This window comes from Canis lupus, chromosome 13 (assembly GCF_048164855.1).
Source record: "Canis lupus baileyi chromosome 13, mCanLup2.hap1, whole genome shotgun sequence".
Lineage (NCBI taxonomy): Eukaryota > Metazoa > Chordata > Mammalia > Carnivora > Canidae > Canis > Canis lupus.
Genome location: NC_132850.1, coordinates 17,433,916 through 17,969,839, shown reverse-complemented (window position 1 = coordinate 17,969,839; position 535,924 = coordinate 17,433,916). Strand labels below are relative to the sequence as shown.

At 50.1% G+C, this 535,924-nt stretch overlaps 10 protein-coding genes, 6 long non-coding RNA genes, 1 other non-coding gene and 1 pseudogene across 71 annotated transcripts; 10 read left to right on the top strand and 8 right to left on the bottom strand.

The window, feature by feature from the left end:
• The first annotated feature begins 45,054 nt into the window (after positions 1-45,054).
• On the top strand, positions 45,055-132,111 carry PTPRF (protein tyrosine phosphatase receptor type F). Of its 12 annotated transcripts, XM_072772581.1 has the most exons (36): positions 45,055-45,207; positions 53,371-53,447; positions 60,144-60,281; positions 68,516-68,661; positions 68,829-68,970; positions 82,008-82,196; positions 88,072-88,089; positions 90,821-90,931; positions 100,416-100,685; positions 102,156-102,737; positions 102,953-103,089; positions 103,491-103,635; positions 107,223-107,528; positions 108,089-108,282; positions 111,352-111,378; positions 112,714-112,831; positions 112,911-113,489; positions 114,123-114,220; positions 114,402-114,655; positions 114,745-114,838; positions 115,391-115,606; positions 115,932-116,086; positions 119,398-119,513; positions 122,691-122,723; positions 123,462-123,559; positions 126,255-126,378; positions 126,544-126,719; positions 127,448-127,567; positions 127,845-127,999; positions 128,080-128,365; positions 128,453-128,631; positions 128,837-128,963; positions 129,172-129,297; positions 129,569-129,723; positions 129,811-129,946; positions 130,358-132,111. In XM_072772581.1, the coding sequence occupies exons 3-36, from the start codon at positions 60,191-60,193 to the stop codon at positions 130,424-130,426; spliced, it is 5,772 nt and encodes a 1,923-aa protein (XP_072628682.1). In that variant the 5' UTR covers positions 45,055-45,207; positions 53,371-53,447; positions 60,144-60,190; the 3' UTR covers positions 130,427-132,111. The 12 variants fall into 12 exon arrangements, with proteins under 12 accessions (XP_072628682.1, XP_072628683.1, XP_072628688.1 ...); XM_072772582.1 differs by lacking the exon at positions 88,072-88,089; XM_072772587.1 differs by lacking the exon at positions 107,223-107,528.
• A 22,045-nt stretch (positions 132,112-154,156) lies between these two features.
• On the top strand, positions 154,157-202,856 carry KDM4A (lysine demethylase 4A). Of its 7 annotated transcripts, none has more exons than XM_072772574.1 (22): positions 154,157-154,277; positions 156,804-156,980; positions 157,653-157,828; positions 161,710-161,824; positions 163,100-163,293; positions 165,735-165,784; positions 166,744-166,847; positions 167,266-167,403; positions 168,263-168,510; positions 169,340-169,539; positions 170,653-171,029; positions 183,944-184,064; positions 189,434-189,615; positions 191,030-191,234; positions 191,705-191,781; positions 192,911-192,966; positions 194,869-194,977; positions 195,299-195,484; positions 198,501-198,671; positions 200,883-201,002; positions 201,294-201,386; positions 201,518-202,856. In XM_072772574.1, the coding sequence occupies exons 2-22, from the start codon at positions 156,843-156,845 to the stop codon at positions 201,656-201,658; spliced, it is 3,201 nt and encodes a 1,066-aa protein (XP_072628675.1). In that variant the 5' UTR covers positions 154,157-154,277; positions 156,804-156,842; the 3' UTR covers positions 201,659-202,856. The 7 variants fall into 7 exon arrangements, 6 of the variants coding, with proteins under 6 accessions (XP_072628675.1, XP_072628679.1, XP_072628680.1 ...); XM_072772576.1 differs by lacking the exon at positions 154,157-154,277 and adding an exon at positions 154,446-154,570; XM_072772575.1 differs by lacking the exon at positions 154,157-154,277 and adding an exon at positions 154,483-154,575.
• LOC140603297 (U6 spliceosomal RNA) lies at positions 185,297-185,403 on the bottom strand. The gene has a single exon (XR_012006295.1). It is a non-coding gene; the product is annotated as a U6 spliceosomal RNA (small nuclear RNA).
• A 1,833-nt stretch (positions 202,857-204,689) lies between the features above and the next one.
• ST3GAL3 (ST3 beta-galactoside alpha-2,3-sialyltransferase 3) lies at positions 204,690-403,521 on the top strand. 13 transcript variants are annotated; one of them, XM_072772558.1, is made up of 15 exons: positions 230,484-230,621; positions 235,954-236,056; positions 246,253-246,310; positions 284,377-284,424; positions 303,044-303,086; positions 326,079-326,171; positions 375,957-376,051; positions 378,930-378,993; positions 379,876-379,971; positions 380,282-380,468; positions 381,269-381,439; positions 396,892-397,038; positions 397,229-397,375; positions 398,326-398,454; positions 402,469-403,521. In XM_072772558.1, exons 3-15 carry the CDS (start codon positions 246,292-246,294, stop codon positions 402,556-402,558), a joined length of 1,329 nt encoding a protein of 442 aa, XP_072628659.1. In that variant the 5' UTR covers positions 230,484-230,621; positions 235,954-236,056; positions 246,253-246,291; the 3' UTR covers positions 402,559-403,521. The 13 variants fall into 13 exon arrangements, with proteins under 13 accessions (XP_072628656.1, XP_072628658.1, XP_072628663.1 ...); XM_072772555.1 differs by lacking the exons at positions 235,954-236,056; positions 246,253-246,310 and adding an exon at positions 204,690-204,830 and having other exon boundaries at positions 230,477-230,621; XM_072772556.1 differs by lacking the exons at positions 235,954-236,056; positions 246,253-246,310 and adding an exon at positions 217,745-217,890 and having other exon boundaries at positions 230,477-230,621.
• Positions 265,221-265,336, bottom strand: LOC140603289 (U4 spliceosomal RNA; annotated as a pseudogene).
• On the bottom strand, positions 311,705-320,146 carry LOC140602682 (uncharacterized). Its single transcript, XR_012005587.1, has 2 exons — positions 320,037-320,146; positions 311,705-311,915 (listed from the first exon to the last, which is right to left on the bottom strand). It is a non-coding gene; the product is annotated as an uncharacterized lncRNA (long non-coding RNA).
• Positions 374,320-379,009, bottom strand: LOC140602683 (uncharacterized). The gene is made up of 2 exons (XR_012005588.1): positions 376,551-379,009; positions 374,320-374,532 (listed from the first exon to the last, which is right to left on the bottom strand). It is a non-coding gene; the product is annotated as an uncharacterized lncRNA (long non-coding RNA).
• LOC140602684 (uncharacterized) lies at positions 381,436-413,141 on the bottom strand. Its single transcript, XR_012005589.1, has 4 exons — positions 412,984-413,141; positions 393,040-393,229; positions 385,207-385,331; positions 381,436-383,683 (listed from the first exon to the last, which is right to left on the bottom strand). It is a non-coding gene; the product is annotated as an uncharacterized lncRNA (long non-coding RNA).
• ARTN (artemin) lies at positions 404,005-409,141 on the top strand. 2 transcript variants are annotated; one of them, XM_072772569.1, is made up of 5 exons: positions 404,005-406,181; positions 406,381-406,532; positions 407,886-407,947; positions 408,236-408,374; positions 408,447-409,141. In XM_072772569.1, exons 3-5 carry the CDS (start codon positions 407,888-407,890, stop codon positions 408,896-408,898), a joined length of 651 nt encoding a protein of 216 aa, XP_072628670.1. In that variant the 5' UTR covers positions 404,005-406,181; positions 406,381-406,532; positions 407,886-407,887; the 3' UTR covers positions 408,899-409,141. The 2 variants fall into 2 exon arrangements, 1 of the variants encoding a protein (XP_072628670.1); XR_012005586.1 differs by lacking the exons at positions 408,236-408,374; positions 408,447-409,141 and having other exon boundaries at positions 405,738-406,181; positions 407,701-408,211.
• Positions 413,142-413,492: 351 nt separating the features above from the next.
• On the top strand, positions 413,493-434,052 carry IPO13 (importin 13). Of its 3 annotated transcripts, XM_072772550.1 has the most exons (20): positions 413,493-414,215; positions 415,938-416,674; positions 422,392-422,532; positions 422,639-422,780; positions 422,889-423,055; positions 423,264-423,384; positions 423,470-423,617; positions 424,045-424,226; positions 424,333-424,359; positions 424,540-424,674; positions 424,853-424,996; positions 426,322-426,402; positions 427,204-427,341; positions 427,534-427,630; positions 430,591-430,643; positions 432,837-432,903; positions 432,992-433,050; positions 433,204-433,293; positions 433,601-433,782; positions 433,874-434,052. In XM_072772550.1, exons 1-20 carry the CDS (start codon positions 414,132-414,134, stop codon positions 433,968-433,970), a joined length of 2,892 nt encoding a protein of 963 aa, XP_072628651.1. In that variant the 5' UTR covers positions 413,493-414,131; the 3' UTR covers positions 433,971-434,052. The 3 variants fall into 3 exon arrangements, 2 of the variants coding, with proteins under 2 accessions (XP_072628651.1, XP_072628652.1); XR_012005584.1 differs by lacking the exon at positions 430,591-430,643 and having other exon boundaries at positions 413,505-414,215; XM_072772551.1 differs by lacking the exon at positions 424,853-424,996 and having other exon boundaries at positions 413,506-414,215.
• A 2,210-nt stretch (positions 434,053-436,262) lies between these two features.
• On the top strand, positions 436,263-441,328 carry DPH2 (diphthamide biosynthesis 2). Of its 3 annotated transcripts, none has more exons than XM_072772552.1 (6): positions 436,263-436,613; positions 436,822-436,934; positions 437,196-437,419; positions 437,616-438,293; positions 438,375-438,551; positions 440,892-441,328. In XM_072772552.1, exons 1-6 carry the CDS (start codon positions 436,467-436,469, stop codon positions 441,074-441,076), a joined length of 1,524 nt encoding a protein of 507 aa, XP_072628653.1. In that variant the 5' UTR covers positions 436,263-436,466; the 3' UTR covers positions 441,077-441,328. The 3 variants fall into 3 exon arrangements, with proteins under 3 accessions (XP_072628653.1, XP_072628655.1, XP_072628654.1); XM_072772553.1 differs by lacking the exon at positions 440,892-441,328 and adding an exon at positions 438,633-440,045 and having other exon boundaries at positions 436,267-436,613; XM_072772554.1 differs by lacking the exons at positions 437,616-438,293; positions 440,892-441,328 and adding an exon at positions 438,633-440,045 and having other exon boundaries at positions 436,265-436,613.
• Positions 441,329-441,486: 158 nt separating this feature from the next.
• Positions 441,487-444,854, top strand: ATP6V0B (ATPase H+ transporting V0 subunit b). Of its 3 annotated transcripts, none has more exons than XM_072772572.1 (8): positions 441,487-441,565; positions 442,437-442,485; positions 442,716-442,799; positions 442,906-442,983; positions 443,190-443,259; positions 443,386-443,437; positions 443,650-443,840; positions 444,541-444,854. In XM_072772572.1, exons 3-8 carry the CDS (start codon positions 442,741-442,743, stop codon positions 444,565-444,567), a joined length of 477 nt encoding a protein of 158 aa, XP_072628673.1. In that variant the 5' UTR covers positions 441,487-441,565; positions 442,437-442,485; positions 442,716-442,740; the 3' UTR covers positions 444,568-444,854. The 3 variants fall into 3 exon arrangements, with proteins under 3 accessions (XP_072628673.1, XP_072628671.1, XP_072628672.1); XM_072772570.1 differs by lacking the exon at positions 441,487-441,565 and adding an exon at positions 441,566-441,745; XM_072772571.1 differs by lacking the exon at positions 441,487-441,565 and adding an exon at positions 442,238-442,314.
• Positions 444,855-445,799: 945 nt separating this feature from the next.
• B4GALT2 (beta-1,4-galactosyltransferase 2) lies at positions 445,800-455,267 on the top strand. Of its 3 annotated transcripts, none has more exons than XM_072772548.1 (7): positions 445,800-445,948; positions 447,404-447,759; positions 447,982-448,217; positions 451,114-451,304; positions 451,467-451,589; positions 451,707-451,811; positions 454,376-455,267. In XM_072772548.1, exons 2-7 carry the CDS (start codon positions 447,456-447,458, stop codon positions 454,524-454,526), a joined length of 1,110 nt encoding a protein of 369 aa, XP_072628649.1. In that variant the 5' UTR covers positions 445,800-445,948; positions 447,404-447,455; the 3' UTR covers positions 454,527-455,267. The 3 variants fall into 3 exon arrangements, with proteins under 3 accessions (XP_072628649.1, XP_072628650.1, XP_072628648.1); XM_072772547.1 differs by lacking the exon at positions 445,800-445,948 and adding an exon at positions 446,242-446,389; XM_072772549.1 differs by lacking the exons at positions 445,800-445,948; positions 451,707-451,811 and adding an exon at positions 446,237-446,389.
• A 128-nt stretch (positions 455,268-455,395) lies between these two features.
• Positions 455,396-459,197, top strand: CCDC24 (coiled-coil domain containing 24). Of its 4 annotated transcripts, none has more exons than XR_012005582.1 (9): positions 455,396-455,657; positions 455,884-456,056; positions 456,268-456,443; positions 456,577-456,687; positions 457,124-457,250; positions 457,781-457,835; positions 458,153-458,336; positions 458,449-458,527; positions 458,610-458,667. XR_012005582.1 is itself a non-coding variant. In XM_072772544.1 (9 exons), the coding sequence occupies exons 2-9, from the start codon at positions 455,931-455,933 to the stop codon at positions 458,833-458,835; spliced, it is 1,032 nt and encodes a 343-aa protein (XP_072628645.1). In that variant the 5' UTR covers positions 455,514-455,657; positions 455,884-455,930; the 3' UTR covers positions 458,836-458,968. The 4 variants fall into 4 exon arrangements, 3 of the variants coding, with proteins under 3 accessions (XP_072628645.1, XP_072628647.1, XP_072628646.1); XM_072772544.1 differs by having other exon boundaries at positions 455,514-455,657; positions 457,176-457,250; positions 458,610-458,968; XM_072772545.1 differs by having other exon boundaries at positions 455,528-455,657; positions 457,176-457,250; positions 458,270-458,336; positions 458,610-459,197.
• SLC6A9 (solute carrier family 6 member 9) lies at positions 459,152-491,485 on the bottom strand. 9 transcript variants are annotated; one of them, XM_072772536.1, is made up of 14 exons: positions 491,252-491,485; positions 485,443-485,559; positions 473,252-473,408; positions 472,531-472,662; positions 471,894-472,164; positions 465,042-465,174; positions 464,700-464,834; positions 464,511-464,614; positions 463,936-464,173; positions 463,566-463,700; positions 463,374-463,473; positions 463,182-463,282; positions 460,554-460,724; positions 459,152-460,450 (listed from the first exon to the last, which is right to left on the bottom strand). In XM_072772536.1, exons 2-14 carry the CDS (start codon positions 485,470-485,472, stop codon positions 460,259-460,261), a joined length of 1,899 nt encoding a protein of 632 aa, XP_072628637.1. In that variant the 5' UTR covers positions 485,473-485,559; positions 491,252-491,485; the 3' UTR covers positions 459,152-460,258. The 9 variants fall into 9 exon arrangements, with proteins under 9 accessions (XP_072628637.1, XP_072628643.1, XP_072628640.1 ...); XM_072772542.1 differs by having other exon boundaries at positions 473,335-473,408; XM_072772539.1 differs by lacking the exon at positions 491,252-491,485 and adding an exon at positions 491,039-491,057.
• A 953-nt stretch (positions 491,486-492,438) lies between these two features.
• On the bottom strand, positions 492,439-502,600 carry LOC140602145 (uncharacterized). Its single transcript, XR_012005139.1, has 6 exons — positions 502,524-502,600; positions 497,102-497,207; positions 495,765-495,860; positions 495,169-495,376; positions 493,986-494,172; positions 492,439-493,672 (listed from the first exon to the last, which is right to left on the bottom strand). It is a non-coding gene; the product is annotated as an uncharacterized lncRNA (long non-coding RNA).
• A 4,010-nt stretch (positions 502,601-506,610) lies between these two features.
• On the top strand, positions 506,611-521,796 carry LOC140602669 (uncharacterized). 6 transcript variants are annotated; one of them, XR_012005579.1, is made up of 5 exons: positions 506,614-506,929; positions 508,066-508,130; positions 515,565-515,968; positions 520,134-520,254; positions 521,609-521,796. It is a non-coding gene; the product is annotated as an uncharacterized lncRNA (long non-coding RNA). The 6 variants fall into 6 exon arrangements; XR_012005580.1 differs by lacking the exon at positions 520,134-520,254 and having other exon boundaries at positions 506,616-506,929; XR_012005577.1 differs by lacking the exons at positions 520,134-520,254; positions 521,609-521,796 and adding an exon at positions 517,850-518,826 and having other exon boundaries at positions 506,616-506,929.
• Positions 507,180-513,997, bottom strand: LOC140602670 (uncharacterized). The gene is made up of 3 exons (XR_012005581.1): positions 513,722-513,997; positions 513,271-513,342; positions 507,180-508,148 (listed from the first exon to the last, which is right to left on the bottom strand). It is a non-coding gene; the product is annotated as an uncharacterized lncRNA (long non-coding RNA).
• Positions 521,797-535,924: the final 14,128 nt, after the last annotated feature.

Sequence of the window (535,924 nt, the reverse complement as noted above, 5' to 3'; positions counted from 1 at the left end):
TTGGATCACATCCAGACACTCTTCTTGAGCCCTTCCTTCCCTTACAGATGCGTGCTATTAGTAACACACAAAGCCCTTGGCAGTCTTAGCTAATGGAGTGTTAATGAACTACACACCCATCCACATGCAAACTTTAAACTTGGTTAAATACAACCAGTGTATGTGTGACTCAAAGGGTACAGGTGTGAATATTCAAAACGCTGTTTTTTATGTTTGCAATTTTGAAAAATCTCGGCAACCCTGACTACAAAATCCTATCCTTCCCTTGTTTAATTTTTACACATCTGAATTCTACTCGTGGTGTTATGTATATACTTTTAGCAGCTTGTTTATTTTATAATATCTATCAGACATATGTAGGAAATATATTTTTAGGAAAATATATCAGTCTCCCTTACTGTTCTCTTCCCCTTTCTTAGGCCATTCTTTTAACTGCATTTTATTCCAAAATATGTAGTTTTTTAAGAATTTATTTATTTATTCATGAGAGACACAGAAAGAGAGAGAGAGGCAGAGACACAGGCAGAGAGAGAAGCAGGCTCCACGCAGGGAGCCCGATGTGGGACTCAATCCCGAACTCCAGGATCACGCCCTGAGCCAAAGGCAGACGCTCCACCACTGAGCCACCCAGGCATCCCCCCAAAATTTTGTTATTAAATAATCTCTACCCCCACCATGGGGCTCAAACGCACAACCCCTAGATCTAGTCGTATTTTCAGACTGAACTAGTGAGGTGACCCAAAATACAAAGATTTTTATCGTCCCCCTATTAATGGATAAGGACTGCCTCCAAATCATCACTATTACAAACAATAAGCATCTTTGTATATGTTTTGTGTGTGTACAAATACGAGTATTTCTCCAGCATCTATCCCATAAGTGGACTTGCTAGGTTGTAGGACATGCACCCTGAAAGCTCTAATCCACAGCCAAATTGCTCTTTAAAGGACGTTATCAATTTGCATTCTTTCTATCAGTCTGTCGGAGTACCTGTTTCCCTACATCTTCATCACCACTGAATCATAACATTTTTAAGATTCTTGCCAACCTGAAGGGGTTAAAAATCAAGTCCTTGAGGTACACCTGGGTGGCTCGGTTGGTTAGTTGAGCAACTACCTTGGGCTTGGGTCGTGATCCATGATCCCCATGGTCCTGGGATAGAGCCCTTGGTCTGGGCAGTCCCTGCTCATCAGGGAGCCTGCTTCTCCCCACCCCCCCTCACCCCACTATGCATGCTCTCTCAAATAAATAAATGAATAAAATCTGATAAATAAATAAATATCAAGTCCTTGATTATTACTGAGATTGGACATCATTCCAGAGGTTTATGTGCCATTACTCTTCCCGCTTCTGTGACTTGCTGAGCAGTAGCCTTTGTCTGCTTCTCCTTGGGATTCTTAGTGTTCTAACGAGTCAGTGTGTAGGTACTCTATAGAAATCGCAGACATTACGTCTTTGGCTGTTTTGCTTATCTTTCCCTTTCTTTAAAGCAACATTTGCTGTTCTGAGGGCCTTTCCGTGGAGCTTCCTGTTGCTATGTGGAAAGGAGGGCTGCCCTCAGTCGTCCAGGCGAAACCCCCAGGTCAGTGGAAAGGGGGTGCTAAAGTGCTCAGCTCAGGCCCTCCTCCCTGATCTTGGTGAGAAACCACTGCTTAGGGACGCCTGGGTGGCTCAGCCATTGAGCGCCTGCCTTCAGCCCAGGGCGTGATCTTGGAGACCCGGGATCGAGTCCCACATCGGGCTCCCTGCATGGAGCCTGCTTCTCTCTCTGCCTGTGTCTCTGCCTCTCTGTGTGTCTCTCATGAATAAATAAATAAATCTTAAAAAAAAAAAAGGTAGGCAAGCACTACTTGGTGCTCTGCGGGGGTCACCAGGGTCATAGGACCGGGACTCCTGGGCTGACCCCAGGGTGGGCTACCAGCGAACCTGCCTGCCCCGCAGACCCAAGCCATATTGCCCAGTATCACTGGTGGCTGTCATAAAAGTAATATTTGTATCTCCATCTGTCACACTCCTGTGTCTATCTCTTGATAGGTTCTTGTATCAGTCAGAGTCCAAACAGAAAACAGATGGCACATTCAAATTAGGATAATTTGGGAGATTTTTTAAAAGGCAGTCTTTATGAACGTGTGGGCAGGGCGTGGGGGGATACGGGGCTGGCACAGCAGCCTAGGCCGTGGCAGCAAGCCCACCGCCCTGCCCGGGCCCAGAAAGGTCAAGGGGATGGGCCCTTGCGGGGGAGGCTTGTGTGGAGACAGCCGCCCTCCACCCACAGCTGAAGGACCCCACAGCCTGAAGTGGCCTGCAGGGAGCACGTCCAAGCACCAGACGCCCGGACCTCACTCTCCTCCCTCCTTCCCATCTCTGGCTAAACCAGATAAGCCAAAGCAAACAGACACAGAGGACAAAGGGACCCGGATGATGAGACCAGGCTAGGTCTGCCTACTTGGGCAGAGATTGGGAAGGAATCAAGCTCTGGAGGGACAAACATGGTGCATCCGGCACAGCTCACGTCTTTCCTCCCTTGGGATACACTGTTATCCATCTGAGTGAAGAACTCGTGTCCCAATCCACAGGACGCACCAAGTCTCACTGGCTACTGTTTCACCACATGGCGATCCTAATCCAGCATAATCCCCCCTGAAGGCTCAAAGCATTACCACCACTGATATTCTTTGGATAAGGAATCAGAGGAAAGCTGGGGGAAGTGAGCCAGCAGGATCCTGAAGCAGCCTCTCAAATTCCTGCTCCCGGGCGTGTGCACGCGTTCCCTCCCAAATTCAATCAGACACTCGGTACCACTCTAAAGAGAGTTTGCAGATGTAATTATGGTCCCAAACCGTTAGGAAAGGGAGATTGCCCTGGGTGGTCCTGGCCTAATCAGGTGAGCTCTTGAAAGGGTGAGGGCTCTTCCCGGAGAAGGGATCTACGGGAGGTCTCAAGGCTACAGTCACAGGGAACTGAATTCGGCCACAACCACGTGCTCCTGAAAGAGGCCCCAGAGCTCCAGATGAGAACGCAGCTCAACACCCACAGGAGCTTTCTGAACTGAGGCCGCAGCCATGTCCACCATGCCTGGACTTCTGACCTCCAGCATGTAAGCTAACGAATGGGTGTTGTTTTCAGCTGTTATATTCGTGATAATGTGTCAAGAAGCAATGGAAACTGGGCAGGCCGGTGGCACAGCGGTTTAGCACCACCTGCAGCCCAGGGTGTGATCCTGGAGACCCTGGATCGAGTCCCACGTCAGGCTCTCTGATGCCTGCTTCTCCCTCTGCCTGTGTCTCCGCCTCTCTCTCTGCATCTCTATGAATAAATAAATAAAATCTTTAAAAAAAAAAAAAAAAAAAGAAGCAATGGAAACCAAACAGGGGATGAGCAGTAAAGTCACCTAAGTGGAGCGGTTACAGTCCTCATCACCATAGCTGGTGACAGCGCCTAGGTCATACCCCAGCAGTGTGCTTCCAACACTTGATCCAAGTTCCCTCTGCCCTCTTCTAGCACCGCAGCTGGATGAGTTTCCCGACCTGGTGGAATAATTCATACCCTCCTTTTGGAGGAGCTGAGTCATTGACCATCGTGGGTTGTCCATCTTCCACTGACCAGAGCTTTGTAGCAGGAGAAGAAGAGATGTACCCTACACAAAGTCCTCCTCGCCCCCACGGGGGCCACACAATTTTTCCCTGGTGACCAGGAACAGTTACCCCAGCCAGAGAACCCCTGTCCTGGCTACAGAGGGACATGGGGAGCCTAAAACAATCACGATAAATTTCAGCCTCAAGATCATTAGCACTGTGACTGTGGTTCCTGGTAGGAGTATTGCTACTGAACACACTAGAACCTTCGGGTGCGCTGGGCCTACGGTTCTGGGGATGGAAAGCAGAAAGGTCTGCTCTGAAGCATGCATCCTGGCTCTGGGGGAGATGGCTCGTATACTGACGTCTGGTTTACAGCATAGGCTCTTTTTTTTTTTCTTTTTTTTTTTTTTTAAGTGTATTTGCTTATTTATTCTTTAGTAATCTCTATACCCACCGTGGAGCTCAAACTCACGGCTCTGAGATTAAGAGTCGCATGCTCTTCCAACTGAGCCAGCCAGGCACCCTCAAGCCTGTGCTCCTTGGAAGCTGTTTGGTTCCTGCTGGCGCATAACTGAGGCTTTAGTAACCCACTTCATCATTCTCTCCAGCGCCTCGACCCCAGGCAGCAAGCCGCATGGTGATACCAATGATTCTCATGGGCACGCACCAGTTGCCACACTCCTTGTGCTGTGAGACGTGTCCCTCATTGGAGATGACGTGTCTGATACCCCAGTCAGGGATACGGCGTTCTGTAAGTCTGCACATGATGCTGGCAGAGGCATTTCAGGCAGAGAAGACAAAAAGAAACCAGGCTCCGTCTTAATTTTTTTTTTGCTTTTTATTATTATTTTTTATATATAAATTTATTTTTATTGGTGTTCAATTTGCCAACATATAGAATAACACCCAGTGATCATCCCGTCAAGTGCCCCCCTCAGTGCCCGTCACCCAGTCACCCCCACCCCCGCCCACCTCCCCTTCCACCTCCCCTAGTTCGTTTCCCAGAGTTAGGAGTCTCTCATGTTCTGTCTCCCGTTCTGATATTTCCCACTCATTTTTTCTCCCTTCCCCTTTATTCCCTTTCACTATTTTTTATATTCCCCAAATGAATGAGACTATATAATGTTTGTCCTTCTCTGACTGACTTATTTCACTCAGCATAATCTTTAACCCATAAGAGCAAAGCTCTGCTCCCTCTAGGATGGAGCTGTGCCAGGTGACCTCCCTCCGACCCCAGCGTGTGAAATTCAAGAGGTGGCAATTTGCCTCTCACTCTAGGAGGCCCCAGACCACGGAGGCCTCGGAAATTGCACCTACGTGGCAGGGCCCTCCGCCAAAGGCATACATATATCTTGCATGGAGAGTGCTCAGCACGTCCCACTACCCACATCACTTAGCCGAGCTGCCATCAGTGGAGTGAACCGGGGCGATATGTGTCTCTGCCTCTCTTTCTGTGGTTCTCGTAAATAAATAAATAATCTTTAAAAAAAAAAAAAAAAGGATCCCTGGGTGGCTCAGTGGTTGAGCACCTGCCTTCGGCCCAGGGTGTGATCCTGGAGTTCCTGGATCGAGTCCCACATCAGGCTCCTTGCATGGAGCCTGCTTCTCCCTCTGCCTGTGTCCCTGCCCCACCCCCCTCTCTGTGTCTCTCATGAATAAATAAAATCTTTAAAAAAAAAAAAAATAAAAATAAAAATAAAAAATAAAAAAAAAATAAAAAAAATAAAAAAAGGAAGAGAAACTCTGAGGGTTTTTTTTTTATGTGCCCCTCTCCTTTTTTTAATTTTTATTTATTTATTTATGAGAGAGAGAGAGTCAGAGGCAGAGGGAGAAGCAGGCCCCACACAGGGAGCCCGACGTGGGACTTAATCCCGGGTCTCCAGGATCACACCCCAGGCCGAAGGCAGATGCTCAGCCACTGAGCCACCCAGGGATCCCCTATGTGCCCCTCTTCAAAGGCAAACGTGTCCTCCTCCCTGAACCCAGAGGGGACCACTATCCCAAATTGGTGTTGATCATTTCATTGCATTTCTTCATAGTTTTATTACATTTATATATTCATATGTACTATTATATATATAATATACTATATGCTGTTTGGTTCGGCCTGTGTTGTTACCCTGCGACAGGTAAAAGTGTATTGTGTGTTCTCTTTTGCGATTGGCTTCCCATCCCCGACACTACTGTTTGCGGCTCATTCTGGCTACCGTGTGTCCAGTTCATTCTTGCTGCTAGGTCCTGTTGCATGCAGCGGTCTCACATCGCGTGGACATTATCGCAGTTTACTTGTTTGCCAGTTGATGGATATTTGCATTTCCAGTTTTCCATAATTATGAATAAAGCAGCTATAAACATTTGTGTATAGATTTCAGTGCAAACATAAGGTCTCATTTTTCTCAGAAAAATGCCTAGGCGTGTGATTGCTGAATGACATCTTAAGTGTATGCTTCACCCTGCCACGCCACCTCCCGGAGTGGCTGCTGCACCGTGTGACAGGCCCTGCGTGGCCTGGTCAGCTCTCACCCCCTGGCACCGACCCAATGGCCAATAACCGTGTGGGGGTGCCACACAGCCCTTCCCTAAGATCTACTGCTGTAGAGCATCTTTTCATTGGCTTATTTCCTACCCAAATATCTTTTTGAGTGAAATGTCTGTTACAAAAGTTGGCCTATTTTTAAACTGAGCTATTTTTTTATTACCGAGTTTTGAGAGAGTGGTGTGGTTTTTTTTTAAATGTATTTTAGATACATATCCTTTGTCAGATACATTTTTGGCAAATATTTCTTCCCAGTCTGCAACTTGTCTTTTTTCTTCAGTGGGGCCTTCCTTCCACAGAGCAGAAATGTTTACTTTTGACGAAGTCTAATTTATTTTCTTTTTTTTAAATTTATTTTCTTAATTAAAGCTCTTCTTTACCTTCTTTAAATGAATCATGCTTTTGGCATCACATGCTAAAAAGGACACAGTAATTTTCTTTTATGTTTTCTCCAAGAGGTTTTATAGCTGTAGGTTTTACATTTAGCCTCTGAACCATTTCGAGTTAATTTTTTTAAAAAGATTTTTATTTATTCATTCATGAGAGACACACAGAGAGAGAGGCAGAGACACAGGCAGAGGGAGAAGCAGGCTCCACGCAGGGAGCCCAACGTGGGACTCGATCCCGGGATTGCAGGATCATGCCCTGGGCCGAAGGCAGGCGCTAAACCACCCAGGGATCCCCTCGAGTTAATTTTTGTATAAAGTGTGAGGTGTGTGTCAAAGTTCTACATATGGATATTCAATTGTTCCAGCAGCTGTTTATTGAAAATACCATCCTTTCTCCATATTTGCATTTGTATCTTTATAAAAAAACAAATTGACCACGTATATGTGGTCCATTTCTGGTCTCTATTCTCTCCCACTTTACGTCCACTTTCTAGAATTTCTATTTTGTTTCTTTTCAAACCTGCCTAATCCTTCCTGATGATCTGTTGGGCCTTTGTCAAACTTTTGATGTCTTTTGTGTTTCTCGAAGCCCCTGGGTGGCTCAGTTGGTTGAGTGTCCCACTCTTGATTTCTGCTCAGGTTATGATCTCAGGGTGGTGGGATCCAGCCCGGAGTTAAGTTCCACACTCAGCACAGAGTCTGCTTGTCCTTCTCTCCCTGTCCCTCCCCACCCCACACTCCCTCGAGCTCACTTGTCTCCTCTCAATCAATAAAAATAAAAAAGGGCTGGCTCCTGGCTGACCCAACAGAGCACATGTCTCTTGATGTTGGGGTCATGCATTTGAGCCCCATTTTGGGTGTTGAGATTACGTAAATATAAAATCTGAAATAAATAAAGAAATAAAGAAATGTGTATGAACTCTAGTTCTTTGGAAATGTATCTGTGGGAAGTGAGGCCTCAGTGAGAACGTGTTCCTCCATGGAGAAATCTTCCATGTTTGCTTCTGCCAACTAGTTGGAGGTACCACAAACCTAGACTCACTTCTAAGTTTAGACTTGAGAGTTTTTTTGACACACCGTTATGAGACATCACTTCCAAGTGAGCAGCCCCTGGTTTGTAGACAGGGCATCCTCACGGTCTTTTCCTGTTGGTAACATTTTTCAGTTCAATCATATCCCTGTTGGCCTGTGGAGAATCCCAGCCTCATGTGGAGGATTCTGGTCCAAACTCCTTACCAGGCACCCCAGAAGTGGTATCCTTTAAATCAACTTTTATTTTATTTTATTTTATTTTATTTTATTTTATTTTATTTTTTTTTTTTTTATTTTATTAAGATTCCATTCATTCGTTCATGAGAGACACAGAGAGAGAGAGAGGCAGAGACACAGGCAGAGGGAGAAGCAGGCTCCATGCCGGGAGCCTGACGTGGGATTCGATCCCGGGTCTCCAGGATCACACCCTGGGCCAAAGGCAGGCACTGAACCACTGAGCCACCCAGGGATCCCCTGAAGTTTTTTCTAATAACCCAATTTTATTTCTTGATCAGGGAAGAGGGAGCTAGGTCTTCTGATATACAGACAAAGCAAACACAGGTCAACATCATTTCGTCCTAAAGAAAATTATAAATATGAAAGAAGGAAGAATTCGTAACATTGGATTCTCGAAACCAAAAGTCATACTAGAACAGAATTTAATATCAGTTTAAAGACCAAGTCAATTTTCTATCAGGCAAATTCATTCTAATGGATAGAAAACAGAATATGTCGCAAAATAATTTACAGTGTGTTTTTCATAAATTTTAACATAGTGGAGGAGTGAGTACACTGCTCAGCCCCATTCACATATAGGCAGACAGACATTAGAGGACATCAGTTCACAGCATACATTTATATTTTCAATCATGTTAAATTGTTACTTGGGAAGCACAATCTTAAGGAAACAATTTCTGAAGCCCTGTAAACACTGTTTTTTATTTCATTGCCCTCAGTCAAGCTAAAACATCAAAGAAGACCTCAAATACAAAGCTCTATGTTCCAGATATGAATCCCCACTTAGAAGAAAAGATATTGGGCGGGGGGAGTTAAACATGCTTTCTAAGGATCTATATTTGAGACTCCTGGATGGCTCAGTGGTTGAGCCTTTGGTTCAGGTTGTGATCCCAGGTCCTGGGATCAAGTCCCACATCGGGCTCCCGACAGGGAGCCTGCTTCTCACTCTGCCTGTGTCTCTGCCTCTCTCTCTAGGTCTCTCATAAATAAAATCCTAAAAAAAAAAAAAAAAATCTGTTTTTATTTTACTCAGTGACTACAATTCATGACTGAAGTGGGGGGACCCCCTCTTGGTTCTTCTATTAAGGTAAAATCTATGTACAGTAAAATGCTCAGATTTTAATGGATTTTGACAAGAATATACATTCAAGTATCATTACAATCAAAATAGTAAACATGTCCATTACACAGGAAAGTTCCCCCAGCCCTAATCCAGTCACCTCTCCCACACACCCCCATCCAGGTGAAGCCACTACTCTCACATCTGTTGTCATAGCCATTTGTGGGGATCATATATCCGAGAACTCTTCTGTAAGGAGACAAATAGTAGCGCGCCTGGCTGGCCTCAATTGGTGGAACATGTGACTCTTGATCTTGGGGTTGTGAGTTTGAGCCCCACGTTGGGTGCAGAGATTACTTAAAAATGAAAGATCTTTAAAAAGAGACAGATAGAAGACATTTCATGCTCTGCAGCCTACTGGTCATTACTACTTTTCTTCCTCCTCCTTCTCCTTTGCAATCTTCTAAACATGTAAAAACCACTCTTAGCTCAAGGTCACACAGAGAAACTGGTATGAGGCCCAATTTGATCAATGGGCTGTCTAGAGACATCTGGGTGGCTCAGTGGTTGAGCATCTGCCTTTGGTTCAGGGTGTGATCCCGGGGTCCTGGGATCGAGTCCCACATCGGGCTCCCTGCATGGAGCCTGCTTCTCCCTCTGCCTGTGTCTCTGCCTCTCTCTGTGTGTCTCATGAATACAAAAATAAAATCTTTTTTAAAAGGGGGTGGCTATCTAGAACCCTAAACAAACAAATAAATAAAATAATTAATTAAATAAAAACCTGTATGTACTCTTTTGGTCTGGCTTCTTTCACTTAACATACTTTAAAGATCCAAACATGTATTACGTGTATCAGTCATTTGTCTTTTTTACAGATTTGAAGTTTGTTGATTTTTTTCTGTTTTGTCTGCCTCTCTTTCATTTGTTGCGACTATTATTTCCTTTCTCCTTTATTATTTGAGTTTAATTTGCTCTTCTTTTTCCAGCATTTTAAAGCAGAGACTTAGATAATTGATTTTTAGATGATCTTGTTTTATAACATTAGTATTTAAAGATAAATTTACTTCTAAGTGCTGCTTTAGCTGCATTCCCCAAATTTTGATATGGTATAATTTAATCATCACCCACTTCCAGATTGTATATTAATATCCCTGTGATTTCTTATTAACATAGAGGTTAAAAGTGTGTCCTCTAATATCTAAATGGGTATTTTCTGGTTTTTAAATTTATTTTTGTTTGTTTTTAACTTCCTTCCACGGTGATCAGGGAACATACTCTGTATGGTTAAGTCCTTTGAAATTCACTGAGACTTGTCTTATTGCCTAGAAAATAGTCTACTTTGGGGGCACCTGGGTGGCTCAGTTGGTTAAGCACCTGGCCTTGGCTCGGGTCACGACCCAGGGGTCTGGGGATCAAGCCCCACATCAGGCTCCTTGCTCAGTGAGGCGACTGCTTCTGTCTCTCCATCTCTCTGTCCCTCCCCCTGCTTGTTTTCTCTCTCCGTCTCTCTCTCTCTCTCTCAAATAAATAAATAAAATCTTAAAAAAAAGAAAAAGGAAAGAAGAAAGAAAGAAAGAAAGAAAGAAAGAAAGAAAGGAAGGAAGGAAGGAAGTAAGGAAGGAAGGAAGGAAGGAAGGAAGGAAGGAAGGAAGAAAATAGTCTACTTTGGTAAATGCTCCTCCTCTTTTTTTTTTTTTTTTGGTAAATGTTCCTCCTGCACTTGAAGAGATGTATCCTGAAGTTTTTGTTGTTGTTGTTGTTGTTGTTGTTGTTGTTGTTTTATCCTGAAGTTTTGAAATCAGTGTTCTATTTATAAAAACTTATAAATGTCAATTAGGTCAAATTGGTTGAAAATGTTAGTTCAAATATTCTGTATCCTTATGATCTTTAGTGCACCTCCTTTCCCAATTGCCAAGAAGAGATAACAATTTGAAAAATGTATACATACCTGTATCAGTCGGCTCGGGCTGCCATAACAAGATACCACAACTGGGTAGCTTAAACAACAGACATTTATTTCACATAGTTTCTGAAAGCTGGGAAGTCCAGCATCAAAGTGCTAGCAGACTCAGTTCAGAGTGCAAGCCCTCCTCCAAGCTTGCAGACAACCAAGCTTGTCACCGTATTGTCACATCCCAGACAGAGGAAGAGCTCTGATCTCTTCCTCTTCTTATAAGGACACTAATTTCATCATGAGGGTCCCACTCTCATGACCTCATCTAAAACCTAGTTACCTACCAAAGGCCTTTCCTCCCAAAACCATCACTTTGTGGACTAAGGCTTCCCCATATAAATTCACAGGTGGAGGAACACAAACATTCAACCCATAACAGCAGCTAATAACAGCCTAAAATACATAAAGCAAAATTGACAACTATCAAGACAACTAGTCAAATCCATGGTCATTGACGATTTCACCCTCTTTCTTGAAAGGTTGACCCTTTTATCACTAAGAAATGATAGCTTTGGGGGTCCCTGGGCGGCTCAGCGGTTTGGCGCCTGCCTTTGGCCCAGGGCACAATCCTGGAGTCCCGGGATTCAGTCCCGCGTCGGGCTCCCTGCAGGGAGCCTGCTTCTCCCTCTGCCTGTGTCTCTGCCTCTCTCGGTCTCTCTGTCTATCATGAATAAATAAATAAAATCTTTTTAAAAAAATGAAATGACAGCTTTATCTCCAATAATATTCTTGTCTTAAAGTCTGCTTTTTCCGTTTTTTTCCCCTCGTCTAGACTTTATTTTTTTTATTATTTAAATTTTACTTAGTTAACATACAATGTAATATTAGTTTCTGGAGTAGAATTCAGTGGTTCATTACTTATGTGCCAAAAAAAAGTCTACCTTTTCTAATATTAAACAGTGATAAATTCTTTCTTTCTTTTTTTTTTTTAATAAATGATTTCTTACACTTCCAGCCAAGATAGAGTAGCAGAGACCAGATTATCCTCTCACTGGAAACAAACAAAAACAGACAAAATATATGGGACAGAAATTTTCAAGACAGTGAACATCAAGGAAAGAAGACGTGATCCCTAAGAGATGGGAAACAGATCATTTAAATTCTACGATTGTCAGGACGTCTGGGTGGTTTAGTTGGTTGAGTATCTGACTCTTGGTTTCAATCTCAGGGTCTTGGGATCAAGCCCAGCATCAGGCTCTGTGCTTGGCATGGAGTCTGCTTTGGGATTCTTCTCTCCCTCTCCTTCCCACACTGTCCCTCATCCCACTTGCACTCTCTCCCACTCTCTCTCAAATTAATAAATAATAAAATATTTTTTAAAAAAATAAAAATAAATCCTATGACTGTCCAAACCTGATGCCTTGGGAGAGTTTCTAGGTCAAGGCATAAATAGGGGGAACTTGGGCAGAATCTAGAGATGCCATGATTTGAGAAGATGGAACTGAGAATCTGGAGACGAGGTAGCTAGAGTTCATAGAATAGAATATGAGAGTGGGAAGAGCTGCACGGAGAGAAACCCTGAAGATTTACAGAGGATCCCACTCCAGTATTCAAGAGTCCTAGTCAGTGCATGTATGTGAGGACACATCCTGAGACTAGAGAAAGAATCATCCAAAAGGATTAGAGGGAATAGTGCCTGGCACCCATACAAGTCCACACTAGAAAACTCTAAATTCATCAGATATTAGGCACAGTACTCAGGCATTTTGTAGAATGGCCCCCAGGAGTGGAAAATAATTAGTCTTAGACCGAGCACTGCTACAGACTCACCTAACACCTGAAAGGATCAAACTGTTTGAAAGTAATTTAGTTGCATCCAGAGCAAAGCTCAAGAAAGATTAAGAGAAATGGGAATCAAATCCTGCTCTGAAAAAAAATTCTAGCGACACCGGGGTGGCTCAACCGTTTAACATGTGCCTTAGGCTCAGAGCATGATCCCGGAGTCCTGGGATCGAGTCCCGCATCGGGCTCCCTGTAGGGAGCCTGCTTCTCCCTCTACCTGGGTCTCTGCCTGTCTCTGTGTGTCTCTCATGAATAAATAAATAAAACCTTTAAAAAAATTCTAGTCTGTCAACCACTAATCTACTTTGTCTCCATAGAATTGTTTATTCTGGACATTTTGTATAAATGAAATATTTTATCTGTGGTCTTTCAGGTCCAGCTCCATAATGTTTTCAAGATTCATTCATGTCATGCAGCATGTATCAGTACTTCATTTCTTTTTATTGTCGAGTAATATTCCATTGTATGGATGTATCAATTTTACTTATCCATTCACCAGTGGATGGACACTGAGTTGTTTCTAGTCTTTGGCTACAATGAATGATGTCACTATGAACATCTGTGTATAAGTTTTTGTGTAAACATGTGTTTTCATTTTTCTTGAACGTCCACCTAGCAGTTTAAGTGTTGGGGGTCATATGGTAACTCTGGGTTTAAACATTTGATGAACCAACTGCTAGATTGTTTTCCAAAGTGACCCATTTTAAATTCCGCTGGCAACGTACAAGTGTTCCAATTTCCAACATCCACACAAATACTTGTTATTACATGTCTTTTTTATTATAGCCTTCCCAGTGACTGTGAAATGGTATCTCATTGTGCGTTTGATTTGCATTTCCCTGGTGGTGAATGATGCTGAGATCTTTTCATGTGCTTATTGGCCACTCGTATATCTTCTTTGGATTCTATTGGCTTTTCACCTCTACCAGCAAAAGGGAGTGGGACGAGAAAATCATAATAGCAAGTAGCAGGTGGACTGTGGCCAAGTCACCTTCCTTTAGGGGAGGGCAGGGGTCTCTCAGGCAGATTACCTCACTAATAGGTGAATCCTGATTGACTGGTTTAATATTTCATTTCCAGGAGAGACTGAAACTGTCATTAAGTCTCAGTTTGGCGATGGAGGGCTTTGCATAAGTGACTCCATTTGGGGCCTATTGTCTTGTTTTTAAGAACTGCTTCCCCTGAAGTGGGCAACTACTGAAGTCTCTGCTCAGCTCTTTTAGGCTTCCAGCTGTTTTTCTTCCTTAATCTCTTTGGAGTCCCTCCACTCTTGTAGCTTAGGGATCAGCCAAGGGTCTTAGAAAAATTTATATATAGATTTAGTGCTGCCCCTTCTGTAACTCCTTTCTTTCTGGTTTTCCCTCCTCGATGCCCTGCTGCTCTGACAGTCCCAAACCCTGTCCTGTGACTACTGAGGCCACAGCTTTCTGTTTCTTCTCTATCCTTATGTTTTGCAACAACTGGGAAGTACCCTCAGAGGAGAAACCATATAAATGTGGCTCTCACCCACACCGTTGCATTTCTCGCAAGAACTGAATCGCCTCAAGTTTTTTGCCTGCTTTTAGTCATTCTCCCAGTCATTGCCTTCCAGTCATTTCCAAAAAATATTTTGACCAGACTTTATCATTTTTATCTGCAAGAGGACTAATCTTCTCTAAACCACACTGCCAGTACCAAAAGTTAGGACCCTTGTTCCTGCACTGTTAGCCTCTTATTATTAGTTATAAAAAGTTATTATCAGGACACTTGGTTGGCTCAGGTGGTAAAACATGTGACTCTGAATCTTAGGGTTGTGACTTTGAACCCCATGTTGGGCATAGGGATTACTTTAAAAAAATAAAATCTTGGGATCCCTGGGTGGCTCAGCAGTTTAACGCCTGCTTTCAGCCCAGGGCATGATCCTGGAGTCCCAGGATCAAGTCCCACATGAGGCTCCCGGCATGGAGCCTGCTTCTCCCTCTGCCTGTGTCTCTGCCTCTCTCTCTCTTTCTCTCTCTCTGTCTCTGTCTCTCATGAATAAATAAATAAAATATTTTTAAATAAATTAATTAATAAAATCTTTAAAAGAAGTATTTTTATCTATTTTGATTTACAAGTGATAAATACTCATATGTCACACAATTGCCAAATGATACAGAAGTATACAAAGGAAAAGTTAATTTTTAAGTAATTAAAAAATGCATCACTTCAGCTATTTATTTAGTTATTCACCTCCCATCCCCCTCTCCAATAATAGTTTGGCATTTCTCCTCTATCAGCACACACACATGTTATTTTTACGTGAATGGTGTAATACTATGCACATTACTTGACAATCTGCTTTTTGTTCACTTACCACCCATTTTAGGGTTTTTCTACGGGTACCTATTTATTATCTCATCACATATTCATAGAGCATCTACTGTTGTGTCAGGCACTGTTCCAGGTCCTAGGAAGCAAATCAGTGAACCAAACATACACAACACTTGGCTTCACGAAGCTTACATTCCACCAAGGGTGGGAGGAGGTGGCTTGGAAATTGGCGATACATAAAATATATCAGGTGCTAAGTGCTGCAGAGAAAAATTAAATGTGAAAGGCCATAAAATCACTTCTCGGCCTTTTGGCTAAGATCCAGTGAGAAAGGCAATAAAGACCTAGCCCACTGGGAGGGTAAGGGGTTTGCAGTTTTTCAAAGCGTGAACAAGGAAGGCCTCACTCACAATGTGATATTCAAGCAGACGTGTAAGAAGCGAAGCTGGAGGAGAAAAGGACTTTCCAGGCAGAGATGGAGCAAGAGCAAAGACTAAGCAGGAACGTGCTAGCATGTTTGGGGAACAGTAAAGAGGCTGCTGTGAAAAAAAAAAAAAAAGGCTGCTGTGTCTGAAGCAGAGTGAGAGAGGTGGCCGTAATCGATTGAACACTGAGTCTGATGGCTACAGAGGACCAAGTGACACTGGCCTTGGAGGCCACCACACTTGTCTATCTCTCCATGACACTCCATGGAAGGGGGCATTTTGACCCCTTGAACCACTAGTATGTTTTTTCTTCAGTTGATAACCACCCAGTGTTCCTGTTGAACCCGGCCCCTACAATCCAGTGAATGCCTTTCTACTCCGTTGATGGACTAGTTGGCCTGGGTCTATCTTAATAGAGCTGTAACCCAGCTATAGTTTCTCCAAAACAATGCCATGCCGGGGTACTCTGGTGTAAAGGACAGCTTTCCCTGTCATCTCTGGGATACCCATTTGGAGCCCGGATCCCACCTTCCTTCATGGTCCCTTGGAAACCACGGTGTTCTTCCTACCAGCAGACCCTATGTCAACACCCAAGTGTTCCATCTGACCAGGTCAAGTCTCATTAGTGTCAAACATCAGAGAAGGGGGGCTGTCACTGCCATTCCTCCCTTCTCACAGGCCCTGGGCTCCCAATGCAAATCAGTCTACCTTCCCCTCTCAGACCAAGTCTCTGCATCAAGGGCATCTGTAAGAATCCTGCTTTTATGAAGCCGCAGAAGGCTTCATCCCTCCATTCCCTCAGGGCGAGGGGTGCCTATCTAACCCGCACTCCCATAAATAATGGATACCACCAAGGCTATCCCTCTCTGAATGGAGGAGACCTGTTTCAAGGTGAAATATCAAATCCACCTAAGCAGAGAAGAGGGACAGCTGTTGGCACTCTCTTACATATGGATATATTGTAATTTAATTGATTGTTCCTCTACTTTGGGGTATTTGTTTCCCTCCTTTTCTATTATTATAAATAATTCTGCAAGAGTATCTTGGCATGAGTGCAGATATTTCTGTAGAGTAGATGCTTGAAAGCAGGATTGCTGGGTCAAAAGACACATGCATTTAAATGTAAAACATTCCCAAATTGCCCTCCAAAACGGCTTTCTGGATTCTTACTCCTGCACAAGCATGCCCCCCCATCCCCATCACTAAATACTAAGAATCATTTTTCACTTTTGATATTAATATTGTTTCCATTTCCATATCTCTGATTACTAGTGAGCTTGAACATGGTTTTATGTTTATTGACCGTTTTCCCTTTTTGGTGAACTGTCTGTTCGAGACCTTTGCTTATTTTTCTATTGGATAGTTTGTCATTTGCTTATCTTGTACACTTCGTCTTAAGTGTATTCCTAGGTATTTTGAAGTTATCATTGTTAATAGATTACTACAGACAAATAGAAAAGCTATTGATTTTGGTGTGTTGGCATCCCTTCTGAACATTTTTCTTGATTTTAATGGTTTTACAGTTGATTATCACGCCTTTCCTAGGGAGAGCAGCGTATCATTTGCAAATAAGTTTACTGTAATTACTAATGTATTTGGATTTATGCCCACTGTTTTATTTTCTATTTTCTATTGATCATGCTTTCTGATTTCCTTTTTCCCCCCTCCCTGCCTTTTGAGGCTCGATAGCACATCTTTGATTATTTTGTGGTCTGGATGTTTTGCATTCTGTTTTTTTCCGACTGTTGTACTTCCTATTTTGTTAAATACTGAAACAAATTTCTCCATCGGTGTCAAGAATCAAACCAGTTAATGACTTTCCTCCAAGCAAGGTAAGACCATAACACACCTGAACTCCACTCCTGACCCCTCATATCCCCTATTTTATTGAAATCATTTGAAATCTTAGCACCAGATTATTTTTTAAAATCTTTTTTCACATTCCATCTCTTTTACGGAGGAATCCTTTACTTCCTGCTTTTTTGCTATATAGAATGTTCTGGGGGCGACTGGCTAGCTCAGCTGGTAGAACAAGCAACTGTTGATCTTGGGGTCGTGAGTTTGAGCCCCAGGTTGGGTGTGGAAGTTACTTTTTTAAAAAAAGCCTTAGAATGTTCTGTTTTCTTTTGTCACTTCCTATGGTTTAAAAGGTTGTAATCCTATTTTTAATTTTATTAGTGATTGACTTTTATATTACCAAATATATTCTTTTTTTTATAATTTTTTTTTTTTTTTTTTTTTTTTTTATTCAGAGAGAGAGAGAGAGTCACAGGCAGAGGGAGAAACAGGCTCCATGCAGGGAGCCCGATGTGGGACTCGATCCCGGGACTCCAGGATCACACCCCGGGCTGTAGGCAGGTGCTAAACCACTGCGCCACCGGGGCTGCCCACCAGATATATTCTTAATTCTTTTCTTTTCTTTTCTTTTCTTTTCTTTTCTTTTCTTTTCTTTTCTTTTTTCTTTTCTTCTTTCTTTCTTTCTTTCTTTCTTTCTTTCTTTCTTTCTTGAGAGAGAGCATGAATAAAGGGTGGGGAGGGCAGAGGGAGAGGGAGGGAGAATCTTAAGCAGACTCCCCACAGAGCACAGAGCCCAAGGCTGGGCTCCATCCCAGGATCGTGAGATCATGACCTGAACCGAAATCAAGAGTCATTTGCTTACCTGACTGAGCCCCCCAGGCGCCCCCAGATATATTCTTAAACCTCTATTTCTCTGATTAGACAAGTTGAGAACAGTCAGTGTCTCCTAACTCCCTTCCTCGACCTCCGATGACGACCTCCGCGTGCCTCTGTCTGCCTCGCCCTCTCCCCACTCAGGGCTTCTCAGTCCTTAAAAATGTCCTGGGGTTTATAAATCCAACTTACATTTCAACCATCTATATCTTTACTGTTGTTGTTCAATTCTTATGACATATTTAGTCGGTTTTAACTCTCACGACCACATCATCTATAGTATTATAATGTTCCCACTTTCAGGTTTTTTTATTTTAATTCATCTCCTGAGCAACCGAAGTGCATCTTCAACTTGTTGACTTACAGAGAACACAGGAGTGGTCCGTTCTTTTCTACACCCTTTCTGTAAGTCTGGAATATGTTTCTGTTTGGGCATGACGTGAATGACAGTTCGTTGGGCACAGAACTCTTGAGTCACGATCTTTCCTTCTCACAGCTCTAACCATTGCTCCCTGCCCTCCAGTGTTCAGAAATGCTGAGGCGAAGCCTCTCTTCCATCACCTGACTTAACGTATGGATCCGTATACCTTTCTCTCGTCTTAGAGTCATTTTTTCATTGCCAGGATATGCCCATATCTTCTCATTCATTGTTAATTTTCCTTGGAATTCATGGACTTATTTACCTCATCAATTCTCAGCACAGGAAGTCATTTCCATTGGATCTGTGACTATTACTTCCGTTCATTTGCTCCAAATGATTGTAAGTATCTGTTGGCTGAGCCCTGCTCTCCGGCAGCCCTCTCCAGGGCAAAGGCCGCATCCTTCGAACTTGTCTCTCCACTTTCTCTCCACCCCTCATGCCTTTCTCATCCTTTGCCTTCATTTATGACCCTTGAGGCGGTGGCCCCTGACTGCTCTGTTCACCCCTCTGAACACTAGCTCCCCACTGCTCTCAGAATGGGATCCAAATACCAAGTGTGGCCCCTTGCAGCCTGGGGTGAGTGTCCCCCGTGCTCATGTCAGGGCCCACTGACCTCCCTCTGCTCCCTCGGCTCCTCCTGGTTCTGCCGGCCTACTGCCTCCAGCCCCACCTTCACAGATCCTGTCCCTCTGCCCCTGCCACCTGGCCAACTCCCCTGTGTTCTCTGGACGGCCGTCAGCTTAAGTGTTGCTTCCAGAGGAAACTCTCCCTGACTCTCATGCCTCCTCTCTGCTAAGTCCAGAACTTTGTCCTTTGTTCAGTTTTTTTTTTTTTCAGTAAACATTTATGTACGGAGTGTCCACTGCGTGCCAGGCTCTGTCCTCAACCCTGATGGTGTGTCAGTGAATAAAAAAGACAAAGGTCCCGCCTTTATGGAGCTTAATTCTACAGGTATTCAGGGCACCTGGGTGGCCCAGTGGTTGAGCGTCTGCCTTCAGCTCAGGGTGTGATCCCAGGGTCCCAGGATCGAGTCCCACATCAGGCTCCCTGCATGGAGCCTGCTTCTCCCTCTGCCTATGTCTCTGCCTCTCTCTCTCTGTGTCTCTCATGAATAAATAAATAAAATCTTTAAAAAACGAAAACAAAAAAACAAAAGCCAGGCCCAGGCCGAAGCCTCCTGCATGCGTGTGCAGAGCCCTCGGCATTCGCTGCATCAGCGTGGAGGCTCCATGCGGGGCCGCATGTTCTGTGTTCAGGGGACACAGAGTGAGGATCTAGGCTCAGAGCAGTATAAACAGGCCATCCACTTACACAGAAGTCCAGGGGCTCCCAGGTTGGGCCGAGGGTAGCTGGATTCTTCACTGCGTGGGACTGTCCTGAGTTTGCAGAGCTCCAGCTTCCAGTGCACCTGACCCCCGAATCCGAGGACTCCCCTCCAGCACGAACACAAGCAAAGCCACCACCAGGCGTTTTCTATGCATCTCTTGAGGAGTCGTCTACACGCTCTTCCTCATCTTTTGAAGACCGGATGGGGGCTCCCTCTCCCCATACCCTGAAGTTCTGCCGGGATCCCGAGTGATGCCGCTGTCCTCATGGACAACCCCTCCAGGGATGGAACAAACACAGCATAGTTGGAGAGAGGGTTGGCCTTTGTTCTGCTTAGAACTTTTCCAACACCTGCTTGCCGCCTTGGAAAACCACTGAGAACAAAGCCCCTAAAGACGTGTTCATGCCACACGCTACATCCGTAGCCACGGTGTTCACGGTGATTCCATGTTCATGCATGAGCACCTGACTCCTTCATCGTGTCTTCAGGGCAGTCAGGCCTGAGCCCTCACGTACTGACCCACAACCTTATCATCCTGCATCATTCTCCCTATGTCTCTCCTTTTTATCACTCGTGGGGCCTTCTTTAGGCATTTTTGACATTTGGACAGTTTGGACATTGAAACTATAGTATCATAGGTAATGTCACCTATGCATTTATTTCAGGATAGTAAAGGAGACGTTAGGAAACATTTGTGAGAAATGCGTGCTGGGTGTGATAGCATCGAGAACGACAGGGCCAGAAGCTTGGCAGATGTCAGCAACAAGAAGGAATCTCTTTCTGCTCGGAGCTATCTTCCTTTGCGTACTCACAGCCCCATGGCAGGACGTAACCTGCCTTGGGCCAGGCTTACCACTCTTCGCTGCTGCCGGGGACCCAACAGCGGCTGAAATTCAGATTTTGCACCTTCTCCCTCTCACAAGCATCATACCTAGACTCCCCTGCTCCTCAAAGGGCCGGCCCTGGAGAGAAGAGTCCTGGCATGGACGGGCTCACACAGCCCTGGAGAGAGGGCCCCGCCTCCACCCCTCAGGGGTCTGTATCACCTGTGTCTCCTGAGGTCTCATCAAGTCCCTGGTTTTTCTCCTGCAGCCCCTATGGCTCTGAAAGTCTCATACTTCATGGGCCTAGGATCAAATTCAGTGCAAGCACACGGGCTCCCCGTGTCTCGATGCTATCACACCCAGCACGCATTTCTCACAAATGGCTCCCCCTTTCCCCAGGTCTTTGTCCTTTGAAATGTTCCCTGACCCACCGGGGCGGTCTGGTGGCAGGGCCTGGCCAGCCAGGGCTGGTCTCCAAAGCAGCAAAGCCCACCATCTCCATCCTGCTGGGGGAGAGCTGGGAGCCTTCTCTGAGTCCTAAAGCCATTCTCCCGTGCTAACCACCTCTCCTGGGCTGCACAGGGTCATGTTTTCCTGAAAATAGAGGAGCAGAAACAGGAGGTCTTCATTGGGATTCTGAGCACAGGGGCCTCTCTCACGCCTCCACTTGAACCTTCTCTGGATTTCACTGGCTTATCATGTCGCCTGCATGTGAGCGGACCAAACAGAAGCCCTTCCTCTGACAGCCTGGAGGCCAGTTCCTGTGTGTCTCTATGCATCCCAGATAAACAGAATTCCAACTCCAAAGGCAGCAGTGGAAAATTTGGATTTTCCTGAGGGTTTGTGAGGTGCCAGAGGAGTCCTAATGCTCCCCACCTGCTCCTTCAGCCGAGGTCGGCCTGCAGCACGTGCCTCCCGTCTCTGCAGCCTCTCTTCCTTGCTCTCTCTCCCTGGTGGCTCCAGCCTCCTTACCCATTCTGTCTCAAAATCAGCGTGCAAAACTCCGGCACCATTAGCCACACAGAGGCCACCGCGGTCACTCACCCAGCATCCCCCGGGAGGCCTTGGTCCAGCTCGCCAGCCTCTCCTGCTCGGCAGATGCTTGTGGTCTTTAGCAAAGTGCGGTCAGTGCACTATTTGCTTGTGTCCTAGAGTCTCTTGGGGCTCAAGCCCAGCCCGCTGCCCCCTCCTCCCTCTGCTCCCCAGCCTGGTCTTCATTCCTGAAGCTTTGCTTGGTGATGTGTTCTCCAGTGCCCGGCCTAGCTTGTCAGCTCCTCTCCAGGGCCTCTCCTTGGACCCCAGCTGGGGTCACCCTCAGGGGTGACCTGGGAGCTAAGGACCGGGAGACCTGCTTGGAAGCAAACCCACAAGTCCTGGGACTCCCCAGGCACGGGGCCAGCACGCTGCACCTGCTGCTGGGGCCCCCAGGGCCCCGTCTTCCAGGCCTACCACTCCATGTCTCTCACCCCCTCACTCCCCAAGGAGCAACCAGGGTGGTTGCTGTGCCTGCTTCAGGCCCCTTCAGGGAGAAAGGCAGTGTTTGCCACCCTGTCCTCCCCCGGACACGTTCTGCTTACCACGCCTTCATCGCCTCACTCCCTACACATTCCCAGGGCAGGAGAGAGTGGAGGCTTTTATACCACAGAGCCCCGGACTGTGGAGAGTAGTCCCTGAGACTGCCACACTTCTGCTGAGGCCTAGGGGGTCCGAGAGACCCCCAAATCCCAAAGGACCACCCCAAAGACAAAGTCGGGAGTGCTAGCTAGCCAGGTCCAGGCCTGAGGGGCCCTCAGATGAGGGGCTTACCTCCCCCTTCCCCAGGTTTCACTTACCAAGACCTTAACCTACATCACCACCAGCTCCCCCAAAGCCGACCCCTCTGAGGCCAGCCCCGATCCTAACCCCCTCTCTTGCTCCTCAGTAAGAGCTAGAATGTGGGTGGCCCCTCCAGATTCTGGAGGATCTTCAATTGTTCAGGGAAGCCTGGCTGAAACGTCCCCACACTGACTGGTTTCAGCCATTCCAGATTCTCAAAGCCCAGGTTCTGTGCGCCTTGTCAAGCAGCTCACCCCAAATGTCCCCAGAGACCATGCACATGTGAGGGATCATCCCCCTGGGTGATGTGGGGCTACTAAGTCAGCACTGGGAAGGCACCTTTGTGAGGCGCGGTCACAGCTGTCAGCTAATGGGACCACGGACACTTGGCCTGGTTCCTCAGAAGCAAACCCTAAAAGGAGGATGGGTATGCTGGTGATCTAAGTGTCCCCGGGGAAAGCCAGTGGGGCAAGAAAGGAGTCAGGGACAAGGACGAGGTGGAATGTTGAGCCAAGTCCCACAGAGGGCAACTGTGGCTTGACCCCACCGTGGGAGTCGAGGGTGGTGTGGGCACCCCCAGGATTGTCCTGACGGGGAACAGGGGATGCCCGCAGTCACTGGTAAAGGCTGCCCCTGCCCCGGGCCAATTCTCAGGCCCTTGTCTGAGCCCGGTCTCCGGCTGAGATGGAGTGCAGGCTGCTGGGTGTGAAAGCCCTCGTGGAGCTGGTGTGCACAACACCATCCCGAGGAATATGGGCAGAGCACTGACCGTGCCGCTGCGGCCTGTGTCCAGCTGCCACACTTCTCTGGCATGTTCTAGCCACTCGCTAATTCATCTCCCATCCTGGGGGCACAGTACCTGTCCTCTGGCATCTGCTCAGCCAGCAGGTGAAGCAGGACCGGACCCCAAACTAGTCCAGGTGTAGCTTGTCCCACTCCCAGAAAAAGCTGCAACCCCTTAAGGAATTGTCAGTCCCTCGAGGCTGGAGTTTCTTATTTCCTCCTAAAGAGGGGGACACAGATCCCTTCTACATGAAGGGCAGCCAGGGCAGCCTGGGGCATACCCCACGCCCCACAGAGAGACAAGTGGGGTCTGTCTTGGACCAAACCATCCTCTAATGCATCAGCCAAGTGGCCGGTGGCTTCCCCTTCGTGCCATGGGGGCTGAAACTTGCCCCTCCCTTCCTCCCACCACCTTCCCTCCACAGTGCTCTTTTCTTCCTCCTCATCCTCTGGTGTCCAGGCTGAGTGTTGTAGAGAGGGCTTGCCATGTGCCCATGGACAGTCACGAGGGTCTCGCCCTGGCCTGGGATCGGGGCATTACTGGACTCCCATTCCCAAGGGTCACCAGCACCCCCCCCCCACCATCCCCCGCCTCACCATCTGTCTCCCCACCTAGTCCTCTCAAAGGGAGGACTGGCTCGTCCTTGGCTTCTCTGGGGCATTTCCTCTTCAGCTGTGCATGGGGGTTACGGTCAGTGTCCTCACATGTGTCTGTCATCCCTCCAGGTCTCTCTTGGCTAAAAGCTCAGTTAGATGCACAATCTTAAGAGCGCGGCCTCTGGCTGCATTGTTATAACCTGGCAGGGACCCGGAGCAGTCCTCCCTCACAGGAGGGGTTTCCTTTAGTGCTAAACTATCTCTTGCCTACCTGGGGCCACCAGCTGCATCACGGAATCCAATCTCCAGTCTGCAACCGCGGCTCTGTCCAGGGTGACTTAGTAAGAAACTTCTCCGTTGTGTTGACGAGAACACCAGCTCAAATTGCTCTGCGTGGAGGAGGAACGTACTGGTTCATTACCTGGAAAGTCATAGGGCAGTTAGCATCAGGATCAGCAGGTTCCAGGTACTCAAACCAAAGGTTGGTAACTACATACACACCCTAGGCCGCGTCTAGCCTAAAATTTTTTAAATTTTTTTAATTAATTAATTAATTAATTTATTTATTTATTTATTTATTTATTCATGAGAGACACAGAGAGGGAGAGGCAGAGACACAGGCAGAGGGAGCAGCAGGCTCCATGCAGGGAGCCCGACGTGGGACTTGATCCCGGGGATCAGGTCCTGGGCCGAAGGCAGCGCTAAACCACTGAGCCCCCTGGGCTGCCCATAAATAATTTTTTTTTAATTTTATTTATTTACCTGACAGAGAGAGAGTGAGAGAGCACAAGCAGGGGGAGCAGCAGAGGGAGAGGGAGAAGCAGGGAGCCCGATGTAGGGCTCCATCCCAGGACCCCAGGACCACGACCTGAGTCAAAGGAGGATCCCTCACCGACTGAGCCACCCAGTAGCCCCATAAGTAAGCTTTTACTGGGACACAGCCAGGTTTATTGGTCTACACACCGTCTCGTCTGCTTCCAGTGTATAGCCACAGAGCTAGGTAGTTGCAACAGAGCCTGGAGAGCTTGCAAAGCTGAACATATTTGCTACTGACCCTTGGTAGAAAACTTTGCCAAGCCCTAGCTTAAATAATATCGTCGGGAATCCACCTCTCTTCTTGCTTGAAGGTGTCATCAGCTCCCCTCACCACTGGCCCCTGAGCTACAGAGACAGAGGGGCCAAGGCGTGGTTCCCCAAGTGACCGTCGGAGTGTGGTCACCAGGAGGCTAGATGGCCTCTGAGCAGGCCAAAACAACAGATGTCTGCTCTACAGGCTCTGATCGAGTTTTCCGTGCAGTGTTCTATCAACCTGCCACGGTGGCGAACCATCAGCCACCTGGAGCTTGGCGGCATACGGCGGGAGGCTGTCTCTGCGCATCCCCTTGTCGTCAGGCTCAGGGTAAGACCGATAGTGGCCGTGGCTCCAGGACAACTCTCTCCATAGAGCAGAGCCCCAGGGCCCCGTAGGGATCAAGGTGGCTGGACAACCGGCGCCACGGCCGCCTTGGATCTGAACGGAGCGTTCCACACACGTTTCGTAAAGTTCTTTGAAATCCCTTGGCTCGGGGTCCACCTTTGGGGGGGCAGTCCTAGCCTTGCCGTGACAAGTCGGCGCGCAAAACCATTCTCAGAATCTCCCAACTTCTTGGCAAGGATGCTTAAAAATGGGAAAACACCAACCGAGAGCCTCTCCTGCCACACCCCTGCCACAGAAGCTTCTTGATCCCCGGTGGGATACGCAGGCCCAGGAGAAGCCGCGCCACCCTGATGCGGACTGTCTGGTTCCAGGAGACGGCAATCGAGGCACACCATTCCTCCAAGCCTGGCGCTCTGAGTCATCTCCAGATAGGCTGCGTGGTGAGCAGTGTTGTCCCCGTAATGCTCTGGACGCAGGTGTCCCATTTTATCTGGACGTCCTCTGCCATCCTGGGCCAGAGGAACCGTGTCCTAATTAGCCCCCGCATCTGTTCTCTCCCCAAGGCCCGAAATCATCATGCGTGGACCTCGGTGCTGCAGGGCACACTTTTTGAACCAGTACCAACTGCTTCCAAGCTCATTTATGAGGCAGGCAGAATCCTGTGCAAAACCCACTAATCAGGGCGGCCCGTGTCATCCCTGGAGGAGGACGTTCAGGCCATAAGAGGGGCTCTGTGTGGTTCCTGCCAAAAGGACCCACTTCTTCCCCTCCACAACAACTGCTCACTTCCCGGGAAAGCTCCTTGCTTGCTCCGCACCTCCTCCTGGGGCTGGGAGGTGGATTTGGGTCACGTAATTCAAGGTTGCAAGTACAGCTTCCGAGGGTTGCCCCAGGCTGTCGGCCCAGCCTCTTCTCCAGACCCCTCTGCCATTCCAGCTGGCCTACACTCCCTCATTAAAGATGGTCTCAGCGACCCGAGGATGTGACCTCTGTAGCACAGCGGCTGCACTTGCAGAGTATATGATAACAACGCTGGACCTACAAGCTCCTAGAGCCTCCATCCGACCTTCCTTCTAATAATCCGATTCAGCCCTAGTGAGGGAGGTGAGTAGCAACCCGCGCTGGAAGGGGGCTCCCTATTCGTGGTCCTTAAATATAGTCTCAATAACCCGCTTCAGCATTGAAAATCCTATAGCCTGTTAACTCTATGGTCTAGGCCTCCCTGCCAGATGGGCTTGGATGAGCAAATGGCATCATTTTATCACCCCCACTGACCTAACATAACTACCTTTCATCCTCTTGCCCTAGACCACGTTGTTTGTGGAGCATCCTTCCTTCCCTTTGGAGAACCATCCCTCCTTCATTTCATGTGGTTGACATGGCACTGACCTCCACTCGGTCCCCACCTCCAGAGCCCAAAGGGGAGGTATCCAGCACGGGCCTGCAGGCCACTCCATTCCTCTAGCCTCAGTGATTACTAGTTCAGGGATGGGAGCCCCCAAAGCTGGGCCAACCTGATTCTTGCCTGGGAGTTTTCTATCAGGCCTACGAAGAAAACGTTGTCTCATTCCCAGAGAGCACCAGCTGGAGTTGCCTGTGGTCATTTCACTGTGCACATGGAAGAGAAATTGTACCACAGAAGAGAATGAGGCCAACAGGCCAATCCAACCAGAGATTAAATAGAGCTGAGAGCCAAACAGATAGAGGCAAACAAAGAAATAACTCTGATGACCATAATTTGAGCCCCTGGCCCCAGGCATTTGGGAGCATCTATCCTTTAAGGAAATAAAATATTACAAGCCCGCAATCTCTTATTTCACCTTTGTCTAGAATTGCTGTTGAAACCAGAGATTTTTGGGGCACCTGGGTGGCTCAGTGGTTGAGCATCTGCCTTTGGCTTAGGTCGTGATCCTGGGGTCGTAGGATCAAGTCCCACACTGGGCTCCCTGCAGGGAGCCTGCTTCTCCCTCTGCCTCTCTCTCAGAATAAATAAATAAATAAATAAATAAATAAATAAATAAATAAATAAATAAATAAACAAACACAAAAATAAATAAATATTATTTACATTGAATAAATAAATAAAATCTTTAAAAAGAAAAGAAAAGAAACCAGAGGTTTCAGTAATAGTAAATAAGGAATCTCAAGAGAATGAGAAGTTACTGGCATGAAGGCTTCTAAGGATGCAAAGCATTGGCTGGATATAATTTTTTGTGTGGCAAAGATCAAGAGTAAGTTGAAAGGTACAAGGAACAGAAAGAGAGAGGGGAGAGTATTAGCCATATGGAGTCGAGATCTTACTTCAAATTACATTTATTCTTATTTTGTATCTCATCGCGATGATATTGAGTGGTTTGTATGCAAGAAGCTCTCCGATAATATTCTACTCTAACTACAATGGTTTATTGTTTTATAACCCTTCACCTTGAGACTGTGATGCTGGTTTATTGTAGAAAATTGTATTTACGCATCGTAAGTTTGTTAGAGGATATTGAACTTTCCATCAGCCTTGTAATATTTAACCTGCCGAGTATGACTCCAGCGGTCTTGTTTTCCTCAAGCTGACCAGCAGTACAGGAGTGGTAGGGTTTCTAGGCATTTAGGAAAAGCAGTTGTGGGTCTTTCCCCCTCACACAAGTTGTGCAAGAAACCTAAGTACTGATTAGGGCAAAGTCCCACTAAAAGCACACTATGATGGCTAACACAGATGTCCGTAGGAAAGCTGTGAGTTCTTACCACGAGGAGCACATTTTCTTCCTTTTGGTCTTTTTTCTTTCTTTCTTTTTAAAAAACTTTCTTAAAAAAAAAACTTTCTCTGTACAAGGAGATGGAAGTCAGCTGAACCTATTGGGTTAGTCGTTTCACAATGTACGTAAACCAACCCATCGTGATGCACGCCTTAAAGTTACACAGTGGTGTACGTCAGTTATTCCTCAGCAGGCTTTTCACTTCCACAAACCAATTGTCCTTTTTCTTTTCCTTGTTAAGTGTATTTATTTATTTTAAGTAATCATCTCTCCACCCAACGCAGGGCTCGAACTCATGACCCCAAGATCAAGAGTTGCATGCTCTACTGACTCAACCAGCTGGGAGCCCAGAGGCACGGATATATTGACTCACCATTCCCCCAGCTACACTAATTGTCTTTTCTTTGCCACCTGCAGTAGAAAGAATCCTAACTAATACACCTTCCAGGAGGGAGTGGTGAGGGAGGCCTAGGCTGGATAGGTCAGCAGAGGCAGAGGAGCACAGACTAGCTGATCCCTGGGGTCCTGAATACACTACCCTCTTTTGGGGCCTGGGCCTACATGGGATAGGGTGGAGATTCTTGGGCACTGATACTAACCTAACATTGACTCCTGGGGCTCTAGGATGCCCCTCAGGCCCACTGGTTAGGGTGGGAGTGGATGGGTTTGGGGCAAGTGGAGATCTGAACCCGAGTCCATCTTACAGGAAGCCCCAGAAGGCCCCAGCCTTATCCTGCCACCGGTCCCCTAGCTCCCAAGAGTGCAGCTGGAACAACCGCACTAGCAGCCCCAACTCCCCACCCACATCCCTGACCTGTATGGATTAAGAGCTTTCCTTGTAAGAAGGATCTAATGTTGGGATCCTGGATGGCTCAGCAGTTGAGCATCTGCCTTCAGCTCAGGGCGTGATCCTGGGGTCCTGGGATCGAGTCCCTCATCAGACTCCCCGCAGGGATCCTGCTTCTCCCTCTGCCTGTGTCTCTACCTCTCTCTGTGTCTCTCTTGAATGGATAAATAAAATTTAAAAAAAAAAAAAAAAAAAGGAAGGGCCTAATGTGAGTTCCTAGGTTCTCCTTCTCTACTAAACAAAATAAAAGGCATACTACATCCCTGGGACAGTGACAGATGTTTGTGAAAGCACTAGCAACTTGAAAAATACAGAGTCAGTGATTCCCATCACAGAAGCACTCATTCTCCAATTGTTTGGGGTTTTTTGTTTTTGTTTTTTATTTTGTTTGGTTTTTTTTGGCATAGCCAAAGACGGATAGGCCTTGGAGAATGGCAGTAGGTCGTCATGTGTCTCTTTAGCGATGACTGTTTGCAGCTGTCGCTTGAGGTTTGTTCGGATCGAATGTGATCGCTCGGCTCCCTGCACCGGCGGCCTCCCCTCCACGTTGTCCGTGGCTTTGTGGTTGGACCACCTGTTCTCAGCAATGACACCCTCCAGCAGCTCTGGAGCCAGGCGTGACCGTGGCCTCCACCTGGACTCTCCTCTCTGTCCCTCTCACGCTGGATGTCCCCTGTTCCTCAGTACGTTCGTACCGCTCCTCAGATGCCACAACGGGCCACATGGCTCCCTCAGCTCAGTGGGATGGTTGGGTCTGGTCCCGGCTGACACCTGCTTTGGTCAATACTTCTGGGTGGTGTTCCCTCCAACACTACTCTCTGCACTTGGAAGGCCGGGGGAAGCACCATTTACTGTAAGTAACTGTACCGCTAGCCAGAAACCCACGTCTCCGAAGCGCAGAAAAAAAAATGTACAAAATTATTGTTGACTTCTGTCTTGAGCTTTTCTTCCAAACTGCACAAGAGCATCCAGAGAACTGTTTCTCGGGAATGGCTGACCCCTAACAGCACCTCAGTATGCAAGGGGTTTTGGGGGGAGGCTCTCTCTGCACCTACAATGCCTACCCCAATCTACACTGGGAGGAAAAAAAATTCTCGAACTCTCCTGCTCTCTTCTTCAGCTCCACCTATTTGTGTCCTATAATCCCTTTCCTTCCCTCCGGCAGGAGCCCGCCTCCTTGGACTCTGGTACAAGCTCTCGGTTGTTTGGTCCCGTCTGGTTGCACACCAGGGGAGGAGGGGCAGGGTTGGGGCTGGGGCCACTGGTTAGAGGATCTACAAGAAAAAAAGATCGACTTTCATGCTACCAGCACCCATCCCCTCTTGGCATCTGGCCTGTGTGCCATTTTGCAGAAAGAGCTGTTGACTCTTCAGTCAGGAGTCACGTGGCCCCATGTCCCTTTTGTCGCTCTGGTCTTTGCATGTCCCATGCTTCAGGAAGGCGGGCGACACAGGCCTACAGGGAACCTTGTACCACCACCGTTGTCGTTTCTGTCTTAGAGTGGTTTCCACAATTTCCCCCCGACTTTGAGATGGGATTCCAAATCTCATTACAGCTCAAGCCTGATCAATCCTCATTTCTTTGTGCTGTAAATCTGCAAGCTTGGCAGTCAGCATGAGGTTGTACTCTGGAGCAGGAAGGTTTCATCCAAGATGTAGCCTAGGACCATCACCCGGTAGGTAAAAAAAAAAAAAAAAAAATCTCAGACGAGACCCCCACCAGGGAATCTCCCTGCACCACTGCTTGAACTCACACTCCACAAAATACCCCCCAGATACAAACCTAAGTCCGGTGTGACCAGAAGCTTCTGGGAGAGCAGGCTGCATGGCCCTCTGCACAGAGAGCCCCGTCAGAGGCATGCTCCTGGAGCACCCCTCCCCAGGCCAAGCCCACTCTCCCTCTCTTCCCCAGCCCTTGGTGCTCCAGCCCCTGCCAGCCAGGCTGGCCCTGGCCCTCCCGGCTCTGTGTGTCACAATCCTGCCAGCCTGAATATTCCACTCAGTGGAAGAGAAGCCAGCCAAAGGGTGCTTTGCAAAAACAAAAGCCCAGTCATTAGCTAAGCGGCTAAACTAACCAAATGTTTACCCCAGTGTGCACCTGGTGGACCTCTGTGTACCCCACCACTCCATGAAACACAGCTGCGTCCAACTTTGTCCTATTGTTTCAAACAATGCTTCCACTCCTATCCCCAACCCATCTTTGCGCCCACCCCCTTCTCGATGTGTGAAGTTATGAAAGTAGATCGAAACGTTCCATCCTTTGTTCAACGTGCGTGTTGCCTGTAAATACTAATGGGGTGAACAGTAATTATCTGGCACTCGTAATAAGATGGTTCATTGTGTGAATAAACTGGGTAGAATGACATCAGAGAACTGACTCTTGCCTGGTTAGGTTGCGGGGCGAGAAAGAGGCAGATATACAGAGGAAGGGGCCTGCACCACCCCCGGGCCCAGGGTTCTGCTCGGGGGAGCCGGGGTGGCCCAGTTGGTTAAGCTGCTGACTTTTCTTTTTTTTTTTTTTTTTAAGATTTTATTTATTTATTCATGAGAGACACAGGCAGAGGGAGAAGCAGGCTCAATGCAGGAGCCAGACGTGGGACTCGATCTCGGGACTCCAGGATCACACCCTGGGCTGAAGGCGGCGCTAAACCACTGAGCCACCCAGGGATCCCCCAAGTTGCTAACTCTTGACTTCAGATCAGAACCTGGAATTGGAGCCCCACCTGAGCTCCGCACTAGGCAGGGAGTCTGCTTCAGGAGTCTCTCTTCCTCTGCCTTTCCCTCCCCCCAAAATAAATAAAGCTTTTTAAAAAATGGGTTCGAGGGCAGCCTGGGTGGCTCAGCGGTTTAGTGCCTCCTTCAGCCCAGGGTGTGATCCTGGAGACCCAGGATCGAATCCCATGTCGGGCTCCCTGCTGGAGCCCGCTTCTCCCTCTGCCTGTGTCTCTGCCTCTCTCTCCTCTCTCTGTGTGTCTCTCATTAATAAATAAATAAAATCTTAAAAAAAAAAAAGAAAAACGGGTTCCACTTGTTGCCATTAAATCAAAACCACATGGGGTGCCTGAGTGGCTCCTGTTGGTTAAGGGTCAGCCTTCAGCTCAGGTCATGATCCCGGGATCCTGGGATCCAAACACCCCCCACCCCACCCCACACCTCCCCACACCCCGCCCCATTATCACAGCCATCCTCCCTGCTCAGCAGGGAGTCTGCTTTTCCCTCTGCCCCCCCACCACTCCTGCTCCCACTCACTCACTCTCTCTTTCTCAAATAAATAAATAAAATCTTTAAAAAAAATAATTTGAAACCAAATGAAATACTTTTGCTGCCTCACAGTTTCATCTTCTCTACATAAGAAACATAGTTTCTTGAATATTTACATTAAATTTTAAGCTCACACCTTTAATAAAGTTTTATTAAAATGTAAGAAAAAAGTTCTGCCCTTGCCAAGGTTGGGACAGAATTACTCTTTCCCCAACATCCCAAGTTCTAAGCTTACTTTACTTTTACTAAACGACCCTCTAGCCTAGCGCTACCCAATAGAACTTTAGGCAATGATGGAAACGTTCTGTAGAGGTGAGGCACCATCCAATGTGGTAGCTACGAGCCCAGGGGCCTACTGAGCACTTGGAATGTGGCTAGGGTAACAGAAAAATTCATTTCTAATTTTATTTAATTTTAATTAAAATAGGGACACCTGGGTGGCTCAGTGATTGAGCATCTACCTTTGGCTCAGGGCGTGATCCCGGGGTCATGGGATCAAGTCCCACATCGGGCTCCCTGCGTGGAGCCTGCTTCTCCCTCTGCCTGTGTCTCTGCCTCTCTCTGTGTGTCTCTCAGGAATAAATAAATAAAATCTTAAAAAATAAATTAAAAAAATAATAATTTAATTAAAATAGCCACAGGCAACCGGTTGCTACCTTACTCGGCAACACAACTCTAGCCTAGTTCCACCAGTGACAATGAGAGACATCATAGGAAGCCATCAAAGAAAACTGAAAATTAAATTGACTGTAGGTTGGCACTCGGGGTGCTCACTGGCTCATCTGCTGTCCTCTTGCTAGGAAGTATTTTTCTCAGGTCTAAGGACCTGAAGAGGCAAAGTCGCTCTTAAACAACTAGGTAGTTTTGTTTTGTTTTTAATCCTAAAGATGCTATGAATTGCATACTCTGTCGAGTTTCCTTTCTCCCTGGGCTTTCAAGAAGTTGGGCCAAATTTGGAACCCGCCAGGGATACTGATGTGGCCCTCACTTCCACTTGTCCCTTCCCTACCCTGTTGCCTTTTTCACTTGTCTGCTTGATTTTTTAGCGTATCCTTCAATGATTTTTAGTACATTTACAGAGTTGTGCAACTATCCCACACACATTTCCATCACCCCAAAAAGAATCCTTGTGCTCATTTCTAGTCACTCCATATTCCCATAGGCAACCACTAATCTACTTTCCGTTTCTGTAGATGTGCTTTTTCTGGGCATTTTATATAAATGGAATCATATCATATGTGATTTTTTTGTGTTTGGCTTCTTTCACTGAGCATAATGTTTCTGAAGTTCATCTGTAAAATCTATCAGTACTTCATTCCTTTTTATTGGCAAATAGTATTCTACTGTACAGATACACTTCATTTTGTTTATCCATCCACCACTTGATAAACATTTAAGTTATTTCTACTTTTTGTGGCTGTTGGGAATGCCGCTACTATGGGCTTTCCGGTAGAAGTCCTTCTGCAGACGCATGTTTGCATTTCTCCTGGGTACATGGCTACCAGTGGAATTGCTGGGTCACATGGTAAATTTATGTTAAGAATCTGCCAAACTGGTGCCAAGTGCCACACTGTTTTCTCATTCCCACAAGCAACGTACGAAGGCTCCCATTTCTCCACATCCTCATCAACACCTGCTATAGCCTGTCTTTTTTATTATAGCCATTCTAGTGGGTGTGTTGTGGGTTCTCATTGTGGTCTTAATCTGCATTTCCCTAACAACTAACAGTGAGCATCTTTTCACATGCTTGTTGGCCATTCACATGCCTTCTTTGGCAAAATGTCTATTCGTTTTCTTTTGCCCCATTTTTAAATATAGTTATTTGTCTTCTTATCATTGAGCAGCATATTCTGGATATAAATGCTTTTTATCAGACATAAGGCTTACAAATATTTTCTCCTAGTCGAACCTGGCTTTCACTTTCGTAATGGTATTTTTTGAATTGAAAAGTTTTTAATTTTTGTGAAGTCCTATGTATCATTTTTTTCTTCTATTGCTTGTGCTTTTGTGTTTTTGTTTTTTTTAAAGAAATAAAATTTTTTTATTTTTTAAAAGGTTTTATTTATTTATTCATGAGAGACACACACACACAGAGAGAGGCAGAGACACAGGCAGAGGGAGAAGCAAGCTCCATGCAGGGAGCCCGGTGTGGGACTCGATCCTGGGTCCCCAGGATCACTCCCTGAACTGAAGGAGGCGCTAAACTGCTGAACCACCCAGGCTGCCCTGTTTGTACTTTCGGTGTCATACCTAAGAACTTTTCCTAACCCAAAGGCACGTGAAGATTCACTCCCATGTTTCTTCTAAGACTGGATTTAGCTCTATGGCCCATTTTGAATTAATTTTTGAATATGGCATGAGATAGGAGTGTAAATTAATATTTTTGCATGTGGATATCCAATTGTCCCAGAACTATTTGTTGCAAAGACTATCCTTTCCCCATCAAATTGCCTTGGCACCTCTGTCAAAAATCAACTGACCATAACTGTAGGGATTTATTTTGGAACTCTCATTTCTGTTCCATCTATTTGTGTATCTATCTTTATGCCAATATCGCAATGCCTTGATGAGTATTTTGGTTTTTTTTTTTTCTCAGTTTCTTCATACAGTTACTCTTAATTTCATTTAACTGGAAGAATAGGTCATCCTCTTTCTCTTTCCCCAAATTGATATTAGCTCTTGGAGAGAATGTAATTGAGGCTTCCTAAAATCAAGCCATCAAAGCCTCTCTTGTGAAAATCATTGAGAAGTCATTAAAGGGACTATGGCCATATTCTTATTCGTACAAATCCCAAAGGGGATCAAGAAAGGAGCAGACATTCTACCCTTGCCACAATAATCGGATTTACTCTTTCCCAGGGAGAAGGGAAGACACACTGCTAATTATGAGGCAGTTAAGGAATTATTTCCATTCTCAATATGGCTTTAGAATGTGCTAGACCTAAGAAGTCACGTCTGTCTTTGAGCTATGGATATGAACGTATTTGTTTAGCAAGTTCAACATTTAAGGAAACCAATATGGATATAGAATATCAAAAAGAAAGCCCTCGAAGAAAAGGAACCCACCTTGAAAGATGGGATGTAGAATGCCAATGCCCTTCCCTACAAATATGGTCTTCGGGAGGAGGTGCCAATGTACACGTTACTGACCAACTTAACGAAGCTGCAGATGTGACTCCCCAGTTATCCTGGCTTGGGGAAGTGAAGAGGGGAAGGGAAGGGAGCCAGGGAGATAGATGCCTCCCACCCCCCACTACTGGTGAAGACAGAAGGGATTTTCTGCAAATGAGTTACAAGGGGAAGCTGAGAAAGGATGAAGTCCAGAGAGAAGATGTACAACGGAGGACAGGAGAGCAAAGTTAACATTTGAATCCTGAGAAACTTTTTACTTTGGTCTCTAGGAAAGTCTTACTTGTTGTCCAGCTATAATTTTCTCTTTCTTTTTTAAAAGATTTTATATATTTGTTCATGAGACACACCGAGAGAGGCAGAGACATAGGCAGAGGGAGAAGCCCACTCCCTGGGAGGAGCCTGATGCGGTACTCGATCCCAGGAACCCAGGATCACGCCCTGAGCCAAAAGCAGACTCTCAACCACTTGAGCCACCCAGGCGTCCCTAGTTTTCTCTTTCTGCATTGTAATTACTCTTTTAAGCTGTCCTGCCCTTCATTAAAGCAAGTCACACTGGGCAGCCCAGCCTCATAATATGGTCTTGGGGAAAATGAAAAGGTGTGGTGGTGAAGGGGATGGGGTCCTGCTCTACCCTCATCTCATTGCTGAGGTTCATGAGGAAGGTGCAAAGTTTTCTTAAGGTATCTACATCCCAAGCTCCAGGTGATGACTAGCATTATGAGATGTGATCCCCACGAGAACTTAGAAGAACATTTAAATACGGCAGGCCAACTCCCAGTCAAAACAACTCAAGGGAGATCTAAGCTAAGCCTTCCACTTCTCTGCTTATGTTAGATGAAACCCACCTCTGAAGGTGGGTATTGGGGAGAGGTAAACATCTATGTAATATTTTTAAGGGCATTCATCTATTCACAAATATAGAAGTCCTACTAAGTACCAGGCACCTTATATTACATGTTTTGTTTTTTCTAAGTCACCGAAATCCTTGGTGAAAGAAGATAAGGGAGAGAAAGAGGAAAAAGCACTCAATAAATCTTGGTTGAATGAATGAATTGCAAGAGCCAGATGGCATGAGCCTTAAATGAGCAGGAATTTTTCCATGAGGCTGAAGAAATAATGATCTGGGAGTGGCTTTTGAGAGCTAGGAAGGCTCTGCCCCTGCCTCCTCACTCTGTGGTTGTGGAGAATGGCAGCTCCCCTGGAGACCGGTGGTGGGTCCTCAGTTAGGCAGGAATTAGAGAAAGGACCTCTGAAGAGGCTGAGGGCTTCTGGAGGGCTACAGGGAAGGTTGAGGAGGAAGCAGTGGGAGGTTGGATCAGGGGAGAGGAAATGCAGAAGGTTGATGGAGGATGAAGCCAGCTCTCATTCAGACAGTGGCTGAGGATTACCAGGATATGGGGCCCAGTGGGATTAGCTTTTAAATAGTCCTCCAAACTGGTGCTATTAGAGGCTTGATTATGCTAATTCCAATAATCATCAAATAGCTTCTATTTTCAAGGACCTGTGATGTGAAGCTCTGGTGAAGCGCTTTATAAACACAATCTCACGTCATTTTTACAATGCTGCAAAGTAAGTAGCATCCCCTTTTTACAGAAGAAGAAACTGAGGCTTAGAGAAGTAATTTATCCAAGGCCATGCAGCTAGTAAGTGCCGTGGCTGTCATTCAGACCAGGTGCGGAAACCCCTGGATGCTAGGCTGCCCCCAGTATCTGGTCTGTCCTGACTGGGGCCAGTACAGCCTGTGGCGTTGGTTGTATAGCTGGCGTGTGGGGGATACCTGGAGGTGTTCCTGATCTTCACCCATGCAGCTCCATGCCCCTAGCCAGAAGCTCTCACCACACCTCTGAATCCCACTGCCCGTAATGCCAGAGATGCCCATAGACTCCACCCACCTTCTGCACACAGCTGTGGTCCCAGAGAGGTATGGATGCATCATTCTTGGTGGAAGAAACAGAGCTGTGTAAGAATGTCTAACAAACAACCCTGACCTAGACCAAGGGTCCGAGACGGCTGCCCCAAGCCAGTGATGCTTGAGCCAAAAGTGAAGATGAGCTAAAGGTAAAAACAGGTGGGGTGTGGGGAAATCACCTAGAAAAAAATGTTCAGGTGGTTGGGAGTGGGGTGTTCATGTGTGTTTGAGGAAGTGAAAGGAAGCCAGCACAGCAAGGGAGGGGAGCCAAGCAAGGGGGAGAGTGATGCTGGATGAGGCTGGGCAGGAGGCAAGGGGAGGGTAAGGAGTGGGCTTTTTAATCCCGGGAGCAATAGGAGGCTATCAGAAAGTCATAAAAGGAGAGTGACGTGAGAAGACTGAAGAAGGGCTGAGCAGGTGCAGTGAGATCGTTTAGGAGCCGCCGTAGGAATCCAGATAAGACACAATGGTAGCTGGGATCAGTGAGATACCAGTAGAGATGAAGAGAAGAGAGTAGGTTAGAGAGATGCTTTGGAGGTAAAACTGGCAGGATTTGGTGATGGCTCCTAGGACTCCAGCTTGTCTGTTAGGTGGACAATGGTGCCATTCATTGAGACAGAGAACGCTGGGGAGGTGAGAGAGCGAGTTAGGTCTTGGACATGCTGCGGTTGGGTGCCTTTGAGACATCAAGTTGGAGATGTTGACTAGGCAGTTAGCCAGGCACCTGCTGGCTGCTTAGATGGGAGGCTCCCCCAGGCTGGAGACACACAGGTGTGAATCATCAGCAGATGCACGATAATCAAAGCTATGGGCATGGGTGAGATCACTGGGGAGAGTCCACAGCAAGGGGGTGGGGAGGTCTGGGAATCAACCTTGAGGAAGATGAACATTTGGTGGAGGAAGGGGACCCTGCAAAGAAGCCTGAGGAGGAGACCAAGGAGTTAAGAGAAACCAGGAGAGTACAATGTCCAGGGAGTCAAAGAAGCCAGTGGTTGTTTTGTTTTGTTTTGTTTTGTTTTTGTTTTTGTTTTTTTTAGAAGCCAGTGTTTTGAGAATTTGAGAATGTAGTAATCAGGGATCCCTGGGTGGCGCAGCGGTTTAGCGCCTGCCTTTGGCCCAGGGCGCGATCCTGGAGACCCGGGATCGAATCCCACATCGGGCTCCCGGTGCATGGAGCCTGCTTCTCCCTCTGCCTATGTCTCTGCCTCTCTCTCTCTCTCACTGTGTGCCTATCATAAATAAATTTTAAAAAAATTTAAAAAAAAGAATGTAGTAATCAAGAGATCTAATAAGATGGATACTGAAAGAGGGAAAAAAAGGCCATCTAGTTTGAGACATGGAGGTCATATCTCAAGCATCATGTTCTGGGGGAGCTGTGGGAGGTGAAAGCTACATGTGACTGAATGTTGGAGCGACTAGGAACCCATAATGGCCAGCAGTGAGGAAGCGAGCTAGGTGGAGGTTGCAGGGGCAGGTGGATAGGAAGGATCCAGCTGGGAGGGTGCTCAGAGGAAGAGGAGATGACACTGAGTGAGTGACCTAGGGAATCAAAGACAGGCAGGAGCACTGGCCTGAGACAGGAGGAGGGGCAGTTTCTCCAAGGCAGTAGGGGAGAGGGCAGATGTAGGGAGACGTGGGCTGTGCCAGGGGGAGTCTGGGGGAGCTCCAGTCTGGTGACTTTAATCCTCTCTGTAAAGGAGCAGCGAGGTCACCTCTGCCATCGAGGAGGAAATGGGCTGGTGGGAGACTTTAAGAGGACAAGGAAGGCTGAAAACAGCCATTGCTGGGAGCAGGTGGAGAAATGTGTTGAGGGCCCATATGCCGTCAGGGGCTATGATTTATGGGAACATCAAGCTGACCTGTCGAGTCACTTGGCTGCTTGAGCACAGCACAAGAAGGCAGATAGAGGAGTGCCTGCCTGGCTCAGTTGATAGAACATGTGACTCTTGATCATGGGGTTATGAGTTCGAGTAGAGATTACTTAAAAAAAAAAAAGGCAGATAGGAGGGCTCCTTGGAGCTGCGCGTGTGCCTGACACATGTGATATAAAGGCAGAGAGGCAAAGAGTTTGAGGTATTGGCAAGTGTCATTGAAGTGTGGGGCCCTGGCTTCTAAGTTGGCCAAGAAGAGAAGTGACACAAGGAGAGAGCTGGTGTGTGAGAAAAACACCAAGGGGTCAACAGGGTGGGGGTCTGATGAGACCAAACAGCCGTCTCAAAGTCCCATGAGCAAGGTGGGAGCAGTTGGAGGTGCGGTCAGGGATGGGGACAAGGCCCAGTAAGAATGGGTGGCCTGGGGAGCCTGCCTGGCTCAGTCGGTGGAGCATGAGACTCTTCATCTCAGGGTTGTGACTTTGAGCCCCACGTTGGGTATTTATTTTCAAATAAAATCCTAAGAAAGAAAAGAAGAAGAAAGAAAGAAAGAAAGAAAGAAAGAAAGAAAGAAAGAAAGAAAGAAAGAAAGAAAGAAAGAAAGAAAGAAAGAAAGAAAGAAAGAAAGAAAGAAAGAAAGAAAGAAAGAAAGAACGAACTGGATGGCCTAAGTGGCCTGTGGAAGATGGGCACTGTGATGACGTCAAGGAGCTGGCCTATCTGCACTTGTCCCCAAGTGACCCAGGCAGATGGCGGGAAGCAGCAAAAGCCACTGGGAAGTCCCCTCAGCTGCAAACAGAGGCAGGGCCACTGGGTTTGGCAAAACGGAGGTGAATAGTCATTATGTCAAGAGCCATTGCCGTGGAGTGTTGGTCGGAGAGCGAGGTCGTAGGGGGTTGAGTGTGAGCACGGGATGGAAGAGTGGAAGTTTCATGTACAGACAGGCTCTTGGGTTTGCTGTGAAGGAGAGCAGAGAAACGCTCAATCTCTCCCACTCTGAGGGGGGTGTGGGGGCAAGGCAAGGGATTTTTCTTAGGATGGGAATGACCTAACATGACTGCAAGCCTGTGGGAATGACACAGTAAAAAAAAGGGAGGGGGTGATGGAGTGGGGAGAGCAACCACGTCACAGAGAAGCCGAAGCATCCTGCACACGGGTGGGGATCAGCACCTGCTGTGTGGGGCACGTCCTCCTGGGAACCAGGATGGAGACCAACAGGAGGAGCCGGGGTGGGTCGGTGGATTTGGTAGTGGGGGGATGATGGAGTCCTCCTTTGGGGCTTCTGTTTCCTCAGAGAAGCTTTAGGCCAAGTCCCCAGCAGAGCCCTCTGTTGAGAAATTGACCCCTGGCTCATTTTCCCCCCTTAGAGTGACTCATCAGGAAGGAATGAAGGGCATCAACCCGGCTTTTGTGTTTGAGGCCTGGGCCTTTCTTCTCCCGCCCCACACCTGAGAAGGTAAACACACTGCTTTGCAGTCTCAACTCCTTCCGAGGGGGCTAAAAAGGAGAACACGTATCTCGGGGAGCTGATTGGCCAACACGGAAGATGGGGGCCAGGGGTCAGGCATGCCCCCTCCCATGCTGACAACCTCCAGAAAAATAGCTGTGTATCACCAAAAATGCCAAGAACTCAAGGCTGCAACTTGGTGCATCTAGGGGAGAGGCCCCCTTCAAGAGCCTGGATGGAGGGATCCCTGGGTGGCGCAGCGGTTTAGCGCCTGCCTTTGGCCCAGGGCGCGATCCTGGAGACCCGGGATCGAATCCCACATCGGGTTCCCAGTGCATGGAGCCTGCTTCTCCCTCTGCCTATGTCTCTGCCTCTCTCTCTCTGTGTGACTATCGTAAAAAAAAAAAAAAAAAGAGCCTGGATGGAAGGAGTTTCAGGTGGGGGGTCCCCTTACCAAAGCCCAGGCTGGACAAGTGAGGCCCCGCAGATGAGGCCAAGCGGAGGAAGCCCCAGGGCAGCAACGGCTGTGTCCGCCACAACAGCCGTGGCCTGGAACAGACCTCAGCCTTCCCCTGCAAAGCTGCGGAGCCCAGATTGTTTTGGGGGTGCTGTGCAGGCCCGGAGGTCTCGGCAATTGGAGGGGGGTGAAGGAGGGTTGTGGGATATGGAATCCTCGCTGGTCTGCTGGGCAGGGACTCAAGCTGAAGTTAATTTGATTTAGACCTACGAAGAGATTATTTACGACCTGAGTTTGAGGCGAGTGTCCGGTGGGCCCAGGGCCTGGACAAAGGGCGAACAGTGAGTGGGAGCTGACATCTGGCTCTCCCCTCACCCGGCACCCTGGGGCTGGAACACAGCAGACACAGAACGACCACGTGGTACCACTCGGCCTTCACAGATGAGCACAAGGACGTCCCTCCCCTCCAGGCCCAGGGGCAGGGAGGCAGGTCAGTCCCACACGGACCCCGTGCTCACAGAGCCTTGGCTCTTCTCCTTCCACAGCTGTCATGCACTCGCAGGCCCAGCCACCTGAGGCTCTGGTCTGAGTGGCCCTGGGGCCTGGGCCTCTGGCTTCTCTGCCTTGGCCTTGTGTCCAGTTTCATGTGAGGCCCCGGGCAGGCTGCACATAGGCACCCTCGTGCTGCCTCGGCCAACACTTGACCATGTGTGGTACCGGAAGCTGGGCGCTCAGGGGACTGGGGCCCGATGGGCTGAGTTTCCAAGACCACTGAGTCCTCGGGGTTGGGGGTTGGGGGCCCGAACAAGAGCCTGGTTAGCACAGCAGTGAGTGGGGGCTGCTGGCTCCAACCGCAGGAGTGTAAGGGCCTTGCCTACCCAACCTCCTACATTGTGGTCACAGACCAGGCTGTGCTGCACAGAGGGAGCTGGCCCGCCAGGGCTTTAGCTCTAGTGAGGTGCAGGCTAGCAGGCATGGGGGGCAGCAGACATCACCAGCCCCTCCTCGGCATCGGCTGTGCCTGTGGAGGCCCCAAGAGTGGAAGAGCTCTGAGGCTCAGTCAGGGAGCTTTTCCCTCCCTCGTCATTTACATCTGATGGGTCCCCGGGCACAGAAGAGGAACATTTACCTTTTCACTCCCTTACAAATACATAAGGAGCACCGTGTTGGCTACGGGGCTATGGCAGTGGACAACACAATGTCATCCCTCCTGCCCTCGGGGAACCCACAGTCTGCGGGGTGGTGATACCTAGTGCTTAGCACTTCAACAGGCCAGCCCTTGACCCAGCCAGGGATTAAGAATGGCTTTCTGGGCATCCCTGGGTGGGCTCAGTGGTTGAGCATCTGCCTTTGGCTCAGGGCGCGATCCCGGGGTCCTGGGATCGAGTCCCACATCGGGCTCCCTGGATAGAGCCTGCTTCTGCCTCTGGTCTCTGCCTTTGTGTGTGTGTGTGTCTCTCATGAATAAATAAATAAAACCTTAAAAAAAAGAAAGAAAGAAAATGAAAGAAAGAAAGAAAGAAAGAAAGAAAGAAAGAAAGAAAGAAAGAAGAAAGAAAGAAAGAAAAGAATGGCTTTCCATTGGAAGCAATGGCTGTAAACAGGTTCCCAGGTACCATTTCAGGAAGAGCAAATCTTAAGTGGTGTTATTTAATGACTACATGCAAGAGATTTTAGGACCAAATTGGTTTTATATGGACCAAAACCCCCAAAATTAGAAACTCTGTCTCTCCCCCTCACCTCCTCCCCTCTCCTCATTTTTCTGCACCCCTAACTCCTACCTTTTTTTTTTGTTTTTTTTTTTAAGATTTATTTATTTATTCATGATAGACATAGAGAGAGAGAGAGGCAGAGACACAGGCAGAGGGAGAAGCAGGCTGCCTGCGAGGAGCCTGATGTGGGACTCGATCCCAGGACCCCAGGATCAGGACCCAAAGGCAAAGGTTCAACCACTGAGCTATCCAGCTGCCCCTACCTCCTACCCTTTATGTCTCTCAAGGAGCCCGTGGTCTCCAGTCTCTCTCTCTCTTTCAAGGTTTGCAGGACTGGTGACTGATTGAATGGGGTGCAGGGTTTTTGTGGTGTCCGTGTTTGTGGCCCTGTGGCAGAAAGAATGAGGATGCCATGACTCCTGATGGCCAGCAGATGTGGGGCGGGAGAGAGCGGGAATTCGGTTTACCCAAGGAACCTCCAGGGAGTGGTACAGAGAAGGTTCCTGGTTAGCTGGAACAGAGCTCAGAAGGGAGCCCAGACTGGAGACGGGGCGGAGGTCATGGGCACACAGTGGGCTGGATGGTCCTGGGGCAAGGAGCAGAGGGGGGAACGGGAGGCCTAGGGTAGACCCTGGGAGGAGCAGGGGATGGCAAAAGAGCTTGAGAAGGGGTAGCCAGTGAGGACGGTACAGGCCACTGAAGCCAAGGGGAAGTCGGCCAAGAACAGACATAATTGGCTAAAAAGTATATGTTTTTTAAATCGGAAAACAGAAACAAGAAACTAAACCGGCTCCGAACTCAGAAAACCAGGCAACAGGTCTAAAGATACATAAAACTTACAACACCTCCCCCACAGTACACCAAAATGACCAATGGGTAAAAAACCACCGACTGGGAATACTCATTTTTGAGCCATTTGTCATTGAGACCTAATTGTTGCCCACATTTGCGGTCCATCCCGTCCTCGCACACCAGGGGGCGCACACGCACTGCTTCTGAATCCGCGTCCTGCGCAAAAGCAGGCAGTGAATTAGGTGATAACCAGACCTTGACCCTCAGCCCAGATCCCTAGAGCCCCCCTCCCCCCGTGCCCGGCCCAGGAACGCTGTGATCCCTGCGTCCAGGTGCCTCAACAATCTTCTATTTCTCACCTGACTTCCAGGCTCACGAGGGTATCAGGGAGACCCTAGATCAGAGACCCCACGGGGGTCAACTGCCCGAGGGTAGTAGGGGCGGGTTCTCATCTGTCCCAGGAAGGAGAGGGCTGTGTGTCTGATTCTTAAACAGTGGTGACATGGACTGGGAGGGTGGGTCTGGAGCAGAGGGGAGGGGAGTGCTTTCGTGTCCCCGTGTGTGGCGCTTGCTTTGGAGCTCACCGAGTCTCCCCTCTGAGTGAGGGCTTGGAATGAATCTTCAGGTAAGTATAGGTTTAGCCCAGAAATTTGTAAGGTCAGCATTTGGGTTTGGTATGAGAAGTCAGAAACTCAGTACTGTGGGATTTTGTTTTTGTTATTTATTTATTTATTTATTTATTTATTTATTTAATTTTAAAAATCAGGTTTGGGAGACATTTATCAAGTCTTGAGCTCGGGAACCAGTGAAAGACTTGATTCAGGCTCACAGTTGGAATTGGTATAAGTATTAGGGTGTTGGCTAGCCTCTCGTTCGTGTTGACATCAGGTCAGATAAGAGGAGGGCGAGCCCCGGGATGAAAATTTATGTGGTGTTTCCGCAAAGCTAGTCCCATTAGCCTTGCGTTCTAAGATTATTATCAGAGTTGGGGCAAGTTAGGGTCTTATATTGCCCCCAAGGATTTGTGGGGTTTCAGGTCAGTATCTGATGACCCAATCCAATTCTGGAATTGGGAATCCCAAGTCAGAAAGTAGTGGTGTTGGCCTGGGACTGGGAGTGCAGTATTGGAGTTTTACGTAAGTCTTGGGGTTCAGAAGAGAGTACTGGGGTTCATAGCAAGGTAGCTGGCTGTTGGGCTTTAGGGTTCACAGAGGGATCTGGGGCTGGGCATTAGTGCTGGGGTCCATTTGCTGACCAGAGCTGGTGCTGGTGTCACTACTAAGCTTAGGCAGGTAGAGATGACAAAGGGGTTTGGAGTCAGAGCTGGTACTTGGGGTCGATATGGGGGTGCCAAGGTGGGGGCAGACTTGGGGGTTCGGAGGCAATATTGTGTGGGAGTGGGCCTGGGCTCCCCGTCAGGCGCAGAGGTGTGGGAGGACGAAGCGGGGTCCCAGAGGAGGCCCCGGCGCACGGTCGGGGCGGGAGCCCCCGCGGGCACGCGGGCCGCGGCGGGGAGCGCGGGTCGGCCGCGCTGGGGCCGGGCTGGGGCCGGGCTGTGGCCTCGCCGGCCTGGCGGCTCGCGGCTCCGCGGGCCCGAGCGCACGAGGGGAGGGGCGGCGGCGGGCGCGCGCACGGCGGGGGCAGGGGCGCGGGCGCGGGCGCGGGCGCGAGCGGGGCGCGCGGCTGGAGCTGGCGCGGGAGCGGCGGGAGCGGCGGCGGCGGCACGGCGGCGGCAGAGGCGGCGGCTCCGGCTCCGGCTCCGGCTCCGGCTCGGGCTCGGGCTCGGGCTCGGGCTCCGGCGGCGGTGGCGGGAGAGCGACCCGGCGGCGGCGGCGGGAGCAGCGGCCCCGGCGGCTGGGGGGGGACATGCGGACCGACGGCCCCTGGATGGGCGGTGAGTGACCCCCGCCCCCCCCCCGGGCCCCTCCGCACCCCGGCTCCCGCCGCCCCCTCCCCGCGTCCTCCGAGCGCGGTCGGCGGCGCCGCTTAGGCCGGGCCGCGCCCCCACCTGCCGCGCCCGCAGCCCCGGCGGCCCCCCCTGCCTGGCGGCTCCTCCCCGCGCCGCCCCCGCGGCAGACGCGCCCCCCGCCCGGGCCGCCGCCGCCGCCGCCCGCCGCCCCCCGCCCCCGCCCCCCGCCGCACCTGAGCCGCAGCCCGCGCCCCCCGGTGCAAAGTTTCCCTTCGCGTCCGTGCTCCCGTGCGCGGGCCCGCCTCGCCTCCCCCCGCGGGTGGCCGCGCTCCGGGGGCGGCCCTCCACGGCCCTCCACGGCCCCCCGCCGCCCCCCGCCCCAGCCCCGGGCGGGGCCAGGCCGCGCCCCCGCCCCCGCCCCCGCCCCCGCCCCCGCCGCACGGCGCCCCCTCCCCGCCGGCGGGGGAGCCGCAGCCGACGCGCCCCCGTCTCGCTCGCCGCCCCGGAGCACGTGCGGGCCCGGGGTGCGCCGGCCGCGAGTTCGGGGGCCCCCGCCCGCCTCGGCCGGGGGAGGGGGGAGGGAGGGGAGGGGCCCCGGCGGGCTTGCGAGACCCGAGGGCCCCGGAGCGACCTGTCCCGTGAGGACGTGTCCGCTCGGACCCGCTCCGGAAAGTTCACTCAGTCGCCGCCCCGCGCCCCGTCCCGTCCCGTCCTGGTGCCCCGGCCCCGTCGCCCTGCCCCCGTCTCAGGCTCAGCTTTTTTGTTTTCCTCCGCGTCTCCGTCTCAGTGCCCTTCAGTGTCTCTGTGTCTCTGTCTCCCTGTGTCACTGCTTCCTGGTCTCCCCCCTGCAGCCCCGGGGTTTTTCCCGCTGTCTGTGGCTCCCTCCCCGGGTCTCTGGGCCCTCCCTCCCCGGGTCTCTGGGCCCTCCCTCCCCGGGTCTCTGGGCCCTCCCTCCCCGGGTCTCTGGGCCCTCCCTCCCCGGGTCTCTGGGCCCTCCCTCCCCGGGTCTCTGGGCCCTCCCTCCCCGGGTCTCTGGGCCCTCCCTCCCCGGGTCTCTGGGTTCTCCCTCCCCGGGTCTCTGGGCCCTCCCTCCCCGGGTCTCTGGGTTCTCCCTCCCCGGGTCTCTGGGCTCTCCCTCCCCGGGTCTCTGGGCCCTCCCTCCCCGGGTCTCTGGGCCCTCCCTCCCCGGGTCTCTGGGCCCTCCCTCCCCGGGTCTCTGGGCCCTCCCTCCCCGGGTCTCTGGGCTCTCCCTCCCCGGGTCTCTGGGCTCTCCCTCCCCGGGTCTCTGGGTTCTCCCTCCCCGGGTCTCTGGGTTCTCCCTCCCCGGGTCTCTGGGCCCTCCCTCCCCGGGTCTCTGGGCTCTCCCTCCCCGGGTCTCTGGGTTCTCCCTCCCGGGTCTCTGGGCTCTCCCTCCCCGGGTCTCTGAGCTCTCCCTCCCCGGGTCTCCCCCTCCCGGGTCTCTATGTTCCCCCTCCCAGGTCTCCGTGTTCTCCCTCCCAGGTCTCTGTGTTCCCCCTCCGGGGGTCTCTATGTTCCCTCTCTCTGCTCCTCCTCCCCCCATCTCTGAGTCTGTCTCCCCGGGTCTCTCTCACGTGTGTCCTATTGGTTTTTCCGTGTCTCTGTCTCCCACTGACCAGAATCTCTGCCAGCCCTCCTCAGGCCCCCTCCTCATTTCTCTGGAATGCCGCCTCTCTGGTTCTTCCACCCCAGGATGGGGGAGGGGCTAGCCTTTCTCCCCATTTCAACACCCCCCACCCCCCACCCCCCACCTGGCACCGTGCAGGGCCCCCACCTTGAAACAGGTTGGGGGTGGGAGCACTGTACCTGAGCTGTGAGCTGGAAGGGAGGAGATTCTCTGGATTCCCTTGAGGGCCACCCGGCAGAGCCTGGGAGACTGGACTGCTGAGTGTCCATGAAGGCTCCAGTTTGGTTCCTGAAGAGACAAGGGCAGGGATCCAGAGTGACCTGGTGCGGAATCTGGCCAGAAAATCCAGGGAAGTGCATTGGGGTGGAAGGCCTAGAGAAAGATCCAGGGGAATCCTTCTGGGGGATCCTCGGTAGTGAGAGATCCCCTGGAAAGGGAAGGGGCTCTGCCAAGGGATCCTTTGGGAGGCATCAGAGATCTGATGGGATCCAGAGGAGGGTCCTGAGAGAAAATCTCAGAAAATTCTGTGCTTGGCGCCTTATTAACTCTTGCTTCAGGGAGCAAGAAAATCCCTGTTTTTCACTGATTGTATGAATGAGCCTAGGGCTTCGAGAAGGAGCAGGTGTAACTTCCCAAGCACAGCCCCCAACATCCGCAGCCCCGGGCATAGGCCACACACTCGCATACACGCACACACCCCTCCATTCCCACACTCAGCTCACCCCACACACACTGCACACCCACTTGCCTTCTTGCCCTCACACTTGCAGACTGGGGCCTGCACAGCAGCCAGAGCTCAGGAATCTGCTTGCACGCCCATGCACCACGCTGTGTGCTTGCTTGTGCCCTCACAGCACCCCTTTGCACATCCTGGGGAGGGGTGTGTGTGCACTCACAGTCTAGCGTGCTCTCCGGCACCCGCCTTCTTGCACATCTTGGCTGGCTCAGTTTCCCCCTTATTATTGGAAATGTGTCTGTAGTTTTGTTTTCTTTTCCAGCTGCTCTTCCTCTTCCCTTTTTCTTTCCTTTAACAAGGAAATTGTTTGAATAGTATTCTTCCCACCCCCTCCCCCTTGTGCGCCCTGCGACTTCTGACCTCCTCTCTGTTCAGCCTTGTTCATCCCATCAGCATGGGGGTGATGTCCAGGGCATTGAGTTGGGGGCCAGTGAAGCAGTTGGTGGGGGGTGGCTGAAAAGCTTTTCTTGGGAATTGGGTTGATATGCAGCAAAATACTGGCCCTGGCAATTTGTGGTCTCTCCACTCTTCCCTCAGGAGTTCAGGGCCCTCTGTCAGGGGGAAGTGGGACCCAGGCCTGTTTGATAGCGACTGTGACATGTGTCACAGCTTCTCCACTCTCCAGCCTGTCCCTTCCTGCACCTCACCTTTATCCCCTGTGAAATGGGACCGCCAGTCCAACCCCGATCGGGCCCCAAGGCTGCTGTGAGAATCTCAGGGAGCCGTGTGGCAGTGCATCATCAGCAGTGGCAGGCCCTTCTCGTGTGACTTGACACTGTTATGTGCTTGGGCCAAGCTTGCAGCCAGGGCCCTGCCCTTGAGAAGCTCTTGGTCCCTGGGGGAACAGACTGCATCATGGGAACGCGGAGCAATTCACTAACCTCTTATTGATTCCCGACTGTGTACCAGACACTGGGCTAGGCACTTTCAGCCAGGCTGCCCTGCTTCCTCGGGGACTAGCAGCTGTGTGGAAGAGGCAGCCCTCCCCTCAGGAACCACTGAGGTTGAGCTCAGCATCAGCTCATCTAAAGCAGCCGCGGTCCAGAGCTGAAGTCACAAGGCCGGGGAAGCTGCCTCCACATGAGGCAAGGGAGAGTTCGAGGGTCACAGTGAGATGAGTTCCAGAAGGGACTGAGAGGGGCTCTCTGAAGTGGGTTTTGAGGAATGAACAGGAGTTTTCTGGTTGAACAAAGGGCTCTCCAGGCAGGGAAAAAAAAAAAGACTGTGAGTGAAGACTCCGAGGTTGAGGTGTTGTAAGGTAGCGCAGATCACAGAGGATCCTTAATGCTCTGTAAGTAACTGTGATTTTACTCTGAGAATATAGAAGGGAGACACCAAAGATTTAAAGCTTGGGCGGGGGTGGAATGAGCTATGATCAGATTTACATTTCCGGAAGAGGATCTGTGGCTCTGGGAAGCGGATGGACCCAGGATGCCCAGTGAGGGGAGTGCGGATGAATCAGGCAAGAGGTGGCGGTGTCTTGGATAGGGCAGTAGCGTGGAGCCACTTAGAAGGCCCATTTAATTTATCAGGACAGAGTGATTATGGGAGGCGGGGGTGGAAGAGAGGAAGAGGAAGGGGTCCAGGCTCCTGGGGTGACCGCGTGGGGCCTCAACTGAAGGCCTCACTGAGCTGGGAACAGGGAGGAGAGATAGATTTAGGGGCCAGATAAGGAGCTCGAGCTTCTGGTTGGACTTGTTGTTGAGGTGCTTAGGACACTTGAGTTCCAGGAGGGGCTGGAGTGAGGATCTGGAGTTTGGGAGAGAAACCCAGGCCAGAGGAGGGGCGGAGAGAGGTCGAGAGAGTGTGGGGCTGTGCCCTGCAGTGGTTAGTGCAGGCTCTGGTTCCTCGCTGCTCTGGTGCCATTCCACTTGCAGCAGTGTGACCTTGAGCAAGTTGCTTAAGGTCTCTGACTCCGTTTGCTCCTTTGTGGGATGGACGGGAATAAGACAATCCATGCCTCGTGGGGTTGTGACGGGGATTAAGGTGGAACATGCAGAACGTGCTTAGAACAGGGCCTGGCCTCTAGTCAGCACGATATCTCAATAGCATTAGAGATAGCGTCGTAATCCTCATCGACGGGACTGGTGCACACCCACCCCCATCAGAATCCTGGGGGGGCGACGAGGCGCCTTTGAAACTTGAGGTTAGGGCACCCACCCATCTAAGCTAATTGCAATTCCAAACTGAGGTGAGCAGGTTGGGGGAGCTCAGCAAGGAGCCTGCGTGGCCCCCAGCTGCCCACCCTCGTCTTCATCTGTGGGCCTGGGAGTGTTGCTCAGGTGTATTTGAACTTCCGGGGGGCTGGTGTGAGACTAGAGGCCTCAGCGTGCTCAGGACCCTCTTGCCCCACCCCACCGGGGTCCTGGGCGTCTAATGAGGCCCTGCACTGGTCTGAGGTCCAGATGCTCTGGTCTCTGTGTGTCCCTAACTTCCAGATCTGAGAACAGTGGCTTTTGCTCCTCAGTGGTGGTTCAGCTGCTGCCTCTGGGGACTGTACCCGGTGTAGCCAGAGGACCCGCGTGGGAGGCTTGCCGGGTCTCTCTCTGCTCTTCTAGATTTCGGGCTCACTCCCTGTCCCGCTGCTGGGCAGGGTTCCAGGTGCGGCGTGTGACCGAGAGCCCTGCTGGGGGCCAACCCTGGGCTGGTGCCAGGGCCTCTTACCTGATCCCAGTCATTGCTGCCCACCCTCACTTCTGAGGCCTTCCTGGGTGCCAGCCAGCGATTCCAGACTTGGGTTCAGAACCAGCCGGGTCCTTTCCGAGTAGTTTTCTAGTTGGTTTTCTGGGTGCGTCTGGTGCCCTGGGTTTGTCCCAGGATGAGTCTAGAGTGTTTCTGGGAGCTGCTGCTGGTGAATGTAAGGGGTGACTGCCTGTCTAGGTCGTTTCGGGGCCAGTTTGGTGCTGGGCTGCTGTGGTCCCGGGTACTGTCCTGGCCGTTCCAGAATGCTGCCCTGGTGGTGTTCTGTGTACTTCAACGCCTTTCCAAGTGCCAAGTTTTGTCTGTGCCCGTCTTGTCCGTTCTCTGACCCACCGCCAGGCCATTTTGGACAAATACCTCTTTCCAGGTGTGACTCCTGGTCATCTTAGAGCACTGCTCCTGGCGTGGCCTTGGGAGTGGCGTTAGTGCCAGCTGGCTTAGGGGACCCTCCCATTCCTGCCTCAGACTCTGTCCCCTGCCCCAGGGTCCCTGAGCAACGGGAGAGCCAACAGCCTCACAGGCGGCCCCGGGAGGCCCCAGCGGGCGTCCCCGACAAACCGGCCTTTGAGGCTGGGACATGGAAGCTGGTTTGTCTGGCCGGACCCGCCCAGCAGCCCGCGTGCGGGGAGCAGCGGCCACAGGGAACGTTGTGGAATCTCCTGGACCTGGGCGGGGAGGCGCGCGGCCGTCCTGAGGGCCAGGGCTTGGGTCGGGCAGGGGCAGGGGCCTGTGGGGCCAGAGAGAGGGTGAGCTGCGGGTCCGCCCGGGATGGCGGTGGGTTGGCGAGGCCCGCCTTGGGCCCCTGGGGGCCTTCTGTCAGTGAGGACGCCGCGTGTTGGCAAAGGCCGTCGGTCTCGAGGGGGCACGATCCCGGGTGCGGGAGGCTGGTGCGGGTGGGCGAGGGCGCTCCTGACCCCCGGCCCGGGGGTCCGTTTGGGGAGGAGCCCCCCGCGATGTGCGGCCTGCGCTGAGGGGCCCCAGGGCCCGCGTCGCTGAGCTGGGGTGTGGTGGTGACGAGACTGTGTGGGCCTGTCCCCCCCACCCCGGGACGGCGCCCACGCTGGTGGGGGGCTCCGTGATGATTCTGGAGGGAAGAGTGGGGCTGAGTGGATGTGTGCGCCGGCGGAGGAGGCATCCAGGGGCACACCTTCATTTTAAAAATTATAGAGAAGCAGAAAGTCAAAAATAAATATTGCTGCTGAAGCTTCTTTGAAGGCTGCACGTATGCCGGTGTGGTTCTTCCGAGCTGGGGTGTTTTCTCTGAACTCATTCATGTGTTCATTCACCCATTCGGCACATCCTGATGGAGCACCTACTATGCACCTGCTCTCTGCTGGGTGCTGGCGACACGCACCTGAGCCGGGCACACACCAGGCGCATGGTCATGACTCAGGGACCACTCAGCAGTTGTACGGGAAAATAATTAGCGGGGTGCCTGGGTGGCTCAGTAGGTGAAACATCTGCCTTTGGTTCAGGTCCGGGGATCAAGCCCCACATCAGGCTCCCTGCACAGCAGGGAGCTTGCTTCTCCCTCTCCCTCTGCCGCTGCCTCTGTTGTGCACTCTCTGCGTTTCTTTCTGTCAAATAAACACAATCTTTTTTAAAAATTAAAAAAAAAAACAAAAACAAAAAACAGGCAGCCTGGGTGGCTCAGCGGTTTAGCACCTGCCTTCAGCCCAGGGTGTGATCCTGGGGTCCCAGGATCGAGTCCCATGTCGGGCTCCCTGTGTGGAGCCTGCTTCTCCTGCCTGTGTCTCTCCCTCTCCCTCTCTCGCGCGCGCTCTCTCTCTCATGAATAAGATTTATTTATTTATTCATAAATAAATAAATCTTTTTTAAATATTTTATTTATTTATTCATAGACACAGAGGCAGAGACACAGGCAGAGGGAGAAGCAGGCTCCATGCAGGGAGCCCGATGTGGGACTCGATCCCGGGTCCCCAGGATCACACCCCAGGCTGCAGGCGGCGCCAAACTGCTGCACCACCGGGGCTGCCCAATAAATAAATCTTTAAATAAATTTTTTTTAAAGGGGACGCCTGGGTGGCTCAGTGGTTGAGCGTCTGCTTTTGACTCAGGTCGTGATCCTGGTCCATTGGGCTACCCGCATAGAGCCTGCTTCTCCCTCTGCCTGTGTCTCTGTGTGTCTCAAGAACTAACTAAGTAAATCTATCTATCTAATCTATCTTAAAGATAAAATAATCCGCGTAGTCTGGAATGTAATGGAAAGCCTCCCTGAGAAAGTGCCATTGGCTCTGAGATCTAAGGGTACATGGCATAAGAGCATGGGCAGCACATTTCAGGCACTGACAAGGCTGGAGACTGCACAAAATGTGGCACATTTGAGGAGCAGAAGAGGAAGTTCTTGTGGTTGGCTGGCAGGCCAGAGCTTGGGCAGGTGGGGCTGCAGAGGTGGGCGGGGCCTCAGCTCTGCTGGAGGGGTGGTGGCTGGAGGGATGTGCTGGAGGGGTGGTGGCTGAAGGGGTGACTGGAGGGATGGTGGCTGGAGGAGTGACTGGAGGGGTGACTAGAGGGATGGTAGCTGGAGGGTTGACCGGGAGGGATGGTGGCTGGAGGGGTGGTGGCTGGAGGGGTGGTGGAGGAGCGCAGACACCAGTTTGCCAACTTAAGTGGGGGGCTCAGTCCATGCATGTTGCTCACGGCTGGTACCTGGATGAAAGCCCTACACATAGATGCTCAGGAGTCCTGAGAAGAATGAGTGAGTGAGCGAGTAAAGAGATGGGCATTTTTACTGAATGGCGATTGTCCTGTACGAATAGTTTTTCCCCCCCTTAAAGAGCAGGGTTTTGTTTTTTTTTTTTAAAGATTTTATTTATTCATGAGAGAGGCAGAGACACAGGCAGAGGGAGAAGCAGGCTCCATGCAGGGAGCCTGACGCAGGACTCGATCCTGGGTCTCCAGGATCACGCCATGGGCCAAAGGCAGGTGCTTAATGCTGAGCCACCCAGGGATCCCCAAAGAGCAGGTTTTGAATGTCTTTTTGTGTCAGGTATACTCTGCTGTGATGAAATTCTTGGTGTTTTCTCATCCTTTACTCTCTCTCCAGGAAGGAGCGGAGACCCCCATGCCCTGCCCTCAGAGCTGGTTGTCCAAGAGTGACTGACGTGAGCCAGCAGAGACCTGGTGAGTGTGACCCAGGAGGTGGCAGGGGTCAGGGGCACAGAGGGATCCCGTGAGCCAGGCTGAGCACTTGGATTGGGATGCAGGCTGGTGGTGAGCCACGGAAGGGTCACCACTGGATGCATGACATGGTCCAGTGTGCATATGGCTGAGCGACGGCGAAGGAGCAGGGAGGTGGGGATAGAGGTGGAGAGAAGAGATGTGAATGCTGTTTTGGGGCGCAGAGGAGACAGGACAGGGTGAAGGGCTGAATGTGGGACATGAGGGAGGAGGGGAGGTGTCAAGGATGGTGCCGGGTGTCTGGCCAGAATGCTTGATGGAGGTGGGTGGGGAGCGAGATACAGATCGTCAGCTGCTGTAGGTGTGAAATAGGCTTCTGGGACTTCACACTGGGATTTGTCTGCTTCTCCATTCTCCATGTTTCTGAGGAAAAGTCTGTTCCCATCAACCGTACGTTGTGGTAGGAAGAGCAGGGGACTCCCGAGATCCAGGTACCTCCTACTGTGTCTCTTTCACGTCCGCTTCTCCTCCTGTCTTTCTACCAGAAGCACAGAGCAGGTGGAGTGAGGCAGGGCTGGAAAGGGTGAAGTTGGAGATAGAGCTGATGAGCTTTGGACATCTGGCTAAAGACTCTAGACTTTTTCCTGAGGGTGATATGGAGTCACTGAAGGTTCTTAGGCAGAGAAGTATCATCCGTGGATCCATCTTTCCATCTGCCCATCTGCTCAGTCCTGAAACTGTGTCTACTATGGAATCAGGCAGTCAGATTCGCTTGAGGGCCGTGATCGCCTTCACTTTTCTGTAAGGCCGTGGGGGCGTTGGTTTGTGTGCAGGGTGGACGGGGAGAAGCCTGAGGCAGGAGGCCCCCCGAAGAGGTATACAGATCCGAGGCCTCACCAACATCGGTGGTTGGTGCAGAAGACACACAGATTTGGACTTACTGACCTGTTGGGTGTGTGGGGTACAGAAAAGGGACAGTTTGTCTGGCTTGGGAGCCCAGGTCAGCGGTAGCACTCATCACTAAGATGGGGACCTGGACGAGGGGCGGGACAGGGAAGGGTAAGTTCTGGTTGGGTCATCTTCTGTAGGTCCTGGAAGGCCCAGCCCATGGCTCTCTGGTTCCTCTCCCTACCCTGTGGTTCAGGGCCCAGTCAGGCCCACTGAATACTCCTGTCTGGTCAACTGATGAGGAGGGTCATGAATGGGCCCAGCCTAGGCAGGCAAGGGGATGAGCATGCATTGGGTGTCTGCTAGGGGCCAGGTCCTGTGTGTGGCGAGGTGGACATTGGGGTAGCATAGAGGGTGTGGCAGGAAGGCTGCGTCACTGGTGGGAAGGGTCAGCTGGGGAGGGTGGATGTGGGGCTACCATGTGTCCCTTCACCTATCCATCCTCAGATGTTGGGTCCCATCACCTGGGAGCCCATTCTCAGCAAAAAACATACCTGAAAATGGAGCTGTGTCTTCTAGGGAGGCCGCTTGCCGAGGCATGTGCGAAGGGCCGTGGGAGATGTGTGTAGGGCCTGGCTCCTGGAGGCGAGGCTGACTTTGACGGGGAGGGGAAGATGCCCTGAGGTCCTGAGGCCCACGTACAGCTGATACAAGAGCCAGGCTGGGGTGCCTTCGGGTAGAGAGTCCGAGGTGCTCCTGGGGGACTGGGCTCTGGGGTCAGCCCTAGCCTGCATCAGCAAAGCATCTTGCTGTCTATGTCAGGGTTTCTCAACCTCAGTACTGTTGACTTTTTGGACCAGACAATCCTTTGTTGTGGGGGGCTGGCCTATTCCTGTAAGATATCCAGCAGCATCCCTTGTTTCTTCCCACTGGATGCCAGCAGCACCTGGCCCCCCACCCCGCCTCCTCCACTCTTGACAATGAAAAGTGTCTGCAGACATTGCCTGACTCCCATGGGGTTGGGGGGGCAGATGCAGGATCACCCTGGATTGAGAACCACTGGCCAACACCACCTCTTACTGCCTTCACTAAACTGGGGAGGGTCCCCCGGGGGATTTACAGGGATAGGTCACCTGAGCTGAGTTCTAAGGGGTGAGTAGGTGGCTGAGGGCAGAGAAGGGCATTCCCCCCAGTAGAGAGAACAGCAAGTACAGAGGCCTGGAGGTGCTGCTGAGCACTAACCCCAGGGAGGCTCCGCCGCCGGAGGAAGGAACCTGGAACGCTGGGGGCTCAGGGTCCGTAGCTGTAAGCAGGTGTCTCCCCTGGTCCCCTTGGTCTTTGCCAGCTTCACCCCTGCTGGCCCTTGTGCCACCTGGAGAGACTCTGGGATGCTCTTCCTCAGATCCCCTCCATTCCCAGGGGGGCCCAAGGAGCCGAGGGCTGTGAGAGGGTAGGGGGCCCAGCTGTAGGAGGGTGGGTGGGCCGCTGCAGGCTGTGCCCACAGACTCTGGCCACCCGGCTGAAAGAGGGAAGCTGCCTGCTGCCGGCTGCCTCCTTCCCCGGGGCCGGGGTCGTGGCTGAGACTGATTTATTCCTGTCATAATCCGGCGGTCGGTTTGGTGAGAGTTGGAAACATGTTGGTTTTCCTTCCCAAGTGTAACAAGGCCTGTTTCCGCCTCCGCGGCCGCTGCTGCAGTGCCACGCGGTGAACTGTCCAGGACATGACAAAAGGGTTCGTGGGTGAGAGCTGCCCGTGGGTGAGAGCGTGAACGGCTCCGGCACTCCCCGCACGCCTGGCTCCCAGGCCCCTGTCGCCCAGGCACTGGTCACTCCTCTAGGCCAGCCCCTCGGGGGGGCCCCGGGTACCCTCCTCTCATTGATGTCCATTTTGGGGCCCCAGCCTCCAGGGAGCCAGGGTCCCCGTCTGGTGGTGGGGGAGCTGTAGGAACAGGTGGTATTTGGAGACTAATTAATATTTGTGAATAATAACACGTGCCCAAGGGAAACAAATCAATCTGTGTTTGCATATTCATGAAGAGGACTCAGAATGATCCCAGCTGTTCTCCAGCCAGGGATCCCCCCCATCCCTGGCATAGCACGGTGTCTCGGGTGGGAGGGACCCACTGAGGCTGGCCGGGGTGCTTAGGTCGGGCTGCACGGAGGTGACGTGGCCTCCCTGTTACCTACACTTCTATGACGTTCTTATTTGCATCTTGTGGCTTCGTGTGCTTCCTTCCTTTTTCCTCAAAGCAGTGATTCCCAGACTCTTCGATTTCGCAAACCAGTACACTTTGCAAAAGTACTTGGGGTTCAGACACAGGAATGGCAATTTTTTATTTTACCAAGTAAGGACATTATAGAAAATACTGCTCTCTGCTGTCACCGTATTGCATACAAGAAAGGACATTTTAACACCAAAACACAATTTGAGAAGAAAGGACAGTTCTTCCCAAGAAAGGGCATTTGGCGGCTTCACACTGACGTAGCAAAGAAAAAGGATATATCAAAACCATTCTGAGTGTAGGAAAACCGTGCCCACTTAAGTCCCTGTAACGTCGCCCAGTATGGACGCACAGCATTGTTTTCCTGCCCAAGTACGTCAGGGAGGTAGAACCAGTGGCCCAGTGCATTTCAGAGACAAGCCTTTGTTAACGCCCGGAGCTCAGGCCTTGCTCTCATCTCAGCTGTCGGGACCCTAGGCTCACCCAGCCATGCTGGGGCAAGTGGATGCTCAGCCCTTAACACGGTCGTGCTGGATTCAGAAGGTTCTCGGCGACCCCAGTAAGGTCAGCATCAGTCCCCCAGTCCCTGCTCCTCTCCCACCTTCTCCCCACAGGTGACCCCAGGCACTCTGGGGTGGGGACACGGTGAGGCCCAGGGACCCAGGACTTGGAGGAGGGGGTTCCCGGAGCTGGGGGCAGCTCGCTCTCGCCAGGAGCTGGTGACGGAGAAGCCCTGGCTTGGACAGCAGTGTGGTTGCCGGAGGAGTTCCCTGAGAACGTGTCCATGTCTGTGTGTCCCCTGTGTCTCCGCCTCTGGGTAGCCTCGTCCCTGAGTCCATGGGCCTCTGGGAGAAGCTCTTTGCAGAGAGAGGGAACGTCTTTGTTTTCATCTTCTCCACCTTGCCGTGTCTGCACAGCTTGCTGGTATCCCAGAGTCAGATACATAGGCCCAAATTCTCCTCTGACACCCACGGCCCAGAATCTCATCCTAGACTGTACCATGTGACATCTCTTCTGGAGTTAGGCCCCATCCATGGTGGCTGTCCTGGGGACTCACACCCCTTTGATATCGGTACCAGGGACGGACACCCCATGACGTCTGTGTCCGGGGGGGGGGTACACCTCTATAATAACGTAATGGGAAGTTAGACCCCTGTAATGTCTGTTGGGCAACTGGACCCTCTGTCCCCACTCACGCCATGTCTGGCCCGGACAGCTATGCCCCACCACAATGTCTCCACCTGGGAGTTACGGTTCTGTGATTCCTGTACGTAGGCCGACGCGGGGCTATGCTTCCGTGATCATCATCCTGGGGAGTCACGTCCCATGCTGTTGTGCCGTGTGCTTGTACCTCTGTGACATCTCTTCTTTGTAGCTTTATCCCCTTTATTTCGTGCCAGGGAGACCTGCCATGATGTGTGTTACAGAAGGTTACACCCCTGCGGTGTCTACACTGGGGATGGTGTGCACACCCAGAATGCTTGTACCTGGGAGCGAAAGCTCTGCGAATATGGTGTTGTCGTACCCCACGATGCCTGGCCTCAGCCCCTGTGCCCCTGCCTGTCAGTGCAGCACGCCCCTGCGCTGTAAACCCGTGGTCTCTGTATGGGGGGCGACAGGATGGTTGTGTCAGGGGGCCGTGCCCCTGCTGGCCAGGCAGTTCGCTGCCTGATGTCTGCTAAGAGGATTCTGTTGTTGATTCCCTGGCTCCACCCCAGCGATGGCCACGCTCAGACAGGGCCTTCGTGATACGGGGGCCTCCATCGCAGGCTGGCGATACCTGGCATCATGGTGGGGACGCCCTCTGTCCTGGTCGCAGCCACCTGAACTTTGTGACTGTCGAGTGGAACCACAGGCTTGGTGTGAATGGGCCCCGATGCCCTCCATGCCCCTTCATCAGTCCCCCAGTCCCTGCTCCTCTCCCACCTTCTCCCCACAGGTGACCCCAGGCACTCTGGGGTGGGGACACGGTGAGGCCCAGGGACCCAGGACTTGGAGGAGGGGGTTCCCGGAGCTGGGGGCAGCTCGCTTCAGCTCTCTTGCTTTTGTTTCTCAGCTCCCATCTAGGACTTTAAGCAAGATCTCAGGCCAGAGGGCATCTCCCTTTGTGTGTAGCCCCTGCCCCACTTCACGGCCCTGCCTGTTTTGCCTTAGCGACTTTGCTTACCTAGCACCCTCCGATTTTAGGACCTTAGTTCAAGTTCCAGAAAGGAGCAGAGCCATCTCTGAGCCCCGTCACTTCCTTGCCATTCTCTTACTGTCATGGGTCAGCGGGTACCTGGGTCTTATCAGGGCTCTCCCACCAGAGCCCGTGGGTACCACCGCCTGGGCCCGGGGTGTGTTCATCATCACTCCCTCCCTGCTGCATCCCCTGTTGTGCTCTCAGAGCATCATTGAGGGGCTTCTCATGTACCAGCCACCTGCTCAGAGTAAGGCGTGGGCGGAGCTAGTGTGCACCGTTGTGGATCCCCTGACGCCCCCTGGGTGGGGGGCCGTAGGAGAGAGCCCCTTGGAAGCTCACCATCGGGGCTGTAGAGCGAGAGCAGTGCAACTGTGGTGCGTATTGTGGCCGTGCCAAAGGCTTCTCGCAGGTGCCAGGCAGACTGGGAAGGACGCACCTGGCAGAGGAGCCCTGTGAGCAATCTCAGCACAGCCTTCCCTGCGTACAGGTGCCCGCCTCAGTCTGGAAGGCTGTTCTGAGAGAGCTGCTCCCAGAAGCTTGATCTGCCATGGGCCACCAGGGCAAGGGCGGAGGAGGCGTGGGTGGAATCTGCGGGTCTGGCACCCCCATTCCTGGCCACTAGGGACTCCGTGTGGTTTCCTTTTGGAGTGGGAAGGAGCCATGGGAATTGGGTAGGACGAGGGTGGCCGGGCAGGGCAGCTACGACTTGTCAAGAGCACGTCCTGGCGAGCCCGGACGGGTTGTGGCTTTGGCTCCAAGCCTCAGATACCTGGATTCTGTCTGCTGCTAACAAGTCTGTGCTCTGGGGCCTGTACTCAGCATGCGGGGCCTGGCCCACTGCCTCCGGGCTCCCCGCTGAGGAGACCAGAGACCGTGGGATGCCCCGGGGACACCAGAGTCCCAGGCCTGCATGGGTCTGCTACCTTCTCAGGCTCCCTGTCTCTGGCTTGTTTAGTCTGTGTGTCTGTGTCCAGCCCTGTTTCCTATTCCTGTCCCCTTAGGGAGGCAAGTTGGGAACCCACAGTCTGGGACAGAACAGCCCTGTACAGATCTTCTGGTCCCAGTGACCCCCTGCCCTCCTACTCAGGTTTACAGAATGACCTGAAGGCCTCTTGTGCTGTCTCTCGCCCGACAGTGTCTGTCAGGTTATCCTTGGCGTTGGAGAGGAGCCTGGGTCGTCACAGGGCTCTGGGTCTGGGTGGCCATGACCCAGTCTGAAGTCGAGGAGGCGGTGGGTGGGGGGTGCGATAGGGACACTGTTAACACTGTCTGTTGAACTAGGCTCTGGATGGTCGGTAAGTATGAGCGGGCTCTGGGGGGTGAGCAGGGTCCAGGAGGCAGCATGGGGGGGTGATAGGGACACTGTTGCGCACCAACTGACTGGCTCTGCCCTTCTCTCCATCACAGGTTGACTGTGGCTGTGGTGGTGGCTGGCCGTGGTGCTAGAGCCCCGGATGGCCCCTGCGCCAGCCCCACGGAAGACGATGGTGCCCCTTGTGCCTGCGCTCGTGATGCTTGGCTTGGTGGCAGGTGCCCATGGTGACAGTAAGTCTGGCCCCTCAGGGTGCAGGACCTCTGGGGTCCAAAGGTGGTGGTCGTAGGATTCTAGGCTGGGGGACGCGACCAGCTACCATGAGGGGCGGGATAGTCCGATACCTACCCAGACCCACTGCCCTAGAGAGACACCCCTGCTTCAGTTAGAGAACCCGCCCTCCAAGAAGTGGTCCAGCCCCATGCTTCCTAGGAGCATCCTGGGGAATGCCTGCATGGCCCTTAAGGCGCTGCAGGGTGGAGTGTGTCTAACTGTAACCCGTTGTATGGAACTGGGGTGAGACCTGACCAGGATTCATGTGGTCATCGGGTGACACGCTCAGGCGTGTAGCGTGTCTGCCACTGCAGATCTGTGCCGAGGACCCAGGGTGAGCCATGTCAGGGTTGAGTGGGAATAGGGGGTGGCACACGGGGGAATGTGTACGGGTGTGTGAATGGAGTGCCAGATGTGTCCGCAGGTCCAGGGAGTGAGAGGAAGCCAGAGCCACCACAGCCCTTTCCCTGGGCCAGACCCTTGGGATTCAGATGTGGGGACACTGAGCCCCTCCTTCCCCTTCTCCACCACCTTTAAGGCAAAGGGTCATCCCCCTTCCCCCAGCCCTTCAGCCTGGGGAGTGGGAGGGGGTGGGGGGGGCTCTGTGTGTGTGTGTATGTGTGTGTGTGTGTGTGCGTGTGGGGATGTGTGTATTGGGGGAAGTGGGATTGTCCCCTGCCCAAATCCAACTCCGAACTTTCATCCCTTTCCTGCCGCCCTTCCCCCTGCCTGGCACTACGAGACTGGCCGCAGCCCGCCCCGTCACCATGGTTACCACTGCTTGGTTACTGGTGGGAGGCGGAGCACAGGGCAGATTTAGCCAATCTGCACGCTGACTGGGAGGGGTGAGGTCGGAGCCAAGGTCCCTGGGGGCAGGGGCTGTTCCCAGCCTGTCCGGAGCCCAGAGGTGGCCAAGGGCCAACCTGGAGGTCAGCCTGGGTGACAGTGGGCCATAGGGCTTCCCTCACCCCCCACTCCAAGTATCTGGGTACTCATCTGTCTCCTTGCCCCACCCAGGCCCTTTCTCCTAATGGCTCATTAATTATTCAGGACCAGATCCTGGAGAGGGGTGGGACTCGGGCACCCCGCCCTTTGTCCTCTGAGGCTGGGCCCTGGTGGGGCTAGTAGGGCCCAGGAAGGGGAGGGCGTTCCTCCTGGGGGGGGCGGTGCAGTGAGGGGTGGTGGGAGCTTTGAGGTGCAGGCCAACGGAGGGCTGGGCAAGCAGGAGCAGGGCCAGGGTGGGGGTGGGGGGGGTTGATCTCCAGGCCTGGCCGGGGCTGCTGGAGAGAGCTTGAGCCTGCAGGGGCAGGTTGGAGTAGAAGTCACTGGGTGTGACTCTGACGTTGGCAGGGAGGCAAAGGCTTGTCAACAGTCAGGTGTGGTCAGTAGCCCTTGGACGCTGAAGTACTGTCCTTGCTCCCCGACCTCACCCTGGACACTCTTACGGCCTTTGGACAGGAGCTTGAGGGCAGAGGGAGGAGCGCCCAGCTGGGCTTTCAGACAGCGCATCCTGGGAGACCGCCTCCCCCTCCTGCGCAGACTGAGACATGCCCTAACTCGTACCCTTATCCCCCCAGACCTGCTCTCCTTCCTGCCTTCTCTCTCCTAGCGAATTGGCATTACCACCCACCCCGCCACCCAAGTCAGAACCTGGGGCCTCCTCCCTGTCTCATACCCCACATCTAATCCATCACCAACTTCTTTTGCTTCTCCCTTTTAAATATCTTTGGAATGCATCCACCTTCCCCTCCGCTGCCTTCCCCCAAGCCACCCTCAGCTCTCGCTTGGGCTTTCACACGCAACTGCCTTCTGATGGCTTCCTGCCTCCGTGCCCTCGCGATCCAATCCTCCTTCCAGCGTGAGAGCCTGACTGTGTCACCCCTCAGTTTGAGATCCCTCACTCTCCTCCCCTGTTGCCTTCAGGATCAAGCCTAGGGGTCTCAGTGCTTCTCAAGGCCCTGCATTTTCCAGGCTCTGCCAACCTCTTCCTTCACTCTGCCCCCCTCCCCCACCCCGTACTCCCGCCATGCTGACTTCTCTGCCCCTCGTGTGCTCCCCAGGCCCCTGTTCCTTCGGATCCCTCTGCTTGGAATGCTCTTCTCATCCCCTCACCTGGCCAGTTCCCATACACTTCCTCCAGGAGTCTGGGTCATGTGCTACTTGGGGGGCAGAGTGGAACGATTTTTGGAGCAGAGTCCCAGAACCTCCATGCTGGTCCCTCAAGACCCAGAACCCAGAGACCAGGGTCTGGAAGGTAGGAACCAGCTGGAGATGCTGAAATAGGGTGAGTGGGGCTCTGCTCCCACGCAGAGAGCTGTGGGAAAGGGGCCTGGGCTGGGAGCTGTGGGGACCTGGCCCCAGGAGGCAGGGTCTGTCTCACAGGCCTGCCTTACACTACACACCCTTTTGGATCTGTACCCCTCCCACTGTGACCAGGCTTAGGCTGGGCTTGGGAGACTTCTAGCCAGGGTGAGTGGGCAAACGTGAACGGAGCTGCTGCAAAAGGTAGGGCAGGTGCCCCGGAGAATTGACGACCGGGGCAGTGAAGCGCGGAGCAGACAAATGTGTTTCTATAGGCCTCTTAACGAGACAAATGAATGGGAGCCCTGGCCTCTGAGGGGAGCGGAGGGAAGGGGAGTGGAGAAGCAGCTGCCAAGAGTTAGCCCAGAGGCCCCCGAGTTAATGCCGAGTCAGCTCCAGTGGAGACCCAGGCACGCGGGGCTTGGGCAGCTCCCTGAGCCCAGCCTTTGTGCTTTGAGTAGGCTAGAGATGGTTCCAAGCAGGAAGAGGTTTCTCCTGCTTTAACGTGCGAGTCAGGTGCTACATGGCCGCACAGGCCTGCCTTTGAGACCCGGAACCCACAGCGGGGCTTCTGTTGGGGGTGGCACCAGCACAGAGGTAGTGACCTAAGTCCCTAGTAGAGCCATTGGGAGGCTTCCCGGAAGAAGGGAACCCTGAAGGGTGACTGAGTATTTGCTGATGGGGAGTGTTGCTTGGTGGGGTGAGATTCAGGGTGGGGGGAGGAACAGCCCTGGGCTTCTCCGTGGAGCTCATGACAGAGCTCAGTGAAGACCTTTTGTCCCCAGACAGCCTGCAACAGAGGCAGGAATGCGGCACAGGTGATCAATTTTGAGCTGGGGCCCTGGTTTTGGCTGTTACTTGGACTCATCGGAGGCCAGAACAGGATGCATAATAGCTGCAGGGGCGGGGGTGGGGGCAAGGGCCTGTGTAGCGGATGATGTGTGTGTCATGTCACACCCCTGACCTGCCAGCCTCATGGGTAGGCAGGGCCACCCGGGGGGGTAGGACCTGGTGGCCTCCCTAGACTCTGCCCTCTGGGGCACTTCCGGCAGATTGCTTTCCCTCTCTAGGCCTGTTTTCCTCTTGCCTAAAGAGGGTAATCACTCCTACCTGGAAAGGTTAACTGAGGTCACGTGTTCAAGGCACCTGGCAACTAGTATGTGGTCCCTGCATCCGAGGCCATGACCTGGGGCACCCCGTGTATTCCCTGGGAACCCAGGGTTGTCTCCGAGCAGGCTCCCCACTGGAGGGCACCAAGAGTGGTCACCGGAGCCAGAGTTGATAAGTCCCCAGCACAGTAGGTGGTTGAGGGCCTGGAAAATCCACCTCTCCAGGAGCTCCCTTCCCTGCCTTGCTGTCCCTCACTCCCTCATGGCTGCGTGTCTGCTCTCCGCTTCTGTGTACGTGTGTGTGTACACATACACTCCCCCCATGTGCCCACCTTCTCCCCAAGCCGGCTCACTCCCACTGTGCCTAGGCTTAGTGGCCTGCTTGGGTGCAGAGTGCCCCAGGGCACACCTGGGAGCTGCTGTCCAAAGAGCTGTGAGGCCCACAGTCGCCCTGCCCTGCCGCAAGGAAGGGGGGGCAGCAGGGGTGCTGAAAGTCAGTCCCTCCCTCGACACCAGCTCTAGGTCTGCACCAGGCAGAATGGTCGGGCTGCCTGGTTCTGACGGTGCGTCGTGGTACATTGTGGTGCATCGTCGGTCAGCGTAGCTGGGATCGGCCCTGGGGTGGGACACCCAAGGGCTGCTGGAGGCAGGGCAGGTTCCCACAGGCTTTGGGGGGGCGGGGGCGGGAGGGGGCAGGGCACACGCAAAGGCAGGAGGGGCCCTCTGGCCTGGCCTGTCAGGGCAGGTCTGGGGAGGGGGTGGCAAATCCACCAGGGCCCAGCGGTGTTCTAGCACAGTGCTTGGCCCGCAGGGGTGCTCTGGGCCTGAGCAAGTGTGCGGAGGGCGTCAGAGGGACACGGGAGCCCGCACAGTTTGTAGCTGGGGAGCGACCTGGTCAGATTTGTGCTCCCCAGAAGTGGGCCTGGGGAACAAAAGGGCAAGGGCTTGGCAGGGCTTTGGGACGAGGCCGAGCGGGGTTTGGCTCCAGCGCTGGGCGAAGGGACCCTGGGTGGGAGTGGGGGTGGGTGAGGCCTGAGTGAGTGCAGGGGCGGCCCCCTGGCGGTGCACGGAGCTGGGGGGCTGCGGGACCACTGCCCGTGGGTGGTGGGTGGGTGGGCTGGGTGGGGCGCTGGCTGCGGGCCAGCCTCCACGGGGTTCCGGCTCCTCGGTGGCCCCAGGTCTTGGGCGCTGGCCAGCCTCCACACAGTACTCAGGCCTTTCCCTTCTCGCCCGCTCTCTCGTGACCCGGACCTGGCTCTCCTCCCCGGCTTCTGGTTCTTTGTTTGGCGGGAGGCCCCGCCCCCAGGCGCGCTCCCCCGGCCATTCCGGTTCAGCAGGTTTCCAGCCTCTGGTTTCTGCTGTGGACACGTTGAGGCAAGAGCCAAAGAGGGTTTCTACCCTGGGCTGCTTTCCCTGGGGCACCGGGCATCCCCCCACCCCACCCCCGGTGTGTAAGGGGCTGCATTCTCCATCCCCCCCAGGCATTCCCTTGTCAGGTCACCCCCTCATTTGTTCTACACCCCTGTGTGCCAGGAACTGGGTCGGGCACCTGGGACAGGGCAGGAAGCAAGGCAGGCATGGTGTCTGTTTTGCCCCGGGGTATTGTTCTAGGTGGGGAAGCTGCTGTGAGCCAAATATTCCCCCCAAACTAGAAAAAGCAATAACCCCACAAAGGTAGGAGGGAGGCAGAGGGCGTTTACCAGAAAGCTGAGCTAATGGAGCAGGGCACTATGACAGGGAGACCAAGGAAGGTTTCCTAAGGAAATGATGTTTAAGTTGGGATCAGGAAGGTAAATAGGAGTTAATGAGTAAAGAGGATGTCCAAGAGGTTTGTGGCAGCAGGAACAGCTTATGCAAAGGCCCTGAGGCCACAGGGAACATTGCTTATCTGGGGGAAAGGAAGCGAGGCCTGGGGGTAGGGGGTGGCTGGGGTCAGAGCTGCCAGGGCTCTGTCCACCAGGAAAGGAGTTGAAATTTTGTTTTCATAGCAATGGGAGGCCCTCGCAGGGTTTTGATCAGAGGAGAGAGGCAGTTCACTCTGGCTGCTGAATAGAAACTGGACTGGAGGGAGCCAGACTGGAGGCAGGGACACAGGTAGTGTCTAGTCAAGGGAAGGCAGTATCTGGACTAAGGGGGTGAGGAGGAGATCATGGAGCTGTTGTGTGCGGGTCCTCAGGTGTGGAGGAGGGGTGCACCCAGTAGAGCCCCATTGTGCAGAGTCCTGTCCGGGAGACCCATCTGAAAGGACCAGCCAACAGGGGCATTTCCCGCTGACAACCACGGGCTGGGAGAATCTGGAGCCTCCTTCAGAGCTCAGGTGGAGGAAATGTGAAGCAAACTGAAGCTTCTAGAAGCTTGTTATCTATCCCCAGGCCATTCTGGCCCACCTGCCCTCACCCACTCTGAGCACTCCAAGAGCAGTCAGGTGGGGGCCACATTTCCCTCCTCGCTGGAGCCTTGGGTGCTGGTGCTGGACAACGAGCCTTAGGATTTAGAACTCCAGGGATCCCTGGGTGGCGCAGCGGTTTGGCGCCTGCCTTTGGCCCAGGGCGCGATCCTGGAGACCCGGGATCGAATCCCACGCCAGGCTCCCGGTGCATGGAGCCTGCTTCTCCCTCTGCCTGTGTCTCTGCTTCTCTCTCTCTCTCTCTCTGTGTGACTATCATAAATAAATAAAAATTTAAAAAAAACAACAACAAAAAAAAGGATTTAGAACTCCAGCCAGAGCCGAGCTCCACCCCTATATCGCTGTGACTTGTCCGTTACTTAGCCTTCTGAGCCGCCATTTCCCCATCTCTCAGATGAAGATGCTAATCCTACCCACGGCATGGTTTGAAGACTAATTATATGAAGGAGAGTGATGACTGCCCTCCGGCAAAAGGCCCACCAGGTGCCAAGCCTGTGCCCACAGTTAATAGCATCACATTTCGTCTGCACAGACCCTTGAGTCACTAGCACCATTTTGCAGATGAGAAAGCAGGGGCTCAGAGATGATGGGTGGCTTGCTCAGAAATTATATAAAACCCCCAATTATATGAGTCCCCAGGGTGCTCAGTAAGGTGGTACCCTTCCCTCTCCCTGCAAAGCTGAGCCCTCCTACTCACTGTAACTGCTGACGTTGGTGGTCCCCCAGACCCTCCCCTCCTCGGGGACTGTGCCCATCTCTGCCCACTGGATCCTGGATTGACACCCTCTGCCTCTCTGCTGCCTCCTTCCCATCAGCATGTAAACATTGTCTTTCATGTCTTAGGAAACCAAAAAAGAACCCAAGATATAAACCTCCCTGGACCCCTCCAGGTGCCATCTGTTCTGTGCCTTCTTGTCACAGCCAATGTCTGTTAACAGTCACTGCACTCTTCCCTCCACTTCCTCACCCCGCACGCCCCTGACCCTATTCTACACAAGGCCCCTCCGTTCTGTACCAAGTGTCTTGGAGTCAGGCTTGAATTCAAGTCTCAGATGTGCCGTTAGATGGCTGTGTGACTTTGGGCAAGTGACTTGACCTCTCTGAGCCTGTAAACTGGGAATAACGATGATGAAAGACTAAATGAGACAAAGGTCCTGGTGCAGAGTGGGTGCATAGGGAGGGATTGTCATCATGGCATGTGCATGTTTCTGCCATGAGGATTGGGTTGGGCCTGGGCTTATCGGCCCTGACCAGGTGGTCCGAAAGGTCATTTCTCACGGTATTAGCCTCCCTAGAGCTGTTCATTGGCCTGATTAATAGGAATTGGATCCTCTGTCAGGATTAACGAGGCGTTGCTGCGTCTTAATGGAAGCAGGCTTCTCTGGTGTGACCCCGGGAGGTGGGATTCGTAGGGACAGGTGCTCCAGGTCAGCCCTGGTGTACGTACCCAGGTGATGTGGGCATAGAAGTATGGTGTCTGAGGCCTCCTTCCCCTCCCCGCCTCCCAGCGGACACCTTGGGGAGATGTACAGGCTAGCTATATCAGAAGGCAATAACCAAGTCAGTGGGGGCGAGTGGGGGTGCAGATTTACAGGAAAGCATTCACCTGGGAAACCGTCCAGAGACACTTAAGAGGTGGAATGTCTAGGCCTTTCGGGACTGCTGGTGTGTGGGGGCTGAGAGAGAGGAGGAGTCACGCTTTCTGGCTTGAGCCTTGGGGTAGATGGAGGGACCATCACCCAGATGGAGAGCTGTGGGGGAGGGACAAGTCTGGGAGAGATGCTAGGGCTCTTCCAGCCTTTGTCCTCCAGCTTGGAATTGATGGGGGGATGGGAGACAGAGCATAGCGGTTAAAGCACAGACTCCAAACTCAGAACTCTAGGTTCAAATCTCCGCTCTGCCACTAACCAGCTGTATCATGTTGGATAAACCGCTTCACTTCTCTGTGCCTCTTTATAAGCAGATGTATTGTAGTACCCACTTCATATGCTGCAGTTCTTTGAATAGTGTCTGGCACATAGTAAACACTTTAGGAGGGTTAGATGGCACTATTAATATTCTTTATTTCTTTTTTTGAAAGATTTACTTATTTATTTTAGAGAGTGAGAGGGGGAAGGGGCAGAGGGAGAGAATCTCAAACAGACTCCACGCTGAACACAGAGCCCGACACAGCGGGGCTTGATTTCACACCCCCGAGATCATGACTGGAGCGGAAACCAAGAGATGCTTGGCCGACTGAGCCACACAGGCATCCCTAATCTTTTCTTTATATATCTTCTTGCCACACCCCCCCCCCCCGCCGTGACTGCCACCTATGGAGCATTGGCCATGTCTGTAGTGACTGTGCCATGGTGACTGGGTGTCTCCATTTTTCCAGGCAAACCTGCCTTCATTAAGGTCCCCGAGGACCAGACTGGGCTGTCGGGAGGAGTGGCCTCCTTCGTGTGCCAAGCCACAGGGGAGCCCAAGCCACGCATCACATGGATGAAGAAGGGGAAGAAAGTCAGCTCCCAGCGCTTTGAGGTATAACCTTGGGTAGGAAGGGGCAGGCAGGGCTCACGGTCTGCCTATCCTGTTCCAGGGTCTGGCCCTACATCCTCTCTCCTTGGTCTCCCTCCTCAGGGCCCTTTTGGGGGTGGGAGGATGTCTGACCCCAGGCAGGCTGTGACCCTGTGTCTGTCCTCTGGCAGGTCATTGAGTTTGATGATGGGGCAGGGTCTGTGCTGCGGATCCAGCCATTGCGGGTGCAACGAGATGAAGCCATCTACGAGTGCACAGCCACCAACAGTCTGGGAGAGATTAACACGAGTGCCAAGCTCTCAGTTCTCGAAGGTATGCACTGGGGAGGAACGTGGCGGGGCGGGTGGGTAGACTGACTTGTGGGAAGAGCCAGTCAGCCAGCCCTTGTCCCTGCCGCGGGCTGCTGTATGTTTGGCAGAAAGGAGAACTGGCCATCTTGGCATCGGCAAAGGTCAGGTGTGGACGGAGATGGTCATTGGATCCGGCCTGGATTGTTTAGCTGTGTGCCTGGCGTCTGTATCCTCCTGCTGAGCCGTGGCATTGCTCGGGTAGGGTCTGAGGTCTGACTTCAGGTGTGGGGCTGCAGTTATCTATCGTTTGGGTTACGTGGCTCATGGCAGCGGATCTGATTTTCCTGTGGAGCCTGGTGGGGAGCTTCGGAGAGGTGTGTTCTCTGTAGCCCTTAGGAACAGGAGCCCTAGGCTGGGGGCTAGGGCTCTGTGTGGATTTCAGTGTCCGCTCACCTCCTGGCTCCTGTATTCATGCACAAACACTCCCTAATGCTTCTCTCAAGTCCAGAGGGCCATTGACCTGGGCCCAGCCCTTGAGACAGTCTCCAGGAAGTTTTACAGGGGCAGCCAGGGGGCTAGAGGAGCACAGAGGAGAGGAAACTATTGTCTGAGCTGAGCCAGAAGGGTAAGTAAGAGTTGGGGTGGGGACCTAGGCATAAAGAACAGCAGCAGCCACATGCCAAGGCCCACAAGCAGGAGAGAAGGATGCTCTCGGGGAACTGGAAGTTACTCAGTTGGGTTTGGGGGGGGCGGGTGGAGTTTGAGGGCACGGAGAGACGGAGAGACGCCGGGGGAGATTTGGAGAGGCTGGGGGACAGATGTCACAGGAGGAGGCTGAGAAATGAACGTTTTCCTGGGGAAGTAGGAAACCACAGGGTAGGGAGTGACACAATTGGCCCCCAGCCACAACGGATTCCTCAGCCTGAATGTGTCTGTGTATTTTCAAAATATAGTCTTGATCGTTGCCTTTTAGAAAAAATTTACAATAACAATACCTATTCACTGTTGAAAATTTGAGAAGTATAAAAGTGCATAGGAAAAAGTAAAAATCACCTGTTGTCTTGCCTCTACCAATGACAATTAGTTCTTTCCTTAAGGTGCATTTTCTGGACAGGCATTATGTATGCAATTGACCCTGGAACAGCGCAGGGGTTAGGTATGCTGACTCCGCCACCCCTCACTGCCAAGCAGTCCACAATCTGCATATAACTTTTTGACTCTCTGAAAACCTACTAATAGTCTACTGTTTACTGGAAGCCTTACCTATACCATAAAGTCAATCAGAGGCGCCTGGGTGGCTCGGCTGGTTAAGGGTCTGCTTTCGGCTCAGGTCATAAACTCAGGATCCTGAGATTGAGGGACCCTCTTTGGGCTCCCTGCTCAGTAGGGGAGCCTGCTTCTCTCTCTGCCTCCCCACCAGCTTGTGCTCTAGCATGCACACATGCGTTCTCTCCCTCTCTCTCGTAAATAAAACTTAAAAAAAAAAAAGTTGATTAACACATGTCTTGTGCATGTGCGATATACTGTATTCTTATGATAAAGTATGCTAGAGAAAAAAAAAATCTTACTAAGATAATCATGAGAGGGGGGCACCTGGCTGGCTCAGTCAGGAGAGCTTGTGACGACCTTGTGGTCGTGAGTTCAAGCTCCATGTTGACTACAGAAATTACTAAAAAAAAATAAACTTTAGAAAAATAAAATCATGAGAGAAAATACATTTGTATAGTATTGTATTTATCGAAAGAAGCCCACAGGGGATGCCTGGGTGGCTCAGCGGTTGAGTGTCTGCCTTTGGCTCAGGGCATGATCCCTAGGTCCTGGGATCGAGTCCCGCATCGGGCTCCCTACAGGGATCCTGCTTCTCCCTCTGCCTTTCTCTGTGTGTCTCTTATGAGTAAATAAATAAAATCTTAAAAAAAATAAGTCCACATTAAGTGGAACTGTGCAGTTCAAACCCATGTTGTTCAAGGGTCAGTTGTATAAGAAAAATGGGATCACATCCTCCCCAATGGTTTATAGACTGCTTTTCTTTCTTTTTTTTTTTTAGACTGCTTTTCTTTTTTCAAGATTTTATTTTTGAGTAATCTCTACACCCAATGTGGGGCTCAAACTCAAAACCCTGAGATCAAGAGTTGCATGTATGCTCCATCGACTAAGCCAGCTGGGTGCCCCTCATTTGTAGAGTGCTTTTTAAAATAGCGTATCATGAACATCTTCCTCACCATTAAATATTCTATATCATTATCTCTAATGGCTGTAGGTTCACATGAAGCACCTTAACTTATTTAGCCGTTCCTTTATTGTTGGACACGTATATTGTTCCCATTTTCTTGCTTTTATAAATAAAGCGCTCTGCACTTCCTTGCAGAGAATATGTATTCACCTTCCTGATTATTTCCTTATTCTAGATTTGTGGAAGTAGAATTGCTGGATCAAAGGACACATGAATTTTTAAGCCTTTCAGTATTTCCAGAAGATTGTGTCAGTTTACACTCCCACCAAGCAGGGCATGAGAGGGCCTCTTTTCTGCACATCCTCACCAGCAGTGGGAATTATCATTAAAAAAAAAAAAAATCTTTGCCAAGTTAATAGGCAAAAAATGGCATCTCAATTTAATTTGCATTTCTTTGATTACAAGAGCAGTTGAACATCTTTTCACATTGGCCATTTTTACGCTATGGCTTTATGTGTTCGAACACATCTATTCGGTAACTCCCTTGTGCCCCAGCATCTCCTGTGTGTGTGTGGCGGGGGGTGTCCAGTTTAGACGGACAGTGGAGGACAGTGGTGAAGAGCAGGGGCTCTGCGACCCCTTCCTGTCTTCCCCTGGGACCTGGACAAGTAACTGTGCCTCTGATCAGGCTTCATTTGCTCCATCCATAAACCTACAACCTGAGCTGGGTTGGAGAACTGAATATGATGTAGAGGACTTCACGGGATTCCAGGGGGAACGGTGGCTGCTGCCGGGCTGGAAGCTGGCCGTAGCTGGCTCCCATGGTATCGTGGAGGTGGTGCAGCCTCCTGGTCTGTTCCCACGGGGGGACTTACCTGTGGAGCAGGGACCCAGATGACAGGCCCTGCGTGAGTTTCTGTAGCCATAACCAGGGACAAATAGTTTAGCTCTGCCTGTCGCCCCGCCGTTGGTGTCCGCCCCAGAGGACATTGGATCATCCTCTTCTCTTGAGGGAAGAGGACCTCCATGTTAGTGTAGAAAGAAAAGCAACCCCCCCGCCAGTCCCTGCACCCCAGTTCCATTGTGGGCACACTCTTTTCCCGCCGCCCTGGGCAGCTTTATCTTCTAAAGGATTCAGGAAGATGAGGATGGTCTTCCAGGTCCTGAGGTGAGAGGGGTGGGGTGGGATTCAGACTTGGACGGGGTCCCTCCATCCGGGGCATTCTGGGTGTGTTTGCACTTCTGGTCTGTGGGAGGTGTCCAGTAAGGTTGGGGTGAGTGTGGGGCAGGTCCCTGCCCTGCTCGTGCTCCTGTCCCCGTGGGCCTCGGTAACCCCCCCCCCCCCCCCCCCGCCTCCTCCTCCTGAAACGCAGCAGCCGGAAGACGAAATGCTGACTTACCACGTTGGTCTGTGTAACCTTGACCAGGCTCCTGGCTTGGCAGAGAGGAGTGGAGCGGGAGGCCTCAAAGGTGCTGGGAGGCAGCAGCCCAGACTGTGCCCCTTCCCCCCCCACCCCGAAAAGGTGTTGGAGGGGAGCAAGGGAGAGGGTAGTCTGGGGCTGTGGGCTGGAGCCAGAGGAGGGCCAGGCCATTCCTGGGAGGCCTCCACAGGCTCTAAGGAGGCCCGGGGAGCGCTTGAATCTGGTTTGGGGGTTGGGAATAAGTGAGCCTTACAGGTGTCACACACTGCACGTACGCCCCAAAGCACCTGTCCGTGCACATGTTTCCTGTGCGCTGGGCTCCTCGGGAGCGGCTGAGGGCCGCCTGCGGCGACAGGGCTCAGGGAGGAGTCGGTGTCGCCGCCAGAGGGGAGCCCAGGCCTACAAGTCTGGTCCCGTGCCCCCTGCCCGTGTTTTCCCCGGCAGGCCCAGCCTCCCCAGACGGGCCCTGACACAGGCTGGGGAGCACCCCGCAGCGCCCCGCAGCCTCGAGGCCCGCCACGCCCTCGCCCCGGCCTTTGCACCGGCTCCCCTGACGCTGCAGCCGCTCCTCGCGTGTCCGGGTGTGGCCCGGTGTGGCCTCCCGTGCCCCGGCGGCCCCCAGGGCTCCACCGCGGCCCCCTGCCCCCCCCCCCCCCCGCCCCGGGCCAGGGCCGGGGGGCTGGGGACAGGGAGCGGTGCCCGGCTCCAGGGGCTGGGCGAGCCGGCCTGGCCGAGCAGGGCTCCCCGCCCGGTGTTCCTGTCTGAGAGGTAATTGAAGCCATTAGCGCGCCAGCCTCTCCCTCCCCGGTAATGGCAGGAAAAGCTCTTCTCACTCCGCACTCTTGAGGCAAAGGCTGAATCACTCCCCCTCCAACCCGCCCGCTGCTGAGACAGAGAAGCTGACATTTTCTCTCTCTCGAGGGAGGGGGAGGGGAGGCAGGCTTTGCTTCCTGGCCTTTCCCTCCCCGGGGTGGGGGAGCAAGGGTCTTGGGGCTCATTCCGGGCGCAGGACTTGCCTGAGCCACCGGGTTCCAGGCCGGGCAGGACAGTGGTCAGGAGAGCCCCAGGGAGGCCAGCAGCAGAGGTGTGGGCAGGGCCCAGGTGACCTGGGTGGGTTCTGGGAGGGCTGAGGCAGGTGAGGCGGGAGGGGGAGGCTGGGGGGAGCCCAGGAGCACCAATGAGCTGTTTCCCACCCTGCCCTAGGGGGCCTGGTTCTCAGGACTCAGGGTGCGGGTGGTATCATGGACAGGGCCGAGAGGCGCCCCGTGTGTGCTGTGTGCTGTGGCTGCCCTGTGTGCCTTGGGTAGGGTAGTGTGTGCGTGGCGTGTGTATGTGGCGGGTGTGTGCCTTTGTGCTCAGCAGGGGGTGTGCAGCAGATTGTGTGTGCGCACGTGTGTGTTTGTGTGTGTGTACCCATCAAGCACTGGGGAGGTGTGGTATATACAGCAGGTGGTGTGCATCGTGCTGTGTCTGCGTGTGCACGCACATCAGTGTGTGTGAGGTGTGTGGTGCTTGTGTGGCAAGCGGCCTGAGCTGAATGTGTGGGGGTCAGTCTGACACTGGGGGGGATGGTCAGAGAGGCTGTGTCTGGGCTCATTGTCTCGGGGACCCATGGGTTCCCTGCTCAGAGCCGTTGGTCAGCACGACAGCTGGGCAGATGAATGTGGGGCAGAGTGGTCAGGCTGACCTGTTCTCAAGTACAGTGGCACCCCCAGCGTGGTTCCTCTGCAGCCAGCCAGAGGGAGGATACACGAGACCTCGGGACCCCCCCATGTCCCTCCTCTTACCTGTTTGCACTTGGCCTCGGTGTCTGCCGACCGACATGGAGCGTACTATCCTTGGATGCCACGTGGGCCAGGAATCCAGGTGCCCACATGGAGTGCGTCCAGTCTTGCCTACTTGGTGGCAGGCTCTTGGGGTGCCAACTGTTAAGCATACAGTATACTCACTGGGGTAGCGGGGCAATCAGTACTGGGCCTGGACCCCCGACTTTTTGCAGTGGCTCTGACCCTGGCTGGCTTAGAGACCTGGAGGGTGATGAAGGACCTCTTGAGACACCCTCTACCTCCTCACCCCCATTCTCCGTCCCTTTAGAAACAGCCTCAGGGACCGGAGGACTGATGAGCCACATATGACCCTGTGCTGAGGCCCTGGGCTGGGCTAGGCCTGGAGCAGAGTCAGTAAGGGAACTTGCTTTCAGGATGGGGGGGTGTTTTCCCCAGGAGTTGGCACTCCTTACTCTACCCTCCTTTCTGCCACTGCCCCAGGCCTGACTGGTGTTGGGGGCCTTTGGATCAAGGGCTACCACAGGCAGAGGATGACTTCCCAAGGGGCAGGTCGTGCCCTCTCCCTGTTGCCTACGTATGTGTCTGGTTAACAGGTTGGTTTTGCAGAAGCTGGGCCTGTCTCCTCCCTGAGTTGCAGCTGCAGAAGGGCTACAACCCAGGCCAGCTCCTGCCCCTCCCCTCACAGCTGAGCCATGGACCTGCATGCTTCCGGTCCAGAGCCTGTGGTCTCTGCGACCTGTCCTTCCACCCCCCTTCACGGCCACTGCAGCATTTGGGACCATACAAACATGAGGCTCTTCAACCTTTTCCTGGAGAGTTCTGGCCCTGAGGCCTGGGGCTGAGAGAGGTATTATAGATGGGCATTGCCAGGAGGGTCTTCAACTCCAGACCCTGGGTTTCTTGGTACCTAGACTCCCTCATTTTCTCTAGTTTTGATCCTTTTCCAAGGGCCCAAGTGGATTCCCTTCTGAATGGTCCTCCTGGGCCGTAGGCAGTACGCTTGTGTCTTCTGTTAGCCAGACAGTAGGTACCTCCACTGTGCCTGGCCCTGCTGTGGGCTTGGCCCCCTCGCTGACTCCTCTCTCCCCCAACCTCATGACCACGGAGTGGAGCCAGCGGCTCTGGGAACAGCTAACCAAGTTGGAGGTTTTAAATGCCCCCGTGTGTGCACATTCTTCATCCTTGGTAAGATGCCTCCCTCTGGTTGCCAGGAGAGAGAGGATTTTAATCAGAGGAATGACATGATCAAATGTACGCTTCAGAACGGTCCCTGAGGGTGCAGAGTAGGGTGGCAGGAGACCAGTGAGAGGTTGGGGCAGCCCCGCAGCCCAGGCAAGTGGTGGCAATGGCCCAAACCCAGGCAGCCGGCAGGGGAGGAAGGGGGAATGGGTTACGGAGCAGTGGAGAAAGAGTGGCGAGCTGCCTGGCTACTTGAACTGGGGAAGTGAGAGACTCTAGGTTATGGCTCTGGGGCCAGGTAGATGGTGGTGCCATTTTCTGAGGTTTAGGACCTAGTCTGAAGGGGCAGATTGACAAGTTCAGCTAGAAATCTGTTGTATCAGGCATGTGCGCGCATCCAGGGAGAGGTATCCAGGAGGCCTTGTTCGGATTCGCCTGGCACTCCAAGGGACATCTGGAAATGGAGTTTTGAAGGCTGAGAAATGGCACATCTCAGAGAGCTAGAGCCAAGAAGGGAGGAAGAGGGCCCGGATGGAGCCCCAGCTGGCTAGTACTTCATGTTGGAGGGCGGCGGGGAGGGGGGTGGCGGTGTTCCATAGGAATCTGGTGAGGAGGGGCCTGAAAGGGAAGAGGGAAACCCAGAGCCAGGCTGTGGAAGTGGAGAGAAGAGAGGTATGTGAAGGAGGAGGGAGTGGTCCATGGGGCGGGGCGCTTGTCAAGAGGTCAGGCAAGATGCGCACTGGCAAGTGTCCTTTGGACTTAGCCCCGTGGAGTCATGGTTGGCCTTGGTGAACTGGCCAGCTGGGGTGACAGGTCTGAGGAGTGAGTGGGAGACTGTCAGTGGTCTGGAGTGACTGGGCCTGAACCTCGGGGTGGGGGGGTAAATGGATAAAAAGAATCTTCCTGGAGTAGGGCCAAGGTGGGGGAACCCCAGGAGGAGAGTCCAGCCTGGGGCAGGGTTCAAAAGCCAGAGTGCGAGTACGGTGTCTGTCTGGGGATAGCCCCGGGATTCACTTGGGGGGTATGTGGCGAGGAGGCCTCACCAACCAGGTGCAGTAGGGCAGTGTGAGATGCCAGGGAAGCCCTGGGGGAGGGGAGGCCACCACTGCTCTCAGCTCTCACTGCCACTCTCGGGCTCTCGCTGCCGACAGGCCCCAAACAGCTCAGATTCAAAAACAAAACAGGCTTTTAAGATGCCAAGTTTGATGAAATCTGAGTGCTGGAAGAGGTGGGAGTTTTCTCTTAGAAAAAGCTGAAAATCGAGACTGAAAGCTGTGAAGGAAGACGGGCCCCAGGCTCCCTCAGCCCCCCCTTACTGCCTGGAAGCAGGGTGGGGGTGCTCTCTGGGAGAGCAGGAGCCTACAGGGCTGGGGGGACCTCCGAATGGGTAGCTGGTGTCTTGTCCCCAGCCCTGCTCAGGATGGAGCCGCCTCAGGGCCAAGGCTTGAGGTGCCTCGGCTTCTTTAGGTGCACAGGGCCTGCGGGAACCAGCAGCCAGGCTACCTGTGAGCTTCCTTCATGTGTGTCTACCTGTTGGCACATTTGCCATGTCTCTGGGCGCACATGCCTCGGCATACGTGTATCTCTGGCTGCACATCTCCACATGTGTGTGGAGTACCCGTGTGCACCGCCTCTGGAGCTGCTTGTGTGAGTCTGCTTCCACAGGTGCTTGGCACCACAGGTGCCCCCCCACACACGCATGTAGGCTTCTATTTTTGCACCTGTCTCCTCCATGTATATCTCCGCAGGTCCCTGGCTGTGCATGTTTCTGTGTCTGTGTTCCGAGACAGGGTGAGGCCAGGCCCAACACTCAGGCACAGGGGAGGAGGTCAGGCTTACAGATGGTGCCACCCCAGGGAGCCTGTGTACGTGTGTGCCGGTGTGTGCCTGCATATGCACAGAGACGCCATGAAGCTGGGTAAACACGGGTGAGAAGGTCGTGCTGACAGACGGTGCTGCCCGCCCCAGGACCCTGCAAGGCGTCTCCATCTGTCGGCTTCCCTGGTGCAGCCTCCTCCCTCTGGCCCAGACTCAGCCTCAGGCATCCCAGGCTGAGCTGGACAAAGAAACCTGTGTGTGCTTTGTAGGGGCCTCACCAGCCTCCCTCCCCCCAGCCGTTGCAGCCAGCTTAAGCTCATCCCCTTGTCCACCCCTACCCCAGCCTCATCTACCAAGACCCCAACATTTGCCTTAGCTGCAACCAGACTTACCTTCCTACTGGCCCCCTACCCTCCTATAGCCTTCACTCAGATGTCTCCCCCCCAACCCCACCCCACCCCCACCACCAAAGTTCTCCCTGCCTCTCATGCTCAAGGGTTTAGTACTCCTGCATCTGTATCCTCCTCCAGGAAGTCACCAAGATAGCAAGTGAGTCATGGAGCAGAAGCAGCTCCACCACTGCTGTGGGGCCTCAGCCAAGTTTCTGGCCCTCTCTGAGCCTTAGTCTCCCAACACCCTCCACCCCCACACAAACACCCTGTCATCTGCCTCTGCCCAGCGGGGACAACAGGGGAGGAGTTTAGATCTGTTGCAGCATCCAAAGACCAGTGTGGTTTGCTGCAGGAACCGTTAACATCCAGGTGCACACCCACCACGGGTTCGCAGGGATCCGTGGGGGCCGCCCCTTGGGAATGTGCGTGCGCCCTACCTGTGCGTGCTGGCAGGAGCCACAGGCAGCTGTAGAGACCGGGGCTCTGCAGTCCCTTAAAGGCCCCGTGGGCTTCTCTTTCCCTCCCAGGGACCCCTGTATCAGAGAATGGAGGGGCCTCCGCCCTGCGGGCACACACACTGCGAACGCGGGGCTGAGAAGCAGGTGTGCCGGGCGGGCCCGCGGCTGAGCATGCTTGAGCAGAAAGGAGGCCGGGAGGGGAGCGGAGGGCTGGGAGTTGGGATGGGGGAGCAGGGTCCCGGCAGGTGGGGGTCGGGGCGGAGGGGTGGCAGCTGGCCGACCGACCCCGGCGCGCGCCTGCTGGGACACGGGCTGGGACATGGGCGCGCGCAGCCTTCCTCCGGAGCCCGCCTCTCCGCTGTTGCCATGGTTACCGGTGGCCGGGAGGGGGAGGGGCCTTCCTCCCCGCAGCCCGCAGGACAGGTTCTGAGGGGCCCCGCTGAGCACGCCCGGGGGTGCGGGGATGTGGGTGTGCGCCCGCGGGCGGCCCCGTGGGGGGGACAGCCGGGGTCGTGTGGCCACTCGTGCTGGGGGGCTTCCAGGAGCGGCGGGCCCTGAAGCCGGCGGAGGGCGTGGTATGGGGCAGGATGGTGGCACTGTCCCCAGGGCCGCCCCCACTGGGAGTCCTAGGCCCGGCCCTGCCAGGATGGGGCCCGCCCCCGGGTCACCCTAGCCCCACCTCATTCAGCTTGCATGACCTTGGCCAGGTCTGCAAGCACCCCATCGCTCCTCCTCCACCCTCCGTAGGGTTTTGCTAAGAATAAATCATTTTTTAAAGCACGTTATTACCTCTCTACATGGAGCACGGTAAATACTCCAAAACCGTAACCTTCTACGCTTCCTATCTGGGCCTCAGTTTCCTGATTGTTGATGGGTTTGCAGTGATCATGTGAGGTCAGAGTGAGGGATTTACCCTGAGCCTCAGTGGTTCAGGCGGTGGTGTGGGTGCAGGGCAGGGGGGCAGTGCCGGATGAGCGAATGGGTCCAGCGTGCCCTGTGCCCAGCTTGGCCAGACACACAGGGGGCATCAGTAAGCAGCTGCTGACCTTGGCTCCGTTTGAATGTGCCAGAAGCCTCCTGGGGAGCAGAGAGGGAAGAGACAGCAGCGGGTTGCCCCTGAGGGGCCGGAGTCCTCCTGCGAGACACGCTCCCCCCGCTAGAGGTGCGGGACCGCGGCCGCCTGAGTTCTGCCTAGAAGCCTAGTTGGCACAAGGGACCGGCGTTTGGGTCCCGCTGTTTTATGGACAGCTCTTCACACATGCCGGTTTTAGGCTCTGGCGGCAGCGCCTGAGGCATGATCTGAGCCAAGGACGGAGCCATTGAGGGCGCGATAATTGAGGGAAGAAAATTAATTGTCCTTAATTTGGCGTAAATCCCCCAGACCTTCCCCGTGTTAGGAATTCAGAGTGGATGCCGGGACACGGGGCCGCAGGTGTTCATACTTCTTCCTTTCTCCTTGCTCTACCTTGCCAGGGAGCTGGGGCTGGTTGGCCCCCGGGCCTGGACTTGGGCCGACTCTGTCGTCCCTGCATCCCCCATGTGCTCAGGACAGCTGAGCAGGGAGGATTGAGGACTGTCACCTTGGTGAGCTAGGGTGGCTCTAACTGTCCTGAGTGTCCCCCAGCTGCTGAGGAGGGCCCGGCGGGGGGTGGGGAGCACTGGGCCTCAGGCCCAAAGGAAGCTGCTTCCTGCGTGGTACATCCCAAGTCCTGCTTCCCTGCCACTGTTTAACATTTTCCTTGGAAAATCAGAGCTGGGAGTCAGGACACTGTGGGATCATATTTATAGTCAAGGAGATGCTGGGTTCACATCTGGAATTTATAGGGCTGCAGGTGGGGAAGTAAGCATAGCGCCAGCCACTGGGAGAGGCGGGGGAAGCAAAGCCGTGCTCCAAGTCCTGCTGCTCCCCAGCCCAAGACCCCCTGTCCTAATGGGGCCACCACAGTACCTTTGGGATGTCCCTGGCAGCCAGAGCCTTGGCAGGAACCCACCCCCCGACCCCCACCCCAGGTCTGGCAGCTGATAGAGGGATGTTTTACCCCCGCCTACTGGGGCTCCTCCAGCTTCCTCTCCCGCCTGCCTCCTCAGTCAGTCCCCCTGGGTCTCTGAGAGTCTATAGGGAGGATCAGCACTGCCAGCCTTTATTTTCTAGAATCACTTCTGAGGATGTCATGTGCCTTTTCCCTGGCACAGGAGTCCAACCTCAGCGAGTGTCCCCACACACCCGTGTTGTGCTGGGCCCGAGGAGGGGCTATGTCCTGGTTTCTGCCACCACGGAGCCTCGATCCCCCATCGGAAGACAGACACTGTTCTCTGTCCTCCATAGGGCGTGTCAGGCGTCCACACCGTGGGAGAGGCTCTCTGCTGAGTGCTCAGACGCACTCTGGGCTTTGCTCTGGGGTTTGCAAACCCCACCAGCCCCAGGCCCTAGTCTCGGTACCCGTCCACCCTGGTGGCTTAGCCACTGATGATGGTGATGTCAGCCAGTACTCCCTGGTGCAGGTTCTCTGTCAGACACTCCCTAGCACCTTGTGCATCCTTAGATGTGGTCCTCATGATGGCTTTACAAGCCGGGCACTTGAACCCTGTTTACAGATAGTGGAGGCACAGAGAAGACTAGTAAGGCACCCAGGTCACAGAGCTAGTTAATGGTAGAGGTGGGAGCCCCGCTTGGCTCGCACCAGTCCAGAGCCTGTGCTCCCAGTCCCTGGTGCTTCCAAGGGTGGGGAGAGGCCGGCCTTGCTCTGCCAGCTTCCAGGGCTGTGTGTCTGAGTCTCTGCAGCGGGAGTGAGGGTATGCTGACATCCGTGGCTGTTGCTCCCTTGGGACCAACTCCTGCATGAGCCTCCAACCCCCAGCAAGGTGGGAAAAGGCAGCCAGGGAAGAGTTGTGCCTCCCTTCATCAAATGTTGGTGTCCTCATAGAGCTTTTTTAATCTCCTTGGCCTCCACGTGCTCCAACATGGTCCCTAGGCCTGACTGTGGCCCCCCCAGGGACTACGAGAAGGTCAGGGTCAAGACTCTAGTAGAGGGGCAGCCCTGGTGGCGTAGCGGTTTAGCGCCACCTGCAGCCCAAGGTGTGATCCTGGAGACCTGGAATTGAGTCCCGCGTCAGGCTCCCTGCGTGGAGCCTGCTTCTCCCTCTGCCTGTGTCTCTGCATCTCTCTCTCTCTGTTTCTGTGGTCTCTCATGAATAAACAAATAAAATCTTAAAAAAAAAAAAAAAAAGACTCTAGTAGAGAATGGGTCAGGACCAGGGGTTGTGGGGGCTCACTGGTAGGGCAGGGGGTGCCCAATCGGGTCCTGTATCTGGGCTGTGATATGGGGTTCTCCTATGCTGTGGAGCTAAAGGCTAGATGCAAACGGTGGAGGGGACACCGCATGTTCAGAAAAAGGAGTGGGTACCAGACAGCCCCGGGAGCCTTTGGGCTGAGCTGTGGCTCTAGGGGCTGCCGTACGAGCTGTGGGCCCCTCGCAGCCCAGCATCCGTGTAGCACTTTCTGCTGTGGCCAGCAGAGCATCAATCCTTGTTTTTCCCAGAGCCCAGAGAGATAAGTGCTGACGTCTCCAGTCTGAGGCATTGTTTCTCAGATCTGGAAACTCCCTGACGGGGCAGGGTGGGCCCCACTGTGTAGGACTGGGGAGTAGGCCTGGGAAGCAGGACTTGGGATTCTGGTTCCTCACATGGAGCATCCTTAGAAGTCAGGAACTGGGAGACGAGGGTCTTAAGGGTCCCAGCCAACCCAGGAGTCAGGAGAAGCTGCCCATGCTGGAAGGTGCCAGCAGGCAGGCAGTGCCGGCCCTAACTTGCACTTCTGTTTTTTGTCTGCAGAAGAACAGCTGCCCCCTGGGTTCCCCTCCATCGACATGGGGCCTCAGCTGAAGGTGGTGGAGAAGGCACGCACAGCCACCATGCTGTGCGCAGCAGGCGGGAATCCAGACCCTGAGATCTCTTGGTTCAAGGACTTCCTCCCTGTGGACCCTGCCACAAGCAATGGCCGCATCAAGCAGCTACGTTCAGGTGAGCAGAGGGTAAGGGTCAAGGGGCCACACAGACTCCAGGAAAGGTGTCCACCTGACACCCAGCAGTGCCTTCCCTCTTGGGGCTGAGCAGAGGACATCTGGTGGGCGGGTCAGATCTTGGTACAGGCCCCCCTGGCCCAGGGAAGAGAGCTTGACAGCATGGGTTCGTTGCCGGTGATTCTTTTACCTTCCTGGAACGGTCAGAGCCTAAACTTTGGTCCAGCGCGGCTCCTTGCAGCATGAGTGATGTGCCCAGTGTGGTGTTGGGTTCTGCAGAGGTGCTCTGTGGGTGTCTATCCTCCATCTTGCCTACAGCCTGGCCCGAGAGGAGGCCTACATGATGCTTCTCTTTACTTCTCCAGACAGCAGGGCTTAGCCAGGAATAGAGGCCAGAGATGCCTGATCCATCAGGCTTCAAAAGGCTGGACCTCAGGGGCTTAGAGCCAGGAGGACTTGCTGCCATCCCTTGGTCACCAAGGCCACCTGTCTCCTCCAGATATCTGAGTCGAGCCAGCTCGGAGCCCTGGCAGCAAGGATGCCGTCATGACCAGGCAGGAGGTGTCGCCCCATTGATCGATCTGCCTCCGAGACTCCCGCCAGGATAATTGATTCAGTTTTTGTGGGAACGGTGCAGGCGGGAAAGGAGGCTCAGAATCGGCTTAGCTGCATTCTGCGTTTGCCCGCCAGCCAACCCTGGACTGATAGACCTTGGTCCAGAAACTTTCCGCTAGCTGCGGGACGGTGGGCACAGGCAAGATGGCCAGCGCCACCAGAGCCCCTGCTGCCCGGCAGCCGTGAGGTCCACATTACAAAGGAGTACTTGACTCTGCCCTTTTGGGGTCCTGCAGGCTTTAGAGGTGCCCGTGCCGCTCCCTGGGGTGCCAGCCCCTCCCCGCTCCCTCCCACCAGGGGAGGAGGGAGTGGTGAGCTGCCCAGCAGGGGCAGGATTCAGGCCCTAGCCATGGCCGCCTGAGACAGCCTACAAAGTGTTAGCTCATTTAATTTAATTAAAACTCAACAAGATGGAGGCAGCTGTAATGCAGTTAATTAAAACAGCCATAATCAAGGCAGGAAATGGTCCGGCAGCATTTGCAGCCACTGCCCAGCACTGCCCAGCGGCCCGCATGCTTCGGCTCCTCTGCATTTCCCCACAGCCCCCCAAGCAGGCTCCCCAAACAGCCAGATGGTCCTCCCCACAGGCCTGGCCTCCGCCCCAGAATGGCACTGACTGTCCGTGGCAGCAATTCTGGGAAGGCTCGCTGTCTCTCGCGCTTGTTCATCAAGTATTTATGTGGTGCTTACTGTGTGCCAGGCCCTGTGCCACCCATTCACTGCCCGATGAGTCGGCTCCTGCCCCGTTACTCCACTGGCTGCTCCCCCTCCCCTTCTCCCTGGCTTCCCTCTCCCTCCTGGCTTCCCTGAGGCCGCCTCTTCCTCGGCTCCTCCCTCCAGCCGGGGAGCCCTTGGCCCCTGCGCTGTCCCCACGGACAGGGCCTTCCCGTGGGCCAGCTCACCTGCTCCTGTAGCTTCAGGCCCCCTCTGCTCCCACACCCCTCGTTCTGTCTCCAGCACCACACAGCTTGCCCAAGCTTTAGATTAAAAAAACAAAAAGACAAAAAAAAAACCTAGCTGCCTTCAGGTGTCACCCTGACTGGCCGTGAGTGGTGACTTCTTCCCAGACAACTGTGGCCTTCTCCCACCGACCATCTCCCTGCTAGTGGCAGGGGATGCACGCCGACTCCTCCCATCAGGATGTGTCACGTCCACTGGTCACCCACACGGCTGTCATGCTGGACCCGCTTTGTCGACCCACTTTGTCCTCCCGCTGCCTCCCGGCCATGTCCCAGTCACCAAGCGCTGTGCTCCCTGCCTGCGGGCCCTCCCCGGGAATCCAGACCCCAGCAGCTGCCAGTTTTCTGCCCGTGTCCCTCTGTGCTCCAACAACCTCAGTTGCATCTCATTGCCCACGTGGCCAGGCACCTGCTCCTGAGCAAGCCGCACAGAACCGCTCCTGATCTTCCCAGCTCACACCTCCGGCTTAACCCCCTTGGGTCTTAGCTCCGCACCTGCAAGCTCTGTGGCCTCAGTGAAGTTCTTTAACTTCTTTAAGCTTCTGTTTCCCCACCTTTAAAAAGGAGTGACAGGAAGGATTAAGCAAGACAACAGCAATGGAAGTTTTAGTTCCCCGCCTGGCGCGTATGGGGAGGGCTTCAGGAATGGGGCTCTTGTTATCTCTGGCCACTTGCCACTTGCACAGAGCCACCCTGACCCATCCTTGCCATCTGCTCTAAGCCACCAAATCAGGAAGCCTCTCCTTTCTCTGCCCAACTAAGGCCTCCTCCTTCAGGACACACCCCACGCCGTGTTGTTACTGCCTGGCTCCAGCGTGGCTCACTTAAGCGAGGGCGCACCTTGCAGGGAGGGCTTGGGTCTGGCTCCCCACTGCGAGGTCCCCTTCCCCCCCCAGCTCCCAACCCAAGACCAGCTACAGGACAGGTATCTCTGAGCCATTGCTAATAAATTATTTCATGAACGAGACCTTTGGGCCCTGTCCCTGCAGACAAAGGTCCACTCCCCCTGCCTCTTAGGTCCAAGGAAGACCTTGTTTAACCTTTGCTGCCACCTGGAAGCTGTAACCTGGGGGTTATGGACCTCAGGTCCAGTTCCTGGGATGGCACCTGAAGGGACTTAATCATCCCACCTGTATAGTAGCAGGACTCCCTGCACCCCCCTTTTGCCTGGCCCTGGCACCAGGCCCTGACTCCAGGAGCTGCTGGCCCTGTCCTATTACCATGTAGAAGGGTGCTGGGGCTGATCCCCACACATTTGACAGGGACATCCCTTCATGGAGTGGAATCAGGCCCCCAAGCACTCATCTTTACAGGGACTTTCACAGTTTATGCATCACCGACGGATCACAAGGTATTTCCCTGCCTTTTGTTGCACTTGTTTTTTCTGCAACCCTGAGAAGTAGGACAGGTTGTGATTATCATGCTCACTTTACAGTTGAGTTAAAGGGACTCACCCGCGGTCCCACATGGAGATCCAGGGCCGGGAACTCCCCCAGGCAGTCACCCAGAGGCCTTCTAGTGTCACAAATGCCAAACCTGGGGCCTGGGGTACGCTTGGACCCTGCGAGCACTGCAGAGCTGCAACGGTCCCATCCTCTCCAGATCTCAGGCCCTCCCTGACAGGTCCCCAGAACTTATCAGGCACCTGCAGGCTAAGCTCCAGCACGGGCCACAGGGTGTGGCCCCTGGAACAGCAGCTGGAGAGGAGGGCGGCTGGTGTGAGCGCTATCCAGGCCTGAGCTCTGTTCTGCAGGTGTTTTCCTCACTGAAGTGCCACAAGAGCCTCTTGGGAATTTGCAGTTGAGGCCCAGTGTGGGCCCGTGAGGAATGAAGACAAACTCAGGGAGAGTGGAAGTCAAGTCAGGAGCAGACGATGTCACCAGAGCAGCAGGTGGAGGCTGACCTCCAGGTGGGGCTCAGAGCCCCTTCTGGGTCCTGAAAGGAGCTAGTGGCCCACAGGCTCTGCCCAGCCCGGACAGGGTGCCGAGGAGCCCTCCCAGGCTCTGCTCCATCCCAGGGCCCTGAATGCATCACCGTCGAGGACAACCTGATCCACCACATGCACGTGCTCACCCAGACCACAGTCTCCTTCCACACCCTCTGACACCCGGGCTGAGACTACAGGTCCTGAGCAGAGATGCCAGCAGCTGACTGTGGGTGGAGGCCCACCGGCCCTGGCAGATGGGACCCAGAGCCGGGTGCAGAGCAGACTCCAGAGTGGGCCTGAGGCCTGCAGTCCCCTACTCTGCTGGCTGGCCCGGCTCTGACTGAAAGAGCCTGTCCCCCGACTCACCCCTCCCACCAGCTGGGGCTGCCAGGAGGGCACGCTGACAGTGCGTGGTCATGATTTCCCTTTGGCCTGAGCACACTGGCACCTCTCAGGAGCGCCGCTGACTCCTGGGTCCCTCCAGTCTCCCACACCCACCTTGTGAAATGGTAAGGCAAATTTTTTGTTTGGTGGAGGAATGACTCTTCTGAGAGGTCCAGAGACTCATTACCAGCAGGTTAGGTTTTGGGGGAGCAGAGACCGGGAGCTAGGGGTGCCAGCCTTGGCCCATTTCCACTGCCGCCCTCTCCCAGGCCAGGCCTGCCCTGCAGAAGCAGATCAGCGGTTGTTGACTTTTTGGTCTTGGGACCTCTGATTGTAAATATTAGAGGACCTCAGAGAGCTTTTGTTTGTGTAGGTTTTATTCATCACTATTTACCGTATTAGATGTTGAGACCGAAAAGGTTTTAAATATTTAAATCTTAAAATAATTTTAAAACCCATTACACGTTAAATAACATTTCTAATGAAAAATAATTATGTTTTGTAAAACAAAAACATTTTGTGAAGAGAGTGGCATTGTTTTACATTTTCGCAAATCTCTTTAAATGGGGGCTGGATAGAAGACTGCCGGATTCTTAGGGCTGCTTCTACGTTTGGTCTGTTGCAGTATCACACTTCGTGGAGCTTCCGGACGACTCCACCGTTTATTCATAAGAGAGCCAGAGTGAAAAGGGCAAATAACTTCTTAGTATCAGGAAAATAGCTTTGACCTTGACCCTCTGAAAGAGTTTCAGAGACACTCAGGGTGCCTGGACCATGCCTGGGGGATCGCTGTGATAATGGTTCTTCCCAGGGTTTCTACAGCCCCTCACATGCCCAGCCCAGGTCCCAGCAGCTGCCTCTGCCTCCCGTCCAGCCCCTGTGTCTGCAGGAGGCAGTCTTAATCCAGTGGGAAGGCTGTGCACCAGACCTGGTTAGTTCCTGCCGCCTCACAGGCCACGTGACCTTGGGCTCTGGGGAAGCCACTTGGCCCTTAGCTTGTTTCATCATTCCGACGTAGACACGGATAATTCCTCCTAGGCAGGTGTCATCAAGTTCGATGAGAGAGTGATCGGTGTTTGTCTCTTGGCACACTTCCCTCCCCACTGCAATGGGCAGAGAGGGCGGGGGCAGGGGGGGCAGGGTAGATGGCACTGGGGCCAGGCCCCCTCATAGGCTCCTCACCTCCTGGATGAGGCAGTAGCAGAAGCAGGGCCCCGAGCGCAGCCTCAGAGGAGGCACGTGTGGGAAGGCAGCCTGTGCAGACCTCGTAACAGCCCTGCATTGGGCATTTGGAGAGTGCATGTCTGCCCCTCTGGGCTTGAAGCACTAAAAGGGCAAGGAGGAGGCCCTGGCCTCTGGCTCTCACCAGTCGGGTTCAGGGGAAGCTCAGTAGTCACAAACTTTTTTATGAGTGGGATGAGTGGGCTCTACAGGGCATCTGCCACTGGGTTGTAAGTTCACCCCAGGTCCCACGATGGGGCCGGGCCGGGCTGGTGTGTCTGCTTGAGGGAGACCTGGCCTGGTGGTGGCCTACAGCAAGCCCTCCCATTAGCCCATTCTGTGTGCTTAACCTCCTTGGTTTGTTTTGGTAAGTGCTTTATTTTGAATCTTGCCCACCTGTGACATTTGGGTGCCCCTAGGAGTGGGGTTGCTACCTCTTTTATTCACTTTCCCCTTATTGGCTTCAGCCAGCTTGGTCTGCAGGAGCCCTAACCCCACTTTCCTGATTCCCGTCCCCTCCAGCCCCGATGACCCCAGCCCCACTCCCCTCTCCGCCCCCTCTGAGCAGTGCCAGTGACCTGGGGGACACAGCTTCACCCACACTCAGCCTGGCTCAGCCTGGCGCCTGCGCACTTACCACCTGCGTTGGCCTAACTCAGGCCTTGATTTCTCCGTGTTTTATTTTATCTGGTTTGGCTTTTTGTGGCTTTTCCTTCCTTTTGTACTAATGCTTCTCTCTGATCTTATTTGCATTCAAATTACCTCGCCAGGTGGTTCACCAATCAGAGGTAAGAATGCTGTCCGTGCATCTCGCCACGCCACGCCACGCCACTGCCGTCACCACCACTCCATCCCGTCCAGTCCGTCACCTCCCCCATCCCCATCCTGACCTCTCCAGCCTCCTCATCTCCAGCTCCGGTCCCCCAAGCACCACCGGCCACCACACACCTCCACTCTCAGTCATTCCCTCCTGTGGACTCATCCATTGCAAGTCTGGACTGTAGATATACTCAGCTGAGCCCTGCCTGGGGGATGGCAAGCCCTGCTTCCCAGGCCTTCCAGGCCAACCCCACAGAAGGGACCCTGTCCGCCCCACACTGAAGCCAAGTGCTGAGCCCCAAGCCCGACCACAGGTGGAGAGCCTTCCCGGGAGGTGGGGCAGCATGACCAGGCCCCCCTTTCTTCCCAGGAAGCTCCTTTTTCTTGGGGTCCTCCATGATGGCTTGACTTCCCTTTAACATCCTGGCCCTAGAGCAGAGTGAGGACCATCCTGTAAATCCCCGTAGCCCAGCACAGATGCTGCTGGGACACAGGGAACAACCAGGGTCCACCGTGACTAGCTCAGATCGCCTGCCAGCCCTGGCTGCTCTCATGCCCCAGAGCCCTGCAGCCTGGAGCTCCCGAACCACACTCTGGACCGAAAGATCCGGGTGCAAGTTTGAATCACCTGTGTGACTTTCAGAAAATCGGTCTGATCTCTCAGAAGTCTGCGTCCTCCTCTTTAAATTGGGGCCAGGGCCCACCTCATGGACTCCTGAGGTTTAGAGGAGGGGATGAGGGGCTGGGCAGTGTCTGGCTCGGAGCAGGCCCACTGTAAAATGGTCGCTTCTGGACTGATTTGATTCATATCATTTCTTCACAAGTCTTTTGGCTTCCTTGGGCACATCTGGACCCTCAGTCCACGGCCAGGGTGGTCTCAGGACAGAAGATAGGGCTGAGAGGAGCAGCTGCCTCCCTGTGGGGCATCTTGTCCATGACCCTCCCAGGCCAGGACTACTTATAGTTCTTCATGCCCCTGCCACCGGGTCTTGGTGTTGGTTCCAGATTTGGGGGTTTCTGTGTGTATCCAGGCCCGGGCTCTGTGTTGGGTCCCCAGCCAGTCCTAGGTCTCCACACAGGGGAGCCTCCTCCCCGAGCAGGAGTCTCACCCAGGCACTAGTTCTTGTCCCTGCCTGTGGAGCCAGGCCCCCAGGTCTCCCCCCACTCCCCAGCTGAGCTGACCTAGTGCAGCACCCCCCACCCCCAACCAGCCAGGGGCCTGACCCTGCCTGCTTGAGGGAACATTTTCTGTAACAGTGTCCATCCATCCCATACACATGACCTGTTGGGTGCCCGTCAGAACTGTTCTTGCAGGAGATGGGTATTTGGCACGTGCCCTGGGCCCTCGTGCTCCCTGATGTCCAGTGGGGAGGGCTGAGGCCAGAACCGCAGAGCAGGCCGGCCTCGACGTTAAGCCTTGGCAGCCCCTTCCCCCACCTCCAGCCCCCGGGCCCCAGCCCCCTGAGTGTTCAGGGCCCCTCCTGCTGCCCTGGGTCTGGGCGGCAGAAGAGGGAGGGCGGGCAGTGGGGGGCTGCAGCCCTGCACCCAGGGCAGTCCTCCCCTGGGGCCTGGGCCATGAGAGTGTGGCTTGGAACTCTTCCTCCGCTCCTTATGCAGTCCACACAGGTGGGGTTCAGCAGTTCTGTCTCTGTCCTTTGTGGGTATGGTGCCATCAGCCAGCCTGAGCCCCAGGATGGGGTCTTTAGGGTCGCTCTGGCTGTTCTGTGCAGGCGGCGGTTCTCTGTCAGGCTTGTGCTGTGGGGTTATTAAGTGTCCGTTGGACTGTCCTGTGTGGGTTTGACTGTCTGTCGGCTTGTTCCCGGGAGGGGGTATTGCCTGTGCCTTGGGGTGTCACTGTCACGGACGGCTTGCCTGGTGTGCTCTCGAGAACAGTGTCTCCAAGTGTTGACTCCCGGGGCCAGGGGGTGGCCAAGCCGAGTGGTTTCACGGCCCACCTCCAGAGCCTGGGCTCCCCTACCCGGACCTGCCAGGACTGGCCCTGTGGAGGGGCCTTTACAGCTGCCCTGCCCCCCCACTCCTGGCTCCTATCTGTCCGTCTGCGGCCAGAGCAGCTCCTCAGGGCACTGGCCCGAGTGGGAGCTACAGCCTCCATTAGCCTCCTGAATTATGCAGCAGCCGTGGTGGGTCGAAGCACTTTAGCAGGACCAGGCTGAGGAGAGGAGCCGGAATGGGTGGGGCCGGCGGGGTGGGGGTGGGGTGGAGGGAGAGGATGGGTGCTCTGAGCCGAGGCTGCTGGGCACCAGGCCCCCAGAGCAAGCCCCTTCCTTCCTGTGGAGTTCTGGTGGGCGATGAGGGCCGTTGCATGCTTGCAACTCCCGGGCCAGCAGGTATTCAGGTGGCTCCCACCCACGCCTGGCTCCACGTCACCTGGCAGGGCCAGGAGGTCTGGGAGCACTAACAGGGATGCTCACTGGCACTCCATGGAGCTGGGGGATGGGATGGAGCCCCTGGCCCAGCCGACAGGCTCCACTAGACTGCAGGGCAGGGCAAGCGGGACTGTGCTTCAGAGCCCAAGGCTTGCTCCCTGCCAGGAGGCCAGTGGGCTCATCAGGGAGAGCTTCCTGGAAGCAACACTGGTGCGGCCCTGATTATCTACAGCGTCTGGTCAACACAAGCCCAAATGCCGTCAAGCCCCCTCCCCATGATCCAGACCTGACCTCTGTCACCGTGTCCCCGCAGGTGCCTTGCAGATTGAGAGCAGTGAGGAGTCGGACCAAGGCAAGTACGAGTGTGTGGCGACCAACTCCGCAGGCACACGCTACTCGGCCCCTGCCAACCTATATGTACGAGGTAAGGACGCGGGCAGTGCCCAGCCCTGTCTCCACGGAGCTGAACTGGCCCTGCTGGCCATGCTGTCTGGATCCCTTTCTGGGGACAGTGGGGGCTGCCATGGGTCCCGTTTCTCCTTTTCCCGCCTCTTTCTGCAGCAGCAGGAACAGCCACAGCAGCTCCCACTGGGCACACTCCTGATGGCCGCTGCTACTTTTCCTTCCTTCTCCGCAGGCCCTTTGGGACACAGCCACTCTTGGGAGTATTTGTATCTCTTATAGGTTCTGCCTCAAGGGCCCAGAGCCCCACGGGAGTCTAGAGCCTTCCAAGCAGATTTTTCACTGTGGTGTGTGTGTATGTGTGTGTGTGTGCACGTGCACCAGCAGGCACACATTTGCGTGTAAACATCGGGCATACTTCCCTGGCATTCCTCGAGTCCTTCCTGCCCAGCCCAGCAAGGGGGGCTCCAGGCCAAATGAGCCTGCCCTCTGGCCAGGGCTGCCCAGGGTCTTCCTGGAGGAGGAGCCAGCCGCACCCTGTCACCAGCCAGGACCCTTGTATAGAAGGTCAGTGTGAGGCAGCTGTGAGCCCCTGCAGGTGAGCACGTGCTGTGTTTCAGGTGTTCCTTGCTGAGACTTAGTGGATCCTGCATCTTCATCAGCCCAGGTTCCCAGCAGAGAGAAACCTGGAGACTGTTGGGGAGTGTCCAGTGTCTGCTGTGCTCCCAGCCCCAGGGTGACCAAAGCTGGTCACCTGCTCCTTCCAGAGAAAGTGCTGGGTCTGGTGTGCACAGTGCACCCTCGGAGCCCCTCCTGCCCCCACACCCCGTCACTTAGCCCTTCTGCACAGATGGGCGTCATTACAAGTGAAACTGTCTCCACTCGGGGGATTTGGAAAGGAAAGTGGCCATGGCTTCCTTGCAACGATGACTTCATCATGCTAAGTGCTTGGTGTAGCTTCTCGAGGGGATCCTCTGCCCCTCCACCCAGGCAGTGTTAGTGGCCTGTCCTACTCTTTGGAGCCACATGGTCAACCATATAGTTATCGAGGAGCTGCTCCGTGTCAGGTTCCCAAGAGGCCAAGGCTACCAGCCCATAGGGTGACGGGCACGTTGTGTCTCAGAGATGACAGACGACACTTCACTGGAGTTGGGGGTGTGGAGTAAGAGGTCCCCACTGGCCCCTCGGTCAGGTGTCCTGCCCCTCAAGGCTTGCCTAAGTGGCCCCAGGGGCTGTCTTAAGGAACAACATCAGGGCAGAGAGGCCAGGGGCCTGAGAGCCACCCAGATGGCTGAGATGCGTACGGTGGTGAAGCGCGCTGCCTCCCCCCACACGGCTTCAGACAGAGCGTCTGACGGGCACACAGGGCTTGGACGAGTCCCCTCCTAGGGAGGAACGCTAGAACAGCCCTGCTCAGAGACCTGCCTCCTGCCACCTGGACCATTCCAAATGCTACGCGGTCCTGACTGAACACTTTTCCCAAAAGATCATAGGGTCAAAAGAGTGGAGATGCCTCGAAAGCCTTTCGCTGTATGTGGCTGCACCAGGGAGAGGAGCGGCCCAGCAGGGCCACTGAGAAACCCAAGCAAACTGCCTGGGCATGGTCTAATGGACACATTTCCTGGGGCAGAGCTGCAGGGGGCCATACTGAGGCAGGAGGAGGCCCAGACGTAGGTGACGGAGCCTGCGTTATTATCTTGGCTGGGTAGCATTCTCTGAAGTCCCCGTCACGCTGGCCTTGGCCCTGAGGCGAGGCGGTGGGTCTCTCTGGAGGTGAGCTGAGCCCAGCCGCCACAGGTGGCAGCTCGGGTACTAACCAGGGAGCTCGTACCTCCAGCCCCACATGGTGGGATCAGGCGGGGTCCCGACACCACGCATACGCACAGGCCTTCTGGGCAGTGAGACCAGTGTGGGGGTTTCTTTGGTTCTTGACCCACTTGCCAGGGACCCTAAGGCAGGCTGTCCCAGCTCGGCTTTGCTGGTCTTTCCCTCTCACACACGTTCCTGTGGACCCGATGTCTGCGGGCCAGTCCTAAGTCTCTGTGCCCAGGACCTGCCTTACAGCCTGGTCCCACCTGCATCTGTACCTGCCCTGTTTTGTCAAGAGCAATTTGCCCTGTAGCCCCAGGACAGGCCCTGCTGAGGAGACCTGGAGACACCTGGAAGCCTCTTCCTAGGGCTTTTTGCCTCTGGTGTCCCCACCGCTTTTCATCTCAGTCCTGGCAAAAAGCCCTTGCGTTCTGCTCTCAGCAGTGCTGAGGGCCCATCAGCCCCGGTGCCCCTGAGACCGCCTCTCCCATGCCGGCCACCAGCTCTGTCCTGAACCCTGCTTGTGAGTGGGCCGCCCGTAGAGCAATCCCCCAGTGCCTGCCTGCCTGCTGCCAGCAGAGCGGCTCTGAGACCTCCTTCCAGAGCAGGCACCTGTTCCCCTCCAGACCAGTGGGCCCCAGCTGTCAGGAGCCTCAGCATCCGGGTCCGGGTGGCTTCCAGCCCAGGATTCTCAGCCTCGGCACCGTTGACACTGGGGGTCAGATGACTCTTTGTGACATGGGGCTCTCCTGGGCGTCGTATGATGTGTAGCAGCCCGTGTGGCCCCCTAAATGCCAGCAGCACCCCTAGTCCCGAGAACACACAATATCTCCAGACCTTGCCCAGTGTCACCTGGGGGGACCCCTCCCCACCCTGGATGTTGGGAACCGCTGCTCTAGATGGACAGCCTCCCGCCAATATTCAGCTCCCTTCACCTCCCTCTTCTCCCGCTGTGTCCACTGTGTCCACTGGGCTCAAGGCTACGTCTCCTCCTTGGATTTGTCTTCAGTGCTTCACATCCTATGTCACCCAGACTCTCAGGGCTCCGCTGTCTCTCTGAGCCCCTGCGGCTGCCGCTGACACTCCCGGCACGGTGGCAGGCACACAAGAAGCGCTTGGCGACCACTGACCGCTGCTGCCGTCAGGATAGCTGTCAGGGAATGCGTCATCCGGTTACATCTGCCTTTCCTCACAGTTGCCCGCAGCTCCACCCGCGGTCCAGCAGGCCCAGGCAGGCTGGGTGGACCATCCTCTCTGTGTCACTATCCATCTCCCTCCGAGTGACTCACCCTCTCCTTCTATCCACAGCGTCTCTTTTCTCCAGCTCTCAGGACGCAGAGCTGCCAGGGGCCAAGGCGTGCCGTGCCCTGCCTGCCCCCGACCTTCCCCTTCTCTGCAGGGAGCTGGCCACTGGCCGTAGCTGTCTCTAAACGGGGCAGCGTCCCCACAGCCTTTCTCCCCATAGGTACCCAGACCGGCTCCTCACCCTGCTGCCCTGCAGTGTGGGGCTCCCTCAAGGTGGTGGGAATCTAGTGGCCCCTGTGCCTTGGTGGGTTTGTGGGCTTGGGGGGCCCCGACTTGAGCCCAGCTCACTGGGTCTGTCGAGCCATGGGGTGTGCGTGAGGCATGGGGGCCCGCCTGTGCTCCCCTTCCACCCTTCCCTGTCCCGCCCTTGGCATCCTGGCACCTGCCAGCGGGACCTAGCCCTGTCCACCGTGTCCTCCATGAGTCCTGAGTCTTTCATGAGCGGCGTGGTCCGCGCGCACCTGCGTGCACGTGCGTGTGCGTGGGGCACAAGAGTCTTGTCTCGTGTCCGTGCTGTGTGGGCAGATGAAGGTTGGCCTGTTTTTACTCTCTCTGTGTTTCTCCTTGTCTTTTTTTTATTCCCTCCTCATCCTCATCGCACTCTGCCATCAACCCAAACTCTCATCTCTCAGATCAGCGAGAAGGTTGGTCCTTTTCACTTCTTATCCATCTACAGTTCGCCCGTCGATGGGATGCTCCCGTCAGTAGGGACCAGCGGGCTCGGTCAGCTCCCTCGGGCTCGCTCCAGCCAGGCCTGCCCGCCAGTCGGGCTCTGCTCTCCGTTGTTTGGGCTGGCAGGCTGGCAGGACTAGGGGTGGGTGGGCAGGCCCCCTGCCCTGCATGTTTCTGCTGCTTGAGTCCCTGATGTGCCAGTGTCTGCATGTCCCCTTAGCTGGGCTCCCCTGCAGGGGTGGTCAGGCAGGCATGGTGCATGACACAAAACTGTGCCCCCCGTTATGCCTGGGTCGGGCCAGCTGTCTGTTCCGGGTGGGGCCCAGGAGTGGTTGGGGGAGCTGTGAGAGCTGTAGTGCATTACGTGTGCCTCTGGGAACTTCCACAACCTCATCGCCTAAACTCCACCTTAGCCCGAGCTCAGCTGCAGCCACTTGTGAAGACGAAGGGAATAGACTAATAATCTAGAATGAGCTCACGCCTCAAGGTCCTGCAGCACAGGACAAAAGTCCCTCAGGTCTGCCGTGACCTTGAGGTCCCCGCGGAGCTCAGTGGGCAGCCAGCCCTGGTCTGCCTCATGAGGCTTGGTGTCCATGGCACGGGTTGGTGGCATCACGTTAGGCACGGAGGAAATCCACACTCTTGTCTTTTTCCTCCCCGACCTGAGCCAAATGAAGATCTTGCCACCTGCCCTAGGCCCCTCTGCCCAGGCCCTCCCAGCCTGCTCCGTTTCCTCAGGCCTGTGCTGGGTGCTGAGCACTCAGGTTCACGGAGCTCACAGCTGAGGAACGGTTGACGGAGAGTTAGTGAGGTCCACGTGGGACCCCCGGAGAGGCCCCAGCCCGGCCACAGATTGGGGAGGGCTCCCAGGAGCCCCTGCTCTAGCTCACCCCAGAGCATTCTCACACGGGGCTCAGTTCTCAGCCCCACCCAGGTCAGACCTCTACCCCAGCCTTGGGGCTGGCAGCAGGGGCTAGTGGTCGTTCTTGGGGCACATGGTCCAAGCGGTCAGATGAGACACTTGTCCACTGGGCTTTGGGCTGAGTCCCAGGGAGCAGGCTCGGGCCACCGGCTCCCCCTCTGGCATCATGTCTCCTTGGCTTGGGTTTCCTCCATGAGGGAGAAGGGAGCCAATGGGGAGGAGGGCTGCGGCCTGAGCTCAGATATCAGCCCTGAGCATCCATCCATAGGCACTCTTGAGCTCTGGGACATTTCAGTTTCACCATTTCGCTGACCTGGCGGATTGCTGGGGCGTTCAGAAAGCAGTCATCAGCAGAGACAGCCCAGCCCTCAGCCACCTCCCCCTACACCCCTCCCCGCCACCTTCCCGGTCCCTTGTCCCTTCTCCTCCTCCCCCTCTCTGGTCCCACCAAAAATAAAGCGCGTATACAAATATTTAACGGGAAGGCAGAAATGAGTTTCTAAATATTCCAGGGGGATTTGCCGGGCTGGTAATTTGTTTGGCGCTGATAATTACATCTTACATTTTTCCAGCTTTACTTAAAACTGTGTGCCGAGTGCGCCGGCATTTAATTACCGCTCTGCGGCAGCCACAAGGTTATTTATTAAAGAGTTATTTTATCTTGATACAGTGGATCCTGCCCCTTATCCCCTCCTTAATGTTGTGTTATTTTCATCAGAGAAATTTCTGCGAGCGAATGCAGATTGCGGGGCTGCCTCCCCCTGCGATTATGCTGTCACTCTGCTGAATGCTGATGCCTCCGGGCGCCACACCGCCCTATTATATGGGGTTGTCAGCGCAAATAATTAGACTTAAAAGTTACAGCTGAAATATAATCCAGAAATGGCAGAGCCCTGTTTTGGAAATTGTCTATAAAATGTCAGCAGTAAGGATGCACGGGGAACAGTAATAGACCGGCATTGTTGGAGGAGCCCAAGATTAGACCCTAAGTGCGTTTTTTCTCCGGCTCTGGTTTTTTTCTTCCCTGCTGTTGCTTCTGTCAATAGACTGAGTCCAGGGCGAGTCCTGCTCCCTCTTGGTGGCCTCATGTCTGGGCCAGCGGGAGGAGTGCTGGTGGGGCTGCTGCAGGGAGGCTCCAGCCGCTCCTGGCTCTTAGGATGGGGGTGGCTGTCCAGGCAGGTGCAGGACACAGGGCCCCACTGGCGCTCAGGATCCCAGGAGGGGGTGTCTTCCCTCTCTTGCCCCCACCTTCCCTCTGTGGACATACCCTAACCTCTGTCACACTGCAGGGAGGATGAGCCTGAGCTGTGGGGAATCGCATCCCAGAACTCCTTTTTTTTTTTTTTTTTTTTTTTTCAGAACTCCTTTTATATGTGCCCGGAGCCCAGTGTTCTGGTGAGAGCGTCAGTGGGGGCGCCCCCAGCAGTCTCTGGGCTGGAAGCCCTTGCCTGGTCCTAGGGATGATTCAAAGGGTCATATCTGACCTCTCAAACTCATCCTTAGCCCCTGGACTTCTCCCTTCTACCTGCATGGAGGAGGGGAAAACTAAAACTAAAAGCAAAACTATTCCCAATGTTTGTTCTGAAAGACCTCCATTACTTGGTGGTGGAACAGAAGGCTTTGCCCGCCCCCGGACCACTTGGAGTACGGTCCTATCCGCTTTCTGGACTGCTTAGGTTGGGACCCGAGGTGTATTGGCCAAGGACCTACTTCCTTTCTGTGGGGCGCTTTGTTTTTCTTCCCAGGGACTAATCAGGCCCCAAGATTTCTTTTAAGATTTTATTTATTTATTCATGAGAAACATAGAGAGGAGAGAGAGAGAGACAGAGACACAGGCAGAGGGAGAAGCAGGCTCCATGCAAGGAGCCTGACATGGGACTCCATCCCGGGTCTCCAGGATCACACCCTGGGCTGAAGGCGGCGCTAAACCGCTGAACCACCAGGGCTGCCCGGCCCCAAGATTTCTGCCAGGGTCACACCTGCGGCCATGACCTCTCCTGACGCAGGCTCCTCCAAGCCCCATCCTGCCAACTGGAGAATACCTTCCACCAGCCTTGACTACCCAGAAGCTCCAGAAGCTTCTCCCTGGAGCCTCCTCAGGATCTTTTTTCCACCCTATCAGCCAGGCTTTAAAAGGCCGTGAGCTTTTGATCCCACTGATGACCTCCTGATAATACATAAACCCAGGCACGTCACTTAAAAAGTATCAGTCTTACATCCATTCCCTTGTCCGCCATCGAGAGGTGATGGGATCTACAGCAAGGAAGCCTGCCTCATGTAGCAGGAGCTCAAGAGCGGTTTCCCTTCCCTGAGGCTGTTCTGATGCCTGTGAACCAAGAGGAGATGGGCCGCCCCTGGCTAAGAATAAAGACCTGATGACTTAAGGCTGCGCCCCTCTGCCTTTCTGCTCCAGCCAGGGCTGAGCTGGACCCCTGGCCAGCAGATAGACCCGCCTGTTCCCCAGGCCCAGCTCCAGAGCTCGGGGAGGGCACGTAGCACCAGGCTGGGTGACACGTCTGTCCATACCTCCTGGTCTCACTCTTGTGCCATTTGAGGGAGTGCTGAACGGTGCTCTGGCATGGGGCCCTCCTACCAGCCGTGCCCAGGACCCACCTATTGCCTGCCATGCGGAAGTGTCTACATGTTGTCATCGTTCCATGGGGGACTCCCAGCTTTGGGACAAATGACAGAAACACTTAATCAGCTTGAGCAAAACAAGGAGATTCTTGTCTTACCCAACTAAAATATGTAGAAGTAGATTTGGTGTCAGGCAGGGCTAGATCCAGATATTTAAGCAGTTTGATCAGGCTTTTCTGTTTGTCTCTTAACTCTGCCCTCCACAATAGACTCCTTTATTCTCTAGCATGTGCTCCCATGTGTTAGGAAAGGTGGGCCTCAGTTCCTCTCAGGTCGGCCCCTGCAGTACAGAGAGAAAGTTGTTGTTCTAATGGTCTTTGCAAAAGTCCACAGGCTACATCTCGTTAGCCAGATCTGGGTCACATGTTCCACTTAGCAAGACTAGGGTGGGGAGAGGTGGTTCCTCTAAAGAAAACAAGGCCAGTTCTAGAAGGTAGAACACAAGATGTCCATGAGACGCACCGAAGCCCCCAGTGAGCCTGTGGCACAGAGGGAACTCAGCCCACGGTGCCAGTCACACGTGGCTTGCTTGGGGGTGCTGTGTGGAGGCTTCGGAGTGAGGCTGAGTGAGGAATCCCTCAGGGAACCGAGCAGGGGTTTTTAACAGAGAAATGATGTGAGCAGACTTGCTTGTTTGTGGGGGGCCGGTTCTGGGAGAGAGCCGCCCAGTGCGTCAGTGCAGGGAGAGATGGAGGGGCTGAGGCTCTGGTGGGGCAGTAGCCTCTGGGGTTGGTTCACTCCAAGGCATTTCTTTTTCTTTAAGTAACTCTACCCCCAACCTGGGGAACCTCTGGGTTTGGAGAAAAATTACTGGGTTGGAAAGATGCCTTCGGGCCATCCGTTAACAGGTGATTCCTTGGGTGTCTAGGCTCTGGGCCACAGCTTGACCCCTGTGGCAGTGAGGTCAGGGGTTGGACAAGATGGTGTCTGTAGTTACTACTTCCAGCTCTGATTTTGTGGTTTGGGGCTACACGAGCAGCAGAGTCTGGAACCCATAGCGGAGGTGCTCCTGATGGGACAGCATGGGTCCTTTGCATGCCGGGCGCCCCAGCAAGGGTCCTGGGAGACCCACACACTCTCAGTGAGGCCGTTTGGTCACTCTGCCTCACTGCCTGCCTCCTCCAGCCCTGTCGGTAGGGGTGCCCACGAAGGACACACTTCAGCCCCTGCCCACCAGCTGCATGACCCGTCAGCACGCCAAGCATGCCTGCCCATGGCTAGGTCTTGCCTGACTTCCCTCCCTCTGCATGTTCCAAATGTTTGTACCAAGCTTGCAACTTTGGGGGTTTCCAGGCTGCACCTTGGCCTGGGAAGCTCAGAACAGTTTCTGGCCTGGGAAGCCCAAGGCCGGAGGTCGTGGCCAGGCACAGCCACCCTCTCCCTTGAGACCCTTGTTCATTGGCTCAGAAAGCCGTCTGTTCGGCGCACTCATCATGTTACTGCCATCGTCATGCCCATCCTGCCCGCGGACCACGTCCCTGGCCTGCCCTGATCCCTTGCCCCTGCCCACCCCCTTCTGAGGGGCAGCCCTTCCCCTGGAGTTCCCAGGTTGTGCCTTAAGCATGGCTGAGATCCTGGCAGGCGATTATGCCCCTGCCCTCATCTCTTCCCTCAGGTCACGGCCCAGAGGTGGAGGCCGTGACTCTAGAGAAGGTGGCCACGTCACTCCTGGACCAGCCCTGTGCCCTGCCCCAGATGCTCTGAGGTCCTCCACCCTACGGTGCCTGGACTTCACTCGTGCCCCAGTGAGCCCCTCTGGAGGCCCGTAGTGGGGGTCAGGAGCAAGTAGGGGCAGGCACCAGATGGCAACCTGGAATGTGGCCCTGAGGAGGCCCGCGGTATAGACCTGGGGCCTGGACCTTGCGCTGAATCCCTGTGTGACCCTGGGCAGACAGCACATTTCTAGGCCTCAGTTTCCTAGGCTGTAAAACGGGGGAGCTTGGTTGTGGAATCTCTTGTGTTCCATTCTCTTGAGTGTGGGGGCTACTTGTAGCCAAAAGTGGGGTGGGAGGTGGTAAGCCGGGGCCCTGGTACTGCCCCACCTGTCTCTCAGGTGGGTTTGGCTCTGACAAGAGGGGCTTCCTGGATGAGGGGCCCCTGCCCTTCAATCCTCCCGAGTATTTTGCCCGGCCTGTGAGTGCCTCTCTCCCTCCTCCTGCAGTGCGCCGTGTGGCTCCTCGTTTCTCCATCCCTCCCAGCAGCCAGGAGGTGATGCCGGGTGGCAGCGTGAACCTGACTTGTGTTGCGGTGGGGGCACCCATGCCCTACGTGAAGTGGATGATGGGGGCCGAGGAGCTCACCAAGGAGGATGAGATGCCAGTTGGCCGCAACGTGCTGGAGCTCAGCAATGTCGTGCGCTCTGCCAACTACACCTGCGTGGCCATCTCCTCTCTAGGCATGATCGAGGCCACGGCCCAGGTCACAGTGAAAGGTGAGTGCCACGTGCATGCCTGCTGTGGCCTAAGGCCTGCCTTGGTGCAGAGGGTGACGGGAGGTCCCAGCACCCGTAGCAGGTGAGCATGGCTGTTGTGGGGTTGGATGAGGTTGAGGGGTCGTTGCCCTCTCCCAGGTGCTTCCTGGGGTCCTGCCAGCCCTCGGTGGAGAGAGAGGTTTCTGTTATTCGTGATGTTAGTAATAATAGCTAACGGGTACTGAGCTCCTGGGGGCAGATGCTGTACTGGTTAGCACAGATTGTGCTGGTTAGCACAGAGACTGCTCTGTTACGCTGGGAGGTAGACGTTCTCATTCTCTTCTTACAAATGAGAGAACTGAGGTGCAAGGTCATGCAGGAGTCAGTGACAGGACGGGGACTTGAACCCGCGGGGTCTGATGCCGCAGAAAGGCCCCCGAGCCACGTCCTGGTGCCAGACCCTCAGCTTCATCAGCCTCATGTCAAGGCTGCAGTGAAAGAGTGGCCACAGAGAGTGGGCTCTCCACCAGGGCCCCAGGATGGGCACGCACACTCCTCCAGGCTCCGTGCTTCCATCCTCCTTCCTCAGACCCATCCTCCATTCTGCAACTAGAATGATCTTTTGAAGATACAAAGCAAGATCTCCCCACTGTTTTAAGAAACTGCCTTCCAGTGACTTCCCATTGCTTTCAGGGCAAAGAGCAGGATCCTCACTCCCCTTGCCTGGCCCTCCTGGCTCTGCTGGGTTCCTTCCGGCCCTCACCCAGCCCTCGCCGTGCTGGTCCTCTCACTGTCTGGGCCTCAGCTCTCTGAGGCCTTCGTGGATTTTCCCCAGCTCAGCCTCCCGCTCTCTGCTGTCCTCGCATGCGCCAGAGTCATCGTTACGGACTCGGTGCTTTCCACTCACCCTAGAATGTAAAGTCCACCAGAGCAGAGATGTGACCAACAGTGTGACCTTGTGTCCTCAGCCCAGCACCGCGCCTAGCACTTAGTAGGCACTTGATAATTGTGTAATGTTTGGCCTGGGATCTGGGACTGCTCCACCTTCAATTTGAGCCAAGCCACAGGTGTGTAGGGCCAGCAGCCCCGTCCAGGCTGTCTTAGGCACATCTCTCCCCGACACCAACCCCAGTTACACGTGAGGAAGCGCAGGCAAGCCCCAAAGGCAGACCTCTGCCTCCCAGCCGGCGCGCTTTCCATCTGCAGGGACCCGGCCAGGCCACGCCACCTCTGGGGCTGTTGTTAAGTGAGGAGCCAGTGAGTTCTGGAAGTGATGTGGGTAGACCCTAGATGACCGAAGGCCCCTGAGGGCTCTGACAGGTGTCGCCATCCCCCGCTAGGTGCCCTTTGAGGTCACCTCGAGCTCCCCAGGCCATTTTTCAAGGAGGCCCGTGAGGGCCAGCTGTACCATGGATAGTTAACACCCGGAGCAGGATTGGCCTCTGGGGTCCTGACCTCGGGCAGCTCTGAGCCTCCCGCTTTGTCTCCCAGCTCTGCCGAAACCTCCAATCGACCTCCTGGTGACTGAGACAACTGCCACCAGCGTCACCCTGACCTGGGACTCTGGGAACTCAGAGCCTGTGTCCTACTACGGCATCCAGTACCGCGCGGCGGGGACGGAGGGCCCCTTCCAGGAGGTGGACGGTGTGGCCACCACCCGCTACAGCATTGGCGGCCTCAGCCCCTTCTCCGAGTACGCCTTCCGCGTGCTGGCGGTGAACAGCATCGGCCGGGGACCACCCAGCGAGGCGGTGCGGGCACGCACGGGAGAGCAGGCGCCCTCCAGCCCCCCGCGCCGCGTGCAGGCACGCATGCTGAGCGCGAGCACCATGCTGGTGCAGTGGGAGCCGCCCGAGGAGCCCAACGGCCTGGTGCGAGGGTACCGCGTCTACTACACTCCCGACGCCCGTCGCCCCCTGAGCGCCTGGCACAAGCACAACACGGACGCGGGCCTCCTCACCACCGTGGGCAGCCTGCTGCCCGGAATCACCTACAGCCTGCGCGTGCTGGCCTTCACCGCCGTGGGCGACGGCCCTCCCAGCCCCACCATCCAGGTCAAGACACAGCAGGGAGGTGGGTGCGGGCAGCACGCCGGCCTGGCCACTGCGGCGGGGCCTTGGGGGCTGGGGGAGGCTGAGGGCCTGTACCCCGCCGTGCACGGTCACCTGGGATGCGGGACAGGGTCCCGGGGCTGTCTTCCCATGCCTCCTTTCTCCGGGTGCCACCGGCCCTCGTGGGGAACTGGCAAGGCTCACGGCGCCTGGCGTGGGGGTGTGGGGGTGTTGCAGTGCCTGCGCAACCGGCGGACTTCCAGGCTGAAGCAGAGTCGGACACCAGGATCCAGCTCTCGTGGCTGCTTCCCCCGCAGGAGCGGATCATCAAGTACGAGCTGGTGTATTGGGCAGCAGAGGATGAAGGCCAGCAGGTGGGTGCTCAGCGGGGACAAGAGCAGGGAGGAGGGCTCCCCTGGATCCCGTAGGCTCTGTGCGGGGCTCCCCCGGGCAGACTTTCTGGATCCTGTGGTTGTACGGACATGGCCCCCAGGGGTGGCCCTGGGGCTCACGTGGCCAGCGTGGTTCTATAGTCTTTGTCCCCACTGCTGGGCGACAGTCCCTCGGTCTGCCCTTGGGTCTCTCCGGCTCTGCGGCTTACCTGGCACTCACAGAGCTGTTGTCTCAGATGCTCATGGCCACGGAGTCTGTGCAGTGGCCGTGTGATGTGGAGGCGGCCCTAGGCCACAGTGGGTCCACAGGGGCCAGCCGCAGCCCAGGTTGGGGAGCAGCCTGTGAGGTCAGAGCAGTCAGTGAGTGCTCCCTGCTCTTCCAGCACAAGGTGACCTTCGACCCCACCTCCTCCTACACCCTGGAGGACCTGAAGCCTGACACACTGTACCACTTCCAGCTGGCCGCCCGTTCCGAGATGGGGGTGGGCGTGTTCACCCCCACCGTTGAGGCCCGCACAGCACAGTCCAGTAAGTGTCTTCTGAGGCTACGCCTCCTGTAGCTGGGCCGGGGCAGAGACACACACGCCCTTCTCCCTCAACCGGGGGGGTGGTCAGGTCTGCTGGGCCCCGGATGGGCTCTTGTCTGGGCTCCGGGTCTGGACTCACAGGGGCAGGTAAGTTCCCACTAGTCTGTGTCCAGGCAGTTGCTGCCCATGCCGTTCCCCACCTGACTTCTGTCCCTCCCTCCCCCAGCCCCCCACCAGGTAAGTTCTGTGTCTGTGACTCATCCCCCTCCCCCGCCCCCACCCGTCTGCGCTGGTCACACTAGCTGACTGGGCCATGCTCAGCGCTGGGACAGCCACGCTTGCCATGTCTCAGACATGTCCCCGCTCTGGCAGCTGTCCTCCTGCTCCATATCCCCACATCTCATCTCCCCTGTCACCTGCATTCCCTGCCTCATGCCCCGCACCACGGGAGGAACATGGGAGCTGTGTCATCACACTGAGCCTACGGCACGTAGGGACACGTCTGTGAGAACGAACCCGGGTGGCAGACTGTCCACGTGCCTGCCTTAGGACCACGCGGCCTTCCGCGTGTGGGGCTGCCTGCTGTGTGGTTATCGTATTCCTGTGTACGTGAGACTAGTGCTGTGGACCTGCGTGTGACCCTGTGTGGCCACCTGGCAGGGCCGCACCCGTATGAGTGTCTGGTGTGCCCCGGGATTGGGTGGCTGTGAGGCTCTGTGTGCTAACAGGGGCCATGGATATGTGGCTGGACAGGATCATGACATTGAGGCAGTTACAGCACGTGTGACAGCCTTAATCACGGCAGTGTCTGTGAGGCGGTCCATGTGCCCCCAGACTGTGTAGATGCGACCCCATGTTCACGGATCTGACTTACAGGCACCTGCTGCGCTCCCACTGTGCCCATGCACGGAGCAGGGCTGGCAGCATGACCCCGACGTGGCCCGTACCTGCAGGGAATCCTAGTCTAGTGGGGCAGATAGATGTTCAACCTGCAATTATCCAAATGAGCTTTTAATTACATTTGTCTGAAGTGCTGCGGAGGAGACAAACAGTGGAGAGGTGCTGGGATTGGAGCTTCATCTGGTCTGAGGGGGCCAGGGGGGCTTCCTTGGGTGATGTAGGCCTCACGCAGAGGGGCAGCAGGTGCAAAGACCCTGAAGCGGGAAAGCACTTAGTTGTGGTTTGGGATAAGCAGCAGGCCATGGCAGCTGGCCACGGGTTAAGAGGACAAGACAGGTAGGAGGGCTGACCCAGCTGCTGGGCAAGCATGCATGGGACAGCCCAGCGGGATGCCGGACACCAGTTGGGAGGCTGTGCAAGAGTCTAAGCAAAAGACGGCAGCTCAGATGTGGTGATGGTGGTGGATCAGATAGCCGTCTGGGGTGCCAGCTGCCTGGGACTCGGTGACGGCTTGGCTTTTGGATGCTGAGGGAAAGGAGAGCATCAGGCGAAGTCTGTGCTTCTGGTGTGCAGACCTGGGAAGAGGGGAGGAAGTAGGGCCAAAGCAGGCACCTCAGCCCGGGGCCTTGTGCCAGCCGTGCAGGTGGCGATGCTGGGCTAGGGGTGAGGGACTCTGAGGACAAAGACCAGAGGTAGTGGGAAATCCCAGAGAGGGGAGTGTCTCGGAGGCTGGAAGAAGAGAGCAGAAGGAACAGAGCCGATGCTGCTGCTGAGCAGTCAGGGCCAGAGGAACGCAGGAGGCAGGAGCGTCTGCTGGATGGAGGACCTGGGGCGAGGGTTGTGAGGCCTAGCCGGAGGGAGGGGACTGCTATAGGTAGAGGCTGAGTGCTGCAGGCCCAAGGATGGGCTTTTGTCTTTAAAGATAGGAAATTTTTGAACTTTTTTTTTTTTTTTAAGATTTTATTTATTCATTCATGAGAGACACAGAGAGAGAAGCAGAGACACAGGCAGAGGGAGAAGCAGGCTCCCTGCAGGGAGCCTGACTTGGGACTTGATCCCGAGTCTGCAGGATCAGGCCTTGGGCTGAAGGCGGCGCTAAACCGCTGGGCCACCGGGGCTGCCCTTGAGCAGTTTAAACGTGGTGAGGAATGAGTCCATTCTGAGAAGTCGGAGAAGTCGAAAATTCAGGAAAGACAAGGATTTTGGAGGCTCAGGAGGTAGGGGGAGGGGACAGCATGGATGAGAGAGATCCACCTTGGACGGGAGAGCACAGCTCCCTCCTCGTGGGAAGCAAGGGCAGCTCAGCGAGATTGCAGTTGTTCGGTGGGTTTGGTAGCAAGAGATAGAGGGAGCTGCTGGTGGGAGGCTTCAGTTTTCTCTGCAAAGTGGGAGACAGTTGTGTGCTGAGAGCTGGAGGTTAGCGGAGCGTGGAGGAGGTTGAAAACGTTCTGTGTACAGCAGCAGAGTGAGCTGGGCAGAGAAGAGAGGCTGCAGACAGCACACAGGGCCCAGGTGAGGCCACTGGGGACTTTGCACACAGGATGCCAGCCTTCCAGGGCAGGCAACGCTTTTCCACCTGCCTCAGGACCGACCGCCTTGGAGAGGGCAGAGGGTTGGACCCATCCAGGGCTTGGCACCGGCCGGGCAGGGGCGTGGAAAGAGAAATAAGTGAGGGAGTTGGGGGTAGATGGTGAGGTGCAGACCTCAAGGTCAAAGCCCAATATTGAGGGCGGTAAGGATGGTAGGCGAACGGGTGGAGGTCGCAGGGGGGCGAGGAGCCAGGGTGCTGCTGGGCACCTTGAGCAGCTGAGCTGGCACAAGGTGAGGGTCTGCGAGGGGGTGTGGGAGGCCACGTGCAGGGAGTAGGACCATCCTGAGCGTGGCGATACCCAGGGTGTGCCCACTGCGGTGCAGGGAAGGAGAAAGCCGTGGAGATGAGGGCCTCAGGGGCCGGGGAGGGAGGTGCCCAAGTCACCCTGGCACAGTGTGGGGCTGCAACTCCAGATGGTGAGGAAGCCACGTAACAGCACCAGGTTCCTTGGTGGGACTGAGGCCTGGATATGCCCCTGGGGGCGAGGGAAGGGGGCCCACATCTGCTTCCTGACCCCAGGGGACTCACTGAGGAAGAGCATCTCCATAGAGTACATTTTCTCCAGATTACCCAAGGCCATGGGCCTCCTTCCCGTACAGCCTCCAGTCTCAGGTTCCTAGTGGCTCCAGCACAGGCACCCTGTCCACGTAGGCACAGGCCATGGCTCTCTTGTGCCTGAAGAGCCACTAAGGCTGCTCGTCCTGACAGGAGCTGTGGGCACAGCAGCTAGAGGTTCTCCTTGTGTGGCTGTGTGTGTGACCAGGGGCCAGGGGCCCAGAGACCCAGGGGCCAGGGAATCATGACCCATGCTTGTGTGTAGCTGGCAGGGTTTGATGCAAGGTTTAATGCGAGATGGCATACGTGTGGGAGAGACCTTGTGTGTGTGTGTGTGTGTGTGTATGTGTGTGTAGCCTGTGGTCCAGAGGGAGCTGGGCTGTCTGGCGGCAGTGGCAGCCTGCCTAGGAGGGGCCCTGGGATAGCCACTCTGCACTCAGGGAGTAGCCTGCCTGGGTGAGTTTCCCATCCTCTGTGACTAGTCACTGTGCCCGTGACCCCCACCCTCCATCTGCCTGCTTCCCCCCATTTGTCTTCCCCAGCCCCCTCAGCCCCTCCCCAGAAGGTGACCTGTGTGAGCACGGGCTCCACCACGGTTCGGGTAAGTTGGGTCCCGCCGCCAGCTGCCAGCCGCAACGGCGTCATCACCCAGTACTCGGTGGCCTACGAGGCAGTGGACGGCGAGGACCGAGGGCGGCATGTGGTGGAGAGCATCAGTCGCGAGCACTCCAGCTGGGACCTGGTGGGCCTGGAGAAGTGGACGGAGTACCGGGTGTGGGTGCGGGCGCACACTGACGTGGGCCCCGGCCCAGAGAGCAGCCCGGTGCTCGTGCGCACAGACGAGGACGGTAGGCCTTGGCGCCAAGGGGAGGGGCGGGGGAGGGAGGCACCCCTCCCAGATACCCCCACAGCACCCCAGGGCCTTCGCCTGGTGCAGGCTTGGTAGCCCACGCCGGGGGAATGTAGCAGAGGGGGATAGCCTGTGCCCGAATCCCAGGCTTTGGGGCTAGCTCCAAGGCAGAAGCAGCGGCCCCTCCCGAAGGTCCTGGAGGTTGAGACTGGGGAGACTGGTGCAGGAGACGCTCAGAGCACAATCAACTAGACTCGGTCTTGGCCAGACATCGGCACGATGTGGGGGCCCGGGAGGAGATGGAACAGGTCGTGCTTGACTCCGGGGTGGCCGAAGGCCTGGTGCCTCACCACCACTCTCCCCACCAAGTGAGGTAGCTCAGGGCCAGGGTCGGCTGGGCTTCCCTGTGCTAGGCACCCGGGACAGACGGTCTGTAGAAGCCGTATCAGGGCCTTTCCGGGGGCAAGGAGTGCAAAGGCAAGGCCCTGGAGTGTGTGCTCCCCCGCAACTCAAGGTCCATACCACCAGGCCTGACTCTCCCCTCCTCCTGGTCCCCAGTGCCCAGTGGACCGCCACGGAAGGTGGAGGTGGAACCACTGAATTCCACTGCTGTGCGTGTCTCTTGGAAGCTGCCCGTCCCCAGCAAGCAGCACGGCCAGATTCGCGGCTACCAGGTCACCTATGTGCGGCTAGAGAATGGCGAGCCCCGTGGCCCACCCATCATCCAGGACGTCATGCTGGCTGAGGCCCAGGTGTGCCACTGGGAGGTGGTGGGTGGAAGGGTGAACAAGACCAGCCTGCTGCTCTACCTCTTTGGAGCCCGCGTCCCCTGCCTCCCCTCAGAGGACGGAGACACCCAGATACCCTGCTGCGTCAGGCTGGGGAGGTATCAGACCAGGAAGTCAGGGCTAGGTGCCAGGGACACCCCCTCTTTTGTCTTGGGTCTACCTGAGGCATGCCAGCCCAGGCCCCGCCAGCCCCATCTGCCCTGGTGACTGTCCCAGCCTGGCAGTCCCCTCTGTGACTAGCAGATACCAACACAGGCAGCAAGGAGCCCAGACCCCGGCTCCCAGTGTACACCCCACCCCGCCCCCGCCCCGCCTGGGCTTCAGCTCCCCCCGGACCCTCCTTTGTGATTTGCAGAGAGCACGTTCACTGTCGGTTAGGCTGGGATCTGTGATCCGCCTTCCTCCTCAGCGGTGCCGGGCTGGGCAGCTGTTCCCGTCCCGTCCCAGCCAGGGCAGGGAGAGTGCTCCCGCAGTCGCCGGTCCCCGCTTGGCCTTTGGCCATGGCACTTTTGTGAACGGCTGAGCCAGGGTGTTGCTCTGTGCCTGGCCCCGCACAGGAGGATGGCTCAGCCCCTGGTGTTTACGCTCAAGATCTAGGCCTGGCCGCCAGCCTCATGTGTTCCTCTGTGTGCATCTGTTCTCCAGGGGATAATGACTTTTGCCTGTGAGCTTGGGGTGAGGTCCCTGGGGTGTTCCGAGCACTGGTTTGTGAATCAGGGCAAGAATCTGGGATACTGGTAGACTACATGAATGGCCCAGAATCTCCCAGGAAGTAGGTGGCTGAGCTTGGACAAGAACCGTCTCTGAACTCCTGGAAAGGGCTGTGAGTGCTGTGGCGAGTTTCCTCCCCAAATACTCTGCTGAAGAGTCCTAACACCTGGTGTGGTCTGCCTTCAAGGTGTCCCCAGCCAAAACCAGGGCCTTGGGAGGGGACCCACAGGGCAGCACTGAGCTGGCCCTGGCGGAGGGGGAGAAGGAGCCCAGATTCCCTTCGGAGACCACACGCCTTCCCCATCCAGCTTTCCAGCCCTACGTGGGCTGGGCCCAGGGGTGCTGGGGACAGATCCCCTATTCTACGTGCTGTGCTCACCCACATAAAAAGACCCCCTTCATGCCTCCGGCTGGGCTTAGTCCTCTGAGGCAACATTCCTCTCTGGCCAGAGGGTCCTGTCTTCCTCTCCTCAGCCTGCCCAGTGCTGAGGGGGTACGGGGGTGGAGGAGGCGGACATGCGCACCCGCCTGCATTCCTGGGGCAGGTCGAGAACTCCTCCTGGAGCCTCCACGACACACCCGCCCAGAAACATCCTGGGAATGGGCTCCCTCCAGCCCCTCCCATCCTAGGGGGCTAGCGACACAGCTGTGCCAGTGGGGTTACCCTTTCAGGTGCCCCTTCTGGTTCTAAGTGGTCAGAAGGGAGCTGGGCTATGGGAGGAGGGACACCGTCCTTGTGACCTCAGACATCCCACAACAGGGGGGCAGACATGAGCTCCAGGCTCCAGAAAATCCAGCTGAAGATGGAGGGCCTGCCCTGTGACTCCCTGGGATTGGGTCATTCTGCTCCAAGCCTGGAGGAGAGCAGATGGGGCCTGGTCCCCAGCCTGGCCACAGGGCCCAGCTGTCCCCTGACCGCCTTGTCAAGGACACCACGGCCTGTCCTCCTTTACCCAGCAGCTGCCCCACCTGCTTAGGCCAGGGCTCTCCTCAGTTCTGGAAGTACCATGGGGGTCACACCCTCCTCAAGTGTGTGGCCAGACCTGTCACCTTTTATGTAATGGAGTTGTACACTCCATCTCAGGTCTGTTCTCACAGCATGTTTTCCTTCCCTCCCTCCCTCCTTCCCTCCCTCTGTGTCACCTCTCTTTGGCTGTGTCCACCTCATCTTCTCCCTTCCGCCATTCCCTTCCATCCTCTGTCCTTCCATTTTGCTTCACCCGCTTTGTCTTTCCTCCTCCTCACTCCCTTTGCCTCCAACACGGGAGAGGTGCTCTGTGAGGACCTTCATCATGCCCAGGCCTGGCTTGGACAGCGAGAGGTTCCCCCCATCCCCCCGATGGGGAACCTAGAGCAGAGGTGGGCCCAGCCACACCCTGGAAAGTGGACATGGCCCGCAGGGACCCATCGATGGCCTCCTGCCATATCCTGTCCCATGCCCCTTTCAAGGCCTTTCCAACGGCTTCCCAGAACAGGAGAAACCGGGGTCCGTGGACAAAGGCCACACCAGCATTTCAACGAGGGTGGTTGGGCCAGAGGACCCCATGGTACCTCTAGCCCGGAGGTGTCCTGAGCCACCTCCCTTTGCTGTGCTGGATGCTGGCCAGCTTCAGCTCTCTGGTGCTGCAGGACCCCAGAAGGGACACCTCACTGCCTCTGCCTAACTAGCGCATCTGCGTGCACTGTTGCCTAAAGAAGAACGTACGAAGAAATAGCAACTTTGCCGGCCCTCAAGTATGCCTTCCTACCAAAATGAGATCTCGGGCACCCCCAGGAGGAACACGGGTCTGACTGCTTCCCTTGTGCCTGTGGGGAAGGGCCCAGACTCCAAGCTTGGCACTCACCCTTTCATCATCATGCTGGCCAGCCTGCCCCTGACCTCCTGGCCCGTGCAGCTCGTCACCGTTCTGGGGATACCCTCCTGCCCGGGCCAGCTGTACTCTCCGTCTCCCAAGTGGGAGACTTGGGAAAGTGAAAGGAGATTGAATAGTCACCGTGACTACAGGCATTTAGGCCAGACTCTCCCAGAGGAGTTGGGGGTCTTCCCCTAAGTCTGGCGGCCTCTCCCTCAAAGCATCTGTAGGCAGCGCTCCCTGGTCCCTCTGTGTCCTGGCGCCCTCCCCCTTCAGCCTGTGTGCCCTCCCCGGCTCCCTCCTCTCCTCAACCCTGGCGCATCTGTGGATGGGGAGTGGTCCTGGGGTGCTACCCGCCAAGGGCAGGCCCTTCAGAGGCCCGCAGCCTCCCTCTGCCCTCCCCGGGCCAGGCCCGCTCTAGCCAGAGTCCTTCACATCCTGTCTCCCTTTCTCTCCCTCCCGCGGTCAGTGGCGGCCAGAGGAGTCCGAGGACTATGTAAGTAACAGGTGTGCGAGCGCGGGCGAGACCTGGGTCAGGCTGGGCTCGTGGGACACTCCCCTCCCCCGCCTTCTCCCCCAGCCTGAGCCGCCAAGATCCGCAGGGCACCAGCCACATCCGGAGAAAATTGGCGTTTAGACTCAGGCGGCAAGCTGAGCAGCGATTGGCATTTCCTCTAATCCTTACTTCTCGCCTGTCGAGCGGCAATTTCAGGCCAGTGTTTGTGATCGACCAGGGCCTGGCCCCTGCTCTGGCCAGACAGGGATGGAGTTAAATCCGATCCTGATCATTAGGCCTTATTGATCCCTGGAGTGAAAAATCACCTGCTCCCGGGCCCAGGCTGGGAGGGAAATCAGGGGAGCCGGTTCCGGCATTGGTGCATTCTGGAGCCCCAGCCCTGGACACCCTCCAGCTCGGGCAGGAGGGTGTCTGCGAGGGGTGGGTGGTGGCTGCAGTGGCCCCACCTGAGACTCAGAGCTGGAGGGACACCAGGGTTGGCGGTGACAGCTCTGTTGCCACTGCTCGGTGGTTCCCTCCCTTCCCACTCTGCCCTCCATGTGGCGTGGCTTGGCCTTCTGTGATGTTTGTCCGCATGTTCTGGAAATAATGCCTTGGCTGGAGATGGGCATAGGCAGGGCCTGCCAAGGCTAGGAGACAGTGCCCTGGCCGACTCCTTGGGCATCACCCGGGAAAGTGGGGAAGTGTGTTCCCCACGGTGGGGGTTTTCTGTCTTCCTCTGCTTTCTTCTTGTCTCACAAGGTATTGTGAGCACACGGTGTTCACAGAGCCCTTTCCTACGTGAGGTCGCATGGGGTCCTGACTTGGTCCTGCAGGGTGGGACCTGGGCCCACTCCACCTTGCTTGTGGCTGTGGGTGTAGATGGGTGTGTGTGTGTGTGTGCGCACACCCGTGCAATGCAGTGGCCCTCTGCCTGCTTACACAGGAGGAGCTGTAGGCTGCCTGCATGTGCGTGCCAGGAACCACACAAGGTGCTACGTGCGTGCAAAGCTCTATGCCCTGTGTGTCATGTAGGCACAGTGCAATGGAGTAGAGGAACAGTGTAGCCCTTTGTTTTTACCTGAGAGGAAGAGTGAGCTGTCTGGTGCAGGCGTGCAGCTCCCGGGATGGGCGGGGACCTCCTGGGCACACATCCCACCTGCCCGCCCTCCGCGTCCAGCAGAATCCAGCATTGCACAGCACCGCCACCCTGCCCCCCAGGACCTCTGGCCCTGTGTGCCCCAGCCACTCCCTGCCGGCTAAGGTCCTGAGGGGCTGGCACAGTCTGGCCTCCTTGCTCCTCTGTGATGGGAATGGGCCCCTCCTCCTCCTTAGGAAACCATAATCAGCGGCCTGACCCCAGAGACCACCTATTCCATTACCGTCGCCGCCTACACCACCAAAGGGGATGGTGCCCGCAGCAAGCCCAAAGTTGTCACAACGACCGGGGCAGGTGAGTGGGGGCGGTCCGGGACAGCCGAGGGCGGGGGCAGCGAGGCGGGCAGCACCAGAGCCAGTGCGTGGTTGTTCAGTCCCAGGCCGGCCCACCATGATGGTCAGCACCACGGCCATGAACACCGCACTGCTGCAGTGGCACCCCCCCAAGGAGCTGCCAGGGGAGCTGCTGGGCTACCGGCTACAGTACCACCGTGCCGATGAGGCAAAGCCCAACATCCTAGATTTTGGCAAGGACGACCAGCACTTTACAGTCACCGGCCTACACAAGGGAGCCACCTACATTTTCCGGCTTGCCGCCAAGAACCGGGCTGGCCCGGGAGAAGAGTTCGAGAAGGAGATCACGACTCCCGAGGATGCGCCCAGCGGCTTCCCCCAAAACCTGCGCGTGATAGGGCTGACCACCTCTACCACGGAGCTGACCTGGGACCCCCCGGTGCTGGCGGAGAGGAACGGGCGCATCACCAACTACTCCGTGGTGTACCGTGACATCAACAGCCAGCAGGAGCTACAGAACGTCACCGCCGACACCCACCTCATGCTCTCCGGCCTCAAGCCGGACACCACTTACGACATCAAGGTCCGCGCACGTACCAGCAAGGGCGCCGGCCCACTCAGCCCCAGCATCCAGTCCCGGACCATGCCCATGGAGCAAGGTGTGTGCTGCCGGCACATGGCCGCGCCTGGGGATCTCTGCTCTCCTTCACCCACTGACCTCTGGCGACTGTGATCCACCAGCCTCTGCTGTGTGACCCTCCAATCTCATAACCATGACCACTAACCTCTAGCAAACAGGTGCCACATTCTCGGTGTACAACCCTTGACCTCTGCTCTCCTTGACCTACTGACCTCTGCTGTGTGACTCCAATCTCTAGTGACCTTGACCCACTGATCTCTTCTGACCGCATCACCATTCTTGGGTGTGGGACGCTAATCTCTTGGGGCCATGACCCACTGACTTCCAGTGAACATGCTCCACCGTGCTCTGGTGTGGGATCACATGCCTCTCATGACCAAATCCCACTGACAACTGGTCACTGACCAGCACCTCTGGAGATCCTGACCACGGGTCCTGTGGCATCTGCCCGGCTCGGTACTCACTGTGAAGAGGAGTTTGGGCTGAGAGCTGAGCTGTGTGATTTGAAGCTGGCTAGGAGCGGGGTACCTGGCCTCTGCAGCCATTCCTGACCACCAGCCCTGACCGGCGTCTCTTCCTGGCAGGGAACCCATCACCCCAGCCTCGTTACACAGCCAGAGCTGATAACCCCCCCCCCCATTGTATTCCACAGTGTTTGCCAAGAACTTCCGTGTGGCGGCCGCTATGAAGACGTCTGTGCTGCTCAGCTGGGAGGTCCCAGACTCCTACAAGTCGGCTGTACCCTTCAAGGTGGGTGAGGGCCATGGCCAGCCAAGCCTAGCATGCACTCAGGCCTGCCATGGGCCATCCTGCGTGGGGGCGTTTGTGACGCAGTTTCCTGGTTAGGTGGCCACACATGCTCTGGCCCATAGGCCCATGACGGGGAGGCCCCCCCTAAACACACCGCCTGTCCCCGCCCCCCGCCCCACAGATCCTGTACAACGGGCAGAGTGTGGAGGTGGACGGGCACTCCATGCGGAAACTGATCGCAGACCTGCAGCCGAACACGGAGTACTCGTTCGTGCTGATGAACCGTGGCAGCAGCGCGGGGGGCCTGCAGCACCTCGTGTCCATCCGCACGGCCCCAGACCTCCTGCCACACAAGCCGATGCCCGCCTCCGCCTTCATAGAGGATGGTCGCTTCACCCTCTCCATGCCCCACGTGCAGGATGCCTCACTCATCAGGTGTGCGGATGAGGCCGTGCGGGAGAGGGCCAGGGCTGGTGACGCCAGTGTGGGCGATGACAGCCCTCATTCCTGCTCTGCCCACCCAGGTGGTTCTACATCGTGGTGGTACCCATCGACCGCGTGGGTGGGAGTGTGCTGGCCCCGAGATGGAGCACGCCTGAGGAGCTGGAGCTGGACGAGGTGCCTGCGGATGGGACAGGGCGCCATCAATGACAGCCCCATTGCGTTGGTTGGCGGTGGCCCCAGTGACACCCCCAAGTTGGAATCACTGTCTGGCTGCTCTGGCCAGTAGCCTGGGCCTCTCTGGGGGCTCTGAAGCGGTCCCCTGGGAGTTTTCAGAAAACTCTTGGAAGGCTTACAGAGACTAGAGACACCCTGGAGGGTTTTGCTGAGGATCCCCCAGGACCTGCTCTGCAGGTCTAGAGGCTCCTGAGCCCTACCGACTGGGCAGTCCCAGCAGATTGGGAACCCCTGTCCCCTCCTCCTAGAGGTGCAGAGCCAGCCCCATCTGGTTAGGGTAAGGGGCAGGTTACCCAGAGGCCCTCTGTTCACAGGGCTGGCATGTCTCTATGCTGGTATGTGGCTTTATTCTGTGAGGACAAGGGGCAGGGCTAGACTCAGGCCCCTTCCATGGCAAGTGAGCCTTGGTCTCAGGCCAGGGAGATGTCAAGCCACAGGCCCCGGGGCACCTGGTCTGAGGCTCGGTGTGATCCCTGTGCTCTGCTCCGTCAGCTTCTGGAGGCCATCGAGCAGGGCGGTGGGGAGCGGCGACGACGGCGGCAGGCGGAGCGGCTGAAGCCATATGTGGCTGCACAGGTGGACGTGCTCCCCGAGAGCTTCACCCTAGGAGACAAGAAGAGCTACCGGGGCTTCTACAACCGGCCTCTGTCTCCGGACCTGAGCTATCAGTGCTTTGTGCTCGCCTCCCTGAAGGAACCCGTGGACCAGGTCTGCCTTAGCCACCTGGGCTCCCAGCACCCCGGGAGTAGACCATGTCAAGCACCATGGGATCCCAGACCTAGGGCTGCCCCAGAGACCCCAGACCTGCACTAGGGATCTCAAAAGACATCGGCCCCTAGGACCCGGAAGACTAGAGCTGATCCGGCCCTAGGGACTCAGTCAGCTGGCCAGGCTCAGGTCTGCCCCTTAGGATCCAGACCCAGTCAGCCCAGCAGAGCCCAGCCCCAGAGCCCTTTCTCCAGGTTTGGTGGGCAGACGGTGGGGGGTCTCACACTCAGCTCACCACCCATGCCGTTCCTCCACTGGGCCACAGAAGCGCTATGCCTCCAGCCCCTACTCTGATGAGATCGTGGTCCAAGTGACACCAGCCCAGCAGCAGGAGGAGCCTGAGATGCTGTGGGTGACAGGCCCCGTCCTCGCAGTCATCCTCATCATCCTCATTGTCATCGCCATCCTCCTGTTCAAGAGGTGAGTGCTGCACTCAGGGCTCTAGGGGACAGCCACCTGCCCCTGGACTCTGAGGTCCCCCCCAGCACGGTTCACACAGGTACAGGGCAGCCACCGCAGCCTGCACCTTCGCTCCTGGGCTCACTGGGGAGCCCAGAACAGCAGAAGCAGCGTGTGTACACATGCGTGTGTGTTAATCTAGGTGCGCCAAGGAGCCACAGCTTCACAGAGGGCTGGTTCACTTGCATCCCTGGGCACGTCTGTCCATCTGTGTCTCTGTTTCGGTGGATGTGAGCATGTCTGTCTTTAAGCTTCAGGACACTGCCCTCTCCTAGTCTCCTACCTCCAGCACTTCCTCTGCCACCATCCCTAGACGACTCCCTAGCCCGGCTCTCCCACTTAGGCCTAGAGAGGTGCAGACCCAACTGCAGGCCCACACACCCACGGACATTCACTTGGCGCCCGTGTATTGCGCTCCTGGTGTAACCACAGCATCCCCAGCTGTCGCAAACTCAATGTGTCTTGAACCTTCCCCTTAACCTTCCTCCGTGCAGTCCCTGCAACAAGGGGACTGGTCCCTCCACCTGGTTAGCAACCAGAAAGCTGGATGTCAGCCTCCTCCCTCCTCTTCCCTTTCACTCGGCCCGGTCCCTGAGAGTTCTGTCCCGAAGATGGCTGCACCTGCTCCTCCTCCTCTCCTGGTGGGCTCCCCGTGAGACGGTACACGTGCAGACATAGCTGGGGACCTGGCACACGGGGCTTCTCAGTCCTCTCGGGTGCTGGTAGCCACCTACCCCTTCTATCCATCCACCTACCAGCCTGAAAGGTACTTCCAAAGATTTGTCACCCACAGTTGTTTGTTTAAGATTTTATTTATCGGATCCCTGGGTGGCGCAGCAGTTTGGCGCCTGCCTTTGGCCCAGGGCGCGATCCTGGAGACCCGGGATCGAATCCCACGTCGGGCTCCCGGTGCATGGAGCCTGCTTCTCCCTCTGCCTGTGTCTCTGCCTCTCTCTCTCTCTCTGTGACTATCATAAATAAATTTAAAAAATTAAAAAAAAAAAAGATTTTATTTATCTATTCATGAGAGACCCAGAGAGAGAGAGAGAGGCAGAGACACAGGCAGAGGGAGAAGCAGGTTCCATGCAGGGAGCCAGACGTGGGACTCGATCCTGGGACTCCAGGATCAGGCCCTGGGCTGAAGGTGGCCCTAAACCACTGAGCCACCCAGGCGTCCCTGTGACCCACAGTTTAAAACTTATCAGTGGCTCCCAAAATACAGCATGACCTCTATCACCTGACAATCAGGTGCCTGACTGGTCTGGCCCCTCCTGCCATTCCTGACCTCGTCACTGAGCTAACGCCATTCCCTGGCCGACCAGGGCTGTGCCCCCTCCACTCTGCAGTTTTCCTGCTCAGGCCCACCCAGCTACTGCCATCCTTCGAGACTCCCTTCCAGGGACCCCTGGCTGGCTCAGTCGGGAGAACATGCATCTCTGGATCTTCAAGCCCCACATTGAATAAAGTAGAACTTACTGTATTTTTATTTTTATTTTTTTAAAGATTTTTTTTTTTTTCATTCATGGGAGACACACACACAGAGAGAGAGGCAGAGACCCAGGCAGAGGGAGAAGCAGGCTCCACACAGGGAGCCTGATGTGGGACCCAGTCCCGGGTCTCCAGGATCATAACCTGAGCCAAAGGCACATGCCTTAACCACTGAGCCACCCAGGCATCCCTAGAACTTACTTTAGGGAAGGAAAAAAAAGACTCCCTTTCCTCCCTTCCAGGCTCTGGTGCCCACCAGACCCTCCTGGTCTCTGCTTCTTCCCTACATCCCTATCTGCCCCAGTGGGCACATCACTAGGACTGTGTTTCTAGCACCCAGCACACCACTCTGAGCCCTTAGGGCATGTCCGTGAACACTTGTCAGTGAGGCCGTATTGGTTTGTATGTCTGAACGAGTCTGCACAGAGGAGGTCCTGTGCTCTGTGCCCCACCTACCCCTGACCCCTGACCTGGACTGAGGGCCCTCTTGAAGAGTTCATTCCTTCCTCCCGGGGTGAATAGGGACAGGCTTTCCTGGTCCAAGGCATGGAGACTAGAGGCGGCGGCCCAAGGAGTGCCCCGCACATCCCCTCATCCTCCTCCCTATCTCATCCGGGTCCTGGGGCCTTTCAGGAGAGCCAGCACCCTGCCTAGGAGTGCCACGTAGGTGCTGTAGATAGGTTCCTCCATGCCCCCCATGTCGCAAGAGGGCCTGAGTGCTTGGCAGAAACAGTGACCATTCCTTTCTTCTGTCCTTGCCTGTCTTTCGGGACCTAGTAAACAAGAAAGGTAGGACTCATTCCTTCTCTCTTCACGTGCCTGCCCCTTCACTTCTTATCCTTCTGCACATTTCGGGCCCAGCAGGGAGGGATGGGGCTCCAAACAGAAGCCTCCTGGCCTGTGCTTGTCTGGTCAGCTCAGCAGGCTCCGGGGTGGCCTCTGTTGCTCTCCCGCCTTGTACCCTGCACAGGGGAAGCCCCGTCCCCATGGCGTGAGCACAGTGCAAGCTTCAGTGCCTCCCCTGAGTGCACAGATGGGCTCCGAGTTCACTGGAACCTTCTACCAGGCTCCTGGTTCTCTAAGATTATCTAAGTGCTGCTGGAGACATACGTGCAAAGAACACTGGGTGCGAGGCAGGGGGAGGTGTGTGTTTCTACACACTCGTGCACATTTATGCAAACACCCGTGTCCACATAGCAGGAGCAGCTCCCAGATGCTTGTCAGCAGCTGGACCCCATGGTCTGTCTCTGACCCTGTCCTTATAGACGGGGGAGCTGAGGCCAACGAGGGAGGACTCTGCCCAGCTAGGGTGACGCCTTCCCCGTCCCTCCCCTGCTGCTCTGGACATTGACCCTGATACCGAGAGACAGACAGCTGGGGCCCGGCTCTCTGTGATGTTTGCGTATCTTATGTGTCATTTGCATGTTTATTCCTGGTGGCTTCTGCTGCCCTCACTGTGACAGCCTCGGGGACAGCAGCTCCTGCCCAGCAGCGGCCTGCCCTCTGTTGGGAGGCGCCACCAGCCTTTGCAAGCCCTTGCCCCTTCGCTGCACTGGCCCTCTGTCCATCCCGGTCCCACTGTCTCCCTACCCGCCCTACCCTGTGTTCTGTGTTAAAGCTGCTCTGCCACTGGCTCCCCTGTGCTCTGAGACCCCAGGAGGGGCTGGGGCGGTGGGAGGGACCGAGCCGTAGACGCAGGGTCTCTGGCACAGCCAGCCACACCGCCCGTCTCTGTCCTCTGCGTGGACCTCAAGTCCTCACCAGCCACCCTGCTGCCTCCTCAGGAAGAGGACTCACTCCCCATCATCCAAGGACGAGCAGTCAATCGGGCTGAAGGACTCCTTGCTGGCCCATTCCTCTGACCCTGTGGAGATGCGGAGGCTCAACTACCAGACTCCAGGTAGGCAGCTCTCCAGCCTACCTGCTCCCGCCCAGGCCTGCAGGTCCTGGAGTCTCTCCCAAGAGCTCCTGGCCTTGTGCCCCCACTTCCTACTCTTGTTTCTTGCTGCCTGCTCCCTGAACCCATCCACTTTTTTGAAGTGACAGAAGCTTTTATAGGCAGCAAATGCCCAGGAGCCCTGGAGCCCCACAGCTTCTCGGGAGGCCCAGCTGCATAGGCCCTGCCTCATGTTAGGTCAAGGCCTCCGAATCTGGGCTAAGGACCCTTACAGGGCCCACGTCCCAGCCACAGGGTGGCCAGAGTCTACACCTGCCCTTTGTCCCTTCTGTACAAGAGGTGGGAAATGCCCCATCAGACACTTCTGGTGAGATAGGGTGCCCAGACTTAACTGTGTGAGCACAAGGACCCCACTCAGAGCATTACACCTGCCCTTCCTTCTGCAGCCACTCTCACGTGGTTCTCTGGCTGTCCCTTCTTCCTAAAGTGTCACTGCCTCCCCGTGCCCCAGTAGACACACCTGAGACGCCTCCCCTAGATGACGCCTTCCAACCCACCTCAGCCCCCACACAGGCCTAGGGGTCTCCTCTGGTTTCCAGAACCTCCCTGCTCCTTCCCCAATGACACCTCTCACTCTGGACTAGAATCACCTCCATGGCAATCCAAGTTCTGTGGAGCCAAGAACTGTGTCTTGTTCATCGCCATCCCTTGTACTGTGCACACAGTGGGCTCTGATTGGATACCTGTGAAATGGACACACGATTAAGTGAACTAACACACACATGGGGCTTACGTGAGGTAGTTAAATTAGCACGTATCAAATTGCTGCAAAATGTGACAGCTTAAGACAACAATAATTATGCGTTACCCTTTTCAGTTTGTGTGGATTAGAAATTCAGACAAGAGTATATAGCAGGAACAGCTTGTCTCTATTCCAGGATGTCTGGGGCCCTCACCTGGAGAACTTAGAGTCTGAGAGCTAGAATCACTTAAAGTAAACGTTAGCAAACTTCGGCTTATAGCCAAACATGACCCACCACCTGGTTCTGCAAGTAAAGTTAGAACCCAGCCACGGCAACTCATTCATATACCACGCACGGCTACTTTCACGCTACAAAGGCAAGGTGAAGTAGCATCTACTGTATGGGCACAAAACCAAGGATGTTTACTATTTGGCCTTTGTGGAACGGTTTCTTGTCCCCTGAATTCTGAAGACTCATTCATTTACCTGTCGGGTGTTGATGCTAGAGTCAGTCAGCCGTGAGCCCACCTGGGGTTGTCAGTGGGAACGACCGCACAAGGCTCTTCACGTGGCCCTGGCTCCGTCACAGCACGGTGACTGAGTCCCAAAGACATGCGTCCTGAGAGCAAGCAAGCCGGGCCACCTCGCAGGCTGTTGCAACCCAGCATGATCATATCTACCTACGCGGAATCCACTCTCTAGGCTGCTTAGGGGCCTGGAGGGTGGAGAAGCCTCCTCTGAGAGGGGATGCCAGGCGTGTGAGCATGAGTCAAGCAAATGGGGGGAGGTAGGAGGGAGCTCCATTCGGTGGAAATAGCACTGTGGAAGCACCCCACGGGCACTGGGAGTCCTGCATTCTTGGAGTTGGGGTACTGAGAGCCCACAGATGAGATTGGGGGGTAGACAGGGGCCGCCACAGGGGAAAACCTGAGTGCCAGGCTAAGGTTTGGACTTCATCATGACGGTACCAGGGAGGCATTGAAAGTCTTCACCAGGGGAGCGATAGGGTCAAATTGTGATTTGGACATCTCGCTCTGGCCACTGTGTGGAAGTCAGACTGGAGGGGACAGATTGGGAGACTTGAAAGCCACGGAGTGAGTGAGAGGCGCCAAGGACGTGGACAAAGAGGGTGGCCATGGGAGTGGGGGGCAGGCGTCGCCAGCGTGAGGAGGCAGCAGGGCTTGGGCTTAAGGCTGAGCAGTGAGTGTGGGGTTCCAGGAGCCCCCCTGGTCTGTGGGTCCACGCCTCCACCACTGCCACCCACCTGAAACTACGGATGTGGGAGGTGACGAGCAGCCTGTGGTGGTCAAAGCCGGAGGACAGAAGGCAGGGCAGCCAAGAAGGAGGGGAAGTTGAGGAAGGCTGAATGAAGAGTAGCCAGGGAGATTAAGAAGGAGCAGCCAGAAAGGACGAGTATGGGAGGAGCGGAGCGTCCCTGAGCCAAGGCCAGGGCTGGCTGTGCACTGGGAGGACTGTTGGCTTTGGCAGTTGGGACTGTGGAGAGAGCATGGTGGCCGGGTCCTGCTGGAGCTCTGGGCTGGTGGCCGTGGTTTTCTCCACGATGAGGTGAGAGTGGTTAGAGCATCAGGGAAGGTGTGGCCTGGGTGTGGGCGCTAAGCAGGCACGCCCTGGGAGGACTGCTGAGCCGCCAAGGGCCCCCCGGGGTTCAGATCCCGAGTGCCTGTGGCTGCAGGGGCTGGAGGGAAACTGCAGGGATCTGAGAGGAAAGGAGGGATGGAGAGAGAAAGGAGGGTGCAGACGTGGGAAGGGCTGAGTGCAGAGGGATGGGGTGTCCAGGAGGGGCTGGGGGCTGGGGCCAGCCATGAGTCACCACACGTGCAGAGCTCAAGGAACCGGCCCTGCCAGTGGGGAGAGGCATCCCCACGGACACAGCAGTCCCTGGACTGTTGAGAGAACCAGGGACCAGAAGGGACAAGGGAAGGGATCAGGGGCACGGCGAGTTTTCTTCGAAATTTTTTTTAGTTCATAGAGGTTTTTTTTTCCTTCTATAATTTAATCTTTATTCTGAAAATGTTTCAAAATCACAGAAAATACAGTCCTATATGCATATCCTTGTGTAGCCTGACCCTGTCGTTTCTGGCCATGCGTGCCTCCTCTCTCTAGGGGAAAGCATGCTCCCCTTTCGCCTAATCATCTGAAAATAGCCAAGGTCAAATGTTGATACCAGAGGGGCTAAGGGTTGGTTGGGATCTAGAATTTAGTCTTAAAAAGAGGCCCCCACGGCTGCCCAGGCCCCTGGGGGTTGGGAGCGCTCTGCTCCTGGTGGGAGATGGGCGAGCGTTCCTTGGGGGAAGGGTGCGGAGGGGGCCTGTGGTCGGGCCCATTCCTCCAGTCCCTTCATGCAGCACCGGTAACCCGAGAAGGTTCTGGGCTTCCTTCTTTTGCCCCGCTAGTTTTTCTGTTTTCTTTCCCTGCAGGTTCCAGTGTCCCCAGTTGCCCGAATATCTCAAGTTAGTTTTCTGAGTTCGGGGGCTACTCTGGCTTCTGTGTCTGTTTCCTCCAACTTTTTCTCACGCCATCACCTCTGTCCCTTCTTGAATCTTCTTCCCCTCCTCTCCTTGTGTCCCCCACCTTCCTCCAGTCCTGTCTTCCTTCCCACTGGCCCGGCCCTGGTGTCTGCCTCTGTGATCTCCAGTCCCCATCCGACACCCTTTGGGGGCCTCCCGTCTCCCGTGTCCACATCTCCCTCCCCATCTCTGCGCCTCTCTCGGGAATCTTCTGCGCCATTCTATGTCGCCGTACTTTGCGTCCACTCCATCCACACACTCGGTGTAGCGCCGATGTCACCGAGTCTCCCACCGTGACTGGCGCCAGTGAGGGGCAGGAGGGCTGTCCACAGGCAGGGCCCGTGGGGCGGGGTGTGCAGCTGCCACCTGGGCTTCCAGCCCCCGCCCAGGAGGAAGGAAGCCTAGTGTCCCCCTAGAGGACCCGCCAGGCGGGGCCCTGGTGCCCTCACTGAGCGCCGCAGCCCACGCCCATGCTGCTCACAGCACACACATTGCCTCACTCCACCCCTGCCCCTGGCTGCTGTGTGCTCCGCCATCCTTGTCGCCGCATGTGCTGCTGTCCTCATGCCACCAGTGCCGAGTGCTCCATGGTCACACGTGTGCACATAACATGCATCGGGCTATCTCCACTGCCGGCGTGGGCCTCGCGCTGACACCACCCGTGTGTGCCCCCCCCCCCAGGTATGCGAGACCACCCGCCCATCCCCATCACTGACCTGGCCGACAACATTGAGCGCCTCAAAGCCAACGACGGCCTCAAGTTCTCCCAGGAGTACGAGGTGAGACGTCCCTACCTCTGCATGTGCTGGGCCCACCCCCATGCCGGCTCCTGCCCTGCGTCGGGTCCCAGCCGTGGTGTGGGGGGCCTCCGGGCTTCCCTAGAGCACAGATTTGGAGGAGTCAGCAGTGGCTACTGGAGAACCCAGCTCCTTGGGTGCTAGGCCTGGCTGAGCCCTTGTAAGCAGCCCACGGCTGGACCCGCTCACGCGTGGACGGGTAGTAACAGCTCACACATCAGGAGCTTCCACAGGCCAGACCAGCCTAGGCAGTTTATGTGCGTCTTCTCGTTCTGCTCTCCTCACAATGTGAAATGGTTCTATTGTTAACCCACCTTACAGATGAGGAAACTGAGGCTCAGAGAGGGGAAGTGACTTGCCCAAGGGCAGAGAGCTGGTGCATAGTAGAGCCAGGAGTCAGACCCAGGCCTGCCTGACACCCTCATTCATGTGTGTTCTCAGAGCAACACGGGTCACAGAGCAGGGAGTCGGGGGACTCCAGGCCCGCTGCTCAGGCTGCACAAACCTTCCAGCTCACGGCCCCCCACGTATGTGCCCTCTTCACTCTGGTCTTGACTCCTACCTGCTGAGGGCTCCAACCTCGGAGCTCCTGGAGTCTGAGGGCTTCCAGGCGGCCCAGTGGGGAGGGCTCTGCTGGAGAAGGAGGTGATGAAGGAGGCCCCCACCTCCACACCTGTGCTCCAGGGAGCACACACAGGTGGTATCCTGCTTCGGCTCCTCTCCTGCCGTTGCCCCTGCTCCCGGCACAGGCCTGGCTAGGACTCACCCTCGATCAATAATGGGCAGACAGGTGATTGATGGGCTGGCACAGCCCAGCCTGTGAGTCTGCTCCCTCTCATCAGATGTCCCCCGCCCTCACCCCGGTGGTGCGTGGTACCCTGGGGTCCCAGGATTCCCCTTCTGGGGGCTGTGGGTCAGCTGGGTTCTCACGGCCGTGGGCCAGATTTCTGCAGAAGCAATTGGGCCTGGCAGGCAGATTGATAAACGTGTCTGCCATGAGGAAGGCATGCCGCCTCGACCTGTAGAGCAGCCTCTGGGGCCTGTTTTCAGTTCTTCCACTGGCCTGGAGGGCCTTCCATGATCTCTGCCCACCCCTGTCCCGTCCCATGTCCCACAGCTGCCCTTCCTTCCTCACTGTCGAGGTTAACGGCATCCCCCCTCTCACCTTCTGCCCACTTCTTTCCTCTGGCCTGAGCTTTTCCTCCTCCTCCTCCCAGAAGCCTTCTCTGCTCTCCTGGGCCTGCTGTGGGCTTTCCCTCAGCCAGGATCCCATAACTCTGTCACCTCTGACAGCCAGTCAGTGATCACACTGCCCAGCGCCTACCTGTGCTGAATGCTGGGCGTACGGAGACAAATTCGTCAGGTGGCTCAGCCGGTGGGGAGGCCAGCTCAGGCAGGTGATTGGCCCTGAATATGACATCATACCTTCGGATTACATATGCCAAATCCTGCGGAGAAAGCAGGCTGGCAGCACCAAGGCAGGCCGAGGGGCGGGGTGTGCTAGAGGGCCTCAGCTGTGCCTGCTGTCCTGTGGAGAGTAGTAGCCTGGTGCCAAAACACGAGCGCAGCGCGTGCTCTGCTGAGGACTTCGGGTAATGTCCTTCTGTAGAAGGGGGATAGTCCTGGAGCCTGCTTCAGAGGGGCATTAGGTGAGGGAATACGTGCAAAGTGCTCAGAATAGCGCCACGCACACCATGGGTTCTGAGACTCTGCTACTACCGTCATGATCTGTGGTGGTGAGCACAGAAGGCACTGAAGCAGAAAAATGATAAATCAGCATTTTCTGAGGGTTGTTCCAGCCACAGGACAGAATGGGGTGAAAGCAGAAAGGGAGATGCCCAAGTCCGAGTTGGGGTGGCCTAGCCGAGGCCAGTGACAGCAGGTTGAAGAGAGGCTGAGGAGGGTGTGGAAGCCCTAGGACATGGTGGGGCCTGAGGGGACAGGGGCATGGAGGGGTTTTTGAGGATGACGTGAGGGTAAATGCATGAAAGTGCCTTTGACCGAGACGGTGTTCCGGTGGCCGAGCTACTTAGCAAGGATTGAGATCGCAGGGCCTGTGGGCCCCCAGGTGGGGTTGCCCAGGAGGCTGCCGGCCATTCAGCTCGGGAGCTCAGGGAGACTGGGCTGCAGCTGGGGGTGCATGCAGCCCCAGCATGTGAATGCAAGACCCTACGAGCAAATGAGGGCCCCAGCAAGTGATAGAGAGTGCAAAGGCAGCCCAGGAACAGCCCCTGGAGGAGTGCTGGGCCCTGCCTGTGGCAAGGGCAGATGGGCAGAGCGGAGACAGACAAGGAAGGGCCGGGGAGGTAGGAGGAGAGCCAGACAGGGTGATGCAGCAGGTGCCCAGCGCCCTCAGCGGCGTCAGGTGCGGCACCACTGGCTACCATCGCTCCCTCTTGGTCTGTACGCATTTCGCTAGTTGGGCGCAGGGTCTGAGGGACTTTCCCCTGACCACTCTACTGGGCAAGGGGATTTGGTGCCCCATTCAGAAGGGTCTCTGGTCCATCACCTACCCGACAGGTGGTAGGGCAGCCTCAGCCCTACGGCTAGGGGAGCGTGGGGCTGGTCGTGGCCCGGAAGCGAAGGCAGCATATGAGCACCACCTGGCAGGCTGGGTCTCGCGAGCAGCAGGGAGACCTCAGCCCTTACCTTGCCTACCTGCCTCCATTTCCTATAGTCCATTGACCCTGGACAGCAGTTCACCTGGGAGAATTCAAACCTGGAAGTGAACAAGCCCAAGAACCGCTATGCAAACGTCATCGCCTACGACCACTCCCGAGTCATCCTTACCTCCGTCGATGGTGAGCCAAGGGCAGCGCCCCCTCCATCCTCTTGCTCTCCTCCTTGCTGGCTGGGGTGATGTTTCCTCCTGCAGGAGAGGCCCGCGGGCCTAAGGTGCACCGAGGTAGAGACGGCTGGACAGGGCCCCTGGAATAATGCTCTCCTGGGTCCCTTCTTGTTCACAGGTGTCCCAGGGAGTGACTATATCAACGCCAACTACATCGATGGCTACCGCAAGCAGAACGCCTACATTGCCACGCAGGGCCCACTGCCCGAGACCATGGGCGATTTCTGGCGGATGGTGTGGGAACAGCGCACAGCCACCGTGGTCATGATGACACGGCTGGAGGAGAAGTCTCGGGTAGGACTGTGCAGCAGCCTTCCTGCTGGGGAGGTGGGCTGGGGAAGACTCAGTCTCCAGTGACTTTCAGGCACCTCTTCCTGCCTCTGTCAGAAGCTCCCCAAGGGGTTCACCAAGTCCTCTTGTCTTCTTGGGGTGTTCTCACGCCCCCCAGCTACTGGGTATTCTTGGGCTGTGGCACGTTCCCTAGACGCTGGCACGTTCCTCAGATATTAATATGTTGTATCAGATGCTGTCTTTTTCCAGGAACGTTAATGTGTTCCCCAGTTGCTAGCATGTTCCCAGGATGTTCACATGTTCCCCAGATGCTGGAGTGTTCCCGGGACATTAGCCCATCTCCTAAGTTAATTAGTGGAAAGAGCTGCTGTTATCTGCTTCTGCACTGCAAAGCATCAACCGGAACGTAAAATTTACAGAGCTTGAAAATGGCGCATAAACGTTATGGGCAAATTTGGCAGAAAATGTGCCTGGTGCGATCTGGTCATGAATAAATAATTTTCAATTATGGCCCTCATTCTCCTAGCTAGGGCAGGGATGGCAGTGTAGCGTGAGAACCTGATTTGGTTTGGCAGGGGGGTGGCATGATAGATATGAGAGTTCGGGGCTGGGGGCCTGGCAGCCATGTGGGCCAGACCTCCCACTCCCCCTTTTGCCCCAGGGTCCCTGCCTGTCCAGGCCTTTGGGGACACCTAAGCACCCTCAAACCTGCCCCACTTGTCTCTATATAGGTGAAGTGTGATCAGTACTGGCCAGCCCGGGGTACCGAGACCCACGGCCTCATTCAGGTGACCCTGCTGGACACGGTGGAGCTGGCCACATACACTGTGCGCACCTTTGCACTCCACAAGGTACAGCCTGCCCCCGTGCTCGCCCCCCCGCCCCGGCCCTGTCAGGAAGCATTCTGAGCATGGTGTGCTGAGAGTCAGGGCCCAGAGGTGTGTAAGTGCCCTGTGGCAGCCCGTGCCATGGGGTGGAGGTAGGGGGTGGGAACAGCACCTCAGGCTCCTCCAGTCCCCCTCCTGTGGCCGGAGTCCTGGCCTGGCCTCAGTGCCAGGTTGTCTTGCCCTGAGTCTAGAGTGGGCATGCTTGCCCTGACACATCGGGTCTCCCCGCTTTTCTCCCCAGAGTGGCTCCAGCGAGAAGCGGGAGCTGCGTCAGTTCCAGTTCATGGCCTGGCCGGACCACGGGGTTCCCGAGTACCCCACCCCCATCCTGGCCTTCCTGCGGCGGGTCAAGGCCTGTAACCCGCTAGACGCAGGGCCCATGGTGGTGCACTGCAGGTGAGAGGGTTCGGGGCCACCCTGGGGGCGGGTGTGGGAGGCGGGCTGGACCTCTGCCCAAGCAAGCCCGTGTCCTGCAGCGCGGGCGTGGGCCGCACGGGCTGTTTCATCGTCATCGACGCCATGCTGGAGCGGATGAAGCACGAGAAGACAGTGGACATCTATGGCCACGTGACATGCATGCGATCGCAGCGGAACTACATGGTGCAGACAGAGGACCAGTACGTGTTCATCCACGAGGCGCTGCTAGAGGCCGCCACGTGCGGACACACGGAGGTGCCTGCCCGCAGCCTGTATGCCCATATCCAGAAGCTGGGCCAAGTGCCTCCCGGGGAGAGTGTGACTGCCATGGAGCTCGAGTTCAAGGTGGGCTCAGGGGCCTGGACTGGGCTGAGGGGGAGACCCCCACCCCCACCGAGAAGCCAGGCCTGACTGGCCTATCCCTCTGTCTAGCTGCTGGCCAGCTCCAAGGCCCACACATCCCGCTTCATTAGCGCCAACCTGCCCTGCAACAAGTTCAAGAACCGCCTGGTGAACATCATGCCCTATGAGTTGACCCGTGTGTGTCTGCAGCCCATCCGTGGTGTGGAGGGCTCTGACTACATCAATGCCAGCTTCTTGGACGGCTATAGGTCAGCATGCCTGTGACCGCCCCCACACTCTGCAGGCGCCTGGGCCTGCAGCAGGCCAGCTGGGGGGCACAGCAGAGTAGGGCCAGCCCGGGAGATCAGAGCAGGCTTCCTGGAGGAGGGGGAGTCCAAGGGACTGATGAGGCAGTCTTGGGGAGACTCGGGGGCAGCAGCAGCTCCAGCATGTCCGGTCCCATGCCCGCCGCAGGCAGCAGAAGGCCTACATCGCCACGCAGGGGCCCCTGGCAGAGAGCACCGAGGACTTCTGGCGCATGCTCTGGGAGCACGGCTCCACCATCGTCGTCATGCTGACCAGGCTTCGGGAGATGGGCAGGGTGAGGCCACCCCCCACACTCCAGGGCGCACCGACCACCTCTCCACACCTCTCCCCTTTCACAGCCGGCCTCCCCCCACCCACCCCGGCAGAGCCCCGGGCCCCCTCCTCACCACCTGCAGCGTCCTGCCCCAGAACCCTCTGAAACCTGCAGCTGTCCCCCCAATCCCTCTCCACTTGACCACGGGGACTGGGCCCTTTGTCCACAGGAGAAATGCCACCAGTACTGGCCAGCAGAGCGCTCCGCTCGCTACCAATACTTTGTCGTTGACCCGATGGCTGAGTACAACATGCCGCAGTACATCCTGCGTGAGTTCAAGGTCACAGATGCCCGGGTGAGTGTACAGAGCAGGGGTGTGTATGTCTGCACGATAGCATGTCTGTGATGTTGCCCAAGTACATGTGGGGTGGTGGCAGTCTTCACGGAGCCCTGGCTCAAGCTGCAGGAACCTGAGGTGAGGGTGAGGGTGTGGGGCCAGGAGCACCTCTCTCGGGGCCTCAGGCATGATAGTTTCATGGGCGCGCACCCGTGTCATGCTGCCCATATGGCCTGGTGGGGCCGTGGGGGCACAGAGGCTAACCCTGTTCCCTGCCCCCCTCTTCCAGGATGGGCAGTCGAGGACAATCCGGCAGTTCCAGTTCACAGACTGGCCCGAGCAGGGCGTGCCTAAGACGGGTGAGGGCTTCATCGACTTCATCGGGCAGGTGCACAAGACCAAGGAGCAGTTCGGGCAGGACGGGCCCATCACGGTGCACTGCAGGTAGGGCCGACCCTGTGGGGGGCTGGGGCACGGGGGCGCCCGTGGGCCTGGTGGGCAGGACCCCAATCCAATGCTGTCCTTGAGCAGTGCCGGCGTGGGCCGCACCGGGGTGTTCATCACTCTGAGCATCGTCCTGGAGCGGATGCGCTACGAGGGCGTGGTCGACATGTTCCAGACCGTGAAGACCCTGCGCACACAGCGCCCAGCCATGGTGCAGACGGAGGTACGTAGGCCCCCCACTGGCTGGCACGGGGCCTGGCTCCTCCCACGCGTGTGCCACCGACGTTTACCATTCCCTGCTCTGCCTGAGGCACTGTGGTAGGATGAGTGGAGTGTGCTCCTCCTTCCGCACCTGTGCCCTGAGCACCAGCAGTGTGCCTGGTTCCGGCGAGGGTGGGACAGCAGTCCTTATGGGCTGCGCAGTCTAGGAGCAGATAAACATGGTAGGGGTGGGGCAGTGGCAAACGGGGAGAACCAAGCCTTCCGGGGCTCCTCCAGGCTCCCTGGACACCGCCTGGGGAGACATCTGGTCTAGCACCTGCCTGTGGCCCCCAGCTGCAGCGTGAGTGCCCTTGGCAGCGCGTCGGGAATATCCACTCACGCTGCCTTGGCTGACCCGCCCCTGTCCCGGCAGGACCAGTACCAGCTGTGCTATCGTGCGGCCCTGGAGTACCTTGGCAGCTTTGACCACTATGCAACGTAACTACCGCTCCCCTCTCCTCCGCTGCCCCTGCCTGGGGCTCCGGAGGGGACCCAGCTCCTCTGAGCCATACCGACCATCGTCTAGCCCTCCTGCACGGATGCTGTTGCTGGCAGAGCACAGCCCACTGGGGTCACAGCGTTTCAGGAACATTGCCACACCAAATGGAGAGCCCAGAACACCACTGGGCAAGTGGGTGGGCCGACAGGCGGATGCCATGGCCCGTCTCTGTCCACCAGGCCCGCCCAGATCCTGCGTCGAGCTCTCTGTTCTGTGCCGCGTTTCTCATGCTTCTTCTCATGGGGTGGGGATGGGGGCAAAGTCTCCTTTTTTATACATTAAGTGGGGGTAGACTGAGGGATTTGATTCTAGCCTCTTCCCTCTTGATTTTCCTTTTGCAAATCCTTAACTGCAGAATGGGCCGCTGTGGGGGTTGGGGTTCAGTTGTTTTCTTTCTTGAGTTCACTTTGGATCCTTTTTGTGTATGACTTTTGCTGCTGAAGGACAGAACATACCTTCCTCTGTGCAGAGCTGGGGCCGCCAGCCTGAGTGGAGGCCCAGCCGCGGGCCTGGGAGGCACCGCTGACCCAGCTGCTCCTCCAGCCCTTCAGACAAGATCCTGTTTCAGCCAAATGTGGGGAAACACAATTCTTTTTTTAAGTTTTGTTTTGTTTTTCCTCCAGAGCCTTATTTTAGGCCCCACAGACAGTGGTGGGCGGGGAGGAGATAGGAAACACTCATCTCCAGTTGTCTATTCCCGTGCGTGTGTGTGTGTGTGTGTGTGTGTGTGTAACATTCACAGCCCAGAACCACAGACGTGTTTCGGGGAGCCTGGCAAGGCATTCCTCATCACCATCGTGTTTGCAAAGGTTTAAAAAAAACACAAAGACAAAAAAAAAAAAAAATCCCAAAAAAACAAAACCCACCAAGAAAAAAACAAGAGTCATCCCCCTGGCGTCTGCTTCCAGCCCCCAAGAGGGGGAGGTGGCCCCTTGTGCCTGGGCTCCCCAGGGGAGCTGCTGGGCTGACCTCGGGGGCCCTCAGAGCCGTGCTTTCGTCCCCAGCCTTGCGGTATGGCGTGGTGGTGGTCAGCTGTGGATCTGGCCGTGCAGCCACGGGGATCAACACAGGTCAGGGTGTGTGCCACGCCCCGCACACCTCAGGGCCGAGCAGGGGCACAGCTGGCCCTTCAGGTCCAGGCCAGTGGGCCTGGGAGCACACGTGTGTCCTCAGAGCAGGGGCCAGATGATTCCCCTCCCTGGTTTGCAGCTGTCGTCAGAGCCCCTGAGAATCGCTCTATTCCACTCTCTCAAGATGCCCTCATAAACCAATGTGGCAAGACTACTGGACTTCTCTCAATGGTACTATAATCAATCCTTATTATCTCGGCTTGCTGAGGGGCAGGGAGAGGGCCTCTGGGCAACACTATCTAGGTAGGTAAGCGGGGGCGGGGAAGGGTGCATAGCTGTTTTAGCCGAGGGACGTGGAGCTCGTCCTCTATCTAGGCTCAGTCAAGATCAACAATCCAGGGTTGGTAATGTTGGATGAAACATTCATTTTTACCTTGTGGATGCTAGTGCTGTAGAGTCCACTGTTGTACACAGTCTGTTTTCTATTTGTTAAGAGAACTACAGCATCATTGCATAATTCTTGATGGTAATAAATTTGAATAATCCGATTTCTTACAATTGGGCCTCTGTCTCAGCTCTTTCCGGAACCAAAGAGTGGGCTCTGTAAGGTCAGTAGCGAGGGGTAGATTCTGGAGATGCCCTGCTGCCGAAGGAGGCAGCGAGGCTGGCCTGAGTATTTGTGGCAGCTCGGGCTCCCGGCGCTGCGGCTCACTTTCCGAAAGGAGCGTTATGAAGCCTGGAAACCAGCCACCGGTGTGTATCAAGAGCACCCCACGGGGGACCCAGCTCCCCAGGCAGCCAGCAGACGCTTTGCCTCTCCTCCCCTTCCCTCTCCACCTCCGCTGCCGAGGAGAGAGATGGCCTGGGTGCCCCCGGAGGCTGGGACCCGACGGAGATTGGTTAGTGAGGACTCTTGGAATCCACGTGATCCGGCGACTGGCCCCAGGGTGGCTGTCTGGCCCCCCCGACGAGCAGCAGTATCATGGGCCTGGCTCGGCTCGTGGAGCCCTGCAGCCTCTCCAGCAGTGACCGGCCCAGCCCTGCCAGCTTGTGAGGCCACGGAACTTCCCCGGCACAGAGGCCAGACCCGGACTGAGCGGGGATGGAGCTAAGTCAGCAGGGACCGGGCTGTCGGAGAGCTCTGGCCGTGACGAGCCCAGCGCGGAGGAGCGGAGCCGCGGGCACGCCCGGGCAGCACCTGCCACCTGACTCCACTGCGGGTGGGCGCAGGCTTCCCAGAGGAGGTGACCTCAGCTGGATTCGGAGTGTTTCATGGGGCCAGCGGTGATGACTTTTACGAAGTGGGGAAAGCATTTCCAATGGAGAGAGCAACTCACAGAGGCTTGGAAGTGGGAAGCAGACCGACAGGAGGAACTGCAAGGAGTGGGGTGTGACTGGGTGGGGGGGTCGGGGGCTGAGACACCCCGAGAAAGGCCGCTGGAAGTAGCCAGATGGCACAGCGCAGGGGTTTCGGTTGATGTGGACCGGACGAGTCCCCGGCAGGCGAGGTCCCTCAGTCACGTCCTGCCGCCTCCAGTGTTGGCAGCTGCCCCCTGGGGGACCCCGAGTCCCCGAGGCCTGGGATCCGGGCTCCCCAGCACCTTGCTCAGTGCCTTGCGTGTTTCTACTTGCTTAGAAAAATGACCTCGTCATTGCGTTACTCTTGATGGTATTAAATTTGAGTGATTGTTTACTAAATAAAAGAATGAACATCCAGACATCTCCAAGTGAGGAGTAAGTGTCAGATCATCACTTGGACAGGAGCCTGAGGACCGCGGGGCAGGCTCTGCACGGACGTCCTGAGGTCCTGATCGCCAAGGCTGGGCAGACCCTCTGCACTCCGTGCCACAGACCAGACTGAGGTTTACGTGGATTCACTTGTCAAAGACCACAGGGCAGGTGAGCGCCAGAGCTGGGACCGACACCTGGCTAAGTCTGCTCCAGAGTCCCTGCCCCGCCCCCCCTCCTCTGCCGCCCCCCCATCACAGTGTGCAGCACCCCATCCACTCAGTCCCCCCCCACGCCCAGCTCATCACTGAGCCCCGCCCATCCGGCCTTCCCTCTCCCCCTTTGGCCTCTCTGCATCCCCTGCTGGTGTCCCCCACCACCTTCCCGCCTGGACTCCCACCTGCTGGGCCTGCCCCCAGCCCCACCCCAGCCAACGCATTCTCAGCACAGCAGCTGGAACGATGGATTCTTCTCTTGGGCAGACGTGACCTTGTCACTGTCTTGACCAGACCCGGCCAAGCCCCCAAACTGCGCAGGTTTCCCAGGCGGCAGGACCCGGCCTCTGCAGCCTCCCTGCCCCTTGCCCCCTGCCCTCCAGCCATGACACAGTCTACTCTGTCAGCTTGTGCCTACCTCACCACTCCACCTCTCAGCTCCATACCGTCCCATAAACTATTCTGGAACATTCCGCCCCCCCCCCACCTCTGTAGCTGGCTAAATCCTTTTTTTTTTTTTTTTTAAGATTTCATATATTCATGAGAGACACACAGAGAGAGGCAGAGACACAGGCAGAGGGAGAGGCAGGCTCCACACAGGAAGCCTGATGTGGGACTTGATCCTGGGTCTCCAGGATCACTCCCTGGTCTGAAGGCGGCGCTAAACCGCTGAGCCACCTGGGCTGCCCTAGCTGGCTAAATCCTGCTCATTAGGTCTCCACTGAAATGTTTTCTTCAGAAACTATCCTTAACTATCCTAAATGAGGTTGACTGACTCTCCTGTGCAAACAATTTGGATGTTTTTTCATGTAATCCTCAATACTGTATAGTGTGGGTCCTATTATGCCCATTTTGTAGATGAGAAAACTAGGTCTTGTCCAGTCATTCAACACATACTTAAGAAATAAAAAGGTTTTACTTATTAGAGCACAAGGAGGGGAAGTGGCGGCGGGGGGGGGCGGGGGGAGTGGGGGACTAGCAGACTAGCAGGCCCCCCGCAGAACCAGGAGCCGGATGCAGGGCTCCATCCCAGCACCCTGAGATCAGGACCTGAGCTGAAGGCAGACACTTAACCAACTGAGCCACCCAGGCGCCCTCAGCACATCTTAATGAGCATGGGCTGTGTGCTAGTCACACCGGTGACCTAAACACAGACTAATGCTCTTGGGGTATTTACATCCCTAGGAGGAAACCTGGTGCTGCACATGACAAATCATAAATGTATATGTAGTTTCTTGCTGATAAAAGCCATGGAGAAGGGGTTAGAATGGGGGGATCAGGCCTGTAGGAAAGTGTGGTCAGAGGAAACGTCACTGAAAAGATCGGATGGGAAGAAAGAGGAAGCTGGTGAGGGATTTTTGCCTGACAATGCATGCGCATCCAGGCAGAAAGAGTGGCCAGGAGCCAAGGTTCTGGGCAGGAATGTGCCTGATTGTTGAGGCTGGTGTGGCTGTGAGACCAGGAACCAGGGGCTAGAGAGTAGTGGAGGGGGAGGTCAGAAATGGGAGCCAGACCTTGCAGAAACCCAGGTGTGGCGAGAAGTGACCAGATACTCTTTCATCTTGGATGTGGGACTAAGAGGCCAGATGAAAGAGTCAAGGTTAAGGTTGACCCCACAGCCTTGGCTGGAGCAACTGGAAGGAAGGAGTTGTCATTTATTGGAATGGGGAAGGCTGAGCCTAAGTGTTGAATAACCTGCTTGAGGGTCCCCAGCTGGAATGCAGCGGAGTTGCCAGCGCTCCCTGGCCAGCCTGACTTCAGGGCTCTTCCCACACTGCCACCTGCCCAGAGCCAAGGACACAGATGCGGGAAAATGTGTGGAAGGAAATACACCACGAGTTGTGAGGTTAGGTGATTGTCTTCATAATTTTTTGAAATTTCTGGAAAGAATTAATATTGCTTTAATTTTTTTTAAAGATGTTATTTATTTATTCATCAGAGACACAGAGACACAGGCAGAGGAGAAGCAGACTCCCTATGGGGAGCCCCATGCGGGACTCGATCCTAGGACCTGAGCCAAAGGCAGACACTCAACCACAGAGCCACCCAGTTGCCTCTACTTTTAATTTTTTAATGTCTTTCAAATAGGATAGAAGCGGAAAATGTTCAAGTCCCTGTTCTTTTTCCTGCCCCCAAAATCCAGAGAGGTAGTCACAAAGATTTAGTCTATAGCCTTTTGGGCATTTTCTGTGAATATATAAACATGCATACAAACTATTTTTTATACAACTGGAATCACAGCCCTACCTTTTTTTAAAAAGATTTATTGATTTGAGAAAGAGCGAGAGAGGGAGCACAAGCAGGGGGCAGAGGGAAAAGCAGGCTCCCCACTGGGCAGGGATACTGACCTGAGGCTCCATCCCAGGACCCTGGGATCATGACCTGAGCCGAAGGCAGCCGCTTAGCCACTTGAGCCACCCATGCCCGGCATAGTCCCACCTTTCTGCAAATCACCCTTTTTCACTTACATATACTGTAGACCAGGATCCGTGGGTGGCTCAGCGATTTAGCGCCGCCTTTGGCCCAGGGTGTGATCCTGGAGACCCAGGATCGAGTCCCACATCGGGTTCCCTGCGTGGAGCCTGCTTCTCCCTCTGCCTGTGTCTCTGCCTCTCTCTGTGTGTGTCTCTCTGAATAAATAAATAAAATCTTTAAAAATAAATAAAACATTTAAATATATATATATATGCTGTAGACCTCTTTCCATGTCAGTACCTCATCCTTTAAACTGCTGCACTCTCTACTGTTAAAGACCTACCATAAGTTCTTAAAACGGTTACCAATACAGTTTTTTTACAGAAGAAAAAAAATGGGAGCAAGTTATAGATAAAAATAATTAATTCTTGGAGGACACAAAACAAAAGGTCAGCTTTCCTCCATCCTCTCCCCAGCTCCAGTTTCATTCCCTGAAGCTTCTGGCTGAGGTTTCTGGGGCGGGAAGCATCACAGCTTGGAAGGATGTCTGCTTTAGCAGACAGCGCCTGGGGACTCCAGGTTGTGGGGGTTTGATCCATTTATGTGACCTCCCACCTGTATCTCCTGATTTGGTTAGCTATATTATTACCTTTCATTCTTCTGGAACTCCCTTATGACTTTATTTTTTTTTATTTATTTATTTTTCCCCTTATGACTTTAAACAATATATTTACACATCTGTGTCTTGATTTATCACCTTCAGCAGTACCTATTGATTACCCTCTATGAAGAATGACGACATTAGCTCACTTCCCTGGACCCCCCTCCCTCTCCCACCACCATTTTTTGTTACTTCGCCTTGTCAAGGTTTACAATATTTCCTGTTCTATTAGTGCAGTTAAGCTGTCCATTCTAGAAAGTGAAAACCGATAAACAGTATTTTAATTGTATGTTTATGAAAAATCTTTCAAGCATCAATTTCAAATAAGTCTTCTGATTTTTTTCTTTATTCCCTTCACTTGTGGATCACACTCAGCTGCCACTGTTGCTCGGACAGCATTGTTAATCTTTTTCTTTGGTGAGTACTCCCTTTGTGAGATTTTGGCGCCCAGGGTTAGAAACTTTCTGATTCTTGTATGTCTGAAAATATCTTTTTTTTTTTTTTTTTTTTTAAGATTTTATTTATTCAGGATCCCGGGTCTCCAGGATCAGGCCCTGGGCTGAATGTGGTGCTAAACCACTGAGCCACCTGGGCTGCCCTCATATGTGGAATTTAACCCGATCCCGGGAATCTAGAATCATGCCCTGAACCAAAGGCAGACGCTCAACCACTGAACCACCCAGGCGTCCCTGAAAATATCTTTCTTTTACACTTGCAGTTTTAACTTTGCCTGGTGTGGGCTTCTTTATAAAAAAATTGTTTTCCCCAGAAACCTGAAGATATTTTTCCTGGTTCTGTATTAACCAGTTGTTGAAAGAGGAGGGGATGTATGGCAACCGTGGAGGCTTCGCTGATGGGTTTCCTTATCAAATTACCCCGATATTTGCCCTGTGGACCACTTTGATTTTTTATTTGTAGACTCTGAACTTGAAACCTGTCCAAGCTTCTCTTGGGAAGAACAACCTTTGACTCAAGTATTCTGGCTTTAAGAAGAATGTCGGATTTTGATGGGAAGCCAGGTGCCCCAAGGTAGAGTTTATTTAAAAGAAAAAGAAAATAATAATAAAAAATTTTTTAAATAATAAAAATTAAATAAAGAAAAAGAAAAAAAGGGATGCCTGGGTGACTCAGTGGTTGAGCCTCTGCCTTTGGCTCAGGTCATGATCCCGGGGTCCTGGGATCAAGTCCTGTACCGGGCTTCCTGCAGGGAGCCTGTTTCTCCCTCTGACTTTCTGTCTCTCATGAATAAATAGGTAAACAAAACAAAACAAAACAAACAAAAAAACTTTGGTGTTTGGTTAATGTGAATTGAGTTAACCACCCCCCAAAAATTTGCTTTTTTCCCCTCCAAATAATTGTTAGATCACCTTTTTCCCTGCACTGATTTGTAATGCCTCCTTTTTATCTCCTGTGAAATCATTATCAGTACAGTGTCTATTTCTGGATCTCAAGTCTATTTCATTCATCCGTCTAGTCAAAGCCAAAACTACTCATTTGACTGTTGTGGCTTTGTTTTATTACCTGACACAGCTAGTACCCCCCATCATTATCTTTTTTTTTTTTTCAAAAGTAGTGCTATCCCCCTGTTTTGCTTCCAACTGGATTCTAGCTTGTTTTTGGAAAATTCCCCTCCCTCCATGTAGGTTGCAGATTTGATTGTATCTCAATCAATAAAAGCAACAACAATGTATCTGAAGAACATGTGTAAACATAAAACAAAGAAAGGCTGAAGCCTCGATGCAACCTAGAATTTGGGATCAAAAGTAAGCTGTGCTCATCCAGCACTGCTTACTGACTATAGCATTTATAATACTGCTGAAAGGGAGTCATCCCAGTTTCTAGAGCAAGTGCTGTAATGTGCCTGCAACCTTTCAACATCCCCAGTGTCAACAGCCTGGCACTTTAGACCATCATGCTTTCTTCAACATGTGGCTCATCTCTCTTTAACCCAGGCTTATCTGAATATTTGTTTCTTTTTTTCTTTTTTTAAGATTTTATTTATTTATTCATGAGAGACGCACAGAGAGAGGCAGAGACACAGGCAGAGGGAGAAGCAGGCTCCCTGTGGGGAGCCCAATGCAGGACTTGATCCCAGGACCCGGGGATCATGACTTGGGCCAAAGGCAGACACTCAACCAGTGAGCCACCCAGGTGCCCCAAATACTTGTCATTTCCTAAGTACATCATTTTTTTTTTTTAAGATTTTATTTATTTATTCATGAGAGAGGCAGAGACACAGGCAGAAGGAGAAACAGGCTCCATGCAGGGAGCCCAATGTGGGACTCGATCCCGGGACTCCAGGATCACGCCCTGGGCCAAAGGCAGGCACTAAACTACTGAGCCACCCAGGGATCCCCCTAAGTACATCATTTATACTTTGATATTTGTACCAAGGAAAGTGTTAAATCCAATGCTTCTTTCAAATCAATGAAAACAAAAGCACCCTAATAGAAAGATGGGCATGGACACAAATAGGCCATTTACAAAGTGAGACACAGGAATTCCAATAAAAATGTGGAAGATACTCAGCCTCACTAATCGAAGAAATGCAAATTGGAAAAAAAAAAAAAAAAAAAAAGAGGGATCCTTGGGTGGCTCAGCGGGTTAGCGCCTGCCTTCGGGCCAGGGCGCGATCCTGGAGACCCGGGATCGAATCCCACGTCGGGCTCCCGGTGCATGGAGCCTGCTTCTCCCTCTGCCTGTGTCTCTGCCTCTCTCTCTATCTCTCATGAATAAATAAATAAAATCTTAAAAAAAAAATAAAAAAAGAAATGCAAATAGAAACAACAAAGAAGTACTATTGTTTGACTATCAGATTGGCAAAAGTTATATGTTAACATGGTGGGGGGAACTGGACACTCATATTATTAGTGGGGATATAAGCTGGTTCTACCTCTCTGGAGGAATATTTACTGTATCAAAAGCCTTAAAACATGCTTTCCCCTTGCCCCGCTGATATACATTTAGGAATTTATATAAAAGAAACAATCGGACAGATATTTTTAAAACCCATGGGCAAAGATTCACTACTGCATCATTTATAATACTAAAATGTTGGAAACTGGGCAGCCCAGGTGGCTCAGCAGTTTAGCGCCGCCTGCAGCCCAGGGTGTGATCCTGGAGACCTGGGATCGAGTCCCGCGTCAGGCTTCCAGCATGGGGCCTGCTTCTCCCTCTGCCTCTCTCTCTCTCTCTCTCTATGTGTCTCTCATGAATAAATAAATAAATAAATCTTTTTTAAAAATTAAAAAAAAATAAAAAGTTGGAAACAACCAAAAGACACACACCCGTACCCACCCCAAAACATATGTAGTCTTCAATCTTGCTCAAGTGAATTTGGAGACCGTTAGTATCCGTATCACCTGAGGACGTTTTAGAAACAGTCTCAACAGGTCCCAGGACCCCAGACCTACTGAAACAGTTTTTATTCTGACAATCCCTTGGGGTATTTGTATGAGCATTTAAATTAGAGAAGCATTGCAAGAATATACCCCAAAATGTTAGTGGTGATTTTTCAGGGAGTGATGCTCCCTGTTTTATTTATTTATTTTTTTTAATTTTATTTGTTTATTCATGGAAGACAGAGAGAGAGAGAGAGGCAGAGACACAGGCAGAGGGAGAATCAGTCTCCATGCAGGGAGCCTGACGTGGGACTCGATCCCAGGACTCCAGGATCACACCCTGAGCCGGAGGCAGATGCTCAACCATTGAGCCATCTAGGCATCCCGATGCTCCCTGTTTTAAATGCATTTGCTAGTTTTTCTACCTCTGACATGCACTGTTTTCATAAGAATGTGTCAGTTGTAGAACACATCACTCCATGGCTAAATATGCCTGGACACCTTTCCTGGCACCTCATCCAAGACCTAAGGAAATCTCTAGGAAATCCCAACTTAGGGGCACCTGGGTGGCTCAGTCAGTTGAGCATCTGCCTTTGGCTCAGGCCATGATCACGAGGTCTTGGGATCGAGACCCATGTCGGGCTCCCCGCTCAACGTGGAGCCTGCTTCTCCCTCTCCCTCTGTCACTCCCCCTCCTGTGCTCTCTCTCACTCTCTCAAATAAAATAAAATCTTAAAAAAAAAAAAAAAAAGAAAGAAATCCCAATCTTAGCCCCTTCCTCCTCCACCCCCAACCAGACAGCCTCCCATCCAGCTGTGTTGTTGGTCCAGTAACCATAGCACTGTGCTGAAATTATTATTCTTGCTTCTTCAGCTGTTCACTAAACTAAAATAGGAAAAAATACCAAAGAAATTATCCAGGCTGCAGTGCAGAAAGGAAATGCAAATTGACATTATAATTATGGTTTGATTCATCTGTCTCCTCCAGTGGACTGTGAACTTCCAAGGACCACGTCTCACTTGCCTCCCAGCTTCGTCTGGCCCAGAGTAGGGACTCAATACATGTCTGCTAAGTGGATGAAAGGGAAGGTGTTTGCCCTGGCCTGAGGCAAGAAGTAAATCTAATTTGTCAGGAGGAATTCTGGCTGGGGCTGCCCTCAGAATCTCCTCTCTCCCCTCCTCCCAGGCCTTCCTTCCGCTCCCACCCTGAGCACACACCCTCATCAGCTCCTAGCAGGACTTCTCATCCCCCAACCACCTCACCTAAGAAAGGGCCTGTATCCATCACACCAGACCGCCCTCTCCCTGATGAGCTGCTTGCTTCCCTTCCCCATGCCAACTGCACCAATGGCTCAAATGGAGATTTACCAAGCAACAGTATATATTTTTCAAGATTTATTTCTTTGAGACAGACAGTACAGGGAGAGGGGCAGAGGGAGAGAACCTCAAGCTGACTCTCTGCTGAGCATGAAGCCCAATGCCAGGGCTCTGTCTCAAGACCCTGAGATCATGACCCAAACCAAAATCAAGAGTTGGATGCTTAACCAACTGAGCCACCCTGGGGCCCCAACAGGTTTTTTAAAAATTATTACTTAAAGATTTTATTTATTAGAGAGAGAGTGCATTAAAAAAATAATAATAAATAAATAAATAGAGTGCACGAGAGTGGGGAGGAGCAGAGGGAGGAGCAGACTCCCCTGCTGAGCCGTGAGCCCAACACAGGGCTTCATCCCAGGACCTAGAGGTCAGACCTGAACCAAAAGCAGATGTTTCACCGACTGAGCCACCCCGCTGTCCCCAGTATTTTATTTTATTTTATTTTATTTTTTATTATTTTTAAAATATTTTATTTATTTATGAGAGACACACACAGAGAGAGGCAGACACATAGGCAGAGGGAGAAGCAGGCTCCATGCATGGAACCCAACATGGGACTCGATCCTGGGTCTCCAGGATCACTCCCTGGTCTGAAGGCAGAGCCAAACTGCTGAGCCACCCAGGCTGCCCCCTAGTATTTTATTTTATAAATCAATAATAAAAAAAATTAAAAAATAAATAATAAATAAATAAATAAGACTCTTTAGGATCTGGACTAGACTTTGACCCACAGGGAGGTTTTTGACCCCAGAACTGGGGGTACCCCTCAGTTTCCTTGTGGCCCAAACCCCCTCTGCAGGGAAGGCTTCTTCCAGCCTCACCCCAGGGCAGCCTCTGCAGCAGCTCCTATCTGAGCTTCTGTGTGGTCCTGAACACTTAAATCCAACAAACATGCCACATACTTACCACCTGCTGTAATGACACCTGATACCTTACTAACTCCTTAAATTGACAAGCACTCTGTGTTGTTAAAATTTATGTTTTTATTTTTTGAAGTAGGCTTCGTGCCCAACATGGGGCTTGAACTCACAGCTCCGGGATGAAGCGTTGTAGCGTGCTTCTCTGACTGAGCCAGCTACCCCATATGTTGCTAAAATTCAATTCCTGCAACAGCCCTATATAGCTGGTTGTATATTATCTCCTTTTGCAGCTGAAGGCTAAGATTCAGAGAGATGGAGCGATTCACCCTAAGTCACACAGGAAGGGAATAGAACCTAGCTATAAACCTGGAGCTGGGGTGCCCAGATGGCTCAGTCAGTTGAACGGCTGCCTTCAGCTCAGGTCATGACCCAGGGTCCTGGGGTTGAGGCCTACGTCGGGCTCCCTGCTCGATGGGCAGCCTGCTTCTCCCTCTCCACCTCTTGTGCTCTCTCACTCTCTCTCAAATAAATAGATAAAATATTTAAAAATAAATGAGTAGGGACGCCTAGGTGGCTCAGTGGTTTAGCGCCTGCCTTTGGCCCAGGGCGTGATCCTGGGGTCACAGGATCGAGTCCCACATTGGGCTCGGGCTTCCTGCATGGAGCCTGCTTCTCCCTCTACCTGTGTCTCTGCCTCTCTCTGTGTCTCTCATGAATAAATAAAAATTAAAAATCTTAAAAATAAATGAGTAAAATAAAATAAACCTGGATCTGTGTGACTCCAGAGCCAGAATGCTTACGTGCTATGCAAATTGCAGTCCATGTGGCTTCATTCATGCATCCCTTCCAGAAATAATATTCCGGGATGTTACCTGAGCCAGTCTCTGCACAAAGTGATGGGATTCAATGGTGGAAAACAAAGTCCCTCCCCTTAGAGGCTTGGTCTTGTGGGAAGCAGACACCAGTCCCAGAAATCCTATTATTACAAACTCTCCCGGATGCCTTGCTCTGTGAGCAAAGCACCAAATGCAATGAAAGCAGCACAGGACTGGTGTGGGGAGGCTTCTGTGAGGAAGTGGTCTTTAGTAAAGGCCCCGAGGTGGGAGAGAACACAGCTCCCTGAAGGAGTGCTTTAGAAAAGCGGGGCAAAGGCCAGCAGGCCTGCAGCCCAGAGAGCACCACAGTGTGCAGGGTGGAGGGGAGAGTGGGTCGGGGCCTGTGCACTCAGGGCCTGGTCAGCCAAGGCAAGGGACTTAGGAAGATTCAAGGGGTATTCAATAGAATGGTGAGGTCAGACTTGCTTTCTGGAAAGATCACTCTGCTGCCATGTGGAGAACAGATTGGAAAGGGCAACAGTTACCGTCCCATGGCTTGACATGGGACGGCAGTGACGGGCGTGGGGAGGGGAGGGGGGATGTGGGATGGAGTTTTGAAAGTAAGGCAAGTCGGATTGAGGGTGGGCCGCAAGAGAAGACTAGAGGGGCTGGACACCTAGAGGAGTACGATGCCTTTTCTGAGACGAGACCACTGAGGGAGGTGCAGGCTGAGGGGAGAACCAAGAGTTTGCTTTTGTTGAGTTTGAGATGCCTTCCCAGTGGACCATGAGAGTTGTCTCCATCTTTGGGCCCCTAGAATCAGCACAAAATTGGTACTTATTTTAAAAGCTGTGAACAAAAAACAAAAACAAAAAAAAACACAAATGGAAGTAGAATTGGAGTCACGCCTTGAAGAATGGATGGGATCTGGCCTTGAGATGAAGACATTTTGGTGCCTGAGATCAAAACAAAACAAAAACAAAATAGAACAGTTGGCGGAAGCAAAGAATAAAGGGCTGAAGGGAGGTGGAAGTGGCTCCTGGGGTGCCTGTTGTCCCGGGTGCTCACCAAGGCTCTCTGTGCCTTTGCCTCTGACACTGAGGCACCCTCTGCAGAGCAGGAAAAGAGGTCAGGGCTAGGAAGAAAAATCATGCTTTTATTAAATGGAAGAATCCAGGGTGTATTTCTGGGTATGTATGTGTCTGCCTCGAAACATTTTTATATTTGTGTTCTTATGTTTCTTTTTCTTTAAGATTATATTTATTTATTCATGAGAGAGAGAGAGAGAGAGAGAGAGAGGCAGAGACACAGGCAGAGGGAGAAGCAGCCTCCATGCAGGGAGCCCAATGTGGGACTCGATCCCAGGACCCCGGGATCACCCCCTGAGCTTAAGGCAGATGCTCAACCGCTGAACCACCCAGGTACCCCAATGTTTTTATTTTTCTTTCTTTTTATTTATTTATTTTTTTTTAATTTTTTAAAAATTTATTTATGATAGTCACACAGAGAGAGAGAGAGAGAGAGAGAGAGAGAGAGGCAGAGACACAGGCAGAGGGAGAAGCAGGCTCCATGCACCGGGAGCCTGATGTGGGATTCGATCCCGGGTCTCCGGGATCGCGCCCTGGGCCAAAGGCAGGCGCCAAACCACTGCGCCACCCAGGGATCCCTGTTTTTATTTTTCATAGGCTAGAAGGCCCTGGTCTTTCCAGCTGACCTTGTCTGCAAAGCTGAATTCTCTTTACTTACCTGGACTGACCTGGCTGCAGACCCTCAAGGCCCGCCCCCAGCCAACCGGGCTGAGCAGGTCAAGGCTGAGTCACCGCGTTCCTGTTGCTCACGGATCAAGGCTTCTTTTCCGAGCAGCTAGTGTCAGGCGCTTTGCCCAGAGCCTCCAAAGCTCCGGAGAGAAAGGTTTTTTAAGTTTAGTAACCAGTGCCCACAGGCAAAGGTTGGAAGAAGACTTGACCCAGAGGTGAAGACCAAAAGCATCATTAGCATACAAACAGTCCTTCCCGTCAGCTTGCTCCTGCAGCCCTCTCAGTCCTCTATTCAGCAAATACCCTCAGGTCCAGTGTTCCAGTGAGCAAAACTCCCAGCATCCTAAATCCATCAGCTATAAAATGGGGACAGTCCCAAAGCCTTCTTCAGAAGTTTATTATGATGATGAAATTAAGGACTATCATCCATTCACTCAAAAAATATTTAGCATGAAGGGCTGGGGCTGACCTAAGTGCTCAGGATAGTGGTGAACAAAACACAGATCCCCGCCCTCATGGAGCAGACATTTTTTTTTTTTAAGATTTATTTTTACTTATGATAGAGAGAGAGAGACAGGCAGAGGGAGAAGCCGGCTCCACGCCAGGAGCCCGACGCGGGTCTCCAGGACCACGCCCTGGGCCAAAGGCAGGCGCGAAACCGCTGAGCCACCCAGGGATTCCTGTAGCAGACATTCTAATGGGGAGAGGTGATAGAAAAATAAATAAAGCATATAGTGGTGGTCAAGGAAGGCTTCACTGGGGAGGTGACATGTCGGCAAGGCTCTGAAGCAGAAGAAGGAGCAAGCATTAACACCTGGAGGAACGTGGAACTGGAGGAATGAGCTGGATTTGGGATATATTTTATAGGCAGAGCAGAACTATATGACTGTTAATGTCAATGCACTAAAAGCACAATTCATATATTCTTTTTTCAGTAAATTAGACTTTGTCAAAATTAAAAACATTTGTGCTGGGATGCCTGGGTGGCTCAGCAGTCAAGTGCCTGCCTTTGGCTCAGAGCGTGATCCTGGATCAAGTCCCACATCAGGTTCCCTGCATGGAGTCTGCTTCTCCCTCTGCCCGTATCTCTGCCTCTCTCTCTCTTTGTGTGTGTCTCTCATGAATAAATAAATAAAATCTTTAAAAAAATAAAAATAAACCACATTTGTGCTTCAAAAGACACTATTAAAATGAAAAGACAAGTCACAGAATATGGGAAAATATTTACAAAGCCTATATCTGATAAAGGACTTGTATCCAGAATATATAAAGAACTCTTACAACTCAATGTTAAGAAAATTCAATTAAAAAATGGGCAGAATGGGATCCCTGGGTGGCGCAGCGGTTTGGCGCCTGCCTTTGGCCCAGGGCGCGATCCTGGAGTCCCGGGATCGAATCCCACATCGGGCTCCCGGTGCATGGAGCCTGCTTCTCCCTCTGCCTGTGTCTCTGCCTCTCTCTCTCTCTCTCTCTCTCTGTGTGACTATCATAAATAAATAAAAATTAAAAAAAAATTTAAAAAAATGGGCAGAAGGGGGAAAAAATGGACCAAAGATTTATTTTTTTTATTTTTTTAAAGATTTTATTTATTTATTCACGAGAGGCACAGAGGGTGCTGGGGGCAGAGACAAAGGCTGAGGGAGAAACAGGCTCCATGCAGGGAGTCTGATGTGGGACTCGATCCTGGGTTTTCAGGCTCACACCCTGGACCAAAGGCAGCACTAAACCGCTGAGCCACCTGGACTGCCCTGGACCAATGATTTAAATGGATATTTCACCAGAGAAGATATGAATGGCTAATAAGCATATGAAAAGATGTTCAAAGTCGTTAATCATTAGAGAAATGCAAATCAAATCCCTAATGAGGACACCATTTTACACTCATTAGAATGGCTATAATCAGAAAGACAGATAATAACAAATGTTGACAAGGATATGGAGAAATGGGGATCCTCGTCTATTGTTAATGGAAATGTAAAATGGTACAACCATTTTGGAAAACAATTTGGTAGTTTTTTAAAAGATAAATATAAATTTACTTTGCAACACAGAAATCCCACCCTTAATTATCTACCCAAGAGAAAGAAAAACACATGTTCAACACAAAGATTTGCACATAAATGTTTATAGAAGTTCTATTTATAATAGCCAAAAAGTGGAAACAGCCCAAATTACAGTTAATCAATACTGTAACCTAACTCGGAGAGTTTGCTCCTTGGAGTGCATCAAATTAAACACAACCCAAGTGCATCAAATTAAACACAACCCAAGAAAATGTGGAAGGCAAATAACTTTTACTTGTTACAAGTAAGGAGACGGAGAGATGGTGCTTAAAGCACTGTCTCCCCATGGGATTAGCAGAGGACATTTTTATTCAGTTTAATAGGGGACAGGGGGGATCCCTGGGTGGCGCAGCGGTTTGGCGCCTGCCTTTGGCCCAGGGCGCGATCCTGGAGACCCGGGATCGAATCCCACGTCGGGCTCCTGGTGCATGGAGCCTGCTTCTCCCTCTGCCTGTGTCTCTGCCTCTCTTCCTCTCTGTCTCTCTCATGAATAAATAAGTAAATTAAAAAATAATAATAATAATAGGGGACAGGGTCAGGGAGCTTGCGTAAGCATTTTCCATTCAATTGTGCATTCCTAATATGTCAACACACTGGTGCATACATTTTATGTCCAAAAAATGGAGGAAAACAAATAAAACACACAAGGGAGAAGATCGTAGTATTACAATGAGCTAAAGGGAACCTCAGGACAACTGTGGGGGTCGGGGAGGGGGCTTCTGTGTGTGTCTGAAGCTCCAACCCATCTCAGAACTTGCTCATGTAAGGGGCTATTGGGAGAGACGTACCTAGCAAGAGGTTATCAAGTGAAAAAACTAATTGGGTGTCTCCTTGGCTGGAACTGTTGGTTCTGCAAAACAAAACACATTCCTTCCCTGCTTCTGTCCCTTCCCCTCCTGTTTCGGCTGAGTAACTTCCCATGGCATCCTAGCTAATAATAGTACAACAAGAGGGCATTGGGCTGGCTTAGTAGGTAGAACGCAGGTCTCTTGATCACGGGGTTGTGAGTTCAAGCCACAGGTTGGGTGTAGAGATTACTTAAAAATAAAATCTTAAGGGGATCCCTGGGTGGCTCAGCGGTTTGGCACCTGCCTTTGGCCCAGGGCGCAATCCTGGAGTCCTGGGATCGATTCCCACGTCGGGCTCCCTGCATGGAGCCTGCTTCTCCTTCTGCCCGTGTCTCTGCCTCTCTCTCTCTCTCTCTCTCCCTCTCTCTCTCTGTCTCTCATGAATAAATAATAAATAAAAAAATCTTTAAAAAAATAAAAATAAATAAAAATAAAATCTTAAAAAAAAAAAGCCAAAAAAATAACGAGTCAGGAAATGACAGATGTTGGCAAGGACACAGAGAAGGGAACCCTGGTACACTGTGGTGGGAATGCAAGAAGGTGCAGCTACTCTGGAAAACAGTGTGGAGGTTCCTCAAAAAGTTGATAATAGGGCAGCCCGGATGGCTCAGCGGTTTAGCGCCAGCTTCAGCCCAGGGTGTGATCCTGGAGACCCGGGATCGAGTCCTGCATTGGGCTTCCTGTGTGGAGCCTGCTTCTCCCTCTGCCTGTGTGTGTCTCTGCCTCTCTCTCTCTCTCTCTCTCTCTCTCTCTCTGTATCAAATGAATAAATAAAATCTTAAAAAAAAAAAAGTTGATAATAGAGATACCCTGTGACACAGCAATTGCACTACCAGGTATTTACCTTAAAGATACAAATGCAGTGATCTGAAGGGGCACCTGCACCCCAAATGTTTAGAGCAGCAATGTTCACAATAGCCAAACTATGGAAAGAGCCCAGATGTCTGCTGACAGATGAATGGATAAAGATGTGGCACATTTATGTAATGGACTACTACTACTCAGCCGTCAAAAAAAAAAAAAAAAAAAAAAAGAATGAAATCTTGCCATGTACAGTAACATAGATGAAACTAGAAGGTATTAGGTGAAGTGAAATAAATCAATCAGAGAAAGATGATTATCATATGACCTCACTCGTTTGTGGAATTTAAGAAACAAAACAGAGGATCATAGGGGAAGAGAGGAAAAAATAAAATAAGATGAAATCAGAGAGGGAGACAAACCATGAGACTCAGTCATAAACTGAGGGTCACTGGAGGGAAGGGGGTGGGGAGATGGGGCAACTGGGTGATGATGGGCATTAAGGAGGCATGTGAGGTAACGAGTACTGGGTGTTGTATAAGACTGATGAATTGGGGATCCCTGGGTGGCGCAGCGGTTTAGCACCTGCCTTTGGCCCAGGGCGCGATCCTGGAGACCCAGGATTGAATCCCATATTGGGCTCCCGGTGCATGGAGCCTGCTTCTCCCTCTCTCTCTCTCTCTGTGACTATGATAAATAAATAAATGAAAATTAAAAAAAAAAAAAAAGACTGATGAATCACTGACCTCTACCTCTGAAACTAATAATACATTACATGTTAACTAATTAAATTTAAATAAAATTTTAGGGAAAAAAAGCCAGATACAAAGAGCATATATTATACGGTTCTATTTATGTGGTTCTGTTTTTTGTTTTTTGTTTTCAAGATTTTTTTTATTTACTGCCGATGCCTGGGTGGCTCAGCGGTTGGGCATCTGCCTTCGGCTCAGGGTGTGATCCCAGAATTCCAGGATCAAGTCCCACATCAGGCTTCCTGCATGGAGCCTGCTTCTTCTTCTGCCTGTGTCTCTCATGAATAAATAAATTTTTAAAAATCTTTAAAATATATATATATATATTTTTTAAAGATTTTATTTATTCATGAGAGAGACAGACAAGCAGAGACACAGGCAGAGGGAGAAGCAGGCTCCATGCAAGGAGCCCGACGTGGGACTCCATCCTGGGTCTCCAGGATCACGCCCTGGGCCTGAAGGCAGGTGCTAAACCGCTGAGCCACCCTATCTGCCCTCCCCCCAAAATTTTTAAAGTAATATTTACACCCATTGTGGGGCTCAAACTCATGACCCTCGATTAGGAGTCAGGTGCTCCGGGACACCCGGCTGCTGGTACTGTTTCCTCCTTATCCCCATGAAGGAGATGGGATATCTGGAGCTTCAGCAGTCGCCTTCCAACCATGAGGTGCACACCTCTGAGGGCCAAAGCCAGGTTGTGAAGTATAGAGAAAGGTGGAAGCAGCCTCTTTGGTGACTTTTCTGAGCATTGGGCGAATGCCAATAAATACCTCCCTTCATTTATAAACAAAACAAAACAAAACAAAACCTCCCTTCAGCCTTCTTATTACACGTGAGGGGGGAAAAAACCCTCTGTATTTATCTAAGCCACTGTTGCTAGGGTTTTCTATTTTTGGTGATGGAACACATTCCTAAATGATAATATCAATAAGACTGAAGTGATGCTCTTGAGAGATTTTGCCTAGTGGAGGAAGATGGACACGTAACAAATCCAGGCACTTGCAGAACACTTGTTTGTGGAACTCTGTGCAGGGTGAGGCAATAGACTGCATCAAGGAGTCACTGTTTACACACCAGTTCCTGGTTCAGGCGAATGGGTGATTGACTGCCCCACTAACTGAGATAGAAAACCTAAGAGGTGGAGCTCATTTGTGGGGCAAATACATTAGTTCTTAATTGAGCATGTGGGTTTTAGGTACCTGTAGGAATCCAGCAGGAGGGATCCAGAGGTAGGAGGATGCTTGGATCTGAGCACAGGGGAGAAGATCGTGCTGGAGTATGGAATGGGTTTCATCAGTGTGCACGTGAGTGAAGCCTGAGAGTTTAAGTGTTTTGAACTCTTGTTTCAGGCTTTAGGTTAAGTGCTTTGTATTACCACCACCACCACCACCACCATCCATTCCACAGCTAACATTTACGGAGCACTCAATATGTGCCAGTTTGACTTCTAAGTACTTTACCTGCATTATCTTGTTCAGCTCTCACAACCAAGAAAGAGAAGTACTGTTCCAATTTTAGTTATCATTGAGGATTAGAGAAATTAAGTAACTGGCCCCAGGTCATACTGCTAGTGACTTGTGAAATCAGAAACATCTAAGGAGAGCTTGTAGAATGAGAGAAGAGGGCAAGAGACATAGAGCCACAAGCACAGAAACATATTTTCAGTTCTTTAGTTTTTTTTTAATTAAAGATTAAGTTTGTAATTAAAAACATTAAGGTAGGGGATCCCTGGGTGGCTCAGAGGTTTAGCGCCTGCCTTTGGCCCAGGGCATGATCCTGGAGTCCTGGGATCCAGTCCCGCCTCGGGCTCCCAGCATGGAGCCTGCTTCTCCCTCTGCCTGTCTCTCTACCTCTCTCTCTCTCTCTGTGTCTATCATGAATTAAAAAGAAAAAAAAAAAAAAAAAAGGTGTCATGGGGCATCTGGGTGGCTCAGTCGGTTATGTGTCTGAATCTTGGTTTCAGCACAGGTCGTGATCTTGGGGTCGTGGAATCAAGCCGGAGTTGGGGCTCTGCGCTCAGTGAGGAGTTTGCCTGGGACTCTCACTCCCTCTCCAACTACCCCTCTCCCTTACAGGAAATAAATAAATCTTTTTTTTTTCTTCTTGGAAGGAAATATTATTTATTTATTTATTTATTTATTTATTTATTTATTTATTTATTTATATAATAATAAATTTATTTTTTATTGGTGTTCAATTTGCCAACATACAGAATAATACCCAGTGCTCATCCCGTCAAGTGCCCCCCTCAGTGCCCGTCACCCATTCGTGGAAATAAATAAATCTTTTAAAAAATTAAGGTATCAAAAAAATTAAGGTATCGTGTACATTAAATGTTATGGACAACTTATAAGTGTACAGCTCAAAGAAAATTTAAAATATGAACATACCAGTGTAATAACCACCATCCAGATCAAGAAACTGCTTTAGAATGCTACTAAAACAAAACCAAAACCAAAAAAATTATTTTTTATTTTTATTTTACTTTTTTTTTTTTTAAAGATTTTATTTATTTATTCATGATAGTCACACAGAGAGAGAGAGAGAGAGAGAGAGGCAGAGACACAGGCAGAGGGAGAAGCAGGCTCCATGCAGGGAGCCCAATGTGGGACTCGATCCCGGGTCTCCAGGATCACGCCCTGGGCCAAAGGCAGGCGCTAAACCGCGGCGCCACCCAGGGATCCCTTTATTTTACTTTTTTTTTTTTTTCTTTTTTCTTTTTCCCCTCCCTCCCTCCCTCTTTATTTTACTTTTTAAAAAAATATTTTATTTATTTATTCATGAGAGACACACAGAGAGAGAGAAAGAGGCAGAGACACAGGCAGAGGGAGAAGCAGTCTCCATACAGGGAGCCTGACACGGGACTCCATCCTGAGTCTCTAGGATCAGGCCCTGGGCTGAAGGTGGAGCTAAACAGCTGAGCCACCTGGGCTGCCCCCTCCCCCCCCAAATTTAAAACCCCCCACCTCAAACCCAAAAAATTCCCCTGATATTACTAACACCTTAACGCCCCAGAAACTTTCTTTCCTTTTGGAAGCATTCTTTATGCTACTCCCCCATCATTCCCTGTCCCCCACTCAAAGGTAACCCCACTTTTGGCTTCTTTTGCCATGATTAGTTTTGCTGTAAATATCAACATTAAGAGGTGGGACAGTAAAGATGAGCTTAAAAAGTTGACTGAGATAAACTGGTCAGGGAAATGGGAGGACTTCCAGAGAGCCAGGCTTCAACTACCATATGCACACACCAACAAGAAACTGGTGATACAAAGTAGCAGTGACTCTTGGAAACTCCTCTTTGGCAACATTGGGAAATGTAGCAAGATCACATTCACAAAGTAGTTGGCAGTGACAGCAGCACTAGCAACTGTATCCATGCCCAGGTCAGGGGAGCTGGGAAGGCCCTCTGCAGCATCTTATTTCGTGGCAGCAGCAAGGAGACCTGCCGATGAATTCTTTGGCATGATTTGGGGTTGTTTTCCTCATTAAGAACCTTCCAGGTTAGATTCTTCAGGCTCTTAACAATTTTGTGAGCTACCCAGTATAATCTAGTAGCTAATTCCTTACTAGGTCTGGAGAGAACAACTTTGTTGTGAAAGACTATTGATTGCCCACACAACTATCAATGATCATTCCTTTTTAAAAAATTTCCCCCAATATAACTCTGCTTTGTTGTTTTTTTTTGGTTTGGTTTGGGTTTTTTTGGGTGCACGTGCCCAGCCTCATGATTGTTCTACCTCCGCCACTCTAGGTAATACCATCCTTTTGGCCAACATTTATTACCCTTCCTTTTTGCAACAGTCCCGCAAGGCAGGTATTATCTTTTCCATTTTACTGATGGGAAAACCCAGGCTCAGAGGAGGGGTGGATTTTGAACGCAGATCTGACTCCATAGCTCTTTACAGGACACTGCATCATAGCTCACCTATGGGTAATTGTGGCCACTTTTTTATAATTCTGGTTGTGATTATTCTACTTTTCTATTGGGCCTATCAGAGCGTTCGGTAGGCTTCCTGGCCCACCATCCGCGATAATCTGGGGGCTCCTTAGGGCGCCTCAGTGCCCCTTAGGAAGTTCCTAATGACTTCTAGACACTCCCTCAACTTTCCAGAAGTACGTGTAATGACTCCCAGGACCTTCTCCCACGCCCCAAGAGCTGCTCCTAATGACCCCCAAATCCCCGCTCATTGAACAACTCTTCTCTTAATGACCCTAAGGACATTCCCCCTTCAGAGCTGTCTCCCCTTCAGGAAATGTCTGGTTCTGCCGGCGAGTGGGAGGTTTCCCATGACACGGGCCTTCCAGTTTTGAAAGCCAAGGCAGGGATCCCCGGGTGGTTCAGTGGTTGAGCACCTGCCTCTGGCCCAGGGCGCGTGATCCTGGGGTCCCGGGATCGAGTCCCACGTCGGGCTCCCTGCATGGAGCCTGCTTCTCCCTCTGCATGTGCCTCTGCCTCTCTCTCTGTGTCTCTCATGAATAAATAAATCTTAAAAAAAAAAAGAAAAAGAAAAAGAAAAAGAAAAAAAGAAAAGCCAAGGCAGTCTCGGGCAAAAAGGGCCAAGTTGGTCACCCTATCAGATCTCGGAAGCGGCCCCCAAGGGCTCCCAGCGCACTGCCACCTTGGGGAGGCCCCACCTTGGGGAGGCCCCTAGACTCTTCGCTAGTCACATCCCACGCGCATCCCGCGGCCCCGACCCTCGCCGAGCGTCCCACTTCCAGGCACTCGCCTCTTTCCACCCCGGGGAGCGGGGGTGGGGGGGATGGGGGGTGGGGAGGGGGGATGGCCGCCTGTGATTGGCCCGCCCCGCGGCTCAGCCAAGATGCTCAGTGGCCGCAGAGCCGGGCGGCGCGGCTTTTCCTCCTGGCAACAGCCCGACCCGGCGCTCATTGGCGGAGCAGATCATAGGCGCGCTCCCATTGGCTGCTTGCCGAGCGCCAGCGGGCTCCCATTGGTCAGGGCCGCGCGGCTGCGCAGGGGCCGACTTTCCGGGGGAGGCGGAGCTCCGTCCTCCGCCGGCTGGAGGAGCGGAGCGCGCGGCCGCCGGCGACCGCGGGAGCCAGGCCCGGGCCCTGCAGGGGCGGAGGGCTGGCGGGTAAGGACCGTACGGCTTCCGAGTGCTCTGCGTGCGTTGCAGCCGTCCCTGTGACCGTGAGCTCCGGTGGGGGAGGGGCGGGGGGCTTGCCGTCAGCGCCGAGTGATAGGCGTGCTCCTTGCCCAATGCGGACCGCGGCTCCGAAATGCATCCCGAGATTGGTCCTTTCTAATCTCCTGTGGCCAATGCGCGTCGGGAAGGGAGGCGGGTGTCCTGGGCCTTATTTTCTTCTTCCTGCGGCCGGGCCTCACTCGCCTAGGCGGCGGGGCCGGGAGGGGCTGGCCCTCGACGCGGTGAGGTGGGGGGGCCCCCGGGAGCGGGGGGCTGCCCTGGGGGGGTTCCGTGGGGTCAGCTTCGAGGGGCGGGGCGGCAGTTAGAGGCGGGTGTTAGCAGCGGCGACCTTTATTGAGTTCTTAAGTGCCGGGCCTAGTGCTCAGCGTTTCGCTTGCATCATCTGAGTTCATCGGAGCAGCCCTGCTGGGCGAGGAGGTCGGGATCCCCATTTTACAGGTGGGGAAACTGAGACTCGGGCAGCTCACACAGCCAAGGTCACACAGCCAACGAATGGCAGAGACCGGATCTGAATCCAGAGTTGTTTGGGTTCCGGAGCCGGTGCTCTTGAACCACACCAGGCTTTGTTGCTGAATGGGGGACATGAAAGAGTCGGGGCACCGGAGCTTCCCCCAGGGGAGAGGTGGGGGGAAGGGAATCCTAGGGTCGGAGAAAGGCAATGAGCGAGCGAAGTGGGGGCGAGGGGATCAGTTATTCAACAGTTACGGAGTGTCTGCGCCGAGCCGTGCATTGTTCTAGGTTCCAGGCTACAAAGATGACTAAGTCCAGAGGCAGATGAAGCCCCGTTCCAGGCCTAGCACTGTGTTCACACGATTAGGATGTTTTCATCAAATTAGGCTGAAGCAAGATTTTGTAATTCTGAAAAAGACAGCCTTTAAAATTGATCGAACTTGAGGTTCCTCCACACTTGGATCTCCCCTTGCAAAGGGCTGCTTCTAGGTGGAAATTATACAGTAGGCAGCACAGAGTAATGGAAGAAGCAGTGGGGATGAGTTGCAGGACTGTGGGGACTGTGGGGGGAAAGTCCTGCTATGTAAAATGGGGTTAACAGTCTAGCTGTTCTGTAAAGTTTTGGGGAGGCGCCTGAAAAGCTCCTGGCCAAGAACACTTTATTTTTTGGTGAAATGGAAGCTTGAGAGATGTGGGTAATGGGGCTTAGACAGTTTTGTGTCATCCTGGCTTCCCAGTGTGTTAGTAGGTTGCTGGCAGGTTGGAGGTGCTGTAGTTTCCTTCTGAGCTCTCCAGCTCTCAAGGGAACCCTGGGAGCTGAACTGCCATGGCTTTGGGGCCCAGACTGGAGGAGTCGAGGGAAATGTTTGTTCCTCAAGTGGCTTCTTTTAGATCTTGTGCCTGGTTCTTACTCATTTGAAATCATCTATCGTGTTAATCAGGCAATGGGGATGCACCCACTTAGTTCGAAGGCCTCATCTAGGAGCACAGTGTTTCACCTTTTCCGGTCAGTTTGAAGTGTACCCTGTATTGCCAGTTTATTGCCCATTTAAATTTTGTCCTTTGAATTCTGGGTACTGTGTAGTTGAACTAGTCTCCAGCTTGACCTTATGTATTGCTGAAATGATGTTTTGGTTTAGAGAACAATCTCATTTTAGGGGTTTTAAATACAAATATCAGAGTGCTTTTTTAACTCTTAAAACTTTATAATCTTATGGCCAAGTTAACTTGCCTTAGTAATCTAGAATCTTGTTTTAGGTTGTGCCCTGAAAGGGAGCCCATAGTTTGTTTTTTTTTTTTTAATCTAATACATTGTTTAATACATCCTGAAGCAGTTATCAAAGGTGGATAAGGGAGCAATTGGAAAAGATAAAAGAGGGCAGGGCAGCTTTAGTATTGTTAAGTACAACAATCTAGTAACAGATTTTAGCTGAAATAGTGTCTCCATTTAAATGAGATTTGAATACTTACAATTTTGATACATTGGATTCTCACTCTGTTTTTGTTTACTTAAGTAACCTATCTAGAGGCAGATTCAAGGTGTGAGGTCTTAAAACTTCAGGATTTCTACATCCTTTGTTGTTTCAGCATTGACATTCCAAGCGTTTTTTTTTTATCAAGTTTTTAAAAATTCCATTCAGTTAATAGACAGTGAAATATTAGTTTCAGGTGTGAATTTAGTGATTTCATCACTTGTTTATAACACCCTGTGCTCATTACAACAAGTGCCCTGCCTCCTTAATATCCATCACTCAATTACCCATCTGCCCTGATATACCCAGCATTTAATTCAAATTACAGTTTATGCTCTTAAAAAAAAATTTTTATTTATTTATTCACAAGAGACACCGAGAGAGGGAGAGGGAGAAGCAGGCTCCATGCAAGGAGCCCAATACAGGACTCAGCCCTGGGAATCCAGGATCACACTCTGAGCTGAAAGCAGACACTCAACCACTGAGCCACCCAGGTGTCCCTACAGTTTATGCTCTTCATGTATTTCTTCAGATTCCTGTCTGACCAAAGTGACCTCAAAAAAGAAGGAAGATGGCTTCTGAATCTGAAACTCTGAATCCCAGTGCTCGGATAATGACGTTTTACCCAACCATGGAGGAGTTCCGGAACTTCAGTCGATACATGGCCTACATTGAATCCCAAGGAGCTCATCGGGCTGGGCTGGCCAAGGTGAGGGTGGGTGGGGTTGTTCCTTAGGTCAGCAGGAATTTTTCCTAAAAGGTGGATGAAAGAACTGAGTTTCACAAAAAGCCAGGCTGGGTGTTGAGTGTATACTGTCCTATTTGTAAGTTAATTCCTTTCGTTAACATCTGAAGCAAGCATCTTTTAGGTAGGGTGGGAGCTGCTCGGAGTCTTTAAAGAGAAATAAAGAGCCTAAGCAAAGTAAAGAGCCAGTGTCCCAGGGCCAGCTGCTGTGCTGCTTCCATTCTCATGGCAGAGATGTGTGCTTTAGTGTTTGTACCTGTCACTGAGGCTTATACCATACACCTTGTTCCCATTTCAGTCTCATCTAGCACTCTGTTAGCAAGTTGGTTCTTTATGTGCACCTTCTGTTAGATTATGAGAATCAACCCTCAGCTCTTGTCTTGATGTCCAGATAAGATACTGAGCTTAGAATGAGTATTACTTATTTTGATCATTGTAATGAGGCAGCCAATTGGTGGCTGAATTGGATCAGGGTTAGCACAACAGCGTGACTTGCTATGTTTGGGTATACTTGGTTAAATCAGAGTCACTTTATAGTAAAATTGACCTTTCGGTTGAATAGCTGCCTATCCCCAACCTGGGCTGGGACCTGGCCTGCTAGGTTTCTGATCTCTTTGTTTCTTGTGTTCCCTACAGGTCGTTCCTCCAAAGGAGTGGAAACCTCGAGCGTCCTATGATGATATTGATGATCTGGTCATTCCTGCCCCCATCCAGCAGCTAGTGACAGGGCAGTCTGGCCTCTTCACTCAGTACAACATCCAGAAGAAAGCCATGACTGTTCGAGAGTTCCGCAAGATAGCCAATAGTGATAAGTGAGTGAAAACCCGTCCCTTCCCGCCTGTAGTAGCACCTAGGAGCTAACGTCTGATCTTTATAGCTGTCTCCTAAGGTCGCTGCCGAGCCACTGAAGGATGCTTTCCTCAGCCCTAGCTCTGTCTCCCTTTCTGCTCTTTTTATGGAAGCATCCTTACTACTCCCAGTACTGTGTCACAGTCTAAACGCATCCATAAGTCTTCCCTAAAGTAATCCCATTGTTCTTCCATCAGAGGCAGAATCATTCTCTGACCCTGGTAAATTGTAGAGTTGTAAAGGAGAAAGTTAGGAGTTGGTTCAAAAAGAGTTTTGGCCAGCTGTGTTGATAACACCAGCTTATCGAAACGTTGCCTTAGTGGTTTTTCTCTTCCTTCTGGGTCCTCCTGTCTTTTCATGCTCAAACTACTCACTACTAGCACTGTCCCCTTCTATTTTGACTTAAAATATGACTGGGCACCTGGGTGGCTTAGTCAGTGAAGCGTTTGCCTTAGACTTGGATCATGATCCCAGAGTCCTGGGATCAAGCCCCACATTGGGCTCCCTGCTCAGTGGTGAGTTTGCTTCTCCCTCTGCCCCTCACCCCACTCATGTACTCTCTCTCTCTCACTGCTCTGTCTCTCAAATAAATAAGTAAAATCTTAAAAAAGAAAAAAAAAAGTGTGATCAAACTGCCAAGCTGGTTGCTGTTTTCTTTTTCTTTTTTTTTTTTTAAAGGGTTTATTTATTTATTCCCGAGAGACACACAGAAGGAGAGGCAGAGACACAGGCAGAGGGGAGAAGCAGGCTCCATGCAGGGAACCTGATGTGGGACTCGATCCCGGGACCCCAGGATCATGACCTGGGCCAAAGGCAGGCACTAAACTACTGAGCCACCAGGATCCAGGGATCCCCTGGTTGCTGTTTCCTTTGCTTCCGTTCCTCTTCATCCATACATCCTTATCTCTGTTAGACACGTCTTTGTGTAGGTCTGTAGGTCTGCTATTTTCCATGGTTTCTTGTCTGTTCTTTTTCATATTTAGCTTTCATTTGACCTCAGATTTACAGAGTGTGATTTTGTGGTTTCTTTCATTGAGCTGTGACTGCTCCTACTTAATCCTTTCTTGGACTTTCTCCCTTCCCGTGTTACTCCTTGACTTTTTAGTGTCCATGAGGGATTCCTTTATTTTCTCTTGCTTTTTTCCCTGCGCCCTTTTGATCTACATACGTCTTGATTTCAGCCAGTCAGATGTGTTAGATTGTGGGTTTGCTGTGAATGATCCCAGAGCTGGATGTTTAGCTCACCAGTTTTCACGCTTCTGGGGGCACCACCACTTCATGTGCTTTATCATTGCTCTCTCACATCAGATCTTGTTCTATTTCTGTGTTTTGCCATCTTTTCCTTTGACTTATCACAGTTCAGAATGTTGTTTTCCAGTTTTATTGACAGCTTAATTCTTAAAACATCTGCATTGCTGACCAACCTGCTGTCTAAAGAGCAAATTTATGTAAGAGCGTGTCCAAGAAGTGTGACATGCTCTGCAGATGAAAGCCTGTGCCATCCTTTATGTCTGGTTTCTAGCTATGCGGTGGGAGGCTTGCCTGCCTTCCAGCTCACATGGGGCTCAGCCAGAGGCCTCGCTCTCCTGTGTCTGGTTTCTCTTCTCAACGTATGGTAGGCCTTTTCTTTAAAGATACCTCTTCTTTTCAATTAGCCAGTCCTGTGTCTTTCCCCTTTGTCTGAAATGCAGTAAATTCTTCCCCTTAATTTCTATGTGCATTGTTAGCCAGCTTTAAGAAAACCCAGCAGGTAAAAATCACAATTTATGAAGCAGATCAGTTGGAGGTGGAAGAGTTACTTCTATTTCAAAGGGAACTTAAGAGTCCTATACTTTATTATTCAATAGGTCGACATTAAAATGTATGGCCGTATTTATTTATTTATTTACTTATTTGTTTATTTATTTATCCCCCCCCTTTTTTTTTTGTATGGCCGTATTTATTTATTTATTTTTTTAAATTTTTATTTATTTATGGTAGTCACACACAGAGAGAGAGAGGCAGAGACATAGGCAGAGGGAGAAGCAGGCTCCATGCACCGGGAGCCCGATGTGGGATTCGATCCCGGGTCTCCAGGATCACGCCCTGGGCCAAAGGCAGGCGCTAAACCGCTGCGCCACCCAGGGATCCCTGTATGGCCGTATTTAAAGTAAGATTTTTTTTCCCCCTTCAGCCCATTGTCTCCACACAGTTTGTTTTGGGTCTTCGCTTCCTTTCTATCCATTCATAATGTTTTTTTCCCTTTTGAATTATAATGTGCATTTTCAAATATTTATTCAATTTACATATCACTTTTTTTTTTTAAGATTTTATTTATTTATTAGACAGAGAGAGGCAGAGACACAGGCAGAGGGAGAAGCAGGCTCCATGCCAGGAACAGGATGTGGGACTCCATCCCGGGTCTCCAGGATCACACCCTGGGCTGAAGGCGGAGCCACCAGTGCTGCCCTACACATAACTCTTTTAAATTGCTGTGTTAATACTTTTTGAGTGGTTGAATTTTTTTTTTTTTTTTGAGTGGTTGAATTTTTTAAAATATTTTTTTGGAGTAAATTCTTAGTAGGTGATAATTAAGCTAAAGAGTATAGGTATTTTTAGTGTATTTTTAATTTTTATTTATTTATTTTTAAAAGATTTTATTTATTTATTCATGAGAGACACACAGAGAGAGAGAGAGAGACAGAGAGAGGCAGGGGGAGATGCAGCCTCCAAGCAGGGAGCCCGACCTGGGACTTGATCCTGGGTCTCCAGGATCACACCCTGGGCTGAAGGCGGCGTTAGACCGCTGAGCCACCCGGGCTGCCCTTTAATATATTTTTTAAAGATTTTATTTATTTATGAAAGAGGGAAAGAGCACTAGTAGGGGGAGAGGGAGAAGCAGACTCCCTGCCTAGTAGGGAGCCTGGCAGAGGGCTCGATTCTAACACCCTGAGATCATAACCTGAGTTGAAGGCAGATGCTTAATCAACTGAGCCACCCAGGTGCCCCATTTTTAATGTTTTTATATAGAGACATACTGACAGCTATATGTGTATGAATGCATATATAAAATTAGATTTTTTCCTAACTAAAACATTTGATATGTAAAAATCTAATATTTTTAGGAATATATTTTACATATGATTTATTAGAGTATGCACATGAGCACAAGCAGGGGGAGGGGCAGAAAGAGTAGCAGAATCCCTGCAGAGCAGGGAGTCTGATACAGGTTCAGTCCCAGGACCCTGAGATCATGACCTGAGCCAAAGGCAAGATGCTTAACTGACTGAGCCACCCAGGCGCCTGAGAATATTTTATATTTTTATTAAAATACTTTGGTTTTAGATGTGATTATTTATTGAGTTATCCATTTACATAGGGTGCTGCGAATGTAGCAATGACTATACAGGTGAGCCCTCTTGGAGCCATTTCCAATACAGAGTGTGGGGAAGTAAATGCTGTTTTAGGGTCCCAGCTCTTCACATGCTGGCGGGGTTTGGTTGTCTGTGGATATATAGGGATTTGTATTCTTGGTTCTCACTAGTTTGTAAGCTTATTTTCACTCTGGGTGGCCAGGCCACTCCTGATCCCCTGATCCCAGCAAGATGAAATTTTAGTGGGCTCTTGAAAGCGTTGAGGGTATTATGCCTCATACAGAAGAAGGGCTTCACATCTTCATGTACATGACCTTCCTCAGGCCCAGAGCTCATGGAAGGGATGTTGAGGAAGTTACTCTGGATTGGAGCTTTGAAGGCCTTGAAATAGCTTGGTTTCCCTAGAACAAGGGATTGTGTCTTGTGCTGTTGATAATGCCTAATGAATTTAGTCCTGGTAAGTGGGTTAACACTTTGCTTACTTTTGAAAGGTACTGTACCCCACGGTACAGTGAGTTTGAAGAGCTTGAACGGAAATACTGGAAAAATCTCACGTTTAACCCCCCAATCTATGGTGCAGATGTGAATGGCACTCTCTATGAAAAGGTGAGACTTGCTGGAAACATCATCGAGTTTTGTAATTTAATACCATTTTTTATCTGCCCAGCACCTAGTAGGCATCTAAAAGCTGCTTGCTGAATGAGTGGTTGAACAAAAGAATGATCCACCACCAGCTGATGCCCTTGTGCTCACTTAATTGTAGGGATTTTTGCATGTGACTGAATTTTATTTCTCTCACTCTACATGTGAATCGGGGGATGTGGCCTTCTTTGCAAGGGCTGTTAGAATAGTCTGTGGGTGGTAGCCGATGAGTTCTTGAAAGGGTGGGATCACCATTAATGAAATGTTGGGGGAGAGGCAATGTGGTTCCTGCAGAAAAAAGATCACTGACTAATCTACTGAAAGGGGTATATACATTTAAGAAGAGAAACATTAAAAAAAAAAAAAAGAAGAGAAACAGATTTAGATTTTCAGCACCTTCAAACAAGATTCTTTAGCAGAAGCTATTATAACAATTTGCATTGGATTGGGGTGTAGCTTATGCTTTCAGCATAAAGAACAGCCTTAGATACCGTCTAAGGAAGGAATATTTGGGATGGTTTTTGGATGATTAAAAACCCTGTAGAGTATTTCAGGTCTTATCACTCTGATTGATTTAATGTTTTTATAAATTATTGAGAGGAAGGAATTGATTTAAATAGATTTCAAGTTTGTTGATGACAAGTTCTTTAAGTCAGAAAAGAGCAGAAAGTGAGACTTAGAGTAAGGCAGAAAGTGAAACTTAGAGATGTAAATGGCAGGGAGATACTGTAAGGATCTGGACTGGGGAGGCACAAAAGCAGCTGACTGTTATAATTCAGGAAAAGGAGTTGGGTGACATGGTAGGCTTTTTACTGAAGACACTGCCCAGTAGAAATTGAGATCAAATAGTCACAAATTGGGATAGTTAACTCCCATGTTATATATTCAGTAGTTTAGGAGTCCTTTCCTATTTTGACCTAAGTTTCTTTAGCTTTAAATCAAGCTCTGCCTCCAGGGGTTGAGAACAGGAGGCTGGCTGTTCCTCCTCATTCACCTGTCATATATTGGTTTTCTTTACCAAGTGGTATTTGCCCTTCAGAGGTCTAATGGCGCCCATTCCAGTGGTGGCCATGTGAAGAGTGAGTGAGGCCGGCTGCGGTCTTCAGGTCCAGGCTGTTTTGACATTATTCCACATCTTTGTTAGAGGTGACAAGTCACCTGTGACCTCTTCTGATTTGTAGGTGCAGAGCCTTAGTTGATATTTACTGTAATTGTTCTCAACTCTGATTTCCTTTGCAGCATGTTGATGAGTGGAATATTGGCCGGCTGAAAACAATCCTGGACTTGGTGGAAAAGGAGAGTGGGATCACCATTGAGGGTGTGAACACCCCGTACCTGTACTTTGGCATGTGGAAGACCTCCTTTGCCTGGCACACCGAAGACATGGACCTGTACAGCATTAACTACCTGCACTTTGGAGAGCCAAAGTCTTGGTAAAGCCGGGCTGCCCTTGGCCCTGGGGCTTCTTGGGCCACTGCAGGCCTCTTAGCTCTCAGGTGCCTACACGGCACCTTGGGATCTGGTTAAAATGCAGATTCTGCTTTGGTAGGCCTGGGCTGATGCTGGCATTTGACATTTTCACCAGGGGTTTAAGCAGGAAGATGCTGTTGGAGCTCTGGTGCTCAAACTCCTCTTTTAATAGCAAGGCTTTAGAGGGCAGGGCATTTAGCACTATTGTATGAAAAGCTAAGTTGGCTAAGTTACTGAGAGCCACTAAGGCTGTTATGGGCTCTCCTACTGCTTTTTGATTTCTTCTTCTGAACAGGCCTGAGGCATTTCTTAGAGGCAGACTTCCAAGACTAGAGTCACTCTTTCAGATGACAGAAAGCTATCTTTTCCTCATGGAAAAAATATTTGGTGAGCAGCAGTGTGTACTTGACCCAAGAGAGGATGGATGGAGGCTATTCAGTATCTGCTTCCTGCTCTCCAGGATGTTCTCCATCTAGTTGGGGAGACAAAGATCTATTCTCTCCTCTCTCCCTGGGCTGATCCACCTCAGTCTCCAAATTTTAGTGAAAGTACTGTGTTAGACTACTGTGACTAAGACAGATGAGGTTTCCTCACAGGAGACCGGTCAGGAGATAGAATGTGTGAGGAACTAATAATCCATAGTGAGAGAAGTTCTGATGGGTGCCCTAGGGCCGCATAGGAGGGGCATGTGAAGGTGGTGTGAGGATTGGAGAAGGCTTCCCTGGAAGAGGTGACAATGAAGCTGAGACCTAAGGTGAGGCCTAGCTGCTGGGCAGGTGGCCGGTTTTGGGCAGAGAAGACTGAGGAAAGTGCCCAGGTGATTGGAACAGCATGTGCAGAGAGCCTCGGCTGAGAGAGAGCATGAGATCTCCAGGAACTGGAGGAAGTCCCCTGTGGTTTGGGTGCCTCGTAGAAGGACGGAGGAGTGAGGAAGAGGCTGGTGGGGACACCTTGGGCCAGGTTCAGGAGTCGTGGAACCAAGCATCTTCATTTCCTTTGCCAGCGTCTTCAGCCACCTCCTTTCCCAGAGGTGTTCCTTTCTTTTTTCAGATGCTTTCCAGTTTCTAGTCTTTTTTTTTTTCTTTAAGATTATATATTTATTCGTGAGAGACAACAGAGAGAGAGGCAGAGATACAGGCAGAAGGAGAAGCAGGCTCCCTGTGGGGAGCCAGATATGGGACTCAATCCCGGGACCTTGGGATCACAACCCCAGCCAAAGGCAGACGTTCAGCCCCTGAGCCATCCAGGCGTCCCGCATTTCCTTTTTTAGATGGATAGACTTCTAGAATCTATAAATGTAGCTTTTGTGCCTTCCTCCCGTTTACTCCTAAGTTCCTTGAGATTGGATTTTAATTTTTCTGTAGAGAGAGAAGATTTTCTGGTTATTACACATGCTCGTTAGGTCTTTGGAAGTGGGATCTCCAGAGACTTCTGGGCAAGGTTGCCTGATGGATACCAAGGTCCTTTGGGTGACCAACATCTTCCTTTATTCCCCATGTGTTTTGTTTCATAATGAAATTATTTGGAATGAGAGATTTCTGTTGTTGTGGAATAGTTTTTAGAATCAATTATAAAGGTTAAAATCGACTTACTGGGAGCTTCAGAATATTTAGTTTTTACAGTTTTGCAAAAATTTTAAGTAGTTACGTGGCTTCTTTTTTTGATGAAGAGCAGTTTCTCTGACTACTCTGTGGGGTGGAGTAATTAATTAATGGATAATCACTGTAGCTGTTAATGGAGATGAAGAGAAAAATGGGGTCAGCAGCATATATAGGGCCTGGTTTCTAGTATCAAATCCCATTTTCACCTTGTTTTCTATTCCTCCTCTATCCTATCCTAGTTAGGCCTTTCAGGGTCTCAGGAGCTCTTTAATGCTATCTTTTTATTTATTATTTTTAAAAAAGATTTTATGTATTCATGAGAGATTGGGGGGAAGGGCAGAGACACAGGCAAGAGGGAGAAGCAAGCTCCCTCCCTGTAAGGAGCCTGATGTGGGACTCTATCCTGGGACCCTGGGACCATGCCCTGAACCAAAGGCAGGTGCTCAACCGCCGAGCCTGGAGCCTCCCAGGCGTCCCCTAATCCTATCCTTTTAAAATTTAATGCTGGAACATTATTAAGGAGAGACATGCTGAATACATACCATAAATTGTGGCTTGTGGTGAGTATTCAGCAAATGTCTTGGTAAATGAATGAACATAAAGAGAAATAAATTTACTCATACTTCGTGGGTTCCTCCCTCCCCTCTCCAGATAGTCTAACACATTTCTCCAGACTTCTTTCCAGTTTTTGTGGTTGGGCAGATGAAAAATCTGGTATTTTGAGCTGTTTAGAGAATGGGAACGAGCCCCTTGGCTCCTGTAGTGTCCTCTGCTCAGCATCCAATGCTTTTATATGATTGCAGGTACTCTGTTCCCCCTGAGCATGGAAAGCGGTTGGAGCGCCTTGCCAAAGGTACTATTTCTTCTTCCTGTGCTGGGTCAGACTTTCTGTGAGCTGTGCTAATTGGTCTGAAATGTCCATTCCCTATGTTCAGACTCTTAGGTGTCCTTTCTCAGGCCTCTGTGTAGGGGATGAGCTAAATGGCCAGATTGGTCACCCCAGTGGAGCAGTTAAAGTTGGAAGCTTTCTCTGTTTGTCCTGGGAAGGGAGAAAGTAATTCTTTTTTTTTTTTGGACTAAGTAATGCTTAGTCTTTGCCTCAGTTTTATCAGGTATGGGTTTATTCTTTTTTTTTTTTTTTTTTAAGATTTTATTTATTTATTCATGAGAGGCACAAAGAGAGAGGGAGGGGGGGGGAAGGCAGAGACACAGGCAGAGGGAGAAGCAGGCTCCATGCAGAGAGCCTGATGTGGGACTCAGTCCCGGGTCTCCAGGATCATGCCCTGGGCTGAAGGCGGCGCTAAACCACTGAGCCACCTGGGCTGCCCATCAGGTATGAGTTTATTTGACCACAGATAGTATACTAGGCATATTGGGTCTCGTTCTTCTGCCAGAAATCCAAATGTGAAAATGGAATTTTTGTGCTTCTGTTTTTTAAGTGGACTTTGATTTGTACCTCTAGAGAGCCCATTTCAGGAGAGCTTGGGTAATCTGTGCTGTAGAGGTGTTACCAGCAAAAGAGTGAGGTTTACAGGTTTAATGGAGGAAGGTCCTAAATATTTTCAAAGCTTTTTATAAGGACAGGGCAGCTCTGGTGATGTCACTCTCCTAATTTGTTTACTCACGTAACAGCTTACATGGGAGAGAGCCCAGAGGCTCATTGTAGAATCTTAGGATTGGCCTGAAGCTAGAAGGGTCTGTGGTAGTTTATCCTCCTTATCATCCAGATGATGCATGAGCATGCAGCAAGTCCAGGGTTGCAGAGCTAGTGTGGAACAGTGCATTAACTCGTGCCCGTGTTCAATGGAACAGGTTTTTTCCCTGGAAGTGCTCAAAGCTGCGAGGCTTTTCTCCGCCACAAGATGACCTTGATTTCCCCTTTGATGCTGAAGAAATACGGAATTCCCTTTGACAAGGTGAGATGATTTCACATGCAGAAGCCCTTCCGGCTTACAAGGAAGCCACCCTTTTGGGTCTGTGTCACAAGAACCTTTAATCTCGTTCATCGGTCTGTTCCAGGGATGGGCCAAGGCTAACCTGTATGGCAGTACATTGATCTGAGTATATATATATATATATATAAGGTGGAGCTACTGTAGCTTCCTGGTGCCAGAGCAGAGTCACATCCCCTTGGGCAGTGTTGATTTGGATGAATGGTCATTTACAGTGAAGGGGGTCTGATGTGACGGGGCTGGGCATTTTATAAAGGCCCCCATTAGTTTTAGGACTTCTCCTGTGTTACTCAGCTAAGCTATGGCAGACTTGGAGCTCAGAGGCCCAGTTTTGTAGACTTGAGCCATCTGCCGCAGCTGCGTCAAGTCTGCTCTCGTTCAGGTAACTCAAGAAGCTGGAGAATTCATGATCACTTTCCCTTATGGTTACCATGCCGGCTTTAACCATGGTTTCAACTGTGCGGAGTCTACCAATTTTGCTACCCGGCGGTGGATTGAGTATGGCAAACAAGCTGTGCTGGTAAGTCCGTTTGGTTTCTTTGGATAACGCCATGACTAAAAATGTCTGCTGACCAAATTCTTGCTAGATACACTGGCTGGCGATTAGAACATTCTTTGAATTCGGAAACGGGGTGGCAGGGATGTGCAAATGTGCCAGCATAGTGTGTTCATACCGAATTGTGAAAAGTTTGTTCAGGTTTGGGGTGCATAAAGTGAGATTTCATGCTTAAGTCCTTTGAGCTTGAAAACCACACACATTGATATTTCTTGCTCTGGCCACTCTGGGATTTCTCTTGAGAAATTCTTAGGATTAGGGAAGCAAGGCAAGGCTGGACATTGACATTTGCTCCTGTGGTCCTGGCTTGGCTAGATCTCAGAAGGAAGGTTGGACATTGACCATCCTGGTTCTGAGTGCAGAACTTCATTGCAGCATTTCTTTCCTTTTTTTTAAGATTTTATTTACTTTTTGGGAGAGAGAGTTTGAGCACGAGCAGTGGGGGAGGGGCAGTGGCAGCGCTAGAAGCAGACTCCCCACTGAGCAGGGAGCCTGGTGGGGCTTCATCATGACCTGAGCAGAAGGCAGACGCTTAACACACTGAGCCACACAGGCACGCCCTCATTGCATCATTCTCTGTGTAGCCTAGTTCGTGCCTGGGTGGGTGCACCCCAGCACCACACATTCCTCCCTGCTGTTTTCCCTGCTTCCTTCAATGCCTGAAGGCTCTGCAATGACAGTATGCCCTCAGCCTATCAACGCAAGCAGTTTGGCTTTAAACTGTCTTGTGTCTTTTTCACTTGGAGGGAGGAGAGGGGATACGGAGGTTGCGGGGAAGCCACTAATGAGTGCTGACTGGAGCTTTTTTGGTTCCCTGGGACAGTGCTCCTGTAGGAAGGACATGGTGAAGATCTCCATGGACGTGTTTGTGAGGAAGTTCCAGCCAGAAAGGTACAAACTTTGGAAAGCTGGGAAGGACAGCACAGTTATTGACCATACCCTGCCCACACCAGAAGCAGCCGAGTTTCTTAAGGAGAGTGAACTGGCCCCGAGAGCCAGAAACGAGGAGTGTCCAGAGGAGGATGACATGGAAGGGCTTGAGGATGGAGAGGAGGGTGACTTCAAGAGAAGGTAACGCAGTGGCACTCTGGGCCCAGCTGTGTGTGTTGGGGGGGGGGGTCTGGGCAGCTTCCATAACCTGTCAAGGGGCTCTTTCAAAGTGAGGGGTTCTAGCCACAACTGAGGGAACTTTCTTCTAAGTAAAGGCTCTGGAATGCCCAGAGCAAGGGCATTCAGGCTCTTCCTTGGGCTGTCACCCAGGAATGACCACATCCGTATCTGGAACGAAGATCACACACACGAGAGCGTGGCTCCCTCAGCCAGAGAAGTCATTTTCTCATTGCCACATAAGACATTTTTTATTTATTTTTTATTGTAAGTGGGCTTCATGCCCAACATGGGGCTCAAACTCACGACCTTGAGATCAGGGGTCACATGCTCTACTAAATGAGCCAGCCAGGCGCCCCATCATATGAGATGTTCTTTAGAAAAGAGAATGGAGGGTGGGAATGAAACTCACAGAGGCAGGGGGTGTGTGTGATTGACGTTGGCCAGCATCATTGGTGTCTGAGCTGGAGGATCTGTCCTGGTGAGTTGATCCTGGGCCATGTGGAGAAGAAAGAGTATTTATGAGGTGCCTACTGTATGCCAGGTACCTTGCATACTTTTTAAGCTTCACATCAAATCTTTTGATGTGGATGGTGAAAATTCCTATTTTCCTTTGGGTGGGACAGGCTCAGAGAGTCCCTTGTCTCTCCCACAAATAGGAGGTGGGGCCAATGTGTGGAGCCTGGGCAGGCTCTGGCCACTCGTTCATTTTGGGTTATGTGTGTGGATGTGTGTGAACATGTGTGTCCATAAATGTACTCCTGGGCCCTTAAAACATCTGCTCTCCTCGCAGCCTCGCCAAGCACCGTATAGGGACAAAACGGCACCGAGTGTGTCTTGAGATACCACAGGAGGTGAGTCAGAGTGAGCTCTTCCCCAAGGAGGAGCTGAGTACTGGACAGTACGACATGACGGAGTGCCAGGCTGCCCTTGCTCCCGTGAGGCCCACCCATAGCTCCGTGCGGCAAGTTGAGGACAATCTTCCCTTCCCAGGTTAGTTGGTTACAGTATTTTCCCCACATGCCTAACTATTCTGTTCTACATTAGATGCCGTGCTGTATTCAGGGTCATGGGTAGGAAAAAGGGGGGAGGTGGGCCTGAGCAGAGAGTGTAAGTGGAGTGTGAGAGTGGGTGTGAGGAGTCCTTCGGAGGGGGACATGCTGGGTGGAAGTGCTCCTCCACCACCTGGGGAGGGGTCAGGGCAACACTGAGGGTTGGTGGAGTGATGCTGAACCAACTCTTACAAGAGAGGTCGGAATTTCCCAGGCAGGCAGAGGGTTGGGCACCCAGAGGGGAGTACAGAGGTGATGGCATGGAGATGTGAAGTCACAGGAGCTATTTGGGGAGTTTGTAGTAGTTTCCTGTAATTTGAACATAGTGGGGTGGGAAGGGGAGAAGACAGCTGTGCTAGCAGGAAATGAGGCTAGAGAAGCAGGAATGAGATGGTTGGGGGACTGGCTGCCAGCTTAGAGTTTGCTCACTAGAGAGCTTGAGGGGCCACTTGGATTTTAGGAAGTAAGTGGTGTGGTCCAGCAGTGTGGTGGGGCAGGTGTTCCCCCCCTCCCCTTCTACTGACTCCACCCAGCTCAGGGGGTTATTGAGAGTAGATCTGTTAGGGAGGGGCTGGTGGCAGTCTTGGGTGAGGCATGGAGGATCTGTACTGAGAGTGTCATGGTACATCTGCTGACAGCTGGACGGCCCTGTGGACTGGGGCCCGGGGGCCTGGCTGCCTCTGTCTAGCAGCTTGTCTAGCTAGGGGTCACCGGGTCTGCCGAGCTCAGGCCTTCATTCCTGCAAGACACTTCTGGGGAGATGATGGTGGCTACTTACTGAGTGTCTGCTGTGTGCCAGGCTGTGCTCCATCGCAGACAAAGAACCCTGGAGATAGGGGGTAGGCTGCTTGCAGTCCATGGGATGAACGTGGAGGCCTGGAGCTGGTAAGGGGTCAGCCCCAGGTCCCACAGGCACCTGTAAGGGATAAGATTGGAATTGGAAGCCATACCTCACTCACCACCCGTGTTCTCTTGCTTTGCCACTTTGCTTTTCACTTGCTTCAGATGTGCTTGAGGAAGCTGACTCTGGCCAATGTGTGTGTGTGTGTTTCAGATTATTCTGACTCCTCTGAAGTAAAATTTGAAGAGCTTAAAAATGTCAAACTTGAAGAGGAGGATGAGGAGGAAGAGGAAGAACAAGAAGCAGCCGCCTTGGATCTTTCTGTGAATCCTGCTTCTATAGGGGGACGCCTTGTCCTCTCAGGTTCGAAAAAGAAATCCTCTTCTAGCCTGGGCTCCAGTTCTTCTCGGGATTCTATTTCTTCCGATTCAGAAACCAGTGAGCCTCTGTCCTGCCGAGCCCAAGGGCAGTCGGGAGTTCTCACTGTACACAGCTATGCCAAAGGGGACGGCAGGGTCGTCATGGGAGAACCCTGCACGAGGAAGAAAGTGGGCGCCACCGGAAGTATCAGTGAGCGGGAGCTGGCAGAGGTATGGGCCCTGGGCAGTGCTGGGGGGGTGGCTGCCTGGCTGGGATCCTGGGGGGCAGGGGGTCGTCTGGAGGGTGAGCGTTGCTTGCTGCAGTTGTGCAGGGTGGCAGGAGACCAGCAGAATGGACCTGCAGTGTCGAGCAGAAAGCTAGTGCCATTGGTTCACTTCCAGCTTGTTCTTTGTTGGGAGCTCCTTTTCTCTGGCCCCTGTGTGACTGTTCCAGAGAATTGCATTGTAGCCTTAGTGACAGTTGCAGAGCTCAGGCTGTGGGACGTACCCTTGACCCAACCTGCCCTAGAGGCATGAAGGTTAGAGTGGCAGTGGTTTTAGCCTAGATGTGGGCTGGGGATGAGATGGCTCTACTTACCTAAAAATTCAGGGTTTTTTTTTTTTCCTTAAAAATCTTGACTGCCTTGTAGACACCCATGGGAATTCTCTCTCTACTCCTCCCCATACATTTTCCACCTTCCAGTACAACATTGTTGATAGAGCATCTTTTTGGAGCCCAGAATGAATTCCCGAAGCCATAAATGTGAACATTTTTCCAGGCTTCCTTCTAGAACCTACTGACACCAAAAGCTGTTCTCTCTCTGCTTTGTGTAAAAAGGCTCCTGATGGACCCGAGGGGGCCACCAGCAGAGCTGTGTTGAATGGATCCAGACTTGTGCCTACCCAAGTGACCTGGTCTTACTTTCAGCCTCACAGCTTATGTGGGTCTAGTTGCAGCCTTGAGTGGGGCTAGGGTGGGGTCACTGATAGAAGTCAGCACAGAGACTTTAGAGTTATTTCCCATTTCCTTATCTTTACCTTTGAAAAATTGCTCTTTTAGGAGTTTTTATTATTGTTACTATTTTAAAGATTTTATTTATTTATTCATGAGAAAGAGAGAGAGAGAGAGAGAGAGGCAGAGACACGGCAGAGGGAGAAGCAGGGAGCCTGACGTGGGACTCGATCCCCGGACTCCAGAATCAGGCCCTGGGCTGAAGGTGGTGCTAAACCGCTGAGCCACCTGGGCTGCCCAAGGAGTTTTTATTATGAAATGTTTTAAAAGTACATATGAGTACCATCACCAGCCCCTCCTGTGTGCTTACTGTCTCCATATATTAACATTTAGCCTTTTGGCTTTCTGGGTTTTGGGCTAAAGTACTAAACCTGAGTCCATATTACAGTTCTGGTTTCCCTAGTAGTGCATTTTTGTGGTTGGTCTGTTCCTTGTTTTGAATACCCACATCACTTTCCTTTCTCCCGTCTCTCAGTCTCAGGGCTCAGTTTCTTTCTTTCTTTTTTTTTTTTTTTAAAGATTTTATTTATTTATTCATAGAGACACAGAGAGAGAAGGAGAGGCAGAGACACAGGCAGAGGGAGAAGCAGGCTCCATGCAGAGAGCCTGACGTGGGACTCATCCAGGGTCTCCAGGATCACGCTCCAGGCTGCAGGCGGCCTAAACCGCTGCGCCACCAAGGCTGCTCTCAGGGCTCAGTTTCTGTAGGTGTACTTTTCTACTGCATGTTCTTCCTTCCATCCGGTTGGGTGCAGGCTGATGAGCCTGAAGCTATGTCTCCTTCCCATCACTTCTGGTGGCTGCTGTCTGCTGTCCTGTGGCAGCTTCCACAAGAGGTGGCTTTCCATCTTAGACACCAGAATCCCTTTATGGTCCCTGTTGCCACATCGGAGCCATTCTTCACAGAGCCCTCGGGTCTTCATTGACCCTGCTATCATGCTACAGGGCCCACCGTCCTCTTGCAGCATCCTCCTGACTTTCTTACCTCTGGTTACAGTCCCAACCACAAAAGCAGCTAATCAAGCAAGGAGTTACTACATGCTAAATACTTTATCTGCATTCTTCAGATTATATCTTTCTGCTAAATTAATCTTACTATAGTCAAGTTGTGTGTGTTTGGTAGGAGGAGTCAACATATGACACCCATCTTTTTTCCTCCCCAAATTAAGAACCAGTTATGGAATGGATACAGGAGTCAGCATGTGGAGTTAAGAATGTTGCGTCAAAAAACAAACAAAAAAACAAACAAAAAAAAAACAATGTTGCTTTATTACCAGTTAAATTGATTGGAGAGAGTGGCTTTTAACACCTATGGCCAAATGGCTTTGCTGCTCATTTACCTTCAGTGAGACAAGTTACCTGCCTAGTCAGCAGGCAGTCGTAGAGGACACAGGCCTCTCATGGTGGCTGAACGTTGTCCACTTGCCTTTCTTGGTGGTGGACACAGATCTGAATGTACTCCCTCCGCAAAAGGCAGATCCCAGCTAAGTGAAGCTCACTGTCATCCAGAGGTTGAGGAGAAAAGCCATGTGGAATATGCTGGGAGAAGGAGGCTTCTCTCTGACATGAATCTTTACTCCTCAAAAAAAAAAAAACCCAGGAGTGCCTTCCTGGTTCATTTTTATTTCTGTATGGTCTTAGCTAGTAGTCTGATGGTAATACCATTCTCGGTGGCATTGCCTTCCTGCCCCTTGCCCTCAACCTCCTAGATGTGCTGCATCTTTGAAAAAATATCTTGGCTGCTCTGCCTCTGCTTTACTCTGTAATCACATACGGTGTGCCTACTTGGGGCCAGGACTGTGCCTTCAGGGAGCTCGGGGTCTAGATGGGAGCAAATTAATCTACTCCTCAGGGGTAAGTGTTGTAGTCCAAGTGGAAGAGTTAGTGGCTCAGCCTAGGGTTGGGGTGTAGAGTTTGAGGAGACTGCAGAGAAGCAGGCATTATAACTAGGCTGAAGATTTGCAGAAGTATGCCCAGTGCCTTGAGGGAAAATGGAAAGGGAATCGAGGAGAGGAACCTGTTCCTCTCCTGGGGATGGTAGCACATGCCAAGGTCAAAGCACATGGGGGCCTGCAGAGTTGTGTTAGTCTCAGGCCTGTGGGCCTGGAGAGAGCCTTGGGAGCTGTTGCTGGAGGGTGTGAGGAGTCAGATCATCACAGTCTGCCTGTGTGCCATGAAGCAGTTTGACTTTGGAAGGTTCACCGCCATGTGTTTTTGGAGATTGAAGATTTTCAGAATACATTTTTATTTTTTATTTTAAATTATTTATTTATTCATGAGAGACACACAGAGGCAGAGGCACAGGCAGAGGGAGAAGCAGGCTCCTCGCAGAGAGCCCGATATGAGACTCGATCCCAGATTCTGGAGTCATGTCCTGAGCCAAAGGCAGAAGCTCAACCACCGAGCCACCTAGGAGTCCCCAGAATACATTTTTAAATGCACAAAGTTGCATGTGGAATACTAACGTGAACCCACAAATGCTCCTCACCTAGGTCTGACGGTTGTCAGTACTTGGCCACATTTGCTTCACCTGGCCTTTTGTCATTTGAAGCACATTAAAGCAAATCACAGGTGTGTTGTTTCTTCCCCACTCATTGTGACCTCCAAAAACTGTGGGTATTTCTTTAATCGCTAGCCGTCATTCTGCCTAGCAAATTTAGGAGAGTTCCTTAGCATCATCTAATATCCAGCCTATAATCCAGTTTCTCCAGTTGTCTAAACAAATTTGATTTTACATTAGGTTTGTTTGAATCAGGATTTAGTCTAGTCTCACACCTTCTGTTTGTGTTGTCTCATTTTAGGGCAGTGCTCCCCCCGCCTCCTAGCTTACTCAAGAAACAATGCCAGTTTTTCAGGTTGTCTGGTGAAGGGTTTTTTAGCTCTGCACTGATGTTTTGAAAGATCATTTTGGAAAAAGTATAAAGGATTTTGGGCCTGGGGATGGGGAAGTAGGCAAAAGCAGAAATAGCAGAGGTTCTCCTGAAGGTGGATTATGGATGATTTTCACTTTCTACATTTATAAATTGGAATATTTTTATGATTACCACATATAGTCAAATACTTCTACTTCAGGAAGAAAGAAAGATTTGCAATAGGGAAATCATTTTGGAACCTGTTTAGTCTGAAAGTGACGTGGTAAGGACCTGGGCTGCGTGGTGGTGACAGGGATAAGGAGCAGGAGGTGGATCTGAGAGCCCCTGAGGGACTAGGGGGCTGGCTATGGGGGTGGGGTGGGTGGGAGTTGACTCGGATTCAGACTAGAGTTATTGGATGGATGGGGGTGCATTAATGGAAAAGCCAAGGGGTATTTGAGTGTGGCTCAGGTGGGGAGTTCAAGTTTGGGGCGTGCTGAGTGACGTGTGTGAGGTAGGGGATGGAGATGTGTGTGCGCAGATCTGAAGTTCAGGAGGGTTGGGTAGGAGGCAGTCACTGGAGGTATCGGCGGGCGTGGAGGAGCTTACCTGTGGAGCATGCAAAGTGTGGAGAATACTTTTCATAATGGGGTGGAGTAGAGGCCAGGGTAGAGCAGCCCAAGGTTATGGGGAAGTAGAGAAGGGCAGTGTGTCCAGGGCGAGGGGCGAAGGACTGAAGACCTGGGAGCAACAGGCAAGTGTGGCTGTGTTATTGGAGGTCATGAGGGTAAGGGGGTAGGACTGGATCCTGCAGGTCCAAACACCCAGGGGTGGGTGTGGGGCTCCAGCACAGCTGGATGAGGAGTAGAGTGCTATATATGGGTTGACAATTTTGAGTTTTTAAAATTTAATTTTTTAAAAGACTTTATTCATGAGAGACACACAGAGAGGCAGAGACACAGGCAGAGGGAGAAGCAGGCTCCCTGCAGGGAGCCCAATGTGGGACTTAATCCCAAGACTCCAGGATCACGCCCGGGGCTGAAGGCAGATGCTCAACCGCTGACTCACCCAGGTGTCCGTTAAGTTTGTTTGTTTGTTTGTTTGTTTGTTTGTTTGTTTTAAGTAATCTCTACATCCTATGCAGGGCTTGAACTCACAACCCCAAGATCAAGAGTCACATGCCTTTTGGACTGAGCCAGTCAGCTGCCGCCTTCCTTTTTCACTTTTAATTAACTCCTTTTATTATATTTATTTTTGAAATTTTGGGTTGATTTGTTTTTAGTTGTGGTAAAGTATACATGATGTAAAACCTGTCATTTTAAACATTTTTTAGCATACAGTTCTCTGACCTTTTATGCCTTCTCACTTGTGCAGCCATCACCAGGCTACAGAAGGTTTTGAGGTAGGAGGAGCCAGGGAGTCCTCAGCACACCTCTCTTCCTGGAACACGACTTTCTTGCTTATTGGAGCCCAGTCCTTTGCAAAAATCACCATTCCCAGCAACCGTTCACTGCTTCCAATCTACTTTCCTTCTGCCTGGAACACCTGTGGCACTCCACTCCCTTTTCACCACAGTCCATGTCACTCTGCACAGTTGTCCCAGGGAGCTGAGGGAGCCAGGCCCTGTGCCATATTCGCGTTGCTGCTTCACGCACCGACATGGTCCTGGGACTCAGCCCATGAACCTTCTGTAAACGTGGAAGGAAGGAATGGAAGTTTAGTTTTACCAGGAAGCTGACAGCAGGATTAATTGGGTGGGATGGGGGAGTGATAGTCACGGCTTGGTGCAGAAGCTGAAGCACCTTACCGATCCCTGGGGAGGTCTAATGGCATTGTAGCTGTATTTGGAAATAGCTGGGTTTTGAAGAGCACCCTGGTGTCACTCCTGCCCCCCTTTTGCATTCCCCATGCTGTAATTCAGGCCTCTTGCTGCTCAGTTTATGTGCTCCTCTATGTCAAGGGCCTTAGTAAAAGCACCCAGGTTGACGGACTGTAGAAGCACCCAAGCTTTAGGATGTTCACTTAACTGCAGACAGAGCTCCAGTGATGTGTCTGTTATAACATTTCGTGTTAGTTTAAGCTGCTTTGAAAAAGTAAGTTCCCAAAACAAGGAGGGAACAGTTGGCTCTTCTCTGTACAGTCCATTAGTAACACTGACCTTGACTTGGGGGCCTGATGTTAATTGGGGAACAGAGAACTCAGGAGCCTGAGCTCTAGCTCTCTTGCAGGCAGAGGCCTGGGAGACCCTACCTGCTATCACACCCCATCCTCACGGCGCCCTGGGCAGGGGGCAGCATTCAGTCCTCCCACTTGATGAGTGGGATGCTACTTGCCTAGGCTCACACAGCTAGTTGCTAGAACTAGGATTGGAACTCAGCCGTTTCTGCTACCTGCTGTGAGGGAATTTAGAAGTGAGCACATGAAGGCCGTGTGGAGACCAGGGAGCAGGAGTACTTAGGCCGGAAGATGAGAAAATCTGCAAAGATACTTTCTTGACTAGACTTGACTACTTTGGTCAGAGGCAACAAGACAGTAGTGGAAAGGGCAGAGACTTAAGTCGTGCACACCAAGTCCCCCCACCCCTGGCTGGGCCAGGAGCTCCTTGAGGCTCAGGACCTTGTGTCGCCTGTATCTGCATTGCCTGGGCCCCAAGCACAGTATGCTGGGTACATAGGCTGGCATCCAGGAGGCACTCGGAACACACAGGGCTGGATACAGGCATCTTCTTTACCAGAGCTGCATTCTGGGGTTCTTGGTCTTAATTATTTATGTATTTGAGAGAGAAGAGAGCGTGTGAGCATGAGTGGGGTGAGAGTCAGTGGGACAATCAGCCTCCTTGCTGAGCAGGGAGCCCGATGCCGGGCTTGATCCCTGGACTCTGGGATCATGACCTGAGCCAAAGGTAGACACTTAACCGACTGAACCATCCAGGCAGCCCTGGTGTTCTTGGTCTTGATCCCCCTACTTCCTCTAGTACTTGGACCTGCTAAATGATGTCTGTATCTCCTACCACCATGTCCATTTCCTGTTGCTGCTTTTATAAGTTCCCAAAACTGAGTCTGAGATGAGTACGGATTTATTGTCTTCCGGTTCTTCTGGAGTCTGACATGGGCCTCATTATGCTAAAATCAGGGTGTCAACAGGGCTTTGTACCTCCCTGAAAATTCCAGAGAGAGACCCCTTGCCCCTTGTCCTGCTCAGGCTGCTTATGTTCCTTGGTCCTTGCCTTTTTCTTTCATCTTCAAAAGCAGCCACATTGGCCAGGTCTTGCTTACATCACATCACTTAGACATTGAGTCTTCTGCTTCCGTCTTCACTATTAAGCACTGTTTGATTACATTGGGCCTGCCCAGAGAATCTAGGATAATCTTGTTATTTTATCTGATGAGCAAACTTAATGTTTTTCATGTCAACATAGCATTCACAGGGATTAGAAGTGCACATCTCTGGGGTCCGTCTGGGGTCTGTCTGCCACATGTGTAGTACCTCTTGTCTCACAGGTTTCTTTTCTCTCTGCTGGTAAAACCCTATGCAGCCCCTTTTTCAAATACAGTTGGAGGGAATTCCCTATGATCTCATTTCTTTTCTTAATCTTCTCAAAAAGAGTCTTGGATGCATTTATTCCTTAAGTTCTAGCAGACAAACTATCTCAGCAAAGTCCTGATGCCTCCCAGTTGCCCAGTCCTTTGGCCACTTCCTGCTCAGCCCTTGGCATCCCTTGGCACTGTGGCTTTCCCCTCCTTGCCCTCTATTCCTCCTGTACTCTCTGTGGCGGGATCTCTTTTTTCTCTTTCTCTTCCTCCTCCTATTCCCAAAGGCTTGATCTCCTTTCAGTTTATCTTCTACCAGTAATGTCATTCACTCCCACGATTTCAATTCTCAACCTGATGCTAAGTATCCTTAAATCTACAGCTCTTGCTCTGACCTGCTTTCTGAACCCTCAGGCTAATTTCTTTTTGCCCCTCTGGGTGTTTCCACAGAAACAGGGTGGGTGTTACCTGCCTATCATGTTTAACTTGGCTTGTTTCTACTCCCCCTTCATCTGCATGAATCCTCTTAGGTCCCTCTCGCCTTGGTGATCCAGACTGGAAATCCCGCCATTTCTGGTTCCTTTATTTTTTCTTACTTCCTAGTCTTTGCCACTGCCATATCCCAGATTTAGGCCTATTTACTAGGTGGTCTTCAAAGGGGCAATGCAAGAAGGTTATCTGGATGCAGAAATAATGGAACTTTATGTATTTATTTATTTTTTAAAAGATTTTATTTATTCATGAGAGACAGAGAGAGAGAGAGAGAGAGAGACCGAGACACAGGCAGAGGGAGAAGCAGGCTCCATGCAGGGAGCCCAACGTGAGACTTGATCCCGGGTCTCCAGGATCAGGCCCTGGGCTGAAGGTGGCACTAAACCGCTGAGCCACCCAGGCTGCCCCTGGAACTTAAATTAAAAAAAAAAAAAAAGGCAATTTAAAAAAACTCTGTGCCATGCCTGAGGCTCAAACTCACGACCCCAGAACAAGAGTCACATGCTCTTTTGACTGAGCCACCCAGGCTCCTCAATGGAACTTTATCTTTTTTTTTTTTTTGAAAAGATTTTATTTATTCATGGGGGGGGGGGGGGGAGAGAGAGGAGCAGAGACACAGGCAGAGGGAGAAGCAGGCCCCATGCAGGGAGCCCAATGTGGGACTCGATCCCGAGTCTCCAGGATCAGGCCCTGGGCTGAAGGCGGCGCTAAACCTCTGAGCCACCTGGGCTGCCTGGAACTTTATCTTTTTATAGTTTATTTTTGTAAATTAAGATTTTTTTTTAAGATTTTATTTATTCATGAGAATACACAGAGAGGAGGGGGGGGGGCAGAGACACAGGCAGAAAGAAAAAGAAAAGCAGGCTCCATGCAGGGAGCCTGATACAGGACTCGATCCTGGGTCTCCAGGATCATGCCCTGGGCTGAAGGCAGTGCTAAACTGGTGAGCCACCTGGGCTGCTGCCCCTCCCCCCTTTTAAGATTATTTATTTTTCATGAGAGACACCGGCAGAGGGAAAAGTAGGCTCTCGGCAGGGAGCGTGATGTGGGACTCGATCCTGGGACCCCAGGATCATACCCTGAGCCGAAGGCAGACACGTTCAACCACTGAGCTACCCAGGTGTCCCAAGATTTATCTATTTGAGGAAGAGCGTACATGTCCACCTGCATGGCAGTGGCGGGAGAGAATTAGGGGCTGAGGGAGATTGTCTTAGGCATACTCTGCGCTGAGCAGAGAGCCCAGCTCCAGGCTTGATCTCATAACCCTGAGACCATGGCCTGAGCCGAAACCAAGAGTCAAATGCTTAGTCCATTGTGCTACTCAGGCGCCTATTCTTCTTTTAAAATATGCATAAACACATTGGTGCATGTAATTTGTTAGTAAGTATTACATATGATGGTGGTGCATGTCCCTAAAGTTTTTTAGTTCCATGGTTGCACTGTGAAATACATTTGAGTATTGTTTTCCAGTTTGTTTTATCCAAAGAACCCTTTGTTTAAGTGAAATCTTTCTCATTTGAAAAGTATAAATCGAAAGCAGGGCTGTTTTGGTTGGAGGCTCTTGAGGGGCTTTCTTGTGCACTTTGGAAATTGCTGGTTTATAGCCTGTCAGTATAGTTCAGATCTGATTAAAAGTCTGTGATCATTGGGGCGCCTGGCTGGCTCTATTCTCCCTGGACGTAGCTTGCTCAGAATTTGGTTTTTCTTGGCATTCCAAGTGCAGGCCTCGAGTTCTCTGGTCTGTGTAGTTAACACGTGAAGCCTGTAGGCCTAGTGTGACTTCTGAAGTGGCCCTGCAGTACCACCACTTCTCTCTAGCACTGCTGATGAATTGTTTTTTTCATAGTTGCAAAGTAGCCCTCCTCCAGGCCTTGTTTCCTTGCTTAATGGTTTTAGCTAACTCTATTTCTCCTAAATGTAGGATGATCAAGATTTTTTTTTTTTAATGATACTATGTATTTGTTCACGAGAGATTGCAGAGAGAGGCAGAGACATAGGCAGAGGGAGAAGCAGGTTCTTTGAGGGGAGCCCAATGTGGGACTCAAACTCGGTACTCAAGGATCATGCCCTGAGCTGAAGGCAGATGCTCAACCGTTGAGCCACCCAGGCATCCCAGTTTTTTTAGGTTTTTATTTAAATTGCCTGGTACTTATTAAGTTGCACTCCTTAATCCCCATCCCTTTCACCCATTCCCCCACCCACCTCCTGTCTGGAGTTTGTTCTCTATAGTTAAGAGTCTGTTTCTTGGTTTGTTTCTATTTCCCTTTGCTCCTTTTGTTGTTAAATTCCACATATGAGGGCAGCCCAGGTGGCTCAGTGGTTTAGCACCGCCTTCATTCAGCCCAGGGCCTGATCCTGGAGACCCGGGATCGAGTCCCACATCGGGCTCTCTGCATGAAGCCTGCTTCTGTCTCTGCCTGTGTCTCTGCCTCTCTGTGTCTCCCATGAATAAATAAATAAAATCTTAAAAAAAAAATTCCACATATGAATGAAATCCTATGATATTTGTCTTTCTCTGACTTATGTCCCTTAACATCATCCTTGAGATCCATCCATGTTGTTGCAAATGGCAAGATTTCAGTCTTTTTTATGGCTGAATAATATTCTGTTATATATCTATATATACGTACACATACTGCATCTTTATCCTTTTAACAGTAAATGGACACTTGGGCTGCTTCCATAATTTGGCTATTGTAAATAATGCTGCTATAAACATTGGGGTGCATTATTCCTTTCAAGTAGTATTTTTGTGTTCTTTGGGTAAATACCCAGTAGTTAGTGTGATTACTGGGTTGTATGGCAGTTCTATTTTTAATTTTTTGAAGAACTTCCATACTCTTTTCCACAGGGGTTGTACCAGTTTGCATTCCCATCAGGAGTGCAAAAGGGTTCCTTTATTTTGATGTAGTCACAATAGTTTATTTTTGCTTTTGTTTCTTTTGCCTTGGGAGACATATCTAGAAAAAAGTTGCTATGGCCAATGTCAGAAATTACTGCCTGTGCAAATCTTTTTTAGAATTTTTATGGTTTCAGGTCTCACATTTAGGTCTTTAATCCATTTTGAAGTTATTTTTGTGTGTGGTGTAAGAAAGTGGTCCAGCTTCATTCTTTTGCATGTAGCTGTCCAGTTTTCTGTACACGGCTTGTTGAAGAGACTGTCTCTTCCCCACAGCATATTCTTTCCTGCTTTTTTAAATGCAATTGACTATATACTTGTGGGTTTATTTCTGGGTTTTCCGTTCCATTGATCTGTGTGTCTTTGTGCCATTAACATACTGTTTTGATCACTGCAGCTTTGTAACATAACTTGAAGTCTGGAATTGTGATGCTTCCAGCTTTGCTTTGCTTTTCACTATTGCTTTGGGTGTTTGGGGATCTTTTGTGGTTCCATACAAATTTTAGGATTCTTTGTTCTATTTCTGTGAAAAATGCTGTTGCTGTTTTGATAGTAATTACATTAACTGTGTACATTGCTTTGAGTACTATAGACATTTTTAAAGTATTTATTCTTCCAATTCATAAGTGTGGAATGTCTTTCCATTTTTTTGTGTCATCTTCAGTTTTTTTTCATCAGTGTTTCATAGTTTACACAGTGTAGATCTTTCCCTCTTTGTTTAGGTTTATTCTTAGGTATCTTAGTATTTTTGGTATAATTGTAAAGGGGATTCTTTTCTTTTTGTTGCTTCATTATTGGTGTATAGAAATGGAGCAGAGTTCTGGAGATTGATTTTTGTATCCTGAGACTTCACTGAATTCCTTTATCAGTTCTAGCAGTTTTTTGGTGGAGTCTTCCAGGTTTTCTATATATGGTGTCATGTCATCTGTAAATAGAGTTTTACTTCTTCATTACCGATCTAGGTACATTTTATTTCTTGTCTGATTGCTGTGGCTAGGACTTCCAGTACTATTAAATAAAGTAGTGAGACTGGACATCCTTGTCTTGTTCCTGACCTTAGAAGAAAAGCTCTCAATTTTTCTCCATTGAGGATGTTAGCTGTGGGTTTTTCATAAATGGCCTTTATTGTGTCGAGGTATGTTCCCTTTAAACCTAGTTTGTTGAGTTTTTTTGTTTTTTGTTTTTTGTTTTAAGATTTTATTTATTTATTCATGAGGGACACAGAGAGAGGCAGAGACACAGGCAGAGGGAGAAGCAGGCCCCATGCAGGGAGCCCAACATGGGACTCGATTCTGGGTCTCCAGGATCATGCCCTGGGCTGTAGGCGGTGCTAAACCCGCTGAGCCACCCAGGCTGCCTTTTGAGAGTTTTTATCATGAATGGATGTTGTACTTTGTCAGATGCTTTCTCTGAGAGGAATGACCCAAATTTTAAATACAGTGACTGGAAAGAAACTCTTGTGGTATTACTGAGTCAGTGTTGTACATCTTAAACCTAATTGTGCTTGCTCTGACATTATGTAAATGGAGCATTAGTCAAATCAACTTTGGCTTTTGTAGCTAGGTCAGAGTTTTTAAAATTTTTATTTATTTATTTTTGAAAAGATTTTATTTGTTTATCCATGAGAAACACAGAGGCAGAGACGCAGGCAGAGGGAGAAGCAGGCTCTCTGCAGGGAGCCCGATGTGGGACTCGATCCCGGGACCCCAGGATCACTCCCTGAGCCAAAGACAGACGCTCAACCGCCGAGCCACTCAGGTGTTCCATTAGGTCACAGTTTTAAATACTCTGTCCTGTCTGATGAGGAAACTAGCTGACAAATAAATAGTATCAACTAGAGCTGAGGGCTTGACAGCGCGTGAGGAGAAGCTGGCCTATTTGACTTTAGTGGGTCAACTGTTCCTCACCCCTTCGGATGTCCTCTAGCATTTCAAGTCTGATGGCCCAGCTGCCTGGCTCTTTGTAACAGGTGTTCCTGCCCTTCTGGTCCATGAAAAGGGGCACCTGGTTTCTCTGGGGCTTTCTGAGATGCAATCTCATGACCCAGACTTTAAGGGAGGGGGCATGGCTTTCCTGTAGAGTACATTTATTTTTGGTAGATTTGTTTCAGGCTGCTTTTGAGAACAGGAGCTATACTTGTTAGGCACAAATTTTGCCCTAAAATGTTTACATAATCCTAGTTTAGATTAATTTGTGTGGTACTGTCATTTTGGTTTATCCAAAGGCAGGTGTATTCTGTGTTTGGTTTTATATTTCTCTTTAGGCCTGCCCTTTCTGTTGGTTTTCACTGTAGGACCAACCTCTGCTGTGTCCCTAAGTGGAGGCAAGACCAATTTGATTTCTTCTTGTGGTTTGCCTAGGTGGCAGATGAATACATGTTTTCCCTGGAAGAGAATAAGAAGTCCAAGGGCCGTCGTCAGCCCTTAAGCAAGCTCCCCCGCCATCACCCACTCGTGTTGCAGGATTGCGTCAGTGATGATGGTAAGTGTTGCTTTCCCTCTTGACCAGGAAGAGGAAAGTGTTTCACCCCATTAGGACTTGCTCTGACAGGACATTGGGAAGCCCAGCTAAGTGCCAGGGGTGGGCCCATGCTTCACTGTTCTCCCAGATACTCCACAAAGAGAACAGGATCTCATTTGATACTTAATTTATAATCATATTTCTTTGTATGTCTATGTATCTTGGAATGTACCTAATACAGGATGATCGCATGCAGGTTCTTCTCTTTCTTTACTAGGAGGTACAGGCTGATATTTCTGGATAGCAATTCTGTCAATGATGCCAAGCCAAATGCTGAATGTGTAGCTACAGAGATTACTAAGATATGTCCGTGCCCTCAAAAAGCTCACAAGGTAGTGGGGCAAACTGACAGGTAAACAGATCTAAAGAGAGGAGATGTTAATCTACAGCAGAAGGGAGAGCGTGAAGATCGATTCAGAGGGAGCTGCTCAGTTAAAGGGCCAGGCCAGGGTGTGATGGGTGGGCCAGAGTGAGGTGGGGGAGGCTGAGAGGGAGGCCTTACTATAGTGGGCCTTCAGGAGCCTTCAATGGTTTTTTTTTTTTTTTTCCTTTGACGGGTTTTAAGTGGCCAGATGTACATAAGAAGGAATGCTCCTGGGCAGCTCGGGTGGCTTAGTGGTTTAGTGCCGCCTTCAGCCCAGGGAGTGATCCTGGGGACCCTGGGATCAAGTCCCGCGTTGGGCTCCCTGCATGGGGCCTGTTTCTCCCTCTGCCTGTGTCTCTGCCTCTCTCTGTGTCTCTCATGAGTAAATAGATAAAATCTTAAAAAAGAAAGAAAAAGAAAGAAAAAGAAAAGAAGGATTGCTCCTAGCGACTGCATCTAGAGAATGGGTTTGAGGGCAACAGATGGGCTTTTGCCTTGGTCTCTGCGAGACCCTCTGCGAGCGGAGGGTCTGAAGCAGGATGATGGTGGTAAGGATGGGGGAGGGATACAGTGACGGGTGTTGGGAGCCTAAAGTCAGCTGGATTTAGGGGTTGGGTGTAGAGCTGTGAGTGTGGGGCATGTAGAAGCCTGAGTTCAATGCCTCCCTGCATTGTAGCTTTGGTTGGGATTAGAAACCTAAGTTCAGTGTCTGTGGGGAATGTAGATTTGGGGCTCAGCAGAGGTAGTGTTTGATACCTTTTGAAAAATTTTAACCAAAATGGGGCACCTGGGTGGCTCAGTTAAGTGTCAGACTCCTTTTTTTTTTTTTTTTAATATGGAACGCTTCACGAATTTGCGTGTCATCCTTGCGCAGGGGCCATGCTAATCTTCTCTATATCGTTCCAATTTTAGTATATGTGCTGCCGAAGCGAGCACAGTGTCAGACTCTTGATTTCAGCTCAGGTCATGATTTTCAGGGTCCAGGTCGTGGTCCACCAGGTCGTGGGCTTTGGGCTCAGCGGGGAGTCTGCTTGAGAGTCTCTCCCTCTGCTCCCCCCCTCCCCCACATGCTCTCTCAAATAAATAAATAACTTTAAAAATTTTATTAAACTTTTTTTTTTTTTTTTTAAGCGGAAGTGTAGTTGACACACTATTACATTACTTCCAGGTATACAGCATAGTGATTGGACAGCTCTGGTATTCTGTGCTCACCACGAGTGTAGCTACCGTTGGTTTGATAACCTTTACTTAGAGTACATGAGGCCACTTGGGAGAGGGCAGAGGCTGGGGGTGGAAAGACAGGAAGAGGAGCCGGTGAAGGAGACAGAAGGGAAATAGGCAGAGATTGGAGCAGAAATGGGAACTGTGTCTATCGCTGGAGCTCAGAGTTGTTGGCCTCAGCGCAGCGTGGTCTCCTGTGCTGCCTGGAGCTCGAGTTCCAGTAACATGAGTGTGGCCAAGTCTCTGGCAGTGAGCAGGTCCTTTGTTACTCTTGACTGATGCCAGGTCCTTTCCTGCCCTGCCCTTCCTGGCACCAGTGACTGGGTGAGAAGGCCCAGACTCTCACCAGCCTCCCTGCTCCTGAAGCAAGCCCTATGTTCCCTTTCTCTTCTGATCCCTATCTCTGCTGTTTTCCTTGGTAGTAGGATTGTGATAAGCGAGTGGGGAAAGTCTTGAGATCCTCTAGTCAAAAGTAGGCCAGAGCCTGTGTCAGAGTCTTAAGAAGTCTCTCTGCTCTTCCTCTGGCCCAGATGGAGCTTGGGTTCTCTGGGTAGCAGCAGCCTAGCTTCAGGATCCCCTGACCCCAACCCCCTGGTGCTCTAAAGGCTCCAAATAGAGGTTGTAGGAAATTGGAACAGGAAACATTTATAGAGAGGACAACAGAATTACCCTGCAAAGGTGACCACTTGCATGTCTTAATGTGTTAATCTTCCTGATTTTCCTAGCCAGATACTAGATTATATCCATGTATGTCTTTTTATAATGATGCCATTGAGATAATAACGTAGGACCTCACAGCTATTCATGATCAATTTTAAATGTGGAAATGTTGAAGAGATGGAAGCCCCGTGCGTGCCTCCTGTTGTCAGCAGCCGCTGCCATGTTGCCGTGGGCGCTCGCTCTGCTTGTGTTATTGGGGTACATGCCGCATACACTTGCCACCACATGAGAGTGGGTTGTCCTCATCAGGTCACTTGAAGTGCACCGAGAGGCACTTCCTCAAGAGTCATATAAATGCTGTTGCCACACCTAGGAAAATAGGCAGTGTTTCATGATGTTCTCCCATCTTCAGTCCATGTTAATTTTTCCCTACTTATCCCAAAAGTGTGTTTCATAGCTTTTTCCCTTTAAACCAGTATAAACCAAACCGGGGTCACCCATTTCAAAGTCTTGTTTCTTTAGTCTCTTAGTCTAGCATGCGCCTCCCCTTACCAAATTTTTTTTTTTTTTTTTAATTTTTATTTATTTATGATAGTTACAGAGAGAGAGAGAGAGGCAGAGACACAGGCAGAGGGAGAAGCAGGCTCCATGCACCGGGAGCCCGATGTGGGATTCGATCCCGGGTCTCCAGGATCGCGCCCTGGGCCAAAGGCAGGCGCCAAACCGCTGCGCCACCCAGGGATCCCACCAAATTTTTTTTAATCGAGGAATAAAATACTCAATGAAATACATCTTTCTTGTGCATCTCAGTGATGGTTTATACATGTAAATTGTAAATTTCCTGCAATTTTCACTTAACATAGTGAACATTTTTCCTTCTCATTACAGTGGTTATAAGTGGAGTGATTTTTTTTTTTTTAAGATTTTATTTATTCATGAGTGACACAGAGAGGGAGGCAGAGACACAGGCAGAGGGAGAAGCAGGCTCCATGCGGGGAGCCTGACATGGGACTCGATCCCGGGTCGCCAGGATCATACCCTGGGCAGAAGGCGGTGCTAAACAGCTGGGCCACCAGGGCTGCCTGTTTTTTTGTTTTGTTTTCTTTTGTTTTGTTTTACCACCTATGGTTTGGTAAACAGAGCAGATATCCCTGTGTTAATTTTTCTCTTGTGATTTGAGAGGCTGTCTGTTTCTGTTTCTTCTATTCAATCTTGGTCACTCTTGTTTTGCCCAGGATAAGAAAAATACTTGTGTTGGTTTAGGCACCATAGTTCCTGGTCGGCCTGTTTGATAGGGCTTGTATAGGTTGATTTTAATTGTCTGCAATGGGGATCCCTGGGTGGCTCAGCAGTTTGGTGCCTGCCTTTGGCCCAGGGCACGATCCTGGAGTCCCGGTATCGAGTCCCGTGTCAGGCTCCTGGCATGGAGCCTGCTTCTCGAACTCTCTGCCGGTGTCTCTGCCTCTCTCTCTCTCTCTCTCTCTCTCTCTATGTCTATCATGAATAAATAAATAAATAAATAAATCTTAAAAAAAAATTGTCTGCAATTACCTCACTACGTTAACAGTACACTTGACTGAGGTCACACACATGGCAGCTGCCAGGGGTCATTTAACATGACTGAAGGCAGAGTAGGTAACTATTCGCACTGAGCTGGAGTTGCTAGAAATGAACAAATAAATAGGCACCTAGTGCAAGTACATACCAGCGCCTTCCTTGGGCTGTTCTGCTTAGATCTGTAGGGCCTTTTCATAGTGGTTCTGTCTGGGAAGTGAGATCCTAGCTGGGGATTCCTGATGCCTCTACATAGCTAGATATGGTGACTCCAATGAGGGCTTCACGTAGTGTCACTGGCATGGAGCCAATCTCCTGTAAGATGTGTCATACTTGGACCTTTTTTTGGACTCACTCGCCAAAGAAGGACATCCCAAATGTGACCTCTCATATTTCCCTCACTTGGGGGAGCATCTGGAGAAACACTATTTCATTTATTTTGATGTTTGTTGCTCCTTTTACCAAAGATTGCTTCCGTTGACCCATAATATTAGAGTTGTGGTATTTTCCTCCCTCCTTCATGGTTTATGTTGGAATCCAGTGGGCTAAGTCCATCTCACTGATTTACTGGGAACTGGAAGGGGTATACCTGTATCACATCCATCTTGTTTTTTGAGCCCAGTTTTTTTGTTTTCCATTCAGCAGTGTGTCCCTTTCTTTTGGGAAGATGGCACCTGGAGGGGATTTTCCTTCCTCAGGCAGTGCTGGGGCCCAATGAATCCTACACTCTGCTGTGTTAGAGTAATGAAGAGACACAAATTTGTCATCTAGACCAGAGGTCTGTGAAGGACCAGATAGTAAATATTTCAGACTTCATAGGCTTCACATATTCTTCTTTCTTCCCTTTAATCCTTTAAAAATGTAAAAACAGTTCTTAGCCCCCCAAGTGGATTGCATTTGTCTTGTGGGCCATGATTGTGTGTTAGGCCTTGGCCTAGACTTAAGGTGTGGGAAAGAGGGTTCGTCTTGGTCACGCTCTACCTTCCTCTGAGCAGAGCCAGGACAGTTGGGGATCCCTGTCCAGAAAAGGCAGCTGTCCCACCAACCTTTGCAGAGGGAACTAGAAAGTTCTGACTAACGCACATGACATAAAAACCTTTAAGTCTTGCCATTTCCTTGTTTTTTTTTTTTTTTCCCCCCCTTTTTTCCCTTCAGTGCAACTGTAGAGAAAACTCTTAAAAGGTAGGGACTCAACATGCTAACATACCGGAGACAACAAGTAACGTGGTTTCTGGCAAGACTGTGTCTTACTGTGCTGCCCTTGGGCACAGGCTTTGAACGCAGGCAGCTGTTAGGGGAGAGGAGCAGGCTGGACTCTGGGTAAGAAGAGAAGGGGCTACAGGCAGGACCATCTGCAGTATCATACAAGTATTGAAGAAGTCTGTTGAAAATTGCTTCTGCCCTTTGCCTTTATCACCTATAGGGTCTTAGGTTTAGGCCAGCCTGGAACCAGGCTGAGCTCATCTGCTCTCTAGGCAGAGTTACACATGTACGGGGCTGGTGCTGACTTGTGCTCTGCTCTCTGCTCCAGAGTCGTCTGAACAGCTGACCCCTGAGGAGGAGGCTGAGGAGACAGAGGCCTGGGCCAAGCCCCTGAGCCAACTATGGCAGAACCGACCCCCAAACTTTGAGGCTGAAAAGGAATTCAATGAGACCATGGCCCAGCAGGCCCCTCACTGCGCTGTCTGTATGATCTTTCAGACTTACCATCAGGTAAGCCCACTTCATCCTCTCCTTTTATCCAGAGCCAGCAGTCCGGAGGGAAGCGAGGTTTAATTGTGGGTACAGAGCTTGTCACTGGTTGTCTTGGGAAAGACATGTTCTTCTAGTATTCACTGCCCCATCCATGTACTGTAGTCAGGTTTCTCCAGGCAGATAATCCAGCAATGTGAGTTTTTACCTGAGAATGGTTTGCAGAACAACTGGGGTGTGGCTTAGCCTTGGGGGGATTCCCTGTACCCTGTGGCATTTACACCATTTGCAGAGAAATCTGTTGTTATCTTTCTAGTCAGAAACTCTTCCTTCCAGGTGTTTTTTTTTCCTGGCCAGGCTGAAGCACTGTGCATTTCTTTAGTCTGCCAGAGCCTCCAGTACAGTCTTTCCTTTCTCTTTGCTACAGTGGGTGTTGGTGAAACTAGGGTGGGGAGGTAGGAGTAGAAGGTGTGCAGGAGGGGGAGGCACTGGGGCTGAGTTCATCTGTGCCCCTTGGGTTCCTGGGGCATTGATGGCCATCCACACCAGCATGTGCCAGGTGAGGAGCTTGGTCTCAGCTGGGACCTGCACAGGGTGACCTGGCATGGCTGCACTGAGCCTGGCATGGCCCCAGATTTCACGCTTGCCAAAGAATGGAACTGTGAGACCATACATACTTTGGGTTAGTAGCTCACTGCTTCTTTCCATTGACCGAAAAAAGGCAGAACTGAAGAATTGTATGTGCCCTTGCCTGCGAGGCAAGTACAACCATGGCCTGGTTGTACTGTTAGCAGACCTATCAAGTGGGTCTCTGTTTTCATGAGGGGCATGTACTTAGGGTTGACATATTTGAGGCCCTGTCCTTGAAATGCTGGTAGTGCCAGCATATATTTGCAGTTAGGGTATTTGTCAAGGGAAGTACATGGACCTACCATTCTTTCTGAAGGGACCCCTAGCCAGGAATCACAGGTGGGTCTCCAGCCATGTGGCAGTGCTTGCAGCTTAGGTGACTCACTGCTGTTGGCCCCTGGGGGAAATCACGCTAGTCTGTTAGGAGCACCAGCTCTGGGTCCTCTCCCTGGGCGGGGGCCACCATGCAGTGCCACACATAGGGGAGCCCACGAGAGCAACCTTGCTAACATCTCAGCGCGTTTTATTACCACTTGGTTTGGAAAGATTGAAATCCCAGTTGCCTCTTACCTCGCTCCATTTCCTCAGTTGTCCCCAGGGGCCTTTGTTTGATGCCGTTGTGGGAAATTGAATTTGAGTCATTAGAGGTAACTTCAATTAGCAGCTCTGGGATAATAGCTGCCACCTAGGAACTGTAGCCAGAGTCCTACCAGTAAGAGAGGCAGCTTTCTGCTGACAGAGCAGGTGGGAAGCTGGGAATACAGGCACATGCTCACTGAGGGCTGCCCCTGCTTGCTCTCCTTAGGTTGAGTTTGGAGGCCTTAGTCAGAGCTGTGGAAACACTTCAGCTCTGGCCCCCCAGAAGCAGAGGACCAAGCCATTGATTCCAGAAATGTGTTTCACCTCCACTGGCTGCAGCACCGACATCAACCTTTCTACCCCTTACCTTGAGGAGGACGGCACTAGTCTTCTAGTTTCCTGCAAGAAGTGCAGTGTCCGCGTCCATGCCAGTGAGTGGTTCACCTTTGCTCTACGGCCTGACCCAGAGGCCTGCTCACTGTGGTCTCACCCCATGTTGGCCTCACCCCAGCTTTCCAGGGGCCTTCCTAGGCCCTCAAGTGCAAAGATTGCTCTTGTGTTGTTGGGGAGTTCGCTGCTGATAATTGAAGTTCCACCATTGATTTTGGGGTCTTTGCTTGTGTAGTCAACCTTGTACTTTTCTCTGGGCTGCACATACCGGGGGAGAAGGGAGGGATTAGTTCCCTGCGTGCTCGTACCAGGGAATCTACAGTCTTTGACTTTTGAGACCTTGGGCCATACCGTGTGGGTGAATCCTGGGGCCCCTGACTCTAGAATTCAGAGGTTTTTCTGTAAGATTTGGTTACAGCTTTCAGACTGGTGGTATATGGAAAAGAGTTGCAAGTATATATTCTTACTCTGGTCTCTGGGTTTAATTTACTCATCTTGGTGTCCTTGTTAGGTTGCTATGGGGTCCCCCCGACAAAGGCTTCTGAAGACTGGATGTGTTCTCGATGTTCAGCCAATGCCCTGGAGGAGGTGAGTGTGTCCACAGTGTTGCTGTCTTGCCTGTGAGACTTGGGGTTTGCTCAGGGCCAGGTTTTTTTTGTATGGACTTACTTTCTTCTTCTTTTTTGTATGGACTTACTTTCTTCTTCTTTCTTCTTCCTTCTTCTTTCTTCTTCTTCTTCTTCTTCTTCTTCTCCTCCTCCTCCTCCTCCTCCTCCTCCTCCTCCTCCTCCTCCTCCTCTCCTCCTCCTCCTTCTCCTCCTCCTTCTTTCTTTCTTCTTCTTTCTTCTTCTATTTCTTCTTCTTCTTCTTCTTTCTTCTTTCTTCTTTCTTCTTTCTTCTTTCTTCTTTCTTCTTATTTCTTTTTTTTAGATTTTACTTATTTTATTAGAGATCACAAAGGGAGGGAGGGCCAGAGGGACAGGAAAACAAGCAGACTCCCCACTGTGCAGGGAGTCCGACATGGGGCTTGATCCCAGAACCCCGAGATCATGACCTGAGCTGAAGGCCTACGCTTAACTAAGCCACCCAGGTGCCCCTCATGTGGGCTTTCTGTCTCCAGCAGTCTGCACAGGGCCTGGTTCACAGTGATGTCAGAGTGGGTATTGTCAGAATAAATCCCCATAGCCTGGTTGCTGCTCAGCTATGGCAGGACATGTATCAGTCTGAAAGTTGTATTTGCTACATTGTATCTGGACCAAGTAGGTCCCCCTGTGAACCAGCTATAACCCCCTTTAAAGAACTTAGCTATTGGGTTGGGCCATCAGAACGGGGCTCAGATGCTTCATTTAGTAGCTCTCTCCTCTTTATCCCCTGCCCCGGAACCTTGGCAGCACCCCACGTAGGAGGCGGGCAGAGACCTGTAATGCCTTCAGTTTGGACAGAGCGTTCTTGGTGACCACTTACAGCTGTTACTATTAACAACGAAGAGGATTATGTTAAGTCAGGCAAATACTTGGTATACTTTAGCTCTGGGTGGTCTCCTTGTCTTCCTGTGGGGGAGTCCTGCTTATGTGGACTGTGTAGGCGAGGCCCCACATGCCATTAAGCCACTTTCTTATGTGGAGGCTGCAGTTACCCAAAGGAGGCCAAGGAGAGAGCAGATTGGATGTTAATGACTTGGTGGTAACCGCCCTTCCTCCCCATCCCTTCTTGGCAGGATTGCTGTTTGTGCTCACTACGAGGGGGAGCCCTACAGAGAGCCAATGATGACAGGTGAGTTTCTGAGCAGTGGCTCCGCTGCTCAGCTCTGGAGCAGCGTTGGAGAGGCTCTGAGAGGGCAGTGGCCGTTCATCAAAATGACTGATGGAGGGTTTGGGAAGCACATTGTTGGAGCTGGAATAGCATCTCCAAGACTAATTTTGAAAATGGGTTGCCAAGGGGAGCCAAGCAGCTCTAGACCTTTCCAATCTAGCTTCTCCTCCGAGGCAGAGATATAAGTGATGTCTTCCTTTTGGAGGAGCTAAGACAGGCGCATGAGGGTGTGGGGATCCTGCACAGACCATGTAGTGGCCCCATGGGCCAGAAGTGAGACAGTTACCTTATTGTAGCTGGGGCTGGTGCAGAGGTGGCCATGGGCATGGGCTTGTGAGCCCTTGTCCACAGGCGCACTCTGCCTGGCTCAGGCCTGTTGTTGGAAGGAGGGTGAGTGTCCTTGGGGAGCAGAGTGGGACATGGAGGAGAGCTCAGCCTCGCCCACCTGCTGTGAAGTCAGACCTACAGAAGTCTGGGCATCCTAGCCAGCAGGCAGCTTTTCTTACTGAGCTGACCCTTTGTGCCTGGTCTTAGCTTACTTGGTCTGAGGTAGAAGTGTGAGGTGGATGAAGTTTTTGCTCTGGAAAAGCTGGCTGTCCGAGGGACTGTAGTGCACACAGATTGGTGGGCAGCCGGTGGTGAATATCCTGCTTCTAGCTAACGTCCTGTGGGAATTGGAGCCTGCCTGCAGTACAGGAACCTCCCCGATCCTTTGTTCTGTTCCACATAGACAGCTCTTCTGCTTGCTGCTTCCAGGCCTTTATTTTTTTTCTTTTAAATATTCTATTTATTTATTCATGAGAGACACAGACACACACACACACACACACACACACAGAGGCAGAGACATAGGCAGAGGGAGAAGCACGCTCCAAGCAGGGAACCTGACATGGGACTTGATTCCAGGTCTCCAGGTCATGCCCTGGGCTGAAGGTGGTGCTCAACCACTGAGCCACCCTGGGCTGCCGGCTTCCAGGCCTTCAAAGGCACTTGCTGCCATTATTTGAGGTTATCCTGTTCCTCATAGTTGTGGGAGAGCGCTGTTAAAAGTTCTTCCTTACTTGGAGCAGAAGTGGCTCTCCTTGAGCCTCCCACCTTAACCCTATATCCCTAGTTCTGCTCCTGTGGGGTCATGCCAAACAAGTCTGTTCCCACAGTTGCAGAGGAGCCCCACCAATACTATACAGACAGCTTCTGTGTAGGCCCCACATTGTCTGTGATAGCTTTTATCTGGTCTGATGTTAAGAGTCACATCATGTTCCTATCAAAATGCCCAGAACTGTAATTTTCTCAAAATGTCCATTGAACAGACCTGTCAGAGTAGGTGGGGCCTGTGCCAGACCTTAACGAGTGAGCTTGCTGTGGATGCAGGGATCAGAAGGAGAGGTCATTTCAGCCCAGGGGAAAGGTTTGGGTGAAGGCCTAGAGGGGAGACCTATGGCTACTGGCAGACGGGGGACAGATGGAGACATTTTGAGGAAGCACCCAGCTTCTGTGGTAAAAGAGGTCTATATAGAGCTCTCTGATTTATTCTCACTTCCTGAAACCTACCCCTTTCAATCAGCTGTGTTTCTGCTCATTTTGCAAGAGATTTTATATGAGTTTGTGGTGTAAGAAGCGCAACCCTGTGCTAATGCAGGGCCGTATAGTAGGGACCCATTTCTGTACTCAGTGTGAACACTCCTGGTTCTTACCTTGCCAAGTCCCTGGACCTTGCAGGTGGAAGGAAGAGGCCTTGTTTGGCTAGGGAGGGAGCACTGTGTGCAGGCCCCCCCCCCCCCCCCCCTGAATTGATAGATTTGGTGAAAAGGCAACAGGGCCTTACAGCCAGAGGTGACTGAGGTAGCCTTTGCCTTTTGGCAGGTGGGTCCACGTCTCATGTGCTGTGGCAATTTTGGAAGCAAGGTTTGTCAACATTGCCGAAAGAAGTCCAGTGGATGTGAGCAAAATTCCCTTGCCCCGCTTCAAACTGGTAAGGAAGAGGGAATGGGCTTGGGGACTCTCTCTGTCATTGCCCCATTTATATGTCTCTGGGTGGAGGAGAACATAACGTTTTTGAGGCCCAGTGGTCATCTTTTACCCTTGGTTTTGGTCAAGGTTTGTGAGGCACCATATGGTTAAAACTACTTACTGAGGACACATGTATTCATATAGGAGGTTGAAAGAGGTGTATGTACCCTTTTGTTTCGGGAAGAAGGTGCTGGTTTGGCTGTGTGCATTTAGACAGGGGAACAGTGGAGGAGACTGCAGTGGTAGCTGCTGGAGTCACTGGCTTGCTTCCCTTGTGTTGTAGAAATGCGTCTTCTGCAAGAAGCGGAGGAAAAGAACCGCTGGCTGCTGTGTGCAATGTTCTCACGGCCGTTGCCCAACTGCCTTCCACGTGAGCTGTGCCCAGGCTGCTGGGGTGATGATGCAGCCCGATGACTGGCCTTTTGTTGTCTTCATTACCTGCTTTCGACACAAGATCCCTAATCTGGAGGTGAGGGAGGATGCCATTCTAGAATCCTCTTGACAGTTTCTAGGGTCATTTTCTCTGCAGGCTATCCATTTATTGTGTCAGCAAGTATTCTCTCCAGAGTCCTGCTTTATGGAGAGTGCCAATGTGGAAGGGATGAAGAGGTGGCCCTCATCCATCTCTGCTCCCTGCCTTGTACCTCCTAATCAGCATCAAACTGCTTGTGGTCGATTCTTTGTGATTATCTGTTTACTTGTTTGCCACCCCTCCCTGAGGGGGCCCTAGCTTATTAACATGAGTGTCCCTCTTCCCTAACACGGTGTCTAGGATGTAGCAGGAGCTCTGCAGATAGTGTCAGCTGGTAGAGAGTGCTCGGAAGAGTTAACTGTTAACCACCGTACAGTAGACTTTTGTGCTTCTCTAAATAGTGAAGCTTGGAGAAAATTACATGTCATCTTAGGTAGACAAGTTATGAAAGAGTTTGGGTAGAAGGTGGCAATTGAATTGGGACTTAAACAATAAGTAGCAATTGTGAGAGGGAGGGCATTCAGGGCTTCAGAAGCAGAACAAGCAAGGCTCAGGAGAAGGTGCATGTGAGGCTGGTTCTGGGAATATGGCAGGTACTGAAAGACAAGCGGCGCCAGGCGGTTAAGGCCCTGGACTGCCCCATTTAGGAATTTGATCTCTCTTCCACTAGATGAGAACTTTTCAAAAATTGATTTTGAGCCATATTTCTTAACAGTTACTCTAGTGGTGGATTCAAAGGCTCGAAGCTGAAATTTAAGGCAGGGGGACTAGTTAGTTTGGGATTAAAGTGAGGTCTGAAGTGAGAACATACAGGGAGGTAGAGCTTTGGGGGTCACATCTAACCATGGGCTCCTACGATGGGTGGAATTGACAGGGATTGTTGACCGCCTTAGAGATTAACATGGGGAAGGTGTAAGGGAGTGTCTATTTAAGACGGCTCATGTTCTTTCCCTGAAAGATGGAAGGGATGCAAATTCGATGATGCTATTAACTGGCCAGAACTGATTCAGAGTAGGGCTGGTTCCCAGGTGAGGAGGGGGAGAAGTGAAGAGGATAGGACATTTGACATTGAGGTGATTGCTGGAGCACTCTGATGGAGCTTCTAAAGGAGGCTGCTTTAACTATGAGGGTGAAGATTTGGATCTTAGCAGTCTTTAACAGGGTAGTTCAATCCAGTTGCCATTAGAAACTGGAATCTGGAGATTCCTAATATAAGGAGCAGATGGCAGAGCAGAAGCCAGCCAAAGTAGCTGAAAAAGTACAGATGGAAGCCACTGGAGGGGGATCAGGAGGTTGTGTGCTCTGGGGCCGGCAGGTCTGGCATAGTGCTCATTGGTGCCCCACACTGAGGAGTTGCCATGGGGTCTTCTGGTCAGAAGCCAGACTCTAGTTGGGGGAGTTAGAGTCAAATAGGAGAGATGCTTATAAAGATGATGAATACGGTAGTGAAGAACACAATAGAGGGCTCCTCTAGAGGAGCACACCTGTCATTACCATTTGAGATTGTGGCATAGGTCTTGTTGGCTGACTGGATTCTTCTTTTTCATAAAGATCTTTGACTAAGCATGACAGGTGGGCAGGTAGGTTAGGAGCTCAGGAAGAGGAGAAAGTCTTTGTGAGAAAGAGACTGGAGGGGTGGTGCGTGAGGTGTAGGGCTGAGCCCCAAGGATCAGGGAAGCAGGAGTTTGCTTATGGAGCCAGGCCAGTACTACGGGGATTGTCCTCAGCACTCCAGATCCTTTTTTTTTCTTTAAAAGATTTTATTTATCTGTTTATTCATGAGAGATGCAGAGACACAGGCAGAGGGAGAAGCAGGCTCCTCGCAGGGAGCCCGACACGGGACCCAATCCCAGGACCTGATCCTGGGACTCTAGGATCACGCCCTGGGCCAAAGGCAGGTGTTAAACCACTGAGCCACCCAGGCATCCCTAGCACTCCAGATCCTTAAATTGGCAGCTGTAGGCTGCTGACCCTGTGAGAACATGGGGTACTGTTGAGTATTTCTTTCATAATCTTTCAAATACTTACTAAGCACCTATTACATCTTAGGCTCAGGTTTAGGCATTGGGAGTATACCAGTGACCCAGACCCAACCGTGCCTGTCCTCTTGCTCCATGCAGTTGGAAAACCCATTGAAACGTGTAAATGTACAGTATGTCAGATGGCCAGAGGGGTGGTGGATGAAAATGTAGCAGGATAAGGGGAATGGAAGAGGAATATTAAGGAAGTATCAGTAGGTTGACATTTGGATGTGAGGGGGCCAGTGTGCAGATGACTGAGGAATAGCATTTCAGGCAGAGGGAACAGCAGGGCAAAGACTGAGGTGGGGAATGTGTTTGGCACACATGTTCAGGGACAGTAAGGGGGCCAGCGTGACGGAGCACAGTGCTTGGGGGAACTTGGGGAGGAGTGGTTGGATCTAGTGCCACCAGATGCTCTGTGATCCATTTGCATCAGGGGTAAGTTCAGGATGAGAGGGTGGTGTGAGTGTCTCAGAGATTATAGGGCCCTTAGAATGGGAGCTCCTGGTCACATGCGGCTAAGGACATCCAGGGATCTTCAGTCTTTGTGCTTTAGCCCTGAGTGTAGAGCTAGTGCTGAGATTAGCATGGTGCATTGTTTGGGGGCCTGGGCTCAGAGCCCCCACTGAGTGTCTTCCTTGATGTGTATCTAAGCTGTATGCATTCGTAGGTGCTATTTGGTTAGTTCCTGGCAACAATAGGGAAGTCACAAGAGTCTATTCTGGGAGATAGTATGGTAGAAGGACCCATTGTGGACTGGGAACTAGGGAGGTGCTACATTTATGGAGGGAAACATGCTGCTGGTTTCTTGTAGCCTCCCTGCTGGGATTTGAGTACCTGGAAAGATCTGGTTCAGCTCCCACCCCCTAGTCTTTCTTGATTTTCCATTTCCATCGTCTTTCCCTGGGAAAGAAAAACCAGTTGGTCTTGGTCCACATTTTTCAGGCCTGTCAAATCATGTGGGAGTAACCCAAGCCTCTATTTTTTTCCAGCGTGCCAAGGGGGCCTTGCAGAGCATCACTGCAGGCCAGAAGGTCATTAGCAAGCACAAGAATGGGCGCTTCTACCAGTGTGAGGTGGTCAGGCTCACCACTGAGACCTTCTATGAAGTCAACTTTGATGATGGTTCTTTCAGTGACAATCTCTATCCTGAGGACATAGTGGTAATGTCTGCAAGGAGCTTCTTGGGCAGTTTGGGATGGGGGTGTTTCTGGGGCTGGCTGGCAGACTGACTGTGGGCCTGCCTGCCATTTCTAGCTGGGCCCACAGTCCCATCAGTCTTTCCCTGAACATAAGGAAGCATTTTGTACTGGTGTTTCTTTGTGAAGAAAACTGCGTGCTGCTAGGCTACTCTGCTTCCCCTAGACGCTCACAGGAATCTGTGTTTTCTTTTCTTTTTCCTTGATTTTATTTATTTATTCATGAGAGACACAGAGAGAGAGACACAAACATAGGCAGAAGGAGAAGCAGGCTTCCTGTGGGGCGCCTGATGCAGGACTCGATTCCAGGGCCCCAGGATCACGACCTGAGCCAAAGGCAGGTGCTCAACCACTGAGCCATCCAGGTGCCCGGAATCCGTGTTTTCTGCAGTATTTTGAAGCCTGCTTCTATTTCAGTCAAACTACCATGAAAGGTGTTCTAGTGCAGTGGAATCTGACCAATGTGCCAACACCAGCTCCTTTGCTTAGTAGCTGTGTGATTTTGGAAGAATTATCCACCTTCTTTTCCTGTCATGCCCTCTTAGTGGATGTATGGAATTTGCTTTTGGTTCTTTACAGGTGAAGGCTTTGGGGCTGAGTAGAAACTGCTTGGAGACATCCCTGGCCTGCTTATGTTATTGACACCTGACACACTGGAAGCTCTGCCTGGACCCACTTCTAGGTTTCCTGGCTCAGTATTCAGGACTTAGTTTGAGTTTCCCTTACTCTCACTCTGCCCTTTCCTAAGCACCAAAGCAGTGGATGAAGCCACTTCTACCTTTAAGGAATCCAGTAGTTCCCATCTTTATCCTGTATTAGCAACCTAGTTGCTAAAAGCACCTAACGTTAGTTACAAGGTAGACTTGAGTCATAGTAAAGATGATATTAGTAGTGTTTGTGGCAGCAGTAGAGGTATAATTTACTAAGCTTTTCTAGCACACCAGGCCCTGTACTAAATGCTTCATGTTAGGTGTCTCTGTCACTTCTGAGAAGCAAGCGGTGCTATCTCTAACTTAGATCCGTGATCTCAGGACTCTGTTTTCTAAAAATTACTGAGGACCTCATAGAGCTTTTTTGTGGGTAATGTCTGCCCATGTTTACTGGAAATTAAAATGGAGATTAATATAATCTGGGTTTTTAAAGATAGCTTTTAAAACAAAATATTAGTGGGAAGAATGCCATTTTCTACATTTCTGCACATCTTTTTTTTTTTTTTTTCCTAAGATTTTATTTATTTATAAATAACCTTTACACCCAACTTGGGGCTCGAACCCACAACCCTGAGATCAAGAGTCACACACTCCACCAACTGAGCCTGCCTGGTGCCCCTCAGAAATATGTTTAAATTTGGCAAAGCTTCAAGCTTATTGAAGCTTATTGTGGTGATACAACTTTTCTGACGTTCAGATTTTTCTAAAAGCTGAAGTTTTTTTATTGGCAGTACTGTCTTTTATTTTCCTTGAAGTGACAAGCTTATTTCATTCATTTCTGAGAAGATGTCTGCCAAAACCCAAGTCTGAATAACCATAGTTTGTCAGCCAGTTTTTCAAACAAAGCTAGTGTTCCATGATAAAAAGCAGCTCACAACTCGGTTCCACAGTGCTTTCCCTCAAGACAACCATCCTCCTTCAGCCTGCAGTAGAAGTGTCCGTCTCCAAGTACTCACATGCATACTCCAGGACTGAGGTTTGACAAGTTAAGTTTTTCTGCTTCATCAAGAGACACTATTATGTGAAACCAGGCATTTTTCTCTTTTCCCTCAATTATAAGCTCCCGGTGGTGAAAAAATACAGCACAAAGAAAGAGGCTAATAACGTTTTAACGTTACTCAGAATTCGTCGTTGTCTTCTGTCTCCTCGGGGCAGGGCCTGTCCCTTGACCTTTAGCAGGACAGTTAAAGCAGTGTGAGAAGGATTCTTGATCTTGGCACTATGTTTATTAAATTTACTCTATGTTTGCTCTGTCACCTCAGAGCAACAGGGGCAGAGAGATGGGGCTGACTTGGACTCAGCAGGCAGGTCTCTAACTAGGGTATCTTTCAGCCCAGGGAGAGCCTGCCTGGCCTGTATGCCTGAGCAGGAATTTGTCCCAGTTCATTCTTCCCTAAGTAGGTGGTGGTAACCCCTGCACGCAGAGGGATCTTCCTTTCACTCTTCTCCCCTACTGTTCCCTCAGAGTCAGGACTGTCTCCAGTTGGGTCCTCCTGCTGAAGGAGAAGTGGTCCAAGTGAGATGGACAGATGGCCAAGTCTACGGAGCTAAATTTGTGGCCTCCCACCCCATCCAGATGTACCAGGTAGCCAGCCAAAGGTTTTTGTGGGGGGCTGGGGAGCACTTGATTAATTCAAATGTTTCCTCTTAGGCTGGAGGGGAATCTTTGCTCTTGGGAGAGCTCAGCGGTCAGTAATAACCTTTTCAGAGCTTGGGACTGCTCTATGTCTATCTAGTCTGCCAGAGGTGGCTTCAGATTTGGCAGTCCTTCATTCAGTGTTCTGGATCCTTCCTGTGATGGCAGGAAATTGCCACTGTGCACAGTGGACCAGGGAGAAAGGGATCTCTTAGCCAAAGGTCTTTGTTTATTCGGTAGGTGGAGTTTGAGGATGGCTCACAGCTTGTGGTTAAGAGAGATGACGTGTACACGCTGGATGAAGAGCTTCCCAAGAGAGTCAAGTCTAGACTGGTGAGTGTGTTTTCTGTGTGTTCATGGTTCTGGTCTGGGAGGGAGGGAACAAGGCAAGGGTGTGTCCTTTTGTTCTTTCCCTGGGGTGGTTGGCCACAAAGTGCTCATCGGGCTTGCTTATTCCTCTACAGTCTGTAGCCTCAGACATGCGCTTCAACGAGATTTTCACAGAGAAGGAAGTTAAGCAGGAAAAGAAACGGCAACGAGTGATCAACTCAAGATACCGGGAAGATTACATTGAGCCTGCACTATACCGAGCCATCATGGAGTAGGTGCTTCCAGGGGCCAACCGGTGCCCAGCCATCAAGGCGAGAGCACTGTGGGGTTCCACAGCACAGCAGACCCTTGGAACTCTGAAGGCTCTGAAAGTGAAGTTGTACAATGAAAAGGAATGGAATAACTGACCCCATTGTCTTCTCACACCCCCATCCCCGTCGCATTCCGCTGTAGTGAAAGGACAGCCTTCCTTGGACATGTGGCAGCAGCTGATCTCCCAGCTGAAGGGCTGTGCACTGAACTGCTGGGGCTGCCCTGGCCCCGGTTTGCAGCGGGGTTGACTGTGCTGGCTGGGCTGGTTGCCCTGTTCCTGGCCTAGGACTTAGCTTCCTAACAATCACCTGCACCAACTAGGCAGAGGTGCTGGTGCTTCCTTCCTCCCCTCTTTTGTATTTATGTGTGTGTGTGCGTGCGTGCCTGCGTGTATATGTGTGTGTGTGTGTGTCCGTGTGCGCATGTGTGGATGTTTGGTCTGGACCAGCTTCTGCCAGCCCTTGGCCTTTACTGCCTTCCTTGCCTGTCCAGGGCAAACAGAATGTGAAATTTGGCCCTCAGCTGAGCTGAGCAAAGGCTCCTAGGGGTTGGCTGGAGATAAGTATGGCATCTGTGTCCCTGGAACGGGCTCAAGGAAGTGCTGGCGAAGCTGCAAGTGTTGAGATATTAGGGAGTTAATGCCACCTCTTTGTCCTATTTTGATGGAGAAGATAGGAGGTAGCATGGGGCTGTGCCCATATCACTCTAGGCACAGGACCTCTCTGGCACAGTATTAGGGTGCGGGTGGGGAGCACCTGAAGGGGGATCTTAATGATGGAAGCAGGCAGAGCCTGGTGGGTGATTCTGGCAACAGAAAATTGCAATCATGCAGGGGCTGGGAGGGTTAAGATGAACTGGGGCCACTGGAGACTGGGGGGCAGGTCTAGATATGCCCCTGGTCTGGGGGTGGGAGGGAGCTGATTTGGGGGTGGGGGTGGGACTGGAGGGCAACGCTGAAGGGGTTAAACAGGTTTTTGCTCCTCATGAATTTGTTTGCCTGGGCCCAGGATTGGAGGGCTTCACACCTATACCCTTGTGTATACAAGAATCAGATTTATAATACTTCCCTGTTTTTTGTTACGTATGAACGCTATAAACCAAATTATTTTGAAAACTGGTGCATCACCTTGTCCTTAGCAATAAAATGTGTTGAGCAGAGGATTTGCTGTGTCTGCCCCACAGAGCCTGAATGGCCCAGGGTCAGGCTGGGGGTAGATCTAGTTATAAGCTCTGGGGCAGGGCGAGCTATTTTAAGAAGACCACTCGGGCAGGATCTAGGAAGCTGTCCTAAAGCGATGGGTTCCTTGTCAAGTCCTGGTCCTGTGGGCTGTGTGTTAGACCAGGCAGGGGGAGACCTGGGGAGCAGAGGCACTGGTGGTTATGAGCTCCTTGTTTTGCTTCCTTTGTCTTCGGGGTAGAAAGGAGGGGATTGAGGACCGGGCCACTCTCACAGTCAAACTGGGTTTGAGCTCTCACTTCATTATCTTCCTATCTTCATGGAGCTGGTCTAGGTCCACGTCATCCATCATCTGTGTTTCATACAAATTGTGGAGCTAGCATAAAGATGCTTTAAAAGCAAGGGACTCGACACCCCCAGTGGGATCCAGTGGGGGCTTGAAGCTACTGTGAGCTGCCTGTAGTTAGTGATAAACTTCCCTGGAGGAAAATCTGTCCCTTTGCCTGGTGGGTTCCTGGGCTATCGGTGGTTGAGGATAGAGCAGCAGCAGGGCACGGAGGGGCCAGTGACTAGGTGCAGGACTTGGGCAGCTGCTCCAGCTGACCCTTGGATGACCGGACACTTGTTTCATGGCCCTGTCCAGGTGCTAGAGAGGCTTGGTCATTTCAGCAACTCAATGCTTCTTTGTATCCCGGGGCTTGGGAGGTGGCTGCTACCTGGTGTCTGATTGTAGAAGAGAGAAGCGGCAGGTTTCAAAGATACTTTTCTCCTCCCTGGGGCCAAGAAAAAGAAGTTGACTTTTTTTTGTCCAGCATCCAAGAGTTCATTTGGGAGATGCGACCAGGCCTTAATGGATTGTTGAGCCCTGGGAGCGCATTTCCTTGATAAGCAGGACTGCTTCTCCAGACTTGGCAGGGTCCCAGGCCCTACTCCTCTGATGGACCCCACCATCCTGATCCTTGCTGAAAGCCCTGCAGGGATGAGGTGCCTGGTCTAACTCCAGCAGAGTTCTTAACAGCCGACTTTTTCTAGAAATACCGCCCTTTGCATTTTGGCCAAAGTAATAACTGGGGAAACCGAAGTTTAAAGAGGCGATGAGACTTGCTTGCATCCCATGGAACAGGCCGTCGGTTTTCGTCCGTCCTTACCGCCTGCCTGCCCGTGCGGTCAGGCCCAGGCCTTGGAAGACCGGCTGCAGGGATGGGTTTTTGTCGGGGGCAAACTGCCGGCTGCTAAGGTGGTACCCCGGGTGGGCAACCGAGGCTCGCAGCCCCATCCCTGCTATTGGCTCAGCTGCGGGAGCGAAGGGTGGGAGGGAGCTGGGACCTCGGGAGCTGCACAGGGCGGGGGTCCTGAGTCCGCGCTAGACGTGTCCGTTGCCCTCCCCCCCCCACCCCCCGCCCGTAGCAGGGAACCCCGTGCCCTCCGCCGCCGCAGGGTCGGGCCGGGTCGCCCAGCCCGCGGAGCTCCCCCCAAGCCCTGGGCCCCGGGGGGCCGTCGCGGGCGAGGACACGTGTCCCGAGGGGCTGGGTCGCGGCCGCGGGGCGCCTGCGGGGCGAGAGGCGGGGGAGGGGGTTGCTGCCGGCGGCCGAGCCCACTCGCAGCCCCGCAGCCCCGCGGCCCGGGTCCCGCGCCGATTGGGCCTCCGCGAGCCTGCGCCCGCCCACGGCCCGCAGCGCCGCTCCCCATTGGTCAGCGCGGCGCCCCGCCCGCCTCCCGCGCCCCGATTGGCCGGCGCCGCCCGACCCCCGGCGAGGGCGCCGAGGCGGAGAGCGGGATTGGTGGTCGCGCTCCGCCCGCCGCTGCGTCCCCACCATGGCGGCGCCCGTGCAGCCCACCGCGTCGTGGGCGCCCGCCGGGCTCCCCCGCGGCTGTGGCGGCCGCCCGCGCCTCGGCCTCCGCCTCCCCGCCCGCGCCGGCCCGGGCGCCGCCTCCCCGCTGCCTCCGTCTCCGCTGCGGTAAGGCCCGCCGTGCGCGCGGCTAACGGGGGCCGCCCCGCCCGCGCCGGGGACGGGCGTGGGGGGGAGGCACGGCCCAGCTGCCCCGAGCCCTGGGGCCCGGCCCCGGCGACCTCGGCCCGGAGGGGCGGCTGCGGCCGGGCCCGGGGAGGGCGCCTGCAGCCGGCTGCGGGACCCCGCGCGCTGCGCACCTGGCGCCCAGCAGGGCCGGCCCGGCCTCCGCCGGCGGAGCGGGAGTCGCAGCGCGCGGCCGCCCTGCTCGCCGCTCAGGCAGCCGCGCGCTCGGGTCCGGTCGCTGGGGCCCGCACGCTTGGCCTCCCGGCTCCCCTCCCTCCGGCCCCCCCCTCCGGCCCCCCACCATCCCCACCGACCCCATCCCCCGCTGTTGATTCCGGGGTCCTGCTTGCAAGGGGAGGCACCTCCGTGATGAGAGCAGGTTTGGGGAGGATGCTGTCCCACGAATATTTGGGATTTCTTCTTTACCGCTGCTCATTTTTAGGATGCCTCAGTCCACTTCGTTTCTGTTTGCGTTTCCGCCCCGAGGAAAGAGTGAGACGCGTGAACTAAATCCTAGTAGTTAATTGGGAGAGAGAGACAGAGAGGCCAACCAAAGCGGCTGTTATTTGGTAAAACAAAACAAACTGGGAACTTTTCTGTGGTCATGGTTTGAGTTGTCTGTGCTGTAGCCGGTTGAAGGTAGACCAGAAGCACTTACTAGGTTCCTGAAGTTAAACGTGTCCTCGTGGAACGTGAGGTTGTTTGGGAGTCACAGTCACCTTGGAACGATGATCGTGGAGCCGTCTGGTTTACCTGCAAGTCACAAGGATTGAAAGGAAGCTGGCACACCAACACGTATGACCAAATGGGTGTTTTCAGATCATCTCTTAAGGCAATGACGCCTCCTGAGATGAAAGATTCTTTACCCAAGGACATCTTGAAGTATGAAATGATGAGTCTCGCAGTTTTGTGTGTCTGAATGTGTAGTCGTGGTTTAATAAAAGTAGATTATTAAAGAGGGAATAAGACAGGCATGTTCTTAGAGCGACTGGCTTAGGGTCATCAATAAAGCGCCTAATGAATACATACTGTGTGCAAGGCAGTGAGGAGTGTGGGCAACGGAAGACCCGTAACCTAAGAGTCCTGTTCTGATGAGCCCAGGAGATAGCTGTGGGACTAAAGGGCACACAGGAAGCTGATAACCGACGATCTTGCCTCTAGGATTCCTCGACAGTAGGCATGAGGATCTGGGGAAAGGAGAAACCCAGGTGTTAGAGGAAGGGTTCACAGGGAAGCTGAGGCTTGCCTTGAGCAGTGACTCGGTAAGCCTGGGGGATGAAGAAGGGAGGAAATGAGAAAGTGAGGATGGCCAGTGGGGCAGGGGACAACCCGAAATGCTCATGAGTGATTCCTCTGGGTTCTTGTTAGAGAAACTGAGAGGTTAAAAAAAAGGTGGGTGGGTTGCATCAAAGGGAGAAGTACTTTGTCTCGGGCAGGTGGTAGCATTTACTTCAGCTAGCCATTAGAAAAATAGACAGTAGCACTTTATTTGTTCTTGTCGTTTTTCTGATTAATCTCAGCTGCATGGACTGACCATCCTTGGCAGCTGCCCAGGGATCAGCACCTCTTGCCTTCCTTCTCGCCCTTTGTGTTCACTTGGCTGCAGGGCCTTGCTGATGGACTCCTGCATTTGCTTCTTTCCATTTCTACTGTCTTCAGGCTTATATGGGATCATCGATACCATTCTGTTGAATTGTGGGAAACCCCCAATTTTTTTTCCTTTCCTCCCATCTATTCTGTGTACCTCTATCACTTCCAGATGTCTCCCTTCCCCAGTCAAGATTTTTAACAGTTCCCCACTGTCTGTTGAATTAAGCTCAGACCAGCCTGGCACAGACACTATGGGTAAGCTCATTGCTTTTCATCCCCTTAGGTTTTTTTTTTTTATACTTTTTTTTTTTAATTTTTTTTAATTTATTTATGATAGTCACAGAGAGAGAGAGAGAGAGGCAGAGACACAGGCAGAGGGAGAAGCAGGCTCCATGCACCGGGAGCCCGACATGGGATTCGATCCCGGGTCTCCAGGATCGTGCCCTGGGCCAAAGGCAGGCGCCAAACCGCTGCGCCACCCAGGGATCCCATCCCCTTAGGTTTTATGATTTTTTTTCCAGGTCAGTAGAACTATTTGCTTTTTGTGCTTTGCTGTTTGTGTTCCATACCTTTGCTTATGTTGCTTTTTCTATCTTAAATGACCCCCTTGAATCTTTAATTGTTGGTTCTTACCCATGTTTCAGGGCCATGTGATATGGAACTTCCTTCGTGAGACTTTCCTGTACTTTTCTTCCCGTCTAGATGGGACTTGTCTTTCCTTTAGACTGTTATAACACTAGAGTCTGCCTTTTTGGCACAGTTGTCAACAGAAGACTGAGATTTTTTTGAGACATAGAGTCGGGTCGTCTTCATCATCTTGCATAGTGTTTTGTACATAGTAGGTTCTTGACAGGTTTGTTTTATACTGAACATAGCTTTGAACCAAGATGGATGCAAAAAAAAATTCTTTGTGTAAACAAAATGTTGATCATAAAATCTGTAAAGGAAGTTACTTATGTGAGAGAATTCCTTACTAAGAGATCTGATGAGGGGTGCCTGGCTGGCTGAGTCAGTGGAGCATGTGACTCTTGATCTCTGGGTTGTGAGTTTGAGCCCTATATTGGATGTAGAAATTACTTAAAAATAAAATCTTAGAGAGAGAGAGAGAGATCTGATGATCTGATGTATTGATCCAGATAGCTTGGATTAGGTTGCATTAACAAAAACCCATTAAGACTTAAGTGGCTTAACAGAACAAAATGATTTCTCATTCAGGCCACATGTGTCCCCGCGTGTGTGTGCGGGGAACTATGTGCCTCACAGTCAGTCACTCAGGGACCCAGGCTTTTGGACACTCTATCTGAATGTAGTGTTTGCACGATCATTTTGATTGTGTGAAAGATGGTGGTCAGGGGGTATGGTTCCCAAATGGCACATGTTACTTGTGTTCACATTTCATCAGCTAAGGCAAGTCACATGGCTATGCCTAACTTTAAAGAAGACCAGGGAATTGCACCTTAACATGTGCCTAGAAAGCAAAGAGCCAGACCTAATTGGTGCGCAGCAGGAAGGACTACTACATCTTTTATGAGTATCATAGTCCGTAAAAGATTGGAGGTAGCAAAATCAAAAGGCCTGCTAGAGATGAGCATGTTGACAGCAGCAAGAACTAGGAGCTCTAACTAGGCATGGGATGAGGGTGGATTGGGAAGTTGGCACTGTACATGCCCACAGGCCAGGGCTGCTGGTACAGGGGTCGTCTGGTGCACCCTAGTCCCAGCATAGTGACGCCTAAGGGCACCACTGTTACACAGTACCCTCAATAATGAACATGGGAATGGTCCTGAAGCATCCAAAAAAAGCTCAATCATATTCAAGTTATTTAGCCAGGAAGAGTGAAATAACTCAAGGTACATTTTCACTTGTATAATTAGGAAGGAATCTTAGTCTAACATTGGTTTAATTGGGTTTCCTTGAGGCCATCGAACTTTGGTATTCAGGGAAGCGATTTCACTTTTTATTTTTTTTAGATTTTATTTATATATTTGATAGAGAGAGGGAGCAAGCCGGAGGAAGGGCAAAGAATCTCAAGCAGACTCTGCAGTAAGTGTGGAGCCCGACATGGGGCTCTATCTTATTTTTTAATTTTTAAAAAATTTTAAAAGATTTTATTTATTCATGAGAAACCACACACACACACACACGCACACACACACAGAGAGAGAGAGAGGCAGAGACACACAGGCAGAGAAAGAAGCAGGCTCCGTGCAGGGACTCGATCCCAGGTCTCCAGGATCAGACCCTGGGCTGAAGGTGGCGCTAAACTGCTGAGCCACCCAGGTTGCCCCGGGGCTCCATCTTCTGATCCCAAGATCATGATCTGAGCTGAAACCAAGAGTTGGATGCCTAACCGACTGAGCCACCCAGGAGCCCTGAGATTTCACTTTCTTTTTTTTTTTTTTTTTTTTTTTTTTTTTTTTTTTTTTTAATTTTTATTTATTTACTTATGATAGTCACAGAGAGAGAGAGAGGCAGAGACACAGGCAGAGGGAGAAGCAGGCTCCATGCATCAGGAGCCTGATATGGGATTCGATCCCAGGTCTCCAGGATCGCACCCTGGGCCAAAGGCAGGCGCCAAACCGCTGCGCCACCCAGGGATCCCAGATTTCACTTTCGATAAGGCATAGAAGCCTAGACTGCTGGTTGGAGCGATGGTTTGGGAGACAAGATCTGGGTTGAAATCTTGTCTCTGCCACTAATTGTCTGCCATTGAGCAAGTGTCTTATTTTTGAGTCCAAGGTTATCAGTAAAATGCATAGGGTGTTTTCAACACATAGGGTGAATCAGAAGAGTTTGTTTACTGGTAAAGTGCTTTGCATAGTACCTGGTTCAGAGTAAGCACTCATGTTCATGAACGTGACCAGCAGCAGCAGCAGGATTTGAAAAAATGTTGAGAAACCCCAGGAATGTAAGTAGATGGGTTCCCTCAGATTTCCCTACTTTTTTTCCTTCCCAACTTTCTAATTTTCACATTTGTCATGTTTTATTTTACTTAGTCATGTGCATGTCTGTATGTCCCCCATCACATGAGCCACTCCAGTCATCCCATGAATATTTACCGAACAGGTGCTGTGTGCAAGACACTGTGCTGGGTCATGGCATTGTAAATAAGAATGAGGTGTCCTTGGCCTTAATAAAGGAGCCTATAGTCTGGTAGGACCAGAAGCCAGTAAGCCAGTAGTTAAAATACATGGTAACAAGGGCTGTGTTTGAGGGTCCCGTGGGATCTCCTAAAAGGGGACCTGGTGTGGCTCTGGGAATATAAATAATGGTTATCCAGAGAAGTTCACACCTAACCTAAGTCTGGAAGAGTCACTAATTATAAGCTGGTTGCATGTGGGTTTGAAAGGCTTTCTGACAGGAAGCGATGGGTGTAATGGCCTAGAAACAAGTGTGGCTGTGTCCTGAGGACACTTGAGTGGCAGGAGAGAAAAGGGAGCGTGTGAAGGCTGCAGAAGGCAGCTTGCAAAGGCTTGTGAGCTCAGGAGTCAGAGCTTTATCCCGCAGATCATTAGGAGCCACTGAAGGATTTGAAGGTAGGAAAGCAACTTTGGTTTTTTTTTTTTTTTTTTTTTGGAAGATCACTGTGTGTAGAGGAAGCGGAGGAGTAAATACCCCATTTCCTTGCCATGGGAGGTTCTGAGGTTTGCAGCCATAGTTCTGTGCCTGCTACACAAGAGTCATAGAATGTTTATCTGTGGGGAGAGAGGAGCGTGGGGTGAGTTGGGGGAGGCACCAGTTAGACTAGGGCAGTGATGTGAGGGGCGGAGGCCAGGTCCTTCCTGGGGGTGGATTTGAGCACCATATACAGGAGTTTGCAGACCAGGATTTCCTTCATGGTTTCCCTAGTGTCTGCAGTATGACCTTGGGCAAGCTTCAGAACCCTTTGTATCTTCTTGGTTTCCAAATTTGTAAAATGGGGTGAAAAAGTCCCTACCTTGCCGGGTTGCTGCCTCTGGGGATTCAAGCAAATAGAAAGCCTGGTGCTATTAGATAACATAAAGGACCTCTTAAAGTAAAAATAATAGTTTTAAGACTTCTGACATTTACCTAGTTCATGGTGGGTGATGGAGAGCCTTACATCCCCTGGTCTAGAGAGATAGCCACTGTCAACATTGTGGTTTTATTTCTATATCTTAAGTGATTGGCAAATTCTGGTCTGGGAGTGATAGGCATGGGGAATTCTTCTGAAATCCAGAAGGAAAGAACTGATACGGATATCATACCAGCATAAACATTCTTTCAATGCCAACAAATGATATATGGCTCTTCAGCTGTTTCCAGCCCTCACCCAGAAGCCGTGTGTGCAGAGTGCACACACTCTTGGCCCTGTAACGTGAGCACTGCGCGTGCAGCCAGAGTGTGTGTTTCTTTGGTCTTTTGTCGTTGACTGCTTCCCTCTGAAGTTTTGCTCCTCTCTTCTTTTGAGCATGGTTTTAAAGATGATAATGGGGCTCTAATCATGTTTGCTTTCTATTAGGTTCCTCCCTGGTCATCCTGGCTGATGATGGGAGTTCCTCCTCTCTGAGCTCCTGTACAATGTAATTTATGTTACTCTGATTAAATGTCATCTACTATCTTCTTGTCTTATTATTTGACTACATGTCAGTGCATTTCCCCTTTTCCTTGATGTCAGTTTTTCTTACAAAATAATGGAAAGATGGCATGTTTGTGTATTTTTGACATGACTTAAAAATCCACCGAGACCTTTTGTTTGAAATATGTTGAACAGGGGCACCTGGGCGGCTCAGCGGTTGAGCATTTCTGCCTTTGGCTCAGGTCATGATCGCGGGGTCCTGGGATCAAGTCCTGCATCAGGCTTCTTGCAGGGGAGCTTGCTTCTCTCTCTGCCTGTGTCTCTGCTTCTGTGTCTCCCATGAATAAATAAATAAAATCTAAAATCTAATAAAATGTTCAATTCTTAGAAATATGTTGAACAGGTTAAAAAATTCTATGACTGGAACACCTAGCTGGCTCAGTCAGTGGAGTGTGTGAGTCTTAATCTTTGGGTCATGAGTTTGAGCCCCATGTTGGGTGTAGAGATTACTTTAATTAATTCATTAGTTAATTAATTAAAGGAAAGAACTTAGCAATAGAATTTTTTTTCCTAAAGATTTTATTTTTTAAGTAATCTCTACACCCAGTATGGGGCTCGAATTCACGACCTGAGAACAAGAGTTACATGTTCTTCGGACTAAGCCAGCCAGGTGCCCTCCACTGAGTTTTTTTTTTTTTTTTTTTAATTGAAGCATAATTGACGCTTTATTACTAAGTTTCTAAAGTATATAAAAAATAAATTACATAGCAGTGATTCTTAGAGCTTTTAGTCTCAAGACCCCTTTAAAAGTTTTAAAATTATTGAAACCCCAAAGAACTTCCATTTTTATGGGCTTTGTCTATTGAGATTTAAGATTTTAAAACTTACTGAGAAAATTTTGCTTTATTTTATTTATTAAAAATTTTTTTTAAAGATTTTATTTATTTATTCATGAGAGACACAGAGAGAGAGAGGCAGACACACGCAGAGGGAGAAGCAGGCTCCATGCGGGCAGCCCGATGCAGGACTAGATCCCAGGACTCCAGGATCACACCCTGAGCTGAAGGCAGATGCTCAATAACTGAGCCACCCAGGTGTCCCTATTTTTAAAGTTTGACAGAGATTGAGAGAGAGAGAGAGAGAGAGAGAAAATGCGCATAAGTGGGGGTGTGGCAGGCAGAGGGAGAGGGAGAAGCAAGCTCCCTGCTTGGATCCCACGACCCTGAGATCATGACCAGAGACTGAAGGCAGACACTTATCTGTCTGAGCCACCCAGGTGCCCCACCGAGAACATTTAAATCACAGGAATACAACCATACATTCCATTAGGTGTGAGGACAGTGATGTTGTGATATGTTGTGATATGTAGCCTCTGGAAAATCTGCTGGACCCCTGTGAGAAAGTGAGAGTAAGCAAGGCAAATGATGTCTGAGAATTATTTTGAAAATAGTTTTAAATTTGTGGATCTGCTGAAAGGGCCTTGGAGACCCTCATAGGTCCCTGGATCAGTTTGAGAACTTCTGACATAGATATGAGAGTTTTTATACATGACACTTTTATATCTTTTTTTTTTTTTTTAATTTTTATTTATTTATGATAGGCACACAGTGAGAGAGAGAGAGGCAGAGACACAGGCAGAGGGAGAAGCAGGCTCCATGCACCGGGAGCCTGACGTGGGATTTGATCCTGGGTCTCCAGGATCGCGCCCTGGGCCAAAGGCAGGCGCTAAACTGCTGCGCCACCCAGGGATCCCCACTTTTTTATCTTTTTGACAACAAAATGAAATAAGGTGGGAACACTACCAAACATCAGGTTGTTTTTTTAATTTTTTAAAAGATTTTATTTATCTATTCATGAGACAGAGAGAGGCAGAGACACAGGTAGAGGAAGAAGCAGGCTCCATGCAGGGAGTGTGACGTGGGACTTGACCCCGGGGCTCTGGGATCACGCCCCGGGCCGAAGGCAGGCGCTCAACCCCTGAGCCACCCAGGCGTCCCTAAACATCAGTTTTTGGTTTTGATTTTGTTGTTGTTTTTAGAGGGAAGAGGTGAGAGGCAGAGAGAGAGCGAGCCAGCATCTTTTTTTTTAAATTTTATTATTTTTTTTAAAGATTATTTATTTATTTATTTATTTATTTATTTATTTATTTATTTATTTATTTGAGATACAGAGAGAGAGAATGGCAGGCAGAGGGAAAAGCAGGCTCCATGCAGGGAGCCCATTGCGGGACTTGATCCCGGGACTCCAGCATCACGCCCTTGGCTGATCCCGTGAGTGAGCATCTTAAGCGGACTCTACTCCCAGTGTGGAGCTGGATGTGGGTCTTGATCTCACAACACTGAGATCATTACCTGAACCAAAATCAAGAGTCTGGAGCTTAACTGACCCTTGGTGTCTCCCCAAAGATCATTTTTCAAAATACATTCAACATAGTTTCTTTTAAAAAAAAGTGATTAGTTTCAGTGCGCCTGGGTGGCTCAGAGGTTGAGCGTCTGCCCTCAGCTCAGGGCATGATCCTGGTCTTGGGATCGAGTCCTGCATCCGGCTCCTTGCCAGGAGCCTGCTTCTCCCTCTGCCTATGTCTCTGCCTGTGTCTCATGAATAAATACAATCTTAAAAAAAAAAAAAGTAACTAGTTTCTAGCTTTGGTTAAGACATGTCATTTACCTTGAAAGGACAGTTGTGTGTATTTTTGGAATATCTGCTAAGTACCATACTGCTAACAGACATTTGCTGTTGCCAGTAATGGTCAGCAAACTTGGAACACCAGTATTTTTGTAAAAGGAAAATATACAACTGCTTTTTTAGTTCTAGAATTTTTTTTTAAGATTTTGTTTTATTATTATTTATTATTATTATTTTTTATGTAGGCTCCACACCCAGGGTGGAGCCCATTGTGGGGCTTGGACTCAGAACCCTGAGATTGAGACTTGAGCTCTCAAGATCAAGAGTCAGACACTTAACCCATTGAGCCACCCAGACGTCCCTAAAGATGTCATTTTTAAGTAATCTCTATGACTCCATGTGGGGCTTGAACTCACAGGCTGGAGATCAAGGGTTGTATGCTCCACTGACCGAGCTAGCCAGGCGCCCCTAATTCTAGAAATCTTATACCCCTGTCAGCCAAACAGTACTTGGAGAACTACTTTGAGGTTTAAGAGTTTCGTGGTCACTCACCATCTCATTGTCACATTTGGTTATGGTCCTATTTAAAAGGTTCAATTCTTAGGGGATGAGCCATGTTAATGTCACTATAAAGCATACACTGCACCGCATCACAAAGCGGGGGAGCAAATGATGGGCCTTCACACTTCCTGAGGGTTCTTCCTAAACCTCATGTGCCACAAGACATTGGATATGAGGATTGTGTGAAGCAGGAATGCCTGGGTGGCTCAGCGGTTGAGCGTCTGTCTTTGGCCCAGGGCATGATCCTGGGGTCCTGGGATCAAGTCCCACGTTGGGCTCCCTGTGTGGAGCCTGCTTCTCCCTCCTCCTGTGTCTCTGCCCCTCTCTCTATCTCTGTGTGACTATCATGAATAAGTAAATAAAATCTTAAAAAAAATATCGGAAGCATTAATCAAGAAGAGTTTTGTTTCCTTACGGTGCCATGGTACCTCAGGCTGAGTACCCTCTGCGATGTCCGTCCTCTCTGAAGACACAGGGCCTGAGCTGCTGTGGTGGCCTCGTCCTGTTGGCTTAGTCTTCCCCAGGCCCTGCTCCATACCGCTTCTCCCGTGATCTTTCTAAACTACAGATCTGACCATCATTTCTCTGCTTAATCCCCTAAGTGGTTCTCCCTTACTGATGGGGTACATTCCAGACTCTTCAGCACAGCATCTAATGCCTTTCCTACCCTTTTTACTGCTTCACCTTCTTTCCTGAATCTTTTGCTAAACATTACGCACAGTAATTTCTATTATCTCATAATGTTGTTTATACTCTAACTGCTTGCATCACACGGCTCTCGAGGGCAGGTACTGCATGCACTGTGCTCCTACTGTTGGATTTGGGCACCTAATAATAGCTTGTGCCTGGATATATATTATATGTTATATACATAATCTGTTATGTTACGTGTAACATATAGTATTATATATATGTATACATATATATTTATATATGTATAAAAAGACATGGGCAGATAAATAATGCGGAACTACTACACAGACCTAAGACATTTAAAGTCTCAACAGTGATGAAAGGGAATATTTATCTCATCTATCTATATTTCTTTCTTTCTTTCTTTCTTTCTTTCTTTCTTTCTTTCTTTCTTTCTTTCTTCTCTTTCTTTCTTTCTTTCTTTCTTTCTTTCTCTCTCTCTCTCTCTCTCTCTCTTTCTTTCTTTCTTTCTTTCTTTCTTTCTTTCTTTCTTTCTTTCTTTCTTTCTTTCTTTCTTTCTTTCTTTCTTTCTTTCTTTCTGAGAGCAAGAGTGCTCATGCTAGTTCAGGGGCAGGGAAGGGCAGACAGAGAGGGAGAAAGTCTTAAGCAGACTGCACTGAGTCCAGAGCCCCATGTGGGGCTCAATCTCATGACCCTGAGATCACGACTTGAGCCAAAACCAAGAGTTGGACACTTAACTGACTGAGCCACCCAGGTGCCCCTTCTTTCTTTTTGTAAAGATTTTATTTTTTAAGATTTTATTTACTTCATGAGAGACAGAGAGAGAGGCAGAGACATAGGCAGAGGGAGAAGCAGGCTCCATGCAAGGAGCCCGATGTGGGACTCAATCCCGGATCCCAGGATCACGCCCTGAGCCAAAGGCAGACACCCAACCGCTGAGCCATCCAGGCATCCCAAAGATTTTACTCTTATTTTTATTTTTTTTAAGTTTATTTATTTACTTTTGGTAATCTCTACACCCAGCGTGTAGAGACTCAAACTCACTACCCCAAGATCAAGAGTCTCATGCTCTGCCCCCTGAGCTAGCCAGGCGCCCCCATATTTTCTAATGATGTATTTTACACTTAGAACACCAGAACTGTATAATGATGTCTGTTTCTAAGTCTTAATATGCCATATCGCTTCAGGGGTTTTATTTTGTTTCATTTTGCTTAAAAGAAATAGAATGTTACATTTCCAGTAAATGCCTCCTATGTATTTTTTCCCTAGTCTCTTTCCTTGTTCACCAGAGAAAGCAGCATCTTGAATTTAAAGTTTTTAAATTCCCATACGTGTTTTTATGCTTTTGCTACATGTTACATGCCCACACACAAGGCACCCAACAGGGGCTGGCAAATGAGCTTGTAGGTTTTACTGGGACACTGCCATCCATGCCCATGTGTGAGTATTGTTACTGACTGCTCTCAGGCTACAGTTTTCTGTTTCTAGTTTTCTGGGTACATGGCCATCTCCCAGCCCCCTTCAACACCAGCCCCCACCCTTTGATTTCAGTTGGCCCAGGCAAAGGAGGGTCACCTTTTCAAACATTCCAGTTGAATTTTCTTTAAAAATATTTTTTTAAAAAAGATTTTATTTATTTATTCATAGAGACAGAGAGAGAGAGAGAGAGAGAGAGAGAGAGACAGAGAGAGGCAGAGACACAGGCAGAGGGAGAAGCAGGCTCCATGCCGAGAGCCCGACGTGGGACTCATCCGGGAGATCACGCCCTGGGCTTCAGGCGGCGCTAAACCGCTGCGCCACTGGGGCTGCCCCCAGTTGAATTTTCTCAAGACTGATTGCATTCAGCATTTTTACTCTTACACAGAGAATTTACCTTTTCTAAATAAAACATTATGTCTATAACCTTGTCCCCCAAACACCATTAAAACACCATTAAGCAAAATCCCCTTAAAACCAAACCTTAACAGGGATCCCTGGGTGGCTCAGGGGTTGAACATCTGCCTTCATTCAGCTCAGGGTGTGATCCCAGGATCCTCCTGGGATCTAGTCTCACATCGGGCTCCCTGTATGGAGCCTGCTTCTCCCTTTGTGTGTCTCTGCCTCTCTCTGTGTGTCTTTCATGAATAAATAAAAATCTTTAAACAAACAACCCAAAAAGCAAACCATAACAGCTCCTATTCAGAAAGTGTTGTTTTACTTATTTGTTTTTTAGATAAAAGCAAAGATGAGCTGAAAGTTTTGTTCCCTTGGACCCTCCCCCCCCCCACCCCCCCAGCTTTTCCTCAGCTACTTCTGAAGGGAGCATCTGACCAGGGACAAAACATTTTTTAGCTTTCCTCTTCAGTCTTCTATTTTTATAACTTTGGTGGATGTCCGATTTCTACTTAGAAAGTCACTGACCACCTGTGTTACAGGAATCAGGGTCTCATCAGGAGAGAGAAACCACACAGTACTCTGAGCAGATAAACTTTAATATAAGAATTATTAACTAGGGATGCCTGGGTGGCTCAGTGGTTGAGTGTCTGCCTTTGACTCTGGGTGTGATCCCGGAGTCCCAGGATCGAGTCCCACATTGAGCTCCCTGGATGGAGCCTGCTTCTCCCTCTGCCTGTGTTTCTGCCTCTCTCTCTCTCTGTGTCCCTCATGAATAAATAAATAAAATCTTTAAAAAAAATTATTAACTATAACGGGGATTTGGAGCAACATGAGATCCGCTAGTAAGAAGTAAATAAGCACATTGAAGGATGCTTAACATTATTAGCCATCAGGAGAATGCAAAGCAAAACCAGAATGAGACACTTGCCCTCACCCCAGGTTTCTATGATTATCTATTTTTGCATATATATATATATATATTTATTGATCCATTTGCTTGGTTCACACCCACTAGGACGGCTGTAAGAAAGAAGATAATAACTAGTGTTGGCACAGATGTGGAGAAATCAGAACTCTCATCTCATGTGTTGCTGATGGAAATGTAAAATGGTACAGCTGGTATTTCCTCCTACAGTTAAACATAGTCACCATATGACCCAGGTATATATCCTAGGTGTATACCCAAGCCCTTCCCTAGGTGTGTGTGTGTGTGTGTGTGTGTGTATACACACAACCAAGAGAAATTAAAATATATGTCCTTATAAGAACTTGTACATCAGTGTTCCTGGCAGCATCATTCGCCAAAAAGTGGAAACAACCCAAATGTCCATCAACTGATGAATGAATAAATAAAATGTGGCATATTCATGTGATGGAATGTTATTTGGCACTAAAAAGAAATGAAATACTGATCCTGTTACATATGTGAACATATGTGAACCTTGGAAACATCAGGCTGAGTGAAAGGAACCTGTCACAAAAGACCACATATTTTATGATTCCATATGTATGAAGTGTCTGTAGACATTTGCCTATTTTGTAGAACAGAAAGTAGAGTAGTAGTTGCTTAGGGCTAAGAGAATGGGAGGTTGGGCAGAGGGGTGACAGCTCAGGGGTGCAAGATATCATTGTGGGGTAATGGAAATGCTCTAAAATTGTGGTAATGTTTGCACGACTGTGTGAAAATACTAAAAGCCATTGAAATGTGAAATGGTTGAATTGTACGGTACGTGAATGCTATGCAATAAAGCTTTTCAAAGAAATAAAGAGAACTCTAAAGAATATAGATGTAGCACCTTTTAAGATGCTCCTTTTAAGGAGTAACCACCACCCCAGGGCTGAGAGAGAGGGCTCATTGAAGAGCTCCCCGGTCCACCGCACACCTGGTGCAAGCCAAGATACAGACTTTGGGGTGTAGTGGACAGGACCATGGCCTGCTGGGTTGCAGATGAGTTCCTGTGATGCTGCGTGCTGGAATTGGCTGGAAATCAGCCTTCTGTGGTGTTGGGAGGAAGCTGTTTGCATAGAGAAGTCTCACCAGAGGCTCTCTGCTACAAAACTGCCCAAGAAGGGTGCTTGGGGCAGCTGTTGGCTGCTGCTCATTGCACATGGTTGGGCACTGGGAAAGCCAGATGTGCTAGAGGAGCCTACCCAGAGGAACACACTGGAACCCAGAAACAAAACCCTTTTTTTCCTCCCGCACCTTTTACTGACAGAACTCAATATCCTGCCTCCTGGTAAGAAAAGTACTTAGCGGGAGTAGATCCATCTTGACAGAGCAAGCAAACACGGTGAATGTGGAGCTGAGGGGCAGTAAGTCAGTAACCCACACAGGAGTCATTGGGACCTCAGCATCCCTCCAGCTTTTTCATTCCCTTTGGGGGTCCCAAGGTTATCCTTGCCCCTAGGGCATTGTGATTCAGAGAAGCCAGAATACTGTATCTTTGGGACAACTTGCCCTCAGCCCGGCTCTCTCTAGTCCAATTTTACATATGTTTTTCTGTTCTGTTTGCTTGGTTCTCTTTTTTTTTTTTAGATAGCAACTATGAGTACAGTGGATCTCCTCTAACTCCTGCTGCTGCATGTTTTTGTTTTGTTGTTTGGATTTGTTTTAGTAATCCTACGTTTTTTATTCTTTTTCTTTTTTAAAAAGATTTTATTTACTTGATAGAGAGGGAGAGAGAGTGCAAGCATGAGAAGGGGAGGGACTGGGCTCTAGAGTGAGGATCATGACCTGAGCCCAGGCTTAACTGGCCGAGCCACCCAGGTGCTCCTGTTTTTCATTTTTTTTTAAATTTTTATTTATTTATGATAGTCACGCGGAGAGAGAGAGAGAGAGAGAGAGAGAGAGGCAGAGACATAGGCAGAGGGAGAAGCAGGCTCCATGCACCGGGAGCCTGACATGGGGTTCAATCCCTGGTCTCCAGGATCGTGCCCTGGGCCAAAGGCAGGCGCTAAACCGCTGCGCCACCCAGGGATCCCCTGTTTTTCATTTTATCTTGCTTTTTATCCACCAGTGTTTCCTTCCTTCCTTCCTTCCTTCCTTCCTTCCTTCCTTCCTTCCTTCCTTCCTTCCTTCCTTCCTTCCTCCCTCCCTCCCTCCCTCCCTCCCTCCCTCCAAGATTTTACTTTTTTTTTTTTTTTTAATTTTATTTATTTATTCATCAGGGACACACAGAGAGAGAGGGGCAGAGACACAGGCAGAGGGAGGAGCAGGCTCCATGCAGGGAGCCCGATGTGGGACTCGATCCCAGGTCTCCAGGATCACACCCTGGGCTGAAGGCGGCGCTGAGCCACCCGGGCTGCCCAGATTTTACTTTTTTTAAGTAAACAAACCCAACATGGGGCTCAAACTCACCATCCTGAGATGAAGAGCCACACCCTCTCCCCACTTAGTCAGCCAGGCACCCCCACTGTTGCTTTCATGACTCTTAACTGTCTTTTCAGCAGTGACCACTTTGTTCTCTTCCACTGAGACTTTCATTTTCGTGATGGTATTTTTTTTTTCTTTGTTCACTCTACCTGAATGCTAATTTTATTTTATTAAGAAAAATGGTGTTTCTTAGTATTTTTTCCCTGAGCTCTCCCTTTAATGCCTGCTCTTAGCTCTTGTGAGCCATTTGGGAGTGGGTGGGGGCTTGGGTAATCTTTGTTAAGGATCTTTAATCTGTTCTGTGACAGCATTTTTTTCTGTCCTGGGATCTTCATCTACCATGTTTTGCCTCAACCCTCCCTACTTCTTTCTTCCACTGGGTTGCAGCATTTTTGTTTAGACCCCATGCTGATTTTTTTGTTTTGTTTTGTTTTGATATACTCTATAGCACCTCTTCAGATGAAAAAGTATTGTAACTTGAAGCCAGATCATTGGGATTTGGATCCTGGCTTTGCCACTTACTAGCTCGGTGATTATTATTATTAGTATTTTTTAAGATTTTATTTATTTATTTGACAAAGAGAGGGAGCACAAGCAGGGGGAGTGGCAGGCCAAGGGAGAAGCAGGCTCTTTGCTGTGCGGAGAGACGGATGTGGGTCATGATCCTGGGATCATGACCTGTGAAGGCAGATTTTTAACCACCTGAGCCACGCAGGCACTCCACTAGCTCTGTGATCTTAAACAAGATAATTTAACCTCTCTGTGCCTCAGTTTTTTCTGTATGTAATGGGAATGATAACCTTAGGATTGGCGAGAAGATTCAGTGAATTAAATTGTTCAAAACTTAGACCTGTGATTGGTCCACAGTAAGTGCTATATGAATATTAACAATATAAACTTACCTGCACATTGACTTGCAATTAGAAAATGCACAGTTCTTCATAGAATAATTTAACATATTGCATATTAATTAACTACTTAAATCCTCCTAGTCATGCATAATGTCTGAATAGGAGGTGTGCATTCAGCAAAAATGTTTGTTAAAAAAATTGATGAGCTTTTCAGTGACTTTTTTTGGGAAGCTGGATGATAAATAATACTGCATATAATAACTTCTAATTAGCTTGCCTCAAAAATATTCACAGGGGACATGCTCAGGAAATACTTAGCGGTTTTTGCTCTGCATACTTTCGTCATACTTGGGTTTATATCCAGTATGGTTGATATTTGAAGGTCAGCAAAATTCTGACATTTTAGACTAAAAAATGTTGCCAGGTAGAGTTGAGAAAATAACCGTATTGTAGGCTGTTTTAGAAATGACAGGAGTTTGGTGCAGTTTGTTTCAGTGAGCTCAGATTTTTATGATTTTCTTTTGATGGCTCAATTAAAATAACCTAGCATTATATACCTTTTATACCTTTCTTTGTTTCTTTTGTGAGCATATTATCATTGACTGAATGAATCTTCAGTCAGTGAGCAGATAGTTCTTGAATACCTACCAGGAATACAGTGGTGACTAAATAGACGCACTCCCTGCCTGGATTAGCCGCAGTATAAATGTTAAAACAAATTACTGTAAATACGCGGAAGATTACAAGTGCCCTGGGTACTGGGATGAGGATAAACAGCTGCTGTGGGAATTTATAACAGGGAGACCTAACTAAAGTGTGGAGCCGGGTAAGGCTTTTCTGTGGAATTAACCTTTAAGCTGAGAATTAAAGGCTGAGTGGGACCTGGTGAGCTGAAGTGGGAGGGTCCAGACAGTGTCATCCTGACCTGGGAAGGGAGCATGGGGCCTGGAACACTCCGAGAGGTGGTCGGTGTTGCAGACCCACCCGGGCGAGGTGTCAGGGATGGCAAGAGGTGTGGGGAGAGGACGGCAGGGGCCAGAGCACCTGAGCCTTACAGGCCCTGTGAAGGGAATGGGGCCTTACCCTAAGGACGGTGAGACATTTGCACAGTTAAAGCCTGGGAGTGAGATAAATTCACATCGGCTGCTGTGTGGAGAATGAGTTGGAGAGGATCGGGAGTGGGTATGGGAGGCTAACCTGGGGCTGTAGTAGGAGTCCAAGCCAAAGGTGATAGCGACTTGAAATGGGATGGAGGGAGGGAGGATGGATTCAGGAAGGGTTTCAGAGGCGAAGTTCACAGGACTCGGTGGTTGACTTTATGTGGAGGTGAGAGCAAGGAGGAGGGTAGTGTCAAGGATGACTTCCAGGTCTCTGACAGAAGCACCTGGGAGGCTGTTGCTTCTTACTTGAGATGGGGACCAGTGGAGAAAGAGGAAATTTGGGGCATCTGTGAAACATCTAGATGATGCCGTCGAGTGGGAAGTTAAATACACGGACGTGAAACTCAGAAGTAGTTATCTAGATGGAAGAGATCAAGTTTGGGATGGTCAGCATAATGATGGCAAATTAAATCACAGAAGCAGAACGAAATTGCCTTGGGGATGTCTGCAGAATGGAAATGTTAAGCTGCACACATTACCACAAGCTTCTCTCCTGATTCAAAAATTGCTGTGCATATGTACATGCACACAAATCATACCTTCAGGATGTTTTATGTTTTGGAATGTGTACAACTTACTATACCGAGTCTGGAGTTGGGGCATATCATTAGAAATACAGTAGTTTATTCTTTCAACAGTGGTGCTGTGCTGTTAAAGGCAGGTGATTCACAGGCCTAAGTTACAGATTTCTGCTTTCAAATTGTGTACTTATTCTTTGCCGAGGCAGAAAAACAGGCAGGATGTTTTATAAATGCTATGACACAGGTAAGCATGGGAGGTTATGGAAGCAGACACAGAGTATGGGGCTATGATGAAGGAAAGCTTCCCCAAGGAGGTAAGACTTGAACGGAGCCCTAAAGATGAGCTGGCATTGGTAGGCACAGAAGGCAGAGAAGGGTCTCTCCCACCTGCTGTGCTGCCTCCTCCAGTTTCAGATGCTGTAGAAAGGTCAAGGCATGGGAAGACAGTAACGTCCAGCAGGCCTGACAGTTACAAGGTCAGTGGCACACTTGGGGACCCTCTAGCGCAGGGTATGAATTTGATTGTCTTAGCGTCCCCGTGCTTTGCATAACTCCTGGCACTTAGTGTTGCATCAGCTTTGGACAGAAGAGAAACACCTCCTTCTCAAAGATGACTGCAGGGGAAAGGCAAGAGCCCAGATCGCCGCATTCCCTCTACGGCTGAAGCGAGCTTACTGCAACTGTTCACCTGCGCAGGGAGGCCATGTGAGCTCCTCCAGCCCCAACAATCTTCAGTATTAATCTAGTGTTAGTGTTCTTATGTTTTAGTCTAGTCTTTTTCTTCTTTTTTTTAATGATTGGGTATATCATTTGTCAATTTTTTTTCACCCAGTAGTATGTCATCAGCATTTCCCTATGTCATTACAGTTTTTTTTTTTTTTTTTTCACAAAATAAAACCTTTTGGGGCGCCTGGGTGGCTCAGTCGGTTAACCATCTGCCTTCAGTTCAGGTCATGATCCCGGGGTCCTGGGATCGAGCCCCGCATTGGTGGGGAGTTGGCTTGTCCCTCTGCCTCTGCCTGCCACTCCTCCTGCTTGTGCGTGCACACACTCTCTCTCTTTTTCTAAAATGAATAAAATCTTTTAAAGACATAAATTACATCTTTTTTTTTTTTTCATCAGTTACATCTCACGTGGCTGCCAAATGTCTCATTTAGATGTTCATTCAAACACTTACTTGAGCATTTGGTTTCTTTTTTCTTTTGAAATATCTGAAAATTACAAAAAAAGTTGCAAAAAATATTACAGAGAGCTCTCATATAGCCTTCAGCTATTTTATGGTGGGTCTATCAGGTCTCTCCTTTGTAAAGCAACTCTTCTCCCCTCTGTAATTAAGAAACATCTTGTGAGCAGATACTTGAAGACTGTATAATACCCCATTTCTCAAAAGTCTACCCATTAATTTTAGCATCCTTTGATATTTCTTAGCCAAATTATTACTGAAATGGTCACCAAATGGTGACTTTCTAATTAGATTATTCCTTCTGCATTCATTAGTGGGCATTCTGCTCTGAGGGAGAGCTTTCTCCTCTCATTCATTAGGTTCTTAGTTAATGGGTTATAATCTATTATTATTGGTCTGAATTGCTCCTTAGCTGGCCATTAGGAGCCCCTCAAGCTGGCTCCTTTTTCCTTCTGACATGGTTTTACTCTGAGACTTTTCTTACTTCTAGGCACCTAGAAGTTTCCAGCCTCGGCTTGTTTATACTTTCTTTGCTTCAGCCTTGCTATTGGCCATTCTTCCAGGGATCCTTGGTTCCCATTAGGGAAGAATGGTATTTAAAAACCAAGGTCTAGGGGCACCTGGGTGGCTCAGTCTGCTAAGCATCTGCCTTCAGCTCAGGTCATGATCCCAGGAACCTGATGGAGCCCCACGTCAGGCTCCCTGCTCAGTGGGGAGTCTGCTTCTCCCTCTGCCCCTCTGTCTGCTCATGCTCCCTTTCTGTCTTTCAAATAAATAAATGAAATCTTAAAAAAATAAAATAAAAACCAAGACCTAGTTGCTAGATGTACATCTCCCTGTAATCGGAGCATGACTGCTGCCAGGCCCTTTTCAGTGACCAGAGCTGGGAATTTATGCATGTATTGCACACAAAGGCACACACTATCTTTACTTCTATTTTTATATCTTTTAAATTTAATTTTATTTTAAGGATGATTTTATTTATTTATTCATGAGAGACACAGAGAGGCAGAGACACAGGCAGAGGGAGAAGCAGGCTCCATGCAGGGATCCCGACGTGGGACTCGATCCCAGGTCTCCAGGGTCAGGCCCTGGGCTGAAGGCGGTGCTAAACCACGGAGCCAGCCGGGCTGCCCTATATCTTTTTTATATATCAAAAGCCATCCATTTACACCAATCCCTTCCACTTCAGTACACCCCCCAAATTTATTCCAGTTTTCCTGTTTGCACCTCCCTTCTCCATCATTGAGAAATCTGGCTCCTCTTAGCGTCAGTATATTTACTTACTTGGTCAATCCCAGTATTGCCTGTTGCCACACCCCCGGACCAGTCACGATGGACTGATGCCCCACATGTCCCTTCATTCCAGGTATACATGCCTGCCTTGATTGGTGCCTGAAGCTTAATGGCTTTTAGATTAAATTATTCAGAAAGGAACGTGGAGAGAGCGCCTTTTTGTGGTTGTATAATCCTCTCGTTTTGTGGTTATATAGTTCATTTAATCCCAGTGAAGGACTGACTTACTCTTATATTACAAATAGTGCTGCAGTGAACAGGTATGTGCATAAGTTGTTTTGAATTTTTGTCAGTGTATCTTTGGGATAGTTTTTTTTTTTATATTTCTTTATTTATTTTAGAGAGACGCAGAAAGATCAAGAGTGAGTACAAGCGAGGGAAAGGCAGAGGGAGAGAGAGCATCTCAAGCAGACTCCGTGCTGAGTGCAGAGCCTGATGCAGGGCTGGATCTCATGACTCTGAGGTCACGACCTGAGCCAAATCAAGAGTAGTACCCTCAACGTACTGAGTGACCCAGGTGCCCTTGGGATGGTTTCTTAATTTTTTATTTTTTTATTTTTAATTTTTATTTATTTATGATAGTCTCACAGAGAGAGAGAGAGAGGCAGAGACACAGGCAGAGGGAGAAGCAGGCTCCATGCACCGGGAGCCCGACGTGGGATTCGATCCCGGGTCTCCAGGATCGCGCCCTGGGCCAAAGGCAGGCGCCAAACTGCTGCGCCACCCAGGGATCCCTGGATGGTTTCTTAAAAGTGAAGTTATTGAGGTAAAGGGTAAAAGCATGTGTAATTTCGTTAGATGTGGTCTTTTCCTTTCCACTGCCAAGCAGTATGTGAGAGGACTGGTTCCTCTCACAGCCTCAAGCTTTTGTCCTAGCAATGAGTTTGAAATTTTATCTCTTTAAGAATCTCGAGATGTTGTTCTTTTCCTTGTCTTGAAGGTCTTGACTTATTTTAAGCTCTTCTTTGTATGTCATCCACTTTTAGAAATCAGTTTTCTCTTTGGGTGTTTGTTCTAACTCTTCATTTGAAGATCCTTTTCCATAATGGAAAAGATAGAAGTAAAATAGGTAATTAGTTCAGCCTTCTCTGTAATATTTGATATTTGCTGAATGGACAGATAAGTCAGGTGGCTGACTGATGGTTGTGTGTTGGCTGGAGCCTTAGGTTGGAGTCACTGTGTGGCTGTGGCAGTTCAGGTATCACATCTGCTTTCAGGACAGACAGAAGGAGGAGGGCCTGGTACCAGCCATCTTCCGAAGGGAAAGGCTTTCCAACAGCCACCTGCTTTTGTAGGCAGGCCACTTATACTTTAAATTTGTCTTCATTGGGAGCACTGGATATATAGTCCTTTGTGTTGCTAGAATTGCAAGTCTCTGAGTTCATTTGCAATTTGAAAACTTTGTTATTTGCATAAGTATAAAAAATTAAAAATAATAAATATACTAATAAATAGATTGTATAAAACACCCCCTCTACTTTTCAGTCTATGCATATTAAGTATGTACTTAATATGTAGCCTTAATTTTCAGTATTACTGTTGCCCTTGTTTGTTACCACCAGTATGAGGCCCTACGTAGATGTATATTACTATTCTACAACTCAATTTTTGTTTTCATTTAGCAGTATATACTAGACATTTCCCCCGTGGCAGGACATACAGCAGTGCCTCACTCTATCTAACCAATACATCATGGTCTATGCTTGTTATTCTCCTCCCCTCATTGATCCATTACCCACCTGTATCCTCTGTGCTGGTGACTGACCTTTACAGACAGCATCATCCCAGCTTCCTTGCCCTCTGGCTTCCAGTTGGAATCAGCTGATAAAAGACACTGACAGAGATCAAAGTGATGAGAGAAGTCAGAGCATTTCGTATCCCCCTCTGCCCCCTGGAGTGGCTGTGTCCCCCCCCCCCCCCCGCCCCCCAGTCCGCAGCACTGCTCCCGATGGCTGGGCTCTCTTCCACTGGAACCCTTCTGTCTTTTGTTCTTTTACCTCGAAGGCAGGAGTAGCTTCCTACTGTTGATGGTCCCTGGGTGCTTCACCACCCCTGGTTGGTTCCTTTAACTCTAATCACACAGCTATAAAAAAGTCCCATCATTAACTTCCTTTGGTTAATTCCTTTGCGAGTGCCATCTGTTTCCTGCCAAGACACCCACTGATAGAGATGTCATTGTGTAGACGTACCGTAATTCATTTCTTTGTTCACTATTGATGGACATTTGAAATTTTTTTCTTGTATTTTGTTCTTATAATGAGCATTGCTAATGAATAATCATATACATATCTTGTAAAGTATTTGTTGGAATGTTCCTGTAGGAAAAAATCACAGAAGTAGAAATAGTAGGTGGAGGTGCATGAATGTTGGAAATTTTAGTAGCTATTTCCCAGTTGCTCCTTCAGGAGTTTACCAGTTTACATTTCTACAATGTGTTTTTTGATTTTTTTTAATATAAAAAATTATAGAGGTATAGGGTGGCTGGGTGACACAGTCAGTTAAGTGTCCAACTCTTTATTTCAGCTCAGGTCATGATCTCAGGGTCATGAGATTGAGTTCCATGTCGGGTTCTGTGCTGAGTGCAGAGTCTGCTTAAGATTCTCCCTCTCTCTCTGCCTCTCTGGCTCATGCTCTTTCTCTCTCTCTCTCTCTTTTTTTTTAAGATTTTATTTATTTATTCATGAGAGACACAGGGAGAGAGATGCAGAGACACAGGCAGAGGGAGAAGCAGGCTCCATGCAGGGAGCCCAATACGGGACTTCATCCCAAGACTCCAGGATCAAGCCCCGAGCTGAAGGCAGCTCTAAACCACTGAGCCACCAGACTGCCCAACTCTCTCTCTCTCTTTCACAAATAAATAAATCTTAAAAAAAATTATAGAAGTAATACTTGCGGCTTAAAACAAATAAATTGAATTTTAGACATATATAAAAGGAAAAGTACTTCCCATTGTTTCATCGTGTTTCCTGGAGATAACCACATCACAGTTAGCTATGTAGCCTATCATGTTTTTTTTCTTTGCAAAATTTATATGCTTATCATAGAATAAATTCATATATAGATAAGGTAAATTCATTTATATATATGTGTATCTGTCTCTTTTGTGAGTGCATCTGTAGACTTTACTCTGTTCTATTGATCTATTTGTCTTTTCCTGTGCCAGTACTCATCTATCTTAAGAATTACAGCTTTGAGTTAGTTTTTTTTTTTTTTTTTTTTTAAGATTTTATTATTTGTCAGAGAGAGAGAGAAAGAGACAGCACAAGCAGGGGGGAGTGGCAAGCAGAGGGAGAAGCAGGCTCCCTGCTGAGCAAGGAGCCCGATACAGGACTCGATCCCAGGACTCTGGGATCATGACCTGAGCCGAAGGCAGACGCTTAACCAGCTGAGCCACCCAGGCATCCTTTGCATCAGTTTTCATATCTGATAAGGCAAATCCTCATCTAATTTTTTTTTTTTTTTTAATTTCTGGGCTCTTCTTGGGCATGAAATCTTCGGATTAACTTTAGATTTAAGTTAAACAAACAAACATGGGTTTTGCCTGGAGTCAGATTGAATTTATAGAGTACTGATATATTATTTCCAGTGCTGAAACTTCTCACTTAGGAGCTTATTATGTGTCTTTATTTATTCAGATCTCTTATGTTCGTTGGTGAAAATCTTGCCCGTTTCCTCCTGTTCATTTTTAGATATTTTACAGATTTTGTTGCCATCATGAGTGGAATTCTTCCCCTTATGTGTTCTCATCAGTTATTGCTGGTATAGTTTTTAAGAAGCTGTTGGTTTTTGTGGGGCACCTGGCTGGCTCAGTTGGGAGAGCATGTGACTCTTAACCTCAAGGTTGTAAGTTTGAGTGCCATGTAGGGTGTAGATTGCTTAAATAAATAAAACTTTAAAAATTTTTGTAAATTAATCTTAATAATCACCTACTTATTAGTTCTAATGGTTTTTCAGTTGATTCTCTTTGCTTTTCTAGGTGGACAGTTAAATCTGCAAATGATAACTTTTTATCACTTTATTTAAAATATTGGGGTTGAGGGTGATCCTGGGAAGTCTTCTTGGCTGATGTTCCATTTCAGATGAGCATCCATCAGATAATGTGCCATAGGTGCAAGCAGTGTGGCAGAGAATGTTCCAGACAGGCCTCGGGGAGAGAGAAATAACAAGGCTACGTTCCTATGAATTGGAAGATGACAGGCACAGGACACAGACAAGGTTGGGAGTGTAAGAGGTGGCTTGGAGAGTAAAGTAGGGGCGCAGTCAGAAGCTGCTAGACTCTAAGGGGCAATTCGTTTATTTTAAAGGGATTGAGGATTTACTGAAAGGTGTGTGAGGAGGAATGGCACCCCAAAGATGTCCATACCTGAATCCCTGGAATCCAAAAATATATTCCCTTATATGCCAGAAGGGACTTTGTAGATGCAATTAAGGCTATAGACCTTAAAATAGGGACATTATCCTGGATTCTTCAAGAGGGCCCAACCTCCTCATCACATGAGCCTGAGAAGCAAAGAAATTTCTCTGGCCGGACACAGAAGCAAAATGTGGTAGAGAGACTCAGGGTGAGAGAGACCTAACCCATTGTGGCTTAAGGGGGTTCCTTGGAAAACATGAGAAGGAAATACAGGAGCAGAGACTGTGTGATAACCAGCAAGGAGATGGGGACCCGGCTCTGCAGATGCAGGGAACTGCATTTGGCCAGTAGCTGGAATGAGTGAGCTTGGAGGCGGCTTGGCCTTAGGAGTCTGTAGAGCCGAGCACAGCCCTTGGTGCCCCCTTGGTCTTGGCCCTGGGAGACCCCATGCAGAGGACCCTGCTGAACCACACCTGGACTTGAGATAATATGTTCATGTTTTCAGCCACCAAGGTTGTGGTGTTATCACAGCAGCAGTGGAGAGGGGTTAAGGAGGAGAGGAATGTCAGATTTTGTGTTGCTAACAGACCAGTCCTGCTTCTGTGTGGAAAGTGGATTTGGGAGAGTGCAGTTTGGAGATGGGGGGAGCTTGTCTTTGGGGCCCAGTGGTGGCACGGACTAGGGTAGTGATGGGCGGGCAGGGGGTGTGATTGAGGGTTTATCTGGCAGAGTTGGAATTGCCAGAATTTGGTCATTGGCTGCTGGGAACGCGGGAGAGGAGGGACACTGGGGTGATCGCTGATTTCTGGCTTTGATACTGAGTGACTGGTGAAGCTGTTTTCTTAAGACCCAGGGCTAGCAGGTTGGAGGACACCATGTCAGGAATTCAGGTGGTTCTTCATTTGCAAATTCTCCTATGCACACTTATTTTAAGGTAGAGTATATCAACGAGATGATTGCTTTATCCTTTAAGACCTAAATTGGTTTTTTGTTTGTTTTTTGATTTTAGGTCATGTAGGAAATCGTAAATCATGTGAAGATGGGACTCTTGGTATTTGTACGCAATCTGCTGCTAGCCCTCTGCCTTTTTCTGGTACTGGGATTTTTGTATTATTCTGCGTGGAAGCTGCATTTACTCCAGTGGGAGGACTCCAGTAAGTATGGTTGCTCTAGCCTGCCCCCAGGAGAAGCCCTTCATGGAGCGGGCGGTAACTGGGGGTTCAGGGGGCTGCAGTGCTTTCATATTCTTCAGAGACTGGCAGTGAGAGGAAGCCACAGGCTCCTGGCTCAGATTGCCTGCCATTTTTGTTGCTGTAGGTTGAGAACTTTGATGTTTTTCAAAAACTGCATGCCATGGCATATCCTTTTATGATCGCAGTGAAAACATGCTAATCTGCAATAAAACCTCCAAACTCTACCAGTACTTCTAGTTTTTGAATGCAGTTCTTTTTAATCACTGTAGTGTATTGCCACTGCCATTTGTATTCATTGCCTTAGGGCTTGGGATTGAAGTTGGTTTTCTTCTGCCCTTAAAACGTTCACCTTTACCTATTCTTTGAATTTTCAGTTTTTAATTTGATATTGTCTTTGCTTTGTTTTCCCTAAAGAAAGTTCACCTGTCTAATTATTTTGCCCTCTGAATAGAATAATGGCTTTCCCCACCCCTCTTCCCCAGTAACTCCTAATCCCTTTATTTGGCTTGTAGTACCTGTGGCTTCTGTGTTACACAGTATTTCCTACGCAGCTTTCTGCACCCTTCTGACTTAGTTTCGATTCATCCAGCCTGGCTTCTGTGTTGTGGTTTTAGGCTTGTGGTTGAAGGGCTCACTTTGGGCGGCACTGACCTTGGCTTGTTCCCTTCTTGGATGCAGCTCGAAGTATCACACAGCGGCCATAAGTAGTTTTCCTTTGGCTTCTTTTGTCTCGTGGCTATCTGAGCTTGGTGCAGGAGACATTGGGTAGTGGGTCCTGATTCCCAGTGAATGTGATTTCTCTAAAATAGTTTTATTTTTACAAACAACAATTGGATACCAGTGTAGAATTTAGAGAGTCAGTCTCTAGGTGTGAGGTTAAAATGAGCTAGAGTGAGTTGGAAGAGGCAGCTGGCAGTTTGCCTGGTATAGTGTATTGAGACTGTAATATGGAAACCATTCCTATGAAATAGGCTCATTTATTTCTTACCTGGCTCAAACTCCTGAAGCAGTGTCAAGCCATTTTTTAAAATGTAGTGTTATGGTGCGCCTGGATGGCTCAGTGAGTTAATCGTCTGCCTTTGGCTCAGGTCATGATCCCAGAGGTCCTGGGTTTTAATAAAGTCTTTACAATAAGTAAATAAATAAAAATAAAACAATAAATTAAAGCTATAACACTATATTTTAAGGTAGTTGCTTAACCAGCTGAGCCACCCAGGCACCTCTTTTGTTTTATATTTAATGTTTACGTGCCTCTTAAATGCTCAGCTTATAATTTTTACTAATTACTTTGTGTTTCCAGAGTTATTTAAATTTCTCTGTTCGCTTATTTTTAAAATCAAGGAGACTACCCGAAATAAAGTGTTTGTATCACTGCAGTGCAAAATTCTGTAGTGAAAGGCATTGTCTGTGTCCATAATGGATAGATTCGTCTGTATCCATAAAACAGATAAAACTACATTCGAGGAATAGCTGTCTCCTTTTCGGTCGAGAACTATTGACCTGTAGACATAACCAAGAATTAGATAATATTTTCCTAGAGAAAGTTGAGAAGGACATTAACTTTGTGGAAGACCTATTATATGTCAGACTTTAAGCTAGCCAACTTACAAATTTAATTTACTTCTCACTCTAGCCATGACGAAATGCAGTTATCCTTGTTTCCCTGTTGAGCAAACTGAAGTATTTAATTAATTTACCTAAGTTACACAGCTAATTATTAGAGCCAGAATTGAATCTTGGTTTATTTTTATTTTTACACTTTTTTTTTTGAAATTTTATTTATTTGTTTTAGAGAGATTGAGCATGTGTGTGCAAGTGAGCAGGGAGGAGAGAGGCAGAGGGAGAGGGAGAATCTCTAGCAGATTCCACTCTGAGCACAGAGCCCTATGTGGGGCTCTATCTCACGACCCTGAGATCATGACCTGAGCCAGTATCAGGAGTAGGATGCTTAATGACTCAGCTGCCCTGGTGCCTGCTCCCCCCTGCCCCCCCCCCCCCGTTGTCTTTAAAACCTGTATCATTATGTTGTTGAAAAGTTCAGTAAGTACAAAGACTAAGAATTGGATTAAATTCTGATTGGTAAAAAGAGATGAGAAGGACTCAGAAGAAATAGTGGAGAGCATCAGGAGGGCGGTGGAGAAAGAAAAAGGAAGGAAAGTAAGGGGAAGGGCAAGAAAGTGCTCCAGAAGACAGAGGGGTTTATGACCTTGGAGGTGACGTGGCTGTCTGCCCACAGGGCTGTAGGCTTGCCTCAGTAGTTCATGAATAGCTGTCTGCTTTCCTTTGAGTGAGTTATCAGCTGACTAACCACCATTTGCATCTTTCTCTTATTCCGACTCCCAAGCCTTTCAGATACTTGAGTTTGAATAGGTTGTTTTAGACTATCTTACTATAGCACATTGTTCCCTGTGCCGTCACATCAGAAAGCAGGGTAATATGACTAACTCTGATGGCTTACCCAGGCGAAGAAGGGACCTTTACTCCATTCACAGAGTCAGCCTGAGGGTGCTCCCTAAGGCAGATAGGTGCCTGTTGAGGGAGATTTAGGCTGTGGTTAATACTGGTGCTGCTGCCAATAATGGGAATAGTGACTTAGTGTCTACTCTGTGTCCGCCCTGTCATGGGAACAATACACATTCCAACTTTCACTGGATCCTCGGACTTTAGACTGACCATGACTGTCCTGTCCCACAGATGTGGAAGCTGAGGCTTCAGAGAAGCTCAGTAAGAGTGTTTATGTCTTTCACACGAGGACATTTACAAGTTTGAAAAATAAATGTCTTTAGCATTACATTTCTTTAGTTTTTATACTTTTTATGACTTACCAAATTCATGTATTAGAATTCCTTCATAGTGGTAGTGGTAGGGGGTCTAGAGATTTCTATCACTAAATTATTCATTTTCTAAGCAGTTTATTCCTGTTATGGTCCATGTGCTGTTCTGTGTAAACAGCATGTAAGATGGACGTAGACCTGTGTACTTGTAGCCCTATAACATGAGAAAGAAATAAAATAGCACTTCTGTGTTGTGTTCTAAAACAGATGTCTGTATGAAATGCCATGTTGGAGCATGGAGTCCCCTCCAGATGGAAAATTTTATTTTTTATTTATTTATTTTTTTTTATTTTTTATTTTTTTTTTTTAATTTTTATTTATTTATGATAGTCACACAGAGAGAGAGAGAGGCAGAGACATAGGCAGAGGGAGAAGCAGGCTCCATGCACCGGGAGCCTGATGTGGGATTCGATCCCGGGTCTCCAGGATCGCGCCCTGGGCCAAAGGCAGGCGCCAAACCGCTGCGCCACCCAGGGATCCCCAGATGGAAAATTTTATGATTTTGTTAATCCCGAGACATACTGTGGCAGGATGCAAACTGCTTTGTTTTGAGCAGGTTAGAGCTAGCTATGTGTGGTCAAGTCTTGGTCAGATTGCTAGGACTTGGGTCAGATGCTCAACCGAAAGGCTTTAAGTATAAGATTGATCTAGTTATTAACCTGTTTTCAAATTAAAAAAAAAAAGTTTTTTCTTTATTAAGTAGGCTCCAAGCCTAGCAGGGAGCCCAGTGCAGGGCCTAAACTTATGACCCTGGGATCGAGACCCAAGCTGAGATCAGGAGTTGAATGCTTAACCAACTGAGTCATCCAGACACCCCTCAACCTGTTTTTAAAAGTCCTGTAGCTTGGGGTGCCTGGGTGGTTCAGTGGGTAGAACATGTCACTCTTGATCTCTGGGTCATGAGTTCAGCCCCACATTGTACATTGGAGCCTGTTTCAAACAAAACAACCACAACACTGAGATACCACTATATACCTATTAGAGTAGCCAAAATCCAGAACACTGATAACACCGCATGCTGGCAAGGTTTGGAGCACCAGGAACTCTCAATCATTGCTGGTGGGAATGCAAAATGGTACAGTGACTTTGGAAAACAGTTTGGGAATTTCTTATAATACTAAAGATAACTCTTTAGTATTAACTAAGCAGTATTAACCCAGCAGTCACATTCCTTAGTGTTTACTAAAAGGAATTGAAAGCTTATATTCACAAAAAAACCCTGCATACAGATGTTTATAGCAGTTATATTCATAATTGCCAAAACTTGGAAGCAACCGAGATGTCCTTTAGTAGTTGAATGGATAAACTGTGATAGGTCCATACAATGAAATGTTATTAAGTGCTAAAACTAAATAAACTATCAAGTTATGAAAAGTTATGGAAGAGCCTTACATGCATATTTTTAAGTGAAAGTAGCCAATCTGAAAATGCTACATACTGTGTGATTCCAACTATATGACATTTCTGGAAAAGGCAAAACTATGGGGACAGTAAAAAAGATTAATGGTTGGCAGTGAAGGGAGTGATGTACAAGCAAGTCATAGAGAATTTTTAGAGTGATCAATCTGTATGGTATCATAATGATGAATATATTTTGGTACTTTTGTCCAGACACATAGAATACACAATACTAAGCATAAACCCTTACGTAAACTGTGGACTTTAGGTAATTATGATGTGTCAGTATAGGTTCATCACTTTTAAAAGTATACCACTCTGATGAGGGATATCAATAATGGGGGAGGATATACATGTGTGGGGGCTGGAGATATATGAGAAATCCCTGTACTTTCCCCTCAATTTGCTGTGAACCTAATACTGTTCTAAAAAAAAATAGTCTTGGGGCACCTGGATGGCTCAGTTGCTTAAGCATCTACCTTCAGCTCAGGTCATGATACCAGGGTCCTAGGATCGAGCCCCACGTCGGGCTCCATGCTTGATGGGGAGCGTGCTTCTCCTTCTCCCTCTCCTGCTCCTCCTGCTTGTGAGTGCTCACTCTCTCTTTCTCTCTCTCTCTCTCTCTCTCTCTCTGTGTCAGATAATTAAATAAAATCTTAAAGTCTTAATAAAAAAGTACTGTAAAATTATATTTTATGTATGTGTGTACATGTATACACACATAATATGATAAAAAATATATGTACATATCTTTAACTCAATGAACAAATCAACACAATCTTGGAAGGAATTGGGTGTACTTCAGTTTTTTCATCTTCAAAATGGAGACAAAATACTGACATTTCCCTTGGCTCTGATGCTTTATTCAGGTCAGGCATTGTAGGAGAGTTGGGCAGTTGTCTCCTATCAGTAGACTTAATACCTGTGGTCCATTTCATGGAAACTTTACATATTTTACTATTTTTATCTATTTGTATTTCATAAAGTGGATATTTTATAGGAGTAGGATTAATTTCTTATGAGACCTTTAAAAATTCATACTATCATGTTTATCATTACAGCAACTCCTCTGTGTTCTTGCCTATATTTACAAAAGATCATAATTGGAGAGATTATAAAATATGCATTATTGATCTGATTACTATGGAGAGTACCATCTGGCAAGTAAGTTGAATTTTGGATCTGATATTGGGAGAAGGGTAGATTCAGTTTGACTTAATAGACCTAGGAAATTATATTAACTATTAATTTTCCATCTTAAAAATGAAATAGAGGCTGGCATTTTTAGCTTGTAGCTGAGGGTCACCCTCTGCTTCTTATGATAAAGGCATAACTGGTATTGGGCTAGCCTCTCTATATTTCTGAAACTGGACAAAATAAATGAAGCAACTCTTGTCAAGCAGTGGACAGTAGGCAGTATAAAATTTAGTCCCTAAGGAAAGGAAACTTGTGAGGTGAGCTCCATGGTTCTCTTTGGAGAGGGGGGAACAGTTTCCCAACCTTGTTCAGAAAGCTGGAATCTAAACACTGCAGTGCTTCCACTTGGCTAACAAGGCAGAGATCAGACTTCAGGGCAGCTGAAGTGGTTGGAGTCCATGAGATGGGTCATCACCGAGTAGGAAATTGTTCAGAGACAGGGTCTTGGAAGTCTGGGGGCAGAGGCAGTTCCTGGGAGTCTGTAGCTGGGGACTGGGCTGTATAATATGCACAGGGCAAAACCATCTGAGTATAACCATCTACACAGAATGGGAGTGGAGGTCAAGCAGTGTTGTGGGCAGCTGAAGAGTCAGGGACTTTGAAGTGATAGCCCTGCAGAGTGGAGAAATCTCATTAATACTTTACTACCCTTGGCATGAAGGTGCTAGAAAGGCCAGGCCTTAAGAATAAAGAATAAGATCTACTCAAGACTCACCCTAACAAGAGTATAACCAAGCCCCTGCAATGCAGATTTTGAATGTTGGGTCCCATCAAGTTAGAGAAGTAAAAAATACCATGGATTTCCTCAGATACACAAAAACATAGCGTAGACTCATTCCTACACAAATTCAAGGTGGTCAGGCAGTAATTGAACAACCTGTTAAAATACACATCAAAAGGAGAGAGTCCAAGATGGCAGAGTAGGAGACTTTAGTTCCGTCTGGTCTCAGGAATTCAGCTAGATAGCTATTAAATTATTCTGAACACCTGTGAACTCAACCAGAGATCTAAGAAAAGAATAGCTAGGACTCTACAAATAAAAAAGCGACCTCTTTCTGCAAGGTAAGAAGTGCAGAGAAGTGACTCTGAGGCGATATATGGGAAGGTAAACCGCAGAGGGGAGGGAGCCTCTGGCAGCAGAGCACCAGTTCTAAAATCAGAACTTTTAGAAGGCTGCTCTGGTGCAGGACATCCTGGCCTGGAAGGTGCTCAGGCAGTGAAGCGGGAGTGGAATCCTAGGTGGGACAGTGTGGTCTCAAGATCCCTGAGGTCATAGGAAGATGGGGGTGGGGGTGTGCCTGAGTGCAGCGAGTTCCCAGGCATCGAATCGGGAAGCTAGCTGCAATCAAGGAGCCCAGGAGTGGGCTCTCAGCCAGTGGGGGGCGTGGGTGGTGGTGGAGCATAAACCACGAACTGCTGTCTGATTAGGGGCCCAGCTGGCAGCAGAAGCAGGGAGACACCCCCCCCTTCTTCCTTCTGGAGGAGCAGTGTGAGAGTGTGCTGCAGGAGTCTGCAGGGTTTGGGGACTCCAAATGGAGTTGTGTGCCTGAGATAGAGATGCTGGGTCACAGGTTGGGTGAGCAGAGACAGAGACCAGGGAGACAGGAGTGACTGACTGCTTTTCCCTGAGGGTGCACTGAGGAGTGGGGCCCTGAGCTGTAGGTTCTGGGGCTGGAGATTGGGAGGCTGCCCTTTTCATTCTCATCCTTTGAAGCTTTGTGGAAAGCCTTCAGGGAACAAAAGCCACATAGAGCAATCCCAAGCCGATTACTTAGCCTGGCCCCCTGGCAAGTTACAGTTCCGCCTGGGGCAAAGACACCTAAGAATCAACAACAGGCTCTTTCTCCAGAAGATCGACAAGAACATCCAGCCAAGGCCAAGTTTACCATTCAAACATTGAGAACTTTAAATTTCCAGTGCTACGGGTATATGTCATATAGAATTTATGGGTCTTTTTCCCCCCACAATTCTTTAATTTTTCAATTTTAATTCTATTTCTCGTTCCTTTTCCAACCAGTTTCTTATTTTATCAAAATAAAACTGTTTTCTTTTTTTTTTTTTTTTTTTTTTTAAATTTTTATTTATTTATGATAGTTACAGAGAGAGAGAGAGGCAGAGACACAGGCAGAGGGAGAAGCAGGCTCCATGCACCGGGAGCCCGATGTGGGATTCGATCCTGGGTCTCCAGGATCGCGCCCTGGGCCAAAGGCAGGCGCCAAACCGCTGCGCCACCCAGGGATCCCAAAACTGTTTTCTTTTTAAAAAATATTTTTAAATTCTCATTTCACAATTGCATTCTACCCTTTCATTATATTTAATTCTATTTTTGTGGGCAGCCCCGGTGGCACAGCGGTTTAGCGCCGCCTGCAGCCCGGGGTTTGATCCTGGGGACCCTGGATCGAGTCCCACATCAGGCTCCCTGCATGGAGCCTGCTTCTGCCTCTGCCTGTGCCTCTGCCTCTCTCTCTCTCTCTCACTGTGTCTCTATGAATAAATAAAATCATTTAAAAAAATAATTCTATTTTTGTATATATGTGTGTATATATAGTATATATATATGTTTTTTATATATATGTTATATACATATATATGTTTTATATATGATCCGGGTCTCAAGGATCACGCCCTGGGCTGAAGGCGGCACTAAACTGCTGAGCCACCCAGGCTGCCCTGTTGAGGGTTTTTATCATGAATGGCTGTTGTACTTTGTCAGATGCTTTCTCTGAGAGAAATGACCCAAATTTTAAATACAGTGACTGGAAAGAAACTCTTGGGGTATTACTAAGTCAATCTTGTACATCTTAAACCTAATTGTGTTTGCTCTGACATTATCTAAATGGAGCATTAGTCAAATCAACTTTGGCTTTTGTAGCTAGGTCAGAGTTTTTTAAATTTTTATTTATGTATTTTTAAAAAGATTTTATTTTATGGAGACACAGAGAGAGGCAAAGACACAGGCAGAGGTAGAAGCAGGCTCCATGCAGGGAGCCCGATGTGGGACTCGATCCCGGGACTCCAGGATCCGCCCTGGACCAAAGGCAGGCACTAAACTGCTGAGCCGTCCAGGGATCCCCTTCTACTTCTTTTTTTTTTGGCTTTTACTCTTTAGTTTTACAGTTACAGACTATCCTTTCATTGTATTTAATTTTTTTGGGGGAGGGTACATACAGGTTTTTCTTTTTTTTTTTTTTACAGGTTTTTCTTTTGTTACAATTTTGGGATCTAGTTTTCTAACAAATGAGCCAAAATACACATGGGAACCAGTGTATTGCTCTATTCTGTTCATCTGTCTGATTATATTCTCTCTTTGTTTTTATTTATTATTTATTTATTTTTCAATTTTGGGTCTTTTCTGATTTGCTTAGTGTATATTTCTCTGGGGTTGTTGCCATTTCAGTATTTTGTTCTCTCATTCATCTGTTCTTCTCTGGACAAAATGAAGGATGGAAAAACTCACCTCAGAAAAGAGAACAAGAGGGCAGCCTGGGTGGCTCAGCAGTTTAGCGCTACCTTGAGCCCAGGGCGTCATCCTGGAGTTCCCGGATCGAGTCCCACGCTGGGCTCTCTGCATGGAGCCTGCTTCTCCCTCTGCCTGTGTCCTTGCCTGCCCCCCCCCCCCCCCCCGCCGTGTCTGTCATGAAAAAATAAATTAAATCCTTAAAAAAATAAAAATTAAAAAAAAGAACAAGAAGCAGTACTGACGGCCAGGGATCTAATTAGTATGGACAAAAGTAAGATGTCAGAACTGGGGTTCAGAATATTGATTATAAAGATACTAGCTAGGCTTGAAAAAAGCATAGAGGACACTAGAGAATCCATTTCTGGAGAAATGAAAGAACTAAAATCTACTCAAGTCAAAATAAAAAAGGCTATTAGTGAGATGCAATATACAATGGAGGCTCTAACTGCTAGGATAAATGAGGCAGAAGAGAGAATTAGTTATATAGAGGACAAAATGATGGAGAATAAAGAAGCTGTCTGAGAAAAAGATAAACAATTACTGGATCTCGAGGGAGGAAATCAAGAGATAAGTGGTACCATAAAATAAAACAATATTAGAATAATTGGGATCCCAGAAGAAGAGTAGAATGGGGCAGAAGGTAGATTGGAAGAAATTATAGCAGAGAATTTCCCTACTCTGAGGAAGGAAACAGGTATCCAACCAAGTCCAGGAGGCAAAGGGAACCCCCCTCAAAATCAATAAAAATAGATAAGCACCCTAACATATAATAGTGAAGGTTGGAAATCTCAAAGACAAAGAGAAAATCCTGAAAGCAGCTTTGCCAAGAGGTCCATAACCTACAAGGATAGAAACATTAGACTGGCAGCATCTATCCACAGACCTGACAGGCCAGAAAGGACTGGCATGATAAATTCAGGGTGCTAAATGAGGGAAATATGCAGCCAGGAATACTTTATCCAGCTAGAGTGTCATTCAAAATAGATAAAAAGCTTCCAGGACAAACAGAAACTAAAAGAATTAAAAAAAAAAAAAGTGATTACCAAACCAGCCCTGCAAGAAATATTAAAGGGGATCCTTGAGGTGAAGTGAAAAGAGAGCCCCCAAATAACATAGACCAGAAAGAACAGAACAACATACAGAAACAGTGACTTTACAGGTAATACAATGACACTAAATTCATATTCTGAATGTAAATGGACTAAATGCCCCAATCAAAGCATGCAGGGTATCAGATTGAATTAAAAATTAATTAATTAAAATTAGTCTCTTGCAGACAGCATATTGATGGATCTTGCTTTTTAATTTTTAAAAGGGACTCATTTTAGACCCAAAGACACCTCCAGATTGAAAGTGAGGGGGTGGAAAACCATTTATCATGCTAATGGACATGAATCGAAAGCTGGAGTGGCAATCATATATCAGAAAAATTCAATTTTAAACCAAAGACTGTAGTAAAAGATGAGGAAGGACACTATATCATAATTAAAGGCTCTACTCAACAAGATCTAACAATTGTGAATATTTATGCCCCTAACACGGGAGCAGCCAATTATATAAGGCAATTAATAGCAAAATTAAACACATTGATAATAATACAATAATAGTAGGGGACTTTAACACTCCACTCACTGCAGTGGATTGATAACCTAAACTGAAGATCAGCAAGGAAACAAGGGCTTTGAATGACACACAGGACCAGATAGACTTCACAGATATATTCAGAGCATTCTGTCCTAAAGCAACAAAACACATTCTTCTCAAGTGCACGTGGAACATTCTTCAGAATAAATCACATACTGAGTCACAAATCAGGCCTCAATGAGTACCAAAAGATTGGGATCATTCCCTACATATTTTCAGACCACAATGCTTTGAAACTGGAACTCAATCACAAGAGGAAATTTGGAAAGGAAGCATATACATGAAGGCTAAAGAACATCTTATCAAAGAATGAATGGATCAACCAGGAAATTAAAGAAGAATTTAAAAATTCAGGAAACAAATGAAAAAGAAAATACAACTGTTGAAACCTTTGGGATGCAGCAAAGGCAGTCCTAAGAGGAAAATATTTAGCAGTCAAGCCTTTCTCAAAAAACAAGAAAGGTCTCAACTACACAACCTAACCTTACACCTAAATGTGCTGGAGAAACAGCAAATAAAGCCTAAACCCAGCAGGAGAAGAGAAATAATAAAGATTAGAGGAGAAGAGAAATAATAAAGATTAGAGGAGAATCCATGAAAGAGAAACCAAAAGAACAGAACAGATCAATGAAACTAAGACCTGGTTCTTTGAAAGAATTAATAAGATTGATAAACCCCTGGACAGATTTATCAAAAAGAAAAGAGAAAGGACCCAAATAAATAAAATCATGAATGAAAGAAGAGAGATCACAACCAACACTGAAGAAATACAAACAATTATAAGAACATATCATGGATAATTATATGCCAAAAAATTAGGCAATTTGGAAGAAATGGATGCATCCTAGAGACGTATTTACCAAAAGTGAAACAGGAAGAAATAGAAAACCTGAACAAACCCATAACCAGCAAGGAAATTGAAGCAGTATTAAAACAATCTCCCAACAAACGAGTCCAGGGACAGATGACTTCCCAGTGGAATGCTATAAACATTTAAAGAATAGTGAATACCTATTCTTTTGAAGCTATTTCAAAAAAAGAAATGGAAAACTTCCAAACTCTTTCTGTGAGGCCCACATTACCTTAATCCCAAAACCTGACAGAGACCCCACCAAAAAGGAGAATTATAGACCAATATCCCTGATGAACATGGATGCAAAAATTCTCACTAAAATACTAGCCAATAGAATTCAACAGTACATTAAAAGGATTATTCATCATGACCAAGTGGGATTTATTCCTGGGCTGCAAGGGTAGTTCAACATCTGCAAATCAATCTGTGATACACTACATTAATAAAGAAAGGACAAGAACCATAGGATCCTCTTAATAGATGCAGAAAAAGCATTTGACAAAGTACAACATCCTTCCTTGGTTAAAACTCTTCACAGTATAGGGACAGAGGGAACATACCTCAATCTCGTAAAAGCCATATACAAAAAGATCACAGCAAATATCCTCAATGACGAAAAACAGTGTTTTTCCCTTAAGGTCAGGAACACAGCAGGGATGTCCACTCTCAACACTGTTATTCAACATAGTACCAGAAGACCTAGCCTCAGCAATCAGACAACAAAAAGAAATAAAAAGGCATCTGCATTGGCAAAGAAGTCAAACTCTCACTCTTTGCAGATGACATGATACTCTATGTGGAAAATCCAAAAGACTCCACCTCAAAATTGCTAGCACTCCACAGGAATTCAGCAACGTGGCAGGGTATAAAATCGATGCACAGAAATCAGTTGCAGGGATCCCTGGGTGGCGCAGCGGTTTGGCGCCTGCCTTTGGCCCAGGGCGCGATCCTGGAGACCCGGGATCGAATCCCACGTTGGGCTCCCGGTGCATGGAGCCTGCTTCTCCCTCTGCCTGTGTCTCTGCCTCTCTCTCTCTCTCTCTCTCTGTGTGACTATCATGAAAAAAAAAAAAAAAAGAAATCAGTTGCATTTCTGTACATTAACAATAAGGCAGAAGAAGGAGAAATTAATGAGTCAGTCCCATTTATAATTGCACCCAAAACCATAAGATAACTTTAGGAATAAACCTAAACAAAGAGGCAAAGTATCTGTGCTCAGAATACTATAGAACACTCATGAAAGAAATTGAGGGAGACACAAACACCTGGAAAAACGTTCCATGCCCATGGATTGGAAGAACAAATATTGTTAAAATACCTATGCTACTTAGAGCGATCTATACATTCCATGCAATCCCTATCAAAATTCCATCAACTTATTTTCCAGAGCTGGAATAAATAATCCTAAAATTTGTATGGAACCAGAAAAGAGCCAGAATAACCAAGGAATGTTGATAAAACCAAAACTGATGGCATCACAATTCTGGACTTCAAGCTCCATTACAGAGCTGTAATCATCAAGACAGTATGGTACTGGCACAAAAACAGACACACAGATTAATGGAACAGAATAGAGAACTCAGAAATGGACCCTCAACTCTATGGTCAGCTAATCTTTGACAAAGCAGGAAAGAATATCTATTGCAATAGATAAAAGACTGTCTCTTCAACAAATAGTGTTGGGTAAATTAGGCAGCCACATGCAGAAGAATAAACTGGCCCATTTCTTCACACCATCCACAAAAATAGGCTCAAAATGGATGAAAGACCTAATTGTGAGATTAGAATCCATCAAAATCTTAGAGGAGAACACAGGCAGCAACCTTTGTGACCTTAGCTGCAGCAACTTCTTGCTAGATCTCCAGAGGCAAGGGAAACAAGCGCAAAAATGAACTGTTGGGACTTCATCAAGATAAAATGGTTTTGCACAACAAAGAAAATTGGTGACAAAACCAAAAGGCAACTGACAGAATGGGAAAAGATATTTACAAATGACACATCAGATAAAGGGTTGTTGTCCAAAATCCTTTTTTAAAAATATTTTATTTATTCATGAGAGAGAGGCGGTGGGGGTGGGGGTGCGGGCAGAGGGAGAAGCAAGCTCCATGGGAGCCTGACATGGGACTCGATCCTGGATCTCCAGGATCACACCCTGGACCAAAGGCAGCGCTAAACTGCTGAGCCACCTGAGCTGCCCTACTTATTCCAAAATCTGTGAAGAACTTATCAGACTCAACACCCAGAGAACAAATAACCCAACCAAGAAATAGGCAGAAGACATGAACAGACCTTTCTTCAAAGAAGGCATGCAAATGGCCAACAGACACATGAAAAAAATGCTCAACATTATTTGGCATCAGGGAAACACAATTCAAAACCACAATGAGGGGTCCCTGGGTGGCGCAGCGGTTTAGCGCCTGCCTTTGGCCCAGGGCGCGATCCTGGAGACCTGGGATCGAATCCCACGTCGGGCTCCCGGTGCATGGAGCCTGCTTCTCCCTCTGCCTGTGTCTCTGCCTCTCTCTCTCTCTCTCTCTCTGTGACTATCATAAATAAATAAAAATTCAAAATCACAATGAGATACCACCTTACACCACTTAGAATGGCTAAAATTAACAAGTCAGGAAACAAGATGTTGGTGAGGATGCAGAGAAAAGGAATCCCTCTTACAGTGTTGGTGGAAATGCAAGCTGGTTTAGCCACTCCGGAAAACAGTATAGAGATTCCTTAAAAAAGTTGAAAATAGAGCTACCCTATGACCCAGCAATTGCACTACTACTGGGTATTTCCCCCAAAGTTACAAATGTGATTTGAAGGGGTGCCTGCACCCTGAGTGTTTATAGCAGCAGTGTTCACAATAGCCAGACTTGGAAAGAGCCCAGATGTCCATCGACAGATGAATGGATATAGAGGTGGTATATATACAGTTGAATACTACTCAGCCATCAAAAAAAAGAAATCTTGCCATTTGCAATGATGTGGATGGAACTGGAGGATATTATGCTTAGTGAAAAAGGTATATCAAAGAAAGATGATTATCATATGATCTCACTTATATGTGGAATTTAAGAAACAAGATCATAGGGGAAAGGAGGCAAAAGTAAAACAAGATGAAATCAGAGAGGGAGACAAACCATAAAAACTCTTAGTCATAGGAAATAAACTGAGGGGAGGTGGTCAGAGGATGGGGTAACTGGGTGATAGACATTAAGGAGGGCACGTGAGATAATGAGTCCTGGGTGTTATATAAGACCGATGAATCACTGACCTCTATCTCTGAAACTAATAATAACATTATTTGGTAATTATATTGAATTTAAATAAGATTTTAAAAATTCTTATTAAAGAAAATACAAACGGACAGTGGTCAGTATTCATAGTTTCTTCATGTGATATCCACAGTGGTCAGTGTTAAAAGTTACCAAACATACAAACACACGGGAAATTGTGACCCATATTCATGAAAAAGTCTATAGATGAGATGGCTCAGATATTGGACTTAGCAATGTAGCTATTATAAGTAATTTAAATAATTAAAAATACAGTGAACAGTTAAGTAGTCTCAGGAGAGAAAACCATTAAAAAGGGAGCAAATTATAGTACTGAGAAGTATAGGAATGGAAAATGAAGATTTCATGTACCAGTAGATTGAATATAACAGAAGTCAGTGAACTGGAGTGCAATAAAAATTATCCTGTCACAGAAAGAAAAAATATTGAAGAAAAATGAATCATCTCAGGGGGCTGTGTCACAATATAAAATTATCTGATCTGTATGAGTATTGGACAGAAAAAAATTAAAGATGTAATGTCTGGAAACTTCCTAAATTTGGTGAAAACCATTGACTTAACAGATCTAAGAAGCTCAGCAAACTTTAAGGATAAATATTGGGGAAATCTAGGCTTATCATAGTCAAGCATCTGAAATCTAACATGAAAATCTTGAAAGTGGAGAAAAAGAAATGTTATATATGTGGGTAAGAAATCCCACTGACCCTTCATCATAAATAGTGGAGTTAATACAATGAAGATCTTTAAAGTGCTGAAAGAAAAATACCAAAACACCTGTTGTTCCAGAATTCTTTATCTGTTGAAAATATCCTTTAAAAACAAGGATGAAATGAAGGTATTTTTTCAAATAAAAGAGAATTGGTTGCTAGCAGACAGCATTATAAAAAATACTAATGGATGTCCTTTGGGACAATAGGACGTGAGACCAGATGGAAACTTGGATCTATAGGAAAAAATGAAGATCACTGGAAAAGGTAAATAATGGGCAAATACAAAAGGCTCTTTTCTGTTTTTTCTTAAAATTTGCTTAAAAGACAGTTGATTAAAGCAAAAATAATAACCACATAGAATGAGGTTTAGAATATATGTAGAAGTAAGCTGTGACAAAATTTGCACAAGGAATGGGGAGAGAGGAGCTAAATGGACCCTTATGTTGTAAGGTTATTACATTTGTGAAAAATAAGTCGGGGGCAGCCCCGGTGGCGCAGCGGTTTAGTGCCGCCTGCAGCCCGGGGCGTGATCCTGGAGACCCTGGATCGAGTCCCACGTCAGGCTCTCTGCATGGAGCCTGCTTCTCCCTCTGCCTGTGTCTCTGCCTCTCATTCTCTCTCTGTGTCTCTATGAATAAGTAAATAAAATCTTTAAAAAAAATAAATAAATAAAAGAAAAAAATAAGTGGGAAGTAGGAATGTTGTGTGTAAGGTGAAGAAAGAGTTAAAATAAGAGGAATGAACTGTCCGATATGAAGAGGTATTATATTGACTCTACATAGACTCTGATAAGGTAAAGATGTGTATTCCTTAATAGAACTCCTTGGTAAAACAACTACTAGAAAAAAAATTAATAAAAACAACAACAATCCCCCCCCCCAAATATATATTTAAGAAGCCAAAGAAGAAATAAAAAGCACTAAAAAAATTTTAATTAACCTCAAAGAAAGCAATAAGACAGCGATATAAAAGCACAAAACAGATGAGAGAAATGAAAAACAAATGGTAAGATAGTTGACTTACTCTTGAGTATCAACAATTGTTCCTAGGGAACCTAGGGATCCTCAATAAATAAAATCTTTAAAAAAAAAGGGTCAAAGTAGGGACACCTGGGGAGCACAGTTGGTTGGGCATCCGACTCTTGGTTTCAGCTCAGGTTGTGATCTCGGGGTTGTGAGATTGAGCCCTGCATCAGGCTCTGCACTCAGCACCCAGTCTGCTTGAGTGTCTCCCTCCCTCTCTCTGTCTCTCCTCTGCTCCCATGCCCCGCACCACATGCTCTCTCTTTTGAAAATAAATAAATAAATCTTAAAAAAAAAAACAAATACCGGGATCCCTGGGTGGCGCAGCGGTTTGGCGCCTGCCTTTGTCCCAGGGCGCGATCCTGGAGACCCGGGATCGAGTCCCACATCGGGCTCCCGGTGCATGGAGCCTGCTTCTCCCTCTGCCTGTGTCTCTGCCTCTCTCTCTCTCTCTCTCTCTCTCTCTCTGTGACTATCATAAAACAAACAAACAAACAAACAAAAAAATATCATAACAGGTTCAAATTAAAAGGAAGGAAAATAAACAATAAGCGTAGAGAAGCTGACGTAGCTATATTAGTTTCAGCACATACCTCAAGCAAGAGTATTACAAGAGATTGCAGAGTGTCATTACATAATGATCAAAAAGCAATTTACCAGAAAGACATACATAAATATGTATGTGCCTACTCAGAAAGTATCCAACTTCATTACGCAAAAACTGTTAAGCCTAGGGAGGAGAAAAGGACAAATCCACAATGATGTTTAAGTATATTAATACCCTTCTCTCAGTAATTAATAAAACAGGTAAAAAATCTGTAAGGATATAGAAGATCTAAGCAACTACCTTTACCTAATTGACATTTATAGAACACTTTACAAAATAATGCCAGACTATACATTTGTTCCAAGTGTGCACAGAATGTTCATTGAGACTTTTATGTCATTGAAGACATCATAGACAGTTAATATGCAGATAATATGCTGGGAGAAGAACATTTTAATTATTTTTTTAAAGATTTTATTTATTCATTCGAGAGAGAGGGAGCACAAGCAGGAGAGGCAGAGAGAGAAGACTCCCCACTGAGCAGGAGCCCGACGTGGGGGTCGACTCCAGGACTCTGGAATCATGACCTGAGCCAAAGGCTGATGACCAGTCAACTGAGCCACCCAGGTGCCCTGAAAACTTCAATATTTGTATGTTAACTGTACTGGAATTAAAATTTTTAAAAAATTGCTAGGGTTGATATTTAGAATACACAAGGAATTCCTGCAAATTAAGAAGAAAAAGGCAGCATTTCCAGTAGAAAATGGGCAGAGAGGAGGTGCCTGGGTGGCTTAGTCAGTTAAGCCACTGATTTGATTTTGGCTCAGGTTGTAATTTAGGGTTGTGAGATCGAGCCCCCTGCAGCTCCGTGCTCAGCATGGAGTCTTATCCTTTTCCCTCTGCTCCCACCCTCAAATAAATCTAAAACAAAAAAGAAGGAAAGAAAAAAACTCCATTGGCCATATCTCATTCTCCAACTCCCTGGACACACAAATAATGCATGTAACTGTTAAGTGCCATGGGATGGATGGATATATATATATATATCATATATACAGACTTGCTGAGCTAAATGACATGTTGATTAATTATTACAACTGTGCTCCAGAATGGCTTTGCTAGCCTACTTTACCTCCAGCAAAGAATACTGGTTACTATATTCTCACATTTCTACCAACACTTGCCATTATCCAGCTAACTATTTTTTGTCAGTCTAAGAGATATAAAGTAGTATCTTGTTAATAAATATTTTAATATTTGTTATAGCCCACGAGTTTGAATATCTATTCCTATGCCTAGCCTATGGGTTTCTTATTCTGTAAATTCTTTGTTCTAACTCTTTGCCCATTTTCTTATTTATTTATTTTAGAGAGAGAGAAATTACATGATCAGGGAGAGGGGACAGAGGGTGAGAAAAACCAAGCAGAGTCCTCACTGAGTGTGGAGCTTTACCCAGGGCTTGATCCCACAACCCTGAGACCATGACCTGAGCCAAAATCAAGAGTTGGATGCTCAACCTACAGAGCCACCCAGGTGCCCCAGGTTTGCTAAAGATTTCTTAAGGAGGATAAAAAAAAAAAAAAAAAAAACATGAAAAAAGTTAATAAATTGGGCTTCATCAACAGTAAAAAATTTTGTTCTTCTAAAAACATTAAAAGATTTTTAAAAAAGATTTTATTTGAGAAAAAGAGAGACAGGGAGAGATTGGAGGGGGTCAGAAGGAGAGGGAGAGAGAGAGAATCCTCAAGCAGATTCTGTGCTGAGTGTAGAGCCTGAGGCGGGGCATCATCTCATGACCTGAGATCATGACCTGAGCAGAAATCGAGAGTCCTACGCTTAACCGACTGAGCCACCCAGGTGCCCTGACATTGTCCAAAAATTTAAAGGCAAGCCACAGACTGAGAGAAAATTTTACAAACCATATGTACAGTAAATAACTTGTATTTTGAATTTATAGACCTTTTACAACTTAGTAATAAGACAAAGAACCAGTTAAAAATGGGCAAAGATGTGAATCCACACTTTACTAAAGTAGATGTGTGGATGGCATTCTGAGCACATGGACAGATTCTCAACATGATTAGTCATTAGGAGAAAATGGAAATTAAAACCACGATGAAGTATTACTCTAAACTTTTTTTTTTAAGATTTTATTTATTCATGAAAGACCCAGAGAGAGAGGCAGAGACACAGGCAAAGGGAGAAACAGGCTCCTTGCAGGGAGCCTAATGCGGGACTTGATCCCAGGACCCTGGGATCACCCCCTGAGCCAAAGGTAGATGCTTAACCACTGAGCCACTGAGGTGCTCCTACTCTAAACTCTTTAGAATGGCTAAAATTTAAAAGATGGACCATATCAGGTGTTCAGGATTGGAACAACCATAACACCTACTGGTGGGAATATAAAATGGTACAACTGCTTGGAAAAACAGTTTGGCAATTTTTTAAAACATTAAACCTCCAACCACTCCTATCCAAGAGGAGTGAAAGCATATGTTCATACGAAGACTTGTACATGCATGTTCATTGCAGGTTTATTTGTAAAAGCTGAAACTAGGAATAACTCAAAGATCAATCAGTAGGTAAATGGTGGTACATCCATACAAGGGAATGCAACTCAGTATTAAAAAGGAATGACCTAAAAAAATGAGCTGTTTTTTCCAGTTTTATGAGACATAATTGACATGCAGCATTGTATTGGTTTTAGGTGTAAAGCATGATGACTTGATATATGTATATATTGTGAAGTAATCACAATAAATTTACATAACATCTATCACCTCACATAGTTACAGAAAAGGAATGAACTTCTGATACACAAATAACATGGAATAATCTCACAATGATTGTGCTGAGTGAAAGAAGCCAGACACAGATGAGTACATAAAATATGACTCTATTTATAACAGGCAAACTTATTTATAGTGACAAGGAGCAGACCAAGGGTAGCATGGGAATGGGGTGGAGTGAGGAGTGGAAGTAAAGAGGCAAGGGGAAACTTTGGGGGTTGATATATTTATTGTAATTGTGGTGATGATTTCATGGGTGTATGTTAAAATTCATGATGTATACTTTCTATATGGACAGTTTATTGTATGTTAGTTTATACCTTGGTGATACTGTTTTTAAGAATAGCCAGAGAAAAAAGACTGATTACCGTCCAAGGAACAAGAATTGGACTGATAATTGTTTCCTCAAGAGTAGCAATAAAAGCCAGAGACAGTGAGCTATTTTATTGTGTGTAAAGAAAACAACTGTCAGCCTAGAACTCGTATTTGCAGCGAAACCATGTTTCAAGAATGAGACAAATGTTGAAGGAAGTTCACACTAACAGATACTCAGTAAAGGCACTTGGAGAGTATCAACCTCAGAGTAAAGAAAATGATCCTAGAAGGAAGGTGCAGGGGGGAATGGTGAGCAAAGGGAACAGTAGACATGTGGGGAAATTGAAGTTCAAGATGGCCATAGAAAAAGAAATGACTGTATTGCCCAGTGTTTGGCATTATTAAAACAAAGGGAGAGAACTCTACCACTAGCCAGCAATAGCGTATCTGAGAAATGTTAAGAGTTAAAGTATTTTTCTTGTGTTGTTTAGTAGGAGGGTTAAATATATTGATAAATTCAGAGTTTTAAGTTTTACATGCAGGTAAGATTTCTAGGTTAACCCCCATGCAAATAGAGTGTGGAAAGTGCATGACTCAAAAACCAACAGAAGGAAAATGTAATGAGAATAAACAGAAGGCAGGAAAGTCAAACAAATGATTTTGCCAGAGGAGGCCAACACTTAACATCAACCAAAATTGTTGAATGTACTGGTAGTTTGAGCGAGGAGAACTGTGCTTGTGTGGGACACGGTCTCTCTAGACAAAGCAGAGAGCTGTCTTGTAGCAGTGATTTTCAGAGTTTGATCAAGAGTATTTTCATGTTGGGGCTCCTGGGTGGTCCAGTCGGTTGGGTGTTTCAGCTCAGGTTGTGATCTCGGGGTCATGGGGTCGAGCCCCACATCGGGCTCCATGCTCATCACAGAGTCTGTTTGAGATTCTGTCTCCTTTTCCCTCTGCCCCTCTCCTCTAAAATGAATACATCTTCAAAAAAAAAAGAAGTCTTTAAAAAAAAGTATTCTCACATTGATGATAAAATATTGGTTGGCTGTTGAACCGTGTTGACATTTGCATTGATGTTGAGCCGCCCAGGTGCCCTACAAATGTGATTTTTTAAAAATATGGCATAATGAATATGAAAGCATTGGAAGTTCTATATAACTCAGTGAACTAATAATGTCCAAAAGCCGCTGTTTTGATGCTCACAGTTCATGCATGGTGAAAAGCTTTGTTCAAAGTGTGAGACCAGTGGATGTTAATGTGATAAAGTATGAAAAATGTCTACTGGTATGGTTTCAGATTCAGTATTGCCTCTAACCTTTAAGAAACTACCACTTTTTGAGTTTTGGTATAGCATCAAAGAGGAATATCCATAAACATCTGAAAAGGTTATTATAATACCTCTTCCTCCTCTTCCTCCTCCTCTTTCTTCACCTCTCCCTCTTCTAATCATGTATCTGTGAGAGGCCAGAATTTTTTTTTCATGCATTTAAAACAGTGTTTCGGGCAGCCCCGGTGGCGCAGCGGTTTGGCACCGCCTGCAGCCTGGGGTGTGGTCCTGGAGACTCGGGATCGAGTCCCACATCGGGCTCCCTGCGTGGAGCCTGCTTCTCCCTCTGCCTGTGTCTCTGCCTCTCTCTCTCTGTGTCTATGAATAAATAAAATAAAATCTTTTAAAAAATAAAAAAATAAAATAAAATAAAACAGTGTTTCAGGGCAGCCCCAGTGGAGCAGCGGTTTGGCGCCGTCTGCAGCCTGGGGTATGATCCTGGAGACCCGGGATGGAGTCCCCCGTCGGGCTCCCTGCATGGAGCCTGCTTCTCCCTCTGCCTCTTTCTTTGTGTCTATGAATAAATAAATAAAATCTTAAAAAAAAAAGAAACAATGTTAAATAAAATCTTAAAAAAAAGAAACAATGTTTCACAACAGACTGAAGGTGGAAATTGATGAGAATCCACACTTTTATAAAGTTGTAAATTAAAGACATTGTACAAATGTAAAACAGTGCCACTCTTTTCCTACTCATATTTTTAGAAAGTTCTTTTTTCATAAAATTATATTGTTTATGATAATATTTAATGGGCTTATTATAAATTTTAAATTAGTATTTAAACATTTCTTTTTATTTCTGGTATAGTAAATATTATTCACCCACACATATAGACCCTCCTTAGAGTTCTCAGTAAGTTTTAAGGATGTAAAATGGTCCTGATACCAGGAATTTAAGAACCACTGGTTTATTCTAGAGTCTTCAAAAGAATGGCGTTCAGGCCATGGTAGACTTTCAGAAGTAAGAGCGTTTAGGGATTGGTTGACCTTTCGCTGTGACCTTTACTCAGTTGTCTGAGTAAGATTGTTGTTGAATGGGATGGCTTTCAGAAGCATAGTCATTGAAGTGAAGCTGTTGTTGATTGTCTGGCTTTTCAAAAGCCTGTATTATGGTGTGAATCTGTCATTGATTTGGATAAGCTTGAAACTAGTTTTGGTGGTTACTTCTTGCTATAGAAAAAAGAACAATCAATACTCTCTTAAGTGGTTGGAAACCTTTTATTCTCAATGGAAAAGATGAGGAAAAAATAGAACGTATTACTCTTATAACTCAATAATCAAAAGACAAACCAATTTTTCAAATGGGCAAAGGATCTGAATAGCCATTTCACCAAAGATACAGGTATCTCCTGCTTTTTCAAAAGTTCGTGTTAGCCACTTCACTTTTACGAAAGACCTACATTATTAGTACCTGCTTTCTCTGAGGGAACTCTGAAGAGGATTTTTGCCTTTATGGAAAAAAAAAAAAGGCAAAAAGAGAAAAAGACATGCAGTGTTTTGCAGCAAACTATTATAAAGGCAGCGTGAACTCCAAGCAACAAGAGTGGCACCTCCAAGCTCCTTCAGTGTGTCATCATCAAGCCGCCTATAGCATTGAACTGTGTCTGTGAGCATCTGCACTTTTGCTCAATTTATTTTGTGTATCCTTTAGCAAGATGTGCCCTAAGGTGTCAGAAAGGCCTAGAGGGGTTATATTTTTGGGTTGGGGGACGCTCAAACATTTTTCTATTTAAATTAATGGTTAAGTGCTTCTTCACTGTATGCCATTTTGGCTTACGAAAGATTTCATAGGAACACTCCACTTTTGGATAATGGAGGGAACCTGTATACATGGTCAATAAGCACATGAAAAGATGTCCAACATCATTAGTGACCAGGGCAATGCAAATCAGAATCACATTGACACACCACTTAACACCTACTAGTGTTGTTCTAATCAAAACAATAGATAACAATATGTGTTGGTAAGGACATGGAGAAATTAGAACCTTCATTCACTGCTGCAAGGAATATAAAATGGTGTAGCCACTTTGGAGAACAGTCTGGCAGTTCCTTAAAGTTAGAATTTGGGTTGCCATTTGACCCAGAGTCTCAAGAGAAATGGAAACATTTGTCCAAATTAAAACTTATACACAGGGGATCCCTGGGTGGCGCAGCGGTTTGGCGCCTGCCTTTGGCCCAGGGCGCGATCCTGGAGACCCGGGATCGAATCCCACGTCGGGCTCCCGGTGCATGGAGCCTGCTTCTCCCTCTGCCTGTGTCTCTGCCTCTCTCTCTCTCTCTGTGACTATCATAAATAAATAAATAAAATTAAAAAAAAAAGACTTATTTAAAAAAAAAAAAAAAAACTTATACACAAATGATCATAGCAGTATTATTCATAACAGCCAAAAAGTGTGAACAACCCAAATGTCTATCCACTGATGAGTGGATAAATGAAATGTGGTATATCCATAGAATGGAATATTAGGAAAGGAATGAGGTACTGATATATCCTACAACATGAATGAACATTGAAAGCATGTGAACCCATCATAAAGGACCATATATTGTATGAGATGTCCAAATTAGACAAATCTATAGAGACAAAATAGTTTAGTCTTTGTATAGGACCAGGGGTCTGAGAATATGGTAGCTAAAGGGTAAAGAGTGGTTCTTCCTTAACCCAGAGCTCCCAAGGCCACGTCAGCATGGGCACTGGGAGAAATGCCGTTCCTGGGAGCTTTAGCAGTTCATTTCCTGTTGGTGAGGGTTTGGAAACCTGGAGATTCAAGATTTAATAGTCATGGGCCGTTGCAGACTGGCCTTGGAATTTCTTTGACTGTACAGTTCCTTTGAAACTTGAGAGGCCAGCTGTAGAAAGATTTTCTTGAGATAATTGTAGAAGTATGAATATGGACTGAGCATTTGATGATATCAAGAAATTATTGACTTTGTTAGATGCGATAATGATATTGTGGTCATATAAGGAAATGTCTTTGTGTTTTATAATTATGTCCAGACAAAGCATTTAGGGATGAAACAGCATGATGTCAGGGACTTATTTTTAAATAATATAGCTAAAACAGAGAGAAGGAGCAGCCCAGCCCAGGAGGGAAGGGAAGAGAGACAGAAGAAAGGAATGAAGCCACAAAACCAGTAGTGAAACGTTTTAATTGTTTAATCTGTAGGATGGGGTTCATTTCACTCTTCTGTTGACTTTTATGTAGTTAGAGAACTTTCATTAAAAATAAAATAAAAGGGGCAGCACCGGTGGCACAGCGGTTTAGCGCTGCCTGCAGCCTGGGGTGTGATCCTGGAGACCTGGGATCGAGTCCCCCGTCGGGCTCCCTGCATGGAGCCTGCTTCTCCCTCTGCCTGTGTCTCTGCCTCTCTCTCTGTGTCTCTATGAATAAATAAACAAAATCTTAAAAAAAATAAAATAAATTATTTTTCATAGGTAAATAACCATAGATGTGAAAGATCATATGTAGTCTCTGATCTTTGATTTATCAGCATCTGTGTTCTATCTTTCCCTTGAATTAATTTGTGGCTTCTTTGTGAAACCTTTTCAAACAGTAGACTAGGGTGGGATAGAGTACTTGAATCTGATCTTCCCCTATGGGTTCACTCCAGTTGTCTGCCACATAACTGTGGGTTGCAAAATGTTTGGGGTCACAGTTTCATTTCTTATGAAAGTTGCTGCTTGGCAATATCCCCTTAGAACTCCTTCAGTTTGGATATGAATATGAATGCTGACATTTTTATAGACGGGAAGAGGAAAAGTCTTGAGCGTGTACATTCATATTTGTACACACACAGAGGCATATATATATATATATATATATATATATAGTACATATAGATTTGCATGATATGCATAAGATTACTTTGGAAGCATAAACCCCCAAAATAGTAACATTGAATGCCTTCAGGGAAGAAAACTGATAGCTGGGAAAGGACATGGGATGAAAGAGGACCCAGAACCAAGTCCTGGAGGATTTTATAACTAAGGGTGGGGGAGCAGCAAGTGATTGCTGCTTATAAAGTCACCCCGAGGGCAGCCCGGGATCGAGTCCCATGTCAGGCTCCCTGCATGGAGCCTGCTTCTCCCTCTGCCTGTGTCTCTGCCTCTCTGTGTGTCTCACATGGACAAATAAATATTTTTTTTAAAAAAATCAGATTTTTGAGTCACTGAATCTGCTTCATTTGCCATCTCAGTTGCCTCCTGCTGTTTTATGTGACTGCCAGTTGCCTTTATATGGTATTTTAGCTTTTTAATGGAGCTTTGATATGTAGTCGTCTCCTTGAGCCACAAGAGGGCAGGAGAACCTTTTGAATCGCCATAGAACAGTTTTGTGCTGGGTATCTTCTTTTTATTTTTTATTTTTTTATTTTTTAAAAGATTTATTTATTTATGATACACATAGAGAGGCAGAGACACAGGAGGAGGGAGAAGCAGGCTCCATGCTGAGAGGCCGACGTGGGACTCCATCCCAGGACTCCAGGATTGCGCCCTGGGCCAAAGGCAGGTGCTAAACCGCTGAGCCACCCAGGGATCTACTTTCTTTTTTTGGGGGGGGGGGGGAGGTATCTTCTTTATGGCAAAATTGTGTGTGGAATAATTCTTTAATTCATGTCTGGCGTCTGTGTACCTAAAAGGCAGTGACTGCCTATTGTCAGTTGAGACGGGGTAAGAGAAGAGAACAGGTCTTGGAATCATATACACTTGCCTTTTGCTCTCCCTCCCCCCTTGCAAATTACTTACTGAACTCCTTACAGTAGCTTGAATATGCAAGACATACCACAGAGTTGAGGCTTGGAGTAACCCCAACCTGACTTTGAGCCCTAACTCTGGGACTTGAGGTAATTTTTTTTTTTAAATTTTATTTATTTATTCATGAGAGACAGAGAGAGAGAGAGAGAGAGGCAGAGACACAGGCAGAGGGCAGAGCAGGCCACATGCAGGGAGCCCGACACAGGACTCGATCCCAGGACTCCAGGACTCCAGGACCATGCCCCGGGCCAAAGGCAGGCGCTAAACCGCTGAGCCACCCAGGGATCCCTGACTTTAGGTAATTTATTTACTCACTGTGAACCTGAGTTTTATCACCTGCCAAATGTATGAAGAATTTATTGAGGTAATGAGTGTCCATAAAGCTCTTAGCTCAAAAAGTAACTGCTGTAAGTATAATAATAATACCAAATACCTGCACAGGTGGATAATAGATCCTCAATAATTTTTGTAATGTAGCTCTTTATTATGTATTTAATAATTTCTTTATTGGATGACAAGCCAGGTAGTGATGTTTTCTTTGGGACAATTTCAAAGCCCCTTTTCCCAACGGGGGTCTCAAAATGTTTATGGTTTCTCTCATTTCCTAGGAAAGAGTCTATCTTTTAATGGTATAATACTATAATACTCAGGGTTTTTTTTTTTTGTTTGTTTGTTTGTTTGTTTTTTAGTTTTTATTTAGATTCTGGGTGGCTCAGTTGGTTAAGTGTCTGCCTTCATCTCAGGTCACGGTCCCAGGGTCCTGGGCTCGAGTCCTGCCTGCATCAGGTTGTCTGCTCCTCCAGGAGCCTGCTTCTCCCTCTCTCTCTCTGCCTGCCACTCCCCCTGCTTGTGCTCTCTTTCTCTGTGTCAAATAAAAAATAAATAAATAATCTTAAATTCCAGCTAGTTAGCCTGCAGTATAATACTGGTTTCAGGTGCATAGTATAGATTCCACACTTCTGTACATTCCTGGGTGCTCATCACAGAAGATCCACTCTTTAATCCCCATCACCTGTTTAACCCATCTTGGAGAGTCTCAATTTTGGAGCTTCTGACCCTTTGTGACTTTGTGTATTTTCATTTTTGATTGAAAAACATGGTATTTGTGCCATATGCTTTGGCAGGCTTGGGCAACGTGACGCATCAAGAACACAGTGCCTGTCTTAGGTTGGGATCACAGGGAAGTAACTCTGAGAGAAGATTTAGTGTGTAGAAAGCTTACGGGGGAGTGGTTTTGGGGTTAAGGCAAAGAAAGGAAAGGGAGGAAAGGGAAGCGGGATTGTGCAGAGGGAGAATTTGGGCTGTACTTCAGTCCCAGGAAAGGCCTCAGCTGATGCCATGGGGACTGTGAAGTAGGGACAGCTCTTCAGAGTTGGGGTGAAGGGGCTGTGCCCTTATCGTTTCTCCTCAACTGGTCATAGACTGCCACTAGTCTTTGGAAGGCCAATCCATGACCCTGGGCAGGCAGCTCTTTTCAACTAAACCATTTCCTGAAGATGCCTGACATCTGGGGTCTTTCTGCTCACTGTGATGCCAGCAGATGGGGACTAGTCTTCCTCCTTGCCGGGTGGTGGGGGATCTGAGGGGCAGGCTACAACTCCCCCCTGCGCCTAAGTCACAGGGAGAATAGTGACAAAAGAGCTTTAGACAGAGTTGCTTGTAAGTAATTCTCAGGGATAATAATAATTTTTAACTTTAAGAATTCAGGATAATATCATTTTAGGGTGGGCTTTCTGTTATTACAAACCACCCCTGAATTGCAGTGGCTTAACACAGTGAAGGTTTATTTCTTTCTTATCACACTCTAGTGCAGGGCTGGGAGGAAGAGTTCTGTTCTACCTCGTTGGCTCAGAGGCACAGTCTCCTCCCATCTAGTGACCCCACCAGCCCCTAGGGCCTTGGAGTCCTCCTCCGGTCCTGATCCAGTCCACAGAGGAGAAACTGGTGAGAACGTTGAGATTCTATAGGTCTCCGTGGGCCAGGACTGGAGGTGACGTGCTTCTGTAGCCCACATCCCATTGACCAGACCCCGGTCACTGACTAAGGGAAGCTGGCACCTAGAGGAGTTGTGTGCCTGTGGGGGGAAAGGACAGACATGGAACCCTCATCGCTCCAGTATTATATTGCCCATACCCTGCTGTGGCTGGATTTCAGCACTATTGGTAGATGAAAGATGCTTCAAAACTGTGCTTTTAATTTCTTAGAGCTACATATTTAAATTTTCCAAACTATCATATCACAGTTTTATTTTTACCTGGGGGTATTTTTAAAAGGTTCAGGAAAGCAAAATTTTACCAGACGGTGGAAATAGAACAAAGTCACACAGAGCCGAGAATTTAAGGATTGCTTGCTCTGGAAAGGCAAAAAGAGGTAAAACAAGTGCAGTTGTGTGTGCACGTGTGTATGTGTATATATTTCTAGGGGTGCAGAAGAAAATGGAAAAGCCTCTGATTCTGCTCCATTGCTACGGAAACAGGCTTTCCTCTCTGTTATCCAGAAATATCTTCCGCAGGGTGCCAAGGAGATAGTCGGGAGGTATAGAATTACAAGGAAATATTCACACAAATAGCACTGATAGCTCCTGGGGATTCACTGGATACCACCCAGGTAGCCCTTGAATCGCAGGAGGGAAGCCAAGGTAGAGAGATCAGTGACTTTGTTGTCAACAGGTGTTACTGCCGAGTGACAGCTGGGCCTCTTCTAGCCATGTTCTAGGCACTGTGTGGGCACACAGGATGAGAGGCACCAGGGCCTGACAAGTTTGCAGCCTGAAAGCTGAGGCTCAGAGAAAGGAACCAAGGCTAAGACAAGGTGGGATTAAGTGTTCTCTGAAGCTGGGACCCTGATGGGTGGGGTAAGACATTAGGGGACCTGGGGAAAGTGCTCCCATTAAGTAGAGCATTAGCAATATTTCTGAAGCAACAGTGATTGCTGAGAGTCATTTGTGAAAAATGGTGGCAAGGGGTGGGGTGGGGCGCAGAAGTGGGACAGAAGATTGGAATGGGGGGCAGAGTCCCATTACGGAGGCCTGGGTGCCAGCTCTGCAAATTTAGATTTAATGCAGCAGGGCCATTAAAGTTTCTTACACGGAATGGAAATACCTGGTGGAAACATGGTGCTCTGGACTTCAGGAATTAACAGAGCGCAGAGCTTTCTTCTGGAATTTCTATTTGAGTACCTAGAATTTAAAATTGTCTTCCTTTAATTCCCTCAGTGAAATTCATTTAGTTGTACTTATTAAGCTAGTTACTGTGCTTGTCTCTGAAGAACAAAATTAAATAAGCTTCATTCCCTACTTTTAAGGAAATTATAGTCTGGTAGGTAAGACATACTTTAAAAAATTAGTGCCCTAGGTGAGACATGTGCTAAGACGGAGGGAGATATGGCTGGGTATACAGTGCAGGCCAACCTTTTGCAAAACCCACACTCTGCTGTGAAAGTACCAAAATCTCCCTGAAATAAAAGAAATAGCATAATTAAAATTCCCCTGCCCCCACCTCCGCCCTTGATGATGACCATTATACAGGGAATGATTACTTTGCCCTGGAAGTGCAGTGTTAGGGGATGGGGGTGTTGCAAGGACTTTGTGGAGGGAGCAAGTCCTGAGCCTTTACTTGAAAGCTGCAGGAATGAGGCAGGAAGTGCATTTTAGGTAGGAAATAGCATGAACACAGGTGTGGGGACCTGGACAAAGGCCAGGAGAGACTCCTTATTTATTTTTTTTAATTTATTTTTTATTGGTGTTCAATTTACCAACATACAGAATAACCCCCAGTGCCCATCACCCAATCACTCCCACCCCCCCCTCCTCCCCTCCTACCACCCCTAGTTCGTTTCCCAGAGTTAGCAGTCTTTACGTTCTGTCTCCCTTTCTGATATTTCCCACACATTTCTTCTCCCTTCCCTTATATTCCCTTTCACTATTATTTATATTCCCCACATGAATGAGAACATATAATGTTTGTCCTTCTCTGACTGGCTTACTTCACTCAGCGGCCAGGAGAGACTCCTGTGTGGAACACAGACTTCAGGCTCTGGGTAGAGGGGTCTGATGACGATTGTAAGCCAGAATGAGAAATGGTTGGATCTGTGCTCTAGAAAGGTAACTCTGGCAGCAGCGTGGAAGAGCAGTGACGAGAGAAAGGAGGTGAGATGTGGGTACCAGCTGCCTCTGTGAGTTCAGGGATGGGGCGGGGACTGGAAAGGCCGCATGGAGGGTGGAGGGTGATCTGAGCTGCATATAGAAGGATCCTAAGGAGGAGCAGACAGTGGTACTGGGGCATCTCTGGCAAAGTGAAGATTACGGGCGAAGTGACAGAATATGAAAGCCTGGCATCTTTGGACAACTACGGGGAAGCCAGCATGGCCAGCACGGCAGGGCTCTAATGGGGACATGTCCCTCACCAGGTGGGTGGGTCATGACTCAGGTTGCACTGAAAAATTTAGACTCTACCAGGTAAATGAAGAGGAGACCCCAGGCCGTCCACGTAGCAGGTCTCAACCAATTTCCCAGGATTGGTAGCATACAGAATAAATTCTCTGGCCAGAGTGGAATTAAGCTAGAAATAGTAACAGAAAGATAACTAGAAAATCCTCACGTGTTTAGAAGTCAAGAAGTAAACTTGTAAATAACCGTCATGTCAATGAAAACAAATCATAACGGAAACTGGAGAGTATTTTGAGCTAAACGATACTAAAAACACTAAAAACACGTTAGAACATATGTAATGCTATTAAAACCAAGCTTCCTGGGAAATCAGACCTAAGTACGTATATTAGAAAAAAACAAACAAACAAAGGCTAAAAATCAGAGATCTGAACCTGTGTTTCAAGAAGTTAGGAAATGTACAGCAAGTTAAACCCAAAGAAGGAAGCCAAAGTAATAAAGAGAGTTGGAAGAGAAAAAACAAAACAAAAAAAAAAAAAACACAACTCACCTCAGAATATAGAAAATTAACAAACAAAACAAAACAACAAAACAAAAGTTTGTCCTTTCAAAAGAGTGATAAAATGGACAGACCTCTGGTAGGGCTAAGCATAGAGGGATGGATGGGTTGGGGGGGGAGCGTGGGAACACCAGGGCCAAATGAGCAACGCCAGGAATGGAGGAGAGACCGTGCGAGAGAAGCTGAAGACCTTAAAAAGATAAAAAGAGTGTATTACGAGCAACTTTATACAAGAAGTTTTGAGAGAGAACCTCTTCCCCGGTGACTGGCCTTCAGGCCCCCACCTGTATGCATAGATTAACGAATAGGAACAGAGCAGACTTAGAGCTTTTGGTGCAAGAAGGGAGGTGCAAGCTCATCTTGATTTGTCGAGGTCGAGCTGGTGACAAAAATCATAATGAAAAGGCATGTCTTGGGCAGCCCAGGTGACTCAGCAGTTTAGCGCGGCCTTGGGCCCAGGGTGTGATCCTAGAGCCCCAGGATCGAGTCCCACTTCGGGCTCCCTGCATGGAGCCTGCTTCTCCCTCTGCCTGTGTCTCTACCTCTCTCTCTCTCTCTTTCTCTCTCTGTGTGTGTGTGTGTATCATGAATAAATAAATAAAATATCTTTTTAAAAAAAGGCACATCTTGTCCAAAGACCACCTCGATCGGAGGAAAAGCAACAAACCGTCCTGGAAGCAAGACAGGGATGAAAATTAGTTGGACCGCTCTCGACTGTCCATGAGAGAAGCAAAGCCTCTGATCAGAACTCCCCTGGCCTCTCATTGCTTAGAAGGGAGAAGACCTCATTCAGTTCAGCGAATATTGCTGAATTCCTGCTGCAGGCCAGATATTTTGCCAAATGGCTGGGATATTAAATCAAATGAAGTCCCGGCTCGGAGCTGGAGGGAAGCACTATGCCCTGGTCCCAGGCAGGATGTGTTCAAAACTCCCCAGCAGGGTGTACAGAGCCCTGCATGCCCTGATGGGCCACCGGCTTCACAGCTCGTCTGCCAGATGGCTGGCATCTCCTGTGACCCGGGGCCTCACCCCTGCACCTGCCAGAATCCGATCTTCATTCCGGTTTTGCCACATCCAGTGGGATTCCCTCTTCCCGTGTCACCTGGGGTCGACCCTGGTGTCTCTCTCTGCAATTCCCAGCACCCACCATCCCCTGGCTCCCTCCCTTTGGGCAATCAGCGTGCCTGCTTATTTACATGTACATAAAATTTTTAAACGCATTTTATATCTAAAATGAGTGCTTGAACGTGTCTGCCATAAACAAACTGGTTTGGAAAACATGAATTAGAGACCTCTTCTGCATGCACTGTGATACAGATTCTTGGAAATCCTCATTTTTATTTAAATAAGTAAGACTGGGTCTTTTTGGAAACCACTTTTCATGTAGTAAATCTCAAAATTAGACCAGAACTCAGGAATTAGAATTTTTCATAAAATTGCGTGTGTGTGTGTGTGTGTTTGAGTCACGAAAAAATAAGGCTCGTTTTAGAATGAACACCTATATATACTTCTGTCATTCAGAGGCAATCTGAAGTAATTTTTTGTTCTATTTTTTTTAATTGCTTCCTGTGTCCCATTTTTCCTTGTTGTATATAATCACATTGGTGTATAGATATAATTTTAAGTTTTCTTTTTTTTTTAAGATTTTATTTATTCATGAGAGAGACACACAGAGGCAGAGACACAAGCAGAGGGAGAAGAAGGCTCCTTGTGGGGGGACCAACGTGGGGCTCGATCCCAGGACTCCGGGATCACGCCCTGAGCCCAAGACAGATGCTCAACCACTGAGCCACCCAGGCGTCCCTAATGAATTTCTTAGTTTGGTTGTAAATGCTCTCATGAGTAGGGACATGGGAGTGAAACAGTAAGAAGTGAAGGGTTTTGAGTATTGTCACTGCAGTGACTTACTTCTCAATTACCTCCGTAGGCTCGCATCTGACCCACCTCTGGTGGCTGTGATTATGGCTTCTGGTTGACATTCAACCTGTGAGTTTTTGTTTTTTCTTTTTCCCCAAGGAGTGGAGAGATTCTAGCTCAACCTTCTTTGGCATCTTAGTGTTAGCCGATGGAGATTACTACATGCTCTTGTCTCAGGACTTCAGTTCTGACCCACTGTTAACCCTTTTTATTTGTTTCACCTCAGTTTTTTGCTTTGGAAAAATTACCAAAAAAACCCCAATGAAATGTTGAAACAGCAGTACAGTGAGCATCAGGATCCTTTCAGCTAGATTTTCTAGTTAACATTTTAATGTTTTGCTGCATCTGTTCTTTCTCTGTAGACAGACGGATGGACAGACACATTTTTCTGTACTATTTGTTTTTTTTTTTCTTTTTTTATTTATTATTTATGATAGTCACACAGAAAGAGAGAGAGAGGCAGAGACATAGGCAGAGGGAGAAGCAGGCTCCATGCACTGGGAGCCTGACGTGGGATTCGATCCTGGGTCTCCAGGATCGCGCCCTGGGCCAAAGGCAGGCGCCAAACCGCTGCGCCACCCAGGGATCCCTTTCTGTACTATTTGAAAGTAAGTTGCAGAGTTTTTATTTTTAAGACTTCATTTTTTAGAGCAGTTTTAGGTTCATAGCAAAATTGAGGGGGAAGTACAGATTTTTCCCATAAATCCTCTGTCCCCTCACATATATGGCCTCCACCACTATCAACACCCCCAACCATCCCCATTGTTGCAGTTGATGAACCACAGACACATCATTATCACCCAGAGCCCATCGTTTACAGTAGGGTTTACTCTTGGTGTTACACTGTGTGTTGCTTTGGATAAATGTGTAATGACATGTATCCACTATTATATTGTCATACAGGATAGTTTCACTGCCCTAAAAAAATCCCCTGTGCTCCACTTGTTCATCTCTCCCCTTCTTCCCAACCCCTGGTAAACACTGATCTTTTTATTGTCTCTATAGTTTTGCCTTTTCCAAAAATGTCATATTGTTGGAATCCTACAGTATGCAGCCTTTTCAGATTGGCTTCTTTCACTCAGTAATATGGATTTATGGCTCCTCCATTTCTTTTCATGACTTGATAGTTTATTTCTTGTTATCACTTAATAATATTCCATTTTCTGGATCTACCACAGTTTACTTATCTATTTAACTACTAAAGGACATCTCTCGATTGCTTCCAGGTTTTGGCAATTGTGAATAAAGCTGTTATAAACATCTGTATGCAGGTTTTTTGTGTTTGTGTGTGGACGTAAATTTTCAGTCCCTAACGATAAATACTAAAGAATACGATTGTTGGAATGTATAGCAGAGTAGGTTTAGTTCTGTAAGATACTGCCAAATTGTTTTCTAAAATGTCTGTACCACTTTGCATTCCTACTAACAATAAATGAAAAATTCTGTTTTTCACAGGATCCTTGTCCTGTGACAAAAAAATCCTCCACACCCTTGTCAGTATTTGGTGCTGTCAGTGTTCTGGATCTTGGCCATTCTAATAGATGTGTAGTAGTATGTCATTGTTTTGATTTGCATTTCTCTGTTGGCATATGATATGGGAAAAATTTTCAATTGCCAATAATCATACCTCAGATGAACCTCATTGGCTATGATACTGTCACTATGCAAAGCTTGTTGGCATATGATATGGAACATCTATTTTGGGGGGAAGTTTTTACTTTATTTATTTATTTTAATTAGGTTCCACACCCACCATGGGACTTGAACTCACAACCCCTGAGATCAAGGGTCACCTGCTCTACCAACTGAGCCAGCCAGGTGCCCTGTGGAATGTCTTTTTATAGGTTTGTCATCCATATATTCTGTTTGGTGAGGAGTCTATTAAGGTCTTTAGCCCATTTTTAAATTGGGTTATCTGTTTTTATTGTTGAGTTTTAAGAGTTCTTTGTGTATTTTGGTTAATTGTCCTTTATCAGATTTGCCTTTTACAATTATTTTCTCCCAAACTGTGCTTGTCTCTTCACTGTCTTTATGGAGCAGAAGTTTTTCATTTTAATGAGGTCTAGTATGACAGTTCTTTCTTTCCTGGATCACACCTTTGGTGTTGTATCTAAAAAGTCACCGCCAAACCCAAGGTCATCTAGATTTCTCCTCTGTCTTCTAAAGAGTTCTCTGTTTTATAAATAGGTCTGTGATCCATTTTGAGTTTTTTGAAAGGTCTCTACCTAGATTCCTTTCCTCTTTCTTTCTTTCTTTCTTTCTTTCTTTCTTTCTTTCTTTCTTTCTTTCTTTCTTTCTTTCTTTCTTTCTTTCTTTCTTTCTTTCTTTCTTTCTCTTTCTTTCTGTGGATGGCCAATTGTTCTAGCACCACTTGTTGAAAGGACTGTCTCTGCTCCCTGTGTTGCCTTTGCTCCTTTGTCAGAGATCAGTTGACTCTATGTGAGTCTGTGTCTGGACTCTCTGTGCTGTTCCATTGATCTGTTTGTCTCTTCTTTGGCCAATACACTGTCTTGATTACTATAGTTTTATAGTAGTGTTGAAGTTAGGTAATGCCAGTCTCCCACCTTTGTTCTTCTTCTACAGTGTTATGTCACCTGTTCTGGGTCATTTACCTCTCCATATAAACCTTAGAATCAGTTTGTCAGTATTCATAAAATAGCTTGCTGGGATTTTGGTTGGGATTGCCTTGAATCTATAGCTCAAGTTTGGAAGAACTAACCTCTTGGCAATATTTAGTCTTCTAGTAGAATGTGAGATGTCTCTCCATTTATTAATTCTGCTTTGATTTTGTTCATCTGAAATTACATTTTTTCCTCTTATACATCTTGTATTTTGTTAGATTTAAACCTAAGTGTTTCATTTTGGGGAGTACTAATGTAAATGGTATTGTCTTAAATTTCAAATTCCATTCTTTCAATGCTAGTTTATAGGAGTGATTGACTTTTATATATTAACATTGTATCTTGACACCCTTGCTATAATTACTTATTAGTTCTAAGAGGTTTTTTTTTTTTGTCAATTCTTTCAGTTTTTTTACATAGTCATGTCATCTGTGAACAAAGACAGTTTTATGTCTTCCTTCCCTATCAGTATACCTTATTTCCTTTTTCCCCCCTCATTGTGTTAGCTTGGACTTCCAGTACAATGTTGAAAAGGAGTGGTGAGAGGGGATATTCTTGCCTTGTTTCTTTCCTGATCATGTGGGAAAACTTCTAGTTTCTCACCATTAAGTGATAGTACTAGTAGTTTTCTTGTAGATATTCTTTATCGAGTTGAGAAAGTTCTGCTCTTTTCTTAGTTTACTGAGAGTTTTTATCATCACTGGGTATTAGATTGTGTTAAATGCTTTTTCTGTATTTGTTGATGTGATCATGTGCTGCTTCTTTATTAGCCTGCTGATATTGATGTATTATATTAATTGATTTTCAAATATCAAATCAGCCTTCCATCTGGGATAAATCCCACTTGGTTGTGGTATATGATTCTTTTAATACATTGCTGGATTCAATTTTCTGATATGTTGTTGAGGATTTTTACGTCTACGTTCATGAGAGATATCGGTCTGTAGTTTTCTTTTCCTGTAATGTCTTTGTCCTGTTTTGGTATTAGAATAATGCTAGGTTTTTTTTGTTTTTTTGTTTTTTAATTTTTATTTATTTATGATAGTCACAGAGAGAGAGAGAGAGAGAGAGAGAGGCAGAGACACAGGCAGAGGGAGAAGCAGGCTCCATGCACCGGGAGCCTGACGTGGGATTCGATCCCGGGTCTCCAGGATCGCGCCCTGGGCCAAAGGCAGGCGCCAAACCGCTGCGCCACCCAGGGATCCCTAATGCTAGGTTTTTAGAATAAGTGAGGAAGCATTCCCTCTGCTTCTGTCTTCTAGAAGATATAATAGAGAATTGGTTTAATGTCTTACCTAAATGTTTGGTAGAATTCGCCAGTGAACCCATCTGGGCTTGGTGCCTTCTGTTTTAGAAGGCTATTAATTATTGATTCAATTTCTTTGATAGATACAGGCCTATTCAGATTGTTGATTTCTTCTTGTGTGAGTTTTGGCATATTGTGTCTCCAAGGAATTAATCCATCTCATCTAGGTTATCAAACCTGTAGGCCTAGGGTTGTTCATAGTATTCCTTTATTTAAAAGTAAGCTGCAGTTTTTGATACTTTTTTTTTTAAAGATTTTATTTATTTATTCATGAGAGACACACACAGAGAGAGGCAGAGACACAGGCAGAGGGAGAAGCAGGCTCCACGCAGAGAGCCCAACGTGGGACTTGATCCCAGGTCTCCAGGATCAGGCCCTGGACCGAAGAGGGCGCTAAACCACTGAGCCAACCCAGCTGCCTCCCATCTGACTCTTGATTTTGGCTCAGGTCATGATCTCAGGGTCATGAGATCCAGCCCTGCATCAGGCTGCATGCTGGGTGTGGAGCCTGCTTGAGATTCTCTCTTTTCTTCTCCCTCTGTGCCTCTCCCCCCCTCAGAAAAACTCCAACTCCTCCTCAAAAAAGCCCCAACCCTCCCCTCCAAAAAAACCTTAAGCATTTTCTCCTACATAGCCACAGTACCATTATCACACTAAGAAAATTGACTTATTAATTCTCATTGATTTCTTAATAATTAGCTTACTAATCACAAGGGAGAAAAAGTGGTCTTAATCAGATGATCAAGTATAACATCATCAGTATGGTAGTCTGACATTATATGCCTTCTAATGTGATGCAGAGGTAAATCCCCATTATCTACAGAGTGTGCCAAAAATATTTAACCTGAATCTGGTATTGAGGACATAATCAGACAATTGAGGACATAATCAGACAAATCCAATGTGTAGGACATGCTACAAACCAATTGACCTGGACTCTTCTGAAAAAAAAGTCAGTGACATGAGTAAACAAAAATGGGAGGAAGTGGGCTGTTCCTAATTTAAGAGGTTAAGGAGACAAAATAGCCACATGTGATGGGTGAAGTTTAATTGGAACCCACATGTGAAGAGAAAGGCCATAAAAGACATTTGGGGGGCAGTTGGTTAGATCTTAATATGTACTGTATGTGATGACAGTGAATCGTTGTTATTATATAAAACAGTGTTAGAGGCTGTGGTGATTCCAGTTCTAACTTGGTTTTTTCTTTTGATATTTTATTATAGTTTCACTGAGCAAATGGGGCCATATAGCCTATTATATATTTTAATAAGAATCAGAGCTGTTAAAAAAAAAAAAAAAAAAAGAATCAGAGCTGTTTTCTGTGCCAGTCTCTGGTGGAGAGTTTTGCAGTGAATGTTTCCAGAAGACTGCACCTTGCTATAAGTGCAGGTATGTGGGCCACTGAGAGAGCTCCACTCTCTGGCAGATTCAGGACCTTTGCATTGCTGACCATGATCACGAGTTTTTAGCTTAGGGGCCAGAGACAGGACTAGAATAGTAAAGCCCTGTATGAAGTAAGGGAAAGCCCTGCATGAAGGCATACGTTATTCCTCTCTCTGAAGGAGGCGGAACCAAGCATCCTGGGGATATTCTAAAACACAGACTTCAAAAAAAATACAGTAATGCTATGTAGGTTTCAACTCTTTCTTTTATAGTGAAAAAGGACATGGTAGGCTTTTTGTTTCCTAAAGATTGACTGTTTTCAGATTCCACATCATTTGTTCATTCATTTTTTAAATTTATCATTCAATAAATAGTTACTGGGACGCCTGGGTGTCTCAGTGGTTTGGCGCCTGCCTTTGGCTCAGGTCGTGATCCCGGGATCCGGGATCGAGTCCCATGTCGGGCTCCCTGCATGGAGCCTGCTTCTCCCTCTGCCCATGTCTCTGCCTCTGTCTCAGTCTGTGCCGCTCATGAATAAATCAATCAATCTTGGGCAGCCCCGGTGGCTCAGCGGTTTGGCGCCTGCCTTTGGCCCAGGGCGTGATCCTGGAGACCCAGGATCGAATCCCACGTCGGGCTCCCGGTGCATGGAGCCTGCTTCTCCCTCTGCCTGTGTCTCTGCCTCTCTCTCTCTCTGTCTCTATGAATAAATAAAATAAAATCTTTAAAAAAATAAATAAATAAAATAAATCTTTAAAAAAAGAATAGTTACTGAATGTCTGCTGTGCATCAGGTACTGTGCTAAGTAAAGAGTATGTGGGGCAGCCCCGGTGGCTCAGCGGTTTGGCGCCGCCTTCGGCTCAGGGCTGATCCTGGAGACCCTGGATGGAGTCCCGCGTCAGGCTCTCTGCATGGAGCCTGCTTCTCCCTCTGCCTGTGTCTCTGCCTCTCTTTCTCTCTCTCTCTCTCTCTGTCTCTCTGTCTTTCATGAATAAATAAATAAAATCTTTAAAAGAAATTGCTATATAAGAGATTCAGAATATTAAGGACAGAAGCCAAAAGAGGGTTTTAAAAACTAGGTCCTTTTAATTTTCTCTTCGCTATAATAATTAAGTAATAAATAACGATTGCCTTCACTGATTTCTTAGCCCTCTGCTGAGGTTTCTTTCTTGCTTTTGTTAAAAAAAAAAAAAAAAGGGCAGCCCTGGTGGCACAGTGGTTTAGCGCCGCCTGCAGCCCTGGGTGTGATCCTGGAGACCTGGGATCAAGTCCCATGTCAGGCTTCCTGCATGGAGCTCGCTTCTCCCTCTGCCTGTGTTTCTGCCTCTCTCTCTCTGAATAAATAAATCTTAAAAAAAAAAAAAAAAATCCGAACAGTAAAGTTCCCTGTGTTCAGAGGAGTCATGTTTCCCTAGAGGAGACATGATGTGCCTTCCAGTCTCCTCCCCCCTTTCTTTAGGGAACAGCTTTCTTGAACAATATTTTATATCAGATACAGCTCACCCATTGAAAGTACACAATCAAATGGTTTTTGGTCCTTTTAGAGAGTGTACACATCACTACAATGAATTTTTTAACATTTTCATTGTTTTAGGAAGAAACCCTACCCGTTTGTAGTCATGCTCTACTTTCCCCCAACCACTCCTAGCCCTAGGCAGCTGCTAATCTACTTTCTACCACGATAGATTTGCCTATTTGGGGCATTTCGCATAAATGGAATCATACAGTATTTGGTCTTTTGTGACTGGCTTTCACTTTGTATAATGTTTCAAGATTCATCCATGCTGAAGCATGTAACAATACTTCATTCCTTTTTATGGTGAATGATAATCCATGATATAGATAGTCCACATCTAGTTTATCCACTAATCAGCTGATAGACATTTAGGTGGCTTCCACTTTTTGGCTATCGTGAGTAATACTGCTGTAAACATTGATGTTCAGGTTTTTGTGTGGACATAAAATTCTCTTGGGTATGTATAGACCTAGCAGTAGAATTGTTGAGTCCTATAGAAACTATATTTAACCTACTGAGGGGGGTGCGGAGGGCCAGCTGACTGGGGTGGAGGAACAGGTGACTCTTGATCTCAGGGTCATGAGTTTGAGCCCCATGTTGGGTATAGAGATTACTTAGATAAATATATAAACAAAAACTAAAGCAACAACAGGACAGCCCCGGTGGCGCAGCGGTTTGGCACCACCTGCAGCCTGGGGTGTGATCCTGGAGACCTGGGATCGAGTCCCACATCGGGCTCCCTGCATGAAGCCTGCTTCTCCCTCTCCCTCTCCCTCTGCCTGTGTCTCTGCCTCTTTCTCTGTGTCTATGAATAAATAAATAAAATCTTTTAAAAAAATAAAAAATAAAAAAATAAAGCAACAACAACAACAACAACAAACTGAGGAAATCCCAGACTCTTCCAGAGCTGCTTCATCATTTTACATTCTCACCCATGATGTATTCCATTTCTCCCCTACCTTCCATTCTCAGTACTTAAGATGAACAGTAGTGATGGCAACTAGGTACAGCTTTTCATTTCTCAGCTGGAGTACTGACTGGTGCATACCCTCCCTTTTTATATAGAAATATTACAGAGTCATAGATACACATAATTTCTCATGACAGAATATAAAAACTTTGTTGAGCAACCTTTTTACTCTATCCCCTCCCTTTGCCTTAACTAAGTTATCTCCGGAGAATAGAATGGCATCATACTTTTTTATTTTTATTTGTTTATTTTAAAATTTTTATTTTTTTTAAATAATCTTCACACCCAACAAGGGACTTGAACTCATGATCTCGAGATCAAGAGTCGTATACTCATTGCTTCTCGGCCTTTTGGCTAAGATCAAGTGAAGAAACACATATTCTGCCCACTGAGCTAGCCAGGTGTCCCAAATACCATACTCTCTCTTTTTTAAAGATTTATTTATTTATTATTTGAGAGAGAGAGAGAGAGAGACTGGGGGCTTGGGCAGAGGGAGAGAGAGAATTTCAAGCAGACTCCATGCTGAGCAGGGAGACTGACTCAGGGCTCAATCCCACAACCCTGAGATCATGACCTGAGCTAAAATGAAGAGTCAGATGCTCAACTCACTGAGCTACCCAGACATCCCAGTATCATCCTCTTTTAATGACAGCCTACCAAGTACATCTTTTTTCCAAATGAAGAACAGAATGTCAGAGCAAATGACTAAAGAGTCTCATCCTGTCTGAGAGTCTCTGGTACATTTGAATAATGCAGGCCCTGTTCTCACAGAGATTCATTTCTCTTTTATTATTGGATTTTTAAAAAATTATATTGGATTTTAAAGCAAATCCTAGATATTATGTCGTTTTACCCATAAATATTTCAGTATAGATCTCTAAGAGAAAGACTTTTAAAAATATAGCTATCATGTTATTACCTCACATTAATCTAATTCTTTAATTAATCTTCTAATACATAATCCATACTCAAATGTCTCTAATTTTAGAGATGCCATTTCATAGTTTGTTGTTTTTTTTTTTAATCTGGGCCCAAACAAGGTTCACGTATTTGGTTGTTTGTCTTTTGATTGCCTTTTATTCTAAACTATTTTTGATAAATCAAGTTTAGATAAATAATCATGAAATGACATAAGACAGTATCTAGTAAGGCATTAAGTAAGTAGGATGTGGTCAAATATGAGTCACCCAGATTTCTAATAGACTCTTCCTTGACCTTGTTGGTAGATATATGACAAATAGGTTAGAGAACCAGATCAACTAGATTTGAAGCCCCATTCCTACCACTGTAGGCTATGTAATCCTGTGCAAGTTAATTTAGTGTTTGTTCTTACTGAAATTATACATGTACATAGTTCAAAAAGACACCTCTGCAAGGCTTGTTACCAACAAAAATGGACAAGAAAGAAAAGCCCTCCTCTGTTACCACCACTACTTGATTTCCTACCTCTGGAGGCATCCACTTTCAATTCTTCTAAGTACTGTGCTTGGTATTTACCTCTAAATCTCTAAATAACATATTTATATTGCTAGTTCTTAATACTTCTGCTTTGGGTATTACCTATTGACTTTCTACAATGGAAGATGAAGATTTGGTACTTGATCACACTCACTGCTTCTCCACCACAGATAGGAAGTTCATCCCCCCATTCTTCTGATACAGTTAGAACAGCATTCAGTCCATATACTATGACCATGAAAATGCTATATGTAGATAACAAGGTTACTGTGTTTTCACTGCACATTTTGTTTTGCTTAGTTTTCTGTGTATTTATCACTAATTCAATTTTATTTTATTTTTTATTTTTTATTTTTTTATTTTTTTATTTATGATAGTCACAGAGAGAGAGAGAGGCAGAGACACAGGCAGAGGGAGAAGCAGGCTCCATGCACCGGGAGCCCGATGTGGGATTCGATCCTGGGTCTCCAGGATCGCGCCCTGGGCCAAAGGCAGGCGCCAAACCGCTGCGCCACCCAGGGATCCCACTAATTCAATTTTAAACTCTTCCTCAGTTGTATGAATCTATTCTCCATACCTTCAAACACGTTAGGTGGTCTATCATTTTCATTTTCTTGAATAAAATCTCTCTAGGAGCCTTCTGATGGGCACTACTCTGGACTGTTTGCTCTTTATCCCTACTGCTGGGCTGTGTCTTGGAGTCACTCTCCACTGTCATACTCTTCTGGTGTGTCTTGCTTACTGGATCCCATGGGGGTTTTTTTTGTGTGTGTGTGTTTTTCTTGTTGTTGTTCTTCATTTAGTGGAACATATCCTCTAATAGTTTCCTGAGGAAGGATGCATGAGAGGTAAATTTTTGAGACCTTGCCTGTATGAATCTGTTTTTAATCTCATACTTAATTGATAGTCTGGCTAGGTATAGAATTCTTGGTTAGAAATTATTTTCCCTTAGGGGTACCTGAGTGGCTCAGTTGGTTAAATGTCTGAATTCGGCTCAGGTCATGATCTCAGGGTCCTGGGATCAAGTGTGCGTCTGGGTGCTGCATTCATTGGGGAGTCTGCTTGACTCTCTCCCTGTCTTTCTCTCTTTGCCCCTCTCCCTGCTAATGTTCATGTGCTTTCTCTCTCTCTCTCTCATATGAATAAACTCTAAAGAAGGAAATTATTTTCCCTTAGTATTTTGAAGATATTGTCCCACTGCATTCTAGTCTTTCTCTGTTACTGTTGAGGGGTCTTAATGCCATTCTGATTTATTATTTGCATAAAACCTCTGGAAATTTGACTGTTCTGAAATCTCATGATGCTGTACCTTGATGGAGGGTGATTTTCATATTGTGCTCTACTCTCAGAAGTCCTTTCAGAGGTAAAAGAAAACCCCCAAGCCCTTTAATTATGGAGAGATTTTATTGAGTTACTTCTTTGAATATTTTCTCCCTTTCATTTTTTTCTTCCTAGAACTCCTGTATTCAGATGTCATGTCTCCTAGACTGGCCCTCTAATTTAAAAAGAATTTTTTTCTCTCCTGTTTTCCAACTATTTTTCACTGTACATTCTGAGAGATTTCCTCAACTTATTTTCCAATCTTTTTCATTTCTACTATCGTCTTTTTAATTTTTGAGAGTTATTATTTTCATTTTATTCACTAAACATGCCTTTTTGAAAAATTGACATCTTTTGTTTCATGAATAAAGTATCTTCTCTCTGAGGATTTTAATCATTTTTTTTCCCTGAGATTTCATCTCCATTTGTATCTTCTGTGTTTTCCACTATTGTAGTTGTTTTCCAATTGTTTTGGTCTCTGTTCTTTACATTGGATACTTTTTTCTAATGCCTGGTGATCTCAGTCCGTACTTAAGAGTGTGGTGTCTTGTTTTTAGTATTGTTTGCTCTCCCACTTCCAGTGGTACCTGTTGTGCTCAGCGATTGAGCCTTTGGGGGGTTCTGTGGGGTATTTCAGGTTCTATGTCAGCTTTCTCCACTACTAGCCTAGGATTTAGCTTTCAGGGGGTTTGCTGCATCAGTTCTTGTTTATCTGCTTTCCAGCTTCAAAATCCATTATTGCTGGTGTCTCCTCTCCTATTTTCTTTGTCTTTGTTTACTGCTTTCTGCTTTACAACAAATGATCTTTTATGTCACTTAGAGGGGTTTAGAAGGGAGTGGAGTTATGTGGGTACTTGAAGCCAGAGTACAGCAAACTGTAGTTCTCGCACCCAGTCCAGCTCTTTCCTATTTTGAGGGCACTAGGACTAAAGCTTTCTAGTGCCCCTGCAGTTCCAGACTTCATCTGACACCTCACTCAGTTTCAGCACATGCCTAGTTCTGGGGTCATTCCAGCTGCTTCTGTTGCCCACTCTGGGGTTTATAAGCAGTGCTACCCTCCTTCCCTTCCCCCACCCTCACAGAGGTAGTAGAATTCCAGCTCCACCCTCACAGAGGTAGTAGAATTCTAGCTCCTCCTAGACTTCCTGGTCTCCCTGTGGGTGCCGATGCCCCAGGGGGTGTCCTGCCCCTGCTCCTCAGCCAAGTGCCTTTTGTCTCCTGGATGATATAGCACTTTTTTTCTCAATTCTGTGGTGACTCACTTTTTAAAAATAGTCTTTGATGTGTCAAAGCCTTTTTTGAAAGTCTAAACAGATCGTATCGACGAGTTCCCTTTTAGTCACATGCATTTTTACCTCCTGAAAGAAACCCTAATATATTAATTAGGTATGATTTTAGCTTCCTGAAACCACACACCCCTCACTTGCAATGCTTCAGTGCTTCTCCTAAGCTGTTCCCACCCTACCAGCATAGCCTGTCCTATAAGGTCATTTCATACCAGCTCAAATACTTATCTCTTCCATGTCTTACTAGGTTCTCCCACCAAAAACTCTTCCTCTTGCCTCTGAACTCCTATAGCAACTTCTCTGTATTCTCTTCCTGATGGATGGTTCGTTCATAAACTCTTCCATGTCAGCGACCATGTCTAATCTTTTCCTCTTTCGAGCTTAGTAAGAATCCTATTATGTGTGTTTGAGAAGTTAAATTAATGAAATAGATCTAAGAAACTTCTTGAAATACGTTTACTATATCTACTCTGTTTATTCACAGCCAAGTCTGCAAGCAGATCATTGTACAGAAATGGTTCCCACTGAGGTTACAGGTGTCTTTGCAGTGAATAATTCTGCTGTATCTTTTCATCCATCAGTTTCTTCCACCTCTTGCCACATTTCAATATTCCTTCTTGTAACCAACTCTCACCTCCTATGGCTCGCTCTGTCCTGTCACTCCTGTCTCTTTGATTATTTCACTGATTTCTCTTTCATATACCACATGCCCCTAAATTAATGGGTGGGTTTTATTTTCTGTCCTCAGACCTTTTTTCTCTATCTTCTTTTTTCTTTATCTTCAGGAATCTCATTTATTCAGGTTTTGTATGTTTGGGACTGGGGGGAGAGGGAAGAAATTTAGCAGCCAAGGCTAGGAGGTTAGAACCCTCTGCCCAGGAGAAGAGCTAAGGAGAAGCTAGAATAAGAAACAGCCACATGGCCATTAAAGTATGGGTTCTGCTAATAGACCAATAAACTCTTAAAGTTGAGGCTCTTCTGTAAAGCTCAGTTGGAGAACACAGCTGAGAGCCAAGGTCCAAGAGGGGCCTTCTACTTCTGAGATTCAGACCCTATGGGGTGAGTGGTGTAGGTCCAACCTAGTGTCAGATCTGCATGTTATACGCAGTCATCAGGAAGGTGGAATGTGCTCTAGAGTATTAAAGGGTGAGGACTGGAAGGTAGAGGAAGTGAGCCCACTCAGACTATAGATGATTCCATGACAGATAGCAAGAGACACAAAAAGGAGAATCTCAACTATAGGGTAAGCCTCAAAGGAACCAAGGAAAAGCTGAACCCTAAGATCTAGTGGAAGTGTGATCCATGGTATAGTTGAATGCCACAGGCACTGGCACTGGAAGAACATTCTGGATTTAAGATAGCTCCTTTTTTTTTTTTTTTTTAAGATTTATTTATTTATTTATTTATTTATTTATTTATGAGAGAGAGAGAGAGAGAGAGAGAGAGAGGCAGAGACACAGGAGGAGGGAGAAGCAGGCTCCATGCAGGGAGCCCAACGCGGGACTCGATCCCGGGACTCCAGGATCGCGCCCTGGGCCAAAGGCAGGCACCAAACCACTGAGCCACCCAGGGATCCCCCAAGATAGCTCTTTTAAGATGTCTTGTTGCCCTCAATGGCAGGGTTGTACTCTCTGCCTCTGAGGCGGGCTGGGTAGGGCCCAACATTAACTCTGGCTCATGGCCTACTGGTCTTTGCTCTTGTTTGTCTGCTGTGTCTCCTTAACTCTCTGAACTCCCAAAGGTAGACCCTGTCTGCCTCATAGATGGATAATGATCAATCTGTGGATTGCCTGTCCCTGGGTCAGGTTCCCACTATGGTCCAGTCGTCAGTGGCCAGAGGAGAAGCAGGGTCACATGGTGTAGATGAAGACAGTCAAGCCACAGTTACCGTCTAGTTGCCCAAGCCCCACATGTAGAAATAATCCTTCTTCCTCATCTTTCCGTCTTGTCCTACCAGTCACTTTTAAACATAGTTAGCATCCATCCCTCTCTTCCTGTTGCCACTGCCTTGGTCAGGGTGCCACGTCCTCTCATCTGGAATGAGTGTTCTCCTCCTTATCTATCTCCCTGCCTTCAGGCTCTCTGCCCTAATCTGTCTTTTACTCCCTTGCCAGAATAATCCATTTCATTCCCACATAGCAGTCAAAGTTGATGTTTAAAAAATAAATCAGATCATGTTACTCCACTGGTTAAAACTATTGAAATACAATGCGGAGTCTTTCTATGGCCTCCTACATAGGGCCTCCCAAGGATCTGGTTCCTGTTTTCCTCTTTGACCTCATTTCCCACCCTCCTTGAATTTTCCGTGTTCTGTGATCCAGCAACACTGGCCTTCTCTCTGTTTTTTAAATGTACTAAGATTGCTATACTTGCTTTTCCTTTGCCCAAGTGCTCTTTTATACCCTTCGTCTTCTCCTGTCTGGCCTGTGTCTTTGGGTCTCAGCCCATATGGCACCTCCTCATAGAAGCCTTCCCGAAACACCCCATCTGCTTCACCCTTGGCCACTGTCACATCACTGAACATTCCTCATACCACAGGTTTGCTTACTTATTTTTTTCATCTCCCTGCCTAAAACATAATTCCTCGAGAATAAGAACATTCTTGTCCTTGCTTATCCATAAGACTGATGTAGAGGAGTTGCTTAATAAATACCTGCTAATTTAACAGACAGTGAAATATCTCCCTCATTACTCTTATTTCCATCCCTCTGTGTTATTGCTTAGCCTTTTATCCCCAACTTTAATCAGATAGAATTGACTGACCACCAACTTTGTGTAAGTTCAAGATGTACAATGTGATGATTTGAAATGATCACCCAACAAGGCAAGTTAGGACGTCCATCAACTCGTCCTAGTTTTGTGTGTGTCTTTGCGTGTGGTGACAACATTTAAGATCCACTCTCGTAACAAATATCACATGTATAGTACGGGATGTGTTTTTATTTCACCTGCATGCAAGATTTTTTAATCACTCTTACATCTCTAGGGCTTACACATGGGAGATAGCAGAAGATACATGTTGAGTGTGCACTGTGACAACTACCTGGTACCCGAATACATACATGTTCATGTATGTTGATCTTTGGAAGCTGCTCCAGCGACTGGAAAGACTGAGCCCCATTCTTCATAGTGCTTTTATATTCCTTTTATCTGCCTCAGAAACCAGACACAGGAAACATCTGACTATAATAAAAGATTTCCAGTAAATTCTAGGTTTCCTCATTGAACAAAGTTGTGCACAGCAAAGCTCTGTTGTACCTTGGTCTGGAATTCTCTTCGGTCACTTGTGTAGCACACCACATGGCTGCCTCTGGCCTGGGAGCCAGAAATAGCTGGAGCCTGGGCTGCTTGAAATAAAAATGACATATTTGTTAGCTTGAGAGGGAGAAGTCTGGATATTCTTGCTCTGTTTCTCGCAAAACAAACTTCTTGATGCGTTCAATACCGAGTTTTCGCTTTCGCTGTCACAGTGGTTGATGACTAAAATGATCTTACATCCTTTAGAATAAACACAGGTAACGAATGACCAAACTGATTCTCAAGTCTGTGCCTTTCATGCTGAAAGCAAAATCCATCAAAACTTACACAAAATATGAATATGTCACTAACTTCCTCCTGAAATTTCCACCCTGTCACTTGCATCTTCCACAGTACAGAGGTGTGCTGCTCTTGGGGGCAGGCCACTACCACTGGAAGTAATAGCTGCAAAAACCCTGACTTTTTCTTTCCAGTAAAACTGTCATTTGCTTACTGCTTACTTTTTGCACATCCTTATCTACTTTATTTTTATTTTAGGTGCCAATTAGCTTGTCCATCTTCCTTGGCTGCAAGACAGTCAGAGACAGTCTCTTATTTGGCTCCCTGTCTCTAGTATCTGGCACAGGACCTGGCACATAATAGGCATTTGATGATATTTGGAGGGAAGGGAGGAAGGAAGATAAAAAGAATAATAACAATAAAAAGCCCATTCTATTTAGGAATTGGAATATAAGGATGACCTCAGTAACTACAGGAAAAAGCTGAACAGCTTTTTGGCATGTACAGTGAAAAACGAAGACAATCAAGAACCTTCCATCCTTTTGCATTGGTACCAGCGAATTAGAGGTTAAAATCCTACACATGGATTAGAGTTATTTTTTTCAGTTTTTTTTATTCTGATGATATAAGCAATACATGTTCACTGCAGAAATTTTGCAAAAACACAGAGTAAAAAACATTACTCTAATTCTGTCACCAGAGACAGCCACTGTTAACATTTCATCTCACTACTTTTAGGCTCAGTTAAGTTTTAGTCTTTTACTTAACTCTTAAGCTATTTTTCTTGGTTTATATTGGAAAGTTTATTTTATTTTATTTTATTTTTTTTATATTGGAAAGTTTAAAAGAGATTATTTCAGGACTGCTTGAGAGTACAAAGAATGTGAATTACAATTGGAATGGTACTTGTTAAATGCAATAAAAATTTGAGATGCTGTTTTTATTGTTGCTCATGTGGGCAATCACCTCCTCAGGAAACTGGTCCTAATCTTCTCCAGGTGGCTGCAGCCTCTAACCTAGAAGCTGTGAGGCCTCTTTTCTTATTCTCCTTACGCTAATTCACGTACATATTTTTATCCTACTAGGAGGAGGCCACACTCGAACTCCTGAAGCCTCACTGCCAAGGGACAGTTAGGTTGACTTGAATTGAATGAAAATCTATATGCAGAATGGAGTTTTTTTTCCCCCCAGCTTGTGAAATACCATTTAGATCACATCACCTTTGAAAGCAAGCAAGGACATTTAATGATTTATTCCTTTGTTTATTTGTTCAATTAATTCATTAATATTTTTATTATTATTATTATTTTAAAAGATTTTATTTCTTCATCCATGAGAAACAGAGAGAGAGGCAGAGACATAGGCTGAGGGAGAAGCAGGCTCCCTGTGAGGATCCTGATGTGGGACTTGATCCCAAGACCCTGGCCTGGGGATCACACCCTGAGCCAAAGGCCAGACACTCAACCACTGAGCCACCCAGGCATCCTTCACTCATTTTTTTTTTAAAGATTTTATTTATTTATTCATAGACACAGAGAAAGAGAGGCAGAGACACAGACAGAAGGAGAAGCAGGCTCCATGCAGGGAGCCCAATGTGGGACTTGATCCTGGGTCTCCAGGATCACACCCCAGGCTGCAGGTGGCGCCAAACCGCTGCGCCACCGGGGATGCCCCCTTCACTCATTTTTTAAAAAAGATTTTATTTATTTGTAGAGAGCAAGAGAGCACAAGCAAAAGGAGTGGCAGAGGGAGAGGGAGAAGGAGAAGCAGGCTCTCCTCTGAACAGGGAGCCCAATGTGGTGCTTGATCCCAGTACCCTGGGATCATGACCTTAGCCGAAGGCAGATGCTTAACTGACTGAGCCACTCATATGCCCTATTCTTTTGTTTAAGAAACACATTGACCACTTTCTATGTGTCAATCACTGAACTAGGCATCACCACCTCAAAAAAATACACACTTCTTGTCCTCAGGGAACTTGAATTGCTTAATAAGAGAAAAAGAGAAGTAACCAGGGATTATAATAAATGACATAACAGTACAGTGATGTCCCAAAGGGGGTGACCAGAACTGACCAGAGAAGGCATCAAGAAGAGGGGATGATTAGGGCGCCTGGGTGGCTCAGTTGGCTAAGGCTCCCGACTCATGATCTCAGCTCAGGTCTTGACCTGAGGGTCATGAGTTAAGCCCTGTGTTGGGCTCTGCACTAGTCATGGAGCCTACTTGAAGGAGAAGGAGAAGGAGAGAAGAAGAAAGAAGAAGAGGAGATAATTGAGTTGGATCTTAATGGAAAAGTTGGAGATTTTTCGCATGCAAATGGGAAGTGAGCACAGTATGTCTGATGTGTGAAGACACGCAGATGTATACCTCTGGGGAAGTAGAGGTAGTTTGGCCCATCTGGAACGTGAGATATATTAAAAATGGCAAATGAAGGAATGTCAGAGCTTGGACTTAATCTTACAGGCTCTGGGAAGCCTCTGAGGGATTTTAATCAGGAGCAAAGCCACAGTGAGGTATATTTTTCCTTTGGAAATAATAGCAGCGGTACAAAGGCTGATGGAAGTGGGCCATTGAGGGTAGGGGTGTGGTTAGCGGCTATCAGAACAACCCAGCGAAAGTGGTAAGCAGATGTCCAGAAAGGCAAATTTATAGAAACAGTAAGTGAACCAGTCAGTGTTTGCCTGTGGCCAGAGGTGGGAACGGGGCGGGACTGTAAATGGACATGAGAGATCTTGGAGTAATGGAGATGTTGAAAAATTGCATGTGGTGATGGTTGCATAGCTCTGTAAATTCTCTAAAAGTCATCGAATTGTACATTTTATTTTTATTTTTTAAAAGACTTTTATTTATGCATGAGGGACATAGAGAGAGAGAGAGAGGCAGAGACACAGGCAGAGGGAGAAGCAGGCTCCATGCAGGGAGCCTGACATGGGACTCGATCCAGGGTCTTCAGGATCAGGCCTTGGGCTGAAGGCGGCGCTAAACCGCTGAGCCACCGGGGCTGCCTGAATTGTACATTTTAAATGAGTGAATTTTATAGTATGTAAATTATACCTCAATAAAGCGCCTTTAAAAAAAAAAGAGAGAAATACAGGGTTCTCTTCTGGAAGGGCAGTAGCATTGAGAGAAGACAGATATGTGAAACATTGATAAAGAAGTAGAATTTGGGGGCAGCCCTGGTGGGTTATATGTGTCTCCCATGAATAAATAAATAAAATCTTAAAAAAAAAAAAAAAAAAAAAAGAAGTAGAATTTGTAAGAGACATTGATTTTACCTCACAGAGATAGGATGGTCACCTGTCTGACCAGCCAAGTGACCTACCTGTGCTTTTGCAGTTTTGTAAAAAAAATAAAAAATAAAAAATAAAAAATCAACCCTACCATCTACTTGGTAGGTTTCAAAGCATGTGGATCTGCCCTTAACTGTCAGTGCAGAATATTGCCTCTGGATCCTTATCAAAAGCCATATCCTCCAGCTGTCTGCCACCCTTTTTCTTTGTAAACACTTGGCTGCAAGACAAAATATTTTATGAAGGCTTGCCCAAAGGATCTGTGGCCCATTCATTTCTCTGGGCACGGTTATTCAGTCAATGGTTATTGAGTGCCAGGGGTTCTGCTGGTAATGGAGCAGGGGACAAAGCAGGCAGAGTGTCTGCCTTTATGGGGCTGATAGTCCAGCAGTGGGCACAGATGTTACTTACAGTTAAGATAACTATTGCATTGGATTTCCTTGTACAATGAGAGAAAATGACATCAACCTAAGATCTGAAGGATAATGCTAGAGTGGGAATGTGGCTGTAGATCCTGGTCCTCTATGCATCCAGCTGGCTTTCATTGGTGGTGAATGAACCTTTGAAATATGATCCCTTTTGAGTCTGGGGTATCTGGGGTTGTCTTGGGCCTTAAATTATCTTGGTGTTCCTTATAATTGCTTATTGAACTGTTCATTGGCTTTATGCCATCATTTCGTATGAGCCCCTGTTGGAAGGAATAGCCATACAAGATTCACATTTACTTATTATAGACATGCTGTAGAAGCTACAGTCTTCAACATCATATGGCGCCCCCCCTTTTATTATTAGGACCCACAAGAGAAATTTCTTTCTGATGACTGTTTAGTATTTGCTAAATACTGTTGAGTATTTTGGTCTTTTAGTTGCTCCGCTCTGCTGTGCTTCAGGTCTCCACACATGAGACATGGCATTCTCTTTGAATGCGTCATTCCATTCTTGTTAGGTTTAATCCCTACTTCCCTTCACCTGTGAGTTCTAATTTTTATGTTTTAAGTAGGCTCCACACCCGGCATGGAGCCCAACATGGGGCTCGAACTCACGACCCTGAGATCAAGACTGTGAGCTGAGACCAAGAGTCGGATGCCTAACTGACTGAGCCCTCTAGGTGCCCCCCAGGTCTTGTTCTTTTTTTTTTTTTTTTTTTTTTTAGGTCTTGTTCTTAATGGGAATGTTCACAGCACCCTTTTTTACTTCATCAGCTTTTAATCAGATGCTTTTGTTGTTTGGCAACTTTTTTTTGTCTCTTAGACTAATCGCAGGGAGATCTGTGAGGGTAGAGAGCATGCTTGTTTGCTAGCTGCTGTATCTCAAAGTCATTAATATCACGCCCAATAAATATTTACTGAATGGCCAAATGAATGCACGGTGGTCACCAAATCTTGTAGCTGTTTATTTTCTCCTTTCCTTTGGTGGTTTGGGAGCTCCAGCCTTCCTGATCCTGCTTCTGGCGTATGTGTCCTCATGGCATGCGTGTTGTGTACTAACATTCCCCTGACCATATCTTAACTTTCTTGACTTCTTCATTTTTAAGTTCCAGTGTGTACTGTAAATTCCTGTAGGCCACTCTAAGTCCTTTTGGGAAAGAAATAATCAACACTTGGGTATAAGAGGAGGAAAAGAAAGGGAGAATCAAAGGGGAATGTTAGTGCCTTTAACCAGATGCAGGAGAGATGTTTTCTTTTGCATTGCTTTAATTTTATTTTCATTGTAAGAAGGAAAAAAAATATAAATGTCTCCCCTAATTTGGCAGGAAATACCTCTGAAGAATGTGGGGCCTGTCTCTGCCCTGAGATGTTCTTCCCAGTGGCAGGAGGCGAGGGGTGGGTCTTGGCAGGGCCTCCTGGCCCAGTGGACGGGTGGGCATGGACCCGTGGAAGCTGTCTATGCAGCTAAGTTTCCATCCAGTTGACTTTCCCTCCGGAGAGGGTTTGGGCAGAGTCGGTGGGAGTTGGTTTTTGGTTTTTGTTTTTGTTTTTCCCTCTAAGAAGGAGAAAAAATGAATTTGTCCTCTTGTGTTGCAGATTCAGTGGTTCTTTCCTTTGACTCCGCTGGACAAACACTAGGCTCAGGTACCAATCCTTCCACCTCTATCCTTTGGGCACGCAGCACTTGGCCACATTTGAAGTGGAGCCTGGTGAGGTTGGGCGAGGGAGGTATCTGGGGAGGGCAGTGGCATACCTCAGAATTGTGGGAAAGTCTTCAACTTTTCTGGGGACTCATGGCCTACAAAGTGGGATGCAACATCCAGAAGATTTTGTCAGTTCCTTTAAAGTGGACACTGAAGGGGTTTGGGTAGATACTCCCTCCTTATTCAGAGTGTCCCAGGTTCGTATAAAGGGTGTGTACTTTCTGAGCACATATCCTGGCCCAGAGAGCGGGGCAGAGAGCATGAAGAGACCCCAAACTCCGGGTATGCTAGAGTAGGTAATCATCAGAGCTCTCCAGCAAGATATAGCTTCCTGGGAACATACACCATTGCACATTTACATGGACATCCCATATGCTCAGGTACACACATCCTCCAGGATGACAACCCATGTGCAGGCCAACATGCTCCCTCTCTTCACATGCAGGACACAGATTGACCTGCCCACACCTCTGACACCACATCAGCCAGGCTGGTGGAGCTTGGCTCTCCCATGTCTGAGGCAGTCAGCCTGCTGCGTATCACTGTGCTGTGGGCAGTGAGCAGAGAGACACGTTACTTTGATTCTTCAACTTGCAGCCATTAGGTTTGCATGGGAGCCCCAGGATGACTTGACTTTGTGAGAAGGACACCTCCGGGCATCAGGCCTGCATTTTTAGTTGAAGATGGTGGTTCTTGTATGGTGGGTGCTGCCTGTGAGAGACTTTGCTGGCCTACTGAGGGCAGTTAATCCATTTAGTTGTCCTTGAATGCAGTCGACTGATGTTTCACAAAGCAGCCATGAGGTTCAGGCAGTTGTGGCAATATGGACAAGGGGAAAGGTGAGTTCGGAGAATGTAGTCATGGCTACCATCATTTACTAAGGGCTTACTATGTACCAACGCCATGGTAGGTGCTTTATACACATCTTGTAGGTAGAGAGTGTATCTTTGATAATAGGTAAAAGAAACTAATGCTCCAAAAGGTAAAGGAACCTGTCTGAGGCCACTCAGATCTCTCTACCTCTGGAGCTCATACTGTCCCCCTTGTGATCTTGCTGTCTCATACCTCATAGGCTTGAGATGTATTCCACCCAGATGTTGAGACAAGAGAGATCACTTTCTTTCTTTCTTTTTTTTTTTTTTTAAAGATTTTATTTATTTATTCATGATAGACACAGAGAGAGAGAGAGGCAGAGACACAGGCAGAGGGAGGAGCAGGCTCCATGCAGGGAGTCTGACGTGGGACTCGATCCTGGGACTCCAGGATCACACCCTGGGTGGAAGGCAGGCACTTAAACCGCTGAGCCACCCAGGCTGCCCAAGAGAGATCACTTTCAGACAGAGTAGACAGGAAGTTTTTATATAGACACAAAAGTTGTATCTATGGGAAAAGAATGATCAATTTTATTACATTAAAGTTAAGAACTTCTTATTCATCAAAAAGACACCGTTAAGCAAGTGAAAAGCAATCCAGAACAGAAAAAATATATTTATAACACAAACAGCCAACAGGGGGTGTTTTCCAGAGTGAAGAACTACAAAAAATCAATAGGGATAAGGAAACAACCCATTATTGAAACAAGCAAAAGGCCTGAGTGGACGCTTCACAAAGAAGGAAATCCAGAAGGCCAAGAAATTTGTGTAAAGGTGTTTGATGGCATTTTGCATTGCTACCTAGGGAAAGGCAAATTAGGACTACAGTGAGATACCACAGCACCTCTACCAAAATGGCAAAATTAGAAAAACTTGCTATTTCAGTGTCGGTGAGGCTAGTGTACAGTGGAAACTCTGAGTCTTTACTGGCCAGAGGTTAAGTTGGTTACAGCCCCTGTAGAAAAGACCACATAGTATCTAGCAAAATGTAAATATCTGCATCCCTCATGACCTGGTGTTTCCTCTCATCACTATATTCCCTACATAAATGGATGCTTCTGTAGGTACCAGGATATGTGTATAAGATACATGCACAAGAATCTCTCTGGGTCATTGAATGCAGCTAATGGCCTGGACCGATGCATTTAGCAGCTATCTGAAGACTCTGAAATATAAATGGTAGCAGACAGATTGGGGGAAAAGACTAGAATTAAAAGTACTGCCATACTGGCAGTGAATTTCTCATTTTTCCTCTGATGTTCCATGTCCTAGACTTAGAGCCCTACATCCAGCATTGCACATCAGGGCCCAACAAGAGGGAATTCCAGAAGACCTCTACTCAGGGCTCTGGGGTGGGGAAGGGGCTCTAAGGCTCAGGCAGAGGGGGAAATCTCAAGAATTATCTGTTCCTCTGTCCTCTGATGCCTTAGTCCCCAGAAAGTCCCACGGTAGTGGTGGTGCTGGTTTCAGTGGCAGCAGTCGGGTCTTCAGGCACCTAAAACTAAAAAAGTAAAACCTTTCTCTCTGGTCAGAGGAGGTATAATTCCAAGAAGGTGGGGTGAAGTCTTTTTTTTTTTTTTTTTAATGCTTCCCCCCGCCCCCCGACTTCCTGCTGATTGAATTTGGGTACAGTTCAGGAAATGTGTAGCAGAATGTGGTAACTAAGATCCCAGCTTTCAGGCCAGAGAACCAAGAAGGGCAGGCTCAAGGAACTGGAAGCTATAAGGAGAAAGCAGAGAGTAAAGAACTCAAGAAATCAACTCCAGAAAGTTACTTACAACCTTCTGAGCTAACCCCTGAGCTGTACCTGCATGTGTCTGATTCTAACCAACCTACCAAAGACTTTGAGGACTGATCTGAAAGGTAGACCACCACCTAAGACCCAGACTGGACATGGGGTGCGTCCACAGAGGACACACCTGAGTAGGCTTTGAAACTGGAACTGACATTGAAACCACAACCCATGGAAGGCTGGTCAGAACTTGCCACCTAAATCCAGCCTGGTTGAGAATCTGGTAAAACAAAAATGTCAACATTCTCCACTGGATCTATTTATTTATTTTTAAAGATTTATTTATTTATTTTAGGGAGAGAGAATGAGAGAGAGAGAAAGAGAGCGTGCACGCAAGCAGGGGGAGGGGCAGAGGGAGAGAGAATCCTCAAGCAGATTCCCTGCTAAGTGCAGAGCCTGACATGGGGCTTGATCCAAGGACCCTGGGATCAGGACTTGAACTGAAATCAAGAGTCCAACACATAAGCCAACAGAGTGGCTTTCCACTGAATTTAAACAGGACCTAGAGTTTCATAACTTCATATTCAAAATAGCCAAGATATAATCCAAAATTACTCATCATGTGAAGAATCAGGAAAAACTCAACAGAGATGTTGGAATAATTTGACAATGACTTTAAAGTAGCTATTACAAAAACGCTTCACACAGTAAGAACAGACAATATTGAAACAAAAAAGATTAAAAAAAAAAGATTGAAACTGTTAAGCCCTCCCCCTGCCAAAAAAATATATATATTATATATATATATATATATATATATATATATAATATATATAAAAGAACTAAGTGGAGATAAAGGAAAAAAATACAGTAACTGAAATTTTTAAAAAATATGCTTAATAAGAAAATAGAGATGAAGAGGAAAGAATCAATAAACTTGAAAGTAAAGCAATAGGAAGTATTCATTGTGAACAACAGAAGAAAAAAAGAGTTAAAAAGTTGAGCAGAGCCTCACTGACTCGTGGGGCAATACCAGAAGGTTACTGTCTGCCTTTGGAGTCCCAGAAGAAGAGGAAAAGAGGCGCTCAAAGGAATAATGGCTAAAGCTCCCCAGATAAGGATAACCCCTCCCCAGGATAAGCCGGGTTTATCCTGCAAATGGAAGGCTGGTTCATCATTCAAAAGTCAGTCAGTGTAGTCTGCCTTGTGCACTAAGGAAGGTAAACTGTATGTTCATGTTGATTGGTGAAGAAAAAACACTTGACAAAAATTCAACGTCTACTCCTGAGAAAAACTCTCAGTAAACTTAGAAGGGAACTTCTTCAATTGGATATGAGACGTCTCCAAACAACCTACAGCAAACGTCATGCTTTCATGGTGAGAGACTGCCCTCCCCCAGAGATCCGGAGCCACTCCTGCAAGTCCTAGCCAGTGCAGTAAGGCAAGAAAAAGGAACGATGAGAATATGGATTGGAAAGGAAGGAATACAACTGACCCTTCTCATAGGTGACATGATTGCCTACGTAGAAAAATCTCAAGGAATCTACACACACACACACAAAATCTCCTAGAACTAATAACTGAGTTTAGCAAGATGATGGGATATAAGATCAAAACATGAAAAATTAATTGTATTTCTGTATGCTAGCAATGAATACATAAAAATAAAAATAATTTTAAAAATTAACAGTATAGGATGCCTGGGTGCTCAGTGGTTGAGCATCTGCCTTTGGCTCAGGTCATGATCCCAGGGTCCTGGGATTGAGTCCACATCAGGGAACCAGCTTCTCCCTCTGCCTATGTCTCTGCCTCTCTCTGTGTCTCTTATGAATAAAAAAATAAAATCTTAAAAAAATAAAAAATTAACAGTAGCCCCTCTCCAAACCAAAATACTTATGTATTAACCTAATGGAACATGTATGGGAGCTGTGCACTCGAAGTTGTTCCTATTCCATTTGTTCGTCCCCCTCCTCCCCAGCGTTCAAGCCACAGCCCTGGAAACCACTTTGTTGCCTGTCTTTTCTCCCTTTCTCACTTTTTCTGTCTTTTCCGGGTGTTCCTGTCCAGCCTTTCTCTAGCAGCTCTGTCCAAGGTACCATCCTCTCTTTCCTGGGTAAGGAAACATCTATTGGTCTCCCTGCTCATTGGTTGCCTTCCCAGTAGTCCATTCTCTGCACTGTAGCCAGAATGATCTTTTAAAATGTAGATCAGACATATCTTGTTCCCACTGAAAGCTGTCTGCTGACTTCATAGTGCACTTAAAATAAAGTCCAAACTCCATGACCTGCAGAGTCCAACTTGCTGCCTCCCACTTCGGTTTCTCTTTAATTATCTCAACACTTGCGTGTAAGTCCATTTTGTCCCTCCCTGCCCTGAAGCCATGTTGACATTCCTGAGTCCGTGAATATGCCTGGCCCTTTCCTGCACCAGGGCCTTTGTGCTCAGTGTCTCCTCTACCTAGAGTGCTTTACCCCTGCTTTACGTGACTGTCCCAGGCGTATGTTCACATGTCCTCTCTGCAGGGAGGTCTTCTGGCACCTTTACTGCACCTAAAGTAGTCTGCCCTTTTGACACCCAGTCCTTCCCTAAGAAGATATGTCTTTATTTCTTCTTTGCACTCATCCTTCCTTCAAATTATCTGCTATTTACTTGCATACTGTCAATCTCCCCCAGTAGAATTTGGCCAGGGACCTTGCTGGTCTTGGTCATCACTGTGTCCCTGGTACTAAGAGAATAGTACCTGGCACATAGTAGGCACTCAGTAAATATGTGTTGAATGAAGAGTAGAAAAATAGAAATGGTAATGTCCATGATGCAATACGTACTTAAGGATTACGTTGAAAAAAAGGTACATTTATATAGTGGAATACTGGATAGCCACTAAAAATGATAATACAATTTAATTTTTATTGACACAGAAGATGTTGAGGATATTGTTGAGTGAGCAAAAACAGGAACAAAGAGCATGTATACTAAGGCCATGGCCTTCTAGTAAAATTATATATGCATAGTCACACATGTATTTATGGAAAAAGAGATTTCTGGGAAGATATTCACCAACATATTTGCAGCAATTAACTTTAGGTTATGAGAATTTCAAATGATTCTTCATTCTTTGAAAATCCAAATGTAAAAATATTATTATGTGGTTAATAAATAGCATGTGTTAAAAAAAAATAGCATGTGTTAATCCCATAACAGGGAAAAAAGAAAATGATTTTTGTTTGGAGAGAGGGACTCTGTCTTATTTTAAATAATAATTGTTTGGTGATTATTTGTCCTTATCTACCCTAGTAGGTGGTAAGCTCCATGAAGTTTGAGATATGAACTGCAGAGTGAGCCATTTTTGCTCTCTCTTGTCCCAGCTGCTCTTTTTGACATGTTGTCCACCAAAATTCTCCTGCAGCTTCACTCGAGATGCCCTGATCTGGACACAACTTGCTAGAATAGAGCTGAACTCACTGGATGCCTTGCTCTGGGCATTGCTGTTTCCCCAGGACAGAGGGGAAATAGGTGCATGACCCCTTTGCTTCCATTGGCTAGGCTGGGGCTTCTACCTCCCAGTTGAGGTTCCACTTTCCACTTGGCCACTTGGCGCCAAGTGTGACACACTGGAGAAGAGCTATGCTGTGCTCGGATGGAGGGGACACAGTCCCAGGGGACCATGACTTATCAGGAGCTTCTCACAAGGCCTCTCTCCTCCCCATACCAATGTGCACCATTTAGGATGGGATTTCAGTTTGTGAACTTCTGAGTTATTTTACTGGGTCACTTAATTTAGTCTAGGTCAGTGAATTTTTCTGTGTTTCTTTTTTATAATACTGCTTTTATAATACTGCTTTTCCTATTTTAGTTTGGCTTTGATTAATTGATCCTCCATTATGATTTATTTCCCTGACTTGAGATGATGTGTGGGAGCTGTTTGCATTTTGGCCAACCCCTCTGGGCTTTTGTTGACTCCCATGATTCAAGGGCGGGTGGGGGGAGGCATGGCTAGGGCTTTTTTGACATCACCCTGGGGCAGAGGGGTGGAGGTAATAGATAACTGCCCTCCAAGCAGCTGTTCTCTTAATATGCAGGTCTGCTGTTGTAGCCTCGAAGAGTCAGCGTGGCATAATTTAAAGAAAAGAAGCTTTATAGTCAGACCTGGGTTGGTTCAGCTGGTCCACTTACTGGTTGGGGATTTTGAACACGTGATCTCTGCTCTTTAAGCCTCTGTTCTCTCATCTGTAGAGTGGAGCCAGTGCCTGCCCCTTTGGGCCATGAGATTAAATAGAGAGTGTAGGTAAAATACGGATAGCAGCGAGAGTACACAGTGGGTGCTCGGTAAGCTATCATTCCCCTCACTTTTTCCCTTCCATGTCTGACAGTCCCTTTGCTACTCTTGCCAACCTTCTCCTTCATCCACGCCATGACATATATTACTTATATTTAATATAGTCTAGGACTTTTATCAGAGACTGTGCAATGCCATTCCTTTGGAAATGAGAGACCTATTTCAGTGAGGGTAGGTCCTCATTCCATTATCCTTTAGCCCTTGGCACATAGTAATTTATCGTAGCTCAGAGATTGGAACCAAAGACGACTCCTTTAGAGAAAATCTGGCTGCAGAGCCTCTTCTTTTTGGTGGTCGGAGTTTTCTTGCCTGTTGGCCTGCCCTGTCTGTCTGGCTTGTGTGCATTCCAATATGAAGCACTGCAGTTTTCTGATAGAATGAAGTCCATATTTTTATCCTGTAAACTAAACTTTATATATCTTAATAGTGTTCCTCAAACTGGTCTTTGTGGGAAATGTTTGCTGATATAATCAGCAGCTGTTAGTTAATAAACATCTGTGTTGTGCAGATTATAGGGACAGTTGGTGGGAATTTGTGGTGATTCTTTAGAATGAAAAAGGGATGGGGGTCTCTGGAGACCAAAGTGCCAGTCGTACAGTTGGCTCATGGTGTGTACCTGTATTCCCAGAAATTGCATTCTGGGGCTCAGTGGCCTGATGATGAGGCTAGGGTAGGATACTTGGCTTGGGGAACTTTGAGAGAGGTCTCCCTTTGTCCTAGAATAGGATCTCGCTGTTTAGTGCAATGCTCCTGGCTCTTTACACGTGAGAGCAGAAGTTGAGAATGATACTATTTGTACACTACCCTAAAATAAACAGGAGGGGACTTAGGATTATCTAAAGTGGGTGTTATGAAAGCATTTATAATTTTGTTTACAGAATCATGAACAAAATGAAATACAAAGTATTATGCACTACATTAAATACCAAATTGCTTTAAAACACAAACATTTTCCAAAAAAATTTTTTAAAGATTTTATTTATTTATTCATGAGAGACACACACAGAGAGAGAAAGAGACAGAGACACAGGCAGAGGGAGAAGCAGGCTCCATGTAGGGAGCCCAATGCGGGACCTGATCCCAGGTCTCCAGGATCATGCCTCAGGCCGAAGGCGGCGCTAAACCTCTAAGCCACCAGGGCTGCCCACATTTTCAAATTTTTAAGTGAAAAGCTTGTGTTCGTTTCAGTGTTCATCATTTCTTATATCAAGGTTTATGCCTCAGAGCTCATCAGTTTTCCTGAATATTGCATATATGCTTGAAAAGAATGTGCTTTCTCTACTCGTTGGGCTTATATCAGTTCAACTCTATTAATTGTTCTGTTCAGGTCTTTTGAATTCTCACTGACTCTGTGAACCTGGTTTTTCAGTGCTTCTTGTGTTTCCCATTATGATGGCAGGAGACATATTGTATATTTCTCCTTGTAATTTCGTTAATTTTGTCCTACCGAAAGAGAGGTTTCATCACTAGGCACGTATACGTCAGTGAATGGCCTTCTTTTGTTTCTTTCCAGCTTCTGAACCTTCTAGGAATTTGCCTGAGCTCAGAACATCAACTTGGTCCTTTGGAATGGCAGCAGAAGGGTTAATGGTTAATTTCAAAGACCGTGAGCATCTGAAAAAGCACTGTCTGTGTACATTCACAGGTCTGATGTGGTACAGGTGCAGGAGGAGAGCAGAGATTTGCATTATCCATACCACTTCCCCCCTGGAGCCTGGCAAAGGACACACGTGTGCTCCTTGGTCAGGCATTTTTATAATGCTGAGCTTTGCAGCCTGGCTAAGGCAGAAGCCCAAACCACTAGACTAAACATCTCTCCTTCACTGCATATCTGTGGGCTTGCTGCTTTGACACCTGAGGAGAGGGTACCTTCAGGCACTGGGGGTGGGGGGCTGTCTATGCACATCAGCCTACATTGTACCTGGCTGACTTGCGAGTCCTAGAGTCTTCTGTTGTTACTGCAGATTTGGCATCAGTGGACTGACAGTGAGACCCAAGCTTTACTGCCAAATTCCCCAGACATGAACTGACCCTGAAGAGTTGGTACGCTCAAAATAGCATTTCCGTTGTCTAAGCTGAATTCATATCCAACTTCAAAAACACATTTGCATACAGTGAGATGTCCTGGGATCTGCAGCCTTGCCCAAATCCGACAGTAAGAAACTCTGCTCCTGTGTCTCAGAGCTTTATGCCTCTGCCTTCCTGACTGCTTTCTATTCTGGTTTACATTTTCTGAAGATTAGACTTAAGCTTTCCTGCCGGTTGGGGAACTGGACACAGAACAGATCACCAGTAACCAGCTGATGAATATGAGAGTGTGGTGCCTGTCAGGTCAGATCCCTGGCTGTGCTGGAAATGGGGTAGTCACTCAGAGCCTCAGAAAGTCTTTGTGGATAAAGTTAAGTTTTCAGCTTTTATAAATGACAGGAGGGAATTACATTGGCAAATATGGAGCCTTCAAAAGGGAGCCCCACAGTAAAAGCCAGAAACCAAAATGGGAGAAGCGGTGTCTACGAAGAGCCAGAGCAGGCTCTCTATGGGCCGGTGACCATGAGGTAATTAGCTGGGAGCACTGGGAGCCAGAAATGGCCCGAGCTCAGTAAAAGGTGGTCAGGCTATTGATAGGTAGATGTAGCTACTGCCACCACCATTGGTGCACAATCATTGTTTCTCCTGGCATCAAGGGGTGGAAGAAGACAAGGAACCCAAGTCTTAGGGCTACTCGCTAGGCTCTCTTGGTCATTTGGTCACTCCATGCATTCTTCCATTTGTTTAGCACGTCTATGGAATACCAACCCCTTAAAGAAAAAAAAGAATACAACCCCTATGTCAGACCCTATATGAGATACAGATAGTTAGGATTGTTTAATTGCAAGCAACAGAAACTGAAGCTGACTAACTTAAAAGGAATTTACTGGAAGGGCATGGGTACCCATAGAGTCAAGTTAAATGTAAACCAGCTGGCCCTCCAAAAGGACATAAAGGGCAGTGCCAGAAATCTAGGTTACAACAAATGGTCCATTTCTTCAGCACCCTGTTTTACTGCCTGGTGCCACTTAGTTTAAGAGAGAGAGTCCAACTAACCTAGCTTTAGTCAAGAGCCTCCAGTCTGGGCAGGCAAATCCTGTTGACAGTCTCACCAATTGCCTGCAGTAGGAGAAGGATGGTTCCTTTTTATTTTTATTTATTTTGTATTTTTTATTTATGATAGTCACAGAGAGAGAGAGAGAGAGAGGCAGAGACATAGGCAGAGGGAGAAGCAGGCTCCATGCACCGGGAGCCCGATGTGGGATTCGATCCCGGGTCTCCAGGATCGCGCCCTGGGCCAAAGGCAGGCGCTAAACCGCTGCGCCACCCAGGGATCCCCAGAAGGATGGTTCCTTAAAAGAAATTCAAGGGGCTTGTTTCCAGAGGAGGACAGAAGGACCGGAGGACAACTTTGTTGATGCTCTAGCACGGAGTTAGAGGAACATGTAAGAGGGGGCGCAACCTGGGCAGGAGGTTACATTTGAAAGATGTACATTTGAAGTGAAAGAGAGTACATTTGAACTAGAGTCTAAAGGATAAGCAGGGATTAACCAAGTAGAGAGGTGAGGAGACATTTCAGACAGGAAAAAAACTGTTTTTAAGAAAAACTCTTATGTTGAGACAGCTTGTGGCTCATTCAAGGACCTGAAAGAAAGCTGGAGAGGCCTGAACAGAGAGCACAGCGGGGAAGATAGTGTAAGATGGAGATGGAAAGGTAGGTAAAGGCCAAGCCATGAAGGCCCTCATGGCACTACAGGAGTACCTGTTAGATTGTGCTTTGGTGACAACTGTATCTTGAAGGATGAGTGGGCATTTACCAAGTCAGCAGGTGAGTGAGGGCATTGCAAATAGAGGGAACATTGTCTGCAGTATCTCTCAGGTAGCAAGGCTGCCCAAAGGGAAGTGGCAGAGGGTGAGGCCAGGGGGACAGGTACAGGCAGATGAAGAGCTTGCCACATGGCCTAAGCAGCAGTGCAGATCCCGCAAAAGCAGTGACCATGATATAGGGAAGAGGATCTGTATTTAGAAATGAGAGAGGGTACACTAAATATGTCTTTCCCGAAGAACTGAATGGCAATGGCACTAGCAAACGAAACAAACCAAAAAGTAAGGTGCAGGGACACCTGGGTGGCTCAGCGGTTGAGCATCTGCCTTCGGCCCAGGGCATGATTCCAGGTTCTGGGATCGAGTACCGCATGGGGCTCCCTGCGAGGAGCCTGCTTCTCCCTCTGCCTGTGTCTCTGCCTCTCTCTGTGTGTCTCTCGTGAATAAATAAATAACATTAAAAAAAAGTAGGGTGGGGGATCACTGGGTGGCTCAGCGGTTTAGCGCCTGCCTTTGGCCCAGGGCGCGATCCTGTAGTCCTGGGATCGAGTTCCGTGTGGGGCTCTCAGCATGGAGCCTGCTTTTCCCTCCTCCTGTGTCTCTGCCTCTCTCTCTCTGTCTATCATAAATAAATAAATCTTTAAAAAAAAAAAAAACGTAGGGTGCAGATAAGTCTGATTTGTAGCATTTTGAGTTTGAGGCGACTGTGGGTTATTTAGAGGAATAATGTGTAGGAAATAACCAGTGTGGAAATGGGTTGGGAATAATGTTTTGAGTGAGGGGAAAAGCATGTACAAAGGCCTGGAGATGGTAAAGATACTTTGGAGGAAAATAAAGTAGCTCAGTCTGGCCAGAGCATAGAATTTGGCAGGGGCAGAGTGGGGGTGATGCAGGGACTCCAAAAGTAAAGTTGAAATGGTCTCTATAGGTCAGATCCTGAAGGACCTAATGAATCAAGAGACCGAGATACATTCTTAGAACAATAGTGGTCATTCAGAGGTTCTAAGCAGACATATGACATAACCACATTTATCCTATAGAAAGGTAGCTCTGGTCACATAGGAAGAGTCTTTGAGAGGGATAAGACAGGAGGCAGGTAATCCAAATGAGAGGTGAAGCTGGCTTTTTAGTCAACGATAGTAAAAATGGACAAAGGTAAATGGGTTTGAGATCTACTTAGAAGATGAAATTAAAAGAACACAGTAGTTCATGCATCCTGATGTTTATAGCAGCATTATCTACAATAGCCAAATTATGGAGACAGCCCAAGTGTCCCATTAATTGATGAATGGATAAAGAAGATGTGGTGTGTATACAATGGAATATTACTCAGCCATAAAAAAGATGAAACCTTGCCATTTGCAAGGATGTGGACGGAGCTAGAGAGTATTAGGGTAAGTGAAATAAGTCGGTCAGAGAAAGGCAAGTACCATATGATTTTATGTGTAGAATTTAAGAAACAAAAGAAATGAGCCAAGGAGGAAAAAGAGAGAGAGAGAGGCAAACCAAGAAACAGACTTTTAACTATAGAGAATAAACTGGTTACCAGAGGAGAGGTGGGTGGGGGAGGTGGGGGAAATAGAGGACAGGGATTAAGGAGTGCACTTGTCACGAGGAGCACCAGGTGAGGAATGAAGTGTTGAATCACTGTACTGTACCCTGAAACTAATATTACACTGTATGTTAACTAACTGGAATTTAAATAGAAACTTTTTTTTAAAAAAGGACATGGTAATTAAGTAAGAAGGAAACAGGAATCAAGGAATTCTCTCAGGTTTCAAGCTCAGCAGCTGGGTGAATAGTGGTACCATTCATTAAGCCAGGGACCACAAGAGGAGAACCAGGTTCTGCACATGTGAGAGTGGTGAAAGAGAACTCTGTGTGAGGCAGCCTGAGTTTCAGGTGTCTGTAAGAAGTGGAAATGTCCAGCAGACAGCTGGGTATACAAGTCTGGAGCTCAGGAAACAGTATGCGACTGAAGACTGAGACTAAAGTCCACTTCGCCTCTGATCTTAGCCCTACAGAGCTTAAAAGTAGGCCTTGAAAGGAGCAAATGTACTAAGTAATTTAACTGCACCTCAAAAATAAATAAGGAGTGCACAAATATCCTGCACCCAACAAAGTAAAATTCACATGGCTGGCATCCAATCAACCAAGCTCACCTGAAACTAATACAATACTCTGTTAACTATATTGGAATAAAAAAACGTAAGGGCGTCTGGCTGGCTCAGTCAGTAGAGCATGTGACTCTTGATCTTGGGGTTGTGAGATCTCATGATCTCAGGGTTGTGATGCCTACACCATGTTGGGTGTAGAGATTACTTAAGGAAAAATCTTTTAAAAATTTAAATTAAATCAAAACTTAAAATAAATAAAGAATGACCAGGCAATTCAGAAAAGCATGAAAATACAACCCATAATGAGGAGAAAAAACAATCAATAGAAATAGGCCTAGAGGGCGCCTAGGTTGCTCAGTCAGTTAAGCATCTGCCTTTGGCTCGGGTCACAATCCCAAGGTTCCGGGATCGAGTCTTGCATTGGGCTCCTGCTCGGCAGGGAGTCTGCTGCTCCTCTACCTGGTCCCCTCGGTCGTGTGTGCGCGCTCTCTCTCTCATGCGTGCTTTCTCTCTCTCAAATAAATAAATAAATAAATTATTTTTAAAAATTAAAAATTAAAAAAAATTTAATTTTAAATTAATTAAAAATTTTTTAATTTTAAATTAATTTTAAAATAAATAATTTTTAAAAAATTATTTAAAAAAAGAAATGGACCTAGTGATAATGCAAAGGGTGGAATTAGTATGCAAAGACATCGAAACATGTATCTTCAAGAAGGTAGAAGAAAACATGGCAATATTAAGGAAAGACATATAAGATATAAAAAAGAAATCTAGAGATTTAAAAATAGTGTTTGAGATGAAGAATATACTGAATGGGTAAACGGCCAATTAGACACTCCAGAAGATAAGAGTAGTGAGCTAGAAGATACTTCAATAGGGATTACCTAAAATAAAATACAGAGAGCAAAATTACTGGGAAAAAAAAAATTGACAGCATCAGTTACTGGTGGGATGTCAAGCAGACTAATACTGTGTCATTGGAAGAGAGTGAGAGCAGACATTTTGAAGAAGTCATGGCCAGAAAATTTTCAAATTTGATTAAAACCATAATCCCATAGATCCAAGAATCTTCAGTGAACCCCAAACATAAGAAAGGTGATGAAAACTGCACCACAGCACTTTGTAAGTACTCTCTGGTCATGTCTGAGAGAAGTTGGCATTTGAGAGGAAAAGTGGCCTCCCGGTGAGAGCTGCAGGAAAAGCAAGGTCTTGCAGGGCAGAGCAAGGCTTCGGTCTGCCGGGAAGTAGAGGGAGGTAAGCCAGAGGACATTCTAGAAAGATTTTATTTTATTTTTTTAAAGCTTTAAAAAATTTATTTATTCAGGAGAGACAGAGAGAGAGGTGGAGATGTAGGCAGAGGGAGAAGCATCTCAGGACTCTGGGATCATGACCTGAGCCAAAGGCAGATGCTCAACTACTGAGCCACCTAGGCGCCCCTATAGAAAGATTTTAAAAGGAAGGTTGGTGGGGGAAGAAAAACCGACAGCAGAATGAGGGTGAGGGGAAAACAGTCTACCGCCCATTTTAACAGTGGCCTATTTGACATAGGCATGGCCACACCTATTGTACCTGGGAGATGAAGCTAGCTCTAAGTTTTCCAAAGACTTCCTATGTCCCGAGACCCTGCCTTTGTTCAGGACCGCCCATTCCTTCTTCTGGTAAATGCTCCCAACCACATGTGTCATGTGGGAATCATAATTTTTTACAACCCTGTCTCCTGTCGCTGTGATTAGAGCAGGTGTGAGGAACGGATGCACACTAGGCCATTTGGGCCCTTCCCGGGAGTTCTGCTATCAGGAGCAGAGAGACTGAGTCCCTTTCTACGCTTTGGTTGTGTGAACCATTAAATTGCTCTTTCTGCCTTAATTAGTACAACCAGGATATTGCACATTCAAGACACATCAGGGAATAATCAAAGCCGACTTCATTTTGTTTCCCCATGTCCTCTTAAAATGTTTTCAGCGTGGGAGGTCCGGAGAATCTTTTTGATACCGCTGAGGTAATAAAAATCCCATGGTCACATTGAGTCACAAATTCCAAAATTAGAGTATCCAGCCTTATGTAATAGCCATAGCTTTCAATTCATTCAAAGCTCCAGTGACTTTTCCCCTCCCTGCACTTAGGGCTTCGTACCAGCAGGTGCCTGCCCCTGGGAAGGGGATGTGCCCTGCTTGGCGTTCTCCTGCCACTCCTCCCAGATGTGGGCTGTAGTTTCTGACCTCTCTAGAATTGGTGGGGAATGGAGAGAGAGAGTGTGAGCAGAAAAGACATAAGATCCTGTTAGCACTGTCTCAACTGTTGAGTGTTTAAAGCTAATGCTTGTGGGATGCTCTGGTAGGCATTTTGGAGACCCCCTCCAACTAGGGACCTTCTGTGCAGTTCTCCTGATGAGAGTAATGCACTCACTGAAACCTCATCACTCCTTCTGCAGCTCCTGGGGCTACCGCTGTCTTTCCACTGAGGGAACTGCTGAGGCCCTGGCTACCCCCTGGACAGGTGTTTGGAAGGGACCTAGAACAAACCCATACTAGCTCATTCACACATCCTTTTCTACAACAAATTCTGGGCGTGGAGACCGGTTCTAATGCAGCTCTCCTTCGCATCCAGCCCGTCTTGTGTCCTTTTACACTTGTCAGATGGAAGTCAGCCCCCTGGAAGTCCACCATGTTCCCTATTATTTAAGGCTCATTGTCAAACTTCCCTCACAAGGAGTGAGGGACAGACAAGTCCTACCCGTTCTGCCTCTTAAGTGAAATGGTGTCCATAGCACTACCCTCTCCAGGGAAGTTGTTCGAATCCTCTGTCCTTAATTTCTCATAGCCAGTTACTTTTATATTTGAGGTAGGGAGGGCCTTTTGAATTACATAGCAAGCTTTCAGATATTTCCCTTAAAAATTTACATCTCAGTCTAGAACCTCACCTTAGTGTCTGAGATCTCTCATCCCGGAGTCTTGCCCGAAATACCGTTTTTTGTGTAAGAGAGAGCGCAAATGAGCAAGGGGGTGGGGAGGGGCAGAGGGAGAGGGAGACAGAGAATGCTAAGCAGGCTCCACACCCAGTGCAGAGCCTGACTCGGGGCTGTATCTCACGACTTGAGCCAAAATCAAGGGTTGGACACTTATGGACTGAGCCACCCAGGTGCCCCTCAAATGCTCTCATTAAATAATCTTGGTAATAACTATCAACAGATATTTATGGATCACCTACTATTGCAGTCATGAAAGAGAGTCACTTCCAGTCCTCATGGGCTGCCAGTCTAGGACAGGGTTTATAGACTGTTAGCCCACAGGATGAATCCTGCCCGTGGACACATTTTGGGTAACTCTCATAATCTTTAAAATTTTCTTGAATCTATTGCTAATAGTTACACATTGAGAAGTTTTACCTTAAAAGATCCAGATTCTTGAATTAAAAAAAAAATTAGAAGGTGGCAGTGCTGGGCCTGCATCACTGACTGCCTTTGTTAGCTGGTGCTGGTGGAGGCTTCCCCTTTGGCAGGGCATGGAGTCTCCAGATGGGCTCCAATCCGCTCGGCTCTGTGACCCAAAGGCAATGTCAGTTGCCATTTATCATTGTTGGGCTCACACAATTACCTTTCCTTAAATTACAGAGTAAGGTGAAACATCTCTGGTACTCCTGTCTCTTAACAAAAGAGAGAAAACAACAGTCAAAGAGAGCCATGAAGAGAGTATCTTTAGAAATGCAAAGAGTTCTTATCTATTTAAAATGCAGTTAGTACATGTTTGTATAAAACCAAATTTAAGGTGCCACTGGAAAATAATCCATAGATCTCATTGTGGCTACTGTACAAAAATGAAGAGCGAAAAAAAAGACATTTCAACCGGATTTGTTTTTAATGCAACTAAAATTAGTAGTATGAGTTACTATGGGAGAGTATCATATTCCCCCCCTTCTCCCTTCATTTGGGTTATGTTCTTGCTTGGCCCTGACATCTGAATTTGCAACGAGGGGAAACATTCTTTGGTGTCCCTGGAAGGGAGCAGCCAAAGCATGGATTCACTCTATGTCCAAGGAAGTGTTAGCTCAGGTCTGAGGAGCAGTAGCAGGCTAGTTGCCCCAAGGTTATGACCACATGGGGGAGAAGCAACAGGTGTGGGCAAGTTAATGAGATTTTTTTTTATGGAATGATAAATAGGATTGTTGAAAGAGTATTAACCTTTGAAACCAAGCCTTTTTGCGAATTTTGTTTTCGATTTATTTTTAAAATTAAAGCCTTTTTTCCCCCTTTACTGACTTTTAGAAGTTCCTGATATATTAAGCAAAATCTCTCGTCCATTTGTCTGAGTTGGAGCAAAAGCAGAGTTATTTTGAGGAAAGGCATTGACTGCTCAAGTGTATTCTCCTGGGAGGCCAGCTTCTGTTGGGCTGTGTGTCCTAGCTGATAGCTTCAGTTTTAAGAAGAGGAATTACTCTACTACTACAGCTCTGCTGCTTAAGAAAGAGTACAAATCTGGGCCTTACTTGGCCTTGCAGAATGGCTCCTGTGAGGTACTTGCTAGTATGTGTAACGTCCTTCTCTTGGCCCATCATTGCTTATTAAAGACTGAGTTCCCCCAAAGCCTTGCTGCATGGTCTTTTCCATTTAGTTGTTTGGTCTTGGTGTTCTGTTTTACCTTCAGGTGAAGCCAGGCTCGCTGAGAACTGCATTCATAGACTGCCTTGTTTTGATGTAGTCACTCTACACACACACACACACACACACACACACACACATATCTTGAAATCATTGAACAAAGATATAAAAAATAATCTTAAGACATTTCTCAAGGCTTAGTTGCAGGAATAGCTGTGATTCTCCTGGTTTATTTATGAACACTGTAAACCATTTTATCAGTGCTTTGCATTTAGCTTTAGCTATGAGAACTCTTGGGGGTGCATCTATAATCATCCCCTAGCAAGCATATAGGACCTTATAGGTCATCTGATTTTGGAATTCTCATCCTGGCTGCATTTTACGATTTTTCTTGTGCTTATTTCCCCTTTGGTCCCAGATATCTTCTTTTTAAAAATCTTATACTTCATCAACTTTGTAAGACCGACTGCTTCAACTTCACTTTAGGATGAGGCAAGACATAAAGGACTTAAACTCTTAATGATTTATCATTTGCAGTAAACATACTACAACTTAATTTTAGATGTTGTTTTAATTTCCTATCCTTTATGTAATCAGATATGTCAGCTCTTTGTGGTTGTCATGTAGAAGAAGGGATCATGGCTATGGATTTGAAGACCCCTTGGCTTCCATGTCTTCATAGTGAACATAGCTGCTTCAGCAAAAAATTATGATTAGAACTTAGAGGAAGCAGAGACTGCTTCTGGCCCTATTACTTCTGGGGGTCTGGTTTTGTGGTTTAAGTAAATTTTAGTCAAGTACCACATTTAAACAGGAAGGCAGTTACATGCCAGCTAGGACTGCTGGCCTAGAGGGTCTGGGAAACACCTGGCATTGAACCTGGTCCTTTAATAAACAGGTGTTCAGCACGACTTAAATTTAATCGTGGCTTATGTATTTGGGTCTGTTCCTTGAGCAGGTGTCTGTCCCCATGGTCTATGTCTGGGGAATAATACAGTTTGCTAGTGTCAACAGTGGCTTGACTTCAATGACATTTTCTGGTTTTCTTTTTCAGAGTATGATCGGTTGGGTTTCCTCCTGAAGCTGGACTCTAAACTGTGAGTAGAATGAGAAAGTGCCTTGACTCTGTGTTAGAGACATCTGTGGGAGCTGGGGTCCAGCTTCAAAGGCTCACCTCCTCAGCCCTGTGTTTGTTGTGGGACTCCCTGGGGTCTCTGGCCTAGTCAGCCGACTCTTAGAGCATGTTGCGGTTTGCAGGGGCCCAGAGAGGATGGGATTGTAGTGCAAACATAAAACCTTCAGTTTGGCTGGTACAGGCAGCTCCGTACACAAGGAGCCACTGCCGGCTTCGAGGAAGAAGGAGGCCTTTGGAAAGGCTTTTGCAGTAGGAAGCAGTGCCTCACGAAGATTCTTGGCAGCCTGGTGTGCAAAGCCTTCCGTGATCAGACTTCCTCTCCTGCATTAGCTCCTGTCACTCTGCCACAGGCAAAGCCTCCATCCCCCTCTGCCTCTACATGTGTTCCTTACTGGTGCTTGCACTTCCCTTTCCTGGCTGGCTGGTCAACTAGGAAAACTCAAAGACCACCTCTTCCCTACACAATATTCATGACCTCTTCTCCATGCTTCCTGTGAATGTTTGCCCTCTGTCACCCATGATCTCCGTGTACTATAATTAACTGTGTAATAATTATCAATTTATTAAGAGCGTGGGCTCGGAGCCAGACCTGATTTGGTTCAAATCCCGGATTGCCATTTACTGTCTTTGTGATTGGGGGCCTGCTACTTAGCCACACTGAGCCTCACTTCCGTCTATAAGATGAGGACACCAATATACCTACCTCACAGGGTTATTGTAAGGATTTAATTGAAATAATTAATTCATAGGGGCTTTCAAGTACAGAGTATGTAATCCTTTCAGAATCCTCCCCCCGACCTGGCCTTCTTGGTCTCCCTAGCACCTACCACAGTGGCCCCATGATGGATGGAGAGGTGGGTGACCTAAGATGCCTTGAGATTGGGCTGTATCCATCCTGTGTGTTCATGCCCTGCCCGGCACCTCCCACATGGTTGATATGCAGGAAATGGTTGCAAAACTGCCTGTGGCTTCTTTGCTTTCTTGCATGAGGCCTTGGCCAGAGCTGCTTGTGATGGTGATGACTGTGCCTGCACACGATGCACCGAACCTAGGGCTGTTTGGCTTTCCCACTGAATTGTCTAGCGCCTAGGCCTGTCTCCTGATTTCTGGCTTTGCGGTTCTTGTACCTCAGGCTGTGAGTTCAGGCATCGTAATTCTCCCAGTTGCCTAACATCACAGAGGCAGCCACGAGGGAAAGATGGTCCACTTTTGATATCAGGCCCGTAGAGAGATGTCAGCCACATGTTAACATCTGGGGACTGGGGCGCAATTATGCTAGAAAGCCACAGACCTCACTCTTAGGAAAATTCTTAATTTAGTGCTCTGGACAGAAAAGAAATCCAGGATAAGTTGTAAACAAGTGAAATGCCACCAGAATGGAAGAGATATAGTAATTTACCAAGTCAAATCACATTGATGAACAAAAGGCATGTTATCTGAGACACGTTAACTACAGTATTTAAACGGTCTCCAGCGGCGTAAGGAGGGGAATTAGGAGGGCGCTCCTGTCCTGCTGTCCTGACAGTTGGGTGGTACCCAGCAGGCTGTTGTGCAGCTTTCTGTGATGTACCAGGCTTGACCCATGAGCCATTTGAGTCAACCTGATCTTTTTTTTTTTTTAAGATTTTATTTATTTATTCACAAGAGAGAGAGAGAGGCAGAGACACAGGCAGTGGGAGAAGCAGGCTCCCTGCAGGGAGCCCGACATGGGACTCTATCCTGGGACTTCAGGATCATGCCCTGGGCTGAAGGCGGCACTCAACCACTGAGCCACCCGGGCTGCCCTCAACCTGGTCTTTAGCTCAGGGAATAACTCACAAGTTAAGGTATAAGCTGGAACTCTTCCTGTTTCTTATTGCAAAGGCTTTTCCAGTCCAGTGCTTATCTTTAGAAGAAAGCACAGATTTTGTGGGAATGATTTTTACCTGCTTCCAGGAAGAAGTTTCCAAATTAAGAGTTCTGATATAATCCCTTAGCAGTTTCCAGATCTCCTCTTATGAAGTCGCCTTCTGCTGTATCGTATTCTATTTCCAGCCTACGGAAAGAACCTGAACTTGAGTTCTGACTCAAGAACTGGATTTGAATCCTGCCCCTGCTGCTTAGGATTACATGACTAGCTAATTTGTTTTAGTTCTCGGAATACCAGTTTTTCCTTATGAAAAATGTAGGTGGTAGTACAAGGTTTTTAGGAAGAATAGAAGAAAGGGTTGTATAAAATATGAATAAATTTAAATGTAAGAATTTCTTTTTATCTTGATTGGATTAATTTAGATTCTTAAAATTTTATTTATTTAATTTTTAAAGTGAATAGTTTTTTAAACAGAATTGTCTAAAATTGAAGTATAGTTGATACACAATGTTACACTAGCTTCAGGTGTACAACATAGTGATTTAAAGAGTCCACACGTTATGCTTTGCTTACCACAAGTGTAGCTGCTATGAGTTGCTGTACTTCTGGAGTATAGGAATTCATATGTTTTGGAAATTTTTCAGCCATTACTTGTTTACTTATTTTTATTTTTTAGATTATTTATTTATTTATTTATTTGACAGAGAGAGAGCATGAGTGCACAAGTAGGGGGAGCAGTTGAGGGAGAGGGAGAAGCAGGCTCTCCACTGAGCAGGGAGCCGGATGTGGGGCTCAATCCTAGGACCCCAGGATTATGACCTAAGCCAAAGGCAGACACTTAATCGACTGAGCCACCCAGGTGCCCCCATTATCTGTTTAAGTATTGCCTCTGCCCATTCTCTCTCTTCTCCCTTTTAATCAGAGTTTAAATGTTAGACCTTTCATTCTAGCCTCCAAGTCTACTAACATCTCTTCCATATTTTTCATCTTTTGATCCTTTCCACATTAAACTGGAACCCCAAAGGATTTAGCATAGGATGACCTAGAAGGAAACCTGCACCCCTAAACCAGGACTGCAGTAAAGGTTGCCAGGATCTGAGTGGATCAGAGTAGTAATAAGTTGTTTGTTTTTTAAGATTTTATTTATTTATTTATTCATGAGAGACAGAGAGAGAAAGGCAGAGACACAGGCAGAGGGAGACGCAGGTTCCATGCAAGGAGCCCAATGTGGGACTCGATCCAAGGACTCCAGGATCATGCCCAGGGCTGAAGAGAGGCACTCAACAGCTAAGCCACCCAGGTGTCCCAGGGTAATAAGTCAGTAAAACAACACTCAAAAAAAAAAAAAAAAAAAAAAGAAAAAGAAAAAAAAGCAACACTTGATATTCACAGCCTGGTGAGCTATGGAACCTCAAGCTATGAACTTCAAGTGTATGAGAGTTTAAGGTACTCAAGACTGGCAGTGCCTGTCAAGGTCTTGGCAGAGGCAAATGCAGACCTGCTCTGGAGATAGACATGAACTCCTTGCAAATAACCTTTCAAGGAAATGAACAGCTAACAGTAAAAATAACTAAGTGCAAAAGGAAATAAGGCTTCATTAGTGAGAACCACGAAAAACAACAGACAACAGAGGGGGACCCATAAAGACTTGTGAAATCGGAATTACCAGACACAATTGATAAAGCAATTAGATTTACTATTTTTAAGGAAACAAAGACAAGGTTGAATTATATATTACATACATGGAATAGGGGATTATAAAAAGCAAAATATTGGAAAAATAAAACTTCTAGAATTGGAAAACACATTTAGTAAAATTAAAAACTCAATAGGATTGATCAGGATTAGATACCTAATCCTGTGTTAGTGAACTGGAAGATAAGTCAGAAGAAATGATTTGTAATGGGTTAGCCAACATTTTCTGTAAGGGCCAGATGATCAACATTTTAGCCAACATTGGCTTTATTGTTTCTGTTGCAACTCCTTAGCTCTACTGCCATAACATGAAGGCAGCCAGGGACAGCATGTAGACAAATGAGTAAGTTTGTATTCCAATGAAATTTCATTTATGGACACTGAAATTTTAATATAGTTTTTATGTATCATGAAATAGTCCTCTGATTTTTTTTTTCTCAGCTGTTAAAAATAACTCTTAACTCATGGACCATAAGAAAAACAAGATAGTGGGTTGGATTTGGCCCACAAATCATAGTTGCCTTCATTGAGAGTTCTGCACAGATATATCTACATGAAAATTGTCTCCCCACCTCAGTTGCTTTCCATTCTTGAAATCCTAATATGCAGAAATAGGCTTTTTTTTTTAAGATTTTATGTATTTATTCATGAGAGTGTGTACACCAAGAGGAAGAGAGGCAGAGACACAGGCAGAGGGAGAAGCAGGCTCCTTGCAGGGAGCTCAATGTGAGACTCGATCCCAGGTCTCCAGGGTCACGCCCTGGACTGAAGGTGGCACTAAACTGCTGAGCCACCCAGGCTGCCCCAGAAATAGTCTTAATTATTATTTTTTTAAAAAATATTTATTTATTCATGAGAGACACAGAGAGAGAGAGACAGACAGAGACACAGGCAGAGGGAGAAGCAGGCTCCATGCAAGGAGCCCGATGTGGGACTCGATCCTGGGTCCCCAGGATCACACCCTGGGCTGCAGGCGGCGCTAAACCGCTGCGCCGCCGGGGTGCCCAAATAGTCTTAATTAAATAATGTCTCTAGATCCAGTGATTCTCCCCAAATCTGGAAATAGATGTTTTGGATTTTTTTGGTCTTTACTATATTATTTTAATTATATCCCTGTGAAGAAAAATAGTCTCCTCTTTCCTTTGAGAATTCCTTGTTGCTTGTATCTATATGACAAAATCATATGTCAACACTTTGAAAATTATTCAGAATACTTCTATGCATTGAGCTATACGACGAAACCTTGTCTTTTAACTACAAACTATGTTCAGGAGGCCAGTGTTTTTTGGCAGTTAAAAACGTGGACTGTGGTGTCAGATGTGGATTTTTTAAGGCCCAGTTCCACGTCTTACTAACTGTAATCTTGAGTGAGTTATAAAATGGGAATGATAATAATCATCCAAGGATGAGACTCAGCCTACCCTTATCAGTGTCTGCTAAATTGGGAAGGATATAGCCCAAAAATGAGACTTGAGCCTCAGCTTACCTCCTGTTCGTGCCTCAGATTTCAGTTTTTAACTCATACATTTAACAAGTATTTCTTTTTAAGATTATTTTATTTTATTTTATTTATTTATTTTTTTAAGATTTTATTTATTTATTCATGAAAGACACGAGAGAGAGGCAGAGACACAGGCAGAGGGAGAAGCAGGCTCCATGCAGGGAGCACAACATGGGACTCGATCTGGGTCTCCAGGATCACACCCTGGGCCGAAGGCAGGCACCAGACCGCTGAGCCACCCAGGGATTCCCAAGATTATTTATTTTAGAGAGAGAGAGAGTGTGTGCCTGCACTTATAAGCAGGGGGAGGGGCAGAGAGAGAGGGAGAGGAAAAGAATCCCAAGCAGACTCCCCGCTAAGTGTGAAGCCTGACTCAGGGCTTGACCTCATGACCCCGAGATCATGACCCAAACCCAAACCAAGAGTACTACACTCACCCGACTTGAGTGAACACCCCCAGGCACCCCGCAAATATTTCTTGAGTACCAACTATGCTCTTTGTAATTGGGATAAAATGAAATTCTAAGCCAAATGGATGACCTTACAAGCTTGATTGGAAAGGGTTCCTGTGAGCCAGAGGCTTAGTGAATGGGAAGGGGGTAGATGAGAGCTGCAGGGGACGGTAGGAGGTAGTATTTCTGGAGAGTATGAACAATGGGCGGGTTTTTGTTTTTTATTTTGTCTAATAAGAATGACATAAGCTTTAAAAAAAAAAAAAGAAGGACATAAGCTGTTGCTTAGAAGCATAAATGGAGTACCAAGAGGATACAAGGGATCCTTGGCTGCGTGGGGAACACAAGAAAGAGCACCCTTCCATCAAACAGGGCTGGAGAGGAAATGGGATTTTCAGAAGAGACCCAAGTTTCCATGACAGCAGCAGATGGAAGCGATGGTCACTGAAGAAGCCGAGGATATATAAGGGACAACCCAGTGGAAAGTTAGAATAGTGAGGCCAGGAGAAATGACAAATGGGGCCGAGAAAAGCAAGCAGAGAGCAGTGACTTGAGCAGGAGGAGACCAACAAGGACATAATTGAGGGACTGAACAAGAATATCCAGGATGTGAGGCTGCCCCAAGATTGCCCAAGAATTAATCTCACCTTGTCCCCAGAATGGGGAGGGGGGCCATGGAGGCTCTCCGTGCGCTCAACTCCAGCTGGGTTGATGATACCTCTGGTGGGGGAGGGGGAGCAGTCTGGTTTCTGGGGAGGCTCAGGGTTCTCCTCTGGAGGGTGCTGGGGAAAGGCTCAGGGCTACAGGCTGCTGCCCCAACAGTGGGGTAAGCGTTTCTTCACTTATTCAGCCAATTTCTTGAGCAACTTGAGTGCATCAGGCAGTGTTCTGTGCTCTGAGAGTATCCCGGTTGAACACGATGGTCATTGAACCAAACGTGTAACCAATAAGTAAAGTTTTCAATATCTTGGAAGATTAACAGATGGCCTGGAAGAAAATAGAGCAGGATAGGCAAATGCTGGAGGAAAGATTTTAAGTTTGAACTTGAGGTAGTCAGGGTAGGCCTCATTGGAAGGTGATATTTGAGTCAGGCCTCAAAGGAAGAGACGGGGTTAGGCCCACCAGTATGGGGGTGCAGAGCATTCAGCACAGGACCCTGAGGAAATCTGTTATGAGGAATGGATGGCAGTGACACCAGGAGCCAGGAATGTGCCTGTTAGTCCGGTGGAGAGAAGAGCCACCTGGAGCCTTGAAGGAGCCAGCCCCTGGTATCCAGGTGTGCGTGTTTCCTGAGCTCACGTCAGCCTTCGGGGAGCTGATTTGGTTAAATGGAGGTTCCGTCTGTTTCAGCTGAGTGTAGGCAGGTGCTCTGTGCTCTGGGAAAGCTCCTGTCTGCTGCCACAGTGTGGTGTTTTATAGTCACTATGTGGGCGAGAGCTTGGGGACTGCAGTGCTCAGCCTACTTTCATAAGGCATTCTCTGTGAAGACACAAAGATACAAAAGCCAAAACCAACCATTTTTAACCCCCAAAGGCTTGTGAAAATCAAGCCAACTCTGAAAAGCCCATAAACCTGGGGCAGCCTAAAATAGACCCCAAGACCTAGTTTTCTGTTTCCCAAGGAGCCTGCCAAGTTCCCTGTGGCTACACCGGGCAAGTGTTTATTGAACACTTACTATATGCCTCATGCTGTACTTGGTGCTTTCTGCATTACCTGTCCTCACCACGGCCACTTGGAAGATGTCACCAGTCCCGTAGCTTAGATACCGTGTCATCTGAAGCTGTTGACTCCCAAATGTATCATGCAAGCCTAGTCCTCTTTGCCTGTACTGCAGACACGTTTATCCAGGTGCCTCCTTAACATGGATGTTTAGGCATCTCACACTTCACATATCTAGAACCAAACTCCTGATTCACACCCCTTGCCCCAGTACATGGTGACTTCATCCTTCCGGTTGCTCAGGTCAAAAACCTTAGCATCACATCTTTGACACTAATCATCAGCAAAGCCTATTGGCTTTACCTTGAATATCTCCAGATCCAGCTGCTTCTCTCTCCCTCTCCCAACATCACTCTGTCCAGACAGCCACCATCCCCAACATTATTGCACTCCTGGTTGTTTGCACGCTTGTTTCCCGGTGGTCCAATTCCACACGGAAGCCAAAATGATCCTGTTAAGTGCAAGATAGACCTTGTTTCTCCCGTGATTAGAACTCTCCAATGGCTCCCCATTTCTCTTAGAATAAGGGCCAGAGTTTTTATCACACTCAACCAAGGCCCTTCCATAGTCCCGACCTGTGTTTTCTTACCCCCTCCTTGTTTATTATGCCAGACTGGGCTCCTTGCTGTGCCTCAAATACTCCAAATATTCCCACCTCGGCCTCTTGGCATTTGCCCATTTCTTTGTTTGGGATGCTCTTCCTCAGACATCTGCGGAGACTGCCTCACCTTTTCAGACCTTAGCTCAAATGTCCCTTGCCTGTGCCATTTATGGTAATAACTCTAACCTCCGTTGGCATTCCCCATCCCCCCCTACCGTGTCATTTTTCTCCAGTGTCTTTCATTGTCAGCTATCTATGTTTTGCCTAATTGTCGGTTATTCCCTCCCACTAGAGGGAGGGCAGGTGGAAGGAATTTATCTGTTTTTTTCTCACTATTATTTCTTAGCACCTAAAACGGTGCCCAGCTCTTGGTGATTGCTCAGTAAATATTTGTTGAATTAATGAGTGAATGAATTGGTGGACAGTTCTATAAAGTAGGTGATATTTAAGTGCATTTTAACAAATGACAGCATCGCCGTAGATAAAATTTACCCGCATTTACAGAACTGTGGGTGATCAAGCCAGCATTCAGACCCTCTCCTCCCTGGCTCCTGACTTCCTACCCGTCCCACTATTCTAAAGAGCTTTCCCATCCCCACTGCCCCCCCTTTTCCCCCCAAATTCTAAGTGAGCTTCATAAAGGCAGGAGGAATGAATGTCCTGCCCACAGATGTATTCCCAGGTGCCTCGTACACTGTTCCTGGTGCCCAGGAACTAATTAATCAGTAAGTGTTAACTCAGTTAAGGACAGAGGAAGAGAATATAAGGCAGACTAACACCATCTTTAATAACAAAACCCAGGCCCCAGGTCTCAATTTTGGAAGATTTTGGAGGAATGGGAAGTACAGTGATGAGAACTGCCACGTGGCCCTGTCTTCAGCCCCGAGTGTCACTGTCTCCCTCAGGGTCTCTCACTTCCAGACTGCTGCCGCCACCATCACGATGACTCTAGAGAGCACAGGTTCTCTTTAATGCTTTAAAAAGGAAGGAGAGAAAACAACAACAAAAACCTTTTTTCTTGGTTCCTTTAAGCAAAGCTAAAAATATTTCACTAAAGATGAAAAAGGGGACAATAGAAAAATAAACCCCGAGAGCATAAGAAACCCAAAAAACTCTGTAGTTTGTGGTCTGCAAACTACAGAGTTCTGTTTCTTCTCTTGATGGCTCAAGCCAGAGCCATACTTAGTTCACAGCAGGAGAGCACAGCATTGCAGAATTTGATGGTGCTCTTTGCTTCACAACTTCTAGCTTGTTCACAACCCACGGTTCAAAGACTTCCTCCTATACATCTCGATACCTATGTGATCAAGACCCAAAGAGCCACATTCCTACTTTGTAGCTCACCTGGAGATCTCAGCCCCTTAAACTGGACTGCAGATTGGAATCACCTGGGGAGCTCAAGAAATTACCCATTCCTGCATCCCACCCCGTATAGACTCTGAAGTCATGGAGTTGAGGTGTAGCTTGGGTATTGGGGTTTCTTAAGCTCTTCAGGTGAGTCTGATATGGTTCCAAGTTGAGATTCCCTGCTCTGAAAGATACTGTTCTCTGTCTGAGGAACTCTCCACTTTCCCAGGTAGTTGATACCAGAATAAACTCAGGTTTGAGGGGAGAGCCCTGCCGACACACAGGAGTCTGTCTACATACATTGTCTTTCAACCCAGGTCCTCACCACCCAGAGATTCTTCTGATTTAGCAGATCAGGAATCAGACATAGGTGCTTTAATGTTTAAAAGTTCTCTCCGGTAATTCTAACATCCCAGGATGTTGAGAACTGTGGGAGATAGCCTTCAAGCCCATCACTGTAGTCAAATCTGAATATCGTACTAACTACTGCGGAATGTAGCAGTAGTTATATTAGGATAGTGGCATTGTGGGTACCTTTTTTCCTTTGAGTTTACATTTCGTGTGTTTTCCTCATATACATTTACAATGAAAAGACATATTTGAATATATTCTTTTCTGTAACTTTTTTTCTAACTTCCGCAATGGTCTCTACATCTTTAAACACTACTTTCAAAAATCTATTTTATATTAATTTTTGGTTACCAGTCCTTTCTCTAGCTTTTTCTTTATGGCCTTTTAAAATCTGAATCAGTTGAAGGGTTTCCTATGCATTTTATTGGCCTATTTAAGTATCTCTTCCTTATCTGTAATTGAAATAAATATTTGTGTAAAGACTTAATATCTGTCTTTGCTCTGCTGTCAAATCCCCAGGAGGTCTGAGGGTGAGACATGTTAAGTCTGGAAGAATGGGCAGACCAAATCATGCAGGGCTTTTTTTTTTCTTAAGATTTTATTTATTCATGAGAGACACAGAGCGAGAGAGAGGCAGAGACATAGGCAGAGAGAGAAGCAGGCTCCACGCAGGGAGCCCGATGTGGGACTCGATCCCGGGAACCCAGGATCACGCCCTGAGCCGAAGGCAGATGCTCAACTGCTGAGCCACCCAGGCAACCCCGTGCAGGGCTTTCTATAGAACAGTAGTTTAGGCTTCATCTCGAGGGCTTCATCTCAAGGGCAGACAGTACAAGTTTAGGCTTCTATTTGATATTGAAGTTTTTTTTTTTTTTAAGATTTTATTTATTTATTCATGAGAGACTCAGAGAGAGGCAGAGATACAGGCAGAGGGAGAAGCAGGCTCCCTGTGGGGAGCCCGGTGCAGGACTCAATCCCAAGACCCCAGGATCACACCCTGAGCCAAAAGCAGACGCTCAACCACTGAGCCACCCAGGTGCCCCCCACCCTTTTTTAAAGATTATATTTATTTAGCCATTGAAGTGTTTTAAGCAGGTGAAAAACATATCAGTTTTGACCTGTAGGAAGATGACTTTGGCTGTAGGAGGGTAGGTGGATTGGAGAGGACAGAAGTATAAAGAGAGATAGTACATAGTAAAGAAGTAAAGGACAGAAATCAGTAGAGAAAAATCAACAAAACCAAAAGCTGGTTCTTTGAAAAATCTTAATAAAATTGATAAACCTCTAGCCAGGCTAACCGAGAAAAAAGAGAGAATATACAAATGAGCAATATCAGGAATAAAAGGTGCATTATTACTACTGATCCCATGGATATTAAAAGGATAATGAAGGAATATAATTAACAACTCTGTAAAGGCACATTTAATAACTTAGGTGCAATGGACCAATTCCTTGGAAGGTACAAACTACTAAAACTCACACAAGAAGAAGTAGATCATCTGAATAGGCCTGTATCTACTAAAGAAATTGAATCGAAATTTAATAACCTTCCCAAACAGAAAATACTACACTTAGTTGGTTTCACTGGTAAATTCTATCAAACATTTAAGGAAAAGATGTCACGGGTTCTCTATAATCTCTTCCAGGAAATAGAAACAGAGAGAACAACAACAACAACAAAAAAGAGAGAACACTTCCTAACTTGTTCTATGAAGCTAGCATTATCCTAACACCAAAACCAGATGAAGACATTATAAGAAAGGGGGACACCTGGCCAGCTCAGTTGATAGAGCATGAGACTTTTTTTTCTTTTTAAATGTTTTACTTATTTATTCATGAGAGACACAGAGGCAGAGACAGAAGCAGGCTCCCTGTTGGGAGCCCCATGTGGGACTTGATCCCAGGACCCCAGGATCACGCCCTGAGCCAAAGGGAGGCTCTCAACCACTGAGCCACCCAAGCATCCCAAGCATGAGACTCTTGAGCTCAGGGTCATGAGGTTCAAGGCCCACGTTAGGTGCACAGATTGCTTTTTAAAAAAAAAGATAGGGATCCCTGGGTGGCGCAGCGGTTTGGCGCCTGCCTTTGGCCCAGGGCGCGATCCTGGAGACCCGGGATCGAATCCCACATCGGGCTCCCGGTGCATGGAGCCTGCTTCTCCCTCTGCCTGTGTCTCTGCCTCTCTCTCTCTCACTGTGTGCCTATCATAAATAAAAAAAAAAAAAAAAAAAATTAAAAAAAAAAAAAAATTAAAAAAAAAGATATTATAAGAAATGAAAAAACTACAGACCATTATCTCTTGTGAACATAACAGAAATCTTCAACAAAATATTAGCGTTTTGAATCCAACAATGTGTAAGAAGAATCAACACTACGACCAAGGGGATTTATTCCAGGTATGCAAGCCTGGTTCAACATTAGAAAATTATGTATTCCATCCCATCAGCAGGCTAAAGGAGAAAAATAATATGGTCAAATTTATTAGATACAGAAAAAACATTTGATATAACCCAATATCCAATCATGATTTTAGGAAAAAAAAAAAAAAAACTATCAGCAAGCTAGTAAAAGTATAAGGACCACCTACAAAAAATTTGCAGTTAACATCATACTTCATGATGAGAAAACTAGATGTGTTGTCTCCAAATTGGGAAGAAGCAAGAATGTCCCCTTTCTCCATTCCTTGACAGTATTATACTATAAGCTCCAGCTAATTCAATTTAAAAAAAAAAAGAAAGAAAGAAAAGGAGAGGAACTAAAAGGGTTAGAGATTGGGAATGAAGACATAAAACTGTCTTTTTTTCACAGATGACATGATTGTCTATCTAGAAAAACCCAGAGACTTGCCAAAAATCTCCTGGAGCTAATTAGCAATTCTAACAAGGTTGTAGGATACGAAGTTAATAATATACAAAAGTCAGTTGTTTTCCTATATTCCAGGAATAAGCAACTGAAATTTGACATTAAAAACAGTGTCATTAAGGAAATACTGTGACAGTGGAGGCAGAGAGTGGAGTGATGTGCCCACAAGCCAAGGAACGCTGAGGATTGACAGCTGCTACCAGAAGCTACAAAGGAGCACAGAGCAAAGTCTCCCTTACAGCCTCTAGGAGGAACCACTTGAGGGAACCCCTTGATTTTAGACTTCTTGCCTCCTGAACTGTGAGAGGATAAATTTCTGTTGTTTTAGGCTCCCTGGTTTGGGATAATTTGTGGTGGCAGCCTCAGGAGCCTAATAGTGGGAGAAAAGAAGTGCCAGGCAGGGCACCAGCTGGCACAGTCCTGGGGGTGTCAAGATGTCTACTCTGCCTTAGATGAAGATTGCCCATCAGAGATGCCCAGACCTGCGTACCCATGTTTAATATGGTTATGACAAGTATGACATGTATTTGTTTCTTAATACGTCATAATACTAGACTGTGAACCTCTAGAGGACAGTCAAGTCCTGTGCTTTAATTGTTCCAGTGCAAAATTTGGATTAGCAGAAACAAATGAAACCTATGTTAATTACTAATCGTATACTGCATGCCCACTAAGCACCGAGCCTTATATACATTATCTCTTTGAGACCTCACCTCTAAGGTAGGTGCCATTATTACCCGTTTTGCAAGTAAAAACTCAAGCCTTCAAAGAATTGCTGCATCTGGGAAAATAAAAAGAATAGCTCACATGTAAAAAAAAATAAAAGTAGGGATGCCTGGGTGGCTCAGCGGTTGAGCGTCTGCCTTTGGCTCAGTGTAATTCCGGGTCTGGGAATCAAGTCCTGAATTAGGCTCCCTGCGGGGAGCCTGCTTCTCCCTCTGCCTATGTCTCTGCCTTTCATTCTGTGTCTTTCATGAATACGTGAATAATATCTTTTTTTTAAGTAAAAAAATATATAAAAATACAGGATAATTTTATATTAGCATACGCACGCAACGAAAGACTTTGGTATAAGTCTAACTACACACACACCTACTAGCCGAGGTTTGGAGACAGCCAGGGGAGTTGGAGACGATAATCCAAGTAAGAAACATAAAAGGAACAATTTTTGCCTCATTAGATTAGTAAAATGATAATTCAGATGATCCAGAAGTAGTAAAAGCAGAAATCAAGCATTAAAACAGTAGGAGTAGTTAACTGACATTTCTGTAACCTTTAAAAGAATGTTTTAACCTACATTGTTATAGGAAATCATTTGGTCTTTCCATCCATTCTAGAAAATATGTATTATTATAGCTATTGTAAGAGTTGAGGAAACCAGTTACTTCTTATTGGAGGTTATACAACTAACTAGTAAGTGGAAGAGCTAGCTTCTTAAACTCAAGTCTTTTTACCTTTATGCCCATTGTTCTTCATACCAAAGAAAGCAAGGGCTTTGGTGAGAGCAGAGGATGAGTTTTAGACTCAGTTTGTCTTGTCAAAAATGAGAATAATACTTACCTTAAAGTAGGGCTGCACCAAGGGTGTGCAGAGCCCTGGCTAAATATTTTTAAGTAGCACCTCTGGTATATAAACACATTGATGGGCCCATGTGAGATGTAATGATTTACTGATGAAGATTTAGAACAGTGGGGAAAGAAGATGAGAAAACTAGATGTGGTCTCAAAGAGATAATGTATATAAGGCTTGGTGCTTAGTAGGCATGCTTATGTATTTGTTTATTATCCGCTCAGTACACATGAAAGTTCTTCACAGTATCCAGACGCCACCTCTTTCTGTTCTGGTTCAGGCTTCTCTTTGTGGATTTTATTGTCCAGGGCATCACTCCTGGCTAATTCACACCTTCTACCACAAGAAAAAAAACTAATAATACTGTTATTATTCATAGTGCCTTAGCTCTCTGGAACTTGTGTTTTTTTGTTTTTTTTTTTTAAGATTTGTTTATTTGAGAGAGAGAGAGTGCACATGCACATACCAGCATGGGGGCGGGTGGAGAAGGTGGGGTTGCAGAAGGAGACGGAGAGAGAGTCTTGAACAGACTCCCTAAGGAGCATGGAGCCTGACATAGGGCTGGATCTCATGACCCCAAGATCATGACATGAGATCAAGAGACAGCTGCACAACTGACTAAGGTACCCAGGAACCTGCATTTGAAAAACTTCAGTGTCTGCTCATAATAAAAACCCTCAACAAAGTGGGTATAGGGGGAACTTACCTTGACATAATAAAGACCATATATGAGAAGCTCATAGCTAACATCATCCTCAACAGTAAAAAGCTGAAAGCTAAAAAAAAAAAAAAAAAAGCTGAAAGCTTTTCCTCTAAGATCAGGAACAAGACAAGGATGTCCACTCTCACCACTTTTATTCATCATAGTATTAGAAGTCTGAGCCAGAACAGGGAAGAAAAAGAAAGGCATCCAAATCAGAAAGGAAGAAGTGAAAGTATGTGTATTTGCAGATGGCGTGATATATAGAGGAGATTTTAAAGACCACCAAAGACCATTAGAACTGATAAACGGATTCAGTAAAGTTGCGGGATATAAAGTCACTACGCAAAAATGAATTGCATTTTTATACAGCAGTAACTATCAGTAACAGAAATTCCTTAAAATTCCATTTACAGGGGATCCCTGGGTGGCTCAGCGGTTTAGCGTCTGCCTTTGGTCCAGGGCGCGATCCTGGAGTCCCGGGATCGAGTCCCACGTCAGGCTCCCGGCATGGGCCTGCTTCTCCCTCCTTCTGTGTCTCTGCCTCTCTCTCTCTCTCTCTCTCTATGTGTATCATAAATAAATAAATCTTTAAAAAAAATTCCATTTACAGTTGCCTCAAAAAGAATAAAACCCCTAGAAATAAATTTAACCAAGGAGGTGAAAAACCTGTACACTGAGGACTATAAGACTTTGATGAAAGAAATCGAAGAAGACACAAATAAATGGAAAAATATTCCATGTTCTTGGATCGGAAGAATTAATATTGTTAAAATGTACATACCACTCAAAGCAATCTACAGATTCAATGCAATCCCTGTCAGAATTTATCATTTGAAATTTTACAGTGTTAAAAATAGAACACATCTTCCAACCATGTCTTCTCTTGGACTCTACACCCTGCATGCCTGGATCTCAGGGCTTTACTGCCTTAGAGAATTATTGTAAAGCTAAATGAAATAATTAGGTCAACTATTAGCATATCGTTTATGCTCAGTAAATGTTAGTTTCCCTGTTCTTCCCACTACCACCCTGAAAGAGGATGTGGTGTGTGTGTGTGTGTGTGTGTGTGTGTGTGTGTGTGTGTGTGTGTTTAAAGAAATGAAATGTAGGGCAGCCTGGTGGCTCAGTGGTTTGGTGCCGTCTTCGGCCCAGGGCCAGATCCTGGAGACCCAGGATCGAGTCCCATGTCGGGCTCCCTGCATGGAGCCTGCTTCTCCCTCTGCCTGTGCCTGTGTCTCTCTCCCTCTCTCTCTGTGGATCTCTCATGATTAAATAAATAAAATCTTAAAAAAAAAAAAAAGAAATGAAATATAGAAACACAATTGAATTGGAGCATTTGCAACAGACCCCTGATGGAGAATCACTGTGAGCATTGCCTATACAGCTCAGGCTAAAGGACTTGCAAGAGCTTACTGGAGAGGAGAGCATCCTCTTGGCCAAAATGAAATAAGTGACATGATTCTGGAGACAAAGATAAACTGCAGTAGCATCAGGTCCAGAATCACTGATGGAATAGCAGAATGGCCTGGTTTGTTGAAAAGGTTTTACAGTGCACAGTAAGTAGCAAGAGCTGAAAGGCAAGTCCTCTAGAGCTGAGAAATATCACAAATTCCAGATGTCTCAGATCAAGGAGTCTCTCTGCCTTAAAGCGATGAAAGAGACATAGGACAATGCTGCCAAGTTTATTATAGATCACCGTAAGTGGGGCAAAAACCGTATGGAAGCCCCAGCCGGCAGTGGAGTTCACAAGATGGGTTGGCAACTGCCAAATGTGGGTGAATGAAGAGACTAACGATGTGAAGAGCCAGCAGATCTGTAATTATGAAGTCAGATGGAAGAGGCAGCCAGAGGAGAGAGAAATTATCCTTAAGGAGAAGAGTTTCATCTCACAGCTTGAAAGGACCTATGGCCGTAGTTAGTAGCCTTTCTTTTGTTAGTCTACTTCAGAAAGAAATAAAAATGAAAATATTTAACAACAGAATAGGATTACGAAAGCTAACCTAACCTGCATCTGCCATTTCCCAAGTCATGTTCCAGAAACAGATCTCTAGTAATTGGAGAAATGCATCTTCATCAGGGAAGTTAGGATAGCACTGAAGAAGCAGTGGTGGGACCAGCCCTGGGCTGAGGATTCTTACTGGTGTGTTCAGGCAGTTCCCTCTGACAATAATATTGGCTATTTCTGATTAAATTACCATACTTGCTTGAAGGGACACTAATATTTATTAACACACTGCTTATCAAGCAGTGTGCCAGGTGTTACCTGCGTGGTCTTGTTTCATTGTGAAGACCAGTTCCTGAACTGGTGAACTAGGGGCTGAATGAATGAGGAGACAGCCAGGGGCTGATCTGATTTCAGTCCTCTCTAAGAAGGTTCTAGAACTTAGATTATTGCTCACAAGATGCCCACCACTGGCCTGTAGGGAGAACCCTCAGAGTCCCATCTCCATTTCCCCCCAGCCATCACCATCTCTCCCTAACACTTTGTTAATTGTACTTCCAACCAGTCAAGGTAACCAGTTGAGTTCACTCCAACAAACGTTTTGTTGGGTGCTTACGTACTCTATCCCATGCACCGTTCTGCTATGCACCATGCTTAGTTACCATGGTCTAGGATAGAAGGATCATTTAAAAGGACAGTTCCTGTTCAGTGTAACCAGTGGGAGGCCATAACCAGGTCCTGGCCATTGCTGGGTCCCTAATCCCAGGCCAGTGTCTGGCACACAACAGCAAGGCTGTTACAGTCACCATGTATTGAGAGAAAACTAAGTGCCAGGCATTATACTAAGCACTTTATTCTCTCTCTCTCTCTCTCTCTCTCTCCTTTTTAAATGAGTAATTATAGCAATTTTATTCAAAATCACCCAAAACTGGAAGGAGCCAAGATATCTGTCAAGGTGAATGGATGCACAAAGTTTGGGGCATCCATACAATTAACTAATATTCAGTGATAAAAACAAATGAACTTTAGGCTACACAAAGACCTGGATGCAATTTATTTTTGGTTGTTTTGTTGTTTTGTTTTTGTGTTTATTTGTCATGTCTTTAAAAACAATTTTAATTCTAGTTAGTTAAAAGTACTTTATTCTCAACCTAACCTTCAATATGGTTGTATGAGTATCATCCCAGTTTTTAAAGATGTGGAAACGAAGGCACAGAGCAATTCAATAACGTGCCCAAAGTCGCACAGCTAGGAAAGGGTGGAGCCAGGACACAAATCCAAGCAGAGTGACTCTTTTGCTTCTAAATGTTTTGTCGAGTGAATGCATGAATGAATGAATGAACAAATGAGAAGGAGGAAGAGAAGGAGACGGGAGAGAAAGAGAACATGGGAACAAGCAAGCTAAGGTGGAGCTGGCTGGGCGAAATGGGGTCTTCAGGCAGGTGGGTTGGTTCTGCTGGGGATGGGAATGTTGCTTAACCGAATGTTGCAAAGATGGCCAGGGTGGAGGGTGAGCAGAGGAAGGCCAGCCCTCCTACTTTGTATTGGGTCCTTTTCTCCACCCCACCCCCAACCCCTGCCACCTCCTCGAGGACATTTGTCCTACAACTGTCCCATCTCTGCCACATCAGGAGTTTCCCTCTTATTCCAACCAACTTACAAACATGCTCAACTGTCTTTTAACCTCAAAAACATCTTTCCCTGCTTCCTCCCTCCAGCTGTTGCTCCATTTCTCTGTCTCCCTTTATAGCAAAAACCATGGTCTCTATTCCATGACCCCACTTCTTCTGTTTTCTCTTAAAGCCAATGAAATCGGCATTTCACCCCCACTCTCCAGTGAACCAGCTCTTGTCAAGGTCAGGAGTGACCTCCCCATTGCCAAAGCCAGCTTTCAAGCCAGTGGCCACATGTTACCAGGCCCTCCAGTGTGTTGTTGCAGTTGGTTCCTCTGTCCTTCTTGGGACACTTCCTCACCTTTGGCAACTGACAGAGCACCTACTTACTCTCTCCAGAAGAGTGTTCTGTCCCATACACTGCCCCTTCCAGCCTCTCGCAGCCTCCTCACCTCCCAAACATTGATCCCTAAATGTTCCCTCCCACTGGCCATCATTCAGTGACCCTCTGCAAAGACAGGATCCAAACTGGAGCGAAGCATTCAGTCTCCGTGATCTGGATGCCTGCCTCTTCCACCTCATGGTTCACATAGCCTTCGTGTGGTGCTCTAGAGGACAGCCAGCCCCTCCAAGTGTGCTTTCTCACCACATCCTCCCAAGATCCCTGGGAATTAAGTGGTTCCCATTTGCAGATGAGGAAGCTTGAGAATCAGATTTTCCATTACTTGCCCAAGGTCACACGATGTGCCAGTGTCCTCTGTGAAAGTTTCTCATTCCAGATCCTATGCTCTTCCCATTTGCCACCCGTTGCCTGGCCTGATCCTTCAACCCCGTGCTCCTGGCTGCAGCAGCTGAATGGAAGTGTGGTTCCTTCTCTTGGGTTCCAGTCTGTCTATCTGGATTTCCTCTTGAGTGCAGTGGTTCACACTCTTCACCCCAGGGGCTTGGTAGTCACGTTTGCAGGACAATGGGTGCTCTTACTGGTTGAAATGCTAAATCTCCCGAAATGAAAGGCCAGCTGGAGAGTATGAGAAGAACAAGGGCTGAATGATTTGATCAGACATCTGTGGGGCCCTCCTGGCATTTGGAGTGTGAGTGCCTTAGAGAAACTAACTATTCTGGCCTGAGGGAGTTGGCAACTGTTAATCTTGGTGGTTTTGACCGCTAACTGCCCTAGAGGTCCCAGCCTGCTGGATGACTCAGACTCCCCAACACTCCCCCTATTCTTCTCTCCCTGGGGTAGTCAGAGGCCATTGCTAAGGCATTTTAATTTGGTAATAACTTGACCTGGCCCACTGTCCCCGGGGCTGTATGTTTTAGGAGTTACTGTTGCTTTCTCAATGGGGGGTTGATTTAGAGCTGCTCATCCTCCACCTCTGGCTACCTTGCGCTCTCATGGGAAGAGCCTTCCCGGCTGGGTTCTGGCTTCCCAGTGCCTCCTCTTCCCCATGAGAGATTACCTGAGTCCTCGGACCTTGGACTGCCTGTGGAGGCCGAGAAAAATTAAGGTCATTCCACCTTAAGTTCAGCGTTAGCACAAGTACAGCCATCTCAGGCCCTGTGAATAAGAGCTGAACTTTACCTTACTTCAGTTAAGCCCCATATTAGAATGAGAACAAAGCTCAGAATGCCCTTAGCAGGAAATCCCATATCAGAAAGACAACAGAGCTCAGAGAATCCCATATCAGATCTTAAGAGACTCCCCCACCCTTTGCTCCCATATTGGAATGGAAAAAAAAAAAAAATTCCTCCACTCCTTCTGAAAATCCCCTAGACCAGCCCATAAAAAACCCAGCTGTAAACCACTTTGGGGTCTAAGTCCCTGCTCCACTGTGTCGGGTACACTTGGACCCAAGCTCAAGCTTGCTAATAAACCCTCGTGCGCTTGCATCAGTGTCGGCTCCTTGGTGGTTTCTTGGATTCACAATCTTGGGCACAACACTGCCCATGGTCCTTAATCCTTGAAGCACCTTGCCACAGGTTGATGGTATAAACTGGAGAGAGGAAAGATGTGGCCACAGGCTTTTCTCTTGTTGTATATACATTTCTGTCTTCAATGCGAAACTTCTGGAATTCAGAAAGAACACAGAAACCCACAGTTAGAAGGCAGGCCCACAGATGGTGGGGGACTGGGAGACAGGGATATGAAGGACTCAGGACATCTCGGTGCTTGGGGCGTACTTTCAGAGCGCGGTGTGAGGCCTTCGTGGTCCTCTTCTCTGCCCCTCCCCACCAGCCCTCACCACTTCTGTGCTAGCCAAGGACTCCGTGCCTCCCTCTGTGATCCACACTGCACAAGTCTACCAAGGCTGCCACTTGACGAGCCTTCTGATCTTGGTTAGGTCTCTTCATTTTTCTGAGCTCATGTGTAAATTGATAACTCATGGCCACCTACTCACATCGCTGCTGAAGAAGTAACAAAATCTGTATTTCAGTCACCGTGCCCTGTCTGAGGGCTTCCCGCAAGTTCATGAATTGTCCCGAAGTTTTGTATTTTGTTTCGGAAATAACAGTTGTTTACATAAGAGAGTACTGTTACGTAAATTCTCTTGTTAAACCTTTGACTTTCTTTTTTTTTTTTTAATTTTTATTTATTTATTTATGATAGTCACAGAGAGAGAGAGGCAGAGACACAGGCAGAGGGAGAAGCAGGCTCCATGCACGGGGAGCCCGACGTGGGATTCGATCCCGGGACTCCAGGATCGCGCCCTGGGCCAAAGGCAGGCGCTAAACCGCTGCGCCATCCAGGGATCCCTACCTTTGACTTTCTTTTGCCTACCAAATAAAGTCTCTAACTCTGGCTTAGCCCTTGGCATTGGCATTTGCATTTCTGGCTTTACATTTCATTGTAAGAAAGACTTAAAAAAAAAAAAAAAAGTAGATTTCTAGAAGCAGGGGCACAGGGATGCAGAAGAGTTTGTCTACATTGAGTGAGCAGTTACTCTGCGCAGGGCCCTGGGCTAGGCCCGCAGGGGCACATGAGTGAATCACACAGACACATCGTGGTTTCTGGAGAGCCAGTGTGGGCGGCAGCCCCCTCCCCGCTGGCCCTGCCCCTGCCGCACCCAGTTCCTGCAGAAGGCAGCCCTGAGGGGAGACCTACCAGGGGGCCCCTGGTGCCGCAGAGCAGCATTGGCCGCGGGCCCAAGGGGGGGCAGGGGGATGGGCCCAGGGACTGGCACCCCGCCAGGGCTCCCTCAGGTGCCCCAGCACGCACGGCCTCCAGCCTCACAGCCCCTGCGTGTGTCCTGTCGTCCCAGCGTGCTTCTCTCCAGACTGCACTGGCAGGGGTTTGGGCCGCACGGCAATGACTCCAGCCCCTCATCAAACACATAAGGACACTGACGCCCTAGTGACGTGACTGTAGTCGCAGCCACAAAGCCAGGCTAGAACACCCACGTCTTCAGAAAAACATCCCGCAGATGGTCAGCAAACACTCTGAACTGTGGGCTCCCCAGGTGGTCTTGTTTTTCAGGACAAGCGCAGTGAGACTGTATCAGAGTCATTTTGTTCCTTCAGAAAACTTTCTCGGTGTCTTCTGTGGGCCCATCTCTGTGCAAGGTCGTGGGGATGCAGGGTCAGACCAGGCCCCGGCCATGGGAATGCACAGTGTAGGGGGGCAGACGTACTAGCGGCAATTACAGTAGCGTGTGGCAGCGCCTCTGGGCTGGGCCTGTAATGTGGGGGGCAGGGGCACGGGCCGTGGGGCATGGGGAGCCACTTAGCCCCACCTGAGGGTCAGGGCAGGACTCCAGTGAAGGTGAGATCTGAGCTCGGTTGCAAAGGACGTGTAGGCAGAGCCAGGTGGTGAGGGATAATGAAGAACGTTCCAGGCAGAGAGGATAGGAGAGCAGGAGAGCATCTTCAACTAAACATCTAGTTGTTACAGCAACAGCCCCAACATTGTCTGACTCCGCTCAGGCCCCTGAGAGTGGTTGCCACTGTGTGTGTGTGGAGAGAGCAGAGGCAGGCGTGGCCGGCGTGTCGGGTCCCCCGATGAGGCTTGGAAGGGCAGTGCCCGCGACTGTCAGAGCCTGGGTGGCTCTCTCCCTGGGTCTCCAGGCTCCATGTGCCTTGTCCGGGAGCCTGGACAGAGTTCCTCACGTCCTTGGTGTTGAGTTGAGCTTGCTGCAAGGAATCTGTGCAAAACCCAGTGAGTTCCTTTTACCAAATTCTTTTTTATTTTTTTTATTTATTTTTTTTATTTGAGGGCAGCCTGGGTGGTTCAGTAGTTTAGCGCCGCCTTCAGCCCAGGGCATGATCCTGGAGACCCGGGATCGAGTCCCACGTCGGGCTCCCTACATGGAGCCTGCTTTTCCCTCTGCCTGTGTCTCTGCCTCTCTCTTTCTGTGTCTCTCATGAATAAATACTTTAAATCTTAAAAAAAAAAAAATTATTTGAGAGAGAGAGAGATCAAGCAGGGGAAAGGGCAGAGGGAGAAGCAGGGATCCTGGGCCTCTGGGATCATGACCTGAGCCCAAGGCAGACACCCAACTGACTGAGCCACCCAGGCGCCCCCTTTGACCAAATTCTACAGAGGGGCCTTGCTCATTTATCTATCTATTATTCCTTTAGGGTTTTTTGGTTTGGGATTTTTTTTCCCCCTGAACCCTTGTTGTGGAAAAGGGGCTGAAAGGCTGATTATAGACAATGAAGCTTTATTCAAGCTCTTTACCTACAGCTCTTCAAGAATGAACACCACTGACTGCTCTGTACCCGGCAAGCTGTGACTTTCCTTCTCTCCCCATAGGCCTGCTGAGTTAGCCACCAAGTATGCAAACTTTTCAGAGGGAGCTTGCAAGCCTGGCTATGCTTCGGCCTTGATGACTGCCATCTTTCCCCGGTAAGTGCTTCTGTTTCTTTCCACCGCCCAGATGGCCTGGTCCATGGCCCAGGAATCAGAACCCCAATGCTGCATAAGTGATGTGCTCTGAGCATGCGAGATTCTGTTGTAACTCACTCACTGTGTCCTTGAGTCCAGGGGTGCCTGGAAAGGACTTGTTTTGGGTTGGTTCCTACCTCAGTCCCGCTCTATGTCCTTGCTCTACCGTACTCTGTCCTGCCTCTGGGAGCTTACACCTGCCAGCCTGTTTCTTTGGAGGGGAGGGAATGGGTTGAACCTGTGTGGTTGCTCCTTGGAAGCCAGGTACCCGGAGGCAGCCAGACAAGGCTACCCAGCACAGAAGCTCCGAGCCGAGCTGTAGTATCAGAACTACCCAGCTTCAGGGAAACATACCCAAATAAAGCAAGAAACAAAGAAGAGTTTCAGAGGCTAGCTGTTCCAGCACCTCCTCTCATTGTCCATCTTGCATTCTGGAGTTCCTGATTTCCTGATACCGGGCCTGCTGAAAGAAACTGTGCCAAACCCCGGGAGTTCCTTTTACCACTGCTGAGGGGCCTTGCTTACATATCTGCCTTTTCCTCTCGAGTTTTCTTTCCATGAAGCCATAGTGTAGAGAAGGTCCTGACATGCCAGGATGGGTTTGTCTGCAGCCTGGAGTGCAGTGAGACTGTCGGGGTCATTTTGTTCCTTCAGAAAGTTCTTGTAGTGTCTGACTTAGAGGGGCTGGAGGAAAGACTGCCCAGGAACCTCTGGGAGATGGGATGTAGGACTCAGACCGCAGAGGAGCCCTGGAAGTGGCCTCTTGGGGTGGGATCTGTTCACTGGGGGAACAGCTTGCATCCATGCCTGAGCAGGGTGAGGTTAGGGCACATAGTGTGCTTGCAGAGGAGTGTTGAGAAACAGCTTGCCTGAAATTAATCCAGAATATGTGGTTTTTATGCTTCTTTTTCTTTCTTTCTTTCTTTCTTTCTTTCTTTCTTTCTTTCTTTCTTTCTTTCTTTCTTTCTTTCTTTCTTTCTTTCTCTTTTAAAATTTTTTTATTTTTTTAAGATTTTATTTATTTGAGAGAGAAAGAGAGGGCATGAGCCAGGGGAGAGGCAGGAGAGAGACAAGCAGACTCCCCACTGAGCAGGGAGCCTGACTCGGGGCTCGATCCCAGGGCCCTGAGCCAAAGTCAGACTCTTAACCTATTGAGCCACCCAGGCAACCCACTCCTTTTCTTTTTCTAATGTGAGTGATCAAGCTTAGTTCCTTGTCAAAAACGGGGGTCTGCTGGCTGAATATCTGGTTTCCAGATAGGGATCTCTTTGTCTAAGGTCTGCCTTCCGACTTGATTCCAAATAACTTTCTTCCCCCAGCTATTTATTGAGCAGCTCTAAAGTATCTGGTGCTATGTTCCATGTCCTTATACATGTTTTCTAGGGCTTACTTGACTCAGTCCCCTGGACCAGATGCCTGTGAGTTTTCCTTGACCTGGATATAGATGTGGTTTGTTTTTTTGGCTTTTTCTAATCGAAAGTAATACAAGCATATGGTTAAATAATAACTGAAAATATGTAAAAGGGCATACACTCCTGCTCCAGATCCCTGCCCCAGAGACTGCCAGTAGTACCATAAATAGAAACATCACATACTTATTATTTTGTATCTTGTTTTTTATTCCTAACAATATATGTTGGAGATTATCCTCTTATCAGCATATATGATAATCTTATTTGTTTAATGATTGTATAACATATGATTGTATGGATATATTATAATTTTTTGAAAGTAGGATTTATTGAAGCTTAATTTGCATACAGTAAAATTTACTTTTTGGTGTAGTTGTAGGAGTTTTGCTAAATGCATACCTTTGAGCAACTACCACAGCAGTCCAATAGAACATTTCCATCATCGGCTCCTGAAAGTTCCATTGTTCTGCTTTGTAGTTAACCTCTCTCCTGACCCCGAGCCCCTGACAACCACTGATCATTTCCTGTTCCTGTAGTATTTTCAGAGTGTTATATTAATGGAATCATACAGTCGAAGCCTTTTGAGTGTACCTCTTTCATTTAGTAGAATGCATTTGAGATTCATATGTGTATCGTGTGTATCTGTTGTTCTTTTTTTTTTTTTTTTAAGGTTTTATTTATTTGAGAGAGAGACAGCAAGAGAGAGCTTGAGCTGGGGATGAGGGAAGACAGTAGTGGAAAGGGCAGAGACTTGAGTTGCGCACACCAAGCCCCCCGCCCCCTGCTGGGCCAGGAACTCCTTGAGGCTTGGGATCTTGTGTCGCCTGTATTTGCATTTCCTGGGCCCCAATCACAGTATGCTGGGTATATAAGCTGGCGTCCAGGAGGCACTTGAAACACAGAGGGCTGGATATAGGCATCTTCTTTACCAGAGCCGCGTTCTGGTATTCTTGGTCTTTTTTTTTTTTTTAAGATTTCATTCATTCATTCATTCATTCATTCATTTATTGAGAGAGAGAAGAGAATGTGTGAGCACAAGTGGGGTGAGGGTCAAAGGGAGAAGCAAGCGCCCTGCTGAACAGGGAGCCCCATGTGGAGCTCGATCCCAGGACACTGGGATCATGACCTGAGCTAAAGGCAGATGCTTTACTGACTGAACCACACAGGTGCCCCCAGTTGTTTCTTTTTATTGCTGAATAGTGTTCTGTTTTGGCATCAGGGTAATGCTGACATCATAGAACAAGTGAGAAAATACTCCTTCATCTGCAGTTTCCTGAAAGTTTTGTACAGAACTAGTACTGTTTTTTTTTTTTTTAAAGATTCTTTTTTTTTTTTTTTTTTATGATAGTCACACAGAGAGAGAGAGAGAGAGGCAGAGACAGAGGCAGAGGCAGAGGGAGAGGCAGAGGGAGAAGCAGGCTCCATGCACTGGGAGCCCGACGTGGGATTCGATCCCCGGTCTCCAGGATCGTTCCCTGGGCCAAAGGCAGGTGCTAAACCGCTGTGCCACCCAGGGATCCCCCTGGTTTTATTTTATATTTATATTTTAAATGACTGATAGAATTTACCAGCAAAGATATCTAGGGCCACCTAGGTTTTGTATTAAGAAAATCCCTTTGGGGCACCTGGGTGACTCAGGTGGTTGAGCTCCCAACTCTTGGTTTCAGCTCAGGTCATGATCTTGTGGGTCTTGAGATCGAGCCCTGGGCTCCACAGTCAGTGGGAATTCTGCTTGAGATTTTCTGTCCCTCTCCCTCTGTCTCTCCTCTCACTCACCCATGCTGTCTCTCAAATAATAAATAAATCTTAGAAAAAAAAATCCCGTCGTGGGAAGGCTTTTTAAATTAAGAATTACATTTCTAAAAAAAAAAAAGAATGAAGAATTTCATTTCTTTATTAGATCTAGAGCTTTCTTATTTGTATTCAGGTTTTCCTGTTTCTTCTTTGGTAGTTGTGCCAGACAAGGAATTTGTGGATTTCATTGAGTTATTGAATGTATTGGCTTACTATGCTTAATATTGGTAATTTATGTATTTTCTCTTTTTTTCTTAGTCTTTCTGGTTAGAGGTTTATCATTTTTATTGATCTCATAGAACTAGCTTTTGGGTTCATTGGTTTTTCTCTTTTCATTTTTTCACTATGATCATTGTTTTCTGCTCTCACCTTTATTTTTTCCTACCATACGCTTTATTGGGGTTAAATTTGTTCTTTGTTAATTGAGATAGAAGTTAGGACCACTGATTTGATTTCTTGATTCCTTGATTTCGTGCTATAAATTTCCCTCTATAAACTGTGTCAGCTACATCCCACAAATTTTGATATCATATTCTTATTTTCTTTGCGTTAAAGATATTTTCTAGCTTCACTTGTGATTTCTACTTTGACCCATGGGTTCTTTTGAAGTGTTTTGCTTAATTTCCAAATATTTGAGGTTGTTCCAAATATCTTTGTGTTATAGATACCTGGTTTACTTTTGTTGTAATCAGAATATTTTCTTGTATGATTTTAACACTTTGAAGTTGATTGAGACCTGAGTTGTGGGATAAACTATGGTCTGTTTTGATAAATATTCAGTGTGCATTTAAAAGTTTTCTGCAGGGGATCCCTGGGTGGCTCAGCGGTTTGGCGCCTGCCTTTGGCCCGGGGCGCGATCCTGGAGTCCCGGGATCGAGTCCCGCCTCGGGCTCCCGGTGCTTGGAGCCTGCTTCTCCCTCCTCCTCTGCCTCTCTCTCTCTCTCTCTCTCTCTCTCTCTATCATAAATAAATAAATAAATATTTTAAAAAATTTTTTTTCTGCAGTGATCGAGTAGTCTATAAATGGCAATTAGATTATACTGGTTGATTATTTCAAGTTTCCTACATCCTTACTGATTTTTCTGTCAGTTATTGACAAAGGGATGTTGAAGTCTTCATTTATTAGTTTTTGCTTCACATATTTTGAGGCTGTGCCACTAGTTTTTATACATTTAGGATTGTTATATTCCCTTGCTGTGAATAGATTCCTTCAATATTTTGAAATGTCCATTCTTCTCTGGTATAATAATCTCTGTTCTGAAATCTTCTTTGTTTGATACTTATGTAACTACTCCAGCCTTTTTAGAGTTAGCTTCATTGTGCTTGAGGTTTCCCCATACTTTTACTATTGTGTGTGTTTGTGGGGCAGCATATGTTTTTGTTTACCCTTGAGCCTCAGAGAAGTTGGTTCTCAGGGCTGGTTCAATTTAGAACTGGTCTTCTTATGTTTAAATATATGTGTCTTTATAATTATTATTATTTTTTAAAGATTTTATTTATTCATGAGAGACAGAGAGAGAGAGAGAGAGAGAGAGAGGCAGAGACATAGGTAGAGGGAGGAGCAGGCTTCCGCACAGGGAGCCTCATGTGGGACTTGATCCTGGGACCCCAGGATCATGCCCTGGGCCAAAGGCAGGCACTAAACCACTGAGCCACCCAGGCATCCCGTGTCTTTATAATTAAAGTGGGTTTCTTGTAGACAGCACATAGTCGAGTCTTGCTTTTTTATCCAACCTGGCAATGTCTGCCTTTTATTGCAGTGCTTACACCATTTACTTTTAATGTAGTCATCAATATGGTTGGATTTAAATCTACTATCTTGATACCCATTTTCTGTTCTTTTTTTCTTTCCTTTTCTGCCTCCTTTTGGACTAATTGAATGTGTGTTTTATGGCTTCAATTTACCCATACTGTTGGCTTGTTAGCTGTACCTCTTTGTTTTATATTTTTCATGATTGTTCTAGTGTTTACAATCTGTCTTTATTTTTATTTTTTTTAAGATTTTATTTATTTGAGAGAGAGAGCATGAGCAGGGGGAGAGGCAGAGGGAGAAGCAGACTCTGCTGTGCAGAGAGCTCGATACAGGGCTTGATCTCAGGGTTGATGATGTAATGATCCCAGATCATGACTTGAGCTGAAGGCAGACACTTAACCGACTGAGCCACCCAAGCAATCCTGTAATCTACTCTAATATAATATTCCAGGACTTCATCTAGAGTTTAAGAACCTTACAACAGTATAGTTCCATTACCCACCCCCGTCCTTTGTGCTATTTTTGTCATACATTTTACATTTATGTATTATAAATCCACGTAGCATTGTTCTTATTTATTTTTGTTTTAAATAGTCAGCTATTTAAAGTGATTTAGAAATGAACTGGAAAATGCAGCCTGCAGAGTGGGAGAAGATATTTCCAAATCATACATCTGATGTGGAGTTATATTTGGAATATATGAAGAACTACAGCTCAACACATATCAACAACAACAAAACAGCTGATTAAAAAATGGGCAAAAGATTTGAATAGGTACTTCTCCAAAGAAGATATACAAAGGACCCAACAAACACAACATCACTAATCACTAGGGAATGCAAATCAAAAACATAGTGAGCTACCATTTCACCCCCATTGAGATGGTTGCTATCCAGAGAGAGAGAGAGAAGAAAGGAAGAAAGGAAGGATAGAGAGAAAGAAAGAGAAAAACGTGTTGATGAAGACAACAAAGAAATTGGAACCCTTGTGCATTGTTGATCAGAATGTAAAATGAGGGGCACCTGCATGCTTCAGTCAGTTGAGCATCTGCCTTCAGCTAGGGTCATGGTCCCGGGGTCCCGAGGTCCCGAGGTCCCGAGGTCCCGAGGTCCTGGGATTGAGCCCTGCAATGGGCTTCCTGCTTGGCGAGAAGCCTGCTTCTCCCTCTCCCTCTGCCTGCCGCTTCCTCTGCTTGTGCTCTCTCTCTGTCAAATAAATAAATAAAATCTTAAAAAAAAAAAAAAAAAGAATGTAAAATGGTCCAGTCAGTTTGGGAACAGTATGGTAATTCCTCAGAAAAATTGAAAATGGAATGACTCTGTGACCCAGCAATTCCATTTCTGGGTATATACCCAAAAGAAATGAAAGCAGGGTCCTAAATTGATATTTGTACACCCATGTTCATAGCAGCATTATTTTACAATAGCCAAAGCAATCCAAGTGTCTATCGAGAGATGGAAGGATAAACAAAATATGGTACATTCATGCAGTGGAGCATTATTTAACCTGAAAAAGAAAGGAAATTTTAATATGCTGCAACATGTGTGAACTTTGAGGACATTATGCAAAGTGAAATAAGCCAGTCATAGAAAAATACCTTTGATTCCACTTACATGCTACATAGAGTAGTCAAATTCATAGAGACAGAAAACAGAATCATGGTTGCCAGCAACTGGAGGTAAGGGCAGTGGGAAGTAGTTGTTTATTAGATAAAGACTAAAAATAAATAAATAAATAAATAAAATTAACTTTATTTTCTAGTAAATGCAAAGTTTTTGCAAAGGGAAAAAATAGATAAAGAGTTTCAGTTTTACAAAATGAAAAGAGTTCTGGAAATTGATTGCATAATGATATGTATGTATGTACTTTAACACTATTGAATTGTACACTTAAAAATGTTTAAGATGGAGGGGACCTGGCTGGCTCAGTTGGTGGAGCATGTGATCTTGGGGTCATAAGTTTGAGCCCAACGTTGGGTATAGAGCTTACTTTAAAAAAAATGTAGGGCAGCCCGGGTGGCTCAGTGGTTTAGCGCCACCTTTGGTCCTGGAGACCTGGGATCGAGTCCCATGTCGGGCTCCATGCATGGAGCCTGCTTCTCCCTCTGCCTGTGTCTCTGCCTCTCTTTTTCTCTCTCTCTCTGTGTCTCTCGAGTAAATAAATAAAATCTTAATAAAAAAGAAAAAAGAAAAAAAGAAAAAATGTTTAGGGGATCCCTGGGTGGCTCAGCGGTTTAGCACCTGCCTTTGGCCCAGGGTGCAGTCCTGGAGTCCCGGGATCGGGTCCTGCCGTCGGGCTCCCGGGATGGAGCCTGCTTCTCCCTCTGCCTGTGTCTCTGCCTCTCTCTGTCTATCATGAATGAATGAATGAATGAATGAATAAATAAATAAATAAATAAATAAATAAATAAATCTTTTTAAAAAAATGTTTAAGATGGGGGCACCTGGGTGGCTCAGGTTAAGTGTCCAACTCTTGATTTTGGCTTGAGTCATAATCTCAAGGTCCTGGGGTTGAGCTCTGCATCAGGCTCCATGCTCAGTGGAGAGTCTGCTTAAGGATTCTCTCTCTTCCACTCCCTCTGTCCCTTCCCCTCCTTGTGTGCTCTCTCTCTTTCTCTAAAATAAATAAATCTTAAAAAAAAAAAAGTTTAAGATGGTAATATGCTATGTGTATTTTACCACAATTTAATTTTTAAAAAATTTAAGACTTTATTTTTAAGTAAATTCTATACCCAACGTGGAGTTCGAACTCACAACCCTTTGACTAAGCGTTGGATGCATACTGTACCAAATGAGCCAGGCAGGTGCCCCCAATTTCTTTTTAATTTTTTTAAAAAAGATTTTATTTATTTATTCACGAGAGACACACACAGAGAGAGAGGCAGAGACACAGGCAGAGGGAGAGGCAGGCTCCATGCAGGGAGCCCAACGTGGGACTCGATCCCGGGTCTCCAGGATCACACCGCGGGGCTGAAGGCAGTGCTAAACCGGTGAGCCACCCAGGCTGCCCTCTTTTTAATTTTTAATGAGAGAGAAGTCTATTATAGTTACCCACAAGTTAATTTTTACTGTTGGTCTTTCTTCCTTTGTAGAGATATATATTTCCATATGGTTTCTCTTTTCTTCTGCCTGAAGAACTTTTTTTTAATGGTTCTTATGAATCAGATTTGACAATAATGCAGTCTTTCAGCCTTGGTTTCTCTGATAAAATCTTTATTTTACATTAAGTTTTGAAAGGGTGTTTTGTTCTTTTTTTTGGACTGGGTATACAATTCTAGGTTGACAGTTTCACACATACCAAGTACTTCAAAGTTAGAACTTCATTTTCTTTTGGCTTACATAGTTTCCAGTGAAAGTCTCTGTCATTCTTATCTTGTTTTACCTCATACTTAATGTCTTTATCTTCCTCTGCTTGCTTTTTAAGATTTTCTCTTTGTCACTGATTTTCAGCAACCTGATTATGATGTGGCTTGTTGTGGTTTTCTTTAATTTGGTTTGGGATTTTTTTTTTTTTTTTTTTTTTTTTTTAGCTCCTTGGATCTATGGGTTCATAGTTGACTTTTTAAAAATCAGATTTGGACTTTTTTCTTATCCTTATTTTTTTTTAAATATTTTTTCTACCTTACCTTTCTTCCCTGGATTCTAAGGGATCCTATAGGCCACTGATGCTCTTCCCTTCCCTACCCCCACGATCTTATTTCTCTCTGTGCCTCATTGGGATAGTTGATGTTGCTGTGTTTTCCTGTCCACTGAATTTTCTTTTATAGTGTCCAGTCAGCCGTTTATCCCATCTGGTATGTTTTCATTTCAGATATTGAGTTTTTAATCTCTCTAGATCCATTTAGGTCTTTTTATATCTTCCATTTCATTCCTTGGTATGCTCATGTGTTCCTCTACCTTCCTGAACATGTGGAATATATTTGCAATAGCTGTTTTCACATCCTTGTCTGCTAATTCCATCATGTCTGTCATTTCTGAGGTGGTTTCTCCTGATGATTTTTCTTCTGGTTATGACCCCTATTTTTTGGCTATTTGTATTCCTTGCCTGGTAATTTTTTATTAGATTCCAGACATTGCAAAGTTTACATTTTTCTGTGCTAGATTTTGTCATATTCTTTTAAAGAGTGCTAGATTTTGCTTGGGCATGGGGTTGAGTTACTTGGAATCAGTTGTAGCCTTGTGATGCTGCCTTTTCACACCACTAGTGCAGGTTGTGAGCAGTCTTTTGTCTGGGGCTAATTTATCCTCATTTCTCATGTGGTACCATTCTGAGGATTTGACCCATTCCTTGTGCTTTATGAGATATTTCCACTCTGACGGACTTATTTCCACTTGGGTTTGTGTGAACACTAACACTTCCCAGCCCCGTATGAGCATCAGGAATTGCTTCCTGGTGGTTTTCCCTCAGCCTCAGAGTTTCCTCTCACATATACTGATGAGTGCTTGGCCAAAGATCTAAGGAACCCCTTTGCAGATCTCTAGAGCTTTCTATACAACTCTATCTTCTATCCTAGTCTCCTCCACAAATTCTAGCCTCTTTGGTCTTCTAAACTGTGACCTGTTTTCTCAACTCAGAAAGACCATTGGCCGCTTGTAGTGGTCTGAAATTGTTGTGTGTGTGTGTGTGTGTGTGTTTTCGTGTATTTTAGCTTGTTTTCTAGTTGTTAAAGGTAAGAGGTTAAACCTCATCCCTGTTATTCCATCATGGCTAGAAACAGAAGTCCCTTATTCTGTTTTACATGGCATTCAGTTGTACAGATGTATAATAGTTTAGTTAGGTGATTACCTATTGATGGGCATTTAGGTAATTTCTCATCTTTACTATTACAAATTACATCATTTACTATTACTATTATATCATTGAATAATCTTCTCTGTGCGTCACTTCCTACACATTTAAGATCATCAAGAATAAAGAATAATATTTCTGGATCACAATTATAAGCATTTGAAACTTTGAAAGTTCCTGGTGGATTGCCTTCTGCAAGCAGTTTTTGGATTTACATCTGCACATAGTAGTCTGTGAAGGTGCCTCCTTCTATGCTTTCTTCAGGTACTTTTATAACTTTATTATTTATATTTGAATTATTAATCCATCTGGGTTTTTGTTGTTGTTGTTTGGTTTTGTGTTGCTTGTGGTGTTAGGAGTGATGTTGTAATTTAGGTTTGTTTACTTTTTTTCCTTGTGGGTAGTTACCTTTTGTTTTGTTTTGTTTTGTTTTGTTTTGTTTTGAGAGAGAGAGAGAGAGAGAGACAGAGATAACAACAGAGATAGTGAGAGAGCACAAGTGGGAAGGTGAGGGAGAAGAATGCTCTCTGCTAAGCAGGGCTCCATTCCAGGATCCTGGGATCATGACTTGAGACAAAGGCTGATGCTTAACTGACTGAGCCACCCAGGCACACTGTAGCTAGCATTTCTTGATTATTTTGACCAAATGTACTAAGTAAAATCAGGATTTTGATTTTTATAGCATCAACATTTTGACACAGAAGGTCTTAATGCATTTTTGATGTGTTAGTTTTGACACAGTCTAATAAAAATAAACCATAAATCTTTATCTTTTTTTTTTCCACTGAGTGCTCTGTGAAACATACATTCTTACTCTATTTCTAAGCCTTGCTCCTTGTGGAGCCCACCCAGTCACTGACTCTCACACTGGGGTACATATGGAGGAGCAGGCGGTGGTAATGGAAGGGATGCCAATGTGCCAGCCTGTTCTGCCTACAGAGTCCTGCTTCTCAGGAAGCCAGCTTGTTCCCTTTTTCACCCTTTGTGCTGTCTGCTGGGAAGTCTGCCTTTCTTTTCCTGAGACTTGCCTGCTTGGAGACATCTTCTTCTAATGAGAGAGACAGGGAAGAGGGGAGAATAAGGCCCAAAGGAACTCAGATTTATTGAGCATCTGCTCTGCTCTGAGCAGTATTGGTCTCACGGAAGGGGAAGCATTCTCTGACTGACCTCCATCTCTCTGCACCCACTCAGTTATTCTTTCCTCAACCTATACCACCACAGTGTCACCTACATAGCTCTGTCATTGTACTTAAAATTATTTATTGATATTTCTTTCATAGTAGACTGTGAACTTCTCAGCATAGAGATGTGCTCTTGTCCATGGCTGCCAACACTTAACATAGAGCCTTTAACACTTAGTAGGCATTTAATATTTGTTCTATGAGTGGATATTAATTTCTGGCCATAGGAGATGGAGAGGCTTAAGGTGTGAGGGATGTTGGTAAAATACTCTTCTAATGGAAAGAGTGAAGAAAATAATTTTTTTGATGTAGAAAATTTATTATTTTGTCATATACTAATACATGAAAGATTGGAAAGAGATGAGATTTGGAGACAAAGTTCTCACAAATTTCTCACTTAACATACTGTGTGATTTTGGAAAAGTCTGGGGATTACTTATCTCATTAGTCAAGAGAATGAAATGAGATGATCTATTTTGGGGCTACAAATGTTGATCATTCCAGAAAATTTTAATGTTAGACACTTACTAAGTGAATTCTGTTTTCTCAATGACTTTTATTATGATCGGATAAGTTGTTTTTTTTTTTTTCAGGAAGGAAGCTCCCAGAATAGATCATGATAAATATTTAAAATGTAATTTTTAGGGGTGGAGTGAAGGAGTGTAAGCTTTTAAAGCAAGAAGTATAGCTGATGAAACCTCAATTGACACTCCGTTTTCCTGGCAATACTTTGCTACCTACTTTTGAATCACTTTTTGTGCTTTGGTGAAAGATTGATTTCTTTTTACTTATTTATTTATTTTAGAGGGGAGAGAGAGAGAATCTTAAGCAGGCTCCACACCTAGTATGGAGCCCAATGTGGGGCTCCATCTCATGACTCTGAGATCATGGCCTGAGCCAAAATCAAGTCAGATACTTAACTAACTGAGCCACCCAGGCAGACCTTGGTGAAAGATTTAATTTAATGTCTTTTAGATGGTGGCCAGTGGAGCCACTTAGCATGGGGAGCAGGCATAGCATCTACAGGCTAAGTGTGGGTCAAGCAGTTTCAGCAGAAAGCAGAATCCAAGCCCAGGCTGTGGCCATGCTGCAGAGCCAGACAGCAGCAGCAGTGATAGCTAATACTTCTCAGTGTGCCAGGTCTTCTGCTGAGACCTTTTCCTATCTTTTCTGGTTTAATCCTCCCAACAATCTTAGGAGATAGGTGTTGTCATTGAGCCAGTTTTAAGTGTGAGAAGTGGAGGTGGAGAGAATCGATCAATTTGCTTAAAGTCATAAAGATTGGAAGTGATGAAGCTGAGTTTTGAACCCAAGCACCACAGAGCCTTCCAGCTTACCTGCCATGTGCTGCTTCCTCTCCTAGAGGCTGTCTCATGGATAGGCTGGCTAGTAGCCATAGTACAGAAGTCTACCAGGTGTCTGGTGGTGGCTGATGAGGTACTGGTGTAGAAATTGCCTTCTTGTCCATTTCTACAGAGGAAAACCTCCCTTCTCTTGAGATCCACTTGGCTTTACAAAGGCCAAGGAGCACATTGTCTATCTGTGACTGTGTGTATCTGTGATTTTCATACCAATAAGGAATTAATGCCATGGTCCAAGCTGGTTGAATTCCTGAGAATGTAGGGATGGCCTTTGAAACCATGCCGAGCTCTCTGAGGTAGGAAGTCTGGAATATTGACAGAGTCCCAGCTGTGTGTTTTGGGACCCTTGTGTGAGAACGCAGAGGAGACCTATTGCACTGCCTTCAGGGGGTTTGAAAGCTTATGGGCTCCTGGCCAGGGCAATGTGGTATCCCCATATCCCAAAGATCCTCCCTCTCTGCTCTTCCAAGAAGGATCCTGGGATTCTTATCACTGCAATACCAGGGAGGGATGGTAAGATTGAAAGTCATCCTTACTAAGCTTTGTCCTAAATTATAGAGGAGAATAGAGCACCATCCACTTCTACAAAATTATTGTCCTTCCAGACTAAGAGCAAGTTGAGTACCCCCCAACCAAGAGTGTGCAGAGACTCATTACAATTGCTTTTTCCACTCCCACCACTTCCCTCCCTGAAATGTTCTTGCTCAGATCACTTGAAAGGACTAACTGACAAACCCAAGAGCTTCTCTTTTTCTGACCTCTCTGAAGTATTTGGCAGTATTGGTCTCTTCCTCCATTTTGAAACTCTCTCCTCTCAGTAATTCTTTGGCCAAACTCCCTTCTAGTTCTCCTCCTGCTTCTCTGATTGTTCCTTTTCAGTCCCTCTTCAGCCTTCTTCTTTTGTGCCCACCTTTAAATGCTGATGTGTGCCAGGGCTCAGTTATGGTCCTCTTCACTTCTTACTTGGCTGTTATTAGCTAACACCTATGTGCCAATGACTCTCAGCTCCTGATCTCTGGACCCAGATACCCAACTTCCAGCTGGACAGCTCCACTTGGATGACTCAAGGATCTCAAACTCAATGTGCCCAACTTACTGAATTTCTGTTAAATCTAATCAGCCCCTGTTGCCTATTTCAGTAAATGACACCAATATCTACCTGAGAGTGTTGCCTGAGCCAGAAATCTGAGAGTTCTTCTTTCTCCTTCTCTCAACCAAATATCCAGTTAGTCACTGAGTCCTGACACTTCTGTCCTCTATAATATCTCTTCTCTGAGGTCAATCCTTTCTTGTGCCCTGGCTCTTCAACCTCTCCTGGATCTTGGACCTAAAGACCCAGGAACCTGGATCTTCATTCTCTTTACTGTCTCCTTCATACCAGTATTTAATCATACTGAGGTCTCTGGTTTCCCTTAAAAAGTTGCCATGTTGGGTGCCTGGGTTGCTCGGTTGGTAGAACATCTGACTCTTGGTGTCAGCTCAGGTCATGATCTTGTGAGTTGTAGGCCCACCCCGGCAGCAGATTCTGTGCTCAGCTGAGGGTCTGCTTAAAGATTTTCTCCCTCTACCCCTGTCCCCATTAGCACTGTCTCTTTAAAATAAATAAATAAATAAATCTTAAAAAAAAAAAAAGAGTAGTTGCCACATTGACTCTACTGTCCTTTAAACCTAATGATAATAGCTACCATTTCATTTGTTCAGCGGATGTTTTTTGAACACCTCCTGGGTGCTAGATCCTTCTCCAGGTGCTAGAGCCTCAGCATTGTATAAGATACATGTAATCCATCCCTCAGAGGCCTTACGTTCCATTGGCAGACATACACAGCCTGTGTGTATAAAAGGTCACACAGTTTTACTACGTACCAGCCACTGTGCTCAACATTGTATATTCATTACTTGATTTATTCTGTGCAGTGACCCTTTGGAATAAGTGTTGTTTAGCTATAGCTTGGCCACAGTCACAGTAGTACAGAGCCAGGAATCAAAGGCACCCACCCTACCTTATGTCCTGAGTCTTGGCCGTGAACCATGAGCCTGTAGGGGAATGTAAATTCCATTTATTTCCTTCCTTCCTTCCTTCCTTCCTTCCTGCCTTCCTGCCTTCCTGCCTTCCTGCCTTCCTGCCTTCCTGCCTTCCTTCCTTCCTGCCTTCCTTCCTTTAATTGGAGTGTTTTATTTTTTTTTATTTTTTTTAAACTTTTTTTTTTTTTTTTTTTTTAAGATTTTATTTATTTAGTCATAGACACAGAGAGAGAGAGGCAGAGACACAGGCAGAGGGAGAAGCAGGCTCCACACAGGGAGCCCGATGTGGGACTCGATCCCGGGTCTCCAGGATCACACCCCAGGCTGCAGGCGGCGCCAAACCGCTGCGCCACCGGGGCTGCCCCTGGAGAGTGTTTTAAATATTTTCAGTGGGTACCCCTGCAAGGAAATCCCTGGGGGCTGGGCCTTTCTGGGAGGTGCAGAGCACTCAGGAACTCAGCCTTCTCTGCATAGTGCCCAAGGGTCTTTTTTTTTTTTTTTTTTAAGATTTTATTTATTTATTCATAGACACAGAGAGAGAGGCAGAGACACAGGCAGAGGAAGAGAAGCAGGCTCCATGCAGGGAGCCCGATGCGGGACTCGATCCTAGGTCTCCAGGATCACACCCCAGGCTGCAGGCAGCGCCAAACCACTGCACCACTGGGGCTGCCCAGTGCCCAAGGGTCTACAGCCCTGCAGGTTCTAGACAGGCTAAACAGCTGGCCTTGACTTGGGCTCCAGCCTGAAGCTAAAGGAGTTGCCACCTGTGTCCTCTTGGTTTCTCCGCTGGCAGTTTTTTCTTCATGTATTCGCTGTGTCGGTTGTTCTGACCTCTGGGAACCAGTCCATGATCTGCTTTTAAATTAACACTGCTCCTGTCTCAGCCTCCCCTTTCTGCCACCCCCAGCCCTGTCTTCCCCGCCCTGTGTCTTAGAGCTGGGCATTCCATCTCCTTCCTCTTTGCTCTGTACACTAACCCTTATAGGTGAGTCTGTGGTAAATGGCCAGAAGTTGTTTTCCATGGAAAAATTTCCTTCCCTACTTGATTGGGGACCCCTACCTACTTCTTTGAACTGGTGAACATTGCAGAAAACCTGTTGGTTTTTTCCTGGCTCTAAATTCATCTACTACAGATGTGGGGCTAGGCCTCAGTCTGCTGCCTGCCCCTGATGATGTCGGCATGTCCTTCTCCTGCCAGATTCAGGACCTGAGGAGCCATGTGTGTCTTGGCCTCTCTCCAACATCTCCAGAAGGCGAATGCTGGGCAAAACCCTTGGGCATCAATCAGGAAGCTTGTTGTGTGCTATGGAATCAAAAGCGATGTGACCTGGTCTGCCACCAGATTTCTGAGAAATTGGTAATAAAGTGTTAGAAATGTCTGTAGCAACTAGAGTAAGTTTATGCCAAGTGAATCTAATCATTTAAAAATGGAGCTTATGTTTTATATGTATTTTAACTTTTCTAGTAATTCATTTTATTTATTTTTTCAAAGATCTTATTTATTCATGAGAGACACAGCGAGAGAGAGAGAGAGAGAGAGAGAGAGGGAGAGAGGGAGAGAGGCAGAGACAGAAAAGCAGGCAGAGGGAGAAGCAGGCTCCATGCAGGGAGCCCGATGTGGGACTCAATCCCAGGACTCCAGGATCATGTCCTGAGCCAAAGGCAGATACTGAACCACTGAGCCACCCAGGTGTCCCTATTTCTTTATTTTAAAGAGATTTTTATTTATTTGAGAGAGTGAGAGAGAGAACATAGAGAGAGAAGCAGACTCCCTGCTGGGCAGAGAGCCCAATGTGGGGCTGGATCCCAGGACCTTGAGATCATGCTCTGAGCCTAAGGCAGATGCTTAACCAACTCAGCCACCCAGGCACCCTTATTTTTTTTTAAGGGTGAAAGAAAAATTTTTGTTTATGAGAGGGAGGGGGAGAGAGAGAGAGCATGAGCAGGGGAAAAGACAGAGTGAGAGAGAGAAGCAGACTCCCCTTTGAGCAGAGAGCCCGACTCAGGGCTTAATTCTTGGGCCCTGAGATCATGACCTGCGCCACTGACAGGCACTTAACTGACTGAGCCATCCAGGCGCCCTTATTTTTATTTTTTTAAGTAGACTCCACACCTAGCGTGGAGCCCAGTGCCCAGTGCGGGGCTTGAACTCACGCCCCTGAGATCAAGACCTGAGCCGAAATCAACAGTATCATGCTGTAACAGACTGGAGGTTTCAAAAGCAAAACAAACTGTTGCTTCTTCCCAGATGGCTTGAGAAGCACCAGTATGTAGTGGTAAGAGCCCAGGGAGGAAGGCGGGGTGGCTGAAACTCTGGACCTCCCTCCCTCGTCTGTACCTCCTAACCTCAGGATTAAGGGGGGCAGCACACACATGCAGACACGGATTAAGGGGGGCAGCACACACACGCAGACACAGACACAGACACACACACACACACAGATCCGCAGCAATATGCGCTCTGAGAGCGGTGAGGACAGAGGCCTGTGCAGGCACAGAGGAGGCCCTTAGGTGGGGAGAGCTGGCGAGAGATGAGTGAGGGGAGTTCCTCATGCAGGTGACACCTGAGCTGTGCCTGGAAGGATGCAAGGTCGAACACACCGGTGTGGAGCAGCTTCCCCCCTTGCAGACCGAGCTCCAGGCTCTGCAGGGCAGCAGGAATCCTCGAGGTACTTAGCAGCGCAGTCCCTGGTGAGAGCAGGCAGGCAGGCTGCATTCCTGCGGTAGTTGAGGATTGATCTTGTCAGATTAGCAGCTTTGCTTTTCTTGGTTGAGGTACAAGATCCCCACGTGGGGAGCTGTGCTGCTCGTGAAGAGCAAAAGCTGGTGAAAGCACAAAACGTGATCCTGGCCCTTCTCCCAAGCCGAGAGGCTCGGGCCAGGAACAGCCCTGCAGGGCTCATCTCTCTGGCTCTGCAGCGAGAGGGAGGGTTCTCGTCCCAGCTCCACTCACACACGACCCAGGGCAGAAGGTGGGCTGAGAGGCGGTGCTGGCGTGTTCAGGACTGGTCCTGCCCTTCCTACCCTGACTGGATTTCAGGGAGCAGGGATGGTCACTGTGTGACTGGCCCCCTCAGAGTAAATAGCCAGAGGTAGAGGGGAGAAGCAGTGCTGAAAACTGACCTCCCCCAGGCGGAGGCAGGACACCAGCCTGTGCCGCCTGCGTGTCATGACAGCCTTCTTTAAAAAAAAAAAAAAAAGAGATTTTATTTGTTTATTTGAGAGAGAACATGAACAGAGGGGAAGGGCAGAGGGAGACAGGGAAGCAGGCTCCCCCCTGAGCAGGGAGCCTCATGCGGGGCTCAATTCCAGGCCCTGGGTTCAGGACCTAAGCGGAAGGCAGACACTTAACTTACTGAGCCACCCAGGCACCCCTGTCACGAGATCTTTCTACTCTCTGCCCCTTTGCCATGTGGAGAGTCCAGGCCTAGGCAAATGAAGTAGCCAGAGGGAAGCCACAGCCCCGCACAGCAGGAGTTCAGTGAATTGCTCAGGGGAGAGGCCTGGTCCAGAGGAACAATTTGGAGGTGATTTATATACGAACCTTGGAAGGTGGACAAGATTGTCCGAGATGGTGTGGAGGGTATCAGGCAACATGGTCTCTGCTCTGAGGAGACCCTGATGGGGATAACACCAGCCTGGCTCCTGGCAGCATCACGAAAGCAGGTCTGTTGACAGCGGACCCCAGACATCTCTGGGCCTTTTGTGTTGGGACAGACCCATCCTCCTTCCCTGCATTCCGGGGGCCTAGCATAGGGAAGTTTCCTGCGGCAGGAGCACTTGAGAACACACAGTTTGAAAACAGATGGCTGGAAAAAACAAAAGGATGCTTTGCACTCTGCTGCTCAGCTTCTCAAGAGGGGGGTCTAGGCCAGTGGCCGGCTGCAGAGCTTGCCGGGGAAGCATACCCCCAAATGGAACAAGACCCCCATACGGGGCCTGGGACCTGGATGCAGAAACGAGCTCCGTGGAGCCTAATTAGTGATGGTTCCGTGCTTGCTGCCCATGCTGACCTTGCTTCCATGGATTAAGGGGAGGCTGTGATCAGTGCAGTTCTGGCCAGGTGAAGGGCTGTCTCCACCTGAGTCCCACTCTCCCCCCACCCTCGTCCTGCACACCCCCAGGACCTGCAAAGGGTATTAAGGGCAGCACCCTGCCCAGCTGTGTTTGCCCATAGGACCCTCTCTAAGCTGCTGTCTGCACCTGTGCCTTTCTCTTCCTGCTCACAAGCTAACACATGCTCAAGTGCCCCTGAAATCCAGGTCCTTTCCCTTCCTCAGTGGACTTGGCTCTACTCTGCCCCTACCTCTGGGGGAGGAAGCAACAAGAATGACCGCTGGTTTGATTAGGTCCTGGGAGCTAATGTGGTTCCGCTAATGATAAGAAGCCTTCAGAAGCAATGACCTTTTTAAAAAAAAATATGGCCAGTGGCTTTCTCTGGTGGAGCCAGTCCAGCTGGCAGCCTTGTCCTCCTGAGGTTGAGTGAAGAGCAGTGCAAGAGGCGGAAGGCCAGAGCACCACAAACCTTATCCCCAGTTTTCGAGGCTGTAGGGAAGGACTGCTTATCCAGGACCATGGGGCCTTTGACCCAGCCCTGTCTCCAGTGGCCTCCAGCAAAGTCCCTGACCCTCATGGAAATGCATTCCTTTGCTGCTCAGATTATCAGGAGGAAACCAAGGGTTCGGGGCCTCCCATCTGTTCTGGGGCTCACACAAAGACTCTGAAGGAGCGCTTGCTCAAGGAAAAGAGGAAGGACTATTCTTCTCAGTGCTGCCTCCGGAGCCCAGGGGCCCACCCCTGTGAAGAGCAGCTCTCGTCCTTGTCCAGCCATGAGCCCTTGCCAGCAGGGGCCTGGGAGGCTGGATGCAGCAGAGAGGAGGCCAAGAAGACGGGCTCCGTGGCTGCAGCCCCCACGCTCCCTGTAGCCAGAGGTTGCCTGTTTTCCTCCAGGCCATGACTGAACTGAACTGCTGGCTGTATTTCAGCCTTTTTCCTGAGTGTTGGCCTGGATTTCAGGAAGCAGAGGGCTTTGTAGCTGGGATGCGGTGGTCCCACCGTAGCCAGACTGTCATCGCCTGGTGCTGGAGTGAAGTTGGTTAGGGACCTTAGGAGGAGGCGTCTTTGCCATCTGACCTCACCACTGCATCAGTGATCCCTTGAGGTCCGGGCCTTGTCAGTGACTGTGCCACATTCATGACATCTTGTCTTAACAGAGACTGAACAGGACCTGGGGATCCTTGTCCTCAGGCTGCGCCAGTGAAAAGAGCTTGGTTTGGGTATCAAGCAAACCTGGGTTTGAATCCCAGCTCTGCCACTCAGCTTGCTGTGTGCCCTTGGACAAGTTCCACAGTCGTGCCAGTTTCGGCTCCCTCATCTGCCGAGGGGGCGCGCAGTCCTGTAACAGGAGGACTCCACGTCCGTGAGGCTTAGGCCTGGTGCTGGCCGTCACGGCAACGAGCAGCTGGTGTGGGCACACCCGGCCCGTGGTGGTAACTGTTGCTGCTGCACTATCCTCACACCCTGGATGCTTCAGCTCTCCCGGAGCCCTTCCAGTAACATATCTCGGCTGGGAGCCGTCAGGACTTGTCCCGACTGTGTATACAAACCCAGGTGATTGGCATTTGTTGATACAGGAATGCCTCCACGGATCGGGAAGTATGGCTTTGGGCAACTCCAGCCACACAGGATGCAACTGATAACTTGTAATTTAATCAAAAGGCTTCTCAGAGCTGTCGGAGCACCAGGCACCAGCACCAGCTGCCTCCTGGAACCATAACCCTCGGGTGGCCTTGCCCTATGGAGCCGTAGCCTTTTTCACCTTTGTGCTATGCACATCTCCTGCAACCTGGAACGCTCTCCTGCAAATTCTCTGCCTTCAGAACCACTCCTTTCACTTCAGGAAGCAGTCCGAATGTCGCCTGGGTCAGCGCAGGGTAATCTCTACTCCAAGAGCTGCTTGTGGCAGCTTCTCCCGCCAAAGGGGCCTGGACTGGGTGTGCTCTCAGCCTGGGAGGCTGGCCACATGCACCTGCTATCTGGAGGGTCCCTCCTCACGGCCTCCACCTCTCAAACTCCAACTCACATGTCACCTCCTCTGTGACAAGCTCTTCCCTGGATCTCCAGGCAGAGTTGGTTTGGGGCTCCCATGGCTTTGTATGTCTTTGCAATACTTCACACATCGTTTCGTAGTTCTCTCTTGAGTCCTCCACTAATCCTCGTCTCATTTTCACCTTTAATCCACTCTGTGTCACCACTTAGCTGGGAATGAATCGGGGACAGCTTCCCCTGCCTTTTTCCGTCCTCAGCACAGCTGTCACAGTTAGCTTTGGCTCGGAGAGGGAAATGGAAGCAAGGGAATCCTGCCGATCTTTTTGCGCTACATCCAGACCCACTGTGTCACTGGACCCAGTGCTCTGGGCTTCCGTCTCAGCAGCCACACTGCCAGCATCAGTAGTGGGAAGAGTCTAAAATGATTTTAAGAATATATTAATTTCTAGATAATTCCCCCCCTCAAAATACTGAGTATGATGGGCTCCCTCAATTAGCTCAAATACTTGAGAATTGCATATTTGTTTATTTCTTCGTTGAATGCATTTTTATTGCGTGCCTGCGTTGGGCATTGGAAAAAATGGTTTTGGCAAATGCAGGCATGGTGCCAGGTCACCATCTGGGGGATGTAAGTTGGGGTTGCACCTCGGGGTGCTAGTGACATTCAGACCGGGTTGAAAGTGAGGCACTGGTCTAAGAGCCTCCCTGCACCGGGCCAGGGTGTGGTGACAGCAAAGGCCATTGCAGAGTGAGTGTCACACAGTAGCTCTGTGAGCTCTGGCAGAGCTGAGGGGATGACAGTTTTGGAGCCGCAGAAAAACTGGCTTGTGAATGGCTTTCATGGAGCAGGGCTTTAAGGAGACAGAAATGACATCTGAAAAGCCTCTTCTGAGCCAGTCTTCTTGGCATGTTCACCCAAGTCAAGCCTAAACAAAAGGCTGTTGATGACATTTCTTCTGCACAAGTCACGAAAAGCTTCAGACCAAGGGTGAGCAATTTCTGCTTCTGCAATTCAGAGACCATAAAGAATGAAGAATGGCTTGGGGAAAGCAGGGCTCCATCATTAAGTCACCGTCACCCCCTGAAATTGGGCATGTCTGCACAGCATGTGTTCTCAATCCTCGGAGCCCCCTGCAGAGGCTCCAGCGGGACAGGGAGTGCCCTCAGCGTGCAAGAAAGCTTCCCACGTCCTCCACCTCTGTGCAGACCAGACCAGGCCTCACAGAGCTCCCTCTGGACCCTGCCCATGGAGACTGCTTCTTGCTCCACTCCTGACCCCTTTCCCAACCCCTGAGCACCCCATCTCTGCCAAGCCTGTGCAGAGCTTTAGAGGACAGTGGTAAGAAAGAGTCACTGCCACCTGGGAGCTTATGGTAAGTGGGTGACAAGCAGGAGAACGGGGCGACTGCAAGGAATGAACAAGCCAAGCAGATTAGGGACAGCTAACCAAATGGGCAGGGAGGCAGGAAGAGCTTCCTAGAAGAGATGCCACCTGCGGTGACTCTTGGAGGGCATTCACAGCTGGCCAGAGTCTGGGAAAGGCACTCACCCTGGGAGAAGGAAGCTCCCTGGCAAATCACTTGGGCCGCCTGGAGTAGAGGCCCTGGGGTGGGAACAGGCCCTGAATGCCATGCCAAGGAATTTATGATAAGGTCACTGAAGGTTCCAAGGCAAGGAGGGAAGGGTGGCATTGGATTTATGATTTAGAAAGGGCATTACCTGGGGTGCCTGGGTGGCCCATGATTGGTTAAATGTCCAACTCTTGGTTTCAGTTCAGGTCATGATCTCAGGGTCCTGAGATCGAGCCCCGCAGTGGGCTCCATGCTCTACAGGGAGACTGCTTGAGGATTCTGTCCCTCTGCCCCCTCCCCCGACTCTCACTTGCTCTCTCTCTCTCTTTCCCTCAAATAAATAAATAAATCTTAAAAAAAAAAAAAAAAAAAAAAAAAAGGAAAGAAAGATCGGGATGCCTGAGTGGCTTAGAAGGTGGAGCGTCTGCCTTTGGCTCAGGATGTGATCCTGGGGTCCTGGGATCGAGTCCTACATCGGGCTTCCTGTGGGGAGCCTGCTTCTCTCTCTCTGCCTGTGTGTCTGCCTCTCTGTCTCTAATGAATAAATAAATGAAATCTTTAAAAAGGAAAAAAAAAGATCATTACCGGAAATGGGGGTGGAGTGGAGTGGTTAGAGGAGGTGAGAATGAGGAGGGTGACACTCTGGAGGCAGTGGTAGGACAAAAGGGGTGTGGGGGGTGGTTGGTGAGATGTTAGAGGAGCAGCAATGGGGCTGTGAGGTGGCTGGTAGAGGAAGGAGTGAAAATAGCTCTCGCTTCTGCTCCAGGCAGAAGGGGAGACGCTGGCACCACTTTCTAACCTAGAGAACACAGGCTTGGGAGCAGCTATTGAGTTCATTTGGGAAAATGCTGACCTTGAACTTCAGTGGAACATCCAGTAGAGATGTGGAACTTTTTATTTTTCAAGATTTTATTTATTTTTAAAGATTTTATTTATTTGTTTGTTTGTTTATTTATTTACTTATTTATGAGACAGACCATGAGCAATGGGGAGAGGCAGAGGGAGAGGAAGAAGCAGACTCCCCACCGAGCAGGGAGCCTAATGTGGGGCTCGATCCCAGGACCCTGAGATCATGACCTGAGCCGAAGGCAGGCACTTAACCAACTGAGCCACCCAGGCACCCCAATATTTTATTTCAAAATAATCTCAACACCCAATGCGGGACTTAAACTTACAACCCCAAGGTCAAGAGTTGCATGCTCCATGGACTGAGCCAGCCAAGTGCTCCTGTTTTTCTTTTTTTTTCTAATTCCTTTCTATTATAAACAACAGTGCTGTGGACAGTATTCTTGTAACAAAATCTTTATGTGGTTCCTTGACAATTTCCTCATCCCTCTGACATAATAAAAGACATTTTTTCTTAATATTGCACTGATTCATTGTATATTTCCCTTTTTATCACCAGACTTCTCCACTTGAAATCTGTTTGCCTAAGCTTCCTTTGACTCCTTCCCCTGTTATATATCTTATAAGCATTTCCACCTGCTGGGCACCATGCTGGGTACTAAGAATGTAGAGTAATACATAATTCCCAGCCTAGAATTCAGTCTAGAGAGAGAGTCAGGCATGAACACAAAATGATTATAATATAGAGTGTTGGTGCTATGATAGATGAAAGCATAGGATGCTATGGATTCATAGAGAGGAGACACCTAATTAAATTGAGGGGGGTCAGAGGAGGCTTGGATTTCTGGGTCCACTTCTCTTCTACCACTGTTATTTACAGTACTTCTTGGCCTTAGTTCTAGTAATTTGCTTCTAGCATTTAAAAGCCAGAGATGAGGGCTCCCTGGGTGGCTCAGTGGTTTGGTGCCTACCTTTGGCCCAGGGCATGATCCTGGAGTCCTGGGATCGAGTCCTATATCGGGCTCCCTGCATGGATCCTGCGTCTCCCTCTGCCTATGTTTCTGCCCTATCTCTCTCTCTCTCTCTCTCTCTCTCTCTCTCTCTGAGTCTCTTGTGAATAAATAAATAAAATCTTTAAAAAAATAAAAATAAAAGCCAGAGATGATGCTCTCATGGGTCCATTGGTGAGTGGTATCTTACTGTCATTTAGTTGAAAACATTTCTTTCTTTTTTTTGTTTTGTGTGTTGTTTTGTATTTGGCAAGGGGGTGCCTTAAGTGTTCGTGGATGGGATAGATCATGTCTGCAGCTCCTCAAATTATGTGGTCTACAGACCTGAAACATTCAAGGGACCCTTGGGGCCATGCCCAACCAGAGCCAGAGCTGTGCCTTTTTCTGGTCTCCTGACCTCCCCTGGAATCACTCACTATCTGCCCCACATTCCTGTATTTTCTTAACACTGTCTGTTCTCAAAGACCTCCAGATAAGGACATGTGGTCCCCTTCAGCAGCCTGGGCAAAATGTCTTAGAAATTCCTTTCTTTCCCCTGCCATAAGCCTGCAGTCCTGGGAGGGTGTCTAACAGGAAACACCTGGAGAAATCATCTTTTTGGGTGAAGTGATCAGGAAAGGGTTTTTGAAGGAAATGATATTTTATGGAAGTCTTAAAGATTGTGTGGGAATTAGGCAATTGAGAAATGATAGGACAGGTGTTCTAGACAGAGGGAATGCATAAACCAAGAGCATGATATCCAAGAAGGATATTCAGAGAATTGTGAATGGTTTGGTATGGCTTGCATGTAGCGTTACATCCTAGAATGCTGGAAGACAGACTGGAGAAGTCATCTAGGTCCAGATCCTGGGAGACCTTACAAGTCATTCTGAAAGGATTTTGATTCTATCCTGAAGAACATGGGGAATTATTGACATGTTTTAGACAAGAGACGAGAGAATGACATGGTCAGATTTGCTATTTGGAAAGATCGCTCTAACCCCTTGTGGAGGATGAATTGGAGGAGGAAGCTTGGGAACGTGGAGATCAGTTAGGACACTGTTGCAGTAGCTGCTAATGGCAATCCTGTGAGGACAGAGAACAGGGACTGTTTGAGGAACACTTAGGAAACAGAATCAAAGTGTCCCATCTCTTATCCCAGAACCTCTTGTAAGTCGCTTCTCCTACTGCCGCCACCACCACATCTGATCGTGACATTGTTATCTGTCTCCCCCTCCAGGACGGGGTCTGCATATCATCCCTCTGAGTGGCCAACCCTAAGAAGAGTACCTGGCACTGATGAGGTACTCAAGTAAATGCTTATTTAAACCTATTGAATTGATTTGGTAATTTGGAAGGTTAGGGAGAGAAAAGAATCTGGAATGACTCCCAAGTTTCTGGCTTCAACGATAGGAAAAATGAGGGGTGCCATTCATCGAGCTAGGGAGCCTAAAAGAAGGACAGTTGTTTCTGGCTTTGGATTTCTTGGCCTTTGTCAGGAGGAGAGGGAAGGGTGAAGATCATGAACTTGGTTGTGGACACAATGACTTTAAGATGCCTTGAGGACACTTGGGAGATGAAGAGCCATTATTTTCATGCATGAGACTGGAGTCCAGGAGGAGAGGTTAGGGCCAGAGATGATGTAGTGGGAGCTATTAGCATATAGATGGAGTTTTGGCAGTGGATGAGGTAGTGTAAGATGAGTGTGTAGACGGGGTCACAGACTGGCTGCTTACCAGCTAAATCTACCTGCAGACACACTTTGTGTGGCTGGCACAGGGTTTTCAGGTAATGTGAATGCTTGGTGTGTATATTCCACCTCACTATAACCATGCTGCTTCTTATTGTTTCACATCTGGTCCAATTAATGTATTTACGGCACCTTCTTGGCTTTCATAGGCATTTGAGTTTGTAATTTGGAGAGGAAGAAAACAGAAGGACATTACTCTGGGGAATACCAACACATAAGGGATGAATAGAGGCAAGAGTGGCCCAAGAGACTGGAGGAAGTCGTGAGAACAGCATTTTGCTCTCTCCACAATTTTGGAGGGCAATGTAGGCAATGTGTAATAAAATATAAAATGTGGATTCCATTTGATCCAACAATTCCACTTCTAAATATTTAACATAAGGACATAATCATGTCTGTGCACGCAAGTTATTGTCATATGATGCTTGCTGCAGCATGTTTATGATAGCAAAAAATTGGAAACAACATCAGTGTCTCCTAGTTGAGAATGATTAAGTATATACAGTATGTCCACATGATGAAATATTATGTAGTCATAAAAAATGATGTCAGCTTTACTGTCACGACCCCACAATTTATTGTGAAATTTTTCAAAAGCGAGTTGTGGAACAGTACGTATGAGATAATCCTGTGTGTGTTTAAATGTCTGGTTATAGAAGGAAAAGTCTGGAAAGCTTCACATACAATCACAAGAATCTCCTAGTAGCTAAATGTAGTAGACCTTTCTCTGGCCTCTGTGGCTTTGACCTCTTTGTGGCTTTTGACATGGTTAACCTTTCTTGGCTCTTTCTCCTTGTTGTTATTCCCTGACCTTTGTCTCAGGCTGGCAATCAGGACTGAAAAATGGCAGACTCGATCCTGGGAGAGCCTTTCAAAACTGGCAGCTTGTTTATGTCCCAGGCACGCCCAAAGCAGGGCACTCACTGGGCAGTTCTCTGGAAAGGAGCACTTAGGGAGAGTATCTCCATGGCCCTTAGGCCCTTAGAGTCGATATGACTCTTCTGGAATAAAACCCTTCCCAGGGTCTCCGGGTACAAGTTTCATCTCCGCATCCACCTCCCGACCCTCTAGTAGGATTGCCTGGCTGTCCCGTCTCTCCCACGCCTTCTGTTCAATCAAGGGGTTATTTTTAACGGTGTTGTGTATACTATGCTCAAATCCTGGCAAAACACCAGCGCTTTGGAATAGACACCCGAGATGGAAATAGTCTCCCACAGCCTCCCCCCTTTCCAAAGTCTTTCCTTTTAAAGAGAGAAAACAAGTTATCCAAACTGTAGACAGCCCTACCAAGAAAGTCCCCAGAGTCTGGCACCGAGTGACTGGACTGGCAGCCCGAGCCATGGAAGTGGGACTACAGACACTAGACCTGCCATCCTTTCCCACCTAACTTCAGCCCCGGGGGGGCCTTTCCTTTCCTTTCCATGGTTCCTGTCCTTTCCCTGGGCTTGCGGTGGAGGGGAGGGGTATGTCTAGAGCCCCCGTGTCTCTGAACCCTGGAGGTTACCTGGTCCATCCCCCATTCCCAATAGCCAGAGGCTCTTCGCCTACAGAAACAGCCCATCCACTCCAAGATACTCAGTAACTAGAGAGTTTTAAACTAAGAAAAGGCAAAATCTTCCTTTCTGTAACTTCCGTCTGTGCAGGGGCCTCTTGTGACTGCCAGAGCCACAGAACAAATCTGATCCCCTCTATCAGATGGTCAGAGATTCAAAGCCACTGATCATGTGCCCTCTGTCCTCTCTAGCCCAACAGCTCCACTCTCACGAGGTACTGAAGGCCCCTCACTATCATGACGATCCTCTTCTCTCAGGCAGGTCCACTTCATTGCTGTTCCCCTGGGAGACACCCAGAGTGGGGCTCGGGCTTCCTCAGAGGTAGGCGCATAGGCAGAGAGGATATAAGGGTGAGCACCTCCCTAGTGATGCTCTTCTTGGACACTGACCTCTAAGAGACACTGCTTTATGGGCACGACTCACAGGCTGTAAGCCTGTGCTGCACGTGCTGCTGCCAAGTCCCCATCCCTGTCCTACTCGGCATGTGTGAGGGAATTTCTGGGCCCAAACCAGGCCTGCCCATGTAGCTGCCTGTCCGAAGCTTTTTGGATCCTCCTTAGACCTCCACCATCAGCTGTTTCTTTCCTTTCTTTGTCTTCCATAGATTTTTTTTTAAAAATTTTTATTTATTTACTTATTAATGAGAGAGAGAGAGAGAGAGAGGCAGAGACACAGGCAAAGGGAGAAGCAGGCTCCATGCAGGGATGTGGGACTCGATCTCGGGCCTCCAGGATCAGGCCTTGAGCTGAAGGCGGTGCTAAACCGCTGAGCCACCTGGGCTGCCCGTTTTCCATAGATTTGATGATTAAGCCGTTCTATCCCCGTGCTGAACAATATACATAAAAACAGTGACCAAGATAAGCCTACAGCAGAACCTTGCCACTGACATGGTAGGCGTGAGCAGAGCTGTTCACCAGCTACCAACCTCTTGAACCATCCTGCCACCTAGCCCACTTTGCTAGCCATCTCCTATACCTTGCTGAGTCCACGTGAGAGGACGTTGGCCACATGCTCTTTTGGGACCTTGTCACTTGTGGTGTCTGGGAGCTCCAGGCACAAGTCTCATCCTTAAAAAAAAAAAAAGAAAAAAGAAAAAACAAGACTCATCCTTTTCTTTTTTTTTTTTTTTTTAATTTTTATTTATTTGATAGTCACAGAGAGAGAAAGAGAGAGAGGCAGAGACACAGGCAGAGGGAGAAGCAGGCTCCATGCACCGGGAGCCCGATGTGGGATTCGATCCCGGGTCTTCAGGATCACGCCCTGGGCCAAAGGCAGGCGCCAAACCGCTGCGCCACCCAGGGATCCCAAGACTCATCCTTTAAATGAGCACTGCGGAGCCCTAGGAGGCACACCGACATTGAAACCAGAAATCCCAGGCTTCAGACCTGGCTCAGCATCTTCTCGCCTTGGACAAATTACCTAAACTCTTTGAACCTCATCTGTAAATGAGGGGAAATGCCTACCTCGCTTACCGCAGGTGGCTTTTGTGAGGAGAAAAGGATTATGTTACAATGCAAAACAATAGCTAAAAGTAAGGTGATGATTATTATTTCCTAAACACGTATCAGAGACCTACCAATCTGTAAGCACTGTGTGTGACACAGTAGGAACCACACGAGCCCTGCTGAAGTTTGATCCAGCGGGAGGTTTGGGCATGCCACCAGCCCGGGGCACTCACGGGCCACGTGGGAAACAAGGTTGCCGAACCTGGGATTGGGGCAGTCAGTGCCTAGGGACCCGAGACAAAGCAGAGGAAGGGCTTCCCAGGAAGGTCTGAGGTCAGGCTGAGAACGGATGGCCTTCCCTCAGCCTGGTCCAGGGTCTGAACACATGTTTGGAGAATAAGAGGCTTAAAACCTGCAGAAGTCAAGACAGGAAGGGGGGACCTTAGCGTTTGGAACCAGAGACAGAGACGTCCTTGAGACCTGTGTCTCGGGGTGGAGGACCTGGGGGGAGCCACACATTGGCAGAATTGTGACACGGGCCCTGTGGTCAGTGTGTGTGGACTCTTCCAGGCGCTGTGCTCCTGAGGGAGGGGACAGGTGCGTCAAGCTGGGGAGGGTGTGGCCACGAGAGTGAAGAGGGTGTCGAAGGTCTTGTACACAGAGAGGAGTGGTGGGAACACTGGAAGGAAGGACGGGGTGGGTGATACCACAAGGTCCCTGAGGACAGAGAGGGGAGGGACTGGCCCTTCATCTCAAGGGGGGTGGGTGCTAGAAACCTAGACGGGCTCAGAAGTGCAGTACAAGGGTGAAGGGGTTCCCTTTAATCTTCCCAAGAAAGCAGAAGAGGGGTTCCCATGTGGCACGGGAGAGTGGGGTGCTAGGATGGAGGTTCGGGGCCAGTGGAGGTGCTTACGAGGCCACTCTGCGGAATGGACAACCCAGAGACCGCCAAGCAGCAGAGCAGGCCTCATGGGGAACAGGGAATCCGTAGTGGCACCAGCTGGTGTGCTTGTGAGGGTTTTCTCCAGCGGGCTTAGTCATCCAAATACAGGGGCAGGGACTCCAAGAGAGGCAGCCCCAGACCAGGGGTTTGTCTGTAGGAAACAGCCTTTTTCCCAAAGTGAAGAGAAAGGCGCCCAGAGTTGGGGCAGGGTTGGGTCTCAGGCCACCCCAGAAGGGAGCAGCCATGGCCAGAATGGATTGTGCCAGGCGAGTAGCTGGCCGAGGATGGTTAGTTCCCAGGGCCCCATCCTGTGTAGGGGAACAGCAGCAGTCTCTGGGGGATAGAACACACCAGTCTTCCTGGAGTGAGGTGGCCGGAGTTGGGCAGGTTGTACGCTGTAATATGAAGGGGCCCGAGGAACTGTGGGAGAGCATTCTGGAGAGGGGCGGCGTTGATGTGTGTGTGAGAGGCTGGGGTATTGGGTACAACAGTCCCTGGGCCTTGGATACACAGATCTGCTTGCAGGTGGGACTTCTGAAAGCCTCACTCAATCGTTCTGGAGCCTTCAGCTTCCTGAGTTAAAGCAACGTAGCTTGCATCCAGCCAGAGGAGCCAATGTCTGGGAGCCAAGCCGGGCCTCGGGGCTGAGGGAGTCCTGGAGTCCGGTAGGGCAGCTCCTGCATCACCCCTACCCCTAAGCCGGCACTCCCCGAGGGAGAGGGAGGGCATGGCTGATACCAAAACTGGGAGGGGAGGCAGGGAGGTGAAGGAACCTGACAGTTATTGAGCAACATGGTGTGCCAGGAACTTTGCATGCTTTATCTCATCTCCTTCACTTGGTAATCCGTGGAGGTGGAGGCCTTAGCTCCGTCTTTCATTCATTCATTCAACAAATATTTATGGAGGGCCTGCTAGGCATCAAGTGCTGCTCCGGATGCTGGAGACACAGCAGTGAGCAAAATAAAGAGACAAATGTCCCTGCCTTCCCGGGGCTCATATTCTAGTGGAAGCAGGCAAAAAAACCCAAGACATAGAAGTAAAATGTATAGGACGTGAGATGGAGCGGGAGAGTCAGGGAGGGGCTGCCATTTATTTATTTATTTATTTATTTATTTATTTATTTATCTATTTATTTATTTATTTATTTTAAAGATTTCATTTATTTACTCATGACAGACACAGAGAGAGAGAGGCAGAGACACAGGCAGAGGGAGAAGCAGGCTCCATGCAGGGAGCCCAATGAGGGACTCGATCCTCGGTCTCCAGGATCACCCCCAGGACTGAAGGCGGTGCTAAACCGCTGAGCCACCTGGGCTGGGGGCTGCCACTTTAGATAGGGTGACTGGGAAAGCCCTCCCTGGGCAGGTGGCACTCAGGTAAAACCCTGAGGGCAGTTAGGGAGGGGCCGTGCTGCTGCCGAGGGAAGAGCCTTGCCCGGAGAGGAAGCAGCCGGTGTGAAGGCTGAAGGCTCTCAGGTGGGATCCCAGAACAGGAGTGGGGCCTCTGTTCCCCGAGTGAGAAGTAATGGGAGATGAAGTCAGGGAGTTAAGAGAAGTCCAGCAGTTGGGGCGCACAGGTGGCTCAGTCAGTTAAGCCTTAGGCTTGGGTTGTGGTCTTGGAGTCCTGGGATCGAGCCCCATGTCTGGCTCCCTGCTCAGCCGAGAGCCTGTTTCTCTCTGTGTCCAACCTCTCCCCCTGCTTGTTTTCTCTCTCTCTCTCTCTCTCTCTGACAAATGAATAAAATCTTAAAAAAAAAAAAAAAAAAGAGAGAGAGAGAGAGAAAGAGAAGTCTAAAGCATAGGGACATTGTAGGTCATTATAAGGATGGAGGATTTTGAGCAGAGGCGTTATTCCAGGCTTTACAGGATCTCTCTGGCTGCTTTGATGAGAATAGACTGTGGCGGGGGATCCCTGGGTGGCTCAGAGGTTTAGCGCCTGCCTTTGGCCCAGGGCTCGATCCTGGAGTCTCGGGATCGAGTCCCACGTTGGGCTCCCGGCATGGAGCCTGCTTCTCCCTCCTCCTGTGTCTCTGCCTCTCTCTCTCTCTCTCTCTATGTCTATCATAAATAAATAAATCTTAAAAAAAAAAAAAAAAGGAATAGACTGTGGCCTGGTAGGGAGTCCACCTAGGAGACCGTTGTCATCATCTACCAGAGATGACGGTGGTGACGCAGGCCATGGTGGAAGCAGCACAGGTGGTCAGACGAGACATATTATCTCAAGGCAGAGGTGACAGGCGTGCCAGCAGCTCACATGTGGGTGTGAGAGAAAGAGAGGAGGGGAGGCTGACGTTCGGTGTTTAGCCTGGGCAACGAGAAGAACCAAGAAGGCGCCCTTTACCAAGCTGGAGAAAGGTCTGCAAGAGGAGCAGGTTTTAGGGGGAGGATGGGGAACTCGAGTTTCAACAGGGAGAGTTTGAGAGGCCTCTTAGACCTTCAAATGGAGGTGTCAAGGAGTCTGGGACTCAGGGGTGAGGTCCAGGCTATGGAAACGGAAGAGACCGCCAAATAAGTGAAGGTAGGGGGAGAAGAAAAGCAAGGACTGAGCCCTCGGGCAAACGAACATTTAGTCCTGTGGGATGAGGAGACACCTTCCGCAAAGGAGAAAGAAACAGAAGAGTGACCAGTGGAATAGTAGGAAAGCCAGGAAAATATGGTGTTCTGGAAGCCAAGTTAAAGTATTTTAAGAGGGACAATTAACTGTGTAATGTGTTGCTTGTAGGTAGGGTGCTCCTGTAAGTTGTCCAAACTAGGACACTTTTTTTTTTTTTTAAGAGAGGAAGATGGGGAGGGGCAGAGGGAGCGGGAGAGAGAATCCCAAGCAGGCTCCACGCCCCATGTGGAGCCCATCTCGGCTCCATCTCACGACCCTGAGATCATGACCTGAGTGGAAATCAAGAGTCAGGAGAGGGCAAGTGTAGGTAACCCTTTCAAGGTGTGTTTCCGTAGAGAGAAAGAAAGAAATGCACAGTAGCTGAATCTAGGTGGCAGATATATAGGGGATCATTGTACTTGTCTCTCAACTTTTATGTATGTTTGAATTTTTTCCTAATACCAAGTTGGAAAAGCAAAAATGTTAAAGCTGGGATCCCTGGGTGGCGCAGCGGTTTGGCGCCTGCCTTTGGCCCAGGGCGCGATCCTGGAGACCCGGGATCGAATCCCACATCGGGCTCCCAGTGCATGGAGCCTGCTTCTCCCTCTGCCTGTGTCTCTGCGCCTCTCTATCTCTCTCTCTGTGACTATCATAAATAAATAAAAATTAAAAAAAAAAAAGTTAAAGCTTTAGAAGAAAGAGGAGGCCGGGGACAGTTCATTGTGGGGAAGATAATGTCTGTATGCTGACAGGAACAATCCAGAAATGAGACAGTGCGGGAGTGAAGACTTCCGGGAGCTGTGTCCCACAGTACATGGGAAGCGATAAGGTCGAGGGAACAAAAGTTGGCCCAGTGATGAGTATGGACAGTTCAAATAGGAAAGAAAGTAGAGACAGTAGAGACGGTGGGCACAAGGGCAGGCACGTGGTGGTTTGAAGCCTGTGGAAGCTCTGTTCTCACCGTCTCCGCTCCTTCAGTGCCATGGTCAGCGGGGCCACCTGGGGACAGTAGGGATGAGGGAGGAGGGGTAGGGGACATCAAGAGAGGAGAAGGTGTGAATAGTTACCCAGGATGGGAGAGTGGCTGAGCTACTAACGTACAGTACAGTGGCCCAGGCCGCACAAAGGCCTCACTCCCTGGCATTTCAGATGAGATGAACCGGTGTGCATCCCTCTCTGGCCTGCATCCTTTCTCTGTGCAGGCACGTACCCGGAGTAGGCAGGAAATGGAATTTAAAACACGGTTGTGTTTTAGCTGAATGAGAGAGGAGGGAAGAAGCTGAGAGTGAATTAAGGAAGTGTGGGGCGCCTGGGTGGCTCTGCCTTCAGCTCAGGTTATGATCCCGGGGTCCTGGGATTGAGCCCTGTATTGGGCTCCCCACAGAGAGCCTGCTTCTCCCTCTCCCTCTGCTTACTGCTCTGCCTACTTGTGTGCGCACTCTCCCTCTCTCTGACAAATAAATAAAATCTTTAAAAAAAAAAAAAAAGGAAGAGAGCGTTATGATGGATTTCAGATGGGTGAGGATGATAGTACAAACAGAAGGAGGTGAAGGATAGTAAAAAGACAACAGGACCTGTGGCCTGAAGATCTAGTGAGTTGAAAGATTGGAGTTTAGCTACAGGGGTAGGTGAGCTGTAGATACTTCAGTAGGTGGAGGTGGCCGGAGAACCCATCTGAGATTGGGGTAGGACGGGGCTTTCGTTGTTAGTAATGATCCGGTCCACGGTGTGATGTAGGAGCAAATAAGTGAGGAAGGGTAGAAAATAAGATCACTGAAGGAGGGGAGGGCAAGGCAGCTTCTAGAAGGAAGCTCATCTGCCCTGTTCCCTGCTTGGTGAGGAAGGAAGATGCTACAGGTGTTGAGACAGGTGATAACCGCTTTAGGGCTTCTCTTCCGTACTTTATTTTGGACTGAGACTGAAGTTGAGGGGACAGGAGCCCTCTAAGGAAGGTGGTATAGATTTTGCTGAATGTGGGGACTGGCCCCTGAGAAAGAAGCAGTGGGGCCACACTCAGGCCCTAGAGGCAGCGAGCAGCTTGATAGGTTGTCCCTTTGTCTGTGACTTGGGTGCTCTTCACTGGAAAAAAAAAAAAAAAAAAGAGGAGGCATAGATTTGGGAGGAGATCATGGATTCCTTTTTATTTATTTTTTATTTCTATTTATTTATTTATTTTTGGGGGGGTTACTTTTTAAAAATATGTTGAATCCAGATGCCAGTGAGGGATCGTGGCCAAGATGCTCCAGATGCAGTTGGATAATAAGTCTTGAGCCCAGGATTTAGGTCTGAATTTGGGATGGACAGTTGGCAGCCACCCATTGGGCATAAGCATCTGGGTGTTTGGAACTTGAACCCTGTCAAAACAGTCGTATTGTCCAGTCTTTCCTTTCTAGTCCTTCCTGAGCCTGTAAGCGGTGGTGGGATGCAGAATAGATGGGGGGCAGCAACAACTGCCCCTGTGCCCCTCCCAAGCCTGGGCTGCCTTCCCCAGCCCTCTCCGCTGAAGGCACAAGGTCTCATCTGATAAGACCGCTTCTGCTCGCTCACTGTCATGTCTCATTCCCAAGCAGAGGGGAGAGATGACTGCAGCCTTCTTTCATTTCTCTGTTGGGGCTCAGAAAACAACATACCTGTATGAGTTCCCTGTAGCTGCTGTAACAAGTGATTCTCTCACCGTTCTGGAAGCCAGAAGTCCAAAATCCACATCCTTGGGCCCAAATCAGAGAGTCATCAGGGCCACACTCCCTCGGGATGCTATGGGAGATCATCTGTTCCTTGCCTCTTCCAGCTTCTGGTGGCTGCTGGTGTTCCCCGACTTGTGGCCACATCACTTCAATCTCTGCCCCTCTGGTCACTTTGTCTTTTCTTCTGTATGTGGTAAAATCTGTCTCCCACGTCTCCTCGAAGGACACCTGTGCATGCTTTAGGGCCCACTTGGATAATCTAGGATAATTTCCTCATCTCAAAAGCCTACCTTTATGAAGCTTATATTCTAGCAGGGAAGCATAGATGGTTTTACCCTAAACAACTAGTAAGTAAAGTATTTAGTAAATCAGAACAAGATACATACTGTGGGAAAAGAGAAAGGGTAGGGCAGGGTGGGTAAGAGGAGGTTGCAGTGTAAATAGGGTGGTCAGAGTTCATCTCCTGGGAGAGGTGAAATTTGAATAAAGACGAGAGAGGTGAGGGAGTAAACCAAATGACTATTGGAGGAAGAACGTTCCAGGCTGAGGAAATAGCTCGAGTAAAGGCCCTAAGGCAGCAAGGGATATGGCTGTGGTGTATGAGCAGGGGGGGTGAAGTAGCAGGAGAGGAAGTGGGGGAGGAGGGGCGTCAGGGATCAGGGCTGACCTCTAGGCCATTGCAGGGACATCACCCTTTACCGTGACTGAGATGGGAAGATGTTGTGCAGGTGGGGCGTGGGGAGATTGATCTTTGATAGAAAAACGGACACTTCCTCAGCCTTATCACGAAGGATGGAAGAGGTGGTGGAGCAGACGCAGGTGGCTTTGTAGACTGGGAGGGAGGCAGACCGCTGATCTCACGTAGCACATGTTTATTCAGCACCTACTCTGCTAGACACGGTTCTGGGTGCCGGGGGATATGGTAGTGAACGAGATAGGCAGATCCCTCGTCCCATAGAGCTTGCATTCTCCGTGCTATGAGAAACCGGTACATGAGAGAGAGCACAAGCAAATAACAAGATAATTTTATACAGTGCTAAATGAAAGAAAGAAGAAAATCCAGCAAGTGAATGATAGTGGCAGGAGGAGAAACCCCTTAGACGGAGGAGTCCGAGAAGAACTCCCCGAGGAGGTGGCATATGAACAGAGCTGAGTGAAAACGAAGAGCCAGCCTTGGGAAGAGCCCAGAGTGTTTTTGGAAAATTCCGGACACAGAAAAAACTAGGTTGTTTTCAACGGCTCCACAGAAGGAGAGTGAGCAAGGAGAAGACCTGAAATGGAGTGAGAGGCAGGTGAGGGTTTGGCCTTGTCACCCCTGGTTTGGTTTTATCCAAAGGGCACTGGGAAGGTCTTATGCAGATAAATGGCATGATATGGCTGATAATTGAGGACTATTGTTCTGGCCTTTCTAGAGAATGGATTGAGGGGCAAGAGTGGAAGCTGGTCACCGACCATCAACAGTAGTCAAGAGGTGATGACTTAGCCCCAGATGGCAGCAGTGGGGATAGAGAGAAGTGGATGGATTTCCAGTATGTTCAGAGATGAACAGGATTTGCTCATCTGTTGGATGAGAGGCAAGAATGACTCCGAGGGATACCATCCAGTTGGCAAGATAGAGATTTGTTTGTGAAATAGGTGTTCCCCTTCGTAGAAGGTGCTGATGCTAGGTAAATGGCACCGGAATGGAAAATGGGGGAATGTTAGGTTTATCTTGGGGGGCTGCATTGGCCCCCTTCACCATCGAAGCCAAAGACCACCACCCAGCTCCGGAGTCCTAGGCATCATGGGTGCTCTCATCATTTCTCCGAGTCCCATTAGGTTCCGAATACAGCAGTGGCCGTGATTGAATTCCTGCAGCCGCTTCTCTGCCTCTGGGCCCCTGAACTGCTGATGGAGAACCCAAGACACGCACTGGCCCCCCAGCGTGCCATGGTCTGTGCCTCTGCTCAGTGCTCAGCATCAGAGCTTCTGTCTGACATTTGCTCGGGTCCCCCTCCCTCCAGCCGCACCTGTCAGGGTAGCCAGCGTCACATCTCACCCCACCCCCACCCCACCCTGTTACCAGGGAGGTGTCCTGCCTCCTGTGTCCCTCCCTCCTACTCTGGATCCTGGCCCCATCCCTGCTTGGGCCTCATTCCCCGTCCCCCCCCTTCTGCTTGCCTCCTTCCAGCCCAAGTACAGACACGCTGGTTGCCAGCTCCCCGCCTTGACCCTGCAGCTCGCCCTCCTTCCCATTCCATTTCCATCCTCTCCTCCACCACCAAGGTTCCGTAGAGACTGCCCGAGCTCTCCCGAACACTTTCACTTCTCTCCCCCCTGCAGGCCGCCCCGTTCCTCCGACAACGTGCTTCTCTCAAAGGGGCAAGTGGCCTTCGTGTGTTCCCGAAGGCAGTGTGATCAGTATGGGTGCGGGTGGTGCCCGTCCATGGGGTGCTTGTGAGGATGAAGCGAGGCCGTGTGCACACAGCACGTAGGACAGTGTCTGGAACGTTTAAGTCTCCGTCATTGCTGTAGTGATCATCGTGGCCCTTACCAGGTATTGCGCGGGGGCCTGTGTGTGCTTGGCTGCTTCACCCATCATCCTCAGAGGCAGAGGCTCAACTGTGTGTGGTCACGCTCCCAGTGACGAGTGCAGGGGCTGGGGCGGGCCAGGGCTTAGCCCCTGTCATTGAGCTGGAGGGGGGATACCGAGGACACCTGGGACTGCGCCCTCGGCTCTGGGTTAGGCAGCCCCTGTGCAGTCTGGCCAGCAGCCATGCTCTCACAGGGAGGAGAGGCTGCTCTCAGCAGCTTCTCCGCTCACAGTCCTCCCCTCTGGCTCCCTGTGCCTCCCTCCCTCCCTCCTTCGTCCACACAAGGCCCGGGCTGTCAGCACGGCCAGTGCAAGCCTGTCAGCAAGAGCCCGGGCACTGCCCCCTGGAGGACCCCTGCCTCAGCCTTTCCTCTCCTCCTTCAGCGTGGGCCTCCCTGCCTGTCAGACATGTCCTGCGTGTGGCTCCAGGCTGTCTGTGGCCACGGTCCCTAAGCAGGCCGAGGGGCAGTCGCTGGCAGTATTTCAGACTCGGGACGGGTTTGCTGTGGAACAACAGAGATGTCACAGGAAGCCTGGCCCTTTGGAGCAGGGAGATCCAAGTGTCCATGAGGAGCCCCAAGAAGGCAGGCAGCCCCCCAGACCTCCATGGAGGAGCAGAAATTTGGCCTGATTGGCCCAGCAGGATGTACACTGTGGAATCTGCCACCTGAGCTGCTCCTCCCGCTTCTAACCAGCAGGCATCTGCTGGACACCTGCTGTGTGCATGGCCGAGCACTAGAGGTGCCACATGCCCGGGCGGGGGCGGGGGGTACCGGGCAATGACACCAGCGTGCAGAGAGCACCCTGAAGACACAGTACACACAGAGCCACGGAGACCAGAGGGGCCTCCATCAGCCCCGGGTGGCTCAGGGAAGATTCTCACTGTTAAGAGGTAGAGATGCTGGGCTCTGCTTGAAGAAAGAGCAGAAATGGAGCCTGTGAATGAGAAGGGGAAGAGAGTTCCAGGCAAATGGAATAGCGAGTACAAAATCACGGAGGCATTCAGGAGCCTGGCAGGGGGGCGCCTGGGGGGCTCAGTGGTTGAGCATCTGCCTTCAGCCCAGGGCATGATCCCAGGGTCCTGGGATCGAGTCCTGCATCTGGCTCCCACAGGGAGCCTGCTCTCCCTCTGCCTGTGTCTCTGCCTCTCTCTCCGTGTCTCTCATGAATAAGTGAATAAAATCTTAAAAAAAAAAAAAAAAAGCCTGGCAGGTTGTAGAAACTCTACATAGGTGGTTAGGGCTAGTGCTCAAGGAAAAGGAGAAGGAGAGAGGGGATATCCGAGGCAGGTAGACAGGAGCCGGATCACAGTGGTTTCAGAAACCAGACCAAAGAGGTTAAAATTTATCCTCTAGTTAGCAGCTGCTGTCGGGAGAAACCCAGATCAAACTAATTGAAACACAAAGAAAATGTATTGGTCTATGTAACTATTAAGTTCAGGGACTGAACTCTCTCTGGGCCCAAGTGAATATAGGACCCAAACAGTGTCTTTCTCCCAATGTTTTGGTCCTGTGTTCATCTCAGTTGGCCTGTTCTGTAGACTATTTTTCTTTCTTCCTTTCTTTCTTTCTTTCTTTCTTTCTTTCTTTCTTTCTTTCTTTCTTTCTTTCTTTCTTTCTTTCTTTCTTCTTTCTTTCTTTCTTTCTTTCTTTCTTCTTTCTTTCTCTCTCTCTCTTTCTTTCTTTCTTCTTTCTTTCTCTCTCTCTCTCTCTCTCTCTCTCTTTCTTTCTTTCTTTTTCTTTTTTTTTTTTTAAAGATTTTATTTATTCATGAGAGACACAGAGAGAGGCAGAGACACAGGCAGAGGGAGAAGTAGGCTCCATGCGGGGAGCCCGATGTGGGACTCGATCCCCGGACCCCGGATCACGCCCTGAGCCAAAGGCAGATGCTCAACCACGGAGCCACCCAGGCATCCCTGTGCAAACCCTGTTCTTGGCTTACATGGTCATGACAACTCACTATCTCAGAGAAAAAAAGAAATTCCCTTGTCCTCCAATGTCCACGTATTAGACCTCAGAGAAGAATTTGATTCATTCCACATTATTGTGGTTCAAGGGGGTGAAGTACCCTGACTGGCCAGCCTAGGACATGCACTCGTTCGTCCCCGTAGCAGTGGTGGGGTCAGCTCAGTAGGACCATGCGGAATGAACCGTCAGATGGGCTTCCAGAAAAAGGGGGAAGGGATGCAGATACCCACTGCAAGGCGCCAACAAGAAAGAACATGAACTGAGCGCCCGAAGTTACCGGTGATGATCCGGATTGAAATTGGTCCTGACACAGCGTCAGGGCACCAGGCCAACTCTGACGCTGCTGACGCCCGCCCTGCCCTGGCCTTTTCTCTCCACTCAGAGTTTGTACCTCAGCTGCTTTATTTACACCGGTCAGTCGGAATGCACTTGCCCGGGCCTTCCTTCCTCACGCGCCACCCCACTTCCTGGGTGGGACCAGAGGGCAGATTCCCTGGGAGGGGGTTCCAGGCTGAGCTGCTCTGCCCGGGGTGGGTGCTGCTTCGCCCTGTCTGGCCTCAGCAGTACCTCACCTTGTCTTGAAGGGAAGATTCGCTTCTCTCCTATGCCTTTGCCTACACCACCCTTCTCCTGGAACAGCCTTCCCGACATTCTCTCCCAGGCTCATTTACTGGTCTTTCAAGACTCAGCTCAGTTTCGTTGTCATCTCCTTCACAAAGCTTCTCCTGTACCCTAGACCTCTCTTAGACCTAAGTCAGTCTGAGACCTTTGTACCCCTGCCTGTGTTACAAAACACACAGTGTGCAGATGTATTTTTTGATTATTTATTTACCTGTGTCTGCGATTACCTCCTGAAGGGAAAGACCAGGGTTAATTTTCCTTTAGGTCCCGAGCCAGCCCTCAACACAGGAGCTGGCACTCAGTAGGCAAGGAGGTGTTGGACAGGGTTGCGTTTTCCACTCTCGTCTAGTCCCACGCACGATATGGAGGCCAGAGCTTCGTGCTGATGCTTGGAACAGGGCTCCCTGGTTGCTGCCCGGTGTTCACCTTCTCGTCTCTGTGCTGCTTCTCCCTGGGCCTATGTCCACCTGCCGTACAGACTTACCATCTTCTCTCCTCCTCTTCTCCCTCTTTCTCAGGGGACCCATTCAAGTGGTGAGCAAGGGAGACACTCAGGAAGACTTTGGCAAGGCGTTTGAGAAGTGTGCATCTTGCCTGCATAGATGTATACCAAGGTCTCACTGTGCAAGGCCATTTGTGGTGGGGCTGCTGTAGCTAGATCTCAAATAAGACCAGGTAAATTCTAGAAAACCAGTGTCCCTCTGCTTTGTCCACCTTACCACCTCCCAGAACAGGCTCAAGGTTGATGAGTCTGTGGCGTTTTCCTTTCACCCTGCTGGATGACAGTCTCACTTTGTGGGGCCAAGGCCTGTAGCTGAATCTAACGGACTGATGTGTTCCGGTCCCTGGTCCTCAGGACCCACTACTGGGATCTGCCTTCCCTGTGTTCCCCAGACTGTTTGAGCTGCTCACAGTTCCTGGGGTGAGTAGCTAGCAGGCTAAACGGGCACAGATGGAGAGCTAAGGGTGTGCGTTACCCTAATCCAGCAAACCCACTTGTGGAGGCACTTTTTCAGTTTGGTTGATGGGACCAGGAGAGAGACGATACTCTGAGTCTGCTGGTGCCCACGTAAAACTACTCCCCCACCCTGATAGACCCAGTCGCCTTTCCTGCTGGTCTCTGAGTACAGGCTAAAGCGCTGGGCTTCCCGGAGTGGTTTAGGTTGTGTAGCCAGAGTTGGGGTCATTCACCTTCTATGCTGCACCTCAGTCACACCGCTGGCCATTGAATGAGCCAAGAGGCATCTTCAGAGGGTCCTGGGATGCCCTTCCAGCTGCTCAGAGTCTGTGGACGGGACAGCTTGTGGGTCCTGGGGTCACAGCCTTGCTATGAGAGCATTGGGGTCAGACCCACCCTTATCACGTGCCCTCCTAGAGCCACAAGTCTCCAAACTACTGTGCTCTGGGACCTAAGGAGGAAGGAGGAGCACATTCGAGCGCAGCCTCCCTCTCCTCCTTCCCCTGTTCCTTCTCACGCACTCACACACCCTCCTGAAACCAGATCCTGAGGCTGCCTCGCGTGCTGGAGCCCTGGGCTGGCAGGCTGGGGCCTGTCTGCCTGGAGCCGGCCCCACCCTCCCCTGCTACCCCCCAGGCCAGGGCAGGCAGGTCAGGCGTCCCACACACCAACCCCCGCTAGTCTGACCAGTCCTTCCGCACCTCAGAGGCCACCTCCGCCCTGGCCAGACCACCAAACTGGCACACTAGTCTCTGGACAGAAGCCCCTGGTTCTCTTCCAGGTGTAGCATGAGGCCAGGCCACCTGTAGAATTGACACAAACACACACACAGACATCACCGCTGCCATCACCCCGCCCTCATTTCCTGTTGTTTATGGCCCCTGGCTCAGCTTCCAAGGCCTCTGCGGGCACTGAGCCACCTGATGGGGGCTGAGCGATGTGCCCTGGAATCACTGCAGGAAGAGTAGAGCCTACCTGGGGGCATCGGGGAAGGCTGTCCCCGAGGGAATAGGATGTGAACCGAAAGAATAAGAAGGGATTTTCCAGGCAGAGAGAGACGGCAGGGGATCGGGGAATAGAGTGTGTGCGAATTGGGGCGGGGGGCACATTTCGGGCAGCGGCACTGCCTGTGTGAGTGCTCGCAGACCAGCATGTTCAGGGAGTCACAAATAGGGTGCCAGCAGTGGAACATAGCAGTAGTCTCAGAAGAGTAAATCCCAGTTACATTAGATTGAGGAGCAACTAGATGAGGGACCTGAGATAGCACATCCATTGGTCTTCCTGGAGGTTTTGCCAGGAAGAGAGAGAAAGAGAAAGAGAGAGAGAGAGAAAGGTGGGTAGCTAAAGGGGTATATGATCAGGGAGGTTTGTTGAGTGGGTTTGTGTGTCTCTCCCATAGGAGAGACCTGAGCTTGATTTATGCTTGGGGGAAACACAGCAAAGGGAACCATAGCCTGCTGGAGAGATCAGCCTGGGTGGGCCGAGGGATGGGGTAAGGAAGCAGGAAGCCGAGTGAGTTCCTATCTGAGTGTCCTGGTTGGGGCTGTGAAGTGAGAGAAGAGGTAATCTGTTTTGAGAAAGCTGGAAAGGATAGAGTGTGGACTTGGAGAAGAATTGGAATAGCAACTGAGCAAAGGTGAGGGTCCAAGGTTCAAGTCAATTCATGGAAGTGTGTCAGTGTGTGTGTGTTCTCGCAGCACTTAAAGTATAAAGAATACATGGCTGTAGGATTAGATTAATCTCTGGGATTTGCCTAATGAGTGGGACAGAAAGACAGTGGGACTGAGGGTATGGGGTCTTGGCAAGAAAGCAGTAAGAAATGGATGGGATTCTAGCCAGGAAAGAGATATAACCGGGGAATGAAGAGAATTTTTCTAAGACTCAGAATTCAGAAACAGTAAGGTAAAAGTTTAATAAATGTGACTAAATTTTTAAAAAATCTATTGCAAAAAATGTGGAGAGAAAAAGAAAGGAAGAAAACACCAGAAGCCAAGTAAATATTACTTTTTTAAATATTTTTTTAAATTTATTCATGATAGACACAGAGAGAGGCAGAGACACAGGCAGAAGGAGAAGCAGGCTCCATGCAGGGAGCCCGATGCGGGACTCGATCCCGGGACTCCAGGATCACGCCCTGGGCTGAAGGCAGGCGCCAAACCGCTGAGCCACCCAGGGATCCCGCCAAGTAAATATTAAATAAATAAGCAAACAAAGTAGGGGAAATATTTGTAATTGCGTCTCTGAGGTTTATATATTTGATATATGCAGACCTTCAAAAAACAAAGATTGGTAGCTAATGCTGTGGTGGTGATCATAATGCAGTATAGACGTGTATCAAGTCAACACCTTGTACATCTTACACAATGACATAAATTATATGTCAAAAAAGCTGGGAGAGGGGCACCTGGGTGGCTCAGTCGGTTAAGCATCTGCCTTCAGCTCAGGTCATGATCCCAGGGTCCTGGGATTGAGCCCTGCATCAGTCTCCCTGCTCAGCAGGGAGCCTGCCTCTTCCTCTCCCCCTGCTTGTGCACTCATGCTCTTGCTCTCTCTCTGTCAAATAAATAAATAGAAGCTTAAAAAAAAAAAAAAAGCTGGGAGAAAAGAAAGAAGAGACTGATAACCCTGTAGAAAAATGAGCAAGAGATAGAAACAAAGCTAACAGAAAAAGAGCTGTAGATGACCTCTTTCTATATATAATAATGTGCAGTTTCACTTACAATAAAACAAATACAAATTAAAACAACACAGATACTGTCTTTCTCCTATCAGCCAAGCAGAATTGAAATGTTTGGCAGTGTGCTTTCATACTGTTGCTGGTGGGCACTGCGACACAGCATGATCCCCACAGAGGGTAATCTGGCAATATGGAGCAAAATTACTTATTGCATTTTCCCTTTGACCCGACTGACCCACTTCAAGGAATCTATTCCAAAGATAAATTGGCAAAGAGAAAAGACATATACATGAAGTTTTTCATTGTAACTGCTGCTGGTAGAACCCACTTTACAAAAGACTGCCTCAACCCAGGGGACTAACTGAATAATATTATCAAGTCTGTAATTCTATATGCTGCTGCGGAGTGCTCATCACAATATATTATAGGGCAAAAAACCACAAAAAAACAACAACCCAAACTCTCAGTAGGCAAAACAGTATATATAATAGGCTATCATTTTATCGAATAAAGAAGGGAATAGTAAAATACACTTTTCACACACACCTGTGTTATGATAAATGCTTACATCAAAAAAATGACAAAGGAAGGATAAAATAAAAATGAATTCATTATAGGAATAATACTAATCTGAATAAAATAAAAATAAAGTGAGTTTAATAATAAAATATAAATACTACATGAGAATAGAAGCAACAGGAGCCAGACACAGAGATAAATGTTAGACTCCTCTGAATATATCTTGTTTTGTGAATTTAGTTTTGGCACTGTGTAAAGTTTTATATCATCATAAAACAAAATTAAATTAAAGTGAAGTATAAGCAACTCCTTAAAAGCAAAAGCAAAATTGAACAAATGAACTTAACTATGTATCATTGGTGAATTAAACTCAGCAGAATTATTTCAAGAGGCAAAAGCAAAGTCATTTGTCTGTACTTCTCTAGTAGGGCATACTTGAAGCAGAAAGAATTGTAAAGAAACTTTAAATTATTTTTAGTAATGATAGTGTTAATAATGTTATTCTGAAACTACTATATTTTCTTCATGTACCTGTATGTGTGTATTTATTAAAGCAAATAAGCAATTGTGTTAATGTCACTATAAACAAGAATGTCTACTTAATTGAAAATAGATACAAATATAAAATAAAGGAAGTTTGGATAGATGACTTTTATGGCATATGAATTCTATCTCAGTGAAGCTATTAAACAAGAGAAAGAAAGTACAAATCTTGTCATCCTGAATTTGGACTGGAATACTAGTACAAATGCATGATGTACTTTTTCTTTAAAAAATTATTTCCTGACTTTGTCCCCCTGAAAAGGTCTGGGGAAAATGACTAACCCTAGCAACTGAGTGACCTAGCCATTGAGAAGGTGGTCTCTAAATACCATTTCCAATGAAAAGGAACCAGGGTTCCTTGGAAAATGACCAACTCCAGGTAGGAGGCAAGAAATGTACAGGACATGGGAATCCCTGGGTGGCTCAGCGGTTTGGCATCTGCCTTCAGCCCAGGGCATGATCCTGGAGTCCTGGGATCAAGTCCCACTCCGGGCTTCCTGCATGGAGCCTGCTTCTCCCTCTGCCTGTGTCTCTGCCTCTCTCTCTGTGTATGTCTTTCATGAATAAATACATAAGGTCTTTAAAAAAAAAAATGTACAGGACAGCATGCGTGGGTGACTCAAGGGCTGAGTGTCTGTCTTCAGCTCAGGGTGTGATCCCGGGGTCCTGGGATCGAGTCCCACATTGGGCACCCTGCAGGGAGCCTGCTTTTCCCTCTGCCTGTGTCTCTGCCTCTCTCTCTCTCTATCATGAATAAATAAAATGTGATTCTTCTTTTGACTTTTTTAAAAGTGATTTTCTTAAAGTTACTCTTTTTTCTTCTTCTTTTTAAGGTTTTTATTTATTCATTCATGATAGACAGAAAGAGGCAGAGACACAGGCAGAGGGAGAAGCAGGCTCCATGCAGGGAGCCCAACATGGGACCGGATCCTGGGTCTCCAGGATCACACCCTGGGCTGATAGAGGCGCCAAACCACTGAGCCACCCAAGATGCCCGAATAAATAAAAATCTTAAAAAAAAAAAAAAAAGAATCACTTTTAAAAATTAGATTTTATTTATTTATTCATGATAGAGAGAGAGGCAGAGACACAGGCAGAGGGAGAAGCAGGCTCCATCCAGGGAACCCAATGTGGGACTCGATTCCAGGACCCTGGGATCACGCCCTGAGCTGAAGGCAGACACTCAGCCCTTGAGCCACCCAGGCGTCCCAAATAAAATATTGAAAGAAAGAGAGAGAGAGAGAGAGAGAGAGAAGAAGAAGAAGAAGAAGAAGAAGGAGGAGGAGGAGGAGGAGGAGGCGGAGAAGAAGGAAGGAAGGAAGGAAGGAAGGAAGGAAGGAAGGAAGGAAGGAAGGAAGGAAGGAAGGAAGGAAGGAAGGAAGGAAGGAAAAAAAAGAAAAGAAAAGAAAAGGAAAAGAAAAAAAAAAGAAAAGAAAAGAGAAATGTACAGGATGAACCTGGGACATCTTTACATACTGGGCAGCAAGGCTGTTTTCTCATATTATTGGGGTGTGTCAAAAGGATTCAAGAGCCAAGATGAAAAGGCCAAAGAGAGAAGAAGAATGAGGAGGAAACCTATCGATTTATTTATTTATTTTTAAGATTTTATTTATGTATTCATGAGAGACACAGAGAGGCAGAGACACAGGCAGAGGGAGAAGCAGGCTCCATGCAGGGAGCCCAACATGGGACTCAATCCTGGGACTCCAGGATCACGCCCTGGGCTGAAGGCAGACGCCAAACCGCTGAGCCACCAAGGGATCCCCAAATCTATCGATTTAAAAGAGACTAGAGACAAGCCCAATTCAGTGTGTGGATCATGCTTTCATTCTGATCTAAATAACCAACTATTAAAAGAAGCAACAACAGCAAACAGTAATGAGAAATCTGAAACTATTTGTTGCTATTAAGAAATTATAGTGTTTTAGGTGTGATAATGGCTTTAAGAGGAGTTGTTTAGGTGTGGTTATGGTTTTTAAGGTTGGCCTTATCTTTTAGAAACTAATACTAAAGTATTTCATGGATAAAATGGCAGGATCTCTGGGAGTTTCCAAAATAATACAAAAAGAGAGTAGAGGGAGTACAAGAGAAACAAAATTGACCATGACCACTGATTCTGGATCTGGGTAACACGTCCATCCATGAAGGTTCACTGTTTTCTCTTTTCAACTTTTGTGCATGTTTGAAATCTCCCATAATACAAAGTTTTAAAAATATATCCCCAGGAGGAAAAAAGAATACCCTTTGCACAAAGGTGCACCCAACTAGCAGAAAGAAATGTTAGAGGAGGCTGGCTCCATCTGTCAAAGAATAAAGAAGGTCTACAAAATAAGCAACTGAAACATGAAGACCCAATAAAAGAACAAGGTGAAAATGACAATGTTTAAAACCAGATAATAAAAATAAATAAATGAGTTCTACACTGGAGGCAAAGGTTTTTATTAAGAAATGCTTATCAGACTCCTGTAATGCTTTTTGCCAGGATCTCTCCCACGATTTTTTTTTTTTCTTTTTTTTCTCCTTACTTACTGACTTCATCAGCTCTAGCTGCTATAACGAACTACCATAGGCTGGGCTTCTCAACAACAGAAATGTATTTTCTCACAGTTCTGGAGGCCGAACTCTGAGATCATGGTACCAGTGTGGTGGGGTCCTGATGAGAGTGTCTTCAGGTTCAGATGACTGGCTTCTCCTTGTATCCTCCTATGGTGGAAGGAGAGCTGGTTAGCGCTCTGGCCTCTTCTTATAAGAGCACTAACCCCACTCGTGAAGACTACCGTCATGACCCAGTGACCTCCCAAAGGTCCCTACCAGCAAACACTATCATGTTAGGGATGAAATTACAGCATATGAATTTGAGGGATCACAGGCATTCAACCTGTAACACTAATATTGGAACTTACACTTTTTCTTGGTCCTATTTTCACTTGTGTGTCCTTGTACATTGGATCATTGGGAGTCAACTTGGGTCAGTTACCAGCAGCTTACTGTTTTTGTTGTTTGATCTAGTCTTTGTGTGTTAGGAGAAAGTTGCGTCTATTTGCATAGCAATGTTCTCATTATTATAAAGTGAATGAAGAGTCTACAGAGCTCAGTGCAGATATATACACAAACACAATCCTTTGTGTTTTAGGATTATGAGTATTTTTTACTTACTTGTGTTTTGTGTGCACCCCTTAGTATTCTCCCCCCAAAATGAACACTTACTACAAGCTACGCCAAAAATAAGGTTTTTTTAAAGATTTTATTTATTTATTCATGAAAGACAGAGAGAGAAAGAGAGAGGCAGAAACACAGGCAGAAGGAGAAGCAGGCTCCATGCAGGGAGCCCAATGTAGGACTCAATCCTGGGACTCCAGGATCACACCCTGGGCCGAAGGCAGGTGCCAAACCACTGGGCCACCCAGGGATCCCCAATAAGGAGTTTTTTTAAAGTAAAAATTAACGTAATGAACTTTCTCATCAACTGAAAAACACAGGGAAAGGAGAAGAAAAGGAAAAAAAAAATATGTTGAGAACGTTTGGCCAGATCTTAAGAGATTTTATTAGCATATAACATCCAGTACATATTGGGAAGCAGATAAAATCTTGTCCAGGCCTGGCTGAGAGACTTTGCAAACATTTTTCATCAGCTCAGTCCTGACACAAGAGGAAAGGTTCTTGGTGTGGGCTTATCCAGGGACTGGTTTCCTTTGCTGGTACACCTAAGCTGTGGCCAGCATCCTCAGTGCCTCTGGAAAACATCAAATATATTAATGTACTTAGATTTGTTATACCAGGTATGAGAAACATGCGTGACCCCCGTACACAGAAGGGAAGCGTGCTAACTCCTAAGTCCAAAGGAGGGCTGCTCGGCAGGGAGTGGCCTCTGTGCTATCAGGTATTGACAACTTCTTCCCAGCTGTGAGTGATGGGGGAGGGAGCAGGACTGCAAGTTTTCTGCCTCCTTCAAGTTCCCTTGAAAATCTCTAATAATATTCCTCCTGGGTAGGGTGATTATAATGGTTAGTGGGATGGAAATGAGAAGGGTTTGCTTGAGTCGGAGTACATTCAGAGGGCTCAGTTCTAGGTCCGGGGCTTGGAGGCCATTCTCTTCCCATCTTCAGGTTTTCAGTGGCTGATTCAGGTTGAGTTAGAAATGCAGAGACGGAGCCAAGGCCTAGGCCTCCGTACCTTCCTCCTTGGCCAGCAAGGCCCCAAGCAGGCTCCGCAGAAGAATCAACACACAATAGACGATCAGGTGCTGGCCGTCTTCGGGGCCTCCAGGGTTCCTGAGAAAGGCCTCAAAACCAGGATGCCAGGTTCCATGCGAGGCTCATTGTCCGAGCATCCCTGAAGACCTTTGTGTCTCCTGTTGCTCTCCCCTCCGTCCTCGCTGCCTTCTCTGTCCCTTCTTACTTCCCAAAGCCTGCACCCCGGCTTGCCCATGCCCTGGCTTTCCCCGGAAAAGCGAAACTTTCTTTTCCCTTCTCAACTCAGCATCTCCCTGCAAGATACCCCCTCCCCTTACGCACATACCCCTCCCTCAGCTCCTGAGGAGGGTAGCATTCTCTCATCCTTGTCTCTGGCAGGCTCCTATCTGTGTGAGGCCTCCTCTCAGGCCTGCCTCCCAGCCACAGGATGCTCCGGTTTTTTTCTTCTCTACCAAACATCTGCTCCTGTGGCTGTTCTCCTTCTCACTGTGGCCATGAATTCTCCTTCCTCCTCATGCTGGGTGGCCACCTCCCAGAATTCTCTCCAAAACTCTGTTCCCAGGCACCAGCTTTCTTCGGGTCTCCTTCTCACCTGGCCAGCGTGTTGTCTCCGGGTTCCCAGACTGCAGGCACAGTGTGGGCAGCGGTGGCTGGTGGGTATGTGCCTAGGTCGCCTGCCAGAGAGCTTGCAGTGTGCAACTCCATCCGGGCCAAGTGGGAGCTTGCCTCTCCACCCCTGTAGCTGGCCGCGGAGGAACCGGCCAGACCTGCCCCCTTCAACTCAGGCTCCACTGGACAAGATGGGTCAGATGCCACAGCTTCCCGCAGACCAAGGGTAGGGAGGGCGTGCTGGACTGTGAAGGTGCTCCCAGCAGATCCACTGCCCACACAGATGTACTGAGGAGCCCATCTGAACTCCATCTTGTTGTATTTGGGGATCCTCAACAGCCCTATTTTATTCCAGGTTCTCCAAGCCAGCACCCATGTTCCTGGATGACTCTTTCCGCAAGTGGGCTAGGATTCGGGAGTTTGTGCCGCCTTTTGGGATCAAAGGTCAAGGTAGGTTGGGAACCCTGGCCCACTCTGTATTAACATGTCATCCCTCAGCCTGTGTCCCTGCACTCAGGGCAAGGCTATACCCTCAGAAGTCCCCATGCTGGGGATCCACCCCTCTCCTTCCGTCTTCTGCCTTCCTTTCTTCTAAACTTCAATGGACTGTTTGTTTACTCAGAGCCCACCACTCGGCCAGAGCCAGGCACACAACAGTGGAGTGGACAACACAGTCCTGTGCCTTAAAAAAGCTCCAGTCTAAAAAAAAAGAAAAAAGAAAAAAAAAGCTCCAGTCTAGTAGAGACACAGATACTTAGAGTGCAGGACAGTAAGGGCTCTGACACGGAAAGAGCACAATGAGATCACAGGACAGGATGCCAGGGACATCCGTGCTGGAGTATCCCTGAGAAGACAGAGGCCATCCCCCACAAAGACTCCAGGCTCCTCCATCACCTCCTCCTTACCCCGGTCCCCCCTCCAGTCCTTTCCTACCCTGTCCAAGGCTCACCTGTCCCTTGTGCCCTCAGGACTGTCCCCTTCCATTGCCTTAGGGACCTTGGCCATGCAGCTCCCTCCTGACTGAAGACTTTCTAGCCCCTGACAGTTTGACAGTTCTGTTGTCAAGTTCCTGCATGGTAGGGATTGGGCTTTATGGTCAGACACTGAAGGATCAGATCTCAGTACTACTTCTTTACTAGCTGTGACCTTGGACATGTTCCTTAACCTGCCTGTGCTTTAGTGTCTTCATCAGTTACATGGGGAAAATAATCCCATTGTATTAGGTTGTGGCCAGACTTACATAAGAGCACCGTTGAAGGGGTGATATCATTTGGCCAGGGGACTCAAACATACCTGAATTTGCCACTTAGTGAGTCCACCCCTCCCTGAGAAGAAGACAGTGACCAGCAAAAGGACACTCAAGAACAGGAATTTCAACCTCAGACCCCCAAGGACAAATCTAATGGGTAGAACTCCTTTTTACTGGGCACAGGTGTCTCAGCAGCCTACTCTTTTCCTAAATCCTCACTCTGATCCTGTTAAACTACGAAGGCCTGAGAAGGCTGGTACACAGCCCATTGGCCAGCAAGAGGAGAGCACCTACTAATTCATACTCTTCTGCTAAAGTCCCCTCCTAGGAAACAAAAACCTAAGCCATATCCTCGACTTTGGCCAATTAGTAGCAATATTGCTTTTTTGTTAGAGGTGAAATGGGAGGTGGGAAAAGGAGGGGGTCTGTGGCCCCATCTTGTAAAAAAAAAACCACAGGGTTGTTACTTTTAAGTTGGGAGGCAGTGTTTCTTTATGTGGAATATTTCAGTCATATAAAAAAGAATGAAGACGAAAACCGTGAGCAACCACGTATTGTGTCCCCAGCTTAAGGAATAAAACAGGAGATATAATCAAAGCTCTGTGTGGCCTTTTCTGTTCCCTGCCCCTCCTTCTCAGGAGACCATTGGCCTGGTTGGGGGGTTACTATTCCAAAGCCTGTTTATCTATGTCTGTGACATATTTATATGTCCATTGAAAATAAGGCACTGTTTTTACATGTTTTTACATTTTACAAATAATATTATATGTATACGTATGTATATGTGTGTGTGTTTCAAATTATTATTTTTTTTTTGCTTATGCTTTTCAGGATTATCTGTATTAGTACATGTGGCCCAAGGTCACTTTTTTATTTGTTTTTACTGCTGCGTAGTACTCTGGGTTCCACATTTAATCTGTCTTCCTTTGAACATTTAGCTTGCCTCCAGCATTTTGCTATTATGAACAGCTCCACAGCGAACCTTCTTGCACAAGTTTCCTTAAACAAATGTAGGAACATTCAGATGCTATCTGCCTAGGAGGAGACTTGCAAGATCTTAGTCTGTGCACATCCACATCTCTGCTCAGCGTTACTAAGATGCTCTCCACTATGGTTGCACTGATTTACTTACTTTTACCTCCAGATCTCTATGTATATTATCTTTTTATCTTCCCAATGACTCTGCCGGAATAGGAATTACCATCTTCACTTGAAAGATGGGGAACTAAAACGCAAAGAAAGTACATGATTTATCTAAGGTCACAGAGCTCTGAGGTAGCACAGCTAGGATTTGACTCCAAAGCCAGTATCTTTACATGTTATATTACAATGTTCTCCTTATGCCTGAGTTTGAAAGAGGAGTAAGTCACCATAGGCAAAGCCTGAGGCCAAGAAGTAGGAGGTCTGGCTAGTGGTCACAGGATCTGAGAACACAGAGGTCCTGGGCCCTTGCTGAGGGCTGCCTGAGTGGAGTGCAGGTGGGCAGATCCCAGGCCTCGGGTTGGAGAGCGAAGGAGGCAGAGACAGGTGGGCAAGGCCAAGATTGAAGATGGGCAGTGCTAGAGGGGGAAGTGAGGGGAAGCCGGTATCAGAAAGTGGCAAAGGGGTCTGACTCGGGAGCTGGTGGGCCCACTTGAGCTCTTCATCATCGCTGGCCTCCTCACTCGCTCTCTGGTGTCTCCTCACTGGGGGCACGGAGGCAAGCCGAGCATGGTCTCTGTCCCTGAGCAGGTCTCAGGCCGGGGATCCGTGTCCTGGGGCCTGACCACAAGCCTCGGGAAGCCGGAGGAGGCATCCCAGAAAGGGCTGGGGAGCCCTGGGGGAGAAAGCGCACGTCCATACTGGAGACTGGTTCCAGGCAGAGCCGAGTGCACCTGCCCGTTCCCCTGCCTGCATCTCGTTCCTCAGGGAGAAAGCTGGGCCAGTGGCCCAGCCAAACCTTGTGCCAGAGCTCCCTCTCCCCACCCTCACCTCCACCTCCACCCTACATGGGAGCATGTGCCTCCTGAATGTCATCCGCAAACACTTCATGGGGATGCCCGTGACCCTCTAACAGTAACCTCCCTCCTCTGTCCACAGACAATCTGATCAAAGCCATCTTGTCAGTCACCAAAGAGTACCGCCTGACCCCTGCCTTGGACAGGTGAGCCGCTCCCTACCCACCCTCCCGCCCCTCAGCTGCCTGGCATGCTCAGAGATGCCGAGGCCCTGCCAGCTTAGCCTGGACACGAGCACATTCTCCAGCATGTCCACAGATGTGCACACACAGCACACATGCTGGGGTGGTGAGCAGATCAGTGGGGCCATCCGGTGCTGGCCTGCACCCCCTGGACCGTCAGCACTTGGCAACGTGTTTCAGTCTTCAGTCCTCAGCCAGCAGAGGTCTGAGGGTAAGAAGGGCAGGCCAGGCACTGGGCTGAGATCAGCCCAGCAGTGGGGCTGAAGGACAGGGTGGAGAAGGCAGCTGAGGGGGCAGGGCTTACACGCAGGAGACGGTGACAGCTGAGGAGCCCACCGCCCCTGGGTGCGGAAGCCCCAGGTGGGAGAAGCAAAATAAGTAGGGCTCTCTGGTGGCTAATGGGAGCCTGGGGGCTTCTGAGCTGAATATAAGCCCACCCTTGGGTCCTGGAGCCTCCAGGCCTGTCCTCTCTGCTTCCCTCTCTGGCACAGCCTTCAAATCAGCCCACTTTGCCCTCTTTCTTGAACTCCACTAATCCTTGGGGAGCCTTGAGCCTAGAATGCCATCTTACCAGAGGCCCCTTCCTCACCACCCCAGAACTAACGTCCTTGCCCCTTCCACAGCGACACTTTCCTGGAGAATCTCTGGGACTAGGGCTGTCCGAGAGTCCCAAGTGGCCCAGCTACCGACAGTATGGCTTTGGCCTCAGAATGCTGCCTGAAGCCCATTGGTCTTCCCCCATCCCAGCCTGCATCTGGCCAAAGGCATGAGGTCACGGGCCCAAGGGGTAGGGAGAAGGAGCCCTGGCGGACAGCTCTCCAGGGGTCTCTGCCTCTCTCCCCTCAGCCTCAGCTGCCGCCGCTGCATCATCGTGGGCAACGGAGGTGTCCTAGCCAACAAGTCTCTGGGGTCACGAATTGATGACTATGACATTGTGGTCAGGTGAGCTCCCCAAACAGCAGTGCCTCAGGCACCTGAGGGTCCTGGCCCGAACCCTCGTCCCTGAGTCCACTGAGAACTATCTGTCCATCTGGCTAGTCGGACTGGAGGTCAGCAGAAGCCTAGAGAAGAACCCTGGTCGGAGGGCTCTAGAAAGCTAGGTGGCTCCAGGTGACCTGGTGGCTTCAGGTGACCTGGCTCCCTATTCTCTGCACCTGGGGAATTCTGGGGTCAGAGTGGCTCCCCAGACACAAGCCCACAGACTACACACAGCGAGCCCAGGGCAGGCTCTGACTGGGCCTGCTCTCTGTAGACTGAACTCCGCACCAGTGAAAGGCTTTGAGAAGGACGTGGGCAGCAAAACTACACTGCGCATCACCTACCCTGAGGGCGCCATGCAGCGGCCTGAGCAATATGAACGCGATTCTCTATTTGTCCTCGCTGGCTTCAAGTGGCAGGACTTCAAGTGGTTGAAGTACATCGTCTACAAGGAGAGAGTGGTGAGCTCCCCCTGCACCAGCTCCTTCCCCTCTTGCCCTGTCCTTGCCTGGCTTCCAGGTCAGCCCCTTCCCCTGAACCCCACAAAGAACCAGTAGGAACCTTTCAAAAGAAGCATTAATGACACAAAGCTGAAAGACACTCAAACTCAGACCAAGGGACAGAGAGGCCAGGGGATGCCAGAGGGCACTGGTGTGGACTCCAGGAGCTGCTAAGCTTGATACCTGCCACCTGCCCGGATGCCCAGAGTGCGAGTTCTCTTTCAGCCTTCCCTAGCCAGACCATGGGTCTGCAGCAGCCCCTGCAGGCCCTTCCCTGGCCTCAGGTCCCCCTGGAAGGACCGCTTTTATCTGGCTAGCCCCAGCTTCACTCCTACTCTTCCTCCTCCCCTGCTCTGACCTTGTAGTGTCCCCCACTCTCAGCCCCTTACCCTCTGTAAAGACTCTCTGACTCTAATGTGGGTCCACCCTCATTCCCAGCCCCGGGGAGGAAGGCCTTATCTGGACCCTGGCCCATCCCACAGGGATAACAGACCTCTCTGAGCTTGAGGGGTCCCATTCCCCAGCCCATAAATCCTAGCCTCTCCCCTACTTTTATAATTTTACCGCTGACCTGCCCCGGGATCCCCAGCTGCCACCGAGAAGGGGTTCCACTCCAGGAATGATCAGATTCTGTATTCCTTGTTCTAGGCGGGCAAGGGCCTGGGCCTGTTTTCTCTAGGGACGTTGTGTGGCCAAGTGACCTATGTGACTGCTCCTTGGTAGACCACCCACTGAGTCCCCTCCTGTTCTCTTCTTCTCAGCTCTGGGCCCGCAGGGATACCTGCCAATCTGTCTGGGCCCATCCCCCTCTCCCCTCCACCAGCTGTCACCAGCCACCCCAGGGGAGGGGTCCTGCAGAGTTCAGGCCATTCTTCTTCCAATACCCGAGCCTCCTACTGGAGGAGAATGATGACAGACAGCCTCTGGCGACAGTGAGAAGCTAATTGTTCTTTCTGGAGGTTTGGAGGGGAGTTTGGGGGTGGGAGCAGCTTAACCTGCCTGTGGGGGTCTCAGTGCAATTTGGTTTAAATCCACAGCCCTTTCCCAAGAAATGCCAAGTGCAGGCAGTGTCACGTAGGTAGCAAGCGAGAGAGAAGACAGAAGGCAGGTCGAGAAGTGCAGGTAGGTGGGACAGTGGGGAAGGGGAACCCACCCAGAGCCAAGCTGAACGCGGCAGCCAGGCTCCACCAGGCCCAGCCTGGCTCCCCACAGGGGAGGAAAGGGGTTGGCTTTGGCCAGCTCCAGTTGTAAGAAGGCCCACTGCCCGTGCAAACCAGGGAGAGAATGGGGGCTGGGGGAGCACCCCTCTGTTTTTAGAACCATGGCCTGAATACTAGTGTCCTCAGGGTCCTTCTCTTTGCCTTAAAGGCCACAGAACTGGGACCACAGGTAGACACTTCTCAGGGCAAAAGGGAGGGAATTGGATCTGCCTTGGTGACCTCTGGGGAGTCTGAGGGCTGTTTCCTCCCCCTGGCCTCTTGCCCACCTGCCCGTCCTCTCCTCTGCACACAGACACCTGTCAGAGGAGCTTCTGGAAGGCAGGGCCCTGCTCCCATTGGCTTTTTTTTAAACCCCTCAATGCCCGGTCATCATAAATGATCTGGACTTGGCTCAAACACCAGATCCTGCTTCCTGCTGAGCAGACTGGGATCGAACAGGCAGGCCAAGGGGGTGGGTCAGGACAGCCAGGTGGTTGTCATCACAGGTTCCTTCCAAGAACACCAAGGTCAGTTCACTCAAGGCTCTTAGAGTTCATCCAAGGAAATCAGGAAAGAAGGCAAAAAAGGAGGACAGCCAGGTAGCGTCAGGAGACTCACTGTGCTCCAGCCATTCAGGAAGCAGACAGCAGGGCCTCACTATTCCCAGGAAGACTCCAAGGCGCTCCCACCTGGCCTGGCCTTGGCTGCAGGCTGACTGAAGGTACCAGAGCAGTTGGGATGAGGAAGTGTGGGCTGTGCTCAGGCACACGCTCACGCATGTGGATGTCTGTGTCTCGGCCTGGCCATGCCCGGGGTTGTAGGACCAGCCTTGTGTTAGGGAGAACTCATTCCCAGAGTTCGTAGGGGTGAGTGAGGAGAGAGAGGGGACAGGGAGGACTCCTTTGAAGTTCCACAAGCCTTCCCTGGCCCCCAAGTCAGAGATAGCTCAGGCCTTTAGAGTGAGCTGCCAGAGGAGAGCCAGCGATGCCTCCCCAACCGTAGCCATCTCTGGTGACCCAGGAAGCCTCTCCTTTAGAACCCTTCCCTACCCCAAGACCAGGGCTGATGCTCTGTTTCACTTCTCTGGCATCTGAGACCCAGGTAAATGTGGGGAAGGACCTTCTTCTCTGGTGCCAACCACAGGCTGGTCCTGCTCCTACAGTGATGTTTCCAACCGTGCAGCCTCTTGGCTGCTGGGGAGCTCTCTGTACCTGCCCAGAGGCTCACCTGTAGAATTCCAGCAGGCAGGAGGCAGCTCTGTGTTTGGGAGCCAAGGCCTGGCTGGGCATGGCTGGAAAGGGTACTAGGCCTCACTCACGGCTGCCACCTGCCACTGACTATGTGAACAGTTGCCCACTGGGTGTAACTTTCTGGTACCCACGAGCCTTGATGGGATCTGGAAAGGGGAAAGATGGGAAAGGAAGACCGAACAACCCAAAAGACAGCTGGTGCTAAATCCAGCCATACTTTCTTCATCCATATGGAGGCTCTTGTCACCATTTGTGGCCATTTGGTTCCCCGATCACTGGACAACTGCTCAGCTCAGATAACTCCAAACAAGTTACCCAAAGGCTCGTTGTCTCCCAGCCCCCAGGAGCCCTGTGCTAGGCAGCAAGCTTGGGGGAGTTCCCAGCAGGCCATGTGTGCTGGGGGCAGCTCAGAGGAGCACCAGTGGACTGCCAAGGTTGGGGGTGGAGGTGTATGGAAGTCCATGGTGGGCCAGGGCAGCCTCCAGTTCTCGTGGAATCCTCAGAGGCACATCCCGCTTCATATCGCCACGCACGCACTCATTTGCCGGGCATCAGTGAGGTGTCCCAGGTGCTGGCACTGTGCTGCTCTTGACTCATTCCTGTCCCCAAGTGTCTCACAGTCTAGTGGCAGTGATGGTCCCGAAACTAGAGCTATAATGCAGCGTGGTAGGTGCTGTGGCTGAGCATCCTCCTCCTGGTGTTTGCTGAAGGCTGAAGACGCTCCATCCTGGAGAGGACGGGACACGTGAGAGACAGGGCTTCCCATGCAGCCACTCAGGCCCCGTTCCTCCCACCTCTGCCAGCCTCCCCTCCCCATGCCCCAGGATGCCTGGTAACTCAGAAGGGAGCAGCCTTCCTAGACCTCTTAGCTACCTCCTCCTCTTCCTCCTCCTCCTCCCACCTCGTCCTCACTATGGAAACTGGGAGGCTGGCCTCGCTGCAGGGCCCCTGACTGGCTGTCAGTTCTATGAGGCCCTGAGATGTGGCCTGGGCTGGGGGACAGGAGAAGACGGGCTGCAGTGGGCAGCCCCTGGACAACCTTGACACAGGCCTGACCTCCCAGTGGTAGCTCAAGGCCTTTGGGAAGGAGGGAGGGGCATAAGGCCGCCGGGACTCCGCATTCAAGCGCGAGCGCACTGGGCCCCACCTTTGGGAAGACAACATGGTTTGGGGGGGGAAAGCAGATCAGGCCTTGGAATCATGTGGATTTGGGTTTATATTTTTAAAGATTTTATTTACTTATTCATGAGAAAGACAGAGGGAGAGAGATCGAGACATAGGCAGAGGGAGAAGCAGGCTCCATGCTGGAAGCCCGATGTAGGACTCGATTCCCAGACTCTGGGATCACACCCTGAGCCAAAGGCAGATGCTTAACCACTGAGCCACCTGGGCGTCCCTGGACTTGGGTTTAAATGGAGGCGGTCACTTGCTGGCTGAGTTACCTTGGGCAAATTACCCAAGCCCCTTAGATTTAGTCTCGTTCGTTTTACACATCATTCGGGGTTGTTTTAAAAATTAAAGCACGTGCTATATACAAGCACCTGGTGTGGTAAGTGCTGTCGGTGGCAATGACTAATGCTGTTTATTATTTTATGATTACTGTTGTAATTGGTGGTGGTGCTGTTAGAACAGCCCAGTTGCACTAGGCAATGAAGGATCGTCTGTCTACGCAGTAGGGTTTGACCCAGAAGGTGACCTAAAGCAGGAATCAGAGGCTAGGCCCAGAGGAAGGAGACTTGAGGCCTCCTGAGAAAAACAGCAGGGGTGGGCTAACAGCCCTGGGAGTCCCCAGGACACACAGGGCCACCAGGTCCTGTATGTGAGGCCTTATTGAAGATTTTATTTATTCATGAGAGACACACAGAGAGAGAGGCAGAGACACAGGCAGAGGGAGAAGCAGGCTTCCTGCAGGGAGCCCGATGGGGGACTCGATCCAGAACCCTAGGATCACGCCCTGAGCTGAAGGCAGACGCTCAACCCTGAGCCATCCAGATGCCCCAGCACCTTACCAGCATCTGGATGCTGCTCGCCAGCCTGTGTCCTGTCCCTGGCCATTGCTCCTCTCAGAACCTACGCACCATGGTCTGCAGTTCTGCGTGACGCCCTCTCCTCCACCCCTGTTCTAAGCAGAAGTCTCACACCCCGCTCCCCAGGGAAGATCCAGGTCGGCAGCAGTCAGCAGCCCTGGCCTTCCCAGGCTCCCGCCTCCCGACTTGGCTGCAGCCCCGTCCATCCCGCTTCCGTCCTCACCGTCCTCCATGTGCCTCCCGCCCAAGCTCGCTCTTCTCTCAGGCTGCAGACACCATCTTCTCCTGCCTCCGACCTCTTCCTGGATCCTCCTCTCATGGATGTGATTTCGGTCAGGTCTCTCTCGCCTTACAAACGGAAGCCCTCTTTATTTTGTGTTCCTCCCTCTCCTTCCCTCCTTCTCCAGGTGTCTGGAAAGAGTGATCACCTGTCCCTGACGCATCTCCCCATCTTTCCCTTCTTTTCTCTTGATTCCGAGTCCAGCGGGCCCAACCTCTTCCTCTCTCTCGGGAACACCTTGTTGGCCGACCCCAGGGAGCACTGAACCGGGCTCAGCGCTGCGTTGCGGGGACAGCCCGTGGTCTTCTGAGCTCCTGCCTAAACACCCAGGCGGCCGTGCTTGACTCCCCCTCTCCTTCACCCTCCGTATTCATCCAGTCTCCAAATCTGGGATTCTCACCTTTAAAAATGCCTCGCGTTCACTGTGTCAGCAGCTTCCTAGTCCCCCGCCCGCAGTCCATGCTCCACCTCTGTATCCAAAAGAATCCTCCCCAGGGGTGTCCATCTGGTTGGTTCCTTCTGCCTAACGCTTCCCACTGCCTACATGTCTCACGCCCACAGCGTGGGCCTCACCTGGAAACGTGTCAGAAATGCATTTGGGCTCCACCTTTGGCCTCATGAAAAAGTCTGGGGCCGGCCCAACGGCCTGTTGTAATGATCCCCCCGGGAGGTCTGGACACAGGCTCAGCTGTGGTAAAACCAGGCTCCGCGACCCAGACCCTGCTAACCCCAGCCCCTTCCTTGTCCTCGCCCCCTCTTTCTTGCACCCAACATACACCCTCCGCTCTGACTGTGGCGGAATAGGTATCCTGTTTCCCGACCCCACACCAGAACACTCCTCCCTCGGTCCTACACAAGGGTTTACGTCCCTCTCAGCTCTTACAAGGCCCTGGCGGACAGGGACAGTGGCGTTTGTCTCTCTAGGCCTATCACCTCCAGCAGCGTCTTTGACAAAAGTCAGCCACCCACAAACGAATAAATACGTGTGGAAACTGAGGCCCAGAGTAGGGCAGGAAGCTCTGGTAGAGCCAGGATTCCAACCCAGGTCTTCCAGCCCCTCAGTCAGGGCTCTTTCCTCTCAGCCGGGCTGCCTCCCTCTTTCATGGCCCTGGGAGGCCGTTCTTTTAGATCCAGACCCCAGCTCTCCTCTTGCCTCCCCTGGGCGTCTTTTCCCTCAGCCACGTTTGATCTTCCTTCTGCGGGTCAAGATCACTGTCCTCGATGAAGAGGTGAGAACCGCCCCGTCTCCCTGGCGCCCTGCCTCTTGGAGTTGTCCGTTAGCCTCACGAAGCTATTTCTGTTCGCCGCTTTTTCCAAATACAGCGTTCAAAAAGGTTTTCTGACCCTCTCCTCATAGCGCACATCAAGGTAAATCCCAAATGAGCTAAAAAGTAAAAATATTCCCAAAAAAATACGACCAAAGGGAACTTTAAAGTGAGTAGAACAGAAATCAGATCCCTGGAGGGAAAAGAACTTTCAAGGGATAGGCGTGCTAGGAGAACTCAGATTAATAATATATGAAAATTTATACTGAATTGACAACAACGAAAAGACGGGAGATAGCACAAAACCTTGAAAAGTGTGTTTGGGAAAGACGACAGACCACTGGTTATTGTTACAGAAGTTGACAAGAAAGCCAGTAGGACCCGAGCAGAGAGAAGGACAGGAGACCGAACAGATCACACAGGAAGAACTACAACTGGGAACAACACAAATATACTCAACTTTGCAGCAGAGAAAATTCGTGTGAAGGCAACAGGATGCCTTTATCAACCTGCCACATCTTTAAAGAATGTGTTTAAAATCATAATATGTGGGATCCCTGGGTGGCTCAGTGGTTGAGTGTCTGCCTTCGACTCAGGGCATGATCCCGGGGTCCTGGGATCAAGTCCCGCATCAGGCTTCCTGCGTGGAGCCTGCTTCTCCCTCTGCGTGTGTCTCTGCCTCTCTCAGTGTGTCTCATGAATAAATAAAATCTTTTTAAAAAGATTAAAATAAAATCATAATACGTGATTCTGGCAAGAGGGCAGTGACAGGTGCTCTCAGAGGCTACTGGTCACAGTGTAAATGGGGACAAGATTTTTGGCAAGGAAATGACATTTGGCACCAACACCAAAGGAAGGACAAATCTGCACACAAAGATTATTATTATGGTGTTATTTATAATGGCCAAACCCAAATATCACCTGAGGGGTTTATCGTGCAAAGTATAGTTCAGTGACACGAAGGAGTGTGAAGCAGCAGTGCGGCGACCCCACAGCCGGGGTGGGCGCTTGGGCCAGCTGCTGTCACAGCCACATACCACCCATCCCCCGGCCCGTGCTCTTCCGGCGTGAGCCACGTCCGCAAGGCAGCGCTGGATTCTGCGTTGGGCACGGATGGTTCCTCTGCCTCAGCCCACATCTCTGAGTTTCCTCCTCTGTACACTGGGGATTCGAAAAGCTTCCCTGAGTGGCTCCCTGTCACACTGCCCTCAGGAGGGAGCGAGACAGTGCACATGGCAACACTGGGCACACCGTGCTCCTCCTGCGATGACGATCACCGCAGTGAGAGTCAGCCAGGCCAGGGCCCAGGGATGAGTGTGTCAGGGAGGGCAAGAGGGCCTGGGCACAGGGCAAGTGCCACCTGGCCGGAAAAGGTCCCGCCACTCCCATTCCTTCTTGGTGTCCAGGACACTTAAATATAACTCAGGACCCTACCCAGCTGCCTGCCCCGGCCTCTTGTAGGTGCTAGATGAAGTTTGGGGCACAGAGAGGAGCACTGGTAACCAGTGTGGTATATTTGGTGAATTAAAAATAATCCAGTGTGACTGGCATGAGTGCAGTAGTGCCCTTAGACCTGGCCGAGAGGGCGCCTGGCTCTCCTCTAGCCACATTGTTTGCTCTGGTGTGAAAAAGAATATGCAGGCAAGAGGGAGATGCCCACGTGGGCCCATCCCCACTGGGTAGACTGTCACCAGCTCCTAGAGACCTCAGGATTTCTTGTGTTAGCGGTGGTGCCAAGTCCACTTCCATCCTCCTGAAGACACTGTATACCTCGCCGCGTAGACCAAGGAGGGCTGTTTGCAGAGGCTGGGAGCAAAAGGTAGATGTGCGGGCTGGGGAGTCCACTCACATGTGCACAATACTTCTCATGGTGTAGGGTGGGAGCTGGAGTGGGGAGGGAAGGGAGGCAGGCTGGGGCTGGCTCTCCTGACACCACCCCAGCCTGGCACAGATCTGCAGGAGTCCGGGTTCTAAATTCAAACCTGGGTTTCCAGGTGGTTTTTCAAGGGAGAATAGAATATATCTTATTGAACAGCTTGAGGTCTTGATCTGTAACTTTCAAATATTTAGGATCTAAAATTCAGAAGTGTGGTATGTGGGCTTCCGTTTGTAATTTTGTCTCTGGCTCACAAGCATTGGGGGTGGCTTGTGTGGATGTAGGGGCGAGGGTTGCAGGTGAGGCTGGGTAGACAGGGGACAGACGGTAAAGGGTCTGGTAAGGGGTCCCTAGTAAAGGGTCACATCAAGGAGCTTGGACTTCATCCTGTGGTAGAAATCATAGCAAAGGCCAGCGAGCTGACTTGTTGCCAAACATTCCATGCAGGACTTACATGTCATAGCACAAAACCACTATGCAGGAGGAACTATTCTTATTTTCCTTATTTTTTTAAAGGGATAAGTTCACTTTTATTTATTTACTTATTTTAAAGATTTTATTTATTCATTTGAGAGAGAGAGCACAAGCAGGAGGAGCAGAGGGAGCTGGATCTCAGGACCTCAGGATCATGACCTGAGCCAAAGGCAGATAGATGCTTAACCAACTGAGCCACCCATTTTCCTTATTTTGTAGATGAGGATAAGGTGACATACAAGGGGCAAATAACGTGGTTGGGACACAGAGTTGGTAGTTAGGGTGTCAGGGCTCAAAGACAGACCTATGGAATCATGGAGGCAACCCAGGCCGCCAGCCAGGGTAGGCGGGCAGAGAGCTTAAAGGTGGGAGGCATATGGTTGTGTGATGGATCTGCCCAGAAGCCAAAGGTTTGGTAGTTACTTAGTTCCTGGGGATGAGGGAGAGGGGAAGGGTCAAGGGAGATGGAGGACTCACGCCTGGGCTGTTGGGGAAGAATGATGGTGGTGGATCCTTCCGGAAAATAGATTGGATAAGAAAACAATCCTCCTGGGCCTTGGTTTCTTTAGCAGGAGACCGGACCAGATGCTGTTCAATGTCTCTTTTTGTGTGATTGAAATCTGTGCTTTGAGGGTTGTTGGTTGTCCGAGATATTAAAGAATATATTTATATATAACAGGCACTCAGGTATTTGGTTGATCCAGGGTACTCATTAGCTCTGAAATATTTGCAACTATAAATAGCCTTCTTTTTGAGCTCTTTTTTTTTTTTTTTTTTGTAAGAAAGGGAGGGGGAAGGGCAGAGGGAATGAGAGAGAGAGAATCTTAGGCAGATCCCACAAGCCTAGTTTGGAGCCCAATGCAGGGCTCGATCTCACGACCCTGAGTTCATGACCTGATCCAAAATCAAGAGCTGGGGATCCCTGGGTGGCGCAGCGGTTTAGCGCCTGCCTTTGGCCCAGGGCGCGATCCTGGAGACCCGGGATCGAATCCCACGTCGGGCTCCCGGTGCATGGAGCCTGCTTCTCCCTCTGCCTGTGTCTCTGCCTCTCTCTCTCTCTGTGTGTGACTATCATTAAAAAAAAAAAAAAAAAAAATTCAAAATCAAGAGCTGGACACTGGGGCACCTTGGGTGGTTCAGTCAGTTGAGAATCTGCCTTCAGCCCAGGTCATGATCCCAGGGTCCTGGGATGGAGCCCCGCATTGGGCACTCTGCTATGCAGGGAGCCTGCTTCTCCCTCTCCCTCTGCCTGCCACTCCCCCTGCTTGTGCCCACTCTGTCAAATAAATAAATTAAAAAAAAAAAAAAAAAGAGGTGAACACTTAACGGCGGACTGAGCCTCCCAGGTGCCCCTTGAGCTCTTCATTTTGCTTATATGGTTCTGTTAGTGTGTCACCGTGTCCTTCCATTTTATGTGCCATGCACATGAATGTTTTTGGATATGTCTCCTTTGTATATATCTTAAATAAGTATAGCAGATATTTTAAACCTCTCTCTGGCTCTTTCTCGCATTATAATAACCCTAACCCTACCATATATTGAGGTATTTGGATACAACCCTGTCTTTTCCACTGCATTTCAGATTCCTTTTTTTTTTTTTTTTTTTTTTTTTTTGCATTTCAGATTCCTGTTGGCTTAGGAAAACAAAAACAAAAACCAGACCTACACTCTTAATTACCCTGCCAAGCTGTCTCAGTCGGCTGTGGAAAGCCACTGAACATTTTAGTCCTGAGAGTGTGCAGATCTGATTTGCACAGGAAAGTGAAGGAATTGGAAGGGGAGTTGGGAGGCCTGGTGGCTGTTGGGGTGACCCCCAGGGAGAGGTGGTGGCCTGTCCCAAGGCTGCAGCAGCAGGGAGCAGGAGGGAGCTCGCCTGCCCTGCTCTGGTCCACAGAAAGCCAGCCCACAGTGAGCCCCTCTACTCCCAGACCTCTCACCTCCTCTGTGAGGGGAGGAGACCCTGCAAAGGCAAACAGCAGGGGCTCGGCTGGGGAGGCACTTTCTTCCCAGAAGCTTTCCCCACTGCTTTTGGCTGTTCTGAAGAGCAGGGCACACTGATGAGCTGGGTCCAGACTTGACTGAGGCAGGGACATTCCTGGAGGGGGAGGGACTAGACAAGGAATGCAGCCCACAGCTGGCCTTGGGGAAAGGTTTGACCATTCTGGGGCCAGTGTCATGGGCTGGCTCTTTGGGCCTCTGGGTTGTGTCCTGTGGGGCAAGGAAATGAGCCGTGAGAGGCCCCAGGGCCAAATTGGGGTAGGCCCTCTGGGACAGGGCTGTGTTCTGGTGGCGGGCTTGGCAGTGTCACCCAGCCGGGGACGGCTCCAGCACCCACTGCCCTCCTGCAAGGAACCACAGGGCAAAGCATCCCCCCATCCATTTGAACGCCTGTGTCTGTGCGCTGCCTGTGTGGCATCCAGCACTGCTGACCACACCCTCTACTTCACTCTCCACTTCTGTGACCCTGGTTCACAGTCCTAGGAGATCAGACTTAGGGGGCCCGTGCTGTGTGCTGACGGGCCGGGCCTCTGGGATAGCCCTCCCAGCCCTCTGCCAGTGGGTCCTGTCATCCCCGTTACGCACGAGGAAGTTGAGGCTTAAAGAGATTACTCCTCTGCCCCAGGTCACACACGTGTAGAATCAGGACGTGAACCTCAGTTTTGTGGACTCCAGGGCTCCGCTCCTCTACCGCATTCCCCATCTCTCCCCTGGTTCCTGCCAGTCCCCCCACCTCCACCCCGGGCACCGCTGCTTCCACCTGCCCCATCAGTAGAGCTGGTTACAGGGTTCTCTTCCCTTCTTACCCAATACCGAGATTCTTTTTTTTTTTCCCCTTTCCAAGGGTTTTTTTTTTTTTTCTTTTAGATTTTGTTTATTCATGAGAGACACAGAGAGAGGCAGAGACATAGGCAGAGGGAGAAGCGGGCTCCCATTGGGGAGCCCAATGTGGGACTCAATCCCAGGACCTGGGATCATGACCTGAGCCAAAGGCAGATGCTCAACCACTGAGCCGTCCTCCTTATTAAATAAGTCTTTACTTAAATTCAGTTAGTTAACATACAGTGTCTATTTAGTTTCCAGTGTAGAATTTAGTGGTGCAGCGCTTCCCTATAACACCTGGTGCTCATCACAAGTGCCCTCCTTAAGCCCCATCACCTAGTTCGCCCATCCTGATAGCAGAGATTCTTTTTTTTTTAAGATTTTATTTGTTTATTCATGAGAGGCGGGGGCGGGGGGGGGGGCGGCGGGCAGAGACACAGGCAGAGGGAGAAGCAGGCTCCATGCAGGGAGCCTGACATGGGACTCGATCCCGGATCTCCAGGATCAGGCCCTGGGCTGAAGGCGGCGCTAAACCGCTAGGCCATCGGGGCTGCCCCGATAGCAGAGATTCTTAATCAGAAGTCAGCAGAGCCCTTGGCTTCGGGGATCCTGCAACCCTCCGCAGTGGTATGCAAAATATCATGTGTAGGGTCTTCTGAGAAGAGAAGCCATAGCTTTTATTTTAGGAGCTAGGCTGGGGTTTTGTTGGTACTTGATATTTTTATGGCTGGGGAAATCCCGAAATGCCCCAAATCATATTTTGGTCTTACTCCTCCTTTCCCTGAAATTCCTGAGGAGGCTCTGCCTCAGGACAGTGACAGATGGGAAGAATAAAATAGAGCCACGGAATTGTTCAGTGTGCCAGTTCCCAGCGCTCTTGTACAGGGCTCTCTGGGACTCGAGACCCAAGCACAGGGCTCCTTTCCCCGGAGGCCGGGAGCAGAGGCTGGGCCCATGCTGCGTGGAAGCAGGGAGTTAAAAAGAGGGGTGTGTGTGTTGGGGGGCATGTGTGGGTGTGAGAGAGAACGACTTCTTGCCTTATCCCAGTAAATGTGACACACGCGGTACCCTCGTACCTAAGTGGCCAGATCAGCTGCTTCTCCTCCCCACTGAACCTTTGTCAGAATCTCACAGAGGGTTTGAGCTAATAAGCCAATTTCCAACAGTTTCGCATAGTGGTCACATACGGGACTTCAGACGTTGTTTCAGAGAGGACATCTCGTGTCATGGAGAGAACCAGATTCTGAGGTTGGACCAGCCAGATTCTCCCCTCGCCTCTCTGATCCCCAGGGCCCTCTGTGAAATGGGATATGGGGCACCTACCAGGTGACCCCAACTCACCTCAGAGCTGCTGGAGGGCAGAGGGGAGGTCCCATTCATCCTTAACCCCAGGCCCTAGAATTCCTAAGGCAGGAACAGTAGTGACGGTGGTCCATTGACCATCTTGGAATCATGGCACTCAAGTTTGATTATTGGCCCAGCCACTTGCATGACCTTGATTGAGCATGTTGCTTCATCTTAGAGTCTGTACCTATGAAGTGGTTGAAAGTGGAGGACATAGAAATCAAGTAATGTTTCTGAAAACTAGCCAGGAGCCTTGCACACCCTTAGCAGTGCCCCTCCGCCTTCTGCTCTTCAGGTGTGGGGGGCAGGCATGGGCAGGAACCCCAGGTGGGGAACTGTTGAGGCCTGCCAGGCTCCGCAGAAGGGATAGGGGCCTGGCACAGGCTGGCACCTGCATTCCTTTCAGTCCACACCTGGCCTTCTCAGGAGGGGCTCCTCCCGAGGTCTGCATAAGATCTCGGCCATCCCCGCCCTTCCCTTTCCTACTGGGTCCTATTGTCCCTGCCTTAGGGCCTGTGGAATTCTAAGAAAAGGAATCGAAAAAAGCAGATGACCAGTAAGCCAGGGTGGGCTGGAGAGACCAAAAATCCAATGTGGATTCCCGGGTTTCTGGTTTGGAAGATGGGGAGGATAGTAGAAGAGAAAGGACAAATAGTAAAAGAGAGAGAAGAGCATATAGATAGTAGAAGAGGGACAGAGCAGATCTGGGGAAACCAGAAACCATGTCCATGTCTAGCAACAGCAGATGGTTAACTAAGCTATGATATATCCTGGTGACACGGTTCTTAGAAAACATTTTTTAATTAAAATAAATAAATAAATACAAATTAAAAAAATTTTTTTTGGTTAAGATTTTCTTTATTTATTCCTGAGAGACACACAGAGAGAGGCAGAGACATAGGCAGAGGAGAAGCAGGCTCCATGCAGGGAGCCCGATGTGGGACTCGATCCCGGGACTCCAGGATCAGGCCCTGGGCAGAAGGCAGGTGCTCAACTGCTGAGCCACCCAGGTGTTCAAGAAAACATACTTTTGATATCTAACATTCAGTTATATAGATTTGTTATTTAACCAAACCTCTGCTGTATACTTCTGGGGTATTTTCTGGTTTGAATTTCACTTTTATAAAGAACACTGGGATAAACAGCTTTTTTACAAAGGTCTTCACCATTCTGGTTACTTTTAGAAGAGAAATGTTGCAGTCGTCAGGTATAAAAGAAGCCGTGATGCTGTTGATACATAACGTCAGATTGCTTTTTAGAAAGGCTCTACCAATTTTACTCCTGTAGCAGTACAGGGAACTCCACCTGGGTGTACTTCCCACCACAAGCACCAAGATCCGGTCACGGAGACACATACATACACATACACGTATTTTAGAGGATAAATAGCATCTTATTTTTATTTGCATCTCTGTCACTATTGAGTTTTTTTATGCTTATTAAAACCTTATTTTATGTTCTCCTATTTTTACGGTGTCTCATTAACTTTCATGAATTTTTAAAATATGTAGTTATTATTTGTGACAAAATGTTTCTCACTTTTTTGTTTCCCCTCTTAGTCTTACTTATTTTAGATATACCAAAGCCCTTAAAAATGTTTACCAAGTCAGAATCTTTTAAAAATTTATTTCTCACATTGTATTAACATGTAGAAAGTTCAGTGATAAAATATATACCTCAGGTTTCTTTTAGTTTTGCTTTTTCAGCATTTAGTTAGTTATTTTGTGGACGGTACGAGGAAAGGAGGTAAAAGGATCTTCTTTTCTAAAAAGCAAATTTTCAAATATCACTTGCTGAGAAAATCATCTTGTACCCACTGACAGTGAATCTTCCTTTAGCATAACCATATATATATATATATATCTCATAACTATATATATATCTATATATATAGGTATATATATATTGCTCTGCTTCTGGGCTCTCTTGTTTCATTGATCTTCTATCAATGTCTTAATTGCAAATTCATAATATACTCGAATATCTAATTTTTAAATTTGAGCGCTGTTTTACCTGTTAAATATGTTGGGTGGGTTTTTAGAATCCTTTTGGGAAATCTCAAAAGTCCTATTGGGATTTTCTTTTTTTACTTCTTTTAAGCCTACATTAATCTGAGCAGGCTTGGTTTATAGTCAGCCTTCGCATCCAAAGCCATCGTCTGTCTCTCCTGTTGTTTTTTTTTTTTTTTTTTTTTAAGATTTTGTTTGTTTATTCATGAGAGACACAGAGAGAGAGAGAGAGAGGCAGAGACATAGGCAGAGGGAGAAGCAGGCTCCATGCAGGGAGCCCGACGTGGGACTCGATCCTGGGTCTCCAGGATCACGCCCTGGGCCAAAGGCGGTGCTAAACTGCCGAGCCACCCTGGGATCCCCTCCTGTTGTTTTTGTTTTATTTTTTATTTTTTTTGTGTGTGTTTTTTTGTTTTGTTTTGTTTTTGTTTTAAAGTCATTTTTAGGGATCCCTGGGTGGCACAGCGGTTTGGTGCCTGCCTTTGGCCCAGGGCGCCATCCTGGAGACCTGGGATCAAATCCCATGTCGGGCTCCCGGTGCATGGGGCCTGCTTCTCCCTCTGCCTATGTCTCTGCCTCTCTCTCTCTCTCTCTCTCTCTCTCTGTGTGACTATCATAAATTAAAAAAATAAAAATAAAGTCATTTTTAAATATTTATCAATAAAGAATTGTAGGGTTTTTTTTTTTTAAGAGGTCACATATCTTTAAGTCTATCAGTCAGTATTTGATATTTTTGTTAGGATTGCAATTGGGATCTGTATTATTTCTAGTGACTGTTTCCTGTTGGAGTACAGATCCCACTATGAAATTATTCTATCCATTCTAAGTTTAGTTGATTTTTCTTAGCTTTCCTGGGCAAATAACAAACGCCCTGAAATACCAGGTTGGAGTCCATGGCTTGGTAATGCCACCAGTCTGCAGGGGTGGTTAGATTTTCCCTCCAGCAGTACTCAGAACCCAGTTATAAGGGTAGAAAAAGTGGCTGATTGGGTTGAGCCCAAGTCCAGGGGTTCCCTAGCCTGGGGCCATAGCAGGGCAAGGGGTAAAGAGCTCCTGAGAGGTCCCTAGAGTGACCTGCTTCAGGGACTAGACGAGGAAGGGCTCATGTGCTGAACAGACACATAGGGGTGGGAACTGGAGGGAGGGAGAGAACTGGGAGAGGATGTTGTGGCCCTGGAATGGATGCTGGGATGGCAGGTTTCAGAGCTGATGCCTTTTCCGTATGGGCCCGAGCTCCCTGAGATCTCCACTTTGCAGTTACAGAAACTGGAGCTCTGAGAGCTTGTCCGTTGTCTAAAGTCCCCCACTGCTGATCAGTGGCTTACCGTGGTCTGTTGTGCCTTACTAGCTCACGTTCTATCCTTATTTTTCAGGTTCACTTTAGAACAGTTGACTGGAAAGCAAGGAGAGACAGCAGAAGGGACAGGAGGCGAGCCCAGCAGAGCAGATAGAGAGAGGGCAGGCTCCTCGCAGGCCCCTCCGTTAGCTGCCAACGGGAGGGGACAGCTGGGCGGCCGGGTCTTCCTGCTGACCCAAGCACCCCCTCAGACCAGAGCAGCACACCTCGAGGCCCCACACGGTGTGCCCCTGACCTTTGTGGGCAGTTCACCCCGTGTCCTCCATTGCACACTGTGGCCCTGCCACGTACTCTTGTCCCTCTGTCCTGCATCCTACATCCCCAGCCCCTCCCCACCCCACCCCAACACACACCAGCTCATCCCTCTACCACGGGCCCCCTCCTTGTTTCTTATTAGCTTGCACATACCGGGGGCCCTGCCATGCACGCAGTCCCATCACGAGCTGTGTGCCCAGCTCATGCCCCTTTATGCTACGTCCGCAGAGTGCATCAGATGGCTTCTGGAAATCCGTGGCCACACGAGTGCCCAAGGAGCCCCCTGAGATTCGCATCCTCAACCCGTACTTCATCCAGGAGGCCGCCTTCACCCTCATCGGACTGCCCTTCAACAACGGCCTCATGGGCCGCGGGGTGAGGGGACGGGGCCCTGGGGAGGGCAGGGGGAGCCGGTTTAGAGATGCCCTGGGAGGGGAAACCGGGCAGCAGGGTGAGGGGCAGGGGGCCTAGTCTTCGGGCATGGAGCTCAACTCTGAGGAGTGTGGCTAAGGCTCTCAGCCCAACTCGGTGCTCCAGCTGAATTCTGCACGTCCATCCCCTCCAGAACATCCCGACCCTTGGCAGTGTGGCAGTGACCATGGCGCTACACGGCTGTGATGAGGTGGCAGTCGCAGGCTTTGGCTACGACATGAGCACACCCAACGCGCCCCTGCACTACTATGAGACCGTGCGCATGGCAGCCATCAAAGAGGTGCCGGGCTGGGCGGGGGGGCAGTCCCTGGGAGGGGCTGGGGGAGGAGTGCACGCAGCACAAACGAACAGAAAGGGGTGAGCCAGTGGCTAGTCTGGCTGCCTGGAGCTGGCAAGAAGGCTCGCCCTGCCCTTAGCTAGGTTGGGTCACTGGAGGTCCCTCCCTGCCTTTGGGTCTGATCACCAGGTATTCTGTGCCCCCTTCCCATCCCTGGTCCCCAAACTTTGCCTCCCTGGCCTTCTCCCTGCCCTGGTCCTGCACCTGCCTCATCCTCGCTATTCCCAAATGTCATACACTAATCCTGGTTCCAGCTCAGGGCCATCTTTTCTATTGCAAGTCCTGTCTTCCCTCAGAAGACTTCCATGCCCCCTCAAACCACCCAGAGACGTTGCCTGTCAGCGCAGGGACAGTCCCTGTACCTGTTCTTCCCTCCCCTGTGAAGGGGAGCACTGAAGAGCTGAAGCTCTTTATCACCCAGAATTGCTTCCCGGGTGATCCATACATCCAGCTGCCCTCATGTTCAGCAGCGTTGAGGCTCTCTGGGCTGGCATCAGCTGCTTCTGACAGCATCTCTGCCTTCACATCCAGAGCTGTGGGAGCCCCTTTTACAACTCCCTCCACTTCCACTGTCAGCCTTCCACTGACGCCAGCCTGGGACCAGCACATCGTGGGCCGGCGCTTTGAGCAGCTTCTCTGCTCCCACATGAGGGGATGGGGTGGACAGGATGTTGAGGACGCCTCCCATCTGTGCAGATTCCTAGTTCTGTAAATATAGGGGTTCCCATCTCAGCCAGCCCTCCTTCCTGCTCATCACCCTTTCACACATGCTTCTCCAACCCAGAGCCCTGTACTCCCTGAAAGCTCCCCGACCCTCCCTGCAGGAAGGACTCACCCCGTCTGCCCTCCTCCCTCCCTGGCTGCCCCGTTAACCTGCCATGTCTCCCACTAAGGTCACCAGCGACTCAGCTCAAGGCTGCCAAATCCAGTGGACACATGGAAGCCTCATCTTTCCTGACCTCCCAGAAATGCTTTTTCTGTTGACCACTCCTTCCTCTTTGAAACTTTTCCTGCTCAGACTGGTGAGCCTGTAGTCTCTGGTGTTCCTCTTACTTCACTCGCCAGTCTCTCTCCTTCTCTTTCTCGGCGTCCTTGATTTCAGTCCACCCCCCAAAGGTCTGCGTTCGCTAGGGCTCTGTCCTGGACCACCTTCTCTTCTCACTCTCCACATCCTCCAGGAGATTGGCGTCCCCACCTGTAGCTTGAGTGACCATCTGTATGGTCTCACACTTGTTGGTTCACTCAGGACATCTCAAGTGATGGGAAGTTACTGCAGGAATTTAAGAGAGCCTTGGGAAACCAGAAGCAGCCTTCCTGTTGCCTGGAGCGGGGTTCAGGAGCAGAGCGCCCATCCCGGGTCTAGGTCAGCTCCAGAACTGTCTGATGCCATCCTCCTCGGCAGTGGTTCCAGGCCCTGCCTCCTTGTTGCCAGGAGCCCAGTGGTCTTTCCATCTGTGTCTCTTCTCCTGTATCTTCTTGCTCTTTTGCCCCTTGCCGCCACCCCCTCTGAACCACTAGCACAGCTCTTACCTGTCTCCTGGCTTCTGGTTCCTTGTATCTTTGGTCTCTTACAAACTCTTTTTGTGTAAACTTTGTGTCAGAGTTTCAGGCAGAGGGTGAGAAGCTGTAGCCAGCTCACCCAGGGCTTTCTGTGCCATGGTGAAGAGTTTGGACTTGACTCTGAAGGCCAGGAGGAGCCACGGAGGGGTTTTAGGCTGTAGATCAGCATGTAGCAGGTCACTGTGGCTGCAGCATCAAATAGAGTGGCACAAGGCAGAGGTCAAACTAGCTGGAAGGGCATCACGGCAGTCTAGGCAAGAGATGAAGACTCCTGACCAGGAACTGCTCAGTGTTGATGAGAAGACAGAGAGAAACAGAATTTTAAATCAGCAGGGCCCGGGCTTGCCTCGATATAGGAACGAGGGAGGACAGCACCTTCCCTGAAGCCCTCTGGTGGAGCCCATTCCCTTCCTTATGCCAAAGAAAGATCTCAGTTTTCAGGCCAGGCTGCCCGCCCCCCCCCCCCCCCAATTATCCTCTGACACTGGCTGGCTTGAGGCTTCTGGCATCTGCTGCACCCCCTCCATGCAGGGTGCTGGGGACTTCACACCAGGAGATCAAACAGCCTGGGTTTAGAACCTGGCTCTGTACCTTTCTTTCCTTACCAGTAAAAGGGTAATGACAGCACCTACCACCTAGGTTTGGGGAAGATTAGACACAATGATGTATGAAAAAAGAAAGGCCTGGCACGTAGTAAGCACTCATAAATGTTAGCCATTATTACTAATGTTTTATCCGTGCTCATCACTGTTACCTCCCAATATCCTAGATGAGGACTCCCTGGAAATGCCTGGGTTTAGGATCCCTGCTGCATCTCTTCCTTGAGTGTCTCCAGGAAGCAACTGAACCATGCAGCACCCTGGCCCCAGCACCACTTCCCCTGCACTCGGCCCACGGGTCCATTCTCCAGACCCAGCAGAAGTGGGCGGGCTGTGGAGACAAGCAGAGCAAGGGTCACAGGCTGGGGGATGTACAAGGGATTTCAAGGGAGTTTAGAGAGGAGACAGAGCCAAAGTAGGGAAGAGTTCCGAAGGTGCAGGGTTGCAGAGACCAAGGGCGTTCATGCGCTGTCCACCATGCCAGGTGCCATCCAGGAGTCCAGTAAGAGGAGTAGTGGGAAATGGCCAGTGGCTAGGAGCTAGACTGCTAGCTGAGCAGTGGGTAGAGGCTGTGCAGAGAGGTGGGCGTGGTGCATAGGACGTGCTCCCCGGGAGGGGGAAGGAGGATGAGGAGAGGGACGGAGCAGCAGCTCCCTCAAGGCCGAAGGGGGCTCACACAGGAATGTGCCACTCAGCAGGGAAACTCAGGCTGGAAATGTCCATTAGTGCGCTGCGAGCCCAGCTGCCTGTTCAGATAGGCGGCCGGCCTGGAGGGCATCGCCCAGGGAGCCCAGAGTACAAAGTGCAGGCGGTCAGGGCAGCACCGGTGGTTAATGACTGGACCAAGGATGGGGAGCCAGAGATAAAGATGGAAAAAGAGGTGTCAGAAGGACAGCTACGTCCAGAATCAGGGGTCCTGCTGAGCCCGGGAACCCAGGACTGCCTGGAGACAGTATAGACAGCATAGTGTAGCCCGCTTGTAAGCTCCTGCGCCATCTGCACGGGAGGGGGAATGAGGAGGCATTGCCTGGCCCCCGAGAGCTACAGCCCAGGGCCGACCTTTTTGTTTACTATTTTATCATGGACACTGTCAAACCTATTCATAAATGTAGAAAATAATATAATGAACTCTCATGCACCTGTCACTCACTCCCTCAAGTATCAGCACCTGCCCGGTGTTCATCTGTTCTTCCCGTCATGCACCCCTCCCCACTGGTTATTTGGAAACAAGTCTCAGATACCATATCATTCCAGGCATAAATATTTTGGTAACTTTCTCCAAAAGATAGGAACTTCCAAAAAACCATCATGATACCATTATCACACCTAAAAAATTTTTTAAATTAATAATTCCTTAATATCATAAAAAATTCCAGTTTTGGGGTGCCTGGCTGGCCCAATCGGAAGAGCATGCAACTCTTGGTATCAGGTTCATGAGTGTGAACCTCGTGATAGGTGTAGAGATTAGTAAAAAAATAAATAAGCTTTAAAAAAAAAAAGTCCAGTCTTCCACCAAGCTTTTAGCCATCAGTGACTCCCAGTGGGTGTTCTTGAAACTAACCCATCAGGCTGACTGCTTCTTCCTGGGGGTGACAAAGGGCAAGCAGGAAAGAGCAGTACAAGTTTACACACTTGTTCAGATGCTGGCCCTGCCAGTCCTCCAAGCCTCTGTGTTCTGACCCACAAATCTAATCTCCATCGGCACATCTTTATTGAGCACCTACTGTGTGCCAACCAGGCCCCTCCTTCAAGGAGAGACAGTGTGCTGGATGATTGACTCCTCAAGGGAGGAGGGCAGATCGCGCTGGGGGTCTGCAGCAGTTCACAGACAGCAGAAGGTCATGACAGGAGCCTCAAGGGGGGGCCAGAGGTTTCGGGGAGTTTGGAGAGACAGTGGTGTGGATGCAGCAATTGAGAGAGGAAGACCCTGTAGACCTTCCAGGTGCCATGGAGCATGGAGCGGGAGAGAAGAAACAGTCACATTGGAGAGGTGTCGGGAGGACACTGTCCTTGGGGCAGCCGGGTTCGTGGCCAGCCCGAGATACTGAAGGGGATATTCAGAGGATATAGGGAATTTTGCCTGAGTTTCAGATTGAAAAGATCTCTGGCCTCAGGTTGGAGAAAGGTGACTGGATGAGAATAGGGCCAGGACAGAGCCGTCGGTCCCGAGCAGGTCAGCAGTGCCCATGAACAAGGCGGTGAGGCTCAGTGCTGACGTAGAGCGGAGCACACGGGTGCAGACAGACCTCCAAGAGGCTGTCAGCTTTCCCTGAGTCAGGCCACCAGTCTTTTTTCATTCTGAGAGACTTAGCCACCAGAGCCTCCTGGTCTGAGTACGGGGGACCAGGAGAGCCCGAGCCTGGGTGCAGTGTTCACCCAGGAAAGCCCCAGAAGGCGGCACGTTCCCTGTGATTTCCAAATTAGCAGAAAGGTGAGCCTCTTGTCCTCAGGCCCCCTGGCTCCTCTGATCTGAGAGGCAGGATTTCATCAGCCTGGAGATTGCATTGCATCAGGCCTGAGGATGACTCAGCCACCCCACACGGTTCTCCTTCCGGCAGGGCCCACCCCCCAGGCCTGGGCCACATCTCCCTGACTCACATTGCCTATCCTCAAGGTGCCTAGGACCCAGGTGCCCTGGACGTACTGCGACGAGGCCAAGTCTGTGGGAACAAGGCCAGAAGGTCTTATATCTCCTAAGACTCAGAAGGAAAGAGGCGTAGTTCTCGTAGAGGGGGTGGAAAGAGGTTCTGGGAAGGGAGGAGGAGGAGCCCTGGGACTCGGAGAGCAGATTTCCCACAGTCACAGGGCGCTGGGAGAGTGGTGGTCAGAAGAGAGTGCCAAGCTCCACTTATCACTTCCCCGTGCCTTTCCTTTCAGTCCTGGACACACAATATCCAGCGAGAGAAAGAGTTTCTGCGCAAGCTGGTGAAGGCGCGCGTCATCACCGACCTAACCAGCGGCATCTGAGGTGGGCCCAGCACATGGCCACGGAGGTCCTGGCACCGCCAAGAGGAAGCCGCAGCCACTGCCACCTGTCCACTTCATTGGCCTCGGTCTGGCTCTGCCTGAAAGGCGCAGGAGTCTTCAGACCCAGAGAAGGACAGTGCCAAGGGGCCCCAGGGCTGGCGAGGCCTTGGCAGGGCAGCCAGAGCTGTGTCCGCCCAGAGGCCAGCCTCAGAGACCAGCACTTAGGCTCATTCTCAGCCTGGGTCCTTGAAGCCAGAGGGCCAGGAGGCCACCGGCCGTGCCCAGCAGGCCCAGCATGCAGGAAGTGGACATCAGGCCGCAGGGCTGCTGCTGGAATCATTTCTCCAATCAGTGTTTGGTGTATTATCATTTTGTGAATTTGGGTAGGGGGGAGGGTAGGGATAATTTATTTTTAAATAAGGTTGGAGATGTCAAGTTTGGTCCACTTGCCGTTCAGAAAGAGGCCCGGTAGGTGGCCCACCGGGTAGTGGTACCAGCGGGCTCCCTGTAGAGTGGGGGTGCCGTGACTCGCCTGTGCCCCGCTCGGGGCTACAGGGAGGTGGGCAGGGCCTCCCGCCAGCGCCCTCCAGCTCATGATACTGGCCTTTCTTGAGGAGAAGATGGGGTATTCCCATTCACCAGCCCCTAACTACTGCACAGGGAAACCCTGGAGCCATCACTTAAGCCAACAAGACAGACCCTGGGTTAAGCAGAGAGGACTTCAAAGCTCGGGAGGTGAGGCCCGGCCTAGGCGGTGGGAACGCCCCCCCTCCCCAGCAGCTGCTGATCCATAGGACAGTGCCCCAGCCTGAACTGACCAACTTGGCAGCTGTTCTGGATTTCAGCAATGAGGCCGTCAGGTCCTTGGGCTCTGCCTTTAGCCTGGACCAGAGGGAAGCGAGGCTCAAGGACCTCACGCAGGCTGTGGCAGCCATCCTGGAAGCAATAAAGCTCTTCCCTGAATCTGGCCTCTTGCTTTCTCTGACTTTCCTGGAAGAAGCAGGAGCCTGGGGCCTCAGCTACTACCTTAAACCCAAGGGCCATCTCTCTAGCCCACAGACTCCCGGGTCCCTGTCTCTTCTGTCAACTGCAGGACCTGGGTAGCTTGGGGGCCACCTGGGGGCCTTCAGAAGCCTCTCCCATCCCACACGGGCCGCACCCTCTTTGCCTTAAGAGGCAGACCAGAAGTATGAGGGCAGGGGTAGTCATAGGGTAGTCTGTCCTACCCTAAAGGAGCCACACGGCGGGGGCTGAAGTCCACAGCCTTAGGACAGCGCCCCCAGGGTCCCTAGAGCCCCAGCTCGGCATGCAGAGATTCCTGCAAGCACAGGAAAGCTATATGCTGAGCCCCCCCCTCCCCCCAAAACAGGCTCACAGGCCAAACTTGCTCCTGGCCAGGCCGAACTCTGGAGAATGTGCCCCACCCCCACTCCCAGAGCACAAAGGCATACCCTCTCCCTCTTCCCTCAGCTCCCCTTAACCTACACAGGACAGGAAGGTACAGCCCAGCTCTAGGCACCGTCAGGTGAGCCCGAGAAAGGACATCCTGGACCCCATCCCTGGAGAGCCCTAGAATCTGATCTCTACCCTCCCGGTATGCCCGGGGCCTGAGATTGGGGCCAACACCCACGTGCACCTGAGGCCAGCGAGTGAGCTTCCTGCCAGAGCTGCCACTGGGGCAGAGTGAGGCGGCCGCCCCAATCCTAGAGTCCTTGCCATCCCAAGGACCACCAGCCTCCCAGTGCCCCTGCACTGCTGTGCTTTGTCCTCAGGCAGAAGTGTCCGCTGAAGTTTGGAAAGAAAGCAAGGCCCTGAGGGACGGGCACACCCAGGGCTCTCTTGGGATGTTGCTGGAAACAGGGCACGACTCCAACTCCCAACGCACATCCTATTCTACGGGAATGGCGTCCCCTGGAGTCACGGGGCGCAGGCTGCATGCCTGCAGGAGGCAGCGGGGCTTCGCAAGCCCCAGGTTGCAGGAGGCAGCAAAGTGAGGAGGTACTCACTGCTTGGTCCCCTGTCCCACAGGGGGCCTGTCAAGCCTGCGGACAGCCCCCCTTGCCACCCCCCGGCCCCACATTGCTCTGAGGCCTGGCTTGTACTGCATGGAAGCTGCTCTCACGAAGCTGTGGTTCCCGCCGCCGCCATCCACCAGGATAAACCGGTGCAGGCTGGAAAGACTGCACATGCCTACCCCAAGATTCTGATTCAGGTCTGGGGTGGAGCCCAGATGTGGGTGGTTTTTAAAGGTCCACGGGTGATTCCGATGCATTGGCAAGGTAAAGCTGGTCCACACACGTCCCCTGAGCACTTTGGGCCCCACCCACGGCTTCCAGTTGTCGGTCGGTCGACAGTTCCCAAATTGCCATCTTCAGCCCAGCTCTCCACTTTGCTCGGGGCCACAGCTTCAGACACTTCATGGATATTGCCCCGGGGGTGATCCGCAGGTCCCTCCAACTCCACCCGTCCAACCCTGAGCTCCCGTCTCCAGCTTGTCCTCCTGGAGGGAGCCCCAGCTGCCAGCGGGCACCCCCTCCACCTGGTCACTTCACCCCATCTAATCAGGCACCAACTGAGTTTTCCAGCAGGTGTGGTCTGAAGAGCCTTGCAGCCCCCTGCTCACCCCGCGTCTCTAACTCAGACTCCCCTCTCCCCGCAGCCTGCTTCGGTCTCCCCAGACCATCCAGCCGGCCGCAGCCAGTCACTGCAATGCGTGTCCGGTCACAACATTTTGCCTGACACCCCTCGGTGGTCCCCAGGGCCACTGATATAAAGTCCAGACCCCCTAGCATGATGCGCGGCACCTGGCCTTTCCTTACTTCTATCCGTGTTACTCACGCCACCTCCACCCCACCTGCCAAATTGCCGTCATTAGGCACCTGAAATACTAGCCTCCAGCTCCTACCTAGGAGTCTCTCCTCTGTGACCCTCCCTTCGGCCGCCGGCCCGGCGAGGCCGGAGCACGGGGTTTGCCAGGGTGTGTCCCCAAGCCCCAGGCGCGGCTGGAGCAGGGTTGGGCTCCCGGAGGCCAGCGCTGCACCCCGGCGCCCGGACACCTTCCCCACGTCTGCGGAGAAGAGCTAGCGGTGGGCCAGACCCTGCGGGTGCGGGACCCCGGACACCACGCCGATCTCGGCGCCCCCATCCCCCGGCCGAGGCAGGGACCTGCCCGTCCCCTCCCCGCCCACCCTCAGCCCAGCCTCCCAGCTCCCTACTTCGCGTGTCTACAAACTCTGAACGCCCAGTTCCCGTGTCTCTCCGCCGCGCCGGCTTCACCCTGCGTCCCAGGGTCCCTTCCCCGCGTTCCTCCCCCCACCTCCCTGCCCCGCTCGGGGCACCTAGCATAGCCCGGGGATTGGGGGTGGGGTGGGGGGGAGACCGGATCCCAGCAGGTGGAGCGGCCAGGTGAGCCCTGAAAGGTGGGGTTGGGCGGGGGCGCTGCGGGCCCCACCCCGGGATCCGGTGACGCCGGGGCTGGAATTTGACACCGGATGGCGGCGGGCAGGAGGCTGCCGAGGGATGGAGTTGGGCCCGGCCCCCAGACACGGCCCACGGGCTCCGCCAGCAGCAGGTCCCTCGGGCGCCAGCCCTACTGTGTCCCGGACCCAGAGCCCTGCACTGCGGTAAGCCAACCTGTTGGCCCACCCCGTCCCAGCCGCGGGGCGGGGGGCGCGGGCCGGATAGCCCCCCTCTGCTCCCCCTCGCATCCTCCCTCTCCTGGGCCGGAGGCACGGCTCTCCGCCCCTCCCAGCCCTCAGTCCCCCTGTCGCTGGCCGGACTGCGCTTGCCTGCTGTAATGTGAGGCTCCCGCGGCCGCTACAGGGCGCACACCGGCTGCCAAGGCCACGCTCTTGGCTAAGAGACGCGCTCCCAGGTGCACAGCCCTGGGCATGAGCCTGTTCAGCTGCGGAAGAAAGGCCAGCACTGGTCCCAGGAAAGGTGCCTAGAAGAACACGGAGGAGGACCCTCCCGCGGTGAGTATCCGGCTGGCTGGCAGGCGGGAGGACTGGAGGACCTAGTGGCCCCAGGCTCCCAGGAGGGAGACTGGGCCTGCCCTGCCCTCCAGAGACCTGCTCCTGAGCTCCCCCTAGCGCAGGGGGCCACTGAGGCTGCCCGGCCCCGCCCGCCCTCCAGCGAGGAGAACAGCCACTAGCCTGGCCTCTCAAGGCCTCATTCAATTAGCAAGGCACACCTGGCCCTGGAGGACCACACCTGGGAGGCCGGGCGAGGTCTGGTCCACAGGTATGCAGACGTCCTGTGTGCCGTGCCCTGGGGGGCAGGGGGGGAGTGGAGGGTGACACCTGGGACCTAAGGGCGGACGAGCCAGGGAGGGCTCCAGGGCCCCAGAGGGAGGAATGCCAGCCAGTGTGGGTTCACCAAAGGTTGGTGGGGCTCTGCAAGGCTGGCTGGGCTCAGGAAGGATGGCTCGTGGGGGAACCTGATGGGGGGGGGGGCGCAGACTCTCAGGTGCACAGGAAGCTGGAGGGCGGACAGACCTGGGCCAGCCCTCCAAGACCTGGCTACAGTGGAGGCCAGGCTGGCCCTCCTGGGAGTTGCTCACGGCGGAGTCTATTTGAGCCGAGTGGAAAGCCCACCCCCCACCCACCCTTTGAGTCTGCAGGCTTGGCAATGCTGCCCCCTGGTGGCCTTGGGGAGCCAGGCCCAGGCCCTCTGTGCGAGGACCCCTCAGCCCCGACGGCGGCGGGCTCCTGAGGGGCACCTGCGGTGAGACGAGAGCACCCTGGCGGCTCTGGACCCAGGCAGAGCTGGCGGGGGAGCCTGGGCCAGCAGCGCTGGGTGGGCAACACAGGCTGAGGCCGGGGCGTCGCTGATGTCAGATAGGTCAACCCCAAATCCTCCCTAGGCCCTGTCTGGGACATGGAGACGAAGCTCTCTGTAGGTGGGACCACACATGTCCAACTAGCCCCTTCTCCGGCTGCTGCTGGCAGCTCCGGCCCTGCAGCGCCGAGCAGGGAGGTCCTGGGGCAAGAGGCCTTGTGATGTCAGGCAGCCGCTGAGCTTCTCGGAGTCTTATTTGCTTGGGTGGAAAATGCGGATTATGCCGTCCACGGCCTGGAGCTGTAAGGACTGGAAGCAGGGACAGGTGCAAAGCACCAACTCATAGTTAGGTTCTCAATGCAGCTACTTCTCCTCCTGGCTTGAGTCCAGCTGTCCCCTTGGAGGCCCCTTGGACCTCGTCTGGAGACACCGAAGTGGAGCGATGACCTGCCCAAAGGATAACTCTTCTCTCAATGTTCCAAGCTGCCTCGAGAGGAGGGGCGGCGACCAGGTCAGCCGCGGCTGATGGGAGCTTCTGGTCCTGACAGAGATGGAGTCCGGATGTGGAAGCCCTTCCGTGCTGCCCCCCTGGCCGCAGCCTAGGCGGCAGGTGAGTGGCCCTCCCGGCACCGCCGCCCCAATGGAGGGAACTGGTCTGAGCGGGGAGGGAGCACAGGGCTTGGCCTGGGCAGGCCGCAGAAGGAGGGAAGTCGGCGTCCTCGGGTGTGAGCTCGCCCCTGGGCGCCCCGGGGCAGCGGGCCCGCCCTCCCCCGCCCTGCATCCTAAGGGGGCTCCCCGCACCCAGCTAGGCGCCGCAGCCTCTCTCCGATCCCTTCCCGCGCTGCCCCCACCCGAGCCGGGCGGGGGGCCCTCTTCCTCCCACCCTGTCTCCGCGCAGCCCGCCCTGTGGCCCGCCCTGGCCGCCCTGGTCCTGCTCAGCAGCGTCGCCGAGGCCTCCCTGGGCCCCGCGCCCCGCAGTCCCGCCCCGCGCCTCGGCCCCGCTCCGGCCCCGGCGCCCCCCACCGGCCACCTGCCGGGTAGGTGACGGCGAGGGGCGGGGCGGGGCGGGGCGGGGGCGGGGCCCGGCGCGTGACTCCGTCTCCTTGCAGGAGGCCGCGCGGCGCGCACGTGCGGCGGAAGAGCCCGGCGGCCGCCGCCCCCGCCCCGGGCCGCGCCCCCGCCGCCCGCGCCCTCGCCCGCGCCCTCCCGCGGGGGCCGTGCGGCGCGGGCGGGGGGCCGGGGGGGCCGCGCGGGGGCGCGGGGCTGCCGCCTGCGCTCGCAGCTGGTGCCGGTGCGCGCGCTCGGCCTGGGCCACAGCTCCGACGAGCTGGTGCGCTTCCGCTTCTGCAGCGGCTCGTGCCGCCGGGCGCGCTCCGCGCACGACCTGAGCCTGGCCAGCCTGCTGGGCGCCGGGGCCCTGCGGCCGCCCCCGGGCTCGCGGCCCGCCAGCCAGCCGTGCTGCCGCCCCACGCGCTACGAGGCCGTCTCCTTCATGGACGTCAACAGCACCTGGAGGACCGTGGACCGCCTGTCGGCCACCGCCTGCGGCTGCCTGGGCTGAGGCCTCGCCCCGGGGCCGGGCGGACTGCACCCTCGGCCGCGGGGCCCCCTCTGAGCCGGCGGGTGAGTGATGCCAGCAGCCCCGAGAGGCGGAGGGCCCACGGACCCGCGCCCCCAGGGTGCCCGCCCCGCAGACACGGACACGTCGGCTCTGGAGCCCGTAGGACCCGCTGCGCACGGACTGGCACGGACCAGGCTCCACGGACCAGGCCCCGGAGCCAGCCCCCCGCCCCCCCGCCCCCCCGCCCCCAACCCTGCAGTGGCTGGGCCGCCAAGCCTCGCCCAGGCCCCACGGACCAGGCCCCGGAGCCAGCCGCCCCCCCCAACCCTGCAGTGGCCGGGCCGCCAAGCCTTGCCCAGGCCTGGGGGGGGGCGCGGACCGGAGGAGGCGGCGCGGTTGCGTTGCGCGCGCGGGCCTGTACCCACTGGCAGGAGCTGGACCCCTATTTATTACTCCTAAGTTATTTATTTACTTTCATGCTGTGTTGGATCTTTTCCCGGGCAGTGGGGCTGGCTGCGAGCCCCTGATGGCCGTCGAGCCTGGCCTCAGGCTGAGTCAGCAATCGGGCCTGGCCCGGATTTTCCATTGCTCACCTCCATCCTGCAGCTCTGGGACATGGGGCACGGAACACAGGCAGAGTGGGTGGCACAGGTGTGTTCTCCGGCCCAACAGGCCAGCTCTCACCCGCACGCACAGTCCCCAGTGCTCGGGACCTGGAGTTACAAGAAAACCCTACCCTTGGGACAGACCCCAGGCTTTCTGGGGGCCTCAGTGTGTAATGACACAGTGAACCACACCTTGCCCCATCCCACTGTCACTAATCTGTGTCCTACCCTCCAGGGCACCCTGACACGCGCATACACTTCCTCTGCTTGTAGACAATCCAGCATGGGGGGCGCTCACTACCCACATTCCATGAAGCAGCCCAGGGTAAAAGAGCTGCAGAAAAGGCTGGGGCTGGGGAAGAAGGTGCAATGGGAGGCTGGTTTCTGGAGGAACGAAGCAGAGAGCGTCAAGGCAATAGAAAGGCAGGAAAGGACCAAGAGACCCCAAGAGGGATCTGCAATTTTGAGTGATGAACAAGGATATTTATTCATTCAACAAACACTGATTAGTTACCTATATGTCAGACACTAGGGAGACCCCAGAGATACAGAAGTGAAAGGGATATGATCCCTGCCCTGAAGCTTAAGTCAGGAGAGACAAATTCAATTTGACAAACCGTATGAAAAAGGACAAGAAGCTAAGAGGTATACACATTCATCTGGAAGGAAGGAGGGGTTAGTGCTGACCCTGGCCTTCACAGTGTCCCCAAGTCATCTCTCAAAAGTCCATGCAACCCCTCTGAGCTTTCCTGCATGTCCTGTGAAATCCTGATTCCTGGGTCCTATGAATTTGTCCAATATGATGATGTTCTTTGGAAAGAAGATGAGGGCATGCGTTTGGAAAGGATGCCGACTCAGAGGGAACCACCAGGCATCTAGAGGGGCTGTCGCTGGCCTGTCGCTGGCCTGAAGCTGAGGAGGGAGGTCTGGGCTGGAGACTGTGCTAGCGGCTGTGAGCACAAGGGCAATAGCTGCGGCCGAGGTGCGTGGGAGCACCATAGGAGTGAGCCGGCTGAGGCTGGGACCCCTCAGCCATCTGCCACTGCTAAGCAAAATTCCTTGCAAACTGTCTAAGCGCCTGCCTGCTTTGGCACAGGTGCCCCTGTCACCCAGGACAGGGCAAGGAGCAGGCAAAAGTGAGGGCTGTGTGCATTCTGGGTCAAGGAGAAACCAGTCTGGGCTTCCAGTCTTCTGTGCTCACTGCCCCAGTTCTAGATGCTCCCAAAACTCTGGTGCTCACACCACCTTCAAACCCTCCTTTGGTCCCTCTCTCTGCCCCCAAACTGATTCAGGATCCTCAGTCTCCTGCCCTCCCACTCCCACCCGAAGATAATGGCACCAGTGCCATACAGTTTGCAGATGCCTCATGGAGGCCTGGGCTCTGGCCCTGGTTGAGGATGGAGGGGGCATCCTGTTGAGCAGGGTCATTGGGCCCAGAGAGCCCCTGCTGGAAAGACTTGAAAGCCTAGCCTAGCCCCCAAGCCCTCCAAGGAGGCCGACTGAGGCCACCTCTGACAATGCTCACAGCAAGAGAGCCAGGTCAGACCCCAAGCCAATGGTGCTGGTTCTCAACTGTCCCCAGACTGCCAGTCCTTAAGCCAGAAGGGTCCCTCCTACTGCATTCTGGGCCCCAGAGAGATTGTGCCCAACATCTCACAAAGTCCTAGATGAAACAGAACCTTTTCCAAGAACACATTCCCAAATCCCTCTTTAAAAAAAAAAAAATAAAGCCACTTTCCCCCCAAAAGGAACAAGCCCCAGAGCTATAGTTCTCTGCCTACGACCTGACCAGGAGAGCACTTTCCACTCCTGAGAGTCACAGGTGGTTCTGGTAGCTCTATTTTTGACTGCAGTCTTCGTTTCACATTTGCAAAGCTACATTGCCCCTTTGAGTGGTCTTCCCAGAACCGAGGTACAGTCTCCTCCAAAGGGCCATCAAGTCACCACCTCTTTCTTGTAAGACGAAAAACTACAGGCAGCTTTGAAATGGCAGCTTTTCCAGCTTCAGGGAGCACCCAACTGCCCTCTAGATTTGGTTCATCCAGGAATCGAGGTTTGGGGTTCCATGTGCTTTCCTGAACTTGCCAACGGCTTTCCTCCTCTCTTGTCCAAGGATTGCCCTATTTCCCCTGGCTCGAGACCCCTGCGGCAGAGTGTCGGTGCGCTGGCCGACTCCCTGCGGTCTCCTCCAGAAAAGGAGAGGCTGGGTAGAAAACTGAGGGATCAGAGAAAAGATGTTGGAGAGTCTGTGCCACATGAGATCCCCTTTATTGTTCACAGCAGTGGTTCTTAACCTGTTTTGGGGCTGTAGAGTCCTTAGAGAATCTGATAACAGCCAGGGATTCTCTCCCTGCGCCCCACCCCCATGATGAAAAGACCATTCCTGCAATTTATCCTACGTCCTACAGATAGGTATTTGTTGAACTAGATTCCCACAGGATTTTGCTTCCGCACTTAATCAAGCTCCCCACCTCACCAGCGTCTCTATTCTTCAAGCTCAGACTAGGTTTCTCCTCCTCAGGGGAGCCTACACTCATCGTCTTTGGCCTTAGCAGCTATTGCCAATGTCAGCTTCTTCCACCTGAATCCAGGTACAGAGGTCCTCCTTTCCCTTTTATTATTTTTTTCCCCTGCTGGGATAGCTGGCAAAAGTTAATAAAAGGACAGGGAGGACAGGGCACCTGGTGGCTCAGTCAGGAGCGAGCATGTGGCTCTTGGACTCAGGGTTGTGAGTTTGAGCCCCACGTGAGATTACTTAAATAAATAAACTTTAGGGGCCCCTGAGTGGCTCAGCGGTTGAGCGCCTGTCTTTGTTTGGCTCAGGTAGTGATCCTGGGGTCCTGGGATCGAGTCCCGCATCGGGCTCTCTGCAGGGAGTCTGCTTCTCCCTCTGCCTATCTCTGCCTCTCCGTGTCTCTCATGAGTAAATAAATACAATCTTTTAAAAATAATAAACAAACAAACCTTAAAAATAAGAGCTAATAAAAGGACAAGTGGAAGTTTAAGGGGTAGGGGCTGCTGGGGTCTGCTGGAGCCAGGTCTGTGGCTGGTCTCTGCTACACTAGCTGTGTCTCTGGACAAGGCAAGCTGAACGAACCTTCCCCAACCTCGGTTTCCTCCTCTGAAAACGGGGACTAAAAATCCCACCCGAGTTGTCCAGAGAATCGGACCTAAGGTGTGCAAAGCACTGTTCCTAGCACTTAAATGTGAGCTCTTCTTACTCTGATCACTCATAAAAGACAAGTTGCTTCCCAGCGCCTCCCCAAGTCTCCGAGTACTGTCCATGGTAAGGGGTTTGCCGGTGGCTCCCCGGGCAGTCCCGAGAGCCGTCCCTTCCCGTTCCAGCGGCGCGCCGAGCCCCCCCGCTTCTCTGGGCGGGGCGCTGCCTCCTCCCCAGAACCCTCCTTCCTGCGCCCCAGGTGGCGGCGGCCGCGCGGCACCGCAGTGACCTGTTTCTCTCCGCCAGCCCCCAACACGCACCTTCATCCACTGGCCCGGCTTCGCAGCTCCGTCCACCAGCCCCTCCGGTCACGCCCTCCTCGGGAGCTGCTCAGCGGCGCCGCCCGCGGGTCCGACCCCGCGGCCGGCAGCAGGTCCGCGCAGGCGGGGCTCCCCGCGGGTCCCCAGCCCACGTGCTCCCGACCTCTGCCGCAAGGCGCCGCCCTCCCGCTGGGCGCAGCGCGGACTACATTTCCCAGAGCACTCAGCGGCGGGGCCTTGGCCCAGCGGGGGCCTCGAGCGGCGCGCCGGTCCGCCGCCTGCGCGGGGGCGCGCGGGCTGGCGCGGGGACGGGACCAGGGACCCGGAATGAGTTTCCGCGCAGTTCCGCTGTGCCGGGCCGGGCTGGGCTGTGCCGGGCCGGGCCGGGCCAGGGCAGGCGCGGGGGGAGGGCGGCGCCTGAGGCGGCGGTGCGGGGGACAGGCGCCGGGGGCAGCCCGCGCCTCGCTGAGGTCCCCGCCCCGTCCCGGCCGGGCCGGCTCGCCTGTCAGTCACTGGGGCGGCGGCGGCGGCGGCGGCGGTAGCGGGGCCGGAGCCGGGCGGAGGGGAGAGCGCGGGCCGGGCCGGGCGGAGGGGACCTGCCACCGCCCCTCAACTCTACGGACTCTTCGCCGCAGACTCGCGGGGCTGCAGCCCTGCGCCCCGTCGGACGCCTCCGTAACCCGCGGAGGGCTCGCTCCGCCGTCACCCCCGCCCCGTGACCTCCTCGCAGGACCCGGCAGCGCGCTCACACGAGGGTGTTGTGGGTACAGGCCGTCGACCCTGTGACCGGCCCGGGGCCCGGGGCTCGCCCCCCACCCCGGCCTGCCTTCCCAGGGACTCCTGCCTCGTAGATTGTGGGCACAGACCCGTGACCTGCCGCCGACACCCCGCCTGCGGACTCTTCACTGCCGGCCCCTCCCCCAGGCCCCCTCGGTTGGCCTCCCCCTGCGAACACCCCTTTGGGCGTCTGGCAAGCCCCCCATCCCCGCCCGAGGTGGGGCGGCCTCGGCAGCCATGCCCGCCCTGGGCCCCCTGGCACCCCGCCGCTTCCTGGGCACCCAAGCCGGGGTCTAGCAGGGGGCCAGCAGCCAAGGGGCTGGGGCCGGAGGCAGGTCGGGATCCAGCTCCCTGCCGGGGAGGGAGCAAAGATGGAGCGGCGGGAGGAGCAGCCGGGGGCTGCAGGGGCTGGAGCAGCACCAGCCTTGGACTTCACTGTGGAGAACGTGGAGAAGGTACGAGGGCCCGGGGGTGGGCCGTCTGGTGACAGAGCAGAAGTCCTGGGGCCCGGCTCGGATGCCAGAGCCAGGCTTGGGCCGGCTGCCTGCTGGGCTGGTGCCCCAGGGCACCTGGCACTTGCTGCCTCTCTGGGCAGGGCGGACAGCAGTGTGGTGGCCTCCGAATGGGCTATTTTTGGCTTTCCTTAGATATGGGTTCCCTGTGGCTACTCTAGGGTCTTGGGATGGTCCCTCCAGGGTGCGGGTAGCCCAGACCTACAGCCAGCCTGGCTGTCCTCCAGCTCCATGGGAACTGCATGAGCAGCGCAGTAGGAACCCGGGAGACCTACAGCTCAGTCCCCGGGAACCATACAGATGCTGAGCCATCCTGGACCTGTGTTGTGACCCAGCGGCTCAGGAGATAACCCGAGACTGAAACAGCCTGGGCTGTTTTCCCTTTTTCTTGGGGAAGGGTCCTTCTTGTGTTGGATGGAGGCCAGACCAGTCCTGGGCAGGCAGGAAGGGCTGGCCCCCTTTGTTTTGTGCTGGGTCCAGGGGGTTCAGTCCTGCTGGCAGCTTCAGGGTCCCTTCCCTGCTCTCCTGCCCACACAGCCTCCTGTCATGGCCTCCCCAGGCTCTCCCACTGCCCAGGCCGTCTTCTTTGAACTGTTTCTCTGGCTCTTTACTGTGTTCTGCCCCAGGGGGGCCTGGGATGCAGAAATGCCTCCCTGCTGGGATGAATGGGAAGATTGGGGTACCACGCAGGAAAGCAAGGAATGGTTGCAGATACTCATTTGTTATTCTTGAGCCCTTTTTGCCATACCACATGATGGGAATGCATCCCTTCTGCCTTGCTCTGCCTGCCTCAGCATCCCCGAGGGGCCAGACAAGGGACAGTAGCTGTAACTTGCCATCAGAGGTATGGATATGGCTAAGCCTACATAGATGGATCCTGCTTAGGGAGTCAGAGTCCTGACCTGGCTGTTCCACCCCCTGGGACTGGGCGGTGTTGGCATGGTGGCGCTCTCTTCCGTGTGCTACCAGGGAGACAAACCACTGTGTTCTTGCTGTGTGAAGTCCCTGTGGAATTGGGACCCTGGAGATTTGGCTAGTTGAGAGCTCCAGACAAGACATTTGCCAGGGCTCTCGGCCAAGACTTCTTCACTAGCTTTTCGGACCCTCACGTGTGCTCTCTGAGGGGTGTCCTCACCCTCCCTTCCAGTACGTCTCTGGCCTACGGCCGCCTGGCAAAGTCTTAGTCCTGCTCAGATTTCACACTGGCTTTGGTGCCAGCATCTGGAGTGACCTAGAGATGATGGGAAGCTGAATAGGACTCTTGGAGTTGATGGGAGCAGCTGTGCCTGGGAGGGTCACAGCCCCTCAGGCTGTTCCATGCTCTTTTCAGGCTTAGCTTCATCCCTTTGGAGCCATTCCTTCAACCTGGGCCTTATCCTTTACCTCAGGTGCCTCCCCTTTGGAGAGCTCAGCCTCCGCTTTTTCTGCTTTTTTATGGAGGTTCACTCTCTGGCCCATAGTGTTTTGCTATAAGAAGAAGAGAATATGGCAGAGCGTGGGCAGAGTTCAGGCTCTCAAGATGTCAGTAGGACCCTGGGCCCTTCCTGCTGAGCCCCTCGGTCAGAAACAAAGAGCAGACTTGCAGGACCAAGTCATGCCCTCTGTTCTGGGCTCTGGCAGGACCCAGAGTGGTCAGCACTTGCTCAGTCCTGTGCTGTCCTGCAGGCGCTGCACCAGCTCTACTATGATCCCAACATTGAGAACAAGAACCTGGCTCAGAAGTGGCTGATGCAGGCCCAGGTCTCCCCACAGGCCTGGCACTTCAGCTGGCAGCTACTGCAGCCCGACAAGGTGCCTGAGATCCAGTACTTTGGGGCCAGTGCCCTACACATCAAGATCTCTCGCTACTGGAGTGACATTCCCACTGACCAGTATGAAAGTCTAAAGGCACAGCTCTTCACCCAGATCACCCACTTTGCTAGTGGCTCCAAGATTGTGCTGACTCGGCTGTGTGTGGCGCTGGCCTCCCTGGCTCTCAGTATGATGCCTGACGCTTGGCCATGTGCTGTCGCAGATATGGTACGGCTCTTCCAGGCTGAGGACTCACCGGTGGATGGCCAGGGCCGCTGCCTGGCCCTACTGGAGCTGCTGACAGTGCTGCCAGAGGAGTTCCAGACAAGCCGTCTGCCCCAGTACCGCAAAGGCCTGGTGCGGGCCAGCCTGGCAGTGGAGTGTGGGGCTGTCTTCCCATTGCTAGAGCAGTTGCTACAGCAGCCCAGCTCACCCAGCTGTGTGCGTCAGAAGGTGCTCAAGTGCTTTTCCAGCTGGGTGCAGCTGGAGGTACCACTGCAGGACTGTGAGGCGCTCATTCAGGCTGCCTTTGCTGCTCTGCAGGACTCGGAGCTCTTCGACAGCAGTGTGGAGGCCATTGTCAATGCCATCTCGCAACCTGATGCCCAGAGGTGAGCTGGTCCCCATCTTCCCAGAGAAGGACAGCTTGTTTGGCCATCCATCCATCCATCCATCCATTCAATAAACACTAATTGAGTGCCTACTGCATATGCGGTCCTATGCTGGAGATACACAAGGAGGCAAACAAGACACGGTCCTTATGGTTCAAATAGGGAGACAGACAACTAACCATCCAACGAATTATTCATTACAGTATTTGACTCTTTCTTCTTTTTCTCTCAACCAATCAGTCGCCAAGTCCTGGCTGTTCTGCTCTTGACCATATTGCAAATCTATTTTTTCCATCTCCACTGCCACCACCCTAGTCCAAGCTGTCATCATCTCTCTCCCCAAATTACTGCAGAGCTTTTTCACTAGTCCCCTGGTTTTTACTCTTGTACCCTTTATTGTACACCCAGCAGCTGGAGTGATCTTTTGGAAATGAGCGAGTTTGTCCTTTCTGTTCAGAACTCTTCAGTGGCTTTTCACAGTTCTTAGGATGAAGTTCAGAATCCTTAATGTGATTCACAAAGCAGCTGCACAGTATGGCTAACCTCTAGCCTCTTCTCATGCTATGCTCCTTTCTTCACTCTCAACAATCTTTTCAGTTCCTCGAATGTCCCATGTTCCTCCTAGCCATCACATGTACTTGACATATCATCTCTACCTCAGCTGAAACTTCTCTTTCTTGGGAAAGCCATCAATGATTTTTAAGACCAACTTTGGTCTTTTTTATTATTTTATCTCAGAGCTCTTAGTGTTTTTTCTTCTTAGCCTATAACACAGTTTCATTGTAAATTAGTGTATGTCTCTCCATTGGTTTCTCAGCTCTGTGAGGACAGGCACTGTGTCATTTTATTTTGTCACATTATGCCTGGCAGCATTTGGTAGCATTCAGTATTTTTCAAACAGATGAAAAGTAGGAGTTGCCTGAGTGGCGAGAGGTGGGAGTGGGGTGGGAGAGACCAGGGGAGGAGTGAGTGTTCCAGGCTTCAGGAACTAAAGCAGGGGCATGGCCTTGGTGGGCAGCACCATAGTTACCTACAAGGACCTGAAAGAAGGTGAATACGGTGAGGTGTTTGTGCAGCAAACGCTTGTTGAGCATCTGTGTTGAGTGCCAGGTGCACAAAGTTGAATTGGTTGACTTCAGCAGGCCAGAAGGTCACAGTCTAATAGACACATAAAGGGCAAGTATGGTCAATGAGATGAGTGCTATAATGGAGAAAGTGGGGAGATGTAAGAGCCCAGAGGAGGCATTTAACCCCGTCTTAGGGTCGTGAAAGGCTTCCCAGAGGAGCCTGAGCAAGGAAAGGGCATTGAGAGAGCCTGGTGAGTGGTGATGCTTAAACAGCATGGTTTAAGGGCCAGTTGTGGGAGGTTTGGGTCCAGATCATGCAAGACCTTGTCAACCAGGCTTAAGATTTTGGTCTTCATCCTGAGGAGGATGTAAAGATATTAAAGAATTTCAAGTAGAGAAAATGGCATAATGAGATTTTTAGTATAAGTCGGATTGGCCAGGGCAGGACTGGAGACAGCAACACTTCAGAAATAGGGTGCCTGAGTGGCTCAGTCATTTGAGTGCCCAACTTTTGATCTCAGCTCAGGTCTTGATCTCAGGGTCATGAGTTCAAGCTCTGAGTTAGGTTCCACACTGGGCAAGGAGCCTACTTAAAAAAAATAAAAAATAAAAAAGGAATGAGAGATGGGGCTTCAGAAACCCTTAATAGAGTTGGAGGGGAAAACTCTGAAAGAGATAGCTTCAAAGAGTGGTCAATGGCTCCAGCCTTGGCATTAGTCACCTCTGACTTTTGAATCCCAGATGGTCCACTCACTAGATCTGAGACCTTGGATAAGTTACTTTTAAACCTCAGTTTCGGGACACCTGGGTGGCTCAGTGGTTAAGCGTCTGCCTTTGGTTCAGGGCATGATCCTGGGGTCCCTGGATCGAGTCCCGCATCGGGCTCCCTGCATGGAGCCTGCTTCTCTCTCTGCCTGTGTCTCTACCTCTCTCTGTGTGTGTCTCTCATGAATAAATAAATAAAATCTTTAAAAAATAAATAAATAAACCTCAGTTTCCTCATCAGTAAAATGTGTGTGATCATATTGACCTCACAGAGCTGTAAAGGCTTAAATAGGATAGTGTGCACAGGGCCCCTGGTACTCTATAAAGAATATTTTGGTATGAGGATCAAAGAAGAGAAGGTCTGTGAAAGGTTTCGTGTGGTTCCTGTACCCCCCATAAACAGCACTTGCTAGTATTTGGTATTGTTACTGCATTGGCAGTTAGTGTATCTTTCCCGTGGTTTCCCAGATTTTCCAACTCAAGGTGGGTACCAAGTCTGAGGTCTAGCCTTCCTTGGCAGCCTGAAGCTCAAGTGCCAGCTGGGCTCAGACAGTTGGTGGCCAAGGGGGATTGCCCAGGGCCACTGCATGGGTGATATGGGGTGTCCTTGGATACACCCAGGTTTACCCGCCCAGCCAGTCTCGAGGGCTCTGGCAGGTAATTGATGCCTCTTTTCCACTGAACGAATGAGCGAACAAGGAGCCAGTGAGGGAACCCACAGCCTCCTGAGCGCCCATTGGCTGCAGCCCCCATGGTTGCTTAGCAACTCTCCCCATTTTCTCAGCTCTCCTCGCGGAGCTCTAATTGCAGGTCTGGGCTGAGCTCAGTGTGAGTGGCAGCCAGCAAGTCCCAGCAGCCCTGCCCCGGCAGCTTGAGCTGACCAATGGAACTAGGCCTCTTGAACCCAGTCTCAGCTACGGCCTTAAAAGACATCCTTGCTATCTCCCTCCCCCAAACCTAGAAACCTCTGGAAGCCTCAGACTTGCCCTCTGTCTACTCACAGTTCTTAGGAGCAGGTGCCCAGCTGGTAGGAAATCTAAACAAGGGCTTCTCCTATTGGTGGGCTGCACCCAGCCTGGTGTCAGAGTTTGGGCCTTGCTCTGTTGAGTCAAGTTTCCTAGACTTTGGCTTGAGAAAGTCACCTGTGGTTTTGAGTCTTGGGTCATCCAGCCACTCTCTTCCCCAGGTGTCCTGACATTGGCTCTCCCCTTGGCTAAGCTTGCACTCAGGGCCCCTCATTCCCGCTCTTCCACAGCTGCTGCTGCTTGCGCAGCTCCCTCTCCGTTGGCTTTCTTTTTCTTGAAACGTGTTTTTAATCTTGGAAAAGCTTTTCACTGGGGGCTGGGAGAAAAAAGAAGGTGAATTAAACAGGCTCTTGGGGGGCTCCCATCAGTTAGAATTTGAGATACGGACTGAGATTTGCATAGATCCTTTGGGGAAATTCAGGTTGGGCCCTGAAAGAGCAGTCCTGCAGCAGAAGCAGCTACCTCAGCCTGGAATTTGTCTCTAAGTTGCTATATCACCTTGAGTAATACTCTGAGCCCTTCTGGACCATATTGTCTGTAATTTAGCCTATTATGCAACTCAAACATGACAAATCAAGAACCCAGTGAAGATTGGGTACCTGCTGTGTACATCAACTTTGGGAGGTGTGAAGGAGCCATGGTAGGGATGCGTTGGGGATAGAGCACTACTTCCTGCCCCCATCTCAGCTGCTGGGGAGCTCGCAGGCCATGGCTTTGGCCCTGCCCCTGCTCTTTGTGCTGGAGTCTGGCCTGAAGGTGCCCATTGTCTGGTGGTGCGGCCTGTGTCAGGGTCATGAGACTGAAGCTATCCCAGCTGTCTCCAGGCAGCACCCTCTAGGGCTGTCTCTGGGTTGAGGGTATCCTGGTGTGGACACCTTGTCCCACCAGAATAGAGATTTGAAGAAAGCCATTATCCCTGGCTGGTTGCCTCTTGTTTTCATCCTACCCTTGAGGTTATGAGGCTATCTGCCTAGCACTCTGCTTAGGGCAAATGCAGATAGAACTCCTCTGGCCCATCAGTCCCCCTGCCTCTCCATAGATTGCTCTGGTGACATTGTGATTGGTAGCGGAGGGGTCTCAAGCATCTGATTCCGCCACCCTCTAAGGGCATCACTTCCTCTGACTAGTCTGATCTCCACAGAGCTGGCCGCTGGGGAGGGGTACAGAGAGATGGAGGTAGTATTCTCTCCGTCTCCTTTGTATACTGCACTTCCCCTGCTCCCCCTTTAAGATCATTATGCTTCAGGACTCTGACTTGGACCCTCTTTTTTTCTCATTCAGTGCTTGCTTCCTGGGCAATGCTCATCTACTCCCATAGCTTCAATTACCAGCTGTTTGCCCATGACTGTGTCTCTTGCTCTGACTTCTCCCTTGGGCTTCAGGTTTTCATATCCAACTCTCTGGACACTTCTATTTGCAGATCTCACCAGGTACCTCTGATTCAACATGCCTGACACTGAACTTAGCACCTTCTGGGCTCCCATTACATTTATTACTCTCACCTTCCACCCATTCCTCTTGACCTCAGTAAATAGCTCCATCATCTACTTAGTTGTTCAGCCAGTAACCTGAGAGGTGTCCTTAATTCTTTCCCATTGTTATATCCAGTTAGTCAGCAAGTCCTGTCCATTTTGCCCCTTAGCTGTCTCCAGGTTCATCATCTATTGCTCTCCCTTCGTACTGCCACCAGAGTATATAGGAATTAGGATTTGGTGGTAGGGAATGGAGTGGACTGTGGGGATTGCTGTCAGTGCCTCCTGATGTCTTTATTAGGGCTCCTAAGTCTGTATTAACTTCTCTGTCTCCCATCCTTGTGCAATCTCCCTTAACAGCATCTATGTTAGTCTCCTAGAGGAGCTATAATAAAGTACTGCACACTGGGTAGCTTTAAACAACAGAAATTTATTGTCTCACGGTTGCAAAGGCTAGAAGTCCAAAGTCAAGGTGTTGGCTTCCTCTAAAAACCTGTAGGAGAACCAAACCTTCCTCATTCCCTTCTAACTTCTGCTGTTTGCTGGCAGTCTTGTTCCTTGGCTTGCAGTTGTATGACTCCAATCTTTGCCTTTGTGATCACGTGTCATTCTCCCTGTAAGAGTCTGTGTTCATGGTTGTTTTCATACAAGAATACCTGTTATAGGGGGATCCCTGGGTGGCTGAGTGGTTTAGCGCCGCCTTCAGCCCAAAGCATGATCCTGATCCTGGAGTCCCAGGATCGAGTCCCACATCAGGCTCCCTGCATGGAGCCTGCTTCTCCCTCTGCCTGTGTCTCTGCCTCTCTCTCTCTCTGTCTCTCATGAATAAATAAATAAAATCTTTAAAAAAGATAAAAAGAATACCTGTTATATTGTATTAGAGTCCCCCCCCCCGCCCCGCACCCCACCATGACCTCATCTGCAATGACCCTGTTTCCAAATAAGATTGCATTCTGAGGTATTGGAGGTTAGGACTTCAACATATCTTTTTGGGGGATACAGTTCAGCCCATAACCGTCTGCCCTCTGCCCCCCCCACCGCCAAATTTATGTTCCTCCCACATGTAAGATATGTATATCTCATTCCAACTTCCCCAGAAATCTTAAGCCATGCTAACATCAACTATAAGTCTAATTAGAGGACATAATTCAACCCATTCAACACTCACCTTCTCATACTTCCTTCCTGGAGTTCTCCTGGAGGTCCCTGACTTAAGGGTTTTCCTGATATGGGCAGCATCAAAGCTGCCCTATAGGCCCTGACCTCTTTTTTGCTTTGGGTTTAATGTGGGGTGAGTGCTTTGCTGGCAGACAGAGAACGTGCCTCTCTCTCAAAGCTGGTGGGGGATAGGCAGAGGGCTCTGATGAGTCCTTACCTCATGCCTCCAGGTATGTGAATACACTCCTGAAACTCATCCCGCTGGTGCTGGGACTGCAAGATCAACTGCGACAGGCAGTGCAGAATGGGGACATGGAGACCTCCCATGGCATCTGTCGCATTGCTGTGGCCCTGGGCGAGAACCACTCCCGGTAAGGAGTGGGGCAGCTGAGGGTGGGATAGTGCCCTCTAAGAGGTAGAGTTATGGAGTCCTACTGGGGGAGGTGGAATGACCTTACTATACCTCCTCCTTCCAAGGGCCTTGCTGGACCAAGTGGAGCACTGGCAGAGCTTCCTAGCCCTTGTCAACATGATTATGTTCTGTACTGGCATCCCTGGCCACTATCCTGTCAACGAGACCACCAGTTCCCTGACCCTCACCTTCTGGTACACGCTGCAGGTGTGTCTGTGTGAGCTCTAGTAGGACTAAGCTGTAATGATAGGAGGTGGGTCATAGGCTTCTGGGCCTAGTGCCTCGGTGGCTAACTTCCTTCCCTGGCTCTCTCAGGATGACATTCTGTCTTTCGAGGCAGAGAAGCAGGCTGTGTACCAGCAGGTGTACCGGCCAGTCTACTTCCAGCTGGTGGATGTACTTCTGCACAAGGCTCAGTTCCCTTCTGATGAGGAATACGGATTCTGGTCCTCAGACGAGAAGGAGCAGTTCCGAATTTACAGGTGATGGTAGCAGGCCAGCCCTACCTCTAAATAGAATCCTGAAATAATGAAGTCAATAAGAGGAGGAGCCCAAGGCCAGGCTTCCTGAATCCTGGGGCTCCTTTCCCTACTCTCTAGGCACTTTTACAGGGTTGTGAGGGAACTGGGTGGGCTCCTGGGCTTGGGGGCAGGATCCGGGCATTATATAAGGTCTTCATCTACTTCTTAGGGTGGACATCTCAGATACGCTCATGTATGTGTATGAGATGCTGGGGGCCGAGCTGCTCAGCAACCTCTATGAAAAGCTAGGCCGTTTGCTCACCAGCTCAGAGGAGCCCTACTCCTGGCAGGTATTTCCCAAGCCTGATTCCCTTAGCCCTCCCCCAAACTGTCATGCCCTTCCTCAGCCAAGCCAGTGGCACCCTCTTTCCTCAGCACACAGAGGCCCTGCTCTATGGCTTCCAATCCATCGCAGAGACCATCGATGTCAATTATTCTGATGTGGTGCCTGGGCTCATTGGCCTCATTCCACGGATCAGTATCAGCAACGTGCAGCTGGCGGATACTGTCATGTTCACCATTGGTGAGACCTGGCACATACCCATGAGCACATTTCCAGAGCCACATGCACCCATCCCCAGCCGTAGTCAGCCTGCTGGTTCCTGTCCAAAATGGGAGAGACACACATGCCCACACACACACACACACAATCAGCATGGCAGCCAACTGACTGTCCTGGCACATCTAGGGGTCCTTCCCACAGTGTTCTGAGCTGCAATTCAGTGAGGCTGGTTTGCTGTCAATGGAACAGCAGCACTAGGTCTCTTCTGAGTAACTCCTTCCTGCTTCTCAGCTATAAGGCTCCTATTTAAGCATGTGCATGCATATCTCCCTATTCAGTATGAGGGCTATAACTTGATCCTGCCAGAAGCTCTGCCTACCTCACAGGGACATAGTACAAAGCCAGCCTGGCCTGCCTCAAATATCTCCCATCTTCCTTCTTCCTCCAGGAGCTTTGTCTGAATGGCTGGCTGACCACCCTGTCATGATCAACAGTGTTCTGCCCCTCGTACTGCATGCCCTAGGCAATCCTGAGCTCTCTGTCTCTTCTGTATCCACCCTCAAGAAGATCTGCCGAGAATGCAAGTATGACCTGCCACCCTATGCTGCTAACATCGTGGCTGTCTCCCAGGTATGCAGGGGCTGGGGTGAGGCTGGGTCTCAGGGCACATTATCATGTGGAGTTAGGGCTCCTCTCCTGACTCCACTGGTACCATATTCCTTTTGTTTACCTCCAGGATGTGCTGATGAAACAGATCCACAAGGTGAGCCCAAAAGTTTCTAGAGGATCCTTGGGGATATTATGGAAATCTGCGGAAATCCTTTTCTGCCTTTTTCTACCCCTTGTCTTTTATTCTGTTCTTGGAACCTTCCCTCAAGAGGTTCATTCTTCCTACCCATGATGAGATGTGTCCAGGATTGACTCTCCATGTTCTGCTCCACAGACAAGCCAGTGCATGTGGCTGATGCAGGCACTGGGCTTCCTGCTGTCAGCCCTGCAGGTGGAGGAGATCCTTAAGAATCTGCACTCACTTATCTCGCCCTATATCCAGCAGCTGGAGAAGCTGGCAGAGGAGATAGTGAGTGAGCTTGGGTGTGTGTGTGTGTGTGTGTGTGTGTGGCCAGAAGGCAGGGGTGGGCTCCCCTTTGTGTGGGCTGTGGCTGTCAGGGCATAGGGTTGGAGTTGGCAGTCAGGGCTGGGGTCAGGGGCCAAGCTGGGGCTGGGAGATCCAGAGCTTGGTTTGATTTTCCCCATAGCCTAATCCTTCCAACAAGCTGGCCATTGTCCACATCTTGGGGCTTCTCTCCAACCTCTTCACCACACTGGATGTCAGTCATCATGAAGATGATCATGAAGGCTCTGAGCTCCGGAAGCTGCCAGTGCCGCAGGGACCCAATCCCGTGGGTGATGTTGCCATTGTCCCACCCCCACCACACACCCTGTGGGAATGTCATTGTTTCTCCCCAATGTTATGGGTAATATTTGCCATTGTTCCCTTGGCCCCATGGGGCATGATACATTTAGTCCTCTGACCCTGTGAATGACCTTATCATTGCCACTTACTTTATAGGGAGTGATGTCATTGTCTCATCCAACCCTGTGTATGATATGGTCTTTGTCCCCAGTCCAACCAGGGTGATGTCATTGTGGTTTCTCCACCCCATGGGGGACACTGGCATTATCCTTCAGCCTCCTAAGTGATGTAATTATGGGCCCCTGTTTAACCCCCTACTTCTACTTCACTATTCACTGTCCCCAGCAGGCACAGGGAAAGCTTACTTGCTCTACATGTAATAGTTCTTGCCTTTGAGTTGCTCCCTGTCTAGAGGAAATACATATAAACAGATTGTCACAAAGCGATGTGATAAGTACTGTGGTAAGCTCAGGCACAGGGGTGTTGGGGTGGCCACTTACAAGCTGTTTGATCCGGGGCAAGCCTCAGCTTCCCTTTCAAAACTATGAATGTCAGACTGGCTGGCTTGTTCATCTCGTAGAACTACGCTAGATGGCATATGTGGTCTTGAGTGAAAGTACTTGGCATACTGTAAAGTTCTGTGGAAAAGTGAGAGACTGTTTGGATCATTGTTCCCACAGTTTCTCCCAGAGAAAAGGAAGCTACAGCATCCTGGCTCCTCTCCTCGACTCCTCACCTTAGTTTCAGGTGCCCTTTTGGCTCTAGACCAAACTTGGGCCAGCGTCCTCCAACAGAGCCCCTTCTCCTTCCATGGTAGTCATTGTCCTGCCTTCCCTCACCTCCTAGGACCTCAGTCTGCTCTCTGCTCCCTCTACCATATATATGCTACCATATATGTGCATCCCTTGGGACTCTCCACCGGTGGCCTAGGGTCTCTAGATGACACAGCATCTCTACTTCTTCAGGGGCTAACCCAAAGGCTTTTGGCACTAAAAGGATTTTTCTGAGCAGAAATGGATAGGGAGTGATTTTTTTTAAAGGTTACAGTTTTGGTAATTTTCTGAAGCCCTCATAGTATCCCTGCTTTGCACTTTGACGCTTCCTATAAAATGATCCCTAGAATTCAGAATATCCTCTTTCATTCATGAGGATTTCAACAAACCACTCCTTCCCCCAAGGTCCCATCCATTGAGTCCCCAATGTCCAGTCTAGGGTAATAGGTTTGAACTTCTGGCCTGCTTCGTATTATCAGGTCCATCATGGGTAGGTGAGAGTGATGGCGGGGGCACCTCACTTCTTCTGTGTCTTCAGGTGGTTGTGGTGTTGCAGCAGGTCTTCCAGCTTATCCAGAAGGTGCTGAGCAAATGGCTGAATGATGCCCAGGTGGTGGAGGTAAGCCTCAGTCCTTGCTCTCTGTCCTCATGGTGACTGCTTAGATATGGAGCAGGAGGAAGGTGTTGCTGCCCCAGCTTGGCTTGCAATGCTCTGGAGAAAATAAAGGAAGTGAATCCTGCCCTACAGGTACAAGGAATCTTTTGGGAAGACATTCAGAACTTCCCAATATCACAAGAAATGCTTCACTGAAGAACTGTGATGTTGGGTCTGTGACAGTCAGGGGTCCGCTTTGTAATCAGAGACCTGCCTTTGGTCCCTTTTCAATTCAGGATTTTCTTGCTATTCCCGCTTTCTGAGAGGAAATGGTGGAGATGTAAGTAGCAAGACTTGAGTTGCAAAGTTCTATCCTGTGCCCCTGTGAGAAGGGCATTTTTGCCTCCTGCCTTTCACGGTGAGGGTCAGACTTGTTTACCTTTCTTGATTTGCAGGGTCAGGCCAGGGTTATAGGTAAGAGTTCCTCCTTAGGCCTTCTCTGTGCAGGGCCTCAGTTCTATTCCAGCTGATTATGACCTGCTAACCAAGGTCCCTTTGCTTTCTTCCTTTTCTCTTTATTTTTTTTTTTCAATTGAAATGTATCTGATGTTTAACATTGTTTAAATTCAAGGTGTACAGTATGTGGATTTGATGCAATTCTACATTATAATATGATTACTGCTGTATGATAATTAACACCCCTATCAAGTCACACAATTATAATTTCTTTTTAGTGGTTGGAATAATTAAGATCTAGTCTCTTGGCAAGTTTGATGATCGTAATAGTGTTGTTTATCTCATTCGTCCCGTTGCTTCCTTCCCAAGGCGGTGTGCGCTATCTTTGAGAAGTCTGTTAAGACGCTGCTGGATGACTTTGCCCCCATGGTGCCACAGCTGTGTGAGATGCTGGGCCGGATGTACAGCACCATCCCCCAGGCCTCTGCTCTTGACCTCACTCGACAGGTAGGCCTTCTGACTGAGGCAGCAGTGTTCTAGATTTCATCCTAGTTAGAGATCTGACCCGGGGATGGGGTGGGTGGGTAGAGTGGGGTGAAGGGCTGCCCTGGCAGGGATCCTGACCTGCATTCCAGGGATGCTGGCCAGTTCTTGATGAGACAGGGCCTCAGCTGACCAGCATTCCCTGCTTTGTTGTAGCTGGTCCACATCTTTGCTCATGAACCTGCCCACTTTCCCCCAATCGAGGCCCTCTTCCTGCTCGTCACCTCCGTCACACTCACTCTCTTCCAGCAAGGTAGGTCCTGACCAGGGTCTCTGCTGCTGCCGCCACTGCCACTGCCTCTGCTTCCCTGACTGGGGAGCCAAAGCTGCCCACTCTGTTCTCCTCTGTCCCCTGAGTTGCACATGGGACTTGGTGGGAAACTTATGGGATCAAGCACAGCACAACTGTCACCCTACAAATAGCTGACACCTTAGGTTGAAGTGGATAAGAGAGTGAATGATGTCTTCTACTGGCCTCCTGGGCTCAGGGCCAGTCTTGATGTGGGGGAAGGTGGGGCCAGAGCTCTGAGGGACTTGGGGAACTAGGCTGGCTCCTTTTCTTTGGGATATAATGAAAAGTGGAAAGAGCATGGGCTTTGGAGTCAGATAGACCTAGATTTTAAGCTCATCACCACCAACTAGTTGTGTGACCTTGGGCAAGTCACTTACCTTTGCAGAGCCTTCGTTTCCATGTCTGTGAAATGGAGATTTCATGTACTTGATAGAATTGTGATAGGTATAAAAGTAGCGTTTTTTGGTCCCCTGGCTTGGGGTTTTTGCACATGAAGTGTTCAGGGAGTGCTGGTTCCTTTCCCTACATTCTAGGCTAACACTCTATGGCTAAGGCCCCAGCACTCTATTCTCTGTGGCCCTCTGCCTAAGAGAGCTGGGAGCAGGGGGCTCCAGGCTTCCCCTGCTGTCTAACCCAGGCTTCTAACTTGGAAAAGAAATGGCGCTACTTCACCAGCCTCATGAGTCTTGCCTGGATTTGTAGTCACGGGTTGGGAGCTTACCAGGGATTTCAGCTGGAGCCAGAGTGCTCTCTGCTTCTGTCCTCAAGTGTGTGGTCCCATGATGCTGGCCTCTGCTCCAGTGGGCCATGGGTAGGTGCAAAGTGGGCAGAAACTTGAGCCAGAAACCGGATGTGGCCATCCTTAACTCCACCCCTCCCACTCCTCTTACTCAGTCAGGAGCAAGTCTGGGTGGTTCTGGCTCCTGATTATCCCTCCATCTGCCTACCTCTCCCCTCCCTCCATGACCACACCTCCGTGTAGGGTGTCTGGATCACCTCAACCGTCCTCTAACTGCTTTCTCTGGCATCTGCCCTTCTCCCCAGGCCATTCTGCACCCTGCAGGTGTAATGATCTTTAGACTACACACATCTGAGTATTTTCCCTCCCTGGCTGGAAACCCTTTCATTGTTCTCCATTACCTCAGGTTCTCATCCCACTCCCACCCACATGATGCAGCTCCTGCATACTCGTCAGTGTCTTCTGCCAGCGTCCCCAAGATACCAGCAGTCCAGCCACACTGACTTCTCCTTTCCTGTGTCCCATTTGATCCTCTGACTGGAATGCCCTGTGCCCTTTAATGGGTGAGCTCTCACTCTTCCATGCCTTACCCATGCATCAGCCCTCAGAAGCTTCTCTGGGGCCAAATTGGGTGCTACCGACTTCGTGCTGAAACTGCATCACATACGCCCTGCTGATACAGCACCAGTCATACTCAGTGATTAGCTTTCATGTGTTTGTCTCTCTCCCTAGACTAAGCCCCTCAAGGGCAGGGTTGAGTCTCTTCTTTCTGCATCCTCGGTACCCAGAACAGGGGCAGCATAGAGCAGATATCAGGCGCTGTTGAAGAGAGGAGAGTGAGGCCTCTCTGCCCTCAGAACCTTTCTTCCTCACTGTCTGGGGCCCACTGCGAGCAGGGTGGCTGCTGGACATCAAACATGCTGTCCACAGGGGGACCCCAGGCATGGGGTACATTGGGCCTCACTCTCCAGGACTTGAGTAACTCAGGGCTCAGATGTGAAGGAGATGGGCTTTATCAGTGGCTCCTCATAGCCTGGAGAAGGAAGCAGGAAAGAGATCATTATCTACAGTTGGGGAAACTGGGCATTTGTGGCTTGCACAAGATCACACAGCTCCTTAGTGGTGTTTCAGACAGATATTTGTGCAGCGCCTCCTCCTGAAAGTGGAACAGCCCAAGCAGGAGCTCCAGACACATACCTTGTCCTTGCTGCAAGTGTCAACAGCACTGGAGGCAGAGTAGTGTCCAACAGTAGTCATATTTGTTGGGCTTGTTGGTTGTCTTGCAGGACAGGATGGCCCCCTTACCTGTTATGCTGTCCCAGTCTTCCCATTCCTTTCTCAGCCTCTGCCCTCCCCACTACACCATGGGGTGATATGTTGACTGGTTTCCCTCTTTCTTTGTGTGTCCAGATGGGGGGAGCTGGTCTTCAACCCTGAGCCTGGCTCTCTGCTGAGTCGGTGTTCATGTGGAGGGACTTTGCTGGGTGGGGCTCTCATTTTTGGCCTCATGATACGGTTTCTTCCCCTAGGCCCTGCCGGTAGCTTGCCCAACCATCCCCACCGCATATTGGGCTCTGCCCTAGCCAGAGAGGAGTCCTCTGGTTTAAGTGGACCCAAGTGACTCCTTTCCCTGGCCAGACCAAGAGCCCTAAGGCCATCGAAGCGAGAGGGCATGTGCTCAGGCCCTAATGACCTCACCTTTTCACCTCACCCCGAAGCGAGCGGGGCGTCCGAGGGAGTTACCAAGGACTGCCTCCCACCAGCCTGCCCTCCTCTTTGATGGCTAGTGTTGGGGAGATAAGTGCCAGGAGGCAGTATAGGGGCACCCCAGCCAGCCAGAGGCCTCAGCAAGAGTGTAGGGGTTGTCTCTTCAGCTCTGTGGAGTCCAACATTGCTCCAGCACCAAAGGATCACTTGGGGGACTGGCCTGAGGAGGAGTGGGGAGTAGGTGGAAGGCCCCTTGGGAGGGAGCTGGGGCAGGCCCGTCCTTCACTTTGCCGTCTCTTTCTGTTGGGCTTCTCCCAGTTCATGGTTTTTGTATGTTTTGTTTCTTTATCTTGCTTCCTGCTGCTCATGTGCCCCCACGCTGTCTCCCTGCAGGCTCTCAGTCCCACATAACTATATGAGGTTGAGTTGCTGTTTGTATAATTTTTTCTTAAGTTCCATCTTTATTATATTTTAGGGCCCAGGGATCATCCTGATATTGTTGATTCATTTATGCAACTCCTGGCACAGGTGTGTTTTAGTTTTATTCATTCACGTTCTGTTCTCTCTCTTTCTCTTTCTCTTATGTTGAAATTCAATTTAAGCCTATTTTTAGCTTTCTGTTGACAAATTTTTTTTCTGTTCAGTTGAATAGAGTTTCTTCATCTGTTTCCGTGGAAGTTGACAACCCAACATCCTCCTTTAGTGCCCCTTTGCCTCAACTAGCTCATTCTTCCACCAAGACCAGGGAGAGGCCATCCCGAAGGGAGGGAGCTGGGCTGGCCTGGGCGGGGGAGGGGGAGTAACTGTGCCCAGCAGCTCCTGTGCAGCTGGGGTGCCCGAGAAGTTCAGGGGTAAGATTGGAGTTGAAGGGCCTGGGGTTCATTGTCCCCGTGCTCCTGCCGGGAACTGCCTGCCTCAGTGCCCCCAGCCTGCTCTGAAGAGGTGGCCAGGAGGAGCTCTGAAGGGAGGGGCTGAAGATGAATGTGCTGGGGTGGAGCCCTGAGTCGGGCTGTCAGATGGGTTTGCTGCTGCTGGGGAACGGGGTGCTGGCTCCATTGTGAGACTGCGTTGGGATGTGTTTGTGTTTGGTGTGTGTTTAAGTGTGTTGGACCTTATTTGTGTTTTGAGTTTAGTTTGGTCTGGAAACAAATCATGTAGCTGCTCTAAGTGGTATGTGTGTTGTGTTGGGATAAATGTGTTAAGTGTGGGCACGTGCATTGATGAATGTTGTATGTTGATGTGCATTAGGCATTAATGGGGTTTGAACAGTGATATGTGTTGGAGGTGTGTGTATTGGACTGGGAGTGTGTATTTTGGTGGAGGAGTATATATTATGGTATTACTATGTCTGTATTAGAGGTTGTATGTTGTGGAAGATACATGTGTTGAGCTGTGGGGACATGGGGTTAGTGTGGGGACAATGGGGGGTTCCTGTGGGTTGGGGTAAATGATGTGTTTCTTTGCTTAATCATTCCACAAATATTTACTGGGTGTGTAATACATGTTTGGTACTCTGCTAGATGCTGAGGATATAATGGTAAGCAAAGGCAGGCACAGTTCTTACTCTCTTAGAACTTATAGTCTAGTGGGGGGATGGGGTGCAGGAGGAGGGGAGAATAGGGAGTATGTTCTGGGCCTGGATGGACACGTGTGTGGGTATCTGTGAGGGTGCATCTTTAGGGGTGAGGGCGTTGACGTGTGTGTTTGTGGATGGGTGTGTCGGGAGAGTACATGTGCTGGAGAACTGGGTAGTCTGAAGGTGTCGGCATGTGGATGTGGCTGGGGGATTGGGGAGGTTTGGGAACCTGAATATGTAGCAGAGTGTGTTGCGAATGTGGGAAAGTATGTATAAAGGATGTGATAGAGGTGTGTTAGAGGGTAAGTAGGGTGTTTCCAGAGAGGGTGTGTGTGGCAGTGTTTGCACATGAGTGAACATGGGGGAGTGGAAGGTATGTAAGGGGCTGGACGGTTAGGGGTCTACATGCTATGGCATTGGGGGGCTGCTGGGAAGCAGCAGTGTTTGATGACTGCTGGAGCTGTGCAGAGCATCTCCTGTGACCTGAGGATGTGCCATTCGTGTCCCGGTACCACTTGGGGTGGGCTCTCTGCCCCCTGTACTCCTTCCATTCCCCCCACATGGCAGCACTGACTCCTGGGCTGGATGTGGCTGAGAAGGGCCTGGACACAGGGTATCCTGGTTGAATGGTGGGGCCGTGGCTCCAAGGCTCCTACCCTACTTTTCCTCTTCCTAAGCTGGAGGGTGTCTGAGGAATGCAGGCGGGATGTGGGAGGGGGGCTTTTGGACTGGGCTCCGCATCCAGCTGCCATCTCTTCTTCCTGCTGTCCTGTTAACAAATCCAGAGGGCTGGCTACCTGGAGCCTGCAGGAGGTCTGGCCTTGATGGAGGGGAAAATAAAAGAGTTTTCTCAGGGAGTGACTTGGGACCCAAGCTTTCTGTATTGTGACACCCTCTCCAACCTCTCACACACACCTGTGCATTCATGTACACATACATGTACATAGCATCCCCTGGCTGCTCCCCTCCTGGCTGACTGAACTGTGGGGTGGTTTGGGTCTCCCAGAGATGGCTGGGTGGCTGATTTTGGCAGCCTGTACCTATGGTGCGTGAAGTTGGGGCCTGGGGTGGCAGGTGAGTGGGGGGTAGGGGGGATGGTCCTTGGAGCTGGTTGGGGCTGGGCTTACCAGCTCCACCTCCTGCAGGCTCTGAAGCGGAAGCCAGATTTGTTCCTGTGTGAACGATTGGATGTCAAAGCTGTGTTCCAGTGTGGTAAGTGGGGTCAGGTGGACAGGAGGGCCTGGGGCCCCCTCGGAAGGATCCTTAGGCCCCATCTGATCTGCCTCTGCCTCTCCCACAGCTGTGCTGGCCCTCAAGTTCCCCGAGGCACCTACTGTCAAGGCCTCCTGTGGCTTCTTTGTGAGTCCCATGCTGAGTCCTGAGCCCCCACCACCCCTATACCCAGCCCTGCCCTGCTCAGGACTCCAGAGGGTAGGGGTGTGGTGTGCAGGTCTTGTCTCCAGGGAGAATGGGGGAAGAGCTGAGGCTGACCGGCCTCTCCATCCTCTGTAGACAGAGCTGCTGCCTCGGTGTGGGGAAGTAGAACCTGTGGGGAAAGTGGTTCAGGAGGATGGCCGTATGCTGCTCGTAGCAGTGCTGGAGGTGAGATGGAGCCAGTGTTTGGTGGGGGCTTGAGGGGGGTGGGGTAGCCCTCACTGCTGAGGCAGCTGCCCTTCTGGGAAGCTTGAACCTTTGGTTCCCTAAACTCTCTCTGACTCTGTTTCTTCATCAGTTAAATGGCTGACAGTTGTTAGGGTTGCTGTGAGGAGCAGCTGGCTCTCAGAAAACAGCACTCACTTGCCATGTGCAGTTTGGCTGAGGAACTGTCCAGGAGTGGGTGGGGTGTGGCTAGGCACCTTTGATGCAAAAGGGGCAAGGCCCTGGTATGCTGAGAACCCATCTCCCTCAGGCCATTGGGGGCCAGGCCTCCCGCAGCCTCATGGACTGCTTTGCCGACATCCTATTTGCTCTGAACAAACACTGCTTCAGCCTCCTGAGCATGTGGATCAAGGAGGCACTGCAGCCACCTGGTTTTCCCTCTGCCCGCCTCAGTCCTGAACAGAAGGACACCTTCAGCCAGCAGATCCTTCGGTGAGCAGAGCTGGCGGGGCCTGGGCTTGGGTCCAGAGGAGGGGGTGGTGCTGGTGGATGGTACTAACCTGATCTCCCTTCCCTTCTTCAGTGAGCGAGTGAACAAGAGGCGGGTGAAGGAGATGGTGAAGGAATTCACACTGCTGTGCCGGGGGCTACATGGCACAGATTATACAGCTGACTACTGAGGGGCGCCCCACCCCCCGTCCCACCCACACCTCCTCCTCACCCCTCCCTATCCCCAAAGAGTAAACCTGGATCTTCACTGCATTGCTGTCTCTGCTTCCTTTCCTCTGCCACCATCACATAACTGGGGGAAGGTCTGGGGGAAGGATGGGAGGATTTTTAGATCCAGGCCTTAATAGGGAGTTACAGGTCCAACTTCTAGATCCTAGAGTGGAAGGGGTTCCCTGTAGCCAAGCCTACTAGGCTGGAGCCATTCATAATACTGCCATTGCCGTTGGGTTGGAGTGGGACTGCAGTAGTATCAGCCACCTCCTCCCCTACTGCCACCCATTAAATTAGTCCCAGCATCCATGCATGCATACATTGATTTATGTGACATTCAACAATGCTGAGTGTTAGCCCCCTAGTTTTGCCTTGCTTTGTTCTGTCTGAACAAAGGCTGATCTAGTCCATAGTCACCATGTTAAACTCGGAGGATGGGACCAGTAAGGGAAGGCTGCATGGAGGAACTTTCATTTCTGATGGAAATGGAAGGTTTCCTAGGTAGAGGACTTGGGACTTTTGGCCAGAAATGAGGTGGGGCGGGATCCAGCTAGGAGGGAAGAAATGACGAGTGGTTTTAAGTCCCAGGATGGGTTTCTTGTGTGAGGTTCTGGAGACCAAACTTGCACGTGGTTGAGGAAAGGTGTAGAAAGTGGTGCTGAACATGTGTGAGAGGAAGTGTGGCAGCCCCCAGAGGAAGAGGAACGCAGGACCTAGAACTGTCTTCATACCCAGGGCTGCCCACCTCTGTGGTACCTGACCCGCTCTTGGTTGGAGCTCAGTCAGGACCAGGGACAGCTCCTGGACGGCTGTTGCTCTCCCTCCCTGAGCAGGGTTCCCTCCTTTCTGTCTCCTTAGCCATAACTCCATCGCTGTTGCCTCTTATCCATCCCAGCTTTCTCCTCAGTAAGATCTGAAGAGCAGGACTCGGATCTCCCCATTTCCATTCCTGAACCTTGCATCTTCTTGGTGGGGACAGGAAAACTGGTTACTCCCACGTTTGTCTCCTTCCCTGTTCATTCCCCAATCTTTGCACAAAAATGGAGGAACATTCATTTTTTTCCCCATGTCAGCCAGCATCAGTCCCCCTTTTATATACCATATACCACCCTGAAGTCACTCTGTCCCTTTTCCCTGCCCCTCCTTGGTCCCATTCTCACCTTATCTTTGATTTATCACTTCTGGAGTACGTGGAAATGTTTCTTTTGAGTCCTTTACTCTTACTATATGGTATCCAAGCGTCTTCTTCCTCCCCCATTCCCTATGATCAAATGTGGCATATATAAGCTAGAAGAACGAGGGAGCTAAAGCCTAGTTTCTGAAGTCAGATCTGGGTTTGATATTGATTGTGCCACTGACTTGCTGTGTCTCACCAGGACTTCAGTGTCCTTATCGTAAAATAAGACAATTTTTTTTTTAGATTTTTTTAAAAGTAATTTCTACACCCACTGTGGGACGCAAACCCACAACCCTGAGATCAAGAGTCACACACCCTCTACCGACAGCCAGCCAGGTGTTTCTGGGACAATTCTTATTCCAAAGACTGTTAACTTTAAGAATGTAGTACCTGGTGAACAGTAAGTGCTCAATATCCGCCTGATTGACAGACTGCTGTGAGGATAACAGCAAATGCTTTCAGTATACATGATATGCGAAGACTTACTTTGTGAAGTTTTATATCTAGATTAACCCGATCCAGCAATCCTACAGCAATCCTAGGAATGTTATTGTTAACAACCCCCACCTTGCAGATGAGGAAAGAGCCACAGAGATGTTGAGTAAGTAGTAATGGCGGAGCACAATTTCCAAAGCCAGGCACTTCAGCACCTGAGTTGAAAATTATGCAGTGCACATGAAGCGCTTAACAGTGTACGGCAGATGGGAGCTCAAACGACGATACTTAGTGAGTCGGTTTTTTTTTTTTTTTCTGCTTTTTTTTTTTTTTTTAAGTTTATTAACTTAATCTCAACCCCCAACGTGGGGCTCCAACTCACAACCCTGCAGTCAAGAGTCATGCTCTTCTGACGGAGCCAGCCAGGCGCCCGGAGAGTCGCTTGGAAGGGGGGGTGGGGTTGACCCGGGACACGAGAGGCTGGAGAAGGCCCGGGGAACTACAACACCCACAAGGCTCCGCGCCTTCCTCTGCGGGAAGGACTCGGGCTCCGAGGCACGTCATTGGTTCTCTGTGGAAGGCCGGGCGGGGATTGGAGGGCGGGAGCAGTGCTGGCTTACGATTGGCGAGGCTGCGCCGACCCCGCCTCAAGAACCCGGAAGTGATCCCGGGGCACGTGGGTACCTGCGTAGCGGAGAAATGTGAGCTTGGACCCGTGCAGGCGAGGTCCGAGGGCTGCCCTCACTGGGTGACTGTGACTCAGCGAGGGCTGCTTTCGAGGACGCGGGGCCTGAAGCTGACCGAGGGACGTCCCCGCTGCTTCCCGCCACCCCGGCTGTGCCTCATGGAGTCTACGTTCAGCAGCCCCGCTGAGGCTGCGCTGCAGCGGGAGGCGGGCGCCCCGGGGCTGCTCACGCCCCCCGAGGACCTGGACCGCGTGTACGAGCTGGAGCGAGTCGCTGGATTTGTCCGCGACCTGGGGTGTCAGCAGGTGAGGGCAGGGCAGGAAAGGGTGGCTCCCCTCGGGATGGGCAGCCCGGAAGCCGGATCTTGGGGTAACTTTATGGGGCGGGGGGCGGGGGCGTTGTTCCTCTGAGAGGAGGGGCTTTGAAGGCTAGGTAGGGACTCGGGGAAGGTTTCCTTGAAGAGGCGCTCAGTAGAGGAGAGGCTATTCCTGACTCCGTGGCTTGTGCCTACAGGTGGCCTTGCAGTTCCCTGACCAGCTACTGGGAGATGCTGGGGCGGTGGCTGCACGACTGGAGGGGACCACGGGGTCGAAGATGTTCATTCTGGGCGACACGGCCTACGGCAGGTGTGGATTTGAGCTTGAGGACTGGGGGCCGGGGGCGGGAGGTGTAGGTCTAGTGACCCAAGGCTCTGGGTGTTTCCCTTCTATGACCTTGTGTGCCCCCAGTGGCTGTGTTTTACCTTGATAATGCCCCCCTCCTCTTCTGATACTTGCTCCGCCGGATGACAGTGTCTTCTTTTTCTAACGTCGTTTTCCCCACTGACGACATTTCACACTTCCATGAAGGACGGCGAACTCTTCTCACTAATGGTATCTTCCCTGCAGCTGCTGTGTGGATGTGCTGGGCGCCGAGCAAGCTGGAGCTCAGGCCCTTGTACACTTTGGCCCTGCCTGCTTAAGCCCTCCAGCCCGCCCACTGCCTGTGGCTTTTGTCCTCGGTCAGCGTCCTGTGCACTTGGAGCTCTGCGCCAAAGCCTTTGAGGCCGAGAACCCAGACCCCAAAGCTCCGGTGGTGCTGCTAAGTGAGCCTGCCTGTGCCCACGCTTTGGGTGAGGGTTTTTGCCTGTGCATGCAGGAAGGGTAGGCCAACTACTTTGTTCCTCGATAGTCCCGCTTCAGTACACTCCCAGAGAAATCTCAGGATATGGGCTTGATCCCAGTCTTTTGGGTCACATTCAGTCTCTTGGGGATGAAGGGGTTCCTGTTTAGGCAGACCCCAACTCTGACACCACCTCCTCCTTCCAGAGGCTTTGGCCACTCTCCTGCGCCCACGGTACCTGGACCTGCTTGTCTCCAGCCCAGCTCTTCCCTTGCCAGCGGGCTCCTGTAGTCCAGAGCCTGAGCCCCTAGAGCGTTTTGGCCGCCGCTTCCCCCTTGCTCCAGGGAGGTGTCTGGAAGAATATGGTGCCTTCTACGTGGGGGGCTCTGAAGCCAGTGCTGACCTAGACCCGGACCTGAGTCGGCTGCTTTTGGGCTGGGCACCAGGGCAGCCTTTCTTCACCTGCTGCCCAGATACAGGGCAGACTCAAGATGAAGGTGTCCGAGCTGGGCGGCTCAGGGCACGTAGACACTATCTGGTAGAGAGGGCCAGAGATGCCCGTGTGGTGGGGCTCTTGGCAGGCACGTTGGGTGTGGCCCGACACCGTGAGGCGCTGACACACTTGCGGAACCTGACTCGGGCTGCAGGCAAGCGTAGCTATGTGTTGGCCCTGGGGCGACCCACACCTCCCAAGCTCGCCAACTTCCCTGAGGTGGATGTCTTTGTGCTATTGGCCTGCCCTCTTGGTGCTTTAGCTCCACAGCCTCCTGGTGGCTTCTTCCGGCCTATCTTGGCACCGTGTGAGCTAGAAGCTGCCTGCAACCCCGCCTGGCCACCTTCAGGCCTGGCTCCCTACCTCACACATTATGCAGATTTATTGCCTGGTGAGTACTGGGGTACTGGCTGAGGTAGAAACACTTGGGGCATGGAATTGGGCCAGTATGGATCCTCTTTCTCCCTCCTAGGCTCTCCCTTCCATGTGCCTCTCCCACCACCTGACTCAGAACTGTGGGACACCCCAGATGTGTCACTCATTACTGGGGAACTCCGACCCCCACCTGCATGGAAGCCATCAAATGATCCTGGATGTTTAGACCTGAACTTGCGGCCCCAGCTAGAGCTGGCTGAGAGCAGCCCTGCAGGTAAGTGTGCCAAGTCTCTGTTCCCAGCTGAACTCTTTCCCCAGATTTGGCCCACTTGGCCTCAGTCCCCTCTCTCTGCAGCCTTGTTCCTTAGTTCCCGGAGCTGGCGAGGCCTGGAGCCCCGCCTGGGTCAGACAACGGTGACAGGAGCTGTGAGCGGAAGACGAGGGATTGCCATCGCCTATGAGGATGAGGGAAACAGCTGATACCATGTGAGGCCAGAGACACAGATGGACTTAAGAATTGATGCAAAGACCTTTAATGTTCCCTGCATCAACCTCACTCCTTGCCAGGAACCTTGAAAGAGCCTGGCTGCAGGGAAGGGCAGATAGCCCCTCACTGAGGAAGAGAATCCAGCTCTGTCCTGTCCTGGCACCGGCACAGGGCTTAGCATATAGTGGCTTAATAAATGCCTTTTGGACTGATGGGAGTGATTTGAGGCTTTCCTGAAGGTTTATTGGCCCATCTGTCCTCCTGGGAACAGCCCAGGAGGCTGACTGACTCTGGCCAGTCCCAGTTTCTGATGTGCAATTGACAGTTTGCCCTTGTCAAAGGTTCTAGGTGGTCTAGACCAGGGTTTCTCAACTTTGGTTCTATTGACATTTTGGGCCACGGAATTCTTTGCTGTGAGGGGTTGTCTTGTGCACTGTAGTATGTTTAGCATCGTCTGTGGTTTCTGCCCACTAGATGCCCCCAACATACCCCTTCCCAATTGTGATAACCAAAAATGCCTCCAGACATTGACAAATGTCTCCAATGGGGGCAAAACTGCCCCTAGTTGAGAACCACTAGTCTAGACTTGTGTTCTCCAAAAAGTAACCACTTGAACATACAGCTATTTAAGCATGAATTTAAATTAGTTAGAATTAAAAACTGTTTCTTTTTATTATTTTAATTTCAATTTGTTTTGTTTGTTTTTTTTTAAGGTTTTTTATTTATTCATGGGAGACACACAGAGAGAGAGGCAGAGACACAGGCAAAGAGAGAAGCAGGCTCCATGCAGGAAGCCTGATGTGGGACTCAATCCCTGGTCTCCAGGATCACACCCTGAGCCAAAGGCAGATGTTCAACCGCTGAGCCACCCAGGTGTCCCAAATTCAATTTGTTTTTGTTTGTTCATTTACATTTTTTTAATTTAAATTCAATTTGAAAAACTCAGTTTCTCAGGGTGCCTCGCCAGCTCATGCAATTCTTGATCTGATTCATGAGTTCAAGCCCCATGATGGGTATAGAGATTACTAAAAAAAAAACAAAACAAACAAACAAACAAAAAAAGACGACAAAAAACAACACAAACCGTTAAAAATAAAAACTCAGTTTCTCAGTCACACTATTCACATTTCAGTGCTTGTTTGGCCACATGAGAGGACAGTGTATCTATAGGACATTTCCATTATTGCACAAAGTTGTATTGAACAGTGCTGGTCTACACGGACTGTAACTTTGTTTCTCAGGGAGAGTATGGAAACTTGAATAAACTAGATACTTTTTTTCCTTCTGTTTCTTTTTATTCATCAAACACTACAGGTCCTGAGTGGAGATCTGAATTGTATTTAATTGTATTCCCATCCTCACAGTGTAGTTCGGAAGAGAGGCAATTATATAAGCAATTACCACACAGTGAAATGGTACTTTCCGTGAGGAGGGAAGCCCCCTGGGGGTACATCTCCACGTTTGCAGAGAATCTTGGCATACTCGCCCTGTCCAAGGAGTTGAAGAAGCAGGTGCACAGGGAGCTATGAGGTCCGGGCTTTCAGGGAGTGCCCAGTCTATTGGTAGAGGCAGATCTGTAAACTAACTCTGGCAGCAAAGTGGACACCAATCGTCTATTTTACAAATAGGTATGGAGCAGCCACTGTGTGCCAGTCACTGAACATAAAATAGTAACCTCAACAGAAATCGTTTCGTAGTGCTTACATTCCCTTGGGGGGTGGGGGAAGAGATGGACAAAGTAAAACAATTAGTATGCCCAATGGTGATAAGCAAGTACTACGGAGAGCTATAACGCTGGGAAGGAGTGTAAGGGAGGAGAGTGGATTGCCATATTGAACAAGTCGGCTAGGGACGGCCTTGTGAAGAGGGTGAGCAAAGACTGAAAGGAAGTGATGGAGTGAGCCACATGGATGAGTAGATGCAGAGGGAACGAGTGCAAGGGTGACATAATGGGAGTATGGCTGGTGTGTTCAAGGAATAGCAAGGAGGCCAGTGCAGTTGGTAGGGGTGTATTAGATGAAGTCAGGTCAGGGGCATGGGAAGCCACATCGGAAGAGGCCTCGTAGGCCATTAGTAGAACTTTATCTTTTATTCTGAATGAAATGGCCTTTTTTTTTTTTTTTTAAGATTTTGTTTGTTTATTCAGAGAGACCGAGGCAGAGACACAGGCAGAGGGAGAAGCAGGCTCCTTGCAGGGAGCCCGACGTGGGACTCTATCCGGGGTCTCCAGGATGACACCCCAGGCTGCCGGCGGCGCCAAACCACTGCACCACCGGGGCTGCCCGAAATGGCATTTTAAACCAGTGACATGATCTTAAGTTTCATAAGAATCACCAGGGCAGCAGGGTTAGCCCAGAGCAGGCCCATCATCTGCCTCTGCTTTCTGGGGACCAATGGGCGTTAGCTGGGCAACGGGGTGAGCACGAAGAAGATGCTTCAGGGAGAGGAAACAGCACGAGCAAAGTGAGGGAGAGTCCCCTGGCTGGACTGGGAAGGACGGCAACGGAGGAAGCCCACGGAATAGCACGGGGCTGGAGGCTAAGCTAGGGAGGCCGGCGGGCGGGCTCTGTGTGAAGCAGGGCTGGTGGGCCCAAGGGGGGCTGGCTGCGGGGCGGAGGAGGGGGGCGGGTGACCAGCCAGAGGTCGGCGGCCGAAGGACGCCGGAGCCTGTCGGGAAGCGCGAGACTACAACAACCACAATCCTCCGGGCTCCGGTTCCGGCGTCGCCGAGTTCTGGCCGGGCGGCAGCCGCGCGACGCCAGGCCCGGCGTGGGGTCACGTGGTGCCGGCGCGTCACGTGGGTGAGTCAGGTGACGCTGCGGGGCGGGCGGACAGACTGCGGGGCGGACGGTGGACGCAGGGACGCGGGTTTAGCTGTGGCCCCACGGACCCGAGCCCCGCCGTCGTCGCCGCCATGACGGGGCTAGCGCTGCTCTATTCCGGGGTCTTCGTGGCCTTCTGGGCTTGCATGGTCGTCGTGGGTGAGGCCGGGCCCTGGCAGGGGGGCTGCAACGCCGCGGGAGCAGCGGGGTCCCAGGAGTGCTGGGCCCCAGCGCGGGTCCTGTGCCCGGGGCTTCGGGACGTGGCCTCCGGCCTGGCGGCGCTTGTGACCCTGCCGGGGGAGACCCGGGTCTCTGGCCCCATGACGCGGGGCGCGGATGGCGGGGAGGGGGCCGAGAGCAGCCCCTCCCCCGTCTCACTGCCGCGGTCCGTCGCTCCTTCCAGAGGGGCCCGCTTGGGTCACGAGCCGGCTGTTCCGGTTCCTCTTTGCCGGGTCCTTTTGCCCTTCCCCCCCCCTCAGCTTGTTGGGTAAACAGCAGCTCAGCCTGGGCTGGTGGGGTCCGGTGCACCCTCCCGGGCTCCAGGGGATTCAGGCCCACGAGCCTGGCCGCGGGGGCCGGGGGGGGGCCTCGGGCTGGGAGGTGGTGACCCGGGCCGGGGGGGGGGGGCGCGGGGGGGTGGTTACTGAGGCAGTGGCGGAAAATGGAGGTCTGAGCAGAGGAGCCTGAAGCACGGAGGCCGGGCGAGGAGTCTCCCTTGACTTAGCGAGGTGGGCCTTTGGGGACCGGCATGTCAGCCGAGCAGCAGTTTCTCCACGAAGTTGTGAAGTTTCTTAGTAGAGAGCCGCCTCTAACTCTTTTTTTTTTTTTTTTTTTTGCCTCACCGCTGCAGGAATCTGCTACACCATTTTTGACTTGGGGTTCCGCTTTGATGTGGCCTGGTAAGGGAGGGCGGGGAGAGGATTCCCCTAAGAACTTTGCAGTTCCTCTTCACTGATCTAAGCCCCTACTCCGCCTCATCCTCAGCTGTCTGCAGTGTAGACTTTTGGGAGATGTGATGTGTTTTATCTCAGCATCCAGGACTGGCATGGGCTTGGAGGGCCGGAGGACGGATTTTGTGCTCCCTTCTCCACCAAAGCTGAAATTGCTTTCTTCCCTATTTCCACACCAGGTTCCTGACTGAGACTTCCCCCTTCATGTGGTCAAACTTGGGCATTGGTCTGGCTATCTCCCTGTCTGTGGTTGGGGCAGCATGGTGAGTGTTGGGGGGGGGGCGTGAGTCATAGCAGGTGTCACTGGGTCCTTAGTCATCCTGGGGGCAGTGACAGGCTCTGCTCATCCGTTTCTTATCTTTCCACCAGGGGCATCTATATTACTGGCTCTTCTATCATTGGGGGAGGAGTGAAGGCCCCCAGAATCAAGACCAAGAACCTGGTCAGGTAAATGTAGGGCCTTCAGAGGGTTGTCAGAACCAGCTGCATTGGGAGCTGCCTATTTGAACTGATAATGCTGCTGCTGACCAGCCTCCTGGTGGGGTGAGATGTCAGTGGGGGAAATGGTGACTGAGGACTCTGGGGAGGAAGGTTGATTTCTTTCTCATTTTTTTCTCCTCTCCACCCCTCATGCCCACCACTACCACTACCAGCATCATCTTCTGTGAGGCTGTGGCCATCTATGGCATCATCATGGCTATTGTGATTAGCAACATGGCTGAGGTACGGAGAACCAGGGTGGTGTGGGCATCTCTTCCAATGTGTTCTATTCAGTGCTTAGTGAGGCTGGAGGAGAGGGAGTGGCATAAGGGGGAGGGGAGATTCTGAGTATTTCTCTGCCTCCTGCAGCCTTTCAGTGCTACTGACCCCCAGGCCATTGGACATCGAAACTACCACGCAGGTAGGTAGATGTGTGAAGGAAAAAGGCTGGGGCTTCACATCTGCTTCCCCACTTGCATGCCTCAGCTCAGACTCATTATTTCAACATTCACTCCCTTTGTTTGGCCTGCTTGGCCTAGTTGGAGTGCTGACTATCCCCATTAGTCCATGTTGGGCCCTTGTCCTCCTCTCCCCCTGTGCCTGGCTTGGCCTCAATACTCTTTATCCTCTCAGGCTACTCCATGTTCGGAGCTGGCCTCACAGTAGGCCTGTCTAACCTCTTCTGTGGAGTCTGCGTGGGCATCGTGGGCAGTGGAGCCGCCCTGGCTGATGCACAGAACCCAAGCCTCTTTGTAAAGATTCTTATCGTGGAGATCTTTGGCAGTGCCATTGGCCTCTTTGGGGTCATTGTTGCAATCCTTCAGGTGATGAATCCCCTGGGGAGCCTCTGTCCTTGTCCCTATCCCAGCCTCACCCTCCTTCCAGAGGAGCCACTGTGTTCCCTTCTCCATCTATAACCAGAGAATCCCTGAACAGCTCTCACCACTTCATTCCCATTTTTTTGTTTTTTCCTTTTGAAGCTTTCCAATCTGGTATTGTTGACAAGAGTAATGTGTATTTTCCTGTTGTTTTGTGCCTATAGGTCTTCTGTTGAAGCTTTTTGTTCCATTAGTTTTTGTTTCTGTTTGTAGTCTAGACGAGGTTGGGATCTTGTCTGTGTGTCAGTTTGTCTCGGTGTGATTGTGTATCTCAGGGTCTGTGTGCATGTGTGCTGTCAGTAGGACAGCATGTCTGTATTGTGTGTGTTTTGTCCAACAGTGTGTAAGGGAGGCTGAGGATCAGCCTGACGGTCTGAACGTGATTGTGTGCTAAGTGGGGTTGACATTTGGCAACTGGTCCTGTCCATATTGCCACTTCTCCGTCTCTGTGTCCCACAGCCTGACTCTGCAGTTGTCTGACTGTCCCTGTTCCTGTGTTTGTCACACCATGTCCATCTTGGTCCAGTCATCCATCTGTTGTGGTCTGCCCATCCCACCATGGGTTTGCTAGAGCTGATCTGTCATTTGTCACTGTCTTAATCTGTTCCTCTGTCTCTGCCTGATTTCTCCTGTTCTTCTTTTGCAGACCTCCAGAGTGAAGATGGGTGACTAGATGATCTGTTTGGGTGGGGCCGTGTCCCACTCTTATTTATTTGTGGTTTTCCCGGGACAGCTGGAGCTGTCATCCTTGGCCTTTCAGGGGGCTTGGTGTTCAGGGGCCCCCCTGCACTTGCTGCACGTGCTGCCTGTCAACTTGGAGGCACTGCCTGGCTGGACCCTCAGTGTGGGGAGTGGGCCACTCACTGATGGCTGCGTGCACCTGTGTACTGGTGTCCCAACTCTGCCCCCAACCCATCTTCCCAGTGTTTGTGAAATAAACGTGGTTTTCGTCTGGGTCAATGCTGCTTCTGTTGCCCTTCTTTGCTACTTTCTTTCATGGAGGGAGAGTAAACGGGCCTGTAGGCCTCAACCTTATGCCACCCTCTTGGCACGTTTCTGTCTCATACACATTGTCTCTGCTCTGGACAGAGCTGGTTCCTGGGCTGGAGAGAAGGATGCTGAACATCTTTCCTGGAGGGAACAAGAGAGTCTGGGGATACGGACCCAGGTGTTTGTGCAGGGGAGGGGGCTGTCCTCCTCCCCTGGCTTCTTCAAGGTTCTGTCTGCTAAGCCCGGAAGGGCCACATCTCCTATCTGGCTCTGGCTCTACTACTGGGCATCCATCACCCTCCAGCGCTGTGGGGCTTGGAGCCCATCACTTGCCCTGCCAGTACCTAACCTGAGCGCTTGTTCCCAGGGCCCCGTCCAGCTCCTCCCCCTTCCGTGCCATCTCTTGCCAACCTCCTATTACCCTAGAAGCCCCGGCCACATCCCTCTTTATGTCTTTAAGCTGGCGGCCCCCTCCGCGGCCGCGGGCAGACAATCCCGTGCCCATCAACGAGCTCACAGATCCCTAACCTCCCTGCTGGAGTCGCCTAACTTCCAGGCGCCCTTCTTTGGCAGAGTTGGCGCCCCAGCCCCCACCCGCGCCCTCCCCAGTCCGCACCCCGAGGCCAGCCCCCGGGTGCGCCTCCCCCCGCCGGCCCCGGCCCCCGTGCGCCGCGCTGGGCCGCCGGCAGGGGCGGGCGGCGGAGGCGCGCGGCGGGCGCGGGCGCGCTGGAGGCGGGGGCCGCGGGGGCGCGCGCGCGGGCGCGGGCGCGCCGGCCAGGCCTGCCCCTCCGAGGCGCCGTAGCGCGGGAGGGAGGCGGCGCTGTGGTCCGTCGGTCCGCGGTCCGTGGGTCTGCCGGCCGCCCGGCCCCGCCCTGCCCCCCGGGGCGGCTCGGCTCCATGGCCCGCGGCGGCGGCGGGAGGCGGCCCGGGGGCCGCGGGGGCCGCTGACCGGGCGGCGGGAGGCGGCGGGGCCGGGCCATGGGGGACGGAGCCGGCCGCAGCCACGGGAGCCGGGAACGCAGCCCGAGCCGGAGCGGCGCCCCCTGCTGAGCCCCGAGCGCCGGGTGAGCCCCCCGCCCAGCGCCCCGACATTCCAGACCGGGCCCGCGATCCCCGCCCCGGAGCCGGCGAGAGGCGCGGGCGGCCGGACCCCGGCCCGGGGCTGCCCCCCCCCGCCCGCGCCCCCCCGCCGGCCGCCCTTATTGTCCTCGCGCGCGGCCGGCGCCCCACTCACGCTCCCCGCGGCCCGGCCCCCGCCCCCCGCCCCCGGCCCACGGACGCTCCCCGGCTCCACACCCACCGGGTCCTCGGGCCGCCCCGGTCCCGGGAGCCACGTGCCCCGGCCGGCCTGCGTGTCGGCCCCGCCCTAACGCACCTCGGCCTGACCCAGAAGCCCGGCTGGGAGGGCGGCGGGAGGGATGCTTGCACGTGGGGCCCGGCGTCTGCGCGCCCGCCCGGGAGCCTGCATGCATGGCTGTGCACCTCGAGGAGCCGCCGCTTTGTTTGTGAGTGTGTGACTCTGCGCTACTGTTACTGTCACTGGGGCGTGTCTGCGACTCTGTACGTAGTTCCTGGGGTGTCTGAGTGCAGGTGACTTCAGCTGGGACCCGGGGTGTCTGTGGTGGCCGTGCGGTGCCCTGTATCTGAGTGAGACCCAGCCTGCTCCCTGGAGCGCTGCTGGAACCGCAGCTGGAGCCGTGGCCCAGGGAGGACCCGCGCCTGCCTTGCCGATGTGGGAGCAGTGTCCAGGGCCCGGACCTTCCTTCTTCCCGGGAACCAGAACCAGGAGTGCTGGGCAGGCTCCAGAAAGTTCATGCCAATCCTTGAGGTCTTAGAGGAGGGGCATCCTATGCCCCACCCTATATTTTGACCTCTTGTTCCAGCCATAAACATCTTGATCGTATTTGGGCCTCCTGGGTGCTGAGGGCCACTTCCCAGCCTGGTCCTAGTTGGCCTGGCCTACTTGTCCCTGGTACCTACCTGTCCAACCAAACCAGTGCCCACCATGCTCCTGGCAGGACTAACTGAAGTCATGAGTACCAAGCGCTCCTGCATGGTAGGTGCTCAGTCAGTGGTCTCCCCTCCCCAGCCCTGGGTTGAGGATGCTGCCCTGCGGGGTGTCTGTTCTCTGGGGCACAGGTACACGTGTGGGTCTGCAGGTAAACGTGCTTCCATTTGGAGTTATGAACCACTGTGATCAGAGGTCTGTGTTGGTGTTTCTGAGAACACACAGGCGTGCACCTTGAGTGCGGGTGCATGAGGTTGCACTTGTGTGTGTGTGTGAGCAAGGAGGAGGAATGTCTGCATACGTGGTTAGTCCTCGGGTGCGTGAAGATGTGTGAGTAGTGAATGGCCAAGGACTGTGTCTGCGTGTCTATTAGCAGGTAGATTGGGAGTCTGCGAGCATCACAGGGGATGAGCAGATAATAAGTGTGAGCAGTGGCAGGAGAGGGGTGGGCGGGTAGCCTCACCCTGCCAGCCCTGACCTGCTGGGTCTTTCTCTCTCTTCCCCTGCCCAGGCCGGCAGCCGGATGCCCGGGCCCGTTGGGCGGGCCAGCGGCCGCCTGCGGGATGAGCAGACTGCTGGGGGGGACGCTGGAGCGCGTGTGCAAGGCCGTGCTCCTTCTCTGCCTGCTGCACTTTCTCGTGGCCGTCATCCTCTACTTTGACGTCTACGCCCAGCACCTGGCCTTCTTCAGCCGCTTCAGCGCCCGTGGCCCTGCCCGCGCCCTCCACCCAGCTGCCAGCAGCAGCACCAACTTCTCCCGGCCCAACGCCACGGCCCCCAGCTCGGGGCTCCCCGAGGCTCCCAGCGCCCGTCCTGGCCCCACGGCTCCCGTCCTGCCTCCCTGTCCCGACTCGCCGCCTGGTCTTGGTGAGCCTGGGGGGAGGGCCTGCCCCTAGGGGTGAGCAGAAGACCCCACCGCTGTTTTGACTTGGGGAAGGAGCCCTGGGGGTGCAGGGGTCCGGGCCTGTTGCGAGAGGGCGGCTCCTGGGGCTCTGTCGGCCCACCCCGGGCCCGTCCGGGGCTGAGGGAGAGGGCTGGTGCCCCTGGATGGTGGCGAGGGCCTGATGCCTGCTACCGCCCTGCCTGCAGTGGGCCGGCTGCTGATCGAGTTCACCACGCCCATGCCACTGGAGCGGGTGCAAAGGGAGAACCCGGGCGTGCTCCTGGGCGGCCGCTATGCACCCCCCGACTGCACGCCCGCCCAGACGGTGGCGGTCATCATCCCCTTTCGACACCGGGAGCACCACCTCCGCTATTGGCTCCACTATCTGCACCCCATTCTGCGGCGACAGAGGCTGCGCTACGGCGTCTACGTCATCAACCAGGTGCGCTGCCGGTGGCCCCGGGCTGGCTCTAGCTGCCGGGGGACCCCTGAGCACCTGTGGGTACGAGCACCCACGTGGGGTTGGGAACATTCGCAGGATCTTGTCTGCCGCCGGTTGTGTGGATACACAGCCCCAGGCGGGCCTGCGTGATGTCCATGCGCACCCAGGAGGGCTTGCATGCCCATATAGGGGAGTATGTGCACGCGGATGTTGGCCGCACTGATGGGTGTGTGCATGGCCTCGGGATGGGCCCCATTGTTGCTCCCCAGAGACCCCTCCCCATGGAGGTGGAGACCTGGGTGAGGAGAGAGAGGTAGAGCCTGAGAGAGGGATGAAGCTTGCTTGAGGGCCACAGCCACCGCAGAGGCCCGGGAACTGAGCTCCGTGTCTAAGCCTTGCCATGAGCCTGGCGAGGCCCGGCTGTTGGGCCCCGGGGAGGATCTGCTGTGGGACTTGGGCCTCCTCTAAGTATGGGACCTGGATCCCCCTTCCGGGCTGATGGTGCAGGCTGACTTGGGGCTGGGGACTAGGAGGGCACAGAGGGCCTTGCCAGCCCGGGAGTTGAGAAGTGACAGTAGAGATGGGTCTTGAGGGGTGAACAGGCATCAGCCGGCTGACTGGCTGGAGGCCCCAGGGGTCGAGAGAACCATCTCGTGTATTCGGGAACTGGTGGCCAAGGTGTGGGATCCAGCATGCAGGGTGGGTGGCAAAGATGAATCTGGAGCTGCTGGCAGAGCCCAAATCCAGAAGGGTCTCTGGAGGCATGTCAGGCAGTTGAATTCCAGCCTGGAGGTGGTGGGGCACCACTGGAAGGTTCTAAGTGAGGAGTAGCATATACGTTTGCTTATTGGGAAGATGGCTCTGGTTGCATGTGGGGGAGGAGCTGGAGGGGGAGACTTGTGGGGGTGACCAGTTGGGAAGAGGCTACAACGTTCAGGAAAAGAGTGAACCTGCATGTGAGTCAGTAGCAGTTGTGGCCATGAAGGGAGATGTGACACAGTAGGGAGTAGGGAGAGGGAGACACGGGGACACCTCGAGGGTTTCTCCTTGGCCATCTGCCGTGTGGTTGGCTGTGCCTGTGAGTGAGATGGGAACACAGGAGCCGGGCCAGGGCTGGGGGAGAGCGTGACTCGGAATTCTTTTTTGCATGTGATGAGTTTGAATGTCCGGGTGAAGTATGAGAGGAGTGTTCAGCCGGCAGTTGGACCAATGAGTCCAGCGAGCAACGAGGTCTGAGGTGCGGAGAGGCATCTGGGAGCCACCGGCATGCAGGTGAACCCTAAGCCCGACAGTGTCCAGGCTGCCCCGGGAGCACAGGACCTGAGAGGAGAAAGCCAGCGCGTAAGGGACAGGTGGAGAGAGGGACAGCAGCACACACTGCGCAGGTTGGCCAGAAAGGCTCGAGGAATCCCGGGAGAAGGTGGTGTCCAGAAGCCCAGGAAAAAGTGTCCAGAAGGAAGCACGGCAGCTACGTGAGCACTGCCGGGGGAGTAGGGATATGGACCAAGAAGCGTCCAGTGGATTTAGTAACAAGGTGGGCCCAGCGAGAACCATTTCAGGGGCATGGTGGGGGCGGAAGCAGATTGCAGTGGGTTGAAGAAGGAATCAGATTTGACAAAATGGAAATAGCCAATTGGAGGCAACTCTTAAAAAAAAAAAGAAAAATCTCTGCCGAGAAGGGGAGGCAAAGGTAGGGCGGTGGCTAGAGAGGTTTATTTTTCAGATGGAGTAAAATTGGGCATGTTCATGAGCCGTGTGGGAGAAACTCGGGGCTCCTGGCTGGGGAGAAAGGTCAGAAAGGAGAGCCGATGAGGCAGGAGAAAGTACACAACTGCTGCAAGGGCTGGTGGGAGAGAAGGTACAGGGCAGGGAGGGGAGAGAGCAAGTAGGGCTGGGCAGTTTAGGGGAGCAGCTCCCATTCGCTCGGGCTCAGGCTGCCTGGTGGGTAGGAGGGGCATGCCTCAAGACCCCTTCAGGGGCCTGGCCAGCTCTAGCCTGGAGATGGTGGGTTGGGACAGAGGGCCCAGCTCTTTCCATGAGATCCTCCTTGCCCTGGCTAGAATTTGGAGCTTGGGCATGCGTGGCCAGGAACCCAGCCTCAAGGAGGCCCGGCCCTGCAGCCCCTTTTCTAAGGGGACCTCAGGCTCACTGGCCTGCGACTGCCTGTACACCTGGGGAGACAAGTCAATCTAGCCAGATCCTGTCCTGTTCCTGTCCCCATCCTGTCCCAGTCTCAGAGGCTGCCCAGGGAGTTGGATGTGGGTCCAGATGAGCCAGAGGGCTGGGTGGATGAGGCTTGGTGGCTCATCCCCATGGTTCTTGATCTTGGACACTGGGCATTGGGGTGTGCATCGTTCATCTCATTTTGTGAGTGCCCAGCGGGGATACAGTGTCTCAGGGCTGCTCTTCCTGGCACAAGGGACACGGCTGCAAGGCACGCTGGAAAGAAGGGGTGAAAAAATGAGCGACAGGAGCACTCTGAGTCCCAGCTTAACCGGACTCTGGCATAAGTGAAGCTCACAGGACAGAGTGAATGATGACCCAGAGGCAGGGAGGTCAAGGATGCCTGTCCAGACATAAGCTTGATGATCAAATCAGAGGAGAGCATTCCAGAGCTAACACCAGGGCCTCACGGCAGGAAGGAGCCTGACATGTTCCAGAGCAGCTGAGGAACATAGCGCAGCTGGGCCCTGGAGTCTGAGGGCGATGGCGCGAGAGGAGACTGGAGCCAAGCCATGGAAGGCCTTAGTAGGCGGGACTTAGGGGAGCCACTCAGAGTGGGGTGGGGGAGGCAGGGAAGTGGCAGGCCCTTGGGGACCACTCTGGACAGTGCTAAAGTGGCAGGTGCCTGCCAGTCACAGGCCCAGAGCTGACCTGTCCCCTGCACCGACCCCAGCACGGTGAGGACACCTTCAACCGGGCCAAGCTGCTCAACGTAGGCTTCCTAGAGGCGCTGAAGGAGGATGCCACCTACGACTGCTTCATCTTCAGTGACGTGGACCTGGTCCCCATGGATGACCGCAACCTGTACCGCTGTGGTGACCAGCCCCGCCACTTTGCCATTGCCATGGACAAGTTTGGTTTCCGGTGAGGGCTCCCTTCTCAGCTGGATCCAGACTCCCCCGCCGTACCCAGCGCCCCCTTGCCGCTGGCCCCTGTAGCACACTCTCCCCCACACCCACCCATCTCTGGCCTTCCCTCTGGAGTCCTCTCAGGCCCCTCACTGACACCTGCCCTCCCCTGCCACAGGCTGCCCTATGCTGGCTACTTTGGAGGCGTGTCAGGCCTGAGTAAAGCCCAGTTTCTGAGAATCAACGGCTTCCCCAACGAGTACTGGGGCTGGGGTGGCGAGGATGACGACATCTTCAACCGGTGAGTAGGGGTGGGGTGGGGCAGGGAGTCGACCGGGTGCAGAAGGTGCAGCACAGACTGGGCGAGGCTCCTTGCCCTTCCTGGTGCCTGCTCCAGCCCATCTGTCCCCATCCCCAGGATCTCCCTGACTGGGATGAAGATCTCGCGCCCAGACATCCGCATAGGCCGCTACCGCATGATCAAGCACGACCGGGACAAGCATAACGAGCCCAACCCGCAGAGGTGACCCCAAGCGCCCCTATTCCCTTGCTCCTTAGAAGTGACTCCCCAGTGCCACTGATCCCCAGATGTGATCCCAAGGCCCTTGACCCTTGACTCCTAGAGATGGCCCCCACGCCCCTGCTCCCTGTTCCCCAGCCCCTAGCTCAGTCTCACTCCAGACTTCTGTCATCCCTGGCCTCATTCCTAGAGGTGACAACAATGTAACGGCAGGGTTCAAATCATCACAAGTTGATGACATTCCCGTCGGTGTCCTCACAGACCTCCCTCGTGCCAGAGCAGATAGGACAAGAGCTAGCAGGCACTGGGCACAGCTCCAGGGCCTGGGGACCCAACAGAGGTGGCCTTGAGTGGCATGGGGCCAGGCGCCGAAAGACAGTGCTGAGCCCTCTGAGACCAGAGTAGGCCGCTCTGTCCCTGGGGGTGTAGCAACATTTGGTGTCCGGTGCTGGCTGGGAGAAGCACCTGGGGCATGTGCAGTGTAGACCAGGGCTTCCTGGCACTGCTCTAACCTAGGTGGGAGGTGGGGGGAGCCTGGAGCCAGTCCCTGCCGGACATCACACGGTGAGGTTCACTCCAGGGAGGGATACAGGCAGTTGTAGCACAAGGTGATCAGGGCAAGGTGCTGTCCTTGCAGAAGAGGGAGTGATGGTGGGAGGCCCTCCTGGAGGAGGTGATGGTAAACTAGACTTTGGAAGATGATCCATTGGACAAGTATTTGTCACCCACCGGCCGGGGGCACAGTGCTGTATTCACCAGGCTAGTGGAGGAGGCCAGTTTGGAGAAAAGGCATAGTATTTGCAGGAGTCTGGAATGTGAACTTGCATGATATATACGCTGAGAGTCTGAAACTCTGTTTTACAGTCACTGAAGGCTGGGAGTGACCATAGAGGGGTCAGTGCTGGCTGTTTGGGGTGTCAAACCCCAGGTTGGGAGTTTTACTTTTGTGCCCAGGGCACCGGGGAGTCGTGGAAGGACTTTGAGCAGGGAAGGAGCAGGATCAGATTTGGGTTTGAAAGGACCACCCTGTGAGTGCGAAAAAGGTGAAGGGCTGGTGGGCCTGGAAGGAAGCTGACCAGGCTTGATGGAATTGGGGGCCCTGGGGTGTGCTGGGTGTGAGGCTGCCGTGTCCCCGGATGGAACAGTGTGTAAGGGTGGGGAGGTAGGCTGCAGCAGCAGCGGAGGGCCGGCATTTGGCAGGAGCACGAAGCCCTGGGCATCCAGGGAGCTGATGAAAAAGCAGTTCAGATAGAAACCGAGGCAAGCAGGGCAGGGAGAAGAGGGGCTGGAGGGCGTCTGAGGGAGCGTGCTCAGTGTTGAGATGGCTGGGGGGGGGGATCTGAGCCGAGCTCAGAAGGACTGGGAGGATCAGAACACTTGGGATGAGGGTGGGAGTGGAGCTCTAGAAGCACATGCCGAGGTGTCATCATGAGTTAGTGATGTCTGCCTTGGGTGAGGAAGTGGCCAGACGGCAAAGCATTTCTAGCTTGAAGAACTCTCTGGGCGCTGGTTCCGTCCACCTAGGCGCCTTTGCCCCAAATCTAGTTCTCCTGGATTCTTCTTTGACCCTACATGTCTATACCACCAGCAGGTGGTGTCAGTGCCACTCCCAAAACAGATCTGAGCCCATCTGCTTTTCCCTTCACCACCTCTGCCCTAGTACAGCCTCTGTCATCCTGTCGGGACTGCTGCAGTGGCCTCTCACTAGTTTTCCTGTTTTCCTCTCGTCCTTGTCCTCCTGTGGCTGGTGTCCTCTGGCCGTCCCCGCCGGCCTCCCACTGGGCAAAAAATCCCTGTCTTCTCACTCCTCGAATAAAAAACCTGCATCCTCTGACTTACAGAGCCCCACCCCGACATGCTCTAGCCTCCAAGCTGTTCTTAAGCCCTTGGCCCATGAAGCTCTAACCACTGGCTGTGCAACTTCTCATTTCCAGGTTAGGGTCAGCGTGTGCTGACCTCTGCTTGGAATGCTCTCCCCCCTGCTGTCAGCTTGGTGTCACAGGCTCACCCCTTCCAAGGCAGCCGTCTCCGTCTCCCTCCCCTGTCTCCCTTAGCACTCTGATGCGTCCCTTGTCAGTTGCCTGTCTCCCTGGTGGAACAGACTTGCCATGAAAGGAAGGACTTAGTGCCCTGTCCCTGACTGTGTCCCTAGTACTTATGAGCAGAGCCTGGCACTGGGGGGACTGCTCAGTAAGTAAGTGGTGAGGGACGGAGGAGATAGCCAAGAGAGAAGAGGGGCTTGGGGAGCACAGATGATGACCCGACGCAGGACAAGTTGCCTTTGAGGTGCCTATGGGATGCCCGTGTCTGGGTCTAAGGCTGAGAAGAGCCTGAGATCAGAGAGAGATTTGTGAGGGTGTCCAATTCTGGACTCGAGGGGAGAAGATCTCTGTTTTAAAGGCAGATGCCAGAGCAAAAGGGCTCCAAGCAGGTGACGGGCAGAGGGTTTGGTGAGGAGAACTGAGTCATCCCTGGAAGAAGCCAGGGTGGCTTGAGCCTTACCCCCAGAGACCCCATACTGGGTTTATTGGGTAGCCCTGATCTGGACCCACTTCCATCCTATCTAGGTTTACCAAGATCCAAAACACGAAGCTGACCATGAAGCGGGATGGCATCGGGTCAGTGCGGTACCAGGTCTTGGAGGTGTCTCGGCAACCACTCTTCACCAATATCACAGTGGACATTGGGCGGCCCCCGTCATGGCCCCCTCGGGGCTGAGCTAATGGGTAAAGGCTCCCAGTGCCAAGGATTGTCTGCCAGAGGACTGACCTATATACTATATAGCCTGGCTGGCGGCTACTCTGTGGAGGATCCCCCAGGACTCAGACTGTGGGCTCTGCTTTCGGAGGGTCTTCCACAGGCCCCTCCAGCTGCACCTGGAAGTTTCAGAACCTACTTTGGGGGACTTCCAACCTGGGCGAGCCCCTCCAGTGTGGCCCTCTCTGGGGTCAACTCTTCGTCCTGTCCCTCCCTGCCCAGCCCAGCCCTCCATCACTGTCAGGGTCGGCCCAGCCCCTGCACTGCCTCACCGAGTGGCCCGGGCTAGGTCACTCCACCTCTCTGTGCCTCAGTTTCTCCCCCCTCGAGTCCCCTAGGGCCTGGAAGAGTAGGAGGTACAACTAGGGGGCAGTGTGGCTTCCAGGGGGAATTCTCAGACCTGGGGATCCCCCGCGCTCCCAGGGGAGGGGAAACCTTTTTCATTCAACATTGTAGGGGCAAACTCTGGTGCGCCCCCTGCTGAGGAGAAGCCCCAGGAGGGGACCAGAGGGGGTGCTGTGTCGCTGCCTGGGATCTTGGGGCTGGGCTTTGCATGGGGGGCGGGGGAGGGGGCCTGGATCCGTCAGTCTGGTCCCCGCCTCCCTATCTCAGAGAGAAGGCAGCAGCCCCAGGGCCGGCTCGGTGTTTGTACATTGCACAGAAACTTGTGTGGGTGCTTTAGTAAAAAACGTGAATGGAGCAGCCCCTTTGTCTGCTTGGCGCTGGGGAAGCTGGGTCCCGGGTCCCAGACCCCGCGTGTGCGGCCGGAGGGCCACTGGCCTAGGCCGTCGGGCGGGCCGGGCCCGGAGAGGCAGCGAGCAGTCCCCCCGGTGGGCCCCGGCTTCTCGGTTCTTCCCACCCGCCCCGAAGCTGCCGGGAGAGGAGCCGGGAGCGCCGGGCGGCGAAGCTCCCCGCAGGCCCCGCCCCCGCTGGCTGGCCACGCCCCCGCTGGCTGGCCACGCCCACCCGGAGGGCGGGGCCCGGAGCGGCGCGGTTTCCCTGGTGACGGCCGCGCGGAGGAGGCGGGGCCCGCGAGAGTCGGCCGAAGCGGGGCAGCAGGGACAGCGCCAGAGACAGGCGGCTCCGGGCCCGGTGATTCCAGTCGCCGAGACTGGCGGCGGAGCTGGGGGACTTGGGAGACGCCGGGGAGCGCGACGGGGCGGGGGCGGGGCCTTGGGGGCCGGGGAGGGGCGCGGCCCTGGGGGCCGGGAAGGGGGGCGGGGCCCGGGAGGGGCGGGGCCCGGGAGGGGAGGGGCGGGGCCAGCCCCGGCCACCCGCCCTCTCCCGGTAACGCTGCGGGGCCCCTGCTGTCCCGCAGGTGCGAGCCTGGGGCCGCTCGCCGGGGGGCGGCGGCGCGGGCGGGCCATGCTCCGGGACTCCCCGTCGCTGTGGGAGCTGGTGGAGGAGCACGTTCCGCTCCCGGAGCGGCCCGAAGTGAAGAGGCTTCTGGGGGAGACGACGGTGGACCTGAGCCTGGAGCTGCGGGCAGAGGTGGGGCGTGGGCGGAGGGGCCACACTCCAGGCCTGTCCCAAGACTCGGGTGATTTCCCCACCTCCCCTCGGGCCCCCCGTCCTGCCCGAGAACTCCCGAGGTCCGGCCGACCAGCCCTCTAGACTGCGCTCTGCCCTCATGAGGTCCCCAGCCCCCTCCACTCCCGTCACTGCTCTCCCTCGTCGCAAGGTGTGCCAGCTCTCCTTGCAGGTGGTGACGCTACAGGCCCTGCTCCGGGAGGCTCGAGCCTCCCGAGCCTCGGGCTCCCGCCCCACCTCTGAGCCCTCCTCGCTTCTGGCACCGCCGCCCCTCCTAAGAGACCTCGTGCGCCAGGAGCTGAGGCAGCTGCTCCTGAGTCTCCGCCAGAAGGCCATCCGCGAGGGCAGGTGGGAACCTCGGACCTAGGGCGAGGCCCCGGAGCACGGCTAAGGGGGCTTGCCCTGCACCTGAAAAGGGGCCAGGATTGCCTTCGGTGGTCCCCAGGAAGGAGCCCCTGACTTTCCTGTGAACCTTCTGCAGGGACCAGACCCAGGCTTGGGTCCAGTACAGCCCCAGGGTCCTGCGCTTTGCCTTGGAGGAGCCTAGGTGTGATTTGCCAGAACAGAAAATCCAGATGAGGAGTGAACCCAGGTGAAGTGGTGGTAGGAAAGGAGGGATCTCTCCCTACTTGGCAGGGGCCCAGCCAGCTGGTGGCTTCCACCTGGCTCTGTGGAGAAGTTCCTGGCCTGGAGCTGGAACCCCCACAACCACATGTGGGGGTCAACAGGAGCTGGGCTAGAGAGCCCAGGGGACCAAATGAGACAAATGAGGGTGTTCCTAAGTGAATGGCAGCAGCCACTTAGTTCTGGTTCTCACACAACCCTTTGAGGGAGTGACAGCACCCTTTTACTGAGGAGGAAACTAAAACTCAGAAGGGGTAACCGACTTGCCCAAGGTCACACACACTGAAGGGTGAGGGAGCCCATTTGCAAACCCAGGCTCTGGGACTCCTCTCCTTTGTGCTCTATATGTTGCCTTTTCGAGAAAAGACACAGAACTGTCTAGGAGTGGCATTTGTGTCCCGAAGGCCTGGGGTGAGGCAACCTGGGGAGAGTGATGTTGACCTCCTCTGCCAGCAGTGGTCAGAGGGACCTCAGCATCATCAAGGACCAGCTGAACGTGTCCAGCATCGACCAGGTTGCTGGACACCTGCGGTGAGGCCCCCCTGAGCGTACGTGGGGGGTGGACACAGGGAGGATGGGGCTGGGGCAGGTCTTGAAGTACTGAGACTGAGCTTCGGGGAGAGGAGAAGGAGGCCACACACCTGGTGGGAGGCCAGGATGGGGAGGCTGAGAGGTGGAAAGGGCAGGTTGCTGCAGGGCCTCAGTGGCTGCTGCCAGGAAGTGGTCAAGCGGGGGGGGGGGGGGGGGGAGCAGCCTGAGGATTTTTATCCTGAGGGGAGGCACCGTGGGAGGGTTTCAAGCAGAGGAAGGGCTGTGATGTGGGGGAGGAGGGAGGCCAGAGGAGGCCCCTGCAGTAAGAAGAGAGGATGGTGGGTGCTGTGCAGTAGGTGCGGGGAGGACACATCCTGCCCTGGAAGAGGCTGGTGGGGGGTGGAAGGCTGGGGCCGAGAGCAGGGTGGGTGAGGCAGGAGGGCCCGGCGGGGGTGGGGTTGGGTGGAAGGCTCAGCTGAGACTGGGTCCTGTGGCGCTGGTCCCGGCTGCCACACTCGCATGTGTCCCAGGATCCTCCTGGAGGAGGAGTGTCACACCTTGGAGAGGATGGTCCCCATCCTGCAGGTGAGCTGCAGCCGTGGGCCGCCCTGCCCAGAGCCTTTCTGCTGAGTGTAGACGCAGCTGCCTCTCACTGGTGTGTGAGGCCCACATACATGTGTGTCTGTGTGCATATGTGCATGTAAAGGTGTGTGAGTCCTGAGGCCATTTCTCACATGTGCATGGTCCCTATTGTGTGTGTGAATCCAGAATATTCTGGTGAGCCCCTAAGTCCAAGGTCAGCACTTTAGATTAATTTGCTGAACTTGCCCTGTCTTTGCCTCCTTACCTGCCCTAAGTCTGAGTCCAAGCCAGCCACCACCTCACCCAGCGGGGCTTTTCAGGGGGGCGGGGGGACTGGTGCTCCCCCCAGAGACTGCCTGGACCAGTTTTGGGGTCCTGCCATGGGGATCTTGGCCTCTGCGTCCAAGGCTGGGGCACTGAGCCAGCTCTCCCTGCAGCGCTGCCTGGAAGAGTATACAGGGGCACCCCAGCCCTCTGAGGCAACCCTAGAGCCCACCCTGGCAGGTGAGGACCCCATGTAGGCCCCAGAGCACCCAGCCTCCTGCTGTCCACCCCACACTTGTACACACCCCGGAACTGCTACGAGTTGTGTCTCAGAGATACCTCTCTGCTGCAGAGCTAAAGGAACAGAAGGCAGCCATGCAACAGGAGCTGCAGGCACCTCTGAGGCCCCCCTGCGCCTCCTCCAGCCGCAGGTAAACCAGAGCACCTGGCTGGCTGGACAGGGTGGGCTGAGGCTCAGGCCGCTGCTGGCTCACCGCTGCTCTTTCCGTCCAGGCAGCAGCCCGTGGGGTCCTCCAGCTGGGGTCTCGGGCCCGTGCCTCGCCTCCATGGGGCTTCAGGAGCTCGGGCTGGGCCTCTCCAGTGCTGCCGGCCCACTCCTCCTCCGGGGCGCCACCCCCAACCCCGAGGCCTGGCCACCGCCTGCCGCTGGGGACGGCAGCTTCAGTGCGGCCCGCGGACAAAGCCATCTTCTGCTCCAGTGTCCAGCGCAGCACCATAGGCCCCCACCTGAGGGGCTGGTCACGAGGAAGGCTTCGGCTTCTGCTGGACCTCACGCCAGCTGCCGCCTCTCCGCCGCTATGGCCCAGCCTGCTTCAGATCTGGTCTCAGATGAGCCCTTGCCAGGACACCGACACTGTCCGTCTGTCTGGGCCTTGCCCCCCACCCCCCTCGTCAAGTCCCTAGTGCCCGGTTCTGACAATCAGAGCCTTTGGCCCTCCTTCTCCTGGCTCTCCACAAAGGCCTGGCAGGCAGAGGTCTCATCCCAGCCCCGACTCTTGTCCCCCTGGGGGACTCAGACAAAGCACAGCAGCAGCTCAGAGACAGGAATAGAAATTTCATTAAAATCTATGGACTTTAAAATCCTAGTGGTGCACACGGATGGGTAGGGGCGGGTGGTGCACCGTTATTGCTACAGAGGATTAGAGGCGGCTCTTCCGGGGCTGTCACGGCACAGAGGGGCACAGAGGACGGACAAACGGACACTGCAGGGCTTGGGGGGAATGAGCTCGGCTCCAGAGAGGGGATGGGGCACGCGGGCTGGGGCCATTTGGCACATGAACAAGGGCAGCCCAGTTTGGGAATCCTGGGCCTTTTGCCTGGTGGAGGGAGGGCAAGGGGGTTTCATGTAAGGTCCCCTTCCCCGGGGCTCTGGGCTCAAACCTCCTGCTGAGGAGCACCCCACCCCTACCCCCCAGAAACTAGTGCTTTGGGCAGGCTGCTGGGTCGTGGGCCTCTGCTGGCTGGGCCTGACAGCCAGGGCTGGAATGAGGCGCAGAGACCCCAGGGCAGCCGAGTGAGGTGCAGGCAGGCCTGGAAGACAAACGGGGCCCGTGGCTGGGGGCATGGGAATGGCAATCACAGAGAATACGATTTTTACAAAAATAATTACATAGACAAACAGGGCTGGGCGGCGCGGCCTGACAAGTAACACTGTACAGCCCCCTCAGCCCCTCACCCTGGCCCCAGATAGGAAGACCCAAATCTGCCCGGGTGGAGGCCGGGGTCTGCTCTGAGGGCAGGAACACTGGTCAGGAGGTGGAGGCCCAAGGAGGGGGACAGGTAGGGGCCCACCTAGAACCTCAGCTCAGGGCAGAGTGTGGGGGCATCAGAGGCCATGTAAAGCCCAGCAGATCTCTGGGGACCTGGCCTGAGACCACCCTCCAAAGTGCTTTGAGCGCCCCCCGCCCCCCCCGCCACCCCCCCATGGCCCACACCCATCCCCAGCTGCCGTCTTGGCATCCAAAGGACCTGTAAACACTGGGGACACGAGCACAAATGACCACGCTACCAGTGGCGACCAAGGGGACAGCAGCCGCCCTGGCCAGGGCATGGCAGGGGCAGGTGGCGACACCCGTCGCCTGCCTCCCCAGTCTCTGTGGTGGGAGCACGGGCGGGGCGGGCACTCCCCAGGCCAGCTGTGCTCATATCCGGGAGTCCTGCAGACGGCTCCCGTTGCTGCCCACCATGGGGAGCTGGGCCTTGTCCGGGTGCAGCGGCTGGACCTCAAGCCCATCTTCGGGAGACGGCGGTATGGTGGGGGCATAGCGCCCAGTCTGGTGCTCCAGGAGGGCAGGGCCCCAGTCTCTACTTGGCTTTGTGGCATTTTTCAAGCGCTGTGGGAGAGGCAGACATGGGGGTGGGGGGGGGGGCGCTTCAGGAGGGAGCTGGGGAGCCCCATCCACCCGCCCCCTCCCGCCGGGTGCACCCACCCCTCACCTGGAGGAGGGTGTCCCCATCTGTGCGGCAGAGCTGGAACAGGGCATAGAGAGGGATGCAAATGACAGACGACAGAGCCATAAGGAAGCCGATGGCCACGGCCCAGCCAGGGTACTGGTAGTGGTTGTAGGTGATTGGCCGGTACTGGATCACCGTGAAGATAAGAATGAACTGCAGGGGGCAGGGGACGAGCGTGCTTGAGGCCTGCCCAGGACCACCCCAGCCGCCCTTCCCCGGGTCCTGTCCTCCTCCCAGCACCCCGTCCCTTCCTCTCCAGTCTCCCGGCCTACAAGGCGGCATCGTGGGCAGGTCGGGGCAATGTCAAGGTTGGGGAGTGGAAGGAACAGACGGAGCCAGGGGTCCAGAGCCTGGTGGGCAGGGAGGTCTGTCTTTGCTGTAATCCTGAGCCAGCCCGGGAGCAACTGACGTCACCTCTGAGGTCAGTAGGTCCTGCTCAAAGACTCCCAAGGGCTCCCTCCTGCCCACTGACCAAGGCCGAAGTAAGTAAGGCCAAATCCCTGGCCTCAGGGCTGTTAGCATCGCACACCGCACCTCACTTAGCCCTCTGGCCACATTACCCTGGTCTCAACGTCGCGTGGTCGCGTCTGCACCCAGCATTCTCTTCCCCCTTCATCGATTCTGGAGAACCCTCTACACTTTCCTCTGTCAGACCCTATGCAAATGCCACCTCCTTCAAGAAGCCTCTCCAGATTTCTCATCCCTCTTCCCGAAAGGCCTCTCCAGGGCATTTTCTACCCGCTAAACATTGCCCACAGGCCGGGACCTCCTGGGACTGCAGCAGGGTCTCAGTCTCATGGGCTGATGTGAACGGGCCTGTGCAGAGAGGTGGGAGCGATGCGGGAGAGGAGAGGGCAAGGCCCCACCTGTCTGGCTGTGGAGCCACAGGGGAGGCTGGGGACCCGGAGCCGTTTCGGAAAGACAAGAGTGGGACGGGAAATGAAGCCTGGGGCCGCAGCGACAGCAGCAAACTCAGGAAGCAGAAAGACGGGCCGGCAGCTCACGGGCCACCCAGGGGCCTGGCGTATGCACCGCTCCCCAGGAGGGCTCCGTGTCCACCTCCTGAGCCCTCAGCTGCGTCTCCTGCGTGACCAAATTCAGGAGGGCAAGACCCACACGCACTAGGGGCACCTCCTGGCACGCTGCACGTGAAACAGTTTTCCTGAGTGGAACTAGGTGCTGACCAAGTCGTAAACAGATCCCTTTTTCCAGCAGACAGAAAGATGGTTTGTCCAAAAGAGCTTTGCAGAAATCTAAAGAGGTAAAGCCCCCCCAGAAAGACACAACGTTCCAGAAACACGGGGCCACGGGGCCTGGAGTCGTGAGCTTCGGGAGACTCTGGCCTGGCTCTCTGAGCACGGAGAGGCCGCTGCCCACGCAGCCTCCATCGCGCGGAGACTCGGGAGCCAGGCCGAGCTGCCCCTGCGAGCCCCCCTGTACCTGCCTCATTCCTGCCTCCCGCTCTGCCTGGGCTGGTACCCCAGGTCTCCACCCGGGGGGCAGCCTGTTTGGGGCTCTGGAGGGTGAGCTCCCTCCGAAGGGCCCCGGGCCTTGGCCGCACCCCCAGAGGCCCAGGCTTGGCCTGGCCTCCCTCCACCTACACGACGCTTCTGCTGCTCCTGTTCAAAGCTGGGCCAGTGGCCAGAGCTGGGGTCTATGCCAGCCTCGGGGAAGACCCCACCGCCCAGGTGGTGGCCGCCTCAGCCCTGGGGGGGCCTCCCCCGAAACAGGAGCCAACATGGAAATCCGGTGCTGAGCTTCGTGTGGCCCAGAGAAGCTGGGCGTGACGGGAACACGACAGGACGCTGCCCTTGCCACTAGGCTGGCCCCTCTGTCCCTCAGACGGCCCGGCCTCTCCTCTTCCCCTGGAGCCTCCGTTACACCGTGGAACGCTTTGTGGCCCTGCTCCCGCCCTGAGCACAGAGGAGCAAACTCGGGTGATTAGTCCACGGACCAGTCCTGCTTCCTGCGGCGTTTCTGGTGGAGCCCGGGCCGCACGCAGGCTCCACCCTGGACCCCCTTGCCGCCAGCGGGGCCTCCGTCATTTATGAGCCGCGGAAACTTGGGTCTGTGACCTCCCGTCTCCTCCTCCGTGAAGCGGGAGTGAGGACGCCCCGTGGAGAGTCCTATCACGCGAGCTGATACGTGAGCCACGTGCAGAAAGCGCCTGGTGCCGGGCGGTTGGGGGGGTCCCCCTGGGAGCTCCCGGGGGCTGAATGTCGTGGGGCGGGAGCCTTCCCTGTCGGGGAGCCTTCCCTGGGGGAAGCCGGGCCACTCCAGGGCCTGGAAGGCTTAGGAGACTGCCTCCGTCCCGGAGCTGACATAGCACTTGTACCACCCGCTTCTGGAACGTGCATTCGTGTGGCGTACCCCGCGCCCCGAGTACCTGGGCTAAGGGACTGGAGACAGGAGGCTGACGCCCATCTGGCTAACTGTCCCTGCGTCCCTCTGGGGGAGCCGGCGGGCAGCTCCCGGATGGGGCTCTAAGCCGCCTCTGAGCCCCGCCTGTGTCTGTGCAACGGCTCTGACTCCCCGCGGCAGGAGCCGTGGGTGCGGACGCCCGTGGGGAGACGAGGACGCCTGCCAGGGGGCGCCGGCCTGGGAACTTACAAAGATGATGGCTGGAGAGACAAAGCGCCAGCAAATCTGGAAGAAGAGGGGCGGCGGGAACCCCAGCATCATCTGGATGTCCTGGAAGTAGTTGCGGTGCCCTGGAGAGAGGGGGGTCAGCGAGCGCCGCTGGACCAGGGGCGGGGGACGCGGGGACATGGGGACGTGGGGACGTGGGGGACGCGCACTCACCGTAGATGTACATGATGGACACGCACATGATGCAGGAGATGATGACCAGGGAGAAGCTGGCCGCGTAGTTGTCCATCAAGAGCAGCCAGTAGATGCCTGCCTGTGGGCCATGGGCAGCTGAGTCGGGGGGACCCCCGGGGCCAGGCTCCCCCACCCCCGGCCCTCCCGCCCAGCCTCTCCTCCAGGTCTTACCTGGCTGGTGAGGGGGACGCCCAGCAGGAAGCCAGCCACAGCCACACCCAGGGTCACGTAGGTCTTTTTCTGCAGGATCCACTCATTTCCCACTTCGTCCACAATGGCCGTGACCAGTGTCTCCAGGAGACAGAACTACAGGAGTGGCCGTCAGAGCCCGGCCTCCTGCCCGCCTGCTCCCTCAGCAGGCCGCCCACACCCCCACCCCTACCTGAGGGCCCACGCCCGCACCCCTACCTGAGGGCCCACGCCTGCACCCCACCTGAGCGCCCACACCCGCACCCCTACGTGAGTGCCCAGCCCCAGCACCCCTACGTGAGTGCCCAGCCCCAGCACCCCCTACGTGAGTGCCCAGCCCCCGCACCCCTACCTGAGTGCCCAGCCCCAGCAAGATGAGCATGAAGAAGAAGAGCAGAGACCAGAGTGGGGAGATGGGCAGCAACGTGAGGGCCTCGGGGTAAGCCACGAAGGCCAGGCCTGGGCCGTGGTCAGCCACGCGGGACACGTCCACGCCCAGGTGGTTGGCCATGAAGCCCAGGATGGAGAAGATGACAAAGCCCGCATAGACGCTGGTGGCACAGTTAGTGATGCTGATGATAATGCTGTCCCTGAGGGGGAGGAAAACAGGGTTCAAGGCAGGCAGAGAGAAGACCTGAGATGGAAAGTTCTAGGAACAGAGCTTCCCCCTCACCCCCCACCTCTTTTCTAGGGCCTTTTTCAGTGGGCTGAGCCTCAGACCCCTGGGCATCACTGTTCCCCACCCTCTTCTCTCTGTTCTCCAGTGACCCGATCCAGACCCAGGGCGCCCAGGACCTCAAGGCTACGAGTGGAACCCAGGGCCCTGGAGGGAGGTCCCGGAGGCCACGCTGGATCCGGGGCTCCGGGGAAGCCGGGGGGCAGCTGCAGGGTAGAGGGGCAGCCGAGGGCTGGCAGGGAGAGGCTCACCGGTAGCAGTTGTTGTGGAACTTGTTGTAGGAAGCCATGGTGATGAGGCCCCCCCACGCGCAGCCCAGCGAGTAAAATATCTGGGAGGCAGCATCGCCCCACACCTGCGGGGCAGGAGGCGCGCAGCGGGCGTCAGAGGCAGCGCCCCTTGGCCCTCCCCACCCCTCCAGGCCACTCTCCACGGCCCACCTTGGCCTCCAGGATCTTGTCCCACTGCGGGGTCAGGTAGTACATGATGCCCGTGAAGGCTCCATCCAGGGTCACACCTCGGACGAACAGGATGGTCAGCACCACGTAGGGGAAGGTGGCCGTGAAGTACACCACCTGTGCGAGACCGGCTCCGTCGGACTCCTCCGAGCTCTCCCTGGGGGGGCCCTGGCGCCCCCTCCCCGACACCCCCACGGGCCCTCCGGACCCTCCTCCCCTCTCTGCCCCCTCATCGCCACCTGTCCCAGCTCCCACTCCCACGCCCCGCAGGGAGGCCAGATCTCCCGGGGAGGGTGCAGACCCTGCCGGGGGAGGGGTACTTACTTTCCCTGAAGACTTGACCCCCCGGATGAGGCAGAGGAAGACTACCACCCAAGAGACACCGAGGCAGCCGAGGAGGGGCAGCTGCACCTCCCCAAAGTTCCCAATGTCGTCTGAGAGCTTGAGCACGTAGAGCCTGGGGAGAGGGATGCTCGTCAGTAAGGGCCGGGCCCTGACGCCCAGCACCCGATTCCCAAGGCCCGGGGCGCGGCCTGGCAGGTCCCTTCTTTCTCGTGAGGTCCCAGCATGTGTAAGAAGGGTGCCTGGTGAGGCCCCGGGCCCAGCTGGCCCCAGCACACCCCTCTGCCTGCTGCCCTGAGACTCCACTGCTTGCAGCCTCTTCCAGGACCTCAAGGGCACCTGGAGGTGACACGCGGGGCCTGGGCCAGCCTCCTCCGGCCTGTGGCTGTGCAGGTCTCCCTGTCTCTACGCGGGCCCCGGCTTGTGCATCTCTCCCTTAGTAACGCCCTCTCCTCTAGACCGGGCACATCCTATCCCGTGGCACCTCCTCCAGGATGCCCTTTGTGAACTTTTCACCCACATTAGTCTTCTCCATCTCCGACGAACCGAGGGAGGTGTCGGAGCGCCGAGGAAGGACTGGAGGCTCCGGAGCACGTGGGCCTGGGCTCCAACCTGAATTCCTCTCCTACGTGTGTGCAGCTCTATCTGGCCCCCTTTGCCGCCCCAGCGGCCTTTTCAATCAACCGGATACTTATGTGGCAGGTTCTGAGCCAGGTGCTGGGCACAGAGACCTGAATCAGGCATGCGGGCACCGCTGGAAGGGCATCTCAGTCCCGGGCAGAGGGGCACACTGGAAGGCTTCCCAGAGGAGGTGAGGCTTGAGCTCAGGTTTGAGGAAAGGGGAGCAGGAGGGTGAACAGAAGGGGAAGCGGGTGGCAGGCTGGGGCAACAGCATGCAGCAGGCCAGGGCATCATGGAATAACGCGGCCCAGCCCGGGCTGGTGGGGGGCTCGGCAAGGCTGGAAGAGAGAAGGATGAAGGGTGGGGAGAAGCCAGATTATGAGAAGCCACGAAGGCAAGGCTGCTGAGTTTGAATTTTATCCTAAGAGCAATGGGAAGCTTCTGAAGGCTTTCTCCTTCCTTCCTTCTTTCCTTCCTTTCTTTCTTTCTTTCTTCTTTCTCTTTTTTTATTTTTTTATTTTTTTTATTTTTTTCTTTCTTTCTTTCTTTCTTTCTTTCTTTCTTTCTTTCTTTCTTTCTTTTTCCTTCTCTTTCTTTCTTTCTTTTTCTTTCTTTCTTTCTCTTTCTTTCTTTCTTCTTTCTTTTTCTTTCTTTCTTTCTTTCTTTCTTTCTTTCTTTCTTTCTTCCTTTCTCTTTCTTTCTTCTTTCTTTCTTTCTTTTTTTTTGTTTTTTTTGGGTTTTTTTTCTTTCTTTCTTTCTCTTTCTTTCTTTCTTTCTTTCTTTCTTTCTTTCTTTCTTTCTTCTTTCTCTTTCTTTCTTTCTTTCTTTCTTTCTTTCTTTCTTTCTTTCTTCCTTTTCTTTCTTTTCTCTTCCTTCCTTCTTTCTTTCTTTCTTTTTCTTTCTTTCATTTCTTTTCCTTTTTTTTTTTAGAGATTTTATTTATTTATTTGAGAGAGAGAGCGAACAAGCGGGATAAGGAGCAGAGGGAGAAGCAGGCTCCCCGCAGAGCAGGGAGCCCAGGACAGCGGATCCTGGGACCTTGGGATCATGACCTGAGCTGACGGCAGAGCTTCATCCACTGAGCCACCCAGGGGCCCCTAAATGGGTTTTTCTAAGAGCACTTTCAAGGTCTTGCTTTGCTCAAAACTTTGCAGGGGGTTCCTGCTCTCAGCACGCAAAGTCTGAGTCTTCACTGTGGCTGCAAGGCCGTGAGTGACCCGTGGCCCTCTACCTGCCTCCCTCTGCTCTCCTGGCCTTCCTCTGCACCGCCCACTGCTCCAGCTGCGCAGGGGCCTCTGGTAGGTCCTTCATCACACCCAGCCATCGGGAGTGCCCTTTCCCCAAACATCCATATGTACACAGGTGGGGGAGGGGCAAGTGTGCAGTCACCCAGGGCCCCAGGCTTAGGAGGGTCCTGCGCTGGGCTTGCCGCTCTGCCAGTGACATCTTGAAATTCTTAATACACTCGAACATTTCACACTGGGCCCCACACACGAGGCAGCTGGGTTTGTCGCCATGGCATCCTCCCCCCTCTCCCTCAGGTACTTGTTCCAGGTACCCTCCTTGCAAAGGGGCCTTTTCCGGCGACCCTGCTTAAAACTGCAGCGCAGCACTCCTTACCCCCTTCTTTGCTAGATTTTCCTCCCCAGCATATGCACACGTCTCCTTTTTCCTTTAACCTATTTATTTTGCCTGCCGTCCATTTTCTAGGAAGGCAGGAGTACCCAGTGCCCCCATGTCAAGCCAAGTGCCTGGCACAGAGCAGTACTCAATAGGTATTTCTTGAACAAATGAATGAATGAATGAATGAATGAGTGATTGAGTAAGTGAACATTGTGGTAAATGGATCCGGAGGTGGAAAGGAGAGAACCTTGGGGGCCAGCCTGGCTGTTGCCGCTGTCCAGGCTGGAAGTGATGAACAAGAGACTACTAGCTCTTGAGCCTCAGCTTCCTCATCTGTAAAATGGGCACAATAACACCAACCTAGTATAATGTGTAGATGGAGTTAGGTGTCTACAGGCTTCCTTCTGTGCCCTCTTACGGCTAGGCCCTCTCGGGAGAGCTCGCAGGCCGTCCTCTATCATTCTCAGCTGCTCTATCTTTTGCAAGTCAGTTCTCAAACCTCATGGCAATATTTTTAACACCTTGTGATGCGATGTTTCTCTGTTGCGTCATGGGACAATGTTGCCAGGCCTGGGATCTGGTGCTGGCTTGGGGACTGCCTCCTCTCCGCCTCCCACCTTCCCTGGAGGCTGCCCTTTGCACAGGGACCCGCAGAGGGCACCGTCCAACACGCCCCTCTCCTGCCCAACTCCCAGCACTGACACCCTCGTTGAACAGGCCTCAGCGCCTGGCCCTGCGTTAGACCCCCTCTGGGCTCTTAGTCAGTGGGGGAGCCAAAGGCCAGGGGATAGCAGAAGTTCAGGAGCCCTGGGACCACCCAGAAGGGTCACCTGCTCCCCTTCAACGGTACCTTCCAATCTTTTTTCCTTCAGAGCACACAGAGAAAGCAGCTTGGGGCCATTGGGGTAAGCAGACCAGGTCACCGTGCTGGGGACTCCAGGCTGCCGACCAGGTACCCCGGGTACCCCCTGGCCAGTGCCGCCCCCACAGTAGCCACAGCGTCCCTCTACTGCTGCTACGCAGAGCTGCTTTACTTCAAGCAACAGTATTCAACGTAGAGACCATTTCTCGTTCAAGAGATTTGTTTTTAACTTTGTCTAATTATATATGTTAAACTGGTAGTAGTTTTGTTTGCTTGCTTAAAGATATTTATTTATTTACTTACTTATTCATTCATGAGAGACACAAAGAGGGAGGCAGAGACACAGGCAGAGGGAGAAGCAGGCTCCCTGCAGGGAGGCCGACACAGGACTCGATCCCAGGACCCTGGGGTCACTCCCTGGGCCGAAGGCAGGTGCTCAATCGCTGAGCCACCCAGGCGTCCCTAAACTGGTAGTGTTTTTTATGGGTGTTTTTTTTTTTTAAGATTTTATTTATTTTTTGGACACAGAGGAGCGAGCGTGCATAGAAGGAGGTAGAATGGCAGGGAGAGGGAGAAGTGGACTCCTCGCTGAGCAGAGAGCCCGATGTGGGGCTCGAACCCAGGACCCTGGGCTTGTGACCTAAGCCGAAGGCAGGCCTTTAACTGACTGAGCTACCCAGGTGCCCCTCTATGATTATTTTTAATCATTTCTATTATTTGCAAGGGCACAGCATCACAAAACCGGGGTGGGGGTGGTTAAAAGTTTAGAATGCTAACCTGGTCACCAAGTCCTGAATTCCACCTCTTTTTATGGCACCGTATTTAGTTTTTCATTTTGTTTTGGGACTACGTGCTTTTTGAGGTCAATTAACCTAAGAACTCTTAGAACCCAACATATTTGCAAGTTGGTTCTTGAGGCATAACATCTCTGGGATTATTCCATATTATTTTTTTAATTGCCCCAAACCAGTGATCAACTCCTCGTGAACAGAACAGCCTGATCTGTTTCTTTGCATCTCAGCAGCAGCTACATCACTGTGCTTCCTGGGCTCCCATCACTGTTCTTAGTGGCGATGCTGTGTGATCTCATGTCCTCTTCATAACAACAAGCATCTGGCTTGTTTCACCCCCCCCCCCCCACTTTAATGGATGAACGGCTATGACTTAGGTTTGGTGATCTCCCGCGGCCAGACAGCTGATAAGCCACAGAGCCATGGTGTGAGCAGGGTCTGTGCAACTCCAGAGCCGCCGTGAAGACACGGGGAGCAGGCTGGGGGGCCCCGAGTCTCACTGTGCACCACTGTGGAGGTGAGGACGCGGTCATTACTTAGGGCCTCTGGGCCAGAATCAGACCAGCACACAGATGACCATAAAACAAGGCCGCAGGGCTGCTGGGAGAAAGGAGACTGTGGGCCAGAGGGTGGGCAGGGGGCAGACTGGGGCTCCGAAATCTGTTTCCTGTGCTTCTCTTGCTTTAGAGGAGTCTCTCAATCTTTTTTCTGACTTGCTTCCCTCGTTTGTAAAAGGGGACTCTTTCATACTGCCTGCACGAGCTAGTGAGCAAGGCTGTTGTGGGGCTCAAATGCGATCACACAGCTTTCCAAAGGGGTTTGGAGAGTGTGGACCAAGAGCACCTGCAGAGCATCATCGGCCTAATTCGTACCCAGGCCAGGCACAGTGGATGCACATATCCTGCCCCGGCACAGCTGCCTAGTTCCTTAACCTCTGAACATCAGTCCCTGAATCTGAAAAATAGGGATATTATTATAGGAGATAATAGGCAATAGGCCTGGCACACAGTGGGTGCCCTGGAGATGGGGAGGCTTGCTCTCCTCACTTCCTTTGCCCAAAGCCAACCTGGGCAGGCCTCTCAAGGGTCATTTCCCCAGGTTTTCCAGGAGGGGGCAGCAGGGAGCCATCCTACAGGGAAGGAGTCCCTTGGGACTGCCCCTAGTTAGGCGGGTGGAGGAGAGTTCAGTGGGTCCCCCAGTGGGCCCCCCAACCCATGACCAGTTCTCTTTGAGGGCTATTCCCCTCTGATCACACTGGGTAAAATCTGCGGAACTTTGCCCTGACTGGTCCTAGCCAGCTGGGACTCCCTGACCCACAGCCCCTGGGGTGGGAGCTTCTAGAGCTGCCCCCAGGTTCACCCCCGTCCCTGGTGTAGATCACGTTGCCCTGCCCACACCATGCCTGAGACGTAGTTGAATACCTAACTGGGCAGGAATTCGCTTAGTCTTCTCAGTAGACGGGACCTCCACGAGGGCAGGATCCGTGAGTCTCACTCCTCACTCTGTCTCCCCTCTGAGTGCAGGGTCTGGTACCCACTAGGTGCTCAAGAAATGATCTGTCCAGCGACTGAGTAACTGAGTCGGCCTGGAGGTCACTGTGCCTGCCCCTCACTGGGAGGCAGCAGCGCTGTTGTCTACACCACCAGCCCTGTGGGTAGTGACCACATCTCAGCTGTCTTTGGATGGTTGTGGCACAGCCCAGAGGCTGGCACAGGGACACTGGGCCCTGTGGGGTCGGAGCACTGGCACCGGGCTTGGAGGCTACTGACCCGCTAGGACTCCAGACTCCCCGGGGCCTTGGCCATCTCACCCCCAGCTCTCTACCACGTGGTGGTGAAACGTCGAACCTCGGTCTGGCGTGGCTCCTGTCCCACTCGTCTCCACTTTGCCACCTCCCAGCCTTGGCTCACCTGCCCAGGTGTCTCTCCCAGCCCTGCTATGCCTCCCTCCTCCCTCCTAGGGCAGCCCTCTGGGCCACCTCCTCTTGGCCCCGTCCGCTCAGAAGTGGCCACCTCCTCTTTGTGTCCCTACCACACACCTGAGCATCCGGGCACCTGGGCACCTGCCCTAATATGGCCCCCCCTCAGGACTGTGAACTCCTCAGGCTAGGGGGCTCCAGGCTCTCCAGACCCCATGGGCACACGGGGCCTCGCAGAGCAGACCATGTGGATACGGAATGCATCCATGCGGCCTACCCTCGGGCCCCCAACACTCTCTTCCCACAGGTTGCCCAACAGGACATGAGGAGTTTTCTTTGGGAAGCCCCACTCTGCCCTCACGCCCGGCCCGTTGGGACAAGGTGTTCCAGAACACCTCCAGCGGCAGCTTGTGGGCAGCCAGCCCTGAGACTCTAGTGTCTGTCACCACAGAGCACAGTAGGGCCAGGCTTGATGATGATGGCCCTGGGCTCAGGAGGCGTCTACGGTTCCCTCTGCTCTACTGCTAAGTCGAAGCTCAATTCATGTGCCTTCTCCTTGAAGGCCGGGGGCCCCTCCTAGGCCCCCTCCCGCCGTGAGCTTCCATGAGCTTCCCACACACCGGAGAGTCTCATCAGAACAGCTTGCCCTGTGTCAGGACCGGCTCTGCTCCTCTGGGACCTAAGGCCTCCGCTCCCGCTGATCTCACCAGGAGGCCACCCCGCTCCCCACCCCCCACCCCCACCCCCACCCCGGCTCTGCTCTGCTGACTTGCCTGACTGCTGGAGGGGAGCTCCCTCGCCACCCCTTGCAAGGTCCCTCACTCAGCGTCCTGCCCTCCACGGCCCCACAGTGTCAGCCTCTTCTGAGCTCCTCTGCTAACTCCCTGTGCACCTTTGCACTCCTCTGCCCTGCTCGGTTCCCGGCACCCCACCTGGGCGGCAGAGACTTGCCTGATGGCTAGGGGGAGAGCTGCGGCTTGGCACCCGGTGTCCCCCCAGCCCGGGCGGTGGGGCCTCACCTCCAGTACTCCTCACTGGGGCTGGTCCTCTGGAGGGAGTGGTTGAGCAGGTGGGAAAGGTTGCCGGGCAGGGCGGCAGGCCGGGAGCCGTTGGTGAGGTTGGAGGCATCCAGCACCCCAGCGCAGTCGGGCGTGTTCCAGGGGTTATTGCAGTAGGCCCAGGGCAGCACGTGCGTCATGGACGAGAAGAAGTAGTAGAAGGCGATGCAGATGACCACGTTGTAGTAGATGCCGATGTACGTGGACACCACCATCATGCCGTAGCCCACACCTGGGGGGGGAGGGCGGGGGAGTGGCCTCAGACCTCTAGCTGGAGAAGACAGGGTTAACTGTGAAGGGCTCACGGGGCAGGCTTTTAGGGAGGCCCGTAGAGAGGACAGGTCAAGGCCTTAGCAGGGGTGAGCTGGAGGGCCCAGGGCCTTTGTATATACACATGGTAGGTGAGGAGGGTGGAGGCCAAGTAAATAGGGGGCTCAGCATGCATCCGTGGCCTTGGCCATTGATGGAGGGCTTGAGGGGAGCACTAGGGCTCCGCGGGGGTTGGCAGTGTTTGTACAGATGGGTGAGTAGGCCCCCAGAGGCCCGAGCACGTGCGTGCTGTGTGTGTAGGGAGGCGTGTACCCCATCCAGGCCTCACCTTTGAACATGGGGCTGATCCTCCAGACCCCCAGGCAGCCTTGACTTGCAAACTGGCCAAAGGAGAGCTCCATGAAGAAGAGAGGGATCCCACAGAATATCAGCATGATGAAGTAGGGAAACATGAAGGCGCCTGGCAGGCAGGAAAAGGGCTGGCTCAGGGCAGGCCTGGGGGGTCCCCCCCTCTTCCTGCTGAGAACCCAACAGCAAAACCTTTGCGATCGGCTGAGACCACGCACTGAGCAGGAGCCTGGGTCTGAGGTATCCTACCCACAGTGTGTCTCTGAATTTGACAGACGCTCCCCGAGCAGAACCCAGGTCCCAGACCCACCATGTTAGGGCGGGATTTGATGGCTTAACCCAGCAAATTCACAAACAGAAGTCGCTGGGATCCTCAAATTCCCTGAACCATTTAGGGGGCTGTCGACACACAGGGGGTATCAGACAGGGAACAACCTCGGGAGGCTGGAGTGCCTTTCTCTCCCTCTCTCAACCCCACGGGAGCAGGCTAGCAGGGTCGAGCCCAGACAGCAGACAGCCAGGGTCGAGGGGTGAGCTGAGCCTTAGGTAAAGGGTACCTAAGCCAGGGACTGGGGCGGGGGAGCTGAGAGCCAGAGGCCAGCCTGTCTGGGGTGGGGACCGTGCCAGGGAGGGAGTAGCCCGGGCCTTGGTGGGTAGGCTTTATCCAAGTGGGTGGTCCCTGCCCTGTGCCCGCTGGGTACCTCCCCCGTTGCGATAGCAGAGGTATGGGAAGCGCCAAACATTGCCCAGGCCCACGGCATAGCCCACGCTCGTCAGTACAAACTCGATCTGGTTGCCCCAGTTGCCCCGTTTGAGGTTCTGGTCCCTCTTGGTGGCCTCGCTGGGCACAGCACCATTCTGTGGGGACAGGAGAGAAGCTACCATCAGAAAGGCAGTTGTGCTCCCGTGCCTGGCCCTCTGGGCCTCGCCCAGCAGGGCCACCATGGACCCTGCAAGCCCCCACCCCCACCCGGGCTTCCCCTCTGCTGGCAGGAGCACTGGCCGCCCTGGCAGAGAAGGGGAGAAGGGAGGAGTGGCGGCCAGAGGGCGCCAAGCAGGGCTTCTGTCACCGGGTCCCCCGCCCTGGGCCAGGGGTACCAGCCCACCTGAGGAGCTGCTGCCAACATCTGAGAGGTGGGACGCCCAGGGGGAGCTCCGGCCCAGAGCCCCCCAGCCCCAGCCCATCCAAAGCCTCCCCTCTCCCCTCTGGATGAGGATCTGGGAGCAGCTGAGCCTCATACCAAGCAGCCAAGTCGGGCTGGGCACAAAGGGGCCTGTGTCCAGACGGCCCCCCCCACCCGCCGCTACCGCATCACCAGGCTGAGCACGCTGCACACGGGCAGGCAGTGCGGGGGGCAGGGCATGCCCGACCCCTCCTCCGCCCAAGGCCCGTTCCTGGGGGGCACAGGACGGCCAGGGCTGGAGGTGTCGGGGGAGCGACCGAGCTGGGCCAGCCTCGGGGAGGGGTCCTGGGACTCAGGATGGGAGGGCCCGGGGGAGCCTCTACATTGCCCATAGCTGGGGGTCCCGGGTCCTGGAGCTGACCTGGACAGGGTGGTGCTGGCCATGAGTGGGGGAGGAGACTAGAGTTGTAGGCACCACGCCAGACTTGAGGGACAGACTCTGCTAGGGGAAACAGAGGGAGGCGCTCGGAGAAAGGTCTCTGAGCTGGGAGGGGGGGGCTGCGGAGGAGGGGGCCAGCCAGGAGGGGATCTGCCCCAAGGGAAGGAAGCCAGGCCTGGCTGGGGGAGCTGTGGGGTTGGGCCGGGTGGCCTGAGGCCCCACTGAGGACAGCCCCGTTTGAACCCCAATCCCACAGTTGGAACTGGCTCGGCAAGTCCCTTTATAAGTGTAACTGGGGACACCTGGGTGGCTCAGCAGCTGAGCATCTGCCTTTGGCTCAGGTCGTGATCCCGGGGTCCTGAGATCGAGTCCCACATCGGGCTTCCCTCAGAGAGCCTGCTTCTCCCCCTATCTATGTCTCTGCCTCTCTCCCTGTGTCTCTCATGAATAAATAAATAAAATCTTAAAAAAAAAATAAGTGTAACTGTGCCCCTTTCCCATGCCATGGCCCTCAAGCCACCCTGAGCGAGAGCCTGAGGGGTGGGGGTGGGGGGTCCTCACTCAGACACATGGGGACCCTGAGAATCACCAAGAGAGAAGCACAGAGTCCTGGAGTGACAGGGACAGCCTCTTAGAGATGGTTCTTCCCTTGAGAGAAACGGACAGGGGTCCCTGGAGGACACCAGGATGAGGGACGGAGCAGCATGGTTTCTGAGGGACGTTGCTGAAGTGACACCGACCCTTAGCTTGAAAGAGACATACTCAAGGACAGCAGTCACACTGGCCAATGAACAAAGAGGTCTGGTGCTTCGAAATGTTGTCGGATCCTGACACTGACCCAACAAATGCAGAGGAGAGGAATGGCTTCATTGAGACCCTTCCAGAAAGGCCCATTTGGGAATGCAGACACAGGAGGCACCAGGGCCCAGTGGAGGCTCTAGCCATGTGCCGTGGCACTACGCACAGCCACCCTTGTGAAGCAACCATCCTGCACACCCAGTCAGGCATCGCCCAGAGGAGACACCGACCGTCACGCCCTCTGGGGAGGTTTCGGGGCGCAGGCCCAAGAGCAGTGTCCAGTGGTCTGGTCCGCATCAAGGAGCTCCCAGAGCAAACTGACAGGCTGAAAGAGGCTGCATACGTTCATTCATGCAAGCATGGGGATTTAGGAACACCTGCTGCGCGCCCGGCCCTGCCTCAGGCGTTGGAAATCCAGCAGTGAACTAAACAGACACCCCTGCGCACCCGCAGCTCAAAATCTAGGGGAGCAGCAGGCCACCGATGAAATAAATACAGGATTTTTATATCACAGCTGCAAAGTGACCACAAAGCAGAGGTTCTCGAGTCATAAGAATACGGAGGGAGGCCAGGTGGAGGGGCAGGGGCACGCAGGGTGAGGTCAGGAAGGCTTCCCTGACCAAGGGGCTTGAGGCCCAGTCTGGCCCTGGGAGAGGGTGGCTCACAGCCCCGGGTGCCCCCTGGGACAGGCCCATACAGAATCTTGCTGCAGGTTGTCACCACCTTCTCTGGGACAAACCTAGCAATTCTACACGGTCCAAGGGGGCATTTTTTCAGAGGGTGTGAGGCCTGCTTGGGGCAGTCTCTGCATTCCCAAACAAATCCCGGCCAAATAGGGCTCCTATATGTTGACCTTACAATAATAGTTTTATTCTGTCCAAGGCTTGTTTACTTAGGGGCACAATGGGAGACTGTGACAGCTGCAGAGAACATGGGTGGGGTCACGAAGCAGTGCTTCCAGCTGTCAAAGAGACACCCAACCATCCAGGATGGTTTCCTGGGCAGGGCAAAGGCAAGGCTCCTTGCAGGGACCGAAGTCCCCAAGGCTTGAAATCTGGGGCTTCTGTCCTGGCCCTGGGCCCCCAACCAAGTGGAGCAGCACCAGAGTCGGATTTCTGAGGTCTGCTCCTTCCCTGGCATCGAGGGGGGCACTGAGGGTGGGGACTCCCCCAGCCCCACACCGCAGGCGGCCACTTGAGTCCTCAGGGGCCCAGTTACTGAGTGGCACACCGCTGGGCTTGCGCTGACCGCTTGGGCCACTGGGCCACACCCCACAACTCAGGGAAGTGGGAGCCCTGGGACAGAGGCCTGCGGACGGAGAGGTGGCGACGGGGCTCTCGGGGAAGGGTGCAGGGTGAGCTGGACACTCAGCCAGCGGGAGAAGCGCCCAGCGGAAGCAGCACTGGCTCTGGCTCCCCAGCCTGCATCTCAGCACTGGGGGGCCGACTCCCACAGCGGCGGCTGGGTGACCTGGGAGCCACGGCTGGGCTCCGACTTCAGTCCCAGCACTTGGAAGGGAAGGGCCGGGCCCCCTGCAGAGGACAGAGTGACCCCACCTTGCTCCAGGTACTCAAGCGGAAAGGAGCCCCAAATGCTCTGCAGGGCGTCTGGGGGCTCCAGTGCCCCTCTCTGCCCTCCGCCGGGCACTTCCTGCGCCGCCTTCCTGGGCAGCCAGACCCACAGCTGGCGAGCCCTTTCCCGCCGTCCTGCCTGAGATGTTTTCCTTGCATCCTCTTCCCCAGCCTAAGCCTCTCATTTTCTTGATCTGCTGGGTAGACACACGTGTCACCCATAAGATCTGTCCCTGTGTGGACGTCGGCTCTCAGGTGCCCACGAAAGAACCCCTTTGTGCTCGCAGCTTCCCCCAGACTGGCGGCCCGTCTGGCTCACCCAGCTCTGCCCTGCCGACTGGCCGGGCTCCAGGCCTCTCCTGCCCGTCACCCATCCTCCTCCACTCTGCCCCTCGCTGCTCTCCCTTCCTCCCCTGCTCACACCTCGGTGACGAATAAAACCACGGTGGCCTGGTGCCTCCTCCCCGGGCTCCCCGGAGAGCGCCCACCCTCACCTGTGACTCCACAGCCACGGGCGGGTGCTCTCCAGGACAGGGACGGCCCTGCCCTGTGCCTGCACTCCCCAAGGGGCTAGAATGCAGGCTCTGGGGTTTTCTTTCCTTGGTTGAGGGGGGCAGCCCCCCCCCACACACACACATGCATAAGCCCCTCCCACAAGACCAGCAAGGCACAGATGCTCCTTCCCCTCAGGAGAAGTCTTTGGGGCAGGAGGCCAGGCCCACACAAGCACTGGTGACCTCCCACCCCGCCCGCCTAGCCGGGTGAGCCCTAGGGAGCAATCTCAGGAGTCCTTTACGTCGCCCTGAACTGGGCTTGCTTATTCCCTGCTCTGGATAAGCTCCTGGGGTGGGGGGATGAGGGGTGTTCAGCAACGAGGCCAGAACCCAGATCCCCCCCAAGCACACCTTGAGCTTGGCCGGGCGGGATCCTGCGCTGGGCATGAGAACCCCTGCATTCTAGAGCCCGCGCCCCCAGCGACTCCGGGCAAGTCATTTCCACTCCCTGCAACGCCGTGTCCTTGACTGTGAAATCAGTCACAGGCTGGACAACCTCAGCAGGCCTACTGATTTGATCTGTGGTTCTGCTTGCCTGGGATTTTCCTACTTCCGACTCTTTCCTGTGGCCTCCATTAGTTCCCACTAACTTTCCAAATGCCTTTTAAAAATGTTATCGTTAAAAAAAAAGTTATTGTTTTTCCTCTAATTATAAAAGCATTATAAGCTTATCACCAAAAAACGGGAGCCTGCGCTGAAGAGTACAGAGGAAACAAAGCTGCAAAGCCCCCTCCCCAGGTAACCAGCACCGCAGGAGGCACCCCCTCCTTTCCTGTGCCCAGACTCAGAGAGAGCCCGGATTTCTAGCCCCGGCTCCGGCTCCGGCGGCTCCGGCTCCGGCTCTCCTCTGGTTCCTGACTCCCGCCCTCCCAAGACCAGTGGCCACTGGATATTTTCGTGAATTGTGAGCTCCCTCCTCCTGCTCTCGGTGGACGATGAAGAATCCTGGGGCTGCCCCGGCTAGGGGGCAGGCCCCACTGGGATCCAGCAGGCCTCTTGTTCAGGACTCTGCAACCCCAGGGTTTGCTCATGGGATGAAGTCCCAGCCAAGACAAACTTTATGGAGGAGGACAGACAAGACCCCACACCCCAGACTGACCTTGAGCCAAATCCAGATCACTGGCAACTTTCTCTGAGCCCCATCGGGGAATTGAGGCAGAAGAGCCATTACAGTAAATTGTGGCTGCCTCAAAAGACCTCACGACCTCCTCGCACCCCTACATTCTTGCTCCCCCGAGTTGTCTCCCCGGGAGCCAGGCTGGCCCTTAGGTAGCCCCCTGAGCCCTCCGTCCTTCATCTGGCCTTGCTTATCCAGATATGGGAAAGAGTCAGGAGCCAGAGGTGGAGGAGCGAGACCATGGGAAAGTCCGCCCTAGGCCCGAGCAGTACCCAGGGGCTCTTAGCGCCTCTTGCCTCAAGGAAAACTTCAGAGCAGGCTCTGGGCACCTGTTAGGAGTCCAAACCTTCACGTAGCAGGTGCGAGAGGCAAGGGCGTGCCCTGTGCTGTTTCATCCAGAGCCCTAGTTGGTGCAGAGAGACCTGCCAACACCATGGAGAGGAGACCGAGGAGGCACCCCCAGGCGTGCCAGGCTCTGCTCCAGGCCCTGGGGAGCAGTGATGGGGAGCGCCGGGTGGGCCCTGCCTCTGCCCTGGAGAAGCCCGGCAGCCCTGCCTCACTCTGCAGCAGCTGTGGGCAGCCTCTACCCCAGTCAGTTGGCAGTGGGGCTGGCACTCGGGGAAGTGGCTTCGGTTTGTGACCCTGGCAGTTCTGAGGTTTGAGGGCAGCCCTGCATAATGCTTCTCCCAGACCCAACCCATGTCTCCCCAGAGGACATTCCTTCTCCTGCCTTCGGAAGGTCAAATCGGGATGCTCTACAGAGTGGGGAGGATGGCTTCCCCTGTCCCCTCACCCTTGCTTGCTGCCCTCAGCCCCGTGGTCCCCGACATCCTTCCATATCCCCAGCTTCTAGGGAAGAGGCCCCACTGGTGCCCACCCCGTCTGAGCACTTGCCGCGGACACTGCTGAACGTCGTCTGGGGTCTCTGTCCTCCCAGCTGAGACCCCCATCCCATCCTGTTCCCCCACCGTGCCTGCCCAGTCCATGTACCACGTCCCCCTGCCCCCTCACTCACTCTCCCCATAGGAGTAACTGCCGTGGCACGGACAATGGGGCTGTATTGATTAGTACAATTCCTGGGCACCTCTGGCCCGTCTCCCCGGGAGCTGGGACAATGCAGCTTTGATACACAGAGCAGATTCTCAGCAGGTCCTTGGGCTGGGGGAGCCCTCACCCCCCCCACTCTCTTCCCCCAGGCCCCCACCACACAGCTAACTCTTCCTGCGCTCCTTCGCACAGTTGCGACTTTCTGGGTCACTTCTGCTGGTGTCCGTCTCCCTGGCTGGCCGGCCCTGCCCCTCCCTGGCACAGACCACTCAGCCCCTCTCCCCACCCCCCAGCCCAGCCTCCGGGACCGCCTGGCTCCAGGGAGGGGGCTCAACGTTCTGGAAGGTGACTGACCTGCTCTGGGGAGGAGGGGGCCACAGGTCCACGAGCCGAGGCCATCCCAGGATGAGCACCCAGAGCGGAGCGCGTGTCCCCGCTGCTCATTCACACCTCTGCCAGCTCCCGGCGACACTGACGCATCCCCTGCCTCTCCCAGTGGCGGCCAGCGACAATTACTTTCACCTCGTCTCCTCCCGAAGCTCTGCCTACCCCTCCCCGGCCCTCCCCCTCCGGCCCGGCCCCATGCAGCCCAGCGCGGGTGCTCCAAGCTACAGTGAGGCGTGGGGTTTGTTGTGTTTTTCCCTTGTTCCCAGCAAGTTACTGGAACAGAACACACACACACACACACACAGACTCACAACCACAGAGTGAGGCAGAGCGAGCGCGGAAGAGAGTGAGCGGCCTCGGGGCCCAGATGCTTCTGAGCTCACGGGCCTCGCACTTGGTGGGCTCCTGGTAGGGTGGTTGGGTGCCATTGGGCACCAGACATGAGACAGGACAGGAAGAGGGTGGGGGCAGAGTCCACAGGGCAACACCAAAGCATCCTCGACTGCTCAGAGAGGTGCGGGCAGGGGGACGGTGGGCCCTGGAACTGTCCCCGGCCCCCTCACAAGAGCTGGAGAGCCTCAGCCAGCCACGATGATGGAGTGTCCTCACCGAAGAATGTGGCTGACCATGCAAGAAAGCCCTGGCCTGGTGAATGGCACTGTCACCTGGCCTAAGAAAGATGGCACAAGCTAAGAGAGCAGTCACCACGGAGTCACCACAGATGGCAGAGGCGCAGCCATGGAATAAGGACCCCTGGAGATCTGTACTGCATGGCCCAGGGCTGGGTTCGGACCAGCAGGTGTCACCATAACTGGGGCGAGATGGCGCTCAGACCCATCCAGTCCCACTTCTCCGAGGCCCTGCTCACCAGTCGGGTCTCCAGCAGGTGCTGAGATACCACAGACCAGCGGTCAGGAAGGTGGGCATGAATATTCCGGAAATTAATAGATTGGTGGAGGCCCTGGTACGTGGTAGGGTCTTAGTAAGCATCCACCAATGGGAAGCATGCATGAATTCTGATGTAAAGCTTGCTTTTCTGTGAGTTTGGTTAAGTATGATGACCTCAAAAGGAACATGGCAGGATGGCTTTTTTTTTTTTTTAGGATGACTTAAAAAAAAAAAAAAAGGCACAGGCTCTAGAGTCAGATAGGCCTGGTTTAAACCCCAGCACTGCCAGTTTCTCACCATGTAAGCTTTAGACAAATCACATAACGTGTCTGGTCTTAGTTTCTTCGTCTCTCAAATAAGGGTATCACCCGTCATCGACTTTAGTGAGAATCAGCAGTAATAGTAATACATATTAATAATACATATTAAGTGCTTACTATGAGCCAGACACTGTCCTAAACACTTTATGCATATTAATTCATTTAATCCTCCCCCCCAAATGCCTTGACGTAGATACATTATCATCCTCATTTTGGGAGGTAGACGGAGATCAGCCTTGGCCCAAGCAAGTCTCCTAGGAATGGTCTCAGACCCCACTGACTCAGCCTCTCACCGGGCCAGCCTCATGCAGCCAGGTCCCCAGACACGCTCCGCTGACTTCCTGCGAGCACAGACTGTGGGCCAAGGCCCTGGCTGGGCCACTGGCTTCAGGAAGGCCCAGTCACCCATGATGCCCAAATGCTCACTTCCACCCAGGGTGGGCTCTGGGCTCTGACTGCCCTGGCCTGGGCAGGGTGCCCAGAACAGGCAGCCCTGGCTGGACGGCTTTCTCTGGCTCTGGCCATGGGGACAGGAGGCGGCAGCAGCCCAGCTGGGCCCTGGCCGTAATGAGGCCTCATTAGTGGGATCCAGCTGCTCTAGCCCCACTCTGGGAGGCCAACTCCCCGAGCCCCCGCCTCTGACTTTTCTTAATAAGAGTGAGCATGCCTCCAGAGGGGCAAGGAATCTAGTTGCTTTGTTGTGCCCTGTGGCTCCAGAGGGGGAGGTCCTGCTGAGCTAGGACCAAGGCGGGTGGGGCCTGCAGGGAAGCTGAGTGAAGGGAGGTGAGGGCACAGAACTGAGCAGGTGCGCTCCAGGGAAGGTGAGGAGGGGATGGGGACCAAAGGGGAAGGGAGGGCACAGTCTCAGGTCCAGAGAGGAGGTCTGAGAATGCTGGGCCTTCTCTGGATCTAGATATTGTCCCTTTCACTGGGAGGGTGTAGTAGTGCATCTCCAATCACCTGGCTGGTCACCTAGGTCATTGCTCAGGCTGTCCCAGCTGAGGGAGCCCCTCTTCTGTGCTAGGCCTTATACAGCGAGAGTGCCCACTGTGTGCTGGTCCCTGAGCTAGGAGAGAATCTGCTGTGTGCCAGATTCCGTGCTAGGAAAGCACCCACTGTACTACCAGGACTGGGGTTTGGAAAGCTCCCGCAGGGTGCGGGGACCTGAGTTAGCAGAGTGCCCACTGTGCGTAAAGTCTGAGTGTGCTGGGCTCGTGTTAAGACGGCACCCACTTTGTATCAGCCCAATGCTAGTGAGCCCCTGCGGTGTGCTAGGTCCTGCACTAGATGAGCAGCTGACATGTGCCAAATTCTGTGCCAGGTGAAGACCCAGTGAATCCCCAGCCTGGAGCTGGGTGAGCACCCGCTGTTTGCCTGGCCCTGTGATAGACCAGTGCCCGATGTGTGACAGGCTCTACACTAAGGGAGTGCCCAACGTGTGCAAGTCTGCACTAGTTGAGCACTTCTCATGTGCTGGGGCTTGTGCTAGGTGAGTGCCTGATAGTCGACAGGCTCTTCACCTGCGAAGCGCCCAGTGTGTGCCAAACCCTGTGCTTGGTGAGCTCCCAGTATGGCCAAGCCCATACTAGTTGAGCACTTGCCACTTGCCAGGATGTGGGCTGGGTGAGCACCCACTGTGTGCCAGGCCCTGCAATGGATGGTGCAGATAAGAGGAGGGTACACATCCTCCTATCAGAGCGTAATACAACAGGTCAGGGTGGGGCAGCCTGGGGTGGCCTGTGGTGCTTGCAAAGCCTTCTGGGATGATTTAGATGCTCTGGCGCTCAGGGCCCTAGCCCAGGTGACTCCGCTCTTATTCATCACAAGGTTTCCCAACGGCAGAAGCAACCAGAGTCCTCAAAGATATGGGGAGAGGCCAGTGAGGCTCACCAAGGCCTCTGTTGCCCCAGACTCTGTTGCCAGTGGGGAGCGGGCATGGGAAGGGGACTGAATCAGCCAGCCTGTGACCTTGCTGTGAGGCCGTGTGGTTAAAGCTGACCCAGTGGGGCTCTCCGGCCCTGGGCTCCTCTCCTCCAGCGCCCTGGCCTCCGAGCCTCAGGCAGCCCCACCCCACACGTGTAGAGAAGTATCACCCCACCCACCCCTGGTGCCCCCCAGCATCCCAGCTGCTCCCAGGCTTGGAGGCACCCCGGCCAGCTGGGTTCTTGCATGGCCCTGTCCTAGGAGCTGCTGAGGCGTGAGGGAGGCAGCTGAGCTGGCCTGGCAGAGACCATCTGGGCCGGCATGGAGGGAGGGACACGTGCAGCGGGCATGTGGGCCTGGGCACGTGCTGCAAAGGGGCTCACTTCTCCATGGGGTGCCTGCCACATGAAGAGCAGGGCAAGAGCTCTGAGATGGATGCAGGGTGTCTGGGGATGCTCAAGAGAGCCCGGGGAGCAGGGGGCAGCCCAGGGCAGGGGCTAGCGGTCCACTACCCACAAAACAGGGCACAAATGGCCAAAGAAGCCACAGGCCCCAGACTGTCCGCATGGCTTACATGCCTGGCCCTCAGTACCCTCTCTTCTGCCCCCACCGTGGCACGGAGAGAAGAGCATGTCTTTTTTTTTTTTTTTTTTTTTGATAGTCACACAGAGAGAGAGAGGCAGAGACACAGGCAGAGGGAGAAGCAGGCTCCATGCACCGGGAGCCCGACGTGGGATTCGATCCCGGGTCTCCAGGATCGTGCCCTGGGCCAAAGGCAGGCGCTAAACCGCTGCGCCACCCAGGGATCCCGAGAAGGGCATGTCTGAAAGGAGTGTCCTCAGCGCTTTGCCTTTAGGGGGGCACAGGCACCTCACAAAGTGCTGGCTCAGCTGCCTAGGTTAGCCAGGAGGGCTAGCGCTCCTCTGAGCCCGTTTCCTAGAGACGAGCACTGAATGGAGGTGGCTCCAGTTCCAAACTGGGGCCGGAGAATAGAGTAGCCCAAGGTCATCAGCAGAACCGAGAAAGAGGCAGGAATAGAATCTCCAGCAACCACTGGGGGCGGGGGGGGGCCCAAGGGACAGATGTTATGGGCCTCAAACAAGCAGTGGCGGGCAGAAGCCAAAGGGCAGAGGGCACGGAGGAAACCAAGCCCCGGCTATCTTTAGGCACATCCTGGGGCTGGGAACGCGCGTCCCAAGGCAGCGCTGCCTTCCGCACACAGGCTGGCCCCGCAGAGCCCAAGTCCGGGAAGCGGAGCCCCGGCCGGTCACCGGACCTCGTGATTCACGCTCCCCCGGTGGCCCCCATGCTCCCCACCTCGGCCGCTTGCCTGTGCCAGTCCTTCCCGGGTCGCTCCCGAGGAAGAAGAGCAGCCAGGGAATACTCGGGGGGTTTCTTGGGTTTCATGGGGCTCAGACTCTCCACGCGTGGGCAGAGCCACACCCTGCTTCCCCCGGACGACAGGCCCGTGGCGATTCCCAGCCTCCCCTGGGAACAGGGAGCCCATTTTTGGCTGTGTTGCGGCATCACCTCTAGCAAGTGTTCAGGTCATGGGATGTCTACCTCTGCCCATTTATGAGCACTCGGAGTTCAGGTTGGCTCAGGAATACTTCCCGAAGCTTGGCTCACTCGGGCTCGTTCCAACCAGGTAGGAGCTGGGCCAGAGCAGGCCTGAGGGGCGGAATGCTACAAGTTCAGGACGGGGCGGGACAGGGGGTCCTTACCCTGGAGCAAAACCTCCCATCTCCCTCTCCCAAACCATTCCTTTGGACCAAGTACTCTGAGTTCCAGAAATCCTTGGTGAGAGACGGGGCCTATTTAGGGGGTGGGGGAGCTCAGCAGAGACCCCGGCCCAAACAATCCTTAACAGAATGAGAAATACAACAGAAGGAATTGATGTGGGCAAGAGAGTGCCCAGGCAAGGGCTGTGTGGTCACCGGCTTCCTCCCCTGACAGCTGCCCGGCCTAGCCTGTCCCTGAGGCAAGATCCCAAGAGAAGAAATACAACCACTGCTCTTGGGATAGGATCTGACATCTTTGTCCCGGTTCCTGCTTCCAGTGCCAACCCGCTCTGTCCGTCAGGGAGTCTTCCTCCTTCAAGCCCTGACCAGGCCCGGCTCTTGCCCTCTGCTCCTCACGGTGCCTCTCTACCAACTCTCCTGTGCTCCGGGGCAGCGGGCAAAGGAAGGGCCATGGCTTGGGGAAGGGGGAGAGGGAAGTTTTCCGAGGCCTCAGAGGAGGAAATGTTGTTACTTTTCAGAGTGAGAAGGAACCAGGGAAGTAGAGGAGAACCAGACAGGTTTGGAGACCCCTTGATTAGCAAGTACTGAATGCCTCCTGCTGCAAGCAGAGCATGGGGTGCAGGGGGGTGCCAGGGTGCCAACCCTACTGGCCTCCCAGCAGGACCAGTTGCAGCCTCTCCCGAGCATCTCTTGTGTTGGGGATGGGGAGTGTGCTCCTGCCCCTGTGGCGTCTGTGGGCTCTGGAGCAGACTCTGCCCCGTTCTGGGCTCCAAGCTGCAGCACCATCTAACCTGTTGGGCAAGGGGCTGCCTGCCTGGGGCCTGGGACAGCCCCAGCACTCAGGAGCCCGGGCAGAGCCAGACTCAGGGCCCCAAGAAGCCTCCTAGGCCCTCCTACCACGGCAAGTAGCTGGCAGAAGGCCTCAGAGGGGCGGTGCTCACCATCCTCCCCTTCCTCCCTGCAGTCTGGTTCCTGTACTCACCAGCATCCCTTTGGCACCTTTTCCTACCATAGCAGCAGCAGGCTGGGGGACTCTGGAGTCCTGGACCGCACTCACAGGCTCCGCTTCCAGCACCTTTCAGACCACAGATCTCAAGAGCTGTAGAGAGAGCAGAGAACGGGGTGGGAACCTGGCCGGGGAAGGTGAGGGCAGGCCAGGTGTGGCCCTCAGGGTGCTCCAGGACAGTCCCTGCCAGGCTCCTGCCCCACCCAGGCCAGCCCACCCTCTGCCAGGCGCTTTCCCATCTTTGTCCTCTTTGGATGCCCCTCAATCAGCTCCCTCATAGCCCTTCTTCCAACCCTTCCCCTGGATCCCTTGGTCTCCAGGCTTCCTGTCCCAATGGGCAAAGGTCTATTTTTGACTCTCCAGATGCCCAATTCTATAAAAGATTAAAAAATGAACACAGAACTGGGACAGAGTCCAATTCCTTCATCGTCTGTGTGGATGGCTTCAACCTTTCTCCTGAAGGGGAGTCCGTTGGGGTCAGTGCACGCTCCCCATCGTCACCCCAGCCGGGCAGCCAGGACAGTGCTTTCTCATCCTGGCGCTGCTCGGCTTGGGCTCCAGGGCATCTGGACATGTTGTTATATCACTAACCTGGACCATAAGCCCTATGAACACCAAACACACCGTGCACGGGACTGCCCCCCTTCCATTGGCTCAGGCTGTCCCCTGCCAGCAACATCTTCCCTCTGGCTCACCCTGTAAAGTTCTGCAAATCCTTTAGGACCATGCTTAAGTGTCACCTCTTCTCTGTGGCCTTTCCTGGCACTCTCCCCAGCTGGCGTGAACAAATTGCTTCCTCCTTTCTTTTTTTGGCAGATTTCTACTAGTGTCCTTATCAACTCATTCAAGACTTATTTGCTTATGTCCATCAACCATGAGTCTGCGGGTTGAGGGTTGGGTCCGTGTTTCATTTACCCTCTACGCCTGCACCTTGCCCCGTACGTGCTTTCAGGAAGTCTTGCTTGACTTGAATCGAAGGGCAATGGGTAAGACTGAGGTCCTGGAATGATGGTCCAGGTCAGCCAGAGATCTTGTGGGAAGCTTCTGAGATGCAGTGTGGGCCTGCCGAGCTGGAGAAGGCAGCAGACAAATGGAAGGAGTGGCTGCGCGGCCAAGCTGGTGTATCCAGGTTTAATGTGAGACCCAGATGGAATAGAGGGTAGTTTTTGACAGGCCTCAGGAGAGAATTCCACCTTCAGGGAGCCTCAAAGAATTCTCTCATGGGAGGGAAACCCTGCATTCGGTGGACAAGGTTGTTTAACTTCCATTGTGCCTGGTCCCTGGAGGGACTGGGCTCGGCTTCTGAGGCCTTCTCTCCCCTCCCAGGGAGCAGACTCTACTCCAAAGGCTGTTCTGTGCCACTCTGCCCCACCCATGGCCTCCTGTAAAGGGCCGCCTCTCTCCTCTAGGCCCAGGAAGGTTGTAGAAGGCCAGAAGAGACCAGGAAGGAGCACCTCGCCTATGAAAATCAGCCCTTGGCTTCCTTAGGACTTGGCCCTGGCCACTCAGGGTCCCTCTCCCCGGGGCAGAGGCAGGCGCAGATGTGACCTGTAACCATTTCCCTTTTGTCACTCATCCAGGTTGGCCTCTCTGCCTCTCAAAGGGGTCCTCCTAAAGAGGTCCCTGTGCATGGTTTTGGTCTCCTGGGGGCAGCCCAGGAGACCAAAAGGGGGGGTTTGTGTTCCCTTAGAAGATCACAGTCTTGTCTTCACTCACTACACCTCTCCCTAAGCCGTAAACTCTCCATGTGACTTCCCCAAAGCTGTCCCTCTTCAGCCAACAAACAGTAATAACAGCAGATGGCATTATTAAGAGCCACCTCGTGGGTTGGTCACTGTTATGCCCCCTGGTTAGGTAAGTAAACTGAGGGCACTCTGCCCAGGGACTTAGGCTCCACAGTGTTCTCACTCAGGTTATCCCTGAACACTTACTGCAAATACAGTCCTTGTGCTTAAAGCGTTTACTGGTTAGTGACCCAAAGACTGCCTGGTGGTGGCCTCCAGGAGAACGAATGAGTTGGGTATAAAGCTTTGCTGCCTCTCCTGCCTCTGCCATTTCTGTTAAATGGCCCCATCCAACCGTTCAAAAGTGGTCCCCATGGGATCCCTGGGTGGCGCAGCGGTTTAGCGCCTGCCTTTGACCCAGGGCGCGATCCTGGAGACCCGGGATCGAATCCCACGTCGGGCTCCCGGTGCATGGAGCCTGCTTCTCCCTCTGCCTGTGTCTCTGCCTCTCTCTCTGTGTGTCTATCATGAATAAATAAATAAAATCTTTTAAAAAAAAAACACAAAAACAAAAGTGGTCCCCATACGGACTACCACTGGCAAGCTGTGGGTTCAGCACATGACAGAGAGCTTGGGCTCTGGGCTCTGGTAGGCCTGGCCTGGAATTCTGCTTCTGCCGCTCACTCTGTATGTGACTTCAAGCAAGTTACTTAACTTCTCCGATCCTCAGTTTACTTAATCTGGAAGATGGGGCTAGTAACCCTTCCTTTGTAAATTCTGAAGTTTCTGCTTTATTTTGGACTCCCCTGCAAGTCCCCACCTCCCAGTCCATTAATTTTCCCAAAGCCCTAAGGCCCCAATTCCCCCTCATTGTTCTCCACAGACAACAGGACATGGCCTAGATTGTTTAGCAGGCATTTAAGGCTGGCCACAATTCATTTATTCCACAAATATTTATTTCAGGCTTGCTCTGGGCCAGACCGGTGCTGGGCAGCAAGAAGTCATTGGTCTCTGCCCTCCTGCATCTTACAGGCTGGGGGAAACTCATGACTCAGAGGCAGACAATCAAAGACTGAGATAAAGGGTGTGAAGGAGAAAGATCCTTCTATGAGAGTCTAGAGCAGGGGGACCTGGCCTTGTCTGATAGCCACAGAGGGCTTTCCTGAGGAAGCAATGTTATAGGGTCAGAGGGACTACTCTAGGCAAAGTGGCAATAGTGAGGAAGAGAACAGGAAGGGAGATCCAAGCAAATGAAGTAGTATGTGCAAAGACCCTGAGGCTGGATTCAGATCACCAGGGAGAAAGTGACCAAAGATGAAGGTGGACAGATAAGCAGGGTCAGGGCCTTTGGGACCTGGATTTTGGTTTTTATCCTGAGGGCAATGGCCGTGATCAAAGGCTTTAAGGCAGAATTGTACCTGGCAGGAGCAACTGGTGGAATGCACATTTTAAAAACATCACCCTAGACACAGTGTGGAGAAAGGACACAGTGTGGAGAAAGGAGAAAGGAGGGAGGGGTTAGTGGAAAAAAAGTCAGTCAGGAAGAGGCCAGGCCGGGGAGGAGAAGGTAGAGACCGGGAAGGTGGCCATAGGATGGGGAGAGGTATACAGACCTGAGAAAAATAGAGAAGGCAACACTGGCAGGACTCCATGATGAGCTGCACGAGAGGTGAGGGACAAACAGGGGTGTCTGGTTTCTGCTGGTGCAACAGGAAGAAGCCAGGGCCAGGCCCAAGGACAGGAGTGTGGGGGTGCAACAGGTTTGGAGTGAGGAGAGGGCCAGCTGGGCGTGAGCTGGCCTGTGAGCTGCTCAAGGGTGGATGGTGAGAGGGGATGCGCAGGACCCCCACTACCTCTACCCTCTCATTGCTCTGTCCTTCCTTCTCCCAAACGGGGCTGTCAGTCAATTGTAAGGGTCCATCTGAGCCAAGCCCTGGGGTCCTCTCTGGGAATGGAAAGGTGACAGGCTCTTCCCCTGTCTTCAAGGACCTCACAGTTAAAAAAAAAAAAAAAAAAAGGACCTCACAGTTAAGAAGAAAGAGAGGGGAGGAAGCATACACTCTTTTCACTGTGACCGAGGGAGTGGAGGGGCTGTGGGAGCAGGGGAGGGCTTCTAGTTTTGCCTGGAGCCCAGGTCAGCTACCTGCAGCCACCTGTGGCCATGCGGGACTCTCCAGCATTCCCAGGGCTTCTTGCCTCCGCGTTTGTGCAGGAGGCTCCCTCTTCCTTGAGCATCCTTGCCCCCATTTCCATCTGTACATATCCTACCCAGCTTCAATGCCACGTCCCAATGGCATTCTCTTCAAGAAGCCTACCTTCCTCCTCCAATTGCTGTCACCTTTCCCCCGTACCCCCAAAGCACGCTGAGTACATCTGATTAACACGCCCGTCACATACAGTGTTGCGGCATGGTCATCGGTGCCCAGATCTGGCTCCCCACGCCCTGGAGAGCTCTTCCAGGGCAAACGTGTGATTCTTCTCTGTCCCCGGGGCTGGCACTGAGCGGGCACCGCCGCAGTCGCAGTGTAGGCCGAGTAAGGGGGCGTTTTCTCTGCGGTCCTTGGAAACACTCGGGCATGCTCAGTGCCGCCCATTGGTCCCTTCCTAGAACCAGTTCCCTCACCCACTATTCTCCAACCTTCCGATGCACCCTCACTCTGGACTTCTCACGTCCTTCTTTCCTTTTCCACTCCCCGGCCCCCCCCCCCGGGTCCCCCACTTCCACCCCAGCCTTTATCTTCTAGCAACCGCAGCCTCAAGCTTGTTCCAGCATAGAAATAGAGCCGTGCTTTGTGCTTGGAGCTGTCAGAGCCGGGGACGCGGCTCCTTTAAGAGTGAGCGGCGAGGGGGCGTGGCCTGCGGGGAGCAGGCCCGAAAGGGGGCGCGGCTCCTTTAAGAAGCAGCCGGCGGACCGCGAGGAGGCCCCCCGCCGGCCGGCAGGGGCGCGGTCGCCTTTGGAGCTGCGGCGCCGCCCGTCGCACCCCGGTTCCTCGAAGCGGGGTGCGCCCGCTTTAATCGAGGTGCGAGGTGTTGGGGGCGGTGTTACATCAGCCGCCACGTGTGGGCCTCTCAGCTGGTGTGGAGGCGGCGGCCCCGCCCCCGGCCCCAGCGGTGGAAAAGTACCGGGCGCCGAGGTCCCCGCCCCCTCGCCCCGCCCCCAGGCCGGCTCCGGCCCCTCCCGGCCCGCCCCGCCAGCCCCCTCCCGGCCCGCGCGGGCCCCGCCGCCTTCCAGCGCCCGCCGCGGCTGCGGGGTGCGGGGCGCCGGCTGGGGGTGCGCGCCCGGCTGCGGGCCCCCGGCCTCACCTGTGGCCGCCCGGGCCCGCCCCGCACGCGCCCGAGTGGAGGCTGGGCAGGGAGGGCGCGGATTTTCCCCGGAGTAGCCGCCCCCAAGGAACTCCACGGCCGCAGTCCCTGCCCAACGCGGGGGCCGGGGGGGGGGCGCGGACAGAGATCCCGAGGCGCCGGGACCCCTGCGCGGCTCCCCGGCACCCGCGGGCGCGCGGGAACCCGGACCCGGCGGGCGGGTGGGCGGGCGGGAAGGGAGGCAGGCCGGCCGGAGGGGCCAGATCGGCGGCGGGGCCTGCGGGGCGCGGACGGGCGGAGCGGGAGCCCGCAGGGGGGCGCAGAGCCGGCCGCAGGCCCCCGGCGCGCAGACCCGCTGGCGCCCCAGACGGACCGGGGCGGCTCGGCTCCCGCGCTGCCCGCACAGCCCCGCGCCCGCCGCCCCCGACCGCCCCGGCGTCGGCACGCAGCGCCCCCCCGCTTCGGGAGCGCGCCCCCCCCCCCCCCCGGTCTCGCCCGCTGGAGCTCCTTGGTGACAGCGGTGACACCCAGACGCGCGCACCTACCCCGATCTCTGCGGCGAGACAGACACCCTCGTGCGTGCGCCCACACTCTCCCCCACGGATGCCCGCCTGCAAGCGCGATCGCACACACAGACACACGCACACGCACTGCTGCCCGCTGCTCCCGGGGCTTAGCCCCGCGGAGCCACCGAACCCAGGCGGACGGCAGGACGGACAGCGGCGCGGGCTCGGCGCGGCCCTCCCCGAGCCCCTTACCATGCTGCAGCCCCCGGCCGGGCGCTGGGTCCGCACCGCGGTGCGCCCAGGTGGCTTTCTTAAAGGGAAAGTTGCATCAGCCTCCCGAGGCTCAGAGCCGCCGCGAGTCCGCCCGCCCCGCCGCGCCGCTCGAGGCTCCTCCGGAGCTTGTTGTGTTTTGGTTTCGGGGAGGCGGGGGCCAAGAGTTTGGTGAAAGTTTGGAGAGTGGAGAAGGCTTGGGAGACCCAGCCAAGTCCCTCCCCTCCCTGAACGGCTCCCCTGGCTGCTCTCCCCCCCCTTCCCCGTTTCATCCCCACCCCACTGGCCGACTTCTCAGGCTCCTCCTCCCAGGGAATAAAATTACAAGGCTCTCCAGCTTTCGGATGATTGATCCCCAGGAACCCCTGGGAGTGGGCTCCGCAAAGGAACCCCCCTTCTTCGCCCTGGCCTTGCTGCCCGCCGCCTGGGGCCCTTGGAGGAAGCAGTTGTCCTTGCCCACTTCGGACTAGGCTGGAGTGAAGCCAGAAGACCTGGGGCACTTCGGGGGGCTGGGGCTGGAGCTGGCCCTCCAGGCCCCTGGGCTTCTGCGCCTGCGTTGCCCCCGGGGAGAAGCCAGAGCAAATTCCATTCCCTTTGGAGCGGTGCCTCTAGGGACTCTGGGCACAGCTGGGTAAGGCCCCGGTCCTGATCCTTGGAACTGGAGGTCTAGGGGGTAGTCCTTCCTCCAGGGACGCTCCTTGGACCGCTGGTTTGGGCAGCCCTACTCTGCTGCTGTGTTCCTGGGCTGCAGACACCAACCTGGGTCCCTTATTCCCTCCCTGAGGGGACAGACCTGGGTTCCAATACTAGATAAAGGAGACTTTGCCAAAAGCAGTGTGCTGAGCCTCAGTTTCCTCCCCTGTGAAATGGAGAGGATGAGCTAAGACACGTTGTTCCAGGCGTCTCCCTGGACAGCAATGCCTGGCAGTTGGCGCAGAGTTTGCTTACGTAGTGTAGCAAGAGCCACTAGTTGGTACTGGCTGTCAGAGAAACGGGTATTGGCCCAGCCTGAGTGAGGCATCTGCCTGGAAGGGGCCCAGCCCAGAGACATAGTACCCCCTCTGTACCTGGACTCGATTCCTCACTGTTGTCTGGTCAGGAGACTGGCTTTATTCCCTGGGGACAGTCAGCCTCCAAGAAGCTGATGCACACACGCCAAAGTCACACAAGTGAGATTCCACTTTATTAATTTACAATCAGAGGCACTGAGCAAGATAATAGGTATCAGGCACAGACATTTCCTGACCACAGGAACGCTCTCAGGCCGCACACAGCCCATTTCACAGACTTTCTCCAGGGCCCTAGGCTCGGAACTTACAACCTATTTACATTGGGAGACCTGATTAGATCTGGAAAGACTATCTCATCACAAGATTATTTGCATTTTTACTTTGTTCCCAAACCTAGCAGGTATAGCATGTTTGGGAGTTATACTCTCCCATGAACGAATCGCAGGTGGCTTGTGCGTGTGTGCGCTTGAGTGCGCCTCTACTCTTGACACTTGAGTCGTCATGCCCCTGCCCCTGTGGATTTGTGCAGGTGGATCTGTGTTTCTGGAGAAGTGTCTGTAGGCACACTGCAGCAGCTCTGTGTAGCAGTGTGGGGGTGTCCCCAACTCCGGGGACAAGCGGCACCTGGGTGGCTCAGTGGTTGAGCATCTGCCTTTAGCTCCGGTCGTGATCCTGGGGTCCTGGGATCCAGTCCTGCATCGGGCTCCCTGCTGGGAGCCTGCTTCTCCCTCTGCCTCTCTCTCATGAATAAATAAATAAATAAATAAATAAATAAATAAATAAAATCTTAAAAAACAAAAAGAAAGAAAGAAAAGGCCCCCAGGTAGGGAGTGGGGACAAGGAAGTGTGTGAGAAGGCAGGACGATGGCCTCCTTCTCTCTTGAAGCAATAGACAGAGGGTAAAGGGGCACAGGAAGAGAAGCCCAAGCCTATCAGTGAAGTTTCTGATGATTATTGTGGCCCAAGGAAACCGGGACTTCCTACCTCACACTAAGGCATCCATGTGAAGGGAGGTCGGGATACTCAGAGCCAGATGCCCAGGAGGCCCTGGGGCCCTGGGGGCTGGGGGCAGGGGAGGGTGGGGTGCTCAGGGTTTAGCTCTCTGAGGCCTTATCAGGAAGATAGTTTGGCATGAATCCAAGGCAAGGAGGCAGTCATCACCTTAGTCCATGGGTTGGGGAGAAAAGATTTTCCCTGGGGTGTTTGGGGAAGTTGGAAATTTGCTCTTGAGGGTTTTGCTGGACAGAAAACACAAAATATATTTGTACACATGTAGAGAGATTCATGGATGTGTGCATTTTACCCGCCTTGATCTAGAAAGGACTTCAGGCAGCTATACAGTGAGTTGAATCCGGAGGAGAAACTTGAGAAAGATTTTGGTTTGAAAAGCCAGCTAAAAAAAAAAAAAAAAAAAAAAAAAAACAGCTCTGTGAGACAGGGAGGAGAGCAGCTATTGTTGGTGTGTTTTTTTTTTTTTTTGGCTTTTTTTTTTTTTTCCAACTAAAATGAGGCCCCAAGGGAGGCAGGTCTGGGCTGAGCCCAGGTCAGAAACTGGGATGGCCTTGTCCCTGGCTGTGAGCTCCTGGCCCGGGGCAGCTGGCCCACAGAGTGGGAAGAGCATGGCTAAGCCTGGGCCGCTGTCAGGAGAGTGGGGAATCAGGCCTGGGACAGACAGGAGGACCGAAGGGGTCAGAGGACCTGCTGACCTGCTTCTTCTGGGGCCAGGGCGGCAAGAGGGCAGGCAGCGGAGGGCCCCACCCACTGTGGGCTAAGGTGTGTCTCCCAAGCCTCCAGTTATTGTGCCATTTCCTGGGAGGGCTGCACCCAGCGTCAGATCCCCCAGTGCTGGCTGGTTTCCTCCTTTGTTGTCGTCAGCCCGCAGGATCAAGGCCTCTGTTGGGACACACAGAGTTGGCTTAGGTGTATGTGTGCGGCAACAGGAATAAGGCCACACTTGGGCCACTTCTGAAGGGCACTGGAGGAGCTGGTGGCATTGGGGAGTTGGTGGAGGGGTGCAGAGGGGCCCTGCTGAGACGTCGGGGGAGGGTGGACACTTTTGAGCTGCAGCCTGGCACGACCATTGGCCTCCACCTCCTTGGAGTCCCAGCCTCAGAGGCAGGATTACTGGGAGTGGCCCGCATGGGCTCTGCTCTCAGATTCTTTCTCCCTTGAACTTGGAGCCCAGTGGTCGGTGCCTGGCATCTCCAAATTGGTTCCCGATCCAGGGGGAATCCATGTCTGTGGGGTTCCATGTGTCCCTCAGACTGTTCTGTTGTGCTGCCTCTGGCCCTGGTCCATGGGGGCAGTACGAGCCAATCATGGGCTCAGAGCAGGGTGCCAGGCTGGATCCTAGCAGCTCTGGGTGAAATTAGGCCTATAGATTGGAAACGTTGGCTTTGGCCCTGTCTGGGGGGTAGCCCCAACGTTCAGAGCATGAAAAGCTCCGATTCTCAAACACCATAGAGCTCCCCAAATTCAGAATCCCCAGTGCCAAGGGTGCCGGAGCTCCCAACACCATAGAAAACCCAAACTCAGAGTTCTCAATTCCCAGAGCCTCGGGGGTCCAATACCCAGGGGGTCTCATGCCCAGGGTACCCAACATCTAGACCACCCAACATTCCTAATATCCAATTTTGAGCGCCAATGTCCTAACCCACCGGAACACACCCAAAGGGGAGGAGCAGTGGGCCTACATGGCCCAGGGCCCTCCAGAGACTGGTATAACCTGGAGAGTGGCTGTCACTGAAGTTGGGACCATCAGTGGTGGTGGAAACAGCAGTACTGCTTCCCTGATGCCCCCATCTTGGGTCTGGAGAGGTCAAGAGGGTCAGCAGGAGGGATGGCTTTCCCAGTCACAGGGCCTATATAATCCAGCGTCCATTTACTCACCACATAGGAGTGTGCATCCTCTGGGAACTGGCTAATAATCTCTAGGAATAGAGTCATGAGAGAAAAGGGGTCCCTGCTCTCGATATGGGATGTATGACGATGTGCTTGTGCCAGTGTGTTGGTGTGGGTCACCATCTGTGGCCCATGTGGCCGAGGGCATAGCTGTGAGATGCGACGGCTGTCGGCATGTCATAGTGTTGGTGAGAGGCTGTGAACATAAATTGTGTCAGCAGGTGACTCTCAGAACAGGGGCTGGCTATGTCTGTCTGTCTGGCCATCCGTTACGGTCCCTCCCTGCTTCGCTGCTGCCCAAGGGAAGTGATGCAAGGCCCCTGTGCCCCACGAGCAGGCCTCCCTGTGGGGAGCAGGGTGCTGGTGGAGAGCTAGAGGTGATACCCAGAGCCACCCTGCAGTGGGCCTAGAGATTGCCACCACTGCTCCCGCCCCTGCTGGACCCAGAGCCTGTCTGGATCGAAAAGGCAGGAAGAAGGGTGGCTATAAGTGAAGCAGCCAATGCCAAAAATAGCCACCCACCCTCAGGAGGATCCCGGGACACCACCCTCTCTTCCCAGACCAGCCCAACACACCGTGCTGACCTGGAGCATGGCTAGGACTCTTGTCGGACTCTGCTTCCCCAACTTGCATCTCATTGGCCCCCTTAGACTTGAAGGAGGGACGGAGCAATGATGTCACTGCAAATGATGACATCACAGGGAGCTATGACATGGCAGGGAGGGACACAAGGCTCTGGGTGTGGGTGCTGTCTGGCTGCCTGGGTGGGTGGGGTTCCATCTGCTGGCAGCTCCCCCAACTCCCAGCAGCTGGGGATGGCAGGATCGGATAAAGCCGTGTTCGGGGCCTTGCCTTATCTGTCTCCCCCACATGCCTGATAAGCCTCTTACCAGGGCAGGCCCAGGGAGCAGGCAGGGAGAGGCTGGAAGAGGGGAAAGGGTCAGCTGAGTCTGGCTGAGCTCCAGGACAGACGGCAGGGGTCAGAGAGTCCTGGAAGAGCCCCAGGAGGAGGAGGGGAGGGGTCTCTGGGAGACCATTGAAGAGCTGTGGTTAGGAACCTAGATTCTGAAGCCAGCTCTCCAGCTTACTATATGGGGAAGCTGGGCCTTCAGTTTCTGGAATATCCTCAACAAGAATACTAGTAGTGGGCGGCCCGGGGTGCTCAGCGGTTTAGCGCCTGCCTTTGGCCCAGGGCGTGATCCTGGAGACCAGGGATTGAGTCCCACATCGGGCTCCCTGCATAGAGCCTGCTTCTCCCTCTGCCTGTGTCTCTGCCTCTCTCTCTCTCTGTGTGTCTCTCATGAATAAATAAATAAAATCTTTTTTAAAAAAAAGGATACTAGTAGTAGTGAGGATCAATCATAATATTATGAGGGTTACTTATGTGTGACGAGGGCCTGGTATACAGTGAGTGCTCATCCTCCTTCCTAGGTGACACCAGGATCCTCCCAGGAGGTGCCCGTCTTACCCGGCAGCACATTCTGGTGCTGGGGGCTGGGGGCTGGGGGCTGGGGCTTGGGGGCCGTAAGGGCCCATGAGCATCCCTGGCCGCACCCCCACACCTCCCCAGTCTGCACCTGCCTCAGGAATCGTTCCCAGGCATCCTGGCCTTTCTGGCCTGGTTTCTTCCTGCACCCCCCACGGACACCTTGGAGACCTGGTGCCCTCTGGTGACAAAAGCCATACACGGCAGTTACAGCTGGATTCCCCTGGGGCACATCTGGCCAGACCAGGTGCTGCTGTCACTTGTCTGGTTATTTTGTGTCGTCCTCACCTCAAGTTTACAAGGTGGCAATTGCCCTCATTTTCTAGAATTCAGGCTCAGGAAAGTTAAATAATTCGCCCAAGTTTACAGAATCAGTAAATGGTTGAACTTGAGCTTGAGCCCACGTTGTCCTGTCTCCCAAACCTACCCTCTCACCTTGTGAACAGTATCCACACAGAGTTGCATGGCAACCGGAGATGTTTTTTAGTTACACAGTTTGAGTGTAAGCACGATTGGGTGTAGGGCCATTGAAGTTCTCCAACTGTGAATATAAAACATGAATTGGTTTTGAGAACAATAAGGTTGGGTGATTGACTTATTGGGACATTTTGTGTGGCTTCGATGTGGCTGATTGCATTGTGTGAGCATAACCATGGTCGGGCTTGTCATTTATGTTGTGTGAAATCAGCCATGGCAAAACATGTGGCTCGTCCTCCCGTGTATGTGTGTGTGTGTGTGTGTGCATGTGTGTGTGTGTGCATGTGTGTGTGTGTGTGTGTTGTGGAGGCATGTGTGGTTAGGTTACTGAGACTGTGTGGGGGAAGGTGACAGAGGGCCCTGAGTTCCCAGCACTGTCTGCTTTTGCAGTCCCAGGACTGTGTCCTGCTCACCATGACACACATGATGGATGACTTCACATGCCTGGTGCACTCCCATGGGCCAACCCGCTTTTGATTCCTCTCCACGCCCCTTTTTGGAGGAAGTAAAGCAAATAGTACCACAAATGGAATGGACTTTCATTTTTTCCACGAGATATTTGAGAGAGCCTTTTACAAACCTTTGAATGTTATCTCAAAAAAAAAAGTCATTTAAAAAGAAAAGTGAATACAGCTACTTGAATTCTTTAATTCGAATTTAAGTGCCGATTCTCAAGGTGTTGTTCGAAGACCTCTGGGGGTCTCCAAGACCCCTATGGGGGATCCACAAGACCAAAACAATTTTCATAATAATACCGATTATTATTTGTCATTTTCACTACGTTGATATTCACGTTAGTGATGCAAGGGCAGCAGTGGGCAGGTCTAACCTGGAGCCCAAGTAGGAATCAGGGGGTGTCTTCCAACCATCTTTGTATTTTGTCTGCCACTACACATACACAGGAAAAAAAAGAGGAAAAAGGAAAGAAAGGGGGCAACTTCACTTAAAAATGTCTTGATGAGGGCACCTGGGTGGCTCAGTCAGTTAAGCATCTGCCTTTGGCTCAGGTCATGATCCCAGGGTCCTGGGATCGAGTCTAGCATCTGACTCCCTGCTTCTTGGGGAGCCTACTTCTCCTTCTCCCTCTACCCTTCCTCCTGCTTGTGCTCTCTCTCTCTCTCTCTAATAAATAAAATCTTTTAAAAATGTCTTGATGAAAAAAAATGTCTTGATGAAGCAGTAAAATTATTAATTTTTTTAAACTTTCAACCCTTACATGTCTTTTCAATACTTTTGTGACACATGGGAAGCATACATAAAGCACATCTTCTGCATTCTTTTTTTTTTTTTAAAAGATTTTATTTATGTATTCATGAGAGACATGGAGAGAGAGACAAAGACACAGGCAGAGGGAGAAGCAGGCTCCATGTGGGGAGCCCAATGTGGGACTCAATCCTGGGACCTCAGGATCACACCCTGGGCCAAAGGCAAGTGTTAAACGGCTGAGCCACCCAGGGATCCCACATCTTCTGCATTCTGATGTATGATAGTTATCTTGGGGAAAAGCACTTATGCAATTGACTTATGAGCTGAAACTCACTTTTCTCACTGGATTTACTTAAAAGAACAAATGACAAAAAATAGTTATTCAGACTTGGGTATTTGGCATACACTTTCTCCAAAGTGAACTAAACGAGCCTGTCACTTTAAGGGAAACAACTTCTTAGAGCTTGTCGCCAGTGATAAAATTAGAGCTTTCCAGTGAAAATTAGAATTTGGAAAATATCTATCTGCTACCGTGAGTTTGAAATCAATTTTGACGAGGTTGGTTATGACATCAATGAATGTGTGGAGGTTTTCTGTTTGCTTGTTTGTATTGTATGATAAAATGTGTCAATATTTGGAAGAGCTGCCTAACTCAGTGAACCAATATCTTCCAAGTGACCAGTTTGTGATGTTAAAAAATCATGCATGGATAAAAGATCCATTCAAGGTATGGGACAGACCGATGGGTTTTCATGTAACAGAAAAGCTCATTAATAGAGTTTCAGATTCCCCACTGCAAAGAACCTTTAAGAACTACACCAGTCCCTGGGCAGCCCAGGTGGCTCAGTGGTTTAGCGCTGCCTTCAGCCCAGGGTGTGATCCTGGAGACCCGGGATTGAGTCCCACATCGGGATCGAGTCCCACATTGGGCTCCCTGTCTCTGCCTCTCTCTCTTTCTGTGTCTCTCATGAATAAATAAATAAAATCTTAAAAAAAAAAAAAAAAAGAAGAAGAAGAAGAAGAAACTACACCAGTCGAGTTTGGGTGTAGTATCAAAGAAGAATATCCATAACAAAAAGGCTATTCAAATGCTTCCCTTTTCCAACTATATACATTATGAGGCTGAATTTCCTTTACATATTTCAGCCAAACCCACATATGGCAACAGGTTGAATGCAGAAACAGATATAAGAATCCAGCAGTTGGGATGCCTGGGTGGCTCAGCGGTGGGGCGTCTGCCTTTGGCTCAGGGTGTGGTCCTGGGGTTGTGGGATTAAGTCCTGCATCGGGCTCCCTGCATGGAGCCTGCTTCTCCCTCTGCCTGTGTCTCTGCTTCTCTTTCTGTGTATCTCACGAATAAATAAAAATATTTTTAAAAATCTGGATTTTAACTAAAAAACTCCTGATTAAAAAAAAAAAAAATCCAGCAGTCTTCTATCAAGTCAGACGTTAAAGACACTTACAAAAATGTAAAATTATGTCACTGTTCTCACTAAAGTTTTTGTTTTGGAAAATGCATAGCTATTTTTCATAGACATTTTTTCTGTTAACATGTTAACAGAACATTGATATTGTTATTTTGTTTTGTTTTTAAAAAGATTTATTCATGAAACACAGAGAGAGAGAGGCAGAGACACAGGCAGAGGGAAAAGCAGGCCCCACGCAGGGAGCCCGATGCGGAACTCGATGCGGGGTCTCCAGGGTCACAACCTGAGCCGAAGGCAGATGCTCAACCATCAAGCCATCCAGGAGTCCTGATATTGTTATTTTGAATTAATACGTATTTTAAATGTCTCTCAGTTTTAACTTTGAATACAGTGAATATCAATAGATAAAACCCACTTAAATAAACCTTTTTGGGGTCCTCAGTTATTTTTCAAAGTACAAAGAGGTCCTGAGATAAAAAAAAAAAAGTTTGAGAACCACTGAATTGGAGTTTTATTTATTTATTTATTTTTAAAGACCTTATTTGTTCATCAGAGACAGAGAGAGAGAGACAGGCAGAGACACAGACAGAGGGAGAAGCAGGAGAAGCAGGAGAAGCAGGCTCCATGCAGGAAGCCTGATGCGGGACTTGATCCCAGGACTCCAGGATCATGCCCTGAGCTAAAGGCAAGCGCTAAACCACTGAGCCACCCAGGGATCCCCTGGAGTTTTTTTTTTTTTTTTAAAGATTTATTTAGTTATTTGGGGGGGTGCAGAGAGCATAAGTAGGGGGAGGGGCAGAGGGAGGAAGGGAGCATCTCAAGCAGACTGCCTGCTGAGCACAGAGCCCCACTGGGCTCAGGGCCCACATCCCACAAGCCAGGAGATCATGACCCGAACCAAAGCCACAAGGCAGACGCTTAACTGACGGAGCCCCCCAGGTGCCCCTGGAGTTGTATTATGAAAACACACAAAAAAAGACTGCAAAATTATTATAGCATTAAAATTGCTCAGCGACTAGACCGTGATTGTTCCCAGCGCTAGAAGAAATGTTAATGACAGGACAGGAAGAGGTTAGCTAAAGCCCTAATGGCAATCACTTTGCAGTATAAATATAGCAAATCAATTTGTTATTTGCCTTAAACGTACACAATGTTATATGTCAATTGTATTTCGATTTTTTTTTTTTTAAACAGCCCCCTCTTTTGCCCTAGACCTTTATAATTAGTGTGCTCTTGGCGAGCCAGCTCATTTGACTGCTTACATTACAAAGCACATCAGCTACAGATTTCCAGTATGTTCCTGGTGTGGTTGGCAGCACCCCTCGCCCGCTTGCAGGGCACCCCTTCTCCCCCCCCACCTACGGCCTCCCTGAATGAGCAGAAGAATGTTCTGCATGATTCCCGGTGTTCTTGCTTCACCTGGGTTCTTCTGTCTCTAAGCGCACTTTTTTTTTTTTTTACACGATTATTTATTGAGGACACTCTGTAAGAACTTTACATTCACTTTCCATTTGGTCCCGACAATGACTCCACGAGCCAGATACTATTCTTCCTATTTTACAGATAAGAAAACTTGGCCTCAGAAAGGTTAAGGGGGAGCCTCTAGGAATGGAACTCAATTTAAGTCCCTTTTTAAAAAACCAACAAGCACAAGAATCTTTTCAAAATCATTTTCAAATCATTCATCACCAGGGCACCCCCTATTTCACCGCCCCCGTCCCTCCCCCTCTGGTACCCATCAGTTCCTTCCCTATAGAGTTAGGAATCTGTTTCTGGATTTCTCTCTCCCCGACCCCACTTCAGGCTCATTTGTTGTGTTTCCTAAATTGCACGTATGAGTGAGAGTATATGGTATTTGTCTTTATTTCACTTAGTATAATACCCTGAAGTTCTATCCCTGTTGTTGCAAAGGGCAAGATTTCATTCTTTTTTATGGAGGAATAATATTCCATTGTGTGTGTGTGTATATATATATATATATATATATATATATATATATATATATAAAATGTATGCCCTTTTTTTTTAAGATTTTATTTATTTACTCATGAGACACACACACACACACACAGAGGCAGAGACACAGGCAGAGGGAGAAGCAGGCTCCATGCAGGCAGCCCGGTGTGGGACTCGATCCCAGGACTCCAGGATCACAGCCTGGGTGGAAGGCAGGTGCTAAACCACTGAGCCCCCCAGGGATCCCAGTCCCTTTTAATTTATACATTCAAGAAGATTCATCTGAAGTTTAGTGCTTTAACAATTATTTTTAGTAACAAGCTACTACGGAAGGGAGACATCAGTACAGATCCTCCGCTGAGCCCCGTTGGAGCCCTCACATCTGGGTCCATGTCCCTGAGCCTCCACGGAAGCCCCCTGTCATATTTAGGACATGTTTGCCCCAAGCCTGAACTCTTGCACCTGGGTCTTGCCTGGATTGTTTCCAGAACCTTTATGCTGAGCCTTCACACCCTCTCTTTTCCACTAGAACCTCTCTGAGCCCCTACCCTGGGGCAACATGCTTGGGCTCCTCAGCTAAGCCTCATACCTGAGCCCACTGGTCAGCCCTCACAACTGCACTTGATGAACTACAGGTGGATTTGGCCTCTGAGAGAGCCCATTCCAGGGAGCAGCTGAGGAAGAGGGGTCGGAGGGTGGGGATGGGCCCTGAGCTGAGCGAGGAGGGATGGGGACAAACCTGGGCACGCAGCCCCCAGCCACCGTCAGAAATGTTCCCGGAGAGCACTGACCTCTCACCCCAACCCGCTACAGTTCGAAGATCCGCTGCCCCCACTGTCCCCACTTCAAGGACTGGCAGCCGCCTCTGGAGCAACTGGGGTATCACCATGGCAACCAGGCTAGGCCAGTGTGTGGGTGGGGCTGCTTTAAAGACTTTTATTAGGCCTGATTCTTTCATTCGGTTATCCTCGGGGGCCCTGTGGCTGAGGGGTCAGGAATAGGAGGAACCATCTGCCCCCCACCAGGTCTCTCAACTCAGAAAGATGTTTCTCTGCACCCCACCAGGTCCTGCCTGGGACAACCCAGTGGGAAACCCAAGCTCTGTGTGCAGCCCCCAGCCCTCCTCAAAGCTCCAGATGCTGGTGGATCTTGCCCCCTCCTGGCACTCTGGTAGCAGAGCTGGAGGGGAGGCTGGAGGCTCTGACCTCTTGTCTCTGCCTTCCTGGGCTGTGATGTTTCAGGGGTGAGATCTTGTCACTCGAGTACCTGAGGGTGGGGGGTGGGGGACAAGGGAGTGACTGTGGGGGCGGGGGCTGCTCAGGGCTTGGTGACCTAGACAGAGGTCTCATGTGGGCGATTAGCTGTCACACTGGGTCTAAGCTCCTTACCCCCAGAATCTAGCCTCCTCACCCCCAGCTCTAATCCTGAGGTGGGGGGAAGGGCTCTGGTGGGCCCCTGGTGACCCATTTAGCATGACCAGCTCTGGCCCTCCTGGAGGGCCTCGGTCTCTGGGAGCGTCTCTGCCTCTTCCTGCCTTGTGTTGTGCATGTGTGTTCCTGTCTCCTTGTCTCTGTCTCGATGCGTATTTTGTGCCTTGTCTCTGTGAAGACCTCTGGAGTGAAATTCTGCTTGAGGACAGAGGGCACTAGGTCATGGGTTCCACCGAACTCAGAGACAGGACTGGTGACAGGGAGTTTTGGGGACACAGACTGTTGGGTGACATGAGGTTTTAGACAACCAGGGGGTCTAGGTGGCCATGTGTTGTGGGTGACCCAGGGTTTGAGGGAAATCGGGTTGCTTGTGTTTGACACTTGCATTGGGGGGTGGCGCTAAGCTGTGGTTGACACAAGACCTGGGTGACGCTATGGTAGCAATTCAGAAAGAATTTGGGAGGCAGTAGGAGTGGCAGCAGTGGTTCTTATCCGGGGCAATTGTCTATGTCTAGAGACAGTTTGGGTTGCCACAACCGGAAGGAAGGTGTGCTAAGCATCTAGGGGTGCTGCTGGACATCCCCCAATGCACCCCATGGTCCTCCATAACAAAGGGTTACTGGGCTGGGGATGCCTGGGTAGCTCAGTGGTTGAGCACCTGCCTTTGGCCCAGGACGTGATCCTGGAGTTGCAGGATCGAGTCCCACGTTGGGCTCTCCGCATGAAGCCTGCTTCTCCCTCTGCCTCTCTCTCTCTCTCTCTCTCTCTCTCTGTGTGTGTCTCATGAATAAATAAATAGAATCTTAAAAAAAGAAAAAAAAAGAGTTACTGGGCTCACACGCAGAGCAACGGCTGCCCAGGCTGAAATCCCAGCTCTTGCACTCCATGACCTTGAGCAAGTTTTCTCATCTCTAACATGGAGCTTCTGAGGTTATTGGGATTACCGAACCCGAACTCGGATGGCGTTCATAATAGCGCCTGGCACTCAGTGAGTCTTGCTCATTGACTCTTTCCCAGTGAGATCTAGACTCAGGGACTCGGATATTCTCACCCTTTCTCATTATAGCTTCTACTTCAGGAAACTTCCATGGCAGGAAACCACACGGCCAAAAGCAGCTCAGGCCTTATATCACACGGCTTAGTGGTGTCAGAGGAACAGAGATAAGTTTTCCCTGCTTCACTACTCCTAAATCCCCAAGGACAGCTCTCGTTGGCCTAGCTGGGATCATGTGACCACCCGAGGAACGACATCAACTCTTGTCATCTTCACACCACCAACGTGGAGTAGGTGGGCGCTCTTACCTTCCTCTTTCAACAGGAAGAGGAAACTGATGCATGGAGGTGAAGTCACTTGCCCAAGTCCACATGGCTAGGCCATAGCAAACGTAGGACTTGACCAACTCAAGCCTTTGAGCTGGCTTAAAAACATGCCCTCGATCTGAGAGCCACCAAGCTTGAATACATTTCTGCTTAAACATGTCCATTTTTGTCAAATTGTACAAGAAGAAGTAACATCTCATTGTGGAGGCTCAGCCATAGAAATTTTTTCAACAAGGGCAGCCCGGGTGGCTCAGCAGTTTAGCGCCTGCCTTCGGCCCAGGGCGTGATCCTGGAGACCCAGAATCGAGTCCCACGTCGGGCTCCCTGCATGGAGCCTGCTTCTCCCTCTGCCTGTGTCTCTGCCTCTCTCTCTCTCTCTCTCTCCGTGTCTCTCATGAATAAATAAATAAAATCTTAAAAAAAATGTTTTCAACACAAAAGTTTGCTCATTTTCGTTTTTTCTAAGATAACGTACTTGTGCAAATACCATTAAGCCACCCATTCCCTTGGGGGGGAGCTAATGAGAGATTAGTCCTGACTTTTTTTTAAGAGATTTTATTTATTTATTTATGAGAGACACACACAGACAGAGAGAGGCAGAGACACAGGCAGAGGGAGAAGCAAGGAACCCGACATGGGACTCGATCCAGGATCTCCAGGATCAGGCCCTGGGATGAAGGTGGCGCTAAATCGCTGAGCCACTCGGGCTGCCCCCTGACTTTTGATATAACAACCTTGGGGAGAGGAAACAGCTGGTGCTGGGACAAAGAGTCAGGTAAGAAGGAGGAGGGGAAGCAGGTGGGGGTGACCAGGAGGAGAGCTAGGTCTAGATAGGAAACAGCGTGGTCATGAGGTAGGCCTGCTGACAATGTTGACTTATCTTTTATGATCAAAAAAATTTTTTGTTTAAAGATTTCATTTACTTATTCATGAGACACACACACACACAGAGAGAGAGAAAGAGAGAGGCAGAGACAGAGGCAGGAGCTCCCCTGCAGGGAGCCTGATGCAGGCCTGGATCCCAGGACTCCGGGATCAAGACCTGAGCCCGGGATCCCTGGGTGGCGCAGCGGTTTAGCGCCTGCCTTTGGCCCAGGGCACGATCCTGGAGACCCGGGATCGAATCCCATATCGGGCTCCTGGTGCATGGAGCCTGCTTCTCCCTCTGCCTGTGTCTCTGCCTCTCTCTCTCTGTGACTATCATAAAAAAATTAAAAAAAAAAAAAAAAAAAAAAAGACCTGAGCCCAAGGCAGGTGCTCAACCCCCGAGCCACCCGGGTGTCCCTTATGTTTGCATAATGACCCTAGAGCCAACTCAACCCTTTGGCTTCTCCTGGAGCATTCACAGGGGTCCAGCACTGTGAAATCACCTGCGCTGATAACACAACTGCACCTGTCAGTCACATACATTTTGAGGGGAAAGAATGACTGGCTGGTGTGAGCGTGTGCTGCCCTGGGACCAAGGGCTCGAGAACAGGGAGATGCTGCATTGCTTTCTTATTCACGCCACCTAGTTTCTTCTTAGGAGTTGAGTACAAGGAGCACGCAGGTCAGGTGTGGGGGGGGAGGCTGGAGGAGAGGAAGAGGAATCCCGGGGGCCAGGCGGCCGCACAGGGCGTCACAGGTGGAGTCGTGGTGCCCTCCAGTGGACACTTCGGGAATTTAAGCGGTTTCAGATTCCGAGGTGCGGGTTAGGCCTGCAGCTCCCCTCGCCCAAGACAAGAGGATTTACCAGGGGGTGGCTCCCGGGGGGGGGGGGGGGCGGTTTGGAAAGCAGGCCCCCAAAACCCCTGTGCGTGTGTGTTGGAAGCTGTGTGTCTTCCCCTAACCTCACCGTGCAGACGTCAGGAAACGGCTCTAGAGGCAAAATGTGGGAGTAGCTCCTGGCAAGGGCCCAAAGATTTTATTTAAAAATGTGAGAAAAACCAAAGGCTGTGGAGATAGGAACTTTTCCCCTTTCCTAAAGTAGACCAAGTACGGTGATTTAAATAAGAAAAGAAGGCCCAGCCAGTAACTTTCCAACAGAATTGGCCCCCTGCCTGGGGTGACTCTGGATGTCAGTTAAACTGAGAAATGCTCTGGTTCCACCGATTCCCTTGGTTCACCCAGAACAGATGGGGGCGGGGGGGAGGCCAGAGGTATCACAGCCACCCTGTAATAAAGGGATGTTTTTGTCAGAATGGGGGAATGGAAGGGTTTGGGGGGAAAGCAGATAAGGGCAGACGAGCTAGAGGCTTCTCCTTAATGGAGAACGCCTTGTCTTGATAACTGTGTTTGACTTCTTCTCCTTCTGAGAAGGTACCACATTCTGTTTTTTGAACCAGAAACTTTTCTTTGGTATGACTGGATTTAGCACTAGTTGGTTAAAAGTTAGTATTGGGGGATGGGGAAAAGATTCTTTTTTGCTTGAATGGCTTCTCTTAAGTATGTAAATGAAGGGCCTCAAGGTGAGCCTGAATTTCTCTTTGCTGAAATGGTCTCCGTGGGTTTGGCTGAAGTATAGTTTGTTTAATTTATGAATACAGTAAGACTTATCTATGAATTAGAGATGTTGGAAAGTTAATTTATTCTGATAATAATAAGATTTTTGGTTTTACGCGTGCAAATAATGCTTGAATGTATTAGCTTAATAACCCTTTAATTGAAACAACTCACATAGAAAAATTCATAAATCATAAATAAATAACTTAACGCATCATTTCAACTTGAACACTTCTGTGTAAACTTAATTGTTTTAGTCAGCTCAGGCTGCTGTAACAAAATACCGTAGACTAGATGGGTCAAACTTCAGACATTTATTTCTCATGGTTCTGGAGGCCGAAAAGTCCAAGATCAAGCCTGGTGATCCAAGATTGGTCCAAGATCAGTTCTTGGTGAGAGCTCTCTTCCTGGCTTCCAGAAGGTTGGCCTCTCTTTACTGTAGAGAGAGAGGGGAGGAGAGAGGAAGTGCGCACACAAGAGAGAGAACACTGTCTCTGGTTATTTCTTCTTCTTTTTCTTAAGATTGTATTTTTTTGTGCATGAGAGACACAGAGAGAGGCAGAGACAGGCAGAGGAAGAAAAGGCTCTCTGTAAGGAGCCTGATGCCGGACTTGATCCCAGGACTCCGAGGTCACAACTCAAGCCCAAGTCAGATGCTCAACCAACTGAGCCACCCAGGTGCCTGAGAGCTGTTTCTTCTGCAATATTTGGGTGTACTGGGACACCTGGGTGGCTCAGTGGTTAAGCGATTGCCTTCGGCTCAGGTTGTGATCCTGGAGACCTGGGATCGAGTCCCACATCAGGCTCCCTGCATGGAGCCTGCTTCTCCCTCTGCCTATGTCTCTCTCTGCCTCTCTCTCTCTCTCTGTGTCTCTTGTGAATAAATAAATAAAATCTTAAAAAAATATATTTGGGTGTACTTTTCATTTAGGCGGTTCCAGAGTTCATTAATCATAAGATTTGGCAGCTGCCACTTTTTTAAATGGCATTTTAAAAAATCGTCACTTGGATGTATTCTGGCTCTTTGCTTATGTGGTTTAGACACAGCTTGAGAATAATAATACTTGCTTTTAATTTGCAGTCTTCTCTCCTTCGGCCATAGGTTGTGTGCTGTGTCAAGATCCACGAGCAAAAGACCACCAGGAGCATACCAGCAGTTCATCCGAGGCAGGTTTCCTTGGTTTGCTGCAGCAGGGAGAAATGTACCCCAAAGGAACCTGGGGGCCATCCCAGGCAGGGAGGGTTCTTAATTACCCCAAATGCCACTACCCCAAAATAATTATCTTCAACGTTGGTTGATCATCATTTGAGCAACTTTCTACACAATATATAGAGAAGGTTAGATAGAAATCATTTAATGACATACAATGTAAAATAATTTTGTGTTAGAATTGTGCCAGCGATCAGCTGCAGGCTGGGTTTTTGGCTCATATGTGCTATTTGGCTGTGATTTTGGCCTGAACTCTTAGAAAGTTGACTAGCCAAACACTTCAGCATCATATCTGACGTCTTTGAACTTGTGTGGTCCACGATCATGACTTCCATCACACCTTATCAAGGTAACAATGTTTGCAAATGTAAGTAAGCCATGTTATTTGGGTTTATTATTAATATCTGAATATTTGCTTTCAAATATGGATAGCCATTCCAGATGCAACTCGGTGAAAAGAGCCTTCTTTGCTTTAGATGCTGAAATTCTTATCAGCCAGTGAAGTACAAATGTATATTTAATATTTTGTGAGTAAAATGCTGTAATAATTGATGATTTGAAAGCTGCTAATTGTACACAAGCAATGACTAAGAACTTTCAAATAATTAAATATGGAAGTAGATTAACAGTTAATGCAATTTTCAAGAAAAAGTGTGTTAACTGGATATCTTTAGGAAGAACTTTGTATTATTATTATTATATTATTTTTTAAAGATCCTATTTCTTTATTTTTAATGTTTCAAGTTTTTATTTAAAATTCTAGTTAGGGGATCCCTGGGTGGCACAGCGGTTTAGTGCCTGCCCTTGGCCCAGGGCGCTATCCTGGAGACCTGGGATCGAATCCCACATCTGGCTCCCGGTGGATGGAGCCTGCTTCTCCCTCTGCCTATGTCTCTACCTCTCTCTCTTTCTCTGTGTGACTATCATAAATAAATAAAAATTAAAAAAAATAAAATTCTAGTTAGTTAAAAAATAGCGTGGTATTAGTTTCAGGAGTAGAATTTAGTGATTCATCACTTACATACAGTGCTCATCACAACAAATGCCCTTCTTAATACCCATCACTCACCCATCTAGCCCATACCCTGCCCACCTCTTTTCCCGCGACCCTCAGTTCATTCTCTATTGTTAAGAGTCTGTTATGGAGAAAAAAGTCTGTTTATTGTAGGGTACCTGGGTGGCTCAGTCAGTTAAGCATCTGCCTTCAGCTCAGGTCATGATCCCAGGGTCCTGGGGTTAGGATCCTGCTTAGTGGGGAGTCTGTGCCTCCCTCCTCCTCTGCCCTTCCTCCCACTCATGCTCTCCTCTCTCTCAAATAAATAAAAAAATATTTTATAAGAGAAGTCTCTTATAGTTTGCCACCTTCTTTGTTTTTCTTTCCCCCATGCTCATTTGTTTCTTGAATTCCACATGTGAGTGAGATCATATGGCATTTGTCTTTCTCTGACTGACTTACTTCACTTAGCATAATACCTTCTGGCTCCATCCACATTGTTGCAAATGGCAAGATTTCATTCTTTTTATGGCCGAGTAGTATTCCACTGTGTATATATCCCCCACACCTTCTTTATCCATTCATCAAGGGACATATGGGCTCTTTCCAAAATTTGGCTATTGTTGATGATGTTGCTATAAACATTAGGGTGCATGTGCCCCTTCAAATCAGTATTTTTGTATCCTTTGTAAATACTGGGTAATACAATTGCTGGACGGTAGGGTGGTTCTATTTTCAACTTTTTGAGGAACCTTTGTACTGTTTCCAGAGTGGCTGCAGCAGTTTGCATTCCCACCAACAGTGCAAGAGAGTTCCATTTTGTCTGCATCCTCACCAACACTTGTTGTTTCCTGTGTTGTTAATCTTAGCCATTCTGACAGGTGTGAGGTGGTAACTCATTGTGGTTCTGGTTTGTATTTCCTTTTTTTTTTTTAAGATTTTATTTATTTATTCATGAGAGACACACACAGAGAGGCAGAGACACAGGCAGAGGGAGAAGCAGACTCCCTGCATGAAGCCCGAAATGGGACTCAATTCCAGGACCCCAGGATCATGACCTGAGCTGAAGGCAGACGCTCAACCACTGAGCTACCCAGGTGCCCCTTGATTTGTACTTCCTTGATGATCAGTGGTGTTGAGCATCTTTTCACATGTCTGTTGGCCAACTGTGTCTTTGGGAAAATGTCTATATTCCTGTCTTCTGCCCATTTCTTAACTGAATTATTTATTTGGGGGTTAAAATTTTTATTTCTAAATAATCTCTACACCCAACATGACCCCCAGACCAAGAGTAGCATGCTCCACTGACTGAGCCAGCCAGGTGCCCCAAGCTTTATATTATTTTAAAGTCTAGAACTGTTTATAACAATTTAAATAATACAAATCAGGAACTAGTGATCAGATTTTATCATAATCCCAATTTTAGAGAGTTCCAATAGTATTCATAACATTAATCAAAATAATCTTTACCAGCTGTACTACTTTCATTTATTAAAAAGACACCTCAGAAGAAATAAAAATATAAGCCACAGCAAAGAAGATAATTATAGCATACATAACCAACAAAAGATTAATATCTAGTGTCTGTAAATAACTATTATAAAACAATAAGAAAAAGAAAATGCACACTTGTGTACCCCCTTCCCCCTCAAATAAATAAATAGATCTTTAAAAAGGGGATCGGCAGGGAACGCCTGGGTGACTCAGTTGCTTAAGCCTCTGATTCCTGGTTTTGGCTTAAGTCCTGATAGCAGGGTTGTGAGATCAAGCCCCAAGTCAAGCTCTGTGCTCAGCAGGGAGTCTGCTCAGGACTTTCTCCCTCTGCCCCTCCCCTCACTCACTTGTGTTTGTGGGTGCTCTCTCTCTCTCTCTCTTAAATAAATAAGTAAATCTTAAAAAAAAAAAAAACAGAAGGAATTCAGTGAAAAAATGGACAAAAGACATTCTTAGGGAAGAAAACATGTATGGTCAATAAATTGATGAAAAACGTTTAACTTTATAATAATCAGGAAATCAAGACCAGAATGAGATATCATTTTATATACAGCCAGTTGACAAAAATTAAGAATAATACTTTCTTTCTTTTTTTAAAATTTTTATTCATTTATGATAGTCACACACACACACAGAGAGAGAGAGAGAGAGGCAGAGACACAGGCAGAGGGAGAAGCAGGCTCCATGCACTGGGAGCCTGACGTGGGATTCGATTCCGGGTCTCCAGGATCGTGCCCCGGGCCAAAGGCAGGCACTAAACTGCTGCGCCACCCAGGGATCCCTACTTTCTTTTTTTTACGATTTTATTTATTATTTGTTTGAGGGAGAGAGAGAGAGAGAGAGCATGAGCTGGGAGAGCAGCAAGGGGCAGAGGGAGAGGGAGAAGCAGACTCCCCACTGAGCAGGGAGCCCAACACAGGGCTCGATTGCAGGACCCTGGGATCATGACCGGAGCTGAGGGCAGACACCCAATGACTAAGCCACCCAGGTGCCCCAGAACAGTACTTTCTGAAGAAAACATTCATCAGTGAGATCTCTGACATATTGATGATGTGTATGCAAATTGAATAACTACTTGGAAAGCAATTTGGTTTCATTTTATGCTATTGAATAATCATATACCTAGAAATTCAACTCTTAGGTATATACCCAAGAGAAATTTTTGCCACGTACATCAGAAGACATGTGACAAGAACGTTGCCAGTAGCACTTTGTGTAAGAACAAAAAAATGGAACAATTGAAATGCCTAGCGGCCACAGAATGAATCAATTGTGCTGTATTCACACGTGGAATACTGTACAGCAGTAAAAATGAATGATATTCCTTTATAGGCCACAACACGGGTAAACCTGAGTAGCATTATTCTGAGTGAAAAAGCAAGTTTCAAATGACTATGCTTTTCATAAAGTTCAAAGACAAATAAAGCAAAAACAGTATCTTACTTAGCCATCCACATATTTGATAAAACCCTCAGAGAGTAGTGACACGGGTCCTGAGGAGCACATTGACAGATCTAAGTTACTGATAATATTGTAACTTGGGATGAGTGTTCAACTCATGGGTGTTCATTATATTATTTAAAAAATAATAACAATAGATAAATAATCCTCAGTATCTCATCTTCTCTTACTAATAGGATCTTCATTGCCGGGCTGCCTGGGTGGTTCAGTGATTGAGCATCTGTCTTTGGCTCAGGTCATGACCCCGGGGTCCTGAGATGAGTCCTGCATCAGGCTCCCTGTATGGAGCCTGCTTCTCCCTCTGCTTATGTCTCTGCCTCTCTCTGTGTCTCTCATGAATAATTAAATAAAACTTTTTTTTTTTTAAAGGGTCTTCATTGCCTTAAAACCCCAACCAGGTCAGATGACCAATGACCAATCCTACCCCTAGACCAGACTCCCTGCTCCCTTGAGCATAATTGTGTTAATCCCTTCTCATGTGAATCACTGTATTGGTCAAAGTTGCAGAATCTGCAATATTCAGTTTAAACAGGAAGGGACTTACTACAAGGTATTAGGTAGTAGGTGAAGCTGAATTTTGAGAGACAATGGGTTGCGGCTGAGATGGGGTCTTGGGTGATGCTGGTTATGAATGATATGGGGCTTTCTAGACTGGCTGGGGTCCCTAGAACAAAGTCTGGCATGGAGATCCCTGTTTAAGTGATTTCTTGGATGAGTTCATGTGGGACAAGGTGAGAGGAACAGAAGAGGTCAGAGGGAGAAAGTCGAACAAGGATGTGGACGTGGTCTCCTCTGGGGACTCCCCAGCCTGGTTCCCAGGGGAGCATTGGAACATGAATCGTTCCATAGAATTGGCTCCTATTTCAGGCAAGTGGGACAGGATAGCACTTTGTACCCCAGGGAGGGTGCCAAACCTCAGGGGAAGCTGATTCCCACGTAGCTGAGAGATATTATTTAGAGAAGAAGCAACCAGCTCTCACAGCGACCAGGGCTGGGTGCATGGACCAGGGTACAGCACTGCAGTGACCCAATGCCAACCCAAAGCTCACTGGGAAAGGGGAGTGATGTAGGACCAGATTAGGATGAGGTGGTGGGGAGAGGAGGGCAGTGAGCTGGGGTGGGGGGAGCAGCAGGGGGCATCTCTGTACCTTGGAAGTATCAGCCTGGGTTCCTTAAGACCCTGGGGCCTTGGCCTCATGCAGCAGGGACCTCTCTTCCATCTGGACATGGAAAGATAGGCTAAGCTCTCTCCTTAGGTTTTCATTCCAGTGAGGCCCAAGCACACCATCACCCACCCCCCACCACCCCCCACCCACCCCCCGGCCCCATTCGTCACTGTCGCCCTCCCAGTTACTCAGGCAGAGAGAGGAGGCTTCTCTCTCCTAGTGATCTGCTCCCCTACCCCCGACCCGGGCCTTCTCCTTGACCTCCGGCTCCAGCAGGACTGGATTCAATGTGATATCTGATTCATTGGGTGATGGGCAGTTTTTTCCCAAGCTGCTTGTCTCAGTCTGGAGTGGAACATTCTGGCCTCATCGAAGGGCAAACCCAAGGGCATTAACTCCTGCTCTGCCAGCATGATTCCCTGAGACCAGATACCTGGGGTTCTGAAAATTGTTTTCTCCAGGGAGGCACCAAAAGAAGCCTGGTAGAGGGCCGTAGACACTTCTCATTTCCATCCATCCGAGAAACACCTCATCTAGGGGAAAGATAGTGTATCCCCTGGCCGACCCCCCTTTTCAGCATAAATGCCACCCTCTGCCCTTCTGTTTATACTTTCTGGGGTCACTGCTGTGATGTCATGAACCGAGTGGCCTCACCTGTGCCTTCCGCACACATTTCATTCCTCCCTCCCCCAGCAGCAGGCCCTCCTCTCAGTGACCAGGACTCCGTATCTAGCAGAGATGTGTATTTTAGCAGCATTTACACAAAAAGTCAGAGCCAGCACATCCTAGTGGCAGAAATTCAGAGGCTGAGACAGGCCTGGGAGGGAGACTTTCTGTTCTCCCATCCTTCCTGCTGCTGGATAGGGGATAGGGGGCATCTTGGTAGGTGGGAGTGGGATGAGGGCCTGGGCAGGGAGGGAGAGCTTTCCCGGAGGGGTCTTGGCCAGAGGAGGCTCAGCAGGCTCTTCCCAGGCTGGTCTCTCCTTTTCTCCTTAGCCTGCTCTTATCTTGAGGGTGCCTGGGGAAAACTTGCATCTCTTTTTAGCCCCACTGCTTGGGTGGGTCAGGGTCCAATACTCCAACCCCAAAGGCACTGACTTCCCCCTTTCTCTTTCCTGGCTCTTGGCCTGTGCAGTCAATGCCTGTCCCCTCCTTCAGACCCAGTGCCCCATGGCCCCTCACAGCTGCGGCCACTGCAGTCAGGGGCTCCCCCTGCCTTGGTAGCACCTGGGTGGGGACTCTACTTCCTCAGCTGTCTTTCCTGTGCTCCAGATCCTGCCACCTTCAACCCTCTTGATTTATTGATTAGCCCTTCCTGCATTTTTAGCCTTCAAGAATATGAGTTTCTATCTGTAGCCTATCAACATGCAAAAACTTCCCTCATTAAAAAAAAAAAAAAAAGAAAGAAAAGGCCCCACTCTGTTTCCACCACACATCGTGCTTGTGTTCTCCTTTCTGTCCTGTCTGGGTCAGAGCCAAACACTGCTGGGTCACCAAGTGGACAAACCAGGCATGTGCTGGAGGCACCAACAAGGAAGAGCGACACCGCAAAGAAATAGTGTGGGGACGCCTGGGTGGCTCAGTCGGCTGAGCATCTGCCTTTGGCTCTGGTCATGATCCCAGGGTCCTGGGCTCCAGTCCTGAATCCAGCTTCCTGCTCAGCGGGGAGTCTCCCTCTGCCTCCCTCCCCATCCCTGCCCTGTCCCCACCACTGCTCATGCTCTCTGTTGCGCGCTATCTCTCAAATAAATAAGTAAAAAATTAATAAATAAATAAACAAAGCCACGAGACTCCATGAGAACACCGAAGATGTAAAGTAGATTGAAAATAGAGGGGGCACAGGGGTTCCCAACATTAAGAGAGCAGAGAGATGAGCTTCAGAAAGAAAAGATATGTAGGAGGAAAAGTAAGAGGGTGCCGCACCCTGGAAGCCTAGTGGAAAGGGATTTGATGGAGGAGGGAGCAGTCAACTGTGTCAAAGATCAAATAAGTAGAGGTCTGAGAATCAACCACTGGATTTCATAACAGGAAGGTCACTGATGTCGCTGACAAGAGCAGTTCAGGTAATGGTGTGGGTGAAAGCTTATTGCAGCGTGTCTGGGAAAGAACAGAGAAGGGTGGGAGTCAGGTGGATAGACCGTTCTTTGAAGGAATTGTGCTGTAGAAAGGTAAAGTGGGTGCTAGCTGGAGGGTGGGTTAGGGACGTGAGAGGCTTTTTTTTTTTTTTTTTTTTTTAAGATGGGAAAAATAACAGCACATTATATCATTTGGTCTAGGGGATTGATCCAGTAGATGGGAAAAGATTGATGGAAGACGAGAGAAATGTTGGAAGAATGGAATCCTGAGGGGCTGAGAGAGGAAGGGACCTATTGGCAGCAGAGAGGTTGGCCTTGGACATCAGCTCCTGCTAGCTGTTTGCATGGCTTCTTCTCTCCCCTACTCTGCTCGAATGTCTGCTCCTTGGAGAAGCCTTTCCTGACCACTCTTCTGGAAAAGTGCCACCCATCACTCTATCCTCTCATCTTGCTTTGCTTTTATCTGGAGCACTTCTCATAATCATATTATATATAACACATTGGTTTATTTTCCATCTTCCTCACTAGGATATAAGCTCCGTGTGGGAAGAGACTTGGTCTTGTTCACCCTTGTATTCTCAGCACCCAGAACAGTGGCTTGCACGGTAGGTGCCCAATAAACAGTTGAGCATGAAGGAACAAGTGAATCTTTCCCCGATGCCCACACTCAATTCTCACTCCATTCTTATTTTTATTCCATTCTTCTATAACCCACATCTCTTCCCCCATTCACCCAGGAAAACATTCAGTCCCGTGTCCATTGTCACCCCTGTCTGCCCCATGCCATCATTCCCCCAACCAATGTGTACCCCGCCTCCTCCAGGTCTGATTTCCTCCACCCCTCCCCATCTTAATTCCCTTTCAGACCCCAGTCTCAGCTCTAGCCCTACCCAGTTGGGTTCCTCATCCTGATCCCATCACTAAGGCTACCCTCATCCGGTTTCCACTGCCTATACCCTCTCTGCTCCCCCCACTCCCATTTCATTCTCTTGCCACCAACACGGGGTCTCCACCTCCATCACTGTTTCTCCCCCATTCCCTTCTGCCAACACCATCACCACCTAACCCGCCTCCTCGCCTTGGTTGGAAATCGCCAGGGCCATGGTTATTACAAGTCTGTGGGAAGAGAGTCTGATGAATTCTTTCTCAGAGTGACTTAGATATATATTAACAAGCCTGTCTTACAAACTAGCATTATTCCCCACAGCAGGCATAATACATGACTTTCTGAATGAAATTTTCTAGAACATGTTTTACAAATATTGGCATTATCACAAGCCTTGGGACTAAGGGGTTCTGAACCTGAGAGATTAAGCCAAACTCTGTGGTAAAAACAATATGACTTGTCAGAGGGCTTTTTCCCTCCCTTAATTTCTAATGTCAGGAAACACTGAGAATGTCTGTAAGTAATGATAAAAAAACAGAGCAATTCCAACTGAATCTTGCTCGACACTCTGGTCTCTGCCCCAGACTGACTAGTCAGCTAACAAGCCTTTTTGTATCACTCACTGGGTTGTAAGTACTTTGTCTTCCTTTATCTTCAAGAGAAATTATCAGCCCAGCACCTGAATAAACACAGTATTTCTGGCTTCTTTATTTTTTATTTTTATTATTATTATTTTTTATTTCTGGCTTCTTGAGGCTTTTGTTTTATAAGTCTTTCCCCTCATCCCAATTTGTGACCTAGAATTTCCTTGTCAAGGCTGGACCAAAATATGTATATATTAAAATTAATGAATGAATTAATTACAGGCGTACCTGGCTTTATTGCACTTCTCAAATACTGCATTTTTCAAAAACCAATTGAAGGTTTGTGGCAACCCCGTGTTGAGCCATTTTTCCAATAGCATTTGCTCATTTTGTGTGTCTGTGTCACATTTGGTAATTCTCGAAATATTTCAAACTTTTTCATTACTATTATATTTATAGTGATATGTGATCAGTAATATTTTTTTAGGATTTTTTTTAAAAAGATTTTATTTATTTGTTCATGAGAGACAAACAGAGAGAGAGAGGCAGAGAAACAGGCAGAGGGAGAAGGAGACTCCCCCAGGGGAGTTCCAATGTGGGACTGGATCCCTTATCCGGGGACCACGCCCTGAGCCAAAGGCAGACGCTCAACTGCTGAGCCCTTCAGGCATCCCAACATTTTTTTTTTTTTTTAATTTGAAAGAGAGCAGAGCTAGAGAGAGAATGAGCAGGAGCTGGTGGGGGAGGAGCAGAGAGAGGGGGGAAGTAGACTCCCCGCTGAGCAGGGACTCCATGCAGCTCAATCCCGGGACCCTGCGAATCATGATCTGAGCTGAAGGCAAACACTTAACTGACTGAGCCATCCATGCTCAGTGATCTTTGATGTTACTATTATAATTGCTTTGGGGAACCATGATCTGCACCCACAGAAGATGGCAAATGTAATCAATGAATATTATGTGTGTTCTCATTGTTTCACTGACGGGCCATTCCCCCATTTCTCTCCCTCTCCTCAGGCTCCTTATTCCCTAAGACACAACAGTACTGAAATAAGACCAATGAATAATCCTACAATGGCTTCTAAGTGTTCAAGTGAAAGGAAGAACCACATGTCTCTTACTTAAATCCAAAACGTGAAATGATTAAAGCTTAGTGAGGAAGGCATGTGGAAAGCCAAGATAGGCCTGAAGCTAGGTCCCTTGAGCCAAACAGCCAAGTTGTGACTGCAGAGGAAAAGTTTTTGAAAGAAATTAAAAGTGCTAAAGTTTTTGAAGGAAATTAAAAGTGCTACTCCAGTGAACATATGAATGATTTAAAAAAAAAAAAAAAAAAAAGCAAAACAACTTTATTGCTGATATGGAGAAAGTCAGAAAGTCTTAGTGGTCTGAATAGAAGATCGGAACATTCCCTAACTCAGAGGAAAGCTCTAACTCTCTTCAATTTTATGAAGGCCGAGAGAAGTGAGGAAGCTGTAGAAGGAAAGTTGGAAGCTAGCAGAGGTGGGGTCATGAGGCTGGAGGAAAGAAGTCATCCCCATAACATAAAAGTGCAAGGTGAAGCAGCAAAAGCTGATGTAGAAGCTGCAGCAAGTTATCCAGAAGGTCTGGCTATAAGATAACTCATGAAGGTGGCTACACTGAACAACAGATTTTCAACATAGACAAAACAGTCTTATACCAGAAGGAGATGCGGTTTAGGATTTTGATAGCTACAGAGAAGCCAATGCTTGGCTTCAGAGCTTCTAAGGACAGGCCTGCTCTCCTGCTAGGGGCTAGTGCAGTTGGTGGCTAAGTTGAAGTCCATGCTCCTTTACCATTCCAAACCGAGGGCTCTTAAGAATTATGCTAAATCTATTCTGCCTGTGTTCTATCAAAGGAACAACAAAGCCTGGGTGACACACATCTCTGTTCACAACATACTTTACTGAATAGCCTCTTGTTGAAAACTGCTCAGAAAAAATATTCCTTTCAAAATATTACTGCTCCTTGACAAAGCAGCTGGTCACTCAAGAGCTCTGATGGAGACGTAGGATGAGATTAATGTTGTTTTCATGCCTGTTAACACAACATCCATTCTGCAGCCCATGGATCAAAGTTTAATTTTGATTTCCAAGTCTTATTATCTAAAAAATAAGACTTTTATTAAGTCTTTATTAAGGCTATAGCTGCCATAGTGATTCCCCTGTGGACCTGGGCAATGTAAATTGAAAGCCTTCTGGAAAGGATTCACCATCCTAGGTGCCATTAAGGATAATCATGATTCACGGGAAGAGGTCAAAATATTATGATGACCAGGAATTTGGAAGAAGTTGGTTCTAACCTCCATGGATGACTTTGACAGGTTCAACACTTCAGTGGAGGAAGTAACTACAGATGGGATGGAAAGAGCAAGAGAACTACTAGGTTCTAGTAGTTCTATATAAAGTTCTATAGTTCTAAATAAAGTGGAATCTGGGGATCCCTGGGTGGCGCAGCGGTTTGGCGCCTGCCTTTGGCCCAGGGCGCGATCCTGGAGACCCGGGATCGAATCCCACGTCGGGCTCCCGGTGCATGGAGCCTGCTTCTCCCTCTGCCTGTGTCTCTGCCTCTCTCTCTCTCTCTCTCTGTGTGACTATCATAAATAAATAAATAAAAAATAATAAAAAAAAATTCTTAAAAAAAAAAAAGACTCTCTTTAAAAAAAAAAAAATAAAGTGGAATCTGAAGATGTAGCTGAAATGCTGCAATTTCATGATAAAAACTGAACAGATGAGGAGTTACAATATATGAATGAACAAAGGACCTCGGGATCAGGACCTGAGCCAAAGACAGACGCTCAATCACTGAGCCACCCAGGTGCCCCCAAGAAAGTGGTTTCTTGAGATAGAATCTACTCCTGGTAAAAGATGCTGTGAAGATTGTTGAAATAATGAAGAATTCAGAATATTACATAAACTTAGTTGCTAAAGCAGCTACAGGATTTGAGAGAATTGACTCCAATTTTGAAAGAAGTTCTGGACGTCTGGGTGGCTCAGCGGTTGAGTGCCTGCCTTCAGCCCAGGGTGTGATCTTGGAATCCTGGGATCAAGCCTCACTCACATCGGGCTCCCTGCATGGAGCCTGCTTCTCCCTCTGCCTGTGTCTCTGCCTCTCTCTCTCTCTCTGTGTGTCTCATGAACAAATAAATAAAATCTTTAGAAAAAAATAAAGAAGTTCTGCTGTGGGTAAAATGCAATCAAACAGCATTACATGCTACAGAGAAATCATTTGTGAGAGGAAAAGTCAATCAGTGTGGCAAACTTCCTTGTTGTCCTATTTTAAGAAATCGCCACAGCCACCCCAGCCTTCAGCACCCACCACTCTGACCAGGCTGCAGCCATTGACATCAGGGCAAGACCCTCTACCAGCAAAAAGATGATGACTCACTGAAAGCCCAGATGATGGTTAGCATTTTTTTTAATCAATAAAGTATATAAAAATTAAGATATGTACATTGTTTTTGTAGACATAATGCTGTTACACACTTAATAGACTATATGTCAACATATCTCTTCTATGCACTGGGAAACAATTTCATTTAACTAACTTTATTGCTATATTTGCTTTTTTGCATTGGTCTGGAACTGAACCTGCCATATCTCTGAGGTATGCTTGTATATAATATAGAGATACTATAATAATTATATATTATTAAAATTACTTAATATATAACTAGTTACTGTCACATATTAATAATACTATTATTTCTGATATAATTATGATTCCTTATGTAATTTTATTCCTAGATTTTTTAGTAAGATACCAGCCCAAGTTCATAATTCATAATTCTCAATCTGGTGCTTAATGCTTTTTGTAAAAAGAAAGATTTATTTAGGGACACCTGGGTGGCTCAGTGGTTGAGCATCTGCCTTCGGCTCAGGGCATGATCCCAGGATCAGTGATCAAGTCCCACTTTGGGGTCCCTGCAGGGCGCCTGGATCTCCCTCTACCTGTGTCTCTGCCTCTCTGTGTGTCTCTCATGAATAAATAAATAAAATCTTTAAAAAATTATTTATTTACTTGAGGGTGGAGGAAGGGAGGGGGGAGAGAGTCTTAAGCAGACTCTGCAATGAAGGACCCTGAGATCATGACCTGAGCTGAAATCAAGTGTCAGAAGCCTAACTGATTTAGAGACTCGGACACCCCCTGTATATTAGTGTTCTTTACCAATGAGCACACAAACCCCTTTTTCTTGGCTAGAATAAAATCAAGAGACATGTGATTTTGTAAACATCATGGTGGAATTTCCTGCCATTACTGTTGTATATAAATTTAACATATAAGAATGTTTATTTGACTCAGGATTGAATAAATGTTTCTCAAGTAGGGACCTATTGCCATAGATCAAGCACATGGACGCCATGACCAAGTCAATTTCTCTTCTACATAATGGGTAACCATCGTCGTGTAACTCTCACCTCTGAGAATCCTATTTTGTTTGAGGTCCGTACTAACCAAGACCCTTCAGACTGACATATTTTATTTTCTTATAAATTATAAAGCAAATTATTTTTTGCATCCCAAAGAGTAATGCAACAAATAAGAACACCATAGAGAATGGTAATGTATGAGGACTATTTGGCATAAATGAACACCCAGGTGCCCATCATCCAGCTCGAGGAGTAGCGCCTCATCCTAGTTTTGAAGCCTTTTAGAAGATCCTTCCCATTGCATTCCTCTCCTTCCTCTGCAGGGATAATGGATATTCTCAATTTTGTGGATATGAACTCTTTGCTTTTTGTTATCATTTTATTACAGATTATGTACGTGACCTTAAAAAGTGTGTTATTAAAGTTTATGAATCTGGGAAGCCTTGGTGGCTCAGTGGTTTACACCATCTTCAGCCCAGGGCGTGATCCTGGAGACCTGGAATCCTGTCCTGCGTCGGGTTCCCTGCATGGAGCCTGCTTCTCCCTCTGCCTGTGTCTCTGCTTTTTCCTTCTCTCTCTCATGAATAAATAAATAAAATCTAAAAAAATTTTTAAAAATTAAAATAAATAAATATATTTTATGAATCTTTGAGTATTTCATGAAGGGCTTCATAATGCATGTTATACTTCAGTGGTTTACTTGTTTCAATTCACGTTTTGTTCTTGAGTTTTTCCATATGGCTATGTGTAATCACAGTTTGTTCATTTTTCAGGGTGTGTGGTATGACACAGTAAGAACAAACAACCATCTATTTGCTCATTCTCCTGCTGATGGGCATTTTTTTAGTTACTTCCAGATTTTGACTACTACAAACTATGCTGCTATAAACATTTCTGTTTGTGTGATCTGGTTCACATGTGCACAGATTTCAAAAAGGTATGACCCTGAGCATTGGTAGGCTGTAGGATACATGTGTCGTAAACTTTGCTGCTAAAGTGGTTGTGCCCATTCAGTACTCCATCAGCAGTGTATGCAAGTATCTTTTACTGTGACAACACACACCTTGTGGGCCTTCAGATTCCCTCAAATGCCTCCTTTCCCCCCTTTCTCTTCCTGAGCACTCAAACTGCCCCAGTCACCTGGCCAATTCCAGATTTGGCTGAAATCCACACCGCGGAGCTCGGCCCGAGAGCCCTGGGAAGCAGCCTGGGAGTGTAGGGGAGTAGCTCTATGTGACGTAAACCTTGATTAACAGAAACAAGAAAATCCAGGAGCCAAGAGCCTTCTTTCTCTCTTCTGAAGCTTAGTTCATCTTGTAATCTTTCTCACATGATGAATGACCACGTTTAACGAACAATCTACTGTGTCTCTTTGAAGTTGGTTGCAAAGCACTAATCAAAAATCTGCACACATGTGAGCCAGGTCACAGAAACCAAGTTTCTGGCAGCATTATCAGTGGTGGTCAGTAAAGCATCACACCGCATCCTAGCTTTCCTTGCCTTCCTTCCCTTCCCTCCTCACCTCGCTGCCCTCAGCTGGCACATCTAAAAGAGAACATTAGTCCTTGTCTTAATCTTTGTCTCAGGCTCTGCTTTCTAGAGGGTCCAGGCTAAGAACATTTTCATTACTTACTTCCTCACCAACTCTTGAGATTGTCAGACTTTAAACAAATATGCCACTCCGTTGGATGTATCTCACTGTGGTTCTATTTTGCATTTTCCTGAATCCAATGATGTTAACCAACTTTTCACACGTTTATTGGCCATTGTATTTCCTCATTGGTGAAGCACCCATTTGTTACTTTAATCCAATGTGCTATTGGATGGTATGTCCTTTTTCTTTTTATTATTGATCTGTAAGATGTTTCACTTAACTACTGGAGGATTAGAAACTAGACTGTATAAGAGCACACAGATGGGAGATAGTATCTTTGGAAAATCCATTTGCCATGTACAGGAGTGCTTTACATTTTCTAGATACTTGTCCTTTATTGATTATATATGCTGCAGACATGTGCTGCCACTCTGAGGATTCGTTTTACACTGTCTCAATGGTATCTTTTATTGAGCAGTATTTTATTTTATTTTATTTTATTTATTTATTTATTTATTTATTTTTTGTTGAGTAGTATTTTAATTTAGCCAAATGATAGATCTTTTCCTTTATGGTTGCTGTGTAAATGCCTCCGGGACACTGAGTCCATGAAGCTCTTAGTTTATAGTATCTTCTAAATGCTTTATGATTTTGCTTTTCACATTTATATATTTACACAGTTATCGATTTATTAGTGCTCAGCTCAAATCCACCCTCTTTGCTTTTTTATTTTTCGTTTTAATTGAAGTTCAATTTGCCAACATATAGTATAACACCCAGTGCTCATCCCATCAAGTGCCCTCCTCAGTGCCTGTCACCCAGTTACCCCAACCCCCTCCCCACCCTCCCCTTCCACTACCCCTTGTTCATTTCCCAGAGTCAGGAGTCTCTCATGGTTTGTCTCCCTCTCTAATTTTTCCCACTCAGTTCCCCTTCTTTCCCATATGGTCCCTTTCACTATTTCTTATATTCCCCATATGAGTGAAACCATATGATGATTATCCTTCTCTGATTGACTTACTTCACTCAGCATCACATCCTCCAGTTCCATCCACGACGAAGCAAATGGTGGGTATTCATCCTTTCTGATGGCTGAGTGATATTCCATTTCCATCGTGTATATAGACCACATCTTCTTTATCCATTCATCTGGTGAAGGACATCATGGGTCCTTCCACAGTTTGGCTATTGAAATCCACCCTCTTTGGTCCCACTTTGTAGTCATGGAGCTGAACCTTCTGAATGGTTTCCCCTTGTCCTCTGACACAATGCTGAATCTTGCCAGAAGAGGATGCTGGAGAGACACTGCAAGAGGAGGAGACCTTTCCTGGTCCTGGGGCTCTCTCTTTTGGTTCCAAAGGCATGGCTGCCAGTAAGTGGCTTCCTTGGCATTGGATGGCTTCTCACTGAGTTTTGCTGGTACCCCAGAGGTGATTTCCTAGCCAGTTTGGCCAGCACCCCCCCGTGGGCTGTTTCCTGCCAGCCAGCCAGCCTGAGGCACCTTCTCTCTCAATCAATGGACATCTTCTCCAATGAGGTCTGCAACTCAGCCTGGGGGTGAGGGGAGGACACTCTTCCAAATGTGTTCCTCTCTTGGGTGCTCTGTAACCAGAGAGGTGGGGCTGCTCCCTGCATCTGCTATGCCTGCATTATTTGTAATTCTCTACTCCTCTAAGCAGTTAATCCCCTTGTAAAGAGTTAGTAATTTTTTATATTAAAAATTTCCGGTTCACATAACTCATGTGGTTTCTTTTGCCTGACCGGATCCTGATTGACAAAGCATTTAGTCTTCCTAGAAATCATTTAGTATACAATATGAGACAGGAGCCCAAATTCACTTTTTCCATACAGATAGCCAATTGTCTTGGCACCATTTAGCAAAAAGACTTCTTTTCCTCCATTGCTCTTTGGTGACAACTCTGTCATAGAGCGACAGTCCCTGGGTGTGTCTGTTTCTAGGATGTATGTTTTGCCCCATTTTTCTGTTTGTCTGTACCTGTACTAATGCATTCATGTCTTAATCATATCTCATAATACGTGTTGGTATCTAGTAAAGTTAAAGCATGTCCTTCCACAACTATCATTTTCTTCAAAATTATGTTGGCTTTTTATCAAATGTTTTTTTTCCACTTTTTATGAGATAATCTTAAATTTTCTTCTTTCATCTATGGCAAATCACATTGATTGCTTTTTTTTTTTTAAGATTTTATTTATTTATTCCTGAGAGACACAGAGAAAGAGAGAGAGAGAGAGAGAGAGAGAGGCAGAGACACAGGCAGAGGGAGAAGCAGGCTCCATGGGGGGAGCCCAGTGTGGGACTGGATCCCAGGACTCCAGGTTCACACCCTGAGCTGAAAGCAGGCGCCCAACCGCTGAGCCACCCAGGCGTCCCACATTGATTGCTTTTTAAATGTTAAACTCTGGGGGCCCCTGGCTGGCTTAGTCAGTGGAGCATGTGATTCTTGATCTCTTGGGGTTGTGAGTTCAAGACACACCTTGGATGTAGAGATTACCAAAATAAATAAACCTTTTAAAAATGTTAAACTCTAAACTATTTTATTGTTTCTATTTCTGCTGGCTCTATCTCATGGTGGCTTATTTCCTCATGTGGTGGATTTTTTTTTTTTAATTGCTTGCTTGTATTGGGCTAAACAATCTGTAAGATTAAATGATAAAATTTGAACCCCAGACTTATGAGAGGGCAGGTTCATGGTTAGAACTCTGGATAGGGGGATCCCTGGGTGGCGCAGTGGTTTGGCGCCTGCCTTTGGCCCAGGGCGCGATCCTGGAGACCCGGGATCGAATCCCACATCAGGCTCCTGGTGCATGGAGCCTGCTTCTCCCTCTGCCTGTGTCTCTGCCTCTCTCTCTCTCTGTGTGACTATCATAAATAAATAAATAAAAAAGGAGAATTAAAAAAAAAAAAAAAAAAAAAAAAAGAACTCTGGATAGGCTATTATTATTATTTTCACTCAGAGTCACAACAGAAACAGTTTTTTTTTTCTTGTTATTTTATTGCCCTGTCTTATATGAGCCCCAAACTTTATCTCCTATTCCCCATAATGTTTCTTTACCCCCCAAAGCTTTAGGTTTCTGATATTGATACCTTCCCCATGATAACCTAGCTTCTATGTTGGCCTATCACCAATTCCAGCAATCTCTATCTGTTTCAGGCCCCTGGAGGTTTTCCTTGGTGTCTTGAAGTCCTAGTGAAGTGTATGAATATCTATTTGTTGAAATGTATCTGTATCAGTGTTTTTACACAGAAGGTCATCTTCCAGTGAACCATACTACTGATGGCAGAAGTCTTTTTGTTCTAATACCTTTCAGAGTGTTATTATATGTGACATTACCAACTTGTTCTAAAATCTTGGATAATTTTTCTTAATGGACCTGGCAACACCATATATTTGGAAAGTTAATGTCCAAAGCCTTTCCGTTTCACTTATTTCTCTGAGATTCTATAATTTTGCTTAAGGGAGAGACTAGAAGTGGTGCATAACCAGGATAATATCCCCATAATCATATACGCCAGACCAATTCCTTGGATGCCAAAAGTCAGCTCATGTACCACAGATGAAATAAGCCCCAATAAATGATCACCGACAGTCTAATTGGGCAATTGAGCAACTGAATAGTGGAAGATTAAGATACAGTGATGTATTGAATTCAGGGAAATATCATAAGGATTAATACAACATTCATTATCATTACATTGGCCACTGGCCACAGGAACTAATCCATTTTGAATGAAACATTGAAACACTTTAATGGTGATGGCTATTTGTGGAAAGAGTATGGAAGTAGGGGAAATTACACTTGGGGACAGTGCATTTGGAGGGCTTTATTGGTCCTATTCCTGTAGCAATCAAACACAACTATTTTGCATCCCTAGACTTCAAAAGTCTTCTTAGAGGAGGGGCGTCAGTATCCTGGGTATCCCAGGAGAACTGACCCAATACTTGGAGATATGAAGTTTCTTTATGAATAGAAAGATCAGTTTTAAGCAAAGTATAGTATTTTTATTTCTGGATTTTGACATACCAAAGCCAGACAAAAGCCCATCAATGACTTTGGATTTTTTTTCTAATCTTTTAGATAGTCCTTTTCCCTCTGGAGGGGAACATCCTTTTCATTTTGGAATGGCACATATTCTGTACCGTATGAGCAAGAACCCAAACCAAACCTGTGTGTTCAGAAGGGACTGTGGGACCACTGCCGTGGTGACCTAGCAGAACTGACTTCATCATTTGGTCTCTTGGTCAAAAGAGACGGGACCACACTCACTGTGTCTTTACTTTTTTTTTTTTTGAAGATTTTTTTTTTAAATTTTTATTTATGATAGTCACACAGAGAGAGAGAGAGAGGCAGAGACACAGGCAGAGGGAGAAGCAGGCCCCACGCACCGGGAGCCCGACGTGGGATTCAATCCCGGGTCTCCAGGATCGCGCCCGGGGCCAAAGGCAGGTGCCAAACTGCTGCGCCATCCAGGGATCCCCTTCTTTTTGAAGATTTAATTTATTTATTCATGAGAGACACAGGCAGAGGGAGAAACAGGCTCCCTGCAGGAAGCCCAATGTGGGACTCAATCCCTGGACCCGGAATCACATCCTGGGCCAAAGGCAGATGCTCAACCACTGAGCCACCCAGGCATCCCCACCAAGTTGTTCTTAAGGTTAAGACTTTTGCTTGGGGGAACCCTGGGTGGCGCAGCAGTTGAGCGCCTGCCTTTGGCCCAGGGCACGATCCTGGAGACCCGGGATGGAATCCCACTTCGGGTTCCCGGTGCATGGAGCCTGCTTCTCCCTCTGCCTGTGTCTCTGCCTCTCTCTCTCTCTCTCTCTGTGTGACTATCATAAATAAATAAAAATTTTAAAAAAAGACTTTTGCTTGGATGTCTTCTTGAGGTGGGAAGACTGGAGCAGGATATGTGGGTGATAAGTACAAGCTAGGATGGTTCCCTCCAGGGAAGTTAGAGTGATACTTCTTTCCTCTGATGCATCTTAAAGTATATTCAATCTTCAGTCTGTAGATTATAGTTCAGTTTCTTTTCTTTTTTTAAGATTTTATTTACTTATTCATGAGAGACACACAGAGAGAGGCAGAGATACAGGCAGAGGGAGAAGCAGGCTCCCTGCAAGGAGCCTGATGCGAGATTCAATTCCAGGACCTTGGGATCACGACCTGAGTGGAAGTTAGACGCTCAACCACTGAGCCACCCACGTGCCCCGATTATAGTTCAGTTTCACCAGGGTGATCTTTCAGGCCTCTTGTTCCTGGGAATAGAAGTTCTGACACACCTCAGTAGTGCTTTGTAAGAATGTACCAAAATGCCATTGAATACATAAATATTTTCCAAGTGGATGGCCACTGGAAGGGCAACAAGAAGTTTCATGAGCCTATCTAGTTCTTCTGTTGGCTATAGTTTTTACGATCTTGAGACATTTGACCATTTTGGTCTGTACATTTTGGCTAATTTCCTTTTTGAAACCCCATTTTGGCTCTCTACCACCTGAGCTAATTGTGGGTGATGTGAGCAGTGCAAGTATTAGTTTCAGTGAGGCTTTGCCCACTTTACAGTTTGACCTGATCACAGCTGAAGGATAAAATTGCCTCAACCTGGGAAAGGAGCTCTTTAGAAGTCTTTGATGAATGGTGACTGTGTAAGACTTTGATTATTGCTAAAAACATACTTGAATTACCAAGACATAATCACATGAACAACATTTCTTGGCCTAGGTAGAAACCTAAATATTTACAAATGTCCTTGTGGTGGAAGATGAGCAACTCATATTTATGGGCAAGTTGGCGTTACTGTTCATTCAATGAATATTTATTGAGCACCTGCTACACACCAGACACGATTCTAAGAATTTTTTTTAAGATTTTATTTATTTATTCATGAGAGACAGAGAGAGAGAGAGAGGCAGAGGGAGAAGCAGGCTCCATGCAGGAAGCCCAATGTGGGACTCGATCCTAGGACTCCAGTATCATGCCCTGGGCCAAAGGCAGGCGCTAAACTGCTGAGCCACCCAGGGATCCCCAGACACGATTCTAGAACCTGGGGATAAAGTGGTGAATAAGGAAAGGCAAAAATTCCTTCCCCTTCTCCATGGAGCTCACATTCTAGTGGGAAGACGGAAAGAAAAGACAGTATGGAGGTAAAATAGATTATGTTAGATGTACTTAATGCTAATGAGACAAATGAAACAAGGAAAGAGGATAAAAAGTATGTATGTGGTAGGCTGGAAAAGGATTGCAATTTTACTTTATTTATTTATTTATTTTTTAAGATTTTATTTATTTATTCATGAGAAACACACACACACAGAGAGAGGCAGAGACACAGGCAGAAGGAGAAGCAGACTCCACGCAGGGAGCCTGATGTGGGACTCGATCCAGGGACTCCAGGATCACGCCCTAGGCCGAAGGCAGGCGCCAAACTGTCGTGCCACCCAGGGATCCCGGATTGCAATTTTAGATAGGGTAGCCAGGCAAGGCTTCGCAGGGAAGGAGACCTTTGAATAAAGCCAGAAGGACATAAAAGGAGATGAGGAACAGTAGAAGTTCTACCGAGGTAGAAGGGTAAACAGGAGACCATGTTGTTCTGGAAATCAAGTAAAGAAAATGTGTTCAGAAAGGAGATGGTAACCAGCTCTGCCAAATGCTGCTTGGTAGTTGAGTAAGAAGAAGGCAGGGAGCAGGCCAACTCTGGAGGAGCAACAAGGGTGAAAACCTGCCTAACGTGGCTTTAGGGGAGAACAGATGGAGAGAAATTAGAAACCATAAGAATAGACCATTATTTTGAGGGATTTTGTTCTGACAGGGAGCAGAGAGACAGCATAATAGGTAAAGGAAAGTCTCTACCTTACTGCGTTCTGGTTCTGGGGGGAGGTTGGAAGATAATGCAGCATCTCTGAATGGGGGGGCAATCATCCACTAGCAAGTAAATATCAATGCTGTAAGGAAATTGTGGGAGCAGAGTGAGGGCACAACCAGAAGGAGAGAAGACAGAGTTCCTGGGGAGAGATGCTGGCAGACCGGCTAGCCCGAGCTGTGGGATTCTCTCCTGGTGGCCTCCATTGCTGAGCCAAGGGGCAAGGTCATCACAGGGAGTTAGGGATGAAGAGGGAGGAAAAGATGGAAAATAATTATGAGAGTAAGAGAGTTAATGGACTAGACAAATGTAGAATAATTGCTAGGAAGTTAAGTGCCTCCTGGAGGTTAAGTGGTCATGAGTGTGAAGTAGTCTGGTCAACACAGCTTTTTTTCAGCCATGTTTTTCCGCAGCTTTGACCCAGATGTGGAGTAGCCAAGGTCTGGGTTTTGCCAAGCCAGTAATACAGATTGAGATCTGGCCCAGGGAGTTGAGAGCATTTACAGTGGTTCATTGTGATTAATCCTGAAATGTTACCAGGTTAAGGAGGTGCATTAGCTCAGGCTGCCTTATCAAGATCCTACAGATTGGGTGACTTCAACAACAGACATTTATCCGTGCACACTTCCGGAGGCAGGGAGTCCAAAATCAAAGTGCCGGCAGGGTTGGTTTCTGGTGAAGCCTCTCTTCCTGGCTTGCAAACAATTGCCTTCTTGCTGTGTCCTCACATGGCCTCTCCCACATGTATGGACACAGAGGAGAGAGAGCTCTCTGGTGCCTCTTCTTCTTCATTTTTTATGTGGTATAGTTGACATATAACATATTAGTTTCAGATATACTATGTGACTTGATATTTGTATGTATTGCAGAGTGATCACTACAATAAGTCTTTAGTTAACATCCTAAAGGAAAACCAGCTCTCCCTGCAGAGGCATCTGAGTGCTGCCTCTCTGTGTCTACCATGAGGACACCTGTATTTTATTTTGGCAAATATAAAAACCCCTACCAAACAATATGAAATCTAGGTTGTCAAGGTTAGTAGGGGCTGCCCAAATCTGAATCTTTTCATATTCCAGATAGCAACATGGATGGACCTAGAAAGTATTGTGCTAAGTGAAATAAGTCAGAGAAAGACCAATATGATATCATTTCACTTATATATGGAATCTGAAAAATAAAACAAACAAAAGCAGACACAGACCCACATACAGAGAACAAACTGGTGTTTGCCAGGGGGAGGAGAGTAGGTATAGGGCAAAATGGAAGAAGGCAAATGGAAAGTACAGGCTTCCAGCTAAGGGATGACTAAGTCGCAGGAATGAAAGATACTGCCTAAGGAACATAGGTAATGGTGTAATTGTGTTGTATGGTGACAGATGGTAGCTACACTTGTGAGCACAACATAAAGTAGAGAGATGTTGAATCACTATGGTGTACACCTGGGATGAATGTAACATGTGTGTCAGCTATATGTTAGTTAAAAAAAATTGAGTACCCTAAAGAGCTTTGTATGGGGTTACCTCTATCAATATTTAACATTAAATTAGATATGAAAACAGAATAATAATATTCACTCAGTGAAAGAATTCAATAAAATAGCAGGGTACAAAATTAACAGGCAGAAGTAAATAGCTGTCAGGTATGTAACTCATAATCAGTAGATATGATGGTAGAGAAAAAGCCAATTTACAACAGAGAGGACACTTAGGAATACATTTAAGAAATGTGCAAAGTCTAGGGGCACCTGGGTGGCTCAACAGTTGAGCATCTACCTTTGGTTCAGGTCATGATCCTGGGATTGAGTCCCACATCAGTCTCCCCGAGGGAAGCCTGCTTCTCCCTCTGTATGTATCTCTGCCCCCGCCCCGTCTCTCATGAATAAATAAAATAAATAATAAAATAAAATAAAAAGAAATGTGCAAAAGCTGAGGAAAATTTGAAAACACTCCTGAAACACACAAAAATAGACATAAGGAAATGGGAAGATGTCCCTTATTTTTGGACAGGATGATTCAACATAATTAAATGTCAGTTCTCCCTAGGTTAGCTTATAAATCTAATTGTGACCCTCAAACTGTCAACAAGTTGGTACTAAAGTTCCTATGGAAAAATAAACATAACAAAAAAAAGAAAAAGAAACATGTAAAAACAGGCTGGAAAGGTATGAGGAGGCGGTACGTCTATCAGTAATTAAAATCAATTGAAACACATTTTGAGGGACCCCTGGGTGGCTCAGGGGTTGAGTGCTTGCCTTAGGGAGTCCTGGGATCAAGTCCCACATCAGGTTCCCTGCATGGAGCCTGCTTCTCCCTCTGCCTGTGTCTCTGCCTTTCTCTCTCTCTCTCTCTCTGTGTCTCTCATGAATAAATAAATAAATAAAATCTTTTAGAAAAAAAACATACACGCAAAAAAAAAAGAAACACATTCCTTAGATCTCTCTAATTAAAATAAGACTGGATTACTTTTGCAGGCAATGTGTAATTTCTAAAATCATTATGATTTAGGGGTAGCTGGCTCAGTTGGTGAAGCATGCAGCTCTTGATCTCAGGGTTGTGAGTTCGAGCCCCAGGTTGGGTGTAGATGTGACTTGAAATTTTTAAAAAATCAATAAGATTTGTAATTCGTTGATTTATTTTGTGTCTTGCCTATTAACATTTCTCTCTCTGTGTGTGTGTGTGTGTGTTTTAGAGAGAGAGAGTGAGAGGAGGGGGAGAGAATCTTAAGCAGGCTACAGGCCCAGTGCAGAGCCCAACACAGGGCTTGATCTCCAGACCTTGAGATCATGATCTGGGTGAAAATCAAGAGTCTAACACTTAAAAAAAAAAAAAAAAAAGAGTCTAACACTTGGGACGCCTGAGTGGCTAAGTGGTTGAGCGTCTGCCTTCGGCTCAGGTCGTGATCCCGGGGTCCTGGGATGAGTCCCGCATCAGGCTCCCTGCAAGGATCCTGCTTCTCCCTCCGCCTATGTCTCTGCCTCTCTCTCTGGGTCTCTCATGAACAAATAATAAAATCTTTAAAAACAAACAAACAGAGTCCAACACTTAACTGAGCCACCCAAGTGCCCCAAGAGTCCTATAGTTTTGATAGACAGGTTTGATAATCTGACAAGATAGCTTTAACTTATGTATTTTATTTGTTTCAGCAAATCACTTCTGAATTTTAGTTGTGATAGATAAGCCAGAGCTTTCAGAGAAATTTAGCATCTGATGTCATTGAAGAATCATAGTGAAATTAATGCAGAGAAACTGTGGCAGATTTATGGATTGAGGTAGACATGGTTTTGTTGGCTTTTTTAATCTGTTATATAAGTTTATTAATTTAGTAAAAACAATGTTTTTAGCCTAATGGGTACTCTACCAAATTTATACTTGTATTGTTAATACAAAAGCAAATAAATATGCCTTCAGTGTTAAATTCTTCAACTCTAATGGGAAAGTCAGTTATTTAACCTTTAAGAGTAGGACCAGGGATCCCTGGGTGGTGCAGCAGTTTGGCGCCTGCCTTTGGCCCAGGGCGCGATCCTGGAGACCCAGGATCGAATCCCACGTCGGGCTCCCGGTACATGGAGCCTGCTTCTCCCTCTGCCTATGTCTCTGCCTCTCTCTCTGTGACTATCATAAATTTAAAAAAAAAATAAAAATAAACTTAAAAAATTAAAAAAAAAAGTAGGACCATTCAAAAGTTTTTCTTTAAATTAATGAATTGAATGAAAATAATCTACCCATTATTGACATTTATATCACTGATTTTCTCTTTGATGCATATGATGCTGATATCAAATTGGCATAATTTACACTGTTGTTATACTTCTTTCACTGGTGGAGCCAACACTTTAACACCTAAAAACTGTTGTTTTGCACAAGAAAACTGAAAAAATTGAAACAAGAGAAATTGAGAACAAGCATTTGACCCAGATTAAAATCACGTTGTTGTTGTTCTCTAAAGATTTTATTTATTTATTCATGAGAGACACAGAAGGAGAGAGAGGCAGAGACACAGGCAGAGGGAGAAGCAGGCTCCATGCCGGGAGCCCAATGTGCGACTGGATCCTGGGTCTCCAGGATTATGCCCTGGGCCGAAGGCAGCACTAAACCACTGAGCCACGGGGCTGCCCTGTTGTTGTTTTTTAAAAGATTTTATTTATTTATTTACGAGAGACAGAGACAGAGAGAGGCAGAGACAAGGCAGAGGGAGAAGCAGGCTCCATGCAGGGAGCCCGACGTGGGACTCAATCCCGAACCCCAGGATCACGCCCTGACCTGAAGGCAGATGCTCAACCACTGAGCGACCCAGGTGTCCCTAACAGAATGATTTTTAAATCACCTTCCGCAGTGACACAAGTTAAATCTGATGATTTAAAAAATATATTTATTTATTTTTGAGAGAGAAAGAGTGTGCACACGTGCAAACTCAAGAGCTCGAGTTGGGGAAGAGGCTGAGGGAGAGAATTTCAAGCAGACTCCCCAAGAGCACAGAGCCTGACCTGGGGCTCAATCTCACTCAAGATCCATGATCTGTGAGATCATGACTTGAGCTGAAATCAAGAGTCGGATGCTTAGCTGACTGAGCCATCCAGGTGCCCCAATCTGACCATTTTTTAAATGTAGCTGCTAATGTCTTAGTTTTTTATGCAGCCAGTGATTTCACTATATCCTCCCAAGTGAATGGTAAATGTCAGCAGACATTTTGTGCAATTTACACATCTACATAAACTTTTTCCAGAAATGAAATACATGAATTTTTATGAAACATGCACTTTTTAAAAAGTCATTGCTGTTGAAAGGATTTATGGAAAAATTTAAAAATAAGTTACTGAGCAATAATATAAATATGTATGCACAACTTAAAGTCAATGACAAAACCAGCTAGCAAGAACATCAAATTATTCTCTATACAAACTATGGTGCAATTGTTCAATCTCTATTCCCCAAACATGTATATATATATATATTTTAAGATTTTATTTATTTATTCATGACAGACATAGAGAGAGAGTCAGAGACATAGGCAGAGGGGGAAGTAGGCTCCCTGAGGGGAGCCCAATGTGAGACTCAATCCCAGGACCCCAGGATCATGACCTGAGCCAAAGGCAGACACTCAACCACTGAGCCACCCAGGTGTCCCTTTCTGGACATATTTAATGGAAACTAAGCCTCTTATTTCCTGATTCCCACTAATGCTATTCTTTGGGAAGCTGATGCCTGGCTTGCAGCTAAAGGTCAGAGTGCACATAGTCTCAGGCAAAAAGTGGCTTGCAAACCGAGTGTCTAAATGACTAGAGGGGAGCAGCAGCAACGTCACTGGTACCTAGTTTCCAAGAGCACTTGGTTTAATCAGCAAGTGTCCCATATTCTGTCCCTGAAAGAGAAATTGAGGACACGTTTATATGTGTACACATATATGCAACTAGAAAGAGTTGGGAGAAAGAGATGGGAGTCATCTCTGTTCATCTTTCATATTTTGCCATATGTTAAAGTAAGAACTTTGTTTCCTACACACACATTTTGTAGGGTGCTGGATGAAATATGGAAACTGAAGGTCTACCAAATTCATCGTGGCTTACTGAAGTGCTATTATTAATAATAACACCATCCTGCTCACCAACAATGCCATTTCGTTCCCATATCAAGCCGGTGTCCACTCCCATGATGGCACCCCCTGCTTGGCTAGGTCTGGAAAGAGAGAAAGAGATTGTCACAGTTTTAACCTGTGTATGCCAAGCTAAGTCTTTAAGAGAAAAAACAAAAATTGTGTTATCTGAATTCCCGGTTGCCTTGGTAGCCATGTGCTTGTACTCTTCCTTGACAAAGTATTAGAAGGCTTGCTGCCGTACACTCTGGTACCAGTACCCTGCCTGTGACTGACAGTTGGCAGAGGGCGCTTACACAATGTTGGGAGAAGTCAGCAAGTCAGAGGGCGACCAGCTGGCACAGTTGGTGGAGCATGTGACTCCTGATCTCAAAGTTGTTGATTCAAGACCTACATTGAGTGTGGAGACTACTTAAAAAAAAAAAAGAAGTAAGTCAGGTTGTAAAGAAGACACAAAAGATGTTGGCAAAGGAGATTGGGTAAGTCTGCAGATTTTCTTTTGAAGTATTTTGGAATCAAAATGAAGAAGAGAAAATTGCTGTAGTGGGGGTGAGGTGGGTCCTCATGTGTGTATGTTGTTTTTTTTTTTTTTTTTTCTTTTAGAAGATTTTATTTTGGGGGGCACCCCGGGTGGCTCAGCGGTT

What these genes read in the sequence shown, in the direction of transcription:
- PTPRF (XM_072772581.1), top strand. Translation starts at nt 60,191, where the DNA reads ATGGCCCCTGCGCCAGCCCCACGGAAGACGATGGTGCCCCTTGTGCCT. An exon ending in AGTCGGCTGTACCCTTCAAG is followed by an intron (nt 114,221 to 114,401) that starts GTGGGTGAGGGC and finishes CCCGCCCCACAG; the next exon opens with ATCCTGTACAACGGGCAGAG. An exon ending in CAGGATGCCTCACTCATCAG is followed by an intron (nt 114,656 to 114,744) that starts GTGTGCGGATGA and finishes CTGCCCACCCAG; the next exon opens with GTGGTTCTACATCGTGGTGG.
- KDM4A (XM_072772574.1), top strand. Translation starts at nt 156,843, where the DNA reads ATGGCTTCTGAATCTGAAACTCTGAATCCCAGTGCTCGGATAATGACG. An exon ending in ACGGAATTCCCTTTGACAAG is followed by an intron (nt 166,848 to 167,265) that starts GTGAGATGATTT and finishes GCTCTCGTTCAG; the next exon opens with GTAACTCAAGAAGCTGGAGA. An exon ending in CCTTGCCCCGCTTCAAACTG is followed by an intron (nt 194,978 to 195,298) that starts GTAAGGAAGAGG and finishes CTTGTGTTGTAG; the next exon opens with AAATGCGTCTTCTGCAAGAA.
- ST3GAL3 (XM_072772555.1), top strand. Translation starts at nt 230,507, where the DNA reads ATGGGACTCTTGGTATTTGTACGCAATCTGCTGCTAGCCCTCTGCCTT. An exon ending in TGGACAAACACTAGGCTCAG is followed by an intron (nt 284,425 to 303,043) that starts GTACCAATCCTT and finishes TTTCTTTTTCAG; the next exon opens with AGTATGATCGGTTGGGTTTC. An exon ending in GCATGGCAGCCATCAAAGAG is followed by an intron (nt 397,376 to 398,325) that starts GTGCCGGGCTGG and finishes TCTCCCACTAAG; the next exon opens with GTCACCAGCGACTCAGCTCA.
- ARTN (XM_072772569.1), top strand. Translation starts at nt 407,888, where the DNA reads ATGGAGTCCGGATGTGGAAGCCCTTCCGTGCTGCCCCCCTGGCCGCAG. An exon ending in GGCCGCAGCCTAGGCGGCAG is followed by an intron (nt 407,948 to 408,235) that starts GTGAGTGGCCCT and finishes GTCTCCGCGCAG; the next exon opens with CCCGCCCTGTGGCCCGCCCT. An exon ending in CCCCACCGGCCACCTGCCGG is followed by an intron (nt 408,375 to 408,446) that starts GTAGGTGACGGC and finishes GTCTCCTTGCAG; the next exon opens with GAGGCCGCGCGGCGCGCACG.
- IPO13 (XM_072772550.1), top strand. Translation starts at nt 414,132, where the DNA reads ATGGAGCGGCGGGAGGAGCAGCCGGGGGCTGCAGGGGCTGGAGCAGCA. An exon ending in CAAAGCTGTGTTCCAGTGTG is followed by an intron (nt 432,904 to 432,991) that starts GTAAGTGGGGTC and finishes CCTCTCCCACAG; the next exon opens with CTGTGCTGGCCCTCAAGTTC. An exon ending in TTCAGCCAGCAGATCCTTCG is followed by an intron (nt 433,783 to 433,873) that starts GTGAGCAGAGCT and finishes TCCCTTCTTCAG; the next exon opens with TGAGCGAGTGAACAAGAGGC.
- DPH2 (XM_072772552.1), top strand. Translation starts at nt 436,467, where the DNA reads ATGGAGTCTACGTTCAGCAGCCCCGCTGAGGCTGCGCTGCAGCGGGAG. An exon ending in GCGACCTGGGGTGTCAGCAG is followed by an intron (nt 436,614 to 436,821) that starts GTGAGGGCAGGG and finishes TTGTGCCTACAG; the next exon opens with GTGGCCTTGCAGTTCCCTGA. An exon ending in TTATGCAGATTTATTGCCTG is followed by an intron (nt 438,294 to 438,374) that starts GTGAGTACTGGG and finishes TCTCCCTCCTAG; the next exon opens with GCTCTCCCTTCCATGTGCCT.
- ATP6V0B (XM_072772570.1), top strand. Translation starts at nt 441,679, where the DNA reads ATGACGGGGCTAGCGCTGCTCTATTCCGGGGTCTTCGTGGCCTTCTGG. An exon ending in TCTGTGGTTGGGGCAGCATG is followed by an intron (nt 442,800 to 442,905) that starts GTGAGTGTTGGG and finishes TCTTTCCACCAG; the next exon opens with GGGCATCTATATTACTGGCT. An exon ending in AAGACCAAGAACCTGGTCAG is followed by an intron (nt 442,984 to 443,189) that starts GTAAATGTAGGG and finishes TACCACTACCAG; the next exon opens with CATCATCTTCTGTGAGGCTG.
- B4GALT2 (XM_072772547.1), top strand. Translation starts at nt 446,355, where the DNA reads ATGGCTGTGCACCTCGAGGAGCCGCCGCTTTGTTT. An exon ending in CGACTCGCCGCCTGGTCTTG is followed by an intron (nt 447,760 to 447,981) that starts GTGAGCCTGGGG and finishes CCCTGCCTGCAG; the next exon opens with TGGGCCGGCTGCTGATCGAG. An exon ending in AACGAGCCCAACCCGCAGAG is followed by an intron (nt 451,812 to 454,375) that starts GTGACCCCAAGC and finishes CATCCTATCTAG; the next exon opens with GTTTACCAAGATCCAAAACA.
- CCDC24 (XM_072772544.1), top strand. Translation starts at nt 455,931, where the DNA reads ATGCTCCGGGACTCCCCGTCGCTGTGGGAGCTGGTGGAGGAGCACGTT. An exon ending in GCCTGGAGCTGCGGGCAGAG is followed by an intron (nt 456,057 to 456,267) that starts GTGGGGCGTGGG and finishes CTCTCCTTGCAG; the next exon opens with GTGGTGACGCTACAGGCCCT. An exon ending in CAGGTTGCTGGACACCTGCG is followed by an intron (nt 457,251 to 457,780) that starts GTGAGGCCCCCC and finishes CATGTGTCCCAG; the next exon opens with GATCCTCCTGGAGGAGGAGT.
- SLC6A9 (XM_072772535.1), bottom strand. Translation starts at nt 479,644, where the DNA reads ATGAGCAGCGGGGACACGCGCTCCGCTCTGGGTGCTCATCCTGGGATG. An exon ending in GATCAGCCCCATGTTCAAAG is followed by an intron (nt 472,165 to 472,530) that starts GTGAGGCCTGGA and finishes CTCCCCCCCCAG; the next exon opens with GTGTGGGCTACGGCATGATG. An exon ending in TGCTGGGGCTGGGCACTCAG is followed by an intron (nt 463,701 to 463,935) that starts GTAGGGGTGCGG and finishes CCACTCCTGTAG; the next exon opens with TTCTGTCTCCTGGAGACACT.